This window comes from Dendrobates tinctorius, unplaced genomic scaffold, assembly GCF_039654945.1.
Source record: "Dendrobates tinctorius isolate UK_male_01 unplaced genomic scaffold, ASM3965494v1 ptg000054l, whole genome shotgun sequence".
In the NCBI taxonomy this organism is placed as follows: Eukaryota; Metazoa; Chordata; class Amphibia; order Anura; family Dendrobatidae; genus Dendrobates; species Dendrobates tinctorius.
This window is the reverse complement of record NW_027361722.1, coordinates 8,444,328-9,021,043: the sequence shown is the minus strand read 5'-3', so window position 1 is coordinate 9,021,043 and position 576,716 is coordinate 8,444,328.

Genomic DNA, 576,716 nt, shown 5'->3' with positions numbered 1-576,716 from the left:
TAAAACCTGCCTAAAACCCTATTTTTTCACATTTGTATTTACTTACAGTATATATTGATAGTTTTTTATATTTTATTTGTATTTCTAATAGATTATTTTGTATGTTCTGCTTTTGATTTTTTCTTTTCTACTTGCTTTATTTCTTGCCTTTCTTGCTGTATAATATTTACATTTTATTTTCGTACTTTATGTTTTTTGCATATTTTAAGCTCGATTCCACGCATAAAGACAAATGTTCATGTATTTTCCCCAGAAAAGGCGACATTAATACAATTTTACAAAGTGTTTCCCAATATGTTCATTAAATGAGATTGATGTCTCCAGCGCTGAGCCACAGCACATAGCGCCGTAAATGAGGCGTTATCAATTTCCGCCAGAAAGAAAAGGCAAAGCTGCAGTCAGAGGGACATTAGGTAAATATAAGTGAAACACACAAACTCAGAACTAGTAATAGTTGTATAAATCCTCCCAGCTTTAAAGAGGCGAGAATGTCTGCGCTGCCAGACTGTTCAGCCTGAGCTCTAAATCCCCCAAAGCTCTTTACTGTGAGCGGCTTCTGTTCCGCTTCCTATTATCGCAGCGCGCACAGCGGCACCGAGATCTCTGCTCACACGGGTCACTCCTCAGGAGCCAAAAAGGAAACTCTGCCTCTCAATAGGGGAAAAAGATGCAACAATTAGATGAAGGGCGTCAGGGTGGAAAACGAATGGTTAAGTAGAAATCAAATGGGTTCTCTGTTTTGGACAAACCCCACTTGTCAGAAGGGTTCATCAGAAAATCACAAAGTGACCATCATGGTCAGCTCTGATGTGCCAGCAAACCTGGAAACGTTTAATTCAACTGGAGCGCCACCAGAGGAGAAATGAGGTATTACATAGAGTGCAATGAAATCAGTGGACTGTAGCTTTACAGCAAAAAAGGACAAAGAGAAAGAAACTGTGTAACTGCTCTTCACAACAACCGAGCTACAAGGATGCCAAACTGATTCTAACCTGTTGATAGAGTCTATGTATAGATTACATGACTGTTACTAATCCTGTATGGATCATGAGTTACACCCTGTATTATACCCCAGAGCTGCACTCACTATTCTGCTGGTGCAGTCACTGAGTACATACATCACATTACCGATCCTGAGTTACATCCTGTATTATACTCCAGAGCTGCACTCACTATTCTGCTGGTGCAGTCACTGTGTACATACATTACATTACTGATCCTGAGTTACATCCTGTATTATACCCCAGAGCTGCACTCACTATTCTGCTGGTGCAGTCACTGTGTACATACATTACTGATCCTGAGTTACTTCCTGTATTATACTGCAGAGTTGCACTCACTATTCTGCTGGTGCAGTCACTGTGTACATACATTACATTACTGATCCTGAGATACATCCTGTATTATACTCCAGAGCTGCACTCACTATTCTGCTGGTGCAGTCACTGTGTACATACATTACATTACTGATCCTGAGTTACATCCTGTATTATACTGCAGAGTTGCACTCACTATTCTGCTGGTGCAGTCACTGTGTACATACATTACATTACTGATCCTGAGTTACATCCTGTATTATACTGCAGAGCTGCACTCACTATTCTGCTGGTGCAGTCACTGTGTACATACATCACATTACCGATCATGAGTTACATCCTGTATTATACTCCAGAGCTGCACTCACTATTCTGCTGGTGCAGTCACTGTGTACATACATTACATTACTGATCCTGAGTTACATCCTGTATTATACCCCAGAGCTGCACTCACTATTCTGCTGGTGCAGTCACTGTGTACATACATTACATTACTGATCCTGAGTTACATCCTGTATTATACCCCAGAGCTGCACTCACTATTCTGCTGGTGCAGTCACTGTGTACATACATTACTGATCCTGAGTTAATTCCTGTATTATACTGCAGAGCTGCACTCACTATTCTGCTGGTGCAGTCACTGTGTACATACATTACATTACTGATCCTGAGTTACATCCTGTATTATACTCCAGAGCTGCACTCACTATTCTGCTCATGCAGTCACTGTGTACATACATTACTGATCCTGAGTTACCTCCTGTATTATACTCCAGAGCTGCACTCACTATTCTGCTGGTGCAGTCACTGTGTACATACATTACATTACTGGTCCTGAGTTACATCCTGAATTATACTCCAGAGCTGCACGCACTATTCTGCTGGTGCAGTCACTGTGTACATACATTACATTACTGTTCATGAGTTACATCCTGTATTATACTGCAGAGCTGCACTCACTATTCTGCTGGTGCAGTCACTGTGTACATACATCACATTACCGATCCTGAGTTACATCCTGTATTATACCCCAGAGCTGCACTCACTATTCTGCTGGTGCAGTCACTGTGTACATACATTACATTACTGATCCTGAGTTACATCCTGTATTATACTCCAGAGCTGCACTCACTATTCTGCTGGTGCAGTCACTGTGTACATACATTACAGATCCTGAGTTACATCCTGTATTATACTGCAGAGTTGCACTCACTATTCTGCTGGTGCAGTCACTGTGTACATACATTAAATTACTGTTCCTGAGTTACCTCCTGTATTATGCTCCAGAGCTGCACTCACTATTCTGCTGGTGCAGTCACTGTGTACTTACATTACATTACTGATCCTGTATTATACCCCAGAGCTGCACTCACTATTCTGCTGGTGCAGTCACTGTGTACATACATTACATTACTGATCCTGAGTTACCGCCTGTATTATACTCCAGAGCTGCACTCAATATTCTGCTGGTGCAGTCACTGTGTACATACATTACATTAATGATCCTGTATTATACCCCAGAGCTGCACTCACTATTCTTTTGGTGCAGTTACTGTGTGCATACATTACATTACTGATCCTGAGTTACATCCTGTATTATGCTTCAGAGCTGCACTCACTATTCTGCTGGTGCAGTCACTGTGTACATACATTACATTACTGAACCTGAATTACATCCTGTATTATACCCCGGAGCTGCACTAACTATTCTGCTGTTGCAGTCACTGAGTACATACATTACATTACAGATCCTGAATTACATCCTGTATTATACTCCAGAGCTGCACTCACTATTCTGCTGGTGTAGTCACTGTGTAGATACATTACATTACTGATCCTGAGTTACATCCTGTATTATACTCCAGAGCTGTGCTCACTATTCTGCTGGTGCAGTCACTGTGTACATACATTACATTACTGATCCTGAGTTACATCCTGTATTATACCCCAGAGCAGCACTCACTATTCTGCTGGTGCAGTCACTGTGTACATACATTACATTACTGATTCTGAGTTACATCCTGTTTTATACTCCAGAGCTGCACTCACTATTCTACTGGTGCAGTCATTGTGTACATATATTACATTAATGGTCCTGAGTTACATCCTGTATTGTACTCCAGAGCTGTACTCACTATTCTGCTCATGCAGTCAATGTGTACATACATTACATTACTGATCCTGAGTTACCTCCTTTATTATACTCCAGAGCTGCACTCACTAATCTGCTGGTGCAGTCACTGTGTACATACATACATTACATTACTGGTCCTGAGTTACATCCTGTATTATACTCCAGAGCTGCTCTCACTATTCTACTGGTGCAGTCACTGTGTACATACTTTACATTACTTGTCTTGAGTTACATCCTGTATTATACTCCAGAGCTGCACTCACTATTCTGCTGGTGCAGTCGCTGTGTACATATTTTACATTACTGGTCCTGAGTTACATCCTGTATTATACTCCAGAGCTGCACTCACTATTCTGCTGGTGCAGTCACTGTGCACATACATTACATTACTGATCCTCAGTTACATCCTGTATTATACTTCAGAGCTGCACTCACTATTCTGCTGGTGCAGTCACTGTGTACATATTTTACATTACTGGTCCTGAGTTACATCCTGTATTATACTCCAGAGCTGCACTCACTATTCTGCTGGTGCAGTCACTGTGCACATACATTACATTACTGATCCTCAGTTACATCCTGTATTATACCCCAGAGCTGCACTCACTATTCTGCTGGTGCAGTCACTGTGTACATATATTACATTACTGATCGTGAGTTACATCTTGTATTATACCCCAGAACTGCACTCACTATTCTGCTGGTGCAGTCACTGTGTACATACATTACATTACTGATCCTGAGTTACATCCTGTATTATACTGCAGAGTGGCACTCACTATTCTGCTGGTGCAGTCATTGTGTACATACATTACATTACTGTTCCTGAGTTACCTCCTGTATTATGCTCCAGAGCTGCACTCACTATTCTGCTGGTGCAGTCACTGTGTACTTACATTACTGATCCTGTATTATACCCCAGAGCTGCACTCACTATTCTGCTGGTGCAGTCATTGTGTACATACATTACATTACTGATCCTGAGTTACCTCCTGTATTATACTCCAGAGCTGCACTCAATATTCTGCTGGTGCAGTCACTGTGTATATACATTACATTAATGATCCTGTATTATACCCCAGAGCTGCACTCACTATTCTGTTGGTGCAGTTACTGTGTGCATACATTACATTACTGATCCTGAGTTACATCCTGTATTATGCTCCAGAGCTGCACTCACTATTCTGCTGGTGCAGTCACTGTGTACATACATTACATTACTGAACCTGATTACATCCTGTATTATACCCCGGAGCTGCACTCACTATTCTGCTGGTGCAGTCACTGAGTACATACATTACATTACAGATCCTGAATTACATCCTGTATTATACTCCAAAGCTGCACTCACTATTCTGCTGGTGCAGTCACTGTGTAGATACATTACATTACTGATCCTGAGTTACATCCTGTATTATACTCCAGAGCTGTGCTCACTATTCTGCTGGTGCAGTCACTGTGTACATACATTACATTACTGATCCTGAGTTACATCCTGTATTATACCCCAGGGCTGCGCTCACTATTCTGCTGGTGCAGTCACTGTGTACATACATTACATTACTGATTCTGAGTTACATCCTGTATTAAACTCCAGAGCTGCACTCACTATTCTGCTGTTGCAGTCACTGTGTACATACATTACATTACTGATCGTGAGTTACATCTTGTATTATACCCCAGAACTGCACTCACTATTCTGCTGGTGCAGTCACTGTGTGCATACATAACATTACTGATCCTGAGTTACATCCTGTATTATACTTCAGAGCTGCACTCACTATTCTACTGGTGCAGTCATTGTGTACATACATTACATTAATGGTCCTGAGTTACATCCTGTATTGTACTCCAGAGCTGTACTCACTATTCTGCTCATGCAGTAACTGTGTACATACATTACATTACTGGTCCTGAGTTACATCCTGTATTATACTCCAGAGCTGCTCTCACTATTCTACTGGTGCAGTCACTGTGTACATACATTACATTACTGTTCCTGAGTTACATCCTGTATTATACTCCAGAGCTGCACTCACTATTCTGCTGTTGCAGTCACTGTGTACATACATTACATTACTGGTCCTGAGTTACATCCTGTATTATGCTCCAGAGCTGCACTCACTATTCTGCTGGTGCAGTCACTGTGTACATACATTACATTACTGATCCTGAGTTACATCCTGTATTATACTGCAGAGTTGCACTCACTATTCTGCTGGTGCAGTCACTGTGTACATACATTACATTACTGTTCCTGAGTTACCTCCTGTATTATGCTCCAGAGCTGCACTCACTATTCTGCTGGTGCAGTCACTGTGTACTTACATTACATTACTGACCCTGTATTATACCCCAGAGCTGCACTCACTATTCTGCTGGTGCAGTCACTGTGTACATACATTACATTACTGATCCTGAGTTACCTCCTGTATTATACTCCAGAGCTGCACTCAATATTCTGCTGGTGCAGTCACTGTGTACATACATTACATTAATGATCCTGTATTATACCCCAGAGCTGCACTCACTATTCTGTTGGTGCAGTTACTGTGTGCATACATTACATTACTGATCCTGAGTTACATCATGTATTATGCTCCAGAGCTGCACTCACTATTCTGCTGGTGCAGTCACTGTGTACATACATTACATTACTGAACCTGAATTACATCCTGTATTATACCCCGGAGCTGCACTCACTATTCTGCTGGTGCAGTCACTGAGTACATACATTACAGATCCTGAATTACATCCTGTATTATACTCCAAAGCTGCACTCACTATTCTGCTGGTGCAGTTACTGTGTACATACATTACATTACTGGTCCTGAGTTACATCCTGTATTATACTCCAGAGCTGCAGCCACTATTCTGCTGGTGCAGTCACTGTGTACATACATTACATTACTGTTCCTGAGTTACATCCTGTATTATACTCCAGAGCTGCACTCACTATTCTGCTGGTGCAGTCACTGTGTACATACATTACATTACTGATCCTGAGTTACCTCCTGTATTATACTCCAGAGCAGCACTCACTATTCTGCTGGTGCAGTCACTGTGTACATACAATACATTACTGATCCTGAGTTATATCCTGTATTATACTGCAGAGCTGCACTCACTATTCTGCTGGTGCAGTCACTGTGTACATACATTACATTACCGATCCTGAGTTACATCCTGTATCTCTTTTATTATAAAATATCAAAAACAATACAACACAACATTCCAGAAAAGAAAACACATAAACCAAAATACACACATTAATCATACACTTAGGACATACAGAAGCTTGTGCAAAACCGCAACTTGTTATAGTCCCCAAGCTTTCCAGCTTAGGGGACCCCCAGCAGGAACTTTCTAACAGAAAACTCTTCCCATAAAATAATGAAAAACAGTTTTTAATCTTTCACCCCCATTCACACTTCCACCCATACCTATATACTGGAAAAAAAAAATAATATTCTTGGCCCATGCTGCCTTAAATAAACCTAGCCAATTCTTTTTTGGCAAAATTACCTACACCAGCTTAACACCTCAATATACACATACACATACATATATATACATATACATACATACACACACATATACACTTTTTTTTTTTTTTTTTTTTGCTGTTTTTTTATTATTTTTCCCACCACCCACACCACAGGTCCATAAATGTCCATGGCCTTATCACGTCTAGGCCTGATGAGCACGAAAGTTTATGCCCACAAGCAAAACCCTCACCCATTTGCCACCGATGTGCTCAAAAATGGTCCATTTTCCATAATTTCCATGGTCCATGGTATATGGTATATCCATTCGCCACTTTCCCCTTGGTTTAGGGTCCTTTTACTTTTTTTTTCCGCTCTCACCCCCCCATTCACCGCCCTCCCAACCTCACTACGCCCCCCATGCACATCTGACTACGGAAAAGAATAACAACACATACTACAATACATATACTACAATACATATTACAATGCAATATTACAATGCAATGTCATTACATCATTTGCTTCACCGAATATTACCACACCACAAACCTTTACTTACAGGCCCAAGTTCAGTGCCTGCAAGGCCAATATCCATTATTTCTCTATCTCAAAACAAAAATCTAGGTGTGCCATGCAGTAGCCCACCACCAGGAAAAGGAGTTCTAGAGGCCCCATCCCTCACTAACACATTCACCCTGTCCCTCAACAACTAAGACTGTCCCTACTTCTGTCCCTAAAGAAACTGTCCCTATCTGTCCTTACCTGCCCCTACTCTACCTACCTTATCATAACTAACTCTCTATCTGTCCCTCAGTGCCTGTCCCTCCCTGTCCCTATCTGCCCCTACTTCTGTCCCTCACCACCCACACCACCTTATGCTGTCCCTACCCACATTCACACAAAATCTAGCTCTCCCTAGAGTGCGTTTTTAAAAGGAAAGGCCCCTCCAAAGCCAAGAGGCCCTCCTCACACCCAACCTTTCGAACTCCAAAGAACGCACCTTCACCAGGTCACCCAGGATGTTACTAACCACCTCTTCCCTTGGGAGGGCTTTCTGCCGCGTCGAAACTAAGCACCGTGCATTCCAAATGTAGAACCTAACCACTACACTGACTAGGAATAAAGTGCCCCGGTCTCGGCCACCCAGAGTTCTGAACGCTCCATAGGCCCACTCGGCATAGGAGAGGGACGCCAGCCGCGGCCAACGTATGGAAGCCCCCACCCTGTTGTAAACCTCTGTATTAAAGGGACACTGAAGCAGGAAGTGCTCCATGCTTTCCAGCACGTCGCCACACTCCTCACGGGGACAACCCCGATCATCGGATTTCCTGCACTTCAGGTTATCCTTTACATACAGCCTCCCGTGGAAGCAGCGCCAGGTCAAGTCCCAAAACTTCGTGGGGATCTGCTTAGAATTTAAAAGCCCGAGCCCCACCTCCAGATCCCAGCCTGGGCAATCCTTAAGGGCCAGGGGCTTCTGGAAATGGGTCAACAGAACCCTCCTGTCAAGGCATTGCCGCGACATGGTCCTGATTTCCCACATTCCCAGACCCCACCGGCGGATCACCTTCAGAACCGGGGTAGCATAAGCCGGGAGATGCCCATGAGGTGTGCGGAGGTCCTTCACTTGCCCTCCTGTCTCCCATTCCTGGAAGAAGGGCCGAAGCCAACCCTTGCAGGAGACTACCCACGGAGGAGCCCTCTCTAGCCAGAGGTTGGAAATGTTGGCTTTAAGAAAGGTGTTCACTAAGAACACTACCGGGTTGACCATACCCAACCCACCTAGTCTCCTCGTGCGGTATGTGACCTCTCTCCTGATTAGTTTGAGCCTATTCCCCCATAACAGCTGGAAGAACAGGCTATAGACCAGTGTCCAGAGAGGTTCTGGCAAGATGCACACGCTGCCTAGGTAAATTAACAAGGGAAGCAGAAAGCATTTAGCCAGGGCAACCCTTTCCCTTAGGGACAAAGACCAACCCTTCCAATGGTCCACCTTTTGGGCAGCGATCTTAAGTCTGCCCTCCCAATTTTGCTGGGGGTAGTCCCCGGGGCCAAATTCGATGCCTAGAATTTTGGCGGTGGCCTGGGGCCCTGGAAGGGTGTCTGGGAGATCAAAACTAGGATCTCCCCCTCCCAGCCAGAGACTTTCACACTTATCCCGGTTGATCATGGACCCGGATGCCTCCGAGTAGCGCACTACCTCTGACATGAACCAATCCGCCTCCCCCCTCGAGGACACGAAAAGGGAAACATCATCGGCGTACGCCACCACCCTCAGAGAGGACCCAGAGCCCACCTGGTCCATCCCGACTCCCGCCAACGGTCCACGATCTACCCTCCTTAGGAAGGGATCGATCGCGAACATGTATAAAAGCGGGCTCAGCGGACAGCCCTGACGGACCCCAGAACCCACCTCAAAAGGGCGACCTGACCAACCGTTCACCAGCGGAAAAGTCTCAGCCCCTTGGTACAAGATCTCTAACCATTTTACAAACCTCCCAGGCAGACCATACCTCAAAAGGACGGACCAGAGGTACTCATGGTTGACCCGGTCAAAGGCTTTCGCTTGGTCTAACGACAGCAAGTACCCCTTCCAGTGGCCTGCCCTACCCTGCTCCACTGCCTCCCGGACACCGAGCACAGCACTAAAAGTACTGCGGCCTGGAACAGAGCAATGCTGGGCCCCCGAAAGGAGCTGGGGTGCAAACTTCACCAGCCGATTAAACAGCACCTTGGCCAGAACCTTCCGGTCCGTATCGAGAAGCGCTATGGGACGCCAATTCTCGATACGGGACGGATCTTTACCCTTTGACAGAATAATTAGGGCTGACTTCCTCATTGAGTCGGGAAGAATGCCCGAGGATAGACACTCATTAAAGACCCCTGTCAAGAGGGGGACCAAGGAGTCCCTAAAAGTCTTATAAAACTCGGATGTTAAGCCATCCGGACCTGGCGATTTCTTGGGCCGAAGCCCATCAATGGCCAGTCTCACTTCCTCCTCCCTAATTTCTTCTGCCAAAACACCAAGAGAGGGATCACCCCCTGGCTCAGGGACGGTTTCAGCCAGGAAAGCCGACATCCTATCCCGATCCAGATCCTTCTTTTCCAAGAGGCGCGAGTAGAAGGATCTGACCACCTTCAGGATCCCTGATTTGGATCTGTTCAGGGACCCCGTACTGTCGATCAGTCCTGTCACCATCTTACAATTCACTGACATCTTACAGTTTCTGTAAGGGTCCGGTGAGCGGTATTTCCCGAAGTCCCTCTCAAAAACTAAAGATGTGTGTCTATCATACTGGCACCTCTTGAGCAAAGATTTCACTCTGGAGATTTCCTCACGGTCACCTCCAGTCGAGACAAGCTGCTCGAGTTTCCTCCCCAGAGCCTGATACAAGCGGTGCCTGTTCAGACTTCTGAGGTTTGAGAGCTGACGGAAGAACCCCGCCACCCGCTTTTTGAAGATCTCCCACCACTCTGACTTACTACTACAGAGATCCAACAGCGGTACCTGGCTCTGAAGAAAATCACCGAAGGATTGTCTCACCTCCGCTTCTTCCAGCAGGGACGAATTGAGCTTCCACAGCCCTCTTTCCATCCGAGGAGTCTCTGCAACATTCAGAGAAAAGAAAATTAAACAGTGGTCGGAGAACTCCACCTCAACGGCGGACACAGCAGAAAAGATGGCGTCCTCCTTTAAAAAAAACCTGTCTATTCTAGACCTACTGCTACCCCTATGGTAGGTGAAACCCCCGTGGCCTGGGGTGTGCCGGATGTGGACATCCACCAGGCGAGCTTCACTGGCTATGCTATTAAGCGCGATGCTGTCATAAGCCAGGCGGTCTCTGGGACCCCCCCGGCCACGGGACCTCGTAACGGTGTTGAAGTCCCCACCGAAGACCACCTGTCGGCTCGTAAAAAGAAAGGGCTTGATCCTCAGGAAGAGACATTTACGGTCCCACTTGGACTGTGGGCCGTAGATATTAATGAGCCGGAGCTCTTGTCCCCTCATGAAGACATCTAGGATCAGGCACCTCCCCATTTCCAACTCAGTAACCCGTCGGCATTCAACATCTGCAGTCTTAAAAAGGACTGCCACCCCGCTATACGGCTCAGCCGCAAGAGACCAGTATGAGGGCCCGCACCTCCACTCCCTCCGTGCTTTAAAGATGGCCCCCATGTCCGTTAGTCTGGTCTCTTGCAAAAATAAAATTTCTGCCTCAATCCGGGAGAAAAAATCAAAGGCCGTGAAGCGAGCCGCATCTGACTTAATGCTGGCGACATTAATGGACGCCAGCGTCAACGGGGCGAGTTCAGCCATCATGGGTGATCGAGTTGGATGGCCAGTTTCTTCCCTGCCCCGCTATCACCTCCTCCTGGGGAGGGGTCAGACACCTTCCTTTTTAGGGAAGCCCCCGACGTGTCCATCCCTCCCCCCCCAGTGTCCTCGCCCCCGGGTTCCAGGCCTGTCCCCCCCTCAGGAGGAACAGTGCCCCCTGAGGGACGGACTCCACCATCCCCCGAAGGACCCTCCGGTGTTACCCCCGGCCCAGCACCCTCGTCTTGCGGATCATCATCTGAACCTCCGAGGGCGCTGAACCGGTTGGAGAGTCTGATCAGAGGGGGGTCAGCGTGCCCTTCCGTATGCACTCTTGTGGTCGGGGGCGGGGGGACTTTGAAGACTTGTCAGCCCTCTTCCCTCCCGATTTACGTTTGGCACGCTTGTTTTTGCCACCTGATGCTGTAGGCTGCCCCCTGACATCCTCGTCGACACTTTCATAACGAGAGGAGTCGTCTGAGTCAGCCGCTTTCTCCTCTCTCTCCATCCTCCTGATCTCCTCACTCACCGCACTCTCCCCCAGGGCCTCAGAGGCTTTTGCCACGGGCCTAGAGGGAGGGGCAGGCATCACCCCAGTTTCCCGAGGCTCCACCTGCCCCTTGCCTCCATGGCGTTTTTCTTGCCTCCGCTCATAAGCGGGGCCCCTTGCCTTAGCATTGCCCTTCCTCACCGGCCCCTCAGCCCTTCCCCCTCTGCCACCACCTGCCACGGCAGAAGCACCGCCAGAGGTTGCCCCCTCACGGTCTTCCCCCACTGGGCCTGCAGCGGTATTGGAGAAAGAGCGAGGGCAGCGGCTGAGCGGGTGACCTAGGTCACAACACAGGTGGCACCGAATGTCTTTGCACAAGGCGGCCAGGTGGCCTACCCCACCACACAACGCACACTTCTGCACCTTGCAGCTGGCGCTGAAGTGGGTGGGGTCGCCGCACTTGTGGCAGACCTTCGGTTGCCCCTGGTAGAAGACCAGGATCCTGTCCCTCCCCAAGAACGCCGAGGAAGGGATGTGGGTGACCGTGCCGCCGGAAACCTTCAGCTTTACCATGAAGGTCCAGCCCCCCGACCAGATGCCAAATTCGTCCTTGTTCTTTTTTGGGACCTCGGTGTCTTCCCCGTAACGAGAAAGCCACGTCATTATGTCCACGCCTGCGAGCGACTCGTTACAAGTCACCACGGTCACTCGCTTGACGGCATTTTGGCGAGACACCGCTTGCGCAACGAAGTCTCGCAATCCGGGCTCTTCTCGCACCAGCTCGTAGTTCGACCAGAAGAGCTCAAGCCCCTCTGGCCGCACGAAACTGACATCAAAGAAGCGGGACGCCGAAGGATGTATCAGGGCAAAGATGTCATTCGCCCCGAAGCCCATCTTTAGGAGGAGCTCTACCACCTTGCTCCTGGGTGGACAAGCTTCATTGCCCCCCCACCTAAGACGGACCACATTCCTTCTTGGCGGCCCCTGCCCGGCTGTGGGGAGAGACCAAACAGTCCCTCCCTCCCTATGATTTTGGAAGGCCGCAAGCCGTGTCTCTCTATCCAGAAAGACAGGTCCACTGTCCTCCCCTCTACTGTTACCGACCTTTCTCCCCTTTTAAGGGCCTCCAGGAAACGGTGGTGCAAAGCGCCGTCCCTGGAACCCGGAGGCGAGGAGACCACCCCAGGACCACCCTGACCCCCAGCCGCGGCCCCCGCATAGTTACGTTGGGGTCTCGCGGCCGGGGGGGCAGATGGGCCAGCCCTCCCACCACCACTTGTGCCTGCACCCCAATTCGTCCTCCCACTCACTCTCCCATTCACTCTATTATTCCCACTCACCCCAGCATTCACTCCAGCACTTTCAGCCACATTCACTCCCTCATCCATGTCACTCACATCCCCATTCACGTCCACAAACAACTCCTCAAAAATATCAGTCACCCCGCTCTCACATTCACTCACGCACTCCTCATACTCCTCAGCACCAATTTTATTTATATTTACATTTTTATTTACATCAGCATTAACAGTTCCTTTGCCGCAATTTTCCCTCCCACCTGCTGGGGGCCCTAGCTGGCCAGGTGCTCCATGATTGCCTTTACTGGCCAAGAGTGCTGCTGCCCCTTTAAGTGCCTCAGCGCTGATGACATACTGCACATTTCCCTGGCTGTGCCTGGGAGCAGCAGCTCTTGGTTTCTCCAGCACCATTTTTTTTTCTTTTTCAGAGTTTCTTTTGTTTTCCTTGCTCTGGGCAGGGACGGCCTCTGGCACAGCTCCCTGCCCTGCATCCTTCTTCACTCCCTCTGCCGGCTTGCCAGGGGGTGCCAGAGTCCCCGCACCCTCAGATGAAGGTAGGTGGGCTGGGGACCCCGACAACCCCCCGCCAGCTTTTGGGGGCAGCTTGCTTGCACTGCTTGGGAGGGTGGGTGGGACAGAGGGCAGCGGGCCTGCTGTGGCCACGCCCCCCCGCCAGTCACGGCCACCACGGGCAGAGCAGTGACCCCTTGCGAGGCCATGCCCCCCCCAGGTGACGCGGACGTAGCGAGTGGGACAACGGCCGAAGAGGACACGCGCCCCCCCGCATGCCACAGCCTTTGCAGGTCGGGCAACACTCGGGGAGGCCCCACCCCCCTCGCAGACCACCGCCACCACTCTGTGCCCACTACTTGCCACGGGCAGGGCCGGCCACTCCCCCTCGTCGCCCAGTGACGGCGGAGCCCCCCGCATGGACCCCCTTTTGGGTCGACATGCCGGAGACCCCGCTCTTACCATGGGCGCCGCCATGGGAGCGACCAGCTCCCTGCACCGCTTCAGTTGTTGTTTGATTTTTTGCTCGCCCTTCCTAGACTTCTGGACCCCCACTAGCGATCCAGACTTAGCGGATCCGTACGTGGGGGGTCCAGAAGCCCCAGCACTCGCCGCCGGAGGTGCGGCCCTGGCTGTACCAACTTTACCTGGTGCCAGGCCAGCCCCCCCTGCCACCGAGGGCTGAGCCTGGACACCACCACCAACACCACAACCAGCACCGACCTCCATGTCGCTGCCCTGGTCTGAGCTGTCACCAGATGCGACAGTCAGGTCACAACAGTCATCTCTCTCCCCGCTCCCTCGCTGCGGACCCACCACAGGGCCCGAGCCGGGGTGGGTAGCGGGTTCCACACAGCGGGACAGAGGGGCCCCGGGAAGAGGAGCAAAAACCAGTTGTTCCTCCACGCCTTCAGAGGCCTTACGCCTGCGCCTCCTGTTTCTCCTCTTCCCGGTTGCCTCATCCTCTGGGCAGACTTCATCCCCAAACAACAGCGTGCCAAACCGTGCTGGGGATTCCATCTGCCGCACTTGCCTGAGGATGAGGCAGCCCCCCTCGGTATTACTCCCACTCCCTCCATCCTCCCCCTCGCTCCTGCTTTCCTCCGCGTTACTGGAGTCCAGCGGGAGGGCCAATTGCTCAGGGGCTATCCCGCTGCATGTTACCTGACTCCTGCTGGTGTCCGTCAGGTCTTCAGGTGGAGGCGGCCCGGGTGTAGCGTGGGCGCCATCTTCCTTCTCCTCACTTTCCTCCACCTGGGTGGGGCCTCCTGACCCCCCAGGAGACCCACCGGCCATGGCCCTGAACCGGTCCTCGTTCCGCAGCTTCTCCTAGAAGGGGCCGCTGCCAGCCATGATGAAACTTCGCCGGCCCTCCAGGGCCCGAATCTCCTCTTCCAGCCGCTGGACTGTGGCGGCGACCTCCGCTTTCTTTGAGGTACGGAGCCTGTTTTTAGATATTATCTTGGCTCCCTCCAACTCCCCCCGAAGTCTCCTCAGCTGCTTCCCGGCCTCCTCATATTCGGAGAGGTGGGCATGGATGCGGGAGGCGTAGGTGGTAGCCGGCTCTCCCGCAGCCTTTGAGCCCCAGATGTTAAGGGGGGGCCCCGCCTCACCTCTGCCGGCTGCTGCACCTCTGGGGGAAGGGCCCGCCACAGCCTTCACTTCAGGGGTCCCGGACCCTGGATCCTTGCGGCCCCCTGGTGTCCGCTTTTTCCCCATCCCTGGGACTGTCTGGCTGTGCCTTGGGCCTCCTGGTGGTTGATGAGGCCCCCCACCCCCAGCTGGCTTGCCGGAGGTTGGGAGCCAGGGGCACAGCCCCGGCGCTCAGTCCCAGGGAGAGTCCTCTTTCCTGGGAAGGGGGCAGATGGAAAGTCCTTGCAGGAAAAAAAAACCTCCCTTCCCAGGAGCTTAGCAAAACCTCAGCCTGCAGATGCTCAGCTGCGACGCTCCTCCTCTTCCTGGGCGTGTACAGAGCTGCACTCACTATTCTGCTGGTGCAGTCACTGTGTACATACGTTACATTACTGATCCTCAGTTACATCCTGTATTATACTCCAGAGCTGCACTCACTATTCTGCTGGTGCAGTCACTGTGTACATACATTACATTACTGATCCTGAGTTACCTCCTGTATTATACTCCAGAGCAGCACTCACTATTCTGCTGGTGCAGTCACTGTGTACATACATTACATTACTGATCCTGAGTTACATCCTGTATTATACCCCAGAGCTGCACTCACTATTCTGCTGGTGCAGTCACTGTGTACATACATTACTGATCCTGAGTTACATCCTGTATCTCTTTTATTATAAAAATATCAAAAACACAATACATAATACATAAGACAGACAAAAACAACATTCCAGAACTAAAAAACAAGACAAAACCATACAGAAACATACAACGCCTGTGCAAAACTTGCAATGTCCTTTGTGGTCCTCAAGCTTTCCAGCTTGGAAGGCCCCCAGCAGGAACTCTCCAACAACACTATACAATTTAAAAAATGAAAAACCCCAGATATAATCCATTCATCCTCATGCATACCCGTTCACACCCCATTCACATTTCCCACCCATACCTATATACAAATAACTAAAGAAATACTTCCGGCCCATACTGCCTCAAAACTAGCTTTAGCCATTAACTTGGCAAAAAGAACCGCCACCGAGCTTACCACCCCTATCCTTTTTTTTAATTTTTTTTTTTATAATTTTTTTTTTTTTTATTTAATTTTTTCCCCCCCACCTTTTTTCCTCACCACAGGTCCATATACGTCCATGGCCTATCACTCCACAAGGTCCATAAAAGTTCGTGGCCTTATCATATCTACTTGAGGAGCACGAAAGTTTTATGCCCCTCAAGAAAAAAAACCCTCCACCATTTGCCTCCGATGTGCTCCAGCATGCCTTTTTCCTCCATGGTCCATCTCCACTTGCCACTTCCCTTTGACTTGGGGTCCTTTGGTTTTTTTCACTCTCACCTCCCCCATTCACCCCCCTCCCAACCTCACTATACCCTCCCATGCCCTCTAACTAAAAGAAAATAATAACACATACACATAATAACATACAATACAATATAACACATAATACACCAATTAAATATAATGTCATAACATCCTATTCATCATTACTAAATACACCATACCCTTCAAAACTTTTCTTACAGGCCCAAGTTCAGTGCCTGCAAGCCCAATATCCATCAATGCTCTATGTTTCCAAAACAAAAGACTAGAGTGGCATGCTTTAGCCCTCCACCAGGAAAAGGAGTTCTCAAGGCCCCGTCCCTCACTAACTCATTCACCCTGTCCCTCAACAACTAAGACTGTCCCTGCTTCTGTCCCTATCTGTCCCTTCCTGTCCCTACTCTACCTAACTTATCATAACTAACTCTCTATCTGTCCCTCAGTGCCTGTCCCTCCCTGTCCCTATCTGCCTCTACTTCTGTCGCTAACACACCCAGTGAAACTTATGCTATCCCTACCCTCATTCACACGGAGCTAGCTCTCCCTTGAGTGCATTTTTAAAAGGAGAGGCCTCTCCAAAGCCAAGAGGCCTTCCTCACACCCAACCTTTCAAACTCCAAAGAACGGACCTTCACCAGGTCACCCAAGATGTTTCCTACCACCTCATCCCTTGGGAGGGTTTTTTTCCGCGTCGAAACTAGGCACCGTGCATTCCAAGTGTAGAACCTAACCACTACACTGACTAGGAATAAAGTGCATGGGTCCCGGCCACCCAGGGATCTGAATGCTCCATAGGCCCACTCAGCGTAGGAGAGGGACGCCAGCCGCGGTCAACGTATGGAAGCACCCACCCTGTTGTACACCTCTGCATTAAAGGGACACTGAAGCAGGAAGTGCTCCATGCTTTCCAGCACGTCGCCACACTCCTCACGGGGACAACCCCGATCATCGGATTTCCTGCACTTCAAGTTATCCTTTACATACAGCCTCCCGTGGAAGCAACGCCAGGTCAAGTCCCAAAACTTCATGGGGATCCGCTTAGAATTTAAAAGCCCCAGCCCGACCTCCAGATCCCGGCCTGGGCAATCCTTAAGGGCCAGGGGCTTCTGGAAATGGGTCAACAGGACCCTCCTGTCAAGGCATTGCCTTGACATGGTCCTGATTTCCCACATTCCCAGACCCCACCGGCGGATCACCTTCAGAACCGGGGTAGCGTAAGCCGGGAGATGCCCATGAGGTGTGCGTAGGTCCTTCACCTGCCCTCCTGTCTCCCATTCCTGGAAGAAAGGCCAAAGCCAACCCTTGCAGGAGACTACCCACGGAGGAGCCCTCTCTAGCCAGAGGTTGGAGATGTTAGTCTTAAGAAAGGTGTTTACTAGAAACACCACCGGGTTGACCATACCCAACCCGCCTAGTCTCCTCGTACGGTATGTAACCTCCCTCTTGATTAGGTTAAGCCTATTCCCCCATAACAATTGGAAGAACAGGCTATAGACCCGTGTCCAGAGAGGTTCCGGCAAGATGCACACACTGCCCAGGTATATTAATAAAGGCAGCAGAAAGCCTTTAGCCAGGGCAACCCTTTCCCTCAGGGTTAAAGACCAACCCTTCCATTGGTCCACCTTTTGGGCGGCGATCTTAAGTCTGCCCTCCCAATTTTGCTGGGGGTAATCCCCGGGGCCAAAATCGATGCCTAGAATTTTGGCGGTGGCCTGGGGCCCTGGAAGGGTGCCCGGGAGACCAAACCTGGGATCTCCCCCTCCCAGCCAGAGACTTTCACACTTATCCCGGTTGATCATGGACCCGGATGCCTCCGAGTAGTGCACTACCTCCGACATGACCCAATCCGCCTCCCCTCTCGAGGACACGAAAAGGGAAACATCATCGGCATACGCCACCACCCTCAGAGAGGACCCAGAGCCCGCCTGGTCCATCCCGACTCCCGCCAACGGTCCACGATCTACCCTCCTTAGGAAGGGATCGATTGCGAACACATATAAAAGCGGGCTCAGCGGACAGCCCTGACGGACCCCAGAACCCACCTCAAAAGGGCGACCTGACCAACCGTTCACCAGAGGAAAAGTCTCAGCCCCTTGGTACAAGACCTCTAACCATTTTACAAACCTCCCAGGCAGACCATACCTCAAAAGGACGGACCAGAGGTACTCGTGGTTGACCCGGTCAAAATCTTTCGCTTGATCTAATGACAGCAGGTACCCCTTCCAGTGACCTGCCCTACCCTGCTCCACTGCCTCTCGGACACCGAGCACAGCACTAAAAGTACTGCGGCCTGGAACAGAGCAATGCTGGGCCCCTGAAAGGAGCCGGGGTGCAAACTTCACCAGCCGATTAAACAGCACCTTGGCCAGAACCTTCCGGTCCGTATCGAGAAGCGCTATGGGACGCCAATTCTCGATACGGGACGGATCCTTACCCTTTGACAGAATAATGAGGGCTGACTTCCTCATTGAGTCGGGAAGAGTGCCCGAGGAGAGACACTCATTAAATACCCCTGTCAAGAGGGGGACCAAGGAGTCCCTAAAAGTCTTATAGAACTCGGATGTTAAGCCATCCGGACCTGGCGATTTCTTGGGCCGAAGCCCATCAATGGCCAGTCTCACTTCCTCTTCCCTGATTTCTTCTGCCAAAACACCAAGAGAGGGATCACCCCCTGGCTCAGGGATGGTTTCAGCCAGGAAAGCCGACATCCTGTCCCGATCCAGATCCTTCTTTTCCAAGAGGTGTGAGTAGAAGGATCTGACCACCTCCAGGATCCCTGATTTGGATCTGTTCAGGGACCCCGTACTGTCGATCAGTCCTGTCACCATCTTACAATTCACTGACATCTTACAGTTTCTGTAAGGGTCGGGCGAGCGGTACTTCCCGAAGTCCCTCTCAAAAACTAAAGATGTGTGTCTATCATACTGACACCTCTTGAGCAAAGATTTCACTCTGGAGATTTCCTCACGGTCACCTCCAGTCGAGACAAGCTGCTCGAGTTTCCTCCCCAGGGCCTGGTACAAGCGGTGCCTGTTCAGACTCCTGAGGCTCGAGAGCTGACGGAAGAACCCCGCCACCCGCTTTTTGAAGATCTCCCACCACTCTGACTTACTACTACAGAGATCCAACAGCGGTACCTGGCTCTGAAGAAAATCCTCGAAGGATTGTCTCACCTCCACTTCTTCCAGCAGGGACGAATTGAGCTTCCACAGCCCTCTTCCCATCCGATGAGTCTCTGCAACATTCAGAGAAAAGAAAATTAGACAGTGATCGGAGAACTCCACCTCAACGGCGGACACAGCAGAAAAGATGGCGTCCTCCTTCAAAAAAAACCTGTCTATTCTAGACCTACTGCTACCCCTATGGTAGGTGAAACCCCCGTGACCTGGGGTGTGCCGGATGTGGACATCCACCAGGCGAGCTTCACTGGCTATGCTATTCAACGCGACGCTATCATAAGCCAGGCGATCTCCGGGACCCCCCCGGTCACGGGACCTAGTAATGGTGTTAAAGTCCCCACCGAAGACCACCTGCCGGCTCGTAAAAAGAAAGGGCTTGATCCTCAGGAAGAGACATTTGCGGTCCCACTTGGATTGTGGGCCGTAGATGTTGATGAGCCGGAGCTCTTGTCCCCTCATGAAGACATCTAGGATCAGGCACCTCCCCATTTCCAACTCAGTAACCCGTCGGCATTCAACAGCTGCAGTCTTAAAAAGGACTGCCACCCCGCTATACGGCTCGGCCGCAAGGGACCAGTATGAGGGCCCGCACCTCCACTCCCTCCGTGCTTTATAGATGGCCCCCATGTCTGTTTGTCTGGTCTCTTGCAAGAATAAAATTTCTGCCTCAATCTGGGAGAAAAAATCAAAGGCCGTGAAGCGAGCCGCATCTGACTTAATGCTGGCGACATTAATGGACGTCAACGGGGCGAGTTCAGCCATCATGGGTGATCGAGCTGGATGGCCAGTTTCTTCCCTGCCCCGCTATCACCTCCACCTGGGGAGGGGTCAGTCACCTTCCTTTTCAGGGAAGCTCCCGACGTGTCCATCCCACCCCCCCGGTGTCCTCGCCCCCGGGTTCCAGGTCTGTCCCCCCCTCAGAAGGAACAGTGCCCCCTGAGAGACGGACTCCGTCATCCCCTGAAGGACCCTCCGGTGTTGCCCCCGGCCCAGCACCCTCGTCTGGCGGCTCATCATCTGAACCTCTGAGGGCGCTGAACCGGTTGGAGAGTCTGATCAGCGGGGGGTCAGCGGGCCCTTCCGTGTGCACCCTGGTGATCGGGGGCGGGGGAGACTTTGAAGGCTTGTCAGCTTTCTTCCCCCCCGTTTTGCGCTTGGCACGCCTGGTTTTGCCACCTGATGCTGTAGGCTGCTCTCTGACATCCTCGTCGACACTTTCATAACGAGAGGAGTCGTCTGAGTCAGCCGCTTTCTCCTCTCTCTCCATCCTCCTGATCTCCTCACTCACCGCTCTCTCCCCCAGGGCCTCAGAGGCTTTGGCCACGGGCCTGGAGGGAGGAGCAGGCATCACCCTGGTTGCCCGAGGCTCCACCTGTCCCCTACCTCCCTGACGCTTTTCCTGCCTCCGCTGGTACGCAGGGCCCCTTGCAGCATTGCCCTTCCTCACTGGCCCCTCAGCCCTTCCTCCTCCGCCACCACCTGTCACAGCAGAAGAAGTGCCACCGGTCTCCCCCCACCGGGCCTGCAGCGGCATTAGAGAAAGAGCGAGGGCAGCGGCTGAGAGGGTGACCTAGGTCACCACACAGGTGGCACCGAATATCCTTACACAAGGCGGCCAGGTGACCTACCCCACCACACAACGCGCACTTCTGCACCTTGCAGTTGGCGCTGAAGTGGGTGGGGTCGCCGCACTTGTGGCAGACCTTCGGTTGCCCCTGGTAGAAGACCAGGATCCTGTCCCTTCCCAGGAATGCCGAGGAAGGGATGTGGGTGACCGTGCCGCCGGAAACCTTCAATTTAACCATAAAGGTCCAGCCTCCCGACCAGATGCCGAATTCGTCCCTGTTCTTTTTGGGGACCTCGGTCACCTCCCCGTAACGGGAAAGCCACGTCATGATGTCCACGCCTGCGAGTGACTCGTTACATGTAACCACGGTCACTCGCTTGACGGAATTTTGGCGAGACACCGCTTGAGCCACGAAGTCTCGCCATCCGGGCTCTTCTCGCACCAGCTCGTAATTCGACCAGAAGAGCTCAAGCCCCTCTGGCCGCACGAAGCTGACGTCAAAGAAGCGGGATGCCGAAGGATGTTTCAGGGCAAAGATGTCATTTGCCCCGAAGCCCATCCTAAGGAGGAGCTCCACCACCTTGCTCCTAGGTGGACAAGCTTCACTGCCCCCCCACCTAAGACGAACCACATTCCTTCTTGGCGGCCCCTGCCCGGCTGTGGGGAGAGACCAAACAGTCCCTCCCTCCCTTTGATTTTGGAAGGCGGCAAGGCCGTGTCTCTCTATCCAGAAAGACAAGTCCACTGTCCTCCCCTCTACCACTATCGACCTTTCTCCCCTTTTGAGAGCCTCCAGGAAACAGCGGTGCGAAACGCCGTCCCTGGAGCCCGGAGGCGAGGAGACCCCCCCAGGACCACCCCGACCCCCAGCCGCGGCCCCCGCATAATTGCGTTGAGGTCTCGCGGCCGGAGGGGCAGACGGGCCAGCCCTCCCACCACTACTACCACTTGTGCCAGCACCCTCATTCGTCCTCCCAGTCACTCTTTTATTATTTGCATTCACCCCAGCATTCACTCCAGCACAGTCACCCACATTCACAGTAGCACTCTCTCCCTCATCCATGTCACTCATATCACCATTCACTTCAGCAAACATCTCCTCAAATATGTCCACTCCGCTTTCGTACTCACTCTCACTCGCACAATTGGTGTTCATAGCAACAATATTTACATTATTTACATTATTTACATTTCCTGAACTAGTGCAGTTCCTCTCTTTGCCTGCTGGGGGCCCTGAGCTCTCTTGCTGGGAGCTACTCCAGCTCCTGTCCAGGAGCGCTGCTGCCCCTTTAAATGCCTCAGTGCTGATGACATCATGCACTCTGTCCTGGCTGGGCCTAGGAGCAACAGCAGCTCCTGGTTTCAGCTCCATTTTTTTTTCTTTTGTTGAGTTTTCATTGCTCTGGGCAGGGACGGCCACTGGCACCGCTCCCTGCCCTGCACTTTTCTTCACCCCCGCCGCCGGCTTGCCAGGGAGCGCCAGAGTCCCCGCACCCTCAGATGAAGGTAGGTGGGCCGGGGACCCCGACAACTCCCTGCCAGCTTTTGGGGGCAGCACATCATTACTTGGAAGGGTGGGCGGGACAGAGGGCAGTGGGCCCGCCGTGGCAACACCTCCCCCGCCAGTCGCAGCCACCCCAGGCAGAGCAGCGGCCCCTTGCGAGGCCACGGCCCCCCAGGGTGACGCGAGCACAGCGGGCGGAGCCGTGACCGCCGAGGCCACGCCCCCCCGCCAGTCACAGCCACCACGGGCAGAGCAGCGACCCCTTGCGAGGCCACGCCCCCCCCAGGTGACGCAGACGCAGCGGGTGGGACGACGGCCGAGGAGGACATGCCCCCCCGCACGCCACAGCCTTTGCAGGCCGGGCAACACTCGGGGAGGCCACGCCCCCCTCACGGACCACCGCCGCCACCCTATGCCCACCACTTGAGACAGGCAAGGCCGGCCACTCCCCCTCGTCGCCCAGCGGCGGCGGAGCCCCCTGCACGGACCCCTTTTTGGGTCGACGTGCCGGAGACCCCGCTCTCACCACAGGCGCCGACATGGGAGCGACCAGCACTTTGCACCACCTCAGAATGCTGCTTGATATTCTGTTCGCCTTTCCTAGGCTTCTGGACCCCCACTAGCGATCCAGACTTAGCGGATCCATACGTGGGGGGCCCAGAAGCCCCAGCACTCGCCGCCAGAGGTGCGGCCCTGGCTGTACCAACTTTACCTGGTGCCAGGCCAGCCCCCCCCTGCCACCGAGGGCTGAGCCTGGACACCACCACCACAACCAGCACCGACCTCCATGTCGCTGCACTGGTCTGAACTGTCACCAGATGCGACAATCAGGTCACAACAGTCATCTCTCTCCCCGCTCCCTCGCTGCGGACCCACCACAGGGCCCGAGCCGGGGTGGGTAGCGGGTTCCACACAGCGGGACAGAGGGGCCCTGGGAAGAGGAGCAAAAACCAGTTGTTCCTCCACGCCTTCAGAGGCCTTACGCCTGCGCCTCCTGTTTCTCCTCTTCCCGGTTGCCTCATCCTCTGGGCAGACTTCATACCCAAACAACAGCGTGCCAAACCGTGCTGGGGATTCCGTCTGCCGTACTTGTTTAAGGATGAGGCAGCCCCCCTCAGAACAACTCCCGCTCCCTCCATCCTCCCCCTCGCTCCCGCTTTCCTCCGCGTTACTGGAGTCCAGCGGGAGGGCCACCTGCTCGGGGGCTATCCCACTGTATGTTACCTGGCTCACGCTGGTGTCCGCCAGGTCTTCAGGTGGAGGTGGTCCGGGTGTGGTGTGGGTGCCATCTTGCTCTTCCTCCTCCTCGCTTTCCTCCACATGGGTGGGGACTCCTGACCCCCCAGGAGACCCACCGGCCATGGCCCTGAACCGGTCCTCTTTCTGCAGCTTCTCCTGGAAGGGGCCGCTGCCGGCCATGATAGTACTTCGCCGGTCCTCCAGGGCCCGAATCTCCCCTTTCAGCCGCTTGACCGTGGCGGTGACCTCCGCTCTCTTTGAGGCAGGGAGCCTGTTTTTACTGATGACCCGGGCTCCCTCCAACTCCCCCCGGAGTCTCCTGAGCTGCTTGCCGGCCTCCTCGTACTCGGAGAGGTGGGCATGAATGCGGGAGGCGTAGGTGGTAGCTGGCTCTCCCGCAACCTTGGAGCCCCAGATGTTAAGGGGGGGCCCCGCCTCACCTCTGCCGGCTGCTGCACCTCCGGGGGAAGGGCCCGCCACAGCCTTCACTTCGGGGGTCCCAGACCCTGGAGCCTTGCGGCCCCCTGGGGTCCGCTTTTTCCCCATCCCTGGGACCAGCTGGCTGTGCCTTGGGCCTCCTGGTGGTGGATGAGGCCCCCCACCCCCAGCTGGCTTGCCGGAGGGTGGGACCAGGGGCACAGCCCGGGCGCTCAGTCCCAAGGAGAGTCCTCTTTCCTGGGAAGGGGGCAGATGGAAAGTCCTTGCAGGAAAAAAAAAACCTCCCTTCCCAGGAGCTTAGCAAAACCCCAGCCTGCAGAGGCTCAGCTGCGACGCTCCTCCTCTTCTGGGGTGTGTCCAGAGCTGCACTCACTATTCTGCTGGTGCAGTCACTGTGTACATACATTACATTACTGATCCTGAGTTACATCCTGTATTATACTCCAGAGCTGCAGCCACTATTCTGCTGGTGCAGTCACTGTGTACATACATTACATTACTGATCCTGAGTTACATCCTGTATTATACTCCAGAGCTGCACTCACTATTCTGCTGGTGCAGTCACTGTGTGCATACATTACTGATTCTGAGTTACATCCTGTATTATACTCCAGAGCTGCAGCCACTATTCTGCTGGTGCAGTCACTGTGTACATACATTACATTAATGGTCCTGAGTTACATCCTGTATTATACTCCAGAGCTGCACTCCCTCTTCTGCTGGTGCAGTCACTGTGTACATACATTACATTACTGATCCTGAGTTACATCCTGTATTATACTCCAGAGCTGCCCTCACTATTCTGTTGGTGGAGTCACTGTGTACATACATTACATTACTGATCCTGAGTTACATCTTGTGTTATACTCCAGAGCTGCACTCGCTCTTCTGCTGGTGCAGTCACTGTGTACATACATTACATTACTGATCCTGAGTTACATCTTGTATTATACTCCAGAGCTGCACTCGCTCTTCTGCTGGTGCAGTCACTGTGTACATACATTACATTACTGATCCTGAGTTACATCCTGTATTATACTCCAGAGCTGCCCTCACTATTCTGCTGGTGCAGTCACTGTGTACATACATTACATTACTGATCCTGAGTTACATCTTGTATTATACTCCAGAGATGCACTCACTATTCTGCTGGTGCAGTCACTGTGTACATACATTAGATTACTGATCCTGAGTTACATCTTGTATTATACTCCAGAGCTGCACTCGCTCTTCTGCTGGTGCAGTCACTGTGTACATACATTACATTACTGATCCTGAGTTACATCCTGTATTATACCCCAGAGCTGCACTCACTATTCTGCTGGTGCAGTCACTGTGTACATACATTACTGATCCTGAGTTACATCCTGTATCTCTTTTATTATAAAAATATCAAAAACACAATACATAATACATAAGACAGACAAAAACAACATTCCAGAACTAAAAAACAAGACAAAACCATACAGAAACATACAACGCCTGTGCAAAACTTGCAATGTCCTTTGTGGTCCTCAAGCTTTCCAGCTTGGAAGGCCCCCAGCAGGAACTCTCCAACAACACTATACAATTTAAAAAATAAAAAACCCCAGATATAATCCATTCATCCTCATGCATACCCGTTCACACCCCATTCACATTTCCCACCCATACATATATACAAATAACTAAAGAAATACTTCCGGCCCATACTGCCTCAAAACTAGCTTTAGCCATTAACTTGGCAAAAAGAACCGCCACCGAGCTTACCACCCCTATCCTTTTTTTTTTTTTTTTTTAATTTTTTTTATTATATATTTTTTTTTTTTTTTAATTTAATTTCCCCCCCCCCACCTTTTTTCCTCACCACAGGTCCATATACGTCCATGGCCTATCACTCCACAAGGTCCATAAAAGTTCGTGGCCTTATCACATCTACTTGAGGAGCACGAAAGTTTTATGCCCCTCAAGAAAAAAAACCCTCCACCATTTGCCTCCGATGTGCTCCAGCATGCCTTTTTCCTCCATGGTCCATCTCCACTTGCCACTTCCCTTTGACTTGGGGTCCTTTGGTTTTTTTCACTCTCACCTCCCCCATTCACCCCCCTCCCAACTTCACTATACCCTCCCATGCCCTCTAACTAAAAGAAAATAATAACACATACACATAATAACATACAATACAATATAACACATAATACACCAATTAAATATAATGTCATAACATCCTATTCATCATTACTAAATACACCATACCCTTCAAAACTATTCTTACAGGCCCAAGTTCAGTGCCTGCAAGCCCAATATCCATCAATGCTCTATGTTTCCAAAACAAAAGACTAGAGTGGCATGCTTTAGCCCTCCACCAGGAAAAGGAGATCTCGAGGCCCCGTCCCTCACTAACACATTCACCCTGTCCCTCAACAACTAAGACTGTCCCTGCTTCTGTCCCTAAAGAAACTGTCCCTATCTGTCCCTTCCTGTCCCTACTCTACCTAACTTATCATAACTAACTCTCTATCTGTCCCTCAGTGCCTGTCCCTCCCTGTCCCTATTTGCCTCTACTTCTGTCCCTAACACACCCAGTGAAACTTATGCTATCCCTACCCTCATTCACACGGAGCTAGCTCTCCCTTGAGTGCGTTTTTAAAAGGAGAGGCCTCTCCAAAGCCAAGAGGCCTTCCTCACACCCAACCTTTCAAACTCCAAAGAACGGACCTTCACCAGGTCACCCAAGATGTTTCCTACCACCTCATCCCTTGGGAGGGTTTTTTTCCGCGTCGAAACTAGGCACCGTGCATTCCAAGTGTAGAACCTAACCACTACACTGACTAGGAATAAAGTGCATGGGTCCCGGCCACCCAGGGATCTGAATGCTCCATAGGCCCACTCAGCGTAGGAGAGGGACGCCAGCCGCGGCCAACGTATGGAAGCACCCACCCTGTTGTACACCTCTGCATTAAAGGGACACTGAAGCAGGAAGTGCTCCATGCTTTCCAGCACGTCGCCACACTCCTCACGGGGACAACCCCGATCATCGGATTTCCTGCACTTCAAGTTATCCTTTACATACAGCCTCCCGTGGAAGCAACGCCAGGTCAAGTCCCAAAACTTCATGGGGATCCGCTTAGAATTTAAAAGCCCCAGCCCGACCTCCAGATCCCGGCCTGGGCAATCCTTAAGGGCCAGGGGCTTCTGGAAATGGGTCAACAGGACCCTCCTGTCAAGGCATTGCCTCGACATGGTCCTGATTTCCCACATTCCCAGACCCCACCGGCGGATCACCTTCAGAACCGGGGTAGCGTAAGCAGGGAGATGCCCATGAGGTGTGCGTAGGTCCTTCACCTGCCCTCCTGTCTCCCATTCCTGGAAGAAAGGCCAAAGCCAACCCTTGCAGGAGACTACCCATGGAGGAGCCCTCTCTAGCCAGAGGTTGGAGATGTTAGTCTTAAGAAAGGTGTTTACTAGAAACACCAAAGGGTTGACCATACCCAACCCGCCTAGTCTCCTCGTACGGTATGTAACCTCCATCTTGATTAGGTTAAGCCTATTCCCCCATAACAATTGGAAGAACAGGCTATAGACCCGTGTCCAGAGAGGTTCCGGCAAGATGCACACACTGCCCAGGTATATTAATAAAGGCAGCAGAAAGCCTTTAGCCAGGGCAACCCTTTCCCTCAGGGTTAAAGACCAACCCTTCCATTGGTCCACCTTCTGGGCGGCGATCTTAAGTCTGCCCTCCCAATTTTGCTGGGGGTAATCCCCGGGGCCAAAATCGATGCCTAGAATTTTGGCGGTGGCCTGGGGCCCTGGAAGGGTGCCCGGGAGACCAAACCTGGGATCTCCCCCTCCCAGCCAGAGACTTTCACACTTATCCCGGTTGATCATGGACCCGGATGCCTCAGAGTAGCGCACTACCTCCGACATGACCCAATCCGCCTCCCCTCTCGAGGACACGAAAAGGGAAACATCATCGGCATACGCCACCACCCTCAGAGAGGACCCAGAGCCCGCCTGGTCCATCCCGACTCCTGCCAACGGTCCACGATCTACCCTCCTTAGGAAGGGATCGATTGCGAACACATATAAAAGCGGGCTCAGCGGACAGCCCTGACGGACCCCAGAACCCACCTCAAAAGGGCGACCTGACCAACCGTTCACCAGCGGAAAAGTCTCAGCCCCTTGGTACAAGACCTCTAACCATTTTACAAACCTCCCAGGCAGACCATACCTCAAAAGGACGGACCAGAGGTACTCGTGGTTGACCCGGTCAAAAGCTTTCGCTTGATCTAATGACAGCAGGTACCCCTTCCAGTGACCTGCCCTTCCCTGCTCCACTGCCTCTCGGACACCGAGCACAGCACTAAAAGTACTGCGGCCTGGAACAGAGCAATGCTGGGCCCCTGAAAGGAGCCGGGGTGCAAACTTCACCAGCCGATTAAACAGCACCTTGGCCAGAACCTTCCGGTCCGTATCGAGAAGCGCTATGGGACGCCAATTCTCGATACGGGACAGATCCTTACCCTTTGACAGAATAATGAGGGCTGACTTCCTCATTGAGTCGGGAAGAGTGCCCGAGGAGAGACACTCATTAAATACCCCTGACAAGAGGGGGACCAAGGAGTCCCTAAAAGTCTTATAGAACTCGGATGTTAAGCCATCCGGACCTGGCGATTTCTTGGGCCGAAGCCCATCAATGGCCAGTCTCACTTCCTCTTCCCTGATTTCTTCTGCCAAAACACCAAGAGAGGGATCACCCCCTGGCTCAGGGATGGTTTCAGCCAGGAAAGCCGACATCCTGTCCCGATCCAGATCCTTCTTTTCCAAGAGGTGTGAGTAGAAGGATCTGACCACCTCCAGGATCCCTGATTTGGATCTGTTCAGGGACCCCGTACTGTCGATCAGTCCTGTCACCATCTTACAATTCACTGACATCTTACAGTTTCTGTAAGGGTCGGGCGAGCGGTACTTCCCGAAGTCCCTCTCAAAAACTAAAGATGTGTGTCTATCATACTGACACCTCTTGAGCAAAGATTTCACTCTGGAGATTTCCTCACGGTCACCTCCAGTCGAGACAAGCTGCTCGAGTTTCCTCCCCAGGGCCTGGTACAAGCGGTGCCTGTTCAGACTCCTGAGGCTCGAGAGCTGACGGAAGAACCCCGCCACCCGCTTTTTGAAGATCTCCCACCACTCTGACTAACTACTACAGAGATCCAACAGTGGTACCTGGCTCTGAAGAAAGTCCTCGAAGGATTGTCTCACCTCCGCTTCTTCCAGCAGGGACGAATTGAGCTTCCACAGCCCTCTTCCCATCCGATGAGTCTCTGCAACATTCAGAGAAAAGAAAATTAGACAGTGATCGGAGAACTCCACCTCAACGGCGGACACAGCAGAAAAGATGGCGTCCTCCTTCAAAAAAAACCTGTCTATTCTAGACCTACTGCTACCCCTATGGTAGGTGAAACCCCCGTGACCTGGGGTGTGCCGGATGTGGACATCCACCAGGCGAGCTTCACTGGCTATGCTATTCAACGCGACGCTATCATAAGCCAGGCGATCTCCGGGACCCCCCCCCGGTCACGGGACCTCGTAATGGTGTTAAAGTCCCCACCGAAGACCACCTGCCGGCTCGTAAAAAGAAAGGGCTTGATCTTCAGGAAGAGACATTTGCGGTCCCACTTGGATTGTGGGCCGTAGATGTTGATGAGCCGGAGCTCTTGTCCCCTCATGAAGACATCTAGGATCAGGCACCTCCCCATTTCCAACTCAGTAACCCGTCGGCATTCAACAGCTGCAGTCTTAAAAAGGACTGCCACCCCGCTATACGGCTCAGCCGCAAGGGACCAGTATGAGGGCCCGCACCTCCACTCCCTCCGTGCTTTATAGATGGCCCCCATGTCTGTTTGTCTGGTCTCTTGCAAGAATAAAATTTCTGCCTCAATCCGGGAGAAAAAATCAAAGGCCGTGAAGCGAGCCGCATCTGACTTAATGCTGGCGACATTAATGGACGCCAGCGTCAACGGGGCGAGTTCAGCCATCATGGGTGATCGAGCTGGATGGCCAGTTTCTTCCCTGCCCCGCTATCACCTCCACCTGGGGAGGGGTCAGACACCTTCCTTTTCAGGGAAGCTCCCGACGTGTCCATCCCACCCCCCCGGTGTTTTCGCCCCCGGGTTCCAGGTCTGTCCCCCCCTCAGGAGGAACAGTGCCCCCTGAGGGATGGACTCCGCCATCCCCTGAAGGACCCTCCGGTGTTGCCCCCGGCCCAGCACCCTCGTCTGGCGGCTCATCATCTGAACCTCCGAGGGCGCTGAACCGGTTGGAGAGTCTGATCAGAGGGGGGTCAGCGGGCCCTTCCGTGTGCACCCTGGTGATCGGGGGCGGGAGAGACTTTGAAGGCTTGTCAGCTTTCTTCCCCCCCGTTTTGCGCTTGGCACGCCTGGTTTTGCCACCTGATGCTGTAGGCTGCTCTCTGACATCCTCGTCGACACTTTCATAACGAGAGGAGTCGTCTGAGTCAGCCGCTTTCTCCTCTCTCTCCATCCTCCTGATCTCCTCACTCACCGCTCTCTCCCCCAGGGCCTCAGAGGCTTTGGCCTGGAGGGAGGAGCAGGCATCACCCCGGTTGCCCGAGGCTCCACCTGTCCCCTACCTCCCTGACGCTTTTCCTGCCTCCGCTGGTACGCGGGGCCCCTTGCAGCATTGCCCTTCCTCACTGGCCCCTCAGCCCTTCCTCCTCCGCCACCACCTGTCACAGCAGAAGAAGTGCGACCGGGGGTTGCCCCCCCACGGTCTCCCCCCACCGGGCCTGCGGCGGCATTAGAGAAAGAGCGAGGGCAGCGGCTGAGATGGTGACCTAGGTCACCACACAGGTGGCACCGAATATCCTTACACAAGGCGACCAGGTGACCTACCCCACCACACAACGCGTACTTCTGCACCTTGCAGTTGGCGCTGAAGTGGGTGGGGTCGCCGCACTTGTGGCAGACCTTCGGTTGCCCCTGGTAGAAGACCAGGATCCTGTCCCTTCCCAGGAATGCCGAGGAAGGGATGTGGGTGACCGTGCCGCCGGAAACCTTCAATTTAACCATAAAGGTCCAGCCTCCCGACCAGATGCCGAATTCGTCCCTGTTCTTTTTTGGGACCTCGGTCACCTCCCCGTAACGGGAAAGCCACGTCATGATGTCCATGCCTGCGAGTGACTCATTACATGTAACCATGGTCACTCGCTTGACGGAATTTTGGCGAGACACCGCTTGAGCCACGAAGTCTCGCCATCCGGGCTCTTCTCGCACCAGCTCGTAATTCGACCAGAAGAGCTCAAGCCCCTCTGGCCGCACGAAGCTGACGTCGAAGAAGCGGGATGCCGAAGGATGTATCAGGGCAAAGATGTCATTTGCCCCGAAGCCCATCCTAAGGAGGAGCTCCACCACCTTGCTCCTAGGTGGACAAGCTTCACTGCCCCCCACCTAAGACGGACCACATTCCTTCTTGGCGGCCCCTGCCCGGCTGTGGGGAGAGACCAAACAGTCCCTCCCTCCCTTTGATTTTGGAAGGCGGCAAGGCCGTGTCTCTCTATCCAGAAAGACAAGTCCACTGTCCTCCCCTCTACCACTATCGACCTTTCTCCCCTTTTGAGAGCCTCCAGGAAACGGCGGTGCGAAACGCCATCCCTGGAGCCCGGAGGCAAGGAGACCCCCCCAGGACCACCCCGACCCCCAGCCGCGGCCCCCGCATAATTGCGTTGAGGTCTCGCGGCCGGAGGGGCAGACGGGCCAGCCCTCCCACCACTACCACCACTTGTGCCAGCACCCTCATTCGTCCTCCCAGTCACTCTTTTGTTATTTGCATTCACCCCAGCATTCACTCCAGCACAGTCACCCACATTCACAGTAGCACTCTCTCCCTCATCCATGTCACTCATATCACCATTCACTTCAGCAAACATCTCCTCAAATATGTCCACTCCGCTTTCGTACTCACTCTCACTCGCTCAATTGGTGTTAATAGCAACAATATTTACATTATTTACATTTCCTGAACTAGTGCAGTTCCTCTCTTTGCCTGCTGGGGGCCCTGAGCTCTCTTGCTGGGAGCTACTCCAGCTCCTGTCCAGGAGCGCTGCTGCCACTTTAAATGCCTCAGTGCTGATGACATCATGCACTCTGTCCTGGCTGGGCCTAGGAGCAACAGCAGCTCCTGGTTTCAGCTCCATTTTTTTTTCTTTTGTTGAGTTTTCATTGCTCTGGGCAGGGACGGCCACTGGCACCGCTCCCTGCCCTGCACTTTTCTTCACCCCCGCCGCCGGCTTGCCAGGGAGCGCCAGAGTCCCCGCACCCTCAGATGAAGGTAGGTGGGCCGGGGACCCCGACAACTCCCTGCCAGCTTTTGGGGGCAGCACATCATTACTTGGAAGGGTGGGCGGGACAGAGGGCAGTGGGCCCGCCGTGGCCACGCCTCCCCCGCCAGTCGCAGCCACCCCAGGCAGAGCCGCGGCCCCTTGCGAGGCCACAGCCCCCCGGGTGACGCGAGCACAGCGCGCGGAGCCGTGACCGCTGAGGCCATGCCCCCCCGCCAGTCAGCCACCACGGGCAGAGCAGCGACCCCTTGCGAGGCCACGCCCCCCCCGGGTGACACAGACGCAGCGGGTGGGACGACGGCCGAGGAGGACATGCCCTCCCCGCACGCCACAGCCTTTGCAGGCCGGGCAACACTCGGGGAGGCCACGCCCCCCTCACGGACCACCGCCGCCACCCTATGCCCACCACTTGAGACAGGCAAGGCCGGCCACTCCCCCTCGTCACCCAGCGGCAGCGGAGCCCCCTGCACGGACCCCTTTTTGGGTCGACGTGCCGGAGACCCCGCTCTCACCACAGGCGCCGACATGGGAGCGACCAGCACTTTGCACCGCCTCAGCTGCTGCTTGATGTTCTGTTCGCCCTTCCTAGGCTTCTGGACCCCCACTAGCGATTCAGACTTAGCGGATCCGTACGTGGGGGGCCCAGAAGCCCCAGCACTCGCCGCCGGAGGTGCGGCCCTGGCTGTACCAGCTTTACCTGGTGCCAGGCCAGCCCCCCCTGCCACCGAGGGCTGAGCCTGGACACCACCACCACAACCAGCACTGACCTCCATGTCGCTGCCCTGGTCTGAACTGTCACCAGATGCGACAGTCAGGTCACAACAGTCATCTCTCTCCCCGCTCCCTCGCTGCGGACCCACCACAGGGCCCGAGCCGGGGTGGGTAGCGGGTTCCACACAGCGGGACAGAGGGGCCCCGGGAAGAGGAGCAAAAACCAGTTGTTCCTCCACGCCTTCAGAGGCCTTACGCCTGCGCCTCCTGTTTCTCCTCTTCCCGGTTCCTCATCCTCTGGGCAGACTTCATACCCAAACAACAGCGTGCCAAACCGTGCTGGGGATTCCGTCTGCCGTACTTGTTTAAGGATGAGACAGCCCCCCTCAGAACAACTCCCGCTCCCTCCATCCTCCCCCTCGCTCCCGCTTTCCTCCGCGTTACTGGAGTCCAGCGGGAGGGCCACCTGCTCGGGGGCTATCCCACTGTATGTTACCTGGCTCACGCTGGTGTCCGCCAGGTCTTCAGGTGGAGGTGGCCCGGGTGTGGTGTGGGCGCCATCTTGCTCTTCCTCCTCCTTGCTTTCCTCCACCTGGGTGGGGACTCCTGACCCCCCAGGAGACCCACCGGCCATGGCCCTGAACCGGTCCTCGTTCTGCAGCTTCTCCTGGAAGGGGCCGCTGCCGGCCATGATGGTACTTCGCCGGTCCTCCAGGGCCCGAATCTCCCCTTTCAGCCGCTTGACCGTGGCGGTGACCTCTGCTCTCTTTGAGGCAGGGAGCCTGTTTTTACTGATGACCCGGGCTCCCTCCAACTCCCCCCCGGAGTCTCCTGAGCTGCTTGCCGGCCTCCTCGTACTCGGAGAGGTGGGCATGAATGCGGGAGGCGTAGGTGGTAGCTGGCTCTCCCGCAACCTTGGAGCCCCAGATGTTAAGGGGGGGCCCCGCCTCACCTCTGCCGGCTGCTGCACCTCCGGGGGAAGGGCCCGCCACAGCCTTCACTTCGGGGGTCCCAGACCCTGGAGCCTTGCGGCCCCCTGGGGTCCGCTTTTTCCCCATCCCTGGGACCGGCTGGCTGTGCCTTGGGCCTCCTGGTGGTGGATGAGGCCCCCCACCCCCAGCTGGCTTGCCGGAGGGTGGGACCAGGGGCACAGCCCCGGCGCTCAGTCCCAAGGAGAGTCCTCTTTCCTGGGAAGGGGGCAGATGGAAAGTCCTTGCAGGAAAAAAAAAAAACCTCCCTTCCCAGGAGCTTAGCAAAACCCCAGCCTGCAGAGGCTCAGCTGCGACACTCCTCCTCTTCTGGGGTGTGTCCAGAGCTGCACTCACTATTCTGCTGGTGCAGTCACTGTGTACATACATTACATTACTGATCCTGAGTTACATCCTGTATTATACTCCAGAGCTGCAGCCACTATTCTGCTGGTGCAGTCACTGTGTACATACATTACTGATCCTGAGTTACATCCTGTATTATACTCCAGAGCTGCACTCACTATTCTGCTGGTGCAGTCACTGTGTGCATACATTACTGATTCTGAGTTACATCCTGTATTATACTCCAGAGCTGCAGCCACTATTCTGCTGGTGCAGTCACTGTGTACATACATTACATTAATGGTCCTGAGTTACATCCTGTATTGTACTCCAGAGCTGTACTCACTATTCTGCTCATGCAGTCACTGTGTACATACATTACATTACTGATCCTGAGTTACCTCCTGTATTATACTCCAGAGCTGCACTCACTATTCTGCTGGTGCAGTCACTGTGTACATACATTACATTACTGATCCTGAGTTACATCCTGTATTATACCCCAGAGCTGCGCTCACTATTCTGCTGGTGCAGTCACTGTGTACATACATTACATTACTGGTCCTGAGTTACATCCTGTATTATACTCCAGAGCTGCACTCACTATTCTGCTGGTGCAGTCACTGTGTACATACATTACATTACTGATCCTGAGTTACATCTTGTATTATACTCCAGAGCTGCACTCGCTCTTCTGCTGGTGCAGTCACTGTGTACATACATTACATTACTGATCCTGAGTTACATCCTGTATTATACTCCAGAGCTGCACTCACTATTCTGCTGGTGCAGTCACTGTGTACATACATTACATTACTGATCCTGAGTTACATCCTGTATTATACTCCAGAGCTGCACTCACTATTCTGCTGGTGCAGTCACTGTGTACATACATTATATCACTGATCCTGAGTTACATCCTGTATTATACTCCAGAGCTGCACTCACTATTCTGCTGGTGCAGTCACTGTGTACATACATTACAATACTGATCCTGAGTGACATCCTGTGTTATACTCCAGAGCTGCACTCACTATTCTGCTGGTGCAGTCACTGTGTACATACATTACATTACTGATCCTGAGTTACATCCTGTATTATACCCCAGAGCTGCACTCACTATTCTGCTGGTGCAGTCACTGTGTACATACATTACATTACTGATCCTGAGTTACACCCTGTATTATACCCCAGAGCTGCACTCACTATTCTGCTGGTGCAGTCACTGTGTACATACATTACATTACTGATCCTGAGTTACACCCTGTATTATACTCCAGAGCTGCACTCACTATTCTGCTGGTGCAGTCACTGTGTACATACATTACATTACTGATCCTGAGTTACACCCTGTATTATACTCCAGAGCTGCACTCACTGTTCTGCTGGTGCAGTCACTGTGTACATACATTACATTACTGATCCTGAGTTACATCCTGTATTATACTCCTGAGCTGTACTCACTGTTCTGCTGGTGCAGTCACTGTGTACATACATTACATTACTGATCCTAAGTTACATCCTGTATTATACCCCAGAGCTGCACTCGCTATTCAGATGATTATCAAAAATCCCACAGTGGCTGTGATGACTCCCCGGGGCTGTGATGCGGTGTTTTGACATGTGATGCCGGACGCCAATCAGCGCTGGAGTCACTGTTTGCCTTCGGGCAAATCTAACATGAAGAGTCTGGGCTGCAGCTGATTCCGAACTTCTCCTTCAAGTTCAGTTCGTACGAATGTGGAGACAGTGATGCCGGCTCTGATTTGGCGCTGGCGTCACGTCACAACACCACATCATAGCACTGCGGAGAGCTAATGCCGATACCACGGGAAAGGAGCAGGCACTGGAGGGGAGTATAGGCTTTATTATTTTATCGGGGCCAAACATTTATTTTGAGAAGAGGTTGTCCTAGAAGTTGTCAACCCCTTCAAGCCATTTACATGTAATACCACCAGTAACCTGCAGTGGCCACTAGAGGGAACATATGTGATCTGCTGTCGATATTCTGTGATCACTTGAGATTGTAGAAGCCAGAGCTGTAAGGGTGAGTGCACACAGTGCGGATTGAGCTGCGTATTTTTCCACGCGGATTTGCAGGTAAAGTGACCTGCGGTTTTCTTGCGGATTTGCCGGCGGTTTTCCCCTGCGGTTTGACACCTGGACAATGGAACAGGTGTCAAACCACTGCGTAATCCGCAGAAAGAATTGACATGCTGCGGATTTAAAACCGCAGCAAATCCGCGAGGAAAAATCTGCAGCATGTGCACTGCGGTTTTGAAATCCCATTTATTTGCATTGTACTGTACAATGCCGGCAGATAGCTGCGGATCCGCAGGGTCAAATCCGCTGCGGATCCGCAGCAGAATCCACAACGTGTGTACAGACTCTTAGGCTGTGTCCACACGTTGTTTTTGTAGCATTTTTTTAATGCAAATTCTCAGCTGCGTTTCACAGTTCCAGCAAAGTCTATGAGATTTCAAAAATCTCATGCCCACATCTTTTTTTTTTTTCCTGACTGTTTTGTCAAAGAAATGGAATTTGGCAAAAATGCTGCAAGTTATTTTATTCAGCATCTTTGCAGCGTTTAGTACATAGTGAAAGCAATGGGTAGTGCAGAAAAAAATTTGCAAAAATGCTGAAAAAGCACAGGTATCAGTTTGCACAGGAGGAATCCCAAGACATGTCTTCTCCCACGGTCTTCCATTCAGTCTCGGCCGCAGTGGATCCTGCTCAGCAGAGATGTCGGTCTCAGCAGATTGCTCAGACCTGTGCTGTGTGATTAATTGCTGCTGCTTATCCAGGTTCAGCTATAGCAATCAACAGCAAACAGCAGCGAGCAGTCGTTCCTGAGACTAAGTCTGGGTTTTGCCCTACTGAGCATGCTCATGAGGTGGTAACCTCTCATTGGTGGTCGGCAGTCAGCTGCTCAGGTGAGCCCAGATTGATCCACTAGCAAGGTCCTGGCAGACTGGGATCTATAAATGGATCTCAGCGCTGCATGGCCGTGCACTAGTCTAGTCCATGTGGAGTGAGTGTTGTATGATGTGTGATTTTCTCTGGTGACTGACTCATTATGATCCCCTACCCTTGGTATGCATGAGTTCCTCAGCCCTGTCAGCTAGTGCCAAGTGCAGAGTCAGTGCCTAGCGTCAGCGCCAAGTAGTGGCATTGCTTGTGCAACGCCGTGCGCATCGTCGGTCCGGTCAGAATCGAGTCCCCGCGTCCTAGGAGTTGAGCCTAGAGACCTCACTCGCGCCATATCAGCTGAGCCCTGTGACATTTGACAGGGAACAGCGTTCTATTACTTAGTTGCTGCGGCTCTGTGAAACAACAGAGTTCGCCGCTGTTCACACCGGGTGACATCTAACCTGCGTGTTTTCGGCGTTCATCCACCATCTTGCTCCGCCATTGCTTAGCAGCAGGTTCCATCTCTACCCGGTAGACTCCGTGTTGCGAACGCGCCTTATTATTATTATGTTTCGTTTGGTGGGTTCCGCCCACCCTAACATCGGGTTTTGCTGCATTGTGTACCCTGACAAAAACACAGCAATAAAAAAGTAGCAAAAATTAAGTAAAAAAACGCAGCAAATACTAAGCAAAAAACACAAGTTCTGTGGAGGCGACCAACTGTTGTAGATCATTTTTGTGTCTTTTCTTACCATCCTTGTTTGCTTCACTTTTTACCAAGGCGCAGCCCAAATTCCTCCTGACACCGGCTGACAAGCTTCCGAGTAATTGCCATAATTTTCAAGAATGAAGTCAGATTTTCCCCGCTCCTCATTAAGAGCTGAATTTCGTCTCCTAGTGGAGAACTCAAATGTGGAGAACTTCTAAAGCCATTAAATGGAGCTAAAATGTTCGCACTTTATTAATAAGGTGAGACTGGGGAAAGCTCTTCTTTTCTAGGACGAGGCTCAGAGTGGAGGATATTTTCATGGGATGTTTTTGCATAGTGGCTTCAGCTCCATGTTCGGCCATAAACGTCAATGTGACCTTAGATGGCTATCGGTATAAACTTTATATTCAAGACTAAACAAACGACTTTGGTGCACAATTGCTAATTAAAAAGCTTCCATCAGATTAGGCTGAATGTCCTTTATCTGTCAGCGAGAATCTAGTGCCCATGTTTATGATCCGAAGGCCTAAAATGACCTTCTGCAAAGAGCAGCTGAAGTCACAATACCTGGGTTATATAGTAACAATGTCAGAAAAATGTCTTATATCTTTTGATTACTAATGTCCCTCATGTTTCTCCTGGAATCACAACTGCCCTCAGCTCCTAAAGTATATTCTAAAAGCAGAGAAGAAGAAAGGAGAAAGGAAAGATAACTGCTGCAAAAATGCCCATTTACATTTGAAAAATTTTTAATGTAGAAGAAATGATCTACTATAAAACTGCTCCTATGTACAAGAATATAACTACTATAATACTGCTCCTATGTGCAGGAATATAACTACTATAATACTGCTCCTATGTACAAGAATATAACTACTATAATACTGCTCCTATGTACAAGAATATAACTACTATAATACTGCCCCTATGTACAAGAATATAACTACTATAATACTGCCCCTATGTACAAGAATATAACTACTATAATACTGCCTCTATGTACAAGAATATAACTACTATAATACTGCCCCTATGTACAAGAATATAACTACTATAATACTGCCCCTATGTACAAGAATATAACTACTATAATACTGCTCCTATGTGCAGGAATATAACTACTATAATACTGCTCCTATGTACAAGAATATAGCTACTATAATACTGCCCCTATGTACAAGAATATAACTACTATAATACTGCCCCTATGTACAAGAATATAACTACTATAATACTGCTCCTATGTACAAGAATATAACTACTATAATACTGCCCCTATGTACAAGAATATAACTACTATAATACTGCCCCTATGTACAAGAATATAGCTACTATAATATTGCCCCTATGTACAAGAATATAACTACTATAATACTGTCCTCTATATACAGGAATATAACTACTATAATACTGCTCCTATGTACAAGAATATAACTACTATAATACAGCTCATATGTACAAGAATATAACTACTATAATACTGCCCCTATGTACAAGAATATAACTACTATAATACTGCCCCTATGTACAAGAATATAACTACTATAATACTGCCCGTACGTACAAGAATATAACTACTATAATACTGCCCCTATGTACAAGAATATAACTACTATAATACTGCCCCTATGTACAAGAGTATAACTACTATAATACTGCCCCTACGTACAAGAATATAACTACTATAATACTGCCCCTATGTACAAGAATATAACTACTATAATACTGCCCCTACGTACAAGAATATAACTACTATAATACAGCTCATATGTACAAGAATATAACTACTATAATACTGCCCCTATGTACAGGAATATAACTACTATAATACTGCCCCTATGTACAAGAATATAACTACTATAATACTGCCCCTACGTACAAGAATATAACTACTATAATACTGCCCCTACGTACAAGAATATAACTACTATAATACTGCCCCTATGTACAAGAATATGACTACTATAATACTGCTCCTATGTACAAGAGTATAACTACTATAATACTGCCCCTATGTACAAGAATATAACTACTATAATACTGCCCCTACGTACAAGAATATAACTACTATAATACTGCCCCTACGTACAAGAATATAACTACTATAATACTGCCCCTATGTACAAGAATATGACTACTATAATACTGCCCCCTATGTACAAGAATATAACTACTATAATACTGCTCCCTATGTACAAGAATATAACTACTATAATACTACCCCTATGTACAAGAATATAACTACTATAATACTGCCCCTATGTACAAGAATATGACTACTATAATACTGCCCCCTATGTACAAGAATATAACTACTATAATACTGCTCCCTATGTACAAGAATATAACTACTATAATACTGCCCCTATGTACAAGAACATAACTACTATAATATTGCCCCTATGTACAAGAATATAACTACTATAATACTGCCCCAATGTACAGGAATATAACTACTATAATACTGCTCCTATGAACAAGAATATAACTACTATAATATTGCTCCTATGTACAAGAATATAACCACTATAATACTGCCCCAATGTACAAGAATATAACTACTATAATACTGCCCCTATGTGCAAGAATATAACTACTATAATACTGCCCCAATATACAAGAACATAACTACTATAATACTGCTCCTATGTACAAGAAAATAACTACTATAATACTGCCCCTATGTACAACAATATAACTACTATAATACTGCTCCTATGTACAAGAATATAACTACTATAATACTGCTCCTATGTACAAGAATATAACCACTATAATACTGCCCCAATGAACAAGAATATAACTGTTATAATACTGCTCCTATGTACAAGAATATAACTACTATAATACTGCCCCTATGTACAAGAATATAACTACTATAATACTGCCCCAATATACAAGAACATAACTACTATAATACTGCCCCAATATACAAGACTATAACTACTATAATACTGCTCCTATGTACAGGAATATAACTACTATAATACTGCTCCAATGTACAAGAATATAACTACTATAATACTGTCCCAATGTACAAGAATATAACTATTATAATACTGCCCCTTTGTACAAGAATATAACTACTATAATACTGCCCCTATGTACAAGAATATAACTACTATAATACTGCTATGTACAAGAATATAACTACTATAATACTGCTCCTATGTACAAGAATATAACTACTATAATACTGCCCCTGTGTACAAGAATATAACTACTATAATACTGCTCCTATGTACAAGAATATAACTACTATAGTTCTGCTCCTATGTACAAGAATATAACTACTATAATACTGCTCCTATGTACAAGAATATAACTACTATAATACTGCCCCTATGTACAAGAATATAACTACTATAATACTGCCCCATGTACAAGAATATAACTACTATAATACTGCCCCTATGTACAAGAATATAACTACTATAATACTGCCCCATGTACAAGAATATAACTAAAATAATACTGCTCCTATGTACAAGAATATAACTACTATAATACTGCTCCGATGTACAAGAATATAACTACTATAATCTTGCCCCTATGTACAAGAATATAACTACTATAAGGCCGGGGTCACACTGGCGAGGAATACGGGAGAGTGAGAGGAGCTAAAAGCACGCATTAGACACGGACCAATGATTCTCTATGGGGTCACTCGCACCAGCCGTATATTTCTCATCCATATTCTACGCTCCGTTCCACTCGCAGCATGCTGTGATTGTCAGCGTACTACGGCCGTATTACGCCAATGCAAGTCTATGGGTGCGCAAAAAATATGGATTACACACGGACCACACATGTGACTTGCGAGAAATACGCACCCGGTGTCTTTTAGCAAAGCCGACAATTCAGTGCGCTATACAGTAAACTCACACTGACAGGTTTAATAAGAAATGAAAGAATAGATATATACACTTAGAATACATATAGAATATATGTATATATATATATATATATATATATATATATATATATATGCATTCTATGTGTCTATATCTATTCTTTGGTTTCTGTTAGAAACCCTGTCATAGGGCTCCATTATATGTCCATTTTGCAAGCCTGCGAGAAAATCTCGCCATACGGATGCTTACATGCGCAAAATACGCGACCACACCTTGATTACGGATGACATACGGAGCACTGTTTAGGGGCCGTTCATCCGTATTACGCATGTAAAATACTGACCGTATTTTGCGTCGGTTAGTGTGACCCCGGCCTAATACTGCCCCTATGTACAATAATATAACTACTATAATACTGCTCCTATGTACAAGAATATAACTACTATAATACTGCCCCTGTGTAGAAGAATATAACTACTATAATACTGCTTCTATGTACAAGAATATAACTACTATAATACTGCTCCTATGTACAAGAATATAACTACTATAATACTGCCCCAATGTAGAAGAATATAACTACTATTATACTGCTCCTATGTACAAGAATATAACTACTATATTACTGCCCCAATGTACAAGAATATAGCTACTATAATACTGCCCCTATGTACAAGAATATATCTACTATAATACTGCCCCTTTGTACAAGAATATAACTGCTATAATACTGCCCCCTATGTACAAGAATATAACTACTATAATACTGCCCCTATGTACAAGAATATAACTACTATAATACTGCTCCTATGTGCAAGAATATAACTACTATAATACTGCTCCTATGTACAAGAATATAACTACTATAATACTGCCCTTTTGTACAAGAATATAACTACTATAATACTGCTCCTATGTACAAGAATATAACTACTATATTACTGCCCCTATATACAAGAATATAACTACTATAATACTGCCCCCTATGTACAAGAATATAACTGCTATAATACTGCCTCCTAGCTGTTCGGTTGTGTTTTGTGGATCTCCTGATGTCTGGAGCAAGCCTGGGGAGGGGCCACCCTGGGCGGGGAAGCTCCCCTGGCAAGGCCCAGGCTTCCTGGCCTACACTGGGACAAGCCTCCCAGGCTTCTACTAATGGGAATGTTAATCCCAAAGCCGCTGTGAGTCCAGTGAATGCAGCGAGTCAAAGCTGCAGCAGTTCGGTGAAGGAGGAGAAAGCTGTGACTAAAGTTTTGGGAGGAAAGCCTTCTCCAGTTCCAGCATAGAAACAAGAAGGAAAAGTGTTGGTGAGTGATGGAAACCAGCAGAATGTGAAGTCTTGTAGCTCCCCAGTCAGTAAGCAGCTCCTGCCAGGTGCACAGGTGAGATCGGCCCCAGCTGTGCAGATCACCTCTCCTGCTTCCAGGCAGAGACGGACGTCTTTGGAAAGGCAGACAATGCAGGGGAACCTACAGCAGCATGGCAGTATGGCGCGGTCAGGATGCACACGGTCACAGTCAGGTGGCAGCGATAAACCTGCTGCGGAGCCTGCATCCAGCCAAGGGGCCACAAAACCATCCGTGGTGGACCCGCACAAGACTGTCTTCAAAACCCCTGTACCCGTGGTCAAGACTAAACCTGTGGAGCCGGCGCGTGCACCCGAGCTGCAGCTAGCGGATGAGACACCGCGACTTGTCCGAAAACTGGGTGAGTTACAGCAGCAAAAAAAGCGCTGCAAATGGAGGTAGACTTCATCTACAGTCTAAAGATCACTAATCCTGCCAGTAATGAGGCGTATGACCTGAGACTGAACACACTGGGTGTACAGCTGGCGAGTGTTGTGCAGGACACTGAATCTGTGCTGGAGAGCATGGGGCCCCTGGCAGAGACCTACAGGAACCGCGAGCGGTTCACCTCCTATAAGCAGGACTGTGCTGTAGAGGCCAGGACCCCTGATGTTCAGGACGGGACCCCCCAGCAGCGGACACGGCCAGTGTTACAGGCTGCCCGCTTCTGCTTCCAGGAGGGAAAACAGCTGCAGCAGCAGGCAGCTCACTGTGAACAGGAGCATACACTTCAGACTTCAGCAGAGGCACCACAGGTCCCAGAATGCCCCACACAGGAGCAGGACAGTGTATGTGAGACTGTTTGTGCTGATGAGGCCGAGGCTGAAGCACAGACTGTGGCTGGTGATGCTGTGTCCATGGGGTCGGGGGTTGGAGGGGTTTCACATTCTGTAATGGACGTTGCACTGTCTGATAATGATGCTGCTCATGATAATGTGCAAGATATTGTGATTATCCCCCTTTGCCATCCAGTCCACAAGGTGTGACAGATCCCCCTGCTGCAGGCCCTCTCCCTGTCAGTCAGCCCAGTGTGACCCGGCAGGTGCCCCCCAGGAATGCCTGGAGCCGCGGCGCCCCATCCTTCACTTCCAGCGCCAGGTATACCGGCCAGACATTCAAACGCATTAATGTGGTGCGGTTTAAATACATAGGTGCCAAGGAGGATCTGCCACAACGCAGGTATGTGGTGAGAGAGCTGCTCTGCGGCCAGATGGGGTTTGTGGCAAATGAGATACTGGCGCTGTCTAATCTTCAGGACAGGCAGGGCTACGAGGTCAGCTTCAAGCTCATGTCTGACCTGGATAGATTCTGGGCCAATTACCCCAAGTTCAGAGATGCTGAGGGCTGGAATAAGTTTGTGTTGGTTCCTATCTCCAGGCCGGACACTGTCACAGTGAATATCACCTTCTGGAATGAGGCCGTTCCTCCACAGGACATCGAGGTGTGGCTCCGGAGACACTGTGACCTCGTCTCTGGACTCACCAAGGTCAGAGATGAGGATGGTATCTGGACAATGGGGTGGCGGGTCTTGGTAAAATTACGGCAATGTAATAACATCACTGACCACTTACCCGACTCCTTCTTCATTGGGAGGGAGAAGGGAAGGTGTTATTATCCCGGGCAACCTAGAAAGTGTTTCAAATGTGGTGGGAAAGGTCATCTGGCTAACTCCTGTACTGTGGTGAAGTGCAGTCTGTGTGGGGCAATCGGCCATGTCGCTGCAGACTGCCGCGATGTCAGGTGCAACCTCTGTGGTAGGATGGGCCACCCTCACAGGGACTGTCCAGACGCCTGGCACAACATCTGCAGAGTCTTCCCTGATGAGTTAGTGATGGCAGGGGCAGAGGCTTAGGAGGATGAGGATGTGGTGGCAGTGACACATGAGGAGTACTTAATGTCAGGAGAGATGTTGACCAACTCAGATGCCCACCAGGAGTCCACTCAGGCAGCACCAGAGAAGCAGGGTGCAGAGGGGAACATGGAGGTCGTCCATCAGGTCCAGCAGCCTCAGATACCCCCACTTCAGCATCGCTGTCTGTATCTGATGACTGGAACATTAATAATAATAAAAGGAAGAAAAAGAACACATCCTCCCGTAAACCTGAGGCAGAATATGACACTGGTCAGACTGCTAGTAAGAAGGTTCAGAACTCTGCAGGAGTGATGGTCGTGTCCAACAAGTATGGAGTTTTATCTGACTCCAATGGTGACGATTATGAGGAAGAGTTGAGGAAAGTTGATGCTGAGTGTGACAGGGACATAGAGGACCATCCCCCGCCAAAGCGGAAGCCCTTATCTGTGGACCCTCAGGTAGAGTCTGACATGGACACCAGTGGTGGACAGAACATCTCTGACTCATGATGATGGCTGTTACTCTGCTCCTTCTATATTGTGTTGTGATGGCGGGGTTCTCATTGACAGTGTCCTCGAGCAATGTGAATAGCATTAAGCTGAGGAGAACTAGACACGTGGTGTATGAACATCTCAAATATCTGGACTCAGATGTCATCTTCCTGCAGGAGACACGACTGATATCTCTGGGGCTTATGAGAGAGGCTGAGAGGGAATGGCGGTCCGGTCCTTCTTTCTGGTCACTGGCTGTGGAGCCTTACGCCGGGGTCGCTGTCCTGTTTAACACCAATGATGTGACTGTGCATAGGATGACGGAGGTGGTCATGGGAAGATGTCTGGTCCTGGAAGTCACTATCCATGGGAGGCGACTCCGGCTTATTAACATCTATGGGCCACAGACAGTGACTGACAGGATCCAGCTGTTTAATGACGTCAAGCCTTACCTCTTCACTTCTCTTCCAGTGGTGATGGCGGGGGACTTTAATGCCATAATGACATCAGGTGACAGCTCCTCAGGCAGGGCAGTGACCAGGGACTGTAAGGTCCTACATAACGTCATAATGCAGGCAGGACTGACTGACGTTTTCACACGGGATGGGTGACAGCCATCGCCTTCAGAGTCCTCCTGGATGGAGAAAGAAAAATGTTGTGAAGAAGAAACGGAGAGTGGTGGTCATGGGGGATTCCCTGTTGAGAGGTACTGAGGCCGCTATCTGCAGACCGGATATAACTTCAAGAGAAATGTGTTGTCTTCCAGGTGCAAAAATTAAAGATGTGTCTGACAGGATATCAGGACTCTTCAGACCTACAGATGACTACCCATTCCTGCTACTACATGTGGGGACAAATGACACTGCAAGAAACGACCTGGAAACCATCTGCAGAGACTTTGAAGACTTAGGCAAGAAAGTGAAAGAACTGGGAGCGCAGGTGGTCTTCTCTTCCATCCTCCCAGTGGATGGCCATGGAACAAGGAGGTGGAATAAGATTCTGCAGGTGAACAACTGGCTACGTCGATGGTGCCGTCAGCAACGATTTGGATTTCTGGATCACGGAGTGAACTACTTATACGATGGACTACTTGCTAGAGATGGGGTGCACCTTACGAAGACTGGTAAGCATGTATTTGGAAGTCGCCTTGCTACACTTGTAAGGAGAGCTTTAAACTAGAACAACATGGGAAGGGAAGCAAAAGACCAGAAAAAGCCATACACCTGACAAATGCTATTGAGAACTCTGCTATTAGAAGTGGAAAGGAAGAACAAAGACGAAAGAATCTAATTAATAAAAATATTGGAGAAAGAGAAACCAATCACAAACTAAAATGTTTCTATACTAATGCACAAAGCATGGGCAACAAACAAGGAGAATTGGAACTACTAACACAGGAAAAGAAATATGATGTCATTGGAATCACTGAAACTTGGTGGGACAATACACATGATTGGAATACAAGACTAGAAGGATACAACTTATTTGCAAGAAACAGACTTGATAAACGAGGAGGGGGTGTCGCATTGTATGTTAGAAACGCGTATATCTGCACAGAGATTGAAGCTTCAGAGACGGGGAGTTCTGTGGAAACTGTTTGGGTAAGAATACAAGGACAGAACAATGGAAAGGACACCATTGTAGGCATTTACTACAGGCCGCCTGTGCAAGCTGAAGATATGGATGAACTCTTTATGCATCAAATGGCCAAGTTCTCCAAAAAATATGACATAGTTGTCATGGGAGATTTCAACTATCCAGACATTTGTTGGGAATCTCTCTCAGGCAAAACTAACAGGTCAAGGAAATTCTTATCCTCTCTTGCTGACAACTTTATCTTCCAAAAGGTAGGGGAGAAAACAAGGGGAACTGCTACCTTGGATCTAATCCTTATAAACAGGGAGGAAATGGTTGAGGAGGTAAAAGTGGCTGGGACCCTAGGAGGTAGCGACCATGCTATTTTAGAATTTTGGATAACTAGAGGCGGAAGACCTGTGAAGACTCAGACGTCAAGGTTAGATTTCAGAAAGGCAGATTTTAAGGGATTCAGAAAGAGAATTGGAGGGATCCAATGGCTGGATATCCTTAAAGACAAAAATGTCCAGGAAGGATGGGAAATCTTGAAAAATGAAATTCTCAAAGCACAGTTGTTAACAATTCCGAAAAGAGGGAAGAATAGGAAGCAGTTAAGGAAACCAGGATGGATGAACACAGAACTTAAGCACATGCTAAAAAGGAAGAAAAAAATGTTTATAAAATGGAAAGAGGGAGGCATATCTAAAGAAGAATATAATGCTGTCTGCAGAACCTGCAGGGCACAAATCAGATTATCTAAAGCTGAAAATGAATTGAGGCTTGCAAGAGATGTCAAAAGCAATAATAAAGGATTTTGGGGATATGTCAAAAGAAAAAGAAAAGTCAAAGATGCTATAGGATTTTTACAGGATGAAAATGATGAAATGGTAAGACAGGATGTTGAGAAGGCTGAAATTTTAAATTCCTATTTTGCATCTGTTTTCTCTCAGAAAGGAAATGTAACATCAACTGTTATTCACTGTCCTATTAAGGGAATAGAAGAATCCAGGGTATCTATAAACAGAAAGATAGTGAGGAAACACTTAGCTAGCCTAAATGAATTCAAGTCTCCAGGTCCAGATGAATTACACCCCAGAGTACTGAAGGAGATAGCAGAAGAAATTTTTGAACCCCTCTCTATAATCTTTGAAAATTCTTGGAGAACAGGAGAAGTGCCAGAAGACTGGAGAAGCGCAAATGTTGTTCCTATCTTCAAAAAGGGGAAGAAGGTGGACCCAGGTAACTATAGGCCGGTGAGTCTGACTTCTATACCAGGAAAGATCTTTGAACAAATTATTAAACAACATGTATGTCAATACCTGGATAAGAATGAAGTGATTAAACAGAGTCAGCATGGGTTTGTAACTAATAAGTCATGTCAGACTAACTTAATTTCCTTCTATGACGGTATCACTGATTGGGTGGATCAAGGAAATGCTGTAGATATAGTATATCTTGACTTCAGCAAAGCATTTGACAAAGTCTCTCATACAATCCTTATTGAAAAAATGATTAAGTATGGAATGGACAAGGCAACTGGTAGGTGGATTCATAACTGGCTTAGTGATCGGACCCAAAGAGTGGTCGTAAATGGCTGCACATCCAGTTGGAAGAATGTCTCAAGTGGGGTACCACAGGGCTCTGTCCTGGGCCCTGTATTGTTCAACATCTTTATCAACGATTTAGATGAAGGAATTGAGGGTAAACTGATTAAATTTGCTGATGACACAAAGCTAGGAGGGATAGCTAATACTAGAGAAGAGAGAGAGAGGATTCAAAAAGATTTAAATAAACTGGAGAAGTGGGCAGCAACTAACAGAATGGTTTTTAACAGGGAGAAATGCAAAGTACTACATCTGGGCAATAAAAATGGAAAAAGCATATATAGAATGGGAGGAATAGGGCTAAGTGACAGCACATGTGAAAAAGACTTGGGTATACTAATAGATCACAGACTGAATATGAGTCAACAGTGTGATGCAGCAGCAAAAAAGGCAAATGCAATTCTAGGATGTATTAACAGAAGCATACAGTCTAGATCACGTGAAGTCATTATTTCCCTCTACTCCTCTTTGGTCAGACCTCATCTGGAATATTGTGTCCAGTTTTGGGCACCACATTTTAAAAAAGACATCAACAAACTGGAGCAAGTTCAGAAAAGAGCGACCAGAATGGTGACCGGTCTGCAAACCCTGTCTTATGAGGAAAGGTTGCAGGATTTGGGAATGTTTAGTTTGCAAAAGAGAAGACAGAGAGGAGACTTAATAGCTGTCTACAAATATCTAAAGGGCTGTCACATTGTAGAAGGATCAACTTTATTCTCATTTGCACAAGGAAAGACTAGAAGCAATGGGATGAAACTGAATGGGAGGAGACACAGATCAGATATTAGAAAAAACTTTTTGACAGTTAGAGTGATCAATGAGTGGAACAGGCTGCCACGAGAAGTGGTGAGTTCTCCTTCAATGGAAGTCTTCAAACAGAGGCTGGACAGACATCTGACTGGGATGATTTAGCAAATCCTGCTTTGAGCAGGGGGTTGGACCAGATGGCCCAGGAGGTCCCTTCCAACTCTACGATTCTATGATTCTATGATTCTATGATTCAAAATTCACATATTCATGTTCCAACAGGAGCAGCAGGATAGATTTTGCTTTTGTCAGTCCTACTGAGGCTGTCGGCGCCCTGAGTGAGAAGGTCGTCCCTTACTCTGATCACCTCGCCTTGTACTTCTCTTTGGGTTCCTCTAACCGTCCGGACATTGGTAGAGGGTTGTGGAAGCTCAATTCCAGTCTCCTGGATGATGCCTATGTTCAGAGCCGTGTTCACTCCCTTATCCAGCTTCATCTAGACAGGGTTGACTTCTATGACAACATGACCGACTGGTGGGAGGATGTCAAGGAGGATATCAGATCCCTCTTAAAGAGACTGTCAGTTAATAAAGGGAGGAATAAGTACAGCCAGTACCTAAAGCTGCGCAAAGAATTGGAGTCACTGTATTCGGCGGGCGGGGATGACAAAGTGAAGATCGACCGGCTGAAATCTGAGATAAAGCAGTATCAGTATAGCAGGTATACCTCCCTGGTTCTTGAACGGGATTATGGGTCCTTAGGGGCCCCTGATCCATTTGAGAATTGCAGGGAGAGGGTGGCCAAAAAAATGGTCACGGGTCTCACCGACTCCCAGGGTGTATTGAAGGATTCACGGGAGGGTATCCTGGAGGTGGTGAGATCTTACTATGTTGACTTGTTTCAGAGGAAAGTTTTGGATAAAGATAAGATGGCTCAATTCTTGGAGGCAACTCCAGTGCCTGATACTAATGATCTGGACTTTTCTCCTTTGACAGCAGAATTAACGGTGGAGGAAGTTAAGGAGGCTATTGATAAGTTATATCTGAAGAAGGCACCAGGTCCAGATGGTATAACAGCAGAATTTTATAAGAAATTCAGAGACCTCCTGGCTCCAATTCTTATGGATGTGTATAGAAATTGTCTAGAAAATCACTTGATGTCTCCATCCATGAGGGTGTCCTCGTTAATTCTGCTGTCTAAAGGTAAAGAGCCGAGTGACATCAAGAACTGGAGGCCGATTGCCCTCATGAATGTGGACAGGAAGATTCTAGCAAAGATCCTATTTTCTAGGTTAGTCTGTTTGTCCCCGGCACTGTTGGCAGGCTCTCAGTTTGGCACAGTAAAAGGGCGGAACATCTCTGGAGCAGTCATCTCGATACGAGAGATGTTTGAGAGATGTAAAGCTCTGCGGTGTGGGAGATATGTTGTTAGTCTGGACCAGGCTAAAGCCTTTGACAGGGTTGATCATGACTATCTGTGGGCCACTTTGTCAAAGTACGGTATTCCGGGACAATTTGTGGATTGGCTGAAGACGTTGTACAGAGAGGCGGTGAGCTTTCCTCTGATTATTGGTTGGCAGGGTGACACTTTTGGAGTTGGGGCGGGGGTGAGACAGGGCTGCCCAATGAGCCGCTCCTGTATGTTTTTGCCCTAGACCCATTTCTGAGGTCACTGCAGGAGTGCGATTTTATGGGGGTGCCGGTCCCCCACTGCCCGCATCTGAATGTTGTTGCCTATGCGGATGATGTGACGCTGGTGATCTCCAATCCTCGTAAGGTGCAGATGTTATCTGCGTCCATCAGAAGCTACTCAGAGGCCTCCGGGTCTCTGGTTAACCTTGAAAAGAGCCAAGCTCTGTGGACATTAGATACTGAGCCCAGCTTTGATCTGCCGCAGTTTTCCAAAGCCTCCACCCATATTAAGATCCTAGGGGTTAAATTTGGGAGGGATGATAATGCCATGCTAAATTGGGAGGAGAAATTGGAAACCAGAAATGCAAAGGTTCAGCGATGGAAGAACTGGAGGCTGACCTACAGAGAAAGGGTCACAATGTTGAAGACGTACCTGGTCCCCGTTTTCTTGTATGTCTCTGTCGCTTTCCCTTTGCCAGAATCTTTCTCAGCGAGGCTCTTCAGCCTGTTCTTCCAGCTCTTGTGGGGGAATAGGTTGAACCTAATAAAGAGGGGAATAACATACCTACGGCGGAGAGAGGGTGGGCTGGATATGTTGAATCCAAGGGTTTTCTTTGACTCCTTGTTTCTAAAGGTGAATTTTGGGAACATGGACTCAAACAGTAGCTCCCTGTGGGTAAATAGTATCAGGTACTGGATATTGCCTTTTGCAGAATCTTGGGTGCGAGGCGGCAGTCTCAAGAGGAGGAGATGGACAGGTGACCACCTCCCCCAGTATCTGGACTATGGTCTGAAGTGTGTTAGGAGGTGGGGACTGAAGAAGTCTTACATTGAGAGCAGTACGAGAAGAGACCTGTATGCTCGTGTATGTAGGACTTTTTTCTACTCTCCACTGGCCCTGAGAGATTGTGTCACCACCACCCTGCAGGAAAGCCTTAGGTTCCTAAACGGGAAACGGCTACCTCCTAAACTGTTTGATGTCACTTGGCTTTCACTGCATAGTCGGCTCTTTGTCAGAGGGAACCTGAAACATCTGTGTGTCTCTGACCGGAATTGTCCCCTTGGTTGTCAGCAGGAGGAAACTATGGAGCACTTTATATGTGATTGCTGGGGAGGGAGGAAGATCTGGGAGGAAGTGTCAGATAATCTAAAAATCCCCAGACTGCGGACCCTAAAGTATCCCGACATAACCTATGGTGTCCCCTCCACTGTTAGTAACATCAACAGAGAGACGATGTACATTATAATCAGTGTCATCAAATACTATCACTGGCACATGAGAACCCGGGTGTCACTACACAATGAGCTGTTCGATCACACCGCTGCAGCCAATCAGGTTATGTCAGAACTCCGGTGGATAAAATCACTGGAAGTTGGAAGAAGTCTAAGAAACATTACGTTATGGAGAAATGTAAAATTCAGTTAGAAAAATATGATAATTTTTTTTTTTCTCCAACTTTCTTTTTCCATCGCCAGGTGTGGACACTTTAATTTATTTATGAATATGATCTGATTATGTAATGCTGTGTATATATTACCTAAGTGGTTTGCGTTTTGTAATACTGGATGATTTTTGTTTTATTATAATTGTATTTATGTTTGGTTTATAATAAAAATTGCCCCTATGTACAAGAATATAACTACTATAATACTGCTCCTATGTACAAGAATATAACTACTATAATACTGCTCCTATGTACAAGAATATAACTACTATAATACTGCCCCTGTGTACAAGAATATAACTACTATAATACTGCTCCTATGTACAAGAATATAACTACTATAATACTGCTCCTATGTAAAAGAATATAACTACTATAATACTGCTCCTATGTACAAGAATATAACTACTATAATACTGCCCCTGTGTACAAGAATATAACTACTATAATACTGCCCCTATGTACAAGAATATAACTACTATAATACTGCCCCTATGTACAAGAATATAACTACTATAATACTGCCCCTGTGTACAAGAATATAACTACTATAATACTGCCCCTATGTACAAGAATATAACTACTATAATACTGCTCCTATGTACAAGAATATAACTACTATAATACTGCCCCTGTGTACAAGAATATAACTACTATAATACTGCCCCTGTGTACAAGAATATAACTACTATAATACTGCTCCTATGTACAAGAATATAACTACTATATTACTGCTCCTATGTACAAGAATATAACAACTACAATACTGCCCTATGTACACTGAAAATAAAGGACCCATAGTAACATCCCTCCTCCATCGTCTGTACAGTGGGCACAATGTGCTCAGATGGGTAATGATCCCCTGGAATCCCTAAACCCACAGTCCTCCATCATACATAGATAGAGAAGTGTGATCCGTCACTGCACACAGGACACGTCTTCTCCAGAGTGATGGTTACTTTACACCACTCCATCCGACGCTCGGCATTGTGCTTTGTGATGTGCAGTTGTATACAGCTCCTCGTCCAGGAGGCTCCTGGCCGGGGGCGCATTGCTGGCGCTGATATTTTTATCATTGGAGTTGTGGACTCTGCTGTTATGGAGTCAGCAGAATGGATGTGACTATTCTGCCCTCTGTTCCTCTGCACTCGGTGACCCCGCTCAGTAACGTTATGGGGTCTCCACTTCGTGACTGAGTTGAGTAAATTGGAGTAGGTGACATGATCCTGTGTAATCTCCCCAGGACCATGGTGATGATTATTTGTCTCCTACTCCCCGTGGCAGGGGCTGACATGCCATGCAGGTGCCGAAGAGGTAAAGGGGCCACGTCTACCTCCAAATCAGGTGAATTGTGCATTACGAGGAGCTATGGGGCTAGAAAGGGCCCTTATACACTTCTTGCCCAGTGGCCTCTTCTGCCTGTGCCCAGCACTGCCCTGAGACATTAGAAAACCATGTGTGTGTGTGATGAGGTAGAATGCAGTGTAATCCTTCGGACAGTTCATTTCAAGCCTCGTCCTCCACAAACTTTACATAAGATACAGTCTATTTAGTCTGATAATCATGAACTTGGTAGGTGGCACTCTTAACCTTTGACTTTGACATTCATAAATCCTGAGCTGTTTATTTTACAATTGAGCTGAAATGTCTCTGTTTCCATCGATCTCAGCCGAAGTGTCTCACGTGTGACTTCACCCTTCTGGATCGCTTCTCTCAAAATCATCGTTAACCTTCTGGTCTCAGACCAATGATGATGGGAAGCAATCGCTGCCACCAGAGTAGAAGAGTCAATGGTTTTATAGGCAGTTATAATCCCATTACCTGCTGCATTTTTTGTTATGGAGCTCGATGTTAAGTTTAGTGATGGCCGAACCCATGGATGTTCGGGTTGGCGGGTTCTGCCGAACACTTAAAACGAAGTTTGGTTCGGGTACCAGAACAGTACCCGAACTCAATCTCGAACCCTATTCAAATTAATATTGGCTGAATATACATTGTTTCCCACGCTGTCATCTGCATAACAGCGTGGGAAACATGGGCTGTGATCGGCAGTAAGACTGTTACCGCTGCTCAGAGCGCTACAGTTCCTACTCTGTCAGATGACATCATGTGAGCCAGCAGCTGTGATCGAAGGTCAAAAGGTTACCACCGGTCACAGGCATCGGCTGATGAGAGAACTACGCTCATCATCCTACATCTGCTCCAGCCGGCGCCTGTGAAATAAATAAATACACAGTATATATTTTTTTAATGGCTTGTGTTCCCCTCTATTTTTGATAACCAGCAAACCCCAGCTGTCAGCTTTATCTTGGCTGGTAATCAAAAATAGAGGGATTCCAACACAGTTTTTTAAAATTATTTAAATAATTAATTTAAAAAATGGTGTTGGATATCCTCCATTTTTGACAACCATCCAAGCTAAAGCAGACAGCTAGGAACACTGGGAAGGGGCCATGGATATTGGTCCTCCCCTGCCTAAAAATAGCAGCCCACAGCTGCCCTGGAAAAGGTGTATCTGTGTGATTCAAACAATTATGGCACTTTGCCCTGCTTTTCCCACTTGCCCTGATTGCGGTAATATTTGTGGAGTTGATGTAAGCTTTGTAATGACAGCTGACATCAAGCCCAGAGGTCAATAACAGAAAGGTGTCTATGAGACACCCCGATTACTAACCACAGAGTCAGATTGTAATAATGACACAGCAAGAATAAAGTCCTTTAATTGAAAGAAAGATGCAGACTCCTTTATTTGAAATACCCACTGAGATAAGTGCTTTCGTCACCTGACTACTGTGACCAGGGGTATCCTTTTTACTGTTGGTCACAGTTGCTGGTTCACAAGCTGTCATTTGACAGTGTGGGAACTGCAGAGCTCTGACTGGTGGTAACTGGTAAGGAACTTGCCGCCGGTGACAGCGTGGGAAAAACCCGATATTTGGCTGCCGAACTCAAACAGTAACACAGACTTTCTGGAGAAGTTCCTGTTCGGGGTCCTTGCAAGGACACTAAGCGATCAGTACGGACCCCAAACTTTACTGCTGGGGTTCTCCCATCACTAGTAAAGATAAAATGTAATACTTTAGATTTTGGTACTGTGCTCACCTGAAGAACCCTCCTCTGAGCAGGATCATATCTATATTAGGTTTACTGAGATAGCGCCAACATTGTCCATTTATATAGTTTCACATTTATAGTAAGTCTGTTAAGGAATAGAACAGCCTTCGGCTCGACCTCGAGCCATGGTGACTTGGTGGATGAAGGCTCTGTAGGAAGATCAATCTTGTGCAAGGCTAGATAGGTCACCAGGGTCTCATATCTTGATAGTATCAAGCCATTTCTTTGCTGGTCTTCCTATTCACCTTGTTCCTTCTATTCTTCCGACCATGATGTCCTTCTCCAGTGGTTTCTCTCTTTGCATGATGTGTCTAAAGGGGGAGCCTCCGTATAGAAACATACAATATATTAAGGATACGGGCATGGACAAGTGGTATACGACTAGGATCCTCTTTATAAAGGTTTCAAATAATCAGAAATAAATGGGATCGACAAGAAATATGGAGTCCAAGGCCTCACCATAGGTACTAAGAAGCTACAAGGCATAGAGGCGATGGGCAAGAGAAACTGAAGTATAAGCTTATCTATAAGAAGGGGATGTTCTTTCACCCCAACCTCTTGTGAATTGCATGTACTCCTGCTATGTTGAGAGCTATTACTCCTCTACCTCATATCCATACCTTCTTGTAATTATAGATTGTAAGCTCACATGGCGAGGGCTTCTACTTTCCATGTCTTTTCCCACTTGTATATAATTTACAGACTTTAAGTTTGATTGGTAAGTTTTCTACTCCACCAACACTTGTCCAGAATTAAAGGTTCTAAAAGTTTAATTCGTTTTTTAGGGGTCATATTATGGTTAGGAAAGGGGATATAACAAAAGTCCTGACTAAGGAATAGGGGGAGGTGATCACAGAAATGGACGGGACCTGAGCAGCTCAAGAGAATATTAGATGTGGCTGGTGATTACTGGGAGAATGTTGGCCAAGAGAAGAGTGAGCACAAGGCTTCAGTCGAGAGGAGAATGAGATGATTAATAGACATGGACTAGTATTTTGGTCGGCGTAAGACTATCAGACTTTAGAAGAAAAGCATCTTCTGGAAGACAATGTCTTTTGACGCAAAAAGGTGATAGAAGACGCCCCCCCATTAGTGGCTGTCACTGACTGTAGCTGATCACTTGGGTTTATTTCTTCTGCCTTGGTTTATAGAGACGAGCGAATAGATTCCTGGTCCAGTGGCCATGTCATTAGCTTGTGGCTTCCAGATAAGAACCCTACGACCTTCCTCTTCTCAGTCAGGATCAACAGCATCTCTTGTAATTTTGTTGCTGTCCGGTGGACATGGCCTACTGACATGATTGCTGGACCAGGATCCCGGGAATTGATTTGCTTATCACCAAGAAATATCTTAATAGTCCTTACGATTACAATAAAGATTTTAATGTGGGTTACGGGATGTGCAAAATGTTCTGCAAGAAGAGGAAAGACCCTAGGAATAATCTTCACCGGTGGGCTCACGGAACCCCAATTAAGCACTGTTTTATATTATGTCTTGGATAAGGAAAGGTCAAATGTAGGAAATGTTAGAGATGACAAGAGGGGGTGAGGGGACCTAGTGGACGTTCTAAGCATCAAAAAATCACTATTGCAATTTGTAATCTGAAATTTTAACAATTAGGGTTTGAAACATAACTATTTCCAATTACCGCTCATATCAACATTAATCTCATGACAGAACCTTAGATGAAGATTTAGCAGGTATTAAAATCATCTTGAGAATTCACGTGTAGAGAAAGGTAACAAACTCCAAGAGAAAATATCAAAGTGTAGATTTACACAACTTCAAAAGGATAGAACAAAGTCAGATGAGAGGCAACTCTGATCCATCGGTGGAGGGGGCGGCTGCAGGTCACACACAAGGCTTGTCATGTCAGGATATTTTTTTTAATTGAGGGTGAAAAATAACGGTTTACTGAAATGTTCTACAGAAGATACAAAGAATGTATAAAGTAAAACATTATTCCACACATCATCCCAACATCTAAGGAGAATGAGATCATTTAGTAAAGTAAAGAAGCCTTATCAGAGGACAAGAAGACCTCCAGGACATCAACATGGGTGGTATTTACTGAGAGGCATTAACCAGAGATTGGAGGTCATAAATCTAAAATGTAGAAGTCAGGATATACAGTTATTACATAGCTGCAGTATTATAGTAGTTATATTCTTGTACATAGGAGCAGTGTTATAGTAGTTATATTCTTCTACATATGTGGCAGTATTATAGTAGTTATATTCTTGTACATAGTGGCAGTATTATAGTAGTTATATTCTTGTAAAAAGGGAGCAGTATTATAGTAGTCATATTCTTGTATATAGGGGCAGTATTATAGTAGTTATATTCTTGTATATAGGGGCAGTATTATAGTAGTTATATTCTTGTACATTGGGGCAGTGTTATAGCAGCTATATTCTTGTACATAGGAGCAGTATTATAGTAGTTATATTCTTGTACATAGGGGCAGTATTATAGTAGTTATATTCTTGTATATAGGAGCATTATTATAGTAGTTATATTCTTGTACATAGGAGCAGTATTATAGTAGTTGTATTCTTTTATATAGGAGGCAGTATTATAGTAGTTATATTCTTGTACATAGGGGGCAGTATTATAGTAGTTATATTCTTGTACATAGGGGCAGTATTATAGTAGTTATATTCTTGCACATAGGGGCAGTATTATAGTAGTTATATTCTTGCACATAGGGGCAGTATTATAGTAGTTATATTCTTGCACATAGGGGCAGTATTATGGTAGTTATATTCTTGCACATAGGGGCAGTATTATAGTAGTTATGTTCTTGCACATAGGGGCAGTATTATAGTAGTTATATTCTTGTACATAGGGGCAGTATTATAGTACTCACACCACACCCAAAAAGTTACAGGTCTGAAAATAGAATTTTTTTTTCCAATTCTCTTTTTACACCAATTAAATAGAAAAAATGATATTGAACATTTTTTTTGCTGCTGGAATAATCTGCAACAAGAAAACAACTCAACAAATATAACGATATCATAGTTAATTACCAAATAAAATTGGAGATAAGAATAAAATAACAAAATAATGATAATGTAAAGTTGGACCAATGTGTGGACTGATCGCAAGTTACCAAGAACAAACAAAAAGACAAAAATCGATCTCACAGTCCATGTTACATTCAAAGAATTAGTAGAAAATACTTTATTAAATACTTATACAGGTTTTAAAAGGCAAAAACACCACAAATTGAATCCAGCTACAGAACACAGGGCGCTGGTGTGGTGACAGAAATACCCCACATAACTATCTTACAATTTATCAAAATTGCAACAAATAAATACTCCTCCTGTAGGCAATCTTAAAGTGTCACAGCATGGCTTAACCTAAATCAGGCACATGCATAATCTAATCATATATGAAATGTACACACATGCACAGAGTTGTTAAATGCATACAAAATGATTTATCACAAAATCGTCAGGGGGGCCCAGGGGGAGAAAGGTGGGGGCTGTCAGCACATGAGCGTCACCCCGACGCGCGTTTCGGCACAGCCTTCGTCAGCCCTGACGAAGATTACAAGTCTTGCTCCTTATAGGTATGCATAGTATTTAAAGGACTCACAGGGTTTGTCTATGAATGAAAAAAATATAACATAGTAACATAGTTATTAAGGTTGAAGGGAGACTTTAAGTCCATCTAGTTCAACCCATATCCTGTCCTAGCCTGCCCTAACATGTTGATCCAGAGGAAGGGAAAAAACCCCATGTGGCAAACAGTAAGCTTCACATTGGGGAAAAAAATTCCTTCCCGACTCCACATATGGCAATCAGACTAGCTCCCTGGATCAACGCAATATTCAGGAAACTAGTGTATATACCCTCTAATATTATACTTTTCAAGAAAGGCATCCAGTCCCTTCTTAAATTTTAGTAGGGAATCACTCATTACAACATCATATGGCAGAGAGTTCCATAGTCTCACTGCTCTTACAGTAAAGAATCCGCGTCTGTGAGTATGCTTAAACCTTCTTTCCTCCAGACGTAGAGGATGCCCCCTTGTCCCCGTCACAGGTCTAAGAGTAAAAAGATCATTAGAAAGGTCTTTGTATTGTCCCCACATATATTTATACATTGTAATAAGATCACCCCTAAGCCTTAAATTCTCCAAACTAAATAACCCCAAGTGTAATAACCTGTCTTGGTATTGCAGACCCCCCAGTTCCCTAATAACCTTGGTCGCTCTTCTCTGCACCCGCTCCAGTTCAGCTATGTCTTTCTTATACACCGGAGACCAGAACTGTACACAGTATTCTAAGTGTGGTCGCACTAGTGACTTATATAGAGGTAAAATTATGTTCTCCTCCTGAGCATCTATGCCTCTTTTAATGCATCCCATTATTTTATTTGCCTTTGCAGCAGCTGCCTGACACTGGCCGCTAAATGTGAGTTTGTCGTCCACCCATACACCCAGGTCTTTTTCAGTTACTGTTTTGCCCAGTGTTTTACAATTAATCACATAATTATACATCTTGTTCGTTCTACCCAAGTGCATGACCTTACATTTATCCCCATTAAAGCTCATTTGCCATTTATCAGCCCAAGCTTCTAGTTTACATAAATCCTCCTGTAATATAAAATTGTCCTCCTCTGTATTGATTACCCTGCAGAGTTTAGTGTCATCTGCAAATATTGAAATTCTACTCTCTATGCCCCCTACAAGGTCATTAATAAATATGTTAAAAAGAAGCGGGCCCAAAACTGACCCCTGTGGTACCCCACTGCTAACCGTGACCCAGTCCGAGTGTGCTCCATTAATAACCACCCTTTGTTTCCTATCCCTGAGCCAGCTCTTAACCCACCTACACATATTTTCCCCTATCCCCATTGTTCTCATTTTATGTATCAACCTTTTGTGTGGCACCGTATCAAAAGCTTTTGAAAAGTCCATGTACACCACGTCCACTGCATTCTCTTGGTCTAGTCCGGAACTTACCTCTTCATAAAAGCTAATCAGATTAGTCTGGCAGGAACGGTCCCTTGAAAACCCATGTTGATATTGGGTCATGAGGTTATTCTTCTCCAGATACTCCAGTATAGTATCTCTTAGAAAACCCTCCAGGATTTTACCCACAGTTGAGGTTAAACTTACAGGCCTATAATTTCCAAGTTCAGTTTTTGTCCCCTTTTTGAATATTGACACCACATTTGCTATACGCCAGTCCTGTGGTACAGACCCTGTTATTATGGAATCCATAAAGATTAAAAATAATGGTCTATCTATGACTGTGCTTAATTCCTGCAGTACTTGGGGTGTATATCATCCGGGCCCGGGGATTTGTCAATTTTAGTGATTTTTAGACGCCGCTGTACTTCCTGCTGTGTTAAGCAGGTGACATTTAATGGAGAATTTTTATCCCTGATCATGTTATCCGTCATGGGATTTTCTTGTGTAAATACTGTTGAAAAAAAGTCATTTAGCATATTGGCTTTTTCCTCATCCTCATCCACCATTTCACCCAGACTATTTTTAAGGGGACCAACACTATCATCTTTTAGCTTCTTACTATTTATGTAGTTAAAGAATATTTTGGTATTATTTTTACTTTCTCTGGCAATGAGTCTCTCTGTCTCAATCTTTGCTGTCTTGATTTGCTTTTTACAGAATTTATTTAATCTTCTGTATTTAGTTAATGCCTCATCACTACCTACTTTCTTTAATTCTCTAAATGCTTTATTTTTGTCCCTTATTGCGCCCCTTACAGCTCTATTTAGCCATAGTGGTTTCCTCCTATTTCTCGCATGTTTATTCCCATACGGTATACACTCACTGGCCACTTTATTAGGTACACCTGTCCAACTGTGTGTTAAGACTTAATTTCTAATCAGCCAATCACATGGCGGCAACTCAGTGCATTTAGGCATGTAGACATGGTCAAGACAATCTCCTGCAGTTCAAACCGAGCATCAGTATGGGGAAGAAAGGTGATTTGAGTGCCTTTGAACGTGGCATGATTGTTGGTGCCAGAAGGGCTGGTCTGAGAATTTCAGAAACTGCTGATCTACTGGGATTTTCACGCACAACCATCTCTAGGGTTTACAGAGAATGGTCCGAAAAAGAAAAAAAATCCAGTGAGCGGCAGTTCTGTGGCCGGAAATGCCATGTTGATGCCAGAGGTCAGAGGAGAATGGGCAGACTGGTTCGAGCTGATAGAAAGGCAACAGTGACTCAAATTGCCACCCGTTACAACCAAGGTAGGCAGAAGAGCATCTCTGAACGCACAGTGCGTCGAACTTTGAGGCAGATGGGCTACAGCAGCAGAAGACCACACTGGGTACCACTCCTCTCAGCTAAGAACAGGAAACTGAGGCTAGAATTTGCACAAGCTCATCGAAATTGGACAGTAGAAGATTGGAAAAACGTTGCCTGGTCTGATGAGTCTCGATTTCTGCTGCGACATTCGGATGGTAGGGTCAGAATTTGGCGTAAACAACATGAAAGCATGGATCCATCCTGCCTTGTATCAACGGTTCAGGCTGGTGGTGGTGGTGTCATGGTGTGGGGAATTTTTTCTGGGCACTCTTTGGGCCCCTTGGTACCAATTGAGCATCGTTGCAACGCCACAGCCTACCTGAGTATTGTTGCTGACCATGTCCATCCCTTTATGACCACAATGTACCCAACATCTGATGGCTACTTTCAGCAGGATAATGCGCCATGTCATAAAACTCGAATCATCTCAGATTGGTTTCTTGAACATGACAATGAGTTTACTGTACTCAAATGGCCTCCTCAGTCACCAGATCTCAATCCAATAGAGCATCTTTGGGATGTGGTGGAACGGGAGATTCGCATCAGGGATGTGCAGCCGACAAATCTGCGCCAACTGTGTGATGCCATCATGTCAATATGGTCCAAAATCTCTGAGGAATGCTTCCAGCACCTTGTTGAATCTCTGCCACGAAGAATTGAGGCAGTTCTGAAGGCAAAAGGGGTCCAACCCCTTACTAGCATGGTGTACCTAATAAAGTGGCCAGTGAGTGTATATTGTGCACAGGTCCTATTCAGGAGGATAATAAATGTCTCCCATTTTCTTTGTGTATTTTTATGTCTCAGGATATCGTCCCAGTTATTGCACCAAGATCATCTCTCATCCGTTGGAAATTTGCCTTCCTGAAGTTTAGTGTCCTTGTAACCCCTCTACTACACATCTTATTACAGGATACATGAAAACTTATTAATTTGTGACCACTATCCCCCCAGTGACCCCCAACCCTTACATTTGATATGCGGTCTGGCCTGTTGGTTAATATTAGGTCTAGCAGTGCCCCCCTCTTGTTGGGTCCTGAACCAGTTGTGAAAGGTAATTGTCTCTCACAGTTGTCAGACACCTATCACCTTTGCTGGAACTGCAGGTTTCTGTTCCCCAATGTATTTCCGGGTAGTTGAAGTCCCCCATAATAATGACTTCTCCTTGAGTCGCTGCTTCATCTATTTGCTTTATGAGGATATTCTTTGTTGCTTCCATTATTTTTGGAGACTTATAACAAACCCCTATCAGTAATTTATTATTTTTCCCCCCTCCCCTTATCTCTACCCACAGGGACTCTACATTTTCATTAGATTCATATATATTATCACGAAGGATGGGTTTTAAGGATGATTTTACATATAAACACACGCCTCCCCCTTGCTTATTTGTTCGGTCATTTCTGAACAGACTATAGTCCTGTAAATTAACCGCCCGGTCATGGCTCTCGTCCGGCCATGTCTCAGATATCCCCACCATGTCATAATTATGTTCCAACAACATTAACTCCAATTCCTCCATCTTGTTGGCAAGGCTTCTGGCATTAGTATACATGCACTTTATGGATCTCTCTGTACCTCTATTCTTTCTGAAATTATTAACTGTTCTAACCCCACCCCCCATGCCACCCCCACCCCCAATTTCATTATTTGTGCCCAGGTCTCTATCTGCACTGTCTTCCCCACCTATAAAAGGAATACCCTCCCCCCCGTCCCTATTTTAAACACTCCTCCAACCTTCTAGCCATTTTCTCCCCCAGCACAGCTGCAGCCTCCCCATTGAGGTGCAGCCCGTCCCTAGCGTAGAACCTGTAGCCAACTGAGAAGTCGGCCCAGTTCTGCAGGAACCCAAACCCCTCCTTCCTACACCAATTCCTGAGCCTCTTATTAACCTCCCTAATCTCCCGTTGCCTCTCTGGCATGGCACGTGGTACAGGAAGTATTTCCGAAAATACCACCTTGGAGGTCCTTGCCTTAAGCTTACAGCCTAATTCCCTGAAATCCTCTTTAAGGACCTTCCACCTACCTCTAACTTTGTCATTTGTGCCAATGTACACCATGACCGCTGGATCCTCACCAGCCCCTCCCAGTAATCTGTCAGCCCGATCAGCGATGTGTCGAACTCGAGCGCCAGGTAGGCAGCACACCGTCCGACGATCCCTGTCTTTGTGATAGATTGCCCTATCTGTTCCCCTAATAATTGAGTCTCCCACTACCAGCACCTGTCTGGCCTGCCCTGCTCTCCCATTTCCCCCCTTGCTGGAGCAGACACTCCTCCGGCTTTCAGAGGACATGCCTTGCTGCAGCAGTGCTACTCCTGCACTAACACTCCCCTCATCTGCCAACTTAGCAAACTTATTGGAGTGTGTCAGATCAGGACTAGCCTCCCTGGTGCTCTTCCCTCTACCCCGCCTTCTAACTGTCACCCAGCTAGCTGCTTCATTGTCCTGCAGCTCCAACCTAGCATCCCCCCCTCATCTATCCCATTGAGCGTCTGCTCAGTGAGCAGAAGACTCCTTTCCATATTGTCTATGGGTCTCCGTGTTGCCAGCTGCACATTTAGATCCAGTATCTGGGCTTCCAAATGCACAACGTGCTCACATCTCGCACAGCAGTATGCACCCTCGACCGGCTGTTCAAGGATTTCATACATGCGGCAAGACGTGCACTGGATGGCATTGGCAATAGTGGAGCACATCCTAATGGGGATTGCACCAGACAATAAGATAAGCAAAAATAAATAAAAAGTATTAATAAAATATAACAGCAATTCAGTAAGACCTCCCTTGGAAACTCCCTGAATCCAAAGTCACTGAATCTCAAGTCACACACTTACCACAGTTCGCACTTACACTCAGGTCACACTCAGCTCGTTCACACTCGCTCAGGCAGAAGATTTAAAAGATTTTTTTTTTCCCTTTTACCAGTACACCACCCTGCTGCTCAATGCACTTCCAAAAGGAGTTGAGCCCCAACCAGCTGCCCCTTATAAACCCTTTATTATGAACTCCCACCCTTAATTAACCCCTTTTGAATATAGTTACACTTCAAGATTTAAATGCAATATAGTTAACCCTTAAAAACACAGATAGTAAAATAAGAGATTAACCCTGTAGAGAGAAAAAATAGGTTAAACAAGCGCCCAAGCCCCCCCAAAATTAAACAGGTTGAAAGCGCTCAGCAACCTACAATTAAGCAACTCACACAGGTATTTGTTATAGGTTTTCCAAACACTTCTTCACTGAATCTCAAGTCACACACTTGCCACAGTTCGCACTTACGCTCAGTTCACACTCGCTCAGGCAGAAGATATAAAATATTTTTTTTTTCCCTTTTACCAGTACACCACCCTGCTGCTCAATGCACTTCCAAATAAGACTCATGTCGACATGGTTTGGCGGTGCTTTTTGAGTACCATACGACACTGTTAGTTGGTCTAGATAGAGATATTAATATTAGTGTGTCCTGCGCTGCTGTGATGTTTTCATTGTGTGCCACGGTTATGTAGGTTTTACAATGTTTTGTACTTACTATTATTTGGTGTTTGTATAGCGGTATTATTACTTGAGCACCCTATGGCACTGTTATGTTTAAACTAATTGCCCCTGTTATTTCAGCCTGACAGTGTTATGTTAATTCAGAGCTGTAAGTTATTGTTAGGGTGCTGTATGGTGATGTTTGTTTGCACTGTATGACACTGTTACATATTTAGGTTGGTACTTTACTGCTTTATTATGTATGGTAATATTTTTCATTGATTTCTTCTTGCTAAAGAAATGAAATAAACTTCCCTAGGAAACTTTACACCCCTTTACAAATCAATAAATGTGATACTACCTTTTAGGTTTTCCATCTTGTTTGTGTTCAGTTTAGTATGAGCTTTTTACAAGCTCAAAGCTCTAAAAATGACAAAAACATTTTATTTTGTCTCCGTGAACTCCTCGCGATCAGCCTTGAAAAGAATTGCAGACTTGCAGAATTTAGTATGATGCGAATTGGTCACACATGGCAATTCTTCAAGTCTAAATCTTATCAAAGGCTGCAAGGTTTCGGGATAGAAAGTGGAGAAGAAGAGATAAAAAGTCACACAGAAAGTAAAGCTGTATAAAAAAAAAACTCTTCTTTATTGTTTTCTATGAAGTTTAATAGTTGTAGCTGTTTAGTCCGTACATGTGGTTGTATGTAGCACTCTATGAAACCTTTCTTTTATCCCTCACAAGTTACATACGCGACGTGACGCTACTCCACCGCAGCACCATCTGCTGAACAAAGTGAATAGCTGATGGTTTATGTCAAATTTTGCTCCATGGAATATTATTGATATGGTCCAAGAGTGAAAATGAGATTCAAAGATGATGGTTAATTCAAACCGATCCAGAAGCTTGAAGTAGACCTTGTTTGTGCTCCTGTAGCTGAGGTGGCATCATTACAGCTGTGAAGACTCACACACCCTGAAAGTTACGGCTTCAGCAATAGGACCTTTAATAGAAATAGTTTGGTATAGATTTTTAAGACAACTGTAAACACTATGTTGAGTCATTAATTATGTTTTGTTATATATCATGTTAAGCTGTCAAACTTGGTGAGTTCTCCATAGTGTTGAATTATCTAAAGTATGGAGCTAGCCTTTATGTTGAGTTATCCATAGTGGTGAGCTATCATCATTATTCAGCTCTCCAAAGGGTAGAGTTGTCCATGCTGTTGAGCTATTCTTAGTGTTAAGTGGTCTATAGTATTAAGTTATCCATAGTGTTGATTTACGCATAGCTTTGTGTCAAGCCTAGTTTCCCTTATAGTAGAGCTATCCATAGTTTTGAGCGCTCCATATTGTTGGGTTATCCATAGTGTTTAGCTGCCCTTTGAGTTGAGTTCTCCATAGTACTGAGATACTCTTAGCTTTGAGCTCATTATAGCGTCACGTTATCCATAGTGTTCAGTAGAGTTGAGCGAAACGGGTCGAAAAAATTCAAAAGTCACCGACTTTTGGCAAAGTCGGGTTTCATGAAACGAAACCCGACCCTAGGATGAGGTCGGCCACGAGGTCGGCGACTTACGCGCCAAAGTCGCGTTTCAAAAGTTTGTTTTGCGCTCTTTTTCAGCCAATCAGGATCCACGGACACTGTGGGCAACGTGATGACATAGGCACGGGTCACCACCATCTTTCAGAAGGGCATGCAAGTGATTGGCTTGCTTTGGTGGGCGTCACAGGGGGTATAAAAGGGCGTGCACGCCGACCGCCATCTTACTTCTGCCGATCTTAGTATAGGGAGAGGTTGCTGCTGATTCTGTAGGGAGAGCGTTAGGCAGGGAAGAAGACAAAAAAACTGCTTCTGCTGCTAGCGATTTGGCCTGCACAACACACAAGTCACTGTGTGTGCAGTGCAAGGGGAGGCTATATTGTGGTGTATCAGTGGTGTTGGTTGTTGGGCTGCCTTTTAAGGCTTCCTGACACGCTGGCATTGCTGTTTACCCACTGCTCCGCAAACTGCTTTTTTAAAAGCAATCCAATCTCCCTTATCCTCTCGTCACTTTGGTCACAGGCAGCTGTGCCATCGAGCGTGTCACATAGCGCTCAGATATCAGTGGGCCGCACACAATCCACAAGTGTCCAGTGTCCAAAAGTGTACGCAGAGATTCAAAATCTCCATTATCCTCCCGTCACTTTGGTCACAGGCAGCTGTGCCATCGAGCGTGTCACATAGCGCTCAGATATCAGTGGGCCTCACACCATCCACAAGTGTCCAGTGTCCAAAAGTGTACGCAGAGATTCAAAATCTCCATTATCCTCTCGTCACTTTGGTTACAGGCAGCTGTGCCATCGAGCGTGTCACATAGCGCTCAGATATCAGAGGGCCACACACCATCCACAAGTGTCCAGTGTCCAAAAGTGTATGCAGAGATTCAAAATCTCCATTATCCTCTCGTCACTTTGGTCACAGGCAGCTGTGCCATCGAGCGTGTCACATAGCGCTCAGATATCAGTGGGCCTCACACAATCCACAAGTGTCCAGTGTCCAAAAGTGTACGCAGAGATTCAAAATCTCCATTATCCTCTCGTCACTTTGGTCACAGGCAGCTGTGCCATCAAGCGTGTCACATAGCGCTCAGATATCTGTGGGCCTCACACCATCCACAAGTGTCCAGTGTCCAAAAGTGTACGCAGAGATTCAAAATCTCCATTATCCTCTCGTCACTTTGGTCACAGGCAGCTGTGCCATCGAGAGTGTCACATAGCGCTCAGATATCAGTGGGCCTCACACAATCCACAAGTGTCCAGTGTCCAAAAGTGTACGCAGAGATTCAAAATCTCCATTATCCTCTCGTCACTTTGGTCCAGGCAGCTGTGCCATCGAGCGTGTCACATAGCGCTCAGATATCAGTGGGCCTCACACAATCCACAAGTGTCCAGTGTCCAAAAGTGTACGCAGAGATTCAAAATCTCCATTATCCTCTCGTCACTTTGGTCACAGGCAGCTGTGCCATCGAGCGTGTCACATAGCGCTCAGATATCAGTGGGCCGCACACAATCCACAAGTGTCCAGTGTCCACAAGTGTACGCAGAGATTCAAAATCTCCATTATCCTCTCGTCACTTTGGTCACAGGCAGCTGTGCCATCGAGCGTGTCACATAGCGCTCAGATATCAGTGGGCCTCACACCATCCACAAGTGTCCAGTGTCCAAAAGTGTACGCAGAGATTCAAAATCTCCATTATCCTCTCGTCACTTTGGTCACAGGCAGCTGTGCCATCGAGCGTGTCACATAGCGCTCAGATATCAGTGGGCCGCACACAATCCACAAGTGTCCACTGTCCAAAAGTGTACGCAGAGATTCAAAATCTCCATTATCCTCTCGTCACTTTGGTCACAGGCAGCTGTGCCATCGAGCGTGTCACATAGCGCTCAGATATCAGTGGGCCGCACACAATCCACAAGTGTCCAGTGTCCACAAGTGTACGCAGAGATTCAAAATCTCCATTATCCTCTCGTCACTTTGGTCACAGGCAGCTGTGCCATCGAGCGTGTCACATAGCGCTCAGATATCAGTGGGCCTCACACCATCCACAAGTGTCCAGTGTCCAAAAGTGTACGCAGAGATTCAAAATCTCCATTATCCTCTCGTCACTTTGGTCACAGGCAGCTGTGCCATCGAGCGTGTCACATAGCGCTCAGATATCAGTGGGCCGCACACAATCCACAAGTGTCCACTGTCCACAAGTGTACGCAGAGATTCAAAATCTCCATTATCCTCTCGTCACTTTGGTCACAGGCAGCTGTGCCATCGAGCCTGTCACATAGCGCTCAGATATCAGTGGGCCTCACACAATCCACAAGTGTCCACTGTCCACAAGTGTGTGCAGAAATTCTAAAACTCCCCTGTCCTATAGACACCTTGTACCTTGTTTTACATTACTATATAGTTTGTTGGATTTTGTCTACATTTCTACCAAAAATGAGGAAGGCTGGTGGAAGAGGCCGTGGAATTGGGCGGGGGTTGACAGCTGGTAATGATGGTGTTGGTGGTGGATCTGATGGTAGTGGCAAGAGCAAAATAGGACCGAATGCAGGAGGTGCTGACCCTGCGTCATTGTCTGGCTACATAAGGCCTCGAACGCTTAGTTTTCTAGGAGTTGGCAAACCGCTTTTAAAGGCAGAGCATCAGGAAAAAGTTTTGTCTTACATTGCTGACTCAGCCTCCAGGTCTATCACCTCCTCTTCTTCAGTTGTAAAAAGTAAAAGCACTGAGTCGTCATTGGAGGCTCATGTTCATGAACCACACCTTTCCTTGTGTCCTTCACCCCAACCAAGATTGAAGGATGACGCAGGCCATACTACTGATTACTCCATGGAGCTGTTTTCACATACCATGCCTGGATTATCAAGTGAAATGGTGAATTACCCAGGCCAAGATGAATCTGAGATGGAGTGCACTGATGCACAGCCGCTGATGGATGATTCTGCTGGTACATTCACTCAGAGCACTACATTGTCCTCGCAGTGTACAGAGACAGATTCTGACCCTGATGAGACTCAGGTGCCCCTTCCCGCACACTATACCACCATACACGGTGACACAGAGGAAGGTGCACATGACATAGAAGAGGAGGTGATGGATGACCCAGTTGTTGACCCAGATTGGCATCCATTGGGGGAAGAGGGTGCTGCTTCCAATAGCTCAGATGAGGAGCATCCACAGCAGACATCGACATCGCAACAGCTGTTATCTGGCAGGCCCGGAGCACTCCAAAGACAGGTTCCAAACATCAAAAGAGTTGCTGGACAGCTTGTCCAGAGGGTCAAAAGATCACAGCGTGCTAGGCCGCAAAATGTCTGCCAAAGTAGGAAGAGTGCAGTGTGGCACTTTTTTTAACAAAATCCTCATGATCAGGCCAAGGTTATCTGTAAGAAGTGCGCAAAGACCTTTAGCCGAGGGAAAAATCTGAAAAATTTGAATACCAGTTGCATGTTAGACATTTAACCAGCATGCACTTGCAAGCGTGGACACAACACCAAACCTCAAGTGCCACATGTGCAACTGATCACAACGAAGGTAGTCAGCAACGCTACATTGTTTCCCCCACTGTAAGCCCACCGGTTAGCACAGCAGCAAATGTTGAGGTGTCGTTGCAAGGCCACAGCAGTCAGGGAATCCCACTGTTATATCAACGAAAGACTGATTCTAGGCCATCAGAAAGAACACCAACTCCATCACCATCATCAACCCTCTCTCAGTCCGCCCTGTCCACCGCTACTTCCACCATATGCAGCTCTCAAGTCCAGCTCACCCTCCCAGACACTATGAGTAGGTCAAGAAAGTACTCAGTCTCTCATCCGCGTACACTGGGTTTGAACGCCCACATTGCCAAACTAATCTCGTTTGAGATGATGCCCTTTCGGTTGGTGGAAAGCACAGCTTTCCGCGAACTCATGGCCTATGCAGTACCACGCTATGACCTACCCAGTCGCCACTTCTTCTCTCGCAAAGCCATCCCAGCCCTCCACCATCATGTGAAAGACCGCATTGTCCATGCACTCAAGCAGTCAGTGAGCGGAAAGGTGCACCTCACAACTGATGCATGGTCCAGTCGGCATGGCCAGGGCCGTTACGTGTCCATCACTGCACACTGGGTTAATGTGGTGGATGCAGGGTCCACAGGGGACATCGGTGGTGGGACAGTGCTGCCTAGCCCACGGTATAGGAAACAGTTGGCTGTAGGCGTTCGACCCTCCTCCTCCTCCTCCAGAAGCGAAAGCTCGTCCACAGAGCGCAGTCGTACGAGCACTCCATCTGCAGCTGCCACTGTTGCACACGATGTGTCCCCCTATCGAGCAGCTAGTGGAAAGCGTCAGCAGGCTGTGTTGCAGATGATGTGTTTGGGCGACAGACACACCGCCGAGGTGCTGGCCGAGTACTTGAAGCGACAAACTGAGTCATGGCTGGGCAGTGTACATCTTGAGGCAGGCAAGGTAGTTAGTGATAACGGCCGTAATTTTGTGGCAGCCATAGCCCTTTCAAAACTCAGCCACATACCTTGCTTGGCTCACACCTTGAACCTGGTGGTGCAGTGCTTCCTCAAAAATTATCCGGAGTTAACAGCCCTGCTCCAGAAGGTGCGAAGACTGTGCGCGCACATCCGCCGGTCGCCTGTACACTCCGTTCGTATGCAGAAGCTGCAGCGATTGCTCCACCTTCCCAACCACCGCCTCATTATCGACATTGCAACAAGGTGGAACTCCACCCTGCACATGGTGGAGCGGCTGTGCGAGCAGAGGCAGGCCATAATGCATTTGTGGGAGGATACACGGCCAGGCACGTTGAGAGCAGACATGGAGTTGACAGGCTTGCAGTGGTCGAAGCTGAAAGACCTTTGTAAAGTCCTTCAGTGTTTTGAGGAATGCACACGGCTGGTAAGCGCAGACGACGCCATCCTAACCATGAGCATCCCACTTATGCGTCTGCTCATGCAAACTTTGACGCACCTTAAGGAGCAGGCGTCTGCAGCCAATGTTGATGAGGAGGAAGAGGAGGAGGGAATCCTTGATGACATTCAGCCATTGTCTGCTCAGGGACCTCTCCTGGACGAGGTGGAGGAAGAAGAGGAGGAGGAGGAGGAGGATGATGGGGATGATTACTTAGGGGAGGAGGATGCATCTCGTGGGGCAAGTGAAAATGTTGGCGTGGCAAGGTCTGGTACAGGGTTTGTGCGTGACTGGAGGGATGTGGATTTGCCAGAAAGTGCTCCTCCACCCAGCACTCGCAGTGCATCATTGACACCGGGAACATTGGCCCACATGTCAGATTATGCCTTGCGGATCCTAAAAAGGGACCCCCGCATTGCCAAAATGATGAACGATGACGACTACTGGTTGGCCAGCATCCTGGATCCACTCTATAAAGGCAAATTACAAAACATCATGCCACAGGAGAACCTTGACCTAATATTGGCTAATAAACAAGCAACTCTGGTAAATCGGTTGCTTGAGGCATTCCCAGCACACAGCAGCGGTGATGGTTCTCACAAGAGCCGTACGGGCGGGGGGCAGCTTGGCAGAGGTGTTCGTGGTGCACACAGCAGAAGTGGCATTGGAGACAGGGGTTTCATGACAATGTTGTGGACTGATTTTTCAAATACCGCTCACACAACTGGTAATACTGCATCGATGGAAAGTGACAGGAGACAGCAGTTGTCAACTATGGTTACAAACTACTTTTCCTCCCATATCGATGTTCTCCCACACAGGTCATTCCCCTTTGACTATTGGGCCGCTAAACTGGACACCTGGCCTGAATTGGCCCAATATGCCTTACAGGAGCTCGCTTGCCCAGCTGCAAGTGTGCTATCGGAAAGAGTCTTCAGTGCAGCTGGATCAATCCTGACAGAAAAAAGGACCCGTCTGTCTACCCAAAATGTGGATGATCTAACCTTCATTAAAATGAACCACGCATGGGTTTCCAAGGATTTTGTCCCACCTTCCCCTGATGACACATAGGGTGACAGAAAAATGGCTTGCTTTGGTCCACCTCTTCCTGGTACTTCACCTATTTCGCCTTTTGCATCAGCTGAATGTCCAACATCAACATATGCCACTTTCTAAAACTCCATAACTGTGCTGCCTCCCCCCCCATGGCCGGGGTCACCACCTACCGCACGACACCGTGCGAGTGCCGTTGCCCTGGACAGGTGGGTAGGCCGACTCTTGGGCGCGGGCACTGGCACAGGGTCCCTCATAGTGCAATCAAGTGTCTCTGACGGTGGTGGTGCACACCCGCCGTCAGACACACCGCTGTACTATGAGGGGCCCAGTGCCAGTACCGACGCCCACGAGTGGGCCCCCCTTGCTTGGCCAGGGCCCCAGCATTTGCAATCTTTACCTCTCCCTGCTCCTCCGCTGTGTAATCTGGGCCGTCAAATCCATACTGTGCCTGACACCGTCTGAGCCTGCCTCCTGAGACATATATTTTGAATGTGTACGCTATCCATACATGTTATCCAGGGATACGGTACCCTTTCTAACCTTTGTGCAATGACGTGCAATCCATACTGGGCCTAACACCGTCTGAGCCTGCCTCATGCTGTATAGACATATATTTTGAATGTGTACGCTATCCATACATGTTATCCGGGGATACGGTACCCCTTCTAACCTTTGTGCAATGACGTGCAATCCATACTGGGCCTAACACCGTCTGAGCCTGCCTCATGCTGTATAGACATATATTTTGAATGTGTACGCTATCCATACATGTTATCCGGGGATACGGTACCCCTTCTAACCTTTGTGCAATGACGTGCAATCCATACTGGGCCTAACACCGTCTGAGCCTGCCTCATGCTGTATAGACATATATTTTGAATGTGTACGCTATCCATACATGTTATCCGGGGATACGGTACCCTTTCTAACCTTTGTGCAATGACGTGCAATCCATACTGGGCCTAACACCGTCTGAGCCTGCCTCATGCTGTATAGACATATATTTTGAATGTGTACGCTATCCATACATGTTATCCGGGGATACGGTACCCTTTCTAACCTTTGTGCAATGACGTGCAATCCATACTGGGCCTAACACCGTCTGAGCCTGCCTCATGCTGTATAGACCTATATTTTGAATGTGTACGCTATCCATACATGTTATCCGGGGATACGGTACCCCTTCTAACCTTTGTGCAATGACGTGCAATCCATACTGGGCCTAACACCGTCTGAGCCTGCCTCATGCTGTATAGACATATATTTTGAATGTGTACGCTATCCATACATGTTATCCGGGGATACGGTACCTCTTCTAACCTTTGTGCAATGACGTGCAATCCATACTGGGCCTAACACCGTCTGAGCCTGCCTCATGCTGTATAGACATATATTTTGAATGTGTACGCTATCCATACATGTTATCCTGGGATACGGTACCCTTTCTAACCTTTGTGCAATGACGTGCAATCCATACTGGGCCTAACACCGTCTGAGCCTGCCTCATGCTGTATAGACATATATTTTGAATGTGTACGCTATCCATACATGTTATCCGGGGATACGGTACCTCTTCTAACCTTTGTGCAATGACGTGCAATCCATACTGGGCCTAACACCGTCTGAGCCTGCCTCATGCTGTATAGACATATATTTTGAATGTGTACGCTATCCATACATGTTATCCAGGGATACGGTACCCTTTCTAACCTTTGTGCAATCACGTGCAATCCATACTGGGCGTGAGAACGGCTGGCGAGCTGTTAAGCAAGCTACAGCACCTGTCCAGACAAGTACAGGGATTCCCTAGCGAGGAGACTTATTTGATTGTTTTCAATGTTGGGACAGCAATTTTTGGGGAGCACTATACTCTGGAAAATGATAGATGGGGCCCACCATACACTGGAACATTCCAAAGGTGGACATCAGACACTGGAGCAGCATTTACAGGGCCCATTATACACTAGAGCATTAGAAATGGGGCCCATTATGTTTGGAGCATTATTTGGGCCCATAAGACAGTGGAGCTTCATCCATGGGGACCAACATATACTGTAGCATTATGTGGAGCTCATCATATACTGTTTCAAACATTATATGGGACCAATGATTCTGTATGGAGAAATAGATGGGCCTCGTCATGAGATGTAAAAAGTGAGGTATTTTTCATTGTACTATACCGCTATTTCTCTGCCGTATCGGAGCATGATGAGTTGTGGTATGTGTTAAAGGGGCGCTCTTTCGCCCAGGGCACATGAAAACCTGCAGCCAGCCCTCCCCCCCCACAAATTTAGCCAAATAACCCCCATTTTTCAGTGCGTAACTTGTATTATGAAGTTAATTAAGGTTGACAAGCTTAAGTAAGAAGAATTGATGCTTTTGGCATTCAAATGGGCACTGTAGGTGTGTTTCCTGTCCTCCTCTCACTGCCGACTTTTATTCCCCATTGACTTACATTGGGTTTCGTGTTTCGGGACGACCCCGACTTTTCCCTATAATCGGACGATCTTGCTCGACCCGACTTTTGGAAAAGTCGGGTTTCACGAAACGAAACGCGACCCTAAAAAAACAAAAGTCGCTCAACTCTAGTGTTCAGTATTCCATAGTGTTTATCCATAGTTTTGATAGATCTGTAGTGTTGATCTCTCCATATTGTTGGGTTATCTATAGTGTTTTGCTTGGAGTTGGGTAATCCATAGTGCAGAGATACTTTTAGTATTGAGTTATTCAAAGTGTTGATTTATCCATAATGTTGAGTTATTAATAGTGCTTAGCTACCCTTAGAGTTGCGTTATCCATAGTACTGAGATATCCATAGTGTTGGATTATCCATAATGTTGAGTTATTCCTAGTGCTGATGTATCCATAGTGTTGATGTATCCATACTTACGAGTGATCCATAGTGTTCAAAAGTGCGCAGCGCACGGCAAAATTCTGCTAGCGCACGATCTGTGCACCCTATGCTAAAGATAGGGTGCGCAGATCGCAAGCGTCCATGTGCGCTAGTAGGCGGCGATGACCGGATGGGACGGGCAGGGAGCCAGGAAGGGGCGGAGCTTAGCGGCGGCCGTGCGCAGGCCGTCTCTGCGCTATAAAGCGCAAATGTGAAACTGGCTTTATTCATAGTGTTGGGTTATCCATAGTGTTGAGTTACCAATAGTGCTTAGGTACGCTTAGAGTTGAGTTGTACAGAGTCCTGAGGTATCTAAAGTTCTGAGTTATCCATAATGTTTAGTTACCCTTAGAGTTGATTTACGGTAATCATAGTGTTGAGTTATCGATAAGGTTGGATTAATTATCCATGATGTTTAATAGGGCTGATGTAGCCATAGTTTGGAGTGATCCATAGTGTTGCGCTATCCTTACTGGATGCATTACGGATTAGATCTGTCGCGGCTGATGAGGCTGGTGTACTCACTTTGGGAATCCATATAAGAATGGCTGTGCATTCCTTTTTGAAAATTTCTCTACATAACATAGAATAATCTATGTCCTACCATTCTGACATGAATTTTCCAAGTATGTACACCAGCTTCATCTGGTCTGAAGTTTGAGTAGCAGGATTCATAAATGGTTTAACCCTTTACACCATGTGATGGTGATCATTTTGGTGGTCTACCGAGTTTTAGTTAGGAGGCCAATCTTTCCCTAACATTTAATTTTGTTTCTAAAACTTTTTTTTTCCACTTTTTGTACTTTGATTTTCGCCTTCCGTGTCTGTGGACAATCTTTGATCAAACACAGATTGGTCTCTTCTGAAGGGTAAAGCAATGACAGTGACGCCTATTGGGAGGGTGCAGCTGGAACGTTCACTGTAGGTTTTAATACGGGATGAGTTAAAGTTGCAGTAGGGCTCAGAAAGGTAAAGAATGAAGAAACGCAATAGTAATGGATTTTGTAATATGCTTTTTTTTATAATATTTGCTAAGAATATCCTGTCCGCACACAGAGCTCACAATTACAATCCACAACATGGATTATTTTCCATTATTATTCAGTCCACATAGTAATTAAGATAACCTATAACAAGCCATTTAATGCTGATTCCTTTTTCGGTTTCTAGAAGTGTGGCTTAATATAGTTCATTAGAAACAGCTAATTACCAATCGGTCATAAAAAGGAATAGCCTAATAAGAGAAAAAAATCTAATGTGTCTTATTACTAATTGAAAGTGAATGGAGCTCGTATCACAGACCGGGATGAGCGCGCCCTCCGCAAGGTCAGCCGGAGACACCACCAGTCACGTCGTGTATGGATCTCAAGATTTAATGCCTTCTTCCGAAAATAAACGCTTATTTTCCTCCCTCTGCAAACTGATTAGACAATTAAAATAAAAAAAAAAGAAAAATCCTTCAATGTTTCATTAGCAAGAGAAATAAAACCGAAACCAGACCGGAGGCGACACTTCAGAATAATTCATTTTGATGAGGCCGTATAAAACGGAGCTTGAAAAAAGAATGGTGGTTCCCTATTATACACATCGCGAGAGAGAAAACTGATAACGAGCGTCTATGTCATCCAAAACATTTAAAAATAAATTAAAGGAAATTAAAATTAAAATCATTAAAAAATTGATAATATTTGCCATTTATTTGCTTGTTATCATTGCAAATTTTGTGAAAATTTGTATAAAGTGGAACTATCCGGGAATCACTTTTTTTTTATTTTTCACTCTAGTCCCCCTAAATGCAAGTTTAAATCTTGTCAGAAAACCTCCATCACAGACTTATTATTTATTATCTCGCATATTTATGGTAAGTCTGCTGGATCCATCTGTAGCTTGAGAACGGCTCTCTGTTATCGGAATTGGACATTTGGCTGCGAATGTCCAACTCTCGCCTTTTATTTGTGTTGAGTTCCAAAAAGTTATGAAAATTGATACTGTTCGGCAATTTTTTGGAAGTTCCATAGGAATCAATGCACGGTCACGGCGACACATGCACAGTCATCTCACCACTGACCGTAGCACACAAAGGGACCCTGTTCTTGAGAGAGATGGGATTCTCACCAATGGGATGTTGGAAAGTGCTCTCGCTTTCTAGGAGCGCACTGCCACTATGCATATAGTCTTTAACTTTAAAGAGGTTTAACCTTAACCCGTTCACCCCAGGGCCATTTTCTGTTTTTGCGGGGGGGGGGGGGTTTTGCTCCTCTTCTTCACAGAGCAATAACTTTTTTATTTTTCCATCAATATGGCCTTATGAGGGTTTTTTGAGGAACGAGTTGTACTTTTGACCAAATAGTGATTTTACCACTCGTATAGTATACAGGAAAATGGGAAAAACAATCCAAGTGCGGTGAAATTGCAACAAAAATGCAATTCCACAATAGTTTTTTTTTGTTTGTTTTTAACCATATTCACCTAATGCTAAAACTGCCCTGTCATTATGATTCTCCAGGTCATTACGAGTTCAAAGACACCAGAGATGTCTAGGTTCTTTTTTATTTAAGTGGTGAAAAAAATTCCAAAGTTTGTTAAAAAAAAAAAAAAAAAAGCATAATTTTCCGAACCCCATAGCGTCTCCATTTTTCATGATCTTGGGCTGGGTGAGGGCTTATTTTTTGCGTGCTGGGCTGTGGTTTTTGTCGGTGCCATTGTGGTGTAGACTCAATGTTATGATCGCCCGTTATTGCATGTTAATGCAATGTTGCGGAGACCAAGAAAACATAATTCTGGCGTTTTTACTTTTTTTCTCGTTACGCTGTTTGCTGATCAGATTAATTTTTTTTATATATTGATAGATCAGGCAATTCTGAATGCGGCGATGCAAAGTATGTGCATTTTTTTAATTGTTTTATTTTGAATGTGTGATTTAAACTTTTAGATTTTTATTAATTTCTAAAATATTTTTAATATTTTTAAAAACATTTTTTTACTTTACTCCATGGGAGACTAGAAGCTAGGATCATTCGATCGCTCGTGCTACACACAGCAGAAATGCTCACTTGCTATGAGCACCAACCGCTAGGTGACACTCATAGCTATCCAGGTATGGTAGCCACAGGGGTCTTCTGCAGACCTCAGGTTGTCATGCCATCGACGACCCGTGGTCATATCACATGGGCGGGAATAGTGACACACTTCTGGCGCAATCACATTAAATGCCACTGTCAAAGATTGACAGTGACATTTAACTTGTTAACAGCCAAGGGTGGATCACGATTCCACCCGCGGCTGTTAGAGGCACATGTCAGCTGACATGTTGAAATCAGCTGACATGTGCAGGAAAAGATGTGGGCTCAGCTTCAGAGCCCACATCAAATGGAGGAACCTGACATGTGCATTACATGTACGGCGCATGTAATGAAGGGGCTAATGACCTATTCCTAGGAAAGATCATTAATGTCTGATTGGCGGCAGTGGTGGCTATCACATCCTACCAATCAGCTGTTTCCGGTGTTGCAGTTGACACCGAGAACACCGAGAACGGTGTTGCATTTGACACCGAGATCAGACATCGATGATCTATGATAGGAAAAGGCCGTCAATGTTAAACCCCTTTTAAAGCAGAAGGCAATACCCACAAGGGCAGTGCACAGACAGAAACCTAAAATACTTCCCAAGATCCCACATCTCTCTGAAGAGCATGGTCTTTGTGCGCTACGGCCAGTGGCGAGGTGAACGTGCATGTGCCATCTTTCCATTGATTTCTATGGAACTTCCAAAAAACTGCCAAATATCAATGCTCAGCAATTTTTGTAACTCCCATATAAATGAAAGGCGAGAGTTGTGCATTCGCAGCCAAGTGTCCAATTCAGAGCGCCGCTTTCCTAAGGTTAGGCCATCGGTGTTAAAGTCCCACTCAATCCCTTAAAGACCCCTATCTGGATTTACTATGACTTTGGAATCATCTAGAGATGAGTGACTTTTCCTTTTTTCGGGTCGAGTCGGGTTTCATGAAACCCAACTTTCTCAAAAGTCGGGTCGAACGAAATCGGCCGATTATCATGAAAAGTCGAAGGCCGTCTGAAACACGAAACTCAATGCAAGTCAATGGGAAAGCAAAGTCGGCAGGGAGTGGAGGACAGGAAACACACCTACAGTGCCCATTTTAATGCCAAAAACATCAATTCTTATTACTTAAGCTTGGCAACCTTAATTTACTTTATAATAATAGTTACGCATTGAAAACTGGGGGTTATTTGGCTAAAGTTGGTGGGGGGTAGGGTTGGCGCCAGGTTTTCGTGTGCCCTGGGCCAAAGAGTGTCAGTGCGCCCTTTTAACACATACCACAATTCATAATGCTCCGTTACGGCACAGAATATAGGTATAGTACCATGAAAAATACTTCACTGCTTTCATGACATGACTGATATTATCTATTTTAAATTCTACAATAGCTCAAAAAACGGACAGTATATTACTGTCGGCAGCTCCGATACAAACTAGCTCCTCCTGCTTGCATAGGTTCGTAGGGAGACTAGGCATGAACTGGGCAGGTTCTCACAGGAAAAGCATACCCCCCACCACGATGAGCCGCAGACACCCCCTTTTTTGTATCAACAACACCGTACTGTCTGGGTTCCTCCGTCAGCACTGGTGTCCCTAGCGAGGACATCAGGGGGCACTTTTTGTATATGTCTTTCCCTAAGGCATCTATCCACCCGGATGGCAAGGGACATGGCGGCCTGGGGGCGGCGTACTGCACCAGAGTATCCTGCAACTTTGGAGACAAACCCTGCACAAATTGACTCCTAAGTGCAGGGTCCTTCCATTGAGTGATAGTGGCCCATCTCCTAAACTCAGAGCAGTACTCCTCAGCAACCCGGGCTCCCTGTTTACACCTACGGATTCGGGATTCCACCAGGGCAACGCCATCAGGATCCCCATACGCAAGCACCAAAGCCGCAAAAAACTCGTCCACGGACACCAATGATGGAGAATCGTCCGGTATGGGGAAGGCCCAGGATTGGGGATCCCCTTTAAGAGGGGACATAATGATTCCCACCCGTTGCTCTTCACTCCCTGAAGAACGAGGGCGCAGCCTGTAGTATAGTTTACAGGCTTGCTGAAATACCAAGAATTGATCTCTCCCTCCTGAAAACCAGTCAGGGAGGGATATCTTGGGTTCTGGCTGAGCCTGTCTCTGAACGAAGCCCCCAAAGCCCACCAACTGCTGCAGTTGCTGCACCAACTCACCGCGCAGCCCCCTGATCTCATCAGTAAGGGTCTGCAGCATTTGGGCAAAGGTCTGAACTGGGTCCATGGCTCAGCAGAAAAAAAGTTGGGATTGGTGATAATGTCACGTGGACCAGTCCTGTGTGACGCGACCAGCAGGCCGGTAACAAGATGTGGCACATGATACTGTCCTGTGTGACACGGCTCGCAGGCCAGTAACTAAAACGACAAGACAAGGGGTAGGGAAACAGTTACAACGGTGGGCCCTGCTATAGGGAAAGAAGACGTGGAGACCTCCTGCACTCCCCTGAGTCAGTGTCCCTAATGCTCCTAACGTTCCCTATGCCGTTCCGCACTGGGCACCAATCAGGAACCTGTCGCCCTAGCACACCCTACACCTATCCCTTACTAGGGAGCTGGGTGGCGCAGGCACTGGTCCCATCACTGTACTAATACACACTAAGGAAAAACACAAACGGGGAAACACAACTTAGCTTTACTCTGTTGCACTTGCTCCTGGCAACAGAGTCCACCACCAGAATGCAGCTCTCCTCCTTAATCGCTGCCACCAAGCTCGGTCAGAGCTACAACGAAATCCTCTATGACTCCTTCCACACCAGGGCTAAGACAGTGCTGCAAGGAACGCTCTCCAGCTCCTTCCTCCACCAAGGATGGTTGAAATGAACACTATCACCAACACTGATTGCAACACCTGTGACTCTTTTATAGCAGAGCCAGCAATCACACCTGTATTATAATCATGTGCACTTAACTAAATAAACAAGAGTGCAATGATGCTCACCACCACCGGGGGCAAACTTAGAACAAACAACACCACAGTGCAATAATCCTAATAGCCACCGGGGGCAAAAACCAACCTTAAGCACAGCTTAGGAAAAAAAAAGGTTACCAGTGTGTTATGAATGGGTCACCGAGGAGAAAAAAGCAAAGCAAGCTAAGCCACAGAAAACCAGAGTGGTTGGTAACTATGCAGATTGCAGATCCCTGATCTTACCACTAGTGTTGAGCATTCCGATACCGCAAGTATCAGGTATCGGCCGATACATGCTGTATCGGAATTCCGATACCGACTTCCGATATTTTTTCAATATCGGAATTCGGCATCGGAATCGGAAGTTCAGTTGATTGACGGCCTGACGTCATCAGGATGCGCGGTGTGTGTGCGCATCATGATGCGCCGTCATTTCGGGCCTTCCGGGGGTCTCTGCCGGCCTGCCGGGGGGCTGTGCCGGCCTGCCGGTGGTCTGTGCACCCTGTGGGGGTCTGTACCGGCCTGCCGGGGGGCTGTGCCGGCCTGCCGGTGGTCTGTGCACCCTGTGGGGGTCTGTACCGGCCTGCCGGGGGGCTGTGCCGGCCTGCCGGGGGGCTGTGCTGATGTCCGGGGGTCTGTGCAAGCATCGTCCGATGGGACTACAAGTCCCATCGGGCGATGCCTGCTACCATGACAGTGATTGACACATTAGCCAATGATGGGACAGTAGTAGTCCCATCATCCGGCTAATGTGTTAAATGTTAAAAAAAAAAAATACTACATACATACTACATGCTACATACATACTACATACATGCTACATACATGCTACATACATGCTGCATGCTACATACATACTACATACATACTACATACATACTACATGCATGCTACATGCATGCTACATACATACATGCATGCTACATACATACTACATGCATGCTACATACATACTATATGCATGCTACATACATACTACATGCTACATACATACCACATACATACTACATATATACTACATACTACATATATACTACATGCATGCTACATACATACTACATACATACTACATGCATACTACATGCATACTACATACATACTACATGCATGCTACATACATACTACATGCATGCTACATACATACTACATGCTACATACATACCACATACATACTACATACATACTATATACTACATATATACTACATGCATGCTACATACATACTACATGCTACATACATACTACATATATACTACATACATACTACATGCATACTACATGCATACTACATATATACTACATACATACTACATGCATACTACATGCATACTACATACATACTACATGCATGCTACATACATACTACATGCATGCTACATACATACTACATGCTACATACATACCACATACATACTACATACATACTATATACTACATATATACTACATGCATGCTACATACATACTACATGCTACATACATACTACATGCTACATACATACCACATACATACTACATACATACTACATGCTACATACATACTACATATATACTACATGCATGCTACATACATACTACATGCTACATACATACCACATACATACCACATACATGCTACATACATACTACATGCATACTACATACATACTACATGCATACTACATACATACCACATACATACTACATACATACTACATACATACTACATGCTACATACATACTACATATATACTACATGCATGCTACATACATACTACATGCTACATACATACCACATACATACCACATACATACTACATGCATACTACATACATACTACATACATACTACATGCATGCTACATACATACTACATGCTACATACATACCACATACATACCACATACATACTACATACATACTACATGCTACATACATACTACATATATACTACATGCATGCTACATACATACTACATGCTACATACATACCACATACATACTACATACATACTACATATATACTACATGCATGCTACATACATACTACATATATACTACATGCATGCTACATACATACTACATATATACTACATGCATGCTACATACATACTGCATGCTACATGCATGCTACATACATACTACATACATACTACATATATACTACATACATACAATACATTCATACAATACATACATAGACATACAGTACATATAACATAGAGTAACATACTTACCAATACTTGTCACATTGTTCCCCGAAGCCATTGTCTTTTCCGGAATAAATATTAACATAACAAACCACAAAAATACTCACCCACGATCCGAAGCAGTCCACGAGTGTGTCCCACGACGATCTTGGGTAGAGAACTGCAGCATCAGATGATGCTGCCGTTCTCTACGGGCTGCAGGAATCCAATGACGGAAGGTAGGTATTTCCCACACAGCAATGGCATAAAGTGAGACTAGGGACTTTTTTTTTTTAAGTGGCGGAGGAATACAGTGCGGAAGGATACCTACCTTCCGTCATTGGATTCCTGCAGCCCGTAGAGAACGGCAGCATCAGCTGATGCTGCAGTTCTCTACCCAAGATCGTCGTGGGACACACTCGTGGACTGCTTCGGATCGTGGGTGAGTATTTTTGTGGTTTGTTATGTTAATATTTATTCCGGAAAAGACAATGGCTTCGGGGAACAATGTGACAAGTATTGGTAAGTATGTTACTCTATGTTATATGTACTGTATGTCTATGTATGTATTGTATGAATGTATTGTATGTATGTAGTATATATATGGTATGTATGTAGCATGTAGTATGTATGTAGTATGTATGTAGCATGCATGTAGCATGCAGTATGTATGTAGCATGCATGTAGTATATATGTAGTATGTATGTAGCATGCATGTAGTATATATGTATGAATGTATGTAGCATGTAGTATGTATGTAGTATGTATGTGGTATGTATGTAGCATGTAGTATGTATGTAGTATGTATGTAGCATGCATGTAGTATGTATGTAGTATGTATGTAGTATATATGTAGTATGTATGTAGCATGTAGTATGTATGTAGTATGTATGTGGTATGTATGTAGCATGTAGTATGTATGTAGTATGTATGTAGCATGCATGTAGTATGTATGTAGTATGTATGTAGTATATACAGTATGTAGTATGTATGTAGCATGTAGTATGTATGTAGCAAGCATGTAGTATATATGTAGTATATATGTAGCATGTAGCATGTATGTAGTATGTATGTGGTATGTATGTAGCATGTAGTATGTATGTAGCATGCATGTAGTATATACGTAGTATGTATGTAGCATGTAGTATGTATGTAGCATGCATGTAGTATATATGTAGTATGTATGTAGCATGTAGTATGTATGTAGCATGCATGTAGTATATATGTAGTATGTATGTAGCATGTAGTATGTATGTAGCATGCATGTAGTATATATGTAGTATGTAGCATGTAGTATGTATGTAGCATGCATGTAGTATATATGTAGTATGTAGCATGTAGTATGTATGTAGCATGCATGTAGCATGTACTATGTATGTAGCATGCATGTAGTATATATGTGTTATGTATGTAGCATGTAGCATGCATGTAGCATGCATGTAGTATGTATGTAGTATGTATGTAGTATATATGTGGTATGTATGTAGCATGTAGTATGTATGTAGCATGTAGTATGTATGTAGCATGCAGTATGTATGTAGCATGCATGTAGTATATATGTAGTATGTATGTAGTATATATGTAGTATGTATGTTGCATGTAGTATGTATGTAGTATATATGTAGTATGTATGTAGTATTTATGTAGTATGAATGTAGCATGTATGTAGCATGTATGTAGTATGTAGTATGAATGTAGCATGTATGTAGTATGCATGTTGTATGTATGTAGCATGTAATTTTTTTTTTTTTTTTTACATTCAACACATTAGCCGGATGATAGGACTATTACTGTCCCATCATTGGCTAATGTGTCAATCACTGTCATGGTAGCAGGCATCGCCCGATGGGACTTGTAGTCCCATCGGACGATGCCTGCACAGACCCCCGAAGCCTGCACAGACCACCGGCAGGCCGGCACAGCCCCCCGGCAGGCCGGCACAGCCCCCCGGAGCCTGCACAGACCACCGGCAGGCCGGCACAGCCCCCCGGCAGGCCGGCACAGCCCCCCGGAGCCTGCACAGCCCCCCGGCAGGCCGGCACAGCCCCCCGGCAGGCCGGCACAGCCCACCGGAGCCTGCACAGACCACCGGCAGGCCGGCACAGCCCCCCGGCAGGCCGGCACAGACCACCGGAGCCTGCACAGACCCCCTGGCAGGCCGGCACAGCCCCCCGAAAGGCCCGTACAGACCCCAGAGAGGCTGTACAAGGGCAGGAAAGGGTTTTTCTTATTCCGATACCGGAAGTCCCATAGACTTGAATGGGACTTCCGGTATCGGAATCGGCGATACCGATACTTTTTTTAAAGATCGGCCGATACCATCCGATACGATACTTTGAAGTATCGGACGGTATCGCTCAACTCTACTTACCACACAACTAACAGTAGCCGTGGAGCATGCCTACGATGAACCTAGACGCCTCGTCATGGCTGAAGGACTACATAAGCCTAAAGCAAGAAAAGGGAAAACTAACTGCCCCAGTGCAGACCCCAAAGGAATAGATAGCCCCCAGACATGTATTGACGATGAAACAAGATGAAGGCACAAACACAGGCAGGAAAATAGGCTGAGCAAATGATGGGGCCCAAACTAACTAGACAGGAAAGGAAAGGGAAGACACTGTCTGCAACCTGCAAAAAACCCTGCAAAAATAATATCCAACACTTCTGAGAGCAAAATTAACCCTGAAGTCACTAGACTTCTCCCACTATATCAGCACACTGAAATATTCTGAGACAGAGCAAAAAGAGACCGAACTAGTAAGGGACAAAAAGCCAATTGGCAAAATACTGATAAATAAGAGTGGAAATTCAGCTCAGCCCCTAGCCGGGGCTGGCAGACCACACAAAAAACTGAATAGACCAACAAAATCAAGTGTGAACATTAGCAGAAAAACTTAGCTTTAGATGACTGGAACAGAGCTGAAAACCAAGAGCTGACAAGCCAGAAGGAATCACCAGCAACTGAATAGGGCGTCAGATGTCTTAAATCCAATCTGAGAATCCTGAGATCCAATCGTCATCCTCATTCTCAGGTGGCAGATCTCCACCGATCAAACCAGCCGCACCAACTCCCGTCACCACCAGAGGGAGTCCAGAAGCAGAACTCACAGCTGTGAACCCGAGAATGAACTCACAACACCTGTGCTTTTTATCAGTCCTGATCCAGCATGGATCATGACACCTGCACTGACGACTCAGTGCTTGCATTTTTGTAAACTTCAGAAGAGGAAGTGATAGAGCTGGAGGCTGTTTTGGTAATGTAAGGCAAAACCAGTTCCTGATGCTCCGGCTTTAAAAGCAGTTTACCTACTCCCATAAAAGGGAGCCTTAAAGGCCTTCTTGTGCCAGATGATGACACAGGCTCAACACCTCCTGCCTTAGCTGCTATTGTGCTTTTGGCACTACCAACAGATGCACCACCACCACCATCAGTACCAGCTGGCCCCCCATACCCACGTCTGCAGCCTCTTCCACCATACTTAATAATTTTTGTGAAAATGAACTCAAAACACAAGCAGATATATGGTACTGTATCAGAAGCGGACAGCTCTCTACAGTCTAGGGATAATTGTAAATCTCCATATATATTTCATGAGTCAGACACAGACGGTCACAGGCTCAGTATGGATTAGACAATAATATAAACATTTGCAAAAGGGTACAGTATCACTAGATACAGAGTATATATAGTAAAGTTTAAACATACTGAATATCTGTATACATTTCAGGAGACAAACACAGACGCTCTCAGGCCCACTATGGATCCCACAACAATATAGAACATTGAGAAAGGGTACTATGGCGCCCATGAGGGTACGGTCGCCACAGAGGTACTGCACCTCATCCAAAGGTGTGGTATCCCACCCTCAGGTAAGGAGGGATCACCACTCAGGACTCCTAACCCTGCACTCAACACACACTAGTTAGTCAGGGCATCTGGATGTACCCGGCGGGAGGATGGCCTTATTCCAGACTGACTAGGAAAGGGTGTTGGGGGTCAGTGTGGAAGGTAGGTACAGTGGGAGGAGCTTAGTGGAGTGATTGTGGCCATCCATTGAGAGCAAGGTGACAGTTGGTGGGTGTAGCTAGTCTGAGGTAAATGGACCTTTCTAGAGAGTTGTCAGTCGGTGACAGGACAGAGTAAGAGCAGGATTGCTGTGAGAGGGCTGAGGATCAGAGAAGAGAGAAACATCTTGTCCAAGCTCCTAGACTGGAAGGAAGGGGTCCTTGGGGCACGGGAAGTGCAATAAGCCACCTGTGAAGCCCCTCTCTGGAGAAGGAAGGACCAGGCCTCGTTCGGTATTGTGGCTCCTGAAGGTAGTGGAGAAATACAGGGCTCAGCTTGAAATACAGAGGCTGAGGTAACTTTAAGTGCCTCAGTCGCAGCCGCATTCAATATTCAAAAAGGCAGCAGTTGGAATACAGGACCCCGGGGCCTGACACACGTCGCCCGGTGTGATCCGTGGCTGCCGGCTTGGGACACTGTTTGCGAAGGCGCACAGCAGGAAGGAAGGGAGAGATCAGCACAGAGACACGGCCTAGAAAGGATACACAAGGAGGAGTCTTGAACAGGTGTTCCTGATCTACCTTGGAGTTTACCGGACCCCTCCCTCGGAGGACACAGTACCAAGCAGGTCATCTTGTGCCCAAAACTTTTGAAGAAAAACTCAGAAACTGCACCCAACTGTGTCCTTGGTGTCTTTTACAACTCGCCTGCTACACACACTACACTCACCATCACCGTCAACGACTCACAAGCACCATCTCAACTGCCCTGGGATACATTTGTGCCCGTGGAGAGCTTCATCATCTTGGATGCTTTAACACCGTCCCAGAGGATATGCATTGCAGCGTCGGCTACCCTAGCCCAGTACCACGGGTGGCATCACGATCCCCCTTTTCCAAATTAATTATCATACCATCTTCCCCCTCATCTGAACTATCATCTTCTTTATTGGACACCCAGAGCCACCTACCGGGTCCCAATCACCACCGTGACATACTTACCCCTTAAAAGAGCCTGAAAGGCCCGGTACTGAGTAACCCCCGACTCTGCGTGGCGTTTCATTTTAACACCAGATACCAGGAATATATAGTATAGTTTCAACATTCTAAATCTATGTATATATTTCAGGAGGCAGACATAGACACTCTGAGGCCCAGTATGGATTCGACAACAATCTAAAAAGCAGTAAAAGGGGAATGGATACTAAGCGTACAGCTGTATACTGTGTTGGGGTCATTTTGCGATCTACATATATATTTCTATAGTAACACACAGCCTCTCACACGCTCAGTATGGATCACACCATAATATAAAAAGAATATCCGCAAGAAATAATCACACATGTGGGCCAATGTTCCAGGTGTCAATGATTCACTGCCAGGGGTGGGTGGAGGATGACTTTTGGGCACAAATGGTACTGTATCAACAGATACAAGGTAAATATAGTATACTTAAAATAGAAAAAATCTCCGTATGTATTTCAGGAGGCAGACACAGATGCTCACAGGCTCACTATGGATTAGACAATTGTCACGGCCGCCACCGATACTCACCTGCAGGGTCCTGTGCACACCTCCCGGCGCGCACCCGCTCCCCGGCGTGTCCCCGCTGCTGACCTCCGGCCTCCCCGACGTCGCTCCCACGCTCCTGTGGCCGGCGCTCTGACGGCACCATGTGATGCGGTGGCTCTGCCCCCAACATGGCGGCGCCCATCGTCTATTTCTGGCAGGCGTCTCCCCAGGTAAGACGCCTGTGTATCGTTCCCGGGCTGCTGTCCTTTTGGCCAGCGCTCAGTATGCTCTCAGGCCCTTCATACCCTGTATTACCTTGCTCCGCTTAGTTAGGTTTTTCTGCTGTCGTTCTCTGGGTTCGCCACTCTGGCGGTTCTGGTTTTCCCTGCCGTCCTCTCTGTGTGCTTGCGCTCCTGTGACTTCCTTGTTCGTGTACTCTCTTACCCTCTCTCTCTCTTGCAGCCTCCAGCCACTACCTGCTCCGCACCCTCCAAGTCTCTGCGTTTCTCTGGCTCCTACTGCTGTCTCCCGTACCGCTGCTCCGCTGACTCTCCACCCTAGTTCTCCTGGTGCTCACTCAGTCGTCCCTTTGGCTCCGGCTGTCATGGTTCCATCCCTTGTGGGCCTGCCCCTAACACTCCCTGTGGCTCCACCTGGTCCAGCTCGTCCGCAGGGGCTCTGGAGCCGTGACCCAGAGGGTCCACTCCGTGTTGCTCTCTTTATTTTTGCTATCCTAAACACACTCCGCAACAACAATAATGTAAAAAGTGCAAAAAGGGTACAGTATCACCAGATACAAGGTATATATAGTATAGTTTAAACATTTGAAATCTCCGTACACATTTCAGGAGGCAGACACAGATGCTCTCAGTCCCAGTATGCATTAGCCAAGAATATAAAAAGTAGAAAAAGGGTACTGTTTCACCACATACAAGGTAAATATAGTATTGTTTAAACATTGTAAATCTCCCTATTTATTTCAGGAGGCAGACACAGACGCTCTCAGGGTCAGTATGGATTACACAATATAAAAAGCATTAAAAGGGTAATGGATCAGAAGCGTACAGCTGTATACAATGTAGGGGTAAATGTAAATATCCGTATATATATTTCCAGAGTCACCCTCAGACGCTCACTCAGTATGGATTTGACCGTAATACAAAATGTCGAAAAAAGATACTGTATCACAAGATAGGAGGTGTATATAGTATAGGGTAAAATTTTTAGCTCTGTATATATCGAAGGAGTAAACCACACACGCTAACTCAGTATGGATTATACCGTGCTGTGCCGACTGGGAAGGTCATAGCGTGGGACAGCGTAGGCCATTAGCTCTCGGAAAGCTTCGCTTTCAACCAAACGGAAGGGCATCATCTCTAATGAGATCAGTTTGGCAATGTAGGCGTTCAAAGCCAGTGTACGCGGATGAGAGGATGAGTACTTTCTTGTCCTACTGAGAGTGCCTGGTAGGGTGAGCTGGACTTGAGAGCTGCATATGGGGGAACTAGCGCTGGACCGGACGGACTGAGAAGGGGTTGGTGATGGTGATGGTGTTGATGGCCTAGATGCAGTGTTTCCTCACGAAAATAATGTGATTCCCTGACTGCTTTGGCCTAGCGACGACACCTCAACATTTCTTGATGGTGGTGTGCTTAGCGGTGGCCTTACAGTGGGGGAAGCGATGGAGCGTTGCCGGCTACCTTCAGTCGGAGCTGGTGCACATGTGCTACATGAGTTTTTGTAGTCAGTCCACGTTTGCAAGTGCATGTTGGTTAAATGTCTAAGCATGCAACTGTTATTCAAATTTCTTGGATTTTTCCCTCGGCACTTCTTACAGATAACCTTTGCGTCATCAGTTGGATTTTGTTCAAAAGAGTGCCACACTGCACTCTTCCTAATATGGTACAAATTTTCAGGGCTTGCACGCTGTGCTAATTTGACCGTCTGGCCAAGCTGGCCTGCAACTCTTTTTGTTTTTTTTACCACATTTTTGGACCGCAACGGGCCTGCCAGATAACCGCTGCTGCGATGGCAATTCCTGCTGCGGACCCTTCTCCTCTTCTGAGCTATTGCCAGCGGCACCCTCTTCCCCCAATGGATGCCAATCCGGGTTAACAACTGGGTCATCCATCAACTCTTCAATTTCATCTGCACCTTCCTCTGTGTCACCGTGTAAGGTGGTATAGTATGCGGGAAGGGGCACCTGAGTTTCATCAGGGTTAGATTCTGGCTCAGTACACTGTGAGGGCAATGTAGTGCTCTGGGTCAATGTACCAGCAGAATCATCTAGCAGTGGCTGTGCATCAGTGCACTCCATGTCAGATTCATCTTGGACTGGGGAATTCAGGATTTGACTTGATAACCCAGACATGGTATGTGAAAAGAGCTCCATGGAGTAATCTGAAATGTGGCCTGCCGCATCCTTCACTTGTGGTGGAGGTGAAGGACGCAAGGAAAGGTGTTGTTCCCCACCAGAAGCCTGCATTGACGACTCTGTGCTTGCAGTTGTTGTAACTTCAGAAGAGGAGGCAATAGAGCTGAAGGCTGTTTCAGCAATGTAAGCCAAAACCTGTTCCTGATGCTCCAGCTTTTAAAGCGGTTTACCTACTCCCAGAAAAGGGAAAGTTAAAGACCTTCTTGTGCCAGACAATGACGCAGGATCAACACCTCCTGCCTTAGCTGCTATTGTGCTTTTCCCAGAGCCAGCCGATGCACCACCACCACCATCAGTACCAGTTGCGCCCCCCGCCCACATCCGCGGCCTCTTCCACCATACTTCCTTATGTTTGGGAAAATGTACCAAAAATACCAGCAGAGAAATGGTACTGTATGAGTAGCGTACAGCTGTGTAAGGTGTATGTAAAAAGTGAAATCTCCGTATATATTTTGTGAGTCATACACGCTCACCCAGTAAGTATTTCACCATAATCAAACAAGCAGATATACGGTACTGTATCAGAAGTGTACTGCTGTATACGTTGTTGGTGAAAATGTCAATCTCTATATATGTATTTACGGGGTGTCACACACACACGCTGACTCTGTGGAGATGTGACTGTAATAACTAAGAACACCAGATATCCGATACTGTTTGAGAATAGGACAGCAGTCAATACAGTGTATGGAGAAATGGAAATGTCCGTATATGTATTTACGGAGTGTCACACATACACGCTGACTCTGTGGAGATGTGACCGTAATAAGAACACCAGATATCCGATACTGTTTGAGAATCGGACAGCAGTCAATATGGTGTCTGGAGAAATGGAAATGTCCGTATATGTATTTATGGAGTGTCACACACACACGCTGACTCTGTGGAGATGTGACCGTAATAAGAACACCAGATATCCGATACTGTTTGAGAATCGGACAGCAGTCAATATGGTGTCTGGAGAAATGGAAATGTCCGTATATGTATTTATGGAGTGTCACACACACACGCTGACTCTGTGGAGATGTGACCGTAATAAGAACACCAGATATCCGATACTGTTTGAGAATCGGACAGCAGTCAATATGGTGTCTGGAGAAATGGAAATGTCCGTATATGTATTCACGGAGTGTCACACACACACGCTGACTCTGTGGAGATGTGACTGTAATAACTAAGAACATCAGATATCCAATACTGTTTGAGACTAGGACAGCAGTCAATACGGTGTCTGGAGAAATGGAAATGTCCGTATATGTATTCACGGAGTGTCACACACAAACGCTGACTCTGTGGAGATGTGACTGTAATAACTAAGAACACCAGATATCCGATACTGTTTGCGAATAGGACAGCAGTCAATACGGTGTATGGAGAAATGGAAATGTCCGTATATGTATTTACGGAGTGTCACACACACGCGCTGACTCTGTGGAGATGTGACTGTAATAAGAACACCAGATATCCGATACTGTTTGAGAATCGGATAGCAGTCAATACGGTGTCTGGAGAAATGGAAATGTCCGTATATGTATTCACGGAGTGTCACACACACGCTGACTCTGTGGAGATGTGACTGTAATAAGAACACCAGATATCCGATACTGTTTGAGAATCGGACTGCAGTCAATACGGTGTATGGAGAAATGGAAATGTCCGTATATGTATTTATGGAGTGTCACACACACACACGCTGACTCTGTGTAGATGTGACCACAATAAAAACACCAGGTATCCGATACTGTTTGAGAATTGGACACCTCTATACGGTGTATGTATGGAAAAATGTTAATCTCCGTGTATTTTTTTACGGAGTCACACACATAAAGCATGTATTTGTCCGTGATACCAGCCGGTACACGGTAGTGTGTGAGGAGCGTACACCTCTATACGGTGTGTGAAAAAATTTACTCTCAGTATCTACTGTGCAGAAAAAAAGGAATAAAAGTATTTTTGCTTTTAAAAAAGCAGTCTGCACAGCATTGTGCACACAGCAGTGCAGCTATCAGGGAGCCTTATAAGGCAGCCTAATCACCACCAGAGCTGCTGCACACAAATATATCCTCCCCTGTCACTGCACACTATACTGTTGTGTTTCACAGTGACATTCGCTATCAGCAGAAGCTATTTTTTTTACTTTTTCCCTTCCTAAACACTCTCCCTATTGAGAACGAGCAGCAGCAGCACCTCTCCCTAGGCTAAGATCAGCAGAAGTAAGATGGCGGTCGGCGGTCACGGCCTTTTATAGGCACTGTGATGCCACACAAAGCCAGCCAATCAGTGCAATGCCCTTCTGTAACATGGTGGGGGCCGCTGCCAACGTAATCGGGATGCCCACAGTGTGCGTCCTTGATGATTGGCAGAGAAAAGGCGCTGGAAGAATTGTGGGAAACGCGACTTTGGCGCTCAAGTCGGCGACCTCATGGCCGACCTCACTCTATGGTCGGGTTTCTGTCGGCGAAACCCGACTTTAGCAAAAGTCAGCGGATTCTGAATTTGGCCGACCCGTTTCGCTCAACTCTAGAATCATCCTTTCTCCGAGGACGACAGCGCACCTCCTAACTCATACCACTTTCCAGCATTGCCCACACAGGGCTACTTTGTAACCAGGAAAAAAAGAGCTGCAGCAGTCGTCCCATAGAGGAGCGTGTCTATAGACATGAGGCCTACACAACAAAAGAAGCGCCACCTCTTAACATTTTCACTAGGCTGTCCGCTAGTGAAATGGGAATATCCCTTTAAGAAGGTTGTCGTGAGAAACACACACAGGAAGGGTAATGAATGTCTGATCACTGGGGTTCCACTGTTAGGAGCCGAATGATCACAAGTGAAGGGTCACGCATGTACGCTACCATGTGCGCCATCGAGCATGCACAATCGCAGCTCAACTCAAAGGGGGGAACACAGGACCACCATAGCATGGATCGGTACAGATGCCAGTGACAAATCAATAAATGTTGAACTAAAGATGAATGAGTAAATAAGAGTGGAATTGAATTCTAATAAAATTGTTTAAAAAATCCGCGTTCTCCAAAATGAGGATTTTATTTGTAATTTGCATATTCCGCAAAATGCTAATGGACGTTAAATAACTTTTCTAAACTTTTGCACATACTCATTAGACGCATCAATACAAAAGATAGGCTCCGAGTCCGTACAGTGCTGCTAATGTACATGTGCATTTCCTGGAAATAAAACAGAGGAAATTGGAGCCTAATAGATCCCTACGACCTGTGTGAAGATTACAAGATTTATATTTTATATTTTTAATAGCGATTATGATACAGAATTTTTTTTTTTTTTATAATTCATGTTACATCATTTATAATGTATACCTACATGTATCATGTAATTTTCAGATGACACATTCCCTTTAAGCCAGGCCTAAACATCTATTACTTTCATCCCACTATGCAATAAAGGCGTGCATGTTGGGGATGGGTCCAGCCACCCATCTATGCAATTAGTTTTATTACTATTGCCAGTGGTTTACATAGGACTGCAGGTAACTATACTGCTGGCTGTAATACCGGTTCGGTGACAATGGGTCCTGCCATCCTTTCTTCTGCTGGATGTGAGAACAGGAAGGCTTTCTAATCAGCGACCAGAGTTCACTGCCAATTACTCCCCCCAAGAGCCGACCTTTTCATCTTCTGATGGCGACACAGAACAACACGGACACGGAACACAAGACAAGGCGCTCACATTCACTTCTGGATACAATGAGAAATTGTCACAATGTAATTAAACTCGTATTTTACATAATGGCAGAGGCCCCGGGGGGAGGAACAGTGCGGCACAATACCGGAATTTATAAGTTAATTAAGTATAAAATTTACATAAAAATAAAAATGAAGCTTTATGTGCAAAAAATAATAATAAATCAGTCAATGAAAACGAATAAAATCTAAAGAATAAAATGTGTAATACACCGTCTGTAATAAAGAGAAAGAATCATGTGTAACCCAGAGACAAAAAGCCAGAGCCAGCAACAGATGTGTGACGCTTGTTTACTCTCCCATCATTATCTATCATTTATCTATCTATTATCTATCTGTCGGCGCTCGTAGCTGAAGCCTGCGCTATGTACCACAAGCGATCCAATGATCTCAACTTCTAGTATCCTGTGGAAACTATTGAAGCCACTTAAAAGTGAAAAATTAAAAATATTGAAAAAAATAAAACAATATAAACGTTTAAATCACCCCCCATTCAATATAAAACAATGAAAAAATTAACATACACATATTTGGTATCGCCGTGTCCTTTTTCCCTGTCTGTGAGCTTTGAATTGATGTTTAGTTAGGGACTCGCAATAAAATGGGGACCCTTGACGTTGGGTTGCGACTCCGAGCTTATCTGCTTTGGCCAAAATAGTAACCAATACCTAATTTAATGTATTTATCATATGCATTATTTTTTCATCTTTTTATTGCACTTTTTATCATTTTTTGCAGGATGCAGCTAGGCTCCTTTTTGATGGCTTGGTTTCTGGTGTGATGCATATATAGTGCTTCCATTATAGGCGTTATAAATGGGCTGCTATCCAGACACTCTGCATCACACTTTTGTGTGACTTATGTCCTAAGCAAGTTCCATCTGTATGCTTTTCTCCACTAGGCAGCTGACACCTTCATCATCACTGGTATAGTGATGGGGAGGCTGTTTTCATCAATGGAGGGCACATGCGCTGCTCCAGCCTTTATCGGTGGGAGCCTGCTGCGTCCTGCTAGTGCATTAGTCATTGGACAAGGTTTGGTGAGGCTACTTTTCATGATGTGATTTTGCTAAAATCTGGATACGTCTGTGTGTGGCGGCTCTTGAATCAATGACTCCAGCAGCAGTCCACTTCGTAATGACTCTGTATAATATATGAGTTTCACTTTTTGTGTTGAAGAACTGAAATAAATTAACTTTATGATGATATTGTTATTTAGTGATAAGAACCTGTGTATCTAGTGCAGGTTCCTCAGGGGCGGAGCATGGAAAGTGCTCTTAGGCCATCTGAATTCCCTTGTCATGCTCCACCCCCTCAGGCTCTGTTCAAGGTACAGTGCAGTGTTCAGTATTATTCATTCCATATATTTTCAATACATTCTAGATAATTTAATAGTAAATGAAAAAAGAGTCCCATAACTTCTAACGCAACATCATAGATGAGTCATGAATTCTGTGCACATCCCTTTAAATGGAATGGGCAATCAGAAAATGGGCAAATTTATATCACAATTTTTGTTACCCAAAAAAATTATCTTTTATTTTGTACACTTGTAGGTAACAGCAGGTTCGCAGGATGCAGTGACGAGACGCGAGACTGGTTGAATTTTGAAAAGCAAACTTTTTATAATTTAAAGCCGCTAGGGCTATACTAAGCAACCAAAAAGGGGTAACAAAAGTTGTCCTCGCAGGGACTCAGTACAACCAAACACTATTTGAAAAGAGCACGACTAACCCGACCGAGGCCGGTTACTATGGGGCCACGGTATGGCCGTCTACGGGTCCTTATGTTCTATAATGTCACTTATCCGTCCTGACGTCCCTCGGCGCCTTTGTGGAAGCTGCGTTGCTGGTGAGGCTGCTGTGGCGTCTTTGATGAGGCTGCCTTGACGTCGCAGCCGCTGGGCCCAGCCGCTGAAGATTTGGAGTAGTCTTCGGGCACCCCAGCGCCCAGGAGGAGTTGGGGCACAACATGCCCTGTTGGAGTCCTGAGATGTAGCAACCCCCTGTTGTAACAGCGGGGTTTCGTTTGTTAGCGAGTTCAGTGAGACTCCTGTCCCCAAGCAGGGTTGTGTCGCAGTGCTCAAAAGTGGTGGTTTACAGGCCGCGCGCACAGCCTGGGGCTGTGTGCAGCGTGTCTCTGAGGAACAGGCCCCAACTGCCGACTGCAGCGGGGTGAAGGTGGCTGTGTGCGGTGATAGACAGGCCGCAACCACGAGCCCTTTCCCCTTTTATACTCTCCCCTCCCCTTGCTGTCCTGTCACTCTCAACAGTCCACTCTCTTCCTCTGTCCCCTGGGTACTGTTTTCTTAGGAACTCAGATGGCGGTCCCCTTGGTTCCGGCCCGGACACTCTGTGGGGGTTCTCCTCCCTACACACTGGCCTCCGGTGCCATTTTAGACTCATACTCCCTGTCTTTTCAGGAACAGTTTTCAACAGTCTGTTTATCATCAGAGGCAGTATTACACCTTTATATACAACTGATTACAGTACAGCTCCCCTTCCACGAAAAATAACTTTTGCTCACGCTCAGATGCATCAATAGAAAAGATTGGCTCTGAGTCCATATATTGTAGTTAATGAACATGTGCATCTTCTAAAAATAAAAAAACTAAAAAAAAACGAAAGTTAAGAGTCTAAAATTGTCCCACTGACTAGAGTGAAAATTGCAAGATTTCTATTTTATTATTTTAATAACGATTGTGAAAAATACTGTCATGTAAAATTTTAAATATACAAAAACCTGATTTTCAGAATTGGCCATTTTCTGATGGCACGTTACCTTTAATCCACTTCTATCCCTTGCTCTAATTACTTAGTCTCTGAAATCCCAAACTCAGCAATTTACTGTTTCTGGATTACATGTGACATTTAATTCTACGGAGCTTCATCCATCAACGTCAGTGTCACAAGCTTTGTCCTGATGTCAGGTCTTGTATCTCTACAGATTAACCCTTTATAGCACACCATCATTACAAAGTGGGATGCAAATCAATGGCAGGCAGAGAAAGCCGTGTCACACCACATCTAATGTGACTGCTCCACTCTGGGCACTGACACTTTGGATGCGAGGTGACACTTTCAGGTTCCTTGTGCAACTAATAAATGTGTCCTTATTCCTATGAGACTCCAGTAATGTGCTGGAACAGTTTGTACCTGCTAATCATTGCCAGCCGGAACCACCGTAATACTGGAGAAAGGGAGCAAAAAGCAAGACGTACTGGAGAATACAGGACAGGCAAAACGGCAGTATTATAGTAGTTATATTCTTGTACATAGGGGCAGTATTATAGTAGTTATATTCTTGTACATAGGGGGCAGTATTATAGTAGTTATATTCTTGTACATAGGGGGCAGTATTATAGTACTTATATTCTTGTACATAGGAGCAGTATTATAGTAGTTATATTCTTGTACATAGGGGAAGTGTTATAGTAGTTATATTCTTGTACATAGGGACGGTATTATAGTAGTTATATTCTTGTACATAGGGGCAGTATTATAGTAGTTATATTCTTGTACATAGGGACAGTATTATAGTAGTTATATTCTTGTACATAGGGGCAGTATTATAGTAGTTATATTCTTGTACATAGGGGCAGTATTATAGTAGTTATATTCTTGTATAAAGAGGGTAGTATTATAGTAGTTATATTCTTGTATATAGGAACAGTATTATAGTACTTATATTCTTGTACATAGGAGCAGTATTATAGTAGTTATATTCTTGTACATAGGGGGCAGTATTATAGTACTTATATTCTTGTACATAGGAGCAGTATTATAGTAGATATATTCTTGTACATAGGGGCAGTATTATAGTAGTTATATTCTTGTACATAGGGGCAGTATTATAGTAGTTATATTCTTGTATATAGAGGGTAGTATTATAGTAGTTATATTCTTGTACATAGGGACAGTATTATAGTAGTTATATTCTTGTACATAGCAGCAGTATTATAGTAGTTATATTCTTGTACATAGGGACAGTATTATAGTAGTTATATTCTTGTATATAGAGGGTACTATTATAGTAGTTATATTCTTGTATATAGGAACAGTATTATAGTACTTATATTCTTGTACATAGGAGCAGTATTATAGTAGTTATATTCTTGTACATAGGGGGCAGTATTATAGTACTTATATTCTTGTACATAGGAGCAGTATTATAGTAGATATATTCTTGTACATAGGGGCAGTATTATAGTAGTTATATTCTTGTACATAGGGGCAGTATTATAGTAGTTATATTCTTGTACATAGGGGCAGTATTATAGTAGTTATATTCTTGTACATAGGGACAGTATTATAGTAGTTATATTCTTGTATATAGAGGGTAGTATTATAGTAGTTATATTCTTGTATATAGGAACAGTATTATAGTAATATTCTTGTACATAGGAGCAGTATTATAGTAGTTATATTCTTCCACATAGGGGGCAGTATTATAGTACTTATATTCTTGTACATAGGAGCATTATTATAGTAGTTATATTCTTGTACATAGGGGAAGTGTTATAGTAGTTATATTCTTGTACATAGGGACAGTATTATAGTAGTTATATTCTTGTATATAGGAGCAGTATTATAGTAGATATATTCTTGTACATAGGGGCAGTATTATAGTAGTTATATTCTTGTACATAGGGGCAGTATTATAGTAGTTATATTCTTGTACATAGGGGCAGTATTATAGTAGTTATATTCTTGTACATAGGGACAGTATTATAGTAGTTATATTCTTGTATATAGAGGGTAGTATTATAGTAGTTATATTTTTGTACATAGGGGCAGTATTATAGTAGTTATATTCTTGTACATAGGGGAAGTGTTATAGTAGTTATATTCTTTTACATAGGAGCAGTATTATAGTAGATATATTCTTGTACATAGGGGCAGTATTATAGTAGTTATATTCTTTTACATAGGAGCAGTATTATAGTAGTTATATTCTTGTACATAGCAGCAGTATTATAGTAGTTATATTCTTGTACATAGCAGCAGTGTTATAGTAGTTATATTCTTGTACATAGGAGCAGTATTGTAGTAGTTATATTCTTGTACATAGGAGCAGTATTATAGTAGTTATATTCTTGTACATAGGGGGAAGTATTATAGTAGTTATATTGTTGCACATAGGAGCAGTATTATAGTAGTCATATTTTTGTACATAGGGACAGTATTATAGTAGTTTTATTCTTGTACATAGGAGCCGTATTATAGTAGTTATATTCTTGTACATAGGGGAAGTGTTATAGTAGTTACATTCTTGTATATAGGAGCAGTATTATAGTAGTTATATTCTTCTACATAGGAGCAGTATTATAGTAGTTATATTCTTCTACATAGGGGGCAGTATTATAGTACTTATATTCTTGTACATAGGAGCAGTATTATAGTAGTTATATTCTTGTACATAGGGGAAGTGTTATAGTAGTTATATTCTTGTACATAGGGACAGTATTATAGTAGTTATATTCTTGTATATAGGAGCAGTATTATAGTAGATATATTCTTGTACATAGGGGAACTATTATAGTAGTTATATTCTTGTACATAGGGGCAGTATTATAGTAGTTATATTCTTGTACATAGGGACAGTATTATAGTAGTTATATTCTTGTATATAGAGGGTAGTATTATAGTAGTTATATTTTTGTACATAGGGGCAGTATTATAGTAGTTATATTCTTGTACATAGGGGAAGTGTTATAGTAGTTATATTCTTTTACATAGGAGCAGTATTATAGTAGTTATATTCTTGTACATAGCAGCAGTATTATAGTAGTTATATTCTTGTACATAGGAGCAGTATTGTAGTAGTTATATTCTTGTACATAGGAGCAGCATTATAGTAGTTATATTCTTGTACATAGGGGGCAGTATTATAGTAGTTATATTGTTGCACATAGGAGCAGTATTATAGTAGTCATATTCTTGTACATAGGGACAGTATTATAGTAGTTTTATTCTTGTACATAGGAGCAGTATTATAGTAGTTATATTCTTGTACATAGGGGAAGTGTTATAGTAGTTATATTCTTGTACATAGGGACAGTATTATAGTAGTTATATTCTTGTATATAGGAGCAGGATTATAGTAGATATATTCTTGTACATAGGGGCAGTATTATAGTAGTTATATTCTTGTACATAGGGGCAGTATTATAGTAGATATATTCTTGTACATAGGGACAGTATTATAGTAGTTATATTCTTGTATATAGAGAGTAGTATTATGGTAGTTATATTTTTGTACATAGGGGCAGTATTATAGTAGTTATATTCTTGTACATAGGGCAAGTGTTATAGTAGTTATATTCTTTTACATAGGAGCAGTATTATAGTAGTTATATTCTTGTACATAGGGGCAGTATTATAGTAGTTATATTCTTGTACATAGGGACAGTATTATAGTAGTTATATTCTTGTATATAGAGGGTTGTATTATAGTAGTTATATTTTGTACATAGGGGCAGTATTATAGTAGTTATATTCTTGTACATAGGGGAAGTGTTATAGTAGTTATATTCTTGTACATAGGAGGCAGTATTACAGTAGTTATATTCTTGTACATAATAATAATAATAATCTTTATTTTTATATAGCGCTAACATATTCCGCAGCGCTTTACAGTTTGCACACATTTTCATCACTGTCCCCGATGGTGCTCACAATCTAAATTCCCTATCAGTATGTCTTTGGAGTGTGGGACGAAACCGGAGTGCCCGGAGGAAACCCACGCAAACACGGGGAGAACATACAAACTCCTTGCAGATGTTGTCCTTGGTGGGATTCGAACCCAGGACCCCACTAACCACTGAGCCACAGTGCTGCCCTAGCACATAGCAGCATTATTATAGTAGTTATATTCTTGTACATAGGAGCAGTATTATAGTAGGTATATTCTTGTACATAGGAGGCAGTATTATAGTAGTTATATTCTTGTACATAGGGGGCAGTATTATAGTAGTTATATTGTTGTACATAGGAGCAGTATTATAGTAGTTATATTCTTGTACATAGCAGCAGTATTATAGTAGTCATATTCTTGTACATAGGGACATTATTATAGTAGTTATATTCTTGTACATAGGAGGCAGTATTATAGAAGTTTTATTCTTGTACATAGGAGCAGTATTATAGTAGTTATATTCTGGTACATTGGGGGCAGTATTATAGTAGTTATATTCTTGTACATAGAAGCAGTATTATAGTAGTTATATTCTTGTACATAGGGAGCAGAATTATAGTAGTTATAGTCTTGTACATAGAAGCAGTATTATAGTAGTTATATTCTTGTACATAGGAGGCAGTATTATAGTAGTTTTATTCTTGTACATAGGGACAGTATTATCGTAGTTATATTCTTGTACATAGTTGGCAGTATTATAGTAGTTTTATTCTTGTACATAGGAGCAGTATTATAGTAGTTATATTCTGGTATATAGGGGGCAGTATTATAGTAGTTATATTCTTGTACATAGAAGCAGTATTATAGTAGTTATTTTCTTGTACATAGTAGGCAGTATTATAGTAGTTATATTCTTGTATATAGGAGCAGTATTATAGTAGTTATGTTCTTGTACATAGGGGCAGTATTATAGTAGTTATATTCTTGTACATCGGGGCAGTATTATAGTAGTTATATTCTTGTACATAGGAGCAGTATTATAGTAGTTATATTCTTGTACATAGGAGCAGTATTATAGTAGTTATATTCTTTTACATAGGAGCAGTATTATAGTAGTTATATTCTTGTACATAGCAGCATTATTATAGTAGTTATATTCTTGTACATAGGGGGCAGTATTATAGTAGTTATATTGTTGTACATAGGGGCAGTATTATAGTAGTTATATTGTTGTGCATAGGAGCAGTATTATAGTAGTCATATTCTTGTACATAGGGACAGTATTATAGTAGTTTTATTCTTGTACATAGGAGCAATATTATAGTAGTTATATTCTTGTACATAGGGGGCAGTATTATAGTAGTTATATTGTTTTACATAGGATCAGTATTACAGTAGTTATATTCTTGTACATAGCAGCAGTATTATAGTAGTCATATTCTTGTACATAGGGACAGTACTATAGTAGTTTTATTCTTGTACATAGGAGCAGTATTATAGTAGTTATATTCTTGTACATAGGGGAAGTGTTATAGTAGTTATATTCTTGTACATAGGGACAGTATTATAGTAGTTATATTCTTGTATATAGGAGCAGTATTATAGTAGATATATTCTTGTACATAGGGGCAGTATTATAGTAGTTATATTCTTGTACATAGGGGCAGTATTATAGTAGTTATATTCTTGTACATAGGGGCAGTATTATAGTAGTTATATTCTTGTACATAGGGACAGTATTATAGTAGTTATATTCTTGTATATAGAGGGTAGTATTATAGTAGTTATATTTTTGTACATAGGGGCAGTATTATAGTAGTTATATTCTTGTACATAGGGGAAGTGTTATAGTAGTTATATTCTTTTACATAGGAGCAGTATTATAGTAGATATATTCTTGTACATAGGGGCAGTATTATAGTAGTTATATTCTTTTACATAGGAGCAGTATTATAGTAGTTATATTCTTGTACATAGCAGCAGTATTATAGTAGTTATATTCTTGTACATAGCAGCAGTGTTATAGTAGTTATATTCTTGTACATAGGAGCAGTATTGTAGTAGTTATATTCTTGTACATAGGAGCAGTATTATAGTAGTTATATTCTTGTACATAGGGGGAAGTATTATAGTAGTTATATTGTTGCACATAGGAGCAGTATTATAGTAGTCATATTTTTGTACATAGGGACAGTATTATAGTAGTTTTATTCTTGTACATAGGAGCCGTATTATAGTAGTTATATTCTTGTACATAGGGGAAGTGTTATAGTAGTTACATTCTTGTATATAGGAGCAGTATTATAGTAGTTATATTCTTCTACATAGGAGCAGTATTATAGTAGTTATATTCTTCTACATAGGGGGCAGTATTATAGTACTTATATTCTTGTACATAGGAGCAGTATTATAGTAGTTATATTCTTGTACATAGGGGAAGTGTTATAGTAGTTATATTCTTGTACATAGGGACAGTATTATAGTAGTTATATTCTTGTATATAGGAGCAGTATTATAGTAGATATATTCTTGTACATAGGGGAACTATTATAGTAGTTATATTCTTGTACATAGGGGCAGTATTATAGTAGTTATATTCTTGTACATAGGGACAGTATTATAGTAGTTATATTCTTGTATATAGAGGGTAGTATTATAGTAGTTATATTTTTGTACATAGGGGCAGTATTATAGTAGTTATATTCTTGTACATAGGGGAAGTGTTATAGTAGTTATATTCTTTTACATAGGAGCAGTATTATAGTAGTTATATTCTTGTACATAGCAGCAGTATTATAGTAGTTATATTCTTGTACATAGGAGCAGTATTGTAGTAGTTATATTCTTGTACATAGGAGCAGCATTATAGTAGTTATATTCTTGTACATAGGGGGCAGTATTATAGTAGTTATATTGTTGCACATAGGAGCAGTATTATAGTAGTCATATTCTTGTACATAGGGACAGTATTATAGTAGTTTTATTCTTGTACATAGGAGCAGTATTATAGTAGTTATATTCTTGTACATAGGGGAAGTGTTATAGTAGTTATATTCTTGTACATAGGGACAGTATTATAGTAGTTATATTCTTGTATATAGGAGCAGGATTATAGTAGATATATTCTTGTACATAGGGGCAGTATTATAGTAGTTATATTCTTGTACATAGGGGCAGTATTATAGTAGATATATTCTTGTACATAGGGACAGTATTATAGTAGTTATATTCTTGTATATAGAGAGTAGTATTATGGTAGTTATATTTTTGTACATAGGGGCAGTATTATAGTAGTTATATTCTTGTACATAGGGCAAGTGTTATAGTAGTTATATTCTTTTACATAGGAGCAGTATTATAGTAGTTATATTCTTGTACATAGGGGCAGTATTATAGTAGTTATATTCTTGTACATAGGGACAGTATTATAGTAGTTATATTCTTGTATATAGAGGGTTGTATTATAGTAGTTATATTTTGTACATAGGGGCAGTATTATAGTAGTTATATTCTTGTACATAGGGGAAGTGTTATAGTAGTTATATTCTTGTACATAGGAGGCAGTATTACAGTAGTTATATTCTTGTACATAATAATAATAATAATCTTTATTTTTATATAGCGCTAACATATTCCGCAGCGCTTTACAGTTTGCACACATTTTCATCACTGTCCCCGATGGTGCTCACAATCTAAATTCCCTATCAGTATGTCTTTGGAGTGTGGGACGAAACCGGAGTGCCCGGAGGAAACCCACGCAAACACGGGGAGAACATACAAACTCCTTGCAGATGTTGTCCTTGGTGGGATTCGAACCCAGGACCCCACTAACCACTGAGCCACAGTGCTGCCCTAGCACATAGCAGCATTATTATAGTAGTTATATTCTTGTACATAGGAGCAGTATTATAGTAGGTATATTCTTGTACATAGGAGGCAGTATTATAGTAGTTATATTCTTGTACATAGGGGGCAGTATTATAGTAGTTATATTGTTGTACATAGGAGCAGTATTATAGTAGTTATATTCTTGTACATAGCAGCAGTATTATAGTAGTCATATTCTTGTACATAGGGACATTATTATAGTAGTTATATTCTTGTACATAGGAGGCAGTATTATAGAAGTTTTATTCTTGTACATAGGAGCAGTATTATAGTAGTTATATTCTGGTACATTGGGGGCAGTATTATAGTAGTTATATTCTTGTACATAGAAGCAGTATTATAGTAGTTATATTCTTGTACATAGGGAGCAGAATTATAGTAGTTATAGTCTTGTACATAGAAGCAGTATTATAGTAGTTATATTCTTGTACATAGGAGGCAGTATTATAGTAGTTTTATTCTTGTACATAGGGACAGTATTATCGTAGTTATATTCTTGTACATAGTTGGCAGTATTATAGTAGTTTTATTCTTGTACATAGGAGCAGTATTATAGTAGTTATATTCTGGTATATAGGGGGCAGTATTATAGTAGTTATATTCTTGTACATAGAAGCAGTATTATAGTAGTTATTTTCTTGTACATAGTAGGCAGTATTATAGTAGTTATATTCTTGTATATAGGAGCAGTATTATAGTAGTTATGTTCTTGTACATAGGGGCAGTATTATAGTAGTTATATTCTTGTACATCGGGGCAGTATTATAGTAGTTATATTCTTGTACATAGGAGCAGTATTATAGTAGTTATATTCTTGTACATAGGAGCAGTATTATAGTAGTTATATTCTTTTACATAGGAGCAGTATTATAGTAGTTATATTCTTGTACATAGCAGCATTATTATAGTAGTTATATTCTTGTACATAGGGGGCAGTATTATAGTAGTTATATTGTTGTACATAGGGGCAGTATTATAGTAGTTATATTGTTGTGCATAGGAGCAGTATTATAGTAGTCATATTCTTGTACATAGGGACAGTATTATAGTAGTTTTATTCTTGTACATAGGAGCAATATTATAGTAGTTATATTCTTGTACATAGGGGGCAGTATTATAGTAGTTATATTGTTTTACATAGGATCAGTATTACAGTAGTTATATTCTTGTACATAGCAGCAGTATTATAGTAGTCATATTCTTGTACATAGGGACAGTACTATAGTAGTTTTATTCTTGTACATAGGAGCAGTATTATAGTAGTTATATTCTGGTACATAGGGGGCAGTATTATAGTAGTTATATTGTTGTACATAGAAGCAGTATTATAGTAGTTATATTCTTGTACATAGCAGCAGTATTATAGTAGTCATATTCTTGTACATAGGGACAGTATTATCGTAGTTATATTCTTGTGCATAGGAGGCAGTATTATAGTAGTTTTATTCTTGTACATAGGAGCAGTATTATAGTAGTTATATTCTGGTACATAGGGGGCAGTATTATAGTAGTTATAGTCTTGTACATAGAAGCAGTATTATAGTAGTTATATTCTTGTACATAGGAGGCAATATTATTGTAGTTTTATTCTTGTACATAGGAGCAGTTTTATAGTAGTTATATTCTGGTACAAAGGGGGCAGTATTATAGTAGTTATAGTCTTGTACATAGAAGCAGTATTATAGTACTTATATTCTTGTACATAGGAGGCAGTATTATAGTAGTTTTATTCTTGTACATAGCAGCAGTGTTATAGTAGTTATATTCTGGTACATAGGGGGCAGTATTATAGTAGTTATATTCTTGTACATAGGAGGCAGTATTATAGTAGTTATATTCTTGTATATAGGAGCAGTATTATAGTAGTTATATTCTTGTACATAGGGGCAGTATTATAGTAGTTATATTCTTGTACATAGGAGCAGTATTGTAGTAGTTATATTCTTGTACATAAGAGCAGTATTACAGTAGTTATATTCTTGTACATAGGGGGCAGTATTATAGTAGTTATATTGTTGCACATAGGAGCAGTATTATAGTAGTCATATTCTTGTACATAGGAGCAGTATTGTAGTAGTTATATTCTTGTACATAGGAGCAGTATTATAGTAGTTATATTCTTGTACATAGGGGGCAGTATTATAGTAGTTTTATTCTTGTACATAGGAGCAGTATTATAGTAGTTATATTCTTGTACATAGGAGCAGTATTGTAGTAGTTATATTCTTGTACATAGGAGCAGTATTATAGTAGTTATATTCTTGTACATAGGGGGCAGTATTATAGTAGTTATATTGTTGCACATAGGAGCAGTATTATAGTAGTTATATTCTTGTACATAGGAGCAGTATTGTAGTAGTTATATTCTTGTACATAGGAGCAGTGTTATAGTAGTTATATTCTTGTACATAGGGGGCAGTATTATAGTAGTTTTATTCTTGTACATAGGAGCAGTATTATAGCAGTTATATTCTTGTACATAGGGGAAGTGTTATAGTAGTTATATTCTTGTACATAGGGACAGTATTATAGTAGTTATATTCTTGTATATATGAGCAGTATTATAGTAAATATATTCTTGTACATAGGGGCAGTATTATAGTAGTTATATTCTTGTACATAGGGGCAGTATTATAGTAGTTATATTCTTGTACATAGGGACAGTATTATAGTAGTTATATTCTTGTATATAGAGAGTAGTATTATGGTAGTTATATTTTTGTACATAGGGGCAGTATTATAGTAGTTATATTCTTGTACATAGGGGAAGTGTTATAGTAGTTATATTCTTGTACATAGGGGAAGTGTTATAGTAGTTATATTCTTTTACATAGGAGCAGTATTATAGTAGTTATATTCTTGTACATAGGGGCAGTATTATAGTAGTTATATTCTTGTACATAGGGACAGTATTATAGTAGTTATATTCTTGTATATAGAGGGTAGTATAATAGTAGTTATATTTTGTACATAGGGGCAGTATTATAGTAGTTATATTCTTGTACATAGGGGAAGTGTTATAGTAGTTATATTCTTGTACATAGGAGGCAGTATTACAGTAGTTATATTCTTGTACATAGCAGCATTATTATAGCAGTTATATTCTTGTACATGGGAGCAGTATTATAGTAGGTATATTCTTGTACATAGGAGGCAGTATTATAGTAGTTATATTCTTGTACATAGGGGGCAGTATTATAGTAGTTATATTATTGTACATAGGAGCAGTATTATAGTAGTTATATTCTTGTACATAGCAGCAGTATTATAGTAGTCATATTCTTCTACATAGGGACATTATTATAGTAGTTATGTTCTAGTACATAGGGACATTATTATAGTAGTTATATTCTTGTACATAGGAGGCAGTATTATAGAAGTTTTATTCTTGTACATAGGAGCAGTATTATAGTAGTTATATTCTGGTACATTGGGGGCAGTATTATAGTAGTTTTATTCTTGTACATAGAAGCAGTATTATAGTAGTTATATTCTTGTACATAGCAGCAGTATTATAGTAGTCATATTCTTGTACATAGGGACAGTATTATCGTAGTTATATTCTTGTACATAGGAGGCAGTATTATAGTAGTTTTATTCTTGTACATAGGAGCAGTATTATAGTAGTTATATTCTGGTACATAGTGGGCAGTATTATAGTAGTTATAGTCTTGTTCATAGAAACAGTATTATAGTAGTTATATTCTTGTACATAGGAGGCAGTATTATAGTAGTTTTACTCTTGTACATAGGAGCAGTATTATAGTAGTTATATTCTGGTACATAGGGGGCAGTATTATTGTAGTTATAGTCTTGCACATAGAAACAGTATTATAGTAGTTATATTCTTGTACATAGTTGGCAGTATTATAGTAGTTTTATTCTTGTACATAGGAGCAGTATTATAGTAGTTATATTCTGGTATATAGGGGGCAGTATTATAGTAGTTATATTCTTGTACATAGAAGCAGTATTATAGTAGTTATATTCTTGTACATAGGAGGCAGTATTATAGTAGTTATATTCTTGTATATAGGAGCAGTATTATAGTAGTTATATTATTGTACATAGGGGCAGTATTATAGTAGTTATATTCTTGTACATAGGGGCAGTATTATAGTAGTTATATTCTTGTACATAGGAGCAGTATTATAGTTATATTCTTGTACATAGGAGCAGTATTATAGTAGTTATATTCTTTTACATAGGAGCAGTATTATAGTAGTTATATTCTTGTACATAGCAGCATTATTATAGTAGTTATATTCTTGTACATAGGGGGCAGTATTATAGTAGTTATATTGTTGTACATAGGGGCAGTATTATAGTAGTTATATTGTTGTGCATAGGAGCAGTATTATAGTAGTCATATTCTTGTACATAGGAGCAGTATTATAGTTAGTTATATTCTTGTACATAGGAGCAGTATTATATTAGTTATATTCTTGTACATAGGGAGCAGTATTATAGTAGTTATATTCTTGTACATAGGGGCAGTATTATAGTAGTTATATTCTTGTACATAGGGGCAGTATTATAGTAGTTATATTCTTGTACATAGGAGCAGTATTATAGTTATATTCTTGTACATAGGAGCAGTATTATAGTAGTTATATTCTTTTACATAGGAGCAGTATTATAGTAGTTATATTCTTGTACATAGCAGCAGTATTATAGTAGTCATATTCTTGTACATAGGGACAGTATTATAGTAGTTATATTGTTGTACATAGAAGCAGTATTATAGTAGTCATATTCTTGTACATAGGGACAGTATTATCGTAGTTATATTCTTGTGCATAGGAGGCAGTATTATAGTAGTTTTATTCTTGTACATAGGAGCAGTATTATAGTAGTTATATTCTGGTACATAGGGGGCAGTATTATAGTAGTTATAGTCTTGTACATAGAAGCAGTATTATAGTAGTTATATTCTTGTACATAGGAGGCAATATTATTGTAGTTTTATTCTTGTACATAGGAGCAGTTTTATAGTAGTTATATTCTGGTACAAAGGGGGCAGTATTATAGTAGTTATAGTCTTGTACATAGAAGCAGTATTATAGTACTTATATTCTTGTACATAGGAGGCAGTATTATAGTAGTTTTATTCTTGTACATAGCAGCAGTGTTATAGTAGTTATATTCTGGTACATAGGGGGCAGTATTATAGTAGTTATATTCTTGTACATAGGAGGCAGTATTATAGTAGTTATATTCTTGTATATAGGAGCAGTATTATAGTAGTTATATTCTTGTACATAGGGGCAGTATTATAGTAGTTATATTCTTGTACATAGGAGCAGTATTGTAGTAGTTATATTCTTGTACATAAGAGCAGTATTACAGTAGTTATATTCTTGTACATAGGGGGCAGTATTATAGTAGTTATATTGTTGCACATAGGAGCAGTATTATAGTAGTCATATTGTACATAGGAGCAGTATTGTAGTAGTTATATTCTTGTACATAGGAGCAGTATTATAGTAGTTATATTCTTGTACATAGGGGGCAGTATTATAGTAGTTTTATTCTTGTACATAGGAGCAGTATTATAGTAGTTATATTCTTGTACATAGGAGCAGTATTGTAGTAGTTATATTCTTGTACATAGGAGCAGTATTATAGTAGTTATATTCTTGTACATAGGGGGCAGTATTATAGTAGTTATATTGTTGCACATAGGAGCAGTATTATAGTAGTTATATTCTTGTACATAGGAGCAGTATTGTAGTAGTTATATTCTTGTACATAGGAGCAGTGTTATAGTAGTTATATTCTTGTACATAGGGGGCAGTATTATAGTAGTTTTATTCTTGTACATAGAAGCAGTATTATAGCAGTTATATTCTTGTACATAGGGGAAGTGTTATAGTAGTTATATTCTTGTACATAGGGACAGTATTATAGTAGTTATATTCTTGTATATATGAGCAGTATTATAGTAAATATATTCTTGTACATAGGGGCAGTATTATAGTAGTTATATTCTTGTACATAGGGGCAGTATTATAGTAGTTATATTCTTGTACATAGGGACAGTATTATAGTAGTTATATTCTTGTATATAGAGAGTAGTATTATGGTAGTTATATTTTTGTACATAGGGGCAGTATTATAGTAGTTATATTCTTGTACATAGGGGAAGTGTTATAGTAGTTATATTCTTGTACATAGGGGAAGTGTTATAGTAGTTATATTCTTTTACATAGGAGCAGTATTATAGTAGTTATATTCTTGTACATAGGGGCAGTATTATAGTAGTTATATTCTTGTACATAGGGACAGTATTATAGTAGTTATATTCTTGTATATAGAGGGTAGTATAATAGTAGTTATATTTTGTACATAGGGGCAGTATTATAGTAGTTATATTCTTGTACATAGGGGAAATGTTATAGTAGTTATATTCTTGTACATAGGAGGCAGTATTACAGTAGTTATATTCTTGTACATAGCAGCATTATTATAGCAGTTATATTCTTGTACATGGGAGCAGTATTATAGTAGGTATATTCTTGTACATAGGAGGCAGTATTATAGTAGTTATATTCTTGTACATAGGGGGCAGTATTATAGTAGTTATATTATTGTACATAGGAGCAGTATTATAGTAGTTATATTCTTGTACATAGCAGCAGTATTATAGTAGTCATATTCTTGTACATAGGGACATTATTATAGTAGTTATGTTCTAGTACATAGGGACATTATTATAGTAGTTATATTCTTGTACATAGGAGGCAGTATTATAGAAGTTTTATTCTTGTACATAGGAGCAGTATTATAGTAGTTATATTCTGGTACATTGGGGGCAGTATTATAGTAGTTTTATTCTTGTACATAGAAGCAGTATTATAGTAGTTATATTCTTGTACATAGCAGCAGTATTATAGTAGTCATATTCTTGTACATAGGGACAGTATTATCGTAGTTATATTCTTGTACATAGGAGGCAGTATTATAGTAGTTTTATTCTTGTACATAGGAGCAGTATTATAGTAGTTATATTCTGGTACATAGTGGGCAGTATTATAGTAGTTATAGTCTTGTTCATAGAAACAGTATTATAGTAGTTATATTCTTGTACATAGGAGGCAGTATTATAGTAGTTTTACTCTTGTACATAGGAGCAGTATTATAGTAGTTATATTCTGGTACATAGGGGGCAGTATTATAGTAGTTATAGTCTTGCACATAGAAACAGTATTATAGTAGTTATATTCTTGTACATAGTTGGCAGTATTATAGTAGTTTTATTCTTGTACATAGGAGCAGTATTATAGTAGTTATATTCTGGTATATAGGGGGCAGTATTATAGTAGTTATATTCTTTTACATAGAAGCAGTATTATAGTAGTTATATTCTTGTACATAGGAGGCAGTATTATAGTAGTTATATTCTTGTATATAGGAGCAGTATTATAGTAGTTATATTATTGTACATAGGGGCAGTATTATAGTAGTTATATTCTTGTACATAGGGGCAGTATTATAGTAGTTATATTCTTGTACATAGGAGCAGTATTATAGTTATATTCTTGTACATAGGAGCAGTATTATAGTAGTTATATTCTTTTACATAGGAGCAGTATTATAGTAGTTATATTCTTGTACATAGCAGCATTATTATAGTAGTTATATTCTTGTACATAGGGGGCAGTATTATAGTAGTTATATTGTTGTACATAGGGTCAGTATTATAGTAGTTATATTGTTGTGCATAGGAGCAGTATTATAGTAGTCATATTCTTGTACATAGGAGCAGTATTATAGTTAGTTATATTCTTGTACATAGGAGCAGTATTATATTAGTTATATTCTTGTACATAGGGAGCAGTATTATAGTAGTTATATTCTTGTACATAGGGGCAGTATTATAGTAGTTATATTCTTGTACATAGGGGCAGTATTATAGTAGTTATATTCTTGTACATAGAAGCAGTATTATAGTTATATTCTTGTACATAGGAGCAGTATTATAGTAGTTATATTCTTTTACATAGGAGCAGTATTATAGTAGTTATATTCTTGTACATAGCAGCAGTATTATAGTAGTCATATTATTGTACATAGGGACAGTATTATAGTAGTTATATTGTTGTACATAGAAGCAGTATTATAGTAGTCATATTCTTGTACATAGCAGCAGTATTATAGTAGTCATATTCTTGTACATAGGGACAGTATTATCGTAGTTATATTCTTGTGCATAGGAGGCAGTATTATAGTAGTTTTATTCTTGTACATAGGAGCAGTATTATAGTAGTTATATTCTGGTACATAGGGGGCAGTATTATAGTAGTTATAGTCTTGTACATAGAAGCAGTATTATAGTAGTTATATTCTTGCACATAGGAGGCAGTATTATAGTAGTTTTATTCTTGTACATAGCAGCAGTGTTATAGTAGTTATATTCTGGTACATAGGGGGCAGTATTATAGTAGTTATATTCTTGTACATAGGAGGCAGTATTATAGTAGTTATATTCTTGTATATAGGAGCAGTATTATAGTAGTTATATTCTTGTACATAGGGGCAGTATTATAGTAGTTATATTCTTGTACATAGGGGCAGTATTATAGTAGTTATATTTTTGCACATAGGGGCAGTATTATAGTAGTTATATTGTTGTACATAGGAGCAGTATTATAGTAGTTATATTCTTGTACATAGGAGGCAGTATTATAGTAGTTTTACTCTTGTACATAGGGGGCAGTATTATAGTAGTTATATTCTTGTACATAGGGGGCAGTATTATAGTACTTATATTCTTGTACATAGGAGCAGTATTATAGTAGTTATATTCTTGTACATAGGGGAAGTGTTATAGTAGTTATATTCTTGTACATAGGGACAGTATTATAGTAGTTATATTCTTGTACATAGGGGCAGTATTATAGTAGTTATATTCTTGTACATAGGGACAGTATTATAGTAGTTATATTCTTGTACATAGGGGCAGTATTATAGTAGTTATATTCTTGTACATAGGGGCAGTATTATAGTAGTTATATTCTTGTATATAGAGGGTAGTATTATAGTAGTTATATTCTTGTATATAGGAACAGTATTATAGTACTTATATTCTTGTACATAGGAGCAGTATTATAGTAGTTATATTCTTGTACATAGGGGGCAGTATTATAGTACTTATATTCTTGTACATAGGAGCAGTATTATAGTAGATATATTCTTGTACATAGGGGCAGTATTATAGTAGTTATATTTTTGTACATAGGGGCAGTATTATAGTAGTTATATTCTTGTATATAGAGGGTAGTATTATAGTAGTTATATTCTTGTACATAGGGACAGTATTATAGTAGTTATATTCTTGTACATAGCAGCAGTATTATAGTAGTTATATTCTTGTACATAGGGACAGTATTATAGTAGTTATATTCTTGTATATAGAGGGTACTATTATAGTAGTTATATTCTTGTATATAGGAACAGTATTATAGTACTTATATTCTTGTACATAGGAGCAGTATTATAGTAGTTATATTCTTGTACATAGGGGGCAGTATTATAGTACTTATATTCTTGTACATAGGAGCAGTATTATAGTAGATATATTCTTGTACATAGGGGCAGTATTATAGTAGTTATATTCTTGTACATAGGGGCAGTATTATAGTAGTTATATTCTTGTACATAGGGGCAGTATTATAGTAGTTATATTCTTGTACATAGGGACAGTATTATAGTAGTTATATTCTTGTATATAGAGGGTAGTATTATAGTAGTTATATTCTTGTATATAGGAACAGTATTATAGTAATATTCTTGTACATAGGAGCAGTATTATAGTAGTTATATTCTTCCACATAGGGGGCAGTATTATAGTACTTATATTCTTGTACATAGGAGCATTATTATAGTAGTTATATTCTTGTACATAGGGGAAGTGTTATAGTAGTTATATTCTTGTACATAGGGACAGTATTATAGTAGTTATATTCTTGTATATAGGAGCAGTATTATAGTAGATATATTCTTGTACATAGGGGCAGTATTATAGTAGTTATATTCTTGTACATAGGGGCAGTATTATAGTAGTTATATTCTTGTACATAGGGGCAGTATTATAGTAGTTATATTCTTGTACATAGGGACAGTATTATAGTAGTTATATTCTTGTATATAGAGGGTAGTATTATAGTAGTTATATTTTTGTACATAGGGGCAGTATTATAGTAGTTATATTCTTGTACATAGGGGAAGTGTTATAGTAGTTATATTCTTTTACATAGGAGCAGTATTATAGTAGATATATTCTTGTACATAGGGGCAGTATTATAGTAGTTATATTCTTTTACATAGGAGCAGTATTATAGTAGTTATATTCTTGTACATAGCAGCAGTATTATAGTAGTTATATTCTTGTACATAGCAGCAGTATTATAGTAGTTATATTCTTGTACATAGGAGCAGTATTGTAGTAGTTATATTCTTGTACATAGGAGCAGTATTATAGTAGTTATATTCTTGTACATAGGGGGAAGTATTATAGTAGTTATATTGTTGCACATAGGAGCAGTATTATAGTAGTCATATTTTTGTACATAGGGACAGTATTATAGTAGTTTTATTCTTGTACATAGGAGCCGTATTATAGTAGTTATATTCTTGTACATAGGGGAAGTGTTATAGTAGTTACATTCTTGTATATAGGAGCAGTATTATAGTAGTTATATTCTTCTACATAGGAGCAGTATTATAGTAGTTATATTCTTCTACATAGGGGGCAGTATTATAGTACTTATATTCTTGTACATAGGAGCAGTATTATAGTAGTTATATTCTTGTACATAGGGGAAGTGTTATAGTAGTTATATTCTTGTACATAGGGACAGTATTATAGTAGTTATATTCTTGTATATAGGAGCAGTATTATAGTAGATATATTCTTGTACATAGGGGAACTATTATAGTAGTTATATTCTTGTACATAGGGGCAGTATTATAGTAGTTATATTCTTGTACATAGGGACAGTATTATAGTAGTTATATTCTTGTATATAGAGGGTAGTATTATAGTAGTTATATTTTTGTACATAGGGGCAGTATTATAGTAGTTATATTCTTGTACATAGGGGAAGTGTTATAGTAGTTATATTCTTTTACATAGGAGCAGTATTATAGTAGTTATATTCTTGTACATAGCAGCAGTATTATAGTAGTTATATTCTTGTACATAGGAGCAGTATTGTAGTAGTTATATTCTTGTACATAGGAGCAGCATTATAGTAGTTATATTCTTGTACATAGGGGGCAGTATTATAGTAGTTATATTGTTGCACATAGGAGCAGTATTATAGTAGTCATATTCTTGTACATAGGGACAGTATTATAGTAGTTTTATTCTTGTACATAGGAGCAGTATTATAGTAGTTATATTCTTGTACATAGGGGAAGTGCTATAGTAGTTATATTCTTGTACATAGGGACAGTATTATAGTAGTTATATTCTTGTATATAGGAGCAGGATTATAGTAGATATATTCTTGTACATAGGGGCAGTATTATAGTAGTTATATTCTTGTACATAGGGGCAGTATTATAGTAGATATATTCTTGTACATAGGGACAGTATTATAGTAGTTATATTCTTGTATATAGAGAGTAGTATTATGGTAGTTATATTTTTGTACATAGGGGCAGTATTATAGTAGTTATATTCTTGTACATAGGGCAAGTGTTATAGTAGTTATATTCTTTTACATAGGAGCAGTATTATAGTAGTTATATTCTTGTACATAGGGGCAGTATTATAGTAGTTATATTCTTGTACATAGGGACAGTATTATAGTAGTTATATTCTTGTATATAGAGGGTTGTATTATAGTAGTTATATTTTGTACATAGGGGCAGTATTATAGTAGTTATATTCTTGTACATAGGGGAAGTGTTATAGTAGTTATATTCTTGTACATAGGAGGCAGTATTACAGTAGTTATATTCTTGTACATAATAATAATAATAATCTTTATTTTTATATAGCGCTAACATATTCCGCAGCGCTTTACAGTTTGCACACATTTTCATCACTGTCCCCGATGGTGCTCACAATCTAAATTCCCTATCAGTATGTCTTTGGAGTGTGGGACGAAACCGGAGTGCCCGGAGGAAACCCACGCAAACACGGGGAGAACATACAAACTCCTTGCAGATGTTGTCCTTGGTGGGATTCGAACCCAGGACCCCACTAACCACTGAGCCACCGTGCTGCCCTAGCACATAGCAGCATTATTATAGTAGTTATATTCTTGTACATAGGAGCAGTATTATAGTAGGTATATTCTTGTACATAGGAGGCAGTATTATAGTAGTTATATTCTTGTACATAGGGGGCAGTATTATAGTAGTTATATTGTTGTACATAGGAGCAGTATTATAGTAGTTATATTCTTGTACATAGCAGCAGTATTATAGTAGTCATATTCTTGTACATAGGGACATTATTATAGTAGTTATATTCTTGTACATAGGAGGCAGTATTATAGAAGTTTTATTCTTGTACATAGGAGCAGTATTATAGTAGTTATATTCTGGTACATTGGGGGCAGTATTATAGTAGTTATATTCTTGTACATAGAAGCAGTATTATAGTAGTTATATTCTTGTACATAGGGAGCAGAATTATAGTAGTTATAGTCTTGTACATAGAAGCAGTATTATAGTAGTTATATTCTTGTACATAGGAGGCAGTATTATAGTAGTTTTATTCTTGTACATAGGGACAGTATTATCGTAGTTATATTCTTGTACATAGTTGGCAGTATTATAGTAGTTTTATTCTTGTACATAGGAGCAGTATTATAGTAGTTATATTCTGGTATATAGGGGGCAGTATTATAGTAGTTATATTCTTGTACATAGAAGCAGTATTATAGTAGTTATTTTCTTGTACATAGTAGGCAGTATTATAGTAGTTATATTCTTGTATATAGTAGCAGTATTATAGTAGTTATGTTCCTGTACATAGGGGCAGTATTATAGTAGTTATATTCTTGTACATCGGGGCAGTATTATAGTAGTTATATTCTTGTACATAGGAGCAGTATTATAGTAGTTATATTCTTGTACATAGGAGCAGTATTATAGTAGTTATATTCTTTTACATAGGAGCAGTATTATAGTAGTTATATTCTTGTACATAGCAGCATTATTATAGTAGTTATATTCTTGTACATAGGGGGCAGTATTATAGTAGTTATATTGTTGTACATAGGGGCAGTATTATAGTAGTTATATTGTTGTGCATAGGAGCAGTATTATAGTAGTCATATTCTTGTACATAGGGACAGTATTATAGTAGTTTTATTCTTGTACATAGGAGCAATATTATAGTAGTTATATTCTTGTACATAGGGGGCAGTATTATAGTAGTTATATTGTTTTACATAGGATCAGTATTACAGTAGTTATATTCTTGTACATAGCAGCAGTATTATAGTAGTCATATTCTTGTACATAGGGACAGTACTATAGTAGTTTTATTCTTGTACATAAGAGCAGTATTATAGTAGTTATATTCTGGTACATAGGGGGCAGTATTATAGTAGTTATATTGTTGTACATAGAAGCAGTATTATAGTAGTTATATTCTTGTACATAGCAGCAGTATTATAGTAGTCATATTCTTGTACATAGGGACAGTATTATCGTAGTTATATTCTTGTGCATAGGAGGCAGTATTATAGTAGTTTTATTCTTGTACATAGGAGCAGTATTATAGTAGTTATATTCTGGTACATAGGGGGCAGTATTATAGTAGTTATAGTCTTGTACATAGAAGCAGTATTATAGTAGTTATATTCTTGTACATAGGAGGCAATATTATTGTAGTTTTATTCTTGTACATAGGAGCAGTTTTATAGTAGTTATATTCTGGTACAAAGGGGGCAGTATTATAGTAGTTATAGTCTTGTACATAGAAGCAGTATTATAGTACTTATATTCTTGTACATAGGAGGCAGTATTATAGTAGTTTTATTCTTGTACATAGCAGCAGTGTTATAGTAGTTATATTCTGGTACATAGGGGGCAGTATTATAGTAGTTATATTCTTGTACATAGGAGGCAGTATTATAGTAGTTATATTCTTGTATATAGGAGCAGTATTATAGTAGTTATATTCTTGTACATAGGGGCAGTATTATAGTAGTTATATTCTTGTACATAGGAGCAGTATTGTAGTAGTTATATTCTTGTACATAAGAGCAGTATTACAGTAGTTATATTCTTGTACATAGGGGGCAGTATTATAGTAGTTATATTGTTGCACATAGGAGCAGTATTATAGTAGTCATATTCTTGTACATAGGAGCAGTATTGTAGTAGTTATATTCTTGTACATAGGAGCAGTATTATAGTAGTTATATTCTTGTACATAGGGGGCAGTATTATAGTAGTTTTATTCTTGTACATAGGAGCAGTATTATAGTAGTTATATTCTTGTACATAGGAGCAGTATTGTAGTAGTTATATTCTTGTACATAGGAGCAGTATTATAGTAGTTATATTCTTGTACATAGGGGGCAGTATTATAGTAGTTATATTGTTGCACATAGGAGCAGTATTATAGTAGTTATATTCTTGTACATAGGAGCAGTATTGTAGTAGTTATATTCTTGTACATAGGAGCAGTGTTATAGTAGTTATATTCTTGTACAATGGGGGCAGTATTATAGTAGTTTTATTCTTGTACATAGGAGCAGTATTATAGCAGTTATATTCTTGTACATAGGGGAAGTGTTATAGTAGTTATATTCTTGTACATAGGGACAGTATTATAGTAGTTATATTCTTGTATATATGAGCAGTATTATAGTAAATATATTCTTGTACATAGGGGCAGTATTATAGTAGTTATATTCTTGTACATAGGGGCAGTATTATAGTAGTTATATTCTTGTACATAGGGACAGTATTATAGTAGTTATATTCTTGTATATAGAGAGTAGTATTATGGTAGTTATATTTTTGTACATAGGGGCAGTATTATAGTAGTTATATTCTTGTACATAGGGGAAGTGTTATAGTAGTTATATTCTTGTACATAGGGGAAGTGTTATAGTAGTTATATTCTTTTACATAGGAGCAGTATTATAGTAGTTATATTCTTGTACATAGGGGCAGTATTATAGTAGTTATATTCTTGTACATAGGGACAGTATTATAGTAGTTATATTCTTGTATATAGAGGGTAGTATAATAGTAGTTATATTTTGTACGTAGGGGCAGTATTATAGTAGTTATATTCTTGTACATAGGGGAAGTGTTATAGTAGTTATATTCTTGTACATAGGAGGCAGTATTACAGTAGTTATATTCTTGTACATAGCAGCATTATTATAGCAGTTATATTCTTGTACATGGGAGCAGTATTATAGTAGGTATATTCTTGTACATAGGAGGCAGTATTATAGTAGTTATATTCTTGTACATAGGGGGCAGTATTATAGTAGTTATATTATTGTACATAGGAGCAGTATTATAGTAGTTATATTCTTGTACATAGCAGCAGTATTATAGTAGTCATATTCTTGTACATAGGGACATTATTATAGTAGTTATGTTCTAGTACATAGGGACATTATTATAGTAGTTATATTCTTGTACATAGGAGGCAGTATTATAGAAGTTTTATTCTTGTACATAGGAGCAGTATTATAGTAGTTATATTCTGGTACATTGGGGGCAGTATTATAGTAGTTTTATTCTTGTACATAGAAGCAGTATTATAGTAGTTATATTCTTGTACATAGCAGCAGTATTATAGTAGTCATATTCTTGTACATAGGGACAGTATTATCGTAGTTATATTCTTGTACATAGGAGGCAGTATTATAGTAGTTTTATTCTTGTACATAGGAGCAGTATTATAGTAGTTATATTCTGGTACATAGTGGGCAGTATTATAGTAGTTATAGTCTTGTTCATAGAAACAGTATTATAGTAGTTATATTCTTGTACATAGGAGGCAGTATTATAGTAGTTTTACTCTTGTACATAGGAGCAGTATTATAGTAGTTATATTCTGGTACATAGGGGGCAGTATTATTGTAGTTATAGTCTTGCACATAGAAACAATATTATAGTAGTTATATTCTTGTACATAGTTGGCAGTATTATAGTAGTTTTATTCTTGTACATAGGAGCAGTATTATAGTAGTTATATTCTGGTATATAGGGGGCAGTATTATAGTAGTTATATTCTTGTACATAGAAGCAGTATTATAGTAGTTATATTCTTGTACATAGGAGGCAGTATTATAGTAGTTATATTCTTGTATATAGGAGCAGTATTATAGTAGTTATATTATTGTACATAGGGGCAGTATTATAGTAGTTATATTCTTGTACATAGGGGCAGTATTATAGTAGTTATATTCTTGTACATAGGAGCAGTATTATAGTTATATTCTTGTACATAGGAGCAGTATTATAGTAGTTATATTCTTTTACATAGGAGCAGTATTATAGTAGTTATATTCTTGTACATAGCAGCATTATTATAGTAGTTATATTCTTGTACATAGGGGGCAGTATTATAGTAGTTATATTGTTGTACATAGGGGCAGTATTATAGTAGTTATATTGTTGTGCATAGGAGCAGTATTATAGTAGTCATATTCTTGTACATAGGAGCAGTATTATAGTTAGTTATATTCTTGTACATAGGAGCAGTATTATATTAGTTATATTCTTGTACATAGGGAGCAGTATTATAGTAGTTATATTCTTGTACATAGGGGCAGTATTATAGTAGTTATATTCTTGTACATAGGGGCAGTATTATAGTAGTTATATTCTTGTACATAGGAGCAGTATTATAGTTATATTCTTGTACATAGGAGCAGTATTATAGTAGTTATATTCTTTTACATAGGAGCAGTATTATAGTAGTTATATTCTTGTACATAGCAGCAGTATTATAGTAGTCATATTCTTGTACATAGGGACAGTATTATAGTAGTTATATTGTTGTACATAGAAGCAGTATTATAGTAGTCATATTCTTGTACATAGGGACAGTATTATCGTAGTTATATTCTTGTGCATAGGAGGCAGTATTATAGTAGTTTTATTCTTGTACATAGGAGCAGTATTATAGTAGTTATATTCTGGTACATAGGGGGCAGTATTATAGTAGTTATAGTCTTGTACATAGAAGCAGTATTATAGTAGTTATATTCTTGTACATAGGAGGCAATATTATTGTAGTTTTATTCTTGTACATAGGAGCAGTTTTATAGTAGTTATATTCTGGTACAAAGGGGGCAGTATTATAGTAGTTATAGTCTTGTACATAGAAGCAGTATTATAGTACTTATATTCTTGTACATAGGAGGCAGTATTATAGTAGTTTTATTCTTGTACATAGCAGCAGTGTTATAGTAGTTATATTCTGGTACATAGGGGGCAGTATTATAGTAGTTATATTCTTGTACATAGGAGGCAGTATTATAGTAGTTATATTCTTGTATATAGGAGCAGTATTATAGTAGTTATATTCTTGTACATAGGGGCAGTATTATAGTAGTTATATTCTTGTACATAGGAGCAGTATTGTAGTAGTTATATTCTTGTACATAAGAGCAGTATTACAGTAGTTATATTCTTGTACATAGGGGGCAGTATTATAGTAGTTATATTGTTGCACATAGGAGCAGTATTATAGTAGTCATATTCTTGTACATAGGAGCAGTATTGTAGTAGTTATATTCTTGTACATAGGAGCAGTATTATAGTAGTTATATTCTTGTACATAGGGGGCAGTATTATAGTAGTTTTATTCTTGTACATAGGAGCAGTATTATAGTAGTTATATTCTTGTACATAGGAGCAGTATTGTAGTAGTTATATTCTTGTACATAGGAGCAGTATTATAGTAGTTATATTCTTGTACATAGGGGGCAGTATTATAGTAGTTATATTGTTGCACATAGGAGCAGTATTATAGTAGTTATATTCTTGTACATAGGAGCAGTATTGTAGTAGTTATATTCTTGTACATAGGAGCAGTGTTATAGTAGTTATATACTTGTACATAGGGGGCAGTATTATAGTAGTTTTATTCTTGTACATAGAAGCAGTATTATAGCAGTTATATTCTTGTACATAGGGGAAGTGTTATAGTAGTTATATTCTTGTACATAGGGACAGTATTATAGTAGTTATATTCTTGTATATATGAGCAGTATTATAGTAAATATATTCTTGTACATAGGGGCAGTATTATAGTAGTTATATTCTTGTACATAGGGGCAGTATTATAGTAGTTATATTCTTGTACATAGGGACAGTATTATAGTAGTTATATTCTTGTATATAGAGAGTAGTATTATGGTAGTTATATTTTTGTACATAGGGGCAGTATTATAGTAGTTATATTCTTGTACATAGGGGAAGTGTTATAGTAGTTATATTCTTGTACATAGGGGAAGTGTTATAGTAGTTATATTCTTTTACATAGGAGCAGTATTATAGTAGTTATATTCTTGTACATAGGGGCAGTATTATAGTAGTTATATTCTTGTACATAGGGACAGTATTATAGTAGTTATATTCTTGTATATAGAGGGTAGTATAATAGTAGTTATATTTTGTACATAGGGGCAGTATTATAGTAGTTATATTCTTGTACATAGGGGAAGTGTTATAGTAGTTATATTCTTGTACATAGGAGGCAGTATTACAGTAGTTATATTCTTGTACATAGCAGCATTATTATAGCAGTTATATTCTTGTACATGGGAGCAGTATTATAGTAGGTATATTCTTGTACATAGGAGGCAGTATTATAGTAGTTATATTCTTGTACATAGGGGGCAGTATTATAGTAGTTATATTATTGTACATAGGAGCAGTATTATAGTAGTTATATTCTTGTACATAGCAGCAGTATTATAGTAGTCATATTCTTGTACATAGGGACATTATTATAGTAGTTATGTTCTAGTACATAGGGACATTATTATAGTAGTTATATTCTTGTACATAGGAGGCAGTATTATAGAAGTTTTATTCTTGTACATAGGAGCAGTATTATAGTAGTTATATTCTGGTACATTGGGGGCAGTATTATAGTAGTTTTATTCTTGTACATAGAAGCAGTATTATAGTAGTTATATTCTTGTACATAGCAGCAGTATTATAGTAGTCATATTCTTGTACATAGGGACAGTATTATCGTAGTTATATTCTTGTACATAGGAGGCAGTATTATAGTAGTTTTATTCTTGTACATAGGAGCAGTATTATAGTAGTTATATTCTGGTACATAGTGGGCAGTATTATAGTAGTTATAGTCTTGTTCATAGAAACAGTATTATAGTAGTTATATTCTTGTACATAGGAGGCAGTATTATAGTAGTTTTACTCTTGTACATAGGAGCAGTATTATAGTAGTTATATTCTGGTACATAGGGGGCAGTATTATAGTAGTTATAGTCTTGCACATAGAAACAGTATTATAGTAGTTATATTCTTGTACATAGTTGGCAGTATTATAGTAGTTTTATTCTTGTACATAGGAGCAGTATTATAGTAGTTATATTCTGGTATATAGGGGGCAGTATTATAGTAGTTATATTCTTGTACATAGAAGCAGTATTATAGTAGTTATATTCTTGTACATAGGAGGCAGTATTATAGTAGTTATATTCTTGTATATAGGAGCAGTATTATAGTAGTTATATTATTGTACATAGGGGCAGTATTATAGTAGTTATATTCTTGTACATAGGGGCAGTATTATAGTAGTTATATTCTTGTACATAGGAGCAGTATTATAGTTATATTCTTGTACATAGGAGCAGTATTATAGTAGTTATATTCTTTTACATAGGAGCAGTATTATAGTAGTTATATTCTTGTACATAGCAGCATTATTATAGTAGTTATATTCTTGTACATAGGGGGCAGTATTATAGTAGTTATATTGTTGTACATAGGGTCAGTATTATAGTAGTTATATTGTTGTGCATAGGAGCAGTATTATAGTAGTCATATTCTTGTACATAGGAGCAGTATTATAGTTAGTTATATTCTTGTACATAGGAGCAGTATTATATTAGTTATATTCTTGTACATAGGGAGCAGTATTATAGTAGTTATATTCTTGTACATAGGGGCAGTATTATAGTAGTTATATTCTTGTACATAGGGGCAGTATTATAGTAGTTATATTCTTGTACATAGAAGCAGTATTATAGTTATATTCTTGTACATAGGAGCAGTATTATAGTAGTTATATTCTTTTACATAGGAGCAGTATTATAGTAGTTATATTCTTGTACATAGCAGCAGTATTATAGTAGTCATATTCTTGTACATAGGGACAGTATTATAGTAGTTATATTGTTGTACATAGAAGCAGTATTATAGTAGTCATATTCTTGTACATAGCAGCAGTATTATAGTAGTCATATTCTTGTACATAGGGACAGTATTATCGTAGTTATATTCTTGTGCATAGGAGGCAGTATTATAGTAGTTTTATTCTTGTACATAGGAGCAGTATTATAGTAGTTATATTCTGGTACATAGGGGGCAGTATTATAGTAGTTATAGTCTTTTACATAGAAGCAGTATTATAGTAGTTATATTCTTGCACATAGGAGGCAGTATTATAGTAGTTTTATTCTTGTACATAGCAGCAGTGTTATAGTAGTTATATTCTGGTACATAGGGGGCAGTATTATAGTAGTTATATTCTTGTACATAGGAGGCAGTATTATAGTAGTTATATTCTTGTATATAGGAGCAGTATTATAGTAGTTATATTCTTGTACATAGGGGCAGTATTATAGTAGTTATATTCTTGTACATAGGGGCAGTATTATAGTAGTTATATTATTGCACATAGGGGCAGTATTATAGTAGTTATATTGTTGTACATAGGAGCAGTATTATAGTAGTTATATTCTTGTACATAGGAGGCAGTATTATAGTAGTTTTACTCTTGTACATAGGAGCAGTATTATAGTAGTTATATTCTGGTACATAGGGGGCAGTATTATAGTAATTATAGTCTTGCACATAGAAACAGTATTATAGTAGTTATATTCTTGTACATAGTTGGCAGTATTATAGTAGTTTTATTCTTGTATATAGGAGCAGTATTATAGTAGTTATATTCTGGTATATAGAAGCAGTATTATAGTAGTTATATTCTTGTACATAGGAGGCAGTATTATAGTAGTTATATTCTTGTATATAGGAGCAGTATTATAGTAGTTATATTATTGTACATAGGGGCAGTATTATAGTAGTTATATTCTTGTACATAGGGGCAGTATTATAGTAGTTATATTCTTGTACATAGGAGCAGTATTATAGTTATATTCTTGTACATAGGAGCAGTATTATAGTAGTTATATTCTTTTACATAGGAGCAGTATTATAGTAGTTATATTCTTGTACATAGCAGCATTATTATAGTAGTTATATTCTTGTACATAGGGGGCAGTATTATAGTAGTTATATTGTTGTACATAGGGGCAGTATTATAGTAGTTATATTGTTGTGCATAGGAGCAGTATTATAGTAGTCATATTCTTGTACATAGGAGCAGTATTATAGTTAGTTATATTCTTGTACATAGGAGCAGTATTATATTAGTTATATTCTTGTACATAGGGAGCAGTATTATAGTAGTTATATTCTTGTACATAGGGGCAGTATTATAGTAGTTATATTCTTGTACATAGGGGCAGTATTATAGTAGTTATATTCTTGTACATAGGAGCAGTATTATAGTTATATTCTTGTACATAGGAGCAGTATTATAGTAGTTATATTCTTTTACATAGGAGCAGTATTATAGTAGTTATATTCTTGTACATAGCAGCAGTATTATAGTAGTCATATTCTTGTACATAGGGACAGTATTATAGTAGTTATATTGTTGTACATAGAAGCAGTATTATAGTAGTCATATTCTTGTACATAGCAGCAGTATTATAGTAGTCATATTCTTGTACATAGGGACAGTATTATCGTAGTTATATTCTTGTGCATAGGAGGCAGTATTATAGTAGTTTTATTCTTGTACATAGGAGCAGTATTATAGTAGTTATATTCTGGTACATAGGGGGCAGTATTATAGTAGTTATAGTCTTTTACATAGAAGCAGTATTATAGTAGTTATATTCTTGTACATAGGAGGCAGTATTATAGTAGTTTTATTCTTGTACATAGCAGCAGTGTTATAGTAGTTATATTCTGGTACATAGGGGGCAGTATTATAGTAGTTATATTCTTGTACATAGGAGGCAGTATTATAGTAGTTATATTCTTGTATATAGGAGCAGTATTATAGTAGTTATATTCTTGTACATAGGGGCAGTATTATAGTAGTTATATTCTTGTACATAGGGGCAGTATTATAGTAGTTATATTTTTGCACATAGGGGCAGTATTATAGTAGTTATATTGTTGTACATAGGAGCAGTATTATAGTAGTTATATTCTTGTACATAGCAGCAGTATTATAGTAGTCATATTCTTGTACATAGGGACAGTATTATAGTAGTTATATTCTTGTACATAGGAGGCAGTATTATAGCAGTTTTATTCTTGTACATAGGAGCAGTATTATAGTAGTTATATTCTTGTACATAGGGGGCAGTATTATAGTAGTTATATTCTTGTACATATAAGCAGTGTTATAGTAGTTATATTCTTGTACATAGGAGGCAGTATTATAGTAGTTTTATTCTTGTATATAGGAGCAGTATTATAGTAGTTATATTCTTGTACATAGGGGCAGTATTATAGTAGTTATATTCTTGTACATAGGGGCAGTATTATAGTAGTTATATTCTTGTACATAGGAGCAGTATTAGTTATATTCTTGTACATAGGAGCAGTATTATAGTAGTTATATTCTTTTACATAGGAGCAGTATTATAGTAGTTATATTCTTGTACATAGCAGCATTTTATAGTAGTTATATTCTTGTACATAGGGGGCAGCATTATAGTAGTTATATTGTTGTACATAGGGGCAGTATTATAGTAGTTATATTGTTGTGCATAGGAGCAGTATTATAGTAGTCATATTCTTGTACATAGGGACAGTATTATAGTAGTTTTATTCTTGTACATAGGAGCAGTATTATAGTAGTTATATTCTTGTACATAGGGGGCAGTATTATAGTAGTTATATTGTTTTACATAGGAGCAGTATTATAGTAGTTATATTCTTGTACATAGCAGCAGTATTATAGTAGTCATATTCTTGTACATAGGGACAGTACTATAGTAGTTTTATTCTTGTACATAGGAGCAGTATTATAGTAGTTATATTCTGGTACATAGGGGGCAGTATTATAGTAGTTATATTGTTGTACATAGAAGCAGTATTATAGTAGTTATATTCTTGTACATAGCAGCAGTATTATAGTAGTCATATTCTTGTACATAGGGACAGTATTATCGTAGTTATATTCTTGTGCATAGGAGGCAGTATTATAGTAGTTTTATTCTTGTACATAGGAGCAGTATTATAGTAGTTATATTCTGGTACATAGGGGCAGTATTATAGTAGTTATAGTCTTTTACATAGAAGCAGTATTATAGTAGTTATATTCTTGTACATAGGAGGCAGTATTATAGTAGTTTTATTCTTGTACATAGCAGCAGTGTTGTAGTAGTTATCTTCTGGTACATAGGGGGCAGTATTATAGTAGTTATATTCTTGTACATAGGAGGCAGTATTATAGTAGTTATATTCTTGTATATAGGAGCAGTATTATAGTAGTTATATTCTTGTACATAGGGGCAGTATTATAGTAGTTATATTCTTGTACATAGGGGCAGTATTTTAGTAGTTATATTTTTGCACATAGGGGCAGTATTATAGTAGTTATATTGTTGTACATAGGAGCAGTATTATAGTAGTTATATTCTTGTACATAGCAGCAGTATTATAGTAGTCATATTCTTGTACATAGGGACAGTATTATAGTAGTTATATCCTTGTACATAGGAGGCAGTATTATAGTAGTTTTATTCTTGTACATAGGAGCAGTATTATAGTAGTTATATTCTTGTACATAGGGGGCAGTATTATAGTAGTTATATTCTTGTACATATAAGCAGTATTATAGTAGTTATATTCTTGTACATAGGAGGCAGTATTATAGTAGTTATATTCTTGTATATAGGAGCAGTATTATAGTAGTTATATTCTTGTACATAGGGGCAGTATTATAGTAGTTATATTCTTGTACATAGGGGCAGTATTATAGTAGTTATATTCTTGTACATAGGGGGCAGTATTATAGTAGTTATATTCTTGTACATAGGAGCAGTATTATAGTAGTTATTTTCTTGTACATAGTTGGCAGCATTATAGTGGTTACATTCTTGTACATAGGGGGCAGTATTATAGTAGTTATATTCTTGTACATAGGGGGCAGTATTATAGTAGTTATATTCTTGTACATAGGAGCAGTATTATAGTAGTTATATTCTTGTACATAGGGGGCAGCATTATAGTGGTTATATTCTTGTACATAGGGGCAGTATTATAGTAGTTATATTCTTGTACATAGGAGCAGTATTATAGTAGTTATATTCTTGTACATAGGGGGCAGTATTATAGTCGTTATATTCTTGTATATAGGGGCAGTATTATAGTAGTTATATTCTTGTACATAGGGGCAGTATTATAGTAGTTATATTCTTGTACATAGGGGCAGTATTATAGTAGTTATATTCTTGTACATAGGGGCAGTATTATAGTAGTTATATTCTTGTACATAGGGGGCAGCATTATAGTGGTTACATTCTTGTACATAGGGGGCAGTATTAGTCATAACTGAAGCTGGTAACCATGGCTGATAACACCATTATGATGAAATTATGATCTATATGTCAAGACTCCATTTCACTAATAGTAAATATATAACGTAACTCAACGGTAAGTAAATAGTAAAGCGCCATGTTCATATCTGAAGAATTCACCGCTGACGAGCAAGTGGAACAAGTTACTATTTTTATTAATATTATATTTTCACTGGCAATCATGTAGAAATCAGCTGATCTTTCTGATATACTCTATAGCTCAGTGGTAACGGGGAGGAGAGGAGCAGCACCGTCATTTATGAAGTCAAGGCTGAGGATCATGTATGATCAGAAACTATGCTAACATGCACCATTACTGAGACATTAGGACATTAGGGTCCAGGTGAGAAGGTTGCACACCATTAATAAATTGATGCATAGTGCTAAACAAAGAGTAGGAGCAGCACTGACTTGTAAGAAGTCAATGCTGAGGAGCAAGTTCACTAATAAGGAGGCCATTGAAATTAGGTGCAACACTGGCCTCCATAGATCATTGATTGTATAACTTAGGTCCAAAAAAACTGACTCCTTAATTTTTTCTGCTTATTTGGCCCTTTCTGCTGCCCCTTGTCCCTTTATTGGACATCTTGGGTTATAAGATAATTGCATCTTCCATAATGGAGCAGGTGATGGCAGTGCCGTGAGTGTTGGGCGTGCATCTAACCTGGACTCTTTGCAGAGACTACATAGTAAGCGGCAACCAAGCGCTATAATGGGAATCAGGTCCCGGTGCCTTCTGTTCAGTGTCCTGCCGGGAGAGGAATCGCCTCGGAGATGTGCTTAGCCAAGCCGGGACACCAACCTGGCTGTTTAAGTAGAAAACAAACGGCTTCGATGTGAATACGACCTATTATACTCACTCAGACAGAACATTTAAAGACGTGAGTGTGTCGGCGGCTGCCTCTCCTGTCCTCTTCCCCAAATTGATGGTGATTAAGCAGACCCGGGGATCGATTTATCAAGCTGTGTGGAGATTGCCTATGTACAGAAATTCATGGGATAAATTTAGCCGGGGGTAATATATGATCCGCAGGTGACATGATGCATTCTCAATAACGTCTCCTCACGCCACAGATAGGAATTATGATGATACGTCTGATCCATAACCGCTGTAATTGTGCCGAAAAACTCCTACAGATCTGTGATAAATTATTAACAGGTGGAGGAAAAAGAATGAAAAATAAAAATAGAAGTGAAGAAGTGAAACATTATGGTGATGGGAATTAGATAAAGTTATAACCAGCGGTGGATTATGGCGCTGCCTTCTCTTAAGGTGGCGTTACTAAAGGAAACCTGTCGATAACACACCCAGTATAGGGCAGTGTAAAACATTGTGATAGATCAGGGGTGGGTAGATAATTTTCCTGAGGGGCCACATGAGAGACCGTGACTGTTGTCGAGGGCAGAACCAATAGGCTGAAATGAATTCTGCTCAATATTAATATCAAAATATTACAAATATATTATTGATAATTATATTATTATTTGTATCACTTAATATTGAGCAGAATTAAGTATACTGATATCTTCCTATATCGTTTGAACCTTCCGTATATCGTATGAGCCCCCCACAGCCCCATATATACTGTAAGAGCCCCACACAGCCTCCCCATATACACTGCATGAGCCCCACACAGCCTCCCCATATACTGCATGAGCCCCACACAGCCTCCCCATATACTGCGTGAGCCCCACACAGCCTCCCTATATACTGCAGGAGCCCCACACAGCCTCCCTATATTCAGCATGAGCCCCACACAGCCTTCCTATATACTGCATGAGCCCCACACAGCCTCCCCATCTAAAGCAGGAGCCTCACACAGCCTCCCTATATATACTGCATGAGCCCCACACAGCCTCCTCATATACTGCATGAGCCCCACACAGCCTCCCCATATACTGCATGAGCCCTACAGTCTCCCCACATACTGAATGAGGCCCAACACAGCCTCCCATATACTGCATCAGCCCCACACAGCCTCCCCATATAAAGCAAGAGCCCCACACAGCCTCCCTATATACTGCATGAACCCCACACAGCCTCCCCATATAAAGCATGAGCATCAAACAGCCTCCCTATATATACTGCATGAGCCCCACACAGCCTCCCCATATATACTATATGAACCCCACACTGCCTCCCCATATAAAGCATGAGCCCCACACAGCCTCCCTATATACAGCATGAGCCCCACACAGCCTCCCCATATGTACTGCATGTGCCCCACACAGCCTCCCCATATACTACACAAGCCCCACACAGCCTCCCTATATACAGCATGAACCCCACACAGCCTCCCTATATATACTGCATGATCCCCACACAGCCTCCCCATATATACTGCATTGAACCCCACACAGCCTCCCCATATAAAGCATGAGCCCCACACAGCCTCCCTATATACAGCATGAGCCCCACACAGCCTCCCCATATATACTGCATGAGCCCCACACAGCCTCCCCATATGTACTGCATGTGCCCCACACAGCCTCCCCGTATACTACACAAGCCCCACACAGCCTCCCCATATAAAGCATGAGCCCCACACAGCCTCCCTATATACAGCATGAGCCCCACACAGCCTCCCCATATGTACTGCATGTGCCCCACACAGCCTCCCCATATACTACACAAGCCCCACACAGCCTCCCTATATACAGCATGAACCCCACACAGCCTCCCTATATATACTGCATGATCCCCACACAGCCTCCCCATATATACTGCATTGAACCCCACATAGCCTCCCCATATAAAGCATGAGCCCCACACAGCCTCCCTATATACAGCATGAGCCCCACACAGCCTCCCCATATATACTGCATGAGCCCCACACAGCCTCCCCATATGTACTGCATGTGCCCCACACAGCCTCCCCGTATACTACACAAGCCCCACACAGCCTCCCAATCTGCAGCACGAGGCCCTCATAGCCTCCCCTTGTGCAGCACGACACCCCCATAGCCTCCCCTTGGGCAGCACAACGCCCCATAGCCTCCCCTTTTACAACACAGCACCCCTCCATAGCCTTCCCTTATACAGGATGACACCCCCATAGCCTCCCCATGCCAGGGGCAGACACAGACAGAAGACGGCACCTGTGTGAGAACAGTCTATGGCCCTTTCCAGTCCAATAATGTGTATGTTACAGAAGCTGCTTATTGCTTTAAAGGTAGAAATAGGCCCTCTTATCTCTTGGGCCCCTGTACGGCTGCACAGGTTGCACCAATGGTATGTCTGCCCCTGCTCCATGCCCACCTAAACACCCCATCCACATGAAAAAAATGAACACCACATGCTTACCTTAGTCCCATTCCTCGGCGCTCTACTTCTGTCTTGGCGTCTCTGGAGCGCTGACTCTCTGGCGCTACACAGCTGACGCAATGAAATGACATCATCTTGTCAGCTGTTTCACCCGCTGATTGGTGGAGGAAGTGTCTGGAGGCTCCTCCTCCACCAATGAATCAGCGCAGATAGAGATAGTGAGCGATCGGGCACAGTGCAGCCCGTGGACCCCTGGTTTCCAGCCCCTCGGCTGTCTCGGTCTGCGGGCCAGACTGAGACAGCCAAACAGCCGGTTGTTGCCCGTGGGCCGCACTTTTCCCAGGCCTATGATAGAGAATAGAGAAGAGCAACGTACAAAGTTGCTAAATCGAGAATTTATTGTCCCTTATTTTGTAGAGATCTCAGAGCAGAATAAACATAAGATGTAAAAAATAAGAAAAATATTTATCCTCACCTCATTGCTGACATCTCCGGCCCCTCTTTAACCTTTTGCTGGCACCTTACAGTTCAGAAAAATGGCATCCAGAGTCCGCCTGTAAGATTTGAAAATTATTAAATTCCCTTCACTTATGCGTTGACTGCCGCCTCACTTTGCAAAAAGTTGTTTTTTATTGATATTCCAATTAGCTTTGCAAGTTCACTGGTGGGCTTATCAGTGCACTTGTAGTCTACGGATCTTCTTTGCTTCCTCCCAAGGATACTGCCACAAAGCTTCTTTTTCAAAATCTCTTTATTAAATTTTTCATAAAAATAAGAAAGTTTTCATTAATATAACAGTAATGTGTTACATCATTTTGATCAGTAATGATTAAAGTATTTATCTATACTAAAATTAATAGTATTGTATGACTGTGGCATTAGAAAATTAAGTTTTGTATAATCCTTAAACAATAAAGTCAGAGATAATGGTTTTGCTTCAGAATTTAAGAGAGATTAAAAGATATAGCAAAGTACATATAACAAAGTACATATCAGGAGGCGAAATCGAACCAGGGTTTCCACCTTTTATGATAGGTTTCATAACAGATGTTTGCTATAGCATGACTTTTCTTGTATAGACTGTGTAAAATCATTTTGTCTACTATGTCGCTTATATTTGGGATAGCATCCTCTTTCCAAAAGGCTGCTATAGCATTTTTGGTAATCAAGAAAAGTTGTACTACTGTAGCCCTATAAGAGGGGAGAATTCCATCTAGCTGGCCATCTGGGGTGTCAGAATTACATTTTGTTTGATAATTTTGTTCACTATTTTGGAAGTTTCTCTACACAGAGGCCTGATTTTAGGGCATTCCCAAAATATATGAATCAAATTGCCAGAGAAACCTGTTGTGAATTCTCTTCCTGGGCTCCCTCTGGTGGTTACTGAAGGTAGTGGAGCTGGTCAGATTGACAGAGGTGTTGCGAGTTCTCTTTATGGGCTCTCTTCGGTGGTTACTGGAAGTAGTGGAGCTGGTCAGATTGACAGAGGCTTGCCACCTTTTAATGATGATGACGATTGGAGATCTGGGGTTTCTGACTGGAGTATTTAAGACTGCTGACTTCCTTCAATCCCTGCTGGTGATTTTCTTCCTGTGCCTTCTGAGGTCTGATGTCTCCTGCTCTGTTCCTGCATGGTTCAACTAAGTGTTCATTTGCTAATCTTTTTGCATTTGATCTGGTTTTGTCTATCTCTGCTTTGTGCGGGTCAGCTTGCTCCTGCTGGGGCTGTGCTGGGTCACCGTCCATACGTTACTGCTTGTGTCAGTTTGTTCTGTCCCCTGTTATATTGGTCTCTTTTTGCTTTGCTTTCAGTATATACCAGAGTGCTAATATAGTGGGGGCGAAGTCATGTGACTTCAGTGTTTTTTTTGTGCATCAGATGTGTTGTTTTTTTCTGTTTTTTTTGCGTGATTGCAGACAGTGTCTTTCCTTTCCTGTCCTGTCTAGTTAGTGTGGGCCCCATCATTTGCTCAGTCTATTTTTCGGCCAGCATTTGTGTTTTCATCTTGTCTCACCGACAATATATGTTTGGGGGCTATCTATTCCTTTGGGGTCTGCTCCGAGGCAGTTTAGATTTCACCTTTCTTGCTTTAGGCTGAGTTAGCTCTCCGGCTGTGCCGAGGCGTCTAGGATCATCGTAGGCACTCTCCATGGCTACTGCTAGTTGTGTGGATATGATCAGGGGTCTGCAATCCGCTTAGCTACCAACCGCTCTGGTTTTCTGTGGCTTAGCCTGGTCCTGCTATCCTCCTCAGTGACCCATTCATAGCAGAAACCACAGTCTCTCCAGCAGTCAGGAGACTTGCCCGGAAAAATCCAGGCCAATTTAGAAGGTGTAAAATACCATCTAGCTGTGATTTTGTAGTATGACTCATGAAGGGAGGCACAAATATTTGAAAAATATGTCGTACTAAAAGCGCTATACCATTGTTCAAGAGAAAATGTAATATTGAGGTCCTTTTCCCAATTGAGCATATATGGAGTTTTCTTAATTTCCTGATACGAATTTAGAAAATTATAGATGTTTCTCGATTTCCAGTGAGCCGTGTTATTAGGATTACAGATCAGCAAACTGATGAATTCTATGATAAGCGATTATTCTCCTTTAAAATTTCAGGATGTATTTTTTAATCAATGGGCATAACTTGATATCTTGAGAGGAGAAACTACGTTGGAGATGCAATGATTCGTTGCTCACAAACTCTTTTCCATCAAATAGATCCTTGACTAAAGTGATCTTTGCCTGATTCCAAAGATTTGGAATTTCCATCTCCAAGACTAGCCCAAAGATTTTCAAAGAAACATTTTTAAGTTGCTGATATCTCGTACCTTTTTTATTATAAATTTGAGATTTGGCTAAATATTTCCAAGCCAAAAGAGTAGCCCACTTAGTTGGGGAAATAGTAGTAACTAGGCTTGAAGTTAAAAGGAAATTTAAAATTAGTTTAGAAAGAGGATCATTATTATTATAGAATTTTTCAACCTCTGTCCATGCTGGAGTATTATTAGTACTAAACCAATGTAATGACTGTTTAATTAAACCAGTATAATAAAAGTTTATTAAATTTGGAAGAGCAAGACCTCCTTTTAATTTATTTTTGGAAAGAATATTAAAAGCTATTCTGGCTCTTTTCTTATTCCACACAAAATTATTCACTATTTTTTGTAGCTTCCTCAGGAATTTTAATGGAATAACTAATGGAATGGCTCTAAATATGCAAAGAATTTTCAGAAGTGTGAAAAGTTTGAATAATATAATCCTACCCATCCACGATACTTCATGCTTTGCCAAATTGTTTAATTCTGTTTGAGTATCTTTAATAATTTTTTGTAGATTAAGTTCTACTGTTTTACGGAAATCTCTAGTAATGGAGATTCCCAGGTAGGTAATAGCTTCTTTCTGCCATTCGAAATCCGAGGATTTTTTAATATCCAGAATTACCGTATTACTTAGGAAAAAAATCCAAAACTTTGGACTTGGATTGATTGATTTTCTAATATGAGACTTTAGAAAATTCTTCGAAGGTTTGCAAACTATTTTTTATGGAATCTAGTGGGTATGTCAGGATTAGAATAATATCGTTTGCAAAAAGGTTTAATTTGGAATGTTTTTTCTCCATACATACACCATACATACACATACACAAAAAGGGATTTTTTTCACTTTAATAAAATGCATCAGATCTAAAATTTTCCGGGTACCATCGGAGGTTTGGAGTCCCTCAATAAATCCTAATTGATCTTTGTGTATAATTTTGGGGAGAATGTTTTTCAGTCTATTTGCAATGATCTTCGAGTAGATTTTAACGTCAGTGTTTATTAACGATATAGGGCGATAGTTTTGGACTGATTCTAAATCAGCCTTAGGTTTAGGAATCAATGATATAATAGCTCGAAGCACTTCTGGGGGGAATTCGCCAACCTTCGATGCCTTGTCAAAAACCTGAATTAGATAAGGTACCAGATGAGGGGAAAAATTTTGATAATATTCGTTGGAATAACCATCCTGACCGGGAGATTTTTTAACTTTCAGGCTATTAATAACCTCTAAAACTTCGGACGCGGAAAAGGGGGCGCTAACAAAAGACAACTGTTGTTCAGAGATTTTAGGGAGTTTAATCTGAGAAAGAAAGTTATTAATACTAATTTTATCTGGTTGTTGAGTACCTGGACTGAATTTGAGATTGTATAAAAATGAATAATAGTCCGCAAATGCGTCCGCAATATCTTTGGGATGTTCTCTCAACGTGTCTTTATATTTGATTTTGTTAATTCTGTTTTGAATTCTAATTCTAATAAACCTCTGGGCCATAAGTCTGGTTGGTTTGTTGAAAGAGGGGTAGTAATTGGATTTCATAATCCTGGTAAATTTGTTGTACTCATGAAAGAGAGCCGATCTTAACTCTACTCTCAGTCTAATAATTTCTGAATGGATGTCTGATGAAGGTATGGGTAGTCTCGGCTGTTGCTCTTCTTCTTTAGTTTTAATCTGTAAAAGTAGATTGTGGACCTTTTCCTTGTTTTGCTTCTTATTAATGTATGCCATGTGGGTTAGAACCCCTCTGATTACTGCCTTATGGGCATTCCATAACGTGAACGGGCATAGGTCTTCTGTATTATTTTCCTGAAAATAATTAACAATAGCTGATTCAGTTTCCTTCTTAAATCAGGGAGATTGTATAAGGGATGAATTGCACCTTCAAATAAAGTTGGATTGCAGAGGCCTTCCTAATAAAATTTCTCCTAAAATCGGTGAATGAGCCGAAAAAGTTCTTGGAAGTATCTCGACTTTGATAAACTTAGAGATCGAGAAAGAGTCTGTGAGAAAAAGGTCTATCCTTGAAAAGGTTTTCTGAACTTCTGAAAAATGTGTATACCCCAGAGAAGAGGTATTTATGCACCTGAAAACGTCTAAATATTCATTATTGTAAAGCCAATATTTCAAAACTGGGAAAAGAAGACCTCGTAGGTGAAGTAGAATCTAATAAACCATCGATAGTGAAGTCGCCGACTAAAATAACTGTACCTTTTTTAAATTCTTGTAGCTTTCTTTCTAAATTGTCCATAAAACGCATAAGAGCGTTGTTGGGCGCATAAATATTAACAATGGCTGTTAATTGGTTATTAATTAGGCAAACTAAGATTAAATATCTCCCTTCAGAGTCCGTGTATTTATTAATAATCTCAAATGAAATAGAGTTTTTAACTACCCCAAAGCTTCTTGATTGACGGTGGAGAGCGGAGGTGTCGTTACCGTTATGCAGCTGAGCTGCTGTCTCCACTGTCCATCGAAAAATGACGCCGGCACTGTCTGTGAGAAGCAAAGATGAGCCGTGGACTGCAAGTGCACTGATACTTCAAGGTGAAGGTGTGAGAACAGTCTAGTAGGGGGTTCATCAAAAAAAGGTAAAGTAAAAAAAGAGACAACCAGCTCAACTCCAGTTTATGGCGCTTGCTCCAAGAACGCGTTATTAATGCAGGAGGCGGTTTTTATCATTTCGTTATTCGTGAGCTGGAACAATTTTTGGAATGTTCCTCCTGAAGACACAGGATATAATATGCCGAATAGACTTATTGAAGCTCAGTCTTCAGTACTGTCTTCTTAGCGCAATCCAGAACTAGAAAGTCTTAAAATGCGCCGGATTTAACAAAGTGTCTCACGCTGTTTGATAACTTTGTCTGATTTTAACATCCTTTTCATCAACTATTAGTTTGCTTACTTCGTGTCAAAAAGTTGCATCACAATTTTGGCGCATTGCGTCACATGTTAACCTGCTTTTCATGGGATAGGTGATAACGGTTTGGCAATCAGCAGATTTCTGTAGGTCCAGTCTCCAAATCCCCCAATAATTGGCTGAAATTGTAGTTTTACATGATGATTATCAATATTAATGGACAGCCATGTAGATACGAGATTAGGTCTCCACAGTGTGACGGGATAGATCATCATAAGGGAGGGGTCCGCTATGAAAAATGGACCCTTGTGTGACGTCCGATCATCTGACGAGAGAGAGACGTACAAACATTGCACAATGTTTGGGAAAACATCAGATGACGTACAAGAGTGTGCAGCCGGTGGTTTTACCAGCAGTGACCTTAGTGTTTCCCTACTGTTCCCCCCTTGTCCTCATTGAGAGGTCTGTGAGACAATGTAACAACTATTGATTACCACAAAAAAGAAAATGGCACTGTAGGTCGTGCTGCACTGTTATCTGGCAAGGAGTCAAAACAGATATGGTCACAATGTTTCGAACGAGATTGGTTTTTGTCAAGGACATCTGTGTATAGCAAAAGCCGGGAACCAGGAAAGTATCTATCCGTAATCGTAATATCCGTAATAAATATCACACAGGTGTTTCACATCTTTTAATCATTGTTAATCTAGCTCTATCAATGATTGTAGGTACGGTTGGATATAATGTTTTGCACTCTAACATGCACCTTATATATGTAAACACTATGATGGTTCTCATATTTACTGCAATGTAATTTTCATACAATTTGATTATGATTTATATTTAATATATGCTAATTTTTGTATATTGGTAAATTGAAGAGATATGTGTAAAAAGTGCACTATTCTATGGTAACACTGTGCTTGACAAAGACCGTGCTGTGAGGTCGAAACGTTGCACCACTTGGCGCTGGATTAAAGTCCACAATTTTCCCTTTAACTGGAGTGCTGCCTGGTCTTTTTCTATTTATATTTTTGCGTTGGACAACCGCATTATTCAGGACTATTGCACCCAAAATCTGCTCAAGTTTGTGCTGCTGTTTTTTCTATATAGATAGATAGATATTGTAGTGCAGCATTGTCCCCACAGTGCAGTGATGAGGCAGTGACCCAGGAAAGTTCAAAAGTAAATGTAGTTTTAATATCCAAACTCACAACCAAAATTCACAGTATCCTCCAGATCGCAGCTGGGAAACAAGACAGTCCATGAATAAGACCAGTTGCTGAGGGCCACTGCACCACCGTGTTATGCTGCAGGGTGCCAGGAGTTCGCTCCGCTTGACTCTGTGTTCGCTCACACAGGCTGAGCTTTTGCAGAGCCGTCTGTTCTGCACCTTGCAATCTCCACACTAACACACCAAACCCTCTGCTGCAGGGGTTTTTACCAAAGAACCTGTGGCCGTAGGCCACATAGAAAACCCAGGCCACTATCTTCCTGTAGTCCATTTAAAAAATAAAAGCCCATGGCAGATTTTCCTAAACCTGCCTTGGTCAAACAGCTTGCCCAACACCAACACTCACTTTTATTCTGCATTGCAACCACAGCTATGTGACTGCAATGCACTTCCACGGTCTTTATATAATTCTTTGCACATCCTGGGGGACACATAGCGACCCCCACATATGACCCCGGTCACTGCCTCACAATACATAATAGAGAAATAATAGATACAGTAGTTAATAGATAGTAGATGATAGATAATAGATAGATAGAAAGATAGATAATAGACATATAATAGTTAATAAATAGATAATAGCTAGACAGACAAAAGATAGATAATAGATACATATATAATAGATAATATATACTTAATGAATGATAGCTAGATAATGGATAGATAAAAATAAAAAATACATTTTGGAACAGCACTATTTAAATTACTTACAGGTGGGTGCCAAGCCTCCAGACAAATATCCAATTTGTTTCATAGCAAAAAAACAAGAGAAGGCAGCACTCCAAGCAAGACAAAAAAAATTAAAAAAATTGACTTTATTAAGACCAAATGGCAACATTTCAACTTTGCTGTTTGGGCTCAATAAAGTACATTTGTTTTCAATTTATTTAAGTCTTGCTTGGAGTGCTGCCTTCTATTAGTATTTAGATAGATAGATAGATAGATAATAGATAGATTCTAGAAGTGTGTATCTTAAAAGTGTGAGATGATATGAAAATATGAATTAAACCAGAATTGAACAAGAAGGGAACAGAAGGTAACTGGAAAGAGTCACTGTAAGCAATGTTTTTGTTTGTTTCCACTCTAACCCCTATAATCCTTCACTTTCTGATAACCCCACTAATCCCTACACCTAGTAAGGAACTGTTCATCTCTTCTTCAATCCTTCCAATCCATCTCGCCTCTTCCTCAGATCTGTTCCTCAACATACAATCCTCTGTCTCCAAACACAGACAGCCCCCTCATGCCCTCTCCTGCTCCCACCTGCTAACACTCTCTCTGCTCCTCCTCGCTGCCGGTGATATCTCTCCAAATCCTGGTCCTCCTCACCACATTCCCACAGTCATTTCTACCTCCCATCCACACCCAATCACAACTTTCCGTAACCACGCCAACCTTATACCCATTCACCCAGCCCCAGCTTCCCCAGTCCCACTAACAGGAGCTCTGTGGAACGCTCGCTCTGTCAGCAACAAACTTTCATCCATGATCTTTTTATTACTAACAAACTTTCCTTCCTTGCCATCACCGAAACCTGGCTCTCCTCCTCTGACACAGCCTCTCCTGCTGCACTCTCATATGGTGGATTCCACCTTTCCCACACCCCCCGCCCCAGCTGTAAGCATGGTGGAGGAGTTGGTTTTCTCCTGTCAGATAACTGCTCCTTCACCCCAATCCTACTGCTGCCCTCTGTTACCCTACCTTCCTTCAAGGTGCACTCTGTGCAAATCTACTCCCCCTCCAACCTCCAACTAGCTGTCATATACCGCCCTCCAGGGTCAGCCACCACCTTCTTTGACCACTTCACCACCTGGCTACTCCATTTCCTTTCCACTGATGTCCCCACTATCATCTTGGGCGACTTCAACATCCCCATTGACACTTCCCTCTCAGCTGCCACTAAACTTCTATCTTTCACTTCCTCCTTCGGCCTCACTCAATGGTCTTCTGCAGCCACTCACAAAGATGGCCACACACTAGACCTCATCTTCACCCACCTCTGCTCCCTATCAAGCCTCTCTAACTCACCTCTTCCTCTCTCTGACCACAACCTCTCTTCCCTCTCCTCCTCAGGTCCACAATCCCCACCTCAAAAACTCGCACACCCTCATAGAAATCTTCAACACCTCGATCTACACTCACTGTCTGAATCCCTCCTCCCTCTTACAGACATAAGTTCCCTACACAATGCGGATGCCGCTGCCGCTCTATATAACACCGCAATAGCTGCAGCTTTGGAATCAGTTGCCCCTCTCAAACATACCAAAACTCGCAAAATCAACAGACAGCCCTGGCACACCAGTCTGACCAAAGAACTGAGGCAGGCTTCCAGGGCTGCGGATCGGAGATGTAAAAAATCACACTCCAATGAGGACTTCATCACATTCAAACAGTCCCTCACTACTTTCAAGGCCACACTCGCTGCAGCAAAACAAACCTACTTCTCATCTCTCATATCCTCCTGTCTCACAACCCTAAACAGTTATTCAACACCTTCAATTCTCTCCTCCGCCCCCAGCACCTCCTTCCTCTCCACTCATCTCAGCTGAAGACTTTGCCTCATTTTTCAAGGAGAAGATTGATAACATCAGAGACAGTTTTGGTCAACAACCCCCAGTGCCCTTCCTCCTACCTGCCCAGCCCTCCCCCAAAACCAACTTCTTCATCATTACAGAAGATCGACTCTCCACTCTACTCTCAAGATCACATCTCACTACCTGTGCACTTGACCCGATCCCATCCCACTTCATCCCAAACCTCATCACAGTCTTCATCCCAACCCTAACCCATCTCTTCAACCTATCACTAACAACTGGTGTTTTCCCCTCAAGCTTTAAACATGCCTTAATCACACCTATCCTCAAAATCCCTCTCTTGACCCATCCTCTGTGTCTAGCTATCGCCCTATATCACTTCTCCCCTATGCCTCAAAACTACTGGAACAACACGTCCATCTTGAACTATCCTCCCACCTCTCTTCTTGCTCCCTCCTTGACCACTTGCAATCCGGCTTCTGGCCACACCACTCCACTGAAACTGCCTTAACTAAGGTCATCCATGACCTACTAGCCCACAAGGCCAAGCGACACTACTCTGTCCTCCTCCTCCTTGACCTGTCCTCTGCCTTTGACACAGTGGACCATTCCCTATTACTACAGACCCTCTCATCTCTTGGTATAACAGACTTGGCCTTATCTTGGATTGCATCATACCTAGCAGACCGGACATTCAGCGTCTCCCATTCGCACACCACCTCCTCACCGCACCTCCTATCCGTCGGCGTCCCGCAAGGTTCAGTCCTAGGGCCCCTGCTCTTCTCCGTTTATACCTTCGGCCTCGGACAGCTCATAGAATCTCATGGCTTTCAGTATCATCTCTATGCTGATGACACACAGATCTACATCTCTGGACCAGATATCACCTCCCTACTAAACAGAATCCCTCAATGTCTGTCTGCTATTTCATCCTTCTTCTCTGCTAGATTTCTAAAACTTAATATGGACAAAACAGACACTAGAACTACTGTACTCGGGACACCTACTAGAACTACTGAATGTAGTCATTTTGACTACTGACTTGTTTTCGTTTATTATTAGAGTTTCATTTGTGGTTATTTATTAATAATTATATTTTTTTAATGTATAATTTTTGTGAGATCCAACAGTAATGCTTTGGAATGTTTTTTTTCTGATTTGTTTTCATATTTTTCTACAGGAAATAACAAAAGTAAACTAAGTAAAACAATAATAATAGATGTTTTAAAATAATTTATTATTAAAGTGCACACATATAAACAACAACTCAAAAACAACATGCAGAGAAAATGTAAGTGAAGGAGAAGAAAAATGAAAATATGGCGCAGAATCTCAATAAAACCGACCAACCGTTATGAAGTACAACCGGTAACTTTCTAAACATTTGTTGATTCACATTTCAGGCATCGTCTTTCAATTACAGCGGTACATTGCCCACACAAAGACTTATGGCAAGTCATACGATTTCCAACAGATCGATTATTTTTGCATTTTGCTTTTATCTGGCAAAAAATTTTTTGAGACAACACATCTGAAGATGTAGCAACTTGGGACATGCCACCCTTTCCCCTAGATACAACATACGGACCACTCAGCTCTGTGACAAGCTTTTGCAAAAATGCCTTGCGTGACATTTGTCCGGTGGTCATCTCCTTGTATAATATCCAAGCATTTATACCCGCTAAGTCTAAGGTATTTTCAAATGCGTGAACAGGCCATCTCCTAGTACCTGTTCTTGTGCTGTTGAAAAAAAACACGTAATTTTTATCGTTTTCGCCTCATAAACCATTACATTGCATTATTGCTATATTCATGCATATTGCCCATTTGCAGATAAAAAAATATTATTTCTAGCTGTAAACTATAACTAATAACATCAAGATGTATGCAAATATAGTTTTTCCCAAAAAAAATTGCTGCTTCACACTATACAGTAAAAAATAATCGAATAATATGACAATAAAATGTTGTATATACCTGTAGGAGTTTTCAGAGCTCTTATGTCTGCATCTGTTGTCTTTGTCTCTCCAAGTGAAATGAAAGTAATTTACTATCCAGACTTACTGTCTACTGCTAGGACCAGAGAAAAACACTTCCCTTCGTTAGCATAAGATAAGAGCCTACAGTTTTACAAAAAAGCTCTATTCAGATCAGCATTGCACAGCAATACAACCAGGTAACACAATGAAAATGTGAAAAGTTGACATCTGAATTGAACTACATCTATATGAACATCAGGGTAAATAAGATACAGTGAAAAAATTATGCACAAAACTTTACAGCAACTTTTAGTGACAAAAGGACAGCAAAATATAGCAGGTAGTCAAAATGACTACCTTTAGTAGTTATAGGTGAATGTTTAAATAAATGCGCAATTTTTGCACCTAAATTATTTATTGCCACAAAATCTTTTTTAACATCCTATTTGAGGAAAAGTCACCGAGTCTCAAGCCGGAATTCCAAAAAATGTAGTCACAGAGGAGAAATACATAGTGCGAAGTAGTCGAAATGACTACCTCAGTAGTTCTAGTGTTAATCATCTTTTGCCCATCTCACGTGACCCCCCCACGGACCTATCCATTAAAGTAAATGGCTGCCCACTCTCTCCAGTCCCACAAGCTCGCTGCTTCGGGGTTATCCTTGACACTGATCTCTCTTTCAAACCACATATCCAAGCCCTTTCTGCTTCCTGCCGACTTCAACTCAAAAATATTTCACGGATCCGTACATTCCTCAACCAAGAATCTGCAAAAACCCTAGTCCATGCCCTCATCATCTCCCGCCTTGACTACTGCAACCTCCTGCTCTGTGGCCTCCCCTCTAACACTCTTGCACTCCTCCAATCTATTCTTAACTCTGCTGCCTGACTAATCCACCTGTCTCCCCACTATTCCCCGGCCTCTCCCCTCTGTCAATCCCTGCACTGGCTCCCCATTACCCAAAGACTCCAGTTCAAAACCCTAACCATGACATAGAAAGCCATCCACAACCTGAGTCCTCTGTACATCTGTGACCTAGTCTCCCGGTACTTACCTGCATGAAACCTCCGATCCTCACAAGATCTCTTTCTGTACTCCCCTTTTATCTCCTCTTCCCACAATCGCATACAAGACTTCTCCCATGCTTCCTCCCTACTCTGGAACTCTCTACCACAACATATCAGACTCAGGCCTACCATGGAAACCTTCAAAAAGAGCCTGAAGACCTACCTCTTCCGACAAGCCTATAACCTGCAGTAACCACTGATCCACCAAACCGCTGCATGACCAGCTCTACCCTCACCTACTGTATCCTCACCCATCCCTTGTAGATTGTGAGCCCTCGTGGGCAGGATCCTCTCTCATCCTGTACCAGTCGTGACTTGTATTGTTTAAGATTACTGTACTTGTATGTATTATGTATACCCCTCCTCACATGTAAAGCGCCATGGAATAAATGGCGCTATAATAATAATAATAATAATAATTAATAATAGATAGATTTATAGATTTAAGATTACATCAGTCAAAGTTGATATGACTTCAGTCTGAACCGCACTGTCTTATTCATAATGTCTTGCCGCTATCACATCACATAATATAGCACAGCCAATCAGGAGGGACTGTTATAGTCTGTATCAAAGCCAAGGCAGGGAATACAGCAGCCGAGTGTCAGTTTATTGTGATCCAATTCTCTCGCATGAAAGAATCTTATTACAGGCGCGGAGAAAATGGAGAGCTTGATTTTTCCATCATCTCCATTGCCTGTGTCTGCATAAATCAGCATCCGAGTGCAGTCCGATTTTGTACACAAAGCCACAGTCTTTAATGGGTGCACAAGATCTGATTTGTGGAGCTATTTGCGGAATGCTGCAATTTTTTCCACAAACCATTTCGGTCTATTGAAAAAAAACACAGATCTGCACTGCCACAGAGTAACATAGTAACATTGTTTTGAAGGCTGAAGGAAGACCTTATGTCCATCTAGTTCAGCCTATTTTTAGTACAACACTGCTATCCAAAAAAGCATATGATAGCACATGTGCAAATTGTACACTCGTGTGAACGAGACCTAATATAGAGATTCAAGTGCTAGGGGGGAGAGAGACAGTATAGATGCCAGCAGCAGCTCCAGACTCACTTTGATTGATCAGTTATATGAATTTTAATTACAATTATACATTTTTTCTTTATTCCTCATGCACTAGAAAGCAGAAGCAAGCCGCAGAAAAAAACATCTGAAATAATTGTAAATGAGAGACAGTATGCTTGCTTGTCACAAGTAACTGTTCTGAGTTTTTGCACTTCCTTTGCAATCCTTTTGTGAAGGGGTCATAATTGTTTTTTAAAATGCAAAGCAAAATTCTCCAAAGTCCACACATATAAAATACATATATGGCTGGCTTTTAAATCATGTACCTGCCTAATATTTTTTTAATACATCATTTTTAGGTAGGAGGTTGAATTTTGTTATATATATATATATATATATATATATATATATATATATATATATATTTAAACATTTGCATATTTTTAACTGTGCTTATCCATTTTTGCACACGCATTTTGCTACTCAAATTCACACTCGCACATACCATAACTTTGCTCCAGTCTCCTGCCACATCTTCTACAGTAACTAGCAATTCTTGTAACATCCTTTTCTGGGAAAGAGTTGAATAATTGGGTTTGAAAAGTTTGTATAAAGTTTAATTATAGTGTTGAGGAAAGTGTAAAGTAAAAAAAAGTGGTACTAGACCATTTAATGTAAAAGAAAAACAATAGTCAAAATGTGGGAGCTGCTAGAAGTAGCAGCAGTAGCTCCACCGCCACTGGAATCAGCTGTCCAGGCAGTAGTACTATCAAATGCAGACCTCATTTACCTCTGGCAAGTGCATTAGTGGGGAAGAAGCAGAGGAAGTGCTGCAATGTATATAGCACATCACTCATCTCAGTTACAGCATGATGAGGTTACCTCTGGTGGTGACACCTTCAGTTTGAGTCCGTGTAGTGCACAGAACCACCGGCCTGATTCCAAATGGCAAGGAGGGATAATTTTTGCATTGTTGAAAATCGAAAATTCTTGTCTTTGTGCTGTGCTATTACATGGGCAGTTGGTTGCTACCAGATTACCATTTGTTTCCATGATAAGGTCATTTTGACATTTCTAAGGATGTATCTGTGTTTAACTAGAAGATAGGATTTGGATACGGCTCTCAGAGACTTTAAAAAGTTACCGTATACACATCTTTTTAGGGCATTTGGAACAATAAAATTAGAAAAAATGAATGTTTGAAAGAAAATTAATTCAAATTTTAATACATCTGATAATGTCTAATTCCTAAAAAGAGCGATAATAGTTAGATAACCGATAGATAGATAGATAGATAGAGAGATAATAGATATAGATAGATAATAGATAGATCATAGATAACTGATTTAGATAATAGATAGAAGATAGATAGATAATAGATAGATCATAGATAATAGATATAGATAGATAAAAGATAGATCATAGATAATTCATGTAGATGATAAATTGATAATAGTTAGATAAATAGCCGATAGATCATAGATAATAGATGATAGATAATAGATATAGATAGATGATAGTCTCTAGATCATTGATAATAGATTCAAGAAAGATAGATAGATGATAGATAATAGATAAATAAATAATAGAGATATATGTAATATATAGAAAATATATAGATAGATAATAGATAGTTAATTGATAGATAATGATGTGTCAGAGTGATAAAATATTGTAACGTGACTTCGTACAGTATCACAAATAAGCTTAGTGCCAGATAACTTTTCATTATCGCCAGATATCACAAGATGTTAAAAAAAAATCTGAGAAGGGCAGGTTAGAAATTTCTCAGACTTCAGGAAAAACAAAAGTTGAAAAAGTTATTTATGACCCGGCCTCATTAACCCCAGATTGAAATAAAGAGAGCTATAGAACTTTCCTCTGGCCATGAGAACGTGACCTCCACAATTTGTGCTGCAATTTACAAACCGTCAGTGGTATAAAGTGTCACACAAAATATAAAAAATACATATTCATGACTATTACTAATGACTATATGGAGGCTGAGTGATGATATACTGGATAAAGAAAGGGCTCCGCACAGAGCGAATCTGACGCCAACTTGAACCTCTCCTTATCAGTCCCTCATGTTCTGCAAGACCAATATCCTGGGACATCGCTACCATCTGGTGTTCTTCATCACTCCTTGTGGGAATAGAGTCTTACAGTGAGAGCGACAGAGTTCAGGAAGGCAATTATCATGAAAAAATCATATGCAGCTATAGAAATGCCTTTTAATAATGTTTTTGCATCCTATATGTTGTGAAATTTGTATTTTTTTGAACATACTTTTAGCCTATGAGCTCAACCCCTTAGGAAACAGTGGAATTTTCTGAGCTACTAAATGTTCTTCTGCTGGACCTTCTGGGGACTGTGAACCTGATTCAATTATTGTGTTTTAGATTATTTTTTGTATTCTGTGGCTTTAACATATAATGTAGAAGGCAATCAATAAAGCTGGATGAGACCTCGTCTTACCCTTTAATATAGGCCCAGCGCTCCACAGCTGAAATTGGCCTTGTGTTGTTACAGATACCGTACATGTAAATGGTGCGAACAATTGTCAAGGACTAAATATCATATCATGTGTATAATGACTTTTTGTGAAATTGTTTTTGTCTACAAGCAGCAATGAATATATATTACTTACATTACCGAAAACTATGGAAGTCGGTCCCATGTGAAATTCAACAAAGAATATGCAGAGATTCCATCAACATTTGATTCGAAATTAGGATACAAATATATATATAGATACAGGAGCTTCTCACAAAATTAGAATATCATCAAACAGTGAATTTATTTCAGTTCTTCAATACAAAAATTGACTCTCCTCTATTCTATAGAGTTATTACACACAGAGTGATCTATGTCACGGGTTTATTTCTGGTAATGTTGATGATTATGACTTACAGCCAATGAAAACCCAAAAGTCATTATCTCAGTAAATTAGAATACTTTATAACACCAGCTTGAAAAATGATTGTAAAATCTGAAATGTCTGTTCAGTAAATGCCCTCAGTACTTGGTCGGGCTCCTTTGGCATCAATTACTGCATCAATGCGGCGTGGCATAGAGGCGATCAGCCTGTGGCACTGCTGAGGGGTTATGGAAGCCCAGGTTGCTTTGATCGCAGCCTTCAGCTCGTCTGCATTGTTGGGTCTGGTGTCTCTCATCTTCCACTTGACAATACTCCATAGATTCTCTATAGGGTTAAGGTCAGGAGAGTTTGCTGCCAATCAAGCCCAGTGATACTGTTGTGTGTACACCAGGTATTGGTACTTTTGGCAGTGTGGACGGGGCCAAGTCCTGCTGGAGAATGACATTTCCATCTCCATAAAGCTTGTCGGCAGAACGAAGCATGAAGAGCTCTAAAATGTCCTGGTAGACGGCTGCGCTGACTTTGGTCTTGATAAAACCCAGTGGACCTACACCAGCAGATGACATGGCACCCCAAACCATCACTGATTGTGGAGGCTTCACACTAGACCTCCAGCAGCTTGGATTGTGGCCTCTCCCCTCTTCCTCCAGACTCTGGGACCGCAATTTCCAAATGAAATGCAAAATTTACTTTCATCTGAAAACAGCATCTTGGACCACTGACAACAGTCCGGCTCTTCTTCTCCTTGGCCCAGGTAAGACGCTTCTGGGGTTGTCTATCGGTCATGAGTGGGTGACACAAGGAATGTGACACTTGTAGCCCATGTCCTGGATACGTCTGTGTGTGGTGTGAAGCAATGACTCCAGCAGCAGTCCACTCCTTGTGAATCTCCCCCACATTACTGAATGGCCTTTTCTTAACAATCCTTTCCAGGCTGCGGTTATCCCGGTTGCTTGTGCACCTTTTTCTACCACACTTTTTCCTTCCACTCCACTTTCCGTTAATCTGCTTGGATACAGCACTGTGTGAACAGCCAGCTTCTTTAGCAATGACCTTTTGTGGCTTCCCCTCCATGTGGAGTGTGTCAGTGACTGCCTTCTGGACATCTGTCATGTCAGCAGTCTTCCCCATGATTGTGGAGCTGCTGAAACCAACTAATTTCCCTTTATAAATGCTTAGGAGCCTTTACAGGTGTTTATTGTAATTATTTTAATTTACTGAGATAATGACTTTTGGGTTTTCATTGGCTGTAAGTCATAATCATCAACATTACCAGAAATAAACACGTGAAATAGATCACTCTGTGTGTAATGACTCTATAGAATACACAAGATTCACTTTTTGTATTGAAAAGCTGAAATAAATTAACTTTTTGATATTATAATTTTGTGAGAAGCACCTGTGTATGTACAGTATATATGTGTGGCCAAAAGTATTGACACCCCTGCAATTCTGTCAGATAATAGTTTCTTCCTGAAAATGATTGCAAACACAAATTCTTTGGTATTATTATCTTCATTTAATTTGTCTTAAATGAAAAAACACAAAAGAGAATGAAGCAAAAAGCAAAACATTGATCATTTCACACAAAATTCCAAAAATGGGCCAGACAAAAGTATTGGCACCCTCAGCCTAATACTTGGTTGCACAACCTTTAGCCAAAATAACTACGACCAACCGCTTCCAGTAACCAACAATGAGTTTCTTACAATGCTCTGCTGGAATTTTAGACCATTCTTCTTTGGCAAACTGCTCCAGGTCCCTGATATTAGAAGGGTGCCTTCTCCAAACTGCCATTTTTAGATCTCTCCACAGGTGTTCTATGGGATTCAGGTCTGGACTCATTGCTGGCCACCTTAGAAGTCTCCAGTGCTTTCTCTCAAACCATTTTCTAGTGCTTTTTGAAGTGTGTTTTGGGTCATTGTCCTGCTGGAAGACCCATAACCTCTGAGGGAGACCCAGCTTTCTCACACTGGGCCCTACATTATGCTGCAAAATTTGTTGGTAGTCTTCTGACTTCATAATGCCATGCATACGGTCAAGCAGTCCAGTGCCAGAGGCAGCAAAGCAACCCCAAAGCATCAGGGAACCTCCGCCATGTTTGACTGTAGGGACTGTGTTTTTTTTCTTTGAATGCCTCTTTTTTTCTCCTGTAAACTCTATGTTGATGCCTTTGCCCAAAAAGCTTTACTTTTCTCTCATCTGACCAGAGAACATTCTTCCAAAACGTTTTAGGCTTTTTCAGGTAAGTTTTGGCAAACTCCAGCCTGGCTTTTTTATGTCTCGGGGTAAGAAGTGGGGTCTTCCTGTAATCCTACCATACAGTCCCTTTTCATTCAGATGCCGACGGATAGTACGGGTTGACACTGTTGTACCCTTGGACTGCAGGGCAGCTTGAACTTGTTTGGATGTTAGTCGAGGTTCTTTATCCAACATTCGCACAATCTTGCGTTGAAATCTCTTGTCAATTTTTCTTTTCCGTCCACATCTAGGGAGGTTAGCCACAGTGCCATGGGCTTTAAACTTCTTGATGACACTGCGCACGGTAGACACAGGAACATTCAGGTCTTTGGAGATGGACTTGTAGCCTTGAGATTGCTCATGCTTCCTCACAATTTGGTTTCTCAAGTCCTCAGACAGTTCTTTGGTCTTCTTTCTTTTCTCCATGCTCAATGTGGTTCACACAAGGACACAGGACAGAGGTTGAGTCAACTTTAATCCATGTCAACTGGCTGCAAGTGTGATTTAGTTATTGCCAACACCTGTTAGGTGCCACAGGTAAGTTACAGGTGCTGTTAATTACACAAATTAGAGAAGCATCACATGATTTTTCGAACAGTGCCAATACTTTTGTCCACCCTCTTTTTTATGTTTGGTTTGGAATTATATCCAATTTGGCTTTAGGACAATTCTTTTTGTGTTTTTTCATTTAAGACAAATTAAATGAAGATAATAATAACAAAGAATTTGTGTTTGCAATCATTTTCAGGAAGAAACTGAGTATTATCTGACAACAGAATTGCAGGGGTGTCAATACTTTTGGCCACAACTGTATATATGTGTTTATATATATATATATATATATATATATATATATATTGTAGGGATGTGACTCGCTCAGGTGCAGCGGGAGACAATCATGAGGCAGGTTCTTCCCAAAGTTCATGAGGTTTATTTGCTCCAGAAACCATAAATCAGCGTATCACCAAAATGGCCTCTAGCTTAGGCACAAAAGAACATAAACGTCCGTGGCTTCAGACTCGGACCGAGAGTCTCAGCACATGCTGGGAGGTGTAGTCCTCCCCATATACAACCTCTGTGGTGTCCCGCCTGGACACATGGAAGTCTGTCCACACTCAGACAGACTCCCTCCACACTCTCTCACATGTGCCAAACACCTCAATTACATAGCCCTGTAACCACACCCACAGGTGATCACATGGCTATGACATCACTAAAGGTTGTATAGACACACACAGGCTTCCCTGACACAGTGTAACAGAAAGATCAGCAGTACCTCTGCTGATCAATACACCCTGGAGCCTGCATCCCAAGGCCACCCACCTTGAGACCCATAATGGTCATTTAGGACCCTGCTCCTGTTACCACACTGAATGTGCCTGTACACCCGTCCTGGGACACCCACACAGCGCCCCCTAGCTGACATAGTGGTAACTACACCACATACCTCCCCCTCTGTTCAAACTTGTGGGGTTGAACACATGACATCACCCAGGGATCTTGAGACCTGGCACCCATGTCACCTTGCTCTACCAGTCGGAGGACCATCTCCGTCTGTTTCGGTAGTCATACTGCATATTTACATTAGGCCTCCCCTGCCCCCAGCGGTGAGTATCTCGGCCTTGGGCTTTGGCCTTCCCGTGAACGTCCATCAGTGTGACCAGACACTCTTTAGTCTCCACCTGTCTGCAGTGTGCTTCATCACGCGACCTTTCTCTCACTGGCTGGCTCTCCCAGTTCGCACGGTCATGAGTCCCACGTCCAGCTGGGCCAACTGGCTGGTCTGAGTCTGACCCTCTGTCGCTATGTCCACCACCGAGTCTCGTGCCTATGTTAATAAGATTAGAACGGCCACTTGCGGACTCTCGACGTTCTTGCCTTCGACTACCTGTCCTTTCATTCCTTGGAGGATCCCTTCGGGTCCTTACACCTTGGGTTGGAGGGGGACGCCACCTGACGTTCTCTATCTGCTCATTCATCTGCAGTCGATCCTGTCTTAGCTGCTCAATCTCCTTCAGGTACGCTACCCGATATTCCAGGAGCATGCGAAGCTTCCCAATGCTTTCCACCGAACCAACCACAATGACAGGAACCATGTCATCTTCAATAACGACTTGGATTTCACCAGCAGGTGGGATCCTCACTCTCTTCACACAGGATCGATTCACCATCTCCTGCATCACCTTTCCAAGTCTGCCAACGACTTTCCCCACCAGATTTCTGGGTACCGGAATTATGTCTTCCACAAAGCCCAGCCGACTTTGTGCTTCCCTTGCAAGCTCCAGACGTCGAGCGGCTTTCCTATTACGCTCCACGAGCATCTGTTTCGTGCGGAGACATTTTAGGTGCATCTCCTTCAGGACAGTCACCCTTCTCTCTGTGTCTTCCGTTTCTGCCAGTATCACCAACTGGTCTGTTTCTGGTGCCCAGCTCACACTATAGGCCTTTACTGCCTTTTTAAAGGTCTCATGCACACCTTCGCTGGCACACGCTTCTCGCACATCTTCGGGTACCTCCATCACGCACTTGAAGGTCATGGACTTGCTCTCATCCTGGACAGATGGCTCTGGGTTCCCCACAGACACTTCCCTCAAGGTATCTGCCAAGACCAGGTGACTGTCTTGTGCAGCTCTTGGCTCACCATCTTCCTGAGATTTACAGTCTTCAGGACCCTTTTCCAAGATGGGCTTTGGCAGTTCTGCCTTGCTATCAGTCGGGCAAGGCCGCTGTACGTCTTTGCCCATCCACTTCTTCTCCTGTAGAAGACCTTTTACTACTCCACTGAGTTCTTGCAGAACTTTATCTCGCTCCTCTGCCAGGTAGCGACGCTGATCCTCTCTCCTGAGAATCTCCTGTTGATGCTTCTCTTGGGCCTCTCTGAGCACCTCCATATCTTCCAACAGGGTCTTGTTCATGGTTTTACATGCTGACAGGTGACCTCTGAGCTCAGAGACTTCCTTTTCCAGCTCATCCACGCTGTGCTCAGCTGCTTGCCTTAGGACTCTTTCCCGTTCGACATGTTCTGTTACAGTCTCCTTTATCAGCTGTATCTCATGATCTTGTTCTCTTTTGGCCAGCACGTGTCTCACCACTACCTCTTTAATTATATCATCAAAGGGTACCACTGGGTCAGTCACACCAGTCGAGTGAACCCTCCAGTTACCGTCCAGCACCAATGTGTCTAGTCCAGTAGTCTCATCTCCCAGCCCACCATCTGTCTTATCACGAGACGTCAGGTCCGTCAGTTGGGCAGATGTACTTCTTCCTCTGGTCAGTTCTACCTCTGACCTGTCCATGTCAGGAGCCGTCACTGTCTCAGTGTCTGCTTGCCCCACAGTCGAAGCATCTCCATCGTCAGACCAAACGTCATCAAACAAAAGAAAGTCCCGGCCCCTCTCCCAGGCATAGACTAAGTCCCGTGGTATTCCTCTACCTTGGCACTCACAACCTTTGGTCCCCTCAAACACTACTGTGTCTACTGCGTAGTTCACCCCGTGTTTACAGCGAACCCTGACGTTTTTCTCGGTCAGAGAGAAAACGAGAGGAGTTCCTGTCAGAGTCACCTGACACTCTAAGTCCAGCCGACCAAAGGCTCCTTCCCGGTGCAGCATCACTGTACACATCTGTGGCCCGTCATTACTACCCGGAAAGGATATTCCACATTCTGAAAAAGACCTGCACATACACTGCGGTACTCCAGACATACCTACTGAGTCACCCAGTGCTGTCACTTCTTCACACTTGGCCCCTTTCTGGACCACCACCCCACTTTGGGTTGCCACTCCAATTTGGGTCACCGCCCCCTTTTGGGACTCCACCCCCTTTTGGGTCACCGCCCCCTTTTGGGTCACCGCCCCCTTTTGGGATTTCCCCATGTCCGTCCTGCAGAACCTCTTAGGCCACAGTTCACACAGTACAGTTTGTCTTTTAACGATACCACACAAGTCTTTGCTGGCACCACCACAGCTTCTGCTGTCACTGATCACCAGCACCTCCGGCTGCTGTTCACACACATACACAGCGGCTGGTGTCACTGCAGCTCCTGCTGCGCCATCTTCGTGGACCCGCCGATCCACCGGAAGCCGCTTGTCACCTTCGTAACCCCGCCGGGTTACTGGAAGCCGCTTGTCACCCTCAAAGATAAAAAAGCCACAAAAGTGCGCCCATAGGGCCTTACCAGTGCAGGTATAATGGGTTATGCAGCAATAATACAGGGTACTCACCCTTAATAGTTGTGTAAAGCCACAACTACTGTATCCGCTTAGTCACATGCAATAAAGCTGCAGCAGGATGGTGTAGACAGACAGCGTCTGCTACCAATGCTCCCAGGAAAAACACCAGGGCCCTGTGCTGCGAGACCTTCGTGACCACTCTGAGCCACAGCAATCTGCCTTCAGGTTTTGCAGAGGAAAAGAGAAAAAAAAACACATGCACAGTCTCTCACGTCCTGTCCGTGTGCTGTTCAGGACGTACCGTCTCCACCTGAGAACGTCCAACACACAGGGCACACCGGGTGCTATTCAGGGAGCCGAGCCTCCTCCCAGGGTCTCCCAACACACCGGCCTCACCAGGTCCAGGGGCTCAGTGGGTGCTCTTCAGGACATCCGTCTCCACCTGAGACTGCCCAACACACGCCTCACCAGGTCCAAGGTCATATCATGTGTTCCAGGGATCCGATTCCTCTCCTAGAACCTCCCAACACTGACCCTCCAGGACCTTGCTCACTGAACCCTCCAGGAACACAGTCTTTACCACTGACCCAGGTCAGTGCAACACAGACTCCTGTCTGTTATCTACTGGTGTCAGCCCCACAGTTTCCCGGACGCCTCTTCTCCTCAGAGGTATCCCACAAATATTCATAGTCACTTTCTCTGACCTCGGTCAGTATTACTCACGGTTGTCAGACCGTCTGCTCTCCTGGCTCAGAACCGCTAGCACTGCCCCACATGCTTCTGGGAATCGCTGCCCGCATTCTCCACTAATTGTAGGGATGTGACTCGCTCAGGTGCAGCGGGAGACAATCATGAGGCAGGTTCTTCCCAAAGTTCATGAGGTTTATTTGCTCCATAAACCATAAATCAGCGTATCACCAAAATGGCCTCTAGCTTAGGCACAAAAGAACATAAACGTCCGTGGCTTCAGACTCGGACCGAGAGTCTCAGCACATGCTGGGAGGTGTAGTCCTCCCCATATACAACCTCTGTGGTGTCCCGCCTGGACACATGGAAGTCTGTCCACACTCAGACAGACTCCCTCCACACTCTCTCACATGTGCCAAACACCTCAATTACATAGCCCTGTAACCACACCCACAGGTGATCACATGGTTATGACATCACTAAAGGTTGTATAGACACACACAGGCTTCCCTGACACAGTGTAACAGAAAGATCAGCAGTACCTCTGCTGATCAATACACCCTGGAGCCTGCATCCCAAGGCCACCCACCTTGAGACCCATAATGGTCATTTAGGACCCTGCTCCTGTTACCACACTGAATGTGCCTGTACACCCGTCCTGGGACACCCACACAGCGCCCCCTAGCTGACATAGTGGTAACTACACCACAATATATACATACAGTGCAGACCAAAAGTTTGGACACACCCTCTCATTCAAAGAGTTTTCTTCATTTTCATGACTATGAAAATTGTAGATTCACTCTGAAGGCATCAAAACTACAGTATGAATTAACACATGTGGAATTATATAATTAACAAAAAAGTGTGACACAACTGAAAATATATCTTATATTCTAGGTTCTTCAAAGTAGCCACCTTCTTCTTTGATTACTGCTTTGCACACTCTTAGCATTCTCTTGAAGAGCTTCAAGAGGTAGTCACCGGAAATGGTCTTCCAACAGTCTTCAAGGAGTTCCCAGGGATGCTTAGCACTTGTTGGCCCTTTTGCCTTCACTCTGCGGTCCAGCTCACCCCAAACCATCTCGATTGGGTTCAGGTCTGGTGACTGTGGAGGCCAGGTCATCTGGCGTAGCACCCGATCACTCTCCTTCTTGGTCAAATAGCCCTTAGACAGCCTGGGGGTGTGTTTGGGGTCATTGTCCTGTTGAAAAATAAATAATGGTCCAACTAAACACAAACCGGATGGAATAGCATGCCGCTGCAAGATGCTGTGGTAGCCATGCTGGTTCAGTATGCCTTCAATTTTGAATAAATCCCCTACAGTGTCACCAGCAAAGCCCCCCCACACCATCACACCTCCTCCTCCATGCTTCACGGTGGGAAGCAGGCATGTAGAGTCCATCCGTTAACCTTTTCTGCGTCGCACAAAGACACGGTGGTTGGAACCAAAGATCTCAAATTTGGACTCATCAGACCAAAGCACAGATTTCCACTGGTCTAATGTCCATTCCTTGTGTTCTTTAGCCCAAACAAGTCTCTTCTGCTTGTTGCCTGTCCTTAGCAGTGGTTTCCTAGCAGCTATTTTACCATGAAGGCCTGCTGCACATAGTCTCCTCTTAACAATTGTAGTAGAGATGTGTCTGCTGCTAGAACTCTGTGTGGCATTGACCTGGTCTCTAATCTGAGCTGCTGTTAACCTGTGATTTCTGAGGCTGGTGACTCAGATGAACTTATCCTCCGCAGCTGAGTTGACTCTTGGTCTTCTTTTCCTGGGGTGGTCCTATGTGAGCCAGTTTCTTTGTAGCGCTTGATGTTTGTGCCACTGTACTTGGGGACACTTTCAAAGTTTTCCCAATTTTTCAGACTGACTGACCTTCATTTCTTAAAGTAATGATGGCCACTCGCTTTTCTTTACTTATAATTTGTATTATGGTAAGAAAAAAGCAGCTAACAGTCAATTCAGTAGGACTATCAGCTGTGTATCCACCAGACTTCTGCACAACACAACTGATGGTCCCAACCCCATTTATAAGGCAAGAAATCCCACTTATTAAACCTTAGTGCAGCTCATCCAGGATGGCACATCAATGCGAGCTGTGGCAAGAAGGTTTACGGTGTCTGTCAGCGTAGTGTCCAGAGGCTGGAGGCGCTACCAGGAGACAGGCCAGTACACCAGGAGACGTGGAGGGGGCCGTAATCTTATCATGTATCTCTGTATACAGGGAGCTCCTTCTAGTGGTGAGCAGATAAGATTCATGTATCTCTGCATACAGGTAGCTCCCACTAGTGTTGACTGAAGACAGAATCTTATCATGTATCTCTGTATACAGGGAGCTCCCCCTAGTGGTGGCTGCAGACAGAATCTTATCATGTATCTCTGTATACAGGGAACTCCCCCTAGTGGTGGCTGCAGATAGAATCTTATCATGTATCTCTGTATACAGGGAGATCCCCCTAGTGGTGGCTGCAGACAGAATCTTATCATGTATCTCTGTATACAGGGAGCTCCCCCTAGTGGTGGCCACAGACAGGATCTTATCATATATCTCTTTATACAGAGAGCTCCCCCTAGTGGTGACTGCATACAGAATCTTATCATGTATCTCTGTATACAGGGAGCTCCCCCTAGTGATGGCTGCAGGCAGGATCTTATCATGTATCTCTGTATACAGAGAGCTCCCCCTAGTGGTGACTGCAGACAGAATCTTATCATGTATCCCTGTATACAGTGAGCTCCCCCTAGTGATGGCTGCATTCAGGATCTTATCAGGTATCTCTGTATACAGGGAGCTCCCCCTAGTGGTGGCTGCAGACAGGATCTTATGTATCTCTGTATACAGGGAGCTCCCCCTAGTGGTGACTGCAGACAGGATCTTATCATGTATCTCTGTATACAGGGAGCTCCCCCTAGTGGTGACTGCAGACAGAATCTTATCATGTATCCCTGTATACAGTGAGCTCCCCCTAGTGATGGCTGCATTCAGGATCTTATCAGGTATCTCTGTATACAGGGAGATCCTCCCCACACCCAGATCTTTCATCCATAGACATAATTGCATGCCAGTAATTCCCAGTCAGCTTCCGTCTCCTCTGGCAGCCACGAATATATTCCACAGTAAATTCACAGTCAACCTGCTTCCCCATCTGGGTGCCATGAATTCCTTTCCTAGTTAATAGTTGCATCACGGGATCTAGTTTAAAATTGTCCTTATCTTAGGATTTTTATTAATTTTATAGAATAAATTGCTGCAAGAATAGTGTAAAAATGGAATAAAAAGAATACAACTATAGCACAACACTGTTGCATTCTTTGCAAAGTTTTTTTTTTACATAAAATTGGAAATTCGCTTTAACGTTGACAAGGATTAAGGAAGACTTAACTTAATCGGTTATTTTCAAAAGGAAGTTGGAAACCTTCATCGTTATTCCTTTTATTAGCCTGTCAATCCATCGTCCCTGAGTAAAAGGACACTGTGTTCTTCAGGTATAGTAAATTTAATTTGAAGTGTTTGGACAGACTTGTGTCATTACCGGTTTTATTGAGTGCGCCGGTAGAAGGAGATGGAGATAATTGCGGAGTGATTGGTTGTAGTCGCCTCTAGACTTCTGATTGGGCTCTTACCTGCTCTAGGTGTCCATGTTCCCTTCATCTGACCTCCATGTCCGGCGTATTACTTGATTATATTATTTCTACACCGCTACAAATGGAAAATCCCATTACCGAGCCATACACATTACAAATTGCCTGATATTTACAAATACAATGTATTCATTTGCATTTCCGGTCTTTGCCAGGAAAAGTCTAATGAGAAAAAATTATATCCCAGTCTTGTATCACTTAAGGACGAGTTTAGTAAAACCCATTTACATGTAAATCAACGTTTACCTGACTCTCACAATTACCCGGTGAGATAAAGCAGAACATTGAACAGACAAGCAGCACGGCTAATGTAGAAATGCCTTGAAAATCATCCAGACACAAGTTTTCAATAAATATTCATTAAGCATGAAAGAAAACCTTCCTCTCTGTGCGTTTATCTCACTGGGTGACAGTCGGACATTAACCACCTAACGACTGCCATATAATGATTGTGTGTGTCCATTTACTAAACGTCCTCTGATGCTACGCTCTTTCAACCACCAGTTCAGCAATAGCTTTAAATGTCCGATCTGATCCTCCGATATTGAGAAATTACCTTTTCAATTGATATTCAAATTAGGCATAAGCGCTATGATAGATCTAAAGCCTCTGTCACTCCAGCTCTATTCCCTGCCCAGTGCCACGCTACTTCCTGCTTGACTGACAGCTTCTGTGCTGTGTGACTTAAGGCAGAAGAGTCACCATCCAAACAGGAAGAGGCGGTGCTGGGTGGACATTAGAGCTGGAGTGACAACAGGCTTCAGATCTGAAGTTTAAAAATTTCCTAAATATTTTATAATTGTACTTCTGTAACCATAGAAACAGATAACGAAAAGATTTAAAAACACCGAAGTAGAAAACCTTGTGAAAAACTCAATTTGTGTCAGTCTCTAAACTTTTCACAAAAACTAAAGGTGGATTCATCTGAATAATCAAATTCATCCCAAAATAATCAAATTAAAAAAATTCCAACTAAAATATATTTTTTCCCCATTTACATTGATGGATATATGGCTACAAAAATTACTATAAGTCGTGCTTTAATTGTTTAAAAACATTAAAATGTAAAAAATAAAGTATATATATATGTAAATATATACTGTTTTTGGTGTTGCAATAGTTGCCTCAAAATATTAAATAAAGTAAATTTTTTTAGGTTTTTTTTTACATATGTAACCCTCAAAATAAAAATATACTAACTAAAAAAAAATCCTGCAAAACCACAATAATAATAGCAAATACAACTTGTCTGGCAAAAACACAAAGAATATCAAAAAGTTAATATTATCTTTAAAGAAAATAAAAATATTGGTTAAAATTCAATAGTAAATAAAAAAAAAATGAAAACTAAAAACTAAGTATTCTTAAGAGTCAGACCCAAAATAATATGGTCATTTTTTTTTAAACAAAGCCTTTGGTAACAAACAAAATGTCTCCTTTGATCTTTTCCCACACCCACTGGATATTTCAACATTTCTCTCTCTCTATATATATATATATGTATACTAGAAGAATACAAAACTATTTTACTAGCATCATTCACTCTTGCACTGAGCACCAGCGGGCATCTTCCCTGGAGATATCTGCAGAGGCGGAAGCTCGGAGGCCTCCAGCACTTCTCCGGATATACAGTACAGATGTTTCTCCAACAATACCAGCTGGTGATATGTCTTCTTGTCTTCAAACCCCCTATAGCTCCATTGTTACTAGTGAGAATGATAAATTAATGATAAGTTGTTCTTCAAAAACCCTGCATCAACTTGTTGTGCAATATGGAGTAGTCACCAGCCGCATTCCTTATTTCCCCCATAGACAGCCATGTTCTTGCCTTCACGTTGTTGTGGACTGTAACATCTGCTAAATAGGCAACTTGTTAGTTATAAAGCTCAAGATATTGTATAACCTCTGGGTTTGTTGATGATTTATCAGGATGAGAAGTCCAAGGGATCTCTCTATTTTTTACCCTTTAACCCTTCATAGTAGTATAAAGTCTAAAAGAGAGGACACTGATGGACGTAGTGTCAGAAGGTCATGACATGGTCATGGTCAAGGGTCAACACTAGAAAGGCATTGAGGGGTGTAAATAAAAGACAGAGAAAAGGTCAATATCAAAAAGTCCAATATGGAAGGTTCTAGAATATATCATGGCGCTAACTACCATGGCTGAGCTTGACAATTTTGAGTAGTGATTAAAAAATGCCCATTGGGCCAAGAACTATCTTACCAAGCTTCATTCTCTCAGCATTTTTGAGTGTCTGTATGCTGGGTAGGTTTCTGGTGTGTATGTCATATCCATAGGCCCCTGATCATCTGAATGTCGTCGATATACCTTTTTTCTGCTTACAGAGTAGCGCAGTTGGCATTATTAAAATTGCATACCATGCTATGTAGGCTTTTTACCACGGTAAGAGAAATCACTTTATTCTTATAGAAAAGTATCTATAGGAGGTATAGTTTTGAAGTATACAGGAAGACATTCTCCCAATAAACAGCTCAGACTGCAAAATGCAATGTGAAAACAGCTTTTTGGTACAGGTCCTATTTTCCCTCAACTATGGTCTGTGGTCGGACCCAAGGCTGCAAATATCTTGATCAACCACCTAGACCAATGTATATGAGGGGAGATATTAACCATGTGACTCTCAGGGCACGCTTGTAAAGCGAGACCTCATCACTTTACTACAATCCTGATGCAATCAGCGCTCTCATCCATAGTTACATAGCGCCTCATCATAAAGCGCTTACAGGTAATCTTAATAAATGGTTTTACTGATGAGATTTTAATGTCCTCTTCAGATGGTCCAATAATAGAGTAAGTAGGTTAATCGTGGGTAGACAATTTATAATTCTCCAAGAATAATAAGGTTCCTTCCACAAATCTATAGTGGTACTTTAAGGAGTCATTACTGAAATTAATGTATAAGTGGGATGTTTCCATACACGCTTTTTTTGATGAGTGAAATTATGTTTCAATAAAAAAGTTTAAAAAATTAACAGGAACTCCAAATGTAAAAATAATGGCATGAGGAAAATGTCAACTCACCCAATAAACATTAATACAAAGAAAGTCATCTATAACTATTCAATCAATCAATTAATAAATCAATTAATCAATCATATGACTAATTTTGAATAATCTTCTATTTCATACTGTTACCTGATGGTATAATAGTTACAGTCCATTTTCAGACATATTTCTTCAGGTGGAGCTGCAGGTTCTGAGTTTAGTGGATGTTCACGGTGATGCTGGATACTCAAAGAAATGGTGATAAAAAATGTTTCAAAAGAAAGAAAAAAGTTACAGTGGATACATAATAAATGTGGCACTGATGGATATGCACAGCATGTGATGACCACATGCCAGAATGTGGACCTATATGTTTGACCTTGTCTTGATTGGTGTTTAAGTAATCCACTGGTTTTCACCCTTATCTACCGAACAGAGGTCTGGACTTTGCTGCAGGAGGAGTTTGTTGTACCCAGAATGGTAATAGGTTGGAAACAGTTGCATTGTAAATTTTTGGAACATATCACAATTGGGAATGGAGGCAAGGGTCATCAGCATGAGAGAGATCAGTATACAAGTATATGAAAAGTGAAGCAAAATCTGGAGGAATCTGAGAATCACGACCAGTAAGAAGTAACCTTCCAACAAAGCAGAAGCTTGACATAAAATTGGCAGGATTAAGAAGCAGGAATAGCTTTACATTCAACATTCAACATGTTATTCAATGGTTTAATGGGAGCATAGTCAGGAAACAAGGCAATCTAAGCACACAGAAACAACAATAGTGATCTAAAAGCAAAGGAACAAGAGCCAAAAATGTAAAATCTCAATAGCTAGTCAATAAATGATGTAGCAATTCTACATTAAATAGGCTGCCATGAACAACATCATCTCTAAGCACCAGCAATCCAGCACTGTGCCACTGAGCAGTGTGAGAACTTGTGAGTCACTATAGAAGGTGGGAGAATAGGAGGAAAAAAAGGGTCAAGCTATCAGAAATGGTTGCTGCTCAGTGGAATGCTGACCTTGTATCGGTGGAAATGAGTAACACAACAATACTTTTCTTTATCACATGTGTGTTGTTTTTTAAATCCTATAGATACAAATGCTTCCTCAGTTTCCTGACATCTCTTCTCTGAAACCAACCCAGCCAATTTACAAAATAAGAGATGATAAAACCTTTACAAATTTTTAATGGTGTTTTCTCACATTAATCACCCCTTTCTATATACTCTAAGGAGCCCTCTTCTTCGAGACACCCATCCATGAGCCACAAGAGACTGCAAGGAAGAAAGAGCTGCTCTTGCTCTAGTCTACTAAACCTGTTTCATCCATTGTTGACCATTCCTTTGGACCACCAACAAGCATCAAAAGGCTATGAGTTATCCATTTTTGGGAGTTTGTCTGCTTCTTATTGATGGTCGTAGCTCAATCGTGAGCAGACGCTAGACTGGTATTGATGCCACAGTCGAGGTCTCTCAACTTTTCCCAGGTTCTACTTTTGGACTGGACAAGTGGTTATTGTAGGATAGGTTGTCTGTGTGCTCCTCTTTGGGTAGAACAGATCCTCTTCTACAAGTTCCCCGGCAATGGTTAATATCATTTGCTTTATCCTGGATTCAGAAAATAGTAGACACATTTCTACAGAACAGATGTTCGACGACACAATGAAATCTCCTTCCCATATCAGCCTTTTTCCAGATGTCCCGATGTTCACAATGACACATAAATGGATGTGGATTAACAGACTTTTGTAAAATCTGGAAATATTTTATTTCCTCCCCACTGACCTATCTTATGAATCTACACAAATAATTCTGCAAATTCTATGAATTATGGATCAGAGAAGCTATTTCATTGTTTGAGAGGAACTTGGATGGCGGCGGCAATCCATATGGACCGAGCAGAGCCGGGCGAAGATTGAGAAAGCATCCAGCTGTGAAGTATAAAATGTCTGCGCTTACAATACTAATGAATATGAAGCAAAAAGTGATCACATGTGATTATTTGCTTGTAGGACAGAAATCAAAGTTCCGTGAATATGGATATGTGGCGCTTACGATATTAGAGATGAGCGGATGATGTCTGACTCACCAGACTACCTCGATTGGGACACAATAAATCCATAAAAATTAGAATTAATGCAGATTGAATTTCTGGTTGAAGCCGTTTATTATAATATCAGGTCTCACCATACCCTGAAACATTATAAACCACTGATCAAGTTGGGGAGAAGTGATATACTCCTGCACAGGGGCCTACCAGAGGATTTACCTGTCTTCCTGTTGGCCAGTCCAAGCCTGCCTATAGTTATACAGAGTGAGAGCTAGGTAAAAGTTGAAGTCGACTGTGACTTTTTGACATTAGGCCTTAATATCTATCTTGTCACTTATGTTGCAGATGGAGGCATCCTTATATGCAGGAGAAATTGTATTTATTTTTAATTTCTTGTTGAGAATACATAGAACTGACAGTGTAATTCATATTTGTTATTAAAAGCGATTTTCTGAAATGTGTATTTTTATACATGTTTCATGCAAAAGAACAGGTAAAGTTACTGGTTAGTATAGTTGTTTAACTAGCACAATGAAAGAAAAAAGGATGGCACTCACCGGTACCAAAAGTAGAAGTCTTAATTTCATGGATAAAAATGCATGGGCTCGGGAGCAATGCAGAGAGTGCGGACAATGGCCGTTTCGCGCTCCTGCGCTTCAACGGGACCCGTTGAAGCACAGGAGCGCGAAACAGCCGTTGTCCGCACTCTCTGCATTGCTCCCGAGCCCATGCATTTTTATCCATGAAAGAAAGACTTCTACTTTTGGTAACGTTGAGTGCCATCCTTTTTTCTTTCATTGTGCTATTGGATTTTGTTATATTTCTTCAGGATTGAGCACCCATTCCTTGGGTATGTGGTGTTCATATAGTGTGTGAAGGGTCTGTTTAAATTTGTTTAAGAGACCACGGTGGTGCAGCGGTGCCGAATCTGTTTCTCTTTTTTGGACTTTATAGTTGTTTATCTACTCAATATGTTTAGTTATTTTTGTTTTATGTTTATGTAATAAAATGTATTTTGTATGGATTTATTTAATTATTTTTTATTACAATTTTCCATTATTTTGAGCACTGTGCAAAAGTTATAGGCAGGTGTGGGAAAAATGACTCAAAGTAAGAATGCTTTCAGAAATAGAAATATTAATCGATTATTTACATCAATACACAAAATGCAAAGTAAATGAACAAAAGAGATATTTAAATCGATCCGTAATTGCTGTGAACACTCACTGCCTTCATCAGGTCTTCTCAATATACTTATATAGTCAGGGGTTTTGTAGGATTATAGTCAGATGTATAAGAAAACAATTGTACCAAACATGTAATAATGATCATCATCTTCATATGTAAGTTAAGTGCAGTTATTAACTGAAGCAGAAATAGCTGCATTGTAGTCTTAAACTGGGTGAGGAACAGCAATACTTAGCTACATAGGTGTCGGTGTGGAAGATAGTTACATGTCACAGATCATATACACCATGGGAATGATAAGTGCAGCAGCAAGACACAAGTTAGTTATACTGCATCAGCAAGGTCTCTCCAAGGCAAAGATTTCAAAGGAGACTGGGGTTTTAAGATGTGCTGATCAAGATCTGTGAAAGTAGCAGAAAGCAAGTGGCGACGTTATGGATTATACATACAGTGGTAGATCGAGATAACAAAGTCAAAATCGGAAAATGTTCAGCAGTGCCATCAGCTCAGAACTGGCAGCAATCAGTGGGACCTTCTACATCATCTACTGTTCAGAGAAGTCTATCCAAAAGTCATCTTCATGGAAGAATTGCGGCCAAAAAACATATTTTTGAAATTGAACATGACCAAATGAATCAACTTGCAGCAGTCATGCAAGTATCTGTCCCCTTTTTGTCTGCTTTGGTTGGCGGGGAAGAGAGCGAGGATAAGGTAGCCCTGTTTTACTCCTAAGATTCCCTTTTGGTTCTGCTCAGACTGGACACTTTGGGGTTAATTCCTAGCTAGTTAATGTTCCTCCTTGTTTTCAGCTCTGTGTGGGTTCAGCCTATCATTGCCAGCCCCAGCTGTCTGCTTTGCCTCAGCTGGTTATTAAAAAATAGGGGGAACCTCAAGTAATTTTTTTTACGTTCCTCCAATTTTTAATAACTAGCAAAGGCAAAGTAGACAGCTGGACAGCTGGGGGTTGATATTAATAGGCAGAGAAGGTCCATGGATATTGGCCCCTTCCCAGCATAATAAGACTAGCTTACAGCTGTCTGCTTTCCCATGGCTTGTTATTTAAAGTAGAGGGTACCACATGTCATTTTTTAAAAACATTTATTTAATTCTTTTACACTGTCCCTCATTCATGCAGTGTCGCCATGCCACTTGTGATCTGGTGGCTATACAGGCCGGGTCATAGCTGATGCCGGCCAATAACAGCCACGCCAATACTTGGCATGACTGTGATGGCTCCATTAGTGCCCACAGCTTAGATGTTTGCTTATTGGCTGCACTGCAGCCTTTCAACAATCTTTATTCAGCACAGAACCCAACACTAAAAAGGACTTCCTGAAAAAAGTCTGAGTTCGAAGTTCAGTACCAAACGTTAGGTGTCCAGTACGAACTCCGAACATTACAGTTCGAGTTCGCTCATCCCTACTCATGAGAATTAGTTTACAAGTGCTAATTACAGTGAATACTACTCTGCTTATCTGCAATCCGTTTGATCCTATTCGGTATGGATTCAATCTGCTCTGACCTAAGCCTGTTTTCTGTCTAATGATTCTTCTTCTGATTTTGGGCTCCAACTATGCATGATGATTCTTCTTTATGGCCAGCTTGCTCCGCCGGCCAGCAGCCTACTCCATGACTCTACCTCAGGGGCCCCTGTTTAAGTCCAGATCCCTGTACAGAGGTTTAAGAGTGAAGGCCAAGACAACCCCTTGGATCTTTTAGTTGGAGGACTTAGCGCTAAGCCTTTCCATGGAATCTCTATTAAGAGCTGACAGTCTGCAACGAACAGTTCCCTCATATACAGCTATGCATGAAAACATAAGAATTGGGCTGCAAGAAGATAGCAGCAGGTGCAGTGAATAGTGATGAGCGAGTATACTTTTTGCGTGGGTTTTCCCGAGCATGCTCGGGTGTCATCTGAGTATTTTGGCGTGCTCGGAGATTTAGTTTCTGTCACCAAAGCTGCATGATATGCGGCTGCTAGACAGCCTGAATACATGTGGGAATTCCCTAACAAACAGGAAACTCCCACATGTATTCAGGCTGTCTAGCAGCCGCATATCATGCAGCTTCGGCGACAGAAACTAAATCTCTGAGCACGCAAACATGCTCGGGAAAACGTGTATACTCGCTCATCACTAGCACTGAACCGATGAGTTAAAATGTGAAATATTTTGCTCTGACAGAAGGCAGTTTGTTACTGAAGGACTGGAGATCGGCACAGTAAAGAGTCTGCACCCTTTCTGAATTTCCAAAAATGACCGCTGATATTTTACACATTTGAATCAGCCAGAAAATTCTTACATGATCTCCTGCACAGCTGGGCAGGTTCCCCATAAAACCCTGCAGATATCACATCACATGGTGTAGCACAGCCAATCAGGAGGAACTATCACAGCCTTTATAAAAGTCAAGGCAGGGAATACAGCAATCATGTTATGATAATATGAATAGTGGGAGGAAATCAAACTCACAACTTAGACATAGTGATAGGAAGAAAAAGCCATAAAATACTAAATAAATATTACAGATAGTGTGTGTTAGCACATGAGTGAATAATAATAATAATAAATTTTATTTCTATAGCGCCGACATATTCCGCAGCACTTTACATTTCAGAGGGGACTTGTACAGACAATAGACATTACAGCATAACAATAATCACACAGATTATAACAAATACCAAGAGGAATGAGGGCCCTGCTCGCAAGCTTACAGTCTATGAGGAAAGAGGTAGACACGAAAGGTGAGTGAAGAACGACGAGCATCCATGCACCTATAGCCCTACAGTATATTTTGACATTACTGACATTACTTAAAACTAAAGAACTTGAAAGGGTTTGGATACAATCCTAGGAGACCTCAGAGTGTTACATGTTTTTAAAGAGCAATTAGCATATTTCTGATTCATAACCAATTGATTTGCTACTAATCACATTTGTCAGGAAACTGGCATATTTGAATTTCTAAAGATTCGCTCATTTCCAAAATATTTACTAAGAAAATACACACGATTTTTGGCTCAAATTGCACCCAAACTGTGCATTATGTGGTTTAGACTTTTTTTTTTTTATGCCTCACTAAGCCGTTTTGAGAAGTGTGCAAAAAAAAAAAGAGTGGTTAAAAGTTATGAAATGCTCCAGATTTATTAACGGTGTGTGCAATTTGTTGGTGCAAATTTAAAAGAAAGAGAAAGGGCCTAAGTGACAATGCTGCGTGTGCTCCTGCGATACATTTGGCACCGCTTCTCTTCTAGTCTTATGTAGTTTTGGATAGTAATTACAGCTCTTCTCAATGTTTTGATTTCTTTCCCCTGGTATCTTCTTATTCGCATCTCTGTAATAACCATTGACCGCTCCGGACCCGTCCTTTGCTCTGTGCTTAGTATTTCTAGTTCAAAAACCTTTAAGTAAAAATGAGATGGTCAAAGGTTAATTACTTTAAGTACAGATTACAAAGCGCTCGGAGAAAACTTCATTGGGAGAAATAACCTCGGGTTAATACTGTAAGCTACAAGCCTCACCGCTCCCCATTACACCAGATCTGGAAGATCTCGGCTCTGACTGTAAGTCAATTATTCCACATTGTTGCTGAGTTATTAAGGAAGGGTGCGGGGTTCTTTATCTTATTTATGCATTTTGTGCAGCAAAATTCACCAATTTGCTAAAAGTAGAGCTTCTTTGGTAGTAAAATACTGTATATTATAACATATTACAGTCTTTACTATGTAATACCTAAGTATAACAGCTACATTGTTTTTTGTTTAAACAATAGAACTTTTCACCATGAATGCTGTGAAACTGGCAACAATGCTGATGTTTATATCAATTAGGGTTAAAGTTTGAGTCTGCATTGTATAGGAGTTAGGATTAAAGTCTGTCATATAGGAGTTTGGGTTAGAGTCTGTGTCATCCATGAGTTTGGAATAGATTCTGTGTCATATAGGAGTTTGGGTTAGAGTCTGTGTCATCTAGGAGTTTGAGTTGGAGTCTGTGTCACATAGGAGTTTGGGTTAGAGTCTGTGTCGTATAGGAGTTAGGGTTAGAGTGTGTGTCGTTTAGGAGTTAGGGTTAGAGTCTGTGTCATCCAGGAGTTTGGGTTAGAGTCTGTGTCATCTAGGAGTTTGGGTTAGAGTCTGTGTCATCCAGGAGTTTGGAATAGATTCTGTGTCATATAGGAGTTTGGGTTAGAGTCTGTGTCATCTAGGAGTTTGAGTTGGAGTCTGTGTCACATAGGAGTTTGGGTTAGAGTCTGTGTCATCTAGGAGTTTGGGTTAGAGTCTGTGTCATCTAGGAGTTTGGGTTAGAGTCTCTGTCATCTAGGAGTTTGGGTTAGAGTCTGTGTCATCTAGGAGTTTGGGCTAGAGTCTGTGTCATCTAGGAGTTTGGGTTGGAGTCTGTGTCGTATAGGAGTTTGGGATAGCGTCTGTGTCGTATAGGAGTTAGGGTTAGAGTCTGTGTCATCCAGGAGTTTGGGTTAGAGTCTGTGTCGTATAGGAGTTTGGGGTAGAGTCTGTGTCATACAGGAGTTTGGCTTAGAGTCTGTGTCATATAGGAGTTTGGCTTAGAGTCTGTGTCATCTAGGAGTTTGGGTTAGAGTCTGTGTCATACAGGAGTTTGGGGTAGAGTCTGTGTCATACAGGAGTTTGGCTTAGAGTCTGTGTCGTATAGGAGTTTGGGGTAGAGTCTGTGTCATACAGGAGTTTGGCTTAGAGTCTGTGTCATATAGGAGTTTGGGTTAGAGTCTGTGTCGTATAGGAGTTTGGGATAGAGTCTGTGTCATCTAGGAGTTTGTGTTAGAGTCTGTGTCATCTCAGAGTTTGGGTTAGAGTCTGTGTCGTATAGGAGTTAGGGTTAGAGTCTGTGTCGTATAGGAGTTTGGGTTAGAGTCTGTGTCATCTAGGAGTTAGGATTAGAGTCTGTGTCATCTAGGAGTTTGGGTTAGAGTCTGTGTCGTATAGGAGTTTGGGATAGAGTCTGTGTCATCTAGGAGTTTGTGTTAGAGTCTGTGTCATCTCAGAGTTTGGGTTAGAGTCTGTGTCGTATAGGAGTTTGGGATAGAGTCTGTGTCATCTAGGAGTTTGTGTTAGAGTCTGTGTCATCTCAGAGTTTGGGTTAGCGTCTGTGTCGTATAGGAGTTTGGGATAGAGTCTGTGTCATCTAGGAGTTAGGATTAGAGTCTGTGTCATCTAGGAGCTTGGGTTAGAGTCTGTGTCGTATAGGAGTTTGTGTTAGAGTCTGTGTCATCTCAGAGTTTGGGTTAGAGTCTGTGTCGTATAGGAGTTAGGGTTAGAGTCTGTGTCGTACAGGAGTTTGGGATAGAGTCTGTGTCATCTAGGAGTTTGTGTTAGAGTCTGTGTCATCTCAGAGTTTGGGTTAGAGTCTGTGTCGTATAGGAGTTAGGGTTAGAGTCTGTGTCGTATAGGAGTTTGGGATAGAGTCTGTGTCATCTAGGAGTTTGTGTTAGAGTCTGTGTCATCTCAGAGTTTGGGTTAGCGTCTGTGTCGTATAGGAGTTAGGGTTAGAGTCTGTGTCGTATAGGAGTTAGGGTTAGAGTCTGTGTCGTATATGAGTTTGGGATAGAGTCTGTGTCATCTAGGAGTTTGTGTTAGAGTCTGTGTCATCTCAGAGTTTGGGTTAGCGTCTGTGTCGTATAGGAGTTAGGGTTAGAGTCTGTGTCGTATAGGAGTTTGGGTTAGAGTCTGTGTCATCTAGGAGTTAGGATTAGAGTCTGTGTCATCTAGGAGTTTGGGTTAGAGTCTGTGTCATCCAGGAGTTTGGGTTAGAGTCTGTGTCATCTAGGAGTTTGGGTTAGAGTCTATGTCATCCAGGAGTTTGGGTTAGAGTCTGTGTCGTATAGGAGTTTGGGTTAGAGTCTGTGTCACACAGGAGTTAGGGTGTTAGCACCGCGCCGGTGTCCTGCTCTGACAGGCAGGGTCTCCAGCGTGTCTCTTCACTCACCCATGCTGCAAACAGTTCTTCCCTTGCCCATGCTCTGCATGCTTCCAGGCGGTCCTCTAGCCAAGTCCATAGAGCACACGCTTGTGCGCTCCAGCCGTCTTAAAGGGCCAGCACATGCACTTGCTAATTCCTCCCCAGCCAATGGCTGTGGGACATTATGTATATATTGCTTCCTCCCCACTGGGGAGGTGCCTAAGCAACCTTCCTATTTACAGTCTATATTGTGTAAGGTCCCATACCAGTACAAGTGCTGTTTGCTGCTCTCAAGTACAAATCCTGCTTGCTGCACTCAGATACAAACTTGGTCAGCTGCACTCTGATACAAGCTCTGCCTGCTGCTCCATCCAGTCTGTCTCTGTCTTTCTCAGCCCATATCTATCCCACTGCTGCTCCCCAATTGGTCCTCCAATCAGCTTCTCTTCTTTTCTTTTTGTGATCCTCTTACCTGACGGTAAGCACGCCAACTCTTCAGACCCGGAGGCCTTGAGCATCATTTTCATTGCTTATCTCTACTACTTTAATTTCCAGTATACAAAGGATTTTCCTGGTATATGCCCCAGACATAATGTCCAGATGACGTGGGCAATAAGCCTAATACATCTACAGTATAATAAAGCTGGAGTCATATAATCCGTTGTGGCAATAGATGAGCGCAGTACAAAGCATGCTCACAGAGCATGCCCACAGCATATTCTCGCAGAGCATGCCCACAGCATATTCCTGCAGAGCATGCCCACAGCATATTCTTGCAGAGCATGCCCATAGCATATGCCCACAGAGCATGCCCACAGCATATTCTTGCAGAGCATGCCCATAGCATATGCTCACAGAGCATGCCCACAGCATATTCTCGCAGAGCATGCCCACAGCATATTCCTGCAGAGCATGCCCACAGCATATTCTCGCAGAGCAAGCACATAGCATATGCCCACAGAGCATGCCCACAGCATATACCTGCAGAGCATGCCCACAGCATATTCTTGCAGAGCATGCCCATAGCATATGCCCACAGAGCATGCCCACAGCATATTCCCACAGACCATGCCCATAGCATATACCCACAGAGCATGCCCACAACATATACCCACAGAGCATACCCTTAGCATATACCCACAGAGCATGCCCACAGCATATTCCCACAGACCATGCCATATACCCACAGAGCATGCCCACAGCATATTCCCACAGACCATGCCCATAGCATATACCCACAGAGCATGCCCGCAGAGTATGCACACAATCAAGTGATTGTCCAATTCTAGACACTTGCAGTAAAGCAGATCTTTGCGTCTGCTGTTCCCAATTCAGCAAACAATCTCCCTCCTTCATCTTATGCCGCCTCCAAAATTGCAACATGTTGCGTTAGCCGCGCCCAGCCGCAGACGACGGAACTACGCATGCGTCGTCAAACGCGGCAAAAAGCATACAAACACAAGTACCTGCATCCCCAATGTTAAAGATAGGAAAACACGACGCATGCAGAAGTATGCGGCAGAAACGCTGCGGACACAACTGCAAATGCGAAAGCCACATTACAAAATAAAGACATACCTTTCTTGGTTTTCTTGCTGTGTTTTGTTCATATTACATAGTAACCTCTTGTTTCATATTGCTACATTTACTGATGTACAAGGGACTGTGTGACGAACGGGCGGACCGCTGCCACCAAATTGCGACGGACAGCGGACCCTGTGCCACCAATATGTGATGAACGCAAGCAGGAGGCACGCCGTTGCCACCAAATTGTGACGAACGGCATGGCTGGTGCCACCAAAACATCTCGATCCCACCACTGACACGGGTTTGTCAGTGGACGGAGGGATGTGACACACTGCCGGCACACGGCTATCACAGGCACAGTGGGGGCTTATCTTAGTTATCCCACCACCAGCACCACATGACAAAATACAGCAAGCTAATCTTCCTCTAACAATTTATTGCAGGGGGGTATTTTGGTTGCCCCACCACTGCTAACAACCTTCCAAGAACTGTGGGGATTTATGTATATCCCGCTTTCTCAGTTCCACTTTGGAACTCGCAGCTCTCCGGCGCCCCCATTACCCTCAGGTCAGTCAGGGAACTGCACCTAGGATAATTAGTCGCCGGACGGGCTGCTTGTTGTGCACGGGCCGCTAGACTACTGCAGTAAGGGAATTATCAATGCTGTGGCCGCAGCCCCTCATTCAGCATGTAAGACCTGTCTGTACTGCCAGCTAGCCTAGCCAACCGTGCACACCACGCTGCCACCAGCCACGCTTTACTTAATCAAAGAGTTAGTTAAGAGGGTCCGCGGCAAACCCCTTAAATTAGTAGCGATTATCTAAAAAAGGCGCATAGTTCATTTCTTAGAGCATGGAGGCAAACTAATAGATTTTTATCATTTATTCCCAAAAGGGCAGTGATTACTTAGATAAAGAATTGATACAAAATTGAGACATTAAATATGTACAAATACAAATATAAAGCAAAGGGATTAAAAGACAGAAAGTAACACTCACATGTGTTCAGTCAGTATCAGGCAGACCATGTGGGGGAGAAGGCGGAGCCACACGTCTCCACTCATCGGCACGGACTCTGTAGCTCCAACTGACTGGAGTTTGGTAGGGAATACCTATAGCCTAGGGTCTGTGACCTTACGAAATGGGCGGTCTGGTGAGGTCCAACCCCCTTCTCAGTTATAACTTAACTAAAAAAGTTATGATAACCATGTCTTAATGGGGGAAGCTCGTATGAACTCACCAAGGGTATCATGTTTCCCAGTGTAACGAACCCAACAAGAAAACATTAAGAATGTACTAGATAGGACACACCATTTGGGAGCAATCCATATCTCAATTTCTGGAAGTCCGAGAATCGTGAAACTTAGGGGTTTAGAAAGCTGGCTTCGTGCCATTTGCAGAAATGTGAGTTTCATATCTCTGTCACAAGCGAAGTGCGCGCTAGGCTTCTTTTAATATTTCCTATACCTGTATTCAAGCTTCATGGTTTCAGAACAAAGCAAAGCTTTCCCTTGCAGGGGGGAAGGCTGCGAGAGGAAATGGACGGTTTCATGTTACCAGCAAGCACAGAGCTGATAAGGAGGGGGGGTTGCAGCTACATGACAGGCTCGTCTCCTCAGTGTCTAGCAATGGGGGATTTCTTGAAGGTTCTAGAAACATCATACTTTAACTTACAGATCTTACAGACATATTACATTACAGACTGCCTCTCTGTTCGTCACAGACTTGTATCAGACACTTCCCAGGAAGTGAAAGAATCGTCCAGGAAAGGTAAAATTAGGAAAATAAGAGGGAGAGAGTGATCTGTGAACAGAGAGGGAGTTTTCAAGGGCACCTGGTGGAGCGAATATAGACAGTCTCAATATGAAGACTGATCATCATTTCATGAAGGACAGAGGTCCGGGCTCAATTCGATGACTGCTAGAGAATGTCATCGGCCAGGAATGACATCTGCCATTAGTACAGATGGAGTCTCGGTAGATTAAGACCTGGTAAAGTCTGATGACACGTGGGAGCGCGGCACCTGGTGGAGTCATTCCCTTCTCACAGTAGAAAGGACTAAATATTTAAAAATCATATCAAAGAGATGATGCAAAATTCATACTTCTTCATTCATCGTTTTACCTATTACTGAAGCGGACATTGCATTTCAGGATTTGGAAATGGGAAGTGATTCAATATGTCGCAAGTTTTGACTTATGTTATAAAATGCTCTGAAAATCACCTAAAAAAAAGTCTACTTGAGAGATGGAGATGGAAATTTAATCCTGTGTAAATTATACCTGGGCTGACTAATTTCCAGAGTCACAGCGCCTCTTTTGTCCATAGGTTATATCTGGTATTGCAGTTATTCGCTATACCAGTAAATCGGACTCAGCTGTAATGTTTGGACAAGAATGGTGTGGTTGGGGGGGGGGGGCGAACAAGCTAGACCCTCTTTGTCTTATTCAGGACATCACCTTTAAACCTCTTAAAGTAAGATATGAAGTCAGCATTCCAACCAGGGCAAGTGCCGGGAGCCCACGGTGCCAACGAGACCGCAGTGACCAAGTTACATTGTTGACTTCTATTATGTGCCCTGGTTGGAATAAAAATAAAAACATTTTGTTATAAGCACTGGTGGAACTGTCCAAAATAATTTAATGCCGAGATAGTTGTTTCATTTGGCAAATGTGGAAACGAAAAAGGAATAAAAACAGAATAGATGGGGCTTTTTTTGGTCACTTACCGTGAAAGATGGAATGAAAACAGATCAGAAAGTTGTTTGGATCACTAAACAGTAACGCTAAAAACACCCTTCTGACACAGCTCTTGGAAGATGAGAAGCATGAGATTCTAGGATTCTATTAGAAGCAATGGGATGAAACTGAATGGGAGGAGACACAGATTAGATATTAGAAAAAACTTTTTGACAGTTAGAGTGATCAATGAGTGGAACAGGCTGCCACGAGAAGTGGTGAGTTCTCCTTCAATGGAAGCCTTCAAACAGAGGCTGGACAGACATCTGACTGGGATGATTTAGCGAATCCTGCTTTGAGCAGGGGGTTGGACCAGATGGCCCAGGAGGTCCCTTCCAACTCTACGATTCTATGATTCTATTAGAAGCAACAACCCAAAATAAAGAGGTGACGACACAAACCCTGATTCTTCCTGACTTGATTGACATCTCACTGACCTATGCAGGTCACTAGCAGCCTCCGCCATGGAGATGTCAATTAAGCCAAGAGGGACAGGCTTGGAGTGTGACTGTTCCTGATCTGGAGACCGCCCAGATGACTCTTCTATGGTATTTTACACACAGTGCATAGCTTAGAAGTACACATGCTCAAGGGCGGATCAATTTATTATACTTATTTTTTATTTTCCTCACGTAAACAGTGCCATTAATTCCACAGCACTTTATGTGGCACCCCTGAGGGTCCAGTCGCCACAGAGGTACTGCACCTCATCCAGAGGTGTGGTACCCACCCTCAGGTAAGAGGGAGCACCATCCAGGACTCCTAACACTCGCACCCAATACACGCTAGTTAGTCAGGGCACCTGGGTGTACCCTTCCGGAGGATGGCCTCATCCCAGACTGGCTAGGAAAGGGTGTTGGGGAGTTAGTGGGGAAGGTAAGTAGAGTGGGAGGAGCTTTGTAAGTGGAGTGATTGAGGACAGCCAATCAGCGAGAGAAAGGTGACAGTTGGTGGGAGGAGCTAGTCCTGAGGTAAATAGATCCATCCAGAAACTAGTCAGTCGGTGACAGGACAGCGAAGGAGCAGGACTGACGTGGGGAGAGTAAGAGTCAGCCAGGCACCTTGAATGAGAAGAAAGCTCCTCAGAGAATAGAAGGGGTCCTAGGGGCACAGGTAGTGCATTAAGCCACCCGTGGGTCTCGTCTCCACAGAAAGGAATGACTAGGTCGCAGTAAGGGAGCCGGCCCCTGAGGCTAGTGGAGAAATACAAGGCTCAGCGAGAAAGTCGAAGGCTGAGGTAACTTTTAGTGCCTCAGCCATATACACAAGCATTCCTTAAAAAGGCAGCCGTAGAGATAAAGGACCCCGGGGCCTGACCCACGTCACTCGGCAAGGTCCGAGGCTGCTGGATTGAGGACACTGCTTATGAAGGTGCAGAGAGACGGCCAAGAAAGGAGAACACAAAGAGGAGTCCTGAAAAGGTGCTCCTGATCTACCTGGGAGTATGACGGACCCCTCCCCTGGAGGACACAGTACCAAATGGGCTACCGCATGCAGGAATTGTGAGTAAAGACCCTGAAACTGCACCCAACTGTGTCCTTTGTGTCATTTATATCTCGCCTGCTTTACATCGCAATCACCGTCACCATCTTAGCTGCCCTGGGACACAGCTCTGCCCATGAAGAGCCACACCATCTAGGCTGCTGCCGTACCACCGATCCAGAGGATCTGTATAACAGCGTCGGCTACCCTAGCCGAATACTACGGGTGGCGTCACGATTCCCCTTTTCCCTACAACTATCCTACCATCTTTTCCCCTCATTTGAACTTCCATCATCTTTATTGGACACTCAGGGCCACGGACCGGGTCACTATCACCACCGTGACACACTTCCCCTTTGAAAGAGCCTGACCGGATCGGTACTGAGTAACTCCGGCCCTGGGGGGCGTTCCATTTACAGACATCATCATCACTGTCGCCATTGGGGCTCACAATCTACATTCCCTATGACGATGTCTTAAGAGTGTGGGAGGAAACCGGAGTACCCAGAGGAAACCCATGCAAACAAGGGGAGAACATACAAACACCTTGCAGATGTTGTCTTTTGGATTTGAACCCAGGACCCCAGCGGCTGTAATGCTAACCACAGAGCCACCGTGCTAGCCACTGAGCCACTGTGCTAACCACTGAGCCATCGTGCTGCCCATCAGTTCATTCCTTATGGGAAAGAAAGCAGAATACTGCGGTCCCATAGAAAATGAATGGATTGGCGGCTGAGCATGCGCACTTCTACTCCATACTAAAGGAATAAAGTGCCCCGTTTCGGTGGTCAATGAGAGTCCCAAGGATCTGATTCCCACCCATCGAGAATCGAGAAGTTATCACTTTTTTTCCAAATAGGGGATCCATTTTTGCAAACACTCCTTTAAAGAACTCAGGCATAAGAAACATACAGATCAATTTTTAAGTAATACTGCCCCACAATGCCAAACAATAGTCAGAAGTTTTAGGTTGACCTTTGGATTCCGAGGATCGAGGGTCCTGGACAATTGCTGCCCTCTAACACAGGTCCACAAAACAAGACAAAAGTCCTATTTCCATATTTCCATCGTCCTGTTTGCATTCCATAAAGAACATTACAACTTTTATAGCTGATGTGAAATCATCCAATATTATTTCACCTTCTTAAAGTTTGTTGTGGAGCATAAAAGCCGTGAAAATGTGATGTGGAGGAGCATGAAATATAGCGCGCAATTAAGTGTCCTGTTTTCAGGTACATTAATCCTTAAAAGCTGAAACGATTCGGAGCGGCTGAAGGCATAACCACCTCCACACCCCATCTAATCTCCAATCCTGCCTTCAAAAACACAACACTACGGAAGATCAACTCCTAAATTATTAATGCGGCCGATGCCTCGGGGTAAGATCATCTTCAAAACCCCCCAAAAAATTGAATATAATTTTCACATTCACATTTTTCCTCTTTTTTTTTTTGCAATGTCAATCTCACTGCTGTAATAACATTTCTCACTCTAGATTTTGATTAACTATCTCTCGGGTAATTTGCTCCGGGAATGAAACAGCAAAGCATCGAGTCATTTTTTATTTTTTTTTTGTTTTTGCTTTTGCAACCTACCCACTTTTTATGCAATTTGTCAGCCAATTAAGATGTTAATGTGGGTTGCCTCCGTTGTGTGGAGAATGATTCATTTTCCTTTTTTTCTTTTTTTTTGGCTTCACTAAGCTCTAAAAACTTAAAAAAAAAAAAAAAAAAAAACAACATTGAGATATTAGGTATTCCGCGTGGAAATTGAAGCAGTTGCAATTGTTTTTACCTGAGTGCCCGGCAGAGATAATATGATCTGCAATAAATGAAATGAATACAATTCTGCATCCTTTCCTATCTGATTTGGTTGGAGATGACTCGGCCACGGGTGGGGAGTGGGGGAATTCGGACCGCGACAGTGGAGATGGTCCCGGAGCCTTTCCATGCATTTATAAGGCTTAATTTGCTGTTGATTGTTTATTAGTCTCTCTCCCTCTCGGTGCCTATGAATTTGAGATCAGATAAAGGAGCTAAATGGCTCTCCTCATCTTATTCTTGCAGGGAGCTAGACATGATTACATTTTTATTTATAAAGCACTTCAATGCCGGGAGAAGGATGCTGAAGAGAGTCCATCTTCTTGGAGTCTTCAGAGACTTCTCGGGTGGAACTTTTTAAAGTTTTATAAAAAAAAGACTTGTTCGGAGACGAGACTACAGGCAAAGCACAAGGATACTCTAAAGGAGGGAGAAGAGCTCACAACGTGCCGAGGATGCTTTGCATAATATCTTATTCTCTATATGAAGTGAAGGCACCCATCAGGAATTTCTGGGTTCGGTCTTGGAGAGAAGGGGTAAGGGAGGTATGGTAAGGCTTTGGGGGGACAGAAGGTAAGGGAGAGCGAGGGAGAGACACGAGGAGCAGGAAGGGATCTATAGGTGTATCTTGGAGAACTCAAAGTGTTGGACGATCTTAGGGTGGGAGATGCAAGACAGAAAGTCTCAGGAGAGAAAGCAGAGGAAAGATGAAATGTGGCAGAGGCAAAGAGAGGCATTAGGTGCCAGGTCTTCAGGACGAGAGGGAACAGAAAATAGCAAGGAGGTAAAAGGGGCAATCAGTCAGAGCAGCCATGAAAGGACAGAAAGGGGAGACAGTCAGAGGGAAATGCCTCTGTTAGGGAGCAGGAAAAAAACATAAGGTGATAAGGCAATGGTAAGACACAAGCTGCCAGAGGCAAGAAAATACATTCAGAGGCATGGCTCCTTGAGAAGAAACAAAAATAGCAAAGAGGTAAAAGGAGCAATGGCGCCTACATTCCCAGAATCATAGAATGGTAGAGTTGGAAGGGACCTACTGGGTCATCTGGTCCAACCCCCTCCTCAAAGTAGGACTCACTTCATCATCCCAGACAGATGTCTGTCCAGCCTCTGTGTAAAGACTTCCATTGAAGGAGCACTCACCACCTCTCGTGGCAGCCTGTTCCACTCATTGATCACTCTAACTGACAAAAAGTTTTTTCTAATATCTAATCTGTGTCTCCCACCATTCAGTTTCATCCCATTGCTTCTAGTCTTTCCTTGTGCAAATGAGAATAAAGATGATCCTTCTACAATGTGACTGTTAGCGCGGGTGGTCAGGAGCGGGAAACTCCGAGAGTGGACCCTCTGGACCGTGGCACCGAGGGGCCCCGGGCGAGCTGCCAGGTGGAACCGACCCCTATACAGGGACCGTTAGGAGCAGGCCCAGGGGTTCGAGTACCACGGTAGCCGGTACCGAGAGGGGCGGCTCAGGATGGACCGGAGTAAGACTGAGACTGGAGTTGGACGGCAGGAGCACTGAAGACAGGACTGGAGTAGGACGGCAGGAACACAAGGCAGGGCTGGAGTAGGACGACAGGAACACTGAAGGCAGGACTGGAGTAGGTCGGCAGGAACACAAGGCAGGACTGGAGTAGGACGACAGGAACACTGAAGGCAGGACTGGAGTAGGTCGGCAGGAACACAAGGCAGGACTGGAGTAGGACGACAGGAACACTGAAGGCAGGACTGGAGAAGGTCGGCAGGAACACAGGTAGCGGGACTGAGAAGCTGCTGTGAGGAGCAGCCGAGACAGGAACTGCAGCAGCAGTGTGTGCACGATGGAGCGAGGCCAGAGTGTCAGGAAACACAACGATCAGGCGCCTCCCTCAGGGGGAAGCGGCCTGATATGGCCCCGTCTGGTCAGCCATTGGTCCACAGGTGCTTCTGGGTTAGGGCACAGCCGGAGCATAAGAAGCAGGAAGGAGGCGCGGCCGCGGCCTATGGAGCATGCGCATAGCATGCAGGGAAGGCATCGGTCGCGGACCTGTCTCAGGTGACCGCCGCGGCCGTCGGGTGGAGAGAGGCTGCGGCGTGGGAGCGGAGGGCGACTGCGGCGTGGGAGCGGAGGCCGGGTGAGTATGGCGGAGCGGTGTAACAGTACCCCCTCCCCTAAGCCACCCCCCCCGGAGGTTAACAAGAAACCTCTTGAGGATACGGGGAGCATTAATATTCTCCCGAGGCTCCCAGGATCTCTCCTCAGGACCAAAGCCCTTCCAATCAACGAGAAAGAAAGTCCTACCTCTAACCCTTTTCACAGCGAGGATGTCCTGTACTTCAAAAATGTTGTCAGCCCCCACCGGCTGAGGACCAAGATCAAGCGAGGAGTGGAAATGATTCAGCACCACAGGCTTCAGGAGAGAGACGTGAAAGGTGTTCGGGATCCGGAGCGAAGCAGGCAACCTCAATTTGTAGGCAACTTCGTTAATACGTCCCAGAATTTCAAACGGACCAATGTAGCGTGGACCCAACTTGTAAGAGGGCAGTTTTAGTCGGACGAATTTGAAGGAGAGCCAGACCTTGTCGCCAACACGATACGGAGGAGAATCCAACCTCTTTTTGTCAGCATAGTTCTTCATCTGATCAGCGGATCTCTTGAGTGATGTGTTGGTCTCAGCCCAAATCTTAGAAAATTCCGAGGACAAGGCATTGGCCGCAGGTACCTCAGAGGCAGGGGTTATCGGAAGAGGAACACCAGGATGTCTGCCAAAAACAATGAAAAATGGAGACTTGGCCGAAGACTCACCAGCATGGTTGTTATAAGTGAACTCTGCCCAGGGGAGTAAGTTGACCCAATCGTTCTGGTGGGCGTTAGAGAAGTGGCGTAAGTATCCCGTAAGCGTCTGGTTGGTACGCTCTACTTGTCCGTTGGACTGTGGATGGTAGGCCGAGGAGAAGTCGAGGGAAACGTTCATGAGCTTACAAAGCGAACGCCAGAACTTGGAGGTAAACTGAACCCCTCGGTCAGACACAATGCGTCGAGGTAGACCATGAAGCCTGAAGACTTGATGAATGAAGATTTTGGCCAGCTCTGGCGCTGAGGGAAGACCCGGCAGAGGGATGAAGTGAGCCATCTTGGAAAAACGATCCACCACCACCAGGATGACTGTGCAGCCCGCAGAGCAGGGTAGATCGGTGATGAAATCCATGGCGATGTTCTCCCAAGGAACCGTAGGGACAGGCAACGGAAGCAACAAGCCGGACGGAGATCTCCGTGGCACCTTGTTTTTTGCACAGGATGGACAAGAAGCCACAAAGTCGAGTACATCTTGGCGAAGTGAGGACCACCAGTAGTGACGTTTGATAAGGTCAAGAGTCTTCTTAGTTCCGGCATGGCCGGCCAGTTTAGAGGAGTGCCCCCATAGAAGAACCTTTTGCTTGAGATTCTCTGGCACAAGCGTCTTGCCAGGCGGAGGAGTAAGCCAGTTCACTGGAGCCACGGTGATGATCCTAGTGGGATCAATATGTGACGGTTCCTCCGTGGATTCGTGTGGTTGGAAGACCCTGGACAGGGCGTCGGCTTTGGAATTCTTGTTGCCGGGACGGAATCGGAGCTCGAAATCAAATCGGGCAAAAAATAAAGACCATCTGGCCTGGCGAGGGTTTAGTCTCTGGGCAGACTGGAGATAGGCCAGATTCTTGTGGTCCGAGAAGATGACAAAAGGATGCACAGCTCCTTCCAGGAGGTGGCGCCATTCCTCCAAGGCCAACTTGATAGCCAAAAGTTCCCGGTCACCGATCGAGTAGTTACACTCGGATGGAGAAAAGGCCTTCGAGAAGAAGCCACAAGGGTGCAGGCGACCGGAGACGGTTCTCTGGGACAACACCGCCCCGGCACCAGTCGAGGAAGCATCCACCTCGAGTACAAAAGGTCGATCGCTCTCAGGGCGATGCAGGACCGGAGCCGTGGAGAAAGCCCGTTTTAGGGTCAGAAAGGCCTGCTCTGCCTCAGGAGACCAATCTTTGGAAGTAGACCCTTTACGGGTGAGCACAGAAATGGGTCTTGTGATCGCGGAGAAGTGGGAGACAAATTGCCGGTAATAGTTGGCGAACCCGAGGAATCGTTGTATCGCCTTTAATCCGACGGGGCGAGGCCATTTGAGGATGGCAGACAACTTCTCGGGGTCCATCCTTAGACCAGCGTCGGAGATAATGTATCCCAGAAATGGCAGAGAGGTCTGTTCGAAGAGACATTTCTCGATCTTTGCATACAGACGGTTCTCCCGAAGCCGCTGAAGCACCAGGCGGACACTCTTTCTGTGGGACGAGAGGTCCGGCGAGAAGACGAGGATGTCGTCTAAGTACACAACCACACAGGAGTACAAGAGGTCCCGGAAGATCTCGCTGACGAACTCTTGAAAGACTGCAGGAGCATTGCAAAGACCGAAGGGCATGACCAGGTACTCGTAATGGCCATCTCGAGTGTTGAAAGCGGTCTTCCACTCGTCACCTGCACGGATACGGACCAGATTGTAGGCTCCTCTGAGGTCCATCTTGGTAAAGACCCGAGCCCCTCTGAGACGGTCAAACAGTTCTGGAATGAGTGGAAGAGGGTACCTGTTCTTGATGGTAATCTCATTCAAGCCCCTATAGTCAATACATGGCTGAAGAGTCCCGTCCTTCTTTTTGACGAAGAAGAACCCGGCTCCTGCGGGCAAAGAGGATTTCCGTATAAAGCCTTTGGCGAGGTTCTCTCAGACGTACTCAGACATGGCGGTGGTCTCCACGGGAGACAGAGGGTAGATTCTGCCCCTTGGAGGGGTTGAACCAGAAACAAGTTCAATTGGGCAGTCAAACGGCCGGTGTGGAGGGAGGACCTCCGCTTCCTTCTTATCAAAAACATCGGCGTAGGAGCTGTAAGCTGGAGGAAGACCCGGGAGGTCTGGAGGTGACCGTGGAGCGGCCGCCAGGCGGACAGGAATCAGACAGCGAGCTTGGCACGGGTGCCCCCAGCGGAGTATCTCCCCAGAAGACCAGTCGAGAACAGGCTGATGAGTCCTTAACCATGGAAGACCGAGTAGAATGGCGTGAGAGAGCTTAGGTAAAACGTAAAAGGCTATCTTCTCTCGATGTAAGGCTCCGATTTGCAATTCCACCTCTTCAGTGACTAAGGTGACGGACACCTGTAGCGGTTTGCCATCCACGGTGGCAATCTGAATTGGGTTAGGTAGAGTGACTACAGGAATTCGGTATTTGTCTACCTCCTCCGGCCGAATGAAGTTACCCGCTGAGCCCGAATCCACGTAGGCCACCTCGGAACCACGCCTCCCTCCTGAAACCAAAAGCACAGAAATCGTAAGGGGTTGAGAGGAATCATCATCATCACCTAGGAAGGCCTCTCTTACCTGACCTAGGTGGAGACGTTTCCCTGTCTCTTAGGACAGGTGCGGATATAGTGTGACGAATGACCGCAATAGAGGCACAGACCTTGTGCCCGTCTCTCTCTCTGACGTAACTTGGCCAACCTGAGATGATCTATCTGCATGGGCTCACCCGAAGAGAGGGAAGAAGATCCGACTGAACGTGAGCTGGCCGACTGAGTGAAAGGAGAAACTGACCTGGAGGAGTGCCTGTCTCTCACTGACTCCCGAGCGCGCTCCAGGAAGCGCAGGTCAATGCGGGTAGCCAGCGAGATAAGGTCCTCTAAGGTGGACGGGGTATCTCGACCTGCGAGTTCATCCTTTATTTTACTAGAAAGACCGCGCCAGAATGCCCCCACCAAAGCTGCGTTATTCCAGCCGAGCTCGGAGGAAATAGTGCGAAAGCGAATAGCGTACTGTCCGACCGTGAGAGAGCCCTGGTGTAAGTTAAAGAGTGACTCAGTGAGAGAGGCTAACCGGCCCAGCTCATCGAAAACCTTACGAAACGTATCCAGGAAAACCGGGAGACTCGAAACGACCGGGTCGTCACGTTCCCAGAGCGGGTTTACCCAAGAAAGGGCCTCTCCCTCCAGATGGGACATGATGAAGGCCACTTTGGCCCGGTCCAAGGGGTATTGCTGCAGCAGCCATTCAAAGTGGAGACTACACTGATTTAAGAACCCCCTACAGAGCTTGGGATCCCCAGTGAAACGAGGCGGCTTGGCGAGGCGGGGCGTCGGAGGAGCAGTAGACGCAGGGGGAGGTGTCGGCACTGCAGCGGCAGCCTGTAGGGCCGACAAGCGACTATCAAAGGAGGCCATGTAGGACAAAATGTGGGTTTGAGTATCTTGCTGCTGACCCAGCTCCTGTTGGAGACTGGCCAGCTGAGTGGCATTTCCAGGATCGGCCACCTGTAAGGCCGACAAACGGGTGTCCATCGACTTCATGATTGACATAATGCGCCCCTGATTCTCCCGTAGGAATAGCAACTCTTTCTGGGTAGCAGCCGTAGTACCGGCGGAGTCCATGGCCTGATCGTACTGTTAGCGCGGGTGGCCAGGAGCGGGAAACTCCGAGAGTGGACCCTCTGGACCGTGGCACCGAGGGGCCCCGGGCGAGCTGCCAGGTGGAACCGACCCCTATACAGGGACCGTTAGGAGCAGGCCCAGGGGTTCGAGTACCACGGTAGCCGGTACCGAGAGGGGCGGCTCAGGATGGACCGGAGTAAGACTGAGACTGGAGTTGGATGGCAGGAGCACTGAAGACAGGACTGGAGTAGGACGGCAGGAACACAAGGCAGGGCTGGAGTAGGACGACAGGAACACTGAAGGCAGGACTGGAGTAGGTCGGCAGGAACACAAGGCAGGACTGGAGTAGGACGACAGGAACACTGAAGGCAGGACTGGAGTAGGTCGGCAGGAACACAAGGCAGGACTGGAGAAGGTCGGCAGGAACACAGGTAGCGGGACTGAGAAGCTGCTGTGAGGAGCAGCCGAGACAGGAACTGCAGCAGCAGTGTGTGCACGATGGAGCGAGGCCAGAGTGTCAGGAAACACAACGATCAGGCGCCTCCCTCAGGGGGAAGCGGCCTGATATGGCCCCGTCTGGTCAGCCATTGGTCCACAGGTGCTTCCGGGTTAGGGCACAGCCGGAGCATAAGAAGCAGGAAGGAGGCGCGGCCGCGGCCTATGGCGCATGCGCATAGCATGCAGGGAAGGCATCGGTCGCGGACCTGTCTCAGGTGACCGCCGTGGCCGTCGGGTGGAGAGAGGCTGCGGCGTGGGAGCGGAGGGCGACTGCGGCGTGGGAGCGGAGGCCGGGTGAGTATGGCGGAGCGGTGTAACAGTGACAGCCCTTTAGATATTTGTAGACAGTTATTAAGTCTCCTCTCAGTCTTCTTTTTTGCAAGCTAAACATTCCCAAATCCTGTAACCGTTCCTCATAGGACATGGTTTGCAGACCGGTCACCATTCTGATCGCTCTTCTCTGAACTTGCTCCAATTTGTGAATGTCTTTTTTAAAATGTGGTGCCCAAAACTGGACACAGTATTCCAGATGAGGTCTGACCAAAGAGGAGTAGAGGGCAATAATGACTTCACGTGATCTAGACTGTATGCTTCTTTTAATACATCCCAGAATTGTATTTGTCTTTTTTTGCTGCAGCATCACACTGTTCACTCATGTTCAGTCTGTGATCTATTAGTATACCCAAGTTTTTTTTCACATGTGCTGTTGCTTAGTCCTATTCCTCCCATTCTGTATATGCTTTTTTCTTTTTTATAGCCCAGATGTAGTACTTTGCATTTTTCCCTGTTAAAAACCATTCTGTTAGTTTCTTCCCACTGCTCCAGTTTATTTATATCTTTTTGAATCCTCTCTCTCTCTTCTCTAGTATTAGCTATCCCTCCTAGCTTTGTGTCATCAGCAAATTTAATCAGTTTACCCTCAATTCCTTCATCTAAATCATTGATAAAGATGTTGAACAATACAGGGCCCAGGACAGAGCCTTGTGGTACCCCACTTGAGACATTCTTCCAACTGGATGTGCAGCCATTTACGACCATTCTTTAGGTCCGATCACTAAGCCAGTTGTGAATCCACCTAACAGTTGCCTTGTCCATTCCATATTTAGGCATTTTTCCAATTAGGATGGTGTGAGATACTTTGTCAAATGCTTTGCTGAAGTCAAGATATACTATATCTACAGCGTTTCCCTGATCCACCCAGTCAGTGATTCTGTCACAGAAGGAAATTAAGTTAGTCTGACATGACGTATTAGTTACAAACCCATGCTGACTCTGGTTAATCACTTCATTCTTATCCAGGTACTGACATACATGTTGTTTAATAATTTGTTCAAAGATCTTTCCTGATATAGAAGTCAGACTCACCAGCCTATAGTTTCCTGGGTCCACCTTCTTCCCCTTTTTGAAGATAGGAACAGCATTTGCTCTTCTCCAGTCTTCTGTGACTTCTCCTGTTCTCCAAGAATTTTAAAAGAATATAGGGAGTGGTTCAAAAATTTCTTCTGCTATCTCCTTCAGTACTCTGGGGTGTAATTCATCTGAACCTGGAGACTTGAATTCATTTGTTAGCTAAGCGTTTCCTCACTATATTTCTGTTTATAGATATCCTGGATTCTTCTATTCTTTTAATAGGACACTGAAGATCAGTTGATGTTACATTTCCTTTCTGAGAGAAAACAGATGCAAAATAGGAATTTAAAAGTTCAGCCTTCTCAACATCCTTTCTTACCATCTCATCATTTTTATCTTGTAAAAATCCTATAGCATCTTTGACTTTTCTTTTACTTTTGACATATCCCCCAAATCCTTTTTTTATTGCTTTTGACATCTCTTGTAAGCCTTAATTCATTGTCAGCTTTAGTAATCTGATTCGTGCCCTGCAGGTTCTGCAGACAGCATTATACTCTTCTTTAGTTATGCCTCCCTCTTTCCAATTGATAAATATTTTCTCCCTTTTTAGCATTTGTTTAAGTTTTGTGTTCATCCATCCTGGTTTCCTTAAATGCTTCCTATTCTTCCCTCTCTTCAGAATTGTTAATGATTGTGCTTTGAGAATCTCATTTTTCAAGATTTCCCATCCTTCCTGGACATTTTTGTCCTTAAGGATATCCAGCCATTTGATCCCTCCGATTCTCTGAGTCCCTTAAAATCTGCTTTTCTGAAATCTAACCTTGAACTTTGATTCTTCACAGGTATTCCTCCTCTAGTTATCCAAAATTCTAAAATAGCATGATCCCTACCTCCTAGGGTCCCAGCCACTCTTACCTCCTCAACCATTTCCTCCCTGATTAAAAGGATTAGATCCAAGGTAGAAGATCCCCTTGTATTCTAAAGAGCAACTATGGAAGGACAGAGAGGGGGACAGTCAGAGGGATGTGAATCTGTTGAGGAAGAGGAAGGGAACACTAGGTGACAGAGCAGGAGAAAGATGCAGGCTAGCAGAGGCAAGAAAACATCTTGTGGCAGGATTCCTTGTTGAGAGTGAACAGAAAATAGCAAGGAGGTAAAAGAAGCAGTGGTACCTACAGTCAGGGCAACTATGGAAGGACAGAAAGGGGAACAGTTAGAGTAAGGTGGAGCTGTTGGGAAGGAGGAAAGCAACACTAGATGCCAGGGCTCTGTGATTTGAAAAAGGGGGAAAAAGTAGCATGGATGGGAGGATCCGCAATGCCAGAAACCACTTGCCCTCCAGAGCCCTTGTTAGGCTGAGGCATTAGGTGGCTAGGGACGATGTTTGCAAATGTAAGAGGGTGAAGAGGAAGATGAGTAAAAAAGGGGTTACCTTTCCTGCTCCGTTCCGGAACCACCTAGCCAGACAGCAGGGTTGCCGGGGGGAAGACTTTCTGCCCTGGACCGACTGGACCATGTGACTGTAAGGGGCAGTGAGGGAATGGAAGGGGCGGTGGACCGGAGGCTGTGCAGGAAGAGGGCGCGAAAGGAGAGAGCACGCCAGAGACAGGGGAGAGCGCGCTAGAGGGAAAGCAGGCTGCAACACTGCGCTCCCAGAGAGAGAGGACTGGAACTGAAGTATGAGACATAGTGAAAGCTCTATGTGATTATGTGTACTCGGTAGCCTCCATGACCAGAGGAGACTTCACCCCTTACCGTGCACAGACAGTGACCCGTGAGCGCAGTCCCAGTGACCGCAGTGGCAAGCTGGGGCCCCTGAGTGTGGCAAAAAGACTTCCCAGTGTGTTCAGCATCATTCCTGCGGAGAGACTGTCAGTGTATCATACAGAGACTTAGAGCAGGGGAGACTCAGGTTCGCAGTGTTTCTCTGCTTCCGGCTTTAACCCCTGAGGTCCCAGCTTCATTCAGAAGAGAGACTACAGAGACTGCAAGCGCTGCTGTTGTCGGTGCCAATGTGGGAGAAAGAGACCCTGAAATCAAGCTTTCCCCAGACTAATAAGTTACAAGAATTCTAGTTTAACTGTTTCAACTCTGCATAACTGTTTAATAGCTTTCCCGAGCATTTCTACTGTTTTACCATTTACCCTGTCACTTTTAACCCCCACTGCCTCTCTCTGCATGGAGAGTCTATTCCCTGTAAATAAGCCCTTCAATTCTTGGTCTGTCTCTGATCCGTGGTGACATCCTCAGCACCTGCAGTTTATTACACAAGCACCAGGGAGACTCTAGATGGCTGGGCTCTGAGTGGGAGGATATGTGGCTATGCCCCTTTTTCATCATTGTAGCAGTACACTGATGGACGCCTTGGTTATAGTGAAAGTAAAAAACAATATAACTGGTCAAAATTTTTAAGTCCATATGAACATACTTGCCAAAAGTCCCACAAACCAGACTTTAGAGGGAGCCAACTCTACCGCAGTTTTGAGGTAGTCCTAGGCTTTATAGTGTTAGATGGTGATCTATTAATCACAGAAAAAGTCTTTAGAAGGGGAAAGATTCATGCAAATGTGCAAATGAAGGACAATCCCTATGCAACTTTCAGATTACCCCTTGGTATGTCATATCAATGCCAACACTCTAAGGTTTTACTACACTACATAAGGATTTTACCAGAGTACATGGCGGGATTTCCAAATATGTCTGTGATCAATCATATCAGTATATTAGGCTGTAAGCTCTGCTGAACTGGACTTTCTTCTGCTCAAGAAGCCCTAGATGGTCCGCTAGTATAGGGATGATTAGTTAGAAAATAACTAATTGTTTAATCAGGTTTTTTACTTATTTTTTTCTCATAATTTCCGTATTCAAAAGAAAATTTACAAATCATTTATACCCTGGACCCTTCTTTTTAGGAATTGGACATGAACATTAGCAGCAATAGACCGATTCATTACTTTGTATCAAAGCATTTAATGAGTGTGTGAAAAAGTCAATGTGAAGATGGTAAGAGAAGGTGAGCTGTGACATTGTCTATTGTGAGTGGTGGATTATGTGTCATCGGGAGTGTATAAAGGTCTTATTGTAATCCTGCCTCTGATGATAAGTAAACTGCTGAAAACTCTTTAAGAAAGTACAGGAAGTTGAAAAAAAGCCCCAGCGTCAGGTGTCAAAACTGCAAAATTCACTTTTATTTTACTTCTAAATTGTGATCTGGAAATTAAAGTTAAACATATTTAAAAGCTACATTTAATACAATAATCTGATTTAAACAGTAGGAAATGTTCTTCTGATACTTTCCCTTCAATGTTGCCTCCATTGTAGGACATAACTCGGAGAGAGAAGTGTAAATTATAAATGGGAATAGGACTGATCCTAATGAACCAAAACTTATCGCTTTTCAGTTCTCCCATCTGGAAGATCTCAGCCATCTCCGCACACACCAAGCTGGCCCAATTCTCGAAAACGACTATAAAACAATCAAATTCCCAAGTCAGCAATACTAAATACTTAAAACAAGTATGGATAGACTCAAAGCTCGAAAATGCTTCAAAGCTGACAAGAAAATGCATTACTGACTTCGTGTTGCCAGTACAAATATACAGTCGGAGAACATTTGCTTTGATAAAAACGTTTATCACAGCGACCGGGTGCATAAATTGGATTTATACATGAAGATGCTGCTGGAACAGAATGTAGATGTGAGAGGTGTGAACAGCAAGAAACAGTATACAATCCCGCAACAACACTGCACCTGCTGACACTAGAATTCTGGGAAACAAGGTGTGCAGTACGTGACAAAACACCGTCACATATGACAGTCTAGATGGAATATTATAGCTATAATCTTAATAGAATCATAGAATCTTAGAGTTGGAAGGGACCTCCTGGGCCATCTGGTCTAACCCCCTGCTCAAAGCAGGATTCGCTAAATCATCCCAGTCAGATGCCTGTCCAGCCTCTGTTTGAAGACTTCCATTGAAGGAGAATTCACTACTTCTCGTGGCCCCCTGTTCCACTCATTGATCACTCTGTCAAAACATTTTTTCTAATATCTAATCTGTGTCTCCTCCCATTGAGTTTCATCCCATTGCTTCTAGTCTTTCCTTGTGCAAATGAGAATAAAGTTGATCCTTCTACAATGTGACAGCCCTTTAGATATTTGTAGATAGCTATTAAGTCTCCTCTCAGTCTTCTCTTTTGCAAGCTAAACATTCCCAAATCCTGCAACCTTTCCTCATAAGACAGGGTTTGCAGACCGGTCACCATTCTGGTTGCTCTTCTCTGAACTTGCTCCAGTTTGTTGATGTCTTTTTTAAAATGTGGCGCCCAAAACTGGACACAGTATTCCAGATGAGGTCTGACTAGTGTTGAGCATTCCGATACCGCAAGTATCGGGTATCGGCCGATACTTGCTGTATCGGAATTCCGATACCGACTTCCGATATTTTTTCAATATTGGAAGTCGGCATCGGAATCGGAAGTTCAAAGTTGATTGACAGCCTGATGTCATCATGATGCGCGGTGTGTGCGCATCATGATGCGCCGTCATTTCGGGCCTTCCGGGGGTCTCTGCCGGCCTGCCGGGGGGCTGTGTGGACTGCCCGGGGTCTGTACCGGCCTGCCGGGGGGCTGTGCCGGCCTGCCGGTGGTCTGTGCACCCTGTGGGGGTCTGTACCGGCCTGCCGGGGGGCTGTGCCGGCTTGCCGGTGGTCTGTGCACCCTGTGGGGGTCTGTACCGGCCTGCCGGGGGGCTGTGCCGGCCTGCCGGGGGGCTGTGCTGATGTCCGGGGGTCTGTGCAAGCATCGTCCGATGGGACTACAAGTCCCATCTGGCGATGCCTGCTACCATGACAGTGATTGACACATTAGCCAATGATGGGACAGTAGTAGTCCCATCATCCGGCTAATGTGTTAAATGTTAAAAAAAAAAAAAAATACTACATACATACTACATGCATGCTACATACATACTACATGCTACATACATACTACATACATACTACATGCATGCTACATACATACTACATGCTACATACATACCACATACATACATACTACATACATAACACATATATACTACATGCATGCTACATACATACTACATGCTACATATATACTACATACATACTACATACATAAATACTACATATATACTACATGCATGCTACATACATACTACATGCTACATACATACTACATATATACTACATGCATACTACATACATACTACATGCTACATACACTCACTGGCCACTTTATTAGGTACACCATGCTAGTAAGGGGTTGGACCCCCTTTTGCCTTCAGAACTGCCTCAATTCTTCGTGGCAGAGATTCAACAAGGTGCTGGAAGCATTCCTCAGAGATTTTGGACCATATTGACATGATGGCATCACACAGTTGGCGCAGATTTGTCGGCTGCACATCCCTGATGCGAATCTCCCGTTCCACCACATCCCAAAGATGCTCTATTGGATTGAGATCTGGTGACTGAGGAGGCCATTTGAGTACAGTAAACTCATTGTCATGTTCAAGAAACCAATCTGAGATGATTCGAGCTTTATGACATGGCGCATTATCCTGCTGAAAGTAGCCATCAGATGTTGGGTACATTGTGGTCATAAAGGGATGGACATGGTCAGCAACAATACTCAGGTAGGCTGTGGCGTTGCAACGATGCTCAATTGGTACCAAGGGGCCCAAAGAGTGCCCAGAAAAAATTCCCCACACCATGACACCACCACCACCAGCCTGAACCGTTGATACAAGGCAGGATGGATCCATGCTTTCATGTTGTTTACGCCAAATTCTGACCCTACCATCCGAATGTCGCAGCAGAAATCGAGACTCATCAGACCAGGCAACGTTTTTCCAATCTTCTACTGTCCAATTTCGATGAGCTTGTGCAAATTGTAGCCTCAGTTTCCTGTTCTTAGCTGAGAGGAGTGGTACCCAGTGTGGTCTTCTGCTGCTGTAGCCCATCTGCCTCAAAGTTCGACGCACTGTGCGTTCAGAGATGCTCTTCTGCCTACCTTGGTTGTAACGGGTGGCAATTTGAGTCACTGTTGCCTTTCTATCAGCTCGAACCAGTCTGCCCATTCTCCTCTGACCTCTGGCATCAACATGGCATTTCCGGCCACAGAACTGCCGCTCACTGGATTTTTTTTCTTTTTCGGACCATTCTCTGTAAACCCTAGAGATGGTTGTGCGTGAAAATCCCAGTAGATCAGCAGTTTCTGAAATTCTCAGACCAGCCCTTCTGGCACCAACAATCATGCCACGTTCAAAGGCACTCAAATCACCTTTCTTCCCCATACTGATGCTCGGTTTGAACTGCAGGAGATTGTCTTGACCATGTCTACATGCCTAAATGCACTGAGTTGCCGCCATGTGATTGGCTGATTAGAAATTAAGTCTTAACACACAGTTGGACAGGTGTACCTAATAAAGTGGCCAGTGAGTGTACATACCACATACATACTACATACATACTACATGCATACTACATGCTACATACATACTACATGCTACATGCATACTACATATATACTACATGCATGCTACATACATACTACATGCTACATACATACTACATATATACTACATGCATGCTACATACATACTACATGCTACATACATACTACATATATACTACATGCATGCTACATACATACTACATGCTACATACATACTACATATATACTACATACATACTACATACATACTACATGCATGCTACATACATACTACATGCTACATACATACCACATACATACTACATACATACTACATGCTACATACATACTACATATATACTACAGGCATGCTACATACATACTGCATGCTACATGCATGCTACATACATACTACATACATACTACATGCTACATACATACCACATATATACTACATACATACTACATACAATACATTCATACAATACATACATAGACATACAGTACATATAACATAGAGTAACATACTTACCAATACTTGTCACATTGTTCCCCGAAGCCATTGTCTTTTACGGAATAAATATTAACATAACAAACCACAAAAATACTCACCCACGATCCGAAGCAGTCCACGAGTGTGTCCCACGACGATCTTGGGTAGAGAACTGCAGCATCAGCTGTTGCTGCCGTTCTCTACGGGCTGCAGGAATCCAATGACGGAAGGTAGGTATCCTTCCGCACTGTATTCCTCCGCCACTTAAAAAAAAAAAAGTCCCTAGTCTCACTTTATGCCATTGCTGCGTGGGAAATTCCCACACAGCAATGGCATAAAGTGAGACTAGGGACTTTTTTTTTTTTAAGTGGCGGAGGAATACAGTGCGGAAGGATACCTACCTTCCGTCATTGGATTCCTGCAGCCCGTAGAGAACGGCAGCAACAGCTGATGCTGCAGTTCTCTACCCAAGATCGTCGTGGGACACACTCCTGGACTACTTCGGATCGTGGGTGAGTATTTTTGTGGTTTGATATGTTAATATTTATTCCATAAAAGACAATGGCTTCGGGGAACAATGTGACAAGTATTGGTAAGTATGTTACTCTATGTTATATGTACTGTATGTCTATGTATGTATTGTATGAATGTATTGTATGTAGTATGTATGTAGTATATATGTGGTATGTATGTAGCATGTAGTATGTATGTAGTATGTATGTAGCATGCATGTAGCATGCAGTATGTATGTAGCATGCATGTAGTATATATGTAGTATGTATGTAGCATGTAGTATGTATGTGGTATGTATGTAGCATGTAGTATGTATGTAGCATGTATGTAGTATATATGTAGTATGTATGTAGCATGTAGTATGTATGTAGCATGCATGTAGTATATATGTAGTATGTATGTAGCATGCATGTAGTATATGTAGTATGTATGTAGCATGTAGTATGTATGTAGCATGCATGTAGTATATATGTAGTATGTATGTAGCATGTAGTATGTATGTAGCATGCATGTAGTATATATGTAGTATGCATGTAGTATGTATGTAGCATGCATGTAGTATGTATGTAGTATGTATGTAGTATGTATGTGGTATGTATGTAGCATGTAGTATGTATGTAGCATGCAGTATGTATGTAGTATATATGTAGTATGTATGTAGCATGTAGTATATATGTAGTATGCATGTTGCATGCATGTAGTATATATGTAGTATGCATGTTGCATGCATGTAGTATATATGTAGTATGTATGTTGCATGTAGTATATATGTAGTATGCATGTTGCATGCATGTAGTATATATGTAGTATGTATGTTGCATGTAGTATATATGTAGTATGAATGTAGCATGTATGTAGTATGTAGTATGAATGTAGCATGTATGTAGTATGCATGTTGTATGTATGTAGCATGTATGTAGCATGTAATTTTTTTTTTTTTTTTTTTTACATTCAACACATTAGCCGGATGATGGGACTACTACTGTCCCATCATTGGCTAATGTGTCAATCACTGTCATGGTAGCAGGCATCGCCCGATGGGACTTGTAGTCCCATCGGACGATGCCTGCACAGACCCCCGAAGCCTGCACAGCCCCCCGGCAGGCCGGCACAGCCCCCCGGAGCCTGCACAGACCCCCTGGCAGGCCGGCACAGACCACCGGAGCCTGCACAGACCCCCTGGCAGGCCGGCACAGCCCCCCGAAAGGCCCGTACAGACCCCAGAGAGGCTGTACAAGGGAAAAACAGGATTTTTCTTATTCCGATACCGGAAGTCCCATAGACTTGAATGGGACTTCCGGTATCGGAATCGGCGATACCGATACTTTTTTTTAAGATCGGCCGATCCATTCCGATCCGATACTTTGAAGTATCGGACGGTATCGCTCAACTCTAGGTCTGACCAAAGAAGGAGTAGAGGGCAACAATGACTTCACGTGATCTAGACTGTATACTTCTGTTAATACATCCCAGAATTGCATTTGCCTTTTTTGCTGCTGCATCACACTGTTGACTCATATTCAGTCTGTGATCTATTAGTATACCCAAGTCTTTTTCACATGTGCTGTTGCTTAGCCCTATTCCTCCCATTCTGTATATGTTTTTTTTATTGCCCAGATGTAGTACTTTGCATTTTTCCCTGTTAAAAACCTTTTTGTTAGTTGCTGCCCACTGCTCCAGTTTATTTATATCTTTTTGAATCCTCCCTCTCTTCTCTAGTATTAGCTATCCCTCCTAGCTTTGTGTCATCAGCAAGTTTAATCAGTTTACCCTCAATTCCTTCATCTAAATCATTGATAAAGATGTTGAACAATAGAGGGTGTTATGATTGAGTCACCGTAGGAGGCAAAAATAGAAATGCTAGCTAAGTCCAGAAAACCAGAGAAGTTGGCAGCTATCGGATTGCAGACCCCTGAACCTATCAACACAACTAGCAGTAGCCGTGGGGGGCTCCTACGATGCCCTAGGCCCCTCGATCACAGCCGAAGGACTACATAGCCTAAAGACAGAAAGGGAAATCTAAACTGCCCCAGAGCAGACCCCAAAGCAAAAGGCAGCCCCCCACATATAATGACGGTGAAGCAAGAAGAAAGAACAAAACACAGACAGAAAGATAGACTGGGCAAAGATGGGGCCCACGCTAGCTTAGATAGGAAAGGACAGGAAGGCTGCTGTCTGCAATCCGTGAAAAACCCTATGAAAATAAGAGCCAACCAACTGACAGTAAAAAAGGCCCTGAAGACGCTAGGCTTCAAAAAAGCTATGTCAGTACTCAGGAATATTCTGAAGACAGAGCAACAGGCAAAAGGAGATTCAGCTCACCCCAGCAGGGAATGGCAGAATCCAGAAAAGCAAGGAAAACAAAACACTAATGCAAAAGGGCAAAGCAGAAATCTTAGCTTTAGATGAGCAGGAATCAGACTGGTTAACTAGAAGTCCACAGAGAAATCACCCACAAGCCAGAAGGGCGTCGGCAGCCTTATATCCAGTCATTAACTCCACTCAGCCAGTCATCATCATCAGCCCCAGGTGTTTGACTATCAGGCTCACTACCTTTCTTCACCAGAAGAGGGAGTTCCTCGGGCCTCAGTAGTGAAGGGGAAAATGAACTCACAACAACAGGGCCCAGGACAGAGCCCTGTGGTAGCCCACTTGAGACATTCTTTCAACTGGATGTGCAGCCATTTACAACCACCCTTTGGGTCCAATCACTAAGCCAGTTATGAATCCACCCAACAGTTGTCTTGTCCATTCCATACTTAGTCATTTTTTCAATAAGGATTGTTTGAGATACTTTGTCAAATGCATTGCTGAAGTCAAAATATACTATATCTACAGCATTTCCGTGATCCACCCAGTCAGTGATTCTGTCATAGAAAGAAATTAAAGGAAAAGAAAAACAGCTGCACTCATAATTGTGGTTTTCTTGAATGCAAGTGACAAGACGCGTTTATTGAATTCACCACAGCAAGACATAACAAAGTGTCGAGGTAACGTTTTGACCCATCCAAAGGTCTTTATCAAACCTCACTTAATCAGAAGGGATGGCTAAAATGAGCCAAGGATAGGCCAAGACAAAAGAGAATAGAAGCCCCAGTTGAGACTTCTATTCTTATACATACAGTAGGAGCAGTACTATAGTAGTTATATTCTTGCACATAGGGGGCAGTATTAAAGTTGTTATATTCTTGTACATAGGGGGCAGTATTCTAGTAGTTATATTCTTGTACATAGGGGCAGTATTATAGTAGTTATATTCTTGTACATAGGAGCAGTATTATAGTAGTTATATTCTTGTACACAGGGACAGTATTATAGTAGTTATATTCTTGTACAAAGGGGCAGTATTATAGTAGTTATATTCTTGTACATAGGAGCAGTATTATAGTAGTTATATTCATGTACATAGGGGCAGTATTATAGTAGTTATATTCTTGTACATAGGGGCAGTATTATAGTAGGTATTCTTTTACATAGGGACAGTATTATAGTAGTTATATTCTTGTACATAGGCGCAGTATTATAGTAGTTATATTCTTGTACATGGGAGCAGTATTATAGTAGTTATTCTTGTACATAGGGGCAGTATTATAGTAGTTATATTCTTGTACATAGGAGCAGTATTATAGTAGTTATATTCTTGTGCATAGGAGCAGGATTATAGTAGTTATGTTCTTGTACATAGGGGGCAGTATTATAGTAGTTATTCTTGTACATAGAGGCAGTATTATATTAGTTATATTCTTGTACATAGGAGCAGTATTATAGTAGTTATATTCTTGTACATAGGGGCAGTATTATAGTAGTTATTCTTGTACATAGGGGCAGTATTATAGTAGTTATTCTTGTACATAGGGGCAGTATTATAGTAGTTATATTCTTGTACATAGGGGCAGCATTATAGTAGTTATATTCTTGTACATAGGGGGCAGTGTTATAGTAGTTATTCTTGTACATAGAGGCAGTATTATAGTAGTTATATTCTTGTACATAGGAGCAGTATTATAGTAGTTATATTCCTGTACACAGTGACAGTATTATAGTAGTTATATTCTTGTACAAAGGGGCAGTATTATAGTAGTTATATTGCTGTACATAGGAGCAGTATTATAGTAGTTATATTCATGTACATAGGGGCAGTATTATAGTAGTTATATTCTTGTACATAGGGGCAGTATTATAGTAGTTATATTCTTGTACATAGGGGCAGTATTATAGTAGGTATTCTTTTACATAGGGACAGTATTATAGTAGTTATATTCTTCTACATAGGAGCAGTATTATAGTAGTTATATTCTTGTACATAGGGGACAGTATTATAGTAGTTATATTCTTTTACATAGGGACAGTATTATAGTAGTTATATTCTTGTACATAGGGGCAGTATTATAGTAGTAATTCTTGTACATAGGGGGCAGTATTATAGTAGTTCTATTCTTGTACATAGGAGCAGTATTATAGTGGTTCTATTCTTGTACATAGGAGCAGTATTATAGTAGTTCTATTCTTGTACATAGGGGCAGTATTATAGTAGTTATATTCTTGTACATAGGAGCAGTATTATAGTAGTTATATTTTTGTACATAGGGGCAGTATTATAGTAGTTATATTCTTGCACATAGGAGCAGTATTATAGTAGTTATATTCTTGCATATAGGAGCAGTATTATAGTGTTCTATTCTTGTATATAGGAGCAGTATTATAGTAGTTATATTCTTGTACAAAGGGGCAGTATTATAGTAGTTATATTCTTGTACATAGGAGCAGTATTATAGTAGTTATATTCATGTACATAGGGGCAGTATTATAGTAGTTATATTCTTGTACATAGGGGCAGTATTATAGTAGGTATTCTTTTACATAGGGACAGTATTATAGTAGTTATATTCTTGTACATAGGAGCAGTATTATAGTAGTTATATTCTTGTACATGGGAGCAGTATTATAGTAGTTATTCTTGTACATAGGGGCAGTATTATAGTAGTTATATTGTTGTACATAGGAGCAGTATTATAGTAGTTATATTCTTGTACATAGGGGCAGCATTATAGTAGTTATATTCTTGTACATAGGGGGCAGTATTATAGTAGTTATTCTTGTACATAGAGGCAGTATTATAGTAGTTATATTCTTGTACATAGGAGCAGTATTATAGTAGTTATATTCTTGTACACAGGGACAGTATTATATTAGTTATATTCATGTACATAGGGGCAGTATTATAGTAGTTATATTCTTGTACATAGGGGCAGTATTATAGTAGTTATATTCTTGTACATAGGGGCAGTATTATAGTAGGTATTCTTTACATAGGGACAGTTTTATAGTAGTTATATTCTTCTACATAGGAGCAGTATTATAGTAGTTATATTCTTGTACACATGGACAGTATTATATTAGTTATATTCATGTACATAGGAGCAGTATTATAGTAGTTATATTCTTGTACATAGGGGCAGTATTATAGTAGTTATATTCTTGTACATAGGGGCAGTATTATAGTAGGTATTCTTTACATAGGGACAGTTTTATAGTAGTTATATTCTTCTACATAGGAGCAGTATTATAGTAGTTATATTCTTGTACATAGGAGCAGTATTATAGTAGTTATATTCTTGTACACAGGGACAGTATTATAGTAGTTATATTCATGTACAAAGGGGCAGTATTATAGTAGTTATATTGCTGTACATAGCAGCAGTATTATAGTAGTTATATTCATGTACATAGGGGCAGTATTATAGTAGTTATATTCTTGTACATAGCAGCAGTATTATAGTAGTTATATTCCTGTACACAGTGACAGTATTATAGTAGTTATATTCTTGTACAAAGGGGCAGTATTATAGTAGTTATATTGCTGTACATAGGAGCAGTATTATAGTAGTTATATTCATGTACATAGGGGCAGTATTATAGTAGTTATATTCTTGTACATAGGGGCAGTATTATAGTAGTTATATTCTTGTACATAGGGGCAGTATTATAGTAGGTATTCTTTTACATAGGGACAGTATTATAGTAGTTATATTCTTCTACATAGGAGCAGTATTATAGTAGTTATATTCTTGTACATAGGGGACAGTATTATAGTAGTTATATTCTTTTACATAGGGACAGTATTATAGTAGTTATATTCTTGTACATAGGGGCAGTATTATAGTAGTAATTCTTGTACATAGGGGGCAGTATTATAGTAGTTCTATTCTTGTACATAGGAGCAGTATTATAGTAGTTCTATTCTTGTACATAGGGGCAGTATTATAGTAGTTATATTCTTGTACATAGGAGCAGTATTATAGTAGTTATATTTTTGTACATAGGGGCAGTATTATAGTAGTTATATTCTTGCACATAGGAGCAGTATTATAGTAGTTATATTCTTGCATATAGGAGCAGTATTATAGTGTTCTATTCTTGTATATAGGAGCAGTATTATAGTAGTTATATTCTTGTACAAAGGGGCAGTATTATAGTAGTTATATTCTTGTACATAGGAGCAGTATTATAGTAGTTATATTCATGTACATAGGGGCAGTATTATAGTAGTTATATTCTTGTACATAGGGGCAGTATTATAGTAGGTATTCTTTTACATAGGGACAGTATTATAGTAGTTATATTCTTGTACATAGGAGCAGTATTATAGTAGTTATATTCTTGTACATGGTAGCAGTATTATAGTAGTTATTCTTGTACATAGGGGCAGTATTATAGTAGTTATATTGTTGTACATAGGAGCAGTATTATAGTAGTTATATTCTTGTACATAGGGGCAGCATTATAGTAGTTATATTCTTGTACATAGGGGGCAGTATTATAGTAGTTATTCTTGTACATAGAGGCAGTATTATAGTAGTTATATTCTTGTACATAGGAGCAGTATTATAGTAGTTATATTCTTGTACACAGGGACAGTATTATATTAGTTATATTCATGTACATAGGGGCAGTATTATAGTAGTTATATTCTTGTACATAGGGGCAGTATTATAGTAGTTATATTCTTGTACATAGGGGCAGTATTATAGTAGGTATTCTTTACATAGGGACAGTTTTATAGTAGTTATATTCTTGTACATAGGAGCAGTATTATAGTAGTTATATTCTTGTACACAGGGACAGTATTATATTAGTTATATTCATGTACATAGGGGCAGTATTATAGTAGTTATATTCTTGTACATAGGGGCAGTATTATAGTAGTTATATTCTTGTACATAGGGGCAGTATTATAGTAGGTATTCTTTACATAGGGACAGTTTTATAGTAGTTATATTCTTCTACATAGGAGCAGTATTATAGTAGTTATATTCTTGTACATAGGAGCAGTATTATAGTAGTTATATTCTTGTACACAGGGACAGTATTATAGTAGTTATATTCATGTACAAAGGGGCAGTATTATAGTAGTTATATTGCTGTACATAGCAGCAGTATTATAGTAGTTATATTCATGTACATAGGGGCAGTATTATAGTAGTTATATTCTTGTACATAGGGGCAGTATTATAGTAGGTATTCTTTTACATAGGGACAGTATTATAGTAGTTATATTCTTCTACATAGGAGCAGTGTTATAGTAGTTATATTCTTGTACATAGGGGACAGTATTATAGTAGTTATATTCTTTTACATAGGGACAGTATTATAGTAGTTATATTCTTGTACATAGGGGCAGTATTATAGTAGTTATTCTTGTACATAGGGGGCAGTATTATAGTAGTTATATTCTTGTACATAGGAGCAGTATTATAGTAGGTCTATTCTTGTACATAGGGGCAGTATTATAGTAGTTATATTCTTGTACATAGGAGCAGTATTATAGTAGTTATATTCTTGTACATAGGAGCAGTATTATAGTAGTTATATTCTTGTACATAGGGGCAGTATTATAGTAGTTATATTCTTGTACATAGGAGCAGTATTATAGTAGTTATATTCTTGTATATAGAAGCAGTATTATAGTGTTCTATTCTTTTACATAGGGACAGTATTATAGTAGTTATATTCTTGTACATAGGGGCAGTATTATAGTAGTTATTCTTGTACATAGGGGGCAGTATTATAGTAGTTATATTCTTGTACATAGGAGCAGTATTATAGAAGTTATATTCTTGTACATAGGGGCAGTATTATAGTAGTTATTCTTGTACATAGGGGGCAGTATTATAGTAGTTATATTCTTGTACATAGGAGCAGTATTATAGTAGTTATATTCTTGTACATAGGAGCAGTATTATAGTAGTTATATTCTTGTACATAGGGGCAGTATTATAGTAGTTATATTCTTGTACATAGGAGCAGTATTATAGTAGTTATATTCTTGTACATAGGAGCAGTATTATAGTAGTTATATTCTTGTACATAGGGGACAGTATTATAGTAGTTATATTCTTTTACATAGGGACAGTATTATAGTAGTTATATTCTTGTACATAGGGGCAGTATTATAGTAGTTATTCTTGTACATGGGGGGCAGTATTATAGTATTTATATTCTTGTACATAGGAGCAGTATTATAGTAGTTCTATTCTTGTACTTAGGGGCAGTATTATAGTAGTTATATTCTTTTACATAGGGACAGTATTATTGTAGTTATATTCTTGTACATAGGGGCAGTATTATAGTAGTTATTCTTGTACATAGGGGGCAGTATTATAGTAGTTATATTCTTGTACATAGGAGCAGTATTTTAGTAGTTCTATTCTTGTACATAGGGGCAGTATTATAGTAGTTATATTCTTGTACATAGGAGCAGTATTATATTAGTTATATTCTTGTACATAGGGGCAGTATTATAGTAGTTATATTCTTGTACATAGGAGCAGTATTATAGTAGTTATATTCTTGCATATAGGAGCAGTATTATAGTGTTCTATTCTTTTATATAGGAGCAGTATTATAGTAGTTATATTCTTGTACAAAGGGGCAGTATTATAGTAGTTATATTCATGTACATAGGGGCAGTATTATAGTAGTTATATTCTTGTACATAGGGGCAGTATTATAGTAGGTATTCTTTTATATAGGGACAGTATTATAGTAGTTATATTCTTGTACATAGGAGCAGTATTATAGTAGTTATATTCTTGTACATGGGAGCAGTATTATAGTAGTTATTCTTGTACATAGGGGCAGTATTATAGTAGTTATATTGTTGTACATAGGAGCAGTATTATAGTAGTTATATTCTTGTACATAGGGGCAGCATTATAGTAGTTATATTCTTGTACATAGGGGGCAGTATTATAGTAGTTATTCTTGTACATAGAGGCAGTATTATAGTAGTTATATTCTTGTACAGAGGAGCAGTATTATAGTAGTTATATTCTTGTACACAGGGACAGTATTATATTAGTTATATTCATGTACATAGGGGCAGTATTATAGTAGTTATATTCTTGTACATAGGGGCAGTATTATAGTAGTTATATTCTTGTACATAGGGGCAGTATTATAGTAGGTATTCTTTACATAGGGACAGTGTTATAGTAGTTATATTCTTCTACATAGGAGCAGTATTATAGTAGTTATATTCTTGTACATAGGGGACAGTATTATAGTAGTTATATTCTTTTACATATGGACAGTATTATAGTAGTTATATTCTTGAACATAGGGGCAGTATTATAGTAGTTATTCTTGTACATAGGGGCAGTATTATAGTAGTTATATTCTTGGACATAGGAGCAGTATTATAGTAGTTATATTCTTGTATATAGAAGCAGTATTATAGTAGTTCTATTCTTGTATATAGGAGCAGTATTATAGTAGTTATGTTCTTGTACATAGGGGGCAGTATTATAGTAGTTATTCTTGTACATAGAGGCAGTATTATAGTAGTTATATTCTTGTACATAGGAGCAGTATTATAGTAGTTATATTCTTGTACACAGGGACAGTATTATAGTAGTGATATTCTTGTACAAAGGGGCAGTATTATAGTAGTTATTTTGCTGTACATAGGAGCAGTATTATAGTAGTTATATTCATGTACATAGGGGCAGTATTATAGTAGTTATATTCTTGTACATAGGGCCAGTATTATAGTAGTTATATTCTTGTACATAGGGGCAGTATTATAGTAGGTATTCTTTTACATAGGGACAGTATTATAGTAGTTACTGTATATTCTTCTACATAGGAGCAGTATTATAGTAGTTATATTCTTGTACATAGTGGACAGTATTATAGTAGTTATATTCTTGTACATAGGAGCAGTATTATAGTAGTTATATTCTTGTACATAGGGGCAGTATTATAGTAGTTATATTCTTGTACATAGGAGCAGTATTATTGTAGTTATATTCTTGTGCATAGGAGCAGTATTATAGTAGTTATATTCTTGTACATAGTAGTTATATTCTTGTATATAGGGGGCAGTATTATAGTAGTTATATTCTTGTACACAGGGGCAGTATTATAGTAGTTATATTCTTGTACATAGGGGCAGTATTATAGTAGTTATATTCTTGTACACAGGGACAGTATTATAGTAGTTATATTCTTGTACAAAGGGGCAGTATTATAGTAGTTATATTGCTGTACATAGGAGCAGTATTATAGTAGTTATATTCATGTACATAGGGGCAGTATTATAGTAGTTATATTCTTGTACATAGGGGCAGTATTATATTAGTTATATTCTTGTACATAGGAGCAGTATTATAGTAGTTATATTGCTGTATATAGGAGCAGTATTATAGTAGTTATATTCATGTACATAGGGGCAGTATTATAGTAGTTATATTCTTGTACATAGGGGCAGTATTATAGTAGTTATATTCTTGTACATAGGGGCAGTATTATAGTAGTTATATTCTTGTACACAGGGACAGTATTATAGTAGTTATATTCTTGTACAAAGGGGCAGTATTATAGTAGTTATATTGCTGTATATAGGAGCAGTATTATATTAGTTATATTCTTGTACATAGGGGCAGTATTATAGTAGTTATATTCTTGTACATAGGGGCAGTATTATATTAGTTATATTCTTGTACATAGGAGCAGTATTATAGTAGTTATATTCTTGTACATGGGGCAGTATAATAGTAGTTTTTGTATATAAGGGCAGTATTATGTTATTTAAATGTAGTGCACAGAACATATAAGCCAGTTATTTTTTGCTTTTGACTTACTGCATGTTTGATGCGTTCTGTAATAAATGTAAGGTTCTGTATGTAGTACATCACACTTATATTGCTGTGCATATGTATAAGATATCTCGATGATGTTATATAATTATTATCTTTGTGACACATGGCATTTTTTTATACTGAGCAATGGCCTATCTTGTTAAACTCTCTAATTGTGCTGCCTGTCACTCTCACTGTACATATTTTCTGTTGTATGTACTTATGCCCCTCTAATGTGTTAAGATGAAGGATTTTTCATTGGAGCATGAGCAGGCGCAGTAATCTGGATGTGCGACAAGCGCCCCAGATGTCGTTATTATCCACCAGAGCTCGGCCAATAGTGGGAAGCCTCGGATATTGCAGCTGTGAGTTCTGCACAAGGAGGAAGCTCCACTCTCCGGGTACAAACAATAAAACAAATTAGTGTAATTAGTTTCTTTGAAAAAATTCAGCCCCCTTTAAAGTAATAAGTTTAATTATATATTTACTGACAAAAATGCTGCTTCTGCGCTTTCCATGATGAAGAGGATGTCCACCTAGGACTATTAGTAACACTTTCCTTTCCAGAAGATTTTTCAAAAATATTGCTACAAGACATCATAATAGATACACGTTCTATTTTTTTATTTAAACAGTTCTTCCTTGTACTCAGAGAATCCATGAGCAGAATAGTGAGTGCAGCTCTGGAGCATAATACAGGATGTAACTCAGGATCAGTAATGTAATGTATGTACACAGTGATTGCACCAGCAGAATAGTGAGTGCAGCTCTGGAGTATAATACAGGATGTAACTCAGGATCAGTAATGTAATGTATGTACACAGTGATTGCACCAGCAGAATAGTGAGTGCAGCTCTGGAGTATAATACAGGATGTAACTCAGGATCAGTAATGTAATGTATGTACACAGTGACTGCACCAGCAGAATAGTGAGTGCAGCTCTGGAGTATAATACAGGATGTAACTCAGGATCAGTAATGTAATGTATGTACACAGTGACTGCACCAGCAGAATAGTAGAATAGTGAGTGCAGCTCTGGAGTATAATACAGGAGGTAACTCAGGATCAGTAATGTAATGTATGTACACAGTGACTGCACCAGCAGAATAGTGAGTGCAGCTCTGGAGTATAATACAGGATGTAACTCAGGATCAGTAATGTAATGTATGTACACAGTGACTGCACCAGCAGAATAGTAGAATAGTGAGTGCAGCTCTGGAGTATAATACAGGATGTAACTCAGGATCAGTAATGTAATGTATGTACACAGTGACTGCACCAGCAGAATAGTGAGTGCAGCTCTGGAGTATAATACAGGATGTAACTCAGGATCAGTAATGTAATGTATGTACACAGTGACTGCACCAGCAGAATAGTAGAATAGTGAGTGCAGCTCTGGAGTATAATACAGGAGGTAACTCAGGATCAGTAATGTAATGTATGTACACAGTGACTGCACCAGCAGAATAGTGAGTGCAGCTCTGGAGTATAATACAGGATGTAACTCAGGATCAGTAATGTAATGTATGTACACAGTGACTGCACCAGCAGAATAGTAGAATAGTGAGTGCAGCTCTGGAGTATAATACAGGATGTAACTCAGGATCAGTAATGTAATGTATGTACACAGTGACTGCACCAGCAGAATAGTGAGTGCAGCTCTGGATTATAATATGGGATCTTTACAGGATACTGTTCTGCAAAGTGAATAAACTTTTTGTACAAAATGCCTACTAGAGATCCAATTTGTGTCTTTGTTTTCCATAAGTTCATTGTTATTTTAGATTATTTCCTATAGGTATATACAGTGATCGGTCATTCATATAATCAGAAAGGATTCTGTCTCGATTCCACCTCGCTGTTAGTGACTGGTCAGCCGCTTATAGGACGGGGCCTGTGGGGCTGATTCAGTGCCTTGCTGAGCGGTCGGCATTTTTATTGATGTGATGTAATATAAGCTGTGAGCAAGTTTTTTTTTTTTTTTTTTTTACAAAAGATAAAATCATATAACACTTACATATTGTTCTTCTTTTGTCTTTTAGGTAAGTCTGATTCCTCCATTCTCCGTTCCGACTGATGGGTGAGATTGAATATGATGTGGATATACTTTGCATTGACCTTTCCTGTATTAATGGCTTTATTTGATATTATAATAAACTTTGTCTCTTCGACGTATTTGATGCAATAAGCTGCGAGTTCATTGGTCACGGCTGCTCTGATGTTTGATGAGAATAAACCCCAGAATGAGTTCCATGGCGCCCGGCTGATATGTTGGGTGCATTGTGGGGTGTGATGGTCTACGACCTTTAGAGACCATCAATAAAGTATTAGTAAATTATAGAATTGGTTCATTTTATGACTTTGTACTTTTGGTTTTTCATCGTAGTCGGTGATTTGTGAGGTCTCCGAATCATAGGTTTCAGCTAAATGAAAACTCAAATTTAAGCCGGTAATTCCTAAAAAAAAAAATTCCCAACCTTGCTACAAAGTGACAACAAAGTATCGATGTAGGAGTAAGATCATGATGGCCTCTTGCTGGAGTAGAATTTTATGAATCGGGGTATTTGTGTGTTACGTCCGACACTGAGACAAAAACTGCAGTTTTAAAACGGGCGCACGAAGGGTCAGTTCTGTGGCTGATAAAGTGAGCACCTTGTTGGCCGCTTCTTCATGGATCACAGTTAATGAACAGATCTTTGGAAATTCAACATCGTCATTTTTGAAGAATTTCTCCTAAAAATTTGATTTGTATCGAGTTGATTCTTGGCGAATTGGTAGTATTTTCAATCACCTTGTGGACGTGTGTAATAGTTTGCGGATCCTTGGCCTCTTTTAAACCCATTTTGGGGTATTAAAGGGATTGCCCGGTCAAAACCGGTAAGTCTGCAGTCACTGTTTGTGTCACTCTGTGTGACTGCAGACTTATGAATCCCTCCAGAGCAAACACTGTGGGCTGCGGGGATTTTCCGGTTTCAGACCCGACATCAGAGGGTATGTATGACTTGCTCATACCCCCCCCCAGCCAGTGGACAGCGCCTTACTATCCTTACGCTTGTAGGGAGCGAGGCGCTATCCACTGGCTGGGGGGGGGGTATGAGCAAGTCATACATACCCTCTGACCCCGGGTCTGAAACGGTTGAATCCTTGCAGTGCACAGTGCGTGCGCTCGGGGGATTCATAAGTCTGCAGTCACACACACTTGTCGGTTTGGACCAGAGAATCCCTGTAAAGCATAGACGTAGGGTGAAGTCACTTTTACATTAGTATCTGGTAAGGGTAAATGGATGGCAGCTGTTTATCACTTCTGTGCCGTCACACACTACCTGGAAGGTTTATTCAGTTGTTTATCGCTTTGTCTTCACTGTATATGTAGATGAATCCTTTAAAATAGAATTTTCACTGGAAAGGAATAGATAAAACCTTTAGTAATCATATAAATAAATAACCTATAAGACATACTACAATAGGGCACTATGGTAGCATAAATTCTGAGAAGTTAAGAAGTGACTGCACTAACCACACAAAGTCTCACTGATGGGATATTTCTTCACATCACATATATATGTTCTCTGTCTGTAACCCATCTCGAAGCATTTCGCCGCTCTTTTGATCCTCAGGAGACACTATAAAATATTCCCACTAGGAAGGACACAAAGTTTATGCACCGGTAGCCTTATTAGTGTGTCCCTTCTATTCACCGGGGACAATCACTATTTACTGTGATTGATATACTATGGATTGTATTGTAGCCAATGGATAAATAAAGTGCTAAATGTGGTGGTCAACGTGTGACTGGACACACCGCCTCCAGCAGGGCGAATTTCTATGGCACACGTGACCCTGGATACACCGCCACCAGCAGGGCGAATTTAAATAATATAACGTGCAGCCGGATACACCGCCTCCAGCTGGTGAATTTCAGAATTACACATATAACTGGATACACCGCCTCCAGCAGGGCAAATTTAAATAATAAAGGGAAACACCAGGGAAACCGATACAATGGAGGGCCCTGCGATAGGGAACGGGGACGTGGAGACCTCCTGCACTCCCCTGAGTCAGTGTCTCTACACTCCTAAAGATCCCTAGGCCGGTTCCGCACCAGGCGCCGATCAGGAACCTAAAAACCCTAGCTTGCCCTGCACCTAGACCTTTCTAGTGAAACGGACGGTGCAGAAACTAATCCCACCACTGCACTGAAACACACAAAAGGAAAGTTACAAAACAGGGGTAACACCACTTAGCTTTGCTCTGTTGCTCTTGCTCCCAGCAACAGAGTCCACCACCAGAATTCAGCGTCCACCTGGAGCTACTACACCAGAGCTCTGCCTGAGCTGCAAAGAACTCCTCTCAGTAGTTCCTTCCTCCACCAGACTCGGTTGGAAATGAGAAATATCACCAACCGTGAGTGAGAGTACAAGACACACCTAAATAGTTAAACCAGAGCAATCACACCTGTTAGTGATAATCACGTGCACTAAACTAAAGGAACCAGAGTGCAATGACCCTACCAGCCACCGGGGGCAAAACTAGAACTGAAATTACCACAGTGCAATGACCATAATGGCCACCGGGGGCAAAACTACCTTAAAGCCAAAGGATTGAAGGAAATAAAAGGTTACTAGTGCATTTATCTGTCATAATCCAACCAGGATCATGACACTAAATACACCAGTAAGTGATATTCTCATATTGTATCAATTGCAACACTGTAGCTGCCGATGGAACTACCAGGAATAGGAATTCCCTGTCATTCATGTCTTAGGAACATAGGCTTTCTCCAAAAGTGAGTGTAGCGATCTCCACAGGCTCACTGTAAGGCCGGACTCAGATGGGTTCATAGCTTATTCGAATCTACACCAGCCAAACGGAAACATAGAAACTACCGATCAAAGTTGCTCACAGTGCGCTAAATTCATGAAAACATGGAAAAAATAAATTTGGGGAATTCGGAATTGAAGAGGGACATTTTCCAGACTTAAGATTGTTGGAAGAGCTTTAGGAAAGGGGTCAAAGGAATGTAGGAGAAGGACCCTTTACTGATCTGAGACCCAAAGGGACGAAAACACCCCCCGTCTCTGAGATCTATTGCATTGATATTTTTGAAAGAATTATCGTACAGGGTCTATCACGTGTCTCTAAACAATGTAAATGGGGCTCCGATTTGCAGAATGCAGAGATCTCTGCCCTTCTAATGGGAATATTTTATTGTGTCTCTTGTTGAGTCACTATCAAAAGAGCGACGAAACGCGTCGAGATGAGTTAGAGACAGGAATTATATGCGATGTGAAGAAATATCACATTAGCGAGATTTTGGAGATATTTGTGGTTTTTTTTGCTTTTCGTGTGGTTAGTGCAGTCACTTCCTAACGTCTCAGGATTTGAGTTACCATAGCGTACTATTGTAGTATGTCTTATAGGTTATTTATTTATGTGATTATTAAAAGTTAAGTTTTATCTTTTCCTTTATCACTTCGTCTCCCTATCTTTATGGCTAAGCTGTGATGTTCTTTTTCTTGAAAAATATTCAGGATTGAGAGTCCTCAGTGGTTGATACCTTTTAATGGCTAACTGAAAAGATGGTTACACATTGCAGCTGTGGAGACTACTCGAGTAGTCTCGAAAACTTGCAAATTGTCACCATCTTTTCAGTTAGCCATTAAAAGGTATCAACCACTGAGGACTCTCAATTCTGAATAGTTTTCTATCTACTGGCTAACACGGTACAAAGATATACATTTTTCCTGTATTCTTTTTCTAAACAGATAGCTGCTGCATTCTCTGCCTCAGCTTTTATACAGGCTTTGAGAGTCTCTCTTGATCAGCGTTGCATTTCTATGTGATGTGACATCTGCAGGGCACTTTGAGTAACATAGCCCGGTGTGGGGACATGGGGGTCTGTGGGTGCTCTAGTCCACTGGTTCGAGACCACATGGACCAGGGCTCATTCCGCTGAAAGCCCGCTCTCCTTTTACCATGGGCATGATACTACCCAGACAACACAGTGTAAGGGTAAAACACTGTGGCAATACTTTATTGAACCACAAAACAGGCAGATAACACATAGAACAGTCCCAGCAAAATACCCAAAATGGTGCATATTTATAGAATCTCACCCTTCTGCTGACTTACCGGGATAAGAGCAGCTGTAACTTCAGAGCTTCCAGGGTCGACTACCCCCATCTGTGGTACACACATAAAGAGGAGGTAACGACAAGCTTAGGAAGATGACAGTCCATTGAGCTACAAGGCCAGTTGACCAGAGGGTCACAACCTGGCTTCTCTGAACATCTCCATGGAGCCAGGTGACCGGTGGGTCCCATTCCTGTCTTCCTCAAATGAATCCATTGGGCTCAGGTGAATTTGCCAGGTTGTGCAAATTCCTAAAACATTTAGACAAATTTGATAAGCATCAAATCGATTCATTAATTTCCAGTCTCAGTAATGATTTGATGCAGATACCTTGATAGGGTATTGGCCAAGAATAGGACACTAACATGGAACCCAAGGTTTCAGAAGGAGACAAAACAATTTGGAAGAGGATTATTACTAGACTAGGTTTACCTCCCATGGCAAATCATAGACCATTAACCCATTTAGTACTTACTCGGCTCAACAAATGAAGCTTTTCTGCCCTTGGAAAACAAAAATCCCAGATCTTATCTCATTTTGGTACACTGTTGCTTTGCAGAAATAAAGGCCGAGAAGAACATTGCTGTTTTTATTAAACAATTTAGCAACAGAACATAGAATTCCATCTCGGAGACCGTGTTTTATTAAAGTTTGGGCAAAAAATACACTGTTCCAAGTAATTCAGATTTTGACCTTTTGAAAAGTAAACTAGAAAATGTCAAGGTCAAGTGAAGGTCATCCTGCCATTCTTCTCGCTGATGTTCTAACCTTGGAAAAACTCACATAACAAAGTCAATGGAAAGCGTTCGCATCATGAATACACTGACCCGCGGTGCTCATGATGACAGCACAAACTTACATAACGGCAGCAACAAGACTGCAGATTTCTACAACCGTCGCACAAATATCTACATTTTATTGGTTTATCTGCAACAAAAAAGTTCATTTCTGACGATCCAGGATCAAAACTTTTTTTAAAAAGTCAAATATTTTTTAAATCTAATGTTAAACATTAGAAGTGGTGAAATTAGGTATGTATTTTTTTAAAGAGATTTTGTATATTTTTTTATCCCCTTTTTCTGGTCCTACATTACTGTTATTGGGTTGTTTGGGAAATGTTGTTACTTCGGTGCAGCATGCCTTCACCAATCAGATGGCTTAACCCATTTCCTACCTATCCCTTTTCACAGCAGGTAGTCCTAAATTTACATAGAGAGAAGGAAATTGCAACTGCATCCTCCTCCTCTCCCCTCCTCTTCTCTCCTCTCATCTTCCATCCTCTCCTCACCTCTCCTTTACTCTCGTCTCAAGTCCTCTCCTCTACTCACCTCTTCTCTTCTCATCTATTCACCTCTTCTCTCCTTTCCTCTCATCTCCTGACCTCTCCTCATCTCTCCTCTCCTGTACTCACCTCTTTTCTCCTCTCATCTCCTCTTTTCTCTTCTTATCGCCTCTACTCACCTCTTCCCTCCTCTCCTCTCATCTCAAGTCCTCTCCTCTACTCACCTCTTCTCTCCTCTCATCTTCTCTACTCACCTCTTCTCTCATCTCCTCTACTCACCTCTTTCCTCCTCTCATCTCCTGTCCTCTCCTTTCCTCTACTTACCTCTTCTCTCCTCTCCTCTCACTTCTTATCTTCTCCTCATGTGACCTTAACATCTGTTGTGGGTCAAATTTTTGAAGGGTTTCTAAGGGATACCATTATGGAATATCTCAATGTTAATAAATGCTTAACTCCATATCAACATGGATTTATGAAGGATCGCTCCTGTCAGACTAACCTGATCAGCTTCTATGAGGATGTAAGCTCTCAAATGGACCAAGGAGAATCATTGGATGTCATTTATCTCGACTTCCCACATAAAAGATTGGTAAGTAAGATGAGAAAGCTCGGGCTAGGGGAAAATGTGTGTAGATGGGTAGGGAGCTGGCTTAGTGATAGAAAACAAAGAGTGATTATTAATGGGGCATCCTCAGATTGGGCCAGGGTTACTAGTGGGGGACCACAGGGGTCTGTATTGGGCCCCCTACTATGTAATATATTTATTAATGATCTAGTGGATGGATTACACAGTAAAATATCAGTATTTGCAGATGATACAAAACTATGTAAGGTAGTTAACACAAAGGAGGACAGTTTGCAACTACAGACAGATTTAAGTAAATTGGAGAATTGGGCTGAAAAATGGCAAATGAGGTTTAACACAGATAAGTGTAAGGTTCTGCACATGGGAAGGAGAAACAGATGCTACAATTACTTACTAAATGGGAAACTGCTGGGGAAATCAGACATGGAAAAAGACTTAGGCATCTTAGTCAATAAGAAGCTAAATTGGAGTGCCCAGTGTCAGGCAGCTGCCACCAAAGCAAATAGGGTCATGGGATGCATTAGAAGAGGTCTGGGGACACGAGATGAAAACATAATTCTCCCTCTGTACAAATCACTCGTCAGACCACACTTGGAGGATTGTGTGCAATTTTGGACCCCGGTGCTCAAGAAAGACATTACTGAACTTGAAAGGGTTCAAAGGCGGGCGACTAAAATGATAAATGGAGTTGGTTCACTGCAATACCCAGAAAGGTTATCAAAATTAGGTCTATTTACTCTAGAAAAGAGAAGACTTAGGGGAGACTTAATATATATGTACAAGTATATCAGAGGGCAATACAGAGATCTCTCCAATGAACTGTTTGTACCAAGGACTGTGACAAGAACAAGGGGGCATTCTCTTCGTTTGGAGGAAAGACACTTTCTGCACCAGCATAGAAGAGGGTTCTTCACGGTAAGAGCAGTGAGGCTCTGGAATTCTCTTCCTGAGGAAGTGGTGATGGCCAACTCACTGAATGTATGTAAGAAAGGAATGGATGCTTTTCTTGTGAGTAACAGTATAGAAGGTTACGAATAACAGAATATTATAGGTAGATGGCTGACCCAGCTTAGGGGAAGGAATTTTTTTTCCCTATGGAGAAAATTGGCTTCTACTCTGTTTTTTTTTTGCCTTCCCCAGGATCAACAATGCAGAACAGCTGCACTAAAAATAGGCTGAACTAGATGGACATAAGGTCTTCCTTCAGCCTTCAAAACTATGTTACTATGTTACTATGTTATGTTACCTCTCCTTGCTATTCTGTTGTCATTTTCGGTTTTAAACTAGACGCATTGTTATTAGAGATGAGCGAACCCGAACTTAAAAGTTTGGGGTTCGTACCAAACCATTAGTATCCAGTGTTAAATTCCAAACATGGACTTCTTCCGGAAGTCTGTTGCAGGATTCGGAGTTCAGGTAAAAGGAGAGAGAATTTTTCAGCTCAAGAGTTTGGTTCCCCATTGTTTTCAATGGGGTTCAGATTCTGGTTCAAGTTTTTCCAAAGTTCTTGTATCCGAGCCGAACTTTGGAATAAAGTTTGGGTCAGGTACCAGATCCTGAATATCCATGGGTTCGCTCATCTCTAATTGTTTTAGCATAAAAAAAAAATCAAATTTTGACAAATCCAACATTTTTTTTTTTTAATTCAGAGCGAATCTGGTTTGTCCTTATTAACAAAGTTGACAAAAATCTCATTCACATCAATGCATCATTTTCCAAACAAAATAGTAAAAGGAGACAAATATTTAAAATATTGCAGAATCCATTTACAGCAACTTGTTGATGGTTCCCAAAAAAAAAAAAAGCATAGCAACAAACTTTAGAAAAGTACAACTCATCACATCCTGCGATCATCACCTACATAGCAAGCAGGTACACTGTTTGTCTTGTAAATCAATTCCACAAATATTGTATATACAAAGTAACATAATCAGGCAATCAGATCCATCAACAGCAACTTGCTGATGGTTTCCAAGTACCAATAGTAACTTTTCCCAATGCAGCAATAGCACAAAATACTCAGTAGATAAAAGTAGCTATTTTCAATAAATGTATCCTGGCTGCCTGCTGACAGTTTTCACCTAGCAACAGATTTTTCTTCTTCTTTGAAAAAAAAGGGACTAAGTTAAAGTGTAGACATCCTAAGAAAAAAAAATGAAGGCTATATGATAAAGATGCTGAATGTGACATTAGCCGGGTATATAGAGCGTGTTTGTCCTGGCTGGAGCTTTCCAGGTGCCTTCACTTTTATGAAAGCCTTTTCTATTCTGAAGACTATTAGGTTTCATTAGATGCCGGCCGCCTCGTATATGGAAATGTTCGGCTTTTGCATTAAGCTGTTTGTTTTAGTCATTTTGTTTGAGGTTTTGCAGGAAATATGAGTGCAGCGAAGGTCCATAAATCTCTCGCTTTATTCATCCTCTTAGTATGCACAGCAGAAGCGTTTTTTGCGATTCTCTGCCGGAGATCGCCGCCCGATCCCCCTCTCCGCACCGTACTGACACTCCTTGTAATTTATAGGGCAGATAGGAAGCTGATAGTTTCCTGAAAGTGCCTTTATGATGTGTGATTTCTCAGCCGCTCTCCTCGCATCTCCCTAACCTAGTTATCCGATTTGTGTATAAAGACTTATGGCCGCCACTCAAAGCGTAATACGGTTATAAAGTATCACTACACGTTATTTCCATCTCTTTGCTTAGAACAATCTCTCAGCCGAATGCGAACCGTGGTTCCCATAAACAAGGCTCTGTAATATTCACACCTTCCGGGTTATTTGTCATCGGTTCTGCAGGAAGCGATTGACGGTAAATTATTCCGGATGATAAGGACAATTTTTTTTTACTTTTTTTTTTTTGAAGGATCATTTCTCACTTTCCAATCACTGAAAAGTTTTCTTCGCACTTCATCTCATGTTATCAGGTTTTAACTTGCACCTTTGTAAAACAATGATAAGGAAGGGAATAAAAAAAGGTGCTTAAAGGAAGAGCAAACCTGGAAATAATGGTGAAATTAAACAGGAAAAAATTGCCCTCACTGCTTGATAGTCTGCAGAATGTTCTGGACGACCCTTGTAGAAGTCATAGAATCCTAGAAGGTTACAGGTGGAACAGGGACCTCCGGGGTCATCGTGTTTAACCCCCTGCTGATTGCTAGACACTGCTAGTCTCCCTATGATCAGTTCAGTGTTGAATTGGTGGCTGTATGAAGCCACACCCTTCAGTCAAGAGGGCGGGGCTTATTCATTTTTTTTTACCTATCACAGACATGGCAGAAGGGGGGGAGGCTCCTGCTGCAGCCACACACAGCACAGTGAGGAGGAGAATGGAGCTGAGGGAGAGACAATTTCTTTCTATACTTTTTATACTTTTCATTTTAAGAAATGAATTTATTTATATTCAGATTTTTTCAAAAATCCACATTTATCAAAATAGAATCTTTTGGGGGTAATTCACATCCTCCTGGATTCAGATAAATGTTGATCGCTGCCTGTCCTTATTCATAAAGAGTCATGAAAGTCACTTACCTTTCCAGTCTCTCTGCTCATCGGCATCACCCGTCGGGTCCTCTCCGCATCTTCTGATCATCACTGTGAGCACAGATATCCCCGGTTCTGCACATGCGCTCGCCAGGTCACGGCGCACATGGTGACATCATGAACTTCCGCGCTCTTGCTCGGAATCCTCCCAGGTTTCATTGGCGCCTGAAGTACCTGCCAAGCGTGAGATAATATCAGACAAGTGCCTATTGTTAGTTAGATGCCTGAAAAGAACTGAGCAATTCCAGGAACAATTGCTCCACTAGAGTTAGACACTAGAGCCGAGTTCCTAAAGCGCATAAATCTGCATCCTTGTGACTTTGCATCACAGAAATATCAACACTCTATTGTATCCGATCCTGAACTCAAATTTCTCATCATGCAAATTCTATATACAGGGTGGGCAAAGTATACGGATACACCTAAATAAAACTTCCTGTTTGTGGCACATTAGTATATGGGAGGGGGACAACTTTTCAAGATGGGCGATGACCATGGCGGCCATTTTGAACTCGGCCATTTTGGATCCAACTTTATTTTTTCCAATGGGAAGAGGGTCATGTGACACATCAAACTTATTGAGAATTTCACAAGAAAAACAATGGTGTGCTTGGTTTTAACGTAACTTTATTCTTTCATGAGTTATTTACAAGTTTCTCTTTTGTTACAGCCATTGACATGTCACAGAGGTTAACACGTGAGGAGCGGATAGAAATTGTGTTGATGTCTGGTGAATGCAGTACCCGGGTCATTGCAGCAGATTTCAATGCAAGACACCCTACGCAAGAAAACTGTCACCATTCCCATTTTATTTAGGTGTATCCATATATATGGCCCACCCTGTAATATTGCAACATACTAGCACAATCCTTGACAGGCTGCACTCACATGACAACCACTAGGTGGCAACATATGGACACAGCACAAACATCTCCCAACAAAGTATCAGAAATCTTTTTTTTTTTTTTATATCTGGTCATCACACATCACTCATCATAAGCAAAGATGAATGGTAAGGAAGGACACGTCTATATTGCCTGCATATAGTTTCTTTAAGTTGATGCCATACAGGACACAATTTTTTAATTCTGGTTTTGACTGAATGGTTTGTATGCTGCTGTATAAAAATAAATCCAGAATGAGATTGTAAGGTATACCAAGATCCATATATATTTATAAGTGTCATATTATTGTACAAAGCTATAGCATATAGAGTTTTTTACCTTCTGTAAGAAAAAAAAAAGGTTAATTTTGACCAATTTATATCACAGAAAAGTAAAAAAAAATATTCCACGGTCATTCAAATTATCCCAAGAATAAAAAAAAATGTATAAAACTTTATAATAAAATATAATACACAATAAATTAATATTTAAACTGGAAAATACATGTATGAAAAGAGAATAGAAAAAATAAAAAAGGATACATTGTTTCTTTAAGCATAGAAGAATATATAATAAAAAAAAATGAAAAGCTAAACTATTCTAATCAAACAGTAATGGAGTGTAAAACTACTGGGTGTGATAGAGTGAAAATATAGAAAATGATAAAACTTAATACGATACAATATATAAAAATAGTATCGTTTTAATAGACACAAAGTATCATCTGGAGACATAAATCTCCTTGGAGGGAATTCCTCTGGGATGTTGGCACAGAGCCGGTCGCACTCGCTGATCCGGGGTCTCCGACTTCACCGCTCACATTATTACCGTTTTTGTAGCTCTTGAGAGTTTCAATGCTTCCGGCAAATCCCAGGAAGATAATATTGATTTTTGGTGTGAACGTCTCATATTCCGCTCAGTGAATGTTGAATTGTTTCCAGTTTGTACGGGCCGAGCGCTTCCACAGTCTGATCAATCAAAGTTCGGTATGTTCCATTGTCGCTGTTAAATGGAGGCAACAAAACAAGGATAAAGATGTGATTCGACACAAAAGGGATTCTGCTCCATGTTCTGGATGGTGCGATCTGCTCTGAGATAACTAACCCGGCAGCCTGCAGGACACTGCCATGATACTAGAAAAATAGTGTAAAGGGAAGGAGCAAAAACAAAAGATTTGTACCAAAGGTTCGATCACTAATGATGGTGAAGATGGTGGATCGTGTGCCACGCCAAGCAGAAGATGGTAAGGAAAGTCTCAGCGATCATAACTCAAAGGTTTCTCCAAAGAGGCACAGACGCAACATGGTTACAGCTTGGATGAGGCATTCCTGCTTTATGGTGCTCACTGAGAGGAGCGGTGCTAAAAGACGATTAGGTGTAAGACTGTAACAACAATGAACTTTGTAGCGATGACTTCTCCTCTAAGTCTAATCAGTTACTCAGGAATACGTCATAGGGTAAAACTTCTACAGACCTCACTCTCTCATGATGGGGAGAAACTCTGCTCTTTACCTGCCTGCCATCTCAAATAAGGGAGACTCTGCTCTTTATCTAGAGGAAGAGATTGGATACCCACTTGACATGAACTTCTCATAAAAGAAGACTCCACTTCTACCTGGTCTACAAAGGCAAGAAACTCAGCTGTCCAGTAGCTATGGACTCTTAATGCAGGGAGATAATAACGCAGGAAGACTCCTAATGGAGAGCTACTCTGGTCTCCATCTGCCATGGAGTCATAACACAAGGAGACTCTGCTCTCCACCTGCCATGGACTCACAACACAGGGAGACTCTGTTCTCCACCTGCCATGGACTCATAACACAATGAGACTCTGTTCTTCACCTGCCATGGACTCATAACACGGTGACTCTGCTCTCCACCTGCCATGGACTCATAACACAAGGAGACTCTGTTCTTCACCTGCCATGGACTCATAACACAGGGTGACTCTGTTCTCCATCTGCCATGGACTCATAACACAGCGTGAATCTGGTCTTCACCTGCCATGGACTCTTAATACAGGGAGACTCTGGTCTCCACCTGCCATGAACTCATAACACAAGGAGACTCTGTTCTTCACCTGCCATGGACTCATAACACAAGGAGACTCTGTTCTTCACCTGCCATGGACTCATAACACAGGGTGACTCTGCTCTCCACCTGCCATGGACTCATAACACAGGGTGACTCTGTTCTCCATCTGCCATGGACTCATAACACAGCGTGAATCTGGTCTTCACCTGCCATGGACTCTTAATACAGGGAGACTCTGGTCTCCACCTGCCATGGACTCATAACACAGCGTGAATCTGGTCTTCACCTGCCATGGACTCTTAATACAGGGAGACTCTGGTCTCCACCTGCCATGAACTCATAACACAAGGAGACTCTGTTCTTCACCTGCCATGGACTCATAACACAAGGAGACTCTGTTCTTCACCTGCCATGGACTCATAACACAGGGTGACTCTGCTCTCCACCTGCCATGGACTCATAACACAGGGTGACTCTGTTCTCCATCTGCCATGGACTCATAACACAGCGTGAATCTGGTCTTCACCTGCCATGGACTCTTAATACAGGGAGACTCTGGTCTCCACCTGCCATGGACTCATAACACAGCGTGAATCTGGTCTTCACCTGCCATGGACTCTTAATACAGGGAGACTCTGGTCTCCACCTGCCATGAACTCATAACACAAGGAGACTCTGTTCTTCACCTGCCATGGACTCATAACACAAGGAGACTCTGTTCTTCACCTGCCATGGACTCATAACACAGGGTGACTCTGCTCTCCACCTGCCATGGACTCATAACACAGGGTGACTCTGTTCTCCATCTGCCATGGACTCATAACACAGCGTGAATCTGGTCTTCACCTGCCATGGACTCTTAATACAGGGAGACTCTGGTCTCCACCTGCCATGGACTCATAACACAGGGAGACTCTGGTCTCCACCTGCCATGGACTCATAACACAGGGAGACTCTGTTCTTCACCTGCCATGGACGCATAACACAGGGAGACTCTGGTCTCCACCTGCCATGGACTCATAACACAGGGAGACTCTGGTCTCCACCTGCCATGGACTCATAACACAGGGTGACTCTGTTCTCCATCTGCCATGGACTCATAACACAGCGTGAATCTGGTCTTCACCTGCCATGGACTCTTAATACAGGGAGACTCTGGTCTCCACCTGCCATGGACTCATAACACAAGGAGACTCTGTTCTTCACCTGCCATGGACTCATAACACAAGGAGACTCTGTTCTTCACCTGCCATGGACTCATAACACAGGGTGACTCTGCTCTCCACCTGCCATGGACTCATAACACAGGGTGACTCTGTTCTCCATCTGCCATGGACTCATAACACAGCATGAATCTGGTCTTCACCTGCCATGGACTCTTAATACAGGGAGACTCTGGTCTCCACCTGCCATGGACTCATAACACAGGGAGACTCTGGTCTCCACCTGCCATGGACTCATAACACAGGGAGACTCTGTTCACCTGCCATGGACACATAACACAGGGAGACTCTGGTCTCCACCTGCCATGGACTCATAACACAGGGAGACTCTGGTCTCCACCTGCCATGGACTCATAACACAGGGTGACTCTGGTCTCCACCTGCCATGGACTCATAACACAGGGAGACTCTGGTCTTCACCTGCCATGGACTCTTAATACAGTGAGACTCTGTTCTGCACCTGCCATGGACTCTTTATACAGGGAGACTCTGTTCTCCACCTGCCATGGACCCCTAATGCAGAGATATACGGTACTTTACTCTCCACCTGCCATTAATTCCGAACAAGGGGATACCCTGCTGTTCCCCTTCCATGGACTCCTAATGCAGGAAGACTCTGTTGTTGCCCTGTCATGAACTCCTAATGCAAGGAGGCTAATCTCAGAGTAGCATAATATAAGGCAAGTGAGCCTGATTTCAGCAACGTGTCACTTCCTAGTCTGTGTGTTGAAGTTTCAACACAAATAGTATGTGATCCACAGGAGACTATCACTAAAGGACTAGATGCCATGTGCAGTCCAGTCCATCTAATCTGTGTAACTCCTCCCCCACCACTGATTGGCAGCTTACTGACAAAGTATACAGAAAGCTGCCAATCAGAGGTGTGGGTGGGATTATAAATAGCTCAGCATTCCGAGCTCTGCTACATCTACAGCAGAGAAAACAGGGATGCATCAAGCTGCATAGTGAGTGACACATCGCTGGAATCAGGCTTTCTGGCCTTACATCAGAGATGTTCTAAGGTTACATAGAAAAAACCTGTTGACAGATTCCCTTTAAAGGTCTCTGCATTGTTTGCATAGATGATGACTTGATATAGAAAGGTCTATTGGCAGCCATTAAGGGGTTAATCATTAGTGTTCTTTATCAGCTTTCTAATAATATAAAGAAAAAAAATCCTGATTACGATTCTGTCCCATTTTTTCTCCTTTAAGCAACAGGTCCCTGACACAGAACAAACCAACTGGGGTTAATATCAGGTTCCCGGAGACAGACGTTCTCATACTTTCCAAATTAAGAAGAAGAATTGACCTAGGTTAATGATGAAGTTAAATCACAAATTAATTTAATTAGGAACTGATTGGAGAGCTATAATAAAATTTTTAAAAAAAGGATTAAAATCACCCAAATTATTCTGCAATAACCATATTTATTCTTAAATCTCCTCAATGCGGCACGCCTAAGGAATGATTGTGTGGCCCTGTTGTGCTGTGTAATGCTAGGAGGTGTCTGTAGGGTGAGTTTAGGTGGTCAGTAACCTGATGATCTCCTGTCCAGGTGACCAACATTGTGATGTCATGGCGCATGTAGTGACATCATGGCTAGGGATTGAGTGGACCTGTGGATGTTCAGGTCCGTCATGTTCAGCTAAACCTTAAAAACATGTTTGGTTCAGGTACTAGAACTCAAACCCAAATTCAGACCCCATTCAAATAAAGGGGGGGCCTGAACATGCCATCTGTGTGACAACGTGGGAAACACCAGCTCTGATTGGAGGTAACCTCACAAGTTACCGCCGGACACAGTGCCGAGGTTCCTACGCTGTCATACAGAAGCCAGCATGTGAGCCAGCAGCTGTGACTGGTGGTGAAAAGGTTACCGCCGGTCAGGCATCTGCTGATGAGAGTATTCACCAGCCGGCGCCTGTCCATAGTAATAAATATGTCAGTGAGACAATTAGTGCAGTGCGTGTGTATTTTACTGTACATGTATTTAGCTAATAAAGAAATAAAGTAAAATAAAAAAGTGTCGTGGGGACCCCTCTATTCATAACTAGCACAGGTAAAGCTGACAGCTGCGGGCTGCAGCCCACACCTGTCAGCTTTATCTTGGCTGTTATTCAAAAATAGAGGGGTCCCCATGCCATTTCTTTTTAATTAGATGCCTCAATTCTAATGCTATACCAGGCTCTTCCCACTTGCCCTAATGCATTGACACATAGGGTAATATTTGAGGGGTTGATATTAGCTGTTTTATGTCCGCTGATACAAAGCCCAGAGATTAATAATTGAGAGGTGTGTATAAGACACCCTCATTACTAACCCTGTAATCAAAAGTAAAAAAGACACACATAAAAAAGTCCTTCAATTGAACAAAACACTCCCCAACCCTCTTTTACCGATTTATTAATGTACAAATAAAAATAAAAAATCACCGCTATACTCACCTGTCAGCTGATAATCCATAATGCTGTGTGTGACCGGCGGTGATGTCATTAAAGGGAATCTGTCACCTCAATTTGGCAGGCTATTTAAATGCCTTCTGTCCGGTCCGATGGGCGGAGATTCGTCGGCTTTCCTCCACCCCATCCTTTGCCGCCGTCCGCAATATTTTTTGGAATTTGAGTAGTTGTCCTCCATAGTCGGCGCGTGCACAATGCAATCTTGCCTCGCGCACACGCAGTATGCTTTGCCCAACTGCGGGAAAAGCCAAAAAGCATTACTGCGCATGCGCCAGTGAACTATGTCCTGTAAGTATTTCGCTGTGTTCCGGGACATAGTTCACCGGCGCATGTGCAGTAATACTTTTCGGCTTTGCCTGCAGTTGGGCAAAGCATACTGCACGTGTGCGAGGCAAGATAGCATTAGATACATGGCTCAGCAGTCAGTATCACACAGGATAGGATTAGATACACGGCTCAGCAGACAGTATCACACAGGATAGAATTAGATACACGGCTCAGCAGTCAGTATCACACAGGATAGGATTAGATACACAGCTCAGCAGTCAGTATCACACAGGATAGGATTAGATACACAGCTCAGCAGTCAGTATCACACAGGAGAGGATTAGATACACAGCTCAGCAGTCAGTATCACACAGGATAGGATTAGATACACAGCTCAGCAGTCAGTATCACACAGGAGAGGATTAGATACACAGCTCAGCAGTCAGTATCACACAGGATAGGATTAGATACACGGCTCAGCAGTCATTATCACACAGGAGAGGATTAGATACACGGCTCAGCAGTCAGTATCACACAGGAGAGGATTAGATACACAGCTCAGCAGTCAGTATCACACAGGATAGGATTAGATACACGGCTCAGCAGACAATATCACACAGGATAGGATTAGATACACAGCTCAGCAGTCAGTATCACACAGGAGAGGATTAGATACACAGCTCAGCAGTCAGTATCACACAGGAGAGGATTATATACACAGCTCAGCAGTCAGTATCACACAGGATAGGATGAGATACACAGCTCAGCAGTCAGTATCACACAGGATAGGATTTTACCGTCATCAGATAGTGATGATAATAACGATGACAGGCGTACACCAAATACTGATGAAGGTAAATTTTGTAGATTATCTTTTGTCAGCAGTGATAGGTAAGTGAAACAAAAGTGTCCAAATGTCGGCGGGTACAGCAACAATCTGTGTGAAAAATAATTGTTGTATAAGGCAGAACTTCTAGCTTCCGACCTTGTCTCAAAATTATTTAGTGACCCCCAGCTTCCAGCTGCCATTTATAAATATACCGGTTCCCTTTTATGTGGCGGAAGCATCTTTGGTCCCTTTAGTCACCAGGACCATAAACTGATCCTATGCACTGTCCATAGCTACATGTTATCTGCCAGAACTAGAAAGAACATGGACGATTTCACAACTCAGATAAGGGTTTCTGGAGGAACTTTGCAAAATTTTTGGGCAACTTCAACCTAAATTGATTTCAGTTATTGCCCAATGCATTGGGTGTGGTGGGTAAATAAGGCAAATTTGGGAGACATTGCATTTATAATGGTAATTGATAATAGAGTGCTTTCTTGGGCGGGAGATATTGCTCCAATCAGCAGAATATCTGTAGACGAAAACCTGTAGAGACAAGTAGCAAGAAAAGTAAAAAAAAAGTCTCAAAAACATCACAGCTCAATGTTCCTGCCACACCAGGCAAAACAAATTGCTTGTTAAATCCTTCTGGCATATCTACCAGCCTTGGCTGAACAGAATCACGGCTCGCATCTGTCAAGGTCGTTTCCTCCACCTAGTGCCCAGCAGTTAGCGGTTTCAAGGTCATCGTCCCCCTTTACCTCCTTCGTCCTCCAGGGAAATCTCTGTGCCCACTGCGGTTAATTACACTAAAAACCGTGCAAATTACATTTCCTTGGTGCTCTGTCCTGATGGATATCTGAGCGCCGTCCTCACAAGGGGATGTTAATGGTATTTTTATTAACTGATGACCTGTTGACTGGTATTAGAATATAGATTGCCTTAGTAAACTAGGTCAGGGTATGGAAGATATAATTAAGATGCAATTACTTTCCGAGCCTTCTTGGCTTTTAATCAGACCAGGTCGAGACACTATATACAGCCAAAATTTTTGGAAAGTACAAAGTATAGATGGAGTTTTCACTTAACAGCATTTTTTATTTATTTATTGACCCTGCTTGTTTATCAAATGTGGGTTTTTTTGCATCTTTTAAACTCCATTTTATGAGATCAATCTTCACTATAGATTAATTTTGTTCCTCTTTGGTTCAAAAGACTTCCCGGGATTCGTATTAATTCTAAGATAAATTTTGTGATTGTTTTTATTTTTCGTTACCTGTTCCGTTTTGTGAGTTTTTTTGCTTTTTTCTGAGTTTTTTTTTTTTGTAAGATTTGCAACATTAAAAACTGACATTCTCTAGACTGAAAAGCTGTCTATTTTTTTTGTATCCTGCTTATCTCAGAACAAGTAGCTAATCCTTCTTTTAGGACACATATCTTTTTATTTTCCACTTGATGGTTACTTTGTGATGAACACTGGGCTAATTCTCATTTTTAAATTTGTTTCAGTTTTGTTTTCGTCTAAAGCTAAATATTTTGTTTGAATTCTTCAAAATCTTGTCTTTCTTTTTTAGGGCTCACTTTCTATTTCCTAATATCCTGCTATTTTTCTAGAACCATTGGCTAAAAACTAGTGATGGCGAACCCTTGGATGTTCGGGGCTGGCTGAACATTTACAAAAAGTTTGGATCGGGTATCAGAACAGTGCCCAAACCGGAACACTGACACCATTCAGATGAATGGGGGCCCGAGCATCCGTTGTTTGGATGCTGATCGGCGGTAAGATTATTACTGCGGGTCAGAGTACTACGGTTCCCATGCTATCAGATGACAGCGTAAGCCCGCAGCTGTGACCTGCGGTAAAAAGTTCACCTCCGGTCACAGAGGCTTCGGCTGTTGTGAGTGCTACTACCATCAGCATACATGTTCTGTCACTCAAAACAGTGAGAGCAGGCGTGGTTGATGGGTACATTCATCAGCCACCACTTGCCCTACAAATAAATAAAATGACGAGGGGTCTGTTTTATTTTTGATAACCAGCGCCAGACAAACTGACAGTTGTGGGCTGCAACCATCAGCTGTCAGCTTTATCATGGCTGGTTAACAAGAATAGAGGGGTCTCCATGCCGTTTTTAAATAAATAATTTTAAAAAACGGCGTGGGGTTCCCGCATTTTTGACAACCATCCAAGCTAAAGCAGACAGCAGGGTGCTGGTATTCTCAGGCTGGTAAGGGGCCATGGATAGTGCACCCCCATCCTAAAAATAGCAGCCCACAGCCGCCCAGAAAAGGCATATCTTTTAGATGCACTAATTCTGTCACTTTGCCCGACTCTTCCTACTTGTTCTGTGGCAGTGGCAAGTGGGGTAATAGTTGTGGGGTTACATTTCAGAACCAATGGCTAAATATTATATACTATTATCATTCTTAAAGACCCAATAACTGTGTGATAAGGGCTCACTAGGTGAGGTGGATCCTCCAAGCCCAAGGTCCAGGTGGGCATATGGGCCATGTGTGTTGGTGCAGCAGGCTGGTGTTGCACTTGGGAAACATATAGCCATGTTTATGAAAGTTGCAGATGGACTGGAAATGTCCAAAAGGCTGCAGACAGGTAGCAGAGTTACTGGAAGAAACAGGCAGACAGGAGACGTTCTGGAAACCACAGACAGGTTGAAAGGTAACAGAAATACTGGAAGCCGCAGACAGCCATGAGACAGCCTGAGGATTGCAGACAAGATTCCGGAGTAACTAGAAAGTCCTAATACCATGGAAGCCGCAGGCGGACACATAGCAGATGACCTGGAAGACCAGGAACATGTAGCAGACAAAACTCTGGAGTTACTAGAAATTCTGAATGCCATGGAAGCCACAGGTGGACCGGAGATGTCCTGGAGACCTCAGACAGGTAGCAGTGTTAATTGAAAGCTGCAGACAGGTAACTCGGGGACCGAAAGCCACATGCAGCCAGTAGACATGCACAGATAAACTAAAAAAACTCACTAAAAAGTCTTAAACTCTTAATACCGAGACACAGGTGTGAGTCTTGGGAGGTCTTATATGGCCCTAGAAAGTTAAACACATGGGAGCATCCCAGGCTACCTGCAAAGCCCAATGTAGAGCCCAAGTAAGTTTAGTGGACTGGGTGTAAGGGTCAAAGCCCAGACCTGGTTCTCATTTTAAAAGAAAAAAATCATTCTTTTTCTGGATCCAATTGATGCAACTTTATTCATGTATTATCTCCACTTTATATTCAAATCTTGGTGTCAAGTTCTCTTTCTAGAACGAATAGCTAAATATCCCTCCAGACCGTGGAAATAATTCTTGAGGAGCCATCGACTGGTTCTCTTTCACAGCTGAGTTCAATATCCTCTTCCTGCATCCAAAAGACGATACTTCTTCCACCTTGTGTATTCATCTTCCTATCTAGTCTTGGTTGCTGGATCTCCAACTCCTAGCAAAAATCAACGCAACATTCCCGGCACACAATGACTCTCTCAACCTGTTATTTTTTAGTTGGATACACCTGGTAGTCACTCATTTTAATTTACCGTAGTCCTCGATCTTAATCTCATCTGGTAATTACCAATCATTCTTATTATCTAATTAAGCAGTCATCATTAGCCAAACAAAACAACACTCGGGGCAAAAATCCAACTTCCCAATTAACCCGTCTACTCGCAATGTCAACTTGAATTCTAGTTTTCCTGCAGACATAAATAACAAAATATGTTTTTGAAGTACTTAGTTGCCGGGGAAACTCTAATTATTATGTTTTATAATATGGCAACATTACTTTTTTTTTCCTGTGCAGATGGTACTGAGTGCAAAATTCAGATTCAATATGACAATGACCTTGGAGGAAAGCGCAACAATGTCAAAGAGTAGAAATTGGAGGCATTGTAAAAGTTCATGGTGCAGACCGTACCCCTCCCCCAGGTTATTATCTAATGTTTATTAATAATTAATAGGACAATTCCTGCAAGCGGTGACTCATCCCACAAGGTTTACAAGACCGTTAGCCGTAAATCCTTTCCAGACATGGACATTGATCTATTAGTTGTCTCTACGAGCAATTTACAACACTCCCTACTGTTTCTGCCCACCGGCCGTCCATCTCATCTATCTCATTTTAATAGGAGCTGTAATAATATAGCCCTTAGAGCCTATCCCATAATTCCAGTAGAAGCGATAAAGCTGACCTAACTCTGATCCCAACTCATAACATCGATCAATGCCGCAATCCCAATGAGCCCAATGAGAAATGGCTATGATTCTGCCATTTTGGAGACTTGACGTCATTTTTGTGCTTATAAAAAGACAGATTCTTCAAGAAATCACTCAAAAAGGTTTCCATTTGTGCCATTTATGTTAATTATTTCCCAAGAATATGTCACCAATGTTCTTCCAAACTCTAACCCATTATAATCCAGGCCCAATTTCCCTTTGTTCGAGCTCTTGGAAGACATAGGATTTGGCGAAACACCAATCATCATCATAGTACTCGACAGTGTCATAAGTAGGAAACCCATTTAATCTAACCGCACATGTTGGGTTGGACATTGGGATATGACTGAAACGATGTTGCAAGTAATAAAATAATAACCAGATCAAGACACCTTCTGTCAAGATCCATTTTTGGATCTGTCAGATTCTGGATTCTCTGATATAAACTTTTTTCCTTTCAGGCCATCCGGGGTTAATATCAGTTTTTGCCCCCGGTGGCTGCTGGTGTTACTACATGTTTAGTCTGCGGGTGGAGATCACTCCTGCCTTCCCATATAAGGTCACCTGGTACACCAGCTGACGGTTGGTAATACTGGTCATTTGCTAACCAACCTTGGTGAAGACTGGACCTACCTGGTGCAGAGGGGGTTCAGCTTATCTGGAGCAGTGGTGATGCTGCTGGATGCCGATCGGGTGCCTTACTCTGCTGCTTGGAGTATAGGCAGCAGATAAAGCTAAGCTTTGGTTTTTGGTTGCTTTAACCCCGTGGTGTCTATTTTATCTTTCCTTTCGTTTACAGTTCACTTTATTCCCTGTCTCACCTCCTGGGGAGGGGGTTGAGGGTTTAGCTCAGGGCTAAACAGGAGATAGGGACAGGTCGGGGACTTGGGCCTCACTACCATCAAGTGTACACCCAAGTTAAGGAAAGTCAGGGCACCCCCTTTAGCCAGAGGGGCAGTTCAGGGGCCCTGGTTCCACGTCTCCTATTTCCCTGCAACTGCCCCGTGACACCCTCTTAACATAGCATGCCACAGTGCTATGATATGAAGATCATGCCCCACTGGAGTAGTACACCTACCTAAACATACTTGGTCAAGAAACATGGAACTGATCTCTCGATGTAACACTCACAAGTAGAACATAGCTAAGAAACTGCTTATTGATATCTTTTTAATATATGCTTTCTATAGATTTGGGTAGATGTGCCTAACATGGTTGCACTAATGTCCCATAAATTATTATCTGACAATTAACAAGCTTGATGCCCTGATGAAGCACGAGTTTTGGTGAAACTAATTCTGAGCTTTTATCGGTAAGGCTACAGCTACGCGTCAACTTTTTGGTGCAGCCACGCAACTGAAGTTTGCTTGGTGCCGTTGCTACAGCGCAGTGCTAAGGAGTTGATTGTTGTTTCATCGTGACAACTGCACAACTACAACTGTGACTAGCAAGTAGCAAAAAAAATACAACCGAGTCTGATCTTTGGTAATTAGATTGTCGCTGTCATGGTTCAGAATTGTTGCAAGTCGCTGAGTAGCCCTAGCCTTGACCATAAGGATAAGGCATAGTAAAAAACACAATTAGGCTCACCAACATGTTTCACCCAAACTCGGGCTTCATCAGGGCTACAAGCCTGCTAGTTCTCATCTAATAGTAGATAGGACATTAGAACATCTGTGTTACCCATATCTACCCGAATCAATATAAAATAAATATTAAGAAGAAGCAAATTCATAATGTTCCACTAGCCAGCATTATATTAGGAGATTAGTTCCTCGTGTCTTGGCTACTATCATCCATATTCCCCTAATCTAGGGTTAAGCATGTATTTAATTGGTACTTGTTATAAATAATACGCACATTACATATAAGATAATTATTTACCATTTTTTTAATTAAAAATTATGTTTTACATTAGTTTGGTTAGTAGGGGATTATTTAGGCTCTTGGGCAATTGGTATTGTAAATTATTTTTTATTTTTTACCATACTATGTGGCAAGACGGCAATCCTCACCTACAATACCCCATCTGTTCCTCTGCATCGCATCTCTTCACTTCTTTTTCTGGAGGCATGGATGTCACGTGACCACTGCAGCTACTCTTCAGCTACAGTGTCAAGGCTGCAGCTAATCCGTTTCGCTTGGTTGGCACCATTGGTACTATGGCAGAGAAAGTCAGAAGACTGTCGGAGGACGGCTTGAGATGCTGAGGAATGGCCAAGAGGTCTGTAAGGTCCACAAAGTTTAAAAGGAGTTTCGCGTCTTACATCTTCAGGGGCTCACCCCTCCTCTGCCTCCAGGCTCAATGCTTGGTGGACAGTTCAGACCATGACTGAGCCGTCTGTCTGTCCTGTGAGCGCTCAGAATGCTGCTTTGTCATTACAGCATCAGAGGAGCCTGGAAGGGTGGAATCCGGATGTAGTGATCCTGCCACCTACAGAGCAGAGCTTACAAGCTATATAGAAAAAAGCTTGTAAGCACTGCGCTCCTTGATTAAGAGTCAGGCCAATGTTGATAGACTGCAAGAAGCAGTAAATTACATAATTTGTAACATAGGAGGGCATTTTTACTAAGTCATTTGGAAAGTTGCTTGTTTTTACATATGCTCTGCAATTTTAACCATTTCTGAAAATGAGACAAACCGTGATGCTGCGGTTTTTTTTTTCTGCGCAGATTTGTCACAAATGCCGGCAAATTGAATGAAAATCCTGAAGTCTCATGCACACGTCGCTTGTTTGTGGCTTGCAGATTTATATTTGCAGCACGTCAGTTCTTTTAGCATTTTTTCTGCACATTTCACATACTAATGAGTGGCAAAAAATCTGCACCAAAACGCAAGTAAAAAACACGTTTAAAATGTTGCATTTTTTTCTGACAAGAAATACAGAAATGTTGCGGAAATTTCTGCACCAAATACTAGGCTCTGTTCACACTTTGCGTTTTTGCTGCTTTTTTTAATGCAAAATTTCAGCTGCGTTTTACAGTATCAGCAAAGTCTCTGAGATTTCAGATATCTCATACTTACAGCTTATTTTTTTTTCCTGACCGAATTGGAAAACTGCTGCGTTTTTGATAACTGCAGCATGTCACTTCTTTCAGCATTTTTGCAGCATTTTTCCACCCATTGAAAGCAATGCAAAAATGCAGCAAATACGCAGCAAAAAAAAAAAAAAGCAGGTATCAGGTCTTGCTGGGTTTTTGGTGCAAAAATTTCAGGAAGTTGCATCATGTTTTATTTTTATGCAATAACTTTATTAGCATGCACAAGAGACAATAAAAACGCAGCAAAAAAAAAAAAACACGCCAAAAATGCAAATATGCGGCAAAAAAACTCTGGTGTCAGGTTTCGCTACATTTTTTATACAAAAATATAAGGAAGTTGCATCATGATTCATTTTAATACACTTAGGCTACATTCAGACTAGCGTTCTGAAGCGCAGCGCAGGACCGCCGCTAAGCTCCGCCCCCAGCCATGCCTCCTCCGGTCAGCTCCTCCTATGATGGCATGACGCTGCATGCGATCAGCGTACCCTATATTTAGCGTTGGGTACGCTGGCCGTGCGCTGGTTTGATTTTGCTGGTGCTTGCGCCCTTTTGGCGCTGCAACACGGTGCGTTTGGCGCACGTCGGCCCAGCGCCAAATGGGCACAAGCGCCGGCAAAATCAAACCAGTGCACGACCGGCGTACTCAACGCTAAATATAGGGTACGCTGATCGCATGCAGCGAATAGGAGGAGCTGACCGGAGAGGGCGCAGCCGGGGGTGGAGCTTAGCGGCGGCCCTGCGCTGCACCTCAGAACGCTAGTCTGAAAGTAGCCTTAAATTTATCAGCATGCACAAAAGGCAACAAAAACACAGCAAAAACTGCATTTTGTAAGCAGCTTCTTTACTGCCAAGAGAGCGGGTTTTGCAGGAGGAAAAAAATGCGGCACAAACGCAACGTGTGAACATAGCCTTACCCGATGGTAATGTGCGGTTTGCAAGAAGTAAGGCGGTATCCCAGTAGGGGAGCTGTATAGAAATTTTAGGAAATGAAGCTTTGGTTTAAAGTTACTCTGAAAACCTCTTGTTTACCAAACAGGATGACCGCGAGAGTCGCCGTCGCGCTCCTGACGCTCTTGTAGCTCTAAATCGCTTTTTTTGGATCGTTCGAGCTCGGCTTTCCGGCCAAAGAGAAAAACAGCGGAGTTGATGAAGGTCAAGAGCTCGCAGCCCTCGTTTAATTTACTAAGTAATAACTTCTCATGACTAATTACAGACACTGTGGCATACATTTAATAACAGAGGATCATAAATATTCATGGGCGAGGCAGAATTATTTTTTACCATATATTATAATAATTTATATTTGGAGCCCGCTGACAGGTCGCCGGCGCAGCACAAAGGACAATCTAGATGTGCATTGACCTTAGGATTAGACTCCGGGCGCTGGAAGTACAGGAAGGTGAAGACGAATAGGACTCGCACCCGGGGATCAATGCTCCCGCTCTCTCAAGAGCATAAATAACCCAAATGCTCCAGATTCAGTAATTGGATTGATCAAAAAATATTTAGGAGACTAATGAAATCCCGCAGAACAGTGAATTAGCCGCGGAGAATGTTTCTAGCACCATTCAATCTCGAGTGTAGAGTTTATTCAAGACGAATCTATCGAGAAGTCAATACCCTAGAGACGTTTATCATATGAGGACGCCGTAGCTTTAATTTAACACCGCAAGGTTGGAAATCCATTGCTAACAAGTGGTAGGGGATCATGGAAGGGGGGGGGGAGAGTCTTATGTTTTTCTTTCCTGGTCCATTGGAAATAGTGCACATCGACCAAAGGGTGGTCCTGCCCCAGACCCAGTGATATCGGGAGGAATGACATCGACTTGCTTTCAGGTTGTGTAATTATGAGAACTGTCTCTTTAAGGCCGGGATCACACATGCGAGAAACTCGGACAAGTCTCGCATCTTAATACCCGGCACTGCCGCCGGCACTCGGGAGCGGGGATGTCTTTCTATGCAGCTGAGCGCTTCGGTCCTGAGTGCCGGCTATTAAGATGCGAGACTTAATCGAATTTCTCGCATGTGTGATCCCGGCCTTATCCTTACATACAGAATGACCGTATGCGCAGGCTTTGTCTTGCAGAAGTATATAGCGGGGCTCCTATGGTGGAAAGTGGATGCACGCAACACACCAGTATATTGAAGACACTTTTTGGAGAATGTGACTTTTTGTGAGGCACTCACCATGTATTGTTTACAGATCGTACTTTCAGTAAAGTTTCATTGTACCTACGTAACGTCATCTCTGGCTCTTGGATGGTTTCCATCATCTTGCCGTGTCCTTTCTTATCTTTGCTGCTGTTGTGACATAAGTAGTACCAGGTGGCCAACTTAAAAAAAAAATCATGATTTTATGATACTCTGTCAGGAGATGTTTATGCTATATACAGTGGGGCAAAAAAGTATTTAGTCAGTCAGCAATAGTGCAAGTTCCACCACTTAAAAAGATGAGAGGCGTCTGTAATTTACATCATAGGTAGACCTCAACTATGGGAGACAAACTGAGGAAAAAAAATCCAGAAAATTACATTGTCTGTTTTTTTTTCCTTTTATTTGCATATTATGGTGGAAAATAAGTATTTGGTCAGAAACAAAATTTCATCTCAATACTTTGTGATATATCCTCTGTTGGCAATGACAGAGGTCAAACGTTTTCTGTAAGTCTTCACAAGGTTGCCACACACTGTTGTTGGTATTTTGGCCCATTCCTCCATGCAGATCTCCTCTAGAGCAGTGATGTTTTTGGCTTTTCGCTTGGCAACACGGACTTTCAACTCCCTCCAAAGGTTTTCTATAGGGTTGAGATCTGGAGACTGGCTAGGCCACTCCAGGACCTTGAAATGCTTCTTACGAAGCCACTCCTTCGTTGCCCTGGCGGTGTGCTTTGGATCATTGTCATGTTGAAAGACCCAGCCACGTTTCATCATCAATGCCCTTGCTGATGGAAGGAGGTTTGCACTCAAAATCTCACGATACATGGCCCCATTCATTCTTTCATGTACCCGGATCAGTCGTCCTGGCCCCTTTGCAGAGAAACAGCCCCAAAGCATGATGTTTCCACCACCATGCTTTACAGTAGGTATGGTGTTTGATGGATGCAACTCAGTATTCTTTTTCCTCCAAACACGACAAGTTGTGTTTCTACCAAACAGTTCCAGTTTGGTTTCATCAGACCATAGGACATTCTCCCAAAACTCCTCTGGATCATCCAAATGCTCTCTAGCAAACTTCAGACGGGCCCGGACATGTACAGGCTTAAGCAGTGGGACACGTCTGGCACTGCAGGATCTGAGTCCATGGTGGCGTAGTGTGTTACTTATGGTAGGCCTTGTTACATTGGTCCCAGCTCTCTGCAGTTCATTCACTAGGTCCCCCCGCGTGGTTCTGGGATTTTTGCTCACCGTTCTTGTGATCATTCTGACCCCACGGGGTGGGATTTTGCGTGGAGCACCAGATCGAGGGAGATTATCAGTGGTCTTGTATGTCTTCCATTTTCTAATTATTGCTCCCACAGTTGATTTCTTCACTCCAAGCTGGTTGGCTATTGCAGATTCAGTCTTCCCAGCCTGGTGCAGGGCTACAATTTTGTTTCTGGTGTCCTTTGACAGCTCTTTGGTCTTCACCATAGTGGAGTTTGGAGTCAGACTGTTTGAGGGTGTGCACAGGTGTCTTTATATACTGATAACAAGTTTAAACAGGTGCCATTACTACAGGTAATGAGTGGAGGAAAGAGGAGACTCTTAAAGAAGAAGTTACAGGTCTGTGAGAGCCAGAAATCTTGATTGCTTGTTTCTGACCAAATACTTATTTTCCACCATAATATGCAAATAAAAGGAAAAAAAAACAGACAATGTGATTTTCTGGATTTTTTTTTCTCAGTTTGTCTCCCATAGTTGAGGTCTACCTATGATGTAAATTACAGACGCCTCTCATCTTTTTAAGTGGTGGAACTTGCACTATTGCTGACTGACTAAATACTTTTTTGCCCCACTGTATTTATATATATATATAAATATATGTGTGTGTCTATATGAGGCCATCCAGTGGTTGTGATGTGAATTGCAGCCTGTCCAGAGTTTTTTTTATTGGCCTATTGTGATATTAGATTGACGATAATAAATAATAATAATAATCTTTACTTACATAGCGCTAGCATATTCCGCAGTGCTTTACAATTTTAGGCTATGTGCACACGTTGCGGAATTCCCACGGAAGTTACCGCGGGAATTCCGGAATTCCATTCCATGGGAAAACCGCATTTTAAATTCCAGCGTATTTCCCGCAAAAAACTAGCGATTTGCAAGCGTAATTAGCTTGCAGAATGCTAGAGTTTTCCAAGTGATCTGTAGCATCGCTTGGAAAACTGATTGACAGGTTGGTCACACTCGTCAAACATAATGTTTGACGAGTGTAACCAACTTTTTATTATTGAGGCCGCCTACGCGGCATCAGCAATAAAATGATCTAATGTTAAAAATAATCATAAAAATATGGTGTTTTTCTCACCTACGTCCCGCGCAGTGTTCTCGATCATCGCGATGCTCCCGGCAGGTCCCGTTCCCAGCGATGCATTGCACCAATGACCTTTGATGACGTCGCGGTCTTGCGAGACCACTACAGTATTGCGAGACCGCGACGTCATCAAAGGTCATTGTCGTAGTGCATCATTGGGAACGGGACCTTCTGGGAGCATCGCTGAAGCCTGGTGACGCTGTGAGGGACATCGGGAGGTGAGAATATGACGATTTTTTTATTTTAATTCTATTTTTTACAGGGAAATGGTACCCAGAGCCTGGAGGACAGTCTCCTCTCCTCCGGACCGTGGGTACCATCCACAAATGTTCTGCTTACTTTTCGCATGGTGGGCACAGCCACATGTGGAAAGGAAGCAGAACAATGCATTCCTATGGGTGCAGATTTTCAGGATTTTCCCGCGATTCTGCAAAATTAATGAGCATGCTGCGTATTTTTCCGCAATGCGATTCTGCTGAATCCCATAGGAATGCTGGGTTTTTTTGCGTTTCCGCGCCAAAATCGCACATTTAAAATCGCCGTGAAAACGCCAAAAAAACCGCTACGTGTGAACACAGCCTAACAGTTTCAAAACACAAGTCATAAGTAACATAGTCGCGGTTGGGCTGTGTACATAGTCGCGGTCGACCTGTCTACATGGTCGCAGTTAGGCTGTCTACATAGTCGCGGTCGGCCTGTCTACATGGTCGCGGTTAGGCTGTGTACATAGTTGCGGTCGGCCTGTCTACATAGTCGCAGTTGGGCTGTCTACATAGTCGCGGTTGGGCTGTCTACATAGTCGCGGTTGGGCTGTGTACATAGTTGCGGTCGGCCTGTCTACATAGTCACGGTTGGGCTGTCTATATAGTTGCGGTCGGCCTGTCTACATAGTCACGGTTGGGCTGTCTATATAGTTGCGGTCGGCCTGTCTACATAGTCATGGTTGGGCTGTGTACATAGTCGCGGTCGGCCTGTCTACATGGTCACGGTTGGGCTGTCTATATAGTTGCGGTCGGCCTGTCTACATAGTCACGGTTGGGCTGTCTATATAGTTGCGGTCGGCCTGTCTACATAGTCGCGGTTGGGCTGTGTACATAGTCGCGGTCGGCCTGTCTACATAGTCGCAGTTGGGCTGTGTACATTGTTGCGGTTGGGCTGTGTACATAGTTGCGGTCGGCCTGTCTACATAGTCGCGGTTGGGCTGTGTACATAGTCGCGGTCGGCCTGTCTACATGGTCACGGTTGGGCTGTATACATAGTTGCGGTCGGCCTGTCTACATAGTCGCGGCTGTGCTGTCTACATAGTTGCGGTTGGGCTGTCTACATAGTTGCGGTTGCGCTGTGTACAAAGTCGTGGTCGGCCTGTCTACATACTCGCGGTCGGCCTGTCTACATAGTCGCGGTTGGGCTGTGTACATAGTCGCGGTCGGCCTGTCTACATAGTCGTGGTCAGCCTGTCTACATAGTCGCGGTCGGCCTGTCTACATAGTTGCGGTAGGGCTGTGTACATAGTCGCGGTCGGCCTGTCTACATGGTCACGGTTGGGCTGTGTACATAGTTGCGGTTGGGCTGTGTACTTAGTCGCAGTCAGCCTGTCTACATAGTCGCAGTTGGGCTGTGTACATAGTTGCGGTTGGGCTGTGTACATAGTTGCGGTCGGCCTGTCTACATAGTCGCGGTTGGGCTGTGTACATAGTCGCGGTCGGCCTGTCTACATAGTCGCGGTCGGCCTGTCTACATAGTCGCGGTTGGGCTGTGTACATAGTCGCGGCCGGCCTGTCTACATAGTCGCGGTCGGCCTGTCTACATAGTCGCGGTTGGGCTGTGCACTGTACATAGTCTCGGTCGGCCTGTCTACATAGTCGCGGTTGGGCTGTGTACATAGTCGCGGTCGACCTGTCTACATGGTCGCAGTTAGGCTGTCTACATAGTCGCGGTCGGCCTGCCTACATGGTCGCGGTTAGGCTGTGTACATAGTTGCGGCCGGCCTGTCTACATAGTCGCGGTCGGCCTGTCTATATAGTCGCGGTTGGGCTGTGCACTGTACATAGTCGCGGTCGGCCTGTCTACATAGTCGCGGTCGGCCTGTCTACATAGTCGCGGTCGACCTGTCTACATGGTCGCAGTTAGGCTGTCTACATAGTCGCGGTCGGCCTGTCTACATGGTCGCGGTCAGCCTGTCTACATAGTCGCGGTTAGGCTGTGTACATAGTTGCGGTCGGCCTGTCTACATAGTCACGGTTGGGCTGTCTATATAGTTGCGGTCGGCCTGTCTACATAGTCACGGTTGGGCTGTCTATATAGTTGCGGTCGGCCTGTCTACATAGTCGCGGTTGGGCTGTGTACATAGTCGCGGTCGGCCTGTCTACATAGTCGCGGTTGGGCTGTGTACATAGTCGCGGTCGGCCTGTCTACATGGTCACGGTTGGGCTGTATACATAGTTGCGGTCGGCCTGTCTACATAGTCGCGGTTGGGCTGTCTACATAGTTGCGGTTGGACTGTGTACTTAGTCGCAGTCGGCCTGTCTACATAGTTGCGGTCGGCTTGTCTACATAGTTGCGGTAGGGCTGTGTACATAGTCGCGGTTGGGCTGTGTACATAGTCGCGGTCGGCCTGTCTACATAGTCGCGGTCGGCCTGTCTACATAGTCGCGGTCGGCCTGTCTACATAGTTGCGGTCGGCCTGTCTACATGGTCGCGGTCGGCCTGTCTACATGGTCGCGGTCGGCCTGTCTACATAGTTGCGGTCGGCCTGTCTACATAGTTGCGGTCGGCCTGTCTACATAGTCGCTGTCAGCCTGTCTACATAGTTGCGGTCGGCCTGTCTACATAGTCGCGGTCAGCCTGTCTACATAGTCGCAGTCGGCCTGTCTACATGGTCGCGGTCGGCCTGTCTACATCGTCCATTAAACAACCGTCGATTGACAAGCGTTGTCATTTTACGCCACAGGTTGTGTAATGTAAATGAGCTCTTAGTCTTAGGCTTCGTGTGAAAGCAAAAAATGTCACAAAAAATGCTTAAAAACTGCTGGAAACACTCACTATTCATTCAACGTTAATCCTCCTCCTCCTCTCATATGTAGAGGGATTTTTTTTAGGATTTCTAAAAAGGCATTAGAAAAAAAGAAAGTGCACATCGCTTCCTTGCAGCGGACCCTGATGAAATCTGCTCTAAACTAGGCACCGTCCAATTAAAGCTTTGTGCACACAACATCGGCCAGAAAAAGTGCAGCAAAACTGCTGCAAAAAATGAACTTGGTGCAGAGTAATGTAAGAACGGCATGCAGCCGCGGGGACTCAAACGTATTTTTCGAGCATGCTGAAGACACGTGGTTAGCACCCGAGCATGCCCAGATAACACCTCACCACCGAGCACATTCGATGAGTTATGTCTCATTGTAATGGTCAAAACTGGGACATTTACACTCAACCAGCAGCACAAAGGCTGCAATATGTCTCTCCCATGTCTTAGCCCAAACCTTTACTACTCTACCCCCAGAGTTGTGCTGTAACCTCTGGTGAAGTCTCACACAAAGCCGCGGCCGGTAGACGTAGCAGCGAGGCGCTCTTCCCTGGTGGTAGATTGACATTTCGGCTCTCGCTCCTCTCCGGCCATGATTGCCTTCTGTCTTGTCTGTACTTGGCTTTACCTCGCACCAGACCCACCATCTGATTACACTGCCGAGAAAAGTGCAAATATGAGACGGCCGCTCTCCAGGGCGCACTTGTTCTGACAGGTACAGCGGCAGGATACAATGATGAAAAAGGCAAGGAGCAAGAAAAGTGAGAAGGAAACGAAAATCTGATTTGAAGCCAAGCCCCGATGTAAAAGGTGAAGGTCCTCCGAAATATAAATTCTTCAGAAGGAAGAAGGCTTTATGTAAAGGATTTCACATCTCCCCCTGCAATAAGGCATCTGATTAGCCGGAGCATCACAAATGCCATGCCTGGCAGTAGAGACTGGCGCATTATGCCGGGCTAAAGGTCAACTCCGACTCCGCGCTGATTGAAAGGACGACACCGGATGCCGCCATTTATATTCTGGCTACAAAGCCGGACTAACAAGCCTCGCCTGCCCAGTGACAGGCACATGAAGCAAATGCTACAGCAAAGCCGAAGCTACCGGAGAACGTTTCACCACTTAGCTCATCACTTTAGGTTTCAGTGTAGAGTCGGGTTTAATTGGGGCAAGATGGAAAATGATATAAAATGATGGAGACAACCATATGTGTGAGGAGGATTAAACGAGCTACAGATGTCTCCTTTTATCTGTGCTGTCAGACTTCATGTAGCAGAGCTGATTCTGAATTTATCTATTGCCTTATTATCACTGAGTAAAAGTGTCCCTGTCATTTCAGGTGACTCTTAAATGTTACTTCTGGCCTTTATGGGATCTTGTATTTTTCTAATTTTCAGTTGCATTTGAGCTAGTGGGTGGAGAATAGCTGCTATGATATCTTCCATCCACAGGACACATGGACATGATGGGTTCCGGTTCTCCTGTGTCTGTCTGGAATAGGAGAATAAACAGCTGCAGCATGGAAGGAATTATACAGTAGTACTAAGCAGTGTAGATATGACTCCAGCTCTGGGGTAAGCAACAGCATGGAAGGGATTATACAGTAGTACTAAGCAGTGTAGATATGACTCCAGCTCTGGGGTAAGTAACAGCATGGAAGGGATTATACAGTAGTACTAAGCAGTGTAGATATGACTCCAGCTCTGGGGTAAGCTGTAGCATGGAATTGATTATACAGTAGTACTAAGCAGTGTAGATATGACTCCAGCTCTGGGGTAAGCAACAGCATGGAAGGGATTATACAGTAGTACTAAGCAGTGTAGATATGACTCCAGCTCTGGGGTAAGCAACAGCATGGAAGGGATTATACAGTAGTACTAAGCAGTGTAGATATGACTCAAGCTCTGGGGTAAGTTGCAGCATGGAATGGATTATACAGTAGTACTAAGCAGTGTAGATATGACTCCAGCTCTGGGGTAAGCAACAGCATGGAAGGGATTATACAGTAGTACTAAGCAGTATAGATATGACTCCAGCTCTGGGGTAAGCAACAGCATGGAAGGGATTATACAGTAGTACTAAGCAGTGTAGATATGACTCCAGCACTGGGGTAAGCTGCAGCATGGAATGGATTATACAGTATTACTGAGCAGTATAGTTATGACTCCAGCTCTGGAGTTAAGCAGCAGCATGGAAGATGTTGTTCAACAGTACTGAGCAGTGTAGATGTGAAGCTAGCACTGGAATAAGGTACAAAAAAATTCTAGAAAACAGCATTGAGGACATTAGGCAGCAGTTATATTCAGTCATGAGCAGTGTGCATGTGAATCAAGTTCTGGATAAGTTAAAATACTAGATAAAAAGCAGCAGTAGCATGGCGACCAATATAAAATAGAGCAGTGAAGCTGATAATCCAGATTTGGGAATGAGATAGCACACTTATTAGAAGGCAGCAGCATGGAGGACATTGTACAGTATATCAGTACTTAGCTGTGATTCCAGCCATGCTGTCAGATAAAACACTTATTATAAAGAAGCAGCACTGAGAACAGTATGTAGCTGCACTGAGCAATGGTATGTGAATCTAGCTCTAGATAAGGTAATCCACTTTATCCTCTGACAGACACAGAAGAGGGCCCCTTATGGATTAACAGTATATGGGCCCTTTTCAGTACAATAGCTCATCATAATGCAAAATTCCGTATACAAAGCTGACATCAACCCCAATACTATTACTCCACTTGCCAATGCACTAAGTTAAGTGGGAAGAGCGAGGCTAAGTGCCAGATTTGTCGCATCTTATGGATGTTTTTAGTCAGAGACTGGGCCAATATCCCTGGCCCCTTCCTAGCCTATTAATATCAGCCTGCAGCTGTCTGCCTAACCTTTGCTGGTTATTAATTATAGGTGGACACCAAGTCATTTTTTGTGGGGGTCCCCCATTTTAATAACCAGTAAAGGCTAAGTATACAGCTGTGAGTTGATATGAATAGCCTGGGAAGCTCCCTGGGTATTACCCCCTTCCCAGGCTATAAACATCTTCCCCCAGCTGTCTGCTTTCCCTCTGCTGGTGTATAAAATGTTGGGGATCCCACACCATTTTTTTCACACATCTATTTAATAATTAAATACATGTACAGTAAGCTGTACGCACTGTACTAATTACCGTATATTTGTGACTAACTTCTTTATATATATATTTATATATTCTTTATATTGTGTATATATCTATTCTATGTATTCTATTCCTATGTGTCACACTGTGATTTTACTGTACATGGCTGATAAAATGTCAGATTTTCAAGGACATGGGTGTGTGATTTTTTTTTTTTCTCTGACCTATTGACTTCTATCAGCGATTGCGATCTGAAATTCTCATCCCCTCGCAGCATGCAATCCGATTGGAGCAGAGACTCTATCAGCATAGCCAAAAGGTGGTTTCATCCAGAATGTGCAAGAAAATGCAGCATTTTGTTTATTCATATATTTATTTTAAATAAAAACTGCGCATTTTATGTGACATTTTTGTCCTTACTTGTCGTGTCTTCACAATTTGTCGCATTAATTTTCATGCACTTTAGCAAAAATACCTCTACGGGCAGGTAAAAATATATAGGAAAAGATCTAAATTGTGGGAAAAAAACAACAAAAAACAAAAAATGTAAAAAATAAAACTATGGCCAAAAAATTCACACAGCGTAAAGTCAATCAATGAATAAAGTTTACATGCAGCATTTTTTTAATTCTATTTTTTAAAAATATTTTTAGCCAATGCCTGAAGAGGATTCAAAAGACATTGATGGAATCAAGAATGTATTTCTACATCTTCCTCTTGATTCAGACACTTCTGCTTTGGTGATTTTCTAAAAAAAAAAAAAAAAAAAAAAAAAAAAACTTTCTGCGGAATCACATCGTGATAGTAAATCCACCCAGAATGTTATTTCATAAATTCAAAATTTGACAGTTTTTTCTAAAAAATCTCTGAGAATAACGTCATGTATTCCATGGTTTGGCTGTGTGAGAGGCATCTCGGTATGCTTAGCATGTCACTCTCCGCAAGGAGAAACAATACTTCTTGGATATTGGTCAGATGCCTCTCACAGCCAAACCAGATCTCACACTTTGCACTGACGAGGGGCAATATCCGGAAACACTGTACCTGCAAATTGAGATTCTGGTTTGGCTTTTATCCTCTTAAGTCATGTAACAAGGCTCGTTAAAGGGTCGACATTGACTTTTTGGATCGCTACTTCCAATAGGTGGCGCTAGAGTTCTAGTCCTCCTCCTCTCCGAAGAGACTATTTGCACCTTTTGCATTGAAAAGAGAGACTTGTGCTGCTCCTCTGCATCTTCTGCGCAGTGGTAGTTGTGCATTAAATGCATTCCGTTGGAATTAAGCTTAAATTCATTCTTTTTTTTTCAGTACATCTTATTTTTATTTTCATTTCCCATTTCTTTTGTGTTTTCTGTTGGATAGCATTAAAAACTTGCATGACAGACTGCAAAAAAAAACTGTCCAAAAAACTGCACCAAAATCAGCCTTAAAAAAAGTTTCATCAAAGATGGCGCTGAAAACTGCACCAAAAATGTTAGCAAATATAGCTACAAAACGGCACCGAAAAAGGCACAAACGCTGCATCAAAAATAAGCTTTACAAAAATCGTACAAAAAAGACATTAAAAAAAACCTAAATAAAAAATTGCACCAAAATCAGCCTCAAAAAGTTCCATCAACGATGGTGCTGAAAACTGCAACAAAAATGTTAAAGTAGCATCAAAAGCAGCACAGAAAACGGCTCAATTGCACCAAAATCAGCTTTTAAAAAATGCACAAAAAAAACATAAAAACATAAATAAAAACTGCACCAAAAACAAAATAAAAAGCTGCTCACAAATCTGCATAAAATAAAAAAAATTGATTACAATTTCATGTTCACATAATTTAATTGTAATGCATTTTTCTCAAAATATTTTCTTAAATTATGGTAAAACTTGTTACATTTTGCCACATTTTTTCATAAATTTAGCTAAATTTTTGAAGAAATGGGACCCAAAAATAAAAGCACCACAATCTCATGATGTGAACGTGCCCCAAGATAAATTATTGAATTACTGAAATATAAATTTTACAAAACCCTTGTTTGACTTTATTTAGAACACAATGTTGGAATTTTTTTTTTTTTTTTATGAATTTCAATGATGTTTAATGTTGCAGAAATTAACAATGGCGCGATCGCAATTACGGTTAAAAAATGCTCACATCAAACGCGCAACATCTGACAAATGTTAACACAACTGCGGGACGCGCCTTTTGCTATTAATATTCAGAAACACAAGAGACAAAGTCTTTGGTTACTGAACCAATTAGATAACGAAGATAATTAGATTGTTAAATTCCTTTCAAAAGGCTGTCCTTGCTGTTTGCCTGAAATCTGTGATTACACTTTAATTATACCAGGCGCTGATTATTATTATTCTTTTTTCATCCTTTGAGGCAGTTGACATTTCCATAGCGAAAAAAAAAAAAAAAATGCCCAAAATGCTTTACAGCATAAATAATGTTTTCTGTGAGCCAAACAGCAAGAAAATGAACATTCTGCAAAGTAATACAGAAGTGTCAACCCTTACCTTTCCGCTTGGCTCATAAATGTGGACAGCCTTGAAAAAGAAAGAAAAAAATATGATTGTTTGATACTCTGTCGGGGAAAGTTTCTGCTATGTGTGTCTGTATGTGGCCACCTAGTGGTTGTGTTGTGAATTGCGGCTTGATGAGAAATTTGCAGGCATAATCTAATTACCGCATGTATTTTGCTCTTTTTTTTTAATTTTTCCGCCAATATGGCTTTTTTTTTTGCAGGACAAGTTGTACTTTTGAACGACACCATTGGTTTTACCATGTTGTGTACTAGAAAATGGGAAAAAACTTCCCAGGGCGGTTAAATGGCAAAAAAAGTGCAATCCCACTTGGCTTTTTTTACTAAGTTCACTACATGCTAAAACTGACCTGCCATTGTGATTCTCCAGGTCATTACGAGTTCACAGACACCAAACATGTCTAAGTTCTTTTTTATGTAAGTGGTGAAAAAGAATTCCAAACGTTGTTAAAAAAAAAAAATTGCGCCATTTTTCGATACCGGTAGCGTCTCCGTTTTTCATGATCCCGGGTTGGGTGAGGGCTTATTTTTTGCGCGATGGGCTGACGTTTTTAATGATACCATATTGGTGCAGATATGATCTTTTGATCACCCATTATTGGATTTTAATGCAATGTTGCGGTGACCAAAATAACGTAATTCTGCCGTTTTGAGTTTTTTCTCCTTACACCGTTCAGCGATCAGGTTAAACCTTATTTTATTGATAGATTGGGCGATTCTGAAAGCAGGGATACTAAATATGTGTAAGTCTGATATTTGTATTGTTTTATTTGAACTTTTATATTTTTTTATTATTTTAATATTTTTAAAAACATTTTTTTTTACTTTTGACATGCTTCAATAGTCTCCATGGGCGCCTAGAAGCTGCCACAACTCGATCGGCTCTGCTACATAGAGTCGATGATGAGTTCGCCTATATGTAGCAGAATTACTCACTTGCTGTGAGCGCCAACCACCAAGCGTCGCTCACAGCAAGCCAGCAGTGACAACCATAGAGGTCTCATGGAGACCTCTGCGTGTCGTGCCAATGAGCCGGTGACCCGCAATCACGTGATGGGGTCACCGGTGGGCGGATTTCCAGCCTGATGGCCAGAAGAGTGAGTTAAATGTCGCTGTCTGCATTTGACAGTGGAATTTAATGGCTTAATAGCTGCGGGTGGATCGCGATTCCACCCGCGGCTGTTTCAGGCACATGTCAGCTGTTGAAAACAGCTGACATGTGCCAGGAAAGATGTGTGCTCCCCGCCGGAGGGAGTCCGACGTCAGTATTAATTTCTGCCCAAAGTCGGAAAGGGGTTAATAGCAATGCCGTAGCGATATCGATTATAACAACGGAAGCCCCACAGGCGCAGTAATATATCTGCAATATGCCACCTTAAACATGGCGCCGATAAGCTTCCGACCTTCTCTAATGCGCACACGCGGGTGAATCCCGCCGAAACTGCACTTGTATTGGCTGTTGGGCTGGGACATGCGCAGTAGCATCTCAGAGATGCCGAGATCGGCGTGTATGCCCCCACAATATGGATTATAGCAATGCACACCAGGGGGAGTCAATCCAGTAGCAATGTAACACACGTGGTTTAATGAGTGCTGCTTCCCATTTTTTACTTGTAGATAGATAATAGATAGATACTAGATAGATAATAGATAGATAATTCTAATTATAAAGATACTTTCCGGCCAATTATGGCATTTTTTTAACTCTATCATCTCCAGTGCATAGCCTGCAGTGTGTCCTTCCCTTATATTCCTGGAGGTTGTATCTAGCACCGCTATATATTGGGCAGATAGGGTGACAATTTAGACAGGTGTGATTAGCCAACGCCGGGTCTTTATTTGCAGGATCTAGTTTATGGACGCCTGTCCCATAGATATTCTGTTAACCCCTGTGACTGTTCCTGTCCATGCACCTCCGTATTTTGGGTCTTGGTGACTCATTATTGGACCGGCGAGGCAGATATTAATGGAAACTCTGAGAAAGACTATAATGAATGTAAATGTGAAGCGGCCGTTAGCGAGTCCAGACCGATTGCTACAAAGCTGTAGCAAAATAAGCCAAATAAGTGAGCGGATTTATGTCCCTGATTTCTCATTTCCTCCCATGTACGGAACATAAATAAGAGACGTCGGGAGGAGGCGGATTATTTGCTTGTTCAGCACAGGTAGTTCTGTTGGAGCATGAATGGCGCGGTGCGGGGGCCGCCCGGAGACATTAGAGAGACGCTTCTGTCCTCCTCTCCTTAATGTCGTCTCTTAGGTAAAGTGACCATCTCTATATTTCCCATTACCTGGATCTGTCCCATTTCATCTCCGCAGCGCTCACGCTCTCCGCACGCTCCCTGACAACAGCAAATTATCCATTGTAAGGGATGAACTCGGGGGCGCTGCTCGTCTATGGACACCGCCGCCGAGCGCTCCCCGCCCGCTGCTCCTGTCCGACCGGATCATATAAGGTTTGAGCTGCATCTCGCTCTCTTCGTAAATTCTATTACTTAAAAGGGTTTTCTGGGTACACGGATTATTAAATCATTGTAAAGTGAATGAGAAATGTTACATAGGCTGAAAAAAGACCAAGATCCATGAAATTCAACCTTTCTCCAATGAAGAAACTTCAGAATTTACTTGCTGTGTCGCTGAGCTTCCCTATGTGGTCATGTGACCTCCCATCAAAGCACAGAGTACAGAGGTTTCCTGTCTGTGCTTAGAATGAAACATAACCTGTCAAACACAGGCCGGAGGCGAGACACAGCCAGCAGATGTCACAGCAGTGAGCACTGAATAGTGATGTCATGGGGGTGTGAGCAGCGATCATTGGGAAGATTCTGGACTGCAGGAGAGTAGAGATGGGCAAACCCGAAAGTTCAGGGTCCATATCGAACACCTAATGTCCATGCACAAACCTTGAACATGGACTTCTCCAGGAAGTCAGTGTTACTATTCTGGTTCGGCAGTCTGAACATCGAGCGGGTGTTTTCCCCGCTGTGATGTGTATGACAACATGAGAAACACCGGTTTTTATTGGCAATAAGTTTGTTACCGCCAATCAGAGCACTGCGGTGTCCACACTGTCAGATAACAATGTGTGAGCTAACAGCTCTGACCGGCGGTAAAAAGTTTACTGCCGGTCACAGGCATCACCTGGTGAGAGAGTACTACTCTCATCATCCAACACCTGCTCTTGCTGATAGCAGTGAGAGCAGATGGGGCTGATGAGAGTATTCATGAGCCAGCATCTGTGCAATAAATAAAAAAATAAATGAATAAATGGCTTGGGTTTCCCTCTATTTTTGATAACCAGCGCAGCTAAAGCTGACAGCTGTGGGCTGTAACATTACAGCCAATCAGAGATGCCATGTCCACACTGCTTTTGTGGAAACTCGATCATCTACCGAACTTTTGCTGATTTTAAGAAAAATGTTCGGGAATCCGAACATGATTCCGAATGTGCAATGTTCGTTCCGACTTTGATATTGTCGAACGTCATCAACAACCCATGAGCCAGTATCCTCAATTACAGCATTTCAAAGTTACTCACCTTCTAAATGCTTCTATTCTGGCTGGTGCAGATGGATATTTTTAAAAATCGGACAGCAGCCGCTGTCCCACAGTACATTGTTCCCAGCCGCTATTCCTTCACCGGGTGGGATATCACTGCCCTGCACACATGTGGTGGATAAAATCAGGTATTCACTGCATAACGCCACCAGTAGCATGGTCCACATAAAGACTGATACATGGACCAATAAACACGGCCAGGGACATTATATCAAATTGACACATGGCCTGACCTTGCTCTTTATGCCTCGGAGGTGCCCTGTGGCAAGTGCATTGACGGAATATGTGTTTAGCACAGCAGGGTGTGAGATCACAGTTGTGCCCTGTACACATGTGGTGGCCAAAATCAGGTGTTCACTGCATAATGGCATCAGTACCAAGGACCATATAATGACTGATACGTGGACCAGTGTGCACGACCAGGGACATTACATCTCTCTAACTGCCCACTGGATAAATGTAGTGGCTGCTGGGCCAGAGGCAGAAGGCATTCTGGTGGATGTCCTACCACCACTAAGGTCTGCTCCATTTAACTTCTGGGTTGCAAATTGATACATGGCCTGAGCTGGCCCTTTATGCCTCGGAGGTGCTGGCCTGCCCTTTGGCAAGTGTATTGTCGGAACATGTGTTTAGCACAGGACGGGGTGTGATCACAGGCGCATCTGCCTGTCCATATACGTGTGCGCAGCTGTAGTGAGGGACAGTATTAGGTTCTGTGTGTGTGCATTTTTTCAAAAACACTGTGTGTACTCTGCACCCATGTCTGTGATAGTACTGTGCCAAAAATCTGCTGTGTGTACTCTTCAACCAGGCCTATGGGGGAACTGTGCTTTTATGCCATTGTGTGTATTCTGCAACCATGCCTGTGAGGGTACTGTGCCTTTATGCCATTGTGTGTACTCTGCAACCCTGCCTGTGGAGGTACTGTGCCTTTATGCCATTGTGTGTACTCTGCAACCATGCCTGTGGAGGTACTGACCCCCATTGTGTGGGCGTGAAAGTTTTAATCAGCTTCTGTAAGGGTACTGTGCCCCATGCTCTGTGGGTGAAATTTTTAGTCAGCTTCTGTGGGGGATAATGTGCCCAATGGAAATTTTGTAGCTCAAGTACTGCCATACTAATGGTGAGGGGCAGAAGAAGTAGAGGCAGTTTGAGATTGGATAGCTGAGAGTGCCTCCAGTTCCTTTGCTTTGTGTTCCACCGGGTCCCCTCTTAATAATGACCTCAGTTCCAACGAACAAGAAAATAGAAAAGGAGTACAATTCCATTATCCCTAGTGTGGTTGCCTGCTTTGAATAATAATTTTTTTCAGGGGAAACACTTTGTGGCTCCATGACACAAAGGCAACAGCACTGGAGAGGCGTCACAAGGTGAAGGGGCTGGCACTGCTGGTGGCAAGCCTTACGGCGGACCGCCAGCTGTAGCCAGAATCAAGCTACGAGCTTAATATCTGCGGCTGCTCTATTGTACGGCACCGAAGGTAAAAGTGAAACTTTTTATCAGCTTCTGTGGGGGTACCCTGCTTTATGCTCTGTGGGTGAAATTTGTAAGCTGCTTCTGTAGGAGTATTGTGCTCCATGACCTGTGGGTGAAGTTTTTAACAGGACTGTCGATAGTGAGCCTCACTGCGAACCGCCAGCTCGATCCAAGGTCATACTACTAGCTTTTTATAGGTGGTATCTGTAACATACGCCACTGGAGCTAGGGGGATACTGTGCCCCATTGTCTGGGGCACATGTGTTTGCAGGACAGCTGTCCTGCTCTTACCCTCATTTAGCTTCCTTTTGCAGTCCCCTAGCCCTTACTATGACTATTTTACAGCCATTTTAAAGCACCAAAGTTTGGGACCCCATTGGCTTCTATTGGGTTCGGCTTTTGATCCGGGGTCAAGTTTGAGGTCAAGTTGAATTCTGAACTGAACTTTTACTTCTGGTTCAGCCGATCCCGAACATTCCACCGATCTCTCCATATTATCCCAATCTCAGGGTGCCAATGTGGTTAAAGTGGGAGTTGCTGTCACTATTGACAGCAGCATTTAGGAGGTCAACACAGATTGTGGTCAACACATCGGGATGTCAGCTACAGTATGTATCTGGCATCATAGCTGATGGGTGAAAATACAGCTGCTATTTTATCTCATGTCAGTAAAAAAGTGTATTGGTGGTCATCAAAGTGACTCTCCTCTATTCTATAGAGTCATTACACACAGAGTGATCAATGTCACGGGTTTATTCCTGGTAATGTTGATGATTATGGCTTACAGCCAATGAAAACCCAAAAGTCATTATCTCAGGAAATTAGAATACTTTATAACACCAGCACGTGAAATCGATCACCTATATAATTATTATTATTGTTTATTTATATAGCACCATTGATTCCATGGTGCTGTACATGAGATCTGTATTCTATATAATATAGGAGTTTCACTTTTTGTATTAAAGAACTGAAATAAAATTCATTTTTGGATGATATTCTAATTTTGTGAGAAGCTCCTGTAGCCGGTTTCTGCTTTGATACATTGTACACTTCCATCATTCCCAGCTCAGCCGACCGGAGAGCCTCATTCTCCGAGTTATTTCATTCCCTGCCTATCATGACCCCAATTCTAACTTTATAATGAGGTTGCGCTAAATCCCCCGGATGGGTCTGCTTTATTTCTTCAGTCATAGACAGAGCTTTGTGAAAGTTTTAAAAGTTCCTTCACACAAATCTTGATCACTTCCCTCCTCTTCTCAACATTTTGCCAGTTCCATCTTATAATATAAAGCGTCTTCCAAAAAAAATCTTGACCTTGAGAAAATCATGTAACGTACAAATGATCTACGTGGTCCAGAACTGTAAAAACATCTGTTGTAGAACTTTCTGAGGATAATGTATATATAGCCTATGTAAAAGGTTCAGTTACAGACGCTCACCCTGTGGACCTGATGTGCGCTATGGCAATCCGCGGTCACATAGCGGCCTTGGAGTCTGCCGGCTATAGCGTCCTGTTCAGACGTTTAGGTGGTAAAAATACACTTTTTCATTCCGGTCATGTCACTTTGCATTCATTCATTGAACAGCACCTGACAGGTTAATAAACTATCTCAAAACAATTTTGAATTTGTTGCGGGGCGCTGTTTTTAAAATGGTATCACTTTTGGAGGTTATCCAATATATAGGACCCCCAAAGTCACGTCAAACCTGAATAGGTCCTTCAAAAAAATAAATTTTGTAAATTTCCTTGAAAAATTACTACTACAATTTTAAACCTCCTAAAAGGCTAACAAAATAAAATAACATTTAATAAATGGTGCTGATACAAAGCAGACACGAGGGGAATGTTATTTGTTCATGTTTTTCTGTGGCATAACGATCTGGATGAAAGGGATAAAATCAAAGTTTGAAAATTGCTACATTTTTTTCATGTTTGTCAAATTTCTGATACTTTTAATAAATAAACAAATAACATATTGACCTTAATTTACCATTATCATAAATTACAATGTGCCACGAAAAAACAGTCTCAAAATCATTGGAATTTGTTGAAGCGTTCCAGAGTTATCACCACATAAAGGGACACTGTAATCACAAAAATTTGTCCAAACTTTTTTTCTTTATCCCCTTACCGGGTGATATACCACAGAACAACCATATCACTTTTGTGGTAACCAAAGGGTAAAATAAACAATTGGTACCACACAATGGTATATCAATAATAAAATCTCATCCTTTATTATGACATTTAAAAAAAAGGTACAAAAGAAAGATGCTGGAAAGAAAAGAGGGACTAACAATCATAGGAAATCCCACTACAGCAATATAACTAATGTCAAAGACATCCACACAATGTAATACGCGATAACATAACAGCGTTAGAGATACAGTCATGTTAAAGTTTGGGCACCCCTATTAATGTTAACTTTTTTCTTTATAACAGTTTTGGTTTTTGCAACAGCTATTTCAGTTTCATATATCTAATAACTGATGGACTCAGTTATATTTCTGGATTCAAATGAGGTTTATTGTACTAACAGAAAATGTGCAATCTGCATTTAAACAAAATTTGACCGGTGCAAAAGTATGGGCACCCTTATCATTTTCTTGATTTGAACACTCCTAACTACTTTTTACTGACTTCCTGAAGCACTAAATTGGTTTTGTAACCTCATTGAGCTTTGAACTTCATAGCCAGGTGTATCAGATCATGAGAAAAGGTATTTAAGGTGGCCACTTGCAAGTAGTTCTCCTATTTGATTCTCCTATGAAGAGTGGCATCATGGGCTCCTCAAAACAACTCTCAAATGATCTGAAAACAAAGATTATTCAACATAGCTTTTCAGGGGAAGGATACAAAAAGTTGTCTCAGAGATTTAACCTGTCAGTTTCCACTGTGAGGAACATAGTAAGGAAATGGAAGAACACAGGTGCAGTTCTTGTTAAGCCCAGAAGTGGCCGGCCAAGAAAAATATCAGAAAGGCAGAGAAGAAGAATGGTGAGAACAGTCAAGGACAATCCACAGACCACCTCCAAAGACCTGCAGCATCATCTTGCTGCAGATGGTGTCACTGTGCATCGGTCAACAATACAGCGCACTCTGCACAAGGAGAAGCTGTATGGGAGAGTGATGCGAAAGAAGCCGTTTCTGCAAGCACGCTACAAACAGAGTCACCTGAGGTCTGCAAAAGCACATTTGGACAAGCCAGTTACATTTTGGAAGAAGGTCCTGTGGACTGATGAAACAAAGATTGAGTTGTTTGGTCATACAAAAAGGCGTTATGCATGGAGGCTAAAAAACACAGCATTCCAAGAAAAACACTTGCTACCCACAGTAAAATTTGGTGGAGGTTCCATCATGCTTTGAGGCTGTGTGGCCAATGCCGGCACCGGGAATCTTGTTAAAGTTGAGGGTCGCATGGATTCAACTCAGTATCAGCAGATTCTTGACAATAATGTGCAAGAATCAGTGACAAAGTTGAAGTTACGCAGGGGATGGATATTTCAGCAAGACAATGATCCAAAACACCGCTCCAAATTTACTCAGGCATTCATGCAGAGGAACAATTACAATGTTCTGGAATGGCCATCCCAGTCCCCAGACCTGAATATCATTGAACATCTGTGGGATGATTTGAAGCGGGTTGGAACTGGAATTGTTTTGTAAACAGGAATGGTCACAAATACCTTAACCCAGGATCCAGGAACTAATTAATAGCTACAGGAAGCGACTAGAGGCTGTTATTTTTGCAAAAGGAGGATCTACGAAATATTAATGTCACTTTTATGTTGAGGTGCCCATACTTTTGCTCCGGTCAAATTTTGTTAAAATACAGATTGCACATTTTCTGTTAGTACAATAAACCTCATTTGAATCCAGAAATATAACTGAGTCCATCAGTTATTAGATATATGAAACTGAAATAGCTGTTGCAAAAACCAAAATTGTTATAAAGAAAAAAGGTTAACATTAATAGGGGTGCCCAAACTTTAACATATGACTGTACATAGAGAAGCAAACACCCACAATACCCCTTAATGATACAACTGCCCACCACGGGTATACCCAATTAGAAATTGTCTGGTGTGCAGCTATCCCCCTGAATGTCCTCTTAATAACGCAATCCCTATGTATAGTATTGAAGCATGTGGCCAATAATGTCTAATACATACCAGTGTCAGCTGGTGGTGATCCCCGGACGTCCCTCTCCCCCGACGCGCGTTTCGCACAGCTTCTTTGCCTCCCGAAGAAGCTGTAGACAATGTTCTGTTTTGCCAGGAGGGTTACTTACTGTGGTTACTAAATCTTCTCCAGAAGGTCCCGGAATATTGCAGATGATGTAAGGCTGTAATGTACTGATCACTCCTGGCAATGGACTGAAATTTACACAGGACCCATGATATGCTGCGTGCTGCTGCGCCATGCACATTCTCGCCTTCCCTGGGCTTCACATCTGCAACAATCACCCTTCACAATCGGGATCACCATTATAATGTATATCATTATGTAACTTATAGATGTAATTAGGCCAAAAATATCTAAGCTAGGAATGGGCACAAGACTGTAGTCACCTGCAGACAGTGATGTGTAGAGTAAAGAACGGACAGAAGAAGGATAATCCTAATCTAAAGCTTAGAAATGACAATGGAGAATAGAAAAGACTTGTAATTCTACTGGTGAGGTCACACTGTAATGGGAAGGATTGCATTACCTTATTGAGAAGCTGAACTGAGCTCTAAGCTGGAGCATGAGCCCCGGGGGTGTGGGGTGACAACAAGTAGATAGAGAGATAGAGAGATGACAGAAAATAGATAGAAAATAGATACATAATAGATAGATGATAGATAGATAGATAATAGATAGGTAATAGATAATATGTAGATAATAAATAGGAAATATATAATAGATATGATCAGAACATGTGTCCCTGTGTTTGTTCCTTTGTTCCGTCCAGTCTGTGTCGTTCTCTCTGATTGCAGGTATAAATGGCCTCGCCTGCTTATCTTATTATCTATCGGTTTTTTCCCACCACCACATCATGGCGCGGCTCCAGGGGCTTAGTGCGTATCACATAGACGTCAGCTCACGACAGACCGGGGATCTGTTGCTCAGACTTGGCACACTTTATTTTCACTTTCCAAATGTTATAACATTGATTCCTGGCGCACACAGCATCATCCATCAAGAGACAGTTCACCACTGGAGACAGAGAAACTTTACTGAGGACTCCTCACTCCCCCCACAATTTCCCCCTGAGCCTTCCTGAGATGAATCAGCCCAGAGTGCGGGGAAATAGACACAGTAATGTTCTGTACACAGTGACCTTGCTGAGTAATATAACAGAAAGACCATACGTTATACATATAACTATCCAGAAACACAACGTCTGCAATGGCCTACAAATCTCACCATGACTCGCAGCACAGGATCATCGTATAACAGAATATAAATAGTTACTCTACATGGACTGTAGCTTTGTTCTGATCCAGAACTCCAGAGCTGCACTCACTATTCTGCTGGTGCAGTCACTGTGTACATACATTACATTACTGATCCTGAGTTACATCCTGTATTATACCCCAGAGCTGCACTCACTATTCTGCTGGTGTAGTCACTGTGTACATACATTACAATACTGATCCTGAGTTACATCCTGTATTATACCCCAGAGCTGCACTCACTATTCTGCTGGTGCAGTCACTGTGTGCATACATTACATTACTGATCCTGAGTTACATCCTGAATTATTCTCCAGAGCTGCACTCACTATTCTGCTGGTGCAGTCACTGTGTACATACATTACATTACCGATCCTGAGTTATATCCTGTATTATAACCCAGAGCTGCACTCACTATTCTGCTGGTGCAGTCACTGTGTACATACATTACATTACCGATCCTGAGTTACATCCTGTATTATACTCCAGAGCTGCACTCACTATTCTGCTGGTGCAGTCACTGTGTACATACATTACATTACTGATCCTGAGTTACATCCTGTATTATACTCCAGAGCTGCACTCACTATTCTGCTGGTGCAGTCCCTGTGTACATACATTACATTACAGATCCTGAGTTACATCCTGTATTATACTCCAGAGCTGCACTCACTATTCTGCTGGTGCAGTCACTGTGTACATACATTACATTACTGATCCTGAGTTACATCCTGTATTATACCGCAGAGCTACACTCACTATTCTGCTGGTGCAGTCACTGTGTACATACATTACATTACTGATCCTGAGTTACATCCTGTATTATACCCTAGAGCTGCACTCACTATTCTGCTGGTACAGTCACTTTGTACATACATGACATTAATGATCCTGAGTTACATCCTGTATTATACTCCAGAGCTGCACTCACTATTCTGCCGGTACAGTCACTTTGTACATACATGACATAAATGATCCTGAGTTACATCCTGTATTATACTCCAGAGCTGCACTCACTATTCTGCTGGTGCAGTCACTGTGCACATACATTACATTACTGATCCTGAGTTACATCCTGTATTATACTCCAGAGCTGCACTCACTATTCTGCTGGTGCAGTCACTGTGCACATACATTACATTACTGATCCTGAGTTACCTCCTGTATTATACTCCAGAGCTGCACTCACTATTCTGCTGGTGCAGTCACTGTGTACATACATTACATTACTGATCCTGAGTTACATCCTGTATTATACTCCAGAGTTGCACTCACTATTCTGCTGGTGCAGTCACTGTGTACATACATTACATTACTGATCCTGAGTTACATCCTGTATTATACTCCAGAGCTGCACTCACTATTCTGCTGGTGCAGTCACTGTGCACATACATTACATTAATGATCCTGAGTTACCTCCTGTAATGACCCCTAAACCAAACACAGACCTCAGAGTATATCCCTAAACAAATAGAGACTGTCACTGAAATCCACTACAGACGATATTTTTACTATGGCCTCAGTTGCCAATTTGGACTAGTTAGAAGAGGCTCCAATGGTCTACTACCAGTTCAGATGAGAGTAACCCTTTTGACCCCAGCTAGTCCATACTAAAGCCCTAATCTCCAGGAGGAGGTGGTTGTGAGGTCCCTGATATGACATCCCCGCGAGGCTGCTGATAAAATGCCACAATATGATGGGACCTCACCCGGTAAGTTCCCTTTAAGAAGTTAAACTATTTCTCTTTATTCAGCTGATGCTGTAAAAAAATAAAGACCTTTAAGAAATAAATCAATAATAAGACCGTTACTCAGACACGTCAGGCGATTTATTGACCCTGTGACAGCGGAAGACTAAATTCCATCATGTGATGATTGGTGAAGTAGTCCTGTGTCACTAGCAATCAATATGAACGGCTCCTCTGCACCAGATGCTTGGGTCGAAGTAAGAGCCGGGCCACTGGGTCAAGGAGGAATAGATGGCAGGCAACCTTTCCAGGCTAAGCTGTGTAAATAGTCTCGTTATTCTCGCAGGCTCCTGTGCCTGCCTGCTCTGGCATTTGTCTATACCATTCTTGGGACTTTATGTTGTGTTTGTACTTCATCTTGAGATAATAACATGGAGACGGGGAGGGTGGGCCGCTTGTGTTGAACCACATCGCTCCCTGGTGTCTTGTCCTATGGTCGGATCGTTCTTCATTAACCACATACCATAAAAATTGTATCCACCAGGGACCAAACTGAGTCGTCCTCGTTACTGTTACCATTATTTATTCATGGGTTTTAATACGATTAGATCTTCACTCCTTCAAAGTTTTCTATTCTGGGAAGAGACATAAAAAACCATCCAACTGCCCCCGTAGCCTCCACCAAATTGTAAGACTGTTCTTCTATTTTTCCCCTAGACACTTCTCTACCGTAATTTACTTTTTAGAGGAAAATAGTATGGTTTCTTCTTTTAGACGTTATATGCATATGGCAACTCTGGATTTTGTGAACAGGATGTTGGAGAAATACCAGTGTTCATCTCACGCACAGGAGAAGTTGTAAACTGGGCTGCCGGCAGCATTCAGCATGTCACAAGCATGATGACACTGCAAGAATTTGGGGGTGGAAAATGATGCAATCATATATTTCCACCACTAATATGGGGCAATTGATGACCAGTTTCTAATAATTTTTGTGCTACTTGGACTTGCCAAAATCTGTGTCTTCCATCAAGAGATGGAAGTCTAAGATACAGCAGAGGCTGCCCACTGTGCTATATACTGAAGTATGCATGCACAAGCAGAATAGACCCTTCCACCTTCATGAACCTGGAGATGAATAATGATCCAATAATTAATGCTCCCCTACATACCCTCCCCCTCTGCCCAAAGCCGAGAGCTGGGCAACTTTTACCATTCAATAGTTCATCCTTAATGTGGCATCCGTATTCCCTGGTTGGTGAACTTTATAGTTACTCTCACCAACCCTTTCCACCACATCATATGGTTCTTGCCACCTAGCAAGTAACTTACTCTCCACTGTGGGCACCCACAACTGCATCCGATCTCCAGGTTTAAACCATTTTACGTGAGTCAGCCTACTATCCCCCTGGATCGGGCTTATTGTGCCCTGAGTACACACTCTTTTACTTGGCCCCTCTGTTTAGTCCCTCGACACAAGGGGGTATCCAGGACTTTATTAAAAAAAAAAATGTACTTAAGCACTAACAGGCAGGAAATTGCACCTTACCTGCCTGTTGTGCACTGTGCCATTCTTTCCCAGCACAAAGTGGTCACAGACCGTTCTTGATGGGGATTCAGCAGCCTCTGCTGATGTCATATCTATAGAGCGAAAGCATCTTTTCCGCTACACTCTGTAGATGAGGCGGGACTTCTGAAGTCATTCTGATTGACCGCCAGATCCCCGCTGCCTAACTGGAAGAGCCAACTGTCAGAATGATTTTGGAAGTCCCACCCCGTCATGTCAGCAGAGGCTGCTGAATCCCCAGCAGAAGCGGTATGTGACCACTCTATGCCGGGGAAGAACGGTGCCATGTATAACAGGCAAGTAAGTTGCAAATACCTGCCTGTTAGTGTTTAGGTACATTTTTTTTTCTTGAAGTCCCAGATATACCCTTCAAGAAAGGCTATTAATATCTGACTGGTGGGAGTGCAACAACCAGCAGCCCCGTAGACCAGCTGTTACTGGCGGCAGTGCGGCCTGGAAGTTCTGGGACCCTGTCGGTACACAGCAGCTCTATCACTTCTATAACGGCTGTGGCTAGGTACTGCAGGTCCACCCCTTTATGGGAGGGATCTGTAGTACCTGGCCACAACCACTATAGGCTTTACGGAGCTGCTGTATTCCGGCAGCAGCAGGGAGTCCTGGAATGCTGCCGGAATAGCAGGTGATGAGCGGGGATGTCAGGTGTTGCATATACACCCATCAGATATTGCTGAGCAATCCTGAGTAGTGGCCAACCTGTTTAATGGGCACCTGACACCACATTTTCCCAATATAAACTGCACCACCAACTTTACTGTCTCTTTTACATTACTTTAACAAAATTTATAGCCCAAAAATACCTTTTACAATTCCCCCATATGACGCGGTCCAGTCCAATTGGCGTTGCAGGTCTTGCTTCAGCGCCTCTCTTCTTGTTGCAATTGATGTCACCCTGCTTTACTTCATTTGGAAGAACGATCCTACATCATTCACATAGTGTCCCCCAATCGTGCTCCGTCTTCGTTCTGCCCCACTGAGGCCAGAGCAAAGTCCTGTAATGTGCAGGCGCCAACTTTACTTTTGGGTCATCGTCGATCTTAGGTCTCTCCCGTTGCATGCGCAGTACAGTACTTTGCTATAATAACCTCAGCTGGGCAGAGCAAAGTGCGACTGTGCAGTAGCAAAATCGGAGACACCGTGTCGTTGACATTGGACACATCATCCACAAGAAGCCGTCAGGAGAATGGAGATTCACGACAAGAGAGAAGACAAAGAAGCAAGATCAATGATGTCCGTCATACTGAACCACGCTGTAAGAGGGATTATTAAACATAGTTTTGGGGTTATGCAGAGGGGGTTGGGGACTTCCTGATAGATTGCGATAAAGAAGGATTAAAGGTGGTGGCCATAGTTTATATTGGGAAAACCTGACGACAGGTTCCTTGGCTCAGAAGACTCTTTGATATCTTCTGCATCACCGTTGTAGGTTTACAGGTTGTCTTGATGAACCTGCCTTTTCTCAACTATGTAACTATGTACTCACAAAACTGATACATTTAATTTTTACCTTCTTAAACATTACATACTGTATGTAAAATATAGAAAAAGTTTTACAAAAAAGTATTATTCTGCCTCTTCTTCAACTTTAATGTCCAGATGGAGGTAAGCACTTTCCCGATTAGTCCACACTGGAGGTATCAGTTACCGACCGATAGGCTAAAGGAAGAGCATAGTGTAGGTAAGATTGAAGCTAAGGGTCTTCACCAGGAGAGCGATCACGATGTGACAAGATGATGATGTATTCAAGGATAAGAAGCAAAATCCAGAAAAGACACATGAGAAAAATCCTGGAAAAAGACAAGCCAAAGTCAAGAGTTTTGGTCAAGGGGTCAGTGTCCATGAAACCCAATATATTTGACCGTCACGAGCTGGGGATTATAGAGAAGAAATCAGAGGTGATGAGCCATGAGTGAGGATGTATTGCAGGAGTGAGACGAGGCTGTAATTGTCATGGACTCATGATTGGGTGTGAACCGCAAGTAGATCCTTCAACCCTCTGTAGGCAAAATGGAGACAACGTCGAAAAGCAAAGCAGTGAAAAAGTCATCCAGAAAGTGTCAACATCGTCATCTTCTGTTTATCTAGCGCGTCCTATCATCCGATGCTTCAGCCAAATATCTACAGCGAACGCGACTCTCCGAGCTGTAAACATTTACGTCTCGGCAGCACTTTCGCGAGGCGGCGATAAAAATTCTGCGGGGATTGCTAATTTAAGACGTATTGTTCTTCTTTACCATATATTGCGCTATTAAAACCATCCGTCTTCCCCCGTTATGATGCTTTTAATTTATATTTAATTATGAATTTATTTGTTAATTACATTACTGAAGTGGCTGGCGGCGTTTCTACGCGAGGATCGCCGTGCGGTACATAAATATGCTTCCTCCTCATCACCCAGACAAAGTTGCCACATAAAATGAAAGGCAATTTCTACAGGAAAAAAAAAATAAAAAAAAATCTGAATTGCAAAAAATGTTAATGAAAGTCGAGGCCTCCAGGAAATCTCGCCGGTGACACGCTTTGATCAATGGCGCCGCTGACTTTTTCACTTAATTATCTGATTCTTTAGTAAATGGTGGGTGTAGCGGTGGGATGGGGAGTGCGGTGGGGAGTAATCTTGGTCCAGTCCATACAGTTTATCAGAAGATATAATGTACTGACTTGACGGCTTCGACTGTCGACATAATGAGATCAAATGGAAATTCCTAGTAATAAATCCGATCTAGTCCATGATTAATTCATGCCTCTCCTGACATTCAGATTGATAAGTGCGGACTGTTTAATCCCCTCACACTGTTCAGGCTTTGTGGTTGGACTCTTGTTAGAGCCGAGACGACTGTGGCTATTGGATTCTTTGCCTTAAAGGTGAAGTTTTACATGAAGCCTATGCACACACTGGAGGTATAAAACCATATATGGACACCCCATACGGCGCAAGCCTCGGAGGGCCAACGTGCTTCCTTATCCATCATTACTGAAGGCGGCACCACTGGTTTCATTGTCCGAGGCACTTGGACCTTCCACTCCAGATCTCCTACTTCACGCAATAAGCAGTGGCAACAATTCAGAACTGGATGCACTTACTATATTTATGTCTATCAGTATTATTCAGATACTGTATTACAGTTGTGAGTGCTATGTAAGTAGTATGATGGGGCTAATGTGAATAACTCAGTAAATTGAATTCCGATTGTATGGATAAATCTGAGAACAATAGACAGGACAGGAATAGGTCCATATTTTGTTCCACCTGTATAAGGAAAACAACCAACAACGGATAGATGGATGACTGGCGGGCCGGGCTGTAGAATCCCACCATAATCAGTTAAAAATAAGAATTGCTTCCTTTTTGAAACTTTGTTACAAAGAATCGAGGAATATTTCCTCTGCCAGACCTCATCTATAATAAAAGAGAATTCCTGGCAGAAAGTTGTCCTCTTTCCCAAAACGCCAAATCTCCCCGGTGCCCCATCTGCTATTCAGCGTCTTCTGCTACATAAATGTTTAGTGACCAAAAAAAGTTACTCTTTTAAAGTATTTGTTTCCTACATTCCATGATTCAAGGTGGTGCATTAAAAATTCATTAATCATTCTGTACTGAGTTACATCCTGCATCATACTCCAGAGCTGCACTCACTATTCTGCTGGTGCAGTCACTGTGTACATACATTACTGATCCTGAGTTACCTCCTGTATTATACTCCAGAGCTGCACTCATTATTCTGCTTGTGCAGTCACTATATACATACATTACATTACTGATCCTGAGTTAGCTACTGTATTATACTCCAGAGCTGCACTCTTTATTCTGCTGGTGCAGTCACTGTGTACATACATTACATTGCTGATCCTGAGTTAGCTCCTGTATTATACTCCAGAGCTGCACTCACTATTCTGCTCCTGCAGTCACTGTGTACATACATTACTGATCCTGAGTTACATCCTGTATTATACCCCAGAGCTGCACTCACTATTCTGCTGGTGCAGTCACTGTGTACTTACATTACATTACTGATCCTGAGTTACATCCTGAATTATTCTCCAGAGCTGCACTCACTATTCTGCTGGTGCAGTCACTGTGTACATTACATTACATTACTGATCCTGAGTTACATCCTGTATTATACTCCAGAGCTGCACTCACTATTCTGCTGGTGCAGTCACTGTGTACATACATTACATTACTGATCCTGAGTTACATCCTGTATTATACTCCAGAGCTGCACTCACTATTCTGCTGGTGCAGTCACTGTGTACATACATTACATTACTGATCCTGAGTTACATCCTGTATTATACCCCAGAGCTGCACTCACTATTCTGCTGGTGCAGTCACTGTGTACATTACATTACATTACTGATCCTGAGTTACATCCTGTATTATACTCCAGAGCTGCACTCACTATTCTGCTGGTGCAGTCACTGTGTACATACATTACATTACTGATCCTGAGTTACATCCTATATTATACTCCAGAGCTGCACTCACTATTCTGCTGGAGAAGTCAATGTTTTTTTGTAGTGTGCGCTCGGGCGCACAAAATGCATCCTGTTGCATTTCTTGTGCGTCCGACTTGCCCCAAAAAAACGCATGCGCACGCAATGCGTTTTTTTACAGCAAAACACCCATTATAGTCTATGGGTGCGCATACGTGCGCATTGTAATGTGCAAAAAAATGCTCCAAAACCCACAAAAAAACGCTCAGAAAAAAAGCACAAGTGTGAAAGTAGCCTTACATCCAGTATTATACTCCAGAGCTGCAATCACTATTCTGATAGTTGAGCAACTAGAACATATCTCTGGACATTATTTAGAGGTAGTGATTGACAATGATTAAGTAGCTCTGCCGTTAACCCTTTACTTGCTGTCAGTGACTCACTTATCTCTGCGCTGCTACCAATACCCTGACAGTGAAGACAATGGTAATTTCACACTTGAGGAGATGTTAACAGAAAAGAAAACCTCAAATGAAGAAAGAGACCGCGAGAGCAGAATTTTCTTGTGGCATATTCCAGCAGGGACCAGATAATAGAATTTCTGAACTCATTGATTTTATGGCATTAAGGACGGAGATGATAGTGACGGCTGAGCCTCCCTGTGATCAGTATCTTTACCTGTATAAGTAGCAATGTCCTATCTGCTGTTAGGAATTGATGTAAAATGCTGCAGCTCTGTCTTTATTACAGCGAAAAAGGCGAATGTGGGGAAAAGATTTTATTCTCAGCCTCCTAATGGCCCCCAATAGGATGTTCTCAATGACAGAACAAATGTCTGCCCGAACTGTAATAACACAGGGGGAATATAAGAATATATTCTATCAATCTAAAGAGAAATGATTCCATCCAAGAAGAATATTCAGTAATAATAATAATAATAATAATATATGGAAATTTATAAATATAACAGTATTATAGTAGTTATATTCTTGTACATAGGAGGCAGTATTATAGTAGTTATATTCTTGTACATAGGGGCAGTATTATAGTAGTTATATTCTTGTACATAGGGGCAGTATTATAGTAGTTATAGTCTTGTACATAGGGGGCAGTATTATAGTAGTTATATTCTTGTACATAGGGGGCAGTATTATAGTAGTTATATTCTTGTACATAGGGGGCAGCATTATAGTAGTTATATTCTTGTACATAGGAGCAGTATTACAGTAGTTATATTCTTGTACATAGGGGGCAGTATTATAGTAGTTATATTCTTGTACATAGGAGCAGTATTATAGTAGTTATTTTCTTGTACATAGGGGCAGTATTATTGTAGTTATATTCTTGTACATAGGAGCAGTATTATAGTAGTTATTTTCTTGTACATAGGGGCAGTATTATTGTAGTTATATTCTTGTACATAGGAGCAGTATTCTAGTAGTTATATACTTGTACATAGGAGCAGCATTATAATAGTTATATTCTTGTACATAGGGAGCAGTATTATAGTAGTTATATTCTTGTACATAGGGGGCAGTATTATAGTAGTTGTATTCTTGTACATAGAGGCAGTATTATTGTAGTTCATAGAATCATAGAATCATAGAATCGTAGAGTTGGAAGGGACCTCCTGGGCCATCTGGTCCAACCCCCTGCTCAAAGCAGGATTCGCTAAATCATCCCAGTCAGATGTCTGTCCAGCCTCTGTTTGAAGACTTCCATTGAAGGAGAACTCACCACTTCTCGTGGCAGCCTGTTCCACTCATTGATCACTCTAACTGTCAAAAAGTTTTTTCTAATATCTAATCTGTGTCTCTTCCCTTTCAGTTTCATCCCATTGCTTCTAGTCTTTCCTTGTGCAAATGAGAATAAAGTTGATCCTTCTACAATGTGACAGCCCTTTAGATATTTGTAGACAGCTATTAAGTCTCCTCTCAGTCTTCTCTTTTGCAAACTAAACATTCCCAAATCCTGCAACCTTTCCTCATAAGACAGGGTTTGCAGACCGGTCACCATTCTGGTCGCTCTTTTCTGAACTTGCTCCAGTTTGTTGATGTCTTTTTTAAAATGTGGTGCCCAAAACTGGACACAATATTCCAGATGAGGTCTGACCAAAGAGGAGTAGAGGGAAATAATGACTTCACGTGATCTAGACTGTATGCTTCTGTTAATACATCCTAGAATTGCATTTGCCTTTTTTGCTGCTGCATCACACTGTTGACTCATATTCAGTCTGTGATCTATTAGTATACCCAAGTCTTTTTCACATGTGCTGTCACTTAGCCCTATTCCTCCCATTCTATATATGCTTTTTTCATTTTTATTGCCCAGATGTAGTACCTTGCATTTCTCCCTGTTAAAAACCATTCTGTTAGTTGCTGCCCACTTCTCCAGTTTATTTAAATCTTTTTGAATCCTCTCTCTCTAGTCTCTAGTATTAGCTATCCCTCCTAGCTTTGTGTCATCAGCAAATTTAATCAGTTTACCCTCAATTCCTTCATCTAAATCGTTGATAAAGATGTTGAACAATACAGGGCCCAGGACAGAGCCCTGTGGTACCCCACTTGAGACATTCTTCCAACTGGATGTGCAGCCATTTACGACCACTCTTTGGGTCCGATCACTAAGCCAGTTATGAATCCACCTAACAGTTGCCTTGTCCATTCCATACTTAGTCATTTTTTCAATAAGGATTGTATGAGAGACTTTGTCAAATGCTTTGCTGAAGTCAAGATATACTATATCTACAGCATTTCCTTGATCCACCCAATCAGTGATACCGTCATAGAAGGAAATTAAGTTAGTCTGACATGACTTATTAGTTAGAAACCCATGCTGACTCTGTTTAATCACTTCATTCTTATCCAGGTATTGACATACATGTTGTTTAATAATTTGTTCAAAGATCTTTCCTGGTATAGAAGTCAGACTCACCGGCCTATAGTTGCCTGGGTCCACCTTCTTCCCCTTTTTGAAGATAGGAACAACATTTGCTCTTCTCCAGTCTTCTGGCACTTCTCCTGTTCTCCAAGAATTTTCAAAGATTATGGAGAGGGGTTCAAAAATTTCTTCTGCTATCTCCTTCAGTACTCTGGGGTGTAATTCATCTGGACCTGGAGACTTGAATTCATTTAGGTTAGCTAAGTGTTTCCTCACTATCTTTCTGTTTATAGATATCCTGGATTCTTCTATTCCCTTAATAGGACAGTGAATAACAGTTGATGTTGCATTTCCTTTCTGAGAGAAAACAGATGCAAAATAGGAATTTAAAAGTTCAGCCTTCTCAACATCCTGTCTTACCATTTCATCATTTTCATCCTGTAAAAATCCTATAGCATCTTTGACTTTTCTTTTACTTTTGACATATCCCCAAAATCCTTTATTATTGCTTTTGACATCTCTTGCAAGCCTCAGTTCATTTTCAGCTTTAGCTAATCTGATATGTGCCCTGCAGGTTCTGCAGACAGCATTATATTCTTCTTTAGATATGCCTCCCTCTTTCCATTTTATAAACTTTTTTTCTTCCTTTTTAGCATGTGCTTAAGTTCTGTGTTCATCCATCCTGGTTTCCTTAAATGCTTCCTATTCTTCCCTCTTTTCGGAATTGTTAACAACGGTGCTTTGAGAATTTCATTTTTCAAGATTTCCCATCCTTCCTGGACATTTTTGTCTTTAAGGATATCCAGCCATTGGATCCCTCCAATTCTCTTTCTGAATCCCTTAAAATCTGCCTTTCTGAAATCTAACCTTGATGTCTTGTAGTTATATTCTTGTACATAGGGGCAGTATTATAGTATATTCTTGTACATAGGAGCAGTATTATAGTAGTTATATTCTTGTACATAGGGGGCAGTATTATAGTAGTTATATTCTTGTACATAGGAGCAGTATTATAGTAGTTATATTCTTGTACATAGGGGCAGTATTATAGTAGTTATATTCTTGTACATAGGGGGCAGTATTATAGTAGTTATATTCTTGTACATAGGGGGCAGCATTATAGTAGTTATATTCTTGTATATAGGGGCAGTATTATAGTAGTTATATTCTTGTACATAGGAGCAGTGTTATAGTAGCTATATTCTTGTACATAGGAGCAGTATTATAGTAATTATATTCTTGGACATAGGAGCAGTATTATAGTAGTTATTTTCTTGTACATAGGGAGCAGTATTATAGTAGTTATATACTTGGACATAGGAGCAGTATTATATTCTTGTACATAGGAACAGTATTGTAGTAGTTATATTCTTGGACATAGGAGCAGTATTATAGTAGTTATATTCTTGTTCATAGGAGCAGTATTATAGTAGTTATATTCTTGTACATAAGGGCAGTATTATAGTAGTTATTTTCTTGTACATAGGGGCAGTATTATAGTAGTTATATTCTTGTACATGGGTTAGTATTATAGTAGTTATATTCTTGTACATAGGAGCAGTATTATATTCTTGTACATAGGAACAGTATTATAGTAGTTATATTCTTGTACATAGGAGCAGTATTATAGTAGTTATATTCTTGTACATAGGGGCAGTATTATAGTAGTTATATTCTTGTACATGGGGTAGTATTATAGTAGCTATATTCTTGTACATAGGGGCAGTATTATAGTAGTTATATTCTTGTACATAGGGAGCAGTAATATAGTAGTTATATTCTTGTACATAGGGAGCAGTATTATAGTAGTTATATTCTTGTACATAGCGGCAGTATTATAGTAGTTATATTCTTGTACATAGCAGCAGTATTATAGTAGTTATATTCTTGTACATGGGGCAGTATTATAGTAGTTATATTCTTGTACATAGGAGCAGTATTATAGTAGTTATATTCTTGTACATAGCGGCAGTATTATAGTAGTTATATTCTTGTACATGGGGTAGTATTATAGTAGTTATATTCTTGTACATAGGGGTAGTATTATAGTAGTTATATTCTTGTACATAGGGAGCAGTATTATAGTAGTTATATTCTTGTACATAGGGGCAGTATTATAGTAGTTATATTCTTGTACATAGGAGCAGTATTATAGTAGTTATATTCTTGTACATATCAGCAGTATTATAGTAGTTATATTCTTGTACATGGGGCAGTATTATAGTAGTTATATTCTTGTACATAGGGGCAGTATTATAGTAGTTATATTCTTTGACATAGGAGCAGTATTATAGTAGTTATATTCTTGTACATAGCGGCAGTATTATAGTAGTTATATTCTTGTACATGGGGTAGTATTATAGTGGTTATATTCTTGTACATAGGAGCAGTATTATAGTAGTTATATTCTTGTACATAGGAGCAGTATTATAGTAGTTATATTCTTGTACATGGGGTAGTATTATAGTAGTTATATTCTTGTACATAGGGGCAGTATTATAGTAGTTTTATTCTTGTACATAGGGAGCAGTATTATAGTAGTTATATTCTTGTGCATAGGGACAGTATTATAGTAGTTATATTCTTGTACATGGGTAGTATTATAGTAGTTATATTCTTGTACATAGGAGCAGTATTATAGTAGTTATATTCTTGTACATAGGGAGCAGTATTATAGTAGTTATATTCTTGTACATAGGGGCAGTATTATAGTAGTTATATTCTTGTACATAGGAGCAGTATTATAGTAGTTATATTCTTGTACATAGGAGCAGTATTATAGTAGTTATAGTCCTGTACATAGGGGGCAGTATTATAGTAGTTATATTCTTGTACATAGGAGCAGTATTATAGTAGTTATATTCTTGTACATAGGGACAGTATTATAGTAGTTATATTCTTGTACATAGGGGGCAGTATTATAGTAGTTATATTCTTGTACATAGGAGCAGTATTATAGTAGTTATATTCCTGTACATAGGGGGCAGTATTGTAGTAGTTATATTCTTGTACATAGGAGCAGTATTATAGTAGTTATATTCTTGTACATAGGAGCAGTATTATAGTAGTTATATTCCTGTACATAGGGGGCAGTATTATAGTAGTTATATTCTTGTACATAGGAGCAGTATTATAGTAGTTATATTCTTGTACATAGGGACAGTATTATAGTAGTTATATTCTTGTACATAGAGGGCAGTATTATAGTAGTTATATTCTTGTACATAGGAGCAGTATTATAGTAGTTATATTCTTGTACATAGCAGCAGTATTATAGTAGTTATATTCTTGTACATAGGAGCAGTATTATAGTAGTTATATTCTTGTACATAGGGAGCAGTATTATAGTAGTTATATTCTTGTACATGGGGGCAGTAATAGTTGTTAACAGTGTCTTGTGTTATAATATCATATGTATGTGATATTGTGATGTGTCTAGTTATGTTTTTGAATATTCAGTGCAGTATTTATTGGTTATGTAGATTAATCTCTTTAGTTCTCTCTTTGTGCATTTCTTTATTACTGATTTCAGTATGAATAGTTATTGTCATCTGCATTTTTATTGCTCTTTGTTTATCCATCTGCTGAACTATTAGCTGTCGGTTTCCATTCTCATCATTCCTAGTAGAGCTCTTTCAGTCCTTGTTCCTGCTCCCTTGTAGCTCGGTGAGTGTTGCATGAAGTTGGAGGATCCATGCATCAACTTTTACTAAAAGTTCTATATTCCAGATGACTTTCTTAATACCTAATTGAAAGCCTGGCTGTGTTCATGCACATCCTGCTGCGAGGAGAAGACGAAGACATCTCCCTATTGAAATCCAAATGATTCCTTTAAATGTCATTTTTAGTGGGGACTCGGACTTTGACATCTCGGCAGCAAATTTACACATGAAAACTGCTATGCTGAATTATACATTCTGCCTGTTATCGCACCTAATCCTGACTTCAGAAAGGTTTGGCGCGGCCTCCTGCCGCCGCTCGTTTCTTATCCGGAGTGACAGTGCTAAAGATGAGTCTGACGTGCTTACCTGCCTTCTCCATAAACTCATATTGCTTAAACCTGTTGGGGAAGCTATCCAGCGCGAAGCCTCCTTACAGTAAGCGATAAAGGGCGGCGGAGGGATCAGGCAGCCGGTAATTATTTCCTTCTGCTTTCTATACTGTATATACAGCGCCTTACAAAAGTATTCGGCCCCCTGGAACTTTCCAACCTTTTCCCACATATCATGCTTCAAACATAAAGATACCGAATGTAAATTTTTGGTGAAGAATCAACAAGTGGGACACAATTGTGAAGTTGAATGAAATTTATTGGTTTTTCTAAATTTTTTTGGAAATTCAAAAACTGAAAAGTGGGGCGTGCAATATTATTCAGCACCTTTACTTTCAGTGCAGCAAACTCACTCCAAAAGTTCATTGTGGATCTCTGAATGATCCAGTGTTGTCCTAAATGACTAATGATGATAAATATAATCCACCTGTGTGTAATCAAGTCTCCGTATAAATGCACCTGCTCTGTGATAGTCTCAGGGTTCTGTTTGAAGCACAGAGAGCATCATGAAGACCAAGGAACACAACAGGCAGGTCCGTGATACTGTTGTGGAGAAGTTTAAAGCCGGATTTGGATACAAAATGATTTCCAAAACTTTAAACATCCCAAGGAGCTCTGTGCAAGCGATCATATTGAAATGGAAGGAGTATTATACCACTGCAAATCTACCAAGACCCGGCCGTCCCTCTAAACTTTCATCTCAAGCAAGGAGAAGACTGATCAGAGATGCAGCCAAGAGGCCCATGATGACTCTGGATGAAGTGCAGAGATTTACAGCTGAGGTGGGACAGTCTGTCCATAGGACAACAATCAGTCGTTCACTGCACAAATCTGGTATTTATGGAAGAGTGGCAAGAAGAAAGCCATTTCTCAAAGATATCCATAAAAATGTTGTTTAAAGTTTGCAACAAGCCACCTGGGAGACACACCAAACATGTGGAAGAAGGTGCTCTGGTCAGATGAAACCAAAATCGAACTTTTTGGCAACAATGCCAAACGATATGTTTGGTGTAATGGCAACACAGCTCATCATCCTGAACACACCATCCCCACTGTCAAACATGGTGGTGGCAGGATCATGGTTTGGGCCTGCTTTTCTTCAGCAGGGACAGGGAAGATGGTTAAAATTGATGGGAAGATGGATGGAGCCAAATACAGGACTTGAAAAAAACCTGTTGGAATCTGCAAAAGACCTGAGACTGGGACGGAGATTTGTCTTCCAACAAGACAATGATCCCAAACATAAAGCAAAATCTACAATGGAATGGTTCACAAATAAACGTATCCAGGTGTTAGAATGACCAAGTCACAGTCCAGACCTGAATCCAATCGAGAATCTGTGGAAAGAGCTGAAAACTGCTGTTCACAAGCGATCTCCATCCAACCTCACTGAGCTCGAGCTGTTTGCCAAGGAAGAATGGGCAAGAATTTCAGTCTCTCGATGTACAAAACCCCAAGCGACTGCAGCTGTAATCGCAGCAAAAGGAGGCGCAACAAAGTATTAAGTTACAGGGGCCGAATAATATTGCACGCCCCACTTTTCAGTTTTTGAATTTCCACAAAAATTTAAAATAACCAATAAATTTCGTTCAACTTCACAATTGTGTCCCACTTGTTGTTGATTCTTCACCAAAAATTTACATTTGGTATCTTTATGTTTGAAGCATGATATGTGGGAAAAGGTTGAAAAGTTCCAGGGGGCCGAATACTTTCGCAAGGCAATGTATGTTCCTCTGCAGTTATAATGTAACAGGTCAGACATGTTTATTACGCCACTCGTCCTGATTATGGAGCCTTTATTATTGAAAAGTCTATTTTATAAGTTGATCTGTTTATTCGGAAATTTCTACATTGATGCTTTATTTTCTAAATACTCTCTAACTTTTGTGGTTAAAAGGATTGTCCATTCTTTTATTTAAAGTGGCCAGATGATGGGAGTTTTTCTACCCTTCTGAAATCCCACTGCTCTAGCACTGACCTTCTCCAAGTCCAAAACTACCCGACCATTCAGCCTCATGGTCCCAGATTGGCTTTGGGGTCTGAGGACATCATCCCGTTAGATGAGGCTTTGGGGTCACTTCTTAACTTCTGCCATTGTTGCACCACCGCCCTGGTAACTTCTACCGGGACCAGAACTGATTATGTCCATTAAGTCACATGAGGTCAAGGCAACGAGACATCGTCCCACCCGCTGGACTGCGACATATGAATAAATTTGCGCCAACTTTTGAGGGACGTCATCCTTTTCCAGCCCTAGAAGAAGCCGCCGTAGTGGTGGAAATTCATTGGGTTCAGTAAGACTTTTTTTGGCTACTTTTTAATAATGGATGGAAAACCGGAATAATGGGTCTTAGCGACATTACCACCTGCGACCTATGGACGGGTTTAGCTCTGTTTCCGAAAAAAGACAGGAGCCATGTTTATCTGGTCCTATATCCATGAGCTTGTTTGACCATAAAGACATCATGATCCTGTGTATGAGCTGGAGATGAGCGCCAATACTAATGGCAGCTCCACTACTCCTATATCAGGAGCTTACTGCTCAGACCGCTTAACTAGAGAAGAGGCGTCCATTCAATTATTCCATAATGACAAGATCTGCAACATTACGATTAATACAGTGGGGAAAAAAAGTATTTAGTCAGTCAGCAATAGTGCAAGTTCCACCACTTAAAAAGATGAGAGGCGTCTGTAATTTACATCATAGGTAGACCTCAATTATGGGAGACAAACTGAGAAAAAAAAATCCAGAAAATCACATTGTCTGTTTTTTTTTCATTTTATTTGCATATTATGGTGGAAAATAAGTATTTGGTCAGAAACAAGCAATCAAGATTTCTGGCTCTCACAGACCTGTAACTTCTTCTTTAAGAGTCTCCTCTTTCCTCCACTCATTAACTGTAGTAATGGCACCTGTTTAAACTTGTTATCAGTATAAAAAGACACCTGTGCACACCCTCAAACAGTCTGACTCCAAACTCCACTATGGTGAAGACCAAAGAGCTGTCAAAGGACACCAGAAACAAAATTGTAGCCCTGCACCAGGCTGGGAAGACTGAATCTGCAATAGCCAACCAACTTGGCGTGAAGAAATCAACTGTGGGAGCAATAATTAGAAAATGGAAGACATACAAGACCACTGATAATCTCCCTCGATCTGGTGCTCCACGCAAAATCCCACCCCGTGGGGTCAGAATGATCACAAGAACAGTGAGCAAAAATCCCAGAACCACGCGGGGGGACCTAGTGAATAAACTGCAGAGAGCTGGGACCAATGTAACAAGGCCTACCATAAGTAACACACTACGCCACCATGGACTCAGATCCTGCAGTGCCAGACGTGTCCCACTGCTTAAGCCTGTACATGTCCGGGCCCGTCTGAAGTTTGCTAGAGAGCATTTGGATGATCCAGAGGAGTTTTGGGAGAATGTCCTATGGTCTGATGAAACCAAACTGGAACTGTTTGGTAGAAACACAACTTGTCGTGTTTGGAGGAAAAAGAATACTGAGTTGCATCCATCAAACACCATACCTACTGTAAAGCATGGTGGTGGAAACATCATGCTTTGGGGCTGTTTCTCTGCAAAGGGGCCAGGATGACTGATCCGGGTACATGAAAGAATGAATGGGGCCATGTATCGTGAGATTTTGAGTGCAAACCTCCTTCCATCAGCAAGGGCATTGAAGATGAAACTTGGCTGGGTCTTTCAACATGACAATGATCCAAAGCACACCGCCAGGGCAACGAAGGAGTGGCTTCGTAAGAAGCATTTCAAGGTCCTGGAGTGGCCTAGCCAGTCTCCAGATCTCAACCCTATAGAAAACCTTTGGAGGGAGTTGAAAGTCCGTGTTGCCAAGCGAAAAGCCAAAAACATCACTGCTCTCGAGGAGATCTGCATGGAGGAATGGGCCAACATACCAACAACAGTGTGTGGCAACCTTGTGAAGACTTACAGAAAACGTTTGACCTCTGTCATTGCCAACAGAGGATATATCACAAAGTATTGAGATGAAATTTTGTTTCTGACCAAATACTTATTTTCCACCATCATATGCAAATAAAATGAAAAAAAACCAGACAATGTGATTTTCTGGATTTTTTTTTCTCAGTTTGTCTCCCATAGTTGAGGTCTACCTATGATGTAAATTACAGACGCCTCTCATCTTTTTAAGTGGTGGAACTTGCACTATTGCTGACTGACTAAATACTTTTTTTCCCCACTGTATACAGCACAGTGCAAAAGTTTTGGCCAGGTGTGGAAAGAATTATAGTAAAAAGTGAGAATGCTGTAAAAAATGGAAGTGTTAATAGTTTATTCTCATTAATTAATAAAATGCAAAGTGAATAAATAAAAGAGAAATGTAAATCCCATCAGTATCTGGTGTCCGCCCATCGCCTCTATCATCAGTATCTGGTGACCGCCCGTCGCCTCCATCATCAGTATCTGGTGACCGCCCGTCGCCTCCATCATCAGTATCTGGTGACCGCCCGTCGCCTCCATCATCAGTATCTGGTGACCGCCCGTCGCCTCCATCATCAGTATCTGGTGACCGCCCGTCGCCTCCATCATCAGTATCTGGTGACCACCCGTCACCTCCATCATCAGTATCTGGTGACCGCCCGTCGCCTCCATCATCAGTATCTGGTGACCGCCCGTCGCCTCCATCATCAGTATCTGGTGACCGCCCGTCGCCTCCATCATCAGTATCTGGTGACCGCCCGTCGCCTCCATCATCAGTATCTGGTGACCGCCCGTCGTCTCCATCATCAGTATCTGGTGACCGCCCGTCACCTCCATCATCAGTATCTAGTGACCGCTGTCACCTCCATCATCAGTATCTGGTGACCGCCCATTGCCTCCATCATCAGTATCTGGTGACCGCCCGTTGCCTCCATCATCAGTATCTGGTGACCGCCCGTTGCCTCCATCATCAGTATCTGGTGACCGCCCGTCGTCTCCATCATCAGTATCTGGTGACCGCCCGTCACCTCCATCATCAGTATCTAGTGAGCGCCCGTTGTCTCCATCATCAGTATCTGGTGACCGCCCGTTGCCTCCATCATCAGTATCTGGTGACCGCCCGTTGCCTCCATCATCAGTATCTGGTGACCGCCCGTTGCCTCCATCATCAGTATCTGGTGACCGCCCGTTGCCTCCTTCATCAGTATCTGGTGACCACCAGTCACCTCCATCATCAGTATCTGGTGACCGCCCGTTGTCTCCATCATCAGTATCTGGTGACCGCCCGTTGCCTCCATCATCAGTATCTAGTGACCGCCCGTCGCCTCCATCATCAGTATCTGGTGACCACCAGTCACCTCCATCATCAGTATCTGGTGACCGCCCGTTGCCTCCATCATCAGTATCTGGTGACCGCCCGTCGCCTTCATCATCAGTATCTGGTGACCGCCCGTCGCCTTCATCATCAGTATCTGGTGACCGCCCGTCGCCTTCATCATCAGTATCTGGTGATAATGGTCTCAGCAATTTAAGAGCTAAACCGCCACACTGTGCCGGCATCCAGCAATAACCGCTATATCAGTGAGGCGCCATTTAATGACCTGGTCAGGGGTTGAAATATCTTAGATATGGTTGTGACAAAACCACATAAGAGATTTTAACGCTGTTTCTAAATTAGCGACTGATTATCCCCTCAGTAAGAGGCGCGCCTTTAGCTCTGCCACTTGCTTTTACAATATTCTTCAATTTCTTCATTGCTAATGATCTTCCTTAGGTGTATAAATTGTGTCCACTGGCTGCTTTCTTGGCACAGGTAAGGGGGGGCTATCATGATGTAGTAATGAATTAGCTGCTGTAGATCTCCAATATACCGAGGTGAGATCACCATTTTCCTTGATCATTACAAGTATATCTAAAATGTTCTCTGTTTGTTCCCAAATTTAGAAGTGAATTTCATGTTCTTATTGTTGGCAGCGTTCGAGAAAAAACAAACTGATCAATTTGTCCTTTAATACCCGACCAGATGATAAAATCGTGACTATATCTTAGTAAGACTTTAATTTATTGTCCAAATGTATAGTCTTCTGTGATCACATACTTTTCTTTGAACTGTGATAGCTCGATTTGGGGATTCGATCCAGTGACCTGTTGCTGCATGGTCGGCTCCCCGTCTGCTGAGATATTGCCTCTTTTCCCTGTCCAAATGCTCATGGTTTCTATTTTCTTTGTTCCCCCTTTTTGGTTTCTCACTTTGCTGTGTTGCTTTGCCCTAAACATTCTGGGTTGGATTTTATATGTTCACCCTTCACTGCTTTTCCTTGCTGGCTATACCTCTGGATGGATGTGTGTTCAGGTGGTCCTGCTCTTCAGCTAAGATGTTTACCTTGCTTGGTGAACTCCAGTTGTATTCCTGCAGTGACCCTGCACCTTTTCTTTTAACCACTGTTAGGTTTCTGGTAGGTTACTTGTTCATTTATTTTTGGTTCTCCTTGAATTACCTTCTCTACCCTATAAAAATGTGATCAGTTTCTCATCCTGGGTTTTCTAATCTTACTTCACACTTTTCTTTCCCCTTGTTCACTGTGTGTTGCAGCCTCCCCTTTGGTTCCTCAGAAGGTGCAAGAAACCCCTCAATGGCTTTTTAGGGAGTAAGGTCAAAAGTGGTGTTTTTAATTGTATGACCTGGGTATTTCTAATCTGTACAAGGACCAGTTCCATATAGATGCAGCATCTCCCATGTGTGCACGCTCATAACAAAACACTGCCATGAATGTTGAAAAGGTTGATACATAAAATGAGAACAATGGGGATAGGGAAAAATATGTGTAAGTGGGTTAAGAGCTGGCTCTGGGATAGGAAACAAAGGGTGGTTATTTATGGAGCACACTCGGACTGGGTCACGGTTAGCAGTGGGGTACCACAAGCGTCAGTATTGGGCCCGCTTCTTTTTAACATATTTATTAATGACCTTGTAGGGGGCATAGAGAGTAGAATTTCAATATTTGCAGATGACACTAAACTCTGCAGGGTAATCAATACAGAGGAGGACAATTTTATATTACAGGAGGATTTATGTAAACTAGAAGCTTGGGCTGATAAATGGCAAATGAGCTTTAATGGGGATAAATGTAAGGTCATGCACTTGGGTAGAATGAATAAGATGTATAATTATGTGCTTAATTGTAAAACACTGGGCAAAACCGTCAATGAAAAAGACCTGGGTGTATGGGTAGATGACAAACTCACATTTAGTGGCCAGTATCAGGCAGCTGCTGCAAAGGCAAATAAAAAAAGAGATGCATTATAAGAGGCATAGATGCTCATGAGGAGAACATAACTTTACCTCTACATAAGTCGCTAGTGCGACCACACTTAGTATACTGTTGTGAACTCATTTTCTGGTCTGCCTCTGGTTTCTGGTGAGGGAACTGGTTGTGCTGACAGAGGAGTTGTGAGTTCTCTTTCCGGGCTCCCTCTGGTGGTGGCAGGAGGTAATGAAGCTGATCTAATTAACAGAGACCTGCCACCTGATAATGAGGACGACGATTGGACATCTGGAGTCTCAGACTGGATTTAAGACAGCCGACTCCCTATTCCCGTGCTGGTGATTTTTTCCTGCCTCCTGAGGTCTTGGTTTCCAGCTCAGGTCCTGCCTTCTCAAGCTAAGCTGTTCTCCACTTATGTTCACATTTGATTTGGTTTGGTCTATTCAGTTTTTTGCGTGGTCAGCCAGCCCCGGCTGGGGCTGTGCTGAATTTCCACACTTATGTTATTGTATGTGCTAGTTTGCTTTTTGTCCCTTATTAGATTGGCCTCTTTTTGCTCTGTTCTCAGAATATGCCAAAGTGCTGATATAGTGGGAGAAGTCTAGTGACTTCAGGGTATTTTTTGCTATCTGAAGTGTTGGACATTTTTGCAGGGTTTTTTGGCGTGATTGCAGACAGTATCTTTCCTTTCCTGTCCTTTCTAGTTAGTTTGGGCCCCATTGTTTGCTCAGCCTATTTTCCTACCTGTGTTTGTGCTTTCATCTTATCTGTCAATATATGTGTGGGGGCTGTCTATTCCTTTGGGGTCTGCTCTGGGGCAGTTTAGATTTCCCCTTTTCTTGCTTTAGGCTTATTTAGTCCTCCGGCTGTGACGAGGCATCTACAATCATCGTAGGTATGCTCCACGGCTGCTCTTAGTTGTGTGGTTAGGATCAGGGGTCTGCAATCCGCGTAGTTACCAACCTCTCTGGTTTTCTGTGACTTAGCTTGGTCTTGTTTTCCTCCTCGGTGACCCATTCATAACAGAATACTGTGTACAGTTCTGGTCTCCGGTGTATAAGAAAGACATAGCTGAACTGGAGCAGGTACAGAGAAGAGCAACCAAGGTTATTAGGGAACTGGGGGGTCTGCAATACCAAGACAGGTTATTACACTTGGGGTTATTTAGTTTGGAAAATTGAAGGCTTAGGGGTGATCTTATTACAATGTATAAATATATGCGGGGACAATACAAAGACCTTTCTAATGATCTTTTTACTCTTAGACCTGTGACAGGGACAGGGGGGCATCCTCTACGTCTGGAGGAAAGAAGGTTTAAGCATACTCACAGACGCGGATTCTTTACTGTAAGAGCAGTGAGACTATGGAACTCTCTGCCGTATGATGTTGTAATGAGTGATTCCCTACTAAAATTTAAGAAGGGACTGGACGCCTTTCTTGAAAAGTATAATATTACAGGGTATATACACTAGTTTCCTTAATATTGCATTGATCCAGGGAGCTAGTCTGATTGCCGTATGTGGAGTCGGGAAGGAATTTTTTTCCCCAATGTGAAGCTTACTGTTTGCCACATGGGGTTTTTTGTCTTCTTCTGGATCAACATGTTAGGGCAAGTTAGGATAGGATATGGGTTGAACTAGATGGACTTAATGTCTTCCTTCAACCTTAATAACTATGTTACTATCTTAGCACCGTTACCGGGACTTTCATCAACATGAACTAAAAAAGTTGTTATTTTATTTGGCAGAATGGGTGCAAAGACCCACAAGTGTAAGACAAAATGTGGTCTTACCTTAGAAGAGTAGAGGTTCTCCTCCCACCCAATCCTGGTCTGGGAAAGGCATGTCCAATGAGCTCACGTAAGTGTGGGGTCCATATACAGTAGTTCCCCTAAATGTGTATATATAGAGGATAAGGGTCGAGACTCTCTGATACTAATGTAACAATGGTCCACCAAACCTTCTCCTTCCAGAACTTGGCTCATATGGCCACCATTCTAATACACGGTCTGGGAAAGGCATGTCCAATGAGCTCATGTAAGTGTAGGGTCCACATAAAGTAGTTCCCCTAAATGGGAAAATATATAGGAGATAAGGGTCTCTGATACTAACACAACAATGGTCCACCAAACCTTCTCCTTCCAGAACTTGGCTCGTGAGGCCACCACTCTAATACATGGGCTAATATGGACATTAAGAGGCTTCTTAAGCTTCCTACCTACCTTGAGGTAACGTCAGGATAGGGCCCCCATGGCAGATTTCTTTTCTTAGGTTTTTTGGTGCCCATTCTATGAAGAAATGTGATATTTATCACCCACTGCTCGCTACTTTTCTCTCCATCCCTCTGCCTTCTTTTTCATTAGTCAGGATCTCGGCTTTGATTAATTATTGAGTTATGTCTGCAGCCAGTGCTTCTCATTACCGATGCCTAGCGGCCTTTGCTTGCTTCGCTGGGCCCCCTACAGCCTTGACGAGCTGCCGCATTGTAGTCAGCCTCATATCTGGATGCCAGTCAGCGGAGCTGCAAGTCTCTGGAGATCCTGACCACGGCGAGTCTCAGAAGGAGGAGGGAAGAGAGATTTCTGCTCAACATAATACAATAATATCAGTATCAAAACTGTGCGGGAAAATTTAATAATAACATTCTAATTGGAGCTCCAGATATGAGTCCTGGTCCCGTGTGTCTGGGCTTAGAATAACAAAAGAACTTGAGAAGTCTTAAAAAAAACAATAGAAAATGTCAAAGAAAAGATTTAATACCTGGTGGATACTGTCATGCAGAATGACTTTCCTTGCATTTGATTACAAAATGAATACATTGTTGCAACGTGCTGACAATAGGTTGTAATTCATGTTACGACCACCGGGTGGCCACTAGCAGACACATATAGCATAAACATCACCCAGCAGAGTATCACCATTTTTGATATATATATATATTTTTTCATCTTGAGATATTTTGAGACAAGGAAAAGAAAAGCTACATCTGTACAATGATGGGATGATCCCACACACGGGTCACGAGTAGTGATGAGCGAATCTGATAAATCTCGAATTTGGTAGATTTGTTCAAATTTGGTCCAAAAATTTGATTTGCTTTAAAGTTATTTAGTGCAAATTCAATGTTTCTCCAGATCCCGGAGTGTAAAAACATAGAGTATAAAATAAATGCCTCGTCTCCAACGTGTCCCTCCGCTGCCGCCGCCACAGCTCCCCGCATCCGTCCGATCTCTTCTTTCTTTTTTTGACGCGTGACATATTCTTATGAGATCTTCATGGTGGCGACTTGACCTCTAACATCAGACGCCTACTGGGTGCTGGTATCGCCAGCACAGGGAGAAGATACCGGAAGAGGATGTCATGCACCAAAGGAAGAAAGAAAGCAGACCAGAGGACCAGACGTGGAAGGCTGTTGGCCGTGTAGAGAGGAGGACCCCCGCAGAGTGTCCGGGCCAGACCCAAGGGGACCGCCATCTGGGTTCCTAAGGAAACAGTACCCGGGGAGCAAAGGAGGAGAGTGGACTGCTGAGAGTGACAGGACAGCAAGGGGAGGGGCGAGTATAAAAGGGACAGGGAGTGCGCAAGGTAGGCAGTTGGCAGAGAGGCAGACACGGAGCAGGAAACCGTGGGAGGTTGAGAGAACCAGGGTGACAGACGTTGATCAGCGTGGAGACTTTTAGTGGCCTGCAGAGGGTAAGCGACGTACCTACCAACAAGAGACTTGTGCTTAACTCCAATCCGGGGCCGCTCCTCACCCACGGTCGTCCGCAGCCGTTACCACTGTGTTCCGGTCTGTTGCGGCTTGTCTGCCGTCCCTCGCAGCCACTGCCACTTCATTCCAGCCCGCTGCGGCGGCCTGCACGCTGCCGCCTCACCTCAGTCCACGGCTGTGGCCTCTTCATCATCGGCCACAGTGGACGTCACCCCGCCGAGTCTCCGAGCGTGGACAACGACGCCCCAGACCAAGGCAGGGCCGTGAACTCGACTGATAGCGAGGGCCCCCGCTCCAGCATTTCGCTTGGGGCTATGCTGAGCAACCTGCCTAGGTTTTCCGGTTCTAATACCATGCAATGGAGCTGGACAGAACGGATGCGGGGACTATTTCGGATGCACCCGATGACTCCTGACTTGGAAGCCGAAGTAGCTCTCATGGTGTTAGACAGGAAGGCTCGGAATTCAGTAATGTTGAGGCCCCCGGGACACCGCAACACCTTTGATAAAATTTTACAGATTGTAGAGCAGACCCATAGGGATCCAACTAATGTGGGGGAGTTAAGGACCCGGTTGTTCAGTCGGATGCAGGGAGAGGGGGAGACCATCACCCAATATATGAATGTCCTCCAAGAGTTGCATACGGCCATCGAAAGAAAGGACGGTGTAGGGGTAGGACCTATTGACATTACCCTACGTGACCTATTGGTGACTGGACTGTGGGACCCGTTAATAAAGCAGGCGTTATTGGAGCAGGTCAGAATGAATCCCCGTATAGACTTTTTAGAGGTGGGAAGTCAAGCACGCGCGCGAGAGCAGGAGCAGGGGATGACGGTCCCCGTGGGAAAGGTCCGGAGTGTAGAGGCCTCTGTGAACACAGTTGAGGAGCCTCAATGGGTGGAGGATATGAAACAATTGAAGAACATCAAGGGCGAGTTGGCCGAAGTGAAGAGAAGGACTGAGTCCGGGACTGGACAACCTAGTTTCAATCCCGGCCCCTGGGGGGCCCCGCTCCCCCTGGGGCGGTTGGTCTGTGCAGACCCTGTGCTATGAGTGCGGGGAGCCGAGCCACTTCGCCCGAGATTGTCCGTGGCGTCAGAGATACCCACCTTGGCGGCCATTAAACTAGAGGACTCCGGGCTGGGGGGATGCCGCTCGGAGCCAGAAACCACGACTAGGGGTGGTGGAAGTCCCGAAGATTTGGTCGCAAAATGTCCGGTGGTATGGGCAGAAGTGGAGTGCTGGGCTGTCCGGCGCCTAGTAGACACGGGGTCACAAGTGACAACTATGCCTGCAACTTATTTCCGGTAAAGTTTCCCCGAGGCAGCGAGACCCCAGTGGGGACCCATGATCAGACTGGTAGCCGCCAATCAACTACCGGTCCTTGTTGCCGGGGTGGTGTGGGTACAGGTGACGCTGTGCGGTAAATCCCTCGGTCGCAGAGGAGTGGTACTGACTCAAGGGGAAACCGATAAGGAGCATCCAGTCATTCTGGGCATGAATATACTACGGGAGTTCGGCAATCTGCTCGTCAATGATCCCACACACAAGATCCTGAAGCAGTGGGGTTCCCGCACGGCCCAAGGACAGGTATTCCAGCAGTTGTTGTGGGAAACGCGAGTACAAAATTTATCAAAATTAGGTCTATTTACTCTAGAAAAGAAAAGACTCAGGGGAGACTTAATATACACTCACTGGCCACTTTATTAGGTACACCATGCTAGTAAGGGGTTGGACCCCCTTTTGCCTTCAGAACTGCCTCAATTCTTCGTGGCAGAGATTCAACAAGGTGCTGGAAGCATTCCTCAGAGATTTTGGACCATATTGACATGATGGCATCACACAGTTGGCGCAGATTTGTCGGCTGCACATCCCTGATGCGAATCTCCCGTTCCACCACATCCCAAAGATGCTCTATTGGATTGAGATCTGGTGACTGAGGAGGCCATTTGAGTACAGTAAACTCATTGTCATGTTCAAGAAACCAATCTGAGATGATTCGAGCTTTATGACATGGCGCATTATCCTGCTGAAAGTAGCCATCAGATGTTGGGTACATTGTGGTCATAAAGGGATGGACATGGTCAGCAACAATACTCAGGTAGGCTGTGGCGTTGCAACGATGCTCAATTGGTACCAAGGGGCCCAAAGAGTGCCCAGAAAAAATTCCCCACACCATGACACCACCACCACCAGCCTGAACCATTGATACAAGGCAGGATGGATCCATGCTTTCATGTTGTTTACGCCAAATTCTGACCCTACCATCCGAATGTCGCAGCAGAAATCGAGACTCATCAGACCAGGCAACGTTTTTCCAATCTTCTACTGTCCAATTTCGATGAGCTTGTGCAAATTGTAGCCTCAGTTTCCTGTTCTTAGCTGAGAGGAGTGGTACCCAGTGTGGTCTTCTGCTGCTGTAGCCCATCTGCCTCAAAGTTCGACGCACTGTGCGTTCAGAGATGCTCTTCTGCCTACCTTGGTTGTAACGGGTGGCAATTTGAGTCACTGTTGCCTTTCTATCAGCTCGAACCAGTCTGCCCATTCTCCTCTGACCTCTGGCATCAACATGGCATTTCCGGCCACAGAACTGCCGCTCACTGGATTTTTTTTCTTTTTCGGACCATTCTCTGTAAACCCTAGAGATGGTTGTGCGTGAAAATCCCAGTAGATCAGCAGTTTCTGAAATTCTCAGACCAGCCCTTCTGGCACCAACAATCATGCCACGTTCAAAGGCACTCAAATCACCTTTCTTCCCCATACTGATGCTCGGTTTGAACTGCAGGAGATTGTCTTGACCATGTCTACATGCCTAAATGCACTGAGTTGCCGCCATGTGATTGGCTGATTAGAAATTAAGTCTTAACACACAGTTGGACAGGTGTACCTAATAAAGTGGCCAGTGAGTGTATACTGTATGTACAAGTATATCAGAGGGCAATACAGAGATCTCTCCAATGAACTGTTTGTACCAAGGACTGTGACAAGAACAAAGGGGCATTCTATTCGTTTGGAGGAAAGACAATTTCTGCACCAGCATAGAAGAGGGTTCTTCACGGTAAGAGCAGTGAGGCTCTGGAATTCTCTTCCTGAGGAAGTGGTGATGGCCAACTCACTGAATGAATTTAAGAAAGGAATGGATGCTTTTCTTGTGAGTAACAGTATAGAAGGTTACGAATAACAATATTATAGGTAGATGGTTGACCCAGCTTAGGGGAAGGAATTTTTTTCCCTATGGAGAAAATTGGCTTCTACTCTGTGGGTTTTTTGCCTTCCCCAGGATCAACAATGCAGAACAGCTGCACTAAAAATAGGCTGAACTAGATGGACATAAGGTCTTCCCTCAGCCTTCAAAACTATGTTACTATGTTACACCAGGACTGCTGGGAGGACAAGGCTCTGGGCAAAGTCATCGCGCCAGCGGCTCCCCTGCTTGTACTGCCTCCAGATATATAAGCCGCGGAGACACCATCACATGTTTCTCAACGCAGGCAATTTCCCGGTGAAAGACCTGGCTAGTCATTGCCTGCGTTGAGAAACATTTGATGGTGTCTCCGCGGCTTATATATTTGCATGTTTTACATATTTCCCATAAGGGATGGGGGCAGTGCTCTAGAATCACTGCGTTGAGAAACACGTGACATGTCTCCGCAGTGTCGGATGTTAATCTCCATGAGGTCAATCATCCTCATTTTTTCATAGTCTTCTACTAGGCATTGCTCCTATTAGCCAGTTTCCTACTCCACACTGATGAGGGGCAATACCCCGAAACAGCTGTCTGTGGATGGATACCATGTTTTGGCATAGGTGGTTTCCTTCATTGGAGACTGCCCTTCCCGTAAATGTAAAGTGCTGCGGAAGATGTCGGCGCTATAAAAATAAAATTTATTATGATTATTATTATTCCCATGGTTGTTCCTTCCCGGTGAAAGAACTGGCTAGTCATTGCCTGCATTGAGAAACATGTGATGGTGTCTCCGCAGTGTCGGATGTTGATCTCCATGAGGTCAATCATCCTCATTTTTTCATGTACTGCCTCCAGGGCGGACGGTGATGGCCCTGCCAATTTGAGCCTCAATACCCTTGGAGGGCGTAGAAATGCAGGTGGAGCCATGCTACTCGGAGAGCTTGCTTCCTGGCATACTGGTGGCCAGTTCCCTGACCACAGTGAAAAAAGGGACAGTCCTGGTGCGCTGCATCAACCTTGAAGACCAAGACATCGTCCTGTAAGCTCGGACCAAACTGGCCAAGCTAGTAAGGTCTTTGGAAGAAGTGCTGCCGGCCTCTGCGGTTCAATTGAGAGTGCAATCTGAGGACCCTTGGGAAGTAACTATCCGGACTCTACAGGCTACCGAAATCTCGACTCAAGAGAAGGGTCGAAACATCTTGGAACAGATGCGGGCTGAACTCTCCAGACAAACTTCAGCTCAGCTTTCCCAGATAGTAACACTGCTCGGACAGTACCACGAGGTATTTGCTAGTCATGAGGAAAATTTTGGGTGTGCCACCGCCATCACCCATGGAATTCCCACGGCAGGGGCGGCCCCCATCCGAGAACGATATTGACAGATTCTTCCACAACTCTACCAAGAGGTGAAAACTTTACTGGCCCAAATGCTACAAAAGGGAGTTATTCGAGAAAGCCAAAGCCCCTGGGCGGCCCCCATTGTGTTGGCAAAAAAATGGCACCTTACGATTCTGCGAGGACTATCGAAAGCGGAATACTTTCACCATTAAAGACTCATACCCACTACCCCGAATAGAAGAATCCTTGTCCGCCTTGGGGAAGGCGACGTATTTTTTGACTTTGGACCTGGCCAATGGGTACTGGCAGGTGCCCATGTCAGAAGAAGACAGGGCTAAGACGGCGTTCATACTTTCTATGGGACTATTTGAGTTCAATCGTATGCCGTTCGGACTGGCCAACGCCCGGGGGACCTTTCAGTGGTTGATGGAGTGGTGTCTAGGAGATCTCAATTTTGAAGCCACGTTGATTTACTTAGACGATATCATCTTCTGTGCTGCCACATTTGAGGACCACCTGAAGCGGTTGGGGCAGGTACTCGGCCGGCTGCAAAAGTACGGGTTGAAGGTAAAACCCCAAATATGCCACCTATTTCGCACTCAGATCGAATATCTGGGCCATGTCATCTCGGCAGAGGGCGTAAGGCTGTCCCGGGAAAAGGTTGCTGTCATTCAAGGATGGACTACCCCCGAGACGATAAAAGACGTGCGGGCCTTCCTAGGGTTGGCCGGATACTACCGTCGTTCCGTATAGAATTTTGCATGTCGAGATCGAGCCCTGCACGACCTGCTGAAGGGGGCTCCCGCTGGGGCAGATAGACAAAAAATCCAGTGGCAACAACCTCAAGAGGAGGCCTTCCAAGACCTTAAGGCTGCGCTCTCGGTGTTAGCTTATGCGGATTTCTCACAACCGTTCATCCTACACACTGACTGGAGTCTTCATGGGCTGGGGGCTGTGTTGTCACAAATTCAAGACGGCCGGGAGAGAGTGATCGCGTATGGAAGCCGCTCACTCCATGATTCCGAGCGCAACCCTGACAATTACAGCTCCTTTAAGCTCGAGCTCCTCGCAGTAGTGTGGGCCATGACGGAGCGGTTCACAGAGTACCTGGCGGGCTCCGAAGTAGTGGTGCGGACCGACAATAACCCACTGGCTCATTTGGAAAACGCCAAATTGGGGGCTCTGGAACAAAGATGGGTGGCCCGGATGGCGAAATTCAACTATATAATCATCTATAAAAGAGGCGCTGAGAATGTACACGCTGACGCCCTCTCCAGGATTCGACATACAACCCCAGGGAAGAGTCGAGTCGACGAACTAGAAGGGGAAGAGATACCGTTCGCCCTCACCGCTGCCGTGCTCACAGCTGCCACCCAGAAAGTACCTCCCTCGGAGACCCTAAGGGGCATGCTGGAGCAATCCCGGGATAAGTGGATCCAACAGCAACAAGAAGACGAAGAAATTGGGCTTCTCCAGAAATGTGTAGCCGCTGGCAAACTGCCCACTGACTCCCAAAGACAGACTTTGACTCAGGACATGTCGCTGATGTTACAGTATGACAATGGGAGAGGCTGGTTATCCGAAAGGGACTATTGTATCGTAAAATGACATCACAAACAACATCTATGACGATTTGGCATGTAGTTGCGCCCGGAGCCCAACTTAACGAACTGGCTCGTGAACCCCACGAAAAAGGGGCTCATTTCGGAGCTCAAAAGACCTTGCAATGGTTACAACAGATAATTTACCATCCACGCTTGCATGCTGTTGTGGACGAGACTTGCCGGACCTGTCGCCTATGCGAATTAGCTAAACCAGCCGCACAGCGAGCCTCAGTACAAACAATCGTGACCTCAGCGCCCCTCGAGCTTCTGGATTACCTGACCATTGGTCCCGCATTCCAGGGGTATGAACACTGCCTCGTCATGGTAGACCATTTCAGTAAGTTCGCTGTGGTCACCCCCACTCGAGACCAGACGGCAGAGTCGGCCGCCTCCGCAATTTATATAAACTTCATACAAGTTTACGGCTGCCCTCAATGGATACATTCCGATCAAGGAGCATGTTTTTTGGGAAAAATAAAGGAGGAACTACACCGTCTCTACAGTATTGACAAATCCCGCACCACACCATACCACCCGCAGCGAAACGGGGCCTGCGAACGATTTAATCGGACAATAATTCAAATGTTGCGTACCCTGGAGAGTGACAACAAGGCCCGTTGGCCCGAATATGTCCCTGAATTAGTATGGGTCTATAACAACCAAGTACATCGAGTTACCGGCTATACCGCCTACTCCCTGTTGTTCGGATGCGAGGGCAAAGGGATCACGGAGGTAGAGTTGGACTCAGAGGAACCTCAGCCCTGAACCGGGGTATCATCATGGGTCCGAAATCACCGGCACAGGCTGCAAACTCTTCACCGAATTGTACATACCAAACTCCAAGACTTAGAACATCCAGGAAAGAATTTATCTCCACCTCCCAACCTCCAAAGCGGACACCGAGTACTCGTACTAGACCAACGCCCCCAGAACAAATTAGAGCCACACTGGGAAGAGAGTCTCTATCGGGTCCTACGCCGTATAAACCCTGAAGGACCTGTGTACGAAATACGACCCGAGAAAGATGAAACGCTGCCTACCCCTATTGTGCATCGTAATATGTGACGCCCATGCATTTCCACTGACCCGAAACAACCTGAACCTGCTCCTCAGGTCTCTGAACCATTGCTCATGTTCTGGGACCCGGACGACGAAGAAGACTTCCCTACAATAACCAGGGGCTCTCTACTCAATGTCAAACCAACTGACACAATTAGCTTGCCCGAACCAGCTAGCCCACCACCGTCCACCACCCCAGAAGACTCCACCCTAGTCGAACCCAGGCGCTCCGAGCGGTCAACAGCCGGTAAACCCACCGAACGATACGAACAGGACCAGTTCATATGGCAACAAAAACTGACACCTCCGCAGACCAACCCAAGTATACTGAGGCCCTCACCCAAGGACTGGCGAGCATACAGGATGGCGGAGTGTAGGGAGGAGGACCCCCGCAGAGTGTCTGGGCCGGAACCAAGGGGACCGCAATCTGGGTTCCTAAGGAAACAGTACCTGGGGAGCAAAGGAGGAAAGTTGACTGATGAGAGTGACAGGACAGCAAGGGGAGGGTCGAGTATAAAAGGGACAAGGAGCGCACAGGGGAGGCACTTGGCAAACCGTGGGAGGTTGAGAGAGCCAGGGTGACAGACGTGATCAGCGCAGAGACTTTCAGTGGCCTGCGGAGGGTAAGTGACGTACCTGCTGACAAGAGACTTGTGCTTTACTCCAATCCGGGGCCGCTCCTCAGCCACGGTCGTCCACAGCCGTTACCACTGTGCTCCGGTCTGTTGCGGCTGGTCTGCCGCCCCTCGCAGCTGCTGCCACTTCACTCCAGCCCGCTGCGGCGGCCTGCACGCTGCCGCCTCACCTCAGTCCGTGGCCTCTTCATAATCGGCCACAGTGGACGTCACCCTGCCGCGGTTGGCATTTGGGGCCTACTCCCCACCTATAGGGGAACTCCTCGCATAGGTCCAAGCCGTGCACATGGCCTGCCAACCGATACTCCTTGGAACTGCGACATAACCTCCTGGGTGCCGGGGCACCCGAAGACTACAGCAGATCTTCAGCAACTGGGCCCAGCGGCTGCGACGCCAACGCAGCCCATCAGCGACACCGAGGGATGTCAGGACGGATAAGTGGCACTTTAGAAAATAAGGACCCATAGTCGGCCACATCGCGGCCCTATAGCAACCAGCTGTTGCCGGATTAGTCGTGTTCTCAGTTAAAGTGCTTGTTGTTGCATAGTCCCTGCGAGGACATTATCTTCTATTGTTACTTTTGGTTGCTTAGCATAGCCCTAGTGGCTCAAAGTTATAAAAAGTTTCTTTAGCCAAAGTTCACTCAGTCTCGCGTCTCGTCACTGCATCCTGCATACCTACTGTATACCTACAGCTGGATCCTCTAAAAGTTTGGCTGCCATTTAGCCAAATTTGCAAAAAGTGAATAACTAAAAAAAAAAATCAGAGTCAAGAGAATCCAAAGTTTCTTTTTAAATTAATTTTGGCAATTTTAATTAGCCTCAAATCGATTTGCTCATCTCTAGCCAGTAGTCCTCGTGACCACCTGGGTCCATGTCAGACAAGGAATAGTGATCTATGGGAAGTAATAAAGAGAGCAAAATTCTGAAATATTGAGTTTTATGTCTTTGGCCAATAGAATGAGGTTCAGAAGCTGCTAATGAATGGGGGCTCTCACATTCTATGATTCTACGGCTCTCATGTCCTGATTTACGACCTTTGTCCCTCGCATCGTTTTATGAGACTACTCCGTCTTGATGGGAATCTTCTGCCCATTATGTCGGGAGCTTGTAAAGTAAAAGCAGTGTCTCTTAATCTGATGGATACTTCTTAATCGTCTTTATGACTCCGTGGACGCGTCAGGACGGCTCCGTCCATAAATGTATATGGGATCATATAAAAGCACCGACAGTCAGAAGATAAGGAGAGATTGATATAAAGGAAAAAAAGAAAAAATGTTGCTTATTTCCACAGCATTCTTTTTTGGGATACTGTCTCTGCTCAGGGAGACCTGCTTAGTATGCAAATGTCTTGGCAATGCTCCATGGGAAAACATGCAAATTAGATATAATGGTGTAAAGGAAACTCACTATTGCCACCTAGTGGCTACTGTAAAGATCAATGTCCAACCCCATAATAAGCCCTGCAACAGGACTAAGTATAACTTATCTGCAGATGGCTGTTTTGTGGGTGCAGAGTCCCGGAGTTATTTAAATACAGTGTCCCTTTAAGGCACTTCCCCTTTAATAAAAGTAGCTCCTCTTTTTGTAGGGCCTTTTACCGCTTAGAAATCCTTGCAGCTGCTTTCCTTATGCAGAAAAACCCTCTTAATCCAAAATGAATATTAATTAAGGCGCATTTTTTTCTTACCACCCAAGCGATTAATCTCTCCCCTGCAAAACCTGCTGCTCATCTGCAGAACAGGCCCAGGAGGAGGAAGCGGCAGCCGTCTGAGCTGTGTGACAAGCCCCGCAGACCTCATATTTGGAGGTGACACCGGCGAACGCTTCACGCCTCTCCACTATCCTTCTCCTGCAGAGCTTCGCTCCTTCTCCCAATCACAATCCCAAAAAAGCCAAAAACTGGATCAGATCTGCAGCGCCCTCCCCCACCAGAGCCAGCTCCTGTAATCACCCTCCATATTAACAGCAGACACTGTGCTCATAATAAGGCTAGAACGTATTCCTAAAAGATGGTCATCGGTGTAGACTGGTATAAAGGAGTCCGTGCAGCAGAGTCCGTGCAGCAGAGTCCGTGCAGCAGAGTCCGTGCAGCAGAGTCCATGCAGCAAAGAGAAGCTTGTCATAATTTACAGGAATCTGTTTCTCTCTCAGGGACTAACACAGAGGAGAGACGTTCCCAAATTACTAGCCAACGTCAGTTCAAAACTAAAGGAAAAGAAGGAAATGTTTCATTCCCCAGATATTTATACAGTACAGGCCACGTCCCCAACATATGGCGGAGGACTCACACAGAGTCACCCCCAAACTGAATACAGACCACACAACAGATCCCCTAATGACATATTGACCCAAAAATAAATACTGACTCCAAACTAATACAGAGCCCAGCCCTTCTTCAAATAGACCCCAAAGATATATGATGAGACCCTCTAAAATTACAGACACCAGACCAGACCCTTTAAAAGATGCAAATTCCGGATGAGACCCTCTAAAAATGCTGAATGACGGCAAAAAAAACTGTAAACACTACAGAGCCCAGATAAGACCCCCCAGACTAGACCCCCTAATAATACAGACCCCAGATAAGACCCTCAGACTAGACCCCCTAATAATTCACCCCAAACCAGACCCTCAAACTAGACCCCCTAATAATATAGACCTTAAACGAGACCCCGACTAGACCACCTAATAATACAGACCCCAGACAAGACCCCCAGACAAGACCACCTAATAATACAGACCCCAGAACAGACCTCCAGACTAGACCACCTAATAATACAGACCCCAGAACAGACCTCCAGACTAGACCACCTAATACAGACCCCAGAACAGACCTCCAGACTAGACCACCTAATACAGACCCCAGACAAGACCACCTAATAATACAGACCCCAGAACAGACCTCCAGACTAGACCACCTAATAATACAGACCCCAGAACAGACCTCCAGACTAGACCACCTAATACAGACCCCAGAACAGACCTCCAGACTAGACCACCTAATAATACAGACCCCAGACAAGACCACCTAATAATACAGACCCCAGAACAGACCTCCAGACTAGACCACCTAATAATACAGACCCCAGACAAGGCCTCCAGACTAGACCACCTAATAATACAGACCCCAGACAAGGCCTCCAGACTAGACCACCTAATAATACAGACCCCAGAACAGACCTCCAGACTAGACCACTTAATAATACAGCCCCCAGAACAGACCTCCAGACTAGACCACCTAATAATACAGCCCCCAGAACAGACCTCCAGACTAGACCACCTAATAATACAGACCCCAGAACAGACCTCCAGACTAGACCACCTAATAATACAGACCCCAGAACAGACCTCCAGACTAGACCACCTAATAATACAGACCCCAGAACAGACCTCCAGACTAGACCACCTAATAATACAGACCCCAGACAAGACCACCTAATAATACAGACCCCAGAACAGACCTCCAGACTAGACCACCTAATAATACAGACCCCAGAACAGACCTCCAGACTAGACCACCTAATAATACAGACCCCAGACAAGACCACCTAATAATACAGACCCCAGACAAGGCCTCCAGACTAGACCACCTAATAATACAGACCCCAGAACAGACCTCCAGACTAGACCACTTAATAATACAGCCCCCAGAACAGACCTCCAGACTAGACCACCTAATAATACAGACCCCAGACAAGACCACCTAATAATACAGACCCCAGAACAGACCTCCAGACTAGACCACCTAATAATACAGACCCCAGACAAGACCACCTAATACAGACCCCAGAACAGACCTCCAGACTAGACCACCTAATAATACAGACCCCAGACAAGGCCTCCAGACTAGACCACCTAATAATACAGACCCCAGAACAGACCTCCAGATTAGACCTAATAATACAGACCCCAGAACAGACCTCCAGACTAGACCACCTAATAATACAGACCCCAGACAAGACCCCCAGACTAGACCACCTAATAATACAGACCCCAGAACAGACCTCCAGACTAGACCACCTAATAATACAGACCCCAGAACAGACCTCCAGACTAGACCACCTAATAATACAGACCCCAGAACAGACCTTCAGACTAGACCACCTAATAATACAGACCCCAGAACAGACCTCCAGACTAGACCACCTAATAATACAGACTAGACCACCTAATAATACAGACCCCAGACAAGACCTACAGTGTAGACCCCCTAATCATACGGAACCCATGCCAGACCCTCACACTAGACACTCTAAAATTACAGACTCCCTTAAAATATTGATTGATAACAAAGTCCAAAAAATACAGATCCCCAAACCAGACCCCCTGAAAATATGACCCTCGAACCAGACACCCTAGAAAAGCAGACCCTGAACAGAACTGGGAAAAGTATTAACCTCAGAACAGATGGCTCTTTAAAAATAGTCTCTACAACACCTACAAAAAATAAACGCCAGACCCACTAAAAAATACACTCCCGAGTCCAGATCAACTAAAAATTATTCATGAGACCCGCTAAAACTACTGATCCCAGATCAGCTAAAAAATGAAGGCAACCAAATATCCTAAATAGATATGAACAAAAGACCAAACACCTAAACGCACAGCCCCCAGACTGGACAGTCGAAACTACAGACCCTCCAGCTTATTGTTTCCAGTGACCCCAAATAACCCTTTACAAACCTCAGACTTTCAGATACTCCCCTCTTACCATTCCGACACTTTCCCCCGATATCTGATTCTTGGTACCAGACGTCTGTCCATGATGGTGACAGAGACGTAATGGAAGTATCAGAATGGAGGGGAGTATGTGGGGCAACTGGGAAATGTGTGGGCTCATCCTGATGTCTGCGAGACCACCCCATTTATTGGAGAGTTGACTGGATATTCCAAGAGAGTTAGATCCCAAAATAAAAGCAAAATGGGCTCCTCTCCTGATGATGGTTCATGCCTCCCTACCATCCTGGTCTTTCTCATCCCCTCCTTTGAGATTATGGCTGACCTTATTTAGGAAAGGAAACCATTATCCACCAAGACGACGGATGGGGCGGCTGAATATGTCTCCTGGGTTCATTGGCTCCGGAATGTTCCGCTCAGCTCTTGTTTTTGTCACAATCCTCCTCAATAGAACAATCTCTCCTTGTACTTTGCTACATTGTTGCAGATGGGATCCAATTGTATCAGACTCTCATCTAATGACCCATCTTAGGTTTGTGCAGGTTTTCAGCCCCTGAATGTTCTCAGCTACTCACAGCAAGCAGAGATCTTACCGGTTATGAGAAATTGATACATAAAAGCCTATTAAGAGGTTGCAGGACTTTTCGCCAAACCTTGGGTTTCGCCTCCATTACATATGATAGTAGAATTTAATGAACACCTCCCTATCACTTAGAGGGTAATTTGCGTCCGATAGATCCCATCTGTTGACTGCCCCGAGGCTTATTGGACACGTCAGGTGGACGATACAGACGTGAAGACATTTCCCGGCAGTGCGATTCCGCTTTCCTGGACGCTGGGGGGGTTTAAGTGAAGGCCATAAAGCACTTAGGAGCTTTCACCACCAGGACCACAACAGACCGTGCATGGAAGATTGGATTTCCACCACGTTGTGAATACTCAATGTTTGCCTTTGCGATGCCTGGATGATGCCTCGGGGGTGACAGCGCCGCCTCCCTCCGCCATAACGTAAAATCAAATAAAGAAAGATGACGGCCAAAGCCAAGCACAAAATTGGATTAAGGGGCTCGCTTAAAAAGGAACATTGTCGGCTTTCATTTGAAAGTCAATGTTAGTGAAAGATTCCATTGGTATTCGCAATGAGCAAAGCAATTTCCCCGGGTGCGTGATAGCCGGCTCTTCAGCTTATCAGCGGCGGCATCGCAGCGCCGGAGAGAGAATTTATTCCTCCACCGCGCAGCTGATGTGATAAGGCGGCCATAGATAGATATACAGTATACACCAGCTGTCGCCTCCACCCCTGCAGCAGTAACATTTTATAGAATACCTGCGGACATGCTGCTGACATCAACCCAAGTTCGGCTTCTGGACCTCCACAAGAGGAGCGCTATTCCCGGGCCAACCGCCATGAGAGGCATTCTCTGCTTTGTATAAGATGCTCGTACAATGGTCTCAGCATCTCCAGCTAATAAGACTCCTAAGAATTAGTAGGTGCTTAATCTCCCTGCAGTGCCTCCGCAGGAGATACGAAGAATTGCACTGTGCCTATTGAAATCAATGGCTTGTATAATACATGGACATGCTGGGTCCTCCGGAGACAGAAATGCTGAATGCAGCCCCTCCAGAGAATGGAATATTAATATTGTATTATAGGTTAATTTACATGAGTGTTCTTTACCGCAGAGGCAGAAGAAAGCGTCCGGAGCCGTGTTACAGCAAATTGCTGCAGTTTTCAATGTAGTTGAAACATCCCCCCAAGATAAGAGAAACTCCAGATCAGACCACTAAAATAAACTTTCTAAACAAATACAGACCCCAGGCCAGATCCCTAAAACACAGACCGCAGTCTAGACCCCTAAAAACACTGACCCCAGGCCAGACCCCTAAAACACAGACCACAGACCAGACCCCTAAAAACACAGACCGCAGTCTAAACCCCTAAAAACACTGACCACAGGCCAGATCCCTAAAACACAGACCGCAGTCCAGACCCCTAAAACACAGACTGCAGGCAAGACCCCTAAAACACAGACCAGACCCCTAAAAACACTGACCGCAGACCAGACCCCTAAAAACACTGACCGCAGTCCAGACTCCTAAAACACTGACCGCAGACCAGACCCCTAAAACACAGACCCCAGACCACACCCCTAAAAACACAGACCGCAGTCTAGACCCCTAACACTGACCCCAGGCCAGACCCCTAAAACACTGACCGCAGACCAGACCCCTAAAACACTGACCGCAGACCAGACCCCTAAAACACAGACCCCAGACCAGACCCCTAAAAACACTGACCACAGACCAGACCCCTAAAACACAGACCGCAGTCTAGACCCCTAAAAACACTGACCGCAGACCAGACCCCTAAAAACACAGACCCCAGACCAGACCCCTAACAACACAGACCGCAGTCTAGACCCCTAAAAACACTGACCCCAGGCCAGACCCCTAAAAACACTGACCGCAGACCAGACCCCTAAAACACTGACCGCAGACCAGACCCCTAAAAACACAGACCGCAGATCAGTCCCATAAAAACACAGACCCCAGGGCAGACCCCAGGCCAGACCCCTAAAAACACTGACCGCAGACCAGACCCCTAAAAACACTGACCCCAGGCCAGACCCCTAAAAACACAGACCGCAGCCTAGACCCCTATAAACACAGACCCCAGACCAGACCCCTAAAAACACTGACCGCAGACCAGACCCCTAAAAACACTGACCCCAGGCCGGACCCCATAATTCACTGACCGCAGACCAGACCCCTAAAAACACTGACCGCAGACCAGACCCCTAAAAACACTGACCGCAGACCAGACGCCTAAAAACACTGACCGCAGACCAGACCCCTAAAAACACAGACACCCAATATTTACAATATGTAACAATGGATTTTTTTATTCTTTTTCTTTCCCTGCTGTGACATCTGGGAAGGAAGAGAGGAGCCAAGACATCACCCTTAACCCCTGCGTGCCCTGTTGTTAGGAGTCAGTAATAGTGGACTGTCGCCCGCAGCACAGAGTATTTCAGGGGATGAAGGCGCTGCTCCTGTGGGAGGTTTGAGACTGATATGAAATGTTCTATGGACATTTTTCTAACATATTTTGCGTTTTTATTTTTCAGCATTTTCAATATCTCTGTGCTGCGTCAGGGAATGGAAACCCCCTTGTGGCATAAAAGCCATGGAGATCTAATTGTTCTCACAGCTGAGGGTTTGTTACAGTGGTATCCAGTGTAGGCAACCACCTGTGAGCTACACAGATGAGCAGCAGCACTGATGTCTCTCCTAGAGCTGAGATTTTGTTGCAATGTATCAGCCTGGAGTTCAGACACAATTGTATCCACTTCTCCATTCTTAGAATTTTATACTTTTTTTTTACTATTTACTGCGTTGGAAAAATATTAAACCAATATGGAGTCTGTCGTCACGCAGCGGCAAAAGCACAGACATTAAAAAGCCATTTCTTCCTGCGTGGCGCGTCCCTTCTGCTGATTGCATGAGATGGCGCTTTCAGTGCATGTCGCACACCTCTCTGTATGCAAAGTGACGGCCGCTGCGCCATTTATAAAAGAAAGCAGCCGAAAAACACTCCGATTTAACTCCTCCATTCCCGGAGCCGTCTGGAGCCCTCCCGTGTACGGATAGTAGATGAAGCTGCTCATTATGTGGCCATTAATAGAGAAACGCCTGGGATGCAGACTCACTTGGTGATGGAACGAGCCCCCAGCACCACCCATTACTCCGGGGGGCTCGTCTTGGGGCCTCCACTTTACCCATCTTTTAACTTTGAGTCTATAGCCACTTAATGGCCGATGGGTGTGAGCTCTATTAAAGGTGATGAGGGACAAGATGAGCAGGAACCATTGGACCAAGGACCCCACGGTAAGCAAAGGGGCCACGGACACCCCAAGGTTTATCAGCAGGGAGTGGTGGGTCAATGGCAATAAAAAGGGCACGCATGGGGTATTTTATTTATTGTGGTTACTAATATCGATGATTAGAAGCTTAAAACTCACTTTGGCTCCATTCTTTTCAAGTGAATGTCTGCCGAACTGCAGTACCCAATAATGGCCACTACATGGTGCACCGAGCTGTGCTGATCTGGCTCCGTACGTACCGAGCTGTGCTGTTCTGGCTCCGTACTGAGCTGTGCTGTTCTGGCTCCATACCAAACTGTGCTGTTCTGGCTCCGTACCGAGCTGTGCTGTTCTGGCTCCGTACCGAGCTGTGCTGTTCTGGCTCCGTACCGAGCTGTGCTGTTCTGGCTCCGTACCGAGCTGTGCTGTTCTGGCTCCGTACCGAGCTGTGCTGTTCTGGCTCCGTACTGAGCTGTGCTGTTCTGGCTCCATACCAAACTGTACTGTTCTGGCTCCGTACCGAGCTGTGCTGTTCTGGCTCCGTACCGAGCTGTGCTGTTCTGGCTCCGTACCAAACTGTACTGTTCTGGCTCCGTACCGAGCTGTGCTGTTCTGGTTCCGTACCGAGCTGTGCTGTTCTGGCTCCGTACCGAGCTGTGCTGTTCTGGCTCCGTACCGAGCTGTGCTGTTCTGGCTCCGTACCGAGCTGTGCTGTTCTGGCTCCGTACCGAGCTGTGCTGTTCTGGCTCCGTACCGAGCTGTGCTGTTCTGGCTCCGTACCGAGCTGTGCTGTTCTGGCTCCGCACCGAACTGTGCTGTTCTGGCTCCGCACCGAACTGTGCTGTTCTGGCTCCGCACCGAACTGTGCTGTTCTGGCTCCGCACCGAACTGTGCTGTTCTGGCTCCGCACCGAACTGTGCTGTTCTGGCTCCATACCGAGCTGTGCTGTTCTGGCTCCATACCAAACTGTACTGTTCTGGCTCTGTACCGAGCTGTGCTGTTCTGGCTCCATACCAAACTGTACTGTTCTGGCTCCGTACCGAGCTGTGCTGTTCTGGCTCCGTACTGAGCTGTGCTGTTCCGGCTCCGTACCGAGCTGTGCTGTTCCGGCTCTGTACCGAGCTCTGCTGTTCTTGCTTCGTATCGAGCTCTGCTGTTCTGGTTCCAGTACATTTTATAGTCTCACCAGCAGCCAATGCGGTTCTATGGGGAGAATCCACAGCCCTACCACGGGTCTCTTTGGTTGTTCATCTCATTGATTTGAGTTGGATGCTCAGATTTGGGAGATTTACAAAAATTCAGGTTCACCGCAGCATGTCTGCAAGAAGCAAATATAAGTGTACCATCTAAAAGAGCTGTGACTGCCTAGTATTGGTTGTCACATTCCACCACATTTTCTACTCTTAAGACTATTTTTTAATCTAAATATGTGAAATATTCTGTGCGGATTAGTTTTTAACATAATTTTATGGTACCTGGAGGCCTATTTTTATAACACAGAACTCCAAATCTCCTAGAGAAGTAAGTAGCAAAATGCCGCCGCTAGCGGCAACCACTAGACGGAGCTCACTGCATACAATAAAATGTGGCTAATAGCAGCCACCACTAGAGGGAGCTCACTGCATACAATAAAATGTGGCTAATAGCAGCCACCACTAGAGGGAGCTCACTGCATACAATAAAATTTGGCTAATAGCAGCCACCACTAGACGGCGCTCACTGCATACAATAAAATGTGGCTAATAGCAGCCACCACTAGACGGAGCTCACTGCATACAATAAAATGTGGCTAATAGCAGCCACCACTAGATGGAGCTCACTTCGTACAATAAAATGTGGCTAATAGCGGCCACCACTAGATGGAGCTCACTGCGTACAATAAAATGTGGCTAATAGCAGCCACCACTAGAGGGAGGTCACTGCATACAATAAAATGTGGCTAATAGCAGCCACCACTAGAGGGAGCTCACTGCATACAATAAAATGTGGCTAATAGCAGCCACCACTAGACGGAGCTCACTGCATACAATGAAATTTGGCTAATAGCAGCCACTACTAGAGGGAGCTTACTGCATACAATAAAATGTGGCTAATAGCAGCCACTACTAGAGGGAGCTTACTGCATACAATAAAATGTGGCTAATAGCAGCCACCACTAGAGGGAGCTCACTGCATATAATAAAATGTAGCTAATAGCAGCCACCACTAGAGTAATCTCACTGCGTGCAATAAATTGTGGCTCATAGTAGTCACTACTAGAGGGAGCTCACTGCATATAATAAAATGTGGCTAATAGCAGCCACCACTAGAGGGAGCTCACTGCATACATTAAATTGTGGCTTATAATAGTCACCACTAGAGGGAGCTCACTGCATAAAATAAAATGTGGCTAATAGCAGCCACCACTAGAGGGAGCTCACTGCATATAATAAAATGTAGCTAATAGCAGCCACCACTAGAGTAATCTCACTGCATACAATAAATTGTGGCTTATAGTAGTCACCACTAAAGGGAGCTCACTGCATAAAATAGAATGTGGCTAATAGCAGCCACCACTAGAGGGAGCTCACTGCATATAATAAAATGTAGCTAATAGCAGCCACCACTAGAGTAATCTCACTGCATACAATAAATTGTGGCTTATAGTAGTCACCACTAGAGGGAGCTCACTGCATATAATAAAATGTGCCTAACAGCAGCCACCACTAGAGGGAGCTCACTGCATATAATAAAATGTGGCTAATAGCAGCCACCACTAGAGGGAGCTTACTGCATATAATAAAATGTGGCTTATATTAGTCACTACTAGAGGGAGCTCACTGCATATAATAAAATGTGGCTAATAGCAGCCACCACTAGAGGGAGCTCACTGCATATAATAAAATGTGGCTAATAGCAGCCACCACTAGAGTAATCTCACTGCATACAATAAATTGTGGCTTATAGTAGTCACCACTAGAGGGAGCTCACTGCATATAATAAAATGTGGCTAATAGCAGCCACCACTAGAGGGAGCTTACTGCATATAATAAAATGTGGCTTATATTAGTCACTACTAGAGGGAGCTCACTGCATATAATAAAATGTGGCTAATAGCAGCCACCACTAGAGGGAGCTCACTGCATATAATAAAATGTGGCTAATAGCAGCCACCACTAGAGGGAGCTCACTGCATATAATAAAATGTGGCTAATAGCAGCCACCACGAGAGGGAGCTCACTGCATATAATAAAATGTGGCTAATAGCAGCCACTACTAGAGGGCGCTCACTGCATACAATAAATTGTGGCTAATAGCTGCCACCACTAGAGGGAGCTCATTGCATATAATAAAATGTGGCTAATAGCAGCCACCACTAGAGGGAGCTCACTGAATATAATAAAATGTGGCTAATAGCAGCCACCACTAGAGGGAGCTCAATGCATATAATAAAATGTGGCTAATAGCAGCCACCACTAGACAGAGCTCACCACATACATTAAAATGTGGCTAATAGCAGCCACCACTAGAGGGAGCTCAATGCATATAATAAAATGTGGCTAATAGCAGCCACCACTAGACGGAGCTCACTGCATACAATAAAATGTGGCTAATAGCAGCCACCACTAGACGGAGCTCACTGCATACAATAAAATGTGGCTAATAGCTGCCACCACTAGAGGGAGCTCATTGCATATAATAAAATGTGGCTAATAGCAGCCACCACTAGAGGGAGCTCACTGAATATAATAAAATGTGGCTAATAGCAGCCACCACTAGAGGGAGCTCACTGCAAACAATAAAATGTGGCTAATAGCAGCCACCACTAGAGGGAGCTCACTGCAAACAATAAAATGAGGCTAATAGCTGCCACCACTAGAGGGAGCTCACTGCATATTTTTCATACAATCAATGTAAAGTAAGCTCCCTCTAGTGGTGGAAGCCAGAATGGTATTATTTATTTCTAGGCCAATGCAGGGAATTTGGAAATGTGACATCAGAAAAACTGAGCACAGACCTAATTAGAGATACATTAGGAAAGGGAATCCGTAAAAATTTTTGCATCTGAATTGGCATTATGTAAAAAATGCCTCTTTGCTCTACTGAGGGCATCACAGGTAATGAAGGCATGTGTAACCCTTGATCCACCAGACACCTTCAGGGTCTACAACAGGCTCCATTGTGTCATCACAACAAGCCGCTCTTAACCTCATTAATGCTTGTAGGAGCTGAGATTGATAAAGTCTTCACGCCGCGTTAATCATTTAATTACATGTATATACAAAGAAAAGGGGACAAACAAACATTTGTAGAGAAAGCAACATTGGCCCCGAGGTAATGAGGGGGCCCGAGCTGCCAAGCTGCTCCCGACATAGAGGAAGGGGCATCTACAGACTCCGCTGCGCCCTGCAGGTCTCCATTGCTCTATCTATCGGGCCACATGCTTGAAATACAACCGAGACGGAAGGAACAGGGTAAAACATGGAAATTTTATCTTTCTATGAACTGCCGATAAACCTCAGAGGCTCTAAATAACCGAAGGGCGTCTTCGTAATTAACACACGCGCTTCTTGGCAGACCTACCCTGAACTGTGCATAGGAAGATGTAGAGGGAGCCAGAACTGTTCCAGGCCATTTTATAGCCCAAATTGATGGCTGGGCTATTAACACTTTCATCCAAGAAAAAAGAAAATTCAAAGGGTTTAAAGAAAAACAGAAGACGGCCAAAACTGTCCCAATGCCTTGTAGACATCTTACATGTATAGGACCTCATAGAAATCCTATTGGGGAGCTCTATAATCCCTATACAGTGAGCTCCCTCTAGTGGCCACTGCATGAAGACACAATTTTATTATTGAAAGAATAAAGTTTTAACAACTTTTGGAACGTTCTAGCCGCACATCAGAAAGGTTTGGTTGTGCGAAGCTCCGGTTGATCCTCAGAGACCTTTTATCAGTCTTTATAGCCAGGAATCAGATCAGCTTCTGCCCTTTGTTTTCATTGTTCAGTAATAATCACCTTAAACTCGCCCATAACATGGCAAAAGTTTTTGAAAAGTTTAGTAAGCTGCTAATTACAGATATCTGTCTGCACTTCCAAATTTTGGAAAGAATCGATTATCCCTAAAACATCTGGTCCTGGGTGATAAATCCTTAAAGGGATCCTTCAATGCCACCACCAGGAAATGAGAAATTATTCAAATTTGTGAATCACAATAATATAATTTAATTGAGGTCAATCTTAATATTTTTTTTTCAGTTTAATTTCTTTAAATCCTCCCATTGTGTTCAGTAATCGGCTGAACTTGGAGCCATTATTACTGTGGTCATTGCTGTACCCCCATATACAATACAGTATCATGTTATGATATAAAAAGCAGGACAGGCTGCAACCCTCTTTATAGCCACTAGGTGGCCACCTATAGACATACATATCCATACAGCCATCTCCCTACAGAGTATCAGATAATCATTAATATGATCAAAACTGCTCATCTCAGACCACAAATCTCAGGATAAATCAAGTGCAGAGGAAATGTAAGGCAATGCATACAGATTATAGGGGGAAGGCTGAATTTGCCCTAGTTACAGGAGAAAATAGCGGAAAAATAATTTTACTGTTTAATTCCCCTCCCACACAGACGCGCACCCAGGTGACTTTTATGTCCTTATGAGGGGCACAGTGTGTGAAATACATAAAAAATATAGAAAAAACAGAACTTAAAAACAAAAAAAAATCAGTTGCCAGTTGGCATTGATGTTTCTATAGCCCCTAATAAAAAAATAATAATAATTATAATTAAAAAATTAATATAAATATAGATATATATGTACATATAAAAATGATCAAAACATAAAGGAAAGTGACCCTTTGAGGACTTAAAATGAAAAGGTGTAAATGATGAGAAAAATAAACATGAGCAAATCGATTGATCAAAATCTTCAAAAAATTTCCGCATAAAACCTAAATGCAGATTTTTTTTATTATTATTATTCAAATTTCTCAAATCAAGTAAAATGGGACTTTTTTTTGGAACTGGGACATGAATTAAAAAATAATAATAAAAAAACCCCACTCATCACACCCCCCACTTGTGTTGCTGCAGTAACTTCCTGCCCGATCCTCCGCTTAGTGGCTCCAGTCCTTCGCCTCCAATATGTCCCATGCTGACTAGTCCAGGCCCCCCAAAAAATGAAAATGTGCCTGGCTACGAACTGGTTAAGAATAAGGCGGCCTCAATAGTAAAAACCTGGTCACACTTGTCAAACACTATGTTTGACGAGTGTGCCCAACCTGTCAATCACTTTCCAAGCGATGCTACAAATCTCTTGGAATGTGCTTCGCACGCGAAAATCGCGGGAAAAACGCTTGTTTTCCGCGGGGAAAAATGCATGCGAATTCCATGCGTTTTTCCGGTGGCGGGAGTTGAGGAAATGCTGTGGAAATTTCCGCAGCATTTCTGCATCGTGGGTTCATAGCCCAACACTTGTACAGAGGGTTTTGGTTTCCTGGATCGCAGCAGAAAGTGGTTGATGACATGGAGCGCTAGCGAATAAAGCGTCCGTTCCCCTTTAAGCAGCAATAAGTAACCCTCCACCTGCGTCCACATCTATTTAGTCCCAGCATTTTGCCGTCGTTTATCTGCTTCTATCACATGATCCTTCGCCGGAGTTATTGAAGCCGGCACCTCTGCCGCCCCTTCCCGAGTCTCCAATCAAATTTGCAGTCTGGAAGAGTCTTATAAAGATATTCTCCTTAATTCCAGATCACATTATTGTTTTCACCGAGGTATTTAACAGAATAAGGGGCCATTTACGCCTTGATGGGAAGCTTTTGCTATAGAGAGACCCCGGCAATCAGATTCTCAGATTCTCATTAGTTCAAAGCGGCTGCTAAGTGCCCCAGGGCTGGAAACAGATAGTCCAGGCGGAGATGTAGCAGAGCCGATGATGCCACTTCTACCTCCAAAGCCCTGACGTCTATTTCCCTGGTGGAAGGCACGAAAAGCAGCAGATACCATGACAGTAGAATGATAATGTCAGGTGACACTTTTAGCTTTACTATCTTTAAAGAAGTCTTATCGTTTGTTATCATTTTTTTTTAACCTGGTGTATTTCTGCTGTTTCCCTGACTCCAGTGCTGCTCTTCTTTTGTTCCTGCTCCTCTCCATTCCTGAGATATGACCCTTTCTTCCTGCATATAAATGTAGTATTGTTAGCCAAGTGGGCAACATTATCAAGAACATACCCCCAGAGAACTGCTGATGACGACGCCCACTTGGTAAAATACTATACATCTCTGGCAAAAAATAAGAGACCACTGCACAGTTTTATAAAAATCCGCTCCTCTCCATATCTGACAGCCAATCCATTCCAGTGTTAGTTGAATTCCATCCAGAGTCCACCTCATTCTACTTAATGTGCTTCGGATTAGGTGATCACCTGAACCAAATCTTATTTAACGAAGGAAAGTATAAAAAACCCTGCTGTGGTGTTCACAATCCTCCTGCAATAGGACAAGCTGGACGGCAAAACAAGTGCTAGTAATATCCCAAAAATAATAGGAAAGAAAAAATAACTTAACCATGCCAAAGGAGTGGAAAAGAAAAGTCTTGAGTGAGGAAAAGAAGGGCTCAATTCTGGCTTTACTAGCAGAGGGATGCAGTGAGCGTCATGTTGCCTCCATCCTTAAAATTTCTGAGACAGCATTCCATTACAACAAGGTTAAGCAGCAGATATTGGGGACAACAAAGCTACAGACCGGCAGAGCGAGAAAACGACTCTCCACTGACCGGGATGACCGTCATTTTATTCGAATGTCACTCAGCAACTGCAGGATCACATCAAGTAACCTACAAAAGGAATGGCAAATGGCAGCTGGGGGTGAAGTGCACGGCAAGAACAGTTTGTAACAGGCTCCTAGAGGCAGGGCTCAAGTCATGTAAAGCTAGAAAAACCTTTCATCAATGAGAAGCAAAGGAGAGCCAGGCTGAAGTTTGCCAAAGACCATAAGGATTGGACCATAGAGGACTGGAGTAAGGTAATCTTCTCTGATGAGTCACAAGAGGAAGATGGAGAGTCACAAGTCATCAAACAAAGAAGAACTGCTGACATATGTGTACCAGGAGCGGCATAAGGTCACCCAAAAGCCGTGTGAGAGACTGGAGGAAAGCAGCCAAGACGCAGGAAAGCTGGGATTAACAATCATGGGGATCCCACAGAATATTGATTTCTGAACTCTTCCTGAGGTAAATCATTAGTATTGTTGTTTCTACATGAATAAGAACTTGTTTTCTTTGCATTATTTGAGGTCTACAAGCACTGTTTTGTTTTGTTCTTTTAACCATTTCTCATTTTCTGAAAATAAATACACAATTTAGTGCTTGGAAATTCGGAGACATGTTGTCAGTAGTTTATAGAATAAAAGAGCAATTTACATTTTACTCCAAAATATAAAGAGAAAAATCAGACAAATTGAACATTTGGCAGTGGTCTCTTCATTTTTGCCAGAGCTGTATCTCAGGAAAGGAGAGGAGCAGGAACAATAGAAGAACATCGCTGGATTCTGGAGAACAGCGGCATTTACACCAGGTTAAAAAATGACTTATTCATGGTGAATGATTGGGTGACTTCCATTTTATAGTACTGGAAAAAGTTTAAATTTAGTCTAGTTAACAAATAACCTGCAGTCCTATGGAAAATGTCAGGTAACTACTTTCACATTTGTGTTTTGTTGTGCTGCGCTGCGTGCACAGTGCAAACGCGCATAAAAAACGCATCATGCGTTTTTAATGCATTTTCTTGTATTTTTGCGCATGGTTTTTACCCCAAAACGCATGCGTTTTTAAACGCTGACGTGCGCATGAACATGAGCACGCCAGCCCTCCCATAGACTTTAATGTGTTTTTGGGTGAATTCTTTGTGCATTGCGTGCGCATGCGTTTTTTTGAGACAGGTCGGATGTACCAAAAATGCAACAGTTTGCATTTTGTGCGCCTGGGTGCACACTACAAAAAAACGCATGCGCATACAAAAGCGTACAAACGCATGACAATGCGCACCCATCTTAAAGATAGGGGGGAAAAACGCATGCGCATGTATGAGCAAAAATACAGCGCAAAAAAACGCAAGTGTGAAAGTAGCCTAATACAGGATGTTATCCCCCGACTAGTAATACATGATCAGCGCTGCCACATCTGCAGAATAATGTAGTAGCCATAGATGAAGGCTGTATCTGGAGTTGTTGTGATTCAGCACTTGCACCAATGCGGAGGACGATGCAGGTGAGGGCGTCTGCCAGGTGAGTATAATGGCTCCAACATGTAAAAACGCACGTTTTTGTATTTTTGCACACTGGCCCTGACCATCGGAGCGCTGGAGTAAGATGCACCAAATGTCATTGGGTCCTACAGCTCGTAAAATTTGGCCAATATTTCCGCTGCTCACCACAAGAAATGTTTCTCCAGGGACTTGCGCACATTTCAGCCGTGACATAAATTATTATAGATTTGTCAGGATCGCTCGACCACAACACCCCATAACCGAGTGTCACCCACTGTTCAGACAGTATGAAGAGCAGGTCAAAACTGGCGGAAAAAAAACACCAAAAGTTGCAACATTTTGGTAAAATACACAAATAATGTCGCAACTTTTCTAGCAGTTCTACACCAGAGAGCTGTCCTACATTGCTCGGTGAAGCGGCTACAATGTTATTATTTTTTTCCCGATCCTCCGGTGAATCCACTTTTTCCACTCAGAAAACCTTAGGACCGTATCCCGTGTACAGCGCTCTTGATGCGGCACGCTTTTTCCTATATTGCTGCATTCCGACCCGTGTCAGATGGCTCTGTATCTGTTTGTGATCTTTTGTAATAATTGTGACCGTAAATGTTCTTAAATATTTTTATCATCAAAAGCAGTTTTATATTGATAAACTTTTTGGATTGACTTATTATGGTTTCCATGCTCCATTTTTTTGCTTTTTGTTGAATATTGCGGGGGAGCTCCATAGGGTATGTACTCAAATGTTATCCTGGCTGGAATAACAAGGAACTTGCCATATATTATGTACCCTGTACTTGACATTGTGTTGCTTAGCATTCTGCAATGCTGTAGATAAGCACCCCCCCCCCCCCCGATGAAACCTGAAAAATAAGAAAAATGAGTTAGATTATACTCACCGGGGGGCGGTGGGTGTTGCGGTCCGGTCCGGCACCTCCCATCTTCTAGCGATGCCGTCCTCCTCCTTGCTTCTGCCGCAGCTCCTGCGCAGGCGTACTATATCTGCCCTGATGAGGGCAGAGCAGAGTACTGCAGTGCGCAGGTGCCGGGAAAGGTCAGAGAGGTACAGCGCATGCGCACTGCAGTACTTTACTCTGCCCTCAACAGTGAAGATATAGTACGCCTGCGCAGGAGCCGCGGCAGAAGTAAAGAGGAGGACGGCATCGCTAGAAGATGGGAGGTGCCGGACCGGACGGCGACACCCATGGGACTGGACCGGACCGCCCCTGGGTGAGTATAATATAATATGTTTTTCTTCCCTTTCAGGTTACATCGGGGGCTTATCTACAGCATTACAGAATGCATTACAGAATGCTGTAGATAAGCCCCTGATGGCGGTGGCTGCATCTCATAGGCCAAAAATGAGGTGACAGATCCCCTTTAAATCACAATGGCAGCTCATGAATATTAATGATGTGCTCTGTCCCTGCCCAAGAACTTCTCCGTGCTGCCGTCTGATTGGCAGGTCATGTGATTGGTGCACAAGCTCCGCCCCGGAGACGTATTTTCAGACTGACACTCCCATAGGACTCCTCCCTTCCTAAAAAATGTAATAATGGTGGCGGTGGCCCTTTAATGAAATGGTTTAGTAACAATTATAAATAAACATAAACAAACACAGCTACAAAGTAGCACAGCAAATCGCCGAGTGACCCTGGGAATATCGGCCGCCTTTTAAATAACTGTTTCAAATTGAGCAAAATGATATTTCATTGTAGCGGCCCCGGCTATTTATTTCTGCGGCTGCACCTTAATTACCTGCTTATATATCGCAGCATGAAATTCTCCAATCCTAATTGAATTGTAATCTATTGCCGGAGAATGCAGAATAGATGTTTCCATGACGTTTAATAGAAACGAGAAGCCGGACTCGGAACACCCCCCCCCCCCCTCCCGTCCTCCTCTTCTTTTCTGTCGACCACCTCTTAAAAATTCCTGCCCTTGGATTACTCGGCCCCTCGCCCTACTTTCCTGCCTACGGGGAAATCAAGAATCTACAAGTATGAAATTGCCTATTTAAAAGCAAACATGGCCCTTCAATTAAAAGGTCAGTCCATGAGAGAACAATGGATTCCTCCGTCTCTCCCCCAGGGGATCAGGGACAAGGAATATATAAAGATCCTTGTGTATTGCAGGTAATTCTAATTAACTGACGCCAATGAATCCATGTTCCAGTTAATCACAAACAAACAAGTAGACGGATACAATGTCCCCCGATCGCCTTCTGGTGTTAACTCCGCAGGTGCCAGGTCTCACGTGCTGGGAACATCATCCAGGTCATGGAGGAACATCCTGAACTTCCTGGGCATGCAGAAGCCATAACACTGGGGGTTTATGGCCTCCCAGCATGGTCTGGAAAAAAACTAAACTCATTTAAACTCATCTACCGACCCCCCCGACTTTTACTAGAGCTACCCAGGTCTCTAACTAGGTCTCCTGCCGGTCTCCTTGCAACCTCTTCCGGGACACAAACTAACTTTAGCCAAGTTTAACCGAGACTTTTTGGAACAAGCCCGGCAAAGTTGTGATATCCTGTCCTGAAAACCACATCCATAAATCAATGTTGAGGTCGGGCATGTGACCGCTGCAGACAATCGGTGACCACAATAGCTCGGAATCCTGTTCTAGCTGTAAGAATTCTTGACCGTTGTGGCCTGAGGGTTAGATGGCACGGGGCAGCTGAACCCAATGGTTGGACCCGGCAGTCACTTCTGGGCATTGCAAAAATAGCCACAATAGAGACACATTTGGGTGTAAGCAATTAAATAAAATAGCCGCCCCCCCATGTTTGGTGCCCACTTAGTTATAACGACGACATGTACCTTATATATACGGCATATACACTCAGGTCAGCAAAAGAAAAATGTATCAAAATGACGAAATTGGCCAAATTTTTAGTTTTGTAAGATCAAATACTTAAATATAGATATAGACATGTTCAAAATCATATGGCTACAAACAACAAGAAACCATGCAAAAGCAAATAAGAAAATTGTGTCTTCCTGAAGTTCAGAAATGTCTTCTCACTAAGGGGTTAATCACCACTTTGCTGCCTCTTTCGGCTATTAGCCTTATTGTGGAGGGTCACATGGCCGCCAGGCATCGGCCTGGACCTGTCGCGTTCCGAAAATGAGTATGAGCTTCATAAAATCCTAATATTCTTCTCATCTCCGGCAAGAGACAAATCTCTATGAATTCTGCGATGGGGGAGGGGCAGCGTGTGTTGCGCAGGTTCATTACCCCCCAAGTGCACTATTCGCGGTATTGAAGAGCCTCTCAGATGCCAATGAGACGCATCAGTAACAGACTCGCTACGTCAATACCTCGGCCTCTCGGGGCCTCCATTGAATTTCTATTGATCAGCTGCACAAATATTATTCTGAGCTCTTGAATCACATTCCTCGGCTACTGATACAAATTGTATAAATTGTTTCAAGATTCCCAGAGTTGTGATATCGAGCGGCCGGACTGCAGCAGCTCACACAGCCCCATATCCATCCTTTATCAGGTTTACTCGAATTGTACCCAAAGAAAGTGGAGTGGCGGCATTATGCCTACTGCTACCACATGTGATGCCGCCTAGAGGGAACAAGAACACCCCTGCCCCACGTCAAGGTATGTTATAAACTACCATGCACGATTGTGCTTAAAGGGATTGTTCACTGCTGGATAAGTCTTTCTTTATAATTCCAGTATATGCTATAGAAAGAGAATCTGCATCCTGACCGCCGGGATGAAACTCCTCCGCCAGTATCCTTGTTGTTTCTCCAGGTGGTTGAGTGACATTATTTTGTCACATGGCCGCTGTGCACCAGGCAGGAGCTCATCAATTACACAGTAGTGGACACTCCCTTTAAAAAGAACAAATAACCAACTTCAAAGTGTCCAGTTTTATTCTTTATTCTCTCTTCTCCACTGAGAATCCTTTGGTTTGTTTGTTTCTTTAATCCGACATTTGGATCCAGAAATATGGACCTTTTAATTTAGTATTAATTTTTATGGTCTTTACCAAGGGAAGCTCAATTCAAAAGCTTTGCCAGCCCCCTTCTCTGTCAAAACTAATGCATAGATAGAGAAGGGGTCTGGCTGGCTGCTCACTAATGCATAGATAGAGGAGGGAGCTGGCTGCTCACTAATGCATAGATAGAGGAGGGAGCTGGCTGGCTGCTCGCCAATCCATACATAGCGATGGGAGCTTGCTGGCTGCTCATCAATGCATAGATAGAGGAGGAGGCTGGCTGCTCACTAATGCATAGATAGAGGAGGGGGCTGGCTGCTCACTAATGCATAGATAGAGGAGGGAGCTGGCTGGCTGCTCGCCAATCCATACATAGAGATGGGAGCTTGCTGGCTGCTCATCAGTGCATAGATAGAGGAGGGGGCTGGCTGCTCACTAATGCATAGATAGAGGAGGGAGCTGGCTGGCTGCTCGCCAATCCATACATAGCGATGGGAGCTTGCTGGCTGATAATCAATGCATAGATAGAGGAGGGGGCTGGCTGCTCACTAATGCATAGATAGAGGAGGGAGCTGGCTGGCTGCTCATCAATGCATAGATAGAGGAGAGGGCTGGCTGGCTACTCATCAATGCATAGATAGAGGAGGGGGCTGGCTGCTCACTAATGCATAGATAGAGGAGGGAGCTGGCTGGCTGCGATGGGAGCTTGCTGGCTGCTCATCAATGCATAGATAGAGGAGGGGGCTGGCTGCTCACTAATGCATAGATAGAGGAGGGAGCTGGCTGGCTGCTCATTAATGCATAGAGAGGAGAGGGCTGGCTGGCTACTCATCAATGCATAGATAGAGGAGGGGGCTGGCTGCTCACTAATGCATAGATAGAGGAGAGGGCTGGCTGCTCACTAATGCATAGATAGAGGAGGGAGCTGGCTGGCTGCTCGCCAATCCATACATAGAGATGGGAGCTTGCTGGCTGCTCATCAAAGCATACATAGAGGAGAGGGCTGGCTGGCTACTCATCAATGCATAGATAGAGGAGGGGTCTGGCCAGCTGCTGATTTCATTGGCTAAGCCATCCTCCTTCTCTGTCGCAACCAATACATAGATATACAAGGGGGCTGTCTTAGCCATTGAAATGCGTAATCAGTCAGCCCCTTTCACACACCGGATTAATGTCATGTGGTGACAGAAATCTCCCTTCCACCCCCCTAGTACTTACAGTATAGACTCTTTTTAGTTGTGGGGCCCCAGAGTTGAGAGCGACACCTCTTATTGTAGGATTTTCCTCTATTCAGCACTGGACAGGGGAGTCCGTTTCAGTCTCGGCAAGTTGCTGCAGCTCAGTCCCCTGCCCAGATCATGGGGTGATTGAGTGATCAATTTTGGGGATTCTTGATAAGTTACATTTATTTTTTAATTTCTTCAATCCGTGGAAAGAAAAAAGAAACCGAAAAAGGTCTTAATAGAAACTATCTAATAAAGCGACTGACCAAAAAGCTAATGGTGGCGGCGTGTCTTGTGCAATGTTCTGATCTGAGGAGGATAAGTTCAGATCTACAATCACAGTCACCAGCCGGAGACGCTCAGAAAAGGTTATTGTATTAAAGGGCCATACCCAATAAATCACGGCCACCGATGCATGACTGTTTTGATTTTCCCGTATATCTGCCGTAATTACAAGCCTTATCTGAAAAAAGCGTCGGGTTCTTCTATTCTTCCTCTGATTTCTTGTATAGAACGCCAGATGTGCAGTAAGGACTGACCCCCGAGAGCACAAGAAACCCTGCCACCTACACAATCCCAAACGCATGAGGGCAAACAAATCACTTTACAGGGTACAGGGCGTCTGAATTGCTTCTAACAGGGCGAGGAACGGCAAAATGAACCATATGTTGGAGGCTAAAAAATTAAAGATGAGCAAAACTCCAGAAATTGGACTCAAGCAAATTTGTTTGAACCTGGTTGGAAAATTCGAATTGATCCAAGTAAACTCAGTCCAAATCTAAACTAACCCCAAGTGCCATTGTCCTGATGACTCTTCAGCCACCCCCGCAGCCCCCCGCTCCTCTGCACCAGTCTTCTGCTCTATGGCGCTCCATTCCTGCAAGGAGGCCAATCTGTGGACTGAGATTGGCCACATGTGATAATGTGGGTGTAGTATCGGTGGTGGGGTGCCGAGCTGGGGGGGGTGGTCCTACTTTTATACCGCGCAGAGATGACAACAGAGACACGATGGAGGCAGATTCTGGGTGCAACAGGTCCAAGTTTATTTCTTCACTTGCCGTCCGACTGACGGCACACCTCGCGGCCCTCCGTTTCCAGAGCCGCTTCTCACACCGTACACTGGAGACGTGTCTGCACACACCGTCCTCTCCTTTACTGTCGACGCTCCTGACAGTTCCGTCACTGTGGCCGCCTTAGGCCCATTAACCAACAGCGCTTCTACTGCTCAGTCGTCGTGTCACATACGGTGTCTTACACCCAGTACCTCGTCTCAACTGCGGTCCTTTCCTGTCAGGACCACCCCCCTGACGTCCTCTCTCCTCAGTCCCCCTGGTCTGGATTCTCCTCAGAGTGCACAGACTGTCGTAGTCCTCCTGTCACTTGAGCTCCCCCTGGGGACTGGAACTTTCTGGAACCCTCCCTCAGTATTTATAACTCCCCCGGTTCCTTGAAACTGTCACTCTAACTGTCACCACGCCCCCCATGACCAACGGTTTCTAAAGCCCTAAGCTGCTGTAAAGTCCTTTGCTCACACTCCACCCTGCCATCTAATGGTCATCCCAAGGTACTGCACGTCCACTACACTTTCCTAGTTGTTTCCCCACTGTAATCACTGACTCCTACCTACATTGTGCAAACCTATCTTTCTTCACTCTGACTAGTCCGTCCGTCTGTCAGGTCACCTTCCCTACACTCCCCCTTCCTTTGTCCATTGTCGTCCTCGACAATCGTCATCCCTGCCTTCGTCGTTCTGAATCTACACCTACATTCTGTTGTCGGACCAGAAGTTGAGCCAAACCCACTATCTGCGGGGGCCAAACCATACTGGGAGCACTATGCTCTGAGCAGCCTACTGCTACTCACCAGCGCGCACGCCACATGACAACGTCTTTCAAATTGGGCAAGGTACACCCGTATTCTCTCTACGGCGTGTATCTTTCCCCTACTCTCCCCTACTGTTACCTTTCACTATCCGGTACGCCATGATCGAGGCCACTCACCTACCAGATCATTGCCGGCGCCCGCCTTTCCTTCTTCAGGGGTGTCCGTGGTGTTGGGGCCCTGACCTAGGACGGCTGTCTTTCTCACGTCTTCCAACTCATTTTCCGTCTTTCAATTACATGTCATGGTCGGCGTCCCGGTCTCCCAGACCTCCTCAACTCTTAGATCCCTACCGGATCTCACACTTTCCTTTGGTCCCGCAGACCTTCCTTACCCGGACCTGTTGCATTTTACTTTGCATATTATACATCATACAACTTTATAATAGCACAAGTACCCCATTTTTATAATTTTTTTTTTCCATTTTCTTTTGCTTTTAAAACCAACATATAACATAACATGGCAGATCCTCTTTCTTCCTCCCCCCCTTCCTTGGACCTGGACACTCCTCCGCTTTTCCGTATCCCCGTTCTGTCAGGTAAACATATTTTCGTATATAAAGAACATAGAAAGAAGAAAGAAAGAGAGAGAGAGAATAGTTGCATCAGATAAACAACAACAAAAACATTTTTTTTTTTTAAATGCAACTGTCCTTATAACCTGCACAACGGTGCATCGAACTCCTGACAGTCTATCCCACTCTCAATGGACAGAGGTGAGGGCTCCACAGCCGTGGAACTCCTGGGGGAACCGAGAGTGTCCATATCAGTCCTTTTTTCACGGGGGTCCGCTTTGCTCAGGCTCCGCCAGTACTGCCACCGCATAATACCCGCGGGGGCAGTATTCTTTATAGAAGGAGATGAAGTCCCCTTCTGCAAGATAGTATAAACGAGCCGTCCCGGGGGTCGTGCAGCCGCCATGCCAGCCTCTCCCCTCTCATGGAGCAGGTTCCAGACTTCCTGCCCCCTGGCCCTCTTCTTCTCTATAACTCCTGCGACCCAAACAGAGGGTCCGGCATGAGCCCTGGAGTCCGGTGGGCGGGACTTAACCGAGGAAGGACGTGGATCAGAGGCGGCCGATGATTCCTGCGGCTCAACAGCCGCTGGGGCCAGGTGGCAAATGGGGACAACCGGGTCCTTGGAGGCTGGAATCACAAGGCCCACTAAGTCGGCCGCAGTCGACTTCAGCAGCGGCATAACCGCGGCCTCAGGACAGGCCGCATCCACTACTTCCAATGGAGCCGGAGTAACGGCCGGTTCCAACGACGCAGCTGCTATCAGCAGGGGGAACGCAGCAGCGTCTTCTTTGGATGACTTCCGCACTGGCGGCTCCAGGCGGGGTACGTCAGGGACTTGAGCAGGGGCCTCGCACAACTCTGCATACACCACTGGGCCCGATGTACCCAGGCCTTCCGGTGCGCAGGGGGCAGCGTGCTGCGGCGGAATGATGAGGGCCGCTGGCGGAGGCACTGGTGGTGCCGGGGGTACTCTCACCTTCCCCGGCGCTGCGGCCTCCATCACATCAATACGTGGCTTCACCCGCAGCCTCCGTCCCTCGCTCCACTGTCCCGCGGGTTTTTCCCCTAAACTCGGGGGCTCCGCTGAGAAGTCCTCTGCTGGTATTGGTGGCGGCCGTTTTCGCTGACTCCGCTCAGGCTCCGCTCCCCAGCTCAGCATCCCGCTGCTCTCCCGTGGCTCTGAGGGCGACTTCTGGCACAGCTCCATCCCCTGCCGCCACTGCCACTCTATGCGGCCAATTCCCCTGACACCTGCGGAGTCTCATACCGTCCGTTGGGCAGCACTCGAATGGCATCAGACAGCCGCAGCCAAGTTTTTCTTCTGTGCCACTCCCTCTGTGAGGTGAGGTGTCGGCAGGCCTCTCCACCCTCCTGTCAGGGTCCAATATATGGAAGCGTCGACCTCCAGGCACATGCTGCTTCCTTTTGTGATACGTTGGAGGGGGTCCCAGTCCATTCAACACGACTGCAAACACCCGGACCTCTCCTCTGCGCTGAAGCAACACCGCCATACTGCACAGTACCTGGTACCGCCCCGGATCCTCTGCTGGCCACACAGATCCGCCACAGCGCTTCCCATTTGTATTCCACAGGTAGGTCATTTGTAATCCACAGGTAATTGTAATCCAAACAGAGTAGTCCAAGTCCTTTTCCATTCTTTGAGGCAGGTCTGCCGCAGAAGATGGGGTATTAGCGGCGGCGATCCTGCCGACTACGCCAAATGTAGGGTCGGTGGTGGGGTGCCGAGCTGGGGGGGGTGGTCCTACTTTTATACCGCGCAGAGATGACAACAGAGACACGATGGAGGCAGATTCTGGGTGCAACAGGTCCAAGTTTATTTCTTCACTTGCCGTCCGACTGATGGCCTCACACCTCGCGGCCCTCCGTTTCCAGAGCCGCTTCTCACACCGTACACTGGAGACGTGTCTGCACACACCGTCCCCTCCTTTACTGTCGACGCTCCTGACAGTTCCGTCACTGTGGCCGCCTTAGGCCCACTAACCAACAGCGCTTCTACTGCTCAGTCGTCGTGTCACATACGGTGTCTTACACCCAGTACCTCGTCTCAACTGCGGTCCTTTCCTGTCAGGACCACCCCCCTGACGTCCTCTCTCCTCAGTCCCCCTGGTCGGATTCTCCTCAGAGTGCACAGACTGTCGTAGTCCTCCTGTCACTTGAGCTCCCCCTGGGGACTGGAACTTTCTGGAACCCTCCCTCAGTATTTATAACTCCCCCGGTTCCTTGAAACTGTCACTAACTGTCACCACGCCCCCCATGACCAACGGTTTCTAAAGCCCTAAGCTGCTGTAAAGTCCTTTGCTCACACTCCACCCTGCCATCTAATGGTCATCCCAAGGTACTGCACGTCCACTACACTTTCCTAGTTGTTTCCCCACTGTAATCACTGACTCCTACCTACACTGTGCAAACCAATGGCGGATCTTAATAGGGGCGGATGGGGCGGTCGCCCCGGGCCCAAGGTTTTTTGGGGGCCCAGGGCACTGGCGTAGCGTGGTGGGGGGGGCGGTCCGCCCCAGGCGGCATGTGTGTGGGGGCGGTGCGGCAGCAGCAATTCCACCCTGCAGTGCAGTGCAGCGGCGGGCAGGGAGCGATGCGATCACGGCAGCTCCGCTGCCTGCAAGAGTGAATAGCAGGAGCGGAGCGGCAAGGGTCCGTCCTGCTTCCTGCCCGGAGGCCGCGCTTCCTGTTTCACACAGAGGAGCGCCGCTGAATGACGTCATCATTCAGCGGCCGCTGCTGTGTGAGGGAGGAAGCTCGGGCGATGCTGCGGACAGGTGAGAGGAGAGAGGTGGTGTCTTGTGTGTATGTCTGTGTGTGTGTGTGTGTGTGTGTGTGTGTGTGTGTGTCTGTGTGTATGATGGAGCAGGCAATGATGGGAGTGATGGTCTAGAAGGCAGTGATGGGGTGATGGAGCAGGCAATGATGGGGTGATGGAGCAGGCAATGATGGGGGTGATGGAGCAGGCAATGATGGGGGTGATGGAGCAGGCAATGATGGGGGTGATGGAGCAGGCAGTGATGGGGTGATGGAGCAGGCAATGATGGGGGTGATGGAGCAGGCAATGATGGGGGTGATGGAGCAGGCAATGATGGGGTGATGGAGCAGGCAATGAGGGGAGTGATGGGGTGATGGAGCAGGCAGTGATGGGGTGATGGAGCAGGCAATGAGGGGAGTGATGGGGTGATGGAGCAGGCAATGATGGGGTGATGGAGCAGGCAATGAGGGGAGTGATGGGGTGATGGAGCAGGCAATGATGGGGTGATGGAGCAGGCAATGAGGGGAGTGATGGGGTGATGGAGCAGGCAGTGATGGGGTGATGGAGCAGGCAATGAGGGGAGTGATGGGGTGATGGAGCAGGCAATGATGGGGGTGATGGAGCAGGCAATGATGGGGTGATGGAGCAGGCAATGAGGGGAGTGATGGGGTGATGGAGCAGGCAGTGATGGGGTGATGGAGCAGGCAATGAGGGGAGTGATGGGGTGATGGAGCAGGCAATGATGGGGTGATGGAGCGTGATTTTGTGCGTATTGGCCGTAGGCCTACAGCTTATGTGCAACGTCTTTTTAGGCCATGTCCACACGTGGTGGAATGGTGGCGGGTTTTCCGTATGGACCCGCAGCAAACCAAGTGCTGCGGTCCGTACGGCTGTCAATTCCAGCACGGGGACCGCAGCGCTCAGGTGGGAAGGGGGGTACAGGGGCCCAGGTTTTATGAACAGCCCCGGGCCCATAGTCCACTTAATCCGCCACTGGTGCAAACCTATCTTTCTTCACTCTGACTAGTCCGTCCGTCCGTCAGGTCACCTTCCCTACATGGGGAGGGCATGACGTCATCAAGAAAGGGGGGGGCAATGCTTGTCATAAGGTGCATTTACCCTCTATCACCAGCTTCACACTGGCCTCAGCACTGGAATGGAGAGCGGGAAGAACAGACGACCGGCGCACTGCACCGGGGAGCGGCGGTATGGTAAAGAAGTTGAAGGAGCAGCTGAAGAAAGGATTAAAGGGTTTTATTTTGCGTTATCCCCTCCCTTACATCTAAAGCAGGGTTCCCCAACTCCATTCCTCAAGGCCCACCAACAGATCATGTTTTCAAGATTTCCTTAGTATTGCTCAGGTGATAATTGCATCACCTGTGCAATACAAACGAAATCCTGAAAACATGATCTGTTGGTGGGCCCTGATCTAAAGGATCAAGCAAAATGGCCGTCATTTGGCTAAAATACATTGGAACGAATACCAAATAAAAAATTTATATTTTAGCAAATTATTAGTAAGTAATTCATAACAATTTTTATTCCTTACAGATTCATTTAGACATCACTATATAGGAAAACAAATCATTCCAACCAAATTACTTTAATACCAGGAGTTAAAGTATTTGACCGTGTGTGCGTGTTTGTATGTGATGCAGAGCTCCAAATCCACTGCTTACAGAGATACATGATAAGATTCTGTCTGCAGCCACCACTAGGGGGAGCTCCCTGTATACAGAGACACATGATAAGATTCTGTCTGCAGCCACCACTAGGGGGAGCTCCCTGTATACAGAGATACATGATAAGATCCTGTCTGCAGTCACCACTAGGGGGAGCTCCCTGTATACAGAGATACATAAGATCCTGTCTGCACCTACCACTAGGGGGAGCTCCCTATATACAGAGATACATGATAAGATCCTGTCTGCAGTCACCACTAGGGGGAGCTCCCTGTATACAGAGATACATGATAAGACCCTGTCTGCAGTCACCACTAGGGGGAGCTCCCTGTATACAGAGATACATGATAAGATCCTGTCTGCACCCACCACTAGGGGGACCTCCATGTATACAGAGATACATGATAAGATCCTGTCTGCAACCACCACTAGGGGGAGCTCCCTGTATACAGAGATACCTAATAAGATCCTGTCTGCAGCCATCACTAGGGGGAGCTTACTGTATACAGAGATATATGATAAGATCCTGTCTGAAACCACCACTAGGGGGAGCTCCCTGTATACAGAGATACCTAATAAGATCCTGTCTGCAGACATCACTAGGGGGAGCTTACTGTATACAGAGATATATGATAAGATCCTGTCTGAAACCACCACTAGGGGGAGCTCCCTGTATACAAAGATACATGATAAGATCCTGTCTGCAACCACCACTAGGGGGAGCTCCCTGTATACAGAGATACCTAATAAGATCCTGTCTGCAGCCATCACTAGGGGGAGCTTACTGTATACAGAGATATATGATAAGATCCTGTCTGCAACCACCACTAGGGGGAGCTCCCTGTATACAGAGATATATGATAAGATCCTGTCTGCAGCCATCACTAGGGGGAGCTTACTGTATACAGAGATATATGATAAGATCCTGTCTGAAACCACCACTAGGGGGAGCTCCCTGTATACAAAGATACATGATAAGATCCTGTCTGCAGCCACCACTAGGGGGAGCTCACTGTATGCAGAGATACATGATAAGATCCTGTCTGCAGTCACCACTAGGGGGAGCTCCCTGTATACAGAGATACATGATAAGATCCTGTCTGCAGTCACCACTAGGGGGAGCTCCCCTGTATACAGAGATACAGTACATGATAAGATCCTGTCTGCAGTCACCATGAGGTGGAGCTCCCTGTATAGATACATAATAAGATCCTGTCTGCAGTCACCACTAGGGGGAGCTCCCTGTATACAGAGATACATGATAAGATCCTGTCTGCAGCCACCACTAGGGGGAGCTTACTGTATACAGAGATATATGATAAGATCCTGTCTGAAACCACCACTAGGGGGAGCTCCCTGTATACAAAGATACATGATAAGATCCTGTCTGCAGCCACCACTAGGGGGAGCTCACTGTATGCAGAGATACATGATAAGATCCTGTCTGCAGTCACCACTAGGGGGAGCTCCCTGTATACAGAGATACATGATAAGATCCTGTCTGCAGTCACCACTAGGGGGAGCTCCCCTGTATACAGAGATACAGTACATGATAAGATCCTGTCTGCAGTCACCATGAGGTGGAGCTCCCTGTATCGATACATAATAAGATCCTGTCTGCAGTCATCACTAGGGGGAGCTCCCTGTATACAGAGATACATAATAAGATCCTGTCTGCAGCCACCACTAGGGGGAGCTCCCCTGTATACAGAGATACTGTACATGATAAGATCCTGTCTGCAGCCACCAGTAGTGGGAGCTCTCTGTATACAGAGATACATGATGAGATCCTGTCTGCAGCCACTAGGGGGAGCTCCCTGTATACAGAGATACATGATAAAATCCTGTCTGCAGCCACTACTAGGGGGAGCTCTCCTGTATACAGAGATACATGATAAGATCCTGTCTGCAGCCACTAGGGAGAGCTCCCTGTATACAGAGATACATGATAAGATCCTGTCTGCAGGCACCACTAGGGGGAGCTCCCTGTATACAGAGATACATGATAAGATCCGGTCTGCAGTCACCACTAGGGGGAGCTCCCTGTATACAGAGATACATGATAAGATCCTGTCTGCAGTCACCACTAGGGGGAGCTCCCTGTATATAGAGATACATGATAAGATCCTGTCTGCAGGCACCACTAGGGGGAGCTCCCTGTATACAGAGATACATGATAAGATCAGGTCTGCAGTCACCACTAGGGGGAGCTCCCTGTATACAGAGATACATAATAATAATAATAAATTTTATTTCTATAGCGCCGACATATTCCGCAGCACTTTACATTTCAGAGGGGATTTGTACAGACAATAGACATTACAGCATAACAAAAATCACATAGATTATAACAAATACCAAGAGGAATGAGGGCCCTGCTCGCAAGCTTACAATCTATGAGGAAAAAAAGGGGAGACACGAATGGTGGGTGGTAACAGTTGCCCTGATTGTATGGACCAGCCATAATGTTAAGTGTGTAACAGTACAGACACAGAGGGCTAATGGATGCATAAAGCATGTGGGAACATGATGCGGGGAACCTGGTTATTGTAAAACTTTTGGCTCTGCCACACAGGGATAGGTTAGGTTAATGTGTTGATGCGATAGGCCAGTCTGAATAAATGCGTTTTCAGGGCACGCTTAAAATTGTCGGGATTGGGGACTAATCATATTGACCTGGGAAGTGTATTCCAAAGAATTGGCGCAGCACGTGTAAAGTCTTGGAGATGGGAGTGACTATTGTGGATGCTAACATCAGGTCATCAGCAGAACGGAGGGCGTGGGTAGGGTGGTATACTGAAACAAGGGAGGAGATGTAGGGTGGTGCTGAGCTATGGAGGGCTTTGTGGGTGAGGGTAATAAGTTTATATTGAATTCTGGAGTGGATGGGTAGCCAGTGTAATGACTGGCACAAGGTAGAGGCATCGGTGTAACGATTGGTGAGGAATATGATCCTGGCTGCAGCATTCAAGACAGATTGGAGAGGGGAGAGTTTGGTAAGAGGGAGACCGATTAGAAGAGAGTTACAATAGTCAAGACGAGAATGAATAAGAGAAACAGTAAGAGTTTTTGCAGAGTCAAAAGTAAGAAAAGGTCGAATTCTAGAAATGTTTTTGAGGTGCAGATGACAAGAGCGAGCCAGTGATCGAATGTGGGGGGCAAAGGAAAGCTCGGAATCAAGTATGACCCAAAGACAGCGGGCATGTTGCTGGGGAGTAATAGTGGAACCACACACAGAAATGGCAATGTCGGGTATAGGTACATTAGTAGCGGGAGGAAACACAAGGAGTTCAGTCTTTCACAGGTTCAGTTTCAGATATAGTGAGGACATGATGTTAGACACAGCGTTTAGACAATCGCCGGTGTTTTCTAGAAAGGCTGGCGTGATGTCAGGAGAAGAAGCGTATAATTGGGTGTCATCAGCATAGAGATGGTACTGGAAACCAAATCTACTGATTGTTTGACCAATAGGGGCAGTGTACAAGGAGAAGAGGAGGGGGCCTAGAAACGATCCTTGAGGAACCCCAACAGTAAGGGGAAGGTGAGAGGAGGAGGAACCGGCAAAAGAAACAGTAAAGGAGCGGTCAGAGAGATAGGAGGAGAACCAGGAGAGAACGGTGTCCTTGAGGCCAATGGAATGGAGCATAGTGAGGAGGAGCTGATGATCCACAGTGTCGAATGCTGCAGAGAGATCCAAGAGAATTAGCATGGAGTAATGACCATTTGATTTAGCTGTTAGTAGATCATTAGAGACTTTAGTGAGGGCAGTTTCAGTAGAGTGTAAGGAGTGGATGCCGGATTGGAGAGGGTCCAGAAGAGAGTTATCAGAGAGATAGCGGATAAGACGGGAGTGGACCAGGCGTTCCAGGAGTTTAGAGATGAAGGGAAGATTAGAGACAGGTCTATAGTTAGCGGCACAGTTTTGGTCGAGGGATGGTAGTGGATGTATGATGGCATGCTTAAATGAGGAGGGAAAGATACCAGAAGAGAGAGAGGTTAAATATTTTAGTTAGGTGAGTGGTGACAGCAGGGGAAAGGGACTGGAGGAGATGTGATGGAAATGGGTCACTGGTGCAAGTGGTTGGGCAGGAAGATGCAAAGAGTCTGCTTACTTCTTCTTCTAAGGATCTTCTAAGATCCTGTCTGCAGTCACCACTAGGGGGAGCTCCCTGTATATAGAGATATATGATAAGATCCTGTCTGCAGTCACCACTAGGGGGAGCTCCCTGTATACAGAGATACATGATAAGATCCTGTCTTCAGTAACCACTAGGGGGAGCTCCCTGTATACAGAGATACATGATAAGATCCTGTCTTCAGTAGCCACTAGGGGGAATTCCCTGTATACAGAGATACATGATAAGATTCTGTCTGCAGCCAACACTAGGGGGAGCTCCCTGTATACAGAGATACATGATAAGATCCTGTCTGCAGCCACCACTAGGGGGAGCTCCCTGTATACAGAGATACATGATAAGATCCTGTCTGCAGCCACCACTAGGGGGAGCTCCCTGTATCCAAAAAAAAGCTCAGAATTTTACAGCAGTTTTTAACTTTTAAGTGTAAGCAGTAAATGCATCCATATGATGACAGCAAGCATAGATATTGAAAATGGAGAGCAATTGAAATACAAAAAAAATCACTGAAAGTTGCTGACCTCATTTCATAGATATTACATGTGATTAATTTGAGATTGGACATTTAATAGACTGTAATATCCTGTGGAGGCTCCAGGGGCATTACTAAGGGCAAATCCCCTTCCTGCGCGGCCTGAGCGGGTATATAGTAATTGTACTGCCGTACACTGGCGCAGGAAGCACTCCTAAAGAGAAGCTGGTGCTGTCAGGGAAACAACATGCTACGGGGACCCTGCAGACTCCCACAGCCCGCCCGTCACACATAATAATTCACTCGCTAATGATCCGGCGGACAACATGTAAATGTCACTCGATATCACATCACAGAGCGAATACAAATGGATTCTTTTATTAATGTGTTACCAGCTGGTACGCGACATTATGGGAGCTCAGACGTGCCGCCCGGATGAATCAACTCTGAGTGCTTGCGGTTGACTGAAGGATTTGTGAATGCAGCTCTGGCTGTAACTAGAGCAGACTATGTAATGATAACTGTCATGTCATTAAAATTATTTCCCTTTGATATCCAGCTTTCCAAATAGCAAAAAATACTTTTTTTGTAGAAAATGTTGTTTTACTTCTGTAAAAAGTGCTGGTCACTGTTTCCTTCCACTGAACCTTGCTGCCCCATCTGTGGTTAGGTTTGATCTGTCTCTAGTAACCGAGAAAACAAAAACAAACAGTCTGTGCTTGCTGTAGAGTGGTCATCATAGAGCTGGGAATGCTCAGCTCTCCTCAGTCTCCTGTTCCGACTCATCTCAGTCTACACACTGTCCACAACCTTTACTCCCCACACTATAATGGTGCTAGCCCTGTCCCCCACTCCACCTGTGCAGGCCAGCTCTGCTGCACCACCATAAACTCCGCCATTTCCCCATACAGCTGTGGGGCACTTTTAACAGAAGCTCACAAAAGATTTGACAACCAGTACCAGGCCCTGTGTATAATTATGTACAGCAGGACATATTTGTACTGATGGGATTGTAACACTCACTGTGCCGATGTTATCTCCATCTTTTCTCTAGCATTCACTGTGCTGCTGTTAGCGCCATCTCTTTTCTTGCACAGTTGCACTTACTGTGCTGCTGTACCTCCATTTCTTCTCTGCCACTGCCTGTGCTGCTGTTACCTCCATCCCTTCTCTGACACTCACTGTGCTGCTGTTACCTCCAATCTTTTCTCTGGCACTCACTATGCTACTATTACCTCCATCTCTTCTCTGGCACTGACTGTGCTGCTGTTACCTCCATCTCTTCTCTGGCACTCACTGTGCTGCTGTTACCTCCATCCCTTCTCTGACACTCACTGTGCTGCTGTTACCTCCAATCTTTTCTCTGGCACTCACTATGCTACTATTACCTCCATCTCTTCTCTGGCACTAACTGTGCTGCTGTTACCTCCATCTCTTCTCTGGCACTGACTGTGCTGCTGTTACCTCCATCTCTTCTCTGGCACTGACTGTGCTGCTGTTACCTCCATCTCTTCTCTGGCACTGACTGTGCTACTGTTACCTCCATCTCTTCTCTGGCACTGACTGTGCTGCTGTTACCTCCATCTCTTCTCTGGCACTCACTATGCTACTGTTACCTCCATCTCTTCTCTGGCAGTGACTGTGCAGCTGTTACCTCCATCTCTTCTCTGCCACTGACTGTTCTGCAGTTGCCGCCATCTTTTCTCTGGTACTCACAGTACTACTGTTACCTCCATCTCTTCTCTGCCACTGACTGTGCTGCTGTTACCTCCATCTCTTCTCTTGCATTCACTATGCTACTGTTACCTCCATCTCTTCTCTGGCAGTGACTGTGCTGCTGTTACCTCCATCTCTTCTCTGGCAGTCACTATGCTGCTTTTACCTCCATGCTCTTTTTGGCTTCCAATGTGTTGCTGTTATCTCCATCTCCTCTGATTCAATTTTCTGCTGTTTTATCTACCCTCTCTACTCTCTCAGTATGCAGTCTGTTCTGTTTCTCCTTTCTCACTACTGTCACCTCAATCTTCTCCCTAGCTCTCACTATGCTGCCATCTCTTTCTCATCTCTAAATTCCACTGTGTTGCTGTTACCTTGATCTCCTTTACTGCACTCACTTTGCTACAGTTACCTCCATCACCTCCCTGTCACTCACTAAGCTGCTGTTACCTTCATCTCCTCTTTGACACCCTTTGTGTTGCTATCTTCATCTCCTCTATGGCTCACAGGGTTATGCTGTATGCTATCTCCATCTCTTCTCTCTTTCATCTTGCTGTCTGTTAGCTCTATTTTGCCACTCTTACTGCTGTCATCTCAGTCTTCTTAGCTTTCACTGTGCTGCCACTTCCATCTCCTATATGAATCTCACTGTTGTGCTGTTATCTCGATCTCCTTCACTGCTCTTTCTGGGATGCCATAGATCATGCAAAAATAAAAAATTAAGGGTGTCTGTTTAGGTCTGACATCCCATTGGTCACTTCAGAAGGGCAGGGGTTTCATCATCTATAGTCCAAGCAGACTGATCATAGAGGCAGCCTCCCACTGAAGAGAGTGAATGAAGGAAACTGTGCAGCAGCCTAGGGTCTCTATGCATGAACACACTAGTTACAGTATGTGCTCTACAACCAGTCAGGACATAATAAGACGCACCAGAGCCACAAGTTAATGCATTCAATTCATAATTTGATTTACAGCCATAATAAAGATACAATTCTAAACAGTAAAAGTGAAAAATATTACATTTTGACATCTTTCAGTGGTTGATACCGTTTAGCGGTGAACGGAAAAGATGGTAACAGACTGACCAAGCCGATGAGGAGACGGAGCAGTCTGGAAAGCTATTTGTTACCATCTTCTCAGTTCACCATTAAAAGGCATCAACCACCGAGGACTCTGAATTTTTTTTTATATTTTTCTATCTACTGGCTAACACGGTACAAAGATGTATTTTTCCTCAAACAGTAAAAGTGTAATTTTTTTCCTTTACCAGACTCCATTTTTTCCAGAACCCTGAGGAAAAAGAGAATATCCTTTTCCTAAGACAGCCCATCAGTATAAGATCAGTGGAGGTCCAGCTCTCGACTCCCCTGAAAGGATATAAAGGGGTTTTCTGGGCATATGACCTATCTGCAGGATAAGTCATCAATACCAGATTGATGCGGGTCCGACTCCTGTAGCTCCCACCAATCAGCTGGCTGGATGTAAACACTTTGGACAGAGTTGCTGAGCGCAGTTTCTTTTGCCTAGAATCTGTGCTGGGCTGGCAACGGCAGCTACACTTTCAATGCATTGTTAACATCTCTATGGCGCTGGATTTTGGACCCCCACCAATCTGTTATTGATGGATTTTCCACCTGATACGTCATTAATAGCGTACTCCTGGACAACCCCTTTAAGTGACATATCGCACGCTCATTATTGTCTACAAGGTACAGCAACAAACACTTGGTAGTGGCTGCGCCTGGTATTGCAGCTCATTGCAGACCTGACCCCACGGAACGCTCCTGAAATCGCTGGTAATGCCACAAACTGGATACAATTACCCGTATAGGATGACGTTTGCTCAGACATCGCTCCTCTTCATCGCAGAACAGTCTATAGAAATACATGAGGTCGGCTCAACATATTCGGGATTGGAGAACAATTCCATTCATGTGAACGTGCAATGATACAACAGTTCTCACATTATCAGAATTGTGCAAGTCCACATTTCTCCTGTGGGAAATTAAATACTTGTCACCAGGTCCCTGCACCGATCATTGGGGGTCTTAGGAGTTAGGCTACTTTCAGACTTCAGTTTTTCTGCATCAGGCGCGATGCGGCGAAAAATGTAATGGCAACCGGTGCCGGATCCGGCTTTTTTTGCCATAGACTAGCATTATCGCCGCATTGCGCCTGATGGCCATGCAGCGTGTCCAGCTTTTGCCGAATACGGCAAAAAATGCCTGTCGGGCTACTTTCAGACTTGAGTTTTTTAAATCCGGTGTGCTGCGGCGAAAAGTTGTCAAACCTGATCCGGTAGAAGCCACAGCCCGCCGGACATCTGTTGAGGCCGGAGACGGCATTTGCAGTGGAAAAAAGCGGTCCGGCACTGTCAAAAAACGTTGCAGGGAACGTTTTTTGCAGACACCGGACAGGAATTTTTTGCCGTATCCGGCAAAAGCCGGACACGCCGCATGGCCATCAGGCGCAATGCGGCGATAATGCTAGTCTATGGCAAAAAAGCCGGATCCGGTGGCAACCGGCGCCGGATCCGGCTTTTACATTTTTCGCCGCATCGCGCCTGATGCAGACAAACTGAAGTCTGAAAGTAGCCTCCTGCTTCTGCAAAAAACATTCCCTGCAATGTTTTTTTGACAGCGCCGGATCACTTTTTTCCACTGCGCATGCCAGAAGACTCTCTTGTCCTCTCCCTCTCCTACACCGTCTTCGGCTTCAACAGATGATCCGGCGGGCTGCGGCTTCTACCGGATCAGGTTTGACGGTTTAAAAAACTGAAGCCTGAAAGTAGCCTAAGACACATTGTGATCAGTTTACAATAACGGACCCTTTAAGCAAATTAATCCATATTCCTTTTCCTTATGAGGCTACAGCCATGTGATCTAGTAATAAATGGCGGCCTTCCATCACTCGCCGCTCCGGGTCTTTTGCACATTTTTTCTGTTACCAGTCATTTTTTGCAATATCCTTTTTGATACAATGTAGCGGGGATGTGATGTTCTCTGATAACTGTTTCCATTTACTAGTCTGATTGACACTTTTCAGGCCTCAAGGCACATAAAGGATTATAGAAGAGGGCCGAAATAGTGTTAGGAAAAAATATATATATACATATACATAGTGCCCATGTCGTGATGTCGCAATTTCTTGGGTTGTCAGTGAGATTTGTATAATGTCTCCAATATGCGGCTCAATGGTGTGTTACTTTTAAATCAGATTTTCCACTCAGCCGTTTTCTTTTTCTAATGCATTTCAAGTGATGTGAGGACTCGGATGGGACTTGATCCATTTGTCCGGGTGAACTGTTACTACCCGATACCGGCTCGTTGCAGACAGGAGATTGAACGCCGGACTCGTAAATTCAGATTTTTTTTTCCTGTTAAAAGATAAATACGGCAATATCTGATGCGACTTAGGGGAGACATAAAGGGTATATTGCTATAAAATAATGAAAACGAAGTACCGTGGCTGACAATGAACCAGCTGAGGATTAACGGGACAGTGCATTTTTGTTGTTTTTTACGTCATTTATGATATTTTATTTTATAGAATTACCACGACATCTATTAACATTACCTACAAATTACATGTTAGTGTATTACTGTGGGCAAAAAATGCAGCAAAATTAACAGCGGTAAATGCAGCTGTGGACTTCATTATGGAAAAGGTGTACATTTCGCCACAAGTAGAGCAAAGGACTGTGATTTCCGAAAAAGGAGTTGACATGCTGCGATTTCCAAATCCTCAGCGCTGTCTATTGTAATGCCTGCCTCCACCAGGGGGTGGTGGTGGAGGAAAAAGGTTATCCTACCAGCAAAACAGTGCAGCAGCGCAGGTGCTACTAGGTGGTGGAAGAGTAGTCAGACAAGCCGGGTCAGCAACGGAGCAGGAACGCAGTGCCAGAGGAAACAGCAAAACACGTGGTCAGTTACAAGCCAGAGAAGTCGGAGCATGTCGGGAGCTGAGATACCAGAGATGGGAGACAGTCAAAACAGGTCAGAGGACAAGCCGGGTCAAATACCAATGGATCACAGTACAGATGGCAGAAACAAGAAGAGTAGGGTAACAGGAGAGGGCAGACACGGGAGCTCAGTAAACGGGCAGAGAAAAAAATCAGGGTGCAACAGGGTCAGCCGCTCAATCCGAGGCAATAACTATAACTGACGCTGCCTGCCGACAGCAGCGGACTGAATTAGTCAAACAGGTCCCAAATCGAGGCAGAGAAAGTTAATCCTTGCATGACCAAGCCGGGGTGAGGATAACAAAGAACAAAGCCCAACCTGGATCTTGACGTCTATGCTGTGGATGCAGAAGATATGAGGCATGCAAATCCGCAGCGAAACGTACCGATCCGTGTCCTGGTATACATGTCTCTGTACTGTATCTGTGACTCTGTGCAATTGCATATGAGTCTGCGCATTATGTATTTCTCTCTGTCACCATCTATGCGGATGTGTGTATGTATGAACACTGTATGAGAGTTGGTTAATATTTCACTCTCTGTAGTGGAAAGAAGCACTCTTTTTTTGTGAAACAGTGCAGTATAGTAGAAAACTGTGTCTTCCAGAACTCACAATGACAAAAACTCAAAATCTGCTACTATTTGATCAAAACCAATCCCACATAGCTCTTCTCGGAGACTCATATGAGGGTTGGTCATGGGAGGTGGCTGGTATCCCAAAAATTAAGAAATCTACCACTTTCGGGATATCTTCGTCCCTGGAGGTCCCAGGTGGGAGATATTAATGCCATATTTCCTATTATGATTTTGGCTTTCCATTAGTGGGAAACATGGCATATATATTGTCGGCCATCTGTCAGATTTTAGTTTAGAACTTGATGTGGTGACCGCCCAGTGATGAAATAAATGAATACATTACGTTCATCATGATGTAATATGCCTGCCATGACTGTAGGACCCTTGCTAGTCATAAAAAAACAATAAAAAACCCAATATTCATAAAAGGAGAAGGGGACAGAGGAGCTCACAGTAGTCTGCTTGCAGTTCCTTGACATAGGAGCCATAGGGCATCTCCACATCTCCTGCAAGCTTTGCTTGGATTCCATGTCTGTGATCCATCAGATAGCCAACTTTAATTACCTGTTTGCAGCAGGGGGATCCAGCTGTAGCACAGTAATGTACAGTTTAATAGAGTGCTACCCAATATTTTTGCTATATGTGTATGTGTGAGAGCACAGGTATATTGCATTAGGTAAAAATTGGTGTTGGAAACTGGAAATTTGAAGAAGGGTAAAACTCCTGCAAATCTGTATGTCAATGTGTACGTATGAGTTTATATGTAATTGTGCTCTAGGTATGTATGATCGTATACTGCATGTTATCCGTGCAGTTTTCTAAACAACATTCAGGTTCTTGCGTCTGGGAAAAGCAGAACCGTCATCTCATCTTTGTATTAATTAATAAGAATCCAAGCTCTCCCGGAGGATCATCTGTTGACTGGAAAAGACCTGACGGAAGCAGAATGCAACATGTGCAGCCGGCAAATTCATTGTGTTCACACCAAGAAATAAATGTCTTACAAACGTGATATATTAAGAAGATGAGAGATAAACAAGAAGAACATCTCCCGAAGTTTCAGAAACATCCCTAATAGACTAGACGGAGAAAATCTCCCACCGCACCACAGCGTCCAACAGCCTCACATTATTTATTAGGAGCAAGGGATTGTTACAGAATATACATCTACAAGGAAAGTAATACTGCGGAATACCACAGACTATGCAGTGCATAATTCAGTAATATTGTACAGAGACTAGAGAACAATGACTGTGACTTACTGAAGACAGAGAATGCAGTATTATAGTAGGTATATTCTTGTACAATGGGCAGTATTATCGTAGTTATATTCTTGTACATAGGGGACAGTATTATAGTAGTTATATTCCTGTACATAGGGGCAGTATTATAGTAGTTATATTCTTGTACATAGGGGACAGTATTATAGTAGTTATATTCCTGTACATAGGGGCAGTATTATAGTAGTTATATTCTTGTACATAGGAGCAGTATTATAGTAGTTATATTCTTGTACATAGGGGCAGTATTATAGTAGTTATATTCTTGTACATAGGGGACAGTATTATAGTAGTTATATTCCTGTACATAGGGGCAGTATTATAGTAGTTATACTCTTGTACATAGGAGGCAGTATTATAGTAGTTATATTCTTGTACATAGGGGACAGTATTATAGTAGTTATATTCTTGTACATAGGGGCAGTATTATAGTAGTTATATTCTTGTACATAGGGGCAGTATTATAGTAGTTATATTCTTGTACATAGGGGCAGTATTATAGTAGTTATATTCTTGTACATAGGGGCAGTATTATAGTAGTTATATTCTTGTACATAGGGGCAGTATTAGGGTACGTGCACACGCTGCGGATTCCGCTGCGTTTCCGCAGCGGTTTTGGCCGCTGCGGTGTACAGTACCATTCAAATGAATGGGAAAAAAAAACCGCTGTGCCGACGCTGCGGAAAAATCCGCGCGGATTTGCTGCGGTTTTGAATCCGCAGAAAGAATTGCATGTCAATTCTTTCTGCGGAAACCGCTGCGGGTTCCTATCTCCACCATTGTGGAGATAGTGAATCCACAGGACCAAACCGCAGGCAAAACCGCAGATAATCCGCAGGTCTTTTGACCTGCGGATTATCTGCGGTTTTTGCAAAATCCTTGCGGATTAATCCGCAGCGGATTCCGCAGCGTGTGCACACACCCTTATAGTATTTATATTCTTGTACATATGGGGCAGTATTATAGTATTTATATTCTTGTACATAGGAGGCAGCATTATAGTAGATATATTCTTGTACATAGGGGCAGTATTATAGTAGTTATATTCTTGTAGATAGGGGCAGTATTATAGTAGTTATATTCTTGTACATAGGGGCAGTATTATAGTAGTTATATTCTTGTACATAGGGGCAGTGTTATAGTAGTTATATTCTTGTACATAGGGGCAGTATTATAGTAGTTATATTCTTGTACATAGGAGTAGTATTATAGTAGTTACATTCTTGTACATAGGGGCAGTATTATAGTAGTTATATTCTTGTACATAGGGGCAGTATTATAGTAGTTATATTCTTGTACATAGGAGCAGTATTATAGTAGTTATATTCTTGTACATAGGGGCAGTGTTATAGTAGTTATATTCTTGTAAATAGGGGCAGTATTATAGTAGCTATATTCTTGTACATAGGAGCAGTATTATAGTAGTTATATTTTTGTATATAGGAGCAGTATTATAGTAGTTATATTCTTGCACACAGGAGGCAGTATTATAATAGTTATATTTTGTATATAGGAGCAGTATTATAGTAGTTATATTCTTGTACATAGGAGCAGTATTATAGTAGTTATATTCTTGTACATAGGGGCAGTGTTATAGTAGTTATATTCTTGTACATAGGGGCAGTATTATAGTAGCTATATTCTTGTACATAGGAGCAGTATTATAGTAGTTATATTCTTGTATATAGGGGCAGCATTATAGTAGTTATATTCTTGCACACAGGAGGCAGTATTATAATAGTTATATTTTTGTATATAGGAGCAGTATTATAGTAGTTATATTCTTGCACACAGGAGGCAGTATTATAATAGTTATATTTTTGTATATAGGAGCAGTATTATAGTAGTTATATTCTTGCACACAGGAGGCAGTATTATAGTAGTTATATTCTTGTACATAGGGGCAGTATTATAGTAGTTATATTCTTGTACATAGGGGCAGTATTATAGTAGTTATATTCTTGTACATAGGGGCAGTATTATAGTAGTTACATTCTTGTACATAGGGGCAGTATTATAGTAGTTATTAGAGTTGAGCGACTTTTGGTTTTTTAGGGTCGCGTTTCGTTTCGTGAAACCCGACTTTTCCAAAAGTCGGGTCGAGCAAGATCGTCCGATTATAGGGAAAAGTCGGGGTCGTCCCGAAACACGAAACCCAATGTAAGTCAATGGGGAATAAAAGTCGGCAGTGAGAGGAGGACAGGAAACACACCTACAGTGCCCATTTGAATGCCAAAAGCATCAATTCTTCTTACTTAAGCTTGTCAACCTTAATTAACTTCATAATACAAGTTACGCACTGAAAAATGGGGGTTATTTGGCTAAAGTTGTGGGGGGGGGAGGGCTGGCTGCAGGTTTTCATGTGCCCTGGGTGAAAGAGCGCCCCTTTAACACATACCACAACTCATCATGCTCCGATACGGCAGAGAAATAGCGGTATAGTACAATGAAAAATACTTCACTTTTTACATCTCATGACGAGGCCCATCTATTTCTCCATACAGAATCATTGGTCCCATATAATGTTTGAAACAGTATATGATGAGCGCCACATAATGCTACAGTATATGTTGGTCCCCATGGATGAAGCTCCACTGTCTTATGGGCCCAAATAATGCTCCAAACATAATGGGCCCCATTTCTAATGCTCTAGTGTATAATGGGCCCTGTAAATGCTGCTCCAGTGTCTGATGTCCACCTTTGGAATGCTCCAGTGTGTGGTGGGCCCCATCTATCATTCTCCAAAGTATAGTGCTCCCCAAAAATTGCTGTCCCAACATTGAAAACAATCAAATAAGTCTCCTCGCTAGGGAATCCCTGTACTTGTCTGGACTCCTTGTCGTCCCCATCTTCCATCTCACTGCACAGTATTTCAACCTTGCAAGTGCTGTGATCCTGAGCAAGCAGGGGGGGCCCACTCGTTGGCGACGGCACTGGCACAGGGCCCCTGATAGTACGGTGGTGTGTCTGATGGCGGGTGGGCCGAACCTGCACTTTCATCTGCAGCTTCCTCTTTGTCACCGTGTAAGATGGAACTGTATATGGGAAGGGTAACCTGAGTTTCATCAGGGTCAGATTCAGGTCGTGTAGCGTGCGAGGGGAATGTAGTGGTCTGGGTCAATGTACCAGCAGATTCATCGAGCAGTGGCTGGGCATCAGTGCACTTGTGTCGCCCCCAGGAGTACGGTCGCCACAGTGGCATTACCTTCTTCCTAGGGAGTGTGATGTCATGCTTGGGAGCAACGAAGGATCTCTCTAGCAGGTTAACTGATTGGGCGGCGTTATTCCCACGAGTCATGACCCTCCAAACAGCGTTCATGAAGGCAAAGTGTTTGTTTTACGTGGGCAGTATGGTTGCAAAGCTGAACCTTAAAGGAATGTCCAGAAGGGCACCACCAGGAGTGGAGCCTACGGTTAAATTCGACTCCACCTGGGAAACCTCAACCATGCCAGCTACAGAACAGATGCACACATTGCAAGCTTAATTCCGTTAACGAACGAGACTCCGTCATGCCCCGCGGTCCGAGTCCGGCTTACTAGAGGGACACGTGAGGCTCTGGCACATGAGATTGGCCAATAACTGGTGTGTCATGCCCTTACATGTCCGTGGCTGCATGTGCGCAACACTGAAAAGGCCAGCGTTTGTCGCTTACAGGTGCAGATAACCTGCTGAACAACGTTAGTGATGGGGATCACTGATTACAATTATTACCCGCGAACAATGATTTCCCAGTAAGTGCAGGTCAACCGCAGTTCCGGAATTAGGCCTAACCGTCATTCCTGAAAAAATGAAAAACTTACGTGTGCAAACCACAGGTGCTGTAGCTTGCTTAACAACTCGCCAGCCGTTCTCACGCCCAGTATGGATTACACGTGATTGCACAAAGGTGAGAAAGGGTACCATATCCCCAGATAACATGTATGGATAGCGTACACATTCAAAATATATCTCCAGGAGGCAGGCTCAGACGGTGTCAGGCCCAGTATGGATTGCACGTGATTGCACAAAGGTTAGAAAGGGTACCGTATCCCCAGATAACATGTATGGATAGCGTACACATTCAAAATATATGTCTCAGGAGGCAGGCTCAGACGGTGTCAGGCACAGTATGGATTTGACGGCCCAGATTACACAGCGGAGGAGCAGGGAGAGGTAAAGATTGCAAATGCTGGGGCCCTGCCCAAGCAAGGGGGGCCCACTCGTGGGCGTCGGTACTGGCACTGGGCCCCTCATAGTACAGCGGTGTGTCTGACGGCGGGTGTGCACCACCACCGTCAGAGACACTTGATTGCACTATGAAGGACCCTGTGCCAGTGCCCACGCCCAAGAGTCGGCCTACCCACCTGTCCAGGGCAACGGCACTCGCACGGTGTCGTGCGCTAGGTGGTGACCCCGGAAACCCATGCGTGGTTCATTTTAATGAAGGTTAGATCATCCACATTTTGGGTTGACAGACGGGTCCTTTTTTCTGTCAGGATTGATCCAGCTGCACTGAAGACTCTTTCCGATAGCACACTTGCAGCTGGGCAAGCGAGCTCCTGTAAGGCATATTGGGCCAATTCAGGCCAGGTGTCCAGTTTAGCAGCCCAATAGTCAAAGGGGAATGACCTGTGTGGGAGAACATCGATATGGGAGGAAAAGTAGTTTGTAACCAACCATAGTTGACAACTGCTGTCTCCTGTCACTTTCCATCGATGCAGTATTACCAGTTGTGTGAGCGGTATTTCAAAAAAATCAGTCCACAACATTGTCATGAAACCCCTGTCTCCAACGCCACTTCTGCTGTGTGCACCACGAACACCTCTGCCAAGCTGCCCCCGGCCCGTACGGCTCGTGTGAGAACCATCACCGCTGCTGTGTGCTGGGAATGCCTCAAGCAACCGATTTACCAGAGTTGCTTGTTTATTAGCCAATATTAGGTCAAGGTTCTCCTGTGGCATGATGTTTTGTAATTTGCCTTTATAGCATGGATCCAGGATGCTGGCCAACCAGTAGTCGTCATCGTTCATCATTTTGGCAATGCGGGGGTCCCTTTTTAGGATCCGCAAGGCATAATCTGACATGTGGGCCAATGTTCCCGGTGTCAATGATGCACTGCGAGTGCTAGGTGGAGGAGCACTTTCTGGCAAATCCACATCCCTCCAGTCACGCACAAACCCTGTACCAGACCTTGCCACGCCAACATTTTCACTTGCCCCACGAGATGCATCCTCCTCCCCTAAGTAATCATCCCCATCATCCTCCTCCTCCTCCTCTTCTTCCTCCATCTCGTCCAAGAGAGGTCCCTGAGCAGACAATGGCTGAATGTCATCAAGGATTCCCTCCTCCTCTTCCTCCTCATCAACATTGGTTGCAGACGCCTGCTCCTTAAGGTGCGTCAAAGTTTGCATGAGCAGACGCATAAGTGGGATGCTCATGCTTAGGATGGCGTCGTCTGCGCTTACCAGCCGTGTGCATTCCTCAAAACACTGAAGGACTTTACAGAGGTCTTTCAGCTTCGACCACTGCACACCTGTCAACTCCATGTCTGCTCTCAAAGTGCCTGGCCGTGTATCCTCCCACAAATGCATTATGGCCTGCCTCTGCTCGCACAGCCGATCCACCATATGCAGGGTGGAGTTCCACCTTGTTGCAATGTCGATAATGAGGCGGTGGTTGGGAAGGTGGAGCAATCGCTGCAGCTTCTGCATACGAACGGAGTGTACAGGCGACCAGAGAATGTGCGCGCACAGTCTTCGCACCTTCTGGAGCAGGGCTGTTAACTCCGGATAATTTTTGAGGAAGCACTGCACCACCAGGTTCAAGGTGTGAGCCAAGCAAGGTATGTGGCTGAGTTTTGAAAGGGCTATGGCTGCCACAAAATTACGGCCGTTATCACTAACTACCTTGCCTGCCTCAAGATGTACACTGCCCAGCCATGACTCAAGTACTCGGCCAGCACCTCGGCGGTGTGTCTGTCGCCCAAACACATCATCTGCAACACAGCCTGCTGACGCTTTCCACTAGCTGCTCGATAGGAGGACACATCGTGTGCAACAGTGGCAGCTGCAGATGGAGTGCTCGTACGACTGCGCTCTGTGGACGAGCTTTCGCTTCTGGAGGAGGAGGAGGGTCGAACGCCTACAGCCAACTGTTTCCTATACCGTGGGCTAGGCAGCACTGTCCCACCACCGCTGTCCCCTGTGGACCCTGCATCCACCACATTAACCCAGTGCGCAGTGATGGACACGTAACGGCCCTGGCCATGCCGACTGGACCATGCATCAGTTGTGAGGTGCACCTTTCCGCTCACTGACTGCTTGAGTGCATGGACAATGCGGTCTTTCACATGATGGTGGAGGGCTGGGATGGCTTTGCGAGAGAAGAAGTGGCGACTGGGTAGGTCATAGCGTGGTACTGCATAGGCCGTGAGTTCACGGAAAGCTGTGCTTTCCACCAACCGAAAGGGCATCATCTCAAACGAGATTAGTTTGGCAATGTGGGCGTTCAAACCCAGTGTACGCGGATGAGAGACTGAGTACTTTCTTGACCTACTCATAGTGTCTGGGAGGGTGAGCTGGACTTGAGAGCTGCATATGGTGGAAGTAGCGGTGGACAGGGCGGACTGAGAGGGTTGATGATGGTGATGGAGTTGGTGTTCTTTCTGATGGCCTAGAATCAGTCTTTCGTTGATATAACAGTGGGATTCCCTGACTGCTGTGGCCTTGCAACGACACCTCAACATTTGCTGCTGTGCTAACCGGTGGGCTTACAGTGGGGGAAACAATGTAGCGTTGCTGACTACCTTCGTTGTGATCAGTTGCACATGTGGCACTTGAGGTTTGGTGTTGTGTCCACGCTTGCAAGCGCATGCTGGTTAAATGTCTAAGCATGCAACTGGTATTCAAATTTTTCAGATTTTTCCCTCGGCTAAAGGTCTTTGCGCACTTCTTACAGATAACCTTGGCCTGATCATGAGGATTTTGGTCAAAAAAGTGCCACACTGCACTCTTCCTACTTTGGCAGACATTTTGCGGCCTAGCACGCTGTGATCTTTTGACCCTCTGGACAAGCTGTCCAGCAACTCTTTTGATGTTTGGAACCTGTCTTTGGAGTGCTCCGGGCCTGCCAGATAACAGCTGTTGCGATGTCGATGTCTGCTGTGGATGCTCCTCATCTGAGCTATTGGAAGCAGCACCCTCTTCCCCCAATGGATGCCAATCTGGGTCAAAAACTGGGTCATCCATCACCTCCTCTATGTCATGTGCACCTTCCTCTGTGTCACCGTGTATGGTGGTATAGTGTGCGGGAAGGGGCACCTGAGTCTCATCAGGGTCAGAATCTGGCTCTGTACACTGCGAGGACAATGTAGTGCTCTGAGTGAATGTACCAGCAGAATCATCCATCAGCGGCTGTGCATCAGTGCACTCCATGTCAGATTCATCTTGGCCTGGGTAATTCACCATTTGACTTGATAATCCAGGCATGGTATGTGAAAACAGCTCCATGGAGTAATCAGTAGTATGGCCTGCGTCATCCTTCAATCTTGGTTGGGGTGAAGGACACAAGGAAAGGTGTGGTTCATGAACATGAGCCTCCAATGACGACTCAGTGCTTTTACTTTTTACAACTGAAGAAGAGGAGGCGATAGAGCTGGAGGCTGAGTCAGCAATGTAAGACAAAACTTTTTCCTGATGCTCTGGCTTTAAAAGCGGTTTGCCAACTCCTAGAAAACTAAGCGTTCGAGGCCTTATGTAGCCAGACGATGACGCAGGGTCAGCACCTCCTGCATTCGGTCCTATTTTGCTCTTGCCACTACCATCAGATCCACCACCAACACCATCATTACCAGCTGCCAACCCCCGCCCAATTCCACGGCCTCTTCCACCAGCCTTCCTCATTTTTGGTAGAAATGTAGACAAAATCCAACAAACTACATAATAATGTAAAACAAGGTACAAGGTGTCTATAGGACAGGGGAGATTTTGCATTTCTGCAGACACTTGTGGACACTGGACACTTGTGGATGGTGTGAGGCCCACTGATATCTGAGCGCTATGTGACAGGCTCGATGGCACAGCTGTGACCAAAGTGACTAGAGGATAAGGGAGATTTTGAATCTCTGCACACACTTTTGGACACTGGACACTTTTGGATTGTGTGAGGCCCACTGATATCTGAGCGCTATGTGACAGGCTCGATGGCACAGCTGTGACCAAAGTGACTAGAGGATAAGGGAGATTTTGAATCTCTGCACACACTTTTGGACACTGGACACTTTTGGATTGTGTGAGGCCCAATGAATATCTGAGCGCTATGTAACAGGCTCGATGGCACAGCTGTGACCAAAGTGACTAGAGGATAAGGGAGATTTTGAATCTCTGCACACACTTTTGGACACTGGACACTTTTGGATTGTGTGAGGCCCACTGATATCTGAGCGCTATGTGACAGGCTCGATGGCACAGCTGTGACCAAAGTGACTAGAGGATAAGGGAGATTTTGAATCTCTGCAGACACTTTTGGACACTGGACACTTTTGGATTGTGTGAGGCCCAATGAATATCTGAGCGCTATGTGACAGGCTCGATGGCACAGCTGTGACCAAAGTGACTAGAGGATAAGGGAGATTTTGAATCTCTGCACACACTTTTGGACACTGGACACTTTTGGATTGTGTGAGGCCCACTGATATCTGAGCGCTATGTGACAGGCTCGATGGCACAGCTGTGACCAAAGTGACTAGAGGATAAGGGAGATTTTGAATCTCTGCACACACTTTTGGACACTGGACACTTTTGGATTGTGTGAGGCCCAATGAATATCTGAGCGCTATGTAACAGGCTCGATGGCACAGCTGTGACCAAAGTGACTAGAGGATAAGGGAGATTTTGAATCTCTGCACACACTTTTGGACACTGGACACTTTTGGATTGTGTGAGGCCCAATGAATATCTGAGCGCTATGTAACAGGCTCGATGGCACAGCTGTGACCAAAGTGACTAGAGGATAAGGGAGATTTTGAATCTCTGCACACACTTTTGGACACTGGACACTTTTGGATTGTGTGAGGCCCACTGATATCTGAGCGCTATGTGACAGGCTCGATGGCACAGCTGTGACCAAAGTGACTAGAGGATAAGGGAGATTTTGAATCTCTGCACACACTTTTGGACACTGGACACTTTTGGATTGTGTGAGGCCCAATGAATATCTGAGCGCTATGTGACAGGCTCAATGGCACAGCTGTGACCAAAGTGACTAGAGGATAAGGGAGATTTTGAATCTCTGCACACACTTTTGGACACTGGACACTTTTGGATTGTGTGAGGCCCACTGATATCTGAGCGCTATGTCACAGGCTCGATGGCACAGCTGTGACAAAAGGTACTAGAGGATAAGGGAGATTGGATTGCTTTTAAAAAAGCAGTTTGCAGAGCAGTGGGTAAACAGCAATGCCAGCCTGTCAGGAAGCCTTAAAAGGAAGCCCAACAACCAACACCACTGATACACCACTATATAGTGACTGGTGTGTTGTGCAGGCCAAATCGCTAGCAGCAGAAGCAGTTTTTTTGTCTTCTTCCCTGCCTAACGCTCTCCCTACAGAATCAGCAGCAACCTCTCCCTATACTGAGATCGGCAGAAGTAAGATGGCGGTCAGCGTGCACGCCGTTTTATACCCCCTGTGACACCCACCAAAGCAAGCCAATCACTTGCATGCCCTTCTGAAAGATGGTGGTGACCCCTGCCTATGTCATCACGTTGCCCACAGTGTCCGTGGATCCTGATTGGCTGAAAAAGAGCGCAAGACAAACTTTTGAAACGCGACTTTGGCGCGTAAGTCGCCGACCTCGTGGCCGACCTCATCCTAGGGTCGGGTTTCGTTTCATGAAACCCGACTTTGCCAAAAGTCGGCGACTTTTGAAATTTTTCGACCCGTTTCGCTCAACTCTAGTAGTTATATTTTTGTACGTAGGGGCAGTATTATAGTAGTTATATTCTTGTATATATGAGGCAGTATTATAGTAGTTATATTCTTGTACATAGGGGCAGTATTATAGTAGTTATACTCTTGTACATAGGGGCAGTATTATAATAGCTACATTCTTGTACATAGGGGCAGTATTATAGTAGTTATATTCTTGTTCATAGGGGCAGTATTATAGTAGTTACATTCTTGTACATAGGGGCAGTATTATAGTAGTTATATTCTTGTACATAGGAGCAGTATTATAGTAGTTATATTCTTGTACATAGGGGCAGTATTATAGTAGTTATATTCTGACCCTAAGTACAAGAATATTAACTACTATAATACTTCTCATATGTACAAGATTATAACTACTATAATACTGCCTCCTAGCTGTGAGGTTGTGTTTTGTGGATCTCCTCATGTCTGGAACAAGCCCGGGGAGGGGCCACCCTGGGCGTGGAAGCTCCCCAGGCAAGGCCCAGGCTTCCCGGCCTACACTGGAACAAGCCTCCCAGGCTTCTACCAATGGGAATGTTAATCCCAAAGCCAACGTGAGACCAGTGAATGCAGCGAGCCAAAGCTGCAGCAGTTTGGTGAAGGAGGAAAAAGCTGTGTGTAAAGTTTTTGGAGGAAAACCTTCTCCAGTTCCAGCAAAGAAGCAAGAAGGAAAAATGTCAGTGAGTGATGGAATCCAGCTGAATGTGAAGTCTTGTAGCTCCCCAGTCAGTAAGCAGCTCCTGCCTGGTGCACAGGTGAGATCGGCCCCAGCTGTGCAGATCACCTCTCCTGCTCCCAGGCAGAGACGGACGTCTTTGGAAAGGCAGACAATGCAGGAGAACCTACAGCAACGTGGCAGTATGGCGTGATCAGGACGCGCACGGTCGCAGTCAGGTGGCAGCGATAAACCTGCATCCAGCCAAGGAGCTGCAAAACCATCCGTGGTAGAACCGCACAAGACTGTGTTTAAAACCCCTGTACCCGTGGTCGGGCCGGCGCGTGCACCCGAGCTGCAGCTAGCGGATGAGATACCGGGACTTGTCCGAAAACTGGGTGAGTTACAGCACCAAAAAAAAGCGCTGCAAATGGAGGTAGACTTCATCGATAGTCTAAAGACCACTAATCCTGCCAGTAATGAGGCGTATGACCTGAGACTGAACACACTGGGTGTACAGCTGGCGAGTGTTGTGCAGGACACTGAATCTGTGCTGGAGAGCATGGGGCCCCTGGCAGAGACCTACAGGAACCGGGAGCGGTTCGCCTCCTATAAGCAGGACTGTGCTGTAGAGGCCAGGACCCCTGATGTTCAGGACGGGACCCCCCAGCAGCGGACACGGCCAGTGTTACAGGCTGCCCGCTTCTGCTTCCAGGAGGGAAAACAACTGCAGCAGCAGGAAGCTCTGTGTGAACAGGAGCATGTACTTCAGACTCCATCTGAGGCACCACAGGTCCCAGAATGCCCCACACAGGAGCAGGACAGTGTATGTGAGACTGTTTGTGCTGATGAGGCCGAGGCAGCTGAGTGTGAACAGGAGCACACACTGCAGACTCCAGCAGAGGCACCACAGGTCCCAGAATGCCCCACACAGGAGCAGGGCAGTATATGTGAGACTATTTGTGTTGATGAGGCTGAGGCAGCCGAGTGTGAACAGGAGCACACACTGCAGACTCCAGCAGAGGCACCACAGGTCCCAGAATGCCCCACACAGGAGCAGGACAGTATATGTGAGACTGTGCTGATGAGGCTGAAGCACAGACTGTGGCTGGGGATGCTGTGCCCATGGGGTCGGGGGTTGGAGCTGTTTCTCATTCTGTATTGGACGTCGCACTGTCTGATGATAATGATGCTGCTCATGATAATGTGCATGATATGTGTGACTATCCCCCTTTGCCATCCAGTCCACAAGGTGTGACAGCCCCCCCTGCTGCAGGCCCTCTCCCTGTCAGTCAGCCCAGTGTGACCCGGCAGGTGCCCCCCAGGAATGCCTGGAGCCGCGGCGCCCCATCCTTCACTTCCAGCGCCAGGTATACCGGCCAGACATTCAAGCGCATTAATGTGGTGCGGTTTAAATACATAGGTGCCAAGGAGGATCTGCCACAACGCAGGTATGTGGTGAGAGCTGCTCTGCGGCCAGATGGGGTTTGTGGCAAATGAGATACTGGCAGTGTCTAATCTTCAGGACAGGCAGGGCTACGAGGTCAGCTTCAAGCTCATGTCTGACCTGGATAGATTCTGGGCCAATTACCCCAAGTTCAGAGATGCTGAGGGCTGGAATAAGTTTGTATTGGTTCCTATCTCCAGGCCGGACACGGTCACAGTGAATATCACCTTCTGGAATGAGGCCGTTCCTCCACAGGACATCGAGGTGTGGCTCCGGAGACACTGTGACCTCGTCTCTGGACTCACCAAGGTCAGAGATGAGGATGGTATCTGGACAATGGGGTGGCGGGTCTTGGTAAAATTGCGGCAATGTAATAACATCACTGACCACTTACCCAACTCCTTCTTCATTGGGAGGGAGAAGGGAAGGTGTTATTATCCCGGGCAACCCAGAAAGTGCTTCAAATGTGGTGGGAAAGGTCATCTGGCTAACGCCTGTACTGTGGTGAAGTGCAGTCTGTGTGGGGCAATCGGCCATGTCGCTGCAGACTGCCGGGACGTCAGGTGCAACCTCTGTGGTAGGATGGGCCACCCTCACAGGGACTGTTCAGACGCCTGGCACAACATCTGCAGAGTCTTCCCTGATGAGTTAGTGATGGCAGGGGCAGAGGCTCAGGAGGATGAGGATGTGGTGGCAGGGACACGTGAGGAGGAGTATTTAATGTCAGGAGAGATGCTGACCAGCTCAGATGCCCACCAGGAGTCCACTCAGGCAGCACCAGAGAAGCAGGGTGCAGAGGGGAACATGGAGGTCGTCCATCAGGTCCAACAGCCTCAGATACCCCCCCCCTTCAGCATCGCTGTCTGTATCTGATGACTGGAGCATTAATCAAAATAAAAGGAAGAAAAAGAACACGGTTGTGATATGTTATGTGGATGTCATTTTTTTGTATATTCCTATTTTTAACAATTCCAGTTATTTTCATAGTGTTTTTCTTATTACATTGTAAGTCTACAGCCTCACTGTATCTGTCTCTTGATGACCCCCTGTAGTACATTAATCCCTAAGGCCCTTTGTTCTCTTCTGGGAGGCAACTTGTTGGACTACCCCTGGACAAGGAAGGGGGTGGGGGGAAGAACGGCAGCTGGACAGGTCAGTTTCGGTCGAGACAAGATGGTGAAAAGGCTGCATTTCAGATAGAAGGACTCATTTTTATCCTCTGGTGCTAGGGTTGTGGAATCTCGTTTCCCTGGACATTTTATCCTGATACTGGACTGCATTCTTATTCTGGACTATCTTATCCTTTGTGTGGTGGACTGAATATGGACCTTTTCGTATTTTTGCCTGAATAAAGGTCTTGGAATTGTTCACTCTTCGCTTGCTCTGTTGATTGGTTGATTGTGTGATACCAGAGAAGGACCCCGTGACAACTGGTGGCAGCAGTGGGATCAACAGAGCATCACCCAATGGAGAACGACCCACAGAGTGAGTACAGAAATTGGACTGTATGCAGTTTACAGGAGAGAGCCAGAGACCTGGGCCTGAACTACCAGGGACTGACTAAAGAGGCCTTAATCGATCTACTGGTGGGCGCTAGCCCGGCCACCTCCTCCCAGATGTCTGAAGGACGAGCACTGGAGACAGGGATCCCCATCCAGAAAAGCCAGTGGTTGGTGTGGTATGAAGAAGAGATGGCGGTTCTGGGCCCCGGCGTCTCTCAGGTGTACAAGGAGGAGGTGTGACGTCTGCCTGCGGTCTGGACTGCAGCCAGACAACACCCCAAGAAACACTGATACCCTTTACCCCTATACAGGGATCTGGATTTATAGCAGAGCCCAGGAGGCACTGTCTGAATAGGAGCAATGACCAGAGCAGGACGGTCGCCAGAAAGGTGTTCCAATACAGGACACAGAGGCAATGATATCCGAGACTAAACCAGTCAGGCAGCAACGGTACAAAAACAGTAGACAGTAGCAGAGTCAGATTCCAGGCCGAAGCCAGAGTCATAAACCAAGAGAGTCACAGAGGTACAGAATCGTTAGGCAGAAGCAGAGTCAGAAGTCCAGGCAAAAGTCAGAGTCAGTCAACAGCAATTCACACAGTAACACGCAGGGGAACCAAGAATATATCCGGCGGCTTGCAAGCCCAGTCCAAAGGTATTTGAGGGATCAGGTCATCCCTCACAGGCTCCTGGGCTGATGATGTCATCAGGACCGCCCCCAGGACCAGACCTGATGAAGATGCACCAACCCCTTCATGACCGACAGAGGAGCGGAGTCTGTGTCCACTAGACGCCTGCGCAAAAGCCCTTTCACTGTTGCCGCCATTACTCGGGCGCGAGCCACGGCGCCTCACAGTGGCTGAGGGCGGAACAGCAGGCCCTGAATTCGACGATGACATGTCAGTCCGGCGCCTCCTGGTAGCCGAGGCCTGGACAGCAGGCCCCGAGCCCGAGGGCGGCGTGACAGTCCGTCGCCTCCTAGTGGCTGAGGGCAGAACAGCAGGCCCCGAGTCTGACGGTGACGTGACAGGAGGCTGCCCGCCGGGCACAGCGGAGACAGGAAGCAATGGAGCTTGAAAAAGGGAGTAACGCAATGTGGAGTGTAACCCCAACAATCCGGGAGCCTGTACGGATCACCCGGACAGAGTTTAAGCCATTTGATGAGGCTTCTGGAGATGTGGAGGGGTTCTTCAAAGACTTTGAGCAGCAGTGTGCTGTGATGGAGGTGCCCCACTCTAGCTGGATGAGTTTGTTAGTGGGGCTCCTGAACGGAAGCTTGGCGGAGGCTTACCGAACAATTGATGCACTGCGGAATCGGGATTATAACATTGTAAAGCGGACTATCCTGGATTACCATGCTATCACCCCAGACTCATATAGGGCCAAGTTCCGAGACCTCCCATGCACCACGGGGGGATCGTTTAGGATGTATGCACATAAGATGTCCGAGGCATGTCGGAGATGGCTGGAAGCAGAAAACGCCTTTACTGTGGAAGATGTTATACAGGCGTTCCTTATAGAACAATTTCTTGCCAAGTGCCCTGCAGAGGTACAGGAATGGGTCCGGGAGCGCACGCCGTGTACCGTGAATAGAGCTGCAGCCCTGGCCGATGAAGCCCTTACTATCCGGCCGCAATGGAGGAGGCTTCTGGACAATGAACCACGGCCTGCTCCCGCGCCCCGTCCCCCTCCAATTATATCTGCCCTTCCACCTAGTCGCAAGCCAATGACAATCACGCCTCACAATCCTAGGCCCCAACAGTTCCGACCACGACCTGGGGGTATCACAGAGAGGAGGTGTTATGGGTGTGGGCAACCTGGACATTTGCAGTCTGGCTGTCCCTCCAGGATTCGGAGGGAGCCCCACGCAGCACCACCTCGTCCAGTGCATCTTGTACATTCCACCACACCTGAGGAAGAGCTACCACCACCCCCACCAGAGTGGACCACCGACCACGGCATCATAGATACCCCTCCTGGAGTGTACGGACTCCGGCCTCTGTCCTTTAGCTACTCAGAGCAACGGCAACGCCACCTGCAGGATGTCTTTATTGATGGATACAAAGTGTCAGGATTTAGAGACACGGGGGCATTCTTGACTATCGCTGACCCCCATGTGGTTCGACCCGAGGCAATTTACCAGGGTCCGGGAATTCCCATTGTCTTGGCGGGCGGTGCCCGCAAATATATACAGCGAGCTTCTGTGCGTTTGGATTATGGTTGTGGAGAAAAACTGTGTTGGATTGGAGTTATGGGAGGACTTCCTGCAGATATCCTCCTTGGGAACGACATTGGGGAGTTACAGTGCCAATTTGTGGGAGCAGTCACCCGACTACAGGCCCTTCAAGCACTACGTCATCCGGACCCCACCGGGGAGCAACCACCACGAACCGCATCAGAGTCGGTACGCAATACTTTCGCTGCTACTACATTGGGTGAGTCTTGGGACAGAGAGGAGTTTAGGAGAGAAATAGAGGGTGACACTACCTTAGCAGCCCTTAGGCGAAAGGCAGAAACTGGGCACATGGGAGATAATGGGGATGGCTTCACTCGAGAAAACGGACTGTATTATCGTGTAACAAAGGGCAGTGACCAGGGCAACCCTGACGCAACGACCAGGCAACTCATTGTCCCTCAGAAGTACAGGGCACAGCTACTTCAACTGGCCCATGATATCCCCTTGGCTGGGCATCAAGGGAGAAAAAGGACTGAAAAGAGACTCACCCAAAGTTTTTACTGGCCGGGCGTCTCGCAGTCGGTAGCCCATTATTGCCGCACCTGTGATGTGTGCCAGCGAATGCGGCATCCAGGAGCTCAACATAAGGTACCCCTGCAATCCCTGCCCATAATTGAGGAACCATTTCAACGTGTAGCCGTCGACATCATAGGTCCTCTGGCCCACCCCAGCAGGTCAGGGAAAAAATATATCCTGACCGTGGTGGACTATGCCACTAGGTATCCTGAAGCTGTGGCCCTGTCCAGTATTACAGCAGTAAAGGTAGCCGAGGCCCTTGTTACCATCTTTACCCGGGTAGGGTTTCCTAGTGAAATATTGTCAGATCAAGGCACTCAGTTCATGTCAGATCTGGTCCAGTCCCTATGGCATGCCTGTGGTGTTGGAGCCATTCGCACCACCCCATACCACCCGCAGACCAACGAACTATGTGAACGCTTTAATGGAACCCTAAAAAATATGCTGAGGGCTTTTGTTGACGTTGAAAAAGACTGGGAAAAGTACCTGCCACATCTCCTCTTCACCTATCGGGAGGTTCCCCAAGAGTCCACAGGGTTCTCTCCCTTCGAACTACTGTTTAGCCGGAAGGTCCGTGGGCCTCTCACTCTTCTGAAAGAACATTTGGAGGGAGACATCTCAGATACCAGAATGCCCATCGTTCCCTATGTTCTAGAGCTCAGAGACCGTCTCGCCCAGCTAGCTACCTTCGCTAAAGAACATCAGCGAATGGCCCAGTCCAGACAAAAAACCTGGTATGACCGTAATGCCAGGAACCGGGAATTTATGGAAGGACAGCAAGTGCTAATGATTAATGCTTCCCCTGCCAACAAGCTTCAAGCAGTGTGGGAAGGCCCTTATCAGGTTGTTAAGAAAATTAATGACACTAACTATGTTATTGCCCTGGACTCTAGTGGTCGACGACAGAAAACCGTCCACATTAACATGCTGAAAGACTACCACGACCGATCTATGCCTGTTCTAGCTGTCTGTCACCCCCCTAGTGATACCGCCGACGACGAGTATCTCCCAGATCTCCTCCAGGTTGCCCAAGTGGGAGGATCACGGGAACAAGTGCCCCTGGGCTCCCATTTATCGGATATACAAAAGGACGATATTGTCGCCGTACTAAGGCCGAGGGCTGCTGCTTTCTCCTCAAAGCCGGGGAAGACTACTCTCACCAGTCACCATGTGAAAACTCCCGGACAACGCCCCATCCAGCAGACTGCCTACCAGGTTCCAGAGGCTGTTCAAGGCATGATAAAGAACGAACTGGAGGAGATGAAACAACTGGGAGTTATTCAGCCATCTCACAGTTCTTGGTCCTCTCCTGTCGTCCTGGTCCCCAAGAAGGATGGTATAACACGATTCTGCGTTGATTACAGACGACTATTGGATCGTTTGGCCAGTGCTCAATTTGTGACCACGTTAGACTTGAGCAAGGGGTACTGGCAGATACCCCTAACGGAGGACGCTCGGGAGCGCTCAGCCTTCATTACTCCATTTGGGCTTTATGAGTTCCTGGGAATGCCCTTTGGGATGAAAACTGCCCCCGCTGCTTTCCAGAGACTGGTGGATCGACTGTTACAACAATGTCAGGACTTTGCCTGTGCTTACTTAGACGACATCGCCATTTTTAGCACAACCTGGGAGGAACATCTTAAACACTTGGGCATAGTGCTGGACTGTATCCTTACTGCAGGACTGACCATTCGCCCTGATAAGTGCCAAAAAGGGATGGCTGAGGTGCTGTACCTCGGGCATAGAGTAGGGGGTGGGACACTAAGGCCTGAGCCTGCCAAGGTGGAAGCCATTAGCAACTGGTGTAGACCCCAGACTAAAAAGCAGGTAGTTGCGTTTTTAGGAACTGCTGGTTACTATCGCAAGTTTGTTTCTAATTTCAGCACCTTGGCCAAGTCCCTAACCGACCTGACCCGCAAGAACATGCCTAGGAATGTGACGTGGACGACGGCATGCGAGGATGCCTTTTCAGCGTTAAAGACTGCCCTCGTCACTGCTCCTGTCTTGGCTGCCCCGGATTATAAACGCAGGTTCCTCGTGCAGACAGATGCATCCACCTTTGGGATTGGGGCAGTACTTAGCCAAGTGAACGCCGCCAGAGAAGAACATCCTGTTGCTTTTGCCAGTCGGAAACTACTGGATCGGGAAGTTGCCTATGCCACTATTGAAAAGGAGTGCCTTGCCATCTTATGGGCGCTAAAAAAATTGCAGCCCTACTTGTAAGGCAGAGACTTTACAATTGTTAGAGACCACAACCCCCTCACATGGCTGAACCACGTATCAGGGGACAATGGAAGATTGCTGCGGTGGAGCTTGTCCTTACAACCCTACAGCTTCTACAACCAATACAAGGGAGGAAGCCAACACCTGAACGCCGATGGACTGTCTCGACAAGAAGAACCATAGGCTCCCCAGGCCGACCTACCCCTGCCACTGTACAAGGAATTATAAATAACTGAGCAATGTGGACCAAAGTGAGCAGGCCAGAGGTCTGTGTAGAGTTCATGGCGTGCTCACTTATTATGGGGGGGGGGAGAGGTTGTGATGGTGTGATATGTTATGTGGATGTCATTTTTTGTATATTCCTATTTTTAACAATTCCAGTTATTTTCATAGTGTTTTTCTTATTACATTGTAAGTCTACAGCCTCACTGTATCGGTCTCTTGATGACCCCCTGTAGTACATTATTCCCTAAGGCCCTTTGTTCTCTTCTGGGAGGCAACTTGTTTGACTACCCCTGGACAAGGAAGGGGGTGGGGGGAAGAACGGCAGCTGGACAAGTCAGTTCTGGTAGAGAAAAAATGTTGAAAAGGCTGCATTTCAGAGAGAAGGACTCATTTTTATCCTCTGGTGCTAGGGTTGTGGAATCTCGTTTCCCTGGACATTTTATCCTGATACTGGACTGCATTCTTATTCTGGACTATCTTATCCTTTGTGTGGTGGACTGAATATGGACCTTTTCGTATTTTTGCCTGAATAAAGGTCTTGGAATTGTTCACTCTTCGCTTGCTCTGTTGATTGTGTGATACCAGAGAAGTACCCCCTGACAACATCCTCCCGTAAACCTGAGGCAGAATATGACACTGGTCAGAGTGCTAGTAAGAAGGTTCAGAATTCTGCATGAGTGATGGTCGTGTCGAACAAGTATGGAATTTTATCGGACTCCAATGGTGACGATTGCGAGAAAGAGATGAGGAAAGTTGTTGCTGAGTGTGACAGGGACATAGAGGACCATCCCCCGCCAAAGCGGAAGCCCTTATCTGTAGACCCTCAGGTAAAGTCTGACATGGACACCAGTGGTGGACAGAACATCTCTGACTCATGATGATGGCTGTTACTCTGCTCCTTTTATATTGTAATATGATAAAGACAGAGTGTAAATCCAAAAATAAGTAAAAAAATATAATTTTTTATTATTCAGATACAAATACAATAATATATAACTACTATAATACTGCCCCCTATGTACAAGAATATAACTACTATAATACTGCTCCTATGTACAGGAATATAACTACTATAATACTGCCCCTATGTACAAGAATATAACTACTATAATACTGCTCCTATGTACAAGAATATAGCTACTATAATACTGCCCCTATGTACAAGAATATAACTACTATAATACTGCCCCTATATACAAGAATATAACTACTATAATACTGCCCCTATGTACAAGAATATAACTACTATAATACTGCCCCCTATGTACAGGAATATAACTACTATAATACTGCCCCCTATGTACAAGAATATAACTACTATAATACAGTTCCCTCCTATGTAGAAGAATATAACTACTATAATACTGCCCCTATGTACAAGAATATAACTACTATAATACTGCCCCTATGTACAAGAATATAACTACTATAATACAGCCCCTACTGTATATACAAGAATATGACTACTATAATACGTACAAGAATATAACTACTATAATACTGTCCCCTATGTACAAGAATATAACTACTATAATACTGCTCCTATGTACAAGAATATAACTACTATATTACTGCTCCTATGTACAAGAATATAACTACTATATTACTGCTCCTATGTACAAGAATATAACTACTATATTACAGTTCCCTATGTACAAGAATATAACTATTATAATACTGCCCCCTATGTACAAGAATATAACTACTATAATACTGCCCCTATGTACAAGAATATAACTACTATAATACAGCCCCTACTGTATATACAAGAATATGACTACTATAATACGTACAAGAATATAACTACTATAATACTGCCCCCTATGTACAAGAATATAACTGCTATAATACTGCCCCTATGTACAAGAATATAACTACTATAATACTGCCCCTATGTACCAGAATATAACTACTATAATACTGCCCCTATGTACAAGAATATAACTACTATAATACTGCCCCCTATGTACAAGATTATAACTACTATAATACTGCTCCTATGTACAAGAATATAACTACTATAATACTGCCCATAACTACTATAATACTGCCCCTATGTACAAGAATATAACTACTATAATACTGCCCCCTATGTATAAGAATATAACTACTATAATACTGCCCCCTATGTATAAGAATATAACTATAATACTGCCCCCTATGTATAAGAATATAACTACTATAATACTGCTCCTATGTACAAGAATATAACTACTATAATACTGCCCCTATGTACAAGAATATAACTACTATAATACTGCCCCTATGTACCAGAATATAACTACTATAATACTGCTCCTATGTACAAGAATATAACTACTATAATACTGCTCCTATGTACAAGAATATAACTACTATAATACTGCCCCTATGTACAAGAATATAACTATTATAATACTGCTCCTATGTATAAGAATATAACTACTATAATACTGCCCCTATGTACCAGAATATAACTACTATAATACTGCTCCTATGTACAAGAATATAACTAGAATAATACTGCTCCTGTGTACAAGAATATAACTACTATAATACTGCTCCTATGTACAAGAATATAACTACTATAATACTGCTCCTATGTACAGGAATATAACTACTATAATACTGCTCCTATGTACCAGAATATAACTACTATAATACTGCTCCTATGTACAAGAATATAACTACTATAATACTGCCCCTATGTACAAGAATATAACTACTATAATACTGCCCCCTATGTACAAGAATATAACTACTATAATACTGCCCCTATGTACAAGAATATAACTACTATAATACTGCCCCTATGTACAAGAATATAACTACTATAATACTGCTCCTATGTACAAGAATATAACTAGAATAATACTGCTCCTGTGTACAAGAATATAACTACTATAATACTGCTCCTATGTACAAGAATATAACTACTATAATACTGCCCCTATGTACAAGAATATAACTACTATAATACTGCCCCCTATGTACAAGAATATAACTACTATAATACTGCCCCTATGTACAAGAATATAACTACTATAATACTGCCCCTATGTACAAGAATATAACTACTATAATACTGCTCCTATGTACAAGAATATAACTAGAATAATACTGCTCCTGTGTACAAGAATATAACTACTATAATACTGCTCCTATGTACAAGAATATAACTACTATAATACTGCTCCTATGTACAGGAATATAACTACTATAATACTGCCCCTATGTACAAGAATATAACTACTATAATACTGCCCCTATGTACAAGAATATGTACATAGGGGGCAGTATTATAGTAGTTATATTCTTGTACATAGGGAGCAGTATTATAGTAGTTATATTCTTGTACATAGGGGCAGTATTATAGTAGTTATATTCTTGTACAAAGAATCAGTGTTTCCTTTCCACTATGAAAGTCCAAAAGTTTCTTCCTTCTCTTTTTTCCATTATATTCGTTTCTGTTTGAACTTGTCACATTTTGCAGAGATTTCCCGTCAGTCTCTCTGCATTATGCATGGCCTATAATGATCAGCATATTATGGAGACCATTCAGTCCCTGGTAATTGTGTTGTCCACTGCAGGGACCAGGCTGTCCTGTGCCGCTCACCGGAGGGCTCTTGAGTCCATGAAGTGCACTGATACATTACTCTGGGATCTCATTCACCTGTAACAAATCCATTATTAAGTAATTATTGAATCTCCATGGAAACAGAGCTATCACTTGGCACACTTTCTCTGAAATCGGCGCATGCAGAACGCTCTTTCTATAGAGCTGTTATTGTAGACACAGATACAATACCAGAGAGCGAGGCCTGGACCTTTACTCTCCATATACACATGAATTAGGATGATGTATATGTACTCCGATCATTGTGAGATGAGACAATGGCTTATTTGTAATTCTTTTCACATTGTACAATAATTAATATGCTGCTGATACAGAAAAGATCACAACACTACACGCAGCCCACGCTATCATAACATTTTGTACTTTTTTGCAGCTTCCCCTTCCATCAGGAGACCCTGCATGTTGCCGCATATAAAGTCTTATATTTAAAAATGAATGAAAGCTGAAAAATGGTAACATCAGAGTTCTTCTCAGTGATGAGTATGATTCCTGGTAGTCTAGAGTTGTGACGAGGTTATCAGTAAGCTCTTTGATGATCCGCAGTGATTTGTCTCTTGTGGTCTATTATAATGAAGAGTTTAAATGAAACATCCCTGGTGGGCTAATGGCAGAAAATGATATCCAGGGGAGCTGCAACATAGAAAAAGGAATTTATAACATCCTGGTGGGCTACGGCAGTCAACTGGGAAATAATGGCATCCCAGAGCAGTGAACAGAGAAATAATAGAATCTTGATGGGCCAGGGCAATGAATGGGAAAATGATAAATCCTAAGGAAGTGAACAGGGAAATAACAGCATCCAGGTCTTTTAGTGCAGTGAACGGTTACATCCTATCAAGTAATGACATTAAAGGGGAAAATTATAACATCCTGGTGGGATAGGGCAGTGAACTGGGAAATGGCAGACTCCAGCAGTGATCTGGAAAATGACAGAATCCTAGGCAGTGAACAGGAAAATGATAGTATCCTGGTGCATTGGGAAGTCAACTGGGAAATGATAGCAACCTGGTGGGCTAGGGCAGTAAACAGAGAACTATTAGCATCCTGATGGGCTAGGGAAGTCAACTGGGAAATTATAGCATCCTGGTGGGCTAGGGAAGTCAACTGGGAATTGATTGCATCCTGGTGGGCTAGGGAAGTCAACTGGGAAATGATAGCAACCTGGTGGGTGAGGGCTGTAAACATAGAAATATTGGCATCCTGGTGGGCTAGGGCAGTTACCTGGGAATTGATAGTATCCTGGTGGGCTAGGGCAGTTAGCGAAATCATAGCAACCTGGTGGGCTAGGGCAGTAAGCAGAGAAATATTAGCACCCTAATGGGCTAGGGCAGTCAACTGGGAATTGATAGCATCCTTGTGGGCTAGGGCAGTTAGCAAAATTATAGGAACATGGTGGGCTAGGGCAGTAAGCAGAGGAATGATAGCATCCTGGTAGGCTAGGGAAGTCCTGGTGGGCTAGGGCAGTAAACAGAAAAATCATAGAATCCTGGTGGGCTAGGGCAGTTAACTGGGAAATGATAGAATTTATCAGTGAACGGGGAAATAAAATTATCCTGGTGGGCTGGGGCAGTGAACAATTACATCTTGTCTAGCTAGAACATTGAAAGGGGAAATTATAACATTCTGTTGGGATAGGGCAATGAAGAACTTAATGGTGTCATTCTTGTTGGGAATGTGAAAAGTTGATAAACGAGTGTTCCATATCCAGGTGGTTTAGATAGATGCATTCCGTCCCTTTGCTGGTGTGAGAAGTGTGTGAAGGAGAGAATGGCTAATGAAATTATTTATTAACTTTACATAAACTAATTCAAATGTGGTGTGGCAAGATGGCGTCTGCATCCTGGAACTACGCCCTGGAAGGAATCGTTAGAATGTGAAGTAAATACACTGATGACCATATATGGAACAGACCTAACATGGACCTATTACAGACTGACACCATGGCTGCTCAGAAGATGTGCAACGCCCTCTTCCTGCCTGCTACATAATCTTTTGATTTGTACAAAGAAAATCAGTTTTGTGCCAGCTTTTGCTGAGAGGAGAACACAACTGACTTTTGTGTCCAATGTATTTCCTCTATGCATGCACTTGGCTCATATCTATCAGGTCAGGGGCAGGCAGTCACTAAGATCTCACCTTAAGAGATCACCCCGACAAATTGAGACGATAGTATTGCGGTTCTGTTGCAGTTGCGGCAAATTAATACAATACACCCACAAAGGGTAAATGCAATTAAAAATTGAAGAGCTAAGATTGAAAGTTATTACACCCCTCCCCATCCAGGGGATAGGCGATGACTTGCAGGAGTCCCCCAGCTTAATGGCGCAGAGGCCAAACATCAGCCGAGCCCAACGCTCCGCAGTTTCCAGTTCTCCCATTATGAATGAGTTGGGCTATAGCGCTCATCAGCAACATCTGCGCCATTCAGCCGGGGATCTTCAGAGTCTTACTATGGGGTCAAGAGAAGAGGGCCGGCCCATGTCACCCATGTCCTTGGGTGCTTAGAAGTGCGCTCATGCCAAGCAACACCTAAAAGTCGCTAATCTGCAGGACACTGGCTGCAGAAATGACTTTTCTGATAAAAAAAAAATAATATTCAGCAATTTACAGAATACAATCTTGTTTCATTTTTGTGCACAGATTGTTATTTATTGGAATACAGTAATATTTTTCGCTACATTCTATCATTTTCACTGCACAGAATTAAGAAAATTTGGATTATTTTCACCCCATTCATGCACTTTATGACACAAACAACATTCTATGATTTGCAAATTGCAATTTTATGACAATTCTTTGCTCACAGACCACTATATGCTGGTGGCACAAAATAATGGTCTGTGCTGTGTACTAGAACTTCCGTTGCTCATAATTCTTTGTTGTGAAAGTTGGGATACATTTCAGCCCCGTCTTGCACTTTGTGACACAAAATAACTTATTGGGACTTGGAAGATCCAATTTTATTCCATATTTTGTGCACTGACTGCTGTTTGGCAGCATTTTGGCTATGCTATATCACTTTTGCTGCAATAAGTTTATATTTTAGAAATCTGAGATTATTATTATCGCCTTTTTCTAAAATGTAATGCCAACAAAAAGAAAAAAAATCGTGATTCACGACATGAAGTTCTGGTTCAGTTTTCTTCGCAGACTGACATTTGTGGGAGCAAAGTAATTTTTAGGCTGTGTGCACACGTAGCGGGTTTTTTTTTTCGTTTTTGTGGCGTTTTTAAATGTGCGATTTTGCAAAATGCCAAAAAAAAAAAAGCATCCCATGCAATCCTATAGCATTCCGCACATGCTGTGCTAATGCTGGGTATTTTTCCACGGCGGAATCACATCGCAGAAAAATACGCAGCATGCTCATTCTTTATGCGGAATCGCGGGAATTCCGCACACATAGGAATGCATTGTTCTGCTTACTTTCCGCATGTGGCTATGCCCACCATGCGAAAAGTAAGTGGAACATTTGCGGATGGTACCCACGGTCCGGAGGAGAGGAGACTGTCTTTGGGTACCATATCCCTGTAAAAAATAGGATTAAAATAAAAAATTGTCATATTCTCACCTTCCGGCATCCCTCGCAGCATCCCCAGTCTTCAGCGTTGCTCCTGCCAAGTCCCGTTCCCTGCTATGCCTTGCGACAATGACCTTTGAGGACGTAGCGGTCTCACGAGACCTCTACGGTATCGCGAGACCGCGACGTCATCAAAGGTCATTGTCGCTTGGCATCCCTGGGAACGGGACTTGCCGGGAGCATCGTGAGGATCGGGAACACAGCATGGGAAGCCGGAAGGTGAGAAAAATCACGATTTTTTATTTTTTTTATTATTTTAAACTTTATAACTTTTTACTACTGATGCTGCATAGGCGGCCTCGATAGTATAAAGTTGGTCACACTCGTCAAACACTATGTTTGACGAGTGTGACCAACCTGTCAATCAGTTCTCCAAGCGATCTGTAGCTAATTTCGCTTGCAAAACGCTAGTTAAAATGCGGGAAAATAGGCGGGAATTACAAATGTGGATTTCTCACGTATTTCCCATGGAATGGTATTGCGTAATTCCCGCGGAAATTACGGCGGGAATTCCGGACGTGTGCACATAGCCTTAGTGTTACGTAATATCATTTTCTTTGCAAAAACTTTGTTTTTGACAAAATTGTCACTTTGTTTCATTTTTGCCCTTTAGTCCGCAGACTATTTGTTGCCACAGAGTAACATTTTGTGTTACATTTTATCACATTTGTCGCACAGAAATCACTTCTGTTACAGCTCGGATTCGTTTTACCTTATTTATGCATTCTGCGAAACGACTATTTTGTGATTCTCATGATCCAATTCTGTTCCATTTTTTGTACACAAAATGCTTTTCGGTGGCAGAAAATAATATTTTAGACTACGCTCTTTCACTTTCGCAGTGCAGAGTTTCTTTTTGTGAACGTTGGGATTCTTTTCATCCAATTTCAGTACTTTTTTGAGATTCGCAAAATGCAACTTTGTTCCATTTTTTGCTCTTCCATGGGCAGAGTGATCCTTCATGTTACATTTCGTTGCACATAACTCATTTGAGGGAAAGTTGGGGATTCACTTCTCGGTTTTCCTGTTCTCTCTTCTCCGAGATCTTTGCTCAGAAATCCTCCACAGGATCAGAGCTTGGTAATGCGGAATTATTGAGCAATCTGTCTTCCCCACCATTAAGCAGATCAGCGCTTAGGAAAACACGAAGAAGAGTCCTAGAGGGACGGAATTACGGGAGCCTATCGCTTCTCTCTCCCTCCTAACATGGCTCTCGCACATTTCATAATTAAGCCATTTATAATTACATTTCACCTCCAAGTTTCGCTCCTTTGCTCTGTTTGTGAGTAAACAGCTCGAGGGCTCCTCCGATAGACGCAGACCCTCCCGGGAGGGACGCCCGCCTTTGTTATCCCTCTGTTTTCTTTTTTGGGCTAATTGCGATTATTACTTCATTTAGTGTTACCTCCCAGCCTAGTTTTCTGTTCTGTGCGGAGATTATTAAGGGGGCGAACGAAAACAAATTATAGGCTAAGAGGGACGCCCTAATGAAAATCCCGGTGCCAATTGTTAGGACAATCTCTCTGGAGTGATGCCTGGATCTAATGCTATAGGGGGCTACGTATGGTTCCCCCTCCATTATTACCCTTTCACTGCTGGAGGTAGAGTTACTCCGTGCGCAGCCCTCTTACTTTTAATATGGGCAATGGTCCATGTTCGGTTACTCCAATATATAGTACTGTGCATCCTGAGCCTCCTGATTCATGAAAAGATGCAGTGAAGACTGGAGCATAGATAGCGGTGGAAGTAACGGACAAAAAACTGTATGAAATGCACATTGATGTTGTATCCATGGTCTTGTCAAAAATTGTCATGAATGATAAGATCCTTAATCTTATGGTATACTGCTCGTTGCCTAGGTTACCATCCACTGCTGCAGTTTACCACTGGGGCCCGATCTCCCAAGCGAAGCATGCAGTGCTTACAATTTTTTTGCTATACAGCTTGTAAGCGCTGCTCTGAAGGTGGCTCAATCACTGGCAGAGATGCACTGCCATACAACTTGTCGAACTGTCATTCATCAAGGGAACCTACCCAACCCCCACTACATCGGGCAGGGGAACTATGAGAAAAACCTTCATAGGCAGAATCATAACTGGGTTTCCCATTGCATTGTCCTAAGTTTGCATCTAAAACACTCTGACCCCAATTATTTGGTGCCCCCTTATCTCAGGCAGCCCCCTGACTCCATACATTGCCCATCACAGCCTTTCTAACTTCACCCCGAATTTTTCAAATCAAACACACTTTAGGAAAATGCCGGTGGTCTTTTCCCCGAATCATCTCAGATGTCAATGCCGTCGTTTTTGACACTTTTACATCTGGTTACAGATGAAATCCTCCTGATAAGCCGCTGTGCGCACAAGCCCTTACAATGGTTCTTCAATTATAAGTCATTAATACTAAATCACTGTATAATGAGAAGTTCTTCAACTTTCTGATTTACTTTAGCTTGAATTCATTACTCTTTAATTGCCTTTTATTTCTTAATAAAGTTTGATCTTTAAGCATTTTGGTTTCAAATATCCACCATTATTGTGCTGTTTTATTTTCAATTCTTTATATATATATATATATATATATATATATATATATATATATATATATATATATATATATATATATAGAAGATGGGACACTATGTGGAGCCATTATACTGTATGGAGCACTATGCGGGGCCATAAAACTATATGGAGCACTATTTGGGGCCATTCTACTGTATAGAGCACTATGTAGAGCCATTATACTGTATGGAGCACTATGTGGAGCCATTATACTGTATGGAGCACTATGTGAAGCCATTATACTGTATGGAGCACTATGTGAAGCCATTATGCTGTATGAAGCACTATGTGGAGCCATTATGCTGTATGAAGCACTATGTGGAGCCATTATACTGTATGGAGCACTATGTGGGGCCATGATACTGTATGGAGGACTATGTGGAGCCATTATACTGTATGGAGCACCATGTGGAGCCATTATACTGTATGGAGCACTATTTGGAGCCATTATACTGTATGGAGCACTATGTGGAGCCATTATACTGTATGGAGCACTATGTGGAGCCATTATACTGTATGGAGCACTATGTGGAGCCATTATACTGTATGGAGCACTATGTGGAGCCATTATACTGTATGGAGCACTATGTGGAGCCATTATACTGTATGGAGCACTATGTGGAGCCATTATGCTGCATGGAGCACTATGTGGGGCCATGATACTGTATGGAGGACTATGTGGAGCCATTATACTGTATGGAGCACTATGTGGAGCCATTATACTGTATGGAGCACTATTTGGAGCCATTATTCTGTGTGGAGCACTATGTGGAGCCATTATACTGTTTGGAGCACTATGTGTGGCCATGATACTGTTTGGAGGACTATGTGGGGCCATTATACTGTATGGAGGACTATGTGGGGCCTACTATACTGTATGGAGCACTATTTGGGGCCATTCTACTGTATGGAACAATATATGAGGCCATTATACTATATGGAGCACTATATGGGTCCCATTATACTGTATGGAGCACTATGTGGGGCCATTATACTGTATGGAGCACTATGTGGGGCCATTATACTGTATGGAGCACTATGTGGGGCCATTATACTGTATGGAGCACTATGTGGGGCCATTATACTGTATGGAGCACTATTTGGGGCCATTATACTGTATGGAGCACTATTTGGGGCCATTATACTGTATGGAGCACTATGTGGGGCCCATTACACTATGTGGAACACTATTTGGGTCCCATTATACTGTTTGGAGTACTATATGGGTCCATTATACTGTATGGAGGACAATATGGGGCCCATTAAACTATATGGAACACTATATGGGTCCCATTATACTGTATGGAGTACTATGTGCTTCCATTATACTGTATGGAGCACTATATAGGGCCATTATACTGTATGGAGCACTAGAGCAACCAAATGCAGTCAACTGATTAAATGGGAGTACATATATTAAAGAAAACCTATAAAGAATTACTCCCATACAAAACAAATAGACAAAATAGATCTTTATTTAAACAAGAATTTCTAAGCCAAAATTAAAAAAGGGCGATATACTGCAGAATAAAAACAGCTGGATATGTCATATAATGTATACAATTTGCGAAATGCTTAACAGCTGGATTGATCCATGTGGAGATTACGCATATACAGGCATATATTACCACCAACACCATACATCACACGGTAGTACAGCAGTATAATATCAATATATAGTATATAGTGTAACACTTGCACCTAGTGGTTATCATAGGTATATGTGTCACTGAGAATACATGCATACATATGAAAGTGTATTAGTACAAAGAAAATCTTTTAGGAAAGCAATGCCATATAAATGAAATTACAAGACACATATAGGATTATATATAGAAAGTGCAAATAAGTTCAGAAATGTTATATATAAAGTGTAAGTGCATGTATAACATTATATTCAATTACTGTATATAAAAACCTTTTACAGGGTTCAATCCTGAGAATTAGGGGAAGCCTTTTTGTAAATTAGTCCATATGTTTGGAAAAGTGCAGTGCTCACAAAAATATAAAGTGCAAATGCGCGAATCTATGTATGCACGAAAAGGTGCAAATGCTTGTAAGTGAACTTACAGTACATCTCCAATAAGGGCACCGCCGACACAAGGAACACACAGGGATTTTACAAGAATTTCACAGAGCAAATGGAGTAAGACCAGCCTGCACCCTCTAACACACGTTTCGCGGATAGCTTCTTCAGAAAGGGTATTTTTAATTTTGTTCTTATAAATTCTAGTTGAAATAGAGATCCATTTTGTCTATTTGTTTTGTATGGGAAAAATTCTTTGTAGGTTTTTTCTGTATGGAGCACTATGTGGGGCTATTAGGTCATTATACTGTATGGATCACTATGTAGGGTCCATTATACTGTAAGGAGCACTATGTGGAATCATCATACTGTACTAGATGGTGGCACGATTCTAACGCATCGGGTATTCTAGAATATATATGCAGTTTATTTTTGAAGATTTATTAATAATGCAATAATGCAGCCCCCAATCCTGATATGTATGGTTCTCTCACCCCCAATCCTGGAATGCATGGTCCTCTCACCCCCCAATCCTGGTATGCATGGTCCCCTCAACCCCCTATCCTGGTATGCATGGTCCCCTCAACCCCCTTTCCTGGTATGCATGGTCCCCTCAGCCCCCTTTCCTGGTATGCATGGTCCCCTCAGCCCCCTTTCCTGATATGCATGGTCCCCTCACCCCCCAGTCCTGGTATGCATGGTCCTCTCACCCCCCCAATCCTGGTATGCATGGTCCTCTCACCCCCCAATCATGGTATGCATGGTCCTCTCACCCCCCAATCATGGTATGCATGGTCCCCTCACCCCACTTTCTTGGTATGCATGGTCCTCTCACCCCCCAATCCTGGTATGCATGGTCCTCTCACACCCCAATCCTGGTATGTATGCTCACTGTCACCCCCCTTTCCTGGTGTGTATGGTCCCCTCACTCCCCAATCCTGGTATGCATGGTATCCTCACCCCCTTTTCCTGGTATGCCTGGCGGTCGTGACCAATCAGCGGCAGGCGCAGCTTACCGTTGCAAACAGCTGCGTCTGTTGCTGATTGGCTGCGGCCTGGCGGTGGCCTGGCAGCCGCGACCAATCAGCGGCCCGCGATTTCGGTTACAGACAGACACGATAAGGCATTTATATATATGGATGAAGCACTATGTGGGGCAAAATATACTTTATGGAGCACTATATGAACCCATTATACTGTATGGAGCACTATATGGGGCCATTACGCTGTATGAAGTAATATATGGGCCCATCACTATGTAGGGTCCATTATACTGTAAGGAGCACTATATGAGCCCTTTATACTGTATGGAGCACTATATGAGCCCATTATACTGTATGGAGCACTATGTGGGGGCATTATAATGTATGAAGCAATATATGGGGTCATTATACTGTATGGAGCACTGTTTGGGGCCCCTTATACTGTTTGGAGCACTATCTGGGGCCCATTATACTGCATGGAGCACTATCGGGGGACTACTATACTGTATGGAACACTATGTGGGGCTATTATACTGTATGGAGCACTATTTGGGGCTATTATACTGTATGGAGGATTATATGGGCCCATCATACTGTATGGAGCATTATGCGGGGCCCAGCATACTGTATTGTATACTATGTGGGGCCCATTATACTGTATGGAGCAGTATGTGAGGCATTATACTGTATGAAGCACAATATGGGACCATTATGCTGTATGAAGTAATATATGGGCCCATTATACTGCATGGAGCACTACTTGCGTCCCTTTATACTGTATGGAGCACTATGTGAAGCCCTTTATACTGTATGGAACACTATGTGGTGCCATTATACTGTATGGAGCACTACTTGGGGCCCAGTATACTGTATTGAACACTATGTGGGGCCCATCATCCTGTATGGAGCACTATTTGGGGCCATTATACTGTATGGAGCACTAGAGCAACCAAATGATTAAATAGGAGTATATATATTAGCGAAAACCTATAAAGAGTTACCCTCATACAAAACAAACAGACAAAATAGATCTTTATTTCAACAAGAATATACATGTATACTGCTCAAAAAATAAAGGGAACACTAAACAATACAATGTCACGTTTCGTGTTCCCTTTATTATTTTGAGCAGTATATAAGAACAAAATTGAAAAGGTGAGATATTCTGCAGAATAAAAACGGCATATAATGTATACAGCTTGTGAAATGCTTAACAGCTGGATTGATCCATATGCAGGCATATATTACCACCAACACCATACATCATACGGTAGTACAGCAGTATAATATCGATATATAGTACTAGCTGCCATTGCCCGGGCTAAATAACTAACTGTGGTTATAGCAAATTGTTATGCACATAAATTGTTGCTGTATGTCATGTCCTCCTGTATATAGTATATACCTGTATATCGTCTCCCCTGTATATAGTATATACCTGTGTGTCATCTCCTCCTGTATATAGTATATACCTGTGTGTCATCTCCCCTGTATATAGTATATACCTGTGTGTCATCTCCCCTGTATATAGTATATACCTGTGTGTCGTCTCCCCTGTATATAGTATATACCTGTGTGTCATCTCCCCTGTATATAGTGTATACCTGTATGTCGTCTCCCCTGTATATAGTATACACCTGTGTGTCATCTCCCCTGTATATAGTATATACCTGTGTGTCATCTCCTCCTGTATATAGTATATACCTGTGTGTCATCTCCTCCTGTATATAGTATATACACTTGATTGTCATCTCCTCCTGTATATAGTACAGTTGCCACAACTGTCTGCAAGGAAAACTGTTGCTCATAGCAACCAATCACAACTCAGCTTTCATCTTTGAAACAGCTCTGGTGAAATGAAAGTTGCTTAGTGATTGGTTGTTATGGTCAACACATGCAGTGCAACCTGTTGTGGTCAAGAAGATGTGCCTATGAAATATATAGTGGCCACTAAACAAAAAAAGGTTCTATAGATTCAAAGAAATAGCTCAGGATTAGTGCAGGATCAATAAGTGACTGCACCAGCAGAATAGTGAGTGCAGCTCTGGAGTATAATACAGGATGTAACTCAGGATCAGTAATGTAATGTGTGTACACAGTGAGTGCACCAGCAGAATAGTGAGTGCAGCTCTGGAGTATAATACAGGATGTAACTCAGGATCAGTAATGTAATGTATATACACAGTGACTGCACCAGCAGAATGAGTGCAGCTCAGGTGTATGATACAGGAGGCAACTCAGGATCAGTAATGTAATGTAGGTACACAGTGACTGCACCAGCAGAATAGTGAGTGCAGCTCTGGAGTATAATACAGGATGTAACTCAGGATCAGTAATGTAATGTATGTACACAGTGACTGCACCAGCAGAATAGTGAGTGCAGCTCTGGAGTATAATACAGGATGTAACTCAGGATCAGTAATGTAATGTATGTACACAGTGACTGCACCAGCAGAATAGTGAATGCAGCTCTGGAGTATAATACAGGATATAACTCAGGATCAGTAATGTAATGTATGTACACAGTGACTGCACCAGCAGAATAGTGAGTGCAGCTCTGGAGTATAATACAGGATGTAACTCAGGATCAGTAATGTAATGTATGTACACAGTGACTGCACCAGCAGAATAGTGAGTGCAGCTCTTGAGTATAATACAGGAGGTAACTCAGGATCAGTAATGTAATGTATGTACACAGTGACTGCACCAGCAGAATAGTGAGTGCAGCTCTGGAGTATAATACAGGAGGTAACTCAGGATCAGTAATGTAATGTATGTACACAGTGACTGCACCAGCAGAATAGTGAGTGCAGCTCTGGAGTATAATACAGGATGTAACTCAGGATCAGTAATGTAATGTATGTACACAGTGACTGCACCAGCAGAATAGTGAGTGCAGCTCTGGAGTATAATACAGGATGTAACTCAGGATCAGTAATGTAATGTATGTACACAGTGACTGCACCAGCAGAATAGTGAGTGCAGCTCTTGAGTATAATACAGGAGGTAACTCAGGATCAGTAATGTAATGTATGTACACAGTGATTGCACCAGCAGAATAGTGAGTGCAGCTCTGGAGTATAATACAGGATGTAACTCAGGATCAGTAATGTAATGTATGTACACAGTGACAGCACCAGCAGAATAGTGAGTGCAGCTCTGGAGTATAATACAGGATGTAACTCAGGATCAGTAATGTAATGTATGTACACAGTGACTGCACCAGCAGAATAGTGAGTGCAGCTCTGGGGTATAATACAGGATGTAACTCAGGATCAGTAATGTAATGTATGTACACAGTGACTGCACCAGCAGAATAGTGAGTGCAGCTCTGGAGTATAATACAGGATGTAACTCAGGATCAGTAATGTAATGTATGTACACAGTGATTGCACCAGCAGAATAGTGAGTGCAGCTCTGGAGTATAATACAGGATGTAACTCAGGATCAGTAATGTAATGTATGTACACAGTGACAGCACCAGCAGAATAGTGAGTGCAGCTCTGGAGTATAATACAGGATGTAACTCAGGATCAGTAATGTAATGTATGTACACAGTGACTGCACCAGCAGAATAGTGAGTGCAGCTCTGGAGTATAATACAGGATGTAACTCAGGATCAGTAATGTAATGTATGTACACAGTGACTGCACCAGCAGAATAGTGAGTGCAGCTCTGGAGTATAATACAGGATGTAACTCAGGATCAGTAATGTAATGTATGTACACAGTGATTGCACCAGCAGAATAGTGAGTGCAGCTGTTAAATGTAATGCAGATTTTAACTATAGAAATATAGGACTGGGGGACGGGATGGTCACAACATGGTCCAAAGGGTCAGGCAGTGGAAAATCAGAGCTCGGCATAACGGAATCAGGCAAACACTCACCAGGAAGCACAAAATACATCTGTGAGGATTCACAAGTTTGCAGTCACATAGAGTGAATGTAGATTTTTAGCCTGAGGCCAGATAACCCCTTTACGGTATTGGCTGTTACATCAGTCAAAGTCAGTTAACTACAGAGTGAATGAAACCTGAGAAATATGGAAACAGTTCGATCCATCATCAGAAACTTTTATATTGTGGCCATTTCCCCGTAATCACTTAGCAGCACCCTATTTTTTACGCAGTCTCTGTAAATATTGCATTAGGTTTGGTGTCCCCTAGTGGTAGACAGAGGACTTGCACCACTTGTCACATGCTCGGTCAGCAGCGCTGAATATTCATTGCTGCATTGAGATGAACCCTGCACTAGACAAGTGTCAGGGGAAACGCTCCCAAGAAGCCGACAGCTGAGCGCCGCACTTCTGACTTTGATCTCATCTATGTGGCGCTGACAGTGAAGGCTGAATCCTCCTGTGAACAGAACGGAAAGTGACAGACAGCTGCCATATTAACCCTCTCAAAACCAGGACCAGATCTGCTGCAACTCGAAGGTCAAAGTGGGCTAAGGACGGAACCAATTTCCCCCATTGGAGAATTTAATATATTCCATCATCTCGAGTCACATCCCAACTAGAAGCGGCCGAGTGTAAAGAAAGATCATAATAGGGTTCCTTTTTCCCTTCTCCCTGTTGTGCTTTTCTCTGACTGGGCCAGGGAATTGCCCTGCAAAGACAATCTCATGTCTCCAAGGACTGTATCCAATTCATTTCAAGTTCCTTAATGCAAACACAGCCTTCATAATGTCAGAGTTACCTCCACATTTCTGGCTATGGGTAAATGGATGGTAAGCGTCTTTCACGGCTGTGCTGTCACGCACTATCTGTAAGGTTTATTCAGTGTTTTGTGGCTTTCTCTGCCAATCCTCTCACTATCCAGACTCACTCTGAAATTCCTGCTGCATTCCCTACTTCAGCTTTTATACAGGCTATGGTTTATTAAGTGATGTGATAGGTGCACGACATTACGGGGAAGCCCTTCAGTGTTGCCCAAAGTCATCTCAGCATTTTGGGCAATTGACACAAATCAATTCATTCATTCTGTTTTGTCCCCTCTGTTAGACATGGCGGTAACTTGTGGAGCAAGGCTAGTCAAACAATGTCTAGTTTGGGTAATTTTCGGCCAACGGATGCCCTCTCATCCCTCCTATTAATAATCATCACCATGAAAGCTGGAAATTCTAAGAGGTGAACCCTATTTTAAAGAATTTAACTGTATGATGCAGAAGTTGCAAATTTTGCATTGAGACCCAGAAGTCCAATGTTAAAGGGGTATCCAGTATTTGAAATATAAAGTGAAAACAGAGCCACCCCTATCGAAAGGTTTTGTATACTTTTGCCGTTCTGCACCATTCCCTTCAATCGGGCTGCAATACCACACATGGCCTGTAGACATTGGTGGCGCTGTTTTTGAAAAAAAAAAAAAAAAAAAAGCTAAAACTATGTTTCTTTGCTTCTGGCGTCCCACTTTAATGAGCTTCATGTGCCACCTTTATGGGCCTTCTCCATCCTTATAAACCCAAATGTTTGCAATCATTTTTGTAAAGCTGTAAGTGGTGGAGTAAATTTTGTAAAATTCCCCAATTTTCAGAGTAATTAATGGTTATGATTTTAATTATTACCCACATTTAAAAAAAAAACAAAAAAACCCTTTCTATGGCTAGGTTCACATTTGCGTTCAGGAGGGCTGCGGGTGGGTATCTTGCATCGATTGGTTGGGATCCTTCGCCTCTCCGGACCCCGGGGGGGTGCATATGTAATGTACAAACAATGGTAACGCAGGCACTCTGACGATGATGTCAAGGACGAGCACCAGATGTCACATACATAATGAAGGAGGCCCGTAACACACACTAAATGACCGGTGCCGCGCGGCATCGCTCATGTGTCTCGGGACATTGCTCCTAGAAGCGTTTTGCACCTTTTATCGATCACTCTTGCATCGCATTGGAGAGAGTAAGCGTATTGAATCACGAACACCTCCATCCATATTGTTTCAGTGAACTTACAAGCACTGAATCACACAGGAGACGACATGCGGACATGAGAAATTCATGTTCTCAAGTTAATGCATGCAAATCCGCATTAGGTGGAGTGACAGTGCCCCCTAGCAGCGAGCGCTGAGATTGCACCCTGTTAGGATCTTGGAGCTTGAATACCTGTCATCTACATTATGTACCAGGGTTGTATTAGGGGGTCGTGAACAGTTTGCAGTGGTGTCAGGAGGGCACTGAGCTGCAAAAAGTATGGAATCCTATAGTCATGACACTTGTTTCCTGCAGCAATCCATAGAAACATCTCCAATGCCCTATAAACATGATGCAACCTTGCAGTGATTTCTATGGGTAAAATATGGTCAGGGTTTGGGAAATGCTGAACAAGTGACCTTTCTGCTTCTAGCCAAAGTTGTATCCTGCTTACAGTATAGGGCACTGGAAATGTTGTTTATAGACTTCTGTACTCTGTGAGCATGTGCAAAAGTTTCATATCCCTCAATCACCACCGAATTGGACTGCTTACTGCGTTCCTGCGACTGATGCAAAAGTGTGGACGCTACACTTACGTTTCATTGAATCTTACACTCTAATCACATCCAAAGTTGCATTCATAAAAATGTTTTATAAATATATATATATATATATTCGTTATGTTTCAGAATAATGAAAAAATTCAGGCACTTTTAAAATCATGTGTTGTAGACTTATTATCATCATTACCTTGTTATGCAATGTATTGTCGAAATGTGTTGTGTAAGTAGCTGCCATAGACCGCCATACAACAGCGCCACCATCTATGTAGAGGATGCAAAGAGATATAGAAATGTTTGGGATCACTACAAGTTTCTTAGATTCCAGATACGTGATAAATTTATACAAACTTAACCCAAAACAGATACATTTGTGGTGCTCTGGAAATATGACGAGTTCTTAAACCTGAGATTCTCTATGCACTGTCTATTTTCAAATTTGAAGTTGATGGGTGCCCAAAAAAAAAAAAAATCCCATCCCATAGGGGGTCAACTGTTCAAAATCCAAATTTTATGGATATATTGTAATTATTATAATGAATCTAATTTTTCGTCTAAAAACCACATTAAGAATGTCATCCAACAATTTGTATAAGAATTCTGCAATTAAACTGAAGAGTCACAAAATTCTTGCACATCTGGACTGGAGCGTATTTTGTGCACAGGATTTATCACCAAGTTATTAACTCAGTGACTGCAGCGCCCCTAGTGGTCAAAGAAGTGCAAAGTTCAAAATGTCAATGTCTTGCAATAGCAATTAGAATATATTTTTAGTATAATGAAGTTGTGGCAGGATAAAGAACATAAGCTGCTAAATGCAGAAAGCCACCAGAGTGCTGGAATATTAAGGAAACCCTATAGGTATGGAAATAAAAAAAATATACATTCTTTTTTTCATGCATTAAACAGAGGGATGTAAAGCGAGTACTCACTGAAAAAGATGAATGACGGCTTCTCCTTCTTCCACATCATTTACAAGATGTAAAAACACTCAGCGCACAGGGCGAATCTATACCATGTACTTCACATGCACATTATCACAGCGAGGGTCAACTCTAATGAACTACACAGGCGGCTAACATGGAAGTGTACAGTGTATAATAGGGTGTGATGTCCTACAGAAGAAGCATTGTTACTGATAGCATCAATACAGCGTCTACATGTTCATAGGAAAGAGGAAGAGAATACAGCTGCAAAGGTGATTAAAAATGGCACCAATGCTCACTGTCATATTACAATATTCTGTCTCCTATATACAAGAATATAACTACTATAATACTGCCCCTATGTACAAGAATAGAACTACTATAATACTGCTCCTATGTACAAGAATATAACTACTATAATACTGCTCCTATGTACAAGAATATAACTACTATAATACTGCTCCTATGTACAAGAATATAACTACTATAATACTGCCCCTATGTACAAGAATATAACTACTAAAATACTGCCCCTATGTACAAGAATATAACTACTAAAATACTGTCCCTATGTACAAGAATATAACGACTATAATACTGCCCCTATGTACAAGAATATAACTACTATAATACAGCCCCTATGTACAAGAATATAACTACTATAATACTGCTCCCTAAGTACAATAATATAACTACTATAATACTGCTCCTATGTACAATAATATAACTACTATAATACTGCTCCTATATATAAGAATATAACTACTATAATAGTGCCCCCATGTACAAGAATATAACTACTATAATACTGCTCCCTATGTACAAGAATATAACTACTATAATACTGCTCCTATGTACAAGAATATAACTACTATAATACTGCCCGCTATGTACAAGAATATAACTACTATAATACTTCTCCTATGTACAAGAATATAACTACTATAATACTTCTCCTATGTACAAGAATATAACTACTATAATACTGCTCCTATGTACAAGAATATAACAACAATAATACTGCTCCTATGTACAATAATATAACTACTATAATACTGCTCCTATATACAAGAATATAACTACTATAATACTGCTCCTATGTACAAGAATATAACTACTATAATACTTCTCCTATGTACAAGAATATAACTACTATAATACTGCTCCTATGTACAAGAATATAACAATAATACTGCTCCTATGTACAATAATATAACTACTATAATACTGCTCCTATATACAAGAATATAACTACTATAATACTTCTCCTATGTACAAGAATATAACTACTATAATACTGCTCCTATGTACAAGAATATAACAATAATACTGCTCCTATGTACAATAATATAACTACTATAATACTGCTCCTATATACAAGAATATAACTACTATAATACTTCTCCTATGTACAAGAATATAACTACTATAATACTGCCCCTATGTACAATAATATAACTACTATAATACTGCTCCAATATACAAGAATATAACTACTATAATACTGCTCCTATGTACAAGAATATAACTACTATAATACTGCCCGTATGTTCAAGAATATACAGTGGCATGTAAAACTTTGGGATCCCGTTGTCAAAAATACAAAGGTCTAAAGTTAAAGATGAGACATTTCCTTTGAATTTTAAGGAAATATTTTTCTTTCAACTTTTAAAAATTACAAAAAGGAAAATAGGCTGATGCAAAAGTTTTGGCACCCTTCCTGGTTAGTACTTAGTAGAGCCCCCTTTTGCACGTATCATAGCTTGTAAACATTTTTGTAGCCAGACAAGAGTCTTTCAGTTCTTGTTTGAGGGATTTTCCTCCATTCTTCCTTGAAGAATTCCTCCCGTTCTGTGAGATTCTCGGGTTGTCTTTCATCCTTTGCTATTTTGAGGTCTAGTCACAGATTTCAGGCGACTGAGGGCCATTGTAAAACCTTCAGTTTGCGCTTTTTTGAGGTTGTCTATTGTGGATTTTGATGTGTGTTTAGGATCATTAATCATTTGTAGAAGCCATTCTCTTTCTATTTTCACCTTCAGCTTTTTTTTTTACAGATGGTGTTATGTTTGCATCAAAAAATTGTTGATATTTAATTGAATCTATTCTTTCCTCTACCCATATAATGTTCCCTGTGCCATTGACTGCAACACAACCCCAGAGCATGATTGATCCACCACCATGCTTAATGGTTGTTGGGATGTTCTTTTCCTGAAATTCTGTACCCATTTTTCTCCACAGATAACTTTGATAATTGTGGCCAGAGTTCTATTTTATAGTTTTATTTTATAGTTCTTCTGATTAGGACGCAGGAGAGGTTTTCATTTTCATTTTCAGAGTGATAGGCTGCTGCTTAGAAGAACCCATGGCTGCTGTTTTTTGTCATAAGGTTAGAGGCTGGGTTTTTATAAAGCTGGAAATTAGCATCACCTGGCCTTTCCTAATGATGATGGTGAACAAGTCATAACCCTAACAGGATAATTAAGGTCTGAAACCTTGGTCAAAGTAATCTGAGCACGCAAATCTCCAATGGTGCTTAAACTTTAGCATCGGCCCATTTTCCTTTTAGTAATCTTTAATATTGTAAAAAATAACTATATATATAGTTATATATATAGTTACTATATATAGTTACTATATATATATATATATATATATATATATATATATATATATATATATATATATATATATCCAAAAATGCAAAGGAATTGTGTCATCTGTAACTTTAGGCCTTTCAGAGATTAGTTCATCTTCAGCTTGCTTAACTGTTCACGATAACAGTAATTTTTACTATGGGCGCCCAAACTTTTACATGCCACTGTAGATGGTTTCCTCTGGTGAACAGCTGTCTTCAAGTCTGACCACAGATTCCCAAATCGTTTAAGGTCTGGGCTAGGATTCGGCCACTCCAAACATTTACACGTTTCCCCTTACACCACTTGAGCGTTTCTTTAGCAGTATGCTTTGGGTCATTGTGTTGTTAGAAGGTGAACCTCTATGCCAGTCTCAAATCACTGACAGACTGAAACAGGTTTTGCTGAAGATTAACCCTGTATTTCACAGCATCCATCTTCCCCTTGACTCGGACCATTTTCTCTGTTCCTGCAGCCAAAAAACATCCCTACATCCCCACAGCATGATGCTGCCACCACCGTGTTTCACTGTGGGGATAGGTGTTCTTGGGGTGATGAGCTGTGTTGGTTTGGCACCAGATATAGCAGTTGCTTTGGTGTCCAAAAAGTTCAATTTTGATCTCACCACAGCATTTTTCTCCATAATGAGTCTTACAATTTTTGTGTAAGTAAATGGTTTTCCTTGGCCAATCCTCATTAAATGACACCTGTATGGAGTGTGCGGCTTATTGTTGTCATATGCACAGATTCTCCAGTCACGTCTTGGGAACTTTGCGGCACCTTCAGGAATACCTATCATCTCTGTGCTGCCTATCTAATTAATACCCTGCTTGCCCGGGCTGAGAGCTTTAGTGAGCGCATTCTTTTGGCAGATTTCTTGTGGTACCATGTTTTTTCCATTTGATATTGGTTTTGATGGTGCTCCTGGGGATCATCAGAGATTGGGATATTATTTTATAACCCAATCCTGACTTGTACTTCTCAACAACTTTATCCATTACTTGTTTGAAGATCTTCTTGGTCATCATGGTGTTTGGAAATCTTCTTGGTCTGCATGGTGTTTGGAGATCTCCTTGGTCTTCATGGTGTTGTTTGGAGATCTCCTTGGTCTTCATGGTGTTGTTTGGAGATCTCCTTGGTCTTCATGGTGTTGTTTGGAGATCTCCTTGGTCTTCATGGTGTTGTTTGGAGATCTCCTTGGTCTTCATGGTGTTGTTTGGAGATCTCCTTGGTCTTCATGGTGTTGTTTGGAGATCTCCTTGGTCTTCATGGTGTTGTTTGGAGATCTCCTTGGTCTTCATGGTGTTGTTTGGAGATCTCCTTGGTCTTCATGGTGTTGTTTGGAGATCTCCTTGGTCTTCATGGTGTTGTTTGGAGATCTCCTTGGTCTTCATGGTGTTGTTTGGAGATCTCCTTGGTCTTCATGGTGTTGTTTGGAGATCTCCTTGGTCTTCATGGTGTTGTTTGGAGATCTCCTTGGTCTTCATGGTGTTGTTTGGAGATCTCCATGGTCTTCATGGTGTTGTTTGGAGATCTCCATGGTCTTCATGGTGTTGTTTGGAGATCTCCTTGGTCTTCATGGTGTTGTTTGGAGATCTCCTTGGTCTTCATGGTGTTGTTTGGAGATCTCATTGGTCTTCATGGTGGTGTTTGGAGATCTCATTGGTCTTCATGGTGGTGTTTGGAGATCTCATTGGTCTTCATGGTGTTGTTTGGAGATCTCCTTGGTCTTCATGGTGTTGTTTGGAGATCTCCTTGGTCTTCATGGTGTTGTTTGGAGATCTCCTTGGTCTTCATGGTGTTGTTTGGAGATCTCCTTGGTCTTCATGGTGTTGTTTGGAGATCTCATTGGTCTTCATGGTGGTGTTTGGAGATCTCATTGGTCTTCATGGTGGTGTTTGGAGATCTCATTGGTCTTCATGGTGGTGTTTGGAGATCTCCTTGGTCTTCATGGTGTTGTTTGAAGATCTTCTTGGTCATCATGGTGTTTGGAAATCTTCTTGGTCATCATGGTGTTTGGAAATCTTCTTGGTCTTCATGGTGTTGTTTGGAGATCTCCTTGGTCTTCATGGTGTTGTTTGGAGATCTCCTTGGTCTTCATGGTGTTGTTTGGAGATCTCCTTGGTCTTCATGGTGTTGTTTGGAGATCTCCTTGGTCTTCATGGTGTTGTTTGGAGATCTCCTTGGTCTTCATGGTGTTGTTTGGAGATCTCCTTGGTCTTCATGGTGTTGTTTGGAGATCTCCTTGGTCTTCATGGTGTTGTTTGGAGATCTCCTTGGTCTTCATGGTGTTTGGAGATCTCCTTGGTCTTCATGGTGGTGTTTGGAGATCTCCTTGATCTCATGGTGTTGTTTGAAGATCTTCTTGGTCATCATGGTGTTTGGAAATTTCCTTGGTCTTCATGGTGTTTGGAGATCTCCTTGGTCTCATGGTGTTGTTTGAAGATCTTCTTGGTCATCATGGTGTTTGGAAATTTCCTTGGTCTTCATGGTGTTTGGAGATCTCCTTGGTCTTCATGGTGTTGTTTGGAGATCTCCTTGGTCTTCATGGTGTTGTTTGGAGATCTCCTTGGTCTTCATGGTGTTGTTTGGAGATCTCCTTGGTCTTCATGGTGTTGTTTGGAGATCTCCTTGGTCTTCATGGTGTTGTTTGAAGATCTTCTTGGTCATCATGGTGTTTGGAAATTTCCTTGGTCTTCATGGTGTTGTTTGGAGATCTCCTTGGTCTTCATTGTGTTGTTTTGAGATCTCCTTGGTCATCATGGTGTTGTTTGGAGATCTCCTTGGTCTTCATGGTGTTGTTTGGAGATCTCCTTGGTCTTCATTGTGTTGTTTTGAGATCTCCTTGGTCTTCATGGTGTTGTTTGGAGATCTCCTTGGTCTTCATGGTGTTGTTTGGAGATCTCCTTGGTCTTCATGGTGTTGTTTGAAGATCTTCTTGGTCATCATGGTGTTTGGAAATTTCCTTGGTCTTCATGGTGTTTGGAGATCTCCTTGGTCTTCATGGTGTTGTTTGGAGATCTCCTTGGTCTTCATGGTGTTGTTTGGAGATCTCCTTGGTCTTCATGGTGTTGTTTGGAGATCTCCTTGGTCTTCATGGTGTTTGGAGATCTCCTTGGTCTTCATGGTGTTGTTTGAAGATCTTCTTGGTCATCATGGTGTTTGGAAATTTCCTTGGTCTTCATGGTGTTGTTTGGAGATCTCCTTGGTCTTCATTGTGTTGTTTTGAGATCTCCTTGGTCATCATGGTGTTGTTTGGAGATCTCCTTGGTCTTCATGGTGTTGTTTGGAGATCTCCTTGGTCTTCATGGTGTTGTTTGGAGATCTCCTTGGTCTTCATGGTGTTGTTTGGAGATCTCCTTGGTCTTCATGGTGTTGTTTGGAGATCTCCTTGGTCTTCATGGTGTTGTTTGAAGATCTTCTTGGTCATCATGGTGTTTGGAAATTTCCTTGGTCTTCATGGTGTTGTTTGGAGATCTCCTTGGTCTTCATTGTGTTGTTTTGAGATCTCCTTGGTCATCATGGTGTTGTTTGGAGATCTCCTTGGTCTTCATGGTGTTGTTTGGAGATCTCCTTGGTCTTCATGGTGTTGTTTGGAGATCTCCTTGGTCTTCATGGTGTTGTTTGGAGATCTCCTTGGTCTTCATGGTGTTGTTTGGAGATCTCCTTGGTCTTCATGGTGTTGGTTGGAGATCTCCTTGGTCTTCATGGTGTTGGTTGGAGATCTCCTTGGTCTTCATGGTGTTGGTTGGAGATCTCCTTGGTCTTCATGGTGTTGGTTGGAGATCTCCTTGGTCTTCATGGTGTTGGTTGGAGATCTCCTTGGTCTTCGTGGTGTTGTTTGGTTAGTGGTGCCTATTGTTAATGGTGCTGCAGCCTCTGTGGCCTTTCAGTAAAGGTAAAGTGTATATACTGACAGACATGTGACGCTTAAATTGCACACAGGGGGACGACCGGTCACTAAGCATGGGACTTATGAAGGGAATTGCTTGTACCAGAAATATTTAGGGGCTTCATAGCAAAAGGGGTGAATACATACACACATGTCAATTTTTAGTTATTTAACATAACATAACATAGCTTTGAAGGCAGAAGGAAGACCTTATGGCCATCTAGTTCAGCCTATTTTTAGTGCAGCTGTTCTGCATTGTTGATCCTGGGGAAGGCAAAAAACCCACAGAGTAGAAGCCAATTTTCTCCATAGGGAAAAAATTCCTTCCCCTAAGCTGGGTCAACATCTACCTATAATATTCTGTTATTCGTAACCTTCTATACTGTTACTCACAAGAAAAGCATCCATTCCTTTCTTAAATTCATTCAGTGAGTTGGCCATCACCACTTCCTCAGGAAGAGCATTCCAGAGCCTCATTGCTCTTACCGTGAAGAACCCTCTTCTATGCTGGTGCAGAAATTGTCTTTCCTCCAAACGAAGAGAATGCCCCCTTGTTCTTGTCACAGTCCTTGGTACAAACATTTCATTGGAGAGATCTCTGTATTGCCCTCTGATATACTTGTACATATATATTAAGTCTCCCCTAAGTCTTCTCTTTTCTAGAGTAAATAGACTTAATTTTGATAACCTGTCTGGGTATTGTAGTGAACCAACTCCATTTATCATTTTAGTAGCCCACCTTTGAACCCTTTCAAGTTCAGTAATGTCTTTCTTGAACACCGGCGTCCAAAATTGCACACAATACTCCAAGTGTGGTCTGACGAGTGATTTGTACAGAGGGAGAATTATGTTTTCATCTCGTGTCCCCAGACCTCTTCTAATGCATCCCATGACCCTATTTGCTTTGGTGGCAGCTGCCTGACACTGGGCACTCCAATTTAGCTTCTTATTGACTAAGATGCCTAAGTCTTTTTCCATGTCTGATTTCCCCAGCAGTTTCCCATTTAGTAAGTAATTGTAGCATCTGTTTCTCCTTCCCATGTGCATAACCTTACACTTATCTGTGTTAAACCTCATTTCCCATTTTTCAGCCCAATTCTCCATTTTACTCAAATCTGTCTGTAGTTGCAAACTGTCCTCCTTTGTGTTAACTACCTTACATAGTTTTGTATCATCTGCAAAACTGATATTTTACTGTGTAAGCCATCCACTAGATCATTAATAAATATATTAAATAGTAGGGGGCCCAATACAGAACCCTGTGGTACTCCACTATTTGATCACATAAATTTAATTTTTGCCTACATTCTTAGGCTACTTTCACACTTGCATTAGGATGCGCAGCATAAGCTCGGCGTGGAGCTCCGCCCCCTGCCGTGCCTCCTCTGGTCAACTCCGCCTATGGGCGCATGACGCTGCATGCGACCTGCGTACCCTATCTTTAGCATTGGGTACACAGGCCGTGCACAGGTATGCTTTTGCCGGAGCATGCGTCCTTTTGACGATGCGCCGGCCGCACCAAAATGCAACACGTTGCGTTTGGCACACCGCCAAAAGGACGCATGCGCCAGAAAAAGCATACCTGCACATGGCCTGCGTACCCAATGCTAAAGATAGGGTACGCAGGTTACATGCAGCGTTATACATCCATAGGCGGAGCAGACCGGAGGAGGTGTGGCAGGGGGTGGAGCTTCACGCCAAGCGTACACTGCGCCTCCTAACGCAAGTGTGAAAGTAGCCTTAGACTGTTTAGTGCCGATGCATCACACACAAATCGGATTACACAAATATTTAAACACAGATTGTAAGGTAACAAAACAAGTAAAAAGCCCAAGTGTTGAATACTTTTGCAAGCCACTAAGTGTTCTTCTCTTAACCGGAGTGTTTCTTAAATTTGTCATTTATTCACTAAGTTAAATTGGTTAATTATTGGTTAATAAACACTTTTGTTTCATATTATACAATACTACCCCCCTTCAGGTAAGATGCGAACTCCATGTCCGATGCCTCTACCTTGTGCCGGTCATTACACTGGCTACCCATCCACTCCAGAATTCAGTATAAACTTATTACCCTCAACCACAAAGCCCTCTATGGCTCAGCACCACCCTACATCTCCTCCCTTGTTTCAGTATACCACCCTACCCGCACCCTCCGTTCTGCTGATGACCTGAGGTTAGCATCCTCAATAATCAGAACCTCCCACTCCCGTCTCCAAGACTTTACACGTGCTGCGCCAATTCTTTGGAATGCACTTCCCAGGTCAATACGATTAGTCCCCAATCCCGACAATTTTAAGTGTGCCCTAAAAACGTATTTATTCAGACTGGCCTACCGCCTCAACACATTAACCTAATCTATCCCTGTGTGGCACAGTCAAATGTTTTACCATAATCAGGTTCCCCGCATCATGTCCCCACATGCTTTATGCATCCATTAGCCCTCTGTGTCTGTACTGTTACACACTTAACTTTATGGCTGGTCCATACAATCAGGGCAACTGTTACCACCCACCTTTCGTGTCTCCCCTTTTTTCCTCATAGGTTGTAAGCTTGTGAGCAGGGCCCTCACTCCTCTTGGTATCTGTTATGATCTATGTGATTTTTGTTATGCTGTAATGTCTATTGTCTGTACAAATCCCCTCTGAAATGTAAAGTGCTGCGGAATATGTCGGCGCTATAGAAATAAAATTTATTATTAATATTATTATTATTATTATTATTTTGCAACATAATTGGTGACTTAGTATTATTACTTCTATATAACTGCATGATGGGCTTCAAAATTATTTTTCTCCGGTGGGTCCACGGTACTCCAGTCCGGCGCTGAGCAGAGCTGAGTTTTACACTTTAAGGCTGAGTTCACACGTGGTGTTTTTTTCGCCTTTCCGCGGCGGTTTTAACCGCGCGATTTTGCCACGAAAACGCGAAAAATAAGCATCCCATGCATTCCTGTGGGATTCCGCAATGCTGTGCTAATGCTGCGGTTTTTACCGCTGCGGAATTGCTTTGCGGTAAAAAACGCAGCATGCTCATTAATTTGTGGAATCGCGGCGATCCCGCACCCATAGGAATGCATTGTTCTGCTTACTTTCCACATGTGGCTGTGCCCACCATGCGAAAAGTAAGCAGAACATTTGCGGATGGTACCCACGGTCCGGAGGAGAGGAGACTGTCCTCCGGGCTTTGGGTACCATATCCCTGTAAAAATAGAATTTAAAATAAAAAATATTGTTATTCTCACCTTCTGACGTCCCGCGCAGCCTTCCTGCCTCTGTCCACGCTCCCGGTCCCAGTAAGCCTTTGCGAGCGATGACGTCCGTTCTCGCAGGATCGCGAAGTCTCACAGTCATTTCTCGACGTCATTGCGATCCCGCGAGAATAGACGTCATCGCGGTAATTGTCGCAAAGGATTACTGGGACCGGGAGCGTGGAGAGAGTCGGGAAGGCTGCGCGGGACGTCGGAAGGTGAGAACAATATTTTTTTTTAATTATTATTATTTCTATCTTTTACTATTAAGTTGGTCACACTTGTTTGACGAGTGTGACCAACCTGTCAATCAGTTCTCCAAGCGATGCTACAGATCACTTGGAAAACGCTAGCATTCTGCAAGCTAATTACGCTTGCAAAATGCTAGTTTTTCCACGGGAAAATCGCGGGAATTTAAAATGCGATTTTCCCGCGGAATGGAATTCCGGAATTCTCGCGGTAATTTCCGCAAGAGTTCCGCTAGGTGTGAACCCAGCCTAATGCTTATGAAGATATTATTTTGAGACTTGTTATATTTATTTATTTTAATATTGCATCAAACACACTCACTGTTATTTAGATGCCACCAATATGTGTTGACACCCAAACCTTCAGGTAAAATGCGAACTCCATGTTAAAATTGCTGAGGTTGGGAATGAAACCTGCGCCCCCCCAATGAAGAAATCAGGATTGGTCCACACTCCAAGAATATATCAGGCTGCTTTAATTGGCTTCCCGTGAAATTGGCTCCAGCTTGTGTTTGTGGATGATAAGAGAAATAAGACTGCAAGCTCCATTGGAGCAAAGAGTGATGGAAATGAATACGCGGTCTGTACAGCTCTGCTTCATACGTCAGCACTATGTTAATGAAGGTTCGTTATTTGTACAGAGCAATGGAGGCACATGTTTTCCTAACATAAACTCAATAATCAATGCAATTCTCGAATTCTCCCATTTTTAAAAAAAATGTAGATTTAGAAGAATAAATGGCCTTAAAGCAGAGGCGGATTTAGGTTTTCTGGCACCCACGGCAGGAATTCAGTTTGGCGCCTCCCCAACCTATACACAACTTAAGCGGTTTGACTATACATGTATTACACGCTGTTAGGATTGTGTGACTGCGACTTCTGAATCCTCTCAGCATGCACACTGCACGATGTCAGGATTATCCAGTGCCGGTGGCGAGAGCAGACGGTCATATGACCACAAGTATGCCATCTGCATACTTCTAGCCACATTCCAACTAGACTTTCATACAAGTGAATTGCGCGAGGCAGCGCATGTATAGTTGGCAAGTGACAGCATGTATGCAAATAGCATGTTTGCCATTATGTGACCTCCCACTTTCTGGAGAATCCTGGTAAGGGCACCATAACACTGTGAGGATTCAAAAGTCTGCAGTCACACAGTGTGACTGCAGACATTCATCACAAACTTGGACAACCCATTTAATGCTCCTTAAATAGATAAAAATTAAGGAACTCTCAACATGTCAGATGGCACGATACTTTAATAACATGGCCATGCAATCTTAAAAGTTATGGATTGTTACACGTGTACAGGATCAGAACCAATAACAGGATAGGAATACATCACTAGAACAATCAGCAATACAGAAATACATTACTAAACCCTTATCAGTACAGAAATATAGCATCACAATCCCAATCATTGCAGAAATACATATCCAGAACCACAATCAGTACAGGAATACATCACCAGAACCATCATTAGTACAGAAAAACATCACCAGAACCACAATCAGTACAGGAATACATCACCAGAACCACAATCAGTACAGGAATACATCACCAGAACCAACATTAGTACAGATAAACATCACCAGAACCTCAATCAGTACAGGAATACATCACCAGAACCAACATTAGTACAGAAAAACATCACCAGAACCACAGTCAGCACATGAATACATCACCAGAACCATCATTAGTACAGAAAAACATCACCAGAACCACAATCAGTACAGGAATACATCACCAGAACCATCATTAGTACAGAAAAACATCACCAGAACCACAATCAGTACAGGAATACATCACCAGAACCATCATTAGTACAGAAAAACATCACCAGAACCACAATCAGTACAGGAATACGTCACCAGAACCAACATTAGTACAGATAAACATCACCAGAACCACAATCAGTACAGAAAAACATCACCAGAACTACAGTCAGCACATGAATAAGCTTACCCTTGTGATCAATTGTAATTTGAGATCAGCCCTATATGAAGTTGTATCACATGAACCTACAATTCCCTGTTATGATTGAGTCACCGTAGGAGGCAATATTAGAAATGCTAGCTAAGTCCAGAAAACCAGAGAAGTTGGCAGCTATCGGATTGCAGACCCCTGAACCTATCAACACAACTAGCAGTAGCCGTGGGGGGCTCCTACAATGCCCTAGGCCCCTCGATCACAGCCGGAGGACTACATAGCCTAAAGACAGAAAGGGAAATCTAAACTGCCCCAGAGCAGACCCCAAAGCAAAAGGCAGCCCCCCACATATAATGACGGTGAAGCAAGAAGAAAGAACAAAACACAGACAGAAAGATAGACTGAGCAAAGATGGGGCCCACGCTAGCTTAGATAGGAAAGGACAGGAAGGCTGCTGTCTGCAATCCGTGAAAAACCCTATGAAAATAAGAGCCAACAAACTGACAGTAAAAAAGGCCCTGAAGACGTTAGGCTTCAAAAAAGCTATGTTAGTACTCAGGAATATTCTGAAGACAGAGCAACAGGCAAAAGGAGATTCAGCTCACCCCAGCAGGGAATGACAGAATCCAGAAAAGCAAGGAAAACAAAACACTAATGCAAAAAGGCAAAGCAGAAATCTTAGCTTTAGATGAGCAGGAATCAGACTGGTTTCCTAGAAGTCCACAGAGAAATCACCCGCAGGCCAGAAGGGCGTCGGCAGCCTTATATCCAGTCATTAACTCCACTCAGCCAGTCATCATCATCAGCCCCAGGTGTTTGACAATCAGGCTCACTACCTTTCTTCACCAGAAGAGGGAGTTCCTCGGGCCTCAGTAGTGAAGGGGAAAATGAACTCACAACAATTCCCTCTATGTCTTTAGCAATGAGTGGGTGAATAAGGGTGCTGAGCTGGATCACTGCAGCCAAAACAACTTTGGAAATTTATAAAGTTATTTATTTTGATACAATTTAACATTTAAAATTGTTTTCACATAATGAGATTTGTAGCTGTAGACAAACCTACTGAGTCGACCTGTTTCTTCCTGCCGAGTGCAGAGAACGCCTGCGAATTTTCTTTTTCTTTTTGCTTTTATTATTTGTTTTTATATATTTTTTTCATGCATTTTCGGTTGATACATTACAGATTTCATTTAAAAAAAAAATGTAACAAAGACAAGTAAGTGCAGGAAAGACGAAGGCGAGGGAACAAGCAAACACATATCTCATTCTGTGCGTTTTGCCCCAGAGGAATTGGAATAGGATTAATTTATAATAGAAACATGACACAATTCCACAAATTCTGTCCTGCTCGCGCTCCCCGATACACAGTGTGCGATCAATTAAGTTTCGAGAGTTCATTTGGCAAGAACATAAAAATCGGAGAGTAAGAGGTTTCACAATCTGCCACAGTAAATGAGAGATTTCAGCCTCCTGGTGCCACAGAAAACTCAAGTTCTATCTTAGAAATTCACATTTGATAATCTTGTATTGTTGGAATCAATGTAGCTGTTTAAAAAGATGTAAAAAGATCATGACGACGAAAGAGTTTAGAGAGCACTCTGCATAGAGGTGATACACAGTTATATACCAAGCGCAGAACATAATGGGGTGGATGCTCTTTACTCATATCTGAACCTTTATGTCACGCTCCGCCCCCGCGGATCCTGCATTTATCAAAATACATTCCATCAATTTTTCTTTAACCTGTCACCATTTTTGGCCGCAATAAAATACGGCCACCGCCTTTCAGGGCTTATCTACAGCATTCTATAATGCTGTAGATAAGCCCCCGGTCCGACCTGAAAGATAAAACTTATTTTTCTTATTTACCCGGGGGGGGGGGCGGTCCGATGGGGCAGGTTTGATGGGTGTCGCAGGTCCAGGTCCGGCACCTCCCATCTTCTTGTGACGCCGCCCTCCTGCTTGCTTCATCGCTCCCCGGCATCGCTTTTCTGCGCAGGCATACTTCTCTGCCCTGTGGAGGGCAGAGCAAATTACTGCAGTGCGCAGGTGCTGGGCCTCTCTGACCTTTCCCGGCGCCTGCGCACTGCAGTACTTCTCACTGCCCTCAACAGGTCAGAGAATTATGCCTGTGCAGGAGTGCGATGTTGGAGAGCAACGATGCTAGCCGGAGGACGACGTCGCAAGAAGATGGGAGGCGCCGGACCCGGACCTGCGATACCCATGGGACCGGACCACATCGGACTGCCCCCCCCCCCGGGTGAGTATAATTAAACAAGTTTTTCTTATCTTGCAGGTCAGATCAGGGGCTTATCTACAGCATTATAGAATGCTGTAGATAAGCCCTGAAAGTCGGTGACCGCATCTTATAGCGGCCAAAAGAGGTGACAGGTTCACTTTAAGTAACTGTTTACCCCTCTCCAACAAGTGATTAGCAGGGCCGGTTTTAGGCAAAGTGGGGCCCTAGGCAAAATTTTAAAATGGGGCCCCAAATGCTGACATATTGCACATCACACAGAAGCATTTCTGTTGTATTTTCATGCCCCGCAATACAATATAATGTAACCCCCCCATAGAATAAAATGCGACCCCACCATATAGTATAATGCAGCCCCTCCATTGAATATATGGTAGCCCCCCATAGAGTATAATGCAGCCCCTCCATAGAATATAATGAAGCCCCCTCGTAGAGTATGATCAAATCACTCCTCATAGAGTATAATAAATTTAATACAGCCCCCATAGAATATAATGTAGCCCACCAGAATGGCCCCACAGTCCAGTACTCACTCACGGATATATTTATAAAAGAAAACACACAATCCTCACATCTCCTCATGCTCCCGACTCGGCTCCGGTCTCGGCGGCTGCACTGCCAGGCACACAGTGGGTACGTGATGAAGTGACATCATTGCATACCTGCAGCGTCAGAAGCAGAGCGGGGAATGATGGGAGAGGGAGCGTCAGCTGACGCTCTCTCCTCCATCATTGCTTTGAACTGTACTGGCATCATAGACGCCGGTATAGTTGAATGCATCGGCGCTGGTGGGGGGTGAGTCAGCAATGGCGGAGGGAGTCGGCGCTGGTGGCAGGTGACTGGCTGGAGGCCCCTGGGGAGCGGGGGCCCTAGACAGCTGCCTGGTCTACCTGCCGCTAACGCCGGCCCTGCACATCAGGTTTGAGTATAAGGAGTGGATTAAAGTTGAGTTGAGTCAGCTTCATAGACACAGGTGCCATCAGTGTTACACAGACAACATCTTCAACTAGCAATGATCAGAGTCTGCTGTGATTGCTGCTATTGAACCGCTTAGATGCTGCAGCCTGACTGAACAGCCATTGCCTGGAGCCTGTCAGCAGATCAATCAGATGTGACCAATAGCTGAACACACCTCCTTATTAAAACCTCCTTATGACACCTGGGCAATGCCAGGTACTGAGTTTATGCTGTTCCTGACGACTCACCCAGGTCGTTTGATAACTCTGCCTTTGGACTTGATCGTGGACTATATGACCATTCTCTTGTCTGTTGTCTTTGATTTTGACCCTGGACTTGGCTCCATTTTTTTTTACTTTTCATTTTGTTATTGGTACCATTCCAGCAGTTTTAACTCGGCTTTTTAAACATCTATATGCCCACTTTCTCCACCGGCCATCACTTACTCCATAGACATATTCTAGGATTCTTTGCAGTGCTGTCTAGATTACAGAGCAGGCGTGAAATCAGAGGTCCTGGAGCAAATACTGTAATGCCCGTGTCACGGGGCAGTAAGGGGAAAACAGGTGATGTGGAACCAGGGCCCCTGAACTGCCCCTCAGGCTAAAGGAGGTGCCTTGACTTTCCTTAACTTGGGGGTACACTTAATGGTAGTGAGGCCCAATCCCCGACCTGTCCCTATCTCCTGTTTAGCCCTGAGTTAAACCACCAACCCCCTCCCCAGGAGGTGAGACAGGGAATAAAGTGAACTGCACCAAAAACCAGGGAAAAGGTAATACAGACACCTCAGAGTTAAATAACTAAAAGACAAGACTTAGCTTGCTCTGCTGCAAAGCTCCAGGACAGCAGAGATAGCCACTTGTAAACAGCATACGACTGAAGCGCCATAGAACTCTGTCAGCTCCTGAACTCCAGCTTGGTTGGTCTCCAAAGAGGAACAATATCACCAACGGTTAGTTGGTGCACCTGATGAGCTTATGTAGGAAGGTGAGAGGGGTTTCCACCTGCAAAGATAATTAATAGCAATGCAGTAACACCAGCGGCCATCGGGGGGAAAAACTCATCAGCAGACCAACTACAGTTGTAGTAACACCAGCGGCCACCGTTGGCAAAAACTAATATCAACCTCCCATGGCCTGAAAGGAAAAAAGGTTATATCAGAGAATCCAGAATCTGACAGATCCAAAAATGGATAGTGACAGCCCACAATACCAAGCCACATCCCCATATAGTACCCGATAATATCTCTACACCAAGATTTAGATATACCACCATACAGTGCTCAAATAATATCACCATACAGTGCTCCAATAATATCACCATACAGTGCTCAAATAATATAACATAGTACTCAAATAATATCACCATACAGTACTCAAATAATATCACCATACAGTGCTCAAAGAATATAACATATAGTACTCATATAATATCACCATACAGTGCTCCAATAATATCACCATACAGTGCTCCAATAATATCACCATACAGTGCTCCAATAATATAACATAGTACTCAAATAATATCACCATACAGTGCTCCAATAATATCACCATACAGTGCTCCAATAATATAACATAGTACTCAAATAATATCACCATACAGTGCTCCAATAATATCACCATACAGTGCTCCAATAATATCACCATACAGTGCTCCAATAATATAACATAGTACTCAAATAATATCACCATACAGTGCTCCAATAATATCACCATACAGTGCTCCAATAATATAACATAGTACTCAAATAATATCACCATACAGTGCTCCAATAATATCACCATACAGTGCTCCAATAATATCACCATACAGTGCTCCAATAATATCACCATACAGTGCTCCAATAATATAACATATAGTACTCAAATAATATCACCATACAGTGCTCCAATAATATCACCATACAGTGCTCCAATAATATCACCATACAGTGCTCAAAGAATATAACATAGTACTCAAATAATATCACCATACAGTGCTCAAATAATATAAGCGTACTCAAATAATATCACCATACAGTGCTCAAAGAATATAACATATAGTACTCATATAATATCACCATACAGTGCTCCAATAATATCACCATACAGTGCTCCAATAATATCACCATACAGTGCTCCAATAATATAACATAGTACTCAAATAATATCACCATACAGTGCTCAAAGAATATAACATATAGTACTCATATAATATCACCATACAGTGCTCCAATAATATCACCATACAGTGCTCCAATAATATCACCATACAGTGCTCCAATAATATAACATAGTACTCAAATAATATCACCATACAGTGCTCCAATAATATCACCATACAGTGCTCCAATAATATCACCATACAGTGCTCCAATAATATCACCATACAGTGCTCCAATAATATCACCATACAGTGCTCAAAGAATATAACATAGTACTCAAATAATATCACCATACAGTGCTCAAATAATATAAGCGTACTCAAATAATATCACCATACAGTGCTCAAAGAATATAACATATAGTACTCATATAATATCACCATACAGTGCTCCAATAATATCACCATACAGTGCTCCAATAATATCACCATACAGTGCTCCAATAATATAACATAGTACTCAAATAATATCACCATACAGTGCTCAAAGAATATAACATATAGTACTCATATAATATCACCATACAGTGCTCCAATAATATCACCATACAGTGCTCCAATAATATCACCATACAGTGCTCCAATAATATAACATAGTACTCAAATAATATCACCATACAGTGCTCCAATAATATCACCATACAGTGCTCCAATAATATCACATAGTACTCAAATAATATCACCATACAGTGCTCCAATAATATCACCATACAGTGCTCCAATAATATAACATAGTACTCAAATAATATCACCATACAGTGCTCCAATAATATCACCATACAGTGCTCCAATAATATCACCATACAGTGCTCCAATAATATCACCATACAGTGCTCCAATAATATCACATAGTACTCAAATAATATCACCATACAGTGCTCCAATAATATCACCATACAGTGCTCCAATAATATCACCATACAGTGCTCCAATAATATAACATAGTACTCAAATAATATCACCATACAGTGCTCCAATAATATCACCATACAGTGCTCCAATAATATCACCATACAGTGCTCCAATAATATCACCATACAGTGCTCCAATAATATAACATATAGTACTCAAATAATATCACCATACAGTGCTCCAATAATATCACCATACAGTGCTCCAATAATATCACCATACAGTGCTCCAATAATATAACATAGTACTCCAATAATATCACCATACAGTGCTCAAAGAATATAACATAGTACTCAAATAATATCACCATACAGTGCTCCAATAATATCACCATACAGTGCTCAAATAATATAACATAGTACTCAAATAATATCACCATACAGTGCTCAAAGAATATAACATAGTACTCAAATAATATCACCATACAGTGCTCAAATAATATAAGCGTACTCAAATAATATCACCATACAGTACTCAAATAATATCACCATACAGTGCTCAAAGAATATAACATATAGTACTCATATAATATCACCATACAGTGCTCCAATAATATCACCATACAGTGCTCCAATAATATCACCATACAGTGCTCCAATAATATAACATAGTACTCAAATAATATCACCATACAGTGCTCCAATAATATCACCATACAGTGCTCCAATAATATCACATAGTACTCAAATAATATCACCATACAGTGCTCCAATAATATCACCATACAGTGCTCCAATAATATAACATAGTACTCAAATAATATCACCATACAGTGCTCCAATAATATCACCATACAGTGCTCCAATAATATCACCATACAGTGCTCCAATAATATAACATAGTACTCCAATAATATCACCATACAGTGCTCCAATAATATCACCATACAGTGCTCCAATAATATCACCATACAGTGCTCCAATAATATAACATAGTTCTCAAATATCACCATACAGTGCTCCAATAATATCACCATACAGTGCTCCAATAATATCACCATACAGTGCTCCAATAATATAACATATAGTACTCAAATAATATCACCATACAGTGCTCCAATAATATCACCATACAGTGCTCCAATAATATCACCATACAGTGCTCCAATAATATCACCATACAGTGCTCCAATAATATAACATAGTACTCAAATAATATCACCATACAGTGCTCAAAGAATATCACCATACAGTGCTCAAAGAATATCACCATACAGTGCTCAAATAATATAAGAGTACTCAAATAATATCACCATACAGTACTCAAATAATATCACCATACAGTGCTCAAAGAATATCACCATACAGTGCTCCAATAATATAACATATAGTACTCATATAATATCACCATACAGTGCTCAAATAATATAAGAGTACTCAAATAATATCACCATACAGTACTCAAATAATATCACCATACAGTGCTCCAATAATATCACCATACAGTGCTCCAATAATATAACATATAGTACTCATATAATATCACCATACAGTGCTCAAATAATATAAGAGTACTCAAATAATATCACCATACAGTACTCAAATAATATCACCATACAGTGCTCCAATAATATCACCATACAGTGCTCAAATAATATAAGAGTACTCAAATAATATCACCATACAGTACTCAAATAATATCACCATACAGTGCTCCAATAATATCACCATACAGTGCTCAAATAATATAAGAGTACTCAAATAATATCACCATACAGTGCTCAAAGAATATCACCATACAGTGCTCAAATAATATCACCATACAGTGCTCAAATAATATAAGAGTACTCAAATAATATCACCATACAGTGCTCAAAGAATATCACCATACAGTGCTCAAAGAATATCACCATACAGTGCTCAAATAATATAAGAGTACTCAAATAATATCACCATACAGTACTCAAATAATATCACCATACAGTGCTCAAAGAATATCACCATACAGTGCTCCAATAATATAACATATAGTACTCATATAATATCACCATACAGTGCTCAAATAATATAAGAGTACTCAAATAATATCACCATACAGTACTCAAATAATATCACCATACAGTGCTCCAATAATATCACCATACAGTGCTCCAATAATATCACCATACAGTGCTCCAATAATATAACATATAGTACTCATATAATATCACCATACAGTGCTCAAATAATATAAGAGTACTCAAATAATATCACCATACAGTACTCAAATAATATCACCATACAGTGCTCCAATAATATCACCATACAGTGCTCAAATAATATAAGAGTACTCAAATAATATCACCATACAGTACTCAAATAATATCACCATACAGTGCTCCAATAATATCACCATACAGTGCTCAAATAATATAAGAGTACTCAAATAATATCACCATACAGTACTCAAATAATATCACCATACAGTGCTCCAATAATATCACCATACAGTGCTCCAATAATATCACCATACAGTGCTCCAATAATATAACATATAGTACTCAAATAATATCACCATACAGTGCTCAAATAATATAAGAGTACTCAAATAATATCACCATACAGTACTCAAATAATATCACCATACAGTGCTCCAATAATATCACCATACAGTGCTCCAATAATATCACCATAGTACTCAAATAATATCACCATACAGTGCTCCAATAATATCACCATACAGTGCTCCAATAATATCACCATACAGTGCTCCAATAATATAACATATAGTACTCAAATAATATCACCATACAGTGCTCCAATAATATCACCATACAGTGCTCCAATAATATCACCATACAGTGCTCCAATAATATCACCATACAGTGCTCCAATAATATCACCATACAGTGCTCAAAGAATATAACATAGTACTCAAATAATATCACCATACAGTGCTCAAATAATATAAGAGTACTCAAATAATATCACCATACAGTACTCAAATAATATCACCATACAGTGCTCAAAGAATATCACCATACAGTGCTCAAAGAATATCACCATACAGTGCTCCAATAATATAACATATAGTACTCATATAATATCACCATACAGTGCTCAAATAATATAAGAGTACTCAAATAATATCACCATACAGTACTCAAATAATATCACCATACAGTGCTCAAAGAATATCACCATACAGTGCTCCAATAATATAACATATAGTACTCATATAATATCACCATACAGTGCTCAAATAATATAAGAGTACTCAAATAATATCACCATACAGTACTCAAATAATATCACCATACAGTGCTCCAATAATATCACCATACAGTGCTCCAATAATATAACATATAGTACTCAAATAATATCACCATACAGTGCTCAAATAATATAAGAGTACTCAAATAATATCACCATACAGTACTCAAATAATATCACCATACAGTGCTCCAATAATATCACCATACAGTGCTCCAATAATATAACATAGTACTCAAATAATATCACCATACAGTGCTCCAATAATATCACCATACAGTGCTCAAATAATATCACCATACAGTGCTCAAATAATATCACCATACAGTGCTCAAAGAATATAACATATAGTACTCAAATAATATCACCATACAGTGCTCCAATAATATCACCATACAGTGCTCCAATAATATCACCATACAGTGCTCCAATAATATAACATAGTACTCAAATAATATCACCATACAGTGCTCCAATAATATCACCATACAGTGCTCCAATAATATCACCATACAGTGCTCAAAGAATATAACATATAGTACTCAAATAATATCACCATACAGTGCTCCAATAATATCACCATACAGTGCTCCAATAATATAACATAGTACTCAAATATCATCATACAGTGCTCAAAGAATATAACATATAGTACTCAAATAATATCACCATACAGTGTTCAAATAATACCAACATACAGAGCTCAAATAATACCACCATATAGTGCTCAGATAATATCACTATACAGTTCTCAAATACCACCATATAGCGATCAAACAATATCACCATACTAAGCTCAAATAATACCATCATATAGTGCTCAAATAATGTCACCATATAGTGCTGAAATGACATTACCATGTAGAGCTCAAATAATACCACTATTCAGTGCTCGAATAATATCACCATACAGTATTCAAATAATGCCACCATATAATTCTCAAAATATACCACCATAAAGTGCTTAAATAATACCCCCATATAGAATGTTAAATACCCCCATATAGAATATTAAATAATACCCCCAATATCATTCTCAAATCATACCATCCTACAGCACTCATGTCATACCACTATAGTAGTTCAAATATTAACATTACACAATGATAAAATAATACCCGCACACACAATTCCATTTCATAACTTTTCTGTACAACACGAACATAATACTGAAATATAATTTATCCTGAACTAGATTCCACGACTCGGCTGCCAGGTCACCTGCCGTATTTGTCCCTCTCCCTGTATAACTTATTATTGAGGACTGAGGAGCACTTCCCACTACTCATGTACTGGACCTTTCTGTGTAACTGCAAAAACCCACCACGGCGGTATTATTAATGGATTTTAAGCACTTACCTTCATAATTCACTGCTCTTCAGTAAACAGAAAAACTATTTTGTTCTTTTATTATTTTTTGAACTTCAGCTTTGCCCTTAGAAGAAGAACACGCTGCAAATTAAATAAGCCGAAGCTATGTAAAGCGAAGCAAATGTACAGTTCTGCAAAATAAAATGTAGAAATAGTGTTTGACCAACGGATCCCCGCGGAATCACAGCGAGAGCGGAGAACAGAGATGAAAAACAGCAGAAAACTTCAGAAAAAAAAAAACTATTTGGCAGCGCTACGTATGGAAACATGTTTTTCTAAGTTCGTCGGCACCTGAGACGCGGGAGAAGACGTTGTTTTTAGCTGTTGTGGGAAGCAATTAATGGTTATATTTAGTTATGAGGTGCGGGAGACTCGTTCCTGGAGCTTCTTGTTCTATTTTTCAGATTCCAGGATAAATATAGTAAATATTGTCCTCACCTGAGATACATTGGAGCGGATCACCCTGCATGAATACATTGCATCAACATAAAAGTATATTATGTAAACAAGAAATACAAAATGGCAAAAACAAATTGCCATGAATGTCTTGTTTACTATGCACCTTTTAAAGTCTATTTTATATGCATTCACTTATTTTTTGTTCCGTTCACCAATGTTGGTTTGATTTCTATTTTCCAGATTTTTTGCAACAGTTTTTAAAAAGTCGCTCATTTTTTTTTTTTTCTACAGATGTACCGTACTTCAATCTACTCTCGTCTACTCCTGGATTGTAGATTTAAATTTTTGCCCAAATGTTTAAACATTCTATCGGAACATGCAACATTTTGCACCAAATGAAAAATACAAAAAAAAAAAAAAAGAGCATTTTAAAATTTGCATAAAATTAATCAACCCATAAATTTCATTATGAAGAATTTGGCACAAAGAAAAAAACAGCATGTAATACCACAAGGCAAAAAGTGTCTAAAGGAATGTATTAATGGAGGCATTTATTTTTTGTTTTTCACAAAAAAAATTAACATGAACTGTTACATTTTCACAAAAATTTCCCACGCATGCAAAATAATCCAATGGGCACTGGAATACATTTCAGCTAAAAGTTTTGCGATATATTAAAAGGTAGAAAATCATACGCAAACATCCAGATTGCAAAACAAAACCATGCACACAATGGCAACCAACGAAAAAAAAAACCAGACAAACAAGTAAAAAATAGACATCAAAATCATGGCTGTTCACGAAGGAAGCCATTCCTAAAGAACATGAACAAAAAAAGCCGCATGCAATTTGCCAGGGTCCACGCTGAAAAATATGAAGATACTGAGACTATATAGTCTGGAGTGATGAAACCAAGATAAAGGTTTTTAGATTTTATGGCTTCAAAACTGTATGGCGTTGCAAAGATGAAGAGCACTAAGAAATATGCATGGTGCCTACAGTGCAACATGGTGGTGGCAGTGCCCTTATGTGGTGCTGCATGACGCTGCTGATGTTGGGGGGGGGGGCTACATGTCATTGATGGAATCATGAAGTCACAGATGTCCTGCCCTATAGTGACAGAAGTGCCGCCATCACCCGGGTCTTTGGTAGACGATCACTTTTCCGACAAGACAATGATACAAAACTCACATCTGCTGCATTTCTGAAGAACAGGGTGAAAGTGACTCAGTGGCCAAGAGTTTGCTGATCTGACCCAACCTGACACCTATGGGGGATTCTGAAGAGACATGTTGTCATCACTCTCCATCCAGTATCCAGGCTTGTTCTAAAGATTGGAAAAAGATGGAAGTTGTAATATGTCACCTTTCTAGAGCGCCAGTTGGGCACTTGCTTGATTCTCTTGGAGATAAAAGGGCCCAGTTCTGCTGATCGGTGTCGGTCCCAGTGGTTGGACCCTTATCGATCTTCACGTTTGGGGTTCGTACAGGACAGTGAGCGTCTGGTGCTAAAATACAAAGATGAAAGTTTGTTGCAATGTTCGGAGTCCTGGGGGAAATCTGGGAGGAGAGTGATTTTTTTTTCCAACAAAGTTGGGTTTCGGGTTCTGGTAGAAGATTGGGTACAGTTCTGGAACCCGAACCAAAGTTTGGAATAAAGTACGGGTCGTGACGAGAACCTGAACTTCCATGGGTCTGCTCACCCCTAGTTGTCACCTACCCTGCGTACAGGTGACATCTCTTCACTAGAGACCTCCTTTGTACACCGTGGGCTGCATTAGCACAGCGATCGGCCACATTCTGGAGGGCAGAGGTTGCCTTCTGTCTCATTTCTGACTGGAGGTTATATTACGGTTTACGACTGTCACGGAGGGGGGTCCTCTACACATGCGGCTTTGGCTCCGCTGGACTGAGGCCGTCTATATATCACAAGGACGGCGGCATCTGCCATTACTTTCCCAGTACAGCCCGCTGTTTGCCTTGGATGCCTGGAGTCGGAGCCGCTCTTTAGGAATTCATTGTCTCTCTTCGCTCCGGAGTCGTCCACTCGTCTGCCATTTGTATTTGCAGAAGATTTGATAAATAGCGCACTCTCTCAGCGTCGGACGCATTCACATTTACACATTTAACCAATTTCTGTTGTTACTAACAGGCCCTAGTGCCGCATTCTGCCAATTCTATTGACAGGTCGTAGAAGAAAAGAACTTTCTGAAGAGCCATTTAAATGTTTTTTTTTATTAAATATTACAGTCTGCGGCCTCGTTTGACGAGCTGAGTGCCTTTTTATGGCCGTGTCTGAGTGCGCACAAGATGTCTGCTGAAATGGAAACAAAAGAGCAAAAGATCGGATTCTGCCTCTCAATGTATCGAATGCACCTAGAGGAAAATGCTCGAAAACGTCTAAGAGCTGATTCCTACTTGTGATGAAATCGGATGAATGCAATCCGATAAAAAAATCGGATTGCATCTGGACCAATGTATGTGGCAGTTCATGTGCCATGTACAGTAATATCACACTGACAGGTTACAATAGAATACATACAGTGGGGGAAACAACTATTTGATCCGTTGCTGATTTTGTAAGTTTGCCCACTGACAAAGACATGAACATTCTATAATTTTAAGGGTAGGTTAATTTTAGAGAGGTAGAATATCAAAAATAAAATCCAGAAAATCACATTGTATAAATTATATAAATTTATTTGCATTTTGCGGTGAGAAATAAGTACATGTATTAATTGATAAAAGATTATTTTTCTGAAAAAAAATGGCGTGGGCTCCCGCACAGTTTTGTTAAACAGCAGAGGGAAAGCCGACGGCTGGGGGCTGATGTTTATAGCCTGGGAAGGGAGTAATACCCATGGAGCTTCCTAGGCTATTAATATCAGCACACAGCTGTATACTTAGCCATTACTGGCTATTAAAATGGGGGACCCTAAAAAATGACGTAGGGTCCCCCTTTAGTTAATAACCAGCAAAGGATAGGCAGACAGCTGCGGGCTGAAATTAATAGACTTCAAGCCCTGAGGTTAGTAATGGAGGGTCCATACTATATTTATCTTTCTCGCCTTTGGAGTGTAAGTGAACAAAAAATAGTGATTCTGCCATTTTTTCTTTTGTTTTGGGATAAAAACTGATATTTTGTTAGATCAGTGATGTCGGGATAACACAGATTATTGAAAATTATTTTTTTAATATTTTAATTATGTTCTAGGAAAAGGGGGTCTGAGAAGAACTTCTATACTTTCTTTTATTGTTACGAAATATTCATCTTTTCTTTTTTTTCCCCTAGGGGACGTCAGCCTGTGATCACAATACACTGTAATAAAATAATATCGTCACATATTAGAAGATTATCTCTGATTCTCAGCCATATACTGTGGATGTACAAACGTGGCAGAGATGGCCTCCTCTTGTAGTGGCCTCAACTACCATGTTACAGGGGTGGTTGATGGGCACCAGAAGGGACGCCGCCTCTTTTCCAAACTCTTAAATGCCGCGGTCTCGGGTGCCGGTTGTACCGTGCAGCTCCTGTGGGCGCTCCACATGCAGTGGGCAAAGATACCGCAAATTAGGATCTATGCAGCGTGGGGTTCCACAATATGCGTTGCCTGCTGCTCTTACCAGGGTTAGATAGGGGGTTAATGATCAATTTTCACCCTATAATGCTCAGGGTTTATCAAAGAGTCCAAAAATTATGAGATTTTGAAGTGGAAACCACTTTTTGGAGGAATTTCTGTTTTCCTGGAGTCTTTTTTAAGAGTTTTGGAAGAAGTTTCTTTCTGCAGCTTTTCATTGGACAAAATCTATTTTGGAGCTGATATCTTCAGGACCCGCTTCACAGTACGAACATATTCAAAACTCGAAGGTGAAAAAAAATTCTGAAAAGACTGAACATGGGTGAATTAAAATAGACATCCTTAGTTTTGTAGGAATTCTTATGGCGATTATGCTGATGTTTTTTGGACCATATCGGTTCCCAAAAAACCCGTTCTGCACACGGTTTTAGCCTGATCCTGCTGAAGTGCTGCAGTGCCCCCTAGTGGTAGATATATAGGACGCAGTGTAATTGGAAATGGCGCTACAATATGGAGTGTCAGATGATTAGGCCCCCGTATAATTCCTCTGCAGTATCTGCGTAGTTTCCGGGGGGAGTCGGGTATTTTACAGCCACATCTGGTCCTTCTGTCATATATACAGCACACACCGGGCCTGATATTTCCCATCTACGAATAGCGTGGCGGGGGACGTCTATCAAACATCAGACTGCGGCTCAGATGTCAGATGTGGATGAATGATGAAGTGTTTGGAGGGAAAGTTTTACTAGAAGCAGCAAGAAAAATATTGGAGAAGTGGATAGACAGAATGATAGATCAATAAAGCATATCGTCCATAGCGGCAGACCAAACGGTGGGAGTCCGGCACTGCTTGAAAATGGTCCCCCTCCCATATTCCGTCATTACTATTTCAGTGATATGTGCATCCCCAGGACTCGGAGACCGCTGAATTGAATGGTGGTAATGGAGTTGGAGGCTCCCTGATCCGTCATGCAGCCTGCGCCTGTGAGTCTGAGACCCCGTGTCCTGGAGGAGCGGTGATGACACTACATCGCGCCTGTTGCGTGGAGCATCACACTGCACAGACCGGAGCAGCACGTCTGTGCCATGGGGCAAGGAGGGTATTGCTTTTTTTAATGCACAAAAATTGAGCTTTGTTGAAGTTGGTATACATGCAGCATATAAACGCATGTTCACTTTGGCCATAAAACATTGAAAAAACCTACAAGAAGCAAAATAAACAATAACCCTGCTATAGCTAAATAAGTAAAAAGCAAGTGCATCTAAATAACACAGAGTTCTTAGTAATACGATTTTTGATCAAAAAAGCATGAAAGCCCTCTCACCGTCACCAAGGTGGCCCTGATCGAGGCGGTCCTACACTGTCTAATATTAAAACCTTACCATGCGTCGAAGTCGACCTCAGTTTGTGAATAATGGCAGACAAAAGGACATCAGCCCAGGGAAGCTTTTTTTTTTAATGGCAGTAATTGTGTGGGTCATCATAATGAATGAGGGCTTATGGGGGGACACAATACTGAATGGGGGGCTATGGTTGCCATAACACTGGGTATGGGTATTGTGGGGGCCATAATAATGTGTAAGAACCTGTTTGGGCCATCACACTGAGTGGGGAGCTGTGGAGGGTCCCATAATAAGTGGGAGGCTCCTATACTGAGTGGGGGACTGTTGGGCCATTTTGGGTGGAGTCCCTCATTCTGCATAGGGGACTGTGGGGGTCCAATACTGTGTGAGGAGCTGTGGGGGCCCAATACTGAGTGGAGGGCCATAGGGGTCCTCATGCTGGGAGGGGAGTTGTGGAGGGTACCATAATAAGTAAGGGATTCTGTGCTGAGTGAGGGACTGTTGGGGCCCTCATTCTTCTTGGGGTGCTGTGGGGGCCCTTATTCTGTGTGTAGGGGACTGTGGGGGGCCCTTATTCTGTGTGTGGGGGGCTGTGGAGGCCCTTGCACTGAATAGAGTGCTGTGGTGGCCCTTATTCTGTGTGTAGGGGACTGTGGGGGGCCCTTATTCTGTGTGTGGGGGGCTGTGGAGGCCCTTGCACTGAATAGAGTGCTGTGGGGTCTCCATACTGTGTGAGGAGCTGTGGGGGCCTTTATACTGAGTGGAGGGCTTTTGGGGTCCTCATGCTGGGTGGGGACATCATAGTGACAGGTACCACTCTCTCTTTGGAGTGATACTGGGGGGGTTTAACTCACTGCGGAGATGCCATACTCCGTGTGTGGGGAGCATTTTTGGGACCATCCCGCTCTATGATAGGCCGATTAGTTGACACCATTGCACATCATATCCTTCCCTGTTAATATTCAGAATCCGCAGAGTTTTCCATAGAATCTGATCTTTACATTGTAGCTATAATCCAGAATTGAAGATTAGGTGTTTTTCCGCCTCTTGATCCCGCACATGTGGACTCGGAGGATCTGATCCCCTCCCCGGCCGCTCGCTGCTGGGTGAATATGGAAAGGTCAGTCCTGTAAGGAGCCATTTATGTGATTATCTATGGCCTTCCGCAGGCGTCTCGCTCCTCCATACATCTCTGGCGCTGTAAATCCCGCTCTCTGCTCTCAGACACATGGATTATTTCTAGGAGACCCTATTATGCAGCGTGCACCTGGGATGAATGCAGCCGTATAATAAAAGCCTGCGCCCTCTCATCACACATCTCTCCCCGGAGCTCGGCCATTCATGGGATTCATAACGAGCCGCCAATTAATTTCCTCATACAGAGATGGAGCCTTTATTACAATGTATCCATATCTCCGAGCCGCTTATCGGGGCCGCGGGGAGACGGGGGAGTTATCATATCAATTTCACACATACAAAGGACGGGTTGTGGGATGATGAGGCTCATTACAGCCACGTTTATCGCTGGGGCTGGGGGTGGGGGTGTAATTTGGGGGAAAGCACAATATGTCATCTATTGTCCTGAAAGGACCAGTTATAGGCAACTACCAATTAATTATTGCAAAAAGAAAAGTCCTACAACTTCCTAATCTGCATTACTTTACATTATCAATGTGTGGGGAGGTTGGTCTGACGGACGGATCTGCCTAAGGAGAGAGGCAGAGAAGCAGAGCAGTGTAGGCTGAGCTATAGAGCCAGGGGCGACATGTGGCCGTTTGACCATTAGAGGGCAGTGAGGAGCGTAGGAGAGAGTGGTTATGTAACTGCCAGGGGTCAAGGTCACTGCCATTGGTTAAGGGTTACTGTCAGGTGATAGTGGGCGGAGCTACTCGGACTGGGCGTATAAGAGGTCAGGGAAGATTCTGGAAGTTCCAGTCAGCCAGGGGAGCTCACTAGAGAGGAGAGTTTGCTGTAGGTGGAGAGACGGAAAAGGCCTACAGAGAGCTACTGACAGTGGAGACGGTCATGGGGGGGGTGACCCAAAAAGGACAGTGGCTGCGGACACAGACAGACTGTATCAGGTGGACGGCGTTCTCTAAAGGGCGAAACGCTGTGGTAAAAGTGCCTAGGGCAGCCACAGCAGGGAAGAGCCATAGAGGACGCCACGAACGGTAATACAAGGAAGAGAAGGTACTGGGGTCTGTGTAAAAAGTGAATTGTGGTCAAATCCTGTGATGAAGTACGGTGGTCGTCCGAAAAGCAGCCAATAAAATCTGAACTGTTGGACACAACCCTTGTCTCAGTCTCATGTCTGCCGGCGCCACAAAGTGGGTCACCCCCCAGTCCTGTTGGATCAGCACCACCTAATCGCCTCCCTCAGCCCGACCCTACATTTGGCGTACTCGGCAGGATCATTTGCCACAAATACAACACCTTCAGTGGCAAGCCTGCTCCCAAATACCACTGGCCCTCAAGCTGTGCGGAGTGAAGAATTTTATTTTATTTTTCTCTCTCTCCTTTTCCTGTGGATTATAATTTGGGACCGAGCTTCGAATTTCTGGCTATCAAAAAGTGAAACCGGAGCAGAAAAGTGGACTGCTAATATGGTGGTGACGTATCAGCGGCAGGAAGAAACACAGGAGTTTGAAGCCGTAACTGACAATCCAGGACTGTGTCACATCTGCCCTTGGGGGGGAACGGCTTACATCAGAAGGCAGCCGCCCTCCCATGCTGGCCCTTGGAAAATGGGTGGAGAGGCCGATCAATGCCCCACCCCTGAGCGGGAGTGGCCCTGGTGAAGAGACTGGGTGTAGCTGTTTGGCACCATTGAGCCTCAGAAACTCAGGCGAAATGCGGCATTGCAGCTGTCGTGGCCTCGGACGCCTATAATGGAGATGGCGTCAGGAAGTTGAAGCCCACCAGGAGACCTGTCCCTGGGAGCCAGTCTCAGTGCTCCGTGCCCCGATGCAGCAGCCGATGGAAGATCTATGGCGATTGGAGGAGCGGTGGGACAACTTGCTGCGAGCTGCGATGCCAGGGAAGGTGAGTGTTCCCCTGGCCCAATCGGCGGCATTGCAGACAGAGCACGCCCCCATGCCCAGCGCAACAGACGGGTCCCCGGGTCCGGACATCAGCCCTCAACCTCCCTGGATGACTCCCGGTTCTACAGTGACTACGACCCTGGATGAGCTCACGGCTCTTGTTGACTATTCGAGCCACCTCGCCTGGCGGCGCCGGCGCGGAACCAACCCACGGCCACCCCTGCCATACTCTGGCGTCCGGTTGCGGCCTGCTCATCAGAACCTGCTGTCATCACAGGCTCGCCACAGAAAACCACGGCCTACGGACCAACACCTGTGGCTGCCATTGTTGAGTCCGCAGCCACGGCTGCGGCCTATTTACGGGAGCCAACGGCTGCCTTGATTCTGGTTGTGACCAACTCCTCAACTCATCTGAAGACGCCCGCAGCCTCCTCAGTCCCGCCTGTTACTCCGGTGGTGGCCTGCTTCCCCTTGTCCGTGGCCACTTCTGCTCCTCCCTCGGCTGCGGCCCGGCCACCGGACTCTGCGGCCTATACCGGACCCTCCGCTTGGGTTGCGGATATTATTGAGAAGAAAACGGCCAAAGAGCGGGAGGTGTGGGCGCCACTCCATGAGAAAGGAGAGGCCGCCATGTCTGTTCCACGTTCATACGGGCGACTGGTACACATGAACAAGGAAAAAGGTTATGGTTTAATTCGGCACCTTGCCACCGGCTATAAGATCTACCTAAATGTAGCCTCCGTCAAGAATGTACGTGACCTTTGGGAGGGAGGCTTGGTCTCGTATTACAAGGAACACTGTCCCCGTGGCCTCTATGCCATAGCGGTCATTGCTTACCCTGAGGGGTATGAGCCCCCAAAATAGAGACACTACTGGCACCCCAGAGACTCTACGGCGGTGGAGTCCCCTGTTACGGCAAGACAACGACCGCGAGGAGATGGCTCAGAGGGCCCATACAATGGACTGCCGGGACTGCAGTGCACCGTTGCACAAAGAGGGGACTGTTCCACGTCCCCATAGAAAGCATACCCTCCTCCTGATGTAACAGGAATGCCAGTGGGGGTGTTGTTCATAAAGGAAGGGGGAGCGCCCTTGTACTCATTCTGATAGTTTATTTTTGTTTTGTGCTTGCTTTGTTATGTGTTTAAAGAGTATTGTTCTAAAAAAAAAAAAAACATATTGCAACAAATATGGTAAAGTGTGTAGTGAATTTGAAATGGTAAAGTGTTATTTAAAAAAAAATGTGTGTTCAACAGGGTCCGGATGCATGCAGTATGACAGCCATGACGTATTTAAGAGGACAGGACGTCAAGACAGAAAGAGTGTAGATAGACCGGGGTACATGAGTCGGGCCCCTAGCACCACGCATCCCTCAGAGTAAGATTGTCGAGGACGACAATAGGCAAAGAAAGGGAGAATGTGGGGAGGTTGGTCTGACGGATGGATCTGCCTAAGGAGAGAGGCAGAGAAGCAGCGCAGTGTAGGCTGAGATATAGAGCCAGGGGCAACATGAGGCTGTTTGACCATTAGAGGGCAGTGGGGAGCGTAGGAGAGAGTGGTTATGTAACTGCCAGGGGTCAAGGTCACTGCCATTGGTTAAGGGTTACTGTCAGGTGATAGTGGGCAGAGCTACTGGAACTGGAAGTATAAGAGGTCAGGGAAGGTTCAGGAAGTTCCAGTCAGCCAGGGGAGCTCACTAGAGAGGAGAGTTTGCTGTAGGTAGAAAGACGGAAAAGGCGTACAGAGAGCTACTGACAGTGGAGACGGTCAAGGGGGGGTGACCCAAAATGACAGTGGCTGCGGACAGAGACAGACTGAGTATCAGGTAGACGGTGTACTCTAATGGGCGAAACGCTGTGGTGAAAGTGCCTAGGGCAGCCACAGAGGGGAAGAGCCATAGAGGACGCCACGAACGGTGACAAACTAAGAAAGAGAAGGTACCCGGGTCTGTATAAAAAGTGAATTGTGGTCAAATTCTGTGAAGTATGGTGGTCGTAAGAAAAGCGGCCAATAAAATCTGAACTGTTGGACACAACCCTTGTCTCAGTCTCATGTCTGCCGGCGCCACAAAGTGGGTCACCCCCCAGTCCTGTTGGATCAGCACCACCTAATCGCCTCCCTCTGCCCGACCCTACAAATGATTTTCAAGATGTCTGTGAATAGAAACTATTATCCGATGAGGCTCGTTATCAGTGAGATCAGGGATAGGGTGAAGCGTCCATTCAGCTACACAACAGCAGGATGTGCAACCAGTCACCAGATGTAAAACAAAGAACGTTCAGTGACGGCGGGTGGAGATCTTAATACGTGGGTGAGAAGAAATCCAAAATACTTTATGTCTCAGAGTCCCAGATAAGACAAGAAGATCCATAGTCCAGATGGACGCCCTGTATGAAGTCAGAATAACCGCGCACTTGACAATGGGTATTCTAAATTCATCCTGACCATCCTGCATTATACTCCAGAGCTACACTCACTATTCTGCTGGTGCAGTCACTGTGTACATACATTACGTTACTGATCCTGAGTTACATCCTGTATTATACTCCAGAGCTGCACTCACTATTCTGCTGGTGCAGTCACTGTGTGTATACATTACATTACTGATCCTGAGTTACCTCCTGTATTGTACCCCAGAGCTGCAATCACTATTCTGCTGGTGCAGTCACTGTGTACATACATTACATTACTGATCCTGAGTTACATTCTGTATTATACCCCAGAGCTGCACTCACTATTCTGCTGGTGTAGTCACTGTGTACATACATTATATAACTGATCCTGAGTTACATCCTGTATTATACCCCAGAGCTGCACTCACTATTCTGCTTGTGCAGTCACTGTGTACATACATTACATTACTGATCCCGAGTTAATGTCATGGTATGCCTAGGTTACTTTAGGCAGAAACCCCGGGACCCCTGCGATGTCCCTCAGACTAGGGGAACCCTGTCTGTCCCTCTACCCAGGGTTTACACTGAAGGTGTGCCTGCCTGAGCCTCCACCCTGTCCCTGTCTCCTGTCCAGCCCTAAGCTGAACCCACCACCCTCCACCCAGTGAGGGGACCAGACACCAGACCCCACAAATACGTATGGACAGGGGTAAAAGAAACACCACACAGTTAATACACAAGGGAATACAATAATGTGCAAGGACAACCAAATATATATATATATATAACAGATTGGAGAAAGAACCACTGAGGGATATACTGCACCAGATATCAGACGCTCCAACACCACCACTGCTGACCGGTATTGCTAGCACTAGGCTAAAGCTATAGTCGGCGACGCCCATAGTCAGGACGAACTATTTAAAGACCAAGGGCGTGGCCCATCCCTCAGCCAGCATGACAACCTGGTTAACCCTATCCCGACTGGAACAGAATACCCAACAGGGTATTACCGCTGTCTGCCAGACACCCTGGTGTGAACAGTGTCTGACATGACAGTACCCCGCCTTCTACGAGGGACCTCCGGAACCTCACCATGTCGAGGACCTGGCTTGTCCGGATGGCGACGATGGAACATAGTAACCAGTCGATCAGCATGAATGTCAGAGGCCGGCACCCATGTCCTCTCCTCAGGACCATAACCACGCCAGTGGACCAGGTACTGTAGAGTGCGACACACAACCCTAGAGTCCACCACTTTGGACACCTCAAATTCCAACGCGCCATCCACCAAGACGGGAGGTGGTGGCCCGGGGGAACCATCCACCAAACCCACGACCTTCTTTAGCAATGCTTTGTGAAATACATTATGAATCTTATACACAGCCGGCAACTCCAAACGAAATGCCACGGGGTTGATCACTGCGGAGATTCTAAATGGGCCAATGAACCTGGGACCCAACTTAAGTGACGGTATCTTGAGCTTAATGTTCCTAGTAGATAACCACACCCAATCACCCACACACAGGTCCGGACCTGGCACACGTCTGCAGTCAGCCACCCGTTTGTACCTGGAACCCACCTTCAACAAGCGCTGCTTGACTTTCCTCCAAACAGACGACAATTGAGCTCCCAACTGGTCCTCCTCAGGGACTCCAACTGAGCACCCCTGACGCAAGGTGCAAAATTGAGGATGTTGACCATACACACAAAAAAAAAGGAGATTCCCCAGACGATTCCTGGCAATGGTTGTTTATTGCGAATTCTGCCAGAGGAAGAAACGCTGACCACTCTTCCTGATTGTCGGAAATAAAGCAGCGCAAGTATTGCTCCAGGTTTTGGTTCATCTGCTCAGTCTGTCCATTCGACTGAGGGTGGAAAGCCGATGAATGAGATAATTTGATTCCAAGGCGAGAACAAAAAGCTCTCCAAAACTTTGCCACAAACTGCGTACCTCGATCAGACACAATGTCAGACGGGACACCATGAAGTCTGACCACCTCGCGAATAAATATCTGAGCAAGAGTCTTAGCATTGGGCAAAGACGGTAAAGCAACGAAATGTGACATTTTGGAGAACCTATCAACAATTACCAAAATGACGGAGTTCCCTGCCGAGGCGGGCAAGTCAGTAATAAAATCCATGGAAATCTCAGTCCATGGCTTACTGGGCACCCCGAGAGGCTGCAAGCTACCAGCGGGACGGCAACGAGGAGTCTTGGCCCGTGCGCACGTGGTACAGGCAGCCACATATGAGGCCACATCCTGCCGGATTTTAGGCCACCAAAAAGGACGCAATACCAGTTCCAGAGTGCTCTTAACCCCTGGATGACCTGCCAGTACCGTGTCGTGATGTTCGCCCAACACTCTAGAGCGTAGATGTAGCGGCACAAAAGATTTATTAGCAGGCAACCCCGGCGGTACCACCTCCTGAGCCTCCGCAATCTCTGCCTCAATCTCTGTCGTGATGGCAGATACCACCACACCCTTTTGGAGAATAGGCACCGGCTCTTCACATAACTCTCCACCAGGAAAACACCTGGATAAAGCGTCTGCCTTAACATTCTTCGACCCAGGTCGATAGGTAACAATGAAGTTGAACCGGGTGAAGAATAATGCCCAGCGAGCCTGTCTGGAGGACAGGCGCTTAGCAGATTCTAAATAAAGCAAATTCTTATGGTCGGTTATCACAGTAATCTGATGAACAGCCCCCTCCAAAAAGTGTCGCCACTCCTCAAATGCCAATTTGATGGCCAATAGTTCCCTGTTGCCAATATCATAATTACGCTCCGCAGGCGACAGCTTCTTGGAGAAGAAGGCACACGGATGCAACTTGGCCCAAGAAGGGCCCTGAGACAGTACAGCCCCCACTCCAACCTCCGACGCATCCACCTCCACGACAAACGGTATGGAGACATCGGGCTGCACCAGAATGGGTGCTGAGGCAAAACTATTCTTGAGGAATTCAAACGCCTGTACCGCAGGCTCAGACCAGTCAGAAAAGTCGGTACCCTTCTTAGTCATGTCAGTCAGTGGTTTGGCAATCATAGAGAAGTTCTTAATAAATTTCCTATAGTAATTGGAGAAGCCAAGAAATCGCTGAAGCGCCTTAAGATTATCAGGCCGATCCCAATGTAGTACTGCCTGCACCTTAGCGGTGTCCATCTTAAAACCTGAGGAGGAGATTATATAACCCAAGAACGGTAGCTCCTGTACGAAAAACACACATTTTTCAAGCTTGACATAGAGCCTGTTCTCTCTGAGCAACTGCAGAACCTGTCTAACATGCTCTATATGTGTATCATGGTCGCGAGAGAAAATGAGGATGTCGTCAAGATAAATTATAACAAACCTCCCCAACAACTGAGAGAAGACATCATTAATGAAGTGTTGAAAGACCGCCGGTGCCATAGTCAACCCAAACGGCATTACCAAACTCTCAAAGTGACCCTCAGGGGTATTGAACGCTGTCTTCCACTCATCCCCCTGACGGACTCTTATAAGATTGTACGCCCCCCTGAGGTCCAGTTTGGAGAACCACCTGGCACCAACCACTTTGTTGAATAAATCGGGTATAAGTGGCATAGGGTAAGGATCACGGACCGTAATCTGGTTGAGTTCTCTGAAATCCAGACACGGGCGTAAACCGCCATCCTTTTTAACAAAGAAGAAGCCAGCAGCCAGAGGAGAAGAGGAAGGTCTAATATGACCCTTGCTCAGGCTATCCGCAATGTATTCCTTGAGAGCTAGCCTCTCGGGACCTGAGATATTAAACATTCTAGCTTTAGGTAACTTGGCCCCTGGTTTCAACCTAATAGCACAGTCATAGGGGCGATGCGGTGGTAGTTCCGAACAACCCTTCTCAGAAAATACATCCGCATAATCCAGCAACGGCTCCGGGATACTGGGGGTCAAAACGGAAATACATGTAGCCAGGCACCTCTCCTGACACTCCCTGCTCCACTGAATTATGTCCTGGGTCTTCCAATCAATAACAGGATTATGCATTGACAACCATGGAAAGCCCAGAACCATCTGAGCCGGTAAGTTACTAAGCACCTTACAAGTTACCCGCTCTGAGTGTAATACTCCGATGTGGAGTTGTATATCCAACACACACTCTGTGATCTCCCCTTGAGACAACGGGGAAGCATTGATGGTAACCACCCGGATGGGGTTCGGCAATTTCTCCACCGGAAATCCCGCTGTTTGCGCGAACCTCTCATCAATGGGATTGGCAGCTGAGCCACTATCAATAAATACTGTAATAGAGAGCATTTGCCCCCCAAGTACCACCCTAGCAGGGAGCATACACTGGGAAACCATGACGGAGGATACACAAAGGCTCAGACTAGACTCCTCTAAACCCTCTGAGCCTATCAGTTTTCCGCCGGCGCGCCCTTCTTAGGTACCAGGGGGCAAGCGTTAATAAAATGTCCTCCTTTGCCACAAAAAAAACAGAGCCCCTGCCTTCTGTGCCAAGGACGTTTAGGCTTGTTACTCGGTGACTGTGCTATACCAGCGATCTGCATGGGTTCCACGGATTCACCCGAGGCAACCTCACCGACCACTCCCCCACCTCCCGGAGGCAACGAAACCAGCGCCCCCTGACGGAGACGTCGGTCTATGCGTACTACAAGTGCCATCGCAGCCTCCAGAGAGGCGGGAGTCTCATACATTAGGAGAGTCTGTTTAACCCTTCCAGAAACCCCATGCAAAAATTGACTTCTAAGCGCAGGGTCATTCCACTGCGTGTCCACCGCCCAGCGCCGGAATTCCGTGCAGTAATCCTCAGCTGGTCGATCACCCTGTAGCAGTGAGCGTATCTTAGACTCTGCTAAGTTTAATCTATCCAGATCGTCATAGATCAAACCCAGAGCAGAGAAAAAAAAATCTACAGATTCAAATGCCTGTGAGTCTGAAGGGAGTGAAAAGGCCCTGGCCTGTGGGTCACCACTCAGCAAAGAAATCACCAAGCCCACGCGTTGAGCCTCATTACCTGAGGAATGTGGACGCATACGGAAATACAATTTGCATGATTCACGAAACACCGTGAACTTACCACGATCACCAGCAAATCGTTCAGGAAGGGGAAACTTGGGCTCAGCTGCCCTGGCTGCAGCCTCAGCAGGTACTGCAGGAGCTGACAGGCCTTGTTGCTGGACCGCCCCCCTGAGTTCAGTGACCTGTATGGACAGAGCCTCCAGCTGCTTGGTTAGGGAAAGTATAGGATCCATAGTAAGTAACCCCTATATTCCCTATCTATACCTTTTTTTTTTTTTTTTTTCCTCTCACTTTATTATTTGGGCCGACTATAATGTCATGTATGCCTAGGTTACTTTAGGCAGAAACCCCGGGACCCCTGCGATGTCCCTCAGACTAGGGGAACCCTGTCTGTCCCTCTACCGAGGGTTTACACTGAAGGTGTGCCTGCCTGAGCCTCCACCCTGTCCCTGTCTCCTGTCCAGCCCTAAGCTGAACCCACCTCCCTCCACCCAGTGAGGGGACCAGACACCAGACCCCACAAATACGTATGGACGGGGTAAAAGAAACACCACACAGTTAATACACAAAGGAATACAATAATGTGCAAGGGCAACCAAAAATATATATAACAGATTGGAGAAAGAACCACTGAGGGATATACTGCACCAGATACCAGACGCTCCAACACCACCACTGCTGACCGGTATTGCTAGCACTAGGCTAAAGCTATAGTCGGCGACGCCCATAGTCAGGACGAACTATTTAAAGACCAAGGGCGTGGCCCATCCCTCAGCCAGCATGACAACCTGGTTAACCCTATCCCGACTGGAACAGAATACCCAACAGGGTATTACCGCTGTCTGCCGGACACCCTGGTGTGAACAGTGTCTGACATGACAGTTACATCCTGTAATATACTCCAGAGCTGCACTCACTATTCTGCTGGTGCAGTCACTGTGTACATACATTACATTACTGATCCTGAGTTACATCCTGTATTATACTCCAGAGCTGCACTCACTATTCTGCTGGTGCAGTCACTGTGTACATACATTACATTACTGATCCTGAGTTACATCCTGTATTATACTCCAGAGCTGCACTCACTATTCTGCTGGTGCAGTCACTGTGTACATACATTACATTACTGATCCTGAGTTACATCCTGTATTATACTCCAGAGCTGCACTCACTATTCTGCTGGTGCAGTCACTGTGTACATACATTACATTACTGATCCCGAGTTACATCCTGTATTATACCCCAGAGCTGCACTCACTATTCTGCTGGTGCAGTCACTGTGTACATACATTACATTACTGATCCTGAGTTACATCCTGTATTATACTCCAGAGCTGCGCTCACTATTCTGCTGATGCAGTCACTGTGCACATACATTACATTACTGATCCTGAGTTACATCCTGTATTATACCCCAGAGCTGCACTCACTATTCTGCTGGTGTAGTCACTGTGTACATACATTACATTACTGATCCTGAGTTACATCCTGTATTATACCCCAGAGCTGCACTCACTATTCTGCTGGTGTAGTCACTGTGTACATACATTACATTACTGATCCTGAGTTACATCCTGTATTATACCCCAGAGCTGCACTCACTATTCTGCTTGTGCAGTCACTGTGTACATACATTATATAACTGATCCTGAGTTACATCCTGTATTATACCCCAGAGCTGCACTCACTATTCTGCTGGTGCAGTCACTGTGTACATACATTACATTACTGATCCTGAGTTACATCCTGTATTATACTCCAGAGCTGCGCTCACTATTCTGCTGGTGCAGTCACTATGCACATACATTACATTACTGATCCTGAGTTACATCCTGTATTATACCCCAGAGCTGCACTCACTATTCTGCTGGTGCAGTCACTGTGTACATACATTACATTACTGATCCTGAGTTACATCCTGCATTATACACCAGAGCTGCACTCACTATTCTGCTGGTGCAGTCACTGTGTACATACATTACATTACTGATCCCGAGTTACATCCTGTAATATACTCCAGAGCTGCACTCACAATTCTGCTGGTGCAGTCACTGTGTGCATACATTACATTACTGATCCTGAGTTACATCCTGTATTATACCCCAGAGCTGCACTCACTATTCTGCTGGTGCAGTCACTGTGTACATACATTACATTACTGATCCTGAGTTAGATCCTGTATTATACCCCAGAGCTGCACTCACTATTCTGCTGGTGCAGTCACTGTGTAAATACATTACATTACTGATCCTGAGTTACATCCTGTATTATACCCCAGAGCTGCACTCACTATTCTGCTGGTGCAGTCACTGTGTACATACATTACATTACTGATCCCGAGTTACATCCTGTAATATACTCCAGAGCTGCACTCACTATTCTGCTGGTGCAGTCACTGTGTACATACATTACGTTACTGATCCTGAGTTACATCCTGTATTATACTCCAGAGCTGCACTCACTATTCTGCTGGTGCAGTCACTGTGTGCATACATTACATTACTGATCCTGAGTTACATCCTGTATTATACCCCAGAGCTGCACTCACTATTCTGCTGGTGCAGTCACTGTGTACATACATTACATTACTGATCCTGAGTTACATCCTGTATTATACCCCAGAGCTGCACTCACTATTCTGCTGGTGCAGTCACTGTGTACATACATTACATTACTGATCCCGAGTTACATCCTGTAATATACTCCAGAGCTGCACTCACTATTCTGCTGGTGCAGTCACTGTGTACGTACATTACGTTACTGATCCTGAGTTACATCCTGTATTATACTCCAGAGCTGCACTCACTATTCTGCTGGTGCAGTCACTGTGTGCATACATTACATTACTGATCCTGAGTTACATCCTGTATTATACTACAGAGCTGCTCTCACTATTCTGCTGGTGCAGTCACTGTGTACATACATTATATAACTGATCCTGAGTTACATCCTGTATTACACCCCAGAGCTGCACTCACTATTCTGCTGGTGCAGTCACTGTTTACATACATTACATTACTGATCCCGAGTTACATCCTGTATTATACCCCAGAGCTGCACTCACTATTCTGCTGGTGCAGTCACTGTGTACATACATTACATTACTGATCCTGAGTTACATCCTGTATTATACTCCAGAGCTGCGCTCACTATTCTGCTGATGCAGTCACTGTGTACATACATTACATTACTGATCCTGAGTTACATCCTGTATTATACCCCAGAGCTGCACTCACTATTCTGCTGGTGTAGTCACTGTGTACATACATTACATTACTGATCCTGAGTTACATCCTGTATTATACTCCAGAGCTGCACTCACTATTCTGCTGGTGTAGTCACTGTGTACATAAATTACATTACTGATCCTGAGTTACATCCTGTATTATACCCCAGAGCTGCACTCACTATTCTGCTGGTGTAGTCACTGTGTACATAAATTACATTACTGATCCTGAGTTACATCCTGTATTATACCCCAGAGCTGCACTCACTATTCTGCTTGTGCAGTCACTGTGTACATACATTATATAACTGATCCTGAGTTACATCCTGTATTATACCCCAGAGCTGCACTCACTATTCTGCTGGTGCAGTCACTGTGTACATACATTACATTACTGATCCTGAGTTACATCCTGTATTATACTCCAGAGCTGCGCTCACTATTCTGCTGGTGCAGTCACTATGCACATACATTACATTACTGATCCTGAGTTACATCCTGTATTATACCCCAGAGCTGCACTCACTATTCTGCTGGTGCAGTCACTGTGTACATACATTACATTACTGATCCTGAGTTACATCCTGCATTATACCCCAGAGCTGCACTCACTTTTCTGCTGGTGCAGTCACTGTGTACATACATTACATTACTGATCCCGAGTTACATCCTGTAATATACTCCAGAGCTGCACTCACAATTCTGCTGGTGCAGTCACTGTGTGCATACATTACATTACTGAACCCGAGTTACATCCTGTATTATACCCCAGAGCTGCACTCACTATTCTGCTTGTGCAGTCACTGTGTACATACATTACATTACTGATCCTGAGTTACATCCTGTATTATACCCCAGAGCTGCACTCACTATTCTGCTGGTGCAGTCACTGTGTAAATACATTACATTACTGATCCTGAGTTACAGCCTGTATTATACCCCAGAGCTGCACTCACTATTCTGCTGGTGCAGTCACTGTGTACATACATTACATTACTGATCCCGAGTTACATCCTGTAATATACTCCAGAGCTGCACTCACTATTCTGCTGGTGCAGTCACTGTGTACATACATTACGTTACTGATCCTGAGTTACATCCTGTATTATACTCCAGAGCTGCACTCACTATTCTGCTGGTGCAGTCACTGTGTGCATACATTACATTACTGATCCTGAGTTACATCCTGTATTATACCCCAGAGCTGCACTCACTATTCTGCTGGTGTAGTCACTGTGTACATACATTACATTACTGATCCTGAGTTACATCCTGTATTATACCCCAGAGCTGCACTCACTATTCTGCTTGTGCAGTCACTGTGTACATACATTACATTACTGATCCTGAGTTACATCCTGTAATATACTCCAGAGCTGCACTCACTATTCTGCTGGTGCAGTCACTGTGTACATACATTACGTTACTGATCCTGAGTTACATCCTGTATTATACTCCAGAGCTGCACTCACTATTCTGCTGGTGCAGTCACTGTGTGCATACATTACATTACTGATCCTGAGTTAAATCCTGTATTATACTACAGAGCTGCACTCACTATTCTGCTGGTGCAGGCACTGTGTACATACATTATATAACTGATCCTGAGTTACATCCTGTATTATACCACTGAGCTGCACTCACTATTCTGCTGGTGCAGTCACTGTGTACATACATTACATTACTGATCCTGAGTTACATCCTGTGTTATACCCCAGAGCTGCGCTCACTATTCTGCTGGTGCAGTCGCTGTGCACATACATTACATTACTGATCCTGAGTTACATCCTGTATTATACCCCAGAGCTGCACTCACTATTCTGCTGGTGTAGTCACTGTGTACATACATTACATTACTGATCCTGAGTTACATCCTGTATTATACCCCAGAGCTGCACTCACTATTCTGCTGGTGCAGTCACTGTGTACATACATTACATTACTGATCCTGAGTTACATTCTGTATTATACCCCAGAGCTGCACTAACTATTCTGCTGGTGCAGTCACTGTGTACATACATTACATTACTGATCCTGAGTTACATTCTGTGTTATACCCCAAAGCTGCACTCACTATTCTGCTGGTGCAGTCACTGTGTACATACATTATATAACTGATCCTGAGTTACATCCTGTATTATACCCCAGAGCTGCACTCACTATTCTGCTGGTGTAGTCACTGTGTACATACATTACATTACTGATCCTGAGTTACATCCTGTATTATACCCCAGAGCTGCACTCACTATTCTGCTGGTGCAGTCACTGTGTACATACATTACATTACTGATCCTGAGTTACATTCTGTATTATACCCCAGAGCTGCACTCACTATTCTTCTGGTGCAGTCACTGTGTATATACATTACATTACTGATCCTGAGTTACATTCTGTGTTATACCCCAAAGCTGCACTCACTATTCTGCTGGTGCAGTCACTGTGTACATACATTATATAACTGATCCTGAGTTACATCCTGTATTATACCCCAGAGCTGCACTCACTATTCTGCTGGTGTAGTCACTGTGTACATACATTACATTACTGATCCTGAGTTACCTCCTGTATTATACCCCAGAGCTGCACTCACTATTCTGCTGGTGCAGTCACTGTGTACATACATTACATTACTGATCCTGAGTTACATTCTGTATTATACCCCAGAGCTGCACGCACTATTCTTCTGGTGCAGTCACTGTGTACATACATTACATTACTGATCCTGAGTTACATTCTGTGTTATACCCCAGAGCTGCACTCACTATTCTGCAGGTGCAGTCACTGTGTACATACATTACATTACTGATCCTGAGTTACATTCTGTATTATACCCCAGAGCTGCACTCACTATTCTTCTGGTGCAGTCACTGTGTACATACATTACATTACTGATCCTGAGTTACATTCTGTATTATACTCCAGAGCTGCACTCACTATTCTGCTGGTGTAGTCACTGTGTACATACATTACATTACTGATCCTGAGTTACATCCTGTATTATACTCCAGAGCTGCACTCACTATTCTGCTGGTGCAGTCACTGTGCACGTACATTACATTACTGATCCTGAGTTACATCCTGTATTATACCCCAGAGCTGCACTCACTATTCTGCTGGTGCAGTCACTGTGTACATACATTACATTACTGATCCCGAGTTACATCCTGTAATATACTCCAGAGCTGCACTCACTATTCTGCTGGTGCAGTCACTGTGTACATACATTATGTTACTGATCCTGAGTTACATCCTGTATTATACTTCAGAGCTGCACTCACTATTCTGCTGGTGCAGTCACTGTGTGCATAATTACATTACTGATCCTGAGTTACATCCTGTATTATACTACAGAGCTGCACTCACTATTCTGCTGGTGCAGGCACTGTGTACATACATTATATAACTGATCCTGAGTTACATCCTGTATTATACCCCTGAGCTGCACTCACTATTCTGCTGGTGCAGTCACTGTGTACATACATTACATTACTGATCCTGAGTTACATCCTGTATTATACCCCAGAGCTGCGCTCACTATTCTGCTGGTGCAGTCGCTGTGCACATACATTACATTACTGATCCTGAGTTACATCCTGTATTATACCCCAGAGCTGCACTCACTATTCTGCTGGTGTAGTCACTGTGTACATACATTACATTACTGATCCTGAGTTACATCCTGTATTATACCCCAGAGCTGCACTCACTATTCTGCTGGTGCAGTCACTGTGTACATACATTACATTACTGATCCTGAGTTCCATTCTGTATTATACCCCAGAGCTGCACTCACTATTCTGCTGGTGCAGTCACTGTGTACATACATTACATTACTGATCCTGAGTTACATTCTGTGTTATACCCCAAAGCTGCACTCATTATTCTGCTGGTGCAGTCACTGTGTACCTACATTATATAACTGATCCTGAGTTACATCCTGTATTATACCCCAGAGCTGCACTCACTATTCTGCTGGTGTAGTCACTGTGTACATACATTACATTACTGATCCTGAGTTACATCCTGTATTATACCCCAGAGCTGCACTCACTATTCTGCTGGTGCAGTCACTGTGTACATACATTACATTACTGGTCCTGAGTTACATTCTGTATTATACCCCAGAGCTGAACTCACTATTCTGCTGGTGCAGTCACTGTGTACATACATTACATTACTGATCCTGAGTTACATTCTGTGTTATACCCCAAAGCTGCACTCACTATTCTGCTGGTGCAGTCACTGTGTACCTACATTATATAACTGATCCTGAGTTACATCCTGTATTATACCCCAGAGCTGCACTCACTATTCTGCTGGTGTAGTCACTGTGTACATACATTACATTACTGATCCTGAGTTACATCCTGTATTATACCCCAGAGCTACACTCACTATTCTGCTGGTGCAGTCACTGTGTACATACATTACATTACTGATCCTGAGTTACATTCTGTGTTATACCCCAAAGCTGCACTCACTATTCTGCTGGTGCAGTCACTGTGTACATACATTATATAACTGTTCCTGAGTTACATCCTTTATTATACCCCAGAGCTGCACTCACTATTCTGCTGGTGTAGTCACTGTGTACATACATTACATTACTGATCCTGAGTTACATCCTGTATTATACCCCAGAGCTGCACTCACTATTCTGCTGGTGCAGTCACTGTGTACATACATTACATTACTGATCCTGAGTTACATTCTGTATTATACCCCAGAGCTGAACTCACTATTCTGCAGGTGCAGTCACTGTGTACATACATTACATTACTGATCCTGAGTTACATTCTGTATTATACTCCAGAGCTGCACTCACTATTCTGCTGGTGTAGTCACTGTGTACATACATTACATTACTGATCCTGAGTTACATTCTGTATTATACCCCAGAGCTGCACTCACTATTCTGCTGGTGCAGTCACTGTGTACATACATTGCTGATCCTGAGTTACATCCTGTATTATGCCCCAGAGCTGCACTCACTATTCTGCTGGTGCAGTCACTGTGTACATACATTACTGATCCTGAGTTACATCCTGTATTATACTCCAGACCTGCACTCACTATTCTGCTGGTGCAGTCACTGTATACATACATTACATTACTGATCCTGAGTTACATCCTGTATTATACTCCAGAGCTGCACTCACTATTCTGCTGGAGCAGTCACTGTGTACATACATTACATTACTGATCCTGAGTTACATCCTGTATTATACCTCAGAGCAGCGCTCACTATTCTGCTGGTTCAGTCACTGTGTACATACATTACATTACTGATCCTGAGTTACCTCCTGTATTATACTCCAGAGCTGCACTCACTATTCTGCTGGAGCAGTCACTGTGTACATACATTACATTACTGATCCTGAGTTACAGCCTATATTATACTCCAGAGCAGCACTCACTATTCTGCTGGAGCAGTCACTGTGTACATACATTACATTACTGATCCTGAGTTACAGCCTATATTATACTCCAGAGCAGCACTCACTATTCTGCTGGTGCAGTCACTGTGTACATACATTACATTACTGATCCTGAGTTACATCCTGTATTATACCTCAGAGCAGCGCTCACTAATCTGCTGGTGCAGTCACTGTGTACATACATTACATTACTGATCCTGAGTTACAGCCTATATTATACTCCAGAGCAGCACTCACTATTCTGCTGGTGCAGTCACTGTGTACATACATTACATTACTGATCCTGAGTTACAGCCTATATTATACTCCAGAGCAGCACTCACTATTCTGCTGGTGCAGTCACTGTGTACATACATTACATTACTGATCCTGAGTTACATCCTGTATTATACCTCAGAGCAGCGCTCACTATTCTGCTGGTGCAGTCACTGTGTACATACATTACATTACTGATCCTGAGTTACATCCTGTATTATACTCCAGAGCTGCACTCACTATTCTGCTGGTGCAGTCACGGTGTACATACATTACATTACTGATCCTGAGTTACATCCTGTTGCATGAACCTATTTGGTTATATCTCTCTGTGAAATGTATTGTTTGCAAAATAAAAAAACATGTAAGATGGGGCAGCACGGTGGCTCAGTGGTTAGCACTGTAGTCTTTCAGCGCTGGGGTCCTGAGTTTGAATTTCACCAGGACAACATCTGCAAGGATCTTCTATATTCTCTGTGGGGTTCTTCCTGGTTCTTCCTACAATTCAAACACATAGTGATATGGAATTTAGATTGTGAGCCCCATTGGGGACTGTGATGATGATGTGTGCACTCTGCTGTGAAATATGCTGGTGCCATGTAAGGAACACATAATAGATAAATAGTAATAATTGTCCTGGGTACAGCACACCATGTGGTCAAACATGGTATTGCAACCAAGATGTTTGAAATGATTAATGTAACACCTATAATAATTCAGTCTTTATTTTCCATGATCTCCAGTAATAGGAAATAAAAAGAGCTTTATGATTTGTTTTTTCTTTCTATAGATTTTCTTTCTCTTACTGTTCCATTATTACATGTACCCAAAGAACATTCACACTGATAACAATAATGTTACAATTTCTCCTCCCTCCTTTTCTTTTCAGCTATATAAGAAATAGAATCAGATTTTTTTTACCTTTCAATGTATTACTTTGGTATGAAAGGACTAGGTGTGATCATCCTGGGTGCTGGCAGTGTAGAAGAATATGTGTTACCTATGGCAACCAGAAAAAGTCCTACTGTTTTCCTTATTGAAGTTTTTAGTTTTAGAATAAAACGAATCTTCAATTAATGAACTAATTGCTCACTATAGAACTACAGCAGCTTTTCTTACTGCTCTTATTTTCTACAACATGTGATACTAACTGATTAAAGAACTTTCTCTTCTCTTAAGAACTTTCTTAGAACTTTTCTCTTTTGCACTTATGTGTCCAAGAAGTTTCGTTTCTCCTTGCAGAGAATGACATGCTAAGCATGCCGAGATGAGGAGACTTAAAGCCGCAATGCTCCTCTGGGAATTATGCAAATTGTCTCTTCAGAGAGGAAGAGGACTAGAACTCTAGTGCCTCCTATTGGAAGTAGCAATCCTAAAAGTCAATGTCGACCCTTTAACGAGCCTTGTTACATGACTTAGGATAAAAGCCAAAACCAGAATCCCAATTTGCAGACGCTGTGTTTCGGGGTACTGCCCCTCGTCAGTGTAAAGTGTGAGATCTGGCTTGGCTGTGTGAGAGGCATCTGACCAATATCCAAGAAGTATTGTTTCTCCTTGCGGAGAATGACATGCTAAGCATGCCTAGTCCTCTTTCTCTCTGAAGACACAATTTGCATAATTTCCAGAGGAGCATTGCGGCTTTAAGCATCTCGGCATGCTTAGCATGTCATTCTCTGCAAGGAGAAACAATACTTCTTGGATATCGGTCTGACGCCTCTCACACAGCCAAACCAGATCTCACACAGTGCACTGATGAGGGGCAGTACACCGAAACACAGTGTCTGCAAATTGAGATTCTGGTTTTGGCTTTTATCCTAAGTCATGTAACAAGGCTCGTTAAAGGGTCGACATTGACTTTTAGGATTGCCACTTCCAATAGGAGGCGTTAGCGTTCTAGCCCTCTTCCTCTCTGAAGAGACAATTTGCACTTATGTGTCATATTACTCCAGAGCTCCCCCTAGTGGTGGACACATATTCTAATAAAACTATCGTCAGGTGTCAGGATCTATAAAATAATGGAGAATAGTCTGAATTAGGAGACATTTTGAGCCTAACAATCAGTTTATGAATCTAGACATGTAAGACATTGGGTGAAATAGCAATGTCTGCTCTCATGTGCTGATTCCTGTGGAAGGTATGGGTCTTAGCATCACCCCTTCTACACCTCTGCATCGGTCCATTAGTGCATCGCTCAGGCAGTCTCCTATACAGCAGTAAGCTGTACGCAATATACTGCACTCGTGAGATCTAATAAAGGGAAATTCAATTGTCTTCTGGAAGAGATGCTAAATGGAAGCCAGGAACAAAGGCAGTGGATATCTAATATATAACCCTCCGTTCCCCGTGATCCTTCAGTCTGGTTTTAATTCTTCCTGCTAAGGGAGTACGGTGCATTGCTTCTTGTAAATCCGCCGCTCCTGCCGGCGGCGTCTTATTGGAAGGTTTGAGTCCATCGGGGCAGTTCTCGGTCACTTTCCTGTTCAAGGGGATAGATCAATTATAAAGCAACATTTGTTTTCACGTCGTGGTGTAGACTACATCATTGTGATAAACGAGAACGATAGCTGAGTGCACCGAGGGTGCCATGTCCATGGATCTTATTCCGTGAGTACCGCAGGGAATGTAAAATAGGAATTAACCCCTTCTGCATGTCGTAAGTGGGTGCATGGTGCGGGCTCCAGCAGCAAGACCACCCCATACCCGGCAGGTGGTGGCTGTGTATTACAGGCAGGACCTGCAGCTAACACTGTGTTAGGGCTGGCGGAACGCACCAAGTAATAAAGATGGTATCAAGGTGCGCTCGCAGCCCGGGGTCCACCGTGCAGAGATGTTACCTGCTGCTCGGTAATGGCGGAGGCTACACGGCAAAATAATAGAACACACGCGGGTTAGTGTCACCCGGTGTGTACAGGGGCGAGTTCTATTGCTTCACAGAACCACCTTGCGCTGAGTATAAATACCGAAGCCTGTTAACCTCACAGGGCTCAGCCAGGTGAGTGCTAGCAAACAGTCACAGGACTCTGCCCCAGAGGCACAGGGTTAGGCTGGAGTCACACTACAGTGAGATACGGCACTGAGCACTAGTGGTCTAGAGGGACTCTAACGCCGGGATCACACACAGCGAGATACGGCCGAGTCTCGCAGGTTAAAATCAAGCTCTGGCGCCGGCACTCTGGAGTGGAACGTGCAGCAGCACAGCAATACATGGAGATGCACGCTCCGCTCCGGAGTTCCGGTGCAAGAGCTTGGTTTTAACCTGCGAGACTCGGCCGTATCTCGCTGTGTGTGATCCCGGCCTTAGAGTCCCTCTAGACCACTAGTGCTCAGCGCCGCAGCTGCAGTGCCAGCAAGAGGGTAACGGAAATGTAAGTGCACCAAGTGCACACTGCACTGCTCTGGCGGATGTCACTAAACACCCAGACAAGGGGAGGAGAGCGCTTGACTTGCGCACAGTAGTACTGAGGTGCCTTGAGCTGAACGGCACAGTGTGGTGCTAAGTGAAGTGCTGTGACTAAGTAGCACAGTGGTGCAAGACAATGTCACTAGTAGGCGCTGAGGCTGGGTTCACACGTAGTGGAACTCTCGCAGAAATTACCGCGAGAATTCTGAATTCCATTCCGCGAGAAAATCGCATTTTAAATTCCCGCGATTTTCCCGTGGAAAAACTAGCATTTTGCACGCGTAATTAGCTTGCAGAATTGCTAGCATTTTCCAAGCGATCTGTAGCATCACTTGGATTGCTGATTGACAGGTTGGTCACACTCGTCAAACATAGTGTTTGACGAGTGCGACCAACTTTTTACTATTGAAGCCGCCTATGCGGCATCAATAGTAAAAGATAGGTTGTAAAAAATAAAAAATAAAAAATATTGTTAGGCTGGTTTCAGATTGGCGCTTTTTACATGCAGTGCACGGCGCTGCTAAGCCCCGCCCCCTGCCCACCCCATCCGGTCATCGCTTCCTACTATTGCACACGGCTGCATGCGATCTGCGCACCTTATCTTTAGCATAGGGTGCGCAGACCATGCGCTGGCCGTGCGCTAGTAGGATTTTGGCGTGCGCTGCACACATTTGAAGGTGCGCCGGTGTGCGCCGAACGCACCATGTTGCATTTTGGTGCGCTCGGCACACCTTCAAAAGTGCACAGTGCACGCCAAAATCCTACTAGCGCACAACCAGCGCATGGTCTGCGCACCCTATGCTAAAGATAAGGTGCACAGATCGCATGCAGCCGTGTGTGATAGTAGGAAGCGATGACCGGATGGGGCGGGGCTTAGCGGCGCCATGCGCTGCATGTAAAAAGCGCAAATCTGAAACCAGCCTAATTCTTACCTTCTGGCGTCCCGCGCTGCCTTTACCCTCTCTCCACGCTCCCGGTCCCAGTAGTCCTTTGCGCAAATTACCGCGATATCTCGCGGTCACTCGCGATGACGTCGCACGAATGAACGCGAGACTTCACGCGAATGACCGCGAGACTTCGCAATCCCGCGAGAACGGACGTCATCACTCGCAAAGGATTACTGGGACCGAGAGCGTGGAGAGAGGCGGGAAGGCTGCGCGGGACGTCGGAAGGTGAGAATAACAATATTTTTTATTTTAAATTCTATTTTTTACAGGGATATGGTACCCAGAGCCCAGAGGACAGTCTCCTCTCCTCCGGACCGTGGGTACCATCCGCAACTGTTCTGCTTACTTTCCGCATGGTGGGCACAGCCACATGCGGGAAGTAAGCAGAACAATGCATTCCTATGGGTGCAGGATCGCCGTGATTCCGCTAAATTAATGAGCATGCTGCGTTTTTTACCGCGAAACGATTCCGCCGCGGTGAAAACCGCAGCATTAGCACAGCATTGCGGAATCCCATAGGAATGCATGGGATGCTTATTTTTCACATTTTCACAGCAAAATCGAGCGGTTAAAACCGTTGCAGAAACGCGAAAAAACCACCATGTGTGAACTCAGCCTAAGCCCTAAACCCTACGAACAAGAACAACCAGAGGTAGGGAGTCAATGAGTCAGTCACCTGTCTCAAGCATCCATCATCACACAAACTAATAGCAAAAGAGTCTATAAGGTGCATGGCCGAGCGGCCATGCGACTCTTTTATAGCAGCGTCCTTCCGGGACCTTCCTCGTGGACCAATCGGGGAAGCAATAGGACCTGAGCATGTGACCCCTGACCTCCAATGAGAGGTTGACCCACGGACATGCTCAGTAGCCTGAAAGAAGTCCCAGGAGCTGCTCGCTGTTGCTATATCTGACCCCGGGATGGCAGCAGCAACCAGATCAACAGCACTAGCTTGGGTAAGACGCTGGGACCGACGTCTTTGCTGAGCAGCCTCCTCTGCGGTCAGGAGTGAATGGGAGACTGCAGGAGGCAAGGCTCGGGATTCCTCCTGTGCAGAGACAGGAATCTGATGCCTAACACACTGTGCTGCCTGTTTATTGCTAACCTGTTAAATGTCAGTCTCTGACAGCTGCATTTAACAGGTACTGATGTCATTCTCTCCGTCCATTGGCGCGCCCTTGATGTGATCAGGGGTTGCTATGACTGCTGATGACCCCTGTATCTGTCATTACTCAGCTCCTTCATACAGTCATATGTTAAAGTTTGGGCACCCCTATTAATGTTATCCTTTTTTCTTTATAACAATTTTGATTTTTGCAACAGCTATTTCAGTTTCATATATGTAATAACTGATGGACTCAGTTATATTTCTGGATTCAAATGAGGTTTATTGTACTAACAGAAAATGTGCAATCTGCATTTAAACAAAATTTGACCGGCGCAAAAGTATGGGCACCTCAACATAAAAGTGACATTAATATTTTGTAGATCCTCCTTTTGCAAAAATAACAGCCTGTAGTCGCTTCCTGTAGCTCTTAATGAGTTCCTGGATCCTGGATGAAGGTATTTGTGACCATTCCTGTTTACAAAACAATTCCAGTTCAGTTAAGTTTGATGGTCGCCGAGCATGGACAGCCCGCTTCAAATCATCCCACAGATGTTCAATGATATTCAGGTCTGGGGACTGGGATGGCCATTCCAGAACATTGTAATTGTTCCTCTGCATGAATGCCTGAGTAGATTTGGAGCGGTGTTTTGGATCATTGTCTTGCTGAAATATCCATCCCCTGCGTAACTTCAACTTCGTCACTGATTCTTGCACATTATTGTCAAGAATCTGCTGATACTGAGTTGAATCCATGCGACCTTCAACTTTAACAAGATTCCCGGTGCCGGCATTGGCCACACAGCCCCAAAGCATGATGGAACCTCCACCAAATTTTACTGTGGGTAGCAAGTGTTTTTCTTGGAATGCTGTGTTTTTTAGCCTCCATGCATAACGCCTTTTTGTATCACCAAACAACTCAATCTTTGTTTCATCAGTCCACAGGACCTTCTTCCAAAATGTAACTGGCTTGTCCAAATGTGCTTTTGCATACCTCAGGCGACTCTGTCTGTGGCGTGCTTGCAGAAACGGCTTCTTTCGCATCACTCTCCCATACAGCTTCTCCTTGTGCAAAGTGCGCTGTATTGTTGACCGATGCACAGTGACACCATCTGCAGCAAGATGATGCTGCCGGTCTTTGGAGGTGGTCTGTGGATTGTCCTTGACTGTTCTCACCATTCTTCTTCTCTGCCTTTCTGATATTTTTCTTGGCCTGCCACTTCTGGGCTTAACAAGAATTGTACCTTTGTTCTTCCATCTCCTTACTATGGTCCTCACAGTGGAAACTGACAGGTTAAATCTCTGAGACAACTTTTTGTATCCTTCCCCTGAAAAGCTATGTTGTTTTCAGATCATTTGAGAGTTGTTTTGATGAGCCCATGATGCCACTCTTCATAGGAGAATCAAATATGAGAACTACTTGCAAGTGGCCACCTTAAATACCTTTTCTCATGATTTGATACACCTGGCTATGAAGTTCAAAGCTCAATGAGGTTACAAAACCAATTTAGTGCTTCAGGAAGTCAGTAAAAAGTAGTTAGGAGTGTTCAAATCAAGAAAATGATAAGGGTGCCCATACTTTTGCACCAGTCAAATTTTGTTTAAATGCAGATTGCACATTTTCTGTTAGTAGAATAAACCTCATTTGAATCCAGAAATATAACTGAGTCCATCAGTTATTAGATATATGAAACTGAAATAGCTGTTGCAAAAACCAAAACTGTTATAAAGAAAAAAGGTTAACATTAATAGGGGTGCCCAAACTTTAACATATGACTGTATTTCTGCTTGTGGCCGGGTTTCAAAGGAGACCGTGATTTCTGCTATGTGCAGTGTTGCTGTATATAGCACAAGCGATCAGATGATCGCACTTTCAAGTCCCATGAAGGGACTAACAATAACAGTCAAAACTAAAAAATCAATTATTTGAAAAATAGGAAAAAAAAATAATACCCATATGTGGTTTTCATAAAAGTCTGATCCATCAAAATATAAAAAAAATAAACCTGACTGGTAAACACTTTAAGCAAAAAAAAGTCAAGAATGCCAAAATTACATTTTTTTTGGTCTCCATGAGAAAGGCTGTAGCAAGCGATAAAAAAGGTCACATCTATCCCAACATGATATTAGTATAAAGGTCGTCTCGACCTGAAAAAAATAAATCATCACTCAGCTCCATCAGCCAAAAAATAAAAATGTTACAGGTCTCGGAAAATGGCGACTCAACTCTAACATTTTTATTTTTTTGCAAACTTCAGATTTTATTTGGCCATTTAAATAATAGTAAAAAAAACAAACCCTGCACATGTTGGGTATCGCCTTAATCGTATTGAGGAGGGGAATCATGTTGCATGGTTACTTTTCCCACAAAATGTACACCTTAAAAGCAATTCACCAAAAATTAACATCAGAATTATGGGGGGTTTTTTCTTCACAATTTCACTGCACTAGGAGTTTTTAATTTACTGTTTTCACAGGAAATTTATTTTATCGTGACTCTCTAATTAGGCACCTGTTTATCTATCGGACGAGCATCACTTAGAGATTTGGTATTCTGTCCCCTTTGGATCAGGTGAATCATGTCCGATCATGATATTTTACTTGCAATACCAAATCTGACCACAAGGAGTGCTGTCCATTAAAGGGAATCTGTCACCCTTTTTTTCGACTATGAGCTGCCAGCACCGACATCAGGGGCTTATCTACAGCATTCTGTAATGCATTCTGTAATGCTGTAGATAAGCCTCCGATGTAACCTGAAAGAGAAGAGAAAGGAGTTAATAATAATCTTTATATAGCGCTAACATATTCCGCATCGCTTTACTGTTTGCACACATTATCATCACTGTCCCTGATGGGGCTCACAATCTAAATTCCCTATCAGTATGTCTTTGGAATGTGGGAGGAAACCGGAGAACCCGGAGGAAACCCACGCAAACAAGGAGAGAACACACAAACTCCTTACAGATGTTGTCCTTGGTGGGATTTGAACCCAGGACCCCAGTGCTGCAAAGCTATCCACTGAGCCACCGTGCTGCCCCAGGGGGGCCATCCGGTCCGATGGGTGTTGCGGTCCAGCGCCTCCCATCTTATAACGGTGACGTCCTCTTATTCCCTTCCTGTTGTGGCTCCGGTGCAGGGCAGAGCAGTGCGCCTGCGCCGGAACCACGACAGGCAGCAAAGAAGAGGATGGCACCGTTAGAAGATGGGAGGCGCCGGACCGGACGGCGACACCCATCAGACCGGACCGAACGCCGGGGTGAGTATAATCTAACTCTTTTTTCTCATCTTTCAGGTTACATCGGGGGCTTATCTACAGCATTACAGAATGCATTACAGAACGCTGTAGATAAGCCCCTGATGTTGGTGCTGGCAGCTCATAGTCGAACAAACGGGTGACAGATTCCCTTTGAGGGCCCTAAAACAGCCACATGGTTATTTTTTGAAAGAACAAACTTGAAGTTTCATTATTTTGCAATCACTTCACCTCTGTTTAAAAATGAGCACTAAGATCATTGTTTTGGGGATTTTTGTTGCAAGTCTTGGATTCATCTTTAATCTTCCTCATCAGTCCGGATCTCTGGAAACCGCTGGACCCTTAATCAAGGCCACCATACCACACCTATGGTATGCAGAAAAACGGTAGCCAGTTGGCCAACATTTTCATTATTTTAGGTTTTTTAAAGGACCAGAGAGAGGTTAAAAGAACTAATAAAAGATTATACACACCTGTCCTATTTCTACTCTTCAGATGTCCTTTCATTGAAGCTCCCCACCCGATCATCCACTCGCTTTCAATCAGTTTTCATTCTACAGTCTGTGGTCCAGAACTCTTGGTGGCAACTCGGCTTCACACTGACATCAATGACATGGGTCGACCTCTCTCCCCCATGTGACTCTGTGAAACCTATTCCTCATCGGGGTCAAAGACCGATCGAATATCACAGAATGCAAACCAACCAGAAAACCGAAAAGTGAAGACTATTCCGAATACTGATCTGATGAGAGTGGAGGACCTGGGTGGAAATCTGCGGTGGTAAGACTGCGCTCCTAGGACACGGAGTATAATTTGGTATTATTTAATAGACTTTTTCCGTGCCTTTGACTTTTTGTACTTTGTGGTTTGGAGAGACCTCAGAGCATCATAAAAGTCTTTTCAGGGCAGATTAGCTGCAGTCCAGATTTTATTTCGACTGAACGGAATCTATCAATGTGAGCAAATCTGCCAAAAATGAAATTCAGGAAATTTCGCTCGCCTTTAGACACAGCACTTGGGCAGCAAAAAGTGAATCTCTTCAAGTTGGAGACTGAAAACTTTAGCCGTGACTATGTCATGAGAACTCTGAAACTCAAGTGCCGCCAAGGTAGGACCAAAGATGGCGGCTGGAAGAAAGTGATAACACGCCAGGTTAAAAAAGCCTCTCTACAAAAGACATCTCGCCCAGTTCTCTGCCAGTGTTTGCACCAGGGACTCTGAGTAATGTATTCATGTAATCAAAGACCTGGAAGTATAATGGCTCGGATGATCTGCCACAGTGTTACTCCATAAATTATCACCTAAATGCACTGATACATTATACATTTCTGCAAGTCAGCCTTTTCTTATCAACCTATTCCCAATTTCCTTCTCTCTTCACACAGAAAACATCAAAAGATAAAAGCTACTCGGGTAGATTTTAAATGTGCTTTTCTGCAAAAAAAAGAAAAAAATCTCAAAATGTGCCATGTGGTACCTGCAAAAAGAAAAAAATCCCAATGAGCTGATTTCTATGTCGTTTTCAAGTTACAGTAACCCGGTGTCATTGTCACCTCGCTCACATGTTCTCTTTGTAGTTGCTTTTCCTTTGTAACTTGACTAGCTGGTACAATGGCTCAGATGTTCGATGTAATGTACGGAAGCAGACGTAGCAGAGCCGGATCTGCAATATTGCGCATTTTACTGTCATAGCTCGATATGTGGTTTTATGTGGTTGCCTGACGTAGATCAGCTGTCACTAAGGGAATAGAAACACATTCAGCTCTGCTACATCTTATCTTTATTATTATATCCCACCTGTGCAGCATCTTTTTTCTCAGGAGAGAGCGGTGTGCAATATCTGAAGTTGTGGCTATAGTATTGTGACGAACCGGCGGACTGCTGCCGCCAAATTGTGACGGACAGCGGACCCTGTGCCACCAAAAGGTCACGATCCCACCACCGACACGGGTTTGTCAGCGGACAGAGGGACGTGACGCACTGCCAGCACACGGCTATCACAGGCACAGTGGGGGCTTATCTTAGTTATCCCACCACGGGCACCATGTGGCAAAAACACAGCAAGCTAATCTTGCTCTAACAATTTATCGCAGGGGGGTATTTTGGTTGACCCACCACTGCTAACAACCTTCAAAGAAATGCGGGGACTTATGTATATCCCACTTTCTCAGTTTCACTTTGGAACTCGCAGCTCTCCGGCGCCCCCCCTTACCCTCAGGTCAGTCAGGGAACTGCACCTATGGCAATTAGTCGCCGGACGGGCTGCTTGCTGTGCACAGGCAATTAGACTACTGCAGTAAGGGAATTATCAATGCTGTGACCTCAACCACTCATTCAGCAATATAAGACCCTTCTGTACTGCCAGATAGCCTTGCCAGCCGTGCACACCACGCTGCCACCAGCCACGCTTTACTTAATCAAAGAGTTAATTAAGAGGGTCCGCGGCAAACCCCTGAAATTAGTAGCGATTATCTAAAAAAGGTGCATAGTTAGTTTCTTAGAGCATGGAGACAGATCTAATAGATTTTATCATTTATTCCTAAAAGAATGGGGGCAGTGATTACATAGATAAAAGTTGCTATAAAGTTGAGACATTACATATGTACAAATACAAATATAGAACAAAGTGGATGAAAGAACAGAAAGTAACACTCACATGTGCGTAGTTGGTATTAGGCAGACCATGTGGCTGGGGGAGGGGTGCTTAACTAAACGTCCCCACTCATCGGCACGTCTCTCTGGCAGGAGGACTCCAGTTGAACTGCCTGCAATTTGGTAGGAAATACCTATAGCCTAGGGTCTGTGACCTCACGAAATGGGCGGTCTGGTGAGGTCCAACCCCCCTCTCTCTCAGTTATAACTTAACTAAAAAAGTTATGATAACCATATCTTAATGGGGAAAGCTCGTATGAACTCACCAAGGGTATCATGTTTCCCAGTGTAAGGAACCCAACAAGAAAACATCAAGAATGCACTAGATAGGACACTCCATTTGGGAGCAATCCATATCTCAATTTCTGTAGGTCCGAGAATCGTGAAACTTAGGGGTTTAGAAAGCTGGCATCGTGCCCTTTGCAGAAATGTGAGTTTCATATCTTTGTCACAAGCGAAGTGCGCGCTGGAACTTCTTTTAATATTTCCTATACCTGTAGGCAAGCTGCATTTTTCAGAGCAAAGAAATGCTTTCCCTTGCAGGGGGGAAGGCTGCGAGAGGAAATGGACGGTTTCAGGTTACCAGCAAGCACAGAGCTGATAAGGAGAGGGGGAAGAGGGGGGTTGCAGCTACATGACAGGCTCGTCTCCTCAGTGTATAGCAATGGGAGATTTCTAGAAGGTTCTAGAAATATCATACTTTACTTTAACATACAGATCTTACAGACATTTTACATTACAAGTATAAAATCCAGCCAATAAAGCTGAATGACATTTTTTTTAGCGACTTCCATGGTGCATAATTTACCTCATTTCCCTCTTGAAGTAGTTTCCTTTGTCCTTTTGATCTTACCTACTTTTACAATAAAGGGGATGAACATTGATACGTAATTGTCTTTATGTTTTATGTAAATAAGTAAACAGTTTGGAATGTTGCAGCCTTAAACTGTTACATTGTTGCAATCATTCTGTGAGTGAGGAGCTTTGTGTTCGGTGACTTCTCATGTTTTACTGGGGTTCTATGTTAAATGACACCTTAGAAAGTCGCGATCATGGGTGTGACAGCAGGTGACGGCTTGTGCTCCATGTATTGGCTGTGTATTATAGAGGGGGCATAAAAGACCCTTCCTGACCAGGATAAAGGGGATGCAATGGATTCATTTATACATTTGACTTGATTCCCAGCAGTTTTTACAGTAGCATGTGGTGTACGTCGCTCAGTGTATGCGTGGTGCTCGAGTAGGGATCCAACCCTTGATTCAATAGACTCGGAGCTGGTCAAGAAGACAAATAGTTTTTTTTTTTTGTGATATCCAAAGTAACAATTATAACAATTGACGTTCCTGTCCACCATCTATCCTACACTTATAGGCACATTTGTGGTATGGGCGCCATTCCCACAACACGCCTAAAAATGTTTCCTCTTCTTCGCTTTACCAATCCGCAATTTCTGATGAAGGTCTGGATTGTAGGCCGAAACGTCAATTGTTAGATCACTTTGCACTATTTTGTCTTCTTAACCCTCACTGAGTCTTTCCTACTATCCCAACACCTATGTCAGTCATTATTTATATAGGACCAGGAAGGAACCCCATCTATCAGGAAATCGGGGGATTCTCTGATAGCCCTTCAGCAATTCTCTCCAACCCAAAAGATGTTGAATCTTGAAGCCTATGGCAGTCACTGGCTCAGCGATCTTCAGGACCCCCATACTATATGTGGCTGCGATAGTGGGTCAGGTGGGGTCTCGGTGGTTTGGATCCCCCACCAACCTTCACCCAGTTCTAATATTTCTGATCTTGGATACAAAGTATCACGTGCAGGCGCCCAGGTTACAGGGACGCTGATCCTGTCTATGGGTTGCGTAAAGAGTCAGGGACATAATTGGTTGGCGGAGGCTTTGTGCCACCGGCGTGAACTCTTCTATTAATCTTGGCTTTTCTCTTCTCTTGTAGGTAAGTGGCTGCTCTGATCTCCATTGTGTCTTTGATTCTGGAGCGTCTGAGATGAGGTATCGTATAAGTGGGAGTTTATCATGTCACTTGTTGCTGCAGATACCATGGTGACTGTGACTTACAGAACAGACAATGGGGCGAGCGGAGGGAGTAGATGCTCCTGATTTTCTCTCCTTGTGATGACTTCTTCTCAATAACAAAAGGTTTTAAAATGTGTTTTGCCTATTAGGCATAAAGGATTAGCCCCTAACTGATGATGGACGGGTCCCTGCACCAATCACTGCCTCCATAATGGTGTCTGAGCCTGTCATGGTCACTTCTTGCTCAACTCCGACCTTCACTTTATTCCGGGTCCTCATCCTTCATCCCAGTTCATGTCCCAGTTCACATTTATCCTCTTATTTCATTGACACAGTGTGTCCCTTCCCTTTTTATAGGGGCTTTACATCCCCAGGGGTGGGTACAATAAGGTATAACGGACCCCTAACAGTGTGAAGAATGGTGGCTTTATGTGGCCGTGGACATGTCGCTGACTTCTAAAGCCAAGTTTGCAGGTTTGTTGTGACGTTGTGGTGCAAGCGTGTGAGTTTTTCAATATCCCATTCACACGTTGCAGAAAAAAAAAAAATATCTGCCCGAAATTGAAAGTCTGATGTGGAGCTCGGTGGTGCAACATTTTGGTGGAAATTGTTTGCTGTGGATTTCATCCTGTTCAATGCCTTGTAATCAATGTGGGTGAAAGCCGCCGCAAAATCCACAATGAAATCCGCACGTCTTGCTTTTATTTAAGGATTTGTGATCAAATCTGCATGTTTTTGGTTTATTTAAAGGGATCTTCCCCTTTCTTAAACAGTAAGCTCTGCTTATACACCCCAGGTTCACTGCTGTGCCTCCTCTTCTGCCCCTGACTGGTGTTTGGTTGCAGTGGTGACCTAGCATTGACAGCGCTGCAGTCAATCACTAAGCTCAGAGGCATCTACACTGGCAGAGCTGCTAAGCTCAGTGATTGGTTGCAGTGCTGTCGACATGATGTCACCACTACATCCAAGCAACAGATTTGGGGGGCAGCATAGGAGGCACAGCGCCTGACCCCAGGAGGGTATGCAGAGCTTTGTTTGTTTTTTAAAGGTAACTAAGCCTACACGCAAAAGTTTTTGGAAAAGGGATAAACCCTTTAAAATGCGGCTTGAAACTATTAATATGCCAAAATTGCTGTCTCTCTAGTGCCACCTATAGGTAACATGTCTAAAAATAATAACAACACCAGGTAGCATATTAGTCACAGAGGCTAAAGCACTAAATAGCGCAAAACAATCCAAACACTGGAAGAAACACAGGCTCCATGCAAAATGTGAAAAAGGCGAAAAAGGAGCACATATGTAAAAGCTTGAGAAAGCAGTCATACTCTAAGCGAAACGCGCGTCGGGGGTCTCTGTCGGATCCAGACCCGGTGCCCCTGCCTCCTTCCCTCATTGGTAAGCGCTGCCCCATTCTACTTTAATTTTGTTGGTGATTTATCACTGTGATGTGCACCTTGATGTTATATGGGAGCAGCTCTCTGCCTGGGCACCCTTCATGTATAGCTGGCACACTGGGAACACTGTGGTTTTTTCCTTCAGTCTGTCTTTTTTTGTATCCTGTATTGTCTTCTTATGCATTTTATTAATATTGCTGTGACTTTTGTGATATGATATTAATACAATTTTGTATTTTACATATGTGCTCCTTTTTCTCCTTTTTCGCAACGAGTCTAAAAATGTCTAATCCTTTACTACTAGCGGAGATATATATTTAGGGTAAAACATCTTGGATCTGAACTGAGGAAATAACAACTGGATCACAGATTTCAGGGGTTAATCATCCTGATCGGTGGCTTTTTTTTGGATAGGACAATAATCTAGCTAGGGTTCACGCCCTATCAGACTGGACAAAGGGGGGAGGCTCCTGCTGCAGCCAGACATAGGATAGTGAGGGGCAGGGAAGGGGGGACATGACCGATTTCCTGGGAAACAAAGACAAGATTTCTTGATACATTTCTTAGTTTCTTCATAACATGAAACCAAATTGGATCAAAGAAAAGAGATCTTTCGTTGACTTTTTTTTGTGCTTTTCCGAGTTCCGTTTTTCAAGCACAGACGCTAAGTGGACGAAACCTTTAAAGTCTGCATTATTACTGTCTGCTATCCAGTAAGTGGCCATGGAAAGTAATTTGCCCACATTTCAGAACATATATTATTTTGCGGAGGCTTAATAACCTTTTGCGATCCCCTCTGCAGAGGTGAAGTCTCAGCTGGAGGTGTAGATAAAATGTGTGACAGATAATATACAAGGTGTTTTGATGAAATGAGATTTTCATTCAAGCGGTTCTAGAAGAACCAAAAAAGAAAAAAAAACAGAAGCTTTTTATACTTAAGGAAACCCGAACAAAACATCCCGAGACGTTCCGACCTTGAGTCAATGATGTGACAGCGCCCCGGCTCTCCACTTCTTACCTGGGAGACGCTCTCATTTCCTTTTTTCATTGGCTTCCAATCCAATTTGAATAAAAATGAATTTCAATTGGCTGCGCCGTGTATTTCGGGGATTCGTGCAATTAGATCTATGAATATGAGACCTAATGTGATTATAGACAACTGTTCCGCTACGACGGCTGTAATACAGTCATCCTTGCCTGCTTTATTGAGCAGCCGAAGCGGCGGAGACGAGAGGACCTCTTACACGAGCAGCTGCACGGCGACTTCTCTCATGTTTATGTATAAAGTTAAGTCTGTATTTTTATGTATACAAAAAACTTTCTGTGTTAATTCCTTATTATATTTTGATAGGGTTCAATGTTCAGTTTTGCAATTACAGAGCTCAAAATCCTTCTCATATACTATACCGCAAATGTCAAACTTTGGTTACCTGCAGCCACCACTAGGGGGAGCTCACTACCACTTATTGTTGACTTTAAAGGGAACCTATCACCCTTTTAACCCTTCCATCATTATGTGCCGCATTTCAGAGAAAATCTGAAGTAGACTTATAGTAAACACCAATGTGATGGAAATATATACATTTCATGTAGATCTCACTTGCGTGTATACTCCTATATACTCCTATACTGTATAATCACAGCTAATATATACACTATAATCCACTGCTTTAAAATGGCTGCCACAAGCCAGACAGCTTCTGGTTGTTTTTTTTTCATGGCTAAGAAAAGAGGAAGTACAACAGATGTGCAAAAGTGATGAGTAGATGTCCCAACTTTGTTACACTTTAGTAACTTAGGCCGGTTTCACATTTGCGTTAAAGGCCGCAGCGTCGACCTGCGCACGGCCGCTGCTAAACCCCGCCCCTTGCCGTGCCTCCGCCTGTAGCTCCTCCTCCGGGCGCATGACGCTGCATGCGTCATGCGTCCCCTATCTTTATCACTGAGGACGCAGGCCGTGCGCAGTATGTGTTTTGGCGGCGCCTGCGTCCTTTTGACGGTGTGCCGACCAGCGCCAAATGCAACCTGTTGCAATTTGGTTGCGCTCGGCGCACCATCAAAAGGACGCAGGCGCCGCCAAACGCATACTGTGCCGGTGGAGGCGCGGCAGGGGGCGGGGCTTAGCAGCGGCCGTGCGCAGGCTGACGCTGCTGCCTTTAACGCAAATGTGAAACCGGCCTTATCCAGCCTTTGTCATGCATTGATCATGATATATTCCATATACTCAAACAGCTGATAACATTGAAGCTCAGCCTTATGTTAATTGACTAACCACTCCTTTCTATACGTAATCATAAAACCATGTATGTGCAATAAACCTTCAGAGTATTGAGGGAGTGCTACGCTGTAACCGAGCGTGTACAGAGTGTCATTGGGAGCGGCCGCAGCACCCACACAGGGATAGATTTATCCCAACCAAATTCCCATAACACCAATATCACTGCATAAGAAAGGAAAACACCTGCACTGTATTAATTCTGGGTCTTAAGTGTTCACTGGGGGTTACCAGACCGTGCAAGTGTCCGACCCTCGCTAGTGCCAGTGTCTTGATTGACATGTGTGCGCCTTCCTTTGCTGTACACAGTCTGCTACAAAATCTTGTGTGCAAGCAAAGTGTTTTTTCCTTTGCGTGGGAAAAGAATTCCTCTGTTCTCAGTTGGTCCTTTGCTAACTTCTGGCCATCGGAGAGAGAATCGGTCATGCTCTATTTTTTTTTTTTAGTCTTTATTGTCAAATAAAATGTTTTAAACATTTGTTAGAACGGTGCAAAATGAAGAGTAAAGTGATGTTCATCTCCCTGATCCCTGCAGCACCTCTACTGATACCAGTCTCTGAGTGTTCTGCACTCTATAGACCTATGTGTGACCTCTGCAGCTAATCACTGGCTGGAGCATGAATTTGTTGGTCACTACTGCGATCATTGATTGGCTGCAGAGGTCACAAATCTGTCCAAATGGTGAATCGAGTACAAAGACTTGGACTGTATTTCCTGGACAGACGTCACCTTTGCAACTAATCATTGTCTGTAGTTTAAACGTATTGGTCACCACTGCAGTCAGTGATTGGCTGCAGTGGTCACGTTTCTGTCCTAATGCTGCAGGAAGTACAAAGGCTGGTTCTGAATTTCCTAGTCTGTTACCTCTACAGCTAATGTGATGGTTTGATCACTGCTGCCTCCATGGAGATCAATCTACAGATATAACAGGTCCATGTAATATAATAAATATTTACATGATAATGTATCGAGAGACGATATGGAAATTTGAGTTCACCGCTAGGTTCTGTGTCCGGGTGTCTTATAGAGATCTGTTGCTGGAAACTTCTGAAAGTTTTGATTCAGACCAGATTTATCAAAAGTGAATCCAATCTGCCGGCAAAATGTGAGCAACTCTGCCGAGTCGTTCTTCTCTAACCATTACTTTACTTTGTATCTAGTCCTTGTTTGTGGAGTTTGAGGCTGTGTGCCCACGTTGCAGTATTAAACCAGAATATTCCTGAGCAGAAACGCACAGCCTTTGCTGGAAAAACGCATGCGTTTTTTGACGCGGTTTTGTAAGCAATTTTGATGCGTTTTAACATGCATTTTCCTATGCGTTTTTGCAATACAAGTGATTCCGCAGCGGTAAAAAAACGCACCATTAGCACAACATGTGCAGAATCAATTAGGATTGCATGGAATACTTTTTTTCATGCGTTTCCGTGGCAAAATCGTAAGTTTAATATCGCCGCGGAAATGCTGAAAAAACGCTATGTGTGCACACAGCCTGAATGTGCGCCGTGATACTGTATCTCACCTGTAGGGGCGCTGCAGGGAAACTGAAGCCTTACTACACGATTCCATTGCAGATCACAGCGATCACTGAAGGTCTCAGACGTGGAAACGTTATGATCCGCTTATTGTTAATGAATCTTTCTAATACAATGAGATTGTCCACATCGGAGATAGGTGTTGGCAGTTCTCCTGTAATAGGGTGCAGGTAATGTCAATTTTAAATGCATATGTGACATTTCCCGTGAAATATGACGGTGGGGGGAGAACGCCGCCTGCCGCGCTGCTGTCATTTTCCGTGGCTTGTTCATTATTGGCGATAATTGCTGAAGTCGTTAATGATCTGTAGCAGGCGGTGCGGTGGCTCTGCGGAGACTCTTACCATTCGCTCGCGCCTCGTGAATCCATATTTTTTGCAGCCTGACATAAACCTAATGTCTGCTCCACAGTAAACGCTCTCACATTACACCCCGGCACGGTAATGTCAGCCTTCCCATAAAGAACACAGCCCACCGAGGAAATCCACAAGAATTATAGCAGGAGCGCTCACAGAACGGCGGGGATCCCGCCATGATCTCAGCTGCCGGCTCTGATAATGGAGAAGCGATGACCAGGACACTCTAATTCCAGTCTCTCCCAACATAGGACGCTCTAATTCCAGTCCCTTCCAACACTAGACGCTCTAATTCCAGTCCCTCCCAAAATGTGACTCTCTGATTCCAGTTCCTTGTAACATAGAACCCCCTAATTCCAGTCCCTCCCTACATCAAACCCCTAATTCCAGTCCCTCCATGCCTGGGATCCTTTAATTCCTGTCCCTCTTCCTTCCTGAGATGACACCATTAAAAAATAACACCCCGTGGTCTTAACACCAAAGTCTTCACTCCCTTGGAGAGAATGGCGGCATGATCCACCCTCACCATGATGTGTATGACCTCTGTACTCAGAAACGGTCAGGCAGTGTTATTTATATAATGGATAAATGGTGTTCATATAATGGTCAGGCCATGTTATGTATGTAATGGTCAGGCACTGTAGTCAGGTAATGGTGAGTTGGTGATATATACAGTTGTGGCCAAAAGTATTGACACCCCTGCAATTTTGTCAGATAATACTCAGTTTCTTCCTGAAAATGATTGCAGACACAAATTCTTTGGTATTATTATCTTCACTTAATTTGTCTTGAATGAAAAAACACAAAAAGAATTGTCCTAAAGCCAAATTGGATATAATTCCGCACTGTTCGAAAACTCATGTGATGCTTCTCTAATTTGTGTAATTAACAGCACCTATAACTTACCTGTGGCACCTAACAGGTGTTGGCAATAACTAAATCACACTTGCAGCCAGTTGACATGGATTAAAGTTGACTCAACCTCTGTCCTGTGTCCTTGTGTGCACCACATTGAGCATGGAGAAAAGAAAGAAGACCAAAGAACTGTCTGAGGACTTGAGAAACCAAATTGTGAGGAAGCATGAGCAATCTCAAGGCTACAAGTCCATCTCCAAAGACCTGAATGTTCCTGTGTCTACCGTGCGCTGTGTCATCAAGAAGTGTAAAGCCCATGGCACTGTGGCCAACCTCCCTAGATGTGGACGGAAAAGAAAAATTGACAAGAGATTTCAACGCAAGATTGTGCGGATGTTGGATAAAGAACCTCGACTAACATCCAAACAAGTTCAAGCTGCCCTGCAGTCCGAGGGTACAACAGTGTCAACCCGTACTATCCGTCGGCGTCTGAATCAAAAGGGACTGTATGGTAGGAGACCCAGGAAGACCCCACTTCTTACCCCGAGACATAAAAAAGCCAGGCTGGAGTTTGCCAAAACTTATCTGAAAAAGCCTAAAACATTTTGGAAGAATGTTCTCTGGTCAGATGAGACAAAAGTAGAGCTTTTTGGGGCAAAGGCATCAACATAGAGTTTACAGGAGAAAAAAAGAGTAATTCAAAGAAAAGAACACAGTCCCTACAGTCAAACATGGTGGAGGTTCCCTGATGTTTTGGGGTTGCTGTGCTGCCTCTGGCACTGGACTGCTTGACCGTGTGCATGGCATTATGAAGTCTGAAGACTACCAACAAATTTTGCAGCATAATGTAGGGCCCAGTGTGAGAAAGCTGGGTCTCCCTCAGAGGTCATGCGTCTCCCAGCAGGACAATGACCCAAAACACACTTCAAAAAGCACTAGAAAATGGTTTGAGAGAAAGCACTGGAGACTTCTAAGGTGGCCAGCAATGAGTCCAGACCTGAATCCCATAGAACACCTGTGGAGAGATCTAAAAATGGCAGTTTGGAGAAGGCACCCTTCTAATATCAGGGACCTGGAGCAGTTTGCCAAAGAAGAATGGTCTAAAATTCCAGCAGAGCATTGTAAGAAACTCATTGATGGCTACCAGAAGCGGTTGGTCGCAGTTATTTTGGCTAAAGGTTGTGCAACCAAGTATTAGGCTGAGGGTGCCAATACTTTTGCCTGGCCCCTTTTTGGAGTTTTGTGTGAAATGATCAATGTTTTGCTTTTTTGCTTCATTCTCTTTTGTGTTTTTTCATTTAAGACAAATTAAATGAAGATAATAATACCAAAGAATTTGTGTTTGCAATCATTTTCAGGAAGAAACTGAGTATTATCTGACAGAATTGTAGGGGTGTCAATACTTTTGGCCACAACTGTAGTTATTAGTCAGGCGATGTTATTTATGCATGTAATGGTCTGGCACTGTATTCACAATATGGCAAGTTGGTATTCTTTATGTAATGGTCTGGCGGTGTTCTTTATGTAATGGTCAGGCGGTGTTCTTTATGTAATGGTCTGGCGGTGTTCTTTATGTAATGGAAAGGCGGTGTTCTTTATGTAATGGTGAGGCGGTGTTCTTTATGTAATGGTCAGGCGGTGTTCTTTATGTAATGGTCTGGCGGTGTTCTTTATGTAATGGTCTGGCGGTGTTCTTTATGTAATGGTCAGGCGGTGTTCTTTATGTAATGGTCTGGCGGTGTTCTTTATGTAATGGTGAGGCGGTGTTCTTTATGTAATGGTCTGGCGGTGTTCTTTATGTAATGGTCTGGCGGTGTTCTTTATGTAATGGTCTGGCGGTGTTCTTTATGTAATGGTCAGGCGGTGTTCTTTATGTAATGGTCTGGCGGTGTTCTTTATGTAATGGTGAGGCGGTGTTCTTTATGTAATGGTCAGGCGGTGTTCTTTATGCAATGGTCAGGCGGTGTTCTTTATGTAATGGTCTGGCGGTGTTCTTTATGTAATGGTCTGGCGGTGTTCTTTATGTAATGGTCTGGCGGTGTTCTTTATGTAATGGTCAGGCACTGTAGTCAGGTAATGGTGAGTTGGTGATATATATCGGTATTAGTCAGGCGGTGTTATTTATACAATGGTCTGTTATTTTTATTTCATTATTGAGTCTCAGATGGGACAGGGGTCACCTCGTCTAGTCACAGAGTGTCCTTCTACTGTGTTAGGACTAGAGTTGGACTCCGTTGTAAGAGTTTCGTACATTTCGGGCTACCATTGTCTGACATCCACACTGTGAATAAGCAGTTGGCTTTATTGCCCAAGCCTAGTAATGGACCTCAGCTTGCAGTCCTATGTAAAATGTGACAGTGGTGTTATCACATGAATTACAGCTGTAGTACTGAAATGCTCAGCTCTGCTACATCTGTATTATTGTCGCGCCTCCCCTCAGTATTAGGTTGTATATTACAAGGTTGGGTATAGTGTCTTCTGGGGAGCAGCAGTAAACTGAGCCAACTAGTGAGTACGCCCCTGTTACTGCAGGGTTGGGACCCCCGGGGAGATGGTCTGGGCCCCTACTAATGCCTGTGGGTACCTCTGCGGGTGCCTGCCCCCACACCCGGCCCGTCAGTGGGCGCCCTGCACGGATGAATCCCTCTAACGATTTAGCAGGCTGGCGCCTCCGCTGCGGTAATTTACTGGGGGTCTTCAATCTCCTGTGACATTGCCGACTATAACTATAATCTTTTATGTTCCCTTATAGCACATTACGGGGCGACGGGAACGACCTTTATAATCACATTAATGAAACTGAAATATGCTGTTGTGATTCCAAGACTCCCAACATTTGTGCGCCGCGCTCGCTGCAGATGTCATTACTGCAATGTGGAAACGCTCTGCTCCATTATCTCTGAACTAGATTGTGCGCGGCCCACCAGGGGACGAAAAACAGAGCTCGGACGTCTCTGCGCCTCCTTAACCCTGCCTGAGCCAAAAAAAGGAACCAGGTATGGTGCGGTGCAGCTGTCAGACACTCTGTGACAAACACAGCTCTGCTGCATCACGGTCGCCTCCTATGGATGCAATAAATCCTTGGGTCGAAATAAAAGTGATTTTTGGAAATTTTTTGTCTTTTTTTTTGGGAATTTTTGTCTTCCCTGCACATGTTTGGCAACAAAATGAGTTAACTGAGAATCAGTCAGTGAGCTCCTATTGACAGCAAGTTTATAAGTCTTTTATCATTTTTTTTTTTTTTTTTTTTTTAAACTCCTCTAGTCTGATGTTCAAGTTACCTTTGATATCGTCTATGATCACAGAATGTGGAGGTTAGTGGAATTATTGGAAAAATAATTGACTTAAAAAATACGGATACCTTTGGGAACATTACATTTTTCTTTTCAATGCGTATGTTTTTTGTGATAACAATTTTTTTCTTGCTTTTGGGTTTAATTGAAAAAATGTTCCATAATTTGGCTTTTATAGGCGTGTTCATTGCTGGCTTAAGGAAGAGTCAACTGAGGATTTGTCAGTGAGCTCATCGTGATGGGGGGAGTTTGAAACTATTTTACTTATCTTTTTCTGAACTCCTCTGCGCTCCATAGTGTTTCTAAATAATGCCGTTGTATAATGCCAAACAACCATACGTAGCAGCAGAGCGGAGTTTGACACTAGACATGTTTCATGATTTTGCAGATTTTTAATTTTTTTTTTTTTTTAAGTAGGATTATAGGTAAATCTTAGAGAACCTCTGGAGTCTCTTTGGGCAGCGGTCGACACTCTCGTATTAAGTATATAAAAATGTATCTGTGAAATGAGGACTGTGGATGGAATTACGTCTGGCCGGGATTCTGCTTTTCCCACTGTCTCCAGTAGATATAACGTAACCCTGAGTCTGGAGAAATGCTGGATTGTGTTTCAGGGCACAAAGGCAAAGAGCCGCTTATCGGACCTCTGCAACCAGACGTAACCTCTGTGACCACGAAACGCGCGGCCGCGAGATTAAAGATGCGTCCAAACCGGGAGAATTAAAATGTTCCCTGCCAGGTCAGATTTAATTTCCTGAAATCATCACAAAGCAAAGTGTCTGGAGCCTCCAAACATGAGCGATGTCCGCCCCGGCCGTACTAAGGTGTGATGTAGGAGAGTGCGGACACGATGCGGACAGTTCTGTACTTCTAAGTTCTGAGATTAAAGGACAAGTCAGCGTCTGTTAATCCAATGTCCACGGCCACACACAGATACATGCCACACGAGCAGCTCAGCACTGTGTCCCCTAAAGAAAGAGCTCGGATACACGCCACACAGGGGGACCATGCCCCCCAAGAAACAGCTCAGATGTGTGACCCTAAAAAAGGAGCTCAGATACATGCTACACAAGAAGACCATGCCCCCCCCGAGAAACCGTCCACATATGTGACCCTAAAGAAGGAGCTCTGATACATGCTACACAAGAAGACCATGCCCCCCAAGAAACAGCTCAGATGTGTGACCCTAAAGAAGGATACATGCTACAAAAGCAACCAGGGCCGGTTTTAGGCAAAGTGGGGCCCTGAGCATAAGTTTAAAATGGGGTCCCAAATGCCGACATATTGCTCCATCACACAGAAACATTTCGGCTGTATTTACATGTGCTGATCTCCGGCCTCTAAACAAGCGTGATCGTCAATATTGAAGTTGTTCAACGCTTGTTTCCCGGCCTCTTTCCACCGGCTGAGGAACAATGATGGGAACAAAACAATAACTATTAGATCAATCTGTCCCCATACAGGATCATGTTATCAGCAGCATATCTGCAGTTTACACCGGCGATGTGCTGCCGAGAACAATGATTTCTGTTCCGGCATAAACAATCCAATCACTCGCTGAATAGGCATTTTTCCTTGTTTAGTATAATGTCCCCATAGTCCTCCATATAGAACAATGCATACCTCATAGTCTTCCATATAGTATAACACACTCCCCATCGTTCTCCACATAGTATAATGCACAACCCATAGTCCTTCTTATAATATAATGCATATCTCATAATCCTCCATATAGTATAATGTGCTCCACAGTAATTTATATACTATAATACACTCCCCATACTCCTCCACATAGTACAATGCACTCCATAGTTCTCCATATAATATAATGCATACCTCATAGTCCTCCATATAGTATAATACACTCCCCTTAGTTCTCCACATAGTACAATGCACAACCCATAGTCTTCTGTATAATATAATGCATACCTCATAGTCCTCCATATAGTATAATACACTCCCCTTAGTTCTCCACATAGTACAATGCACAACCCATAGTCTTCTGTATAATATAATGCATACCTCATAGTCCTCCACATAGTCTAATGTGCTCCACAGTCCTCCATATAGTATAATGTGCTCCATAGTCCTTTATATACTATAATACACACCCCATAGTCCTCAATATAGTATAATGCACACCACCTAGTCCTTCATGTAGTGTAATCAACCCCATAGTCCTCCATATAATGTAATGCACACCACATAGTCCTCCATATAGTACAACACAGCCCACACAGGAGTATAATGCAGCACTCACAGGAGTGTAATGCAGCCCCCACAGGAGTATAATGTAGTCCCCACAGGAGTGTAATGCAGTTCGCAAAGGAGTATAATGCAGCCCCATAGAATATAATACAGCCCCATAGGAGTATAATGCAGCTCCACAGGAGTATAATGCAGTCTCCCCATAGACTATAATGCAGCCATCCATAGAGTATAATACAGGGCCCCCCTATAATATAATGGAGCCCCCCAGAATATAATGCAGCCCTCCATAGAGTATGATAAAGCCCCCCATAGACTATAATACAGCCTCCCATAGTAGTATAATTCAGCCACCCCATAGGGTATAATGTATCCCCCACAGGAATATAATGCAGCCCCATAGAATACAATGCAGCCCCATAGGAGTATAATGCAGCTCTATAGGAGTATAATGCAGCCCTCCATTGAGTTTAATACAGCCCCCCATAGAGTATAATGTATCCCCCCAGAGTATAATGCAGCCCTCCATTGAGTATAATACAGCCCCCATAGAGTATAATGTATCCCCCCAGAGTATAATGCAGCCCTCCATTGAGTATAATACAGCCCCCATAGAGTATAATGTATCCCCCCAGAGTATAATGCAGCCCTCCATTAAGTATAATACAGCCCCCATAGAGTATAATATATCCCCCCAGAGTATAATGCAGCCCTCCATTGAGTATAATACATGTCCCCATAGAGTATAATGCAGCCTACCCATAGAGTATGATGTGACACCTATAGTCTATGTCCACTACATACTTATTTAAAAAAAAACAGTCACCTCTCCTCTTCCTCCGCTGCAACGCGTCTCCTCACCTCAACAGCTCCAGCACCGGCACAGTGTGGTGCGCAATGAAGTGACATTATCATGCCCACTGCGTGAGAGGCGGAGAGTGGGTGATGAGAGAGGGAGCGTCACATGATGCCCTCTCCTCCATCATTGCTTTCAACTGTGTTGGAATCTATGATGCTGATACAGCTGAATGTGCGATGCGGCGAGGGGAGGCGCAGGCAACAGGCCCCCCTGACTCACAGACCCCATAGTGGCAGTGTGGTCTGTCACTATTAGCGGCATGCCACTGGCTGGGGGCCCCTGGGATAGTCGGGGCCCTAGGCAGATGCCTAGTCAGCCTGCCCCTAACGCCGGCCATGCAAGCAGCTCAGTAGTATCTCCTAAGATCCAGCTCAGATACACACCACACAAGAAGACCATGCCCTCCAAGAAACGGCACAGATATGTGACCCTAAAGGAACTGCTGAGATACATGCTACACAAGAAAACTACGCCCTACAGGAGACTGCACAGACACATGCCACATAGAAGCATGGCCCCCAAGTAAGTGCTCAGTTGTATGACCCTAAAGAAAGAGCTCAGCTGCATAATAAACTACAGCCACATGGAGAAGAAATGTCAACGGCACATAAAACAGCTAAACGTAGGTGCCAGGCAAAAATTGGCAAAATTTCAAAAAAGTCACATGACCACAAAAATATGTCAAGGACATATTGTACAAAAAAAAAATTTGGCACATGAACCGCAGAAGCAGCATAGTCAGGTGTCCCGCAAGAAAAAGCGAAAACTCAAAATACAGAACAATCGCATGACCACAAAGCAGCCCAAGGACATAATCTACTAAAAAAGATAGTGTATTGTCATGTACCGCAGAAGCAGCGCAGCCAAGTGCTCTGCAAGAAGCAAAAAAGGCACCAAAAACACATAAAATCACACAGCTACATTCCACACAAGAAAATTATATTGAGGTTTCTTGTTTAATGTACATTTTGTTAAATGGAATCCATCACTTAGTTTTGATATGTAATCTGAGAGCAGCATGTTGTAGAGGCAGAGACCCTGATTCCAGTGATGTGTCACTTACTGGGCTATTTTGCTGTTTCAATAAAATCAGTGTTTTCTCAGCAGGAGATTATTACTAGAAAGCTTGGTGTCAACTCCACCCCCAGCACTGATTACCAGCTTTCTGCCTATGCACAGTGTGCACAGAAAGCTGCCAGTCAGTGATGCGGGCGGGATTATACAGAGCTCAGCATTCCGCACTGCTAGATCCTCATATGTCCCTCGATCATTGACACCAGGTTTTAAAACTAGAAGGATTGTTTAAAAGGTATCGACAATGCACAATGGAGCTGATGTCTCATTAATTCTCTTTTTTGCCAAATTCTTTGACGTATCTTGTACCATTTTCTGCCTCCCCTCCATAGATCTGTCTCGTGTTCATGGTCACTGTCACGCTAAGTTTTTTGGTTAGATTGGATTTGGTGCAGTAATTGCTCGAGCTTTAGGCATCATTTGCCCCAAGTGTCGCCGGGAGTCGTCTTCTTTAATAACGTGGTCATCTGACTTAGAACCGGAGTGACGGTTTTAACGCTCCATAGACTCTGACGGCTGCAATAATGTTGGTGCCACATCAGTAGGACTGTATAGTTTTATAGTCCTTGTAAACACCAACCACTCTGCAGCTGCTCAGACGCCACAATGCAACTATAACGAGGCAGGTACCACCCTGTGATCCAAGTGTCAGACCCCAGAAAATAATTCTGCCTCGTATCGTCATCAGAGTCTAAGCCTATGAGTCATCATATGGGAAAGGTGTGCAAGATGTCATCCCATAGGAGCGCAGCACCGATGTACGGCTGGAGCTACAATGTCACATATGTCAGCAGTCAGTCATAGTCAGTCAGTGCATACTCCGTAATAGTGCCCCTCTGTGCCTCCGTATAGTAAGAGTGCCCCCTCAGTGCCTCTATATAGTAATAGGGCCCCCTCTGTGGCTCTGTATAGTAATAGGGCCCCCTCTGTGGCTCTGTATAGTAATAGGGCCCCCTCTGTGGCTCTGTATAGTAATAGGGCCCCCTCTGTGCCTCTGTATAGTAATAGGGCCCCTTATGTGACTCCATATAGTAATAGGGCCCCCTCTGTGCCTCTGTATAGTAATAGTGCCCCTTATGTGACTCCATATAGTAATAGGGCCCCCTCTGTGCCTCTGTATAGTAATAGGGCCCCCTCTGTGCGTCTGTATAGTAATAGGGCCTCCTCTGTGCCTCTGTATAGTAATAGTGCCCCTTATGTGACTCCATATAGTAATAGGGCCCCCTCTGTGCCTCTGTATAGTAATAGTGCCCCCTCTGTATAGTAATAGGGCCCCCTCTGTGTCTCTGTATAGTAATAGGGCCCCCTCTGTGCGTCTGTATAGTAATAGGGCCTCCTCTGTGCCTCTGTATAGTAATAGTGCCCCTTATGTGACTCCATATAGTAATAGGGCCCCCTCTGTGCCTCTGTATAGTAATAGGGCCCCCTCTGTGCCTCTGTATAGTAATAGGGCCTCCTCTGTGCCTCTGTATAGTAATAGTGCCCCTTATGTGACTCCATATAGTAATAGGGCCCCCTCTGTGCCTCTGTATAGTAATAGTGCCCCCTCTGTATAGTAATAGGGCCCCCTCTGTGTCTCTGTATAGTAATAGTGCCCCTCTGTGTCTCTGTATAGTAATAGGGCCCCCTCTGTGTCTCTGTATAGTAATAGGGCCCCCTCTGTGCCTCTGTATAGTAATAGTGCCCCTCTGTGTCTCTGTATAGTAATAGGGCCCCCTCTGTGCCTCTGTATAGTAATAGGGCCCCCTCTGTGCCTCTGTATAGTAATAGTGCCCCTCTGTGCCTCTGTATAGTAATAGGGCCCCCTCTGTGCCTCTGTATAGTAATAGGGCCCCCTCTGTGGCTCTGTATAGTAATAGGGCCCCCTCTGTGCCTCTGTATAGCAATAGTGCCCCCTCTGTGCCTCTGTATAGTAATAGTGCCCCTTATGTGACTCCATATAGTAATAGGGCCCCCTCTGTGCCTCTGTATAGTAATAGGGCCCCCTCTGTGCCTCTGTATAGTAATAGGGCCTCCTCTGTGCCTCTGTATAGTAATAGGGCCCCCTCTGTGCCTCTGTATAGTAATAGTGCCCCTCTGTGCCTCTGTATAGTAATAGGGCCCCTTCTGTGCCTCTGTATAGTAATAGTGCCCCCTCTGTGCCTCCGTATAGTAAGAGTGCCCCCCTCTGTGCCTCTGTATAGTAATAGGGTCCCCCTCTGTGCCTCTGTATAGTAATAGGGCCCCCTCTGTGCCTCTGTATAGTAATAGGGCCCCCTCTGTGCCTCTGTATAGTAATAGGGTCCCCTCTGTGCCTCTGTATAGTAATAGGGCCCCCTCTGTGCCTCCATATAGTAATAGTGCCCCTTATGTGCCTCTATATAGTACGAGTGCCCCCTCTGTGCTTCTGTAGAGTAAAAGTGCCCCCTCTGTGCCTCAGAATAGCAATAATGCCCTTTCTGTCCATCTGTATTGTAACAGTGCCCCTCTGTACCTCCATATAGTAAGTACCCCCTCTGTGCCCTTCTATATATAAATAGTGCCTCCTCTGTTCTTCTATATAGTAATAGAGCCCCTTTGAACCTCCATATAGTAATAGGGCCCACTCTGTGCCTCCATATAGTAATAATGCTCCCTATGTTCCTCCATATAGTAATAGTGCCCCTCTGTACCTCCATATAACAATGCCTCTATTTTGCCTCTTTATAGTGCCCCTTCTGTGCCTCTATACAGCAATAATTCCCCCTTTTGTGCCCTAGAAATAAAATTAAAATAAAATGACATTCACCTTTTTCCACTCCCATGTCGAGTCGTGGTACCTCCTACCTTCTCCTCCACATTCAGCTCAGGCGGTGCGATGAAGTGACATCGACCATATGTCGTCCTTTGGGTGACTGTATCCTCTGAGAGGCCACCAGCCCCTGGCAGAGGGTGGCAGAGCAGGGAGCTGCTGGATGTCTCCACACTTTTTACTGGTGACCACGACCTGAAGTCGCAGATACCGTTATAAATGATGCGGACCCAACAAGCCCACTGCCGGACTGGCCCATCAGGCGCTTGCCAGAATTGCCAGACGGGCAGTCCGCCGCTGCCCTTCCTCAGTATGAATGTTGGTGTAGGTAATAATCGCCCTTGTGTTGTCCTTCATTTCACACCTCCTCTTGACCTTGCTTTCGTATTTACATTGGCGCCTGTGCCGTTACCTGCGCCCGGAGACCTCAGCGTCGGATCTTTCTTTCATGGCAGTAATTATATTTATTTTGTACATGCTGTTGAACATCTTTCGCCTCTTTATGGCTCTGGTTTTGCATCGCGGTGACAGTCTGGCTCTTGTCTGTAAACCGCCATTGTCTTGGGAGCTGAGAGCTGTAATCAGGCGGAGGGTGGTAATTGGTACCCTGCCATGTGCTTCCCTCTCCTCCCCTGGCTGCTTCTTACTTAGCTCACCGCATGGACTTGTCCCTGGCACAGCTGTCTGTGGGCTGCAGAGCTGTATTCTCCCACCCTGGGGAGCGCAGCCCTGACACGCGTCGCCCTCTGTTTTCAGGATTGGACTCGGGATGAGTCTGGGAACAGACAATCGATGTCAGGTCGTTGTATCTACCGCCTCTTGAAGGATTTTTCCATTCTCCTCCAGATGCAGTGAAATAACGAAATTCACGAGGCTCCACAAGTTTCTGGTTGAAATGTGTCAATCTAAAACCTTATTAAGTTCCCACCAAAATCCAATAGTTTTTAATTTTTGCATTTTTGTTTTTTAGTTTTGACTTTTGAGGTTTTATTTTTTTTGCCATCTTTGTGCTTTTTTTTCATTGCTTGTAATTTATTGTTTTTATATTATTCATTTTAGCATACTTTGCAACAAAAAAGTATTTTAACAGTAATTTTTCTAAACAAGCTTGTTCTGTCTCTGACATTTAATTCACAATCCCTGATTATCTGCTTGTTAATGTTTTCAGTGTTTTCAGGCTCCATCTAGTGACCAGAGTCATAACTGCCGTGTTATTGTGTGTTTTACTGTCATTTTCTATTTCCCTCCATTTGCAATGCATTCTGGTAAGGTTGCAATGCACCCTGGTAGCCTTTTGCAAATGATTATGGTTAGTTCAGCCCCCATTTTCCCTCCAGTCCACTATTTTTCCTTCTGCCTGCATCCAGGAAGCATCTCATTTCTCTTCTCCCCTTGTGACAGCATCGCTGGTATGTATTTATGTTTCCTGTATCCAATTCCTGTTTCATATTAGCCTGCTTAGTTAGTTCTATCCTGGTTAGCTATTAGTGCAGATGATGTATTATGTATATATGAATCCCTGATGAACCGAGTACTGATTGTATGCATATATATATTTTTGTTTGTAGTTTCACCGCGTCAATACAATATACCATCACGTTCAATAAAGCACAGATTCAATCTACAGTCTCCTTATTGGACCCCGGTATAGCGGCTTAGCTGCCTGTATAAGCTACATGAATTCTGTTTCATTTAGTGAGGACAGAACAAAGCTGATGTAGTTTATTTATTTTTTTTGCTTTATCTTAGTGTTCACCTTCCGCAATAACTTTTGATAGTTTTCTTCTGATCCCGATTGTTGGAGTTACCTTTCATCTAGGATCGATCATCTTTGTTTCATCTGACAAGAGTCTTGCGAGGCTTCAGTTCTTGTCCCGGTATTATTCGCATGTGCGCAGTATATATGGGCGGCTACATTTGCTCGGTCCTCATTATTATCTTCTACGAGGAAACTACAGATCCCGAGTATCGGAAATTCTCCCATTGGCAAAGTAAATTTTCCCAGTTTGGCTCTTCTCGAAGGAGGAATAATAGACCAGTATGTCACATTTTCAGGGTTACAAAATTTCATCACTAAATAGTATAGGATAGCCAACTGAGACCCCTCTCCATCATCCATATGGGCTCCCATACACCTTCATCCTCATAATTGGTGGAGTTGACAACGTCTCCTGTGTGATATAGTAGAGGTCACCTCTTCTACAAGCTTCAGGGATTTTGCCCCCTTTTTTTTATTAGTGGTGGTTGAAGAGTTAAATTCCCAATGAGTAGTTATGATATACACTATCTTGAAAATAACAAAAATCGCTGTATCTGAGGTTCTCTAAAATTGCTCCAAAAAGTTAATCATGTATTAAAAGTTTCCCCAAGTGCTTTGCAAGTTCATTCACTTTTAGATCCATGTTGCATGTACTGTAGAGAAGATCTTCAGCGTCACTTGCAGAAAACATCACCATATTGGCGCCACTACATAGGGTAACCTGCCGTCCTGTGGTTAACTAGATCATGCCAATCCAGCAAGCCAATTGACGAACTCAAAGGGGATGTCCAGTGAAAGCAAGTTACCACCTATCTAAAGGCATGACCTAGGTAGAAGATAAGAGCTTGATAGCCACTGTCAAGTCCAAAGGATAGGTGATAACTTCCCGATGGAAGGATCTTCCCCCACTTGAGGTGGGGCTGCCAGAAAGCGATGAGCGTAGCGCTCGGCAGCCCCATGGGGTGTTAATGGAGTGGCGATTCAGCATTTGCACTGATGGTCCATTTTGTAATGGGGATAAAAGAACTCAATTCTGCAGGTACTGTGGGTCTTGGTAGTTGGATCCCTCCTGATCAACAAGTTATCACCTGTCCTTGTTTTCCGCAAAAAAAGACCCTCAAACTGCACTCAGCAATACTCAGACTCCTGCTACAAAAAAATTGAATATTTCCAATAATTTCCTTCCTTGATGCTGCTCTGTTCCTGAATATCCACCTTATTATTCGCCCCCATCCCTCTACACCCTCTACTCACTGGTCTTGTTGAATTTTATCCATTACTGAGTAGATTTCTTCTGGTTGCCACTAACTTTCTCAAGTGCCTTTTTGCCCACATAAGAAGAAATTTGTTCCAGCTGAATTCAACAAACTCTAAGAATAGACATCGCGAAGAACCCCCCATCTCTTCGCCTTGAAGTAGGAGACAATGGCTTGATAGCCACTGCCAACTCCATGACCTTGGTTGAGTTTCTTCATCTGTGAACGCTTCGGGCACCAAAAGTCGACACTTTTTTCTTTTTTCCGTTCATTGTGCTTGAAAATTGCCAGCAAGAAGCGATTCAAGAATGAATTATTAGAATTCAAATTAGAAGATGTCATGCATGAAGGGAGCGAGTTCTCTTTCCCGGGGCCCACAAATCCCAAAAAAATAAAAAATAAAAAAAAAAGCAGCTCGGCCGGTGCTTATGGATGTGTGACAAGCAGGCGATGAAGTCATTAACAGATAACCACATTTTAAGACGGTTTTGTGCTTGAGCCTCCAAACAAAGCCTCATCATCAAAGCTGAGATTCAACAACCGGAGCTGTCCGCGGTGCTGATTATTCTTTACTGCTGCTCGTAAAATCCGAACTTCCAAACTCTCGGCTGTGTGACCCTGGACAAGTGCGAGCAAATCAATCCCCCCCTCCAGAAAGTCAATGGGGCTTTTAATATTCCTGCATTGTTATTATTTTACCATTGTCACTTTATGGTTTGTGCGCGGCCGGCAGTCCAGCCGAAAGGCTTATTCGGTCACTTCAAAAACAAACTGCAAAAGTATCATTTTGGCTACATTTCGATGTCATGGTGGATTGTGCATATTTGTATCCCGTTTAAACTGCAGATGACGTAATTCACAGAGTCGCCTAAGAGTGTCAAAAAGTTTCAAAAAGTTTCTAAACTTTCACAATATCCTATAGCAAGTTAAGACTTTGTAATATATCTACATATTAATATATTTTTTTTATGCTTCTGATGGGTGTGATTCGATCATGCTGATGTATCAGCAATAGTGATGATCGAGCAGTGAAATGCTGTCGAGAACATCGGACACTCGGACGTGCTCGACTAAAGTAGCGACCATATTGAAAAGGAATGTGAAATTCAAGCATTTTTCAGGAGGAATTCTCTCTCTCTGTCCCCAAAGTTCTATAGCTTAAAAAGCGTACAGCTGACAGATGAGTCTCCAGGCTCCCAGCAGGGGAACACCCCACATCAGTGTGGTGCTCGGCTCAGATGACTCAAATGAGCTCCTCACGGGCACTTGAGCGTTTGAGCATCACGCGGATTCTCAGCACATCTTGATCGAGCACCCCAATGCTCGCTCAACCGAGCATGCACGCTCGCCCATCACTACCAGCAGTAGTAGTGATCATTGGGAGTCAATTACTTCTGCTATACGGTAGAGCGTTAGGGATGACACGCGGTGATCAATATGGCTACTGGACCTAGCCATGAACATGATGTATCTAGAGACATGAGACGACAATGGCAAAGACTCAAGATGGCCAGTAGGGACCAAAGTTACATTTTGAAGGTCATTGTATTAAAATGTACTTTTTTATTTATTTTTCCAAATTTTTCCAAATTTTGGACAACCCCTTTATAGAGACATTTCATAAAATTGCAATGTTTAATCATAGGGTCCGACAACTAGGACCCTCAGTGACACTCACTGAGCTCTCTGGAGAGTAGAAGCCCCTTCGATGTATAGCTAGACACAATCCATTTTTAGGGAAAAGGCAGGCCCATACCCATGATTTTGATGATTTTGTTAGGTCAGACCAATGGGTCATCATGACCAACACTAAAATTTTAGTTTTTGTTTTGAAGCTGCCACGTTTTCGAAATTATTCAATACGGCACCATAAAAGTCAAGGAGGCCCCAGAAATTAATGATGTGTACCATTCTGGGCTTTGGTACATTAGGTTATATTGGTCGCCCATTAGTCCCCAGTTTCCCAATGGGACCATCCCTGGCGACTTATTGGGCCCACTATGGGCCCCAGAGATATTGCGAAATTGACACAATAGATACAGATCATGAAAGCCAAGGTAATTGAAATGTCCCATTGTATGGCGGCATCACCCATGGTGGGTGCTGCACGGACAGACAGTAGGATCTTCGGAGAATATATGTTCCCACCACAATGCACTGCTAATAGCCGGGAGGATAATTGAAAATGAGAATGGTTCATTCCTTGGCACATTGAGCTGGCGATAAAGTAGAACCGCTCTGCAATTTAGCAGCTTCTTTCCAGTCCTTGAACTTATTTCCTTGATTTAATATGTGTTAGTCGGCACTGTGATGTAAAGTCGCAGAGATACAGGACGCGCTGGGGCCGCATAGATGGGCATTCAGGGAAATTACTGAGAGCTGATTGAAGTTGTACTGATTAAGGAAAAGAACAAACTCGGGGAAAACTCAAGATGTGATCTCAGGAAACGAAGCAGATGAGAATTGTCAGGAAGGTGGAGGAGAGCTTAGGGTTAATACGGAGAGGTCGCAGCCTCTTGTGGCCATCATGGCAGGACCACTTCTATAGACAGAGACGGAACTAGAGTCAGATAGACCCCTGCACAAAACTTGGACCTTGTCCCCAATCGACATGTTGGTATTACTGCCTCCTCACTTTAAAAAATGACATAGAAAACAGGATAATAAGATCATTTCTTAATAGATGTCAGTTCCAAATAAATATCATCGTTGTTACGGAACAAGTTTACTGTACCAAAAATAATATACCATATATAAAGGATAAATACCATCAGACAATGACCATATATTATCACCATATAGTGTCTGGGTATTACCACCATCCTGTTACTGATCAAAATGCACTATACAAAAGCCAAAATAACAATAACACTAAGGGAGAAATACTGTACCATCACACTATGACTGGACCACATATTACCACAACATAGTGACCGAATAATACCACATACAAGGGACAAACATGGCCACACCATGACCAGACCATATATTACTACCACATAGTGACTGAATAATACCGCATACAAGGGACAAACATAGCCACACCATGATCAGATCACATATTACCACCACTTCATGACTAAATACTACCTCATATAAGAAACAAATGCCACGCACCTTGACTGGACCACATGTTACGACCAGATAGTGACCGAATAATACCACATACAATGAACAAATACCGCTACAACATGACCGGATGCCACACCGTGACCAGACCACAAATTACCACCTCACTGTGACTGAATAATACTTCATACAAGGGAGAAATATCACCACACTATGACCAGACCATATATTACTACCACCTAGTGACTTAATCTTACCACATACAAGGAAAAAATGCCACTACACCATGACCAGACCACATATCACCACGTAGTGACCAATAATACTACATACAATACATACAAGAGACAAATACCACCACACCATGACCAGATCACATATTACCGCCACATAGTGACTGAATAAAACCACATACAAGGAAAAAATATCACTACACCATGACCAGACCACATACTTCCACCACATAGTGACCAAATAATACCACATACTGGGAACAAATACCATCACACCGTGACAAGACCACATATTACCACCACATAGTGACCAAATAATACTACATACAATACATACAAGAGACAAATACCACCACACCATGACCAGATCACATATTACCACCACATAGTGACAGAATAATACCACATACAGGGAAAAAATACCACCAGACCATGACCAGACCACATATTACCACCACTTACTGATTGAATAATACCACATACAAGGAAAAAATATAGCTACACCATGACCAGACCACATATTTCCACCACATAGTGACCGAATAATACCATATACAGGGGACAAATACCATCACACCATGACCAGACCAAAAATTATGACATAGTGATTGAATAATATCACATACAAGGGAAAAATACCACCCCACAGTGACAAGACCACATATTACCACCACATAGTGACTGAATAAAACCACATACAAGGAACAAATACTGCTACACCATTCCCAGACCACAAATTACCACCACATAGTGACCGAATACTACCACCATACTGATCATCATCAAAAACACAGGACTAACAGTAATAGTAACACCAGTGACATCATTCAGCGAAGACCTCTATGAATTCTTCCAGCAGGACTCATCTCTACAAAAGGGAAAACAGAGACATCTATGACTGATCACTTCTAAAACACCCTTCACACTTTTCCCCTCACTTCTGCACTTTATCATATGAAATGCCATAATGCTGCCCTGGTGCCCAGCACAGTAATAGGACCTCTCTTTTGTCCTCCCGCTGTAACAGCATGCAATTGCAATAATAAAATGTATTACAGAAGTGAAAGGATACACGATAAGTAATGTAATGTATGTACACAGTCACTACACCAGCAGAATAGTGAGTGCAGCTCTGGAGTATAATACAGGATGTAACTCAGGATCAGTAATGTAATGTATCTATGCAGTGACTGCACCAGCAGAATAGTGAGTGCAGCTCTGGAGTATAATACAGGATGTAGCTCAGTATCAGTAATGTAATGTATGTACACAGTGACTGCACCAGCAGAATAGTGAGTGCAGCTCTGGAGTATAATACAGGATGTAACTCAGGATCAGTAATGTAATGTATGTACACAGTGACTGCACCAGCAGAATAGTGAGTGCAGCTCTGGAGTATAATACAGGATATAACACAGGTTCAGTAATGATTCAAACTATAGGAAAACAGAGCGCAATAGGGTCTTATCCGGGTGACTTATGAAGGATAATAAAGAGATATACTCACCCTTTCCAGGAGAGAGCTGAGCACATGGGATCAATTTGTCAGCCTGCTGCACGTCCAACGGTCCACACAGTGACCACCACGTAAATCTCTTATGGAATAAAATTCTTGGACTTATGTGCGCTGCTAGATAGAATAACAAATCCAGATCACGTAGATAGATTAACCTTTTATTTCCCAACGCGTTTCGAAGTCCATAACACTTCTTCCTCAGGGGATGACATATACCATGATATAGTGTATGACCGTTGGAAGTGCAGCAGGCTGTCTAGCAGCACACATAAGTCCAAGAATTTTATTCCATAAGAGACAGGTTCAGTAATGTAATGTATGTACACCGTGACTGCACCAGCAGAATAGTGAGTGCAGCTCGGGAGTATAATACAGGATGTAACTCAGGATCAGTAATGTAATGTATGTACACAGTGACTACACCAGCAGAATTGTGAGTGCAGCTCTGGAGTATAATACAGGATGTAACTCAGGATCTGTAATGTAATGTATGTACACAGTGACTGCACCAGCAGAATAGTGAGTGCAGCTCTGGAGTATAATACAGGAGGTAACTCAGGATCAGTAATGTAATGTATGTACACAGTGACTGCACCAGCAGAATAGTGAGTGCAGCTCTGGAGTATAATACAGGATGTAACTCAGGATCAGTAATGTAATGTATGTACACAGTGACTGCACCAGCAGAATAGTGAGTGCAGCTCTGGAGTATAATACAGGATGTAACTCAGGATCAGTAATGTAATGTATGTACACAGTGACTGCACCAGCAGAATAGTGAGTGCAGCTCTGGAGTATAATACAGGGTGTAACTCAGGATCAGTAATGTAATGTATGTACACAGTGACTGCACCAGCAGAATAGGGAGTGGAGCTCTGGGGTATTATACAGGATGTAACTCAGGATCAGTAATGTAATGTATGTACACAGTGACTGCACCAGCAGAATAGTGAGTGCAGCTCTGGAGTATAATACAGGATGTAACTCAGGATCAGTAATGTAATGTATGTACACAGTGAGTGCACCAGTAGAATAGTGAGTGCAGCTCTGGAGTATAATACAGGATGTAACTCAGGATCAGTAATGTAATGTATGTACACAGTGACTGCACCAGCAGAATAGTGAGTGCAGCTCTGGATTATAATACAGGAGGTAACTCAGGATCAGTAATGTAATGTGTCTAGAAAGTGTCTGAACTTATATGTAGATTAATTCTGTATAAGCTGTACTCTGGCGAACAGATGCATTAGAAGTGCCCACAGACATAATGTAGCTGTTGGCTCAGCCATTACTTGTCTGACATCTATGATAACTGATCACCTCTATTAAAATGTGTATTTGGCTCTACTGAAAGTGCATATTAATGTCTATGGTGGAGGGAGGGAGCAGCTGTCAGGGAGGCAACATGTGGTGAAGTAATTTCATACCCATGAGCAAATGCATACAGTAGGTGTTGCAATACAGATAGATCAACGAAATAAAGAAAAAATGAGAGAGATAAGAGATACAGGGGCTTCTCACAAAATTAGAATATCATCAAAAAGTGAATTTATTTCAGTTCTTCAATACAAACAGTGACTCTCTTCTATTCTATAGAGTTATTACACACAGAGTGATCTATGTCACGGGTTTATTTCTGGTAATGTTGATGATTATGTCTTACAGCCAATGAAAACCCAAAAGTCATTATCTCAGTACATTAGAATACTTTATAACACCAGCTTGAAAATGATTGTAAAATCCGGAATGTTGTCCTACTGAAATGTGTGATCAGTAAATGCCCTCAGTCCTTGGTCGGGGCTCCTTTGGCATCAATTACTGCATCAATGAGGCGTGGCATGGAGGCGATCAGCCTGTGGCACTGCTGAGGGGTTATGGAAGCCCAGGTTGCTTTGATCGCAGCCTTCAGCTCGTCTGCATTGTTGGGTCTGGTGTCTCTCATCTTCCTCTTGACAATACTCCATAGATTCACTATGGGGTTAAGGTCAGGAGAGTTTGCTGCCAATCAAGCCCAGTGATACTGTTGTGTGTACACCAGGTATTGGTACTTTTGGCCGTGTGGACAGGGGCCAAGTCCTGCTGGAGAATTACATTTCCATCTCCAAAAAGCTTGTCGGCAGAGGGAAGCTAGCTTTTTTCACAGTGCTATCGGGATGTCACCTAGGTCACCTCAGTTCATCCCAGCTGGGAACGCAGCCTCAGTGACATCCCTGCTAGTCACTGACGCTGCGCTCCCAGCAGCTCAGTCACCAGTGGTTCTCAGCCTGGATTGTCACATCTTGGCACCGTCCAGGTTGAAAACTATTTCTCCCCCTGACATGGAATACGGCGTAAGACAGAACGACGGACAGTTATGTTATATTGTTGTTTTATTATTTTTGGTTTATTACAGGAGATTGAGGGCTTTGGTGGAATTAGGTAAGGTTGTAAGCATGGTTTAATTGAGATTATTAAAGGAGTCTGTGTCATTTTTTTTCAATTAAAGGACTTTATTCTTGGTGTCTGTTTTCATACAATGTGACTATGGGGTTAGTAATGGAGGCATCTTATTGGCACCTCTCTATTACTAACCTCAGGGCTTGATGTCACCTGACAATACAAAGGTGACATCAACCCTCCCAACTATCACCTTACTTGCCACCACTACAGGGCAAGTGGGAAGAGCCGGGAAAGCATCAGAATTGATGTATCTCACAGATGCACCTTTTCTGTGAAGTTGCGGGCTGCTATTTTTAGGCTGGGGGGCCGATATCCATGGCCCCTTACCAGCCTGAGAATACCAGCCCTCAGCTGTCTGCTTTAGCAAGGCTGGTTGTCAAAAATACGGTGTGGGGACCCCTCTATTCTTGATAACCAGCCTTGCTGAAGCAGACAGCTGAGGGGTGCAGCCCCCAGCTGTGAGTTTTGCCTGGCTGGTTAACAAAAATACAGGCCATGCTGTTTTTTTTTTTTTTAAATTATTTATTTACAGTGCAGAAGCAGCGGATGAATACTCCCATCCACCGCTCCTGCTCTCGCTGTTATTAGCGACAGCAGGTGTTGGATGATGGAATCAGTAGTCCCATCAGCCGACATGAGTGACCGGAGGTAAACTTTATAATTCCAGTCACAGCTGAGCGTTCACGCTGTCTTTTTGACAGCGTGGGAAACGGGGTTCTCTGACCAGCGGGATAATTTCAGAAGCAGTGTTTGCCGCGCTGTCATGTCAAAGGTATAAACCACTGAGGACTCTCAATTCTTAATAGATGATAGATGATAGATAGATAGATAGATAGATAGATAATAGATAGATGATAGATAATATATAGATGATTGATAGATAATAGATAGTTAATAGATAGATGATAGATAGATAGATAGATAGACAGATAGATAATAGATAGATGATTGATAGATAATAGATAGATCGATAGATATATAATAAATAGATGATTGATAGACAATAGATAGTTAATAGATATATGATAGCTAGATAGATGATAGATAGATGATTGATAGATAATAGATAGATAGATCGATAATAGATAGATAAATAGATAGATAAATAGATGATAGATAGATAATAGATAGATAACGGATGTTACATTTATTTTCACCAGTAACTAGTTAAGGTGAAGAGTGAGATTAGATTGTGTTTTGTTACAGATCCCGTCTATTGTACAATATGATGCAGACTAATAAAAATAAAAATTATGTAACTGCAGAAAGAAAATTAATCACAAGTCCTATTGTATTGTTATTAAAAAGAGCACATTATGTACAATGAACATTTCTGAAAAGATCAGTCTTGTTAAAGCTATCAGCGACTTTTGAAACTACAATATTTATACGATGGGGATATACTGCTATCTGGTGGACGTGTCTGAAATTGCAGTATATTTCCAGATTTGGGGAAAATAAGATATTTAGATATTTTCTTCTTGAACTTGTCATTGTTGAAGTTAACCTATAAAGTTAAATCAATTCTTCTCTAACTGTTTTTAAGCTACAGTATATGTTGCTGTGTTGTATGGATACCTGAAGTAAATGATGGTCCCTTATGGAAATGATGTTATGTGTACAAAAAAAACATACGGTACCTCAGGGGAGGCATTTTTTAATCTTTTATCTCCCCCTCAGTGCTGGATTCATAGCTGCATCGCTCAGACCTGCTGAATAACATCCTCTATGTTTCTTCTTTCTAATATCTCTACATTTTCCACAGTGCCGTATTCACAGCTACACTGATCAGTACAGCTGTATAGTGTATACATTGTGTCTGCTTTCTATTTGTTCAACCCCTCAGTGCTGTTATGCTACACAGATCCATTGCTTGGTATTGCTCTAAAATGTCCTCAATGCTGCTGCTTTTTCATATCTTTTTATACCCCTTTGTGCTGGATTCACAGTTCCACTGCTCAGTATTGCTGTAGGATGTGCTTTATCCTGCTGCATTCTAATATCTGTTTACTTCTCCAAGTGCTGGATTAACAGCAACACTACTCAGTACAGCCAAATAACACCGTCCATGCTGCTGCTTTCTAATGTATATTTATCTTCCACAGTGCCATGTTCACAGCTACGCTGATCAATACTGCTGCATAACATCCACAATGCTTCAGCTTTCTAATATCTGTTCATCACTCTCAGTGCTTGATTTAGTCTGTAGACACACTGCTTGGTACTGTTTTTAAACCTCCTCCATGCTGCTGCTTACTAATATCTGTTTATCCCCCTTTGTGATTTGTGCTGGATTCACAGTTTCACTGCTTAGTACTGTTGTATTATATTCTTTATGGTGCTGCTCTCTTGTAAATATTTTGAACCTCCCAGTGCTGGATTTATAGCTACATTGCTTAGTATCACTGTATTATGTCTTCAGTGCTGCTACTTTCTAATATATGTTCATCCCCTCACTTCTGAGTTCACAGCTACACTGCTCAATACTGCTCTATAATTTCCTCCATATTGCTGCTTTCTAATATCTTAGTCTTTCTCTGTGCTGTATTCACTGTTACGCAGCTCAGTACTGATATGCAATGTTCTTTATGCTGCTGTCTTGTAATGTTTGTTTATTTCCCTAAATGTTGGAGTCAAAGTTATGCTGTCCATTACTGCGATATAATGCTTCTGTTTTCATTTGTTTTATCTCACGCCATAATACTTGGCATAGATTTGAGTATTTACTCAGTTAGTGTATTCCAACACATTATAAACCTTACTGCCTTCTCTGGGGAAAACTCAGCCATAATTGGTTAGGGGGATGAGAGAGCGGAGTATGGGGTCTTTATGAGTAAGCGATTAAGGTGTCATACCGATAATGTGTGCAAAGAACTCTGGAATTAATGGCTCTAAATACAGTATGTGAGTAAAATAAATAAATACCGTACATAGTGAGAAAGATGATAACAGGGCTGTGGAGTCGGAGTCGTGGAGTCGGAGCTCATTTTGGTGGAGTCGGAGTCGGAGTTGGTATAAAATGGTCCGACTCCGACTCCTAAAATATATAATAAATTGGGTACAGTAATTCAATGCAGAATGTGCTGAATATTTTCTCATAGGAATTTGGGAAAGTTATGAAATGTCCTATAAATGACTGTTCTATTCCTGATCTAAGGCTACATTCACACACAGCATTTTTCCTGCGTTTTCTGAGGATACGTTTTTCAGCTGCAAAAGCAGATCAGCTTTTTAAAAAAACGCATCACCTGAAAGGTTTTTGAGCTCATAGATAATGTTTTCAATAGCAAAAGCAGATTAGAAATCTGCTCTATCTATATATCCATTTATCCATATCTGTCTATCCATATCATATCTGTACCAAAAAGTATGAAAGCCGGGTAGCACACAGACTAACACTCTTTTTTTTTAGAACCAGTCAGGTACACCTCATAGCTGCCCAAAAGGACGCCCAGGACAGGCATTGCTCATCTTCAGTAACACATCAACATCAATTGATAGTTGGAATAAATAGACTGCATTCACCACCACATCTTCTTAAGGTGCAGGCTTTATTTTCAAGTGTAGGGGTGTGCAGTATGAGGTTCTGCAGCAGCTGAAGTGTGCAGTATGAGGTTCTGCAGCAGCTGAGGTGTGCAGTATGAGGTTCTGCAGCAGCTGAAGTGTGCAGTATGATGTTCTGCGGAACAGTAAGAGGTTCTGCCCACCCTAGGTTTGATCCTGGCTATGCCCATGGTGTGAATGTAGCCTGAGGATCTAGGCTTTGTCTTAGCTGAGATAAGTCATAGTGTTTATATATATATATATATATATATATATATATATATACACACACACAAAATATATATATATATATATATATATATATATATATATATATATATATACAGTACAGACCAAAGGTTTGGACACACCTTCTCATTCAAAGAGTTTTCTTTATTTTCATTATTATGAAAATTGTAGATTCACCCTGAAGGCATCAAAACTATGAATTACCACATGTGGAATTATATAATTAACAAAAAGTGTGAAACAACTGAAAATACTGTATGCCTTATATTCTAGGTTCTTCAAAGTAGCCACCTTTTGCTTTGATTACTGCTTTGCACACTCTTGGCAGTCTCTTGATGAGCTTCAAGAGGTAGTCACCGGAAATGGTTTTCACTTCACAGGTGTGCCCTGTCAGGTTTAATAAGTGGGATTTCTTGCCTTATAAATGGGGTTGGAACCATCAGTTGTGTTGTGCAGAAGTCTGGTGGATAAACAGCTGATAGTCCTGCTGAATAGACTGTTAGAATTTGTATTATGGCAAGAAAAAAGCAGCTGAGTAAAGAAAAACGAGTGGCCATCATTACTTTAAGAAATGAAGGTCAGTCAGTCCGAAAAATTGGGAAAATTTTGAAAGTGTCCCCAAGTGCAGTGAAAAAAACCATCAAGCGCTACAAAAAAACTGGCTCACATGAGGACCGCCCCAGGAAAGGAAGACCAAGAGTCACCTCTGCTGCAGAGGATAAGTTCATCCGAGTCACCAGCCTCAGAAATCGCAGGTTAACAGCAGCTCAGATTCGAGACCAGGTCAATGCTACACAGAGTTCTAGCAGCAGACACATCTCTACAACAACTGTGAAGAGGAGACTTTGTGCAGCAGACCTTCATGTAAAATAGCTGCTAGGAAACCACTGCTAAGGACAGGCAACAAGCAGAAGAGACTTGTTTGGGCTAAAGAACACAAGGAATGGACATTAGACCAGTGGAAATCTGTGCTTTGGTCTGATGAGTCCAAATTTGAGATCTTTGGTTCCAACCACCATGTCTATGTGCGACGCAGAAAAGGTCAACGGATGGACTCTACATTCCTGGTTCCTACCGTGAAGCATGGAGGAGGAGGTGTGATGGTGTGGGGGTGCTATGCTGGTGACACTGTTGGGGATTTATTCAAAATTGAAGGCATACTGAACCGGCATGGCTACCACAGCATCTTGCAGCGGCATGCTATTCCATCCGGTTTGTGTTTAGTTGGACCATCATTTATTTTTCAGCAGGACAATGACCCCAAACCCACCTCCAGGCTGTGTAAGGGCTATTTGACCAAGAAGGAGAGTGATGGGGTGCTACGCCAGATGACCTGGCCTCCACAGTCACCAGACCTGAACCCAATCGAGATGGTTTGGGGTGAGCTGGACCGCAGAGTGAAGGCAAAAGGGCCAACAAGTGCTAAGCATCTCTGGGAACTCCTTCAAGACTGTTGGAAGACCATTTTTCGGTGACTACCTCTTGAAGCTCATCAAGAGAATGCCAAGAGTGTGCAAAGCAGTAATCAAAGCAAAAGGTGGCTACTTTGAAGAATCTAGAATATAAGACATATTTTCAGTTGTTTCTCACTTTTTTGTTAATTATATAATTCCACATGTGGTAATTCATAGTTTTGATGCCTTCAGAGTGAATCTACAATTTTCATAGTCATGAAAATAAAGAAAACTCTTTGAATGAGAAGGTGTGTCCAAACTTTTGGTCTGTACTGTATGTATGTAATCAATATTATACAGTGTATTACATATTTACAATTTATTACAGTTTTTTGTGTTCTAAAGTTGTACTCTAATACATAGATATTATGTTCTATCTAAATATCTTGATTATTGGATCATAGAAATGATTAAATGTCTGATGTTCACATTGTACTACAATAAACTTTTCACTTAAATATAAGCAATATGTGTGGGAGTCGGAGTCGGATTCGGTGTAAGGGAAATTGAGGAGTCGGAGTCGCAGGTTTGGCTTACCGACTCCACACCCCAAGTCCTCTGGCAAACAGCGGGTGGCAGTGTAAAGTAAAATTTGACATTTTCTTTTCTTTTGTAGAGGCACATTTTATTTTATATTAAACAGACTGCTATAGCAATGCAGTCAGAAACTAATATCAATGTTGTTTGATATAACTTCGTTTTTAAACAAATCAATGTAAAAAGTGATTTCTAATTTTCATCAGCTTGAAGTTTTACTTGCAGTTCTTCTCCTGACCACAGGGTGTGCTATGGAATTAAACTGTAACATTTAGCATCATAGAGCACAAAGCGGTTCCCTAAAGCTCCCCCTAGTGGCAGAAGTGTTTATTTTAATATTTTTCATTTGTTTGTTTGTTTTTTTCAAAACACAAAAAGTTAAATGAAGAAATCAAATCCATTCCTGTAAAAGGTTTTCACAGGGAGACACATAGCAGACAACTGGTAGATATCCAGGTCTACAGGGTAAATGAGAAATCAAAATATTCAGACAGGATTCACTAACACATAAAGCTACAAATATAGCAGAGTTAAGTTTGATTGATGATGATGATGATGACGATGATGATGATGATGATGATGATGATGATGTCAGCTCTGCTATATCTCTTTATAGGGATGCAGTCTGAGTCTTCCAGCAGGTGGCGCTATTCCTTGTAGGTCAGTGTCCCTCAAGTGGGAAAAAGTGGAAGGAGATGTGTATATAAGCGGATGTTAAATTTAACTCTTTATAGACTATAAATCAACACGAAATGATGTTAGAGATATGTACAGCCAATAACCAATGTTTCCAAAGCCGTAGTTTCTCAGTCACTTTTGTGGATGGGTTCCAATCAGTCTCTAATGTCATGTTTTGAACTAGAAAAGTAAAGCATGAATGAAAAATATTTGTATATTTTATTTCTACTTCTATTATTTTTTTTCAACACACAATGTGCACAAAATTATTAAAAGCTATCTCTAGTTATTAGGGGTTCAGCGAAAGGCAGAAGAAGTGCCATTCATTCATCAAACATGGAAGAATTCTATGCTGACACCTAGTGGTGATAGACGGGAAAACACATGAAAATTCACATGCTGACACAGATGAGAATATTATACAGGGTAGATAGATAGATAGATAGATAGATACAGTTGTGGCCAAAAGTATTGACACCCCTGCAATTCTGTCAGATAATACTCAGTTTCTTCCTGAAAATGATTGCAAACACAAATTCTTTGGTATTATTATCTTCATTTAATTTGTCTTAAATGAAAAAACACAAAAGAGAATGAAGCAAAAAGCAAAACATTGATCATTTCACACAAAACTCCAAAAATGGGCCAGACAAAAGTATTGGCATCCTCAGCCTAATACTTGGTTGCACAACCTTTAGCCAAAATAACTGCGACCAACCGCTTCCGGTAACCATCAATGAGTTTCTTACAATGCTCTGCTGGAATTTTAGACCATTCTTCTTTGGCAAACTGCTCCAGGTCCCTGATATTTGAAGGGTGCCTTCTCCAAACTGCCATTTTTAGATCTCTCCACAGGTGTTCTATGGGATTCAGGTCTGGACTCATTGCTGGCCACCTTAGAAGTCTCCAGTGCTTTCTCTCAAACCATTTTCTAGTGCTTTTTGATGTGTGTTTTGGGTCATTGTCCTGCTGGAAGACTCATGACCTCTGAGGGAGACCCAGCTTTCTCACACTGGGCAATACATTATGCTGCAAAATTTGTTGGTAGTCTTCAGACTTCATAATGCCATGCACACGGTCAAGCAGTCCAGTGCCAGAGGCAGCACAGCAACCCCAAAACATCATAGAATCATAGAATCGTAGAGTTGGAAGGGACCTCCTGGGCCATCTGGTCCAACCCCCTGCTCAAAGCAGGATTCGCTAAATCATCCCAGTCAAATGTCTGTCCAGCCTCTGTTTGAAGACCTCTATTGAAGGAGAACTCACCACTTCTCGTGGCAGCTTGTTCCACTCATTGACCACTCTAACTGTCAAAAAGTTTTTTCTAATATCTAATCTGTGTCTCCTCCCATTCAGTTTCATCCCATTGCTTCTAGTCTTTCCTTGTGCAAATGAGAATAAAGATGATCCTTCTACAATGTGACAGCCCTTTAGATATTTGTAGACAGCTATTAAGTCTCCTCTCAGTCTTCTCTTTTGCAAACTAAACATTCCCAAATCCTGCAACCTTTCCTCATAAGACAGGGTTTGCAGACCGGTCACCATTCTGGTCGCTCTTTTCTGAACTTGCTCCAGTTTGTTGATGTCTTTTTTATAATGTGGTGCCCAAAACTGGACACAATATTCCAGATGAGGTCTGACCAAAGAGGAGTAGAGGGCAATAATGACTTCACGTGATCTAGACTGTATGCTTCTGTTAATACATCCTAGAATTGCATTTGCCTTTTTTGCTGCTGCATCATACTGTTGACTCATATTCAGTCTGTGATCTATTAGTATACCCAAGTCTTTTTCACATGTGCTGTTGCTTAGCCCTATTCCTCCCATTCTGTATATGCTTTTTTCATTTTTATTGCCCAGATGTAGTACTTTGCATTTTCCCTGTTAAAAACCATTCTGTTAGTTGCTGCCCACTTCTCCAGTTTATTTATATATTTTTGAATCCTCTCTCTCTCTTCTCTAGTATTAGCTATCCCTCCTAGCTTTGTGTCATCAGCAAATTTAATCAGTTTACCCTCAATTCCTTCATCTAAATCGTTGATAAAGATGTTGAACAATACAGGGCCCAGGACAGAGCCCTGTGGTACCCCGCTTGAGACATTCTTCCAACTGGAACCTCTACCATGTTTGACTGTAGGGACCGTGTTTTTTTCTTTGAATGCCTCCTTTTTTCTCCTGTAAACTCTATGTTGATGCCTTTGCCCAAAAAGCTCTACTTTTGTCTCATCTGACCAGAGAACATTCTTCCAAAACATTTTAGGCTTTTTCAGGTAAGTTTTGGCAAACTCCAGCCTGGCTTTTTTATGTCTCGGGGTAAGAAGCGGGTTCTTCCTGGGTCTCCTACCATACAGTCCCTTTTCATTCAGACGCTGACGGATAGTACGGGTTGACACTGTTGTACCCTCGGACTGCAGGGCAGCTTGAACTTGTTTGGATGTTAGTCGAGGTTCTTTATCCAACATCCGCACAATCTTGTGTTGAAATCTCTTTTTCTTTTCCGTCCACATCTAGGGAGGTTAGCCACAGTGCCATGGGCTTTACACTTCTTGATGACACAGCGCACGGTAGACACAGGAACATTCAGGTCTTTGGAGATGGACTTGTAGCCTTGAGATTGCTCATGCTTCCTCACAATTTGGTTTCTCAAGTCCTCAGACAGTTCTTTGGTCTTCTTTCTTTTCTCCATGCTCAATGTGGTACACACAAGGACACAGGACAGAGGCTGAGTCAACGTTAATCCATGTCAGCTGGCTGCAAGTGTGATTTAGTTATTGCCAACACCTGTTAGGTGCCACAGGTAAGTTATAGGTGCTGTTAATTACACAAATTAGAGAAGCATCACATGAATTTTGAACAGTGCCAATACTTTTGTCCACTCTCTTTTTTATGTTTGGTGTGGAATTATATCCAATTTGGCTTTAGGACAATTCTTTTTGTGTTTTTTCATTTAAGACAAATTAAATGAAGATAATAATAACAAAGAATTTGTGTCTGCAATCATTTTCAGGAAGAAACTGAGTATTATCTGACAGAATTGTAGGGGTGTCAATACTTTTGGCCACAACTGTAGATAGATAGATACTTCTGCTTCTCACAAAGTTAGAATTTCATCAAAAAGTGAATTTAGTTCAGTTCATCATTACAAACAGTGACTCTCCTCTATTCTATAGAGTCATTACGCACAGAGTGATCTATTTCACATGTTTGTTTCTGGTAATGTTGATGATTATGGCTTACAGCCAATGAAAACCCAAAAGTCATTATCTCAGTAAATTAGAATACTTTATAACACCAGCATGCAAAATGATTGTAAAATCTGAAATGTGTGATCAGTAAGGGCCCCGTTACACACAACGATGTCCCAGCGATCCCACCAACGATCTGACATGGATGGGATCGCTGGGACATAGTAAGGGTATGTGCACACGCTGCGAATTCTACTGCGGATCTGCAGCAGTTCTGCAGACAGTGTACGGTACCATGTAAGTGCAGACGCTGCGGTTTTTTCACCGCGGAAAAGCTGCTGTTTTAAATCCATGGAAAGAATTGACATGTCAATTCTTTCTGCAGATTCCGCTGCAGGTTGACACCTATTCCATTGTCCAGGTGTCAAACCGCAGGGAAAAAACAATGGCCAATCCGCAGGAAAACCACAAGTCACTTTACATGCGGTTTTACCTGCGGATCCGCACGGAAAAATCCGCTGGTGAGTCTGCAGCATGTGCACATAGCCTTAGGCTGATCGCTGGTGACCTGTCACATAGACAGGCTCACCAGCGATCAGGACCAGCCAGCAAGCTGGTTTCCAAGGAAAACAGCGGGTAACTAAGAGCCGCGTGGCTCTTAGATACCCGCTATTTACATTGGAAACCAGCTCCCAGCGTCGCTGATCGTTGGTCTCTCGCTGTCACACACAGCGATGCGCTCTAGCCAGCGGGAGACCAACGATCATAAAACGGCCCAGGACATTCGAGCACGATCAGCGATACCCATCAGGGGCCCGGTCACTGATCCATGTCACACACAGCAATATCGCTGGCAATCTCGCTGTGTGTGACGGGGCCTTAAATGCACTCAATACTTGGTCGGGGCTTCTTCTGCATCAATTACTGCATCAATGCGGCTTGGCATGGAGGCGATCAGCCTGTGGCACTGCTGAGGGGTTATGGAAGCCCAGGTTGCTTCAATAAAGCCAGGGGAAGAGTCGTGAGGAGATCATTTGCATATTCCCAGTGCCTTCTGGGATTAGTGAAGAGTCTCCGCGAGCTCAATGATCACTGGATTTTTGCCGTTGCAGCTGAAAAGAGGAAATCGGTAAACCAGGGTAAGAGCCCTGCCAGGTGCCGGACTCAGACCTCTGGGACCACTTGGTTGGAAAACAGATCAGTAGAAACCCTTAGATGTGGCACCTGCAGTTTCTGTCTTCTTATTTGCCCATCTAAAATCATTTTGTAGTGCAGTAATAAGTAGGGTAATCTGTAAGTCCTTAGAGGTGGTAGACTTGAGGGATGATGGACCTCAGGGGTGGTCGGACCCAAAGAGAGGTCGTAAATGGCTGCACATCCAGTTGGAAGAATGTCTCAAGTGGGGTACCACAGGGCTCTGTCCTGGGCCCTGTATTGTTCAACATCTTTATCAACGATTTAGATGAAGGAATTGAGGGTAAACTGATTAAATTTGCTGATGACACAAAGCTAGGAGGGATAGCTAATACTAGAGAAGAGAGAGAGAGGATTCAAAAAGATTTAAATAAACTGGAGAAGTGGGCAGCAACTAACAGAATGGTTTTTAACAGGGAGAAATGCAAAGTACTACATCTGGGCAATAAAAATGAAAAAAGCATATATAGAATGGGAGGAATAGGGCTAAGTGACAGCACATGCGAAAAAGACTTGGGTATACTAATAGATCACAGACTGAATATGAGTCAACAGTGTGATGCAGCAGCAAAAAAGGCAAATGCAATTCTAGGATGTATTAACAGAAGCATACAGTCTAGATCACGTGAAGTCATTATTTCCCTCTACTCCTCTTTGGTCAGACCTCATCTGGAATATTGTGTCCAGCTTTGGGCACCACATTTTAAAAAAGACATCAACAAACTGGAGCAAGTTCTGAAAAGAGCGACCAGAATGGTGACCGGTCTGCAAACCCTGTCTTATGAGGAAAGGTTGCAGGATTTGGGAATGTTTAGTTTGCAAAAGAGAAGACTGAGAGGAGACTTAATAGCTGTCTACAAATATCTAAAGGGCTGTCACATTGTAGAAGGATCAACTTTATTCTCATTTGCACAAGGAAAGACTAGAAGGAATGGGATGAAACTGAATGGGAGGAGACACAGATTAGATATTAGAAAAAACTTTTTGACAGAGTAATCAATGAGTGGAACAGGCTGCCACGAGAAGTGGTGAGTTCTCCTTCAATGGAAGTCTTCAAACAGAGGCTGGACAGACATCTGACTGGGATGATTGTTATGATTGAGTCACCGTAGGAGGCAAAAACAGAAATGCCAGCTAAGTCCAGAAAACCAGAGAAGTTGGCAGCTATCGGATTGCAGACCCCTGATCCTATCCACAACAACTAACAGTAGCCGTGGGGGGTTCCTACGATGCCCTAGACCCCTCAATCACAGCTGGAGAATTAAATAGGCCTAAAGAAAGAAAGGGGAAATCTAAACTGCCCCAGAGCAAACCCCAAAGCAATAGGCAGCCCGCAACATATAATGACGGTGAAGCAAGATGAAAACACTAACACAGACAGAAAGATAGACTGAGCAAAGACGGGGCCCAAGCTAACTAGATAGGAAAGGACAGGAAGGCTGCTGTCTGCAATCCGTGAAAAGCCCTATGAAAATAAGAGCCAACAGACTGACAGTGAAAAAGGCCCTGAAGACGCTAGGCTTCAAAAAAGCTATGTCAGTACTCAGGAATATTCTGAAGACAGAGCTACAGGCAAAAGGAGATTCAGCTCACCCCAGCAGGGAATGGCAGAATCCAGAAAAGCAAGGAAAACAAAAACAAAACACAAATGCTAACAGCTTTAGAGGAGCAGGAATCAGACTGGTGTCCTAGAAGTCCACAGAGAAATCACCCGCAGGGCAGAAGGGCGTCGGCAGCCTTATATCCAGTCCGTGACTCCACTCAGCCAGTCATCCTCATTAGGCTCAGGTGCCTGATAATCAGGCTCATTACCTTCCTTTACCAGAATAGGGAGTTCACCAGACCTCAGTGACGAAGGGGAAAATGAACTCACAACAGATGATTTAGCGAATCCTGCTTTGAGCAGGGGGTTGGACCAGATGGCCCAGGAGGTCCCTTCCAACTCTACGATTCTATGATTCTATGATTCTATGACCTCAGGGATGGTAAACTTCAGGGGTGGTGGATCTCAGAGGTGGTAGACCTCAGTTGTCGTGGACCTCAAGGGTGGTAGACCTCAGGGGTGGTGGTCCTCAAGGGTGTTGGACCTCAGCAGTGGCAGAACTTAGGGGTGGTGGACCTCAGGAGTGGAAGACCTCAAAGGTGATTAATCTCAAGGGTTGTGGACCTAAAGTGTGGTAGACTTCAGGGGTTGTATAACTCAGGGGTAGTATATAGGAGGAGAGGCCTCCGCCGAGTACCCGGGCCGGAACCAAGGGGACCGTCTTCTAGGTTTCTGGGGGATCTGTTTCCAGGGAGGAGAGTTAGGGGATGGACCACAGAGACTGACAAGCCAGTTGGGGGTGGAGTCCGGATAAAAGGGGCAGAGAGGGCCAGACTGAGTGAGTCAGCAGAACGGGAGAGAAGGAGGAGGAGACTTGGTGAAGGCCAGAGAGCGAGAGCCACGAGCAACAACCAGAGAGGAGGACAGCGACAGGAGGGAGACTCTCGGTGGACCGCAGGGAGATGGCGCCAAGCTTACCAGCAAAAGGAGACTGCTGCCTCACTCCAGCTCGTGGCTGCGACCTACTCGCAGCCATCTGTGGCCGACGCCACCTCACTCCAGCTCGCGGCTGCGGCCTCTTCGCTGCTGCCCGCAGCCACTGCCTCTTCACTGCCGACCGCAGCAGTGACTTATCCTTTGCCGCCCGCAGCTGCCACTGCCCCACTCCAGTCTGTGGTAGGGGCTGGGCCTGCGCCTGCCGCAGATTCTCCAGTGCAGCCGCAGGCTGCACCTGTGGCCTATCAACCGCCACTCATCACTGCCGCTGCCAGCCCGTCAGGGGGTTGAGACCTCCACTCTCCCACTCCCAGGCGGTATTCCGCTGCCTTCACTGAGGGACATCCCGCCAAAGAACTCTCCTAGGGCCTGTTGTGCCCCTGCTTCGCCTGGGCTTCAGAATGCCCGAAGACTACGCCAGATCCCCAGCGGCTGGGCCCAGTGGCTGCGACATCAACACACTGTTGAACAGGACGCCGAGGGACGTCAGGACGGATAAGTGACGCATAGTAACTATGTACCAGCAGTCGGCCATTCCGCGGCCCTATAGTGACCGGTCTTTGCCGGAGTATTCGCGTTCTCTAAATTCTTGTTTTATGTGTTTTGCTCCCTGTGAGGACAACTGCTGTTATTCTGTTTGGTTACTTAAAATAGCCCTAATGGTCTTCATCTATAAAAGTTACTATATAAAGTTTCATCTGTCTCGCGTCTCGTCACTGCATCCTGCGTACCTGCTATTACCACAAGTAGACCTCATGGATGGTAGACCTCAGGGGTGGTAGACCTGCGAGGTGGTAGATTTTTGCACCAGCACCCATCCCATGAACTTTGTGGGAAAAATGAAAAGTTTTCAGATCAGTGAACATCTGGGGGACATCAGACACAAATGAGACACCCCCTGGCCTGACACATGAGCCAAAAACATGGTGAGGATATTGGTTGAACTGCGCATGTCACACGTCACTTTTGGGACTGCATTCTGCACCTTCCGGCCAGTTCCACCATTGAACCGCAAATGTCACTGGTGGTAGTAAAGGGAAGTGATGTAATTGGCTGATGGATCACATGTGCAGCCCACTCACAAAATACATAACATCACATCTGAGAATGACGGAAAGTGACCTGAGCCGGGCTTCATGTGCACGCAGTGTATTATCCTGGCGGCCATGGGAAGCCTGACTCCACATTGGTGGCACCGGCTCTAGAATTTTGGATCTTTTGAGTCCCCTGGTGAGCCCCAATAGATAGTGGTGGGGGGGGACACACATGGTGTTATTTGGAACAATGGATCATTAGAAAACAGTTAACTCATTATTGGATGCTTCTTTGATTATTAATATCTCTGCAACGAGAGGCGAAATAAAAAGTAAATAAAACGCCTCATCTTCTTCTGCTCTCCAGCCAGCGCTACAGATGGTGTAAAGCTCAACACGAAAAATGTGGTGAGAGGTCCTGCCCAGCCACATGGAATTAATGGTGCTATAGAAATAATAATAGTAACCCTGTTGGTGACGAAATCATTATTTCGTTTTTTCATTGTTTTTTTTAGTACTTTTTCCGGTGAATAAGGCTACTTCCACATTAGCGTTTTTTTAGCGCTGCGCTTCGTGCACAGTAGAAACACACGTAAAAAATGCATCATGCGTTTTGCACATGTTTGCGTTTTTTAGGTGCATGCATTTTAACCAGTTTCTAGCCAGGTTAACTCTTAAAAAACATGCGATTTGAAATGCAGGCGTGCGCATGTCCATGCGCACGCCTGCGTTCACATAGACTGTAAAGTGTTATTTTGGCGCATTCCATGCGCAAGCGTATGCATGCGATTTTTTTACGTCGCTGGATGATCCCAAAAATGCAACAGGTTGCGTCTGGCGCGCCTAGGTGCACACTACAAAAAGACGCATGCGCACGAAAACGCATAAGACCGCGTGCAAAAGCTAGACCATGCGCCTGCCATGTTAAACATAGGGGCGCATGGTGCATGCGCATGGAGGTGCACGATACGCTGCGCAAAAAAACGCTAATGTGAAACCAGCCTTAAACTCACTTTTTACCCCCTAGTCTAGTTACCAGTGAAAAATGCCAATAAAGAAGGAGATTATTATGTATGTATTCAGATACAATCTTTCTATCTGTAGCAGGACCACCTGTGTCTCACTGTTAGTGTTTCTGCCTTCCATGCTACAGGTTCTGAGTTCTAGAACAGACTAAGCTTAACAAAGCAGCTAATAACTGTCTACTGAGTGCAGACTGATACAATTGTAGCTCAGTGCTTAGCGCTGCACCCTTACAGCGCTGGGGTTCAAATCCCACCAAGGACAACATCTGCAAGGAGTTTGTATGTTCTCTCCGTGTTTGTGTGGGTTTCCTCCCACATTCCAAAGACATACTAATAGAGAAGTTAGATTGTGAGCCCCACCGGGGACAGTGATGATAATGTGTGCAAACTGTAAAGCGCTGTGGAATATGTTAGCGCTATATAAAAATAAAGCTTATTATTATATGAAGTCAGAGGGGGAAATCTGCATTGCTCGCAGTCCATTAGGACAAAATGGCAAGCGGAAAAAGTTTTGCCTTGGCACCGACCTCCCTTGCTGTGCCCTCACAGGTCCCCCATTCAGCTAATTCGGATACATATGCTGTGTGCCTTCCCCAAAAGTTTAGTCCAGCATTATATACCACTGATATACTCCTGTTATCACATTATTTAGAGCAGATTTGATTATCTCTTCCACACACGCCAATACTGCGGATCCTAACGGTTGGAATGGCTGTTATTATAAAGGTTCACCACTGGAGGGAGCAGTGTGCACTATGAAAATGGCGCTGTAGCAGTACAGTATGGCTGCAGAGGAGGCACAGCGGAGTCTTTGTAGAACCCTGGTGAGATTAGGTGATGCAGTCCTATGTAAATCCAGAGATAACCCAATGTCAATGTCAGTTCTGTTACATTGACAAACAACATAGAGAGCCTGCTCTACCGCCATCATTTCACCACATGTGTACAGACTCCTTCGGTTTTATTTCTTTTCTTTTGTGGGGTATAATACAATCACTAATTTTATGCTTTTTGCAATGAATAGAAACTGACCTAATGGTCGGATTACACCGAGTGGGGTGTGCGTAGCCTGTAGCCACATACCGAACATACATGCACAGCTGGTATAACCTGGGTATCACCTGTATATAATTATGCGCAGGTTTTACCAGCTGTGCATATAGAATTATATACAGGAAATACCCAGGTTATACCAGCTGTGCATATATAGTTATATACAGGAGATGCCCAGGTAATACCGGCTGTGCATATAGAATTATATACAGGAAATACCCAGGTAATACCAGCTGTACATATATAATTATATACAGGAGATGCCCAGGTTATACCGGCTGTACATATATAATTATATACAGGAGATTCCCAGGTTATACCAGCTGTACATATATAATTATATACAGGAGATGCCCAGGTTATACCAGCTGTACATATATAATTATATACAGGAGATGCCCAGGTTATACCAGCTGTGCATATATAATTATATACAGGAGATGCCCAGGTTATACCAGCTGTGCATATATAATTATATACAGGAGATGCCCAGGTTATACCAGCTGTACATATATAATTATATACAGGAGATGTCCAGGTTATACCAGCTGTACATATATAATTATATACAGGAGATGCCCAGGTTATACCAGCTGTACATATATAATTATATACAGGAGATGCCCAGGTTATACCAGCTGTACATATATAATTATATACAGGAGATGCCCAGGTTATACCAGCTGTACATATATAATTATATACAGGAGATGCCCAGGTTATACCAGCTGTACATATATAATTATATACAGGAGATGCCCAGGTTATATCAGCTGTACAAATATAATTATATACAGGAGATGCCCAGGTTATATCAGCTGTACAAATATAATTATATACAGGAGATGCCCAGGTTATACCAGCTGTACATATATAATTATATACAGGAGATGCCCAGGTTATACCAGCTGTACATATATAATTATATACAGGAGATGCCCAGGTTATACCAGCTGTACATATATAATTATATACAGGACATGCCCAGGTTATATCAGCTGTACAAATATAATTATATACAGGAGATGCCCAGGTTATACCAGCTGTACATATATAATTATATACAGGAGATGACCAGGTTATACCAGCTGTACATATATAATTATATACAGGAGATGCCCAGGTTATACCAGCTGTACATATATAACTATATACAGGAGATGCCCAGGTTATACCAGCTGTTTATATATAATTATATACAGGAGATGCCCAGGTTATACCAGCTGTACATATATAATTATATACAGGAGATGCCCAGGTTATATCAGCTGTACAAATATAATTATATACAGGAGATGCCCAGGTTATACCAGCTGTACATATATAATTATATACAGGAGATGCCCAGGTTATACCAGCTGTACATATATAATTATATACAGGAGATGCCCAGGTTATACCGGCTGTACATATATAATTATATACAGGATATGCCCAGGTTATACCAGCTGTACATATATAATTATATACAGGAGATGCCCAGGTTATACCAGCTGTACATATATAATTATATACAGGAGATGCCCAGGTTATACCAGCTGTACATATATAATTATATACAGGAGATGCCCAGGTTATACCAGCTGTACATATATAATTATATACAGGATATGCCCAGGTTATACCAGCTGTACATATATAATTATATACAGGAGATGCCCAGGTTATACCAGCTGTACATATATAATTATATACAGGAGATGCCCAGGTTAGACCAGCTGTACATATATAATTATATACAGGAGATGCCCAGGTTAAACCAGTTGTGCATATATAATTATATACAGGAGATGCCCAGGTTATACCAGCTGTACATATATAATTATATACAGGAGATGCGCAGGTTATACCAGCTGTACATATATAATTATATACAGGAGATGCCCAGGTTATACCAGCTGTACATATATAATTATATACAGGAGATGCCCAGGTTAAACCAGTTGTGCATATATAATTATATACAGGAGAGGCCCAGGTTATATCAGCTGTACATATATAAGTAAACAGGATACGCCCAGGTTATACCAGCTGTACATATATAATTATATACAGGAGATGCCCAGGTTATACAGCTGTACAGCTGGTACAACCTGGGCATCTCCTGTATATAATTATATATGTACAGCTGGAATAACCTGGGCATCTCCTGTATATAATTATATATGCACAGCTGGTATAACCTGGGTATCTCCTGTATATAATTATATATGCACAGCTGGTATAACCTGGGCATCTCCTGTATATAATTATATATGCACAGCTGGTATAACCTGGGTATCTCCTGTATATAATTATATATGCACAGCTGGTATAACCTGGGCATCTCCTGTATATAATTATATATGCACAGCCGGAATAACCTAGGTATCTCCTGTATATAATTATATATGTACAGCTGGAATAACCTGGGCATCTCCTGTATATAATTATATATGCACAGCTGGTATAACCTGGGTATCTCCTGTATATAATTATATATGCACAGCTGGTATAACCTGGGCATCTCCTGTATATAATTATATATGTACAGCTGGTATAACCTGGGCATCTCCTGTATATAATTATATATGCACAGCTGGTATAACCTGGGCATCTCCTGTATATAATTATATATGCACAGCTGGTATAACCTGGGCATCTCCTGTATATAATTATATATGCACAGCTGGTATAACCTGGGCATCTCCTGTATATAATTATATATGTACAGCTGGAATAACCTGGGCATCTCCTGTATATAATTATATATGTACAGCTGGTATAACCTGGGTATCTCCTGTATATAATTATATATGCACAGCTGGTATAACCTGTGCATCTCCTGTATATAATTATATATGCACAGCTGGTATAACCTGGGCATCTCCTGTATATAATTATATATGCACAGCTGGTATAACCTGGGCATCTCCTGTATATAATTATATATGTACAGCTGGAATAACCTGGGCATCTCCTGTATATAATTATATATATACAGCTGGTATAACCTGGGCATCTCCTGTATATAATTATATATGTACAGCTGGTATAACCTGGGCATCTCCTGTATATAATTATATATGCACAGCTGGTATAACCTGGGCATCTCCTGTATATAATTATATATGCACAGCTGGTATAACCTGGGCATCTCCTGTATATAATTATATATGCACAGCTGGTATAACCTGGGCATCTCCTGTATATAATTATATATGCACAGCTGGTATAACCTGGGCATCTCCTGTATATAATTATATATGCACAGCTGGTATAACCTGGGCATCTCCTGTATATAATTATATATGTACAGCTGGAATAACCTGGGCATCTCCTGTATATAATTATATATATACAGCTGGTATAACCTGGGTATCTCCTGTATATAATTATATATGCACAGCTGGTATAACCTGGGCATCTCCTGTATATAATTATATATGCACAGCCGGAATAACCTGGACATCTCCTGTATATAATTATATATGTACAGCTGGTATAACCTGGGTATCTCCTGTATATAATTATATGTGTACAGCTGGTATAACCTGGGTATCTCCTGTATATAATTATATATGTACAGCTGGTATGACCTGGGCATCTCCTGTATATAATTATATATGCACAGCTGGTATAACCTGGGCATCTCTTGTATATAATTATATATGTACAGCTGGTATAACCTGGGCATCTCCTGTATATAATTATATATGCACAGCTGGTATAACCTGGGCATCTCCTGTATATAATTATATATGTACAGCTGGTATAACCTGGGCATCTCCTGTATATAATTATATATGCACAGCTGGTATAACCTGGGCATCTTCTGTATATAGTTATACTGTAAATGTATACGGTAGATGGAATATAGTTATCCATCTGATTCTGTATAGTGAAATGATCTGATATAACCTGGGTATTTTTTGTTGAATTTTCTTGAAATATTCCACATCATTAAATAGAAGTGGAGTAGATTGATCATGTCTGATATTTCACATAGCATTGGGCTGCTCTGCATCTTCTTATAGGAAGCTGATGGTGTTGGTGACTTTTACCTTTAGCGGCTGATGCTTCTCATCTTCGTAGCTGGGCAACAAAATGAACAACCTGTGCCAGATAATGATCGTTTCTGCGCTGTTATCATCAGAGACCCTTCATGTAATACAATTAACAGTAATCGCTTCTGACCAAGACATTAGCTGCTAATTAATGTCCAGCGCAGGTTAAAGACATTCCATGGAGCCAGGTCATTGACAGTGAAGACTCCGCACATCAATCATCGGACACCGATGTCTATGAGATCAGATCTCTTGCTACTCTGCTCCACTCACAATGAGAAGAATTAAGGTCACAGTTAAAAAATCATTATTACACTTACTCCACATGATCCAGTTACCCCCAATGTTCCCTCTAATGATTCATTACATTGAATCCTGCATCAAATCAACGAGGGGCAAGATCACTATAAATAATATCCTACCTACAAATGTCATGTATTGTATTCACTGCAAGTTATTAATCTGCTCTACGCGTCTTATCGAAGACAACAAACTAATCTACATGTTACTGAATTACAGATCATACCTAACATGCATACAAACAACGCAATATTCATATTATCCATAGGGCAGTAATAATAATAATAATAATCTTTATATAGCGCCAATATATTCCGCAGCGCTTTACAGTTTAACAGTTTCAAAACACAAGTCATAAGTAATAACGTTAACAATACAATAATTAAAGCACAATAAGCCGCCCCTGCTGGTGAGAGCTTACACTCTACAATGAGGTGGGGGAGATACAAAGTACAGGTGTGTATATACAATGATGTATTTACAGTGAAGGTCCAGCTATCTTGAGGGAGTGAAGGATGGATGGAGATAGTGAATGGGCTACACACGCACACTTACAGATAGAATGACTTTGATTAGTGACCGTGATAAGCTGCTCTGAACAAATGTGTTTTGAGGGAGCGCTTGAAACTATGCAAATTGTGGTTAGTCCTAATTTCTTGGGGTAGAGCATTCCAGAGGATTGGCGCAGCACGGGAGAAGTCTTGGAGTCGGGAGTGGGAGGTACGGATTAGTGCAGAGGTTAGTCGAACGTCGTTTGCAGAGCGCAGCGGTCGGTTCGGCCGATGGACAGAAATGAGGGAGGAGATGTAGGGGGGTGCCGCCCCGTGGAGAGCTTTGTGGGTGAGAACAAGTACTTTGAATTGGATCCTATAATGAATGGGCAGCCAGTGTAATGACTGGCGAAGAGAGGACGCATCCGAGTACCGGTTAGCCAGATAGATGACCCTGGCTGCTGCATTAGGTATGGACTGGAGAGGGGATAGTCGAGTGACGGGGAGGCCAATTAATAGAGAATTGCAGTAATCCAGGCGGGAGCGGATCAATGTTACAGTGAGGGTTTTTGTTGTTTCCATGGTGAGAAAAGGGCGGATTCTGGAGATGTTCTTCAGGTGTAAGCGGCAAGAGCGGGCAAGGGATTGTATATGAGATGTGAAGGAGAGATTGGTGTCAATCATAACACCCAGACAGCACACCTGCTGCCAGGGAGTTATTGTGGTAACACCCATGGAGAGGGAGATGTCAGATTTAGGGAGGTAAGTTGATGGCGGGAGCAGAAGATCAGTTTTGGAGAGGTTGAGTTTCCGATAGAGAGCGGACATGATGTTGGAGACTGCGGACAGACAGTCACTGGCGTTCTGTAGTACAGTGGGGGTAAGGTCAGGGGATGACGTGTATAGTTGTGTGTCATCAGCATAAAGATGGTACCGAAAGCCAAATCTGCTGATGGTCTGTCCAATTGGGGCCGTGTAGAGAGAGAAAAGAAGGGGGCCAAGGACTGAGCCCTGAGGTACCCCGACAGCAAGAGGAAGAGGAGATGACATGGAGCCAGAGAACAAAACACTGAAGGAGCGGTCAGAGAGATAGGAAGAGAACCAGGAGAGTGCAGTGTCCTTAATGCCTAGTGACTGGAGCCTAGAGAGTAGGAGATGGTGGTCAACAGTGTCAAAAGCTGCAGATAGGTCAAGAAGAATGAGCAGAGAGTGTTCACCATTGCATTTTGCTGTCAGAAGGTAATTGGGGCAGAAGCCGGACTGTGAAGGGTCTAAGAGGGAGTGACTGGAGAGGTAACGGGTAAGGCAGGAGTAGACTAGGCGCTCCAAAAGTTTAGAGATGAAGGGGAGATTGGAGACTGGTTTGTAGTTGTTTGTGCAGCATGGGTCAAGAGTGGATTTCTTTAATAATGGAGTAACGATAGAGTGTTTGAAGGAGGATGGGAAAATGCCCGAGGAGAGGGAGAGATTAAAGATTGCAGTTAGGTGAGTTGTTACTACTGGAGAGACTGGAGGAGATGTGAGGAAATGGGGTCATAAGTGCATGTAGTCGGATGAGAAGAAGAGATGAGTCTGAAGACTCCTGTGATGGGATCAAATGTGGAAAGTGAGCCAGGGGAGGGGTGGGAGTCACAGCACTTGGTGGTTGGGAGCGGATTTCCTGACAGATATTATCTATTTTCTCTATAAAGTGGGAGGCCAGGTCATCTGCACAAATGTCTGTGATCGGGGCTTGTGCTTTTGGCCTGAGGAGGGAGTGAAAGGTGTCAAAAAGTTTCTTGGGGTTGTTGGCTAGTGAGGAGATCAGGGTGGTGAAGTAGGTCTGTTTGGCGAGGTGAAGGGCAGAGTTGTAGGTTCTTAGCATCAATTTGAAGTGGATGAAGTCTTCTGGTGTGTGGGTTTTTCTCCATCGGCGTTCAGCACTCCTAGAGCATCGCTGGAGAAGTTGAGTTTGCGATGTGAGCCAGGACTGTTTTACTCTGTGTTTGGCGGTTCTGAGGGTGAGGGGAGCTACTTGGTCAAGGGTGCTTCTTAGAGTGTCATTGTAGTGATGAACAGCCAGATCAGGACAGGAAAAAGAGGAGATTGGGGACAGTGATGAGTGTAGGGAGTCTGAGAGTGTCTGAGGGTTAATGGCTTGTAGATTTCTGAATGTGTGGTAGGTAGGAGTGAGCTGGGGTGGGCGAGGATTTGTGAGTGTGAAGGAGAGATTGTTGTGGTCAGAGAGGGGAAGCGGTTATTTAGGTAGGAGATTGAGCAGAGCCGGACAAAGACCAGGTCAAGGGTGATACCGTCTTTGTGTGTCTCAGAGTTTGAGAGCTGTGAGAGGCCAAGAGAAGTGGTTAGTGTTAGAAGCTGGAATGCAGCTGTGGAAGTAGGGCTGTTAATGGGGATGTTGAAGTCTCCCAGGATAAGGGTTGGTAGTTGTGAGGACATGAAGTGCGGCAGCCAGGCTGAGAAGTGGTCAAGGAAGTGGGTAGCTGAGCCTGGAGGCCGGTATATGACCGCTACTCTGAGGGAGAGGGGACGGAAGAGCCTGATAGTGTGGACCTCAAAAGAAGGGAATGAAAGTGATGGAACTGGGGGGATGACCTGGAAAGAGCATTGTGGGGACAGGAGTATGCCGACTCCACCACCATGTCTGCTTGTTGGTCTCAGGGAATGGGTGAATTGTAAGCCACCATGGGAAATGGCAGCAGGAGAGACACTGTCAGAGTCCTGAATCCAGGTTTCAGTGAGGGCCAACAGATTCAGAGAGTTGTTCAGAAAGTAGTTGTGCAGGAAAGGAAGTTTGTTACATACAGACCGTGGATTCCAGAGGGCACAATTGAAAGAAGGAGATGAAGGAATGCAAGTAATATTAATAAGACTTCTATGGTTTTGATATGGGGTAGGGTAGGGGTTGAAGTTGGGGGATGGTGGACCAGGGTTGGGGGAGATGTCCCCTGAAATCAGTAGAAGTAGGAAGATAAAGAGCAAGTAGTTCTTAGAAATGTTAGAAGTTTTTTTGTGCAATGTGTTTGGCCAAGAAGGGCTGAGGTTTTTCAGGAAGGTGAGGAGTGCATGGGAGCTGTACATGGGAGAGGGAAGTATAGAGGGGCTGATGTGTATGAGTGGTGATGGAGGGGGGATGGGGCGGTGAGTGTGGATGGCAAGGGAATACACAGGAGGATAGAAATAAAGCACATGGTTAAAAAGGAGAGCAAAGTGTGAATTACCTGACTCCTGCCCTGACTAACCGTCAAGGAGTAACTTTTTGCTGGATGCTTAGCTAATGCGATGCTTTGCCCAATGTGTGCGACCCCTCACATGCGTGTACAGGGCCAGGAGAGAGGGATTGTGGGAGCTGCTTAGTTATAAATTAGCAACAGCTGCTCCACACATTCTGGTGTGCAATAGATGATCAAAGACGCAGTCCTCATTCCATCTCTATGCTATAGCACCTCTGTTGAGATAACATCTACAGAGTTTCCCTCCCATGGATATACAACAGTAAGTACTGAGAACAATGTAACAGATGAATTATAGCAAAGAAGTTGAATGAAATTGTTACCATTCTCACTGCTTGCTAACATTGAATGGAGTGAAATACATGCAGGCTGGTTCAGATCAATAGTTGAATGAAGTGGTTACCAGTAGTTATATTCTCGCACATAGGAGCAGTATTATAGTAGTTATATTCTTGTGCATAGGAGCAGTATTATAGTAGTTATATTCTTGTACATAGGAGCAGTATTATAGTAGTTATATTCTTGTACATAGGGGCAGTATTATAGTAGTTATATTCTTGTACATAGGGGCAGTATTATAGTAGTTATATTCTTCTACATAGGAGCAGTATTATAGGAGTTATATTCTTGTACATAAGGGCAGTATTATAGTAGTTATATTCTTGTACATAGGAGCAGTATTATAGGAGTTATATTCTTGTACATAGGGGCAGTATTATAGTAGTTATATTCTTGTACATAGGAGCAGTATTATAGTAGTTATATTCTTGTACATAGGGGCAGTATTATAGTAGTTATATTCTTCTACATAGGAGCAGTATTATAGGAGTTATATTCTTGTACATAGGAGCAGTATTATAGCAGTTATATTCTTGTACATAGGAGCAGTATTATAGTAGTTATATTCTTGTACATAGGAGCAGTATTATAGTAGTTATATTCTTGTACATAGGGGCAGTATTATAGTAGTTATATTCTTGTACATAGGAGCAGTATTATAGTAGTTATATTCTTCTACATAGGAGCAGTATTATAGTAGCTATATTCTTGTACATAGGAGCAGTATTATAGTAGTTATATTCTTGTACATAGGGGCAGTATTATAGTAGTTATATTCTTGTACATAGGAGCAGTATTATAGTAGTTATATTCTTGTACATAGGGGGCAGTATTATAGTAGTTATATTCTTGTACATAGGGGCAGTATTATAGTAGTTATAGTCTTGTACATAGGAGCAGTATTATAGTAGTTATATTATTGTACATTGGGTAGTATGATAGTAGCTGTATTTTTTACGCATGGTATGTAGTGTTAGAGTAAGTATATTTTTAGATTGGAGGTGATATTGATGCGCCCACCATGGCCGTGAGGTACCCGGAATTGGACTGGACAGTTCTATGGGGGAGGTCACGGGGCCGTGATCCATTTCCGTCACCCTGGTTGTGTCATAAAATAGAGGATAGTTATGTGGTGTTTAATCGTGACGCCTCCCGTGGTGTTCGGCAATGGGTGGTTGATGCTGTGGTTTTGGTCCACTGGGGCTGATCATGATGCAGCAAAGATGGTTCAGCTCCCCACTGGTAGAGCGGGGACCCAGGTCAAATATATTTGATTGTTCAGGTGGTGATGAACGTTGGAGTGCAGAGAATAAGTGAAGGACACAGAGAGGTGCAGTTTTCTTTACCTTTTACTTGAAAGTAGATGCAATCCGGGGTCCCACGTACAGATGACGGATTGAGTCCGGCTCGCCTGGAGCTATTCAGGGGATCCATCCTCCCAGGTGGGGTTGGGGACCTTCCTTCTGCGCTCTGTTTTTGGGTCCCTGCTGCTTTGTAGCTAAGCTGCGGCCCTCTCCTGCATGATGATTGCTAACCTCTATGGCAGACAGCGTGAGCCTATATCACGGGTACTGTCTTGTTCACTGTCAGCCCCAGGCTGTTGGTCTGCTGCCGTGCCTTCAGGTTTTCGGTGTGGCCAGGGAGCTTGCGGTTCCCTGCCCTCCAGATTTGGCTGTCAGGGCGTACAGCACCCACCCAGCCAAGGACTCTGGTGTCCTTTTTTGTCAGCGCTCCACTCTGGGGTCAACTATCTGCAATTGTAGTTCCCCAGAGCCCTTGTCTCTGCTTCTGTCCCTTCCCTCTCCACAGACCCACTGCCAACTCTCCTCTCTCACTGTCCTGTTACAAGCTCCAGCTCCTCCCGTTTCCATGACAACTCTCCTGTTTACTCTCTCAGCTGACTTCTTACTGACTCACTAACCCCACCTGCTGGCCAGAATTTATAACAAAGCTCTCCTTTCTGGCCAGGAGCAGGAATTGACATGTACACTGTGTTACCTGGCATGGGGACCCCGCCTGCCTCCAAGCATGACATCACCCCTTAGAGGGAGGCAATGTCACCATGGCAACCTGACTCTGGGGTGCCACATTATTAGATTATGTTTTGCATCTATTTATTTAGTATATATCTTCAGACTGTCGACCGGAATATTTTCACTTAACCTTTGACGCCGTGTTCTTTTGAGTCTATGCTTTTAGCTGATGGGATTATGACATTGTCTCTAATTATGTCTGCCTAATGCCAAAAAAATTACTTAACACTTCCTTTGCTGTACGTTACAAATCCAAAATTGCTGACAAAGTGTTGCTGACCCCATCACAGATAAAGCTGAACCAAGTGCAGAAATTGTGATCTCGTTAACTAATAATCACTTTGTCTTCTTCACAGAACTTCCCACATAAAATCGCTGTCACACTTAAAAGCTTCACTCTGTGCCTCAGTGAAATGGAATCAGTGACCCGCTCCGCACCTCCTCCGCTGTTTGTAACATTTGGTTTCAGCCTTGAAAAATGTAGACGGAAATTCTTAATTAAATCTGAAAGGCAGAATCTCACAAACTGCCAGACAGATACCAGACACAGTGAAGTGCAGGATGGAGAAAATAATGCAGGAAAAAAATTATAGCAAAAACAAAAAATAATAATAATTCAGTTTGTCAAAATAGTTATTTTTATCTTTATTCCATTAGAAATATGCTGTATTTAGAGCCAGTTATTCCCTGCTGTCTGCTATTTACATAACTCCCTTGGACTTGAATGGAGAGGGCCAAGTCCGAGTGCAGCCACCTAATGTATATGGATCATGTGAATATGGTGGCCACAAATCTCTCAGTACTAAATGCCTTATACTTCTGTGTCTTGCTCAGTGGTGGTCGGGCTCAGCCTCCTCACCTCGGCGGTGTCTCTGAGCACTGAGTACCTTGTACTTTTGTGTCTTGCTCAGTGGTGGTCGGGCTCAGCCTCCTCATCTCGGCCGTGTCTCTGAGCACTGAACACATTGTACTTTTGTGTCTTGCTCAGTGGTGGTCGGGCTCAGTGTCCTCACCTCGGTCGTGTCACTGAGCACTGGACACCTTGTACTTCTGTGACTTTCTCAGAGGTGGTCGGGCTCAGCCTCCTCACCTCGGCGGTGTCTCTGAGCACTGAGTACCTTGTACTTTTGTGTCTTGCTCAGTGGTGGTCGGGCTCAGCCTCCTCATCTCGGCCGTGTCTCTGAGCACTGAACACATTGTACTTTTGTGTCTTGCTCAGTGGTGGTCGGGCTCAGTGTCCTCACCTCGGTCGTGTCACTGAGCACTGGACACCTTGTACTTCTGTGTCTTTCTCAGAGGTGGTCGGGCTCAGCCTCCTCACCTCGGCTGTGTCTCTGAGCACTGAGTACCTTGTACTTTTGTGTCTTGCTCAGGGGTGGTCGGGCTCAGCCTCCTCACCTCGGCGGTGTCTCTGAGCACTGAGTACCTTGTACTTTTGTGTCTTGCTCAGTGGTGGTCGGGCTCAGCCTCCTCATCTCGGCCGTGTCTCTGAGCACTGAACACATTGTACTTTTGTGTCTTGCTCAGTGGTGGTCGGGCTCAGTGTCCTCACCTCGGCTGTGTCACTGAGCACTGAACACATTGTACTTTTGTGTCTTGCTCAGTGGTGGTCGGGCTCAGCCTCCTCATCTCGGCCGTGTCTCTGAGCACTGAACACATTGTACTTTTGTGTCTTGCTCAGTGGTGGTCGGGCTCAGCCTCCTCATCTCGGCTGTGTCACTGAGCACTGGACACCTTGTACTTCTGTGTCCTGCTCAGTGGTGGTCGGGCTCGGCCTCCTCACCTCGGCTGTGTCTCTGAGCATTGAGCACCTTGTACGTCTGGCCTCTGGGGAGGCTGCAGTTCTGGAATATCTCAGCCGCGGAGAATAATGGTGGCTTTACATTTGATTTTTCCCTCATCTTTGACAGTTACACTCGTTTTTTATGACCCTGGTGACTATTTGCAACAAATCTTTTTGCTAATTTTGTGGTCGCGCCCCAATTTCTGAGCTGAGATAGAACATGTGCAGTAAAGCTTCTGTGTGAATTGTGCAACAAATGTAGCAATTCTGAAAAGGAAATAAATACCGTTGTGATGCATGAAGATCTATAATGCGAGACGGCGCCGGGGGGGTCACATCGACCCCTGTGTGGTCAATCAGCTTACGCAGTGCCAGTGCGCGATCGCAGGATATTATCAAGGACAAAAACGAAAACCCGTCTGCTGCTCGGCGTTGTGTCGTCAGATACATTTCAGTGCGATCACTTCCCCTGGAACACGCGGCTTTATTCCTACTGTGAACGGCGCTTTATCAACATTAAAGAAGTGAAATTCTTTCATATCTGCAGTCAGAGATTATAGCGCGACAGCTGCCGCGCCGCGTGCCACCGGCTCAGGGTTCTTATAGGAAGCTCATTCTTACAAGACGCTAATATAAAGAAGCCACCAACAAATGGGGAAATATATTATTTTTGTTGTTTTTTGTAAAGAGGGGAAAGAAAGCTAAATATTTAGATCATAAACCTTAAAAACTTCGGCATGAATTAATGTTCGATGAACACAAGCGACACAAGGCGACATTGAGATGCCGGGAAACCGTGACAGCAGTACAGACCCGATCACCAGATCGGCTGGATTTCCCTTTATTGCAGAAGACAAGAATTGCAGCAACACTTTACGAAGTTTTCCTGGGAGTTGTAAAAATTAGTTTAATAACATTGGATATGAATTAAAAATGACCCAATTCTCACCTGTTCCAGCTGCAGCAGCATGTGTGATGGGCTCTTTGGTCTTTGTATGGCACAAAACAGCTGAGACCTGTGATTGTCAGCAGTGGTCACGATGGAAGTACACAAAAACAAAGATTGGTGAGGGCTACCTGAGAGGCAATAATAATAGTAGAATATTGGTAATCTCTTTTTTAAACAAACACATTTCCTATTGTTATGTTCAATATGTTCACCTGGAAACCTCTATAATAAGATGGTTTGCCCCTTTAAAAAAAAAACAAAAAACTTCAATCCACAGTCTCTGATACAAAAACAAACAAACAAGCAAACAAATCGACCATTGCTAAGTTATCAGCACTGCAGCCAATCACTGAGGACAGCGGCTGTCAGTGTAGACAGCAAGAGCCGCCCAGAGCCGCAGAGCTTAGTGATTGTCTGCAGCACGCTCCACGGGACGTCACTGCTGCAGCCAAACAACCCAGGCCACCCGTGCAGTGCACAACTCTGAACCCAAGAAGGGAAAGTAAATCTCGGTTTATTTATTTTGTAAACCTGAATGATCGACTGCTGGAAGTTTTTTTTTTAGCGAACGTGCTCAGATAAGACGTTAGCCGAGTGACTTCAGCATGCTCGATTAATATGTTCGCGTCCCCGCAGCTGCATATCTGGTGTCTGACAGACAGCAGGGATTGGCTGTCTATTAGGCCATCACTGCATGTGTCGACAAGCAGTGAGACTGGATCACCCCAGGGCTGTGGGGTTTACTCGATACCAGACCGGTGTCTTAGAGGGAAGTGTCGCTGTAGCAGTGACCCCGGTCCATGGCCCTGAACTCCACTCGCATGACAGGCAGCTGTACCCTACTTCAGGGACTCCATACAATCATGCCCCGGCTCACACACGTTACTGCTGTGTCGTCGAGTCTTAGGTGGGAATAAAGTGGTCACAACTTCTATTCCTCCAGTGTCTGCTGTAGGATCATTAGCATCCACACAGCTTCGGATACCGGCGCCCAGCCTTTGGCGCATTAAGCTTCGGGAAGGGCTCCGCTCTAGCCCCAGTCCCCAGCTCTCCTCCACACATCCCGTCCTTTCCTATCTTACCTCTGGAGAACTGATCCTTCTCCTCTTTTCCTTTCCAGCAGCTCCAGCTCACAGGAGGCTGCTGCATACACGTCCTCTCACTGCTTCCCCTCTGGGGAACTGATCCTGACTTCCTATCAGTTTTCCCCCTGTCCAGTGCAAGAGCTAAACTCCACCCACCTCCCAGCACCCTTCATGAACCAAGCAGGGGTCATAGAGGGTGCTCTGCTGTTCTAAGATTTCCGTGCTGGGTCAAGGTGTTGGAGTCTGGCCAGGTGTCCCCATGTTACCTGGCAGTGGGATACTACACCTCAGGAGGAGGTGCAGTACCTCTGTGGCGACTGAACCCTCAGGGGCGCCACATGACATGCATATTTTTCGAGAACGCTGAAGACTCTCGGTTAGCACAGTAGCAAGCTCGGATAATACCTTGTCTGCGCACGTTCGCTCGTCACTATTTGCAGCCCCCTGAAATGTGGCCTAGAGCTCAGATCACCATTTAGCCCCCTCATTTAGCATGCTGCATGCTTCCCATTAGCTTGACTGACAGCAGTCACGGCACACAAGATCACAAAGTACGCAGCAGCTGATACATGCAGGAGACAGGGATGAGAATGTGCTGGCGCTGACTCTGGCACCGCATGCTCAGGGAGAACAAACTCTGTGAATCAGGCTAAGAAGAAGTATACTGAATGCTAATCAAGAGGTCTACTCTCCACTACTGCCCTCGTCTGTGGCTGCAGAAGTAATGTCACATCGTCACCACTGCAGACAATCATCGAGCTCGGTGACCCTGTCACTTTAAGTGACACATGCAACTGAGCTCAATGATTGGCTGCAGTGCTGTTGAGTAAAGCTCAGTTTTCTTTTATGGGTAACAGAGTTTTGTGAAAGGGGACAACTGTTTATAGTGCTTTTCATGGTTAAGGCGCACACTGCAGCATGCCAAGTATTATGAGTGTGTAATACACTCACCGTCAGGACTCGGGTCGTCATGTGTTCGCTCATGTGCGATTTGCGCTCTTACAATCACGTGCCGACGAGATGCTCTTCTTCCTCATTCCATGTTCAGTGAAAATCTACGTCTTGTCTCACTGAGACCAGCAGGAATAGAAGCTCGCCAGTACGTGACCGCAAGGATCACGTGACCAGCACTGCAGCCGAATCCTAACAGTGAGTATATTACATGCTACATTGCTCTGGCCTGGAAAACCCTTCAGACTATACATTCTGTTATAGATGTTAATCAAAGGCAACAAGCTTCACATGAAAATAGGCTTAAAGGGATTTTCCAAGATTTGTTGTTTATTCCATATGCTTACAGGCCCATGTAATGACAAACTCATCGATGCCCACCCTCTACACGTTGCTCTCCCTCTCAGCTCCCATTTTTATTCGACAAGCTGCAGTGGTGACATCACGACTACAGCTCACATGAGCGCTGCCCCCAATCATACCACTACAGCATTATTGCTGAGCACAGTGATTGGCTGCAGCGGTCATGTGAGCTGTAGCCATGATAAAACCTCTGCAACCAGTTACCGGTGAATGGACAAGTTTGGAGGGGGAGCGTTGGACTTGTAAATATTTGAGTATGGCTGAAAAAAATGGGCCTGTACATGCAGCACTCATCTATTGTAGCCTGCTGTGTCCAGCGCCCCCCTCTGGACTCCCTGATTAGTGCACCCGGTCACATTTTCTTCCCCTCTAGTTATGGCTCCTAGATAAATAATGTATCATTGAGAAAAGTTGAACTTGTTCGTCCTGTGCTTATTTTCAACCTATGTAGCTGTGGAATTTGTGTTTAGGAAGTAATTACTAGGAAAAATGAGGCTGTCTGGTAAATGGAAGCCGCCGATCCCACTTACATTAGGTTCTTAAGGCGTTGTGGTGCTGACTACTTCCCGGATCCCGTCCCCCGGTTCTCGCCCGTCTTCTGCTCATTATTTTCCTGACATACAGTAATATTTGGGAAGCATTGGAGGTTATTTTGTAGTCGGCTGGCAGCATCTGTCTGCACCGTCATCAGGGAGGCGATGGGGCTCAGCTTTATAATTTAAGTAGGTCAGCGCAGTATTTATCTTTTGTGCTGGGTATGAAAAATATACATGAATCGTGTCAGACCAATTACTGCCTCTGTGATGTTCAGAGATCGCGTCCTGCTTTCAGTGCAGTTCTAGACATTGAGGAATCGCTCGCATCCTTTGCGGTGTCGTTTCACATGACTTTTTACACTGGATTTAGCAAATCTTTTAGTGACCGAACGTTAAATTTAAGGGTAAGACGTGTGGAGCGATGATTTGTGGCTATCTCAGGACACCTACAGTGTGTAGTCATCTAATCTAGAACCCAATCAGCTAAAATGTCCAGTAGTTTATTGGTCAAAAAAAGTGCCCAATAAGCTACAGGAAACTACTGAGTTAGTATAAAATGCACTTTTCGTGCAGTGTAGGGTTAAATTGGTTCTAATTAGAGATGAACGATTCTGTTGAGATTTTAACTCAGCAGATCCTTTGAATTTGGCAGAAGGAAAAATCCATGCACTGCTTTCTAGTAAGTGTTTTAACTCACCTCAGTGTTGGATTTACAACTACACCATTCAGTAAACCTGTATAATGTCTTTCTTGTTGTCCATGCTTCTGATGATTTATAATAAATGTCATATCTAACACCATTGCTGGATTCACAGTTACACTGCTCAGCACTGCTGTAAATTGTCCTCCTTGCTACTGCTTTCTAGTAAGTGTTTTAACTCACCTCAGTGTCGTATTGAAAGCTGTACTGCTCCATACTGCTGTACAATACAATTCTTGCTGCTGCTTTCTAGTAATGTTTTATTGAACACCATTTCTGGATTCACAGTTACACTGCACAGCACTGCTGTGAATTGTTCTTTCCTGTTGCCTTTTAGTATGTGTTTTAACTCATCTCAGTGTTGTATTCAAAGCTATACTGCTCAGTGCTGCAATGTAATGCCACCTTGCTACTGTTTTCTAGTAAGTATTTTATCGAACACCAGTGCTGGATTCACAGTTACACTGCACAGCACCATAGTAATTTGTTCTCCATACTACTGCTTTCTACTAAGTGTTTTAACTCATCTCAGACTTGTATTCAAAACCAAGCTGTGCAGTACTGCTGTATTTTCTCCATACTGCTGCTTTTTAGAAATGTTTTAACTCGTTTTAGTATTGGATTTACAGCCACACTACTCAGCACTGCTGTAAATTGTCCTCCATGCTACTGCTTTCTAGAAATGTTTTAACTCACCTCAGTTTTGGATTCACAGCTATGCTACTCAGTATTGATGTATAATGTCTGATATGCTTCAGGTGATTTCTAGTAAATGTCTTATCAAAGACAAAGAATGGATTCACAGTTACACTGCTTAACACTACCATAAATTGTCATCCCTGCTACTACTTTCTACAAATGTTTTAACCCACCTGAGTGTTGGAATCTCAGACACACTGCCCAGTTCTGATGTAAAATGTACTGTATGCTTCTGGTGATTTCTAGTAAGTGTTTTATCTAACAAGTGCTGGAGTCATATTTATACTGCTCACTATTGATGTACAATGCCCTCCATACTGCTGCTTCTGAAAATGTGTTACATAGAGACAGGCAAGATGGAACCCCTCAATTCTGCGTGTGCTGTGTATGGAAACATTATAGCAGCAGAAATAAAAAGGGTGAAAAATGCAGGATACAAGTTTTATCTGAAGGGTCAGCAGAAAAAATGTGCACACTTTAAGTGATCTCTGGCCCATACAGGATCCTCTAGATTCTACAGTGTGGTCCCCTTCTTTTCAAGCAGGATCTTTCCTAATTCTGTCATGATTTTGTGGCATGCTCGGGAATTCAAGGGGGTTTTCCATTTTTGAAAAGTGGAACGGAAACAATTCCAGCAATGTAAAATTACAAAGCCAAATAGGAATCGACCTCCCCTACTCCGGTATGGACTGACCGCTCCTGCCATTCACAGCTCACATCACCACTGCAGCCAATCAATTGAGTTCAAAGTCTTACAAATGTATATGGCATGAACCAGAAAATACTCCTCCTCCAACAGTTTCACTACTGCTCCCCACCATGTCTCTTGTCCATGTGTTTTGGCTTCAGCAATAATCAATCCCGTGAACAGCTCACATAACCGCTGCAGGCAATCACTGAAGCAGAGGCGCAGAGCTCAGTGATTGACTGCAGCTGTGTGGTGAGTTGCAGGGATGATGTCCTTATTGGGTTTTATTTTTGTACATAAAATGAATCAATTAGGGTCAACTTTTCTAAAAGTGAAAAACCCCTTTAAGATGTGAATACTGGATGACCCAGTCTAACAAGGGGGTATGGAAACCATGCGCCCTTACTCTAACCCATTGATTGTCATACTGATCCATTAGTGATCGGCAGAAGTAACATATAGAATAGAATGAATAAAGTTATAAAATGTTTCCACATAGAAATCAGAAAACTAGAGTTAGTAAAATACTAGTGATTTCTTGCTTCAGGTCCGAAACACCATCGCCCTCCAAGGAAATATATCACAGACACATAAAAGAATCATCTCTCCACAGGCTTCATTTACTTTAATGGATCCAGCAAATATGAGAAGAATATGTAAATTACCACCTACTGCTAATTTTGAGATAAAGTCTTTCCTTTTCTTTTCCTCCACTGAAAGCACTTCAGGGTGCAAAGCGCCGGCCAGCTCCCGCCATCACATCACAGGGGACTCACTGAGAGATCAGGGCGAATGGAGCTGGAAAAAATCAATTAGTGAATTGGAAAAAAAAAAGCAAATATGAAAAATAACAAATTCAGTTCCAATATGAAGCCGAGAAAAAAAAGTCTCACGAAGCTGCAACGCGGCATATTGTCTGCAGAATAATGGTGCAATATGTGTGTGTGAGATAACGGTGGAAGACTGTGAGCACAACTGGAGATACCAGGAAAGAAAAGAAGAGATACTGACATAAAGAAATGAATAAAATCAAGTAAGAGAGGCGGAAACGTGTAACTGTCCAAACCAAAAACATTATCCATAGGGGGCAGTATTATAGTAGTTATATTCTTGTACATAGGGGCAGTATTATAGTAGTTACATTTTTGAACATAGGGGCAGTATTATAGTAGTTATATTCTTGTACATAGGAGCAGTATTATAGTAGTTTTATTCTTGTACATAGGGGCAGTATTATAGTAGTTATATTCTTGTACATAGGGGCATTATTATAGTAGTTATATTCTTGTACATAGTGGCAGTTTTATAGTAGTTATATTCTTGTACATAGGAGCAGTATTATAGTAGTTACATTTTTGAACATAGGGGCAGTATTATAGTAGTTATATTCTTGTACATGGGGCAGTATTATAGTAGTTATATTCTTGTACATAGGGAGCAGTATTATAGTAGTTATATTCTTGTACATAGGGGCAGTATTATAGTAGTTATATTCTTGCACATAGGGGCAGTATTATAGTAGTTATATTCTTGTACATAGGAACAGTATTATAGTAGTTATATTCTTGTACATAGGGGCAGTATTATAGTAGTTATATTCTTGTACATAGGGGCAGTATTATAGTAGTTATATTCTTGTACATAGGGGCAGTATTATAGTAGTTATATTCTTGTACATAGGGGGCAGTATTATAGTAGTTATATTCTTGTACATAGGAGCAGTATTATAGTAGTTATATTCTTGTACATATTAAGCAGTATTATAGTAGTTATATTCTTGTACATAGGAGCAGTATTATAGTAGTTACATTTTTGAACATAGGGGCAGTATTATAGTAGTTATATTCTTGTACATAGGAACAGTATTATAGTAGTTATATTCTTGTACATAGGGAGCAGTATTATAGTAGTTATATTCTTGTACATAGGAAGCAGTATTATAGTAGTTATATTCTTGTACATAGGAGCAGTATTATAGTAGTTATATTCTTGTACATAGGAACAGTATTATAGTAGTTATATTCTTGTACATAGGAGCAGTATTATAGTAGTTATATTCTTGTACATAGGGGCAGTATTATAGTAGTTATATTCTTGTACATAGGAACAGTATTATAGTAGTTATATTCTTGTACATAGGAGCAGTATTATAGTAGTTATATTCTTGTACATAGGAAGCAGTATTATAGTAGTTATATTCTTGTACATAGGAGCAGTATTATAGTAGTTATATTCTTGTACATAGGAACAGTATTATAGTAGTTATATTCTTGTACATAGGAGCAGTATTATAGTAGTTATATTCTTGTACATAGGAACAGTATTATAGTAGTTATATTCTTGTACATAGGAGCAGTATTATAGTAGTTATATTCTTGCACATAGGGGCAGTATTATAGTAGTTATATTCTTGTACATAGGAACAGTATTATAGTAGTTATATTCTTGTACATAGGAGCAGTATTATAGTAGTTATATTCTTGTACATAGGGGGCAGTATTATAGTAGTTATATTCTTGTACATAGGAGCAGTATTATAGTAGTTATATTCTTGTACATATTAAGCAGTATTATAGTAGTTATATTCTTGTACATAGGAGCAGTATTATAGTAGTTACATTTTTGAACATAGGGGCAGTATTATAGTAGTTATATTCTTGTATATAGGAGCAGTGTTATAGTAGTTATATTCTTGTACATAGGAAAAGTATTATAGTAGTTATATTCTTGTACATAGGGAGCAGTATTATAGTAGTTATATTCTTGTACATAGGGGCAGTATTATAGTAGTTATATTCTTGCACATAGGGGCAGTATTATAGTAGTTATATTCTTGTACATAGGAACAGTATTATAGTAGTTATATTCTTGTACATAGGAAGCAGTATTATAGTAGTTATATTCTTGTACATAGGAGCAGTATTATAGTAGTTATATTCTTGTACTTAGAGAGCAGTGTTATAGTAGTTATATTCTTGTACATAGGGGCAGTATTATAGTAGTTACATTTTTGTACATAGGGGCAGTATTATAGTAGTTTTATTCTTGTACATGGGGCAGTTTTATAGTAGTTATATTCTTGTACATTGTGACAGTGTTATAGTAGTTATATTCTTGCACATAGGAGCAGTATTATAGTAGTTATATTCTTGTACATAGGGGGCGGTATTATAGTAGTTATATTCTTGTACATAGGAGCAGTATTATAGTAGTTATATTCTTGTACATAGGAGCAGTATTATAGTAGTTATATTCTTGTACATAGGAGCAGTATTATAGTAGTTATATTCTTGTACATAGGGGCAGTATTATAGTAGTTATATTCTTGTACATAGAGGCAGTATTATAGTAGTTATATTCTTGTACATAGGGAGCAGTATTATAGTAGTTATATTCTTGTACATAGGGGCAGTATTATAGTAGTTATATTCTTGTACATAGGAACAGTATTATAGTAGTTATTTTCTTGTACATAGGGGCAGTATTATAGTAGTTATATTCTTGTACATAGGGGCAGTATTATAGTAGTTATATTCTTGTACATAGGGGCAGTATTATAGTAGTTATATTCTTGTACATAGGGGGCAGTATTATAGTAGTTATATTCTTGTACATAGGAGCAGTATTATAGTAGTTATATTCTTGTACATATTAAGCAGTATTATAGTAGTTATATTCTTGTACATAGGAGCAGTATTATAGTAGTTACATTTTTGAACATAGGGGCAGTATTATAGTAGCTATATTCTTGTACATAGGGGCAGTATTATAGCAGTTATATTCTTGTATATAGGGGTTTTTATTGTAAAAACCAAACAAATACAAATAACATTCCTCCAATAATGCAAAACTGAATTCACTAGGATTGTACATACATTCATTACATATCCAGTTTATACATATCAAATTAACTTAGAGTCCATACTCCTAGTTTGAGGAGGGAAAAAAAAAAAAAAAAAAAAACACACTTTGCAAACAGAGCTCATCATGTTCCTACCCAGTGACTCATCCTTCTCTATCTTAACATTTCCTACATTTCCTAATTTCTCCTAATGATTTTCAGTATGTGAGTTGGACATTATCTGGTTGACAGCGTCACAGATCTGAGTCAGAGTTATTCTGTTCACCACCGGTCTCCATCTCAGACTCCACCCGAGTGCCCTCAGGTAAGGGCTTCCGCTTTGGCGGAGGACAGTCCTCTACGTCCCTATCACACTCTGCATCAATTCTCTTAAGGTCATCTTCAAAATCACCGTCAGACTCAGACAGAACATCAAACCTGTTAGATACGACCTGCAGAACTCTGGAATTTCTTCCCGGCTCCTTGGCCAGTGTCATACTCCTCAGGTTTACGGGAGGCCTTGTCCTTTTTCTTCCTTTTCTGATTATTGCTATACTCGTCAGACACAGATGGTAGCACTGAAGTAATACCTTCCTGTGACTGCTGCCCCTGAGGTACAACCTCCATACTCCCCTGTTCTCTCTCTGAACCCTGCTGCTCTGGTGTTAGCTGAGTAGACCCCTGGTGGACCTCTGGTCTGGTCAGTATTTCCCCTGACAGTAAAGCTGCCTCCTCCAGAATCTCTGCCCCTGCCACCAAGTCCTCGTCAGGAAAGTCCTTACAGATATTGTGCCAGGCGTCTGGACAGTCCCTGTGAGGGTGACCGATCTTCCCACAGAGGTTGCACCTGATCTTCTGGCAGTCTGCAGCTAGATGGCCGACCTCCCCACACAAGCTGCACTTCACCACAGTACAGGTATTTGCCAGGTGACCTGTCTTGCCACATTTAAAGCACTTACGAGGCTGCCCAGGATAGAAACACACACCCCTCTCCCTCCCAATAAAGAAGGAGTTGGGTAAATGGGCAGTGATGTTATTGCATTGGTGCAGTTTCACCAAAACCCGCCACCCTCCCGTCCAGATACCATCACTGTCTCTGCTTTTGGTGAGGTCCGAGACCAGGTCACAATGCCTCCGGAGCCACACCACAATGTCCTGCGGGGGAACAGACTCATTCCAGAAGATGACATTTACGGTGACAGTATCTGGCTTAGAGATAGGAATAAAGCTGAACTTACTCCAGCCCTCCGAGTCTCTAAACTTGGGGAAACTAGACCAGAATCTGTCCAGGTCAGACATGAGCTTAAAGCTGACATCATAGCCCTGCCTGTCTGGAAGATTATTCACTGCCAGGATGCTGACTGGCACAAACCCCATCTGGTGGCACAAGAGCTCCCTGACGACAAACCTCCTGTCTGGCAGGTCCTCCTTGGCACCTCTGTGCCAGAAACGCACGACGTTTCTCCGTTTGAACGCCTGGCCTGTATAATTGGTACCAGAGGTAAAGGACGGAGCACCACGACTCCAGGCATTACTGGGGGGACTGTGCGGGGTCACATTGGGTTGACTGACGGGGTGAAGGTCTGCAGCAGGAGGGGCAGCCACACCTTGTGTGCTCAAATTTAAAGGGGGGAAATCACAGACATTATCATGCACATTGTTATCATCAGCATCAATGTCATTATCAGACTGTGCAGCATCCACCAAAGATACTATGCTCCCCCAAGCCCCCGACCCCCCAGATACAGTGCGGTTATCCCCAGCATCAGAGCCCTGCTGGGCACCATCAGTAATGACCGGCACATGTCCACCGCCCAACTGTTGTGCTTGGCATTCTGAGACTTGTAGTCCCTCTGCTGGAAAGTGCAGTCCATGCTGCTGCTTGGAATCTGCTGCAGGCTGCTGTGCTGGGCATTCTGAGACTTGTGGTACACCTGCTGGAATCTGCATAACATGCTGCTGCTTGGGATCTGCCGCAGGCTGCTGCGGCTGCAGTATCTGACCCTTTTGGAAGCAAAAACTTGCAGGCTGCAGCACTGGCCGCACCGGCTTCTGGGGCCCACCTGGGACAATGTCTGAGCTGGAACCTGCAGAGTCCTGCTTGTGTGCCCTAAACAGTTCCTGGTTCCTATAAGTCTCTGCCAGGGGCCCCATCTTCTCTAGGACACAGTCCATGTCCGTCACCACTTTTGCCAGCTGTATACCAAGCATGTTCAGAGTCTGATCACAAAACGTGTGATCTCCACCGGGATTAGCAGCCTTTACCTTATAGCCCATGTCTATCTGTTTCTGCAGCAAGTCTTTGTGCTGCTGTAACTTACCGAGCCTCTTGACCAGTCCTGGGATCTCCTCTGCGACTTGAAGCTCAGGTGCACATGGCGTCTCCTCCTGGGATCCTGCTTTCAGCAATGTCCCTGGATGCTTGAAACCAGACGTCTCCTTAACTTTCACCACCGCTGGTTTCGTGGCTCCAGGCTCCACAGCACTTTTACTGCTGCCACCTGACTGCAACCTTGTGCACCCAGAGCTCGCCATGCTGGCCACCACATGCTTCTGCTGCAGGTTCTCCTGGAGCGTCTGTCTCTCCAGTGAGGTTCTCCTCTGTCTGCTGGGAGTCAGCTGCACACCTGAAGATGGTGATGGCACCTCCTGAGCTGCAGGCTGCTTTCCTCCATTCAGCTTCTCACCAGTAGATTTCTTTTGGATTTCTCCTAGTTGTCCTTCACTCTGCTTGCCTTGGCTGGCCGACTGCTTAACTGGAACTTTCTTACCCACAGCCATGGCTTTTCCTTGTTCCGTTACTTTACGTACTTTCACAGCTTCATCTTTCTTGCTGCTGCTGCTACTTCCATTCTGAGCTTTCTTTCCCTCAGAAACAACTTTGGGACTTGCATCCGCCTTAGACACAACTTGGGTGTTACTTCATAGTGTAGGCCTGGAAGCCTGGGCCTTGCTTGGGGAGTTACCCCGCCCAGGGTGGCCTCCCCCTGGGCTTGCTCCAGACATCAGGAGAGCTACAAACACACAACCTCACAGCTAGGAGGCAGTATTATAGTAGTTATATTCTTGTACATAGGAGCAGTATTATAGTAGTTATATTCTTGTACATAGGAGCAGTATTATAGTAGTTATATTCTTGTACATAGGGGCAGTATTATAGTAGTTATATTTTTGTACATAGAGGCAGTATTATAGTAGTTATATTCTTGTACATAGGGGCAGTATTATAGTAGCTATATTCTTGTACATAGGGAGCAGTATTATAGTAGTTATATTCTTGTACATAGGGGCAGTATTATAGTAGTTATATTCTTGTACATAGGGGCAGTATTATAGTAGTTATTTTCTTGTACATAGGGGCAGTATTATAGTAGTTATATTCTTGTACATAGGGGCAGTATTATAGTAGTTATTATTATTTATTGTTATAGCGCCATTTATTCCATGGCGCTTTACATGTGAGGAGGGGTATACATAATAAAAACAAGTACAATAATGTTAAACAATACAAGTCATTACTGGTACAGGAGGAGAGAGGACCCTGCCCGCGAAGGCTCACAATCTAGAAGGGATGGGTGAGAATACAGTAGGCGAGGGTAGAGCTGGTCGTGCAGAGGTTTATATTATAGTAGTTATATTCTTGTACATAGGGAGCAGTATTATAGTAGTTATATTCTTGTACATATGAGCAGTATTATATTAGTTATATTCTTGTACATAGGGGCAGTATTATAGTAGTTATATTCTTGTACATAGGAGCAGTATTATATTAGTTATATTCTTGTACATAGGAGCAGTATTATAGTAGTTATATTCTTGTACATAGGAGCAGTATTATATTAGTTATATTCTTGTACATAGGAGCAGTATTATAGTAGTTATATTCTTGTACATAGGAGCAGTATTATATTAGTTATATTCTTGTACATAGGGGCAGTATTATAGTAGTTATATTCTTGTACATAGGGGCAGTATTATAGTAGTTATATTCTTGTACATAGGGGCAGTATTATAGTAGTTATATTCTTGTACATAGGGGCAGTATTATAGTAGTTATATTCTTGTACATATGAGCAGTATTATATTAGTTATATTCTCGTACATAGGAGCAGTATTATAGTAGTTATATTCTTGTACATAGGAGCAGTATTATATTAGTTATATTCTTGTACATAGGGGCAGTATTATAGTAGTTATATTCTTGTACATAGGGGCAGTATTATAGTAGTTATATTCTTGTACATAGGGGCAGTATTATAGTAGTTATATTCTTGTACATAGGGGCAGTATTATAGTAGCTATATTCTTGTACATAGGGGCAGTATTATAGTAGCTATATTCTTGTACATAGGGGCAGTATTATAGTAGTTATTATTATTTATTGTTATAGCGCCATTTATTCCATGGCGCTTTACATGTGAGGAGGGGTATACATAATAAAAACAAGTACAATAATGTTAAACAATACAAGTCATTACTGGTACAGGAGGAGAGAGGACCCTGCCCGCGAAGGCTCACAATCTAGAAGGGATGGGTGAGAATACAGTAGGCGAGGGTAGAGCTGGTCGTGCAGAGGTTTATATTATAGTAGTTATATTCTTGTACATAGGGGCAGTATTATAGTAGTTATATTCTTGAACATATGAGCAGTATTATAGTAGTTATATTCTTGTACATAGGAGCAGTATTATAGTAGTTATATTCTTGTACATAGGAGCAGTATTATAGTAGTTATATTCTTGTACATAGGAGCAGTATTATAGTAGTTATATTCTTGAACATAGGAGCAGTATTATAGTAGCTATATTCTTGTATATAGGGGCAGTATTATAGTTATATTCTTGAAAGTTACCACAAGAAAAAATGAAGCGATCAAAAAAAAAGTCTGAAAGACTCAGTATTACAAAAAATAAAATTAAATCTTTATTGTAATGTGAACAGGAACAAGGGAACGGGGAAATTGAGTCAGAAATGACCATAGCAGCACAAAGGCAGACAACTGGGGCATACATGGTATGAAAGGACCAAATAGGGATAAGGCATGACTAAAGCATAATTACAATATAATATTTGATAATGCATTGCGCCAATCCCAAATAGTAAAATACGACCAGACAGGTTAAATAGGTGTAAACATTAACATTGTACACAATTAGACAATAAAAAACCTTTACCTGTTAGGACAGCAAGTAGAGGTCCACCCACATATGTACCCCCCCAACGCACATTTCGGCAAATGGCCTTTCTCAAGGGGTCAAGGGGATATATTCTTGTACATAGGAGAAGTATTACAGTAATTATATTATTGTGCATAGGGGCAGTATTATAGTAGTTATATTCTTGTACATAGGAGCAGTATTATAGTAGTTATATTCTTGTACATAGGGGCAGTATTATAGTAGTTATATTCTTGTACATTGGGGCAGTATTATAGTAGTCATATTCTTGTATATAGGAGCAGTATTATAGTAGCTATATTCTTGTACATAGGGGCAGTATTATAATAGTTATATTCTTGCACATAGGGGCAGTATTATAATAGTTATATTCTTGTACATAGGGGCAGTATTAAAGTAGTTATATTCTTGTACATAGGATCAGTATTATAGAAGTTATATTCTTGTACATAGGAGCAGTATTATACTAGTTATATTCTTGCACAGAGGGGCAGTATTATAGTAGTTATATTCTTGTACATAGGGCGCAGTATTATAGTAGTTAGAATCATAGAATCATAGAATCATAGAATCGTAGAGTTGGAAGGGACCTCCTGGGCCATCTGGTCCAACCCCCTGCTCAAAGCAGGATTCGCTAAATCATCCCAGTTAGATGTCTGTCCAGCCTCTGTTTGAAGACTTCCATTGAAGGAGAACTCACCACTTCTCGTGGCAGCCTGTTCCACTCATTGATCACTCTAACTGTCAAAAAGTTTTTTCTAATATCTAATCTGTGTCCCCTCCCATTCAGCTTCATCCCATTGCTTCTAGTCTTTCCTTGTGCAAATGAGAATAAAGTTGATCCTTCTACAATGTGACAGCCCTTTAGATATTTGTAGACAGCTATTAAGTCTCCTCTCAGTCTTCTCTTTTGCAAACTAAACATTCCCAAATCCTGCAACCTTTCCTCATAAGACAGGGTTTGCAGACCGGTCACCATTCATAGTTATATTCTTGTACATAGGAGCAGTATTATAGTAGTTATATTCTTGCTCATAGGGGCAGTATTATAGTAGTTATATTCTTGTACATAGGGCGCAGTATTATAGTAGTCATATTCTTGTACATAGGGCGCAGTATTATAGTAGTTATATTCTTGTACATAGGGCACAGTATTATAGTAGTTATATTCTTGCTCATAGGGGCAGTATTATAGTAGTTATATTCTTGCACATAGGGGAAGTATTATAGTAGTTATATTCTTGTACATAGGGGCAGTATTAAAGTAGTTATATTCTTGTACATAGGAGCAGTATTATAGTAGTTATATTCTTGCACATAGGGGCAGTATTATAGTAGTTATATTCTTGCAAATAGGGGCAGTATTATAGTAGTTATATTCTCGTACATAGGGGCAGTATTATAGTAGTTATATTCTTGTAGATAGGGGAGCTGTATTATAGTAGTTATATTCTTGTACATAGGGGGCAGTATTAAAGTAGTTATATTCTTGTTCATAGGAGCAGTATTATAGTAGTTATATTCTAGTACATAGGAGCAGTGTTAGAGTAGTTATATTTTTGTACATAGTGCGCAGTATTATAGTAGTTATATTCTTGTACATAGGAGCAGTGTTAGAGTAGTTTTATTCTTGTACTTAGGGGACAGTATTATAGTAGTTATATTCTTGTACATAGGAGCAGTATTATAGTAGTTATATTCTTGTATATGGGGCAGTATTATAGTAGTTATATTCTTGTACATAGGGCGCAGTATTATAGTAGTTATATTCTTGTACATAGGAGCAGTATTATAGTAGTCATATTCTTGTATATAGAGAGCAGTATTATAGTAGTTATATTCTTGTATATAGGAGCAGTATTATAGTAGTTATATTCTTGTACGTCGGGGGCAGTATTATAGTAGTTATATTCTTGTACATAGGGGCAGTATTATAGTAGTTATATTCTTGTACATAGGAGCAGTATTATAGTAGTTATATTCTTGTACATAGGAGCAGTATTATAGTAGTTATATTCTTGTATATGGGGCAGTATTATAGTAGTTATATTCTTGTACATAGGGCGCAGTATTATAGTAGTTATATTCTTGTACATAGGAGCAGTATTATAGTAGTTATATTCTTGTATATAGAGAGCAGTATTATAGTAGTTATATTCTTGTATATAGGAGCAGTATTATAGTAGTTATATTCTTGTACGTCGGGGGCAGTATTATAGTAGTTATATTCTTGTACATAGGGGCAGTATTATAGTAGTTATATTCTTGTACATAGGAGCAGTATTATAGTAGTTATATTCTTGTACTTAGGGGGCAGTATTATAGTAGTTATATTCTTGTACATAGGAGCAGTATTATAGTAGTTATATTCTTGTACATAGGAGCAGTATTATAGTAGTTATATTCTTGTACATAGGAGCAGTATTATAGTAGTTATATTCTTGTACATAGGAGCAGTATTACAGTAGTTGCATTTTTTGTGTTTTTTATAGTAGATATACTTCTATATAAGGGACAGTATTATAATATATTGTTTCTTTAGGATGCCTTTTGGTGTAAAGTATCATTGCTTCGAAAAAGCCTCCAGCCTAAGATTAGAATGGGTACAGCTGTATTACACTCGTTCTCTTCAGTCCTCCGTAGTTTTTGTGCAGCATTTCTTTTGTCACACTGGGTTTACTGCCCTTTTTGCTCTATTGGTGTAAATTGTTTTCTTATATTCCGTCAGTTTTGTGCTATTAATTGCATGTACAGATATATAGATACATATGTGTTGACTCTTGGAGTCAGATAACAAATCTCTTGAGATTACAAGAACAGAGCTGAAGGGTCATTCCTGCTACTGATATAAGTCGCCAGTGGGAACGTGACCGGAACATGTGTATTTTTTTCTATATTTTGGACAGATAAAATTTTTATGTCCTCTGAGCAGTAATTTCCCATGGGACCCTCTCCAGAGCTTTCTCCCACAGGGCTGAGCAGTCACCCATGAATCTCAAGGAGCCAATTAAAGACAATTCAGGCAGACAGGTCCATTCACATCTACTCTTACGCTGTATCTCTGTCTTCTTACGAAGTGTATGAACAAATCTATAAAGTTTCGAAAGGGTAGAAAATAATCATTTTATTAAGGTTCAGTAACAAAAATCAAGTCCAAAAATTCCAAAAGGATAGTTATTACCTTGCTGATTGGTGGGGTCCGTCCTTTGGGTCCCCCATTGGTCCCTTGAACAGGACTCTGCAATGCCTAGTGAAATGGAGAAGTATCTACGAATGCGGAACTGCTGCTCTGTTCATTGTCTATGGGACGCTGGAGGAAGCCGAGAACGGTATTCGGCTGTTCCAGGCAGTCTTATAGAGAATTAATGGCGAGGCGGCCAGCATCCATCGCAGACTTACCCGAACCAGGCATTTTAGACCCCCCATTTCAAGTATTGGTGGGGATTCCAGTGGCCAGACCCCATCTTTTGTCAAGTCATCACGTATCTATATTATGTTGGAAATAACCCTAAAATTGAATGCACATATCAATGGGAGAGTGTCAGCCAAAATAGACTTTTAGGGCATGTATCCCCTATAAGAATTGCACCTTTGCTAATTATGATGGTCATTGCACCGAGGGTGGCTAAGAGGGTCTCTAAATGGAGGCTTACTCGCCTCCTAATAAATTAGATGTATTTTATGTTCATCAAGGCCAGGGTTCAAAATGCCAGTCTTGGTGAATTTGGGGACCTATTAATGCTGGAAAGTGGGATAATATATTAGTAAAAGTCACAAATGAAGTCGCTAGCTTCCCTTCCAATCTTTTGAATTTGCAACCTAGAACACAAGGCCATAACAATTGTGGTCGCATAAGGTGTGCCCACTCCTAGGCCTGAACAAGAGGAGGCCCCGGCAGCGCCAGAGATAATTTCAGCTGGATGTGCTGGCAGCTAGCGTTGGTGTGCTCATCACGGATGTCGTGTGGCAGTGCCGCAATGCGCGGCCCATGGTTGGCACACTGAAGTCAGTTGCAGGCTATAGAGATGAAGCCCCATGTCGTGGAAGTGGAGGATTGTTTATTTTTTTATGTGTTGGAAAAGAGCAGCAGAAAGGACATTATACCAAGAAGGAGCTAAGGATAGAGAACATTATATCAAGAAGGAGCTGAGGATAGAGAATATTATCTCAAGAAGGGGCTGAGGATAGAGAACATTATATCAAGAAGGAGCTGAGGATAGAGAATATTATCTCAAGAAGGGGCTGAGGATAGAGAACATTATATCAAGAAGGAGGTGAGGATAGAGAACATTATCTCAAGAAGGGGCTGAGGATAGAGAACATTATCTCAAGAAGGGGCTGAGGATAGAGAACCTTATATCAAGAAGGGGCTGAGGATAGAGAACCTTATATCAAGAAGGGGCTGAGGATAGAGGATATGTTAGGCGTCGGGTTCCTGCCACTGCACAGCAGGAATCCAGAGTCTTGCACCCAGCGGTCTCCCATTCTTCTTTGGCCACAGCGGAGGTTGCTCAGCAGATTTATCGGTCCCAGCACTCTGTCCAGGCCAACTCCGTGGGTTTGCTTGCTGCTGCCAACTCTGGCACAGCTATGACAATGCATGCAGCTCAGCAGCAAGATTCTCCAGGGACTAAGTCCTCATGTCAGACCACTGAGCATGTCCGTGGAATGATCTCCCATTGGAGATCGAGGGTCACGTGCTCAGGTCCTGCTCGTGTTCGGATTGGCCCATCCGAGAAGCCAGGAAGGTCCCGGATGCCCATGGCTATAAAAGGTTCGCATGGCCGCTTGCCCATGCACTAGTATAGACTGTATTTACAGACTATGTGCAGTGAGTGTTATATGAATGTATGAATGTCTCTGGTGAATGACTCATTAAGAAACCCCTACCCTTGGTACGCATGTGTTGTGCAGCCTAGCCTGCTAGCGCCAAGGCTTAGGCATAGGTAGGTCTGAGATTGAGTCAGGAATCTGGCCTCACCAGGGACTCGGCACGCCTCAGTGCACGTGCTCCATAGCAGCGCTCGCGGCAGCGACGCCGCGCGTTCAGTGGGCCTAGAAGGAATCTAACCCCGTGTCCTTGGGGTAGAGTTCTGTGCCCGTACACTGTGCGCTCTTTTGGCTGAGCTCTGTGAGTTAACAGGCTCCGGCATCTACTTTCAGCGGTGGTGCGGCTCTGTGCTGTAACAGAGTTCGCCCTGTTCACATTGGGTGACGTAACCCACGTGTGACTGGTTTCATTCAGTCACATGCTGCTGAACCTAAGATCCCTACTCCTGATGTATCTTCTGGGGATCGGTCTAAATTTTTGAATTTTAAGAATAATTGTAAATTATTTCTTGCCTTGAAGCCTAACTCATCGGGGAGCTCTGCGGAGCACGTTAAAATTGTCATCTCCTTGCTGCGCGGCGATCCCCGGGATTGGGCTTTTTCTCTGACACCTGAAAATCCTATTCTGACTAATGTGGATGCATTTTTTCAAGCCTTGGGGTTGTTGTATGATGAACCTAATGCTGTTGATCAAGCTGAGAGAACCCTGTCGGCATTGAGCCATGGTCAGGATTCTGCAGAGTTATACTGTCAAAAATTCCAAAAGTGGGCGGTCCTTACTACATGGAAGGATAGTGCTTTGGCAGCTCTCTTTTGGAAGGGTTTAACAGAGACCGTAAAAGATGTTATGGTGGGATTTCCTGTTCCCCCTGGTCTGGATGATTCTATGTCATTAGCCATTCAAGTTGATCGGCGTTTACGTGAACGTAAAACTACACGGGAGGTGCTGCCACCTTTTGAACAAACGTCTGAACCTATGCAATGTGGTGGGGTTTTGTCTAGGGAGCAACGTCAGGAGCCGACCCTTGGGAAATTTACACCCAGGCATCAACTCAATTGCACAGTCATAACTCCTATGAGGAGGCAAAGATGCAAACTTACTCTCACTAAATACATCAGAAAAATCGGCCAGATAATCAGGAATATCATGAGACTGAGGAGAGGTGGAGAAAACAGAAGCGTCCCTAAGAACACACTGACAACCCTAACCCACCACAGACCCAGATTTCCAATCCAAAACTGGATTATGAGTTTGCAACCAGGGAAAACCCAGAACAATAGTATCATGCAAATTATGCAGCACCAAAAATTTACAATTTTCTTGGTGGTCTGGGTCAACTCGCATTATCACCTGGGTCCAAAACTGAGGTTTTTCTCCTCCAAAGGAGTAGCATCAATACCCCTCAAAGGAATAAGCATCCGCAGAGGCGTCATGGAAAAACCACAACGTTTAGCAAAGTCCAAATCCATCAGATTCAAAGCTGCTCCTGAATCCACAAAAGCCTTAGTGGAAAACGTGGATAAGGAGCAGATCAGAGTAATTGCCAAAAGGAACTTAGGTTGTACACTGCCCACAGCAAATGTGTGTGCAAAACGTTTCTCTCCTTTAGGGCACACAGAAATAGTATGAGAGGCGTCTCCACAGAAAAATCACAGCTTATTACGCCTTCTAAACTCTTGACATTGTCCCAGAATATTTCAGAGTGCTGATATAGTGGGAGAAGTCTAGTGACTTCAGGGTTTATTTTGTTATCAGAAGTGTTGGACATTATTTTTGTAGGGTTTTTTGGGTAGATTGCAGACAGTGTCTTTCCTTTCCTGTGCTTTCTAGTTAGTTGGGGCCCCATCGTTTGCTCAGCCTATTTTCCTGCCTGTGTTTGTGTTTTCATCTTGTTTCACCGTCAATACATGAGTGGGGGCTGTCTATTCCTTTGGGGTCTGCTCTGGAGGCAGTTAGTTTTCACCTTTTCTTGCTTTAGGCTTATTTAGTCCTCCGGCTGTGACGAGGCACCTAGATTCATCGTAGGAACGCTCCACGGCTGCTGCTAGTTGTGTGGTTAGGATCAGGGGTCTGCAATCTGCATAGTTACCAACCTCTCTGGTTTTCTGTGACTTAGCTTGTTTAGTTTTCCTCCTCGGTGACCCATTCATAACATTACATCAAGAAGGGGCTGAGAATAGAGAACATTATACCAAGAAGGGGCTGAGGATAGAGAACATTACACCAAGAAGGAGCTGAGGATAGATAGCATTACACCAAGAAGGGGCTGAGGATAGAGAACATTACACCAAGAAGGGGCTGAGGACAGAGAACAGTATACCAAGAAGGTGCTGAGGATAGAGAACATTACACCAAGAGGGGGCTGAGGATAGAGAGCATTACACCAAGAATGGGCTGAGGATAGAGAGCATTACACCAAGAAGGTGCTGAGGATATAAAACATTACACCAAGAAGGGGCTGAGGATAGAGAACATTACACCAAGAAGGGCTGAGTATAGATAACATTATACCAAGAAGGAGCTGAGGACAGAGAACATTATACCAAGAAGGGGCTGAGAGTAGAGAACATTATACCAAGAAGGGGCTGAGGATAGAAAACATTATACCAAGAAGGGTCAGAGGATAGAGAATATTACTCCAAGAAGGGGCTGAGGATAGGGAATATTACACCAAGAAGGGGCTGAAGATAGAGAGCATTATACTAAGAAGGGGCTGAAGATAGAGAACATTACACCAAGGAGGAGCTGAGGATAGAGAACATTACACCAAAAAGGAGCAGAGGATAGAGAACATTACACCAAGAAGGGTCTGAGGATAGGGAATATTACACCAAGAAGGGGCTGAAGATAGAGAACATTATACCAAGAAGGGGCTGAAGATAGAGAACATTATACCAAGAAGGGGCTGAGGACAGAGAACATTATACCTAGAAGGGGCTGAGGACAGAGAACATTACATCAAGAAGGAGCTGAGGATAGAGAACATTATACAAAGAAAGGGCTGAATATAGAGAAGATTATACCAAGAAGGGGCTGAGGATAAAGAACATTATACCAAGAAGCGGCTGAGGACAAGAGAACATTGTACCATGAAGGGGCTGAAGATAGAGAACATTGTATCAAGAAGGGACTGAGGATAAAGAACATTGTACCAAGAAGGGGCTGAATATAGAGAACATTACACCAAGAAGGGGATGAGGACAGAGAACATTATACCAAGAAGGAGCTGAGGACAGAGAGCATTACACCAAGAAGGGGCTGAAGATAGAGAACGTAATACCAGTGAGAGGGAAATTGTACAACGAATGGACCCAGGTTGAGAAAGATTATAAGAAGAGGCCCAGGATAGGGGACATGCTGAGCTTATTAACATTTCCATATGCCATCCCTGCTCTTAATATACATATAATACCACTGACGGCTCTGATCTCCCTTCGTCTATAGCAATATATTATCTCCTGATCCATTCACACCATCAAGGAAAATCAAATACATCCTGCAAGAATTTCATCAAAAACTTTGCCAAGTTTCCAGCTAGCTGAATCAATGCCCGGGGGGGTCTGTGTGCCCACCCAGACCGAGGGATTAGGATCCATCTCAGCTGGTGAGCTTTGACAACAAGTTATCTGAATATCCAAATTCCTAATGCAAAATGTAAAATAGACCCCCAACTCAGTTCTCATCAATCTCCCATTAAGAGTGAATGTAGCAATAAGGTGCATGATCACCCGCCAAGACATTCACACAAGGTTCTACAAAATCCACGGTCTCGGAATCGGTGGAGGTCCCAGCAGTGGAATAGGAGATAACTTTACAAACCTGGAGCTTGCAATAGTTTCCTGAAAACACCCCAGACAGTGGTTGTTCCCGGCATGGAGCGACATCTCATGATATGACCATGATTGTAAGCTGCAGTCTTCCAGAAGATAACCAAAATGTAGCTCTGGACACGTTCCCCTTTAATATCATTCATTTCTTAGCATATTTTTGCTCTTTTCCCGCTCTGCATCTTATCACAGATCTTGAATGCTGATTTATAAGCTTGATGCGCCTAGAACCCCCCGACGTGTGGTTGCCTGACAGCACTTCAGAGATATATGGACACAATGTTTGCAGACCATTTCTGCTCAGTGTGTACAGAACATCGCGTTCCTTTCCCTCATTCTAGAAGAGAACATATTGTACCACGTCCACATCTCTGCCCTGGGAAGATAATGGTGTCCGGAGAGAGCATGTGCTGTGACTGGGTGTAGGCCTCCATGTGCCGGCGGTCATCATGACCTGTGAAGCTTACGCCGGGTGAGTGATGTGAATGGGACAGGATCTGTATGTGAGCAGAAGACTTCTCCGGGCAACTGTACAGTAAAATAGATAATAATATTATTTATATAGCACTAACATATTCCGCAGCGCTTTACAGTGTGCACACATTATCATCACTGTCCCCGATGGGGCTCACAATCTAGATTCCCTATCAGTACGTCTTTGGAATGTGGGAGGAAACCCACCCAAACACGGGGAGAACATACAAACTCCTTGCAGATGTTGTCCTTGGTGGGATTCAAACCCAGGTCCCCAGCGCTGCAAGGCTGCAGCACTAACCACTGAGCCACCGTGCTGCCCATAAATGTATAGAAGAAACAAATTACACGGTGACACCTTCACAGATAATCCTATAGTATCAGAGAAAATAGGGAACCAGTGATGTCCGATTACACTATTATCCTACAGATACAGGGTTAATCTGGAAGTTTAGTCTGGGGTCGCAGTGCGGACAGTGCAGCACCCAGGAGAAAGTGACGTTTATTTCTCTCGGGGATCACCAGCTTTCAGTCATGCAGCCGTGCACTGAGCAATTACCGTCACTGCTGACAGCACTGAGAGTGGCGGCTGTTTGCGCTGCATGGCACTGACTGACAGCTCACTATGTACTGAAGCAATGTGGAGCCGGCTGTCAGGGCAGGGCATGCATACAACCACAGGCGTTGGGCATGTTGTTTAATTTCTCCTGGGTGCTGCAGTTTCACTACTGCAACCTGGCACCTACATAACACTATTAACCTGCAGATTAACCCTGCATCCGGGAATCGGATAGGTTCAGTATAAAAGGGAATTGCTCTTAAAGCAAAGAAAAATAAATGCTAATACATAGCAATAGAAAAAGAGCTCATTTTACACTCTATAAAGCAGCGCGGTCCCTAACATCTAAATATTGCTAAGAGTTAAGGACAGGTTTGCACTATTGGCAGACAAAAGCTGTACCCTATCAAAATGAATTTTGGAGAAGGGCTCTCTTTATTGAACTTTTTTTTCATAGTATTTTAGTAGTTATATTCTTGTACATAGGGGCAGTAATATAGTAGTTATATTCTTGTACATAGGGGCAGTATTATAGTAGTTATATTCTTGCATATAGGGGCAGTATTATAGTAGTTATATTCTTGTACATAGGGGCAGTATTATAGTAGTTATATTCTTGCATATAGGGGCAGTATTATAGTAGTTATATTCTTGTACATAGGGGCAGTATTATAGTAGTTATATTCTTGCATATAGGGGCAGTATTATAGTAGTTATATTCTTGTACATAGGGGCAGTATTATAGTAGTTATATTCTTGCATATAGGGGCAGTATTATAGTAGTTATATTCTTGTACATAGGGGCAGTATTATAGTAGTTATATTCTTGTACATAGGGGCAGTATTATAGTAGTTATATTCTTGTACATAGGGGACAGTATTATAGTAGTTATATTCCTGTACATAGGGACAGTATTATAGTAGTTATATTCTTGTACATAGGGGCAGTATTATAGTAGTTATATTCCTGTACATAGGGGGCAGTATTACAGTAGTTATATTCTTGTACATAGGAGCAGTATTATAGTAGTTATATTCTTGTACATAGGGGCAGTAATATAGTAGTTATATTCTTGTACATAGGGGCAGTATTATAGTAGTTATATTCTTGTACATAGGGGACAGTATTATAGTAGTTATATTCCTGTACATAGGGGCAGTATTATAGTAGTTATATTCTTGTACATAGGGGGCAGTATTATAGTAGTTATATTCCTGTACATAGGGGCAGTATTATAGTAGTTATATTCTTGTCCATAGGGGCAGTATTATAGAAGTTATATTCTTGCATATAGGGGCAGTATTATAGTAGTTATATTCTTGTACATAGGGGCAGTATTATAGTAGTTATATTCTTGCATATAGGGGCAGTATTATAGTAGTTATATTCTTGTACATAGGGGCAGTATTATAGTAGTTATATTGTTATATTCTTGTACATAGGGGCAGTATTATAGTAGTTATATTCTTGTACATAGGGGACAGTATTATAGTAGTTATATTCCTGTACATAGGGGCAGTATTATAGTAGTTATATTCCTGTACATAGGGGGCAGTATTATAGTAGTTATATTCTTGTACATAGGAGCAGTATTATAGTAGTTATATTCTTGTACATAGGGGCAGTATTATAGTAGTTATATTCTTGTACATAGGGGCAGTAATATAGTAGTTATATTCTTGTACATAGGAGCAGTATTATGGTAGTTATATTCTTGTACATAGGAGCAGTATTATAGTAGTTATATTCTTGCACATAGGGGCAGTATTATAGTAGTTATATTCTTGCACATAGGGGCAGTATTATAGTAGTTATATTCTTGTACATAGGGGGCAGTATTATAGTAGTTATATTCTTGTACATAGGAGCAGTATTATAGTAGTTATATTCTTGTACATAGGGGCAGTAATATAGTAGTTATATTCTTGTACATAGGGGCAGTATTATAGTAGTTATATTCTTGTACATAGGGGACAGTATTATAGTAGTTATATTCCTGTACATAGGGGCAGTATTATAGTAGTTATATTCTTGTACATAGGGGCAGTATTATAGTAGTTATATTCTTGCATATAGGGGCAGTATTATAGTAGTTATATTCTTGTACATAGGGGCAGTATTATAGTAGTTATATTCTTGTACATAGGGGCAGTATTATAGTAGTTATATTCTTGTCCATAGGGGCAGTATTATAGTAGTTATATTCTTGCATATAGGGGCAGTATTATAGTAGTTATATTCTTGTACATAGGGGCAGTATTATAGTAGTTATATTCTTGTACATAGGGGCAGTATTATATTGTTATATTCTTGTACATAGGGGACAGTATTATAGTAGTTATATTCCTGTACATAGGGGCAGTATTATAGTAGTTATATTCTTGTACATAGGAGCAGTATTATAGTAGTTATATTCTTGTACATAGGGGCAGTATTATAGTAGTTATATTCCTGTACATAGGGGGCAGTATTATAGTAGTTATATTCTTGTACATAGGAGCAGTATTATAGTAGTTATATTCTTGTACAAAGGGGCAGTATTATAGTAGTTATATTCTTGTACATAGGGGCAGTAATATAGTTGTTATATTCTTGTACATAGGAGCAGTATTATGGTAGTTATATTCTTGTACATAGGAGCAGTATTATAGTAGTTATATTCTTGTACATAGGAGCAGTATTATAGTAGTTATATTCTTGTACATAGGGGGCAGTATTATAGAGTTATATTCTTGTACATAGGGGCAGTATTATAGTAGTTATATTCTTGTACATAGGAGCAGTATTATAGTAGTTATATTCTTGTACATAGGGGGCAGTATTATAGAGTTATATTCTTGTACATAGGGGCAGTATTATAGTAGTTATATTCTTGTACATAGGAGCAGTATTATAGTAGTTATATTCTTGTACATAGGAGCAGTATTATAGTAGTTATATTCTTGTACATAGTGTGGCAGGGCTAAGGGTCGTGTAATCGATGGGAGATATGTGTCTCATAAATGGCTTGTCTCTATAATGTAAGGCAGAAGTAAAGCATAACAGATATTGTTATTGTTTTTGTTTGAAGGACCTGTGGTGAGGTCACAGTCAGGTGACCAGTCAGCTGCTGGGTTCGTGTGTGTGGCTACAGCCTTATAATGTGACCTGCTCCTGAACCAAGGAGTTGTGTGTGGGGAGGACTAAACCTCCCATGTGTGCTGAGACTCCTGCTCTGAGTCTACAACTACGGACATTGTGTTATTTTGCCTGAGCTAAATGGCTATTTGTTTGCTGTTACGTTGCCTTGTGCGTTTATGCCGTGAATAAACTGCAAGCACTGTGGAAGAACCTGTCTCACATTTGTCTCCCGCTGCACCTAAGCGAGCCACATCCCCACAATTGGTGGTACACGTGCGGGCAGCGGTCCCAGCAGAGACTTGAGACAGTTGCTGCATGTCCTGGGTGAAGTTTGCAGCGGGGCAACAAGCATTGCCTGGAATCATGGAGGACCTCATGAAACACCTGGTCCAGTCCCAGGCACTGCAGCAGGAAACCAACAAGCTGTTGTTACAGCAGATCCAGCAAAGCCAGCAGGAGCAGCGGCAGCAGTTCCAGCAAAGCCAGCAGGAACAACGGCAGCAGATGCAGCTTCTGGCAACCGCCACCAGGAGGGCAGGACGAGCGCCCCAACCCCAGGTCGGGCTGATGCCACCGACGTCGAGAAGGCGGTAAGACGCGCATTACAAAAAATGACCCCTGAGGATGATGTGGAGGCCTTCCTGACGGTGTTTGAGAGGGTGGCTGAGAGGGAAAAACTTCAGCTAGAGCGGTGGGCGGAGGTACTGGCCCCTTACCTAACGGGGGAGCCCCAGAAGGCGTACTTTGACCTGACGGTACAAGATGCCAGAGAGTATCCCAAATTAAAAGCGGAAATTCTCGCCCGCTTGGGGGTAACAATGACTACCAGGGCACAGAGAGTGCATCGTTGGGCCTATCACCGGGACAAACCCCCGCGCTCCCAAATGTTTGACCTGTTGCACCTGGTCCAGAAATGGCTGCAGCCAGAGTCGGCTTCCCCTGCACAGATGGTAGAGCGAGTTGTGATGGATCGGTTTGTGCATTCTCTGCCGAGACCTCTACAGACTTGGGTTGCCCAGGGTGATCCCCAAAATGCTGATGAACTGGTTGGGCTGGTCGAGAGATACCAGGGGATGGAAGGTTCCTTGGGGAAGCAGCCCATTCCATATTGGGGGTCCCAGCAGGGGGCGGAGTCACAAAAAGGGGTGGTGCGTCCAAGGTCAAAAGGGGCGGGGGAGGCGGTGCCCAAGGTCCCCTCGGGTGTTATTTGCTGGAAGTGTCATGGGCCAGGACATATAGCGGCCCGTTGTCCCCAGACCACCGAGCAGATGGACTGCAGCATGGGACGCCGTAGTTCATACTACGCATATCCAGCTTGCAGTGTGAACTCGCTACCTAACAAGGGGCCACAAGCGTGTCCCGTGAAGGTGAACGGTCGAGCAGTAATGGCGCTTCTGGACTCCGGGAGCTTGGTGACCCTTGTGAGGGCCAGTTTTCCTCTAAACATACTCCCGGGTAAAAAGATTGGTGTTCGGTGCATACATGGCGATGCAAAGGACTACCCTATGGCTAGGGTGAAGATTGAAACGGCGCATGGCACCGAGTCGCATGAAGTTGGCGTTGTTCGAGACTTGTTGCATCCCATAATTATTGGCCGGGATTTCTGTCTGTTTTGGGATCTGTGGGGGATGGGTTCTGTGTGTGCTAGCAAGAGCAGGGAACCAATCCACCCCACTGAGGTATCGCCACCACCAGAGGCAGACGAGTTCCCTTTATGTGTCCTTGTTGGGGATGAAGAGGAAGGGTCCCCTGTACCTGACATCCCGGAGTTAGGGGTGGCCGGGGAGAATTTTGGGACTGCCCAACATAGGGACCCCACACTAAGGGAAGCCTTTAACAATGTCACCGTCATTAATGGGGTTGCACAAGAGCCGGGAGCAGACACAAGGTTTCCCCATTTTATGTTGAGTGGGGAATTGTTGTACCGGGTCACGAAAATAAGGGAGGAGGTGGCAGAGCAGTTAATAGTACCAGGCCCCTATAGACAAAAAGTGTTGGACATGGCCCATTCACACATCTTGGGGGGACACCTGGGGGTGGAAAAAACCCAGGAACGGATTGTACAGAGGTTCTATTGGCCTGGGTGTCACCGGGAAATAGTAAACTATTGCAGGTCCTGCCCGACATGTCAGTTAACCGCCCCCACATCTCATTTTCGGAACCCTCTTGTGCCACTGCCCATTATTGAGGTGCCATTTGAGAGAATTGCCATGGACTTGGTCGGTCCCTTAGTTAAATCAGCTCAGGGCCATCAGTATATATTAGTCATCCTGGACTATGCCACACGCTATCCTGAGGCCATTCCCCTGAGAAACTCCTCTGCGAAGAGTATAGCCCGTGAGCTGGTCCATGTGTTTTCCCGGACGGGTTTGCCGAAGGAGATCCTGACCGACCAGGGGACACCTTTTATGAGCAAGGTGATGAGAGAATTGTGCAGAGTCTTGCAAATTTCCCAGCTGAGGACTTCAGTGTACCATCCACAGTCAGATGGCCTTGTTGAGAGGTTTAACAAGACCCTGAAGAGCATGCTGAGAAAAGTCATAGAGGAAGATGGTAGAGACTGGGATTGTCTCTTACCGTATTTACTGTTTTCTATCCGTGAAGTTCCCCAGGCCTCCACGGGGTTCTCCCCCTTCGAGCTTCTGTACGGCCGGCATCCGCGAGGTCTCCTAGATATAGCCAAGGAAACCTGGGAAGCCGAAGTCACGCCCCACAGAAGCGTCATTGAGCATGTGGCACTGATGCAGCAGAGGGTTGCAAAGGTGATGCCCATTGTTAAAGAACATCTCCGCCAGGCACAAGAGGCTCAGGCCAGGGTCTACAACCGGTCAGCCAGAGTGAGGCAGTTCAATCCGGGAGACCGAGTTCTCGTGCTAATCCCGACGGTGGAAAGTAAGTTCTTGGCCAAGTGGCAAGGGCCATATGAGGTGGTGGAGAAACTGGGAGACGTAAACTACAAGATCCACCAACCCGGAAGACGGAAGCCATACCAGGTTTACCATGTTAACCTTATCAAGCCGTGGCAAGATAGAGAGCCAGCGGTAACTCCGTGCTTGCTGGGCAACCTAGAAGGGGAGGTTGGAGCCGTTACCATAGCGGAGACTCTATCGAAGGCCCAGAAGCAGCAGTGCCGGGAGTTACTCCAGAAAAACCGGGACCTGTTCTCAGAGTTGCCGGGGTGCACGAAGGTGGTGGAGCACGAAATTCTGACCGAGCCACATGTGCGGGTGAACGTGAAACCATATCGTATTCCTGAGGCCCGGCGAGAGGTAATCTCCAAGGAGGTGCAGCGTATGTTGAAGCTCGGGGTCATTGAGGAATCCAAGAGCGGCTGGTCGAGCCCGATTGTCCTGGTCCCAAAACCTGATGGTGAATGGAGGTTCTGCAACGATTACCGGAAGCTGAATGAGGTCTCCAAGTTCGACGCTTATCCCATGCCACGCGTTGATGAGCTCATCGAGAGACTTGGACCTGCCAGGTACATAACCACTTTGGATCTGACCAAGGGATATTGGCAGATCCCCATGGCACAGGAAGCCAAGGAGAAGACGGCATTCTCCACACCAGACGGGTGCTTCCAGTATGTCCGGATGCCGTTTGGCCTACAGGGAGCTCCAGCAACCTTCCAGAGGGCGATGGATAGAATCCTTGCACCTCATAAGCTATACGCTGCTGCATACCTGGATGATATCGTCATCTTTACCCCGGACTGGGAGACTCACCTGGAAAAGGTCCAAGCAGTGTTTGACGCTCTAAGAGAGGCAGGGTTTACAATAAACCCGAAGAAGTGTGCCTTGGGGAGAGAAGAAGCCAAGTACCTCGGATATGTAGTGGGGCGTGGCGAGATCAAACCCCAAATCAATAAAGTGGAGGCAATTCAAACATGGCCGAGACCTCTGTCAAAGAAGCAAGTTAAAGCCTTCCTGGGGATTGTGGGATATTACAGGAGGTTTATCCCAAACTTCGCCACAATGGCTGCACCTCTAACTGATCTGCTTAAAGGGACAAAGTCAGTGATGGTCAGCTGGTCCGAAGAAGCAGAGTCAGCCTTCCAAGAAATGAAGGGAGCGTTTTGTAAGCAACCCGTTTTGGTGGCCCCAGACTTTAAACGTGAATTTGTCCTCCAGACAGATGCCTCAGATGTCGGGGTAGGAGCTGTCCTTTCCCAAGAGATACGTGGGGAGGAGCATCCTGTTCTCTACTTGAGTAGGAAGTTGACTTCTTGTGAGAGAAATTACTCAGTTGTAGAGAAGGAGTGTTTGGCCATAAAATGGGCAGTGGACACATTACGGTACTACCTGGTGGGACGGAAGTTTAGGTTAATATCCGACCATGCCCCACTCAGGTGGATGAGGGAAACCAAGGGCAAGAATGCTAGGGTCACCCGCTGGTTCTTAGCCCTACAAGACTTCAGCTTCCATGTAGAGCATAGGGCCGGGAAGCTACATGGGAATGCCGATGCCCTCTCCAGAATCCCTTGCCTGGTAGGTGAAAGTGCCAAGCCCCACGGCTTTAGGCAGAGGGGGGAGGTATGTGGCAGGGCTAAGGGTCGTGTAATCGATGGGAGATATGTGTCTCATAAATGGCTTGTCTCTATAATGTAAGGCAGAAGTAAAGCATAACAGATATTGTTATTGTTTTTGTTTGAAGGACCTGTGGTGAGGTCACAGTCAGGTGACCAGTCAGCTGCTGGGAACGTGGGTGTGGCTACAGCCTTATAATGTGACCTGCTCCTGAACCAAGGAGTTGTGTGTGGGGAGGACTAAACCTCCCATGTGTGCTGAGACTCCTGCTCTGAGTCTACAACTACGGACATTGTGTTATTTTGCCTGAGCTAAATGGCTATTTGTTTGCTGTTACGTTGCCTTGTGCGTTTATGCCGTGAATAAACTGCAAGCACTGTGGAAGAACCTGTCTCACATTTGTCTCCCGTTGCACCTAAGCGAGCCACATCCCTACAATAGGGGCAATTTTTATTGTATAAAACCAACAAATACAATTAAAATAAACAGAATTCTTCCTTAATGCAAAACAAATTCTCATGAATGCATCAGACAATAATTATACAACTAAAATTAATACATTAGGAATAAAGATAACTTAGAGTTCACTCCTGTGGAAGGAAGAATATGAAATAAACACTTTTAGTAACACGATCATGTTATTATCCCACAGACACATTCCTCCATAGTTTCCCATTACTCTGACTTTTCTTTATCTCTATCGCTCTTATCCATCTGAGCTCGGACAGTATCTTTGTGGCTGCGGTGACGGGATGGAAGGGCTCGCTGTGGAGGGACACTCGGGTTCTCATGTGCCAGTGGTAATACTTAATGGTGGTAATGATCAGGTACATTGTCCCCCTGTCGATGTTACCGTCAGTGGATGGGACTCCATAGATAATGTCAGGGTATTTCAGGGACAGCAGTCTGGGGATTTTCAGCTTGGCCGATACTTCCGTCCATATTTCCCTACCTCCCCAGCAATCACAAATAAAATGCTCCATGGTTTCCTCCTGCTGACAACCAAGGGGACAGTTCCGATCCGAAACACTTAAATATTTTAAGTTCCCCCTCACAAAGAGCTTCCCATGTAGCGACAGCCAAGCAATGTCAAAAAACTTTGCTGGAAGTCGCCTCCCGTTGAGGAATCGGAGACTGTCCTGAAGAGTCTTCGTGGCACAATCCCTTAGGGCCAGTGGAGAGTGGAAGAAAGTCCTACATATATGAGCACACAGATCTTTCCTCGTATTGCTCTCAATGTAGGACTTCTCCAGTCACCACTTCCTGACACACTTCAGACCATATTCCAGATACTGGGGGAGGTGGTCACCTGTCCATCTCCTCCTCTTGAGACTGCCGCCTCGCACCCAAGATTCCGCAAAAGGCAATATCCAATACCTGATACTATTCGCCCACAGGGAGCTACTGTTTGAATCCATGCTCCCAAAATTTACTTTCAGAAACAAGGAGTCAAAGAAAACCCTTGGATTTAACATATCCAGCCCGCCCTCACTCCGCTGTAGGTACGTTATTCCCCTCTTTATCAGGTTCATCCTGTTCCCCCACAAGAGCTGGAAGAACAGGCTGAGGAGCCTCGCCGAGAAGGATTCTGGCAAAGGAAAAACGACAGAGACATACAAGAAGACGGGGACCAGGTACGTCTTCAACATAGCAACCCTTTCTCTGTAAGTCAGCCTCCAGTTCTTCCATCGCTGAACTTTTGCATTTCCGGTCTCCAATTTTTCCTCCCAATTTAGGCTGGCATTATCTTCCCTCCCAAATTTCACCCCTAAGATCTTAATATGGGTGGAGGCCTTAACAAACTGCGGCAGATCAAAGTCTGGGTCAGATTGCAATGTCCACAGAGCTTGACTCTTCTCAAGGTTGACCAGAGACCCGGAGGCCTCTGAGTAACTTCTGATGGCCGCAGACAACATCTGCACCTCATGAGGATTAGATATCACCAGCGTCACATCATCCGCGTAGGCAACCACCTTCAGAGGCAAGCAGTGGGGGACCGGCACCCCCCAAAAGTTACACTCCTGCAGTGACCTCAGAAACGGGTCTATGGCAAAAACATACAGGAGTGGACTCAGCGGGCAGCCCTGTCTCACCCCCGCCTCAACTCCAAAAGTGCCACCCTGCCAACCATTAATCAGAGGAAAGCTCACTGCCTCTCTGTACAAAATCTTCAGCCAATCCACAAATTGTCCTGGAATACCGTACTTTGACAAAGTGGCCCACAGATAATCATGATCAACTCTGTCAAAGGCTTTAGCCTGGTCCAGACTGACAACATATCTCCCACACCGCAGAGCTTTACATCTCTCAAACATCTCCCGTATCGAGATGACTGCTCCAGAGATGTTCCGCCCTTTTATTGTGCCAAACTGAGAGCCTACCAACAGTGCCGGGGACAAACAGACTAACCTAGAAAACAGGATCTTCGCCAGAATCTTCCTGTCAACATTCAAGAGGGCAATTGGCCTCCAGTTCTTGATGTCGCTCGGCTCCTTACCTTTAGACAGCAGAATTAATGAGGACACTCTCATGGATGGAGGCATCAGGTGATTTTCTAGACAATTTTTGTAAACATCCACAAGAATTGGAGCCAGGAGGTCTCTGAATTTCTTATAAAATTCTGCTGTTATACCATCCGGACCTGGTGCCTTCTTCAGATGTAACTTATCAATGGCCTCCTTAACCTCCTCCACCGTTAATTCTGCTGTCAAAGGAGAAAAGTCCAGATCATTAGTATCAGGCGCTGGAGTTGCCTCCAAGAATTGAGTCATTTTATGTTTATCCAAAGCCTTCCTCTGACACAAGTCAGTATAATAAGATTTCACAACCCCCAGGATACCCTCCCGAGATTCCTGCAATACACCCTGGGAGTCAATGAGACCTGTGACCAATTTATTGGCCACCCGCTCCCGGCAATTCTCAAAGGGATCAGGTGCCCCTAAGACCCCATAAACCCGTTCAAGAACCAAGGAGGTATACCTGCTGTACTGATACTGCCTTATCTCAGATTTCAGCCGGTCGATCTTCTCTTTGTTACCCCTGCCCTCCGAATAGAGTGACTCCAATTCTTTGCGCAGCCTTAGGTACTGGCTATACTTACTCCTGCCTTTCTTAAATGACAGTCTCTTCAAGAGGCATCTGATATCATCCCTGACGTCCTCCCACCAGTCGGCCATGTTGTCATAGAAGTCCACTCTCTGTAGATGACCCTGCAAAAGGGAGTGGACACAACTCTGGACAGAGACATCATGGAGGAGGCTGGAATTGAGTCTCCATAACCCCCTACCAACATCAGCTCGCTTAGTGGCCCCCAGGCAGAAATATAGGGCAAGATGGTCTGAGTATGGGACGACTCTCTCACTCATGGCACCAATGACTTCCATGGGACTTACAAAAGCCAGATCTATTCTATTGCCTTTATTTGAAGCAGGAATAGGTTAATTTTGGCTTTCGACCTCCCCGTTTAAAGACGTCCCCTAATCCGGCCTGCAGGACTATTTTATTCAAGATCCTACCATCCCTCGTCACGGTTCTACCTGAGGAGCTGTCACCAGATGTCAGTATGGCATTAAAGTCCCCCGCCATTATCACTGGAAGAGAGGTGAACAGATAAGGCTTGACATCATTAAATAACTGTATCCTGTCAGTCACCGTCTGTGGCCCATAGATGTTAATAAGCCTAAGTCGCCTCCCATGGACAGTGACTTCCAGGACCAGACACCTTCCCATAACCACCTCCGTCATCCTATGTACTGTCACATCCCTGGTGTTAAACAGAATGGCGACCCCGGCGTACGGCTCCACAGCCAGTGACCAAAAAGAGGGACCAGACCACCATTCCCTCTCAGCCTCCCTCATGAGCCCCTGAGTCGTCAGCCGCGTCTCCTGCAGAAAGATGACATCTGCGTCCAGGTATCGGAGATGGTCATAGACAGCGTGCCTCGTCCTCCTCACCTTAATGCTGTTCACATTACTGGATGTTACTTTTAATGAGAAATCCGCCATCACAATACCACAACAGAGGAGCAGAGATGTAAAAGCCGCCATCATAAGTCTGAATTACAGATGTTCTGACTACCGCCGGTCTCCATGTCAGACTGTATCTCAGTGTCAGCAAGTACGGGCTTCCGTTTTGTAGGGGGATGGCCCGCTACGTCCCTGTCATACTCAGTCTCTATTCTTTTTATCTCTTCCTCCAAGTCCCCATCAGACTCAGACAAAGCATCAAACTTATTGGACACGACCATCACACCTGCTGAACTCTGGACTTTTTTCCTGCCACCCTGGCTAGTGACATACTCCTCCTCAGGTTTACGGGAGGCCTTGTCCTTTTTTTTCCTTTTTACCTGATTACAGCCACTTTCTTCAGCTAGAGATGGTGATACTGAAGTGGTGGCTACATGTGGCTGCTGGACCTGAGGGACGACCTCCATGCTCCCCTCTGTACCCTCTGTACAAAGCTGCTCTGATGTTACCTGAGCGGACCCCTGGTGGACCTCTGACCTGGTCAGTACTGTCCCTGACATTAAAGCCTCCTCCTCCTGAGCCTCTGTCCCTGTCACTAACTCCTCATCAGGAAGGAGCTTGCATATATTGTGCCAGGCATCAGAACAGTCCCTGTGAGGGTGGCCGACCTCCCCACAGAGGTTGCACTTGATGTTCTGGCAATCTGCCGCTAAGTGGCCGACTTCCCCGCACAGGCTGCACTTTACCACGGTACAGGTGTTTGCCAGGTGACCCACTTTACCACACTTAAAACACTTTTGTGGCTGCCCAGGGTAGAAGCAAACCCCCTTCTCCCTCCCGATAAAGAAGGAGTTGGGTAAGTGAGCCGTGATATTGTTGTGCTGGCGCAGTTTCACCAGCACCTTCCATCCACCGGTCCATATACCGTCCTCATCCCTGTTTTTGGTGAGGTCGGAGACAAGGTCACAATGCCTCCGGAGCCACACCACAATGTCCTGCAGGGGAACAGCCTCATTCCAAAAGATGATATTAACCGTGGCGGTATCTGGCTTAGATATTGGAATGAAGCTGAACTTGTTCCAGCCATCAGCGTCCCTGAACTTGGGGAAATTGGCCCAGAATCTGTCCAGATCAGACATAAGCTTAAAGCTGATATCATAGCCCTGTCTGTCTGGCAGATTGATGACCGCCAAGATATTAACCGGTGCAAACCCCATCTGGCGGCACAGAAGCTCCCTGACCACCAGCCTCCTGTCCGGCAGATCCTCCTTGGCACCTCTGTGCCTGAACCGCACCACATTCCTCCTTTTGAAAGCCTGCCCAGTGTAATTGGTGCTGGAGGTAAAGGATGGAGCGCCGCGGCTCCAAACATTACTGGGAGGGACCTGTGGGGCCACACTGGGCTGACTGACAGGGCGAGGGTCTGCAGCGGAGGGGCCTGTTGCACCTTTTGTGCTGGAAACCAAAGGGGGGAAATCACAGACATTTTGCACATTATTATCATCATCATCAATCTCAATAGCATCATCAGGATGCGCAATGTCCACCATAGTCTCTGTACCCCCTTCAGCCCCCAACCCCACATGAACAGTATCAATATTCCCAGAATTAGTGCTCTCCTGGGCTCCAACAGTAGATGCAGTCTCATGTCCACTGGCTTGCTGTTGTGCTGGGCATGCTGGGACTTGTGGTACCGCTGGGATCTGAGCCTCTTGCTCCTGCTTGGGGTCTGCCGCAGGTAGTTGCGGCTGCTGGTGCAGTATCTGACCCTCCTTAAAACAGAAGCTAGCGCGCTGCAGCACCGTCCGTACCTGCTGCCGGGTCCCACCTGGGACAATGTCTGTGCGGGAACCAGCAGAGTCCTGCGTGCAGGACCTAAACCGCTCCTGGTTCCTATATGTCTCTGCCAGGGGCCCCATCTTCGCCAGCACACAGTCTATGTCCCGCACCACAGTCGCCAGCTCTACCCCCAGTGCATTCAGTCTCTGGTCATATACAGAGTAATCCCCAGGATTAGCAGCCTTCACCTTGTAAATGCAGTCAATTTCCATTTGCAGAAGATTCCTCTGCTGCTGCAACTCACCCATCCTCCTGACCAGTCCTGGTATCTCCTCTGCCAGCTGTAGCTCCGGGGCTCGCGGCGGCTCCTTCTGGGGTCTTGCTTTAGGGGTTGACACGTTGGTTTTTAATGTCGCTGGTTTTGTGGATCCAGCCTCCACAACAATTTTACCACTGCCACCAGCCTGCAACCTCGTGCGTCCAGAGCTCGCCATGCTGGTCACCACATGTCCCAGCTGAAGGTTCTCCTGGAGTGTTTGCTTCTCCAGAGATGTCCGTCTCTGTCTGCCTGGAGTGAGCTGCACACCTGAAGCTGATGATGGACTCTGCCTCACCTTCTGTGCAGCCACCTGCCCTCCAGCACTCAGGTTCTCAGCAGAAGATGCCTTCTTGGATTTCCTTCCAGGTTCTGGACACTGTTTCCCTTGACGGGCCGACTGTTTAACTGCACCATCCTTGCACACAGACAAAACTTTCTCTTGTTTCTTTCCTGTGCTGAACTTCAACACAGGATCTTTCTCCATGCTGCTGGGACTTCCATTCTGAGGTTTTTTTCCAGCAGAGGCAACTCTGGGATTTCCATCCACATGAGAAGGATGGGAGTTTCCTCCCAGTGTAGGCCAGGAAGCCAGGGCCTTGCTTGGGGAGCTTCGCCGCCCAGGGTGGCCCCTCCCTGGGCTTGCTCCAGACATGAGGAGAACCACAGACACACAACCTCACAGCTAGGAGTATTATAGTAGTTATATTCTTGTACATAGGAGCAGTATTATAGTAGTTATATTCTTGCACATAGGGGCAGTATTATAGTAGTTATATTCTTGCACATAGGGGCAGTATTATAGTAGTTATATTCTTGTACATTGGGGCAGTATTATAGTAGTTATATTCTTGTACATTGGGGCAGTATTATAGTAGTTATATTCTTGTACATAGGGGCAGTATTATAGTAGTTATATTCTTGTACATAGGAGCAGTATTATAGTAGTTATATTCTTGTACATAGGAGCAGTATTATGGTAGTTATATTCTTGTACATAGGAGCAGTATTATAGTAGTTATATGCTTGTACATAGGAGCAGTATTATAGTAGTTATAGTCTTGTACATAGGAGCAGTATTATAGTAGTTATATTCTTATACATAGGAGCAGTATTATAGTAGTTATATTCTTGTACATAGGAGCAGTATTATTGTAGTTATATTCTTGTACATAGGAGTAGTATTATAGTAGTTATATTCTTGTACATAGGGGCAGTATTATTGTAGTTATATTCTTGTACATAGGAGCAGTATTATAGTAGTTATATTCTTGTACATAGGGGCAGTATTATAGTAGTTATATTCTTGTACATTGGGGCAGTATTATAGTAGTTATATTCTTGTACATTGGGGCAGTATTATAGTAGTTATATTCTTGTACATAGGGGGCAGTATTATAGTAGTTATATTCTTGTACATAGGAGCAGTATTATAGTAGTTATATTCTTGTACATTGGGGCAGTATTATAGTAGTTATATTCTTGTACATAGGGGCAGTATTATAGTAGTTATATTCTTGTACATTGGGGCAGTATTATAGTAGTTATATTCTTGTACATTGGGGCAGTATTATTGTAGTTATATTCTTTTACATAGGAGCAGTATTATAGTAGTTATATTCTTGTACATAGGGGCAGTATTATAGTAGTTATATTCTTGTACATTGGGGCAGTATTATAGTAGTTATATTCTTGTACATTGGGGCAGTATTATAGTAGTTATATTCTTGTACATAGGGGGCAGTATTATAGTAGTTATATTCTTGTACATAGGGGCAGTATTATAGTAGTTATATTCTTGTACATTGGGGCAGTATTATAGTAGTTATATTCTTGTACATAGGGGCAGTATTATAGTAGTTATATTCTTGTACATTGGGGCAGTATTATAGTAGTTATATTCTTGTACATTGGGGCAGTATTATAGTAGTTATATTCTTGTACATAGGAGCAGTATTATAGTAGTTATATTCTTGTACATAGGGGCAGTATTATAGTAGTTATATTCTTGTACATAGGAGCAGTATTATAGTAGTTATATTCTTGTACATAGGAGCAGTATTATGGTAGTTATATTCTTGTACATAGGAGCAGTATTATAGTAGTTATATGCTTGTACATAGGAGCAGTATTATAGTAGTTATAGTCTTGTACATAGGAGCAGTATTATAGTAGTTATAGTCTTGTACATAGGAGCAGTATTATAGTAGTTATATTCTTGTACATAGGAGCAGTATTATTGTAGTTATATTCTTGTACATAGGAGCAGTATTATAGTAGTTATATTCTTGTACATAGGGGCAGTATTATAGTAGTTATATTCTTGTACATTGGGGCAGTATTATAGTAGTTATATTCTTGTACATTGGGGCAGTATTATAGTAGTTATATTCTTGTACATAGGGGGCAGTATTATAGTAGTTATATTCTTGTACATTGGGGCAGTATTATAGTAGTTATATTCTTGTACATAGGGGCAGTATTATAGTAGTTATATTCTTGTACATTGGGGCAGTATTATAGTAGTTATATTCTTGTACATAGGAGCAGTATTATAGTAGTTATATTCTTGTACATAGGAGGCAGTATTATAGTAGTTATATTCTGGTATAGAGGGAACAGTCTAATAGTGGGTACATTATTGAAGTTTGGAGTAAGTATTGTAGGTTTATTCTTGCATATGATATGAGTATATGTTAGGTAATATGTTATATTCGTGAGTAATGGGGTCAGTATTATTACTCACGTGCATCATGTTTGTAATAATGTTATATAGTTTTCATATGTTTATCAGAACTTTTCCCTCCATCTCTCCTTGTCATATTTAAGTGTTGTAACCTGCATTTGTCGCTCCGTTCTTCTCTTTTCTGTCCTATCCTAAAATGACTTTGTTTTTCATTACAGATCTGTTTCAGTGTAAGAATTTTTCTGATATTTATTGTAATATTAACATCTGTTCTGCGTATTATTCTGTGTGTGGGTGTTCAGTGCGGCTGAAAGTTCTATATATTTAACATTTCAGTATGCAAGTGGAAATAACATTTGTGTAGTCAGGTCTTTTGTTTTTTCAACAATTTCTCTGGATTTTTAAAAAGGAAAAAAAATCTATTGTTTGCTCTAACTTAGGTCCATTTAGCTATCAGAGTGATTATACATAACTGCGGTGTACACAACTTTGTGGTTCAGGAGTCACATGCTGTTTTTTTTATTGTGGCTATTCAGATGCATGGTTTTCCATGAAACCCATGACATTTTGAGGTTTGCCAGGTCACATCTCCTTTTGGGTCATATATGGTCATCCATGGACAAAATCCATGACATCCCTAAACCATAAAAGGGATAAGCGATTGTCATGTCCTAAAACTTGACTGTTATTTCAGTTAAAACTGTTAATTTAGTTCTCCGTTGGCGTACCATTAACGGTATAGAACTGTTTTTAATGTTTTATGTGTTTTTATGCATTGTCGAACTGATGACCTTCTACAGTGAAGGACAAGTGACTTAGCATGCAATGCATCGGATGGCCACTAGATGGAGCTTGCACATGTTACAATCAGCCACAGCCCTATGTAACTGAATTGTTACCTAGATGCAAAATTTACTCTGCACAAACAGGAGCCGGGCAGATGCCACAAATCAGTATCATGAGCTTTATAAGAGACACATTTAAAGGGGATCGTAAGAAAAAATGGCAGGTGCTTCAGTTTCAGTACAAAAGTGCATGGCCCCGCTGGTGAAATGAATAGAAATTGTACAACCAGCGGAGAATTCAATTTGAAATCAAGATTCTGCTTCAAATGTCGACATTTTATCACTGGACTCAACTTTATGCTGTCCGCACGGCCCGGTGCTGAAATGCCGACACATCTGTCATTACTTAGGGTTAGGGCCTGGAAGTGAGTGCAGAGACACTGAGACCTGGCAGTGAGTGCAGAGACACTGAGACCTGGCAGTGAGTGCAGAGACACTGACACCTGGCAGTGAGTGCAGAGACACTGAGACCTGGCAGTGAATGCAGAGACACTGAGACCTGGCAGTGAGTGCAGAGACACTGAGACCAGGGAGTGAGTGCAGAGACACTGAGACCTGGCAGTGAGTGCAGAGACACTGAGACCTGGCAGTGAGTGCAGAGACACTGAGACCAGGGAGTGAGTGCAGAGACACTGAGACCTGGCAGTGAGTGCAGAGACACTGAGACCTGGGAGTGAGTGCTGAGATACTGAGACCTGGGAATGAGTGCAGAGACCCTGAGACCTGAGAGTGAGTGCAGAGATACTGTGACCTGGCAGTGAGTGCAGAGACACTGAGACCTGAAAGTGAGTGCGGAGATACTGAGACCTGGGAGTGAGTGCAGAGACACTGAGACCTGGCAGTGAGGGCAGAGACACTGAGACCTGGGAGTGATTGCAGAGACACTGACACTTGGCAGTGAGTGCAGGGATACTGAGACCTGGGAGTGAGTGCAGAGACACTGAGACCTGGCAGTGAGCGCAGAGACACTGAGACATGGGAGTGAGTGCAGAGATACTGAGACCTGGCAGTGAGTGCAGAGACACTGAGACCTGGTAGTGAGTGCAGAAATACTGACACCTGGCAGTGAGTGCAGAGACACTGAGACCTGGCAGTGAGGGCAGAGACACTGAGAACTGGCAGTGAGGGCAGAGACACTGAGACCTGGCAGTGAGTGCAGAGACACTGAGACCTGGCAGTGAGTGCAGAGACACTGAGACCTGGGAGTGAGTGCAGAGACACTGAGACCTGGGAGTGAGTGCAGAGATACTGAGACCTGGAAGTGAGTGCAGAGACACTGAGACCTGGCAGTGAGGGCAGAGACACTGAGACCTGGAAGTCAGTGCAGAGACACTGAGACCTGGCAGTGAGTGCAGAGACACTGAGACCTGGCAGTGAGTGCAGAGATACTGACACCTGGGAGTGAGTGCAGAGACACTGAGACCTGGCAGTGAGCGCCGAGACACTGAGACCTGGCAGTGAGTGCAGAGACCCTGAGAGTGAGTGTAGAGACACTGAGACCAGGCAGTGAGCGCAGAGACACTGAGACCAGGCAGTGAGCGCAGAGACACTGAGACCTGGCAGTAAGTACAGAGACACTGAGACCTGGCAGTGAGTGCAGAGACATTGAGACCTGGCAGTGAGTGCAGAGACACTGAGACATGGGAGTGAGTGCAGAGATACTGAGACCTGGGAGTGAGTGCAGAGACACTGAGACATGGGAGTGAGTGCAGAGATACTGAGACCTGAGAGTGAGTGCAGAGATACTGTAACCTGGCACTGAGCGCAGAGACACTGAGACCTGGCAGTAAGTACAGAGACACTGAGACCTGGCAGTGAGTGCAGAGACACTGAGACCTGGCAGTGAGTGCAGAGACACTGAGACCTGGCAGTGAGTGCAGAGATACTGACACCTGGGAGTGAGTGCAGAGACCCTGAGACCTGAGAGTGAGTGCAGAGATACTGTAACCTGGCAGTGAGCGCAGAGACAATGAGACCTGGGAGTGAGTGCAGGGACCCTGTGACCTGGCAGTGAGTGCAGAGACACTGTGACCTGGCAGTGAACGCAGAGACACTGAGACCTGGCAGTGAACGCAGAGACACTGAGACCTGGGAGTGAGTTCAGAGACACTGAGACTTGGGAGTGAGTGCAGAGACACTGAGACCTGGCAGTGAATGCAGAGATACTGAGACCTCGGAGTGAGTGCAGAGACACTGAGACCTGGGAGTGAGTGCAGAGACACTGAGACCTGGCAGTGAATGCAGAGACACTGAGACCTCGGAGTGAGTGCAGAGACGCTGAGACCTCGGAGTGAGTGCAGAGACGCTGAGACCTGGCAGTGAATGCAGAGACACTGAGACCTCGGAGTGAGTGCAGAGACACTGAGACCTGGGAGTGAGCGCAGAGACGCTGAGACCTGGGAGTGAGTGCAGAGACACTGAGACCTGGGAGTGAGCGCAGAGACGCTGAGACCTGGCAGTGAATGCAGAGACACTGAGACCTCGGAGTGAGTGCAGAGACACTGAGACCTGGGAGTGAGCGCAGAGACGCTGAGACCTGGGAGTGAGTGCAGAGACACTGAGACCTGGCAGTGAATGCAGAGACACTGAGACCTGGCAGTGAATGCAGAGACACTGAGACCTGGCAGTGATTGCAGAGACACTGAGACCTGGGAGTGAGTGCAGAGACACTGAGACCTGGCAGTGAATGCAGAGACACTGAGACCTGGCAGTGAATGCAGAGACACTGAGACCTGGCAGTGAATGCAGAGACACTGAGACCTGGCAGTGATTGCAGAGACACTGAGACCTGGGAGTGAGTGCAGAGACACTGAGACCTGGCAGTGAATGCAGAGACACTGAGACCTGGCAGTGATTGCAGAGACGCTGAGACCTGGGTGTGAGTGCAGAGACACTGAGACCTGGCAGTGAATGCAGAGACACTGAGACCTCGGAGTGAGTGCAGAGACGCTGAGACCTGGCAGTGAATGCAGAGACACTGAGACCTCGGAGTGAGTGCAGAGACACTGAGACCTGGGAGTGAGCGCAGAGACGCTGAGACCTGGGAGTGAGTGCAGAGACACTGAGACCTGGCAGTGAATGCAGAGACACTGAGACCTGGGAGTGAGTGCAGAGACACTGAGACCTGGCAGTGAATGCAGAGACACTGAGACCTGGCAGTGATTGCAGAGACACTGAGACATAAAATCTGTGCATGTCTTGTTGCATCCGGGAGAAAGTGGAAAAAGATGACAATGGGTTGGAAATCATAGGGATTGTCAGGGACATGAGACGGAGAATTACGGGAGGCCATGGATCATTCATCACGTTGACTTGTGTAACCTGAGAAGTAAAGTGGGAGACCGAAGCATCAGCTTTTATTAGTAGAAAGATGATTTTTAGTAAAGGGTGTTGGGTAAAGATCAGTTAATTCGTTTGCAACAAATTCAGTTTGTTGCAACTTTCACAAAAAAAAAAATATATAGAAATTCCAGCAAAATCCTGATAAGCAACAATGTCCCTCCAGTCTACAAAGTAATCTTCTCACCAAGGGGGATGTGACTATACAGGTGCAATCGAATCTCATGGCAGAATTAAAGGGAATTTGCCTATGATGAATGTGGACAGATTTGCTCATCTTTGGTATCGGAGTGATACAAAAAAAGAATTAGTTTATGATTATTACATGGAAATCTTTCTGAAAAGAGTTTTACTGCTTCAGCATTTGTGAACCCGACACACAACGTGGTGCAGAAAGCTGCGATGGAACAGATCGCGACATCAGTCATTAAATGTATCAGGTTAGGCGTGGAGATAGAGTTTCTGCATTAGGCCTGAGCAACACTAGCGAGAAATACGGACGAATGCGAGGAAAAAACTTATAGCACTCCGACCAATGTTAATCTATGGGGCAGCTCCCATCAGCGCGATTTTTTCTCGGCCGTATTATACATGCTGTGATTGTCAGCATATTACGCCAATTAAACGCCAATGCAAGTCTATGGGGGCGAGAAAAATACGGATTACACACGGACCAGACTTTTGACTTGCGAGAAATACGCACCCGGTGTCCTTTACCAAAAGCCGGCAATTCAGTAAAATCACACTGAGAAGTTTAATAAAGAATAGAAAGAATAGATATATACACATAGAATACATATATACTCTATATATATATATATATACATGTCATAGAGACACATATATATATATTTATATTTCACAGAGTTCTACATAGCAGAATAGCCGCTAAATCAATTGCCGGCTTCTGTAAAATCATTACAACACCCAACATCAAATAACACATGGTTACATACAGTAAACCGTTTCATTTCATTTAGTTTTTTATATGTTTTTGACTAATAATTAGATTAGGATATATGTGTAAAATTTGGGACATGTAGGTGTTAAATTAATGGGTAAATTCATAGAAGAAAATTGTGTGGGCTCCCACGGTAATTTCTCCGCCAGAGAGGGAAAGCCAGTGAGTGAGGGCAGATATTAATAGCCTAGAGAGTGACCATTGTTTTTGGCTCCCCCCTGGCTAAAAAAATCTTCCCACAGACACCCCAGAAAAGACGCATCTATAAGATGAGCCAATTCCGTCACTTAGCTTCTCTATTCCCATTGCCTTTAGCCTTGGCTCATGGGTTATTAATAATGGGTTAATGTCACCTTGTTATTGAATGGTGACATTAAGCCGGGTTAATAATAGAGAGGTGTCAATAAGACACCTAACCATTATTAATCCTATAGTAGTAAAGGGTTAAAAAAGACACACACACATTAATTAAGAATTCTTTTAATGAAGTAATCACACAAAGTTTTGACCAAATTGATGATTCTGCTAATCCAACAGAATCCCTTGTTGTCCTGAAAAAAAATAAATAAATAAAAAAACAACAATATCCATACCTCTCGGGCGTTCAGTCAGGTCCCCTGCTGCAATCCATCACAAGGGGTTAACTAGTTTACAACAGCGACCAGTGCTAATGCTACCAGCCCTGCTGTAAACCAGTGCAGAATGAATGAAATCATGTCTGCGCAGGCACCCAGCTGACCGGGGATGAACTAATAAGTGTGGGAAAGTTTCTGAACTTTTTCCCACGCTGTCAGTTCACCTCCGGTCAGCCGGGGAATCCGCGCAGCCTCAGTGACACATTTTATATGTAAGATATATGTACAGAATGATATTTATTATATCACTTATTACATAAACAGAACGACTCTTTGCAGTTTTAATATGATGCCAGGTCTGACGTCACTTCTCATACATCCAGTGTACTAGTAATATGCCACAGACTGGTCAGACGGATCACAGACATGTGTCGTGCACACAAGTGTTGGCAGATACATTCATGTAAACACTTTCACTAAACAGCACGATTGATTTATAATCATCACAAAATGAAATCTGGTGACTTCTATGGCCGTGTGTCGCTGGTTATTGACGGCCGGGATGTCAGTGAACAGCTCTGAACCAATTAATGCACTTTTCATGCGCCGCACAGTTAATTGACTTTCTTTAATCTCTGGGATAATTGAAGACCAAAAGATAAATACAATAGTAAAGTTTATTTCATTTTATTGTCATTGTTCCTGTCCAGATACTGAATGCATTACTCAAAAACGATAAAAAGATGATGTCACAAAATGGAAACATTATTAAATAACAACAATTATTATAATGATGTTTTTAGTATATGATAAATTGTAACTTTGTTTTATTACAGTTTGATTAACCCATCAACTTCTGCTACGTTATGATATAAAAAATTATATAAATGTATAGACAAGAACGTACATGAAATTACAAATGTGTGTCCTATAGTATTGGGACAAGCAGAATTCGGTTCAAATTTATAAAAATTTGGATTCTCCTGAACTCAAAATTACTCAAACATAGCGTCATCAGGGGCAGAGGCTGCAATTACTGCCAAAGCCTTTGCTCCCTCCCTGAAATGAAGTGTCATCAGTGACGCTTGTTTCAGGGCTGGACTGGTTCCTGCATGTTGTCCACTGTGTGATGTGCACAATGACAGTGCACTCCCTCTCTTTCTCAGATCAGTAGTAACAAGCCTGCCACAGAGCAGAGCACACTGTCAGATCACATTGTAACATGAATTACCGGCTTGCAGAGATCAGCTTCACCCCTATAAGTGACGTCACAATGGTCTTTTATCACTGGGTGTTCATCTTACAACCCGCACTGACAGTGTGCTCTGCTCTGTTGCCTGCTTGTTACTGCTGATCTGATCCAGCAAGAGAGCGCACTGTCCATCCAGTACAGCCTATATTCTGTCAGAATAAATCCCCAGATCTATGTCCTTCTAAAGAACCTAGTAACTGTAAGATACAATATTGTTACGCTCCAGGAAGACATCCAAGCTTCTCTTGAACCCCTCGACTGAGTTCGCCACCACCACCTCCTCAGGCAAGGAATTCCAGATTCTCACTGCCCTAACAGTAAAGAATCCTCTTCTATGTTGGTGAAAAAACCTTCTGTCCTCCAGACGCAGAGAATGCCCCCTTGTGACCGTCTCCTTCCTTGGTATAAACAGATCCTCAGAGAGATATTTGTATTGTCCCCTTATATACGTATACATGGTTATTAGATCGCCCCTCAGTCGTCTTTTTTCTAGACTAAATAATCCTAATTTTGCTAATCTCTCTGGGTATTGTAGTTCCCCCATCCCCTTTATTAACTTTGTTGCCCTCCTTTGTACTCGCTCTAGTTCCATTATATCCTTCCTGAGCGCCGGTGCCCAAAACTGTACACAGTACACCATGTCTAACCAGAGATTTGTACAGAGGCAGTATAATGTTCTCATCATGTGTATCCAAACCTCTTTTAATGCCCCCCCATGATCCTGACTGGCAGCTCCTGCCTGGCACTGAAGTTTATCATTAACTAGGATCCCCAAGTCCTTCTCCATGTCAGATTTACCCAGTGGTTTACTGTTCAGTGTGTAATGGTGATATTGATTCCTTCTTCCCATGTGTATAACCTTACATTTATCATTGTTAATCTGCATCTGCCACCTTTCGGCCCAAGTTCCCAACTTATCCAGATCCATCTGTAGCAGAATACTATCCTCTCTTGTATTGACTGCTTTACATAGTTTTGTATCATCTGCAAATATAGATATTTTACTGTGCAAACCTTCTACCAGATGGTTAATAAATATGTTGAAGAGAAGAGATCCCAACACTGACCCCTGCGGTCCCCACTGGTCACAGCGACCCAGTTAGAGAATATCCCATTTATAACCACCCTCTGCTTTCTATCACTCAGCCAGTTACTTACCCATTTACACACATTCTCCCCCAGACCCGGCATTCTCAGTTTGTGTACCAACCTCTTGTGTGGCACGGTATCAAACGCTTTGGAAAAATCAAGATATACCACGTCCAATGACTCACCTTGGTCCAGTCTATAGCTTACCTCTTCATAAAAGCTGATTAGATTGGTGTAACATGAGTGATTCCTCATAAACCCATGCTGATATGGCGTTACACAGTTATTCTCATTGAGATAATCCAGAATAACATCCCTCAGAAACCCTTCACATATCTCACCAACAATAGAGGTTAGACTTACTGGCCTATAATTTCCAGGTTCACTTTTAGAGCCTTTTTGAATATTGGTACCACATTTGCTATGCGCCAGTCCTGTGGAACAGACCCCGTCGCTATAGAATCCCTAAATATAAGAAATAATGTCTTGTCTATTACATTACTTAGTTCTCTTAGTACTCGTGGGTGCATGCCATCCGGACCCGGAGATTTATCTATTTTAATCTTATTTAGACGGTGTCATAAAAAAAGAAATAGAAAAAAAAAAAGAAACGCAGTTAGATAGTGTAGTTAGGGAACGTTACAGAATTTTTAATTCAAATATGTTAGAAAATAGTTTAGATTATGGCATTAAATATATTTAGAATGAATATTGCTTTGGATTTTGGACCACCTCTTTAATGTAAGTCCAGCAAAATAGAGACTGGCTTGTCATATTGAATAGTGCCAGGAAAGCGGTTAAAAATAAGATAATAGTATACTCCCCTCGTCATTGCACATCTATCCCGCCTATGCAGTTTCCTGCCCCAGTCCTCCACTGGCTCATTATACTCCAGTCTCTTCTGGTCTTCCATCACTCTTTGTCAACACATCTGCAGCTAAATTGGTATCACCTGAAAAAAAACATAGTGTGGCCACAAGATTAGAAATAATCTGCCGCCAGAGATGTCTGGCAGCACCTCTCTCATAGAGAACACATGAGCACAGAGTCGAAAGAGCGCTCCTTTGCATGGAAGAGTGCATCGGGGGGACTACCTAAGACTGGGTCACGACTCGGTGATGCAAGGTCAACTTCCAGAGCTCCGGAAGTTGACGTGACATCAACAGATGTCACCGGAAGCTGCAGTCAGGGGTTACATCATCGGGACTCAGGGGCAAAAATGTCAACATGAGGCATTTCCCAAAAGGTATAAATTGATGTGCACAATATACATTGTAGCAGATAAAACTCATTAAAATCAAATAATAGTTTATTGTTTTATCTATTCTTGCGTTAGGTTACCCGTTGGCGCTGTGTTATGTAAACGCAAGAACATCTGTGGGTTAAATTATTAAAAAATGAATTCTAAAATAAATATTGCCATTCACTTCCCATGAAGATGTTACATTCCTAATTAATTGGCTCTTGCTCTGTCCAATGATTCAGCGTTAATCCGTTTACTTCCAGGGGTATCACTGTCTGATTCTTGGGAGATCACGGTTTCCTGCTTTCTGCATAGACATCTTTCTCTTTTCTCTCCTTCTTGGTGTTTTCAGAGCTGAGCTGAGTAATACAAGTGAAATTTAAAAAATTTTGCTTTCAGATCACACATTACTTCCATAAACACCTTTTACGTTTTCCTCCATAAGCAGAAAAAAAAAAACCGTATCGACAAGCGGCGAGTCCATGCGCGGCGGTACAATGAATTGCATCTTACACATTCACTTTCCCCAGGAAATATACAGTCGTCTTTTTTTCTTCCGTTTTCTCAGAAGCCGCCATTATCCCGCGTTACTTTGTAAATCCTGATTTGTTGCCGTCCTCTCCTCCAACCTCACAGATCGTTTCCTGTTATACTAATGTGGACTTGTTTCATGGCGCTCTAGTCGATAGATCTGCATTCCTGCCGTCCGCCGCCTTCACAGATTCCATTTTATTTATTTGGAAATATTGATGGCCGCCTGTAACGCGCACGAATTCCGCTCCCCGGGGAAGATGCTGCTCATTCTCATTTTCTTAAAAGCTCGGATAAAATTCTATTTTTGCTTTCGGCATATTGGATTATGAATAATAGACCAACGATTGTGATCCACGGAAGACGAGGACAATAGCCCTTAATTATGATAATTTCTTAGATTTTATGCTTCCTGGATCCTGTTTATTTATGGCGGGTAACAAACATAATGTGGTAGGAAAATTGCATTTCGGGAGACGTTTACTTAGTTGTTTCACATGGGTAAATTGGAGATATATGGGCACTTACATCTGTTTCCTAGTCTCAGAGAAAAACAGAAAAAAAGCATCTTATTTTCTGTGTACTGAAGGGCTCCAAAAGCCTGCATGTGTTGGCGGTCGCTACCGCGTGTTGGGTGCCGCCGTCAGCAATGACTTGATGTCATACTTAGTTGGATTCAAATCCAGGAACCCAAAGCAAAAAGCACAGTGGGCAGCAGGGCTGCTACCAAGAATTTCAGGGCCCCATACTGGCAACATTTTTGGGCCCCCTTGAAACTCCGCCCAGGCTCCACCCCTGCATCACTTACACCCCTCAAACCATCCACTGTCCTACCACCCACTCTTGGAAAAACTCCACTTCTGCATCACGTCCTTACCAATCACACATTATCAGTTCCCATCGAATACCAGATCACATACTGTATATAGCAGGCAGCTTTTGTTTTGGACAAAAGATTTTTAAGCCGTAACCACAACAAGGTAGACTCTCTTGGCTGCACCCTACTTTACTCTGAAGTATTAAACATTTCTTAAAATATCCAATACTTGTTTAGGTATATTTTTATTTGTTCTTTAAGGGAATGTGTCACATACATTTTTTAACATGACCATTAATAACCTATACAAGGGACAAATACTGTGACAAGACCACATATTACCACAACATAGTTACTAAATAATACCACATACAAGGGTCAAATACTGCCACACTATGACCAGACCACATATAACCACCACATAGTGACCTAATTATACCACATACAAGTAACAAATACCGCCACCCCATGACCAAATCACACAAACCACCACATAGTGATCAAATACTACAATACTGATCATTAATAAAAAACTCACAACACTAAATGCCATTATACACAGATGCTCTGTATATAGTGTTAGTGTACAGGTAATACAGACATTATCAGTGACATTATACACCGGAGCTCTGTATCTAATGTCAGTGTCACTTGGTCCTTCTCCGGTATCACACAATCAACAGAGCCTCAAAGTGTGAACAATCCCAAGACCTTTAGGCAAAATTAGAAGGTCCATAAGCAATCCACCACACTGAGGATACACGTATGCAGTTCAGTAACAGGATAAAATGTCCAGGGAGATGAGAGTCCAAAAATCCAGCCACCAGAGGATAAAAATTCCATACGCTTCCCTTTCTCTCTGACGTGCTGTGTCCACACGATGCTCTCCACACTGGAACTGACTTCACCCATTCTGTCCTTTCCAGCCCTCTCCCTATGTCCAGGAGTAGTCAGATGGGTTGGGGTGGTTTTTTGGCCTCCCAGACCTGATAAAGGTGCCTGGGTGATTAAGACACTACAGGGGCCATGATTAAGAGACATAGATACAGTCAAGCTGCAGACATAAAAGGCAACAAGAAAAACACTATGAAAATCAGTGAAATAGAAATATACACAAAATGATATCCACATAGCATATCACACCATCACAGTCAGTCAGTGTACAGGTAATACAGTGATAACCAGTGACTAGAGTTGAGCGAAACAGGTCGGCCAGATTCATAAGTCGCCGACTTATGGCAAAGTCGGGTTTCGCCGACCGAAACCCGACCACAGCGTAAGGTCAGCCATGCGGTCGGCAAAACGAGCGCCAAAGTCGGATTTTCCAGAATGCTTGCACGTGACTTTTTTCAGCCACTGAGCAGGACGTACACTGTGGGCAACGAGATGACATGTGCAGCGTCCGGGGAGAGAGAGAGATTTCGAGCACTTTAAAAAAGCGGTCCGGTATGTAGGTGTGTTTACTGTCCTCCACTCCCTGCCGACATTGCTTCCCCATTGACTTGAATTGGGTTTCGTGTTTCAGTCGGACCTTCGACTTTTCCCGATAGTCGGCCGATTTTGTTCGACTCGACTTTTTAGAAAGTCGGGTTTCATGAAACCCGACTCGACCCTAAAAAAGGCAAAGTCGCTCATCTCTACCAGTGACATTATACATAGGAGCTCTGTATATAGTGTCAGTGTACAGGTCATACAGTGCAGTATTATAGTAGTTATATTCTTGTACATAGGGGCAGTATTATAGTAGTTATATTCTTGTACATAGGAGCAGTATTATAGTAGGTATATTCTTGTACATAGGAGCATTATTATAGTAGTTATATTCTTGTACATAGGGGCAGTATTATAGTAGTTATATTCTTGTACATAGGGGCAGTATTATAGTAGTTATATTCTTGTACATAGGAGCAGTATTATAGTAGTTATATTCTTGTACATAGGGACAGTATTATAGTAGTTATATTCTTGTGCATAGGGGCAGTATTATAGTAGTTATATTCTTGTACATAGGGGCAGTATTATAGTAGTTATGTTCTTGTATATAGGGGCAGTATTATAGCAGTTATATTCTCGTACATAGGAGCAGTATTATATTAGTTATATTCATGTACATAGGGAGCAGTATTATAGGAGTTATATTCGTGTACATAGGGAGCAGTATTATAGTAGTTAAATTCTTGTGCATAGGGGCAGTATTATAGTAGTTATATTCTTGTACATAGGAGGCAGTATTATAGTAGTTATATTCTTGTACATAGGGGCAGTATTATAGTAGTTATATTCTTGTACATAGGGGACGGTATTATAGTAGTTATATTCTTGCACATACGAGCAGTATTATAGTAGTTATATTCTTGTACAAAGGGGCAGTATTATAGTAGCTATATTCTTGTACATAGGGGGCAGTATTATAGTAGTTATATTCTTGTACATAGGGACAGTATTATAGTAGTTATATTCTCGTACATAGGAGCAGTATTATATTAGTTATATTCATGTACATAGGGAGCAGTATTATAGGAGTTATATTCGTGTACATAGGGAGCAGTATTATAGTAGTTATATTCTTGTGCATAGGGGCAGTATTATAGTAGTTATATTCTTGTACATAGGGGACGGTATTATAGTAGTTATATTCTTGTACATAGGAGGCAGTATTATAGTAGTTATATTCTTGTACATAGGGGCAGTATTATAGTAGTTATATTCTTGTACATAGGGACAGTATTATAGTAGTTATATTCTTGTGCATAGGGGCAGTATTATAGTAGCTATATTCTTGTACATAGGGGCAGTATTATAGTAGTTATGTTCTTGGATATAGGGGCAGTATTATAGTAGTTATATTCTCATACATAGGAGCAGTATTATATTAGTTATATTCATGTGCATAGGGAGCAGTATTATAGGAGTTATATTCGTGTACATAGGGAGCAGTATTATAGTAGTTATATTCTTGTGCATAGGGGCAGTATTATAGTAGTTATATTCTTGTACATAGGAGGCAGTATTATAGTAGTTATATTCTTGTACATAGGGGCAGTATTATAGTAGTTATATTCTTGTACATAGGGGACGGTATTATAGTAGTTATATTCTTGTACATACGAGCAGTATTATAGTAGTTATATTCTTGTACATAGGGGCAGTATTATAGTAGCTATATTCTTGTACATAGGGGGCAGTATTATAGTAGTTATATTCTTGTACATAGGGACAGTATTATAGTAGTTATATTCTCGCACATAGGAGCAGTATTATATTAGTTATATTCATGTACATAGGGAGCAGTATTATAGGAGTTATATTCGTGTACATAGGGAGCAGTATTATAGTAGTTATATTCTTGTGCATAGGGGCAGTATTATAGTAGTTATATTCTTGTACATAGGGGACAGTATTATAGTAGTTATATTCTTGGACATAGGAGGCAGTATTATAGTAGTTATATTCTTGTACATAGGGGCAGTATTATAGTAGTTATATTCTTGTACATAGGGGACGGTATTATAGTAGTTATATTCTTGTACATACGAGCAGTATTATAGTAGTTATATTCTTGTACATAGGGACAGTATTATAGTAGTTATATTCTTGTACATAGGGGACGGTATTATAGTAGTTATATTCTTGTACATACGAGCAGTATTATAGTAGTTATATTCTTGTACATAGGGGGCAGTATTATAGTAGCTATATTCTTGTATATAGGGGCAGTATTATAGTAGTTATATTCTTGTTTATAGGGGCAGTATTATAGTAGTTATATTCTCGTACATAGGGGCAGTATTATAGTAGTTATATTCTTGTACATAGGGGCAGTATTATAGTAATTATATTCTTGTACATAGGAGCAGTATTATAGTAGTTATATTCTTGTACATAGGGGGCAGTATTATAGTAGCCATATTCTTGTATATAGGGGCAGTATTATAGTAGTTATATTCTTGTACATAGGAGCAGTATTATAGCAGTTATATTCTTGTACATAGTGGCAGTATTATAGTAGTTATATTCTTGTATATAGGGGCAGTATTATAGTAGTTATATTCTCGTACATAGGGGCAGTATTATAGTAGTTATATTCTTGTACATAGGGGCAGTATTATAGTAGTTATATTCTTGTACATAGGAGCAGTATTATAGTAATTATATTCTTGTACATATGAGCAGTATTATAGTAGTTATATTCTTGTATATAGGGGCAGTATTATAGTAGTTGTATTCTTGTACATAGGGACAGTATTATAGCAGTTATATTCTTCTAGTGTTCTACGTTTGGGCAGTATTAGTTATTTTCTGATTTATATGCCTTCTTATACAGGAGGTACATTTATATTGAAACAAAATATTTCAAATAAGAAATATGAATTACTCTTGTAAAGTAAAGGTGTTTTCCAGGATTTTTATAAAGAGTTGTTAGATAGTATAGTCACAAAAAAAGAAATAAATTATTATATTACTTATTTAATAGAAATTAATTTACCTTTCCCTTGACTTTCCTTGCTTTCCTGGTTTTCCACAATTATGGCAATGTCCTTATTTTATAACATTCCTTTCTCTCTATGAATCTTTCTGAAATACCTTTCTGAACATCGGCAGTGTCTCTATGATGAAATCACTAGCTGGCTGTCAGCGCACCACAAATGTGGCGCTCACAGAAGCCGCCAACCAGCTGTTTTGCCCACAATGCCGCGCGGTTGGATGGCAGCACTTGTCAGGACTGAGATTTGATTACATGCCGCAATCAGCAGTAAACTGAGGCTTCAAATATCCAAGTCACAGAAATATTATCACCGCCGCGCAGACAGCATATGTTTCCCTCTCTACTTCAAAGCCGAGCAGACTTCAAAGTTGTGTCTATGTGATATGTGAGAGAGGCCACATGTTGCATTAATGAGCCTCCAGGTTTTGATTTCCAGAAATATTACAATTGGCCCTCAAATCGTCCTTAAAAAAATATCTCATTAGTTTTGTGGCAGGTCATCGTTTCCCGGTAATGATTGTCCTTTGCCGCTAATCATGTTTGTTTTTGAGGGACTTTTTTGTGTCATTCGTCACTTTCAAGACAAGTAAAGGGAACGACGGCGAACGGTTGTTTGGTGTTAACGGGATCTGGGGATGATCAAAGCCGCTATAGTTAATCATGTGTACTTGAAAGATCGCATCGATCAGCTTTGACTGCAACATGTGATAGAAGAAAGGAAAAGAAACGGAAAATGACGGTGAAAAAAGAAAAAAAAGCGGCATTAACTATGTAAGATGAAATAAAATGTGAATGTTTTTCAAGGGGTGGATTGATGCAAAGTGCCATCTGGTCAGGAGGGGTGGATAGCTCCAGGGTCAGCGACAGAGTGGTGCAACCACAAATCTTCAGTAATTGTCCCACACGTAGGGTTTGGAGTGTGATCTTTTGATTCAGAGCTCTCAATCTTCTACATGGACTGCTATGGACTGATCTGAGTTGGAGTAGTGATAATGTAACCACTAGGGGCAGCATTGGCAGATAGCATAGTCAGGGTATCACCAGAGGTCGGTAACGAAGCAGCAGTGTATTTGGGAGGATAAGCGTGAATAGTAGTCAGGAGATAGCCAGAGCTCAGTACATGGAGCAGCAGTGTAGTTGGGAGGATAAGTAGGAAACGTAGTCAGTGAATCGCCAGAGGTCAGTACACGGAGCAATAGTTTATTTGTTAGGATAAGCAGAAATCATAGTCAGGAGATAGCCAGAGGTTGGTACACAGAGCAGCAGTGTAGTTGGAAGGATAAATGGGAATCATAGTCAGGAGATAGCCAGAGGTTGGTACATGGAGCAGCAGTGTAGTTGAAAGGATAAAGGGGAATCATAGTTAGGAGATAGCCAGAGGTCAGTACATGGAGCAGCAGTATAGTTGGGAGGATAAGTGGGAATCATAGTCAGGAGAGAGCCAGAGGTCGGTACATGGAGCAGCAGTGTAGTTGAAAGGATAAACAGGAATCATACTCAGGAGATAGCCAGAGGTCGATACATGGAGCAGCAGTGTAGTTGGAAGGATAAACGGGAATCATAGTCAGGAGATAGCCAGAGGTTGGTACATGGAACAGCAGTGTAGTTGGGAGGATAAGTGGGAATCATAGTCAGGAGATAGCCAGAGGTCTGTACATGGAGCAGCAGTGTAGTTGGGAGGATAAGCGGGAATCGCCAGAGGTCAGTACACGGAGCAGCAATATAATTGTGAGGATAAGCAGAAATCATAGTCAGGGATAGCCAGAGGTCGGCACATGGAGCAGTAAAATCTTGAGGATAACCAGCGGTTAGAAAGAAGCTAAACTAAAGGCTGGGAGCTCAATAATCTGGCAGTGAAGGAAATTCAGTGCCTGGTTTAAGTAGGGTGTTCAATTAGGAGATCACAGTGTTGAGCCAATCAGGAACTCAGGGTGGAGACCATCAGGAACAACACAGGTACTAGTATTTGATTTAGCAACTGTCCAGGACGCTGAATAGCTCAGAGGGAAGAGCTTCTGTCTGGTGCACAAGAGCTGCTGGGTTTGAATCCTGACATGGATAGAAAAAAGAAAATATTGGTTACCAATTAATAATAGGGGTATATCAATCTTTGTAAGTTGAGATCCTACTATGGGTGATCAGTGGGGCTCTGATCTCTGGGATCCCACCAATCCCACTGCTTTAGTGCTTGGATACCTTTCACAGGTTTTTCTACACTGTTGCATTCACGGCTTCAAAAAGTGCAGGGAACTGCAGTCAGTTTTATTCACCAGACTGCCTTCACACTGTGGTAGAAGGACCGAGAATACTTCCTCTATAGAGGGACATAGGTAATGCTGATGAAGTTCTGATTCAGCTTTGTGACCCTTTTCTATTTAGGATCATTGGATGTCTCAAGGGTGAGACGCAAGTGCTGTGTTCTTCCACCCTGATGCTCGTTTCGTCCACATTTCTTCAGGGGGCATCGGGGTACAGGGACACAGCACTGACAAGTACACGATGAGAGGTTCATTGCCTGCATCCATGTGTTACATTTTGCTAGATGCAGTTTAATTGATTAATAGAGTTGAGCGAAACGGGTCGAAAAATTTCAAAAGTCGCCGACTTTTGGCAAAGTCGGGTTTCATGAAACGAAACCCGACCCTAGGATGAGGTCGACCACGAGGTCGGCGACTTACGCGCCAAAGTTGCGTTTCAAAAGTTTGTTTTGCGCTCTTTTTCAGCCAATCAGGATCCACAGACTCTGTGGGCAACGTGATGACATAGGCATGGGTCACCACCATCTTTCAGAAGGGCATGCAAGTGATTGGCTTGCTTTGGTGGGCGTCACAGGGGGTATAAAAGGGCGTGCACGCCGACCGCCATCTTACTTCTGCCGATCTTAGCATAGGGAGAGGTTGCTGCTGCTGATTCTGTAGGGAGAGCGTTAGGCAGGGAAGATGAAAAAAAAACTGCTTCTGCTGCTAGCGATTTTGCCTGTACAACACACCAGTCACTGTGTGTGCAGTGCAAGGGGAGGCTATATTGTGGTGTATCAGTGGTGTTGGTTGTTGGGCTGCCTTCTAAGGCTTCCTGACATTCCTGCATTGCTGTTTACCCACTGCTCCGCAAACTGCTTTTTTAAAAGCAATCCCAATTTTTTTTTTTTTGTCCTGCTGAGGTACTGAGCGTGCATTTTTTCACACCATACAGCGGTGTACGCTCCTCACACAGTACCGTGTAATGGCTGTTATCACGGCCACAGTGAAGCTATCTGTGTGTCACTCTGTGAGAATAAGTCGAGGACATGTTCCGTTCTTACAGACCTGCACCTACTAGTTTTGTCTAGCTTTCAAACAGTTAAATATATTTGCTGTTTGATCGCATTCAAAACTATAGAGAGACAGCGTGTGTCAGTCCGTATACTTAAAAAACACGGAGCTTGACAATTTAACGTACACCGGACAGCCGTGTACGTGCACGCTCCTCTCAGTACCGTGTAACGGCTGTTATCACGGCCACAGTGAAGCTATCTGTGTGTCACTGTGGAAGGATAAGTGGAGGACTTGTTCCGTTCTTACAGACCTACACTCTAGGGAGATTCCTATTCTGCCCAATTCTACATACACCTTGTAGTTTGTGATACACTAGCCAATTTCTGCCTGTGACATAGCGCTGTGATATTCAGTGGGCCTCACACAATCCAAAAGTGTCCAGTGTCCACAAGTGTGTGCAGAAATTCAAAATCTCCCTTATCCTCTAGTCACTTTTTTCACACCTGTGCCATCGAGCCTGTGACATAGCACTCAGATATTAAGTGGGCCTCACACAATCGAAAAGTGTCCAGTGTCCACAAGTGTGTGCAGAAATTCAAAATCTCCCTTATCCTCTAGTCACTTTTTTCACACCTGTGCCATCGAGCCTGTGACATAGCGCTCAGATATTAAGTGGGCCTCACACAATCCAAAAGTGTCCAGTGTCCACAAGTGTGTGCAGAAATTCAAAATCTCCCTTATACTGTAGTCACTTTTTTCACACCTGTTCCATCGAGCCTGTGACATAGAGCTCAGATATTAAGTGGGCCTCACACAATCCAAAAGTGTCCAGTGTCCACAAGTGTGTGCAGAAATTCAAAATCTCCCTTATCCTCTAGTCACTTTTTTCACACCTGTGCCATCGAGCCTGTGACATAGCGCTCAGATATTAAGTGGGCCTCACACAATCCAAAAGTGTCCAGTGTCCACAAGTGTGTGCAGAAATTCAAAATCTCCCTTATCCTCTAGTCGCTTTTTTCACACCTGTGCCATCGAGCCTGTGGCATAGAACTCAGATATTAAGTGGGCCTCACACAATCCAAAAGTGTCCAGTGTCCACAAGTGTGTGCAGAAATTCAAAATCTCCCTTATCCTCTAGTCACTTTTTTCACACCTGTGTAATCGAGCCTGTGACATAGCGCTCAGATATTAAGTGGGCCTCACACAATCCAAAAGTATCCAGTGTCCACAAGTGTCTGCAGAAATTCAAAATCTCCCTTATTCTCTAGTCAGTTTTTTCACACCTGTGCCATCGAGCCTGTGACATAGCACTCAGATATTAAGTGGGCCTCACACAATCCAAAAGTGTCCAGTGTCCACAAGTGTGTTCAGAAATTCAAAATCTCCCTTATCCTCTAGTCACTTTGGTCACTGCTGTGCCATCGAGCCTGTGACATAGCGCTCAGATATTAAGTGGGCCTCACACAATCCAAAAGTGTCCAGTGTCCACAAGTGTGTGCGGAAATTCAAAATCTCCCTTATCCTCTAGTCACTTTTTTCACACCTGTGCCATCGAGCCTGTGACATAGCACTCAGATATTAAGTGGGCCTCACACAATCCAAAAGTGTCCAGTGTCCACAAGTGTGTGCAGAAATTCAAAATCTCCCTTATCCTCTAGTCACTTTTTTCACACCTGTGCCATCGAGCCTGTGACATAGCGCTCAGATATTAAGTGGGCCTCACACAATCCAAAAGTGTCCAGTGTCCACAAGTGTGTGCAGAAATTCAAAATCTCCCTTATCCTCTAGTCACTTTTTTCACACCTGTGCCATCGAGCCTGTGACAGAGCGCTCAGATATTAAGTGGGCCTCACACAATCCAAAAGTATCCAGTGTCCACAAGTGTGTGCGGAAATTCAAAATCTCCCCTGTCCTATAGACACCTTGTACCTTGTTTTACATTACTATATAGTTTGTTGGATTTTGTCTACATTTCTACAAAAAATGAGGAAGGCTGGTGGAAGAGGCCGTGGAATTGGGCGGGGGTTGGCAGCTGGTAATGATGGTGTTGGTGGTGGATCTGATGGTAGTGGCAAGAGCAAAATAGGACCGAATGCAGGAGGTGTTGAGCCTGCGTCATCGTCTGGCTCCATAAGGCTTCGAAGGCTTACTTTTCTAGGAGTTGGCAAACCGCTTTTAAAGCCAGAGCATCAGGAAAAAGTTTTGTCTTACATTGCTGACTCAGCCTCCAGCTCTATCGCCTCCTCTTCTGAAGTTGTAAAAAGTAAAAGCACTGAGTCGTCATTGGAGGCTCATGTTCTTGAACCACACCTTTCCTTGTGTCCTTCACCCCAACCAAGATTGAAGGATGACGCAGGCCATACTACTGATAACTCCATGGAGCTATTTTCACATACCATGCCTGGATTATCAAGTGAAATGGTGAATTACCCAGGCCAAGATGAATCTGACATGGAGTGCACTGATGCACAGCCGCTGATAGATGATTCTGCTGGTACATTCACTCAGAGCACTACATTGTCCTCGCAGTGTACAGAGCCAGATTCTGACCCTGATGAGACTCAGGTGCCCCTTCCCGCACACTATACCACCATACACGGTGACACAGGAAGGTGCACATGACATTGAAGAGGAGGTGATGGATGACCCAGTTGTTGACCCAGATTGGCATCCATTGGGGGAAGAGGGTGCTGCTTCCAATAGCTCAGATGAGGAGCATCCACAGCAGACATCGACATCGCAACAGCTGTTATCGGGCAGGCCCGGAGCACTCCAAAGACAGGTTCCAAAAATCAAAAGAGTTGCCGGACAGCTTGTCCAGAGGGTCAAAAGATCACAGCGTGCTAGGCCGCAAAATGTCTGCCAAAGTAGGAAGAGTGCAGTGTGGCACTTTTTTGAACAAAATCCTCATGATCAGGCCAAGGTTATCTGTAAGAAATGCGCAAAGACCTTTAGCCGAGGGAAAAATCTGAAAAATTTGAATACCAGTTGCATGCTTAGACATTTAACCACCATGCACTTGCAAGCGTGGACACAACACCAAACCTCAAGTGCCACATGTGCAACTGATCACAACGAAGGTAGTCAGCAACGCTACATTGTTTCCCCCACTGTAAGCCCACCGGTTAGCACAGCAGCAAATGTTGAGGTGTCGTTGCAAGGCCACAGCAGTCAGGGAATCCCACTGTTATATCAACGAAAGACTGATTCTAGGCCATCAGAAAGAACAACAACTCCATCACCATCATCAACCCTCTCTCAGTCCGCCCTGTCCACCGCTACTTCCACCATATGCAGCTCTCAAGTCCAGCTCACCCTCCCAGACACTATGAGTAGGTCAAGAAAGTACTCAGTCTCTCATCCGCGTACACTGGGTTTGAACGCCCACATTACCAAAATAATGTCGTTTGAGATGATGCCCTTTCGGTTGATGGAAAGCGCAGCTTTCCGTGAACTCATGGCCTATGCAGTACCACGCTATGACCTACCCAGTCGCCACTTCTTCTCTCGCAAAGCCATCCCAGCCCTCCACCATCATGTGAAAGACCGCATTGTCCATGCACTCAAGCAGTCAGTGAGCGGAAAGGTGCACCTCACAACTGATGCATGGTCCAGTCGGCATGGCCAGGGCCATTACGTGTCCATCACTGCGCACTGGGTTAATGTGGTGGATGCAGGGTCCACAGGGGACAGCGGTGGTGGGACAGTGCTGCCTAGCCCACGGTATAGGAAACAGTTGGCTGTAGGCGTTCGACCCTCCTCTTCCTCCAGAAGCGAAAGCTCGTCCACAGAGCGCAGTCGTACGAGCACTCCATCTTCAGCTGCCACTGTTGCACACGAGGTGTCCCCCTATCGAGCAGCTAGTGGAAAGCGTCAGCAGGCTGTGTTGCAGATGATGTGTTTGGGCGACAGACACACCGCCGAGGTGTTGGCCGAGTACTTGAAGCGACAAACTGAGTCATGGCTGGGCAGTGTACATCTTGAGGCAGGCAAGGTAGTTAGTGATAACGGCCGTAATTTTGTGGCAGCCATAGCCCTTTCAAAACTCAGCCACATACCTTGCTTGGCTCACACCTTGAACCTGGTGGTGCAGTGCTTCCTCAATAATTATCCGGAGTTAACAGCCCTGCTCCAGAAGGTGCGAAGACTGTGCGCGCACATCCACCGGTCGCCTGTACACTCCATTCGTATGCAGAAGCTGCAGCGATTGCTCCACCTTCCCAACCACCGCCTCATTATCGACATTGCAACAAGGTGGAACTCCACCCTGCACATGGTGGAGCGGCTGTGCGAGCAGAGGCAGGCCATAATGCATTTGTGGGAGGGTACATGGCCAGGCACTTTGAGAGCAGACATGAAGTTGACAGGTGTGCAGTGGTCGAAGCTGAAAGACCTCTGTAAAGTCCTTCAGTGTTTTGAGGAATGCACACGGCTGGTAAGCGCAGACGACGCCATCCTAAGCATGAGCATCCCACTTATGCGTCTGCTCATGCAAACTTTGACGCACCTTAAGGAGCAGGCGTCTGCAGCCAATGTTAATGAGGAGGAAGAGGAGGAGGGAATCCTTGATGACATTCAGCCATTGTCTGCTCAGGGACCTCTCCTGGACGAGGTGGAGGAAGAAGAGGAGGAGGATGATGGGGATGATTACTTAGGGGAGGAGGATGCATCTCGTGGGGCAAGTGAAAATGTTGGCGTGGCAAGGTCTGGTACAGGGTTTGTGCGTGACTGGAGGGATGTGGATTTTCCAGAAAGTGCTCCTCCAACCAGCACTCGCAGTGCATCATTGACACCGGGAACATTGGCCCACATGTCAGATTATGCCTTGCAGATCCTAAAAAGGGACCCCCGCATTGCCAAAATGATGAAGGATGACGACTACTGGTTGGCCAGCATCCTGGATCCACGCTATAAAGGCAAATTACAAAACATCATGCCACACGAGAACCTTGACCTAATATTGGCTAATAAACAAGCAACTCTGGTAAATCGGTTGCTTGAGGCATTCCCAGCACACAGCAGCGGTGATGGTTCTCACACGAGCCGTACGGGCCGGGGGCAGCTTGGCAGAGGTGTTCGTGGTGCACACAGCAGAAGTGGCGTTGGAGACGGGTTTCATGACAATGTTGTGGACTGATTTTTCAAGTACCGCTCACACAACTGGTAATACTGCATCGATGGAAAGTGACAGGAGACAGCAGTTGTCAACTATGGTTGCAAACTACTTTTCCTCCCATATCAATGTTCTCGCACACAGGTCATTCCCCTTTGACTATTGGGCCACTAAACTGGACACCTGGCCTGAATTGGCACAATATGCCTTACAGGAGCTCGCTTGCCCAGCTGCAAGTGTGCTATCGGAAAGAGTCTTCAGTGCAGCTGGATCAATCCTGACAGAAAAAAGGACCCGTCTGTCAACCCAAAATGTGGATGATCTAACCTTCATTAAAATGAACCATGCATGGGTTTCCAAGGATTTTGTCCCACCTTCCCCTGATGACACATAGGGTGACAGAAAAATGGCTTGCTTTGGTCCACCTCTTCCTGGGACTTGACCTATTTCGCCTTTTGCATCAGCTGAATGTCCAACATCAACATATGCCACTTTCAAAAACTCCCTAACTGTGCTGCCTCCCCCCCCATGGCCGTGGTCACCACCTAGCGCACGACACCGTGCGAGTGCCGTTGCCCTGGACAGGTGGGTAGGCCGACTCTTGGGCGCGGGCACTGGCACAGGGTCCCTCATAGTGCAATCAAGTGTCTCTGACGGTGGTGCTGCACACCCGCCGTCAGACACACCGCCGTACTATGAGGGGCCCAGTGCCAGTACCGACGCCCACGAGTGGGCCCCCCTTGCTTGGGCAGGGCCCCAGCATTTGCAGTCTTTACCTCTCCCTGCTCCTCCGCTGTGTAGTCTGGGCCGTCAAATCCATACTGTGCCTGACACCGTCTGAGCCTGCCTCCTGATGTATAGACATATATTTAGAATGTGTACGCTATCCATACATGTTATCTGGGGATACGGTACCCTTTCTCACCTTCGTGCAATCACGTGTAATCCATACTGGGCCTGACACCGTCTGAGCCTGCCTCCTGATGTATAGACATATATTTTGAATGTGTACACTATCCATACATGTTATCCGGGGATACGGTACCCTTTCTCACCTTCGTGCAATCACGTGCAAGCCATACTGGGCCTAACACCGTCTGAGCCTGCCTCCTGATGTATAGACATATATTTAGAATGTGTACGCTATCCATACATGTTATCCGGGGATACGGTACCCTTTCTCACTTTCGTGCAATTACGTGCAAGCCATACCGGGCCTAACACCATCTGAGCCTGCCTCCTGATGTATAGACATATATTTTGAATGTAATGACTGGACTCAAACCCACAGGGTTTAGGCAAGCCAGAACCCTGTAGGCTTCCCATTACCATTATGCTACCTCTCCACTTGCAAGGAAATTATTTCCTTGCAAGTGGAGAGGTAGCATAATGGTAATGGGAAGCCTACAGGGTTCTGGCTTGCCTAAACCCTGTGGGTTTGAGTCCAGTCATTATATCTTATTTCCTTGCAAGTGGAGAGGTAGCATAATGGTAATGGGAAGCCTACAGGGTTCTGGCTTGCCTAAACCCTGTGGGTTTGAGTCCAGTCATTATATCTTATTTCCTTGCAAGTGGAGAGGTAGCATAATGGTAATGGGAAGCCTACAGGGTTCTGGCTTGCCTAAACCCTGTGGGTTTGAGTCCAGTCAATATATTTTGAATGTGTACGCTATCCATACATGTTATCCGGGGATACGGTACCCTTTCTCGCCTTTGTGCAATCACGTGCAAGCCATACTGGGCCTTACACCGTCTGAGCCTGCCTCCTGATGTATAGACATATATTTTGAATGTGTACGCTATCCATACATGTTATCTGGGGATACGGTACCCTTTCTCACCTTTGTGCAATCACGTGCAAGCCATACTGGGCCTGACACCGTCTGAGCCTGCCTCCTGATGTATAGACATATATTTTGAATGTGTACGCTATCCATACATGTTATCCAGGGATACGGTACCCTTTCTCACCTTTGTGCAATCACGTGTAATCCATACTGGGCCTGAGAACGGCTGGCGAGCTGTTAAGCAAGCTACAGCACCTGTGGTTTGCACACGTAAGTTTTTCATTTTTTCAGGAATGACGGTTAGGCCTAATTCCGGAACTGCGGTTGACCTGCACTTACTGGGAAATCATTGTTCGCGGGTAATAATTGTAATCAGTGATCCCCATCACTAACGTTGTTCAGCGGGTTATCTGCACCTGTAAGCGACAAACGCTGGCCTTTTCAGTGTAGCGCAGTGTAGCGCACATGCAGCCACGGACATGTAAGGGCATGACACACCAGTTATTGGCCAATCTCATGTGCCAGAGCCTCACGTGTCCCTCTAGTAAGCCGGACTCGGACCGCGGGGCATGACGGAGTCTCGTTCGTTAACGGAATTAAGCTTGCAATCTGTGCATCTTTTCTGTAGCTGGCATGGTTGAGGTTTCCCAAGTGGAGTCGAATTTAACCGTAGGCTCCACTCCTGGTGGTGCCCTTCTGGACATTCTTTTAAGGTTCAGCTTTGCAACCATACTGCCCACGTAAAACAAACACTTTGCCTTCATGAACGCTGTTTGGAGGGTCATGACTCGTGGGAATAACGCTGCCCAATCAGTTAACCTGCTAGAGAGATCGATCGTTGCTCCCAAGCATGACATCACACTCCCTGTGCAGTGAGATGGAAGATGGGAACGACGAGGAGTCCAGACTAGTACAGGGATTCCCTAGCGAGGAGACTTATTTGATTGTTTTCAATGTTGGGACAGCAATTTTTGGGGAGCACTATACTCTGGAGAATGATAGATGGGGCCCACCATACACTGGAACATTCCAAAGGTGGACATCAGACACTGGAGCAGCATTTACAGGGCCCATTATACACTAGAGCATTAGAAATGGGGCCCATTATGTTTGGAGCATTATTTGGGCCCATAAGACAGTGGAGCTTCATCCATGGGGACCAACATATACTGTAGCATTATGTGGAGCTCATCATATACTGTTTCAAACATTATATGGGACCAATGATTCCGTATGGAGAAATAGATGGGCCTCGTCATGAGATGTAAAAAGTGAAGTATTTTTCATTGTACTATACCGCTATTTCTCTGCCGTCTCGGAGCATGATGAGTTGTGGTATGTGTTAAAGGGGCGCTCTTTCGCCCAGGGCACATGAAAACCTGGAGCCAGCCCTACCCCCCACAACTTTAGCCAAATAACCCCCATTTTTCAGTGCGTAACTTGTATTATGAAGTTAATTAAGGTTGACAAGCTTAAGTAAGAAGAATTGATGCTTTTGGCATTCAAATGAGCACTGTAGGTGTGTTTCCTGTCCTCCTCTCGCTGCCGACTTTTTTTCCCCATTGACTTACATTGGGTTTCGTGTTTCGGGACGACCCCGACTTTTCCCTATAGTCGGCCGATTTTGCTCGACCCGACTTTTGGAAAAGTCGGGTTTCATGAAACGAAACTTGACCCTAAAAAAACAAAAGTCGCTCAACACTACTGCTGACTTCACTGTAGAATAACACTCTCAGCTCTGCTACATCTCGCAGCTATTATACTGCAGCCCTCTTATTTATTCCAGCCCTGCAGCACCGAGATGGGCAAGTGTCATGTACCGGAATATTTAGGCATGAAAAACACGGACTACAGTGGGGGACGCTCCGGGATGAAACTCGACCCTAAAAAAGCAAAAGTCGCTCAACTCTATTGATTAAAACAAGATGGACTTGCTGACCCATATCTCCAACACTTGGGGTATTCTATGTGCACTACCATTTCACATTCATACTCCAGATGAGACTTGGGCATACAGCTTTTCCTGACCTCATCACAAGCACTTTAGTTAACTGTATTAGTTTGCTTCTAGCATGATTAATTGCTAATAGGCCGCTCCCCTCTTCGATTTTATATAATATTTTATATAAATTCACTGTGATGTAGTGTACCAGCAGGGTGTGCTGAAAGGTGTACGTAGCCATCAGTGTCTCTCACATCTGAGGTCACTACGTTTTTTATATTTAAGGTTTGTTTTCATTAAATATTTGACAAATTGTTACTCATTTGGAACAAATCCTCTCATATTTGTGCTTTTTTTGTTCACTTCTCACTATCTGTGGGATTCTAGTGCAACAGACGGGTTTTTTTATAAAGCCATATAATAGCCAGAACTAGTGTTATTCCTCATGTGCACACACCACATCGCATTCTGAACAGTCACTTGTGCTTTTAGTGAGGGCATGTCCTAGCTAGGTAACATTTCTTACTAAGATGGGAATAACCAATTCAGGTTCAAAAACTTTTCTTCTTCCTTTAAGAAAGTGAATGGTTTGGAAACCAACATCATCAAAGAACCTTTTTGGGAATTTGTAGTTCATTTCAGGTGGTGTCTAAATGATTTACTATAGAAAACATTGGTTCCTGAAGGCATCTCCAACATCGGAGAACGTCTTTACAAAGGTATACATTTGCTTAAAATCCCGCATGAAAGAAGTGCACAGTCCCCTGCTTCCATTATCTTGGGTATTACTGGGCGAATAGTTACATTTAATATAAGAACATCAAAGCAGCAAACAAACCTCAAAGGTTCACACAAATAACTGTGTTCATCTGATTAAGATATCAACTGACATCTCCAGAAACGAGAGACTCACTAGAAACCATTATGGAAAATGGAGACTCCGAAGGGTATTGGGATGGAGAAAAAATACTCCAATACACAGGGGAGCATAAGGTGGCTACATGTACATTGTGCCATATGGAGCAGGGTCCTTGTATTCTAATGCTATGCATTAAAGGGGGTGTCTGGGCTTATGATAAAAGTCTGTAGTCACTCTGGGTGATTGCAGGCTTCTGAATCCTGACAGTGTGCACTGTGATCACTGCCAGGATTCACTGGCATCACATCACCCAAGTAGCTGATTTCCAATCATGCAGTCATGTGCCAACTAGACATGATCAGATTTACTCAAATCACTCAAGCACGTCTAGTTGGCACATGACTACATTAATGCAAATCCTCCCGCTGACGCCAGTATTGCCAATGAATCCTGACGCTAGCCGCACCGCACACTGTGAGGATGCAGAAGACTGCAGTTACCTAGAGTGAATACAAACTTTTATCATAAGACCTGAGTACATGTTTTGCAAAATAGGGAAAATTAACTACATATATCATCTGTTACTCATCCCTTTCTGTTGCAGTTTTACAATTATTATGAATCCAACATCATGCACAAATAATGTACAATAACATGATAGCCTATCCTGACCATAGGACAGCGTGTCATAGACAATCCTCAATATTGAAATTGGAACATAAAATAAGGAAAAGTTACAATGATGGAAATTACAGGATGCAGACAAATTACTGATCTGTAAAAGATGAGAAAAAAGGAGCAATATTGTTAAAAACTCTGGCGTATGGCCCTAGTGCAGAAATCCTGGACCCGAGCACAATCTTCCAGTTCAGTTTTTAAAATCCCAGAAAACTATTTATTCCACCCAGGATTTCTTTTTTCCTCTGTTCCTGCCCTGTATCCACTTCAGGTTCGTGTTGGATAACGGTACGATCAATGATTCCTCCCTTTACAGTGAATCTAGAGTTTGATCCAATACACAAGAGACAAATGTCTTCCACATGAAAACAGCGGCACAATCCGTGAAAAAAAATGTTCTCACAAATAAGTCATTGAAGAATAACAGGAAACAGGAGTTGAATTTTTCATGGCCGCTCGGCTGCCGCTCATCTCGAAGGATTGTGAAATGTCGTCGAGAAAACTCAAAATCAACAATACAGTTTCTGCAGAAGGGAATAGACCGCTTACTTTTTTCTCCTTATAAAACCATTTCCATTTCATTCATATTAGGAATATTTTTAGGACGCAGGGTCAGGTTCAGCTTTTCAGGGTCCTTACCATCATCAGTGTACAGGTGCTTCTCACAAAATTAGAAAATCATCAAAAAGTTAATTTATTTCACTTCTGGACATCTGTCAGGTCAGCAGTCTTCCCCATGATTGTGGAGCTACGGAAACAGACTAAGGGGCCTTTATAAACACTTTGGAGCCTTTACAGGGGTTTATTGTTAATTATTCCAATTTACTGAGATAATGACTTTTGGGTTTTCATTGGCTGTAAGCCACAATCATCAACATTAACAGAAATAAACCCGTGACATAGATCCCTCTGTGTGTAATGACTCTATAGAATATATATAGAAAACCTGAAATAAATTCACTTTTTGGTGATTTTCTAATTTAGTGAGAAGCTCCTGTATGTCTTGCATGTGTGTCACTTGTATCCACACTGTGGAAACTGAATGTGTGGTCAAAGTGCCGATGAGGGTGGGTTATTGGCCCCCAGAACCAGTGTGTGAGCGGCTCACGTACTATGTGATGTGATTGTTCTGCGTGCAGCGCGTCTCCAGCCTCTCTATGCCACATGTATAATAGCAAACCCAAAAAAAGGCTAAATATGAGAAAGCTCATCCAAAAGAGTACAACAAAAATCCAAAAAGAAAAAAGGACCAAGGAGCAAAAACCAAAATATGTAAATATTATTGTTTACAAAAATTGAATAAAAAAGTAATATATAATGTATAAGAATATGAAAAAGGGAATCAGCGACACCTAGATGCCACACTCAGGTTAGGTTTAGCATGTGAAAGGCAAATTAATTAATATAATCCATATATCACATATATCCAAAATATATACAACTGGCCATAAAAGAACAACAAATATGGAGATGTAAATAAACAATAGCTGCCAGACAGAAAATATATGAATAATTAAGTAAGAAAATATCTCTCAATTATTATATATAAAGTGCAATAGTACCATATAAGTGATCCAAAATACAGACCTACAAATTGTGATGCATAAGAGAAGATATAGCCTGAAAGTGCATGTAGTGCCAAAGACCAACCTTGCTGAGATGTGGACAGAGGAACCCCAACGCGCGTTTCGCTTCTTTGCTTCTTCGGGGGGCGTGATGTCTAAATGTATTGTTCAGGTTCTTATATATTAGTGGGAGATATTTGCTTACTCAATTATTCATATATTTTCTGTCTGGCATCTATTGTTTATTTGCATCTCCATATTTGTTGTTCTTTTATGGCCAGTTGTATATATTATGGATATATGTGATATATGGATTTCATTAATAAATTTGCCTTTCACATACTAAACCTAACATGAGTATGGCATCTCCCCCCCCTCGGCTTGCTAAACATAACTTCATCTGTGAATATCACAGATGCTGTACTTTTCTGCGCTTGCGCATTGAAAAGGCCTCCGATGCTTGCGCAGTATGGCTTCCTCAGCAATGCATCCGGCGGCCAGGAAGTGTGTCCTGCATGTGAAGACTTCCGGGGCATAGACCACGCTGAAAATTACCGGCGCATGTACAGTACCGATTATATGCATTGTCCACAGTTGGGCAAGTGCTGGAGGCCTTTTCAATGCGCAAGCGCGGAAACACTACGTGAACGCAGGAAGGAGAACGAAGAAATGCGTAGAGCAAGACAGGGGGGAGAAGGCGAATAAGCCCCGCCCATCGGACCGGACCGCGGCGATTTACATACATCTCAACCGAGATAAAAAAGGTACCGTATTTATGCATGTCACGCGGCGGCTGCCGCGGACCTCCTCTCTTACCTCCTTCCGGCCCCGGCTCACCCGCTCTCCGGGGGTCACCTCTCTGCCTCACCGGCCGCTGCGGGCCTCGGCGCGGTCTCTCCCGGTCCCCCGTCCACGGCCCACGCCTGCCTCTGTCCGGCCCCCTGGTGCGCGCTCCCGCTCCTCCTCCTCGGCGGGTGCGTCTCCTCACTATGGCCGGGCGCGCGCTCTCCCCCGCCTGAGGACGCGCGTCTCCTCCTCCAGCTGGAGGTCATGACCCGGCAGGCCTTCGCTCTCCCTATATCAGGCCGCCTCCTTCTGGAGGCGATGCCTGACTATCATTAGTATTTGCTAGTGACTCTGGCCGCTCTCCTAGCGCTCCCCTGCCTTTTCCGTGCATTTATCTTGCTCCTCTTGTGTTTCCTCTCCTAGGTTCTGTGGCTTCAGTCCTCGCCCGTTTCCCTCCTGTGTCTTCAAGCCTTGCCATTCCTCCTGTCTCGCCAAGACTTACCGTCTCTCCTGTGTCTCCGAGCCGTGTCGTCTGTCCAGTGCCTGCCCTTCGGATCCACCTCTCTGACCGCCCTGACCTTCCCGGGTACCGGCTACCGTGGTGATAGTCCCCCGTGGGCCTGCCCCATACACTCCCTGTATAGGGGGTGGTCCACCTGGTCAGCTCGCCCTTGGGGGGTTCGTTGCCACGGTCTAGTGGGTCCACCCCAGGAGTACCTTACAGTATAGTCAGGCCATGGATCCCGCTGGTACCTCGACCCCGACCCAAAAGGAACTTTTGTTCCTTCGTGAGAACCAGGCGAGGATCATGTCGTTCCTCAAATCGATGGATTCCCGACTTTCCGCTTTGCAGACCTCCGATCCGGGAGTTGCCTCCCAGATCTCCGGCCTGCAGCAGGAACTGGCCCAGCAGCGCGACACCCAGGCCCATATTTTGAACTACATCGCCTCTGTAGATAACCGCTTACTAGCCCTAAAGGCGGCAGCCGCAGTACCGGCACCTGTGGCAGTTCCACACGCCTCTCCCCGGTTGGCTAAACCCCCACGTTATAGCAGAGATCCCAAACTCTGTCGGGGGTTCATCAACCAGTGCCAGTTGCATTTCGAGTTGGCTCCCCTACAGTATCCCTCCGACCGGGCCAAAGTGGCCTTTATGATTTCCCACTTTGAGGGTGAGGCACTGTCCTGGGTGAATCCCTTGTGGGAACGCGATGACCCGATTGTCTCCCAGCTCGCGACTTTCTTGGAGACCTTTCGTAAGGTCTTCGATGAGCCCGGTCGCCTGGTCTCTGCTACCGAGTCTTTGTTCTGCCTGCGCCAGGGTACCCTCTCGGTTGGACAATACGCCATCCAGTTCCGTACGTTATCCTCGGAGCTGGGGTGGAACAATGAGGCCCTGGTTGGGGCTTTTTGGCGAGGCTTATCATCCCGAATCAAGGACGAGCTGGCAGGCCGGGATACACCCTCGACTTTGGAGGACCTCATCTCGCTGGCAACACGAGTTGATCTGCGTTTCCGGGAGCGTTCCCGCGAGATCGCCAGGGAGAGAAGGCCCAATCGTTTTTCTCCTCCTACACACAGCCCACCACGCTCACGGTCCTCCGCCGCAGCCACAGCTCCCGAACCCATGCAAGTGGACCGACTAAGGCCCGCGGAGCTTTGCCGCCAGGACAGACTCGCTCATGGCCTTTGTCTCTATTGTGGCAGCGCCTCCCATCTCCTACGTTCCTGTCCTGTGAGGCCGGGAAACTCCTCCGCCTAGGACAGGTAAGAGAGGCCTCCCTAGGTGTCACTGACACCTCTCTACCCTTGACCCTTTCTGTTGTGTTTTTCCTGGGCTCCAAACGTTTTTCGGAGTTAGCCTATATTGATTCGGGGGCTGCGGGAAACTTCATCCAACTCGAGGCGGTGAAGAGATTAGGGATACCTGTCAGGTCCTTGGAGGTTCCCCGGCAGTTAGCCTCTGTCGACGGTGCTCCCTTGCGCGAAGCCGTTACCCTGGTCACTGAAGAGCTGGACTTACAGATCGGGGTCTTGCACCGTTAAAAGATAACCTTCTTCGTGCTGCCGTCTTTGTCCCACACCGTGCTTCTGGGCCTTCCGTGGTTGCGGATGCATGAACCTGTTCTGGATTGGCGCTCCGGAGACATCCTTCGTTGGGGCCGTTTCTGCCAGACCAGATGTCTCCGCCCAGTACGACCCCTCAAATGCTCGTCTCCTGACTCGGGCCCTGCGGACTTGCCTTCGGCTTACTGGGCCTTCGCGGACGTCTTCGATAAGAAGGAAGCAGAGGTCCTTCCTCCGCACCGGCAATATGATTGTCCCATCGAGCTTGTTCCTGGCTCGACTCCGCCCCGAGGGCGGATCTATCCGTTGAGTCCACTCGAGTCCCAGGCCATGACCGAATATGTACAGGAGAATTTGGCTAGGGGCTTCATCCGAAAGTCTTCCTCCCCCGCTGGAGCGGGCTTCTTTTTTGTCAAGAAAAAAGACGGGTCCCTGCGCCCCTGTATTGACTATCGTGGTCTCAACGAGATTACCGTTAAGAATAGATATCCGCTACCTCTCATGCCCGAGTTGTTTGACCGGCTGCGTGGGGCACGAATCTTTTCTAAATTGGATCTCCGTGGAGCCTATAATCTCATCCGTATTCGCTCTGGAGATGAGTGGAAGACCGCCTTCAACACCAGAGATGGACACTATGAGTATCTCGTCATGCCCTTTGGGTTATGCAACGCTCCCGCAGTCTTTCAGGAATTTGTGAACGACGTCTTCCGAGACCTTCTGTATTCCTGCGTGGTTGTGTACCTCGACGATATCCTGGTCTTTTCTCCTGATCTGTCCACTCATAGAAGAGATGTCCGGCGCGTCCTGTTCCGTTTGAGGGAGAATCGTCTGTACGCCAAGTTGGAGAAGTGTGCCTTTGAGCAGTCCTCTCTCCCATTTCTGGGCTATATCATCTCCGACTCTGGTCTGCGTATGGATCCTGAGAAGGTTTCGGCCGTGCTTAACTGGCCACGTCCTCAAGGGGTGAAAGCCATTCAGCGTTTTCTCGGCTTCGCAAACTACTACCGGCAGTTCATCTCCCATTTCTCCTCTTTGACTGGCGCTATCTCATCTTTGATCCGTAAGGGAGCCAACCCACACGTCTGGACCCCTGAAGCAGAAGAAGCCTTTCTATCTCTGAAACGTGCCTTTGCCACGGCCCCCGTACTCCGTCGCCCTGAGGTCAACAAACCATTCGTCCTTGAGGTGGATGCATCCGCAACAGGAGCCGGAGCTGTTTTGTCTCAGAGGTCCTCCTCCGGCAGGCTCGTTACGTGCGGTTTCTTTTCAAAATCCTTCTCCACCCCAGAGCGGAATTATTCCATCGGAGACCGAGAACTGCTTGCCATCAAGTTAGCGCTAGAAGAGTGGAGGTACTTGTTGGAGGGCGCCGCACATCCCTTCACAATCTACACAGACCATAAGAATCTGGCGTACCTGCGGTCTGCACAAAGACTCAACCCTCGGCAGGCCAGGTGGTCTCTGTTCTTTGGCCGATTCGATTTTGATCTGCATTTTCGTCCAGGCAACAAGAACCTCAAAGCCGACGCCTTGTCCAGGTCCTCTCTTTCCACGGATGTCGAGGAGGAACCTGCACATATTTTGGATCCATCCAGGTTCATCACCGTGGCTCCGCTTTCTCTCCTCGCTACCCCACCTGGTAAGACTTTTGTTTCTGAGACGGACCGAAGACGAATCCTCCACTGGGGCCATGCTTCTAAACTGGCAGGTCATCTCGGCCATAAAAAGACACTTCTTCTGGTGTCCCGCTATTACTGGTGGCCGACCCTTTCCCAGGATGTCCGGGATTTCGTCGCCTCCTGTCTCTCGTGTGCCAAGATCAAGGTGCCTCGGCAGCTGCCTTCTGGTCTTCTACATCCACTTCCAGTACCCTCGTCGCCTTGGCAACACATTGCCATGGACTTTATTACGGACTTACCCTCCTCTGCCAAGTGTACTGTCGTCTTAGTAGTAGTGGATAGATTCTCTAAAATGGCCCACTTCATCCCTTTGCCTGGCTTGCCATCGGCTTCCGCCTTGGCGAAGTTTTTCGTCCAGCACATCTTTCGTCTCCATGGTCTGCCCCAACATATTGTCTCGGACAGAGGAGTCCAATTCACCTCTCGCTTCTGGAGAGCTCTATGCAAATCGATGGATGTCACCCTTGACTTCTCCTCATCTTATCATCCACAGTCCAACGGTCAGGCAGAACGGACGAATCAGAGTTTGGTGAACTACCTCCGGCACTTTTCTAATATCCACCAGAACGACTGGTCTGAATTACTCCCGTGGGCTGAGTTTTCCTATAATAACCACATCAGTGAATCTTCTGGCAAATCCCCATTTTTTGTTGTCTACGGTCTACATCCTGGTGTACCTCTACCAATTCCCCCCGCCTCGGGTGTACCGGCGGCTGATCTTCTGTCCGGCGAATTCTCCAGGATCTGGCAGGAGACCAAGACCGCTCTCGAGTTGGTGCGTAACAGGGTAAAAGGATTCGCAGACAAGAGGCGCCTGGATGTCCCACCATATCACCCAGGTGACAAAGTTTGGCTAGCCTCCAAGTTTATTCGCCTCAAGGTCCCATCCCACAAACTGGGTCCCCGCTATATTGGACCTTTTGAGGTCTTGTCCCGTATTAATGATGTCTCCTATAAATTGCGTCTTCCCGCCTCTCTCCGCATCCCTAATGCTTTCCATGTGTCTTTGCTTAAGCCAGTTATTTTCAATCGTTTCCTTTCTGAAGCTCCTCACTCACCTCCGCCTGCCGCCGCAGACGATGTATTTGAGGTGAGAGATATTTTGGCCATGAGAAAGCAAAAAGGGAAAACCTTTTTCTTGGTTGATTGGAAGGGCTTTGGTCCTGAGGAGAGATCCTGGGAACCCCAGGAGAATATCCAAGCTCCTCGAATCCTGGCTAAATTTTTGTCCGGTCTGCAGGGGAGGGCACGTAAGGGGGGGGGGTACTGTCACGCGGCGGCTGCCGCGGACCTCCTCTCTTACCTCCCTCCGGCCCCGGCTCACCCGCTCTCCGGGGGTCACCTCTCTGCCTCACCGGCCGCTGCGGGCCTCGGCACGGTCTCTCCCGGTCCCCCGTCCACGGCCCACGCCTGCCTCTGTCCGGCCCCCTGGTGCGCGCTCCCGCTCCTCCTCCTCGGCGGGTGCGTCTCCTCACTATGGCCGGGCGCGCGCTCTCCCCCGCCTGAGGACGCGCGTCTCCTCCTCCAGCTGGAGGTCATGACCCGGCAGGCCTTCGCTCTCCCTATATCAGGCCGCCTCCTTCTGGAGGCGATGCCTGACTATAATTAGTATTTGCTAGTGACTCTGGCCGCTCTCCTAGCGCTCCCCTGCCTTTTCCGTGCATTTATCTTGCTCCTCTTGTGTTTCCTCTCCTAGGTTCTGTGGCTTCAGTCCTCGCCCGTTTCCCTCCTGTGTCTTCAAGCCTTGCCATTCCTCCTGTCTCGCCAAGACTTGCCGTCTCTCCTGTGTCTCCGAGCCGTGTCGTCTGTCCAGTGCCTGCCCTTCGGATCCACCTCTCTGACCGCCCTGACCTTCCCGGGTACCGGCTACCGTGGTGATAGTCCCCCGTGGGCCTGCCCCATACACTCCCTGTATAGGGGGTGGTCCACCTGGTCAGCTCGCCCTTGGGGGGTTCGTTGCCACGGTCTAGTGGGTCCACCCCAGGAGTACCTTACAATGCATCAAAGGTGCGGGGTCAAAAGCCCTAATAGAATCGTTATGGGACGGACAATTGAATGATATCGTTACATGATATCACTAAACATGACAGATTCCCTTTAAGCCAAACTCTCGCATTCTTCATGGGAATGTACAGATTGACTTTTGGGAACTGCTATGTCGCTCTTGATACAGTGGATATTACCGCCCTGTAATGTTAGGATGCCGCTTGCTACATCGGGAGGAGTGATGCTTAATGTTACAGACTCTGCTATGGAACATGGTTCTGGGTTTTGTGATCATTCTACTGGTGGGAATGGAAATCTCTTGTTGATGCTGTTTCCACGTCATTACAGTCAGAAGCAATTTCACTGTCGGCTGACTGTCACTTTCTATCTTCCCGGCAGTCACTTGTCTATTGATATAGACTCACAGCTTTGGGCGCGCCTTCGCCTTGTTCTGTCGGTCCGGTCTAGGTGGATTCTTTTGCTGTTCTGCCTGATGTTAGGATGTGGTTTGGACAATGTCTTGTGCAATATCTAAGGCTCCGTTACTTTTGCCGACTGTAGCCATTAGACAGCCGCAGATCAACAATGTGGAAGCCAGTCGTCAGTCATAGATTAGCTGATGACCGCTCTTTGCGCACGGCCTGCACTGTCGGCAGCTCATCCCTTGTTTACACGGGGCAACGTGCTGCCGAGAGCAATTTTTAAGCTTCCTTGAAGGGAGTCTGGTACCAAGAAAAATGAGATTAAAACTACTTATACAGTCCTCTCTGGGGCTAAAAACTCATATATGCAGTATAGATTTTACTTGTGAGGATGAACAGAAAAAAAATTGTAGATGAGTGCACCTCAGTCATTAATATCAGATTAATGGCACCATGCGTCACCCTCACCAATCAGCTGTCATCAGATCCCGCATTCTATAGAACGACACAGTGCAGAGCCTGTACAGCACAGCGCCACACACCGTATAGTGGCCGTATTCAGGTACTGCAGTTCAGCCTCTAGTGGAGGGAATGAGAACTCAGCTGCAGTACCATTTAATTACCACTACAGGATGAGTGGCGCTCTGCTGTTCTAGAAGCTGTGGGATCTGACATCAGCTGATCTTCGGGGTGGTGGATATCAAAGTTCCTCTGATCTAAACCTAATGATTTAAGGATATCTCATCAGTATCACAGTCCTGGGAAACCTCTTTTAGAGTCATTAGGAATACTAAACTGATATTAGAATGGCCATTACTGCTACTAAACGTGATACAATCCATTGCAGTTACTCGTAGAGATGGATATTTTTTGTATTTTAGAACTTTGTTCCTAAAGTAAATAATTGAAAATGTGTGTTATATGCCTCTGAAGTTTCCATTTTTTCAAATAATTTGTAATCATGTTTCTATTTCTAAGGAACCGATTATGAGAAATGCAAATCATTGTAAATACCTAAGTTACAGGATGCGTTCTTACACCAATATTCATGAAGGTCTCTAATTACTCCTGATACAGTCAAGGCATGTCAGCAAAACCCTCAACATGCTGCAACTCACATCACAACCACCAGGTGGCCACATAGAGCATAAGCAGGTGGCAAAAACATCTCCCAACAGAGTATCACAAAATGTTTTTTGCTTTCCAATACTGGACATTTTGAGTTTTGCTGATCCTGGAGAAAAAGGAGAAAGAAGAACAAATCCACTGGTGAATATAAGAACAGAACAATAATTTCTTATGTATTTTAATGAAGCCTATGAACAAACAAAACACTTTACTCACCCTCCCCAGGTCCAGCAAAGCTCTGACGATTGTATAAATGCTGCAACGGTGACAACATGTCGCCAGCGCTGCAGTCAATCGCTGTGCCAAGTGGCTCTTCCAATGTAGATGGCATGAGCTGTTGAACGGAGTGATTACCTGCAGCGCTGTCATCATGATGTCATGGCTGCAGCTAACAATCATAGACAGCGGCAGCAATACTGGACACCAAATTCTAGACCTGGGGAAGATAAGTATATGGTGATTTGTATTGTGTTTTTTTTTACAGTGAACTGACTCTGGAAAGTTTTCTAATAAGGGAAAACCCCTTTAAGGCATCTTTAGACAATGAATCATGTTGTTCTACTACAGGAGCTTCTCCCAAAATTAGAATATCATCAAAAAGTGAATTTATTCCAGTTCTTCAATACAGACAGTGACTCTCCTCTATTCTATAGAGTCATTACACACAGAGTGATCTATGTCACGGGTAATGTTGATGATTATGGCTTACAGCCAATGAAAACCCAAAAGTCATTATCTCAGTACATTAGAATACTTTATAACACCAGCTTGTAAAATGATTGTAAAATCCGAAATGTTGTCCTACTGAAATGTATGATCAGTAAATGCCGTCAATCCTTGGTCGGGGCTCCTTCTGCATCAATTACTGCATCAATGCGGCGTCTGAGGAAATGTAAAGCGGCGCAGAGATCGGCTGGCTCTTTTCAGTCCAATACATGCCTCCAGTCAATCAGAGGCTAGCCTCTGACATCGGTGTGCCCGTCATGGGTGGCATATGGCAGTAACGTCATGTGCCGCTCATGGCTGGCACGCCAAAGTCAGCTGTATTCTGAAAAAGACGCCTGATGTCATGAGAGGAGGAAGGTAAAAATAATTTATTTTTTATATGTTTTGGAAAAGAGCAAAATGCATGATACCAGAAAGGGGCCAGGATGGGGAACATTATACTGGGAAGGGGCAAGGATGGGAACATTATACCCAGACGGGGTCATGACGGATGACATTATACCCGGAAGGGGCCAGGATTGGTAACATTATACCAGGAAGAGCAACATTATACAAGGAAGGGGCCAGGAAGGGGGATATTATGCCAAGAAAGTGCCCAGGACAGGGGACATTATTATAGGAAGCGGCTCAAAATGAGGAACATTATGCCAGGAAGGAGCCCATGTTGAGGGACATTATACTCTGAAGGGGCCAGTATTGGGAAAATTATACCCGGAAGGGGCAAGGATTGGGAACATTATACCTGGACGGGGCCATGAAGGATGACTTTATACCCAGAATGGGCCAGGATTAGGAACATTATAACCGGAAGGGGCCAGGATTGTTAACATTATACCAGGAAGAGTGACGTTATATAAGGAAGGGCCCAGGAAGGGGGAAATTACGCCAGGAGAGTGCTCAGGACAGGGGATATTACTATAGGAAGTGGCTCAGGATGGGTAACATTACACCAGGAAGGAGCCCATGTTGAGGGACATTATACAAGGAAGGGGGACATTATTATAGAAAGGGGTCAGGATGGGGGAAGTTATTACATAAATCGGACAGAGCAATGGACATTCTTACAAGAAGGGGCACATTATAACATGAATGTGTCAGGATAGAGATGTATTTATCGCATTAAAAAGGGCCCTTAGATCAGAATAACATGGAGGTGAGGGCCTAGGTCCAAATTTTGCACCTGGGCCCATCGGACTCTAGTTATATCACTGGCCCTAGAAACGCTATGGTAGACATATTATCACATAGTATCAGATGCCATGTGAGAAATATCCTGATATATTCTGCTCTGAGCATTGTTCACTCCCGATAGTAAATTCCTTCCATCTCAATCTTCGTGCTTAGTAATGTACGGGAATCTTGATGAGCAAGCATCCTCCAGTTCTCCTCTTGTTCCGTAGGTTTCAGTGAAGGTCTCGGGGACGGAGCGGACACTTCCCGGCGTTCTTTGATGCTCGGCTATCTCTGCTCCCCAGCCTTTCTTCCTTTTCTTGTTGAGATGTGTAACTGACATTCGCTACAATCGTTAAACAAGTTACAATAACAGAAAAGAGATGTAAAAAGAAAAAAAAAATTACAGAAATTTCCGTCAAAGACCAGACAAAGCACCGACACCCCGGGGGCTATGATTGTACTTTCCGTGAGATAGCTGTGGGGACTGTGATAATTAGGTAACAGTATCGCTAATACGCCGATAGCGGAGGACTAATCTGCTGGTTCAGCAGTAAATGCCATCTCTGGAAGCCTGGGGCACGTATACCGGAGAACCGGCCCGTATTTCCTCTCTTTCTATTATCTCCTTTGATTATAAAAGCCTGACATAGGAACAGACGTTAAGTCTTAGAACAGAAAAACACCGAAGTCTGCAGATTCCGGCAACTTGTCTCCCATGATAAAAGACAAATAAGCGGGAGATACACGTTTCAGAAATTGGGTGCATTTGTAAGAGCCGCTTCCCCCACAGAAGATCCCTTGTTCAGCACTTTTTAATGGGTTTTCTCAGAAACTGGGTGTTCTGAGCGGCCGATAAAGACAGATCCTTCTCGGCTCTGCCCTGTCCATCTCTTTGTATCGCCGCTGTCTGTCAGGGAGACGCTCGCGATACCTCAGATCCAGGAGGAAATTGTAGCTTCCATCCTTAGAGATGGTGTATACACAGGATATTCTCATCTTTTAGGCAACATTTATGCACACGCTACTAGAAATGTGATCTGTGCGTCCATTCAATGGGATGAGAGTGCCTAATTCTAGAAATAATCGTAATTCAGCAACTAAGGATGTGCTTAACCCTTACATTTTCCAAAATTTACCTTAAGGACTTTAATTTCTTAAGATATCAATTCAATACATTATGATGACATGCTAACGAAATCCTTGACAAGCTGCAATTCACGTCACAACCACCAGGTGGCCACATGTAGACACATACAGCATAAACATCTCTTGACAGAGTATCACAATTTTTTTTTTTTATTTCAAAGTTGATCATTCCTCTGTAAAAAGACACGTCTGTTTGTAGAGGGTGGAAAACTGGAGGCATTGATCTGCTGCATGTCACAAGAAGGAGAGGGCTCAAGACTATATTGTCTCTAATCTTCCTAGAGAGGACCCCATGCACGTTAGAGAAAAGTCATGTGGTTTTCAACTGACTGGCTTTCTGATTTACCTCTGAAATAAGACATTTAATAAAAAAAAGAAAAAGGATTGGACATGTTGGTTTCAGCTCATCACCAACTCCCAACCACCACTATGTCCAATCTCCAGAACAGGGGTGCAGCTCTTGATGCCGTTCCGTGTGTCACACAGCCATCTCTGACTCCTCAGATTCTATGGGGATATATACACTCACTGTATGGTCATCTTAACTCATTTTTCTGCAGTTCTAAATAGAATAACAGACGACTCAAATAATCTACATTAGTGACAATTCCAGATTTTATGCGGACCAAAAGCTTTCCTTCCAGGGGTTTAAGATGGAACGTTTCTCCTAGTGGAAAGTGACATGCCAGTGTAAGGTGACTTATAGGCCATGCAACGCTCCTCTGGGAAATTAAATATGTAAATTGCCTCTTCAGACCGAAGGTAGTAATCTTAAAAGTCAATATCAATATCGACCCTTTAAGGAGCCTTGCCACATGACTTAGGATTAAAGCCAGACTAGAATCTACATTTGCAGACATATGTTTTGATGTGTTGCCCCTCCTCAGTGTAAAGCCAAAGATCTGATCAGGCCACATGAGAGGCTTCTGACTAGGGTCTAAGGGGGAACGTCTCTCCTTGTGGAAAGTGACATGCCTGACATGCCAGAGTAAGGAGACTTATAGGCCATACAATACCCCTAATATGAAAATTGCCTCTACAGAGAGGAGGCAGACTTGAACTCTAGTGCCACTTATTGGAAGTAGCCATCTTAAAAGTCAATATCAACCCAATAATGAGCCTTGTCACATCACTATGGATAAAAGCCAAACAAGGCTCTAAATTTGCAGACACATGTTTCAGGGTGTTGCCCCTCCTCAGTGCAAAGCAAGAGATCTGATATGACTGGGCTCTAAAGGGTAACATCTCTCCTTGTGGGGCGTGAAAGTGACAATATTGACTTTTACGATTGCACTAGAGTCAATCTCCTTCCAAAACTGGAGGTTTATCAAAAGCGTCAACCAAAAAAGCAGCGGTCTCCAAAGTTTTATACAGCTCCCGTTATGTTAGGGACCACAGTGTACATCTATAAGCAATGATGGACCAAAAGACGATGAAAATAAACAAGCGCTAAAGTAGCAAATGTATTTCTCAAAGCCACTTCCGCTTGATTCTAGTGAACAGAGGACGCAACGTCCAGCTGAAGCAGCGATGCCTGCAAGGGAAACAAAGTTTTTACAAAACAGAAACTATATAGCACAAGTCAATGTATAAAAATACTATGAAATAAGTTGTGAAACATTTATAAAAAAGCACTATCAACAAAATATATCAATGGAGCACATGGAAGAGCAGACAGAAACATTCCTCTTCCTTCCTTTCCTCCTAAAAAAAGGCACAAAAATTGTGCATGTCTGCAAAGATGAGCAAATCTCCCAAATATTCATTTCATACAGACTTTCTCCATTTTGCTGCATTAGAATAAATCAAATCCCTGAACATTTCAGATTCGACAGAATTCTAAAAGTTTGGGAAATTCGTAATTAATTTGATTTCTTATGAATCGGATTCCCTCATCTCTACATGTCTTTAACCAATGTGGAACACTTTCTTTTCTTATCCTTCATCTTGACACACAATGTCTGCCTTAGGCGTTAAAGAAGTTCTCCATTTTCACAGCCTCTTCTTTCCCTAGTGTTTTTCCCATGAACTTTTTCCATTGCTATTAGAAACTGTCTTTGATTCCATTCCGTATTAGTTTTCCTTGACCATCTAATAATCTCCGCGCCCGGCCTCGGAGACGTTCCATAATGTACAGTAAGTGAACACAAGTCTGACTTTTTGTAAAAATGCCATGCGGCTCTGCAGACCTCCGCTAATCTGTGCTTTATTAAATCTATCTGTTGGCTCCATCCCGAAAATGTAACTTCTGAACTCAAACCAGGGAAGCAAAACAGATTGTAAGCCGAGGTTCACCTTGACATTACGCCTTCATCAAATCATTTAAGTGCCTGAGACGTGGCAGGAAAGAAATGGACAAGTTGGATTTTTTTTTTCTTCTTTACTCCATCTAAAAAGTTGATTAAAGTGACGTTGACTTGGCAGGCCGGTGTGCAGCGTTCATTTCCATTCATTAACCCAGGAGATTTTCAGCCTCAGATGGAAAGATTGCAGTGCTGAATTAAAAATGACTCTTTCATCAGTCCGAGAGCACAAATTGCACTAGAAGGAACCCAAGGTGGAGCATATGGAGCCCGAGTAATGTCAGGTTACACCTGGAAGAGACGTAGAGCAAGTCTGCAACTCCGGTGTGGACCATGTAGAGGTCAATGAAAATTGTAAGGAGCTATCACACCAAAAACTCCTAAGACTGGTCCAATGGGAAGTCACATTTCAGTCTTGGAAGAGACGTGATCCGACCGAGAAAGAGTCTATGTAATATAAGACAGATACATAGGGGTTAAGTTAGAAATGGACGTTGTGCCTCTTAGAAGTCATTCCCTGTTCTGCACAGTTCTTCTTTTCCACTAAAGTCATAGTACAGCAGGTCCATTGTCGGGATAACACTTTACTATTCACCCACAGAACTTACGTCGGCTACAATATTACAATGCCGCCATCACTGCCAGCTGTGCTCCACCAGCAATCCAGCCACACACAGTCACAGTGCCGTCAGTGCTCCCTTGTCAGAGCCACCTTCTTCAGAGGAAGAATTTTGGCCCAAAAAGACATTTTTAACAAATCCAGACCACCATTTAATGTATATGTGGGTGCCTTGACTTTTCCTGAAGGGAGATGTTAAGGGAGAGAAGGATTTGTCAGGCTGTTTATTTCAAGGATGATAATAGGTATCTGTCTGAAAGAGGTATCAGAGCTGAACCCTGCCCCCCTTTCTTCTGGCCAGCTCCCTTTTCTTTAGTCCACATCAGGTTTTCATCATTCTCGGCCTATAAGGTGGAATCAGACAGCTATGAGTTTTCTGAGTATTCAGTAGGTTTCAGTAAAATACATGTATTGCTGGAGCTTGCTTCTCCATCCATTTTACTCAGCTGGTGGATCATCTCTTAAAGTGTTCCTTACTTATCATATATACCCATTTACTTCCTGCCTCAGACCTGCAGATAATGCTGTAAACGTGTTTCTGCTGTTCACACTACGACGCTGTTTCAACAGTATCTAATCTTTTTAACTTTCCAGTTCATCACTACTGTCTGTGGTTAACCATTTGTTTGCTGATTTTTTACATCTCTACCATTGGACATCTGTCTACTGATAGCATGTAACAGTGCCATTAACCATTTGATTACTGCAAGTCCTGTACGGACTTTACATCTACAGTTCTTGTGTACAGAATATACACGCTCCTGGCTCTGTATCGTCTGGCGTATCCTGCTCTTCTTTTATGCCTGCTATCCTGCATATCCTCCTGTCCTGGTCCTTGATGATCCAAGTGCTATTCTGCAAGTCCTGCTCATTGTGCCATCATCTCCAGTCCATTTGGCACATCCCAACCTATGCCTGCAAAATCCACCTTACCACTTGAACCTATGACAGTGTCTGGTAGCTGCTTATGCCCCTCTCACCATTAGAAAATAAGTTGAGCATATATATATATATATATATATATATATATATATATACACAGATGTGTTTCAAAAGTTGAAATAACCCGGCAGAATTTTTGCTTTCTTGGCCTTTTTCAGAGAATATGAAAGATAACCCAAATCTTTTTCTCCACTCATGGTTAGTGGCTGGGTGAAGCCATTTATTGTCAAACTACTGTGTTCTCTCTTTATAAATCATAATAATAACCCAAAACATCCACATAACCCTGATCAAAAGTTTACATACCCCATTTCTTAATACCGTGTATTGCCCCCTCTAAAATCAATGACAGCTTGAAGTCTTTTGTGGTAGTTGTGGATGAGGTTCTTTATTTTCTCAGATGGTAAAGCTGCCCACTCTTCTTGGTAGAATCCTCCAGTTCCTGTAAATTCCTGGGCTGTCTAGCATGAACTGCGCTCTTGAGATCTCCCCAGAGAGGCTCAATGATATTGAGGTCAGGAGACTGAGATGGCCACTCCAGATCCTTCACTTTGTTCTGCTGTAGCCAATGACAGGTCGACTTGGCCTTGTGTTTTGGATCGTTGTCATGTTGGAATGTCTAATTATGTCCCATGTGCAGCTTCCTGGCTGATGAGTGCAAACTTAATTCCAGTATTTGCTGATAGTTTGCTGCATTCATCTTTCCTTTAACTGTGACCAAGTTTCCTGTGCCTTTTTAGCTCACACAAAAAACAGCGAGCCTCCTCCGTGCTTTACAGTAGGAATCATGTTCCTTTCATCATAGGCCTTGTTGACCTCTCTCCAAATATAACGTTTATGGTTGTGGCCAAAAAGTTCAATTTTGGTCTCATCACTTCAAATTAACTTGTTCCAAAAGTTTTGAGGCTTGT